Raw genomic sequence first — 576,716 nt, 5'->3', positions numbered from 1 at the left:
GTGTTTGTGCAAGGTTTAATTAGATGACCACAGCAGAAGTAGCATGCATAATGTGCACTACCAAAATTAGAGCCCGCAGATGATGCATACCTGCTGACTTCAGATGACTAAGAGAGTTAATTGTTTAAAAGGGAAGATATTCATACATAGCTGTTATGAATGACACATCCTGTAAGGATTACATTCTGTATTTATGCTTTTGTGTCATGTTTCGGCTGTGTACAGGCAGGAGAAGGACCCAAACGCAAAACTCACGACAATGAAATTAAACTCAAAAAGCTGCTTTATTGCAGAATGGTATGGAAAACTAAACTGGAACATGAATGACTAACACACAGGGAAACACAGCCATGAGGGGGACTACGACACTGACAAAGAGAAACACAGGGCTTAAATACACAGAGGGATAATGAGGGAATGAGACACAGAAGGAGGGCACAGCTGGGAGTAATCAGGCTGGACGAGACAAGGGAAGCAAAACTAGAAACACTCACATGAGACATGGACCTTCAAAGTAAAACAGGAAACACACTGACTGAATTCTAAACATGCAAACTTAACAGCAACTGGGGAGACAGAACATAGGAACCTGAAACATGGTACAAAAACATCACAGTGGACATAACATGGAACACAGGGAAGCCATATGACAAAGCCAAAGAACTAAACCTATGATAACCATAACAGACCTAGGGAAACAAGAAACAGTACAACAAAGGACTCAAAACATAACCCATAATATAAAAACACAAGATCTCTTCAAAATAAAATAGGAAACATAATGAGACGCAGACATGACAACCAGAACTTGACAACGAAAGACACAGACATGAAACGCATGAAGAGCAGGGGAGATTTAACATAGTTGGAAACACGAGGGGGAAATAATAAGAACTAGAAACACTTAGGCATGATAACAAATGAACTTAGGAAACCTGATAAGCTTAAACATACACTATAAACATCAAAAGAACTAAAACTCAAAACACTGGGTCAGAAGACCCAGGATCGTGACATTTTGAGTATGATAGCCATAATCACATTGATTCAGAACATTCTACCTTTCATCATGGTGATGGCAGTTCTGTACAAGGATCTATCAGCTATTTCGTAAAAATTAAACAAAATGTTTGCAAACTGGTTTAAATTTGACCTGTTTACAGCAGACAATACCTTAAATCTCATTCTTTCTTGTCCAACTGCTTTCTTTTTTAGCTGAGAAAGGGATTTTCAATATAAAGTTTCTAAATGTACTACCTTCCTTTAAAAAGCATACATTATTATTAGTTTTTACACACAATAACAGATTATTTAAGGATTTTTTTTTTTACCAAGGTCAGTAGTTTTCACCCCCTGAAAAACTGACCTTTTCATTTAGCCTTAATATTTAGCCTTAATACAAACATTGCTCAGCATCCAGCAGGAGCTTCATAGTGTGAAGAACTGGAGTGAGAAGTATCATTAATAAATTCAAAGAGAGACACATAGTACATAACAAGCCTGCCAAAGGTGAAAGGTTTCAAATACTATGGAAAGAAAACTAGTGAGAGCCATATCTAAACTTAGCCAAATTATCCTGCGCAGGATAGGACTACAAGGTTGTAGACCAAGAAAAACTTCACTTGTTCAGAAGATACAACTTCAAACCAGACAGAAGTGTTATGCTGTGGGGATGCTTCAGTGAGTGTGGGGACTGGGAATCTGGAGAAGGTGGAAGGAAGCATGAAGAAAGAAGAATATGTGAAGATTCTGAAAGAAAATCCAGAGCAGCAAACGTGGAACTGACTCCACAAGACCAAAGTGAATGTTATTGGCTGGACTTCACAAAGCCCTGACTTGAATGCCAGTGGACATCTGTGGGGGGAAATGAAGACAGACCAAGGACTGAAACCCAAGAGGATGGGCTGGTACTACTCAGGAGATGTGTGAGACTTGTTGAAAACTACAAAAAACAACTGAAGGCTGTTATTCCACAAAAAGCATACACAGTTAACTATTAGCATCAGTGGGGCTAATCATTTTGACTCTGGTATTGTTTGTTTTTCAGGTGGCTCAGCCATGTAATTAGGATGCCTCCTGGATGCCTCCTAGGTAAAGTGTTTTGGGCATGTCCTATGTGAAGAAGGCCCCTGGACAGGCCTAGTACAGGTTAGAGATAATAAATATGTACATATTAGTGTGTGGGTATAAAGACTATATACGTATATATTTGCTGAAATATGCTTTTTTCATTAATCTTTGGACAATTGCAATTTTAACAACAGTGATTACCACCGTTATGACACATGTCTATCATTTCCCTATGGTTACCATTCAGTGAAGTAGCACAATTTACAGACATCACCATCAGATGTCACAGCTGTCCTCAGGAGAAGGTACAACTGTAAGCTATTCAAAGACAGGTCAAGAAAATGGTCAAGAATCCCAGAAGGCTGGTTCTGATGACATCAACCAGTTGACAGACAGAGAGGGACCCAATAACTTAAACCAAGAATGATGTGACAGAGGCCCCATTAAGGCACTGACCAACTGACAGAATGTGACTTACAGACAGACAGACATAGACAAACAGACAGATGAAAGCATCAGACACACAAAGAGGCACCAGATGGAAGGACAAAAGGTCTGATAGACAGACATGCACAAACTGACAGAAGGAGGGTGAGGATGATATACAGCCAGCCAGATGCAGAAACTGGCAGTGTGCTTTTGCAGCTTTGATTCAATATTGCATTGGCTACGTGTGAATGTGTGTGTGTGTGTGTGTGTGTTTATAAGCTTTTGTAAACCTTTTGTTTTTGTTTTCACACATTGTTGGTGTAAAAATCACCCCTTCAACTTTAACACAGATAACACAAATATTGACAACTGTTGGTTCAGCATCTTACTGGAGAGACTGCTGAATACATTTTTATTAAAAAATATTTGTCACTTTGAATATTTTCAGAGGAAATATTTAATATTGCATTTAAGAAAGAATGAATGTGCTTTATTCTGTGCAGACCCATAAATGACTTGCATCATTCTTTAAATATTTTGTCATATTTTTCATCAAAACTTTCCAACTTTGTTCTTTTTTATTTTAATTGGAAAATACACTGGGATGCTGTAAAATACACACAATACAATGGTTTATTTGCAATAGAACATAGAAATTAAATTTTAAACTGAAAAAAAAATATTTAAGTTTATTGTATATTTGTTTATTGGGTATTGTATATTTTGAATTTCATACTAGCAGCATATCTCAAAAAATCTGAGGCAAATCTGTCATCCCATTCTTGTCTGATATAGGATTCTAGCTATTCAACAGTCATAGGTGTTCTTTGTTACAGTTATCATTTCATGATACGCCAAATGTTCTAAATTGGTGAAAGGTCTGGACTGCAGGCAGGCTATTTCAGCACTTTAAGGCTACGTTTACACTAACGCGTTTTCGTTTGAAAACACATCATCCATTTTCTCTCCGTTTTGGCCTCCTGTCTTCCTCGAATGAAAACGCTGTGGACAGCAAAAACGGAGACTTTCGAAACCGATGACGCATGTCAGTCATATGATGCAGTCATGTGACCAATTAAACAAAGATAGCGGAGGGCATTATACAGCAGTTGTTTTGTTTGCTCTCAATTTTGAACAGAACTATTAAAGATTAATATCAGTCTGTATATGGCTTTTCTTCAAATTCTTTAATTCTCACTCGCTTTTGCAACTTTGTACTTTTGTGTTACTTGCAGCAACAACTCCACCTCATTGTTAGTCCATTTAAAAAACTCGGTGCTTTTCCTCTGCATTTTGCCACGATGTTTCAAATAGCCGGAAAGTTTATAAACGGCAGACAGCAATGAGGCAGGCCGAAGCTTCTTGCGTTTCACGCATGCGCAGTACTGTAACGTAAGCATTTTCGGCTGTTTCAATGTGGACTCCCAACTCTGTGAAAACGACTGAAAACGCTAGTGTGGACGCGGAGCGTTTTGAGACAAAAACGCCGTTTTCAAATCTATCCAGGCTAGTGTGGAAGGTATGGAAGTACGTCCACACGTACACGGGTATTTTTGAAAACGGAGATTTTCCTTTTCCTTCGTTTAAAAAAAAAAATCCCGTCTATACGTAAACACAAAGATGAAGGAAAACACTGCTAGGAACATGCCAAAGCAACAGGTGGCGATATATTCCCAATAGTGATGTGTCGCGAGCGAGCGAAACGGCTCTAGAGCAGACTCTTTGAAGTGAACGACACAGCCTTTTCTTTCTCTCACCCTCTCTCTCGCACTTTTTTCCCGCTTCACTCCGCACGCGAGCCTTGTGCTTTGCGCTGGGAAGAGGGGGGAGGGGCGGTAGTTACACTCGCAGGAACAGAGCAGGAGGGAAAGAGAGAGAAAGAAAGCCAGGGACAACAACATCACATTAGAAAGGTGTAGAGATCATCCACAACTATTTTAAGTTGCGGATGACAAAGGATTCAGAAAGTGTATTAATGCAGGCCTATGTGACAGGGAATGTGCGTCTTCTTTTGTTTTCATATTTATATTTAATTGTGTTGTGGTTTGCAGTGTTTTGTGTTGTTTCACTTTAAATTAGTTTAAAGGAAAAAAGCTGAAAATTTAAATAGTTAAAAGTTGAAATGTAAATAGTTGGTTGTAGTATTATATGTAATAAATAAATTATATGATTTATTTATTACATTTTATGTGGAGTGAATAAATAAAAGTATATTTACGTTGGCCCCTAGAGACAAAGCACGTACAAACCCTGAAGCACGTACAAACTCCAAAACACGTAAAAACTCCAAAACACGTACAAAACACAACAGAAGTGCTCCAGGATGCTAGGGGCAGTGTTGAGCTTTTGTTACCTAGTGGCTACACAAGCCAGGAAGTACCAACGACCGGATTTGGTGTGTAGTAGTAACACTTGAAATGTGTTTTGAAGTTTGTACATGCTTTTTGGAGTTTGTACGTGCTTTGTCTCTAGGGGCCACCGTATATATTTATATATAAACATATATAAATAAAACCACAGGGTTTTTTTTTTTTACATTAGTAATTCTTTTTGTGCATAATTTTATATTGTTGTTAATAATAAATTAATTAAAGCAAAAAAACAACCTGAAGAGCCGGTTAGGAGCCGAAAGAGCCGGCTCTCTTTAGTGAGTCGAGCCGAAAGAGCCGGTTCTCTAAAAAAAGCCCAAAATCCCATCACTAATTCCTAACTGTGTAGAAATGTTGGCCAATCATAAGTCTAGAAGCCTCGGTGGGAAATAGTAAACAAAGATGGCGCATAGAAGCAGAACCAAGTCCTATGTGTGGAGGGACAGTAACTCTCTGTGTATATGTAAGCATTTAAACACTGCAGAAAGTACAATTAACAGTAACAGTACTTTGTCTTAGTCCCCCATTGTAGAAATTCATTTCACCGAAACAATAACGTGGCGCACAGGGTGACATCAAAAAAGGCGCACACCTTTGACGCTGCGTTTTCTCCGTTTTCCTCATCCACACGTAAATGCAAAAATGGAGTCTTCGAAAATATCCACCCTGGCAGGCATTTGCAAAAATCTGCGTTTTCAAAAATACCCGGGTTCGTGTGGACGTAGCCTAAGCCTAAGGTTACATCCACACGTACCCGGGTATTTTTGAAAACGCAGATTTTTCTATGCGTTTGGGCCTTTCGTCCATACGTAAACAGTGTTTTCGGTCACTGAAAATGCAGATTTTTAAAAAAACTCCTGACAGGGTGGATATTTTCAAAAACTCAGTTTTAGCGTTTACATGTGGACAAGGTAAACAGTGGACAAAGTGTCAAAGGTGTGCGCATTTTTTTGACGTCACACTGTGCGCCACGTTATTGTTTCGGTGAAATGAATTTCTACAATGGCGGACGTAGACAAAATATGTTACTGTCAATTTTACTCTCTGCAGTGTTTAAATGCTTACATATACACACAGTTACTGTCCCTCCACACATACGACTCAGTTCTGCTTCTATGCTCCATCTTTGTTTACTCTTTCCCGCCCAGGCTTATTGACTTCTGATTGGCCAACACTTCTACACGGATAGGAATATAGCGCCACCTGCTGCTTTGGCATGTTCCTAGCAGCGTTTTCCTTCGTTTTTGGCTTTTATGTGTGGACAGGATTTTTTTACTAAACGAAAAATCTTCGTTTTCAAAAATACCCGTGTACATGTGGACGTAGCCTTAGTCTTCTACGTTTATATATATATATGTGTGTTGTGTATATATGTTGCTCTAAAATGTGTATTTATCTTTTTACATTTAAAGTCCTTCGCAGATGTGCAAGCTGCCACTTCTATAGGCACCAATGCATTTTCTCATAAACTGCATATGTTTTCTAAGATTTGAAATAAAAAGTACACTTACTTACTTGTGCGTGTATAGTATTTACAAATGCTATTTCTGATTTTGAGACAGTCATTTATAGTGTCTTATAGACAGTAAAGAATAAAAGATGAAAGACTTCATCTTGGCAAAGATGTGACACTATGAAGTAGTCAGTGTATGCCCTTCCCATCATTACAGAAACAAAATAGCAATCTGTCAGTAACGTGAATGAATAATGACAGTGAGTGTAGACATGTTGATAAGGGCTGTTGTTTTGATGCCAGCAGTGAGAGGCAAACAAATATTGTAGGCACAGACAAAAATCAACTAAACAGCTCTCCACCAATCTGTATTTTATCAACATTATTTATAGATTTACCACTTGTGTTGTTATTATTATTATTTGTTCTTATTATAATATTTCTCAAAAATCTCACAAAAAATAATTACTTTGACCTTGAGTTTCATCTTTTACTAACATAAGAAGAGCTTGTGAAATGAATTTCAAGGGCCACATACAGTGGGGAAAAAAGTATTTAGTCAGCCACCGATTGTGCAAGTTCCCCCACCTAAAATGATGACAGAGGTCAGTAATTTGCACCAGAGGTACACTTCAACTGTGAGAGACAGAATGTGAAAAAAAAATCCATGAATCCACATGGTAGGATTTGTAAAGAATTTATTCGTAAATCAGGGTGGAAAATAAGTATTTGGTCAATAACAAAAATACAACTCAATACTTTGTAACATAACCTTTGTTGGCAATAACAGAGGTCAAACGTTTACTATAGGTCTTTACCAGGTTTGCACACACAGTAGCTGGTATTTTGGCCCATTCCTCCATGCAGATCTTCTCGAGAGCAGTGATGTTTTGGGGCTGTCGCCGAGCAACACGGACTTTCAACTCCCGCCACAGATTTTCTATGGGGTTGAGGTCTGGAGACTGGCTAGGCCACTCCAGGACTTTCAAATGTGTCACGGTCTGGCTGGCAGATCGTGGGGAGATGGGGAAATAGGACCCAAACGCTGGACTTAATGGAATGAACAGTGGGTTTATTTACAGTGAGGTAATGGCACACCACACATTGAATCTCCAAAAGTGCTCCCTCGACTCCCGTGACGTGTCTTCTCCCAAGTGCTGGTATCCCGTGCTCTCTGCCCCTGTGCCTTCACACACCCCGTGTGTCTTGCAGTTCTGTGTTCCGCTGTCCTCCTGGGGAAAAACACAGACACAGCCGTTATGGCACCAACTCCGGCAGGCATACACTTTAACAACACTAGAAACACTGACATGGAGTCTAACTCAACGATCCTGCGCCGGAGGAAGCTCCATCGCTCTGTTAAGTAGCTCCCCCGACGATCCTGATCAGAAGCAGGTGTGTGGTAAGCTAGGCGTGACCAGCAGCTGGCAGGGCCACACCCATCAGGCCTGCAGGTGGCTGTCCTTCATCCTCCAGCCTCACACACATACACACACCAGCATTGAACACAAGAACACAGTGCAGCAAACATACATCCAATACACTAATAACAATAAAGGTCCACACTGTTCACGAACCCCGAGTCCCCGGAACCGGGTCCGTGACAAAATGCTTCTTACGGAGCCACTCCTTTTTGGCCCGGGCGGTGTGTTTTGGATCATTGTCATGTTGGAAGACCCAGCCTCGTTTCATCTTCAAAGTTCTCACTGATGGAAGGAGGTTTTGGCTCGAAATCTCACGATACATGTGTGACACCGGAGCGGAAAGGCTGATTATGTTTCCAAGATGGTTTGTGTTTTTTAAAAGGAAGGAAACCTTCCTCAAAGCGGGCAGAGCAGTGGAGCCGCCGAGGGAAAAGCACACGATACAAAAACTGTAGAATTAAAAATATAATTTATTATGTTTAAATAGTTAAAAATATAAAATGAATTAAAACAACCTTGGCCAAGGGAAGACACAATAAAAATCAATAACACACAACATTAAAAGTCCAGTGGAATCCACCACGGCCTAAAAGTCACAGAAAACTAAGAGGTCCAGCGTAGTATTAAAAGAGGGAAACCCAGCGGAGTCCTCGCCTTCCTCCCCGCATTCCACGTCCTGGTGCACTGAAGAAAGGGAGGGAGCGGCAGTCACTATTCCTTTGGCAGTTTACTTTATAAAAAGGATAAGTCAAAGACTTACCCGGGTGGGCAGAGCTCTCAACTCCGCCCGCCACTTCCTCAAACTGCAATCGGCACCGTGGTCTCACTGCTTCTGTTCTCCCGCAGTGCACGAGCTGGCTCTTGTCGTTATTGCCACCAGACTACCGCTACGCGTCCCTAGTCGCTGGTCATCTGCCTTTTTTTCCTCTGATCGTTTCCCCTTTCCAGTCGCTGGTAATCTCTCTTCCCAGTCGCTGGTCGTCTGCTCCATCTGATCATCTCTACTCTCTGATCGTCTCTCGCTCTCCCCTCTGATCGTCTGTGTCTTTCCTCTGTCTGTCTCGCATTCTCCGTGTTACATTTTTGTTGAACACCGGCTCCAAACCTCTTATGTGTCCTTGAGCACTCTGTAAATTACCTTTTCTTTTCTCTCAGGTGTGTCCAATTAGTAAAAACGGGGGAAAAGGCGGAGTCTCTCCAGGACAATTTGCCGGCAACTAAAAACATGCAAACTAAATAAAACACTGCACAAAATACATGCAATATAAAAAATTAATATATACACTTCACATAAAAATACAGCACAGCAAAACAACGTCCGTCTTCCCTGGATGACACATGGCCCCATTCATTCTGTCCTTAACACGGATCAGTCGTCCTGTCCCCTTGGCAGAAAAACAGCCCCATAGCATGATGTTTCCACCCCCATGCTTCACAGTAGGTATGGTGTTCTTGGGATGCAACTCAGTATTCTTCTTCCTCCAAACACGACGAGTTGAGTTTATACCAAAAAGTTCTACTTTGGTTTCATCTGACCACATGACATTCTCCCAATCCTCTGCTGTATCATCCATGTGCTCTCTGGCAAACTTCAGACGGGCCTGGACATGCACTGGCTTCAGCAGCGGAACACGTGTGGCACTGCGGGATTTGATTCCCTGCCGTTGTAGTGTGTTACTGATGGTGACCTTTGTTACTTTGGTCCCAGCTCTCTGCAGGTCATTCACCAGGTCCCCCCGTGTGGTTCTGGGATCTTTGCTCACCGTTCTCATGATCATTTTGACCCCACGGGATGAGATCTTGCGTGGAGCCCCAGATCGAGGGAGATTATCAGTGGTCTTGTATGTCTTCCATTTTCTGATGATTGTTCCCACAGTTGATTTTTTCACACCAAGCTGCTTGCCTATTGTAGATTCACTCTTCCCAGTCTGGTGCAGGTCTACAATACTTTTCCTGGTGTCCTTCGAAAGCTCTTTGGTCTTGGCCATGGCGGAGTTTGGAGTCTGACTGTTTGAGGCTGTGGACAGGTGTCTTTTATACAGATGATGAGTTCAAACAGGTGCCATTCATACAGGTAACGAGTGGGGGACAGAAAAGCTTCTTACAGAAGACGTTACAGGTCTGTGAGAGCCAGAGATTTTCCTTGTTTGAGGTGACCAAATACTTATTTTCCACCCTAATTTACGAATAAATTCTTTACAAATCCTACCATGTGAATTCATGGATTTTTTTTTCACATTCTGTCTCTCACAGTTGAAGTGTACCTCTGGTGCAAATTACTGACCTCTGTCATCATTTTAAGTGGGGGAACTTGCACAATCGGTGGCTGACTAAATACTTTTTTGCCCCACTGTATGACCATTGAACAGTGTATAGAAAAAGTGGTGTAACGTTGGCATTATTCATGTAACCTGTGGTTCAAGGTAATTCATAATATAAAAGATTTGTATTGATAGACTCCATGTGTTGGAGAATAAACATAATTTATGTCGTTGTTAGATAATAATTCAGCTGCACATATACGTTGTTACTTGTATAAGCCTAGTGTTGCTTAATAAATTAGCAAAAGCCCTTATATGACTTTGTTAAATAAAACACATGTTCATGTGCAAAACAATAAATAAATAAATAAATAAACTATCAAGGCTAAAACCAAACAAAAATTTGTTGAAAAAGACAAAAGAAAATAATATTTTTTACAACAGTTCAAAATCATTGATTGGCTACAATTTGTTTAATTGTAAAATTAAATTAGAATTAATAAAAATTACTAGAATTAAATTAGGGCGGCAAGCTCGTTGAGAAATTTAATTATGTAAAAATCTAAAAAAAAAAATCTTGATTTTCACCACACAACATCTTCCTTAACTACTCAGTTTGGAGTGCCATTGGGATCAAAACATTTAAACTCACCCAGGGCATTTGAACAAATATCATATTAATTCATGTTACGAATACAATAACTCTAGAAAAGAAGTATATTTACCTACATGAATAGATAGGTCTGCCACCACACAAATTGTCTTTTCAGGCAATGTGAGTATTTTCTTAATTGCAGTATTTTTTGTGTCATTTTTCTCCATTATAATGCCTCTAGTTAAAACAGCAAAAGTTCTGCCTTAATATTTTTTTTCGTGTACTATTGAATTTAAGATGCCTCCTCAGATTACTTCTCAAATGCTATAATTATCTGTTAAGCATGACTTCTGCAATCACTACAATAACAAATGCCTACTTTACAAACAAGACAACAGGTCATACACGCAATGAGGATGACAGTGAATCTCCTGCTGTGGTAAAAGCCACACTGTTTTTTGTTCTGCATTAAATATAACAGCTCTGCTTATCACTGTCCTGCACAAAATATAATATTGTGATACAAAATATAGGTTTTCTTTTAAGAATAGAAGTGTTCCACATGGCTTTGTGGCGCAGTTTGTCAAAAGCAAAATGTTAAGGTTGTAAGGAGGAGCATTAGTTGAATATGTATTGATAAAGCTATATATAAAAAAGAAAAACTGGACACAGAAAGACAATGGCGTTCCATCAGGACACCCATATGGAAAAGATATATATAAATCTTATAAAGTTTGTATCTGTCTTGTGTGAAACTTGTATGAAAAGCATATAAGAGTGAAAACAGATATAAGATCCCGTGAAAAATTATATAATGAAACTTGTATGTTTTGGATACTTACTAAAACAATGTATGAAAGTAATGAGAAAGTGGCCACTTTCATGAGTAAATCATGTAAGCCTTATATGATTTACTCATGAAAGTGGCCACTTTCATCAGTAATCACATATAAGTTTTTACTATTTCTTTTCCATATGGGCAAGCACGGCAAACAGTGCTTGCTTTGCCAAATCTAAAAACAGACATAAATTGAGACGTACTCAAGTAAAGCGACCTCTAATCCCCTAAACTGCTGTCATCTGTGGCCACAGTCAGCTATTGTTTCTGAAAGTTGTGATTATTTCAGTCTCATTAGAGACTGTAGCTCTCTTTGTATAACACAGGAGTGTCCATTTCTCATTTACACTGACTGAAGCTGACCAAACTGAGAGGAGCCAGCCAGGAAGCAGTCTAGAAAGGTGAAAATGTCCATGTAGAGTATAGACAGACAGCACAAATGGTATGTTCTAAACTGATCCAGGCTATCTTGCTAAATAGTTAAATACTGGAGGACGATGTTTTTGTTTGTATGCTGCTGAAAAAAGCATGGAATTTTTACTTGATTTGATGACAAGATTAAAAATATAAAAATGATGCAGGTACTGCGTAGTTATAAATCAGGCTTCAAATAAAATTCACACAATTCTTCCTTAAAAACAATAATGAAAAAGTAAATAAAGAAGTTTCATGTAATATTATATCAGAGTTTTAAGTAAAAATTCAAAGACAATATCTTATATAGTGCATAAAACATTAGTGAGAAAACAACATCTGAATTACCAAAGTTTTGTTTCTGTCCTGCCAAAAGGAACTAAAAATTACCTTATTCCAGGTTTAAAGAAAATGTTATCAATAGCCATAGAGCAGCACGCCAAAAATGTTTACAAAATCATAAAGAGGAGCTAAAAAATACAAATCTCTGCACTACCCGTGGAAGTAGTCCTTTCAAGACCATTGTTAGTATAAAAAAATAAAGATATTGGAAAAGACAGATAAGATAGTGTTTAAAAACATGAGTAAAACAGACTCAAATTGCAAGTATAAGATACAGTGCAAGATGAAGGAAGCCTTAACATGCCTTGAAAATGGCTTCTAAAAATGAATAATAATTTGACTTCTTCAGACATTGAGGGGACATCAACAAAAGCTTTGTAACCTTTTCAGCCTTGACCTTCCAACTGCCAGAGATCCCTGTTGTAAAAACATGCAAAGAATAAGAAAACAGACAAGATAAAAATAAAGAAATAAAAACTGTCCAAACAGGCCATTTAGCCAGAGGCACGGTGATCCTGTGTGGTCTGACAGATATGGAGTGTACTGAAAGAGGAAACTATTGGAATTCTCTGCTGCAAAGCTGTGACATTATGTCAAACTTGTCATTAAGGAAATATGTACTGGTCACTGTGCCATGAAAAGGGGATTATTATTATTTGAATAGTGTCACTTCTTTTTCCAGTCTTACGCTCTCAAAAGAGCTAAATAAGAACTGTTCAATATCATACTGAAAATACTGAACTCATATTGTCCTCTGCAGAACATCCTGAGGTGGCGCAATGTGTGGCAGTTCAATATCATTTATTAGAAAGTGCCTGAGTCAATATGCTGTATTTTTGCCACGCAGCGGTCCTTGCTTTAACCTCTCTGAATGTTCTTTTTGTCCAATATTCTACTGAATTATTAGATGGATTCACTGTATTGACCTAGACACATTGAACAAAAAGTACAGTAATGTCAATTTAATCATAACTTATAGGCCCTGTTTCAGTAGAATACATTTACATAGCAAATGAGAACGAGCAAAAACACAAAAGCAAGTCCTGTATCTTCCATCACCAGGACTTGTTGCATAAAAAAGGGATGAAAGGAGCAAATACGGTACATATAATTTATGTATTATTTGTAGTGCTATACTGAGGGGTTAAAGTATGGTGGAACATGTGCAGAAGTCCTGAAGTTGTGGTCGTGGTACTTCAGCATCTAGCTAGCACTACCAAGGAGGAGAGAGCTTAAAGGGAATAAAGTGTTCTGGCAGGTAATTTCAAATGGAATGCTTTTAACAACTCAACAAATATCAATAAACACACAAACTGTTTCTGTGCAATTTGTCACACATTGTGTCTGTTAGCAGTCCAGCTGCTGCATTTCCCAAGGAGAGATGAGAATGAGTGATAGTGCCACTCGGAGATGGAGAAAGATGTAAGAAAGACTTGAAAGGGGAGGAAGAAGAGAAGTAATATTTAAAGGTAAGGACATTTCAGTGGCATTTGTTAAACTGGAAATTAAAAGATTTTTTTAAAATCACATATGCAAAACAAACTGAGGTACACAAATTTTTCAATATTAAATGGTTGCATGAAAAAATTACTAAAATGTGGTTTAGTGCAGGATAAATAGCGGGCCTTTCTGTGGTGAATTTACAGTAATGCACTATGTTGGACTGGTACACAGTGTCTATGGTGTTCAGGGTAGTAGTCAAATTACATCAAGTGTAACGTAGTTGATGTTGAGTTTAAGCTTCTGACAGTTAGATTCATTCAATCCTGTACTTTTACTTGAGGATTTAACAAAAAATTAATTAAATAATCAGAATCAGAATACTTTATTGATCCCTGGGGTATTTCTTTGTTACAGTGCTCCATTATAAACAAATATTAACAAGACAGACAATACGCTAACTAAGAATAGTACAATATACACACACACACACACATATATATTTGTATATATATTGTATGTATATATTTGTGTGTGTATGTATATGTATATGTATATATATATATAACACCCAGCACGCCCCTGCGGGCGGTTTATCCTTCAAGCTCGGGTCCTCTACCAGAGGCCTGGGAGCTTGAGGGTCCTGCGCAGTATCTTAGCTGTTCCCAGGACTGCGCTCTTCTGGACAGAGATCTCCGATGTTGTTCCCGGGATCTGCTGAAGCCACTCGCCTATCTTGGGAGTCACCGCACCTAGTGCTCCGATTACCACGGGGACCACCGTTACCTTCACCCTCCACATCCTCTCGAGCTCTTCTCTGAGCCCTTGGTATTTCTCCAGCTTCTCGTGTTCCTTCTTCCTGATATTGCTGTCATTCGGAACCGCTACATCGATCACTACGGCCGTCTTCTTCTGTTTGTCTACCACCACTATGTCCGGTTGGTTAGCCACCACCATTTTGTCCGTCTGTATCTGGAAGTCCCACAGGATCTTAGCTCGGTCATTCTCCACCACCCTTGGGGGCATCTCCCATTTTGACCTCGGGACTTCCAGGTTATACTCCGCACAGATGTTCCTGTACACTATGCCGGCCACTTGGTTATGGCGTTCCATGTATGCCTTGCCTGCTAGCATCTTGCACCCTGCTGTTATGTGCTGGATTGTCTCTGGGGCATCTTTACACAGCCTGCACCTGGGGTCTTGCCTGGTGTGATAGACCCCAGCCTCTATGGATCTTGTGCTCAGAGCTTGTTCTTGTGCTGCCATGATTAGTGCCTCTGTGCTGTCTTTCAGTCCAGCTTTGTCCAGCCACTGGTAGGATTTCTGGATATCAGCCACCTCCTCTATCTGCCGGTGGTACATACCGTGCAGGGCTCTGTCCTTCCATGATGGTTCCTCGTCTCCCTCCTCTTTCTTGGGTTTCTGCTGCCTGAGGTATTCACTGAGCACTCGGTCACTTGGGGCAGGGCGTAGGTGTTGATGGCCCGGATCTTGTTCTTACCATTCAGCTGACTCCTCAGGACTTGCCTGACCCTCTGCAGGTACTTGGTGGTTGCAGCCTTTCTAGCGGCCTCTTCATGGTTCCCATTTGCCTGCGGGAAATCCCAGGTACTTGTAACTGTCCTCTATGTCTGCAATGTTGCCTTCTGGTAGTTCAATCCCCTCAGTTCTGACTACCTTCCCTCTCTTTGTTACCATTCGACTACACTTCTCCAGCCCGAACGACATCCCGATGTCATTGCTGTATATCCTTGGTGTGTGGATCAGTGAATCAATGTCTCGTTCACTCTTGGCATACAGCTTGATGTCATCCATGTACAGGAGGTGGCTGACAACTGCTCCATTCCGTAGTCGGTATCCGTAGCCAGTCTTGTTAATGATCTCACTGAGGGGGTTCAGGCCTATGCAGAACAGCAGTGGGGACAGAGCATCTCCTTGGTAGATCCCGCACTTGATGGTGACTTGTGCTATGGGCTTGGAGTTGGCCTCTAGTGTTGTACGCCACATCCCCATTGAGTTCCTGATGAAGGCTCTTAGGGTCCTGTTGATCTTGTACAATTCTAAGCATTCCAGTATCCAGCTGTGGGGCATTGAGTCATAGGCCTTCTTGTAATCAATCCAGGCAGTGCACAGGTTGGTCAGTCTGGTCTTGCAGTCTTGGCTGACTGTTCTGTCTACCAGTAGCTGGTGTTTTGCGCCTCTGGTATTCTTGCCAATCCCTTTCTGTGCCCCACTCATGTATTGACCCATGTGCCTGTTCATCTTAGCCGATATGATGCCTGACAGGAGCTTCCATGTAGTACTGAGGCAGGTTATTGGTCGGTAGTTGGAGGGGACCGGTCCCTTCTTGGGGTCCTTGGGGATCAGGACCGTTCGACCTTCAGTTAGCCATTCCGGGTGTCTCTCGTTAACTAGCAGCTGGTTCATTTGTGCTGCCAGACGCTTGTGGAGTGCAGTCAGCTTCTTCAGCCAGTAGGCGTGAACCATGTTGGGCCCTGGTGCTGTCCAACTCTTCATACTGGAGACCCTTTCTTGGATATCTGCCACTGTGATGGTTACTGGACCCTGTTCAGGGAGGTCGCTATGGTCTGCCCTCAGATCCACTAGCCACTGAGCATTGCCGTTATGGGTTGCGTCCTTCTCCCATATGCTCTTCCAGTATTGCTCTGTCTCCAGCCTTGGTGGTGCTGTTCTCTTATTGTTCCCTTGCCACTGAGAGTACACCTTTGCTGGTTCTGTGGAGAACAGCTGGTTTATTCTCCTGCCTTCTATCTCTCTGGTGTACCTCCTCAAGCGGCTGGCCAAGGCTGTGAGTCTTTGTTTGGCAGTTTCCAAGGCCTCAGGTATGGACAGTTTGCTGTATTTCTTATGCACCTTCTTTGCTGCACCTTTCTGCAACTCTGTTAGTTGGCTAACCTATATACATACATAAGTGACTATATATATATATATATATATATAAAACACCCAGCACGCCCCTGCGGGCGGTTTATCCTTCAAGCTCGGGTCCTCTACCAGAGGCCTGGGAGCTTGAGGGTCCTGCGCAGTATCTTAGCTGTTCCCAGGACTGCGCTCTTATGGACAGAGATCTCCGATGTTTTTCCCAGGATCTGCTGGAGCCACTCGCCTAGCTTGGGAGTCACCGCACCTAGTGCTCCGATTACCACGGGGACCACCGTTACCTTCACCCTCCACATCCTCTCGAGCTCTTCTCTGAGCCCTTGGTATTTCTCCAGCTTCTCGTGTTCCTTCTTCCTGATATTGCTGTCATTGGGAACCGCTACATCGATCACTACGGCCGTCTTCTTCTGTTTGTCTACCACCACTATGTCCGGTTGGTTAGCCACCACCATTTTGTCCGTCTGTATCTGGAAGTCCCACAGGATCTTAGCTCGGTCATTCTCCACCACCCTTGGGGGCATCTCCCATTTTGACCTCGGGACTTCTAGGTTATACTCGGCACAGATGTTCCTGTACACTATGCCGGCCACTTGGTTATGGCGTTCCATGTATGCCTTGCCTGCTAGCATCTTGCACCCTGCTGTTATGTGCTGGATAGTCTCTGGGGCATCTTTACACAGCCTGCACCTGGGGTCTTGCCTGGTGTGATAGACCCCAGCCTCTATGGATCTTGTACTCAGAGCTTGTTCTTGTGCTGCCATGATTAGTGCCTCTGTGCTGTCTTTCAGTCCAGCTTTGTCCAGCCACTGGTAGGATTTCTGGATATCAGCCACCTCCTCTATCTGCCGGTGGTACATACCGTGCAGGGGCCTGTCCTTCCATGATGGTTCCTCGTCTCCCTCCTCTTTCTTGGGTTTCTGCTGCCTGAGGTATTCACTGAGCACTCGGTCAGTTGGGGCCATCTTCCCAATGTATTCTTGGATGTTCCTTGTCTCATCATCTCATCTCATATATATATATATATATATATATATATATATATATATATATATATATATATAGTCACTTATATAGTCACTTATTAATAAATAGCTGAAAAAGAAACGTGTAGTTGTAGCAGGAAACAGTGTGTTAAGTGGATGCGTTGTACAGGGAGATGGCCACAGGCAGGAAAGATTTCCTGTGTCGTTCAGTGGTGCTTTTCGGTACTCTCAGTCTCTCACTGAACATGCTCCTGTGACTGACCAGCATGTCATGGAGTGGGTGGGAGGTGTTATCCAACATTGTCTTTATTTTGGACAACATCCGCCTCTCCGACACCACCTTGAGGAAGTCCAACTCCATCCCCACAACATTACTGGCCTTACGGATTAGTTTATTGTCTGTTGGCATCTGCTCCCCCAGCATGCAACAGCATAGAGGATCGCACTGGCCACAACAGACTCGTAGAAAATCCTGAGCTGATTACTTTGTCAGACACACAATGTGGGAGACGTACATATTGTGGTCTTCCTGTCAGGTAATCAACAATCCAGGACACCAGAGAAGCATCCACCTGCATCGCTGCTAACTTATCACCCAGGAAGGTCGGCCTGATGGTATTGAAAGCACTAGAAAAGTCAAAAAACATGACCCTCACAGTGCTCGCCGGCTGATCCAGATGGGTGTAGACACGATTGAGCAGGTAGATGATGGCGTCCTCAGTTCCGAGACGAGGCTGATAAGCGAACTGAAGGGGATCCAGATGTGGTCTTACTATGGGTCGCAGCTGGTCCAGGATGAGCCTTTCCAGGGTCTTCATGATGTGGGAGGTCAGTGCCACGGGCCTGTAATCCTGGGGGCCACTGGGACGTGGCGTCTTTGGTACAGGGACGAGGCATGATGTCTTCCACATCACTGGTACCCTCTGCAGACTCAGACTCAGCATAAACAGTTTATGAAAGACTCCACACAGCTGGGGGGCACAGGTCTTGAGGACGAGGGGACTCACTCCGTCTGGTCCAGTAGACTGCCTGAGTGAAGTCTCCTCATTTGCATCTCAACCTGAACCTCAACCTCAACCATCTCAACCTGGTATTGAGTGAAGGTGATGGGTGGGGGAGGGGTGTCATGAATCTCACAGGAGGCAACAGCACCATGTGAAGAGAGAGGCTGGCACAGTGGTGTGGCTCTGGATTCCAGGCTGACTACAGGTGAGGTTGTGGGGGTGGGAGCAGACACTGTGGTGTCGAATCTATTGAAAAACAAATTCAACTCGTTAGCTCTATTCTCACCTCCCTCAGCTCCCCTGCTGTTGGTTGGCCTGAATCCAGTGATGGTCTTCCTTCATGTCCCTCCACACCTCTCTCATGCTGTTCTGCTGGAGTTTCCACTCCAGCTTCCTCCTGTAATTGTCCTTAGCCTCTCTGATCTTGTCCTTTAGTAACACCTGGACCTTCCTCACCTCCTCTTTATTGCCCCCTCTGAAAGCCCTCTTCTTGTTGTTGAGGAGGGCTTTGATATCCTTAGTCACCCACGGCTTCTTATTTGGGTAACAATGAACAGTCTGAGCTGGAACAATGGAGTCGGTGCAGAAAGTTATGTAGTCTGTGATACACTCGGTAAGCCCATTGATGTCCTCGGCGTGAGGCTCACAGAGTGTTTCCCAGTTGGTCACCTCAAAACAGCCCTGTAGTTCCGCTAAGGCCTCCTCTGACCACCTCCTAACGCTCATCGTGGTCACAGGTTCCCTCCTCACAATTGGCACATAGCAGGGGGTGAGGTGAATCAGGTTATGATCTGACCTACCAAGTGGGGGGAGGGAGGAGGAGCTGTATGCATCCTTGACATTTCAAAGTCATCAAAGTAAAGTTGTATTTGAAGAGCATCAGGGTACATTTTAAACAATGGGTGTGAGGAAAAGTGAGAGCCATCACAGTAATCACGCATTTTGGCATCAGTGTTCTTCTTATTCTGAACAAAGAAGTCCTGAATGTCCTCATGTTGGAATAAAAACTTGAGCGTTTCAATGACTGATACATACTGGCATGTATCTGCTGCCAAAACCTGTTTCATCTGACCATCTTTTCTTACAGTATCTGACCTGTGACCCAGAAATATTTCCTGTGGTTTAACAAGGGAAGACTTCTCAGTGAAGTATTTGATCATTTTATATTTCGTGTCTACATCTTCAAATATGTTTTTAGCACTTTCAAACTCCTTCATTAATGCTTGAACAGCCTCACTGTCTTGTGGTACATCCAAGCTACTCAACAAAGCAGCAGTTGACTGTTGCAAACAGTCTACAGTTTTCTCAAGCAACTCCTTTGTACAGTTTACACTTCTTGTAACATCTGTTAAAGTAATATTTGATGATGCATACATCACTGGGTATCTCCAAAACATCAGGAACTAGATCATCAGTTTCAACTGAACTGTTTGATGTCTCTCCTTGGTAAGAAGGTTGAACTGAGTCAGCATCCATTGAAGATGAAGTAGAATGAGATCTATGCAGGTGCTTTGAAAATGAATTTAAGTTATAATACGTCCTTGGGCAGCCATCTTGGCTACATATAATTTTCAAGTTTTGTCCATCTGATAAGCAGTGTATTTGACGAAGATGCCAAATGAGGTTTCTCACCTCTGTGAACAGAGACTCTCTACATTTTGGACAGGTGAACATTTTACTTGCATGCTTTAATCTGTGCAATCAGCTCCAGTACTTTGGTTTTCCTTTGGGTGGACAGCGGCAGGTCATAGACAAACTCAAAGAAGGTGAAGACGGAGCCAAGCGGTGCTGGATAGGACAAGTTACATACACAGTACAGTTTGAAAAGCTTATCCACACCACACGTCAGGCCATCATTCAGAGGAATGGTTACTTTGTCATTCTTAGCAACAATGATGTACTGCCTGGTTGCACTCTTTAGATCACCGATGCATATCAGCTGGGGTTGGTGTGTTGTGGATGATGCTTCAGGATCACTGCAAAGCGATGCAATACTTGTTCCAGGCTTGGAGATGGGGAAGATAAAGATAGATTTTTAGAGAAGTATTCAGTCAGGTGTTGACAAATGCTTTCCTCAGGTAAATACCATGAGAATTGTACTGAATAATCAAAATCAACCAAGTGCGTTATAGCTGATTTAAGGCTGCAACGACTGGCACCAACTGGTGGGAGCAGGTGTGTTAACACCACAAGGGCAGTGTAACAAGCCTCATCTAACAAAGAAAAGCAAGATGTAAAATTATTCAAAATACAGAAATGTGTTATTTAATGAATTATGAGATGTACATCAAAAATGACTTTTTCTTTTGTGAATAGATGAAATCAGAAATGCAGAGGCTTAAGGCACCTCATTTGGCTTATATGTGCAGCTAATAAGGTTGCCCAAGGCCACATAATTTAAATTCTCCTTACAACCATCTCCATAGACCTCATTCTCCCCCATCAGTAAACATAGACATATTTCAATCCATTTACCAAAGGGTGGCATCTAACAATTTCTTTGAAAAAGAACAACAAAATTTAAAAATATAACCCCTTCTTGTATAGTTTTTCTATTCAGCCTTTAACATCCACTTACTTGTCATCTAAAGTAAACAGAACTATTAATTTGATCATCCTTTTTTTCTTACTTTCCAATAGTAAACGTGAGGCGGAGGGATGGAAAAATACCTTCAGTCTTCTCTTCAAAATCCTTCAACAGAGAGGACATTCTTGTTTCCAGGGCAGCTACTGATTTGAGTTTCGGAATGATACTGGCTTCCCATTTTCGTAAAAAGAGGTCCACCTTTCCTCCTGTAAGCTTGCCAAACTCCAAGTCCAGCTAATGGAGAGAAAAAAAGTGTTTAAGTTTAAAATTAAGCATTAAATACATGAAATTAAAAGTACATGCTGCCCATTTGGTAGCTGTATGGCTAAAATCAAACCTTACAGTATCACATTTCTGTTACCCACTTCCACATCAAGCTTACCTACACAGTGAAACATAACAATTTACTTGGAGTGGTATTTGAATACAAGTCTATTATTCCTTAATTTTAGCTATGATTTGGGTCCCATCAGACCCTGAGAAAAAAATTAGGACTTTTTAGCTGATGTTCAACTTTCTAGCAGCCAATTTCTTATTTTGTCTGTCTGCGGTTTGTCCTGTAGAGCTTTTTTTGCTGAAAATAGTGCTGCTGAAAGCAGAGTTTCGTACAAATTTAGGTGATCTTTTTGTCGTTTTTTCACTTCCACGAGCAGCACCTTCTGCATTGTCATTTGATGTCCCTACTATTAGATAGTCATTTGGTGGCACGACTAAGATTTTGGATCATCTGAAACGTGATGCTCATTGTAATAAAAGCCCAGTAAATAAAGATCCAACTCTGAAATTATAAAACTTTCAAAATATTCACTAGGAGCTCATAAACATACCTCCAAATGTATCCACTCCTGTTACATACTTTGTATGCAATACACAACTGAGTGGAGAAGAAGTACATAAACCATTACCAGGGAACCAAGCAACTTACCAGACTTGGCATGTCCAAAGACCGTGGGTACTCTCTGAATATTTCAGCAGCAGTGGGGGAGTCCTTGCTAATCCAGGCTCTGCGACTGGTGTATGTTTCCTCCATGCCTGACATGATAGTTGGAAGGTTCTCAGCTGAGGGCCGCAATCTTTTGATCAGGGTGACCCACTCATCTGTGCTGCTGGTATTCCCATCCTCTTGCCTGAGCTTCTTGTCTTCACCACAGTCATTGGTCACTTTTCGCTTCTTATAACGTCTCTGCCCCTGGTCGAGATTCCGTCTAAGGTTGCGCAGTTTAGTCTCTAGGAATCCACAATGAGAGACTGGATCATAATAATGCTCCTAAGGAAGAAAGGACAGAGGTATATGGGTAACAGCTGAGCAATTTTAACTGAGAAAAAAAAAGCTCTAATAAATAATGAGATAAAGGTTAAAAGATACACAGTAAGTGGGAACAAGTGCAAGTATGTAGTGGAATTTACATTATTAAAATGCTAAATTTACTTACAAATCCTTCCCCCTGTCCTGCCACTCGGACACTCAGGGATGAAAAGTGGTGATGATGCTTTTTGTTACAGTCAACTTCTCTGCACTAAGAGGGTAACTGGAAAATAAAGGTAACCTTTTTTTTAACTCCTGTGCACTTCAACATTTTTAAAGAAAAACATTCATTGCAAAATTTTAACAAAGTGCAGTAAGGTGCTATACTTACTAACCACACCTCTCCACCAAATCCCCAATGCAAGTCTTCACAAGAAGCTTCCTCGATGGCACTGACAGGGTACCTGTAGTTTCATACTCCTTAAGAATCTGTGGGGCTTTCCTCTTGAGTAGTGACTTCAGGGGTTGACTTTGTTCTTCTGTGGTAATGGTAGACTGTATAAAGGCAACACCAGACACTTTACCTCTCTGCAATAATCTTCAAAGTCATGACAGCAAATTTCCACAGAGCATAGAAGCATGAGTTTACTCAAAAAGCTGCAGCAGAAGAAGGCGGTTTCTTAATTACCGTGATTATAACGCAATGACTAAAAGAAATTCTGAATAATAATTAAATTGATTTTATCTTCTAGTTGCTACTTGGTGAATAAATCTGATCCTGACTAATAGTTAATAACTGTTAAAACAGTCAAAGGAGCTTGCAAAGAAAAGCGTCTGGACTTCTTTAAGTTGCTTGAAGACGTTTCACCTCTCATCCGAGAAGCTTCTTCAGTTCTAAGGTCAAATGGTGGAGAGTCCCAGATATAAACCTAGTGGGAGTTTCCCCCCACAGAGGGACAAAAGGACCCCCTGATGATCCTCTAATCGCCTGAGCCAAGGTGTGAAACTGGGTGTGGGTCCCAATCAGCCAGAGTTTCGGGTGTGTTCATTGTGAAACCTGGCCCCACCTTATCATGCGAATTCCTGAGGTCAGATGGCCTAGGATGTGAGTGGGCGTTAAGGCGTCTGGGAAGGGATCTCAAAACTGGATTATAGATGGCAGAGAGTTGGTGTCGTAAACCCCCGCCTCTGTTCAAAGATGGTCGCTCACAGTGGATGACTGAGAACCTTCACAGACAACTGTTAAAACACATTTTATGACTTGGGAAACTGAAGAAATGCAAAGTGTACCTGATTTTGTCTAATCTCCCTAAGAGAGGTTTCCATCGGTGGCCCTCTGGCTGACAGGAAGATATGGAATCTATCAAAGTCCTTAACGTCTACCTCATTGTCAACATCAAAATATTCCATGAAATCAGTGTTATACTTTAGCAACCTATCAAGCACACAGCCCACGTGCTGAGCTTGGCTTTGACCTAGGCGACATCAAACTAAAGTTACTCAGTCTTAAATTCCTATTCTGTGCTAGCAAACGAATGGTCGCGGTGATAACTACATTTGCTATATTCAGAGCTAACAACAATATTGTCATTTTACACAACACTGCAAATGTTAGGTGCTGACTCTGGCGTTGCTCATAGACACCAGAATGCCTGTCGGAGCCACTAGCCAACTACCACACTGGTTCTAAGAGCAATTACTCTAATACATAAATAAAGTAAATAGATAAATACATGAGTAAAGTAATACATAAAATTACTACAAAAAACACATTAACTCTAATGAAGTATGGCACTAAAGCCAAGAACTAGTACTAAAATTAAGAGTAGGATATGTTAGCAAGACTGTTACATTAAGGTTAGCTAGGTATAGTTAAGCAGTAATTAACAGCGCTTAAACTCAAAACTCCTATATTTTATATAAATTCAAAGTTTCACATTCTTCCAGAAACCCGACATATTTTCAGTACATTAAGATAAACTGGTAAATTATATTTACTGTAAGGTCTGACAACATAGTAGGCAACATAACCTCCATCTTTGTCTCCTTTGTCTCAGTGGCGCGAAAAGATAGCGCCCCCTTCCCGCCGCTGGTATGTCATGTTGCTGGGCAGAATTTGTTTCAATTTTCAGCATGTGGATTCTTACTCATTTAATTTCCTACTTTTACTTCAATTGTATTGCCCTAGTTCACATTTTACGGTCAAAATTAAGCCTGTTCTGTGTGGATACTTATGGTTATAGTATAGCCATGGCCATCAATTGGTATGCCATACATATTGAGAAATAAAAAAAATGTATCTTCTTTCAGAATTTTAGTACACCATACACACCTTGCTCCACATTACATTATAAAATGTTTTATTTGTTGAAAGTAATGAGGAAAGGGTTATGGAAAACAAACAATAACTAAACATTTTATTTATTCAGTTAATATTGTTATAATACATTACAATTTATTTCACTAAACACAGGGCTAACATCAAATAACTGAGCTGCTAATTTTAGGTCCTGTTGTTAGATTCTGAAAATAACACACAAAATGTGCTAAACTGTGCAACACATCAAGTGTGTTAAGCTTTTTACACATTTTTTCAATGTTTACACATTTTCTTACACATGTTATGTTAAAATTCACACAAAATGTGTTAATAGTGTAACAACACATTTTTGTGTCATTTTTTAACACATCCTTTCTAAGAGTGTACACACCAACAAAAATCCCTTTTCTAATGAAGACACAAAAGATATTTATGTGTAAAAATAAACCAAAGTTTAAAGCCATCCCAAAGACACTTTAAAGCAATTGTCACACTGATTTTACAGTAGAAACATATACTTGCATGTTCTATACTTAAAGATTACTTGTAATGTCCTAACTCATTTCAGATGCAAAGGTTAGGTGACCATAGCCTGCACACAGAGATACAAATGATTCTGACTCATTTCAAAGGGATTCTTTTCCCTACTTTGCACTTCTACACCCAAATCTAAGGGTCCTCCTACCTACCAAAACCCACTTTAATACCTGTAAAATCTAACATGGACAATGGACATTTCTGAAGCAATATCAGTGAAATATTAGTGAACAGTTTCTAAGAAATACCACAGTATTGTGGAATGTATAAGGGCCTATGTAATGGAGTGGTAGAGCAAGAATAGATCAGAAATCCAGTTAGGATGGTCACAATGCATAAACAGAAATGCTAGATTTAGGCAAGCAGCTAAAGAATGAGTCAGTGATTATAAAGCATGAATGAAACAACTGATGCTAATCAGCTAATGTAAGTGCAACTTCACTACTAAAGCTATGCCTCATTTAGTATGAATGTAAATGCTACTAGATGCTGATTTAATATATGATTGCAAAACTATTGTTTCATTAAGGCAAGAGGTTGTTAAGTCATTTGTGTCTAGGTTTAATCACAGTTCATGTTGATTAATGGTAATATCTGTAGAAAGCTAAAGGCTGCATAGAAGATGGAAGACATAGAAGATAGCATAGAAGTTGCACCACAAAAACCTATCCTGAAAAAGCAAATCAGCAAAATTTTGCCATTTTTAAGTAGGTAACCAGTATGAGTAGCTGCTGATTGGAGATCTTTCCTACTTCCAGTTAACTGTGAATACTGATCAGCCCAAATTACAGAACACAACAGCAAGATAACTGCAACAACCGCAACAAGATGACTACTGCAAACAGATTTTTAGCTAGATATTATTTGTTCGTATACAATCTGTTGAATATGTTTTGAATATTTTATGTGTCCATCCTATGGTAACAGCCATATTTAAATCCTTAAATATAAAATATTACTTTAAGGATTTAAAGAAGTAAACAGAAAAAAAGGAAGAAGACAGAATTGTTCTTAAACATAATTCATAGTTTTAAATTTCTTTTACTTTTCTCATTTTTACCTTTTTGGGGTTTTTTTTATTCATTTATAGAATTTTAATGTATTTGTCTGGTTTTTTGCTCTGGATGAAAGATGCTATACAAGTAAACTTGCTTTGCCTTGCCTTACTAATGAAATGATTAATATTTATTATCTTTACAATTTGATATTTGTCTGCCACTATAAACAAATATTACATAAGTGTTTTTTTAATCTTTAACCAAAAATAATTTGCTTAACTTGCTGGCTAGGTCAGACCAAGACCAAAGGAAGACAGATACCTTAAAAAAGTCACTTCCTCTCTGATTTACTAGTCTTTTGTTTGGATACTTGGCTTTGTAATGGGTAGTGACATGGTCTATGCTAAAAGTTCCCACTGGGGTAGTTTAAAGGGTGTGTCAAAAACTGCACATGCACTGTGAAGCAAGACTATCACCATGCCATCTGTAGTCTCTCCACAGGAACATAACTAGCACCATTTACTGCACATATGATTACTTGTTGGCTTTTTTTTCTTTTACAAGCCATCTGCTCAGGAGAGGTGAGAAAGGAGTTGTGAAATAAAATTCTGTAGCATATTGATTCGGTGCTCCATTATTAACACATCACTTTATTTCAATTTTGTGATTTAAACCTATTAATTGTAGCACTATATGTTACCCATGAATATGTGGAAATTGTTTATAGTCAACACATTTAGTGACATTGCTGGAAAAAAAAAACTATATTAAATGACTTACAAAAGTAATATAAAAATGCACCTGCGTAATGGAACACAAACTGAGCAAAAGTGAACTTCTAGATGAGAAGCTACAGGTAACAGGTTGCAAATGTCCAGTCTTCTGCGAGGTAACCAAGTTTCACTTTTACTATGTCCTGGTGTAAAAAGTATTTGGTTGACTTCTGCAGTCAGAAATAATTTTTCACTGTCTCCACAGTTTTTTGACCCATTGTGCATGTACAGTACTGTTACAGCCAGTAGCTAAAACTGTTAACATATCAACAAAAATGTTATAATAATGAGAACGTTACTGTGAAACACAATATGATGCATGAAAAAATAGTTTTTGTCCAGGAAGCTTTTTTCAGTAGAAGCTAAAACTGTCGAAAAGATGCCAGACTGGCACAGACAAAATATTAACAATTAGTGCATCAGATGTTCAGGAACCAGGATATCCTGATGGGAAATGGGTTACTGGAACAAGACGGCATAAGATAGGACAGATAGGAGAATAAATGAGTGGTTGCAGCAGAATCCAGAAACTACATCTGGGATCTCTATCCAGAAGAGTGCAGTCCTAGGAACATCTAGAATATTGTGCACGACCCGTTATGGTGTTCCATCTATGCCCTCCATGCTAGCATCTTGCACCCTGCTGTTATGTGCTGGATTTTTTAGGAGGATCTTCACACAGCCTGTACCTGGGGTCTTGCCTGGTGTGGTAGACATCAGCCTCTATGGGTCTTGTGCTTAGAGCTTGTTCCTGTGCTACCATGATTAGTGCCTCTGTGCTGTATTTCAGTCCAGCTTTGTCCGGCCACTAGTAGGATTTCTGGATGTCAGCCACTTCCTCTGTCTGCTGTTGGTACATACTGTGCAGGGGCGTCCATGATGGTTCTTTCTCTTGTTCCTCTTTCTTGGGTTTCTGCTGCCTGAGGTATTCAATGAGCACACAGTTGGCTGTGGTCATCTTCCTGATGTATTCGCGGATATTCATTGTCTCATCCTGGTCCTGACACTAGTCCCCGGTCTTCTTCCTTGAGCTTAACTTACAGTCTAAGGGCAATGGACTTGAGGTGAAACCCTCCAAGCATGGTCAGGAGCTTCCACATCTTGATGTCAGTGGCTTCTATCTCCTCCTTGGGCCAGATTAGTATCCCAGCAGGGTACCTGATCAGGCAGGGGCGTACATGTTGATAGCCCGGATCTTGTTCTTACCGTTCAGCTGAATTCCCAGGACTTGACCGACCCTCTGCAGGTACTTGGTGGTTACAGTTTTGCTAGTGGCCTCTTTGTATTTGCCATTTGCCTGTAGGATTCCCAGGTACTTGTAATTGTCCTCAGTGTCTGCAATGTTACCTTCTGGTAGTGCAATCCCCTCAATTTTGAAAACCTTCCCTCTCTTCGTTAACATCCCTCTACATTTCTCCAATCCGAATGCTATTCCAATGTCCTTACTGTAGATCCTGGTGGTGTGGATCAGTAAATCGATGTCTCACATTGTTCCCCTGCCACTGAGAGTACACCTTGGACGTTTCTGTGGAGAACAGCTGGTTTATTCTCCTGCCTTCTATTTCTCTGGTATACCTCTTTAAGTCACTGACCAAGGCTGTGAGTCTTTGCTTGGCAGTTTCCAAGGCCTCCAGTATGGACAGCTTGCTATACTTCTTAGGCACCTTCTTCATCGCACCTCCGATATTTGGCTAACTTCCCTACATGCTACCTTGATCTTGGCCTCTAGTCTCCTTCTCCATGGAGGGTACTGCTCCTTGTGGCTGTTCAACTTGTAGCCAAGTATCTCACTGATCACTGCTGCCGTAGTATAGATCAGCTGGTTAGTCTGGTTAATGGTAATCCTTTAAATCCTTCAGATTTAAAGTCTCATTAAAGTCATTTAAAGTCATTTACTGAAATTGCTCTACTACTGTGGGTGTAGTGTAGCAATAATGTCAGTATAAGTAGGAAATGTTTATACTAAAGTCATTATCTTGTTTTTAATTGTCTTTTAGTTTGACATGGAGTATAATTTTATATGCCTTAAATGAGCCTACAAAGCAATCTTTCTGTAATCAGATGGTACAATCCTGGTTCTATTTTGGGACCATGATAACACAAAAGCTAAAGAGAGTTACTGCAATTCAAAAAAGAGAGTACCAAAAAGAAAAGAAAAAAGAGGATTAAGTTGTGGCTGCTATATGAGCTTAGCACCTCACACTCTTGTCACAAAAACTTTTTTTTTTTGCTTGCTTTGCCATTCACTTGTGATTAGATGTGGTCTCAGAAGGCTGAAATGCAGACAAAATATTATGCCAAAATGTGCACTAAAGATCACGATGTGCCACTGATCTGCATAAATACAAACTCAGCTGTACTACTTTGCTAGATCTCAAATAGGCTTATTTGGCGGTAGTTGAGCACTTTGGGCCAGAGATCAATGACTGACTTTGTAGCTGTCTCATTAGACTTGAAGTGTTGTGCCCTGGATGAAGAGAGGGGCTTAGCTATCAATTGATCAACACCTGACGGTGTTTGCTGTATTAGATGTTGAAGATGGCATGTGTTCTCTGCGATACGTAGTATTTAAATAAAACAGCTCAGTGACAAAATAATTTTCATTTTGATTACCTATACATCTGTAAGAAGAAGTAGGGGCCTTCTGAACATTCGAACCCTGGAGCACAGACACCTCCTTCTTACCTTCTTACACTTGTCAAAACTAAAACAGGCAACCCCAAAGCCCAAAGGCTCTAGTGACAGCAAATGAGGGGATTTGTTTTGTTCTAGTTTTTAACAACATACATAAGGCCAAATTTCTTAAGCAGGGCAAATTACAGTCATATTGCAAGTTTTGTGAGCGAGCTTCTAACAGAGTACAAATTGCTGAACACAGATAAAGATAAAGGTAGTTTGTCTGACTAATGAGTGACAGACTCTACAACAACAATATTGCTGGTCACATATTATCTACTGAAGATGTTGTTACGAACTTGCATGCCCATATGTTTGTTTGTGCAGGTGTTGTGTCTTTTTATGTTAATTTAGCTGTGCCAGGGCCCTGCTCCGATTGGTGCGTGGATACACCGCCCCGATGTGACTGGTTCCAGCTGGAGGACCCACCCATTAAAAGGAGGCTGGAGTGCTACAGCGGGAGAGGTCCTCGCGTTTCTCCTCATGACCCAGCAGTATTCCTGTGGCAGCCGCTGGCTGCAGTGCGCTTAAAAGTTGTGGAAGTGGAGTGGGTAGGGGTGAGCTGCCGTTTCTTTTGATCACCCGTTTTCTCCTGTTTTGAGTTAGTTAAGGAGGTCAGACTCTGTCTTTATTTTTGACTTTGTTTTGGTAAGGTCAGGGGTGCGGGATTTGTGTAGATTTGTTTTGTTTATTGTTTTGGCTTTGGCTCACCCTGAAGTGTTGACACTCCCGTTTTGGTTCCTTTATTTCACATTGTAAATAAATCACCTTGTATCTACCGGATTTGTTTCTTGCGGCTGCTTGGGTCTTGGGGGGGAAGCGAGGGCCTCACTCATGTTATGGCCTGGCCCTAGACGGGTTGTAACAATGTGGATTTAAAAAAACAACTCACATGCTCCAGAAAAAGCATGTCAGTTCAGATTAAGTAAAGACAACTAAGTAGAAATCAAGATGATCTGATATAGGGGAAACGCCTTAAATAGGAACAGAAATTGATGGGGACAGGGGTCTTGGGTAAGCTGTTCTCTGGAGAATTCTGACAGTTATGGTGGAGTTCAAGATTTATTCAGTAAAGCACTGCTTTATTACAACCAAACGTGACAGTGATATACTTTTTTAATATGGATCTATCCCTGCATAGTAATGTGAGTAAAACCTAGAAATCCCAAACCACTGTAAACCACTCAGCTTCCTGGGAAAAGTAACTTTACTGTATGCACCATATCCATCCCTTGTATGTATTCTGTACTAAGGAGGTTAGCAGAAATTTGCATGGCTCAACTCTAAACATCTGGGGTGATGACAGATCAGAGCCAACACTCTGGCACTGTTCTCAAAGCTCTGAGCAATCCACCTGTGCCAATTATACACTTCTCTTTGTTCTGATAATAAATCTATCAGACATTCCAAATAAATTAATGCACATCAGGTGCAAAAATAGACATGCACCATTAAATAATGGCCCAATTTGAAGTATATTGCAAATTTTAAAAATGAGCGTTCCAACTGCAAAATGTTTTTTTTTTTCAGGAAAATTTCAAATACATACACAACACTGCCAGACAAAAAAATCCCCAACTGAGCGAATTAACAAAAAATAAATAAATGTTGCCAAGTCTGTCAGTCAAAATTGATGAAAAAACACAAACACAAAGCTGCTAATATCAGTGAAGTTGTGTGTCTTTTGGAGCTATAAATGGTTCTGAATCCTCTGACGTGTCTGAAACTACGTGAGTTCAGGCGGTGCACTGAAATCATGCACAGCTTTATTAGATAAGTACTAGCTGACTCTTACAATCACCAGTTAATAATCTAACAAGCTTACACTCTCACTCCTCTGATCATTTATGCTGCCTCTACATATACTGCATTGGCTTTGCTGCTGGTAGTGTTGCTACCTCCCTCACCTCCAGTCCCACTGTTATATTACCATATACTTGAGAGATTGCATCTTTTCCTTGTGCATTATGTATAGTCCACATCTCAGTGATATGTACCCTCTGGGTTCTCCTCTGTATACTCCTTGTAGCTTTAATGCGTTCCAACAGAATCTCATATCTGCTTGAAATCATTTATGGAGCACCATCATGCAGAGTTTTATATTTGAATATGGACATTAGTATGGACATTACAGTAGTTCAGAGGATTGAACTCTAACCTTAGAGCAGGAGATCAATCAGTATGTATTTGATGGTTAGCTGAGGTTTTTCTATGAAGTTGAGTTGTTCTTTTCATGTCTGTGGGTATCCAGATATGCTGTTTGTTTTCCACAGCCTAAAAGGAATTCCAGTGAATTAGTATATACTGTAGGTACGATCCCCAGTTAAAGGTGTGCTCTTCTGTAATTCAAATGGTATTCTGGTCCTCTTTGACCCAGAATAGAGAGATACATTTTCATTAGCATAAAGTCCAACACATCATGCCCTGATCTTTCAATGTTACTCTGACATTTACCACTTACCATAGCTGCAATGGGAAAGGGCACGGTTTAACTCCTGGCTTAAAAAAAGTTTATAAATAACAGCATCGGCTACAGAGCTGATATCTGCACGTTACTCTATCTTTCAAACTGCCACATCTGCTGCACCAACTGATGAGTTAATGAGGGGCACACATGTCCTGTCCTATTTCCTGCAATCAGCTCACTCAGACATTTTGACAGGAGGCAATTATGGACAAAAAACACTGAGCAGGCTGCAAAATTGCTTAGACACACACACACACAGATATATCTATTTGGCGGGTCAAAACTGCATCAGGGATAAGGCTTGGTGCACCTGACTGGCACACACTTGTGAAGACTTTGGACCACTTAAACCCCAACCTCAGTCACTTCTACACACAAAGTTGCCACTATAGCCTTTAAATTATTGCTGACCATGAACAGATTTTCATGTGTTTTAAATACAAATGGTTAAAACCTACACAAAAACTAAAAAATCAAAAAACCCACACGACTGTTGGTGTGATTTGGTGCTGTATAAATAAAATTGAATTGAATTGAACTAGACTTTGCAGTGAATATTTAAAATGATATCCCCTGATGTACAGAAAACAGGAAAATACACTCAACAAAAATATAAACGCAACACCTTTGTTACTGCTCCCATTCCCCATGGGATGGACGTAGAGACCTAAAATTCATTCCAGATACACAATATAACCATCCCTCCCAAACAGTGGTCACAAATCAGTCCAAATGTGTGGTAGTGGGCACATCTGCTATATTGAGATAATCCATCCCACCTCACAGGTGTGCCACATCAGGATGCTGATCTGACATCATGAGTAGTGCACAGGTGTACCTCAGACTGCCCACAACAAAAGGCCACCCTGGATTGTGCAGTTTTTTGCGCTATTGGGGGTCTGGGGACCCAGAACCGGTCAGTATCTGGTGTGACCACCATTTGCCTCATGCAGTGCAACACATCGTCGCATGGAGTCTATCAGATTGTCAATTGTGGCCTGTGGAATGTTGGTCCACTCCACTTCAATGGCTGTGCGAGGTTGTTGGATATTCGTGGGAACTGGTACACGCTGTCGTATACGCCGGTCAAGCACATCCCGAACATGCTCAATGGGTGACATGTCCGGTGAGTATGCTGGCCATGCAAGAACTGGGACATTCTCAGCTGCCATCTGCCCTGAACAATGTGAACCATGATTCATCCGTGAAGCGCACACCTCTCCAACGTGCCAGACGCCATCGAATGTGAGCATTTGCCCACACAAGTCTGTTACGGCGACGAGCTGGAGTCAGGTCAAGACCCCGATGAGGACGACGGGCATGCAGTTGAGCGTCCCTGAGACGGTTTCTGACAGTTTGTGCAGAAATTGTTTGGTTGTGCAAACCAATTGTTCCAGCAGCTGTCTGGGTGGCTGGTCTCAGACGATCTTGGAGGTGAACCTGCTGGATGTGGAGGTCCTGGGCTGGTGTGGTTACACGAGGTCTGCGGTTGTGAGGCCGGTTGGATGTGCTGCCATATTCTCTGAAACGCCTGTGGAGACGGCTTATGGTTGAGAAATGAACATTCAATGCACGGGCGACAGATCTGGTTGACATTCCTGCTGTCAGCATGCCAATTGCACGCTCCCTCATTGCTTGTGGCATCTGTGGCATTTTGCTGTGAGACAAAACTGCACATTCCAGGGTGGCCTTTTGTTGTGGGCAGTATGAGGTACACCTGTGCACTACTCATGATGTCAGATCAGCATCCTGATGTGGCACACCTGTGAGGTGGGATGGATTATCTCAATATAGCAGATGTGCCCACTACCACACATTTGGACTGATTTGTGACCACTGTTTGGGAGGGATGGTTATATTGTGTATCTGGAATGAATTTTAGGTCTCTACGTCCATCCCATGGGGAATGGGAGCAGTAACAAAGGTGTTGCGTTTATATTTTTGTTGAGTGTATGTGTGGTATATAGTGTGATATGTGAACTTCCACGGTGCTGAGATTACTTGCCAGGCATCCAACTTGTGTTGAGGTTGGAGTCATTAAAATTGTCTGCCTGTGCATCTCCATCTTACTGTGATTGAGTGATAAGGCAGTCACAAATGATGCAGGGTGGTCATATATCAACCAAATACTTTAAACCCCTCCTCCACACCCCTGCATCCTCAAGGTGATATTGACTAGAAGCTTGATAGGAAAGGGCAGGGGGAAAATGTCTACACTTAGCATGCTAGCATCATACTTCAAAATAGTCTCATATGTGCCACTTTTGTCTTTCTGGTTAGACTAAGACTATTAAAATGATATTTGGAGTGTGGCATGTTTTATTTTTTTCCTCAGAGAAGTTCCCATTACATGCACAAAGAAAATCTTTTGGTATTGTGGCAATAATCAGATAGAGTTTATAATTACAATGTTTGGTAATAAATGCATAAGTCAGTTTTAAATAAAGGGCTTAAGAAGCCCCAGAGTAATTCACAGATGTCTTGCTTCTGACAAGAAGCTGATTTAAACATGTAAACTGTCTCCTAATCTGCCCTTCCACCTTAGGCAATCTGTCATGATTGACAGTGTGTCTTCAGTGGTAACAACACAAACATTCAATCTCACTGCTGAGGCCCCACAAGGCATTTAATTTCCTTCCAATGAGACAGCTAGGGAGTAAACCCTGTGATTACAGGTATAGCACTGGTTAAAGTTCAGCTTGGCAGGATACTGCTCTCGGGTGATTCAGCCACATTAAAATCCCGGACACTCAAGATGATTTGCATGCATTGTCAGCCCTTTTAAAACATCACACTAAGCACTTGAACAGCTTGCTTCTGCTGGGGCCAAGGGGCCTCACACCTCCCTGTTGCCAAAGATTTGCACACTCACAACCCTAAACATGCTGTTGGTGGTGGTGAGGTTACTTATCTGAGTAGAATGACTATGGTGGTAATTCTTTCTGCTTTATCACATTAGATAGCTTCATTGGGCATTATTTAAAAGCTGCAATACTTTATATAACATGTCAGTTAAAGGCTCTACTCAATTAACCTTCAATAGATAGATAGATAGATAGATAGATAAAGAGAGAGTGAGAGACATAAAAATTAAATAATTGTTTATTAAGCAAACTTAGGGAGGATCAAAACATAGAGTAATTAATATATCATTGCTCATAGTAGGCTGTTCTTTTTGATAGACCTTACTCCTCCTCACTATACAGACTGTTGCTCCCTTAAATGGTTATTTGAGAAGGATTCTCCATTTTTTGTGGTAAACAAATGACTGTAACGCTGTTACGTTCAAGCTTTATAAATGTTTATAATACTGTGACTTATCCCTAAGAGCTTTGCGGAATTTTACAAATGGATGGACTTCTTTTTCTTCATATTCTAGATGATATTCTGCATGGGATTATTTATACAGTAAAAACTGTTTTTGAATATGATGTATAGCTGGGATGAATGTATTGATATCTGACAGAAATATTATCTGATTTGTCCCCAAAAAACAATTACTGATAAAGCTGTATACGGCTGTATTTAATCATTTGTCTAAATGCCCTAAAACATGTGCAAACAAAAAATGAAAAATGCTCTTTTTTGTGTGCACAATTCAACTGTTTTGAAGGATTTCAGATATTTTGAAAATATGAACTGTCACCTGAATGAAATATTTTTGACAGGCTTTTAGGAAATTTGGTAATTTCCTAAAAGCCTTGTACCACGTGTTTTCACTAACAATGAATATCTATTGTGCCAGTCAGATTATTTTTCTGACTGCTATTATTGATCAAAGTCAATACTTTTCAAAAAAAAATGTATTTATTTTTTTTTATTAATATTTTTTGTTCCTAAAGCAACATCAGCACAGGTTGTTATTCCCTCAGATTCAGGTGTTATTGTATTACACTGTATTGAATGACTATAAAAAATGATTGTAGCTAAGGCTGAATTAAAGATCTAATGCCTACTTTTGCTTCACTGTTCAGTATGAATTTTAGTTGCAACCATGTTGTTAACAAAGTGTAGCCATCATTACGTACCACATGAGGTTCATGACTTAATCCATGGCTGCTTGTAGATTCCAGTCTAGAAGTTCCAGTCTAGTGGGGCAGAAAAACTTGAGAGTTAACTCACATAATTTTTAATGGAAGAATAATTCAAAAAAGATACATATATAAAAAGTAACCATTTTTATAAAAGGTGCCGCCATGTTTACTGCTGTACAATTATTTCATTTATTTCTATTTAGAATATTTAGAACTGTTCACTTCTTTTTTTAAGTGAGCAAAGACAAAAATTCAGCAGGTGATCAAATAATTATTTTCCCCCACTGAAGCATACTACATCATCTGTCAATGATGTGGGCATGTCTGGCAGCCAGTGGAACCAGGTCACTAATGTTTATTGATGATTTGACTGCTAAAGGAGTAGAGGATGAATTCTGAAGTGTACAGGGGTATACTCTCTACTCAGATGCACCCAACCACTGCAAAACTGATTGGACAGCAATTCATGGTGCAAATAGATAATGCCCCAGCAAGATATTCTTCAATGGCCAAGTAAATCACCTCATATCAAACCCAGCAGAGCACAATTTTCTTCAGTTTCTGAAGACCAAACTGAGGCATAGACCCACAAACAAGGAGTAACTACAGGTGGCTGTAGTAAAGGTCTGGTAGTATATCACACAACATTTAGTGATATCCATGTGTTTCAGATTGTCTGCAACAAATTTTCATTTAATTATTAATAAAGCCTGCACAATCATGTTTTGATTGTTTCATTTAAAAACCACTGTGGTTACATCCAGAGGCATAACTACAAAACAAGAGTCATTGTCCCAGAAAACAAAACACCCCCCCCACCCCCCCCACCCCACACACACACACAAAACTCATGGGCCTAACATGGGTCTGTTGGTTGTTTCTACAAGAAGGCCACAATAACTCAGCTTCAAGGGTCACCACAGCAAATGAATCCACATATTTGATTTTTCATACTGACATCAGAATACTCATGCAGCAAAAGCAATGTACATATCTTAAAACATGTGTGTCCCGGCACCTTTATACAATAACTCAAGTTTGATAATGAAAGCATGATGTGATCTCTTACCAAGTAGAACAGAAACTAAGTGTTAAATCAGAGCAAAAGAAATGGTAGTGGAAGGACAATCAAACCATCCTGGGCACAAATAAACAGACCCCTTTAAACTGACCTGTATGCTGGATAGTCTATCAGTTTTAAGTACTTTGTGGCTTGCTGCTTTCAGGGTCTGGTGACTCCCAGAGCGAGGAGCTAGGGTCAGTCTGCCTTTCATAACAGGCTCCTCTCATCCTCTTTAAAAGCAGCACTTTCCCACCGTGATGTACTGACAGTTTGGTAATGGAATGGAGAGTTCAGAGCTACGTCTCTTGAGAGGAATCTAATATTCTTGGTTCGGACGTGCAGAGTGGCAAGTTTGAAGATGCAGCATTCCAAATATGATGCCAAGAACAGATGGCATCAGCTATTTAAATTTACACCTCAGAATATTTTGATATTTTTAGAGATCAGAGTGTTTGTACAGTTGAAAGGAACAAGACACAAAGAGTATAAAGGTACTTTATGCAGAAAATATTGCCGACTTGTTTGGAAAAAAGTGGCCACACTTTAACGCAGATGACACGTTGGAGTAGCAATAATACAGCATTCCATGCTTCATTTGTTTTTTACCTTTTAGTCTTTAAGAAAGACTTCCCCTACTTTGTACTATCTATCTGAATATGGAACCTTTATGTTTTGTTGTGTTCACCAGACCTTTGTTTCTCTGGACATTGTTTTAAAATGATTCATTTTTGGCTTTTGAGTGTGCTTTAGTTACGACCGTAACATTTTTCCAACACTAGAACATATTGTTGTCTGTGTGTTTTGTGAATAAGAGGTAAGAGGGTGATTATTCCTCTTTTAGATCTGGGTATCAGAGACAATACATCAAATTGACATTCAGTCTTTTTACAACAGCAGAAAGGCATGTTTGTTTTTGTTTTTCTGCTTTTCTGTTCTCTGAGAAAACAGGTTGTGATGAGAGGAAAATTGAACACTGGTAACCATGGTAGGGAATAATTTACCCTTCTCCACTTTAACCGCAAGACTTTTGTTATATGTGGTTAACTGCTGGTTTTTCTCTTTTGAATGTTTTTTAATCTTATGCTGTAAAATTCTTCTTGTGTATAAAAACACTTCTGCATTCTTAGAAATTTTATGAGATAAGCCTCTTCTCAAACAAAACTAGATCTTGGACTTCTGCGAACGCCACATCTGTTCTAGGCTTAAGGGAGCAGAGTAATCAGTTCAGTTGTACTGGTTGCTTGGCAACTGAGGTCATGCTTGGACATTTTCATAGGTTACATATCTGTTCAGAATGATGTCCCTGAGCAGTGCACTAGCTAAGCTACTTCACCAGTTAAATCTGTCTATCCTTGTGCACACATCAACACAAAGCATTTCAGTATTACTATCTCCCTATAGAGAATCAGGAGCTGCAACTGGAACAGGTACGTGAGTCGCATGGCAGGCTCGTATTTTACCTTCAGGCACTGGCTGTCAACATTTCGACTACAGAATTACAAATGACAGAGCAGTTCCTAGACTCACAACCATCACATTCTGCACTCCTGAAGACAGCAGTCATGACATTATTAAATACTATGTTTTTGAATTCATGTGTTGAAATGTTCTGTTGAACATTTATTTTCTTACTAACTACTGAAAACAGAAATAGATATATTGAAATATACTGAGAAATAATTTTCAACCTTTTTTATTTTTGGATGCTATTTTTTTCCACACAGCTAATTTAATTTCATATTAAATTTACTAATATTTAAATATATCAAGCTGATAAAACAGGTGTTGACTTCTCAGTGTCTATAGACATGGATTAGCTAACTAAAAAGATAATTCATAGCTCTATTTCTAAATAGAGAAAATAATGGGAGATACAACATACATTTTTGTGAGTGTACACAGAAGGATAAATTAAAAGTGATAACGTAAAGTCTAACCCTTTATCACCCAACTATTATACTTTTGCAACAGTTCATTCATTTAGCCAAGAGGAAAGTGTTACTTATGAAATGGTGAATTTTCACATCAGTCTGTCATGGTGAAAATGTTCCAGAGAATGCCATTTAAAAGTACATCTAAGACAGGCCCTGGGTAATCATGCAATAATGTAAGTTATATAAAAGGTTTATTACTTTCAGTCAAAATGTCTTTTCTTTTTCTTTTCTTAACTCCACTCATTATAAATGTTTTTAGTACATGTGACTGTAGTAAAATTAATGAATGATACTCTTAAATCCTGATAACACAGAAATTAAGCATACTTAATAAGAACTGTGTATGTCCATGGAGTTTACGTATTATTGGAAAACATAGATAGATAGATCTCTTTTTCATCACATCCAGACCTGTATAGGAGACTGACTTGAAATGATTTTCCTCAAGGCTCTTGCTGTTTATTTGAGATCGATAGACACATTTGGTTGGCTTTGTTAAAGGAGTAAAACACGACGACCCGGCTTTGCCCACCAGCCTGTCCACCCAAAAACTTCCATTAGATTCCCCCCTGACCCTAGCCACCCTGTGCAAGACACAGCACCACCTGACAGATTCCATTTACTCTGAACACATTGAGTTGGTGTAAGTGGTGATGGAACAGAGCAATGGGCAAAGGAAAAAAATAAATAAATAAATAAACTAAGAATTAAGAATAAAAACATTGTATAATGTATTTAGTTAGTTACGTATGTTATGATTATTATTTTTTTTATTACACGGCCCACCGTGTCCATTTCATGCTTTGCCTCTCCAAAGTGTGAAATGGACACAGATGTAGAAGTTGCATTACTGCATACAGAAGTTGCAGTACCAGCAGGGGGAGATAATATATTTAAAAGCAGGAAGTTGTTAGTCAGCAAGAAAGGTATAAAGTACATTCCAGGGTCCTTAATCAACAGAAACGATTAAGCTAGGTGGCTAATATGTATTTATATGTAAACGTGTTAATAATGTCTGTTTAAACACTTTCCAATGATTATTTTCATATTGACTTGAAAAAAAAAGTCTCCCTGTGCTGGTACTGCAGCTTCTTGGAACTTCTGCAACTTCTGGATGCACAGATGTGTCTATTGCATTTTTGACTGTGATACTGGACTGTCTAGGTAGCCTAGTGGTCGCCAAAATTTGTATCCAGAACTTTTTTTTCCAGTTATAACAAAATACAAAATAAAACTTTCAAGGCTGAAACACAAAAAGGCCAGATCTATTTGACAGCAACTCTAAGTATTAGAGATGGACCGATCCGATATTACGTATCGGTATCGGTCCGATACTGACCTAAATTACTGGATCGGATATCGGAGAAAAATAAAAAATGTAATCCGATCCATTAAATATCACGAAAGCACCTCACAAAACTTGCAACACGCCGTAACTCACCTCAGAACGTTAGCACGTCGGAGCAGTATGCATCACGTGATAGAGCGGCTGTGGCATGCGGGACCTGTCGGTGCTCTGGATAGCATTTGGAGCTTCGCTAGCAACCCAGCATTTCATCTCCGACAAAGTTATCCCCGAGAGAAGTAAAGCAAGTGTGTAAGTCCATCTCTTAATGTTTGTAAAGCATTCCTGCGTTAAGCTTAACAAACGATATATGGAGCGACTGCCTCTTCTTGCTGCTACTTCAATGGTGAAACTGCTTAACGATCAGCTGATCAGCTTTTCTGTCGTGAGTCCGTGTCTCTAGTTTGCTTTTGGCCCACTTTGCACCAGAAAGAGGAAACCAGCGGCTGAACAACAGCAGCACGTTTAAGCTTGATCAGCTGTTGTTAGAATGTATTTAATATTACTTTCTACACCAGGATCTTTTTCTACGTAGCTGACGCTGGTAACTGTGCAGGGGCGGATCTAGCAAAGTTTAGCCAGGGGGGCCGATAGGGCATTAACAGGGAAAAGGGGGCACAAAGACATACTTTTCTTTCTTATTCTCATTTAAAATGTCAAGCTTTTAATAAATAATTATCTGACACCCAAAGTTTTAATTTGATGCAAAATGAATAGAAGTCCATTACTGTATATAGTAACTATTAAGTCTAATATATATACCCTAGTAAGCTGAAGTACTTTTTCCTTTGGGAAGGTACCATCTGTGCAGTCTGCAATTTTGTTGAAGAAAGATGTTGAATCTATTTAATATTTCTTGAAAAATAATTGATTTCTGTGCATTTTTTTCACACTGCATCAAATTAAGGTTGATTACGTCGATTAAGCATCATGAGGTGGAGCGTGAGGGGTGGTTCCCTATTTTTTATTTATTTATTTTTGTTGTTGCTGGGAGTTGGAACCCTATTAGTTAGGTTGCTTAATATTTATGCTAAGTACTCTTTAAAATACCAGAATAGAGATGCACCGTTGTGTTCCTTTTGCTCAGCAGTGTTTTTCGTCTTGGAAATATGCCATGCCGGCCATTTTTGCCCTGTCTCTTTCTTATGGTGGAGTTATGAACATTGACCTTAACTGCGGCAAGTGAGGCCTGCAGGCCTGAAATCAGTGTGCAACTTCAAATTGAGCCAATAAGCAGGATCGATATACAAGTAGATTAAGAATTCAGAGAAATCGAACTACTGTGAACTGGTTCACTACAACAACTGGTTCTTGATTTCCTATCCCGGCACATAGATGTGGAATCTCACCACAATCCACTGGAGACCCTACTCTGTAAACCACTAGCACTGACACCATCACAGCTATAGTGTATATTACTTTCACTTCACATACGCCACCATAGCCCAGGATGAGCAGCTATATGGCCTCACGCATGCCATTTGGTCTGGCTGGTCGGAGACAAGGAAACAATTTTGCCGATTTGTTACCAAACATTGCAATAAGATCACAGAGGCCAGTGGAAACTTCCTAAAAGGTGAGAAAATAATTACTCCCCACAAGCTCAGAAAAGACATGCTGCACTGCATACATGCTGGACATTTTGGTACCGAGAAGAAGAAACACCAGACTAGAGCCATAATATTTTGGCATGGTTTGAGCCGACAAATAGCGGAAACGATAATGAAGTGTGACAAATGCCAAACACACCACAACTCTAACCAGAAAGAACCCTTACTCTTGCAGGCAGTTCCAGAGAACCCATGGCAGACTGTAGCAACAGATTTATTTCACTGGAAGGCAGAGAACTACATTGTCATATGTGACTATCTCACCAGGTACTTTTAAAATCAATGGCTGTGTTCAATTTCAACGGCCCAAGCTACAGCTCTGAAGATTTCCAGCAGTTTGCAGATTCATGGGGTTTTCAGCACATCACAAGTCCTCACTACTCCCAGAGTAATTGTATAAAAGGCCCCAAAATTCATAGAATAGTTTTATTGGTGTTTATAAGTTTATATAAGCTCATTTAATATTCAGTCTTCTGTCAGTTTGGGCCAGCCCACCTTCTAGTGACATCATCCGGTTAGTAAGGTGGGCAGGATGAGCAGTGTTGGTCCGGAGGGGGTGCACTGATTCCTGGGGAATGTTATGTGTGCGTAAATGACAAGTAAGTATTGTGTTGTATTTTGCCTTTGTTTGTGTTAGTACTGTAATGTGTTTACCATTTGGAAGCTAATGTAGTCTATAGTTGGAGCGGTAGGCCACGCATGCAACGCGTGAGTTCACCCTCATTTCATATGCTAATTTATGTTGTTAGCTTACCCCAGTTTAGCTTTGTTGACGCATGTACGGTCGCTCGTATGTCCATAACGTCATTCCTGTGTTATCAGACCTTCTCTGTATGTTGTATGTGATGCTTGTGATTGTTTATTTCAAAGTAGCGGAGGTTGTAGCGAACTATTAGTTATGAGGATTAATAAAATAGCGATCGTAGTTTGACCGGAAGGATCGCGTTCCCGCTTGCCCTTCACATTAAGAGCATTACGGCTGATTATAATGGGGTTACGTTAACCTTGCACTAATGCTGTTTAGTTGCATAGTGTGAGCAGTTTGAAGTGTACTATATTTTTCTGATCTTTATATTTGATTATGTTAACTATATTATATTATGTCTGTATTGGAGTGTTTTACTTGTCTATTCTCTTTATTTATTGTTATTTCCATTGTTTATTTCCTTTATAGAAAACCACACACACACACACCTATGTACACCTGCTGTGTTTACAGCCCCAGAGATTGAGGGGTGACAATAAAGTGCCTCAAATGGAACCTCAAGCTCCCTTCTTCTTTCATACTCTGGGACAATTTGGCCTTAAGGGGTGTTCTGGCCGACACACCGGGGTGACCGTAGTGCTCAAAGACTGAATCAGTGCCACAGCCGTGCCTATCTTTGATATCTCCACTACAGTAATGGCTTAGCTGAAAACATGGTTCACACAGCAAAGCGGATCCTTACAAAAGCTAGGAAGACAACAAAGACCCCTACCTCAGCCTAGTCAGAGATGGCAAAACTACAGACTTTCTTTACTTCAGTAGAAGTACACTCATTTGTGTTTAAAAATACTCCAGTAGAAATAGAAATACTGAAGAAACTTCTTTACTCAAGTAAAAGTGAAAAAGTATAACCTCCAAAATATACTCAAAGTAAGAATTAAAAAGTATCTCCTTTAAGGACAATTTTACTAACCATTTTTGTAGAAAGGTGACTGAACCTTGTGCTATATTAAATTAACATAAAACAATATTAGGATGCAAATATCTATATTCTAAGGAAACATGTAGTGAAAGAATAAAAAATTAAGATTTTTTTTTTTGCCTGCACTGTAGAGGGTTACTTTACGTCCATACTTAAACAGTAAAATGAGTGCTGTCAAGGGTTACAGTGGGATTTAGCAGGTGGGATAACTGTAAGATCTATGTAGTGGCTGAGTATGGGGAAAACACCACTCACAGTCACTTTTAATGTGAGCTTCAGTAGGTTTTCTTAGTGTACAGGCTGATCAGCAGACCTGCTGATCTTTGTGGATTTACACAACTGAATTCAACAATATGTAAGCAGTTTCACAAGCTATCTTGACTAATGTTCATCCCCTACACTGGCACTATACTGTTTATACTATATGTATACTAGTATACAGTTGGTATAAAGTTGGAATTCAGTTAATTAATCTAAGCATAATCAGCTTAGATGCAAATTTATCTCTGCTACAGTTGATGTGACCTAAATCTGACTATGAGCACCACAGCTACTGTGAACCAGGCCAACACAGTGCTTTTCTGTGAATTCACCACAGCACTACAAACTAACCTTTTTTATCCTGTGTAAAAATATCTGGTATTTTATACAAAATGTGAATAACGAAAAGTTAGTATAGCTTAGTTTTGTTTCACAAAATAAAAATATAAAACCTGTGAAAAAACCCCAAACTCCAATATGTGATTAAAATTATGACATTACATGTAAAATTTTAATCTGCAGATTATCAACTATCACTGAGCACCCTTAACTCTAACATCTCTCCCTGTCCTGTCTTTTCCTACATTTTTCTCCATCTCTGAGTGAAGTTAGCTTTTCTTCTTTTCTCTCTCTGGAAAAAGCAGCTGGACCTTTAGCTAGCAACACACTGTGTGACAAACTTCACACAAACCGTTTGGTGGGTACTAATGTTTGTTGATCTGATTGATAGAAACACTAACATTAAAATGTGAAATTACCTGCCATAAAAATTTTTTAATTCCCTTCATGCTTCCTCCTCTCCTATAGAGCTAGCTAGATACTGTAGTACTGCATCCACAAGATACAGACACCTGCTCTCCTTCCGGCATGCCTTAACTCCCGAGTCACCCACAAATCTTTTCTGTGCTAAAGCTCATTCAAAATGGACTGATGTAAATTTTTAAAACTATTATGGGATCAGATGAATTGAAATTTGAAATTCGTTTTGAAAAAAAAAACCATGTTTATAACATGTCATCCGGACAAAAAAGGAAAAGGACCATCTGGTTTTTGATCAGCGCTCAATTCAAAAGCCAGCATCTCAGGTTGTATTAAGGTGCATTAGCGCCTATGGAATGTGCAGCTTGCACATCTGGACAGGCACCATCAAAAAGAAAATGTTGTCATCCAGTGATGTCTTTTTCATGGAAGGCCTTTTACAAAAATGTAAAGAATACCCAGTACTCTTGAGCAGCTACAATTCTATAACAGACAGGGATGGGCAAAGATGGGATGTGGTGATGGACTTACTTTTTTTTTTTAAATGATTCTTTTCTTAATTTAAACATTTGATTTCTTTTTTGTGTTGTATTGTAAATAAAATATGGGTTATGAGATTTGCAAATGTTAGCATTCTGTTTGTATTTACATTTGATACAACTTATCAACTTTATCGGAATTGTGGTAGTATTCATGAGTATTTAACACCTATGCCATTGAGTCTATATTTCTGTTACAAAATACACTTCTTTATTTCAATTTGATCTAACAGAGCAAATATGTAAACTTTAACTTGGCATTAAAGGCTGCTGTTAGAGTTGTCCTGCCAAACCATTTTTCCAGGCATAATATTAAAACTATTTACTGTAGATTTTTGACTCTGGGGCTTACTTGGTGAAATAAATTCTAGAATCTTCTAAATGTCATCCACACTGCTGAGCTGCACAGGTATTTCACAACACTAAATGTGTGGGCCACAAAGCCTATAGTCACCAGTGAGGTGCTGAGGGTGTGTGCTGTTATGTATCCATAAAACTGTGCTGGAGGGGAGATGTTTGTGTTTTGCAGCAGGGCACAGCATGGTCATATTTGTTAATGGCACTGACTGTTACTGTGGGAGTCTGTAGCAGAGTCTTAAAATTACCAGTGCTGTCGAAGGGCCAAGGGAGCCAAACCGCCAGTTTTATAGACTGTTTTCTCTAGGGATAGTACAGTTTTTGCCCCCAGGGATCATAAAGTGTACTGTCAGAGCTGTGCCTCCCAATACAGTGGAGTGACTTGACTCCATATTAAACAAAGTGCATTTTCAAGAAGTAGATTATATAAAAGATTGGGGCATCTGCCATGTAAGGACACACCTGAATACATTAACCTCATTATTTTCTTTAGAATTATTAAATTATATGCTCCCTTCCTTCTTAGTTTGAGACAGGGATTGAGTATGGGCTATAGTTTACCACTTTCTTTCCTGTCTCTCCTAATAGTTATTGCTACAAATTTGACACCCTGAAGGCTGCAGCCAAGTTCTGCCACAAAATATTTCCTTGGAGCTAAGCAAGGCTGCCAGCCAAACCTCATCAAGTTCAATAAGAAGCATATAAAAACATTTCCCAGAGGTTAAAAGAGAAGACATGGCACTTTTATCATGTGCTGTGGGCTTTATATATGGAGGAAAGGGCAGTCTGGAGGGAATAGTAATTTCTTTTTGATGTTTCAGGTAAGACAGGTAGAAGAAAAGAAAGTCTTGGGAAACACAATGTGACCTGTAAATACAGAATATATATTGTTTTTTGTTTGTTGTGTCTTTATGCTCCTCTTTTCTCTTTGCCCTTGTCTCAAACATTCAAGACAGATGGCTGAGCATTATTTTATTGGAGGTTTTGTCCTGTTAAGATGGCGTTTTGCTTTTGTCCACTGTAGCCAAGTGCTCACTCAAAAAGGAACGATTGAGTTTTGCCTTTAAAATATTGGAAGGTCTTTATTGTACAAGATAAACTTCCCCCAAAAGAATTATGCAGTCAGTTGGCTAAATATGAATACAAGTGAATGGGATAAAATATTAAAGCTCTTTGTTGTGACTTTAAAACAAATACAACAGCATCAAAGTGGGATTACAGCAGTTACTACCATTACCATTCATGTTAGTTACTTCATGTTAGAAATATCACCTCCTTATCAACAGCTTTCTGCATAAATGTGATACTCACTTCGACTTATAGCTGTGGCTGTATTATTTACACAGTATAAGATGAAACATAAAATGTTTGAGAAATAAAAGCAAAACATAAAGAATATGAGAAAAAGAGAGGGAAGCTATAACCTGCCAGTTAAATTTAGGAGAAAGCTACCTGGTTTTCCTGCAGAAAAAAAGACTGTCAGAGCTAGAAGGAGAGTAAATATTAGAGTTATATTTTGTGGCCAGTAATAGAGTCACTGTAATCATATACTGCTGTGTTACAGTTTCTTTCACCACTGCTCTGAAAAAGAAGTCAGTTAATTCAGTTTGGTTAGCTCAATTAGTTATGCTGTGGTAGTTTACACATTCACCAAACATTTCCAGTTCAATCCTGGGAGAAAAAGGAAATCCCTTTGGGGTTCTGTCAGGAAGGCATCTGGCATAAAAAAAATCTGCCAAATCAAACATGCAGAGTTATCCACTGTGGTGACCCTTCTGAATAAGGGAGAAGCTGAAAGTAGCTTGCTGGTACGCTCCTTTTTCACTGGTAACATTGTGACACTTGCACAGGACTCTTAGACTGCAATTCATTACATTTTATTGTCCTTGGTACCTTTCTGGGTCATCACTTATTGTGAGAGGTAGTTGAATAGAGTTTAATAGATCCCTAAACATCTGTTTGATGCTGTAACCGTAACAGCTGCACTAACATGTTATCGGTATGTGACGAGTTGCAACTAAGAGGTTGCTTCACTCCATCACATTCCTTTCACTGAAACTTTTCTCTTACCACTGACCTGTTTTCAAATAGAGTGCCTTTCAATTTGTTAGCTCAAAAGTTAAAGCCATCGGTAAAGTCCACTTAGGCAAAGTCAAAAAAGCAACATTAAGCAACAAGTGAAATAAATGTACACACAACTAGGGTGGATATTGATAACCATGTAGCCATATCACTTTAGAGAGGTGTGTATCCCAGTGTGCACTCTGTGTCTCTAGCCATCACCTTTATCTTTATTTCAGCGCTCATTACATTTTGATGCAGAGGCTCCAGCTGTTAGTTGTGCATACCATTTAGTTCAATAAAAATTTCACACTTTAAGCGATTGATATTCCACGAGCACATGCCAAAAACAAAGTGCTCTCTCAGCAGTAAGCTCAATTGTTTATGTAATTTGTTTAGTTTTGCCTTTCCACTTCGTCTGACATGTACATCTTCTTACTTCTAAATGTATTTTGTACATGTGTGGAAATAATGCTGCCTCTAGCTAACTGTGTGTGTCTTTGTTGTCAGAATACAAAAACATTCAGACTAAGCATCAGGAAGCAATTTGTTGAACCTGTGCCACATTTTACCTCCTCAGGATATAAAATTGATCCAATGGTAAGCAAACAGATTAAGCCTCTAGTTTTAATCCAATCCATTAATGTATTTTGTCCTGTGGATGACACTGAAAGGTTCCACGGGGCACACCATTAGTCTTCATGCCTAACAGAAAATATTCACCGTCCAATATCAGGAAAGAGTGTTTCTATTTGTCTTACTAAGAAAAAATATCTTTTATCCAAGCCTGTTTTGCTGGCGTGTACTACAGTTGCTGCATTGATCAGCTGAAATATAATCCTATTTGCTATTGGAAATAGGGGGGAAAAAATGACCTGAGGCACAAAACTGCAGTTTATGACAAAAATAAAAGTAACGAAAAAATATAGCTTCAGTATGTGCATATTGTTAGACATTTAATTTGAATTTCTACCATTATAGCATCTTGTACGGTGGCCCTGAGAGACCAAACGGACTACAACTTCAGAAAACACTTGCAAAAAGAAAAACGCTGCAAAAAGAAAAACACCTGCAAAAAGAAAAATGCTGCAAAAAGAAAAACGCTGAAAAAAGAAAAACACCTGCAAAAAGAAGAAAAGCTGCATGTTTTGGTTCGTGCAACTGGTCCGTCGGGTTATTGTCTCCCCAGAAACATTTCCGTTGTGTCTTGTGTGCAGTTTGACTCATTTAGCAGAAGTCAGCCTGTTTAAGGCTCTGATATCTATTCTGTATGACTTAAAGCAGTTATGACATGGTCTGATTTTCTCACCCAATAAAGGAATATTTAATATATCAGTCTACTCTTCATTCTATCAGAAACAGTTATCACAGCTCGTACATTTTCTTTTTACACATATATGTAAGCATTGAGCCAAATTTAGTAATGCCAACATATTAAAAGAACAATATTTGTCTCTTATATATAATACATCTATATATACACTGTCACAGATACTTGTCTTTGAGTGAAGATTTAAGGTGACAGGAAATATAAATAAATGCAACTTCAATCTTTACTGAAGCTCAGTATTTGACACGGAGTTCAAACTCACTGCTGTAATAACTAATAATGATTAATATAATAACTATAATATTGGCCATATTATATTTACATTACCAAAGTGAGATGGCTTTAGTCTCATGAACAACATTAGCTAATTGTTATTTACTAGCTAATCTTAAATGACTGTTCAGTACAGAAATGAAGCCCAACAATCATGTTTTACAGTCCTGTGGTCTCAGCATCAGATACTTATCAAATCACACAAAGCTAATGTAGAAACAAACGTGCAAAATATGTTCTCCTTCATTTCTGTCAAACAAAGCTGTATGAAACGTTTCCAGCTGTTAGTATCATGGTTGCTAGGCAACCTGGGCAGCGCGACAGAGGCTAGACCGTCCCATTTCACAAGCCTACAAGCCTCGCACTTCCAGCCTCAGTGGTCTTTGAGTACGCGGCCCTTGAGGACCGTTAAGGCTGCGTACTTTAAGGCTGCAGACCCTGAATTGGGATACAGCTATACATACATGTTTTGGTTCGTGCAACTGGTCCGTCAGGTTATTGTCTCCCCAGAAACATTTCCATTGTGTCTTGTGTGCTTTTGCAGCGTTTTTCTTTTTGCAGGTGTTTTTCTTTTTGCAGCGTTTTTCTTTTTGCAGCGTTTTTCTTTTTGCAGATGTTTTTCTTTTTGCAGCGTTTTTTTCGCAGTGTTTTTCTTTTTGCAAGTGTTTTTCTTTTTGCAGGTGTTTTTCTTTTTGCAAGTGTTTTCTGAAGTTGCAGTCCGTTTGGCCTCTCAGGGCCACCGTAAATCTTGGGTTTTTTTAAAGCAAACTTTGTGGAAGTTGTGGTTCTGATACCATGTCTGCACAAAAGGTGCAGCATGGTTAGTTTGCTGAGCTTAACTATTTTAGAAGTGCTCAGAATCCAGTTCCTACTCATTTGCACACATAAATACATTAAAACTGGCTTGCTGGTGAGGTGTGGAGCCACTACCAGGTGAAGTATGGACAACCAGGTGAAAAAAGCAGTCATCTGATGTTACTGAGTTAACCTTTAAGTTTAATTCCATTTGGATCAGTTGTGATAAAAACTGTGATGTGTGGATGTGAAATTCTCTTGACTTTTGAAGTGAAACAACAACAACAACAAAAAAGCTTGGGAACCACTTGTGTACAGGGAGTCTGCACCCATCTTCATTTTACAACTTTGTTACTTGTCATGCCTACTTGTTTGTTTGCCTACCCATATTCTCTAGGAATGCAATACAGCACAAGAACTGTATGTATTTGGAACAAAACACATCAACCATGTAAAAGCACAAAGGAAATCCCTTGACGATACAATTTCTTAATCCTTTTCATTTTAATCAAATAGTTTTTTCATTGGGTTTTGTGTGTTGCCAAAAAAGGGAAAATGAATGCAATTTCTTCTTTTAGCTATGTAGTGGAACCAATGTGAGCATAGAGGCTTAACGTTAGATTGTGACATCTGAGTCTAAAAATTTGTAATGGTTGCAGTTTTGACCTGATGTGACACTGGCAAATTAGCCCATTCAGTTTATCCAAATTGATGCTACATTTCAGCAAAAAGAAAAAAATAATGCAATTCTTTGTCACAGATGAGGCAGTCCCTTTGAGTCTTAGCTAATTAAAGTGTTTTATCTTTGTGACACTTATAATGACCATCTATGTCTTGGTAAAGGGCAGGAGGACTGATTAGCTTCTCTTAAATATCGCTTGAAATGCTGTTAAAATCCCAAATAAGTCACTGGTTATGGGAGGATAAACAGCATATAAAAATATATAATCAATAAAAAGGAATTACGATCGTCTGTTTCTTTGAAATATATAAAAATATAATATGGCAGCTCTGTTTACATCTTCAGGTTGACATCTATCGAAGAGGCACTTTCCAATTAGTTCTGTGTCATAAGGTATAGCAAGCTAATAATATTTTTTAAACATTTTAAACAGCACCAGTTAAACATCATTTCGGTGTGCTGTGCAGTAGTTAATACATAGAAAATATATAAAGTAGGCTACATATATATATATATACATAAGTAACTTGTTAAACTGCTGTGGGTTCACAATCGGACTCTCAAGTCTTGACTGTCAGCTGCTGAACAGAGCTCTTAATAGAGCACCATTCCTTGTTATCCTCTTTAGCATTAGTGTTACGTGTGTGTCAACAGGGCTTGGAAATTCAGCAGTGTTGGATGCATGCCATTTTGAAATGGCTCGAGTCACAAACAAACCCACAGAGACACACATAACCCTTTTTTCCACTTCAAACAAGTTAACAAGTACAGGGGGAATAAAGATCCCATATTCTGTATGACATGTTCTGCTGGGAGCTAATGTTGACACTATCAAAAGGAATATAACAACCCAACACACAACACCAGTCATCCATGGGTCTCAGCTGCAATTACAGCAATGCTACTGAGGTATGCCACCTCTTGAATTTAGACATTTGAACAATGGGGAATTTGTAACTGAGGTCAAGTGAACAATTTCCACCTACCAGTTTTTGTGAGAAATCTCAAATGTCACACTCATAAATCCTGTCATACATATTTGTTTTCAGGTGTTTTGGTTTGTGGGCTTCATACCTGTTTAATATTGCATCATGAATTATGGGAACACAGCTTAAAAATAAAACAGAAATGACACTGCTAAAAAAATAATAATACAGTAACACTCTGAATGCACATTAGATTTCAATGAGAAATAAAAATCTGTACTAATAAGGACTGGGCAAGGTGTTAGGAATGAAAGGATGCCACTATGTTTGATGGAAATAAAAATTATCGACCTTCAGAGAGCTGAATTCAAAGACACCCCAAAGATCAGAGTTAAAATTTATGCCATTTTTCCGAAATGTTATTGCAGCAACTCAAAATGGTACCAAGTAGTCTGTATAGGGCACATGTTCTTGTATGCACACCTGACAACATCCCGGCATGGTCCTAATGAGACCATGGATATTGTCCTGGGAGAATCCCTTCCTAGATGTGGACTGAGCTCCGGGAAAGTTTGAGGTGCAACCTGAACTGGTCCACACAGGTTGAAAAGAATAATGTCAAGCATGGGGGCCCATCAATGGTATTAAATCCTTTGTTCTCCAGAAATTACCTACATTCTCTCACCACATAAGACCAGGCATTGTTGTGACAATGTCTTTGGATCTAATGTGAGTGAGAGAAACAGCTGATCAGCGTCCAGCTGAACCTCCAGGCAGTGACAGTACCCCCCCCAACGGGAGCCTCCCGGCGACCCCCTGGCTTCTCAGGATGAGCGTCATGGAACGCCTGCACCATGTTCCTGTCCAGAAGGGCCGCGCGCGGGATCCAAGACCGGTCCTCCATTCCGTAGCCCTCCCAATCCACCAGGTACTGCAAACCACGCCCCCTGCACCTGACATCCATGATGCGCGAGATGGTGAAGGCTGGATGGCCATCGATGACCTGGGCGGGCGGAGGGGGCCTGGAAGGAGGGCAAAGGGGGCTGGAAAGACAGGGCTTCACTTGAGAGACGTGAAAGACATTGTGGATCCGCATGTTCCGGGGCAGCTTAAGACGGACCGACACCGGGTTCACCAGAGAGTCAATCACAAAGGGACCAATAAAGGTAGGAGACAGTTTCTTAGACTCAGCTCTAAGCGGAATGAATCTGGTCGACAGCCAAACCTTTTGTCCGGGTGCATAAACTGGTGCCGGGGTCCTACGGCGGTCCGCCAGGTGCTTGTTCCATTCAGACGTGTGGAGAAGGGAAGCCCGTGTGGCCCTCCAAGCGCGCCGAAACCTCTGGATGTGCTGCTGGACAGAAGGTACGAAATGCTCATCCTCTACAGCCGGAAACAGAGGTGGTTGGAAACCCAGAGACGCCTCAAAAGGGGACACTCCGGTGGCAGAGGAGGTGAGGCGTACTCAATCCAAGGGAGCTGCTCGCTCCAGGTGGTCTGATGGGTGGACGCCACGCATCGGAGGGCCGCCTCAAGCTTCTGATTGGCTCGCTCTGTTTGACCATTAGTCTGCGGGTGAAAGCCAGAGGAAAGACTGACCTGAGCTCCGAGGGAGGAACAGAACTCCTTCCACACGCGAGACGTGAATTGTGGACCCCTGTCCGAGACTATATCCACCGGAATTCCATGGAGACGGAAGATGTGGTTCGTCAGGAGCTGGGCGGTTTCCAGGGCCGTGGGAAGCTTGGGAAGGGCAACAAAGTGAGCTGCTTTAGAAAAACGATCAATGATAGTCAGAATGACAGAGTTACCTGACGAAGGTGGCAAGCCCGTGACGAAATCGACAGCGATGTGGGACCAGGGACGGCTTGGCGTGGGCAGGGGCTGAAGGAGACCAGAGGATGGCTGATTAACACCTTTGTTCTGAGCGCAGACTGAACAGGCCGCTATGTACTCACGGACATCCTTGATAAGGGCGGGCCACCAAGCGCTGAAGGAGTGAGACAGTGCGGTGGACCCCCGGGTGGCAGGTGAATTTTGCTGTGTGTGCCCAGTGTAGCACCTGTGACCGGACAGAGGAGGGCACAAAGAGTAGTCCAGGAGGACCCGTTCCTGGGTCTGGTTCTGTTCGTTGGGCCTCCCACGTCAGGGCCCCAATGACACACGAGGGGGGAATGATGGGAGAGTCTCGAGCAGTCTCCTCGGAGGCAGTGAATTGACCAGAAAGAGCGTCGGGTTTGGTGTTGCGGGAACCTGGCCTGTAGGTTATAGTAAACTGAAATCTTGTGAAAAACAGGGCCCACCTAGCCTGGCGGGCATTAAGCGGCTTCGCTGACTGGATATATTCCAAATTTTTATGGTCTGTCCAAACTACAAATGGCTGGGCAGCACCCTCCAGCCAGTGACGCCATTACTCTAGGGCAAGCTTAATGGCTAACAGTTCCCTGTCCCCAACATCATAATTTTGTTGAGTAGATGAGAGACGGCGAGAGTAGAAGGCACAGGGATGGAGCTTACCCTTCTGTTGCTGGGACAGAATGGCCCCCACCCCTGTGTCCGAGGCATCCACCTCCACGACAAACTGTAGGCCGAGGTCAGGTTGAACCAGGATGGGTGCGGAGGAGAAACGAGCCTTCAGGAGGCTGAAAACCCTTTGTGCTGACTCCTCCCAGCAGAAGGGAACCTTAGGAGATGTGAGACGAGTTAGTGGGAGAGCAAGCTTACCGTAGTCACGGATGAAACGTCTGTAGAAATTAGCAAAACCCAGAAAACTTTGGAGTTGCTTACGGTTTGTCGGGACGGGCCAATTAATGACAGCTTGGACCTTAGCTGGGTCGGGCCTGAGATTACCCTGTTCAATGGTGTAGCCCAGGAATGAAACAGTGGTCACATGAAATTCACACTTCTCACCTTTCACAAAGAGACGGTTCTCGAGAAGACGTTGCAAAACCAGCCGGAGGTGGCGTTTATGTTCAGACACGGAGCGTGAAAAGATGAGAATGTCATCAAGGTAGATGAACACAAAGTGGTTAAGGAAGTCTCGGAGCACGTCGTTGACAAAGCCCTGGAACACAGCCTGGGCATTGGTTAGACCAAACGGCATAACGAGGTACTCAAAATGGCCTAAGTGTGTGTTAAAAGCCGTCTTCCATTCGCCCCCCTCTCGTATCCTAACCAGATGGTACGCGTTATGTAGATCCAGCTTTGTAAAAACTGTGGCCCCTTGGAGCAGTGCATAGGCTGATGTCAGTAGTGGTAGTGGGTATTTGTTTTTGATGGTGATATTGTTGAGGCCTCGATAATTTATGCAAGGTCGAAAGCTCTTGTCCTTCTTTGCAACAAAAAAGAACCCCACCGCAACAGGGGATGATGACGGGCGAATCAGACCTGCGGCGAGCGACTCATTAATGTACTTTTCCATGCTGTCCCGTTCAGGCTGTGAAAGACTGTATAATCGGCTGGTAGGAAGTGGGGTGCCGGGAGAAGATCAATTCCGCAGTCGTACGGCCGGTGAGGGGGAAGAGAACGTGCTGTATCTTTACAAAAAGCCTGCTTAAGATCGTGATAGACTGAGGGCACAGACTAAAGATCGGGTGACTCTGATGGTGGGGGGTTACTCTGAGGGTTCGTGGGTGGAGTTACGGCTTTTAGACAAGACATATGACATTCCTCTCCCCACCCTAGAATGCTTTCCTTTCTCCAATCCAGGACTGGGTTGTGTTGACGTAACCAGGGGAACCCTAAGACTAGTGGTGTGAGAGGAGCCTTAAGCACAAATAACTGCAACGTCTCAGAATGATTACCAGAGAGGGTTGATGATATTGGCTCCGTAATGTGGGTGATATCCGGGAGACGCTGCCCACTGAGGGCGGTAACTTGGAGTGAGTGTGGCAGTGGTTTAGTGTTTAGTTTTAATTCTTGAGCGAGGGACTCATCAATGAAATTCTGCTCTGCACCTAAATCAATTAGTGCGTGGAGTGGGTGAGAAACAGAACGAACCGTTAGTTTATCCGCAAGCATCAAGCGAGGAGGAGATTGTGAACAGGAAACCTCACCCACCCGTACTCTCCCCTCTACTGGCGGGCATGGTCTTTTGACTGGTCAGGACAGGAAATGGCCATATGGCCCTTACAGCCGCAGTAGGAGCACTCACCAGCTCTCCAACGCCGTTGTCGCTCTTCCGGTGTTAATCTGGAGCATCCTATTGGCATGGGTTGCTCACCCTCGTCTTCATAACTCCTGTTCCGTTTTCCCATTCTACATGCTGTACCTCCGCCGGAGGCCATCTCCTCTCATCCTAGAGGCTTCTGGGAGTTGTAGACTCTAGCGCTGCGACGCGCTCGCATGTTTTCATCCACCTTTACACACAGGGTCATAACATCAGAAAGAGTCACAGGCAATTTCCTCATAACTAGCTCCCTTTTTAGCTCGTCACACAGGTTATTCAGCAGAGTACTTATTAGTGCTGACTGCCCCCACCTGGTCTCCTCAGTCAGAGTCCAAAACTCAATCAAGTAGTCGGCCATGCTCAGTCTTCCCTGCTTCAAAGTAAGCAGTCGGTGAGCTGCCGCTTCAGCCCCGATGCCTCTCTCAAAGACATTTTTAAACTTTATGCTTGACCGCATAACAACTGAACGAAAAAAAAACAGTCTTAGCCTCATCGGTCTCATAAGTCCTCCGTAGCTGTTTGAACTGCAACGTCACTTGTATTAAAAAACCCGCAGTCTTGCGGAACTCACCCAAGAATGGCTCCAGTACGGGCAGCGACCGCTCAGGAGGCTCCGCATGGGCAGACGTTGAACGAGCGGAGGACCCGGACGCAGAGGGCTCATGAGCCGGTAACTGTGAAGTGACAGGTGGAGAAGGGGTGGGCGGGCTTACCAGCAGTATCCGTTGAGCGATGACTTAAGTTAGTGCTGCCAGCTGCTGATTAATGTGCGGTAACATTATTTCGTGCTGATCCAAGACAGCTTCCATGGAGATGACCGGTTGCTTGGTGGGGGCTGAGTCCGCTGAGTCCATGATGTGGCTGGATTGTTATTGTCACAGTGTACAAGGTGGACTCACGCGCTGGACTCCGGGGATTGATGCACACAAGAGAATTTATTAATGAACAATGTCCAATGAGTGTATATACAAAAGGTGCGGGGCAGTGTTATCTACAAAGGTGCGGGGCAGTGCTATATACAAAAGGTGAGAGGGGCAGGGCTCCGGGGGAAATCCAGGTGAACACTCTCGTCTCTCTCCAAACAATCCAAACACGAATCCACTCGAACACCAGGGAAAACAGTCCAGAGGGTCTGCACACAAAGAAACGCTCGTTAGATTCCAAACACACAAGTACATGGAAAGGTTCAAGGTTCAAGGTTCTTTATTTGTCACATGCATAGTTATACAAGTATAACACACAGTGAAATGTAGCCTGACACGCTCCTCGACATGTGCAAAAAAATTGGGGGGGTGCAGAGGAAGAACATTATATATATATATAGTATATACATTGGGTGAATGTGCAGTAGTAGCAGCAAGCAGGTGAATTCTGTACATTAATATGAATAGACATCTGACTATTTTACAGGATAGACAATATAAACATATTTAAAATTAAAGGAATTGAAATGTACATTGTGCCTTGGTTTAGTGTCTGGAAGAGTCCTGTCTCAGTCAATTATAGATGATGTGAGAGGGCGGATGTGTGTGTTTAGGGCACGGATGGCTTGGGGATAGAAGCTCCTCTTGAGTCTCTCTGTCCTTGCCTGGAAGATGCGGAACCTTCTACCAGATTGCAGAAGTTGGAACAGTTTGTTGCCAGGATGGGACGGGTCCTTCAGTATCTGCGCTGCTCTAGTCCGGCATCTCCTGGTGTAGGTGTCCTGAAGCGGGGAGGAGAGCAATCCTGCAGCAGCGTTCTGCTGTACGGATCACTCTCTGGAGAGCTTTTTGGTCCTTCACACAGCTGTTCCCAAACCACGATGTCATGTTCTGTGTGAGGATGCTCTCCACAGCGCCTGTATAGAAAATCCTGAGGATCTTTGGAGAGACCCTGAACTTCCTCAGTTGTCGTAGGTGATACAGACGCTGCCTAGCCTTTTTGGTCTGGACCTGAATGTGGGCAGCCCATGTCAGGTCTGAGGAGATGTGGACACCAAGATACTTGAAGGACTGCATCCTCTCCACTGGAGCTCCATTGATGATAATGGGCTTGTAGTCTCTGTGCTGACCCCTTCTGAAGTCCACCACCAGCTCCTTGGTCTTGCTGACGTTCAGCTGGAGGTGGTTGTCCTGGCACCACGATGCCAGATTCTTCACTTCATCCATGTAGGCCGTCTCATCGTTGTTGGAGATGGCACCCAACACCACTGTGTCATCAGCAAACTTCACAATGGTGTTGGAGCCATGGGTGGCCACACAGTCTGAAGTGTAGAGGGAGTAGAGCAGTGGCGAGAGGACACATCCCCGAGGTGCTCCGGTGTTGATGGTGATGCTGTTGGAGAAGCACCTGCCCACCCTCACCACCTGAGTTCTGCCAGTGAGGAAGTCCAACACCCATGCACACAGACGGCTGTTAAGTCCCAGATCCCTCAGCTTTGTGAACAGTCTGCAGGGCACTATTGTGTTAAACGCTGAATTGTAATCAACAAACAGCATTCGCACATAGTTACCCTGTTTCTTGTCCACATGGCTGAGAGTGGTGTGTAGGACGTGGGCGATGGCATCCTCTGTGGATCTGTTGGATCTGTAGGCGAACTGCAGCGGATCTGTGGTGTCTGAGATGGAGGCGGAGATGATGTTCTTCAGCAGCCTCTCAAACACCTTCATTACCACCGAGGTCAGTGCAACTGGCCGGTAATCGTTCAGGGATGAGGGTTTGCTGTTCTTGGGCACAGGGATGATGGTGGATCTTTTGAAGCATGTGGGGACCACAGACTTCACCAGGGACTCGTTGAAGATGTAAGTGAACACACCTGCTAGCTGGTCAGCACAGCAGCGCAGCAGACGGCCGGTGATGCCGTCTGGCCCCGCCGCTTTCCTTGTGTTCACTCTCCTCAGTGCCGCTCGGACGTCATGCTCCGCGATGCTGGTCACCAGTCTCTCGCTGATGACGTCACTGTCCTCGGTAGTCAGGCGGTAGATAGCATTAGCCGCCTGGCTAACCCCGAAACGGGCATAGAACTGATTCAGCTCGTTGGTGAATGCAGAGTCAGCGTTGATCAGCGCAGTGTCCCTGGCTTTGTAGTCCGTAATGGTGCGTAGTCCGTGCCACATACTCGGTGTGTCGCCCTGGTGGAAGTGGGACTCCACACGTTCCCGGTACCAGCGTTTGGCATCTCTCACCGCGCGCCGCACGCCGTATGAGGCCGCTTTGTAGGCGCTCATATCGCCAGTGGCGAGACCCGCGTTGTAGGAGGCGGTCCTGGCGTTTACTGCAGTGTGGATCGATCTGTCCATCCACGGTTTCTGGTTTGGGAATGTGGTGACTCTCGCAGTGTGGATAATCTCCTCCGAAAAACACTTGCTAGACGCTCGACTTTCACTGACGCGATTTTCACAACGATCCAGCGAAGAACAGCCGATGCTTCCTGGCTTAAATGCCATCCACGCTGATGAGGCACAGGTGTTTCCTCCTCCGAGGGCGTGGGCCAAGGGCGTGAACCCATAATGAGTTCCGCCCTGGCGAGAGAGAGAGAGAGCGAACTAGAGAGATAGAGAGAAACAGCTGATCAGCTACCAGCTGAACCTCCAGTCCGTGACATACCTTAACAATTTTACAGGCACCATAACATTTGCCACAGTTTCTCCTGACCTTTTCACATCAGTCACATGTGCAATTGCCAAGCGATGAGCGCAGGGCCCACTAGAGGGCCTCGGGCCACCCTTATGAATTCGGTTTCTGATTCTCAAAGACATTCACACCAGTGGCCTTCTGGGCGTCATTTTGTAACTCTAGCAGTGCTAATCCTGTTCCTATTTTCACAAAGGAGATACCGGTCCTACTGATTAAAGTTAAAGACCTTCTACGGCCCTGTCTAGCTCTCCTAGAGTAATTAGCTGCCTCCTAGAATATCCTCCTTACTCTTGAGACCTTCTGGCAATGGTGCATATTGATGTGTCGTTTTGGAATAGCTGGAGTACTTGTAGGTTTGCCTCATGCTATCAGTCAGAAAAGATGAGGAGGAAAAAGATATCAGTGGCTTCCACCTGTAAAACCATTCCTGTTGTGGGGATTGTCTTGTTGTTACCCCTCTAGTGCACCTGTTTATGAAGTTATTAACAACAAAGGAGATGAAACTGATTAAGAAATCCTCTCAGTTTAAAATGTGTTTGAGCAGTTTACTGTACAGATGAATGTTAAATGTTATAATATTTAGTTAATGTAGTAACCAGAAAACAAGTGTTGTTTGACAAATGTGTATTATCAGTCCTTCTATGTCTGTTGCTTTAAATCACATGGTAGCAAATCTATTACTTACAATGTATAAAGCTACACTGCTGTGTTTTATGTCTCACATTTGGAAACAACACTTAGTATCATTCAGCTAGAGTCCTTCCCATTGAATCTGGGAAACTGATACACTGAACACTGAACTTTCTATTATTATAAATATTTCTTCGCTTTAATGTTTTTTCCACAAAAATAAGAAAGTTTGTTGGATATTATAAAAATGTGGACATTTATTTGAGAACCAGATATTCAGCATTTCAAGATCTGTGTCATAAAAAGACAGTCTTGGAATAATGGCTTCATTTATTACAGAGGATTTCCTTATTTGATTAAAAATAATGAAATCAGTCACAGTCCAGCAAATATTTTTGGTGCCATGAGAGTATGAATATTCATAGCCCTGCTCTTTGGTCAGATCTAAAGCTGAAACGAGTTGGTGGCCTTGTTGGATGAAGCCAGCAGATATTTAAAAGAGCAGCTTGTGTATATAGTTGCTTCATCTGTTGCCCAGCAACTGCTCTTGTAGATATGGCTGTTTGAGAGGCTTCAGTATCTCCGACAGAGATTAACAGTGGAGATAGCAGAGTTTAAGTTTCCATGTTTTGTGACTGTGCAAATGAATGGGATTGCTGTTGTTTCACTGAACTGAAATCCTGCTATATTCCCAAATCTCTCTTGCTGTAATATCATAGAGTATTTAAGTAGACATCATTGTACTATTATATAAAGACTCTCCATGTCTTTTCTCACACAGTCATTATATTGTATCATTCAGTCTATATTCTTTTTGTATGAGGAGTGGTAGTGCCCTGAATCAGATTAAATTTAACATTACAAAGTTATATCTTAATAATTTCTCCCAATTTTTTGGTCATATTTTCACATTGTTGTGCAGAATGAGATATATGAGAAACTGCCTATCCACTTACATTTACTGAAATGATATTGAGAGATCAGCCATTCTTGTTGCCTACCACAATTCTACACACTGACCAATGGAAAATACATTTTGTTAGCAATCTGTAAAAAATGCATTTGCATAAAGCTACATCTGTCACAACACATATGTCAAACTAGTGACAAATTGATCTGCAAGGTCCAAGTTATGTCACCACTGACACTATTGTAGTAAAACAGCTGAAGCACAACTGTGGTTTGAAATAGGAGCAAATTCTGTTATAATTGGAACACAGTAGTGCTGCGTCACTGGAGAGCCAGGCCTTTAATACCTCTCTGACAATGAACAATGACTGTCAAAACTGAATGACTAATTGTGGTGGAAGTTTTCATATCATCTATATAAGCACCAATGATATTAATGTCCCAGTGCCATCAAGCAAAAACCCACTACTTGAATATTCAATGTAACTATAAACAAAAATAAAAATTAGTCTTAAATGTCTTAAATTAAATGTAAATTAAACTTAAAAGTCTTAAATGTAAACATAGAAAAAGTTTCATTATTAGATTATGAATCACAATATTCATTATATTTTACTTTTACTTATACTTTATATACGGCTCTTCTTACTGCTGTGATTTTTTGAGATTGAAGTCATTATTAACTATGTCCTAACTACAGCATCACTGTCAAAGCTCAAAATGTGGTCAGTGAAAATTTTCCTAGCTCCTAATGCACACACTGCATCCAATATCAATGACAGGATCTGAGAAAAACCCTATACAGTGGAAAGGATCCTGTTTTTGTTTCCAAACGAGAACATTAAAAAATCGGCATGATGGACAGCAAGAAATTCAGGGCTTTGCTGAAGTCCCATAATACCACCTTTGGCGCCGCCTATGCTGCAGTAGCCATAGCATTTTTCTTTCAATATTTAATGAGTTGTGAAAGTATTTACAATCATTGGAATGTTTTTTTCTCATGGCTCTATGAAGAAGTGGTCTAAAATCATTATTTTATAAGAATATAAAGTAATGACTTTATACTTGTGTATGTGTGTGTGTGTGTGTGTGTGCGTGCGTGCGTGCGTTTGTGTGTGTGTGTGCGTGCGTGCGTGTGTGCGTGTGTAATAAACCTTTCATTTGATGGTTTCATAAATTTGTAAAGCGCAGTATAGCAAGACAAAACAGGTCACTGTATGAGGGAAAAAAGGTATAAATTCCACATTTCTGTGATAGACACTGAAAACACTCTGAAGACATGTTTGGTCCACTTTTGTCAGGATTAAAGCTCTGAATTAAACATACAAGCATTCCAGCATTCCAGCTGAGAAAAGCAGCTGGTAAGCTTTGAGGCAAACATCTCATAAGCCTGTGTGCTGCTGGGATAAACAGGTACAAACCATTCAAAGACACGCTCTAAACATGGCATCAGAGGCACATCAGAAATACAGAAATAGACCAGTCCAGATGAACAGGAGAGGATTCTGCCACCAAGCCAAGTGCTCTGTGGAGAATGGAAGGTGGGTGGGGGTAGGGTTATGAATAGCTTGGAAACTTCCCTAATCTCCCAGTCAGAATTCCAAGCCTAGCTTGTGAGAAGAAGGCATAGTGCTCATCCCTGGTTTGGACGTGTACTGTGATCCCCAGCTATTGTTTGGTGCAGACATGGGAACCTTATAAATATCACAGAAATAGGCCAAGCAATAATTCATATTGATTTTTCCCTATTTATACTTATTATAGATGGGGAGATGTATCATAGGTTGTGTTATAGGTAGAGATGGCACGATACCACTTTTTTATGTCCGATACCGATACCGATATCATAAATTTGGATATCTGCCGATACCGATATGAATCCGATATAGTGTTTTTTAATCAACAAAACTGTTTTTTAAATATCTTGCTGCATTTTGTATAAGTTCATACTCAAGTTTAAAACAACAACTACACTAAAGCTATTCTGTTATACCTGTATGCAAAAAAAAATATTTCATAGTTCAGCAATACTGATCAATCTAATAAACTTAAACCTACACCATCCTCCCTATTCTGGTATTTTAAAGAGTACTTAGCATAAATATTAAGCAACCTAACTAATAGGGTTCCAACTCCCAGCAACAACAAAAATAAATAAATAAAAAATAGGGAACCACCCCTCACGCTCCACCTCATGATGCTTAATCGACGTAATCAACCTTAATTTGATGAAGTGTGAAAAAAAATGCACAGAAATCAATTATTTTTCAAGAAATATTAAATAGATTCAACATCTTTCTTCAACAAAATTGCAGACTTCACAGATGGTACCTTCCCAAAGGAAAAAGTACTATAGCTTACTAGGGTATATATATTAGACTTAATAGTTACTATATACAGTAATTGACTTCTATTCATTTTACATCAAATTGAAAGTTTGGGTGTCAGATAATTATTTATTAAAAGCTTGACATTTTAAATGAGAATAAGACAGAAAAGTATGTCTTTGTGCCCCCTTTTCCCTGTTAATGCCCTATCGGCCCCCCTGGCTAAACTTTGCTAGATCCGCCCCTGCACAGTTACCAGCGTCAGCTACGTAGAAAAAGATCCTGGAGTAGAAAGTAATATTAAATACATTCTAACAATAGCTGATCAAGCTTAAACGTGCTGCTGTTGTTCAGCCCCTGGTTTCCTCTTTCTGGTGCAAAGTGGGCCAAAAGCAAACAAGAGACACGGACTCGCGACAGAAAAGCCGATCAGCTGATCGTTAAGCAGTTTCATGATTGAAGTAGCAGCAGGAGAGGCAGTCGCTTGTTAAGCTTAATGCAGGAATGCTTTACAAACATTAAGAGATGGACTTACACACTTGCTGTACTTCTCTCGGGATAACGTTGTCGGAGATGAAATGCCGGGTTGCTAGCGAAGCTCCAAATGCTATCCAGACCACCGACAGGTCCCGCATGCCACAGCCTCTCTATCACGTGATGCATACTGCTCCGACGTGCTAACGTTCTGAGGTGAGTTACGGCGTGTTGCAAGTTTTGTGAGGTGCTTTCGTGATATTTAATGGATCGGATTACATTTTTATTTTTCTCCGATATCCGATCCAGTAATTTAGGTCAGTATCGGACCGATACCGATACGTAATATCGGATCGGTCCATCTCTAGTTATAGGTATGTTATATTATCAAGAGGTATATTTCACAGCTAATCATGCCATTTTGTAGCCCATTTCAATCGGAAGCATGTGCCTAATTATAATCCTCTTTGATTTTTGGACTAGACTGGTGTATCTGATGAACCCCTTAAAGAACACAAGAAACACTGATTGTCTAAATCACATATGATAGTCATCCCGTTGCATGTACTATGGTGTATCTGTATTTTCAAGTCAGTGCCATTTTTATTAGGAGTGCTGGCATTCAGTGTGTAGCTTCATGCTTTTCTAAGGTCTGTCTGAATAAAAGGCAAAATTGCAATCTCTTGATTTTTTCCCCTCACAGACACATGTAAGCAGTGTCGTCTCTGTGCAGAAAGGCCATTTGCAAATTCCATTTTCTCGAAATAGATAGCTAAGACTTTATGACTAGATTTGGATTTTTTAAATGTCTCAACTAAAATTTAATTTAGAACTAATGCATTTTTGTCCAGTAACATTTCAATTGTAACATAAAACAGAGGTCTAAGCATCAAAAATCAACTCCCCTCATGTCACATACAGCACCTCTTTATCATGTTGTAAACTTATTGTGTTTTGATTAATTTGAAATTGCTTGCTTTGCTTCAGTAGAGTGTGAAATGCACTTTCCCTTTTGTACTTTTTCAATTTCTATCATTGTAAGTATGGGGAGAATATGGGGTGGGCAGAGAGAATGAACACATGGATGTCTGGTGTAATTAAGACACTGAAGTATTAGAACAGGCAGTGCCTTCACCAGCTATAATTCATCAAACATGGTCTTAATTAAACTGTTTACACAGATGTCTGCTAGCTGGTTCCTCCAACAGTCATTCCATTATAACAACGCAATATTGTTACTCGACTCATAAGAAAAGTTTTGTGTTGCTGTTCACTACATTCCATAGGGTAACATAAAATGGAAATTAATTCTTATTTCATATTAGCAAGATCAAACAAGCACACTTTGGAAGCTGGTTTGATTATGGCCCCATTTTTTAGAGTGGCAGCTCTGTGAAAAGAGGAAAGCACTAATATTTGGACATTAAATACTAACACTGTTGGTTGTCTCATGTGTGTTTAGTCAAAGTTGATTCCTGGAATTCACAATACATTCACACAAATTTTAATTATGAAGTACAGTAGCTGGCAGTTCAGTGGCCATTCCCAGGTCTGATGCACATGTCCAAGAGAGAAACTGGCGATTAAGAGGAGAGATAATACACAGTGGTGCATCTGTTTTTAGCCAGTTAACTAAACACAGATCTTCAGTCTGAGTCACCCTTTGCCAGTGCCATAGGAAGAATGTAACTGCTGTCTCTGTCACTCTCCTTTATTGGCCCTGACCACACCAGGGGTCTGCCTCCCCTAGTTCCCACTATTATCTCATGGATTAAGGACTTGCTGCCTTGCTGACCACCCTCTCATCTTTTGTTCACATAAACAGTCACTGCACCAGACACAGGCATGCAAGGACTATCCCCAAGGAATAACTCCATGGAGTTAAAAGGGAAAATTTAAGTAACATTTGTATAACTGAAATTGTGATCCCCCCCCCCCCACCCCCCCACCCCCAATCCAGTTTGGTAATTGAACAACAAAACAGTGAATGAAATGTAGAGCGCAACTACAAAAAAAAGGAAAAAAAAGAAAAGAAATCAGCATCAGCTAAAGTTCTGTTCACACTGGAAGTGATGTAGAAAAGTGGTAGAATTGAAAACCACCAGTCCATTCACCATAAAAATTGACTCCAAGCAACTATGTTAAAAATAATCACTGCTTCTAGTTGCACAACTGTGTGCAGGATATACTCAGGGACATATGACCTGGTAGTAAATATGTTAGAAGGTTATATAAACAACAGAACCTGGACTGTCCACCAGCAACTGCAGTCAGCTTCAATACAATGGGTTATGAACATATCACCTTCATTGTGCATGCAGCTTAAAACTGAAAACTTGGTTCAGAAGTGGAGGTATACCAAATGTATAGTTTAAAAAATATCATAAATTGTCTCTCAGAGAAAAGCTGGGTGTGTCTGTAGCACCATTGTTATACTGGTCTCTCAGTGTAAAGTTTTTCTTTCTCTGCTTTGAAGTTGACAGAAAATAAGTTGTTTCAGAACATTTCAGATATGAGTATTTACTTGGAGGCCTTGATGGAAAAATACTGGACTGAAATCAAATATACATAAAAAATAAATAAATAAAAGAATATTGATATTAAGCATAAAGAGGCTAAAAGCCTTTTCAGGGCTCACACCTCAAAGTCCATTAAAACTAATGGACTTTGAGGTCATCACATTTAGCATCCCATTTTTGTTACACGTAATGATTTGGCTAAATATGGAAAAAAAAACATATTGATCAATGCAGCATTAAACTGAGGTTGACCTTACAATTCAATATCTTACATGCATTTAGGAAGAACCCTAAGGCTTGTGAGCACAATGCATGAATAGATTATTGTAGCTTCAAATGATCAATATTCAATGTCATTAATGCATGAACTTGACATTCTGACAGAAAATATATTATGTTTCAGGAGGTCTCATCTGAGAGAGACAGAGCACTATAAATATGCTTGTGATCACCCTGTGGTTTATACCTCTATATATTCTTTATGTTTCCATTGATGCTACTGATTATAATATGAAAGGAAATGCTTCAAAGTTTAATAGGGATGTCCCATAATGTTTAATTTCTTACCTTTTTGACAAGAAATGTATTGTTTTTAGTAATCAGCCCATATCTGACATGTCAGACATGTGATGCCGATCGGAGTTTTGTGGTCATATTTTGGTATTTGACCCGATTCTGTCCCTTGAGGACAGATGACTGCCAGGTTCGTTAACATTTCCTACCACCTTTAAGCTGTTAATATCTATCAGTATTGTTAATTTGGGTATTCTGATTAACACAAATTAGGTAGCTCAGTTATTAAGCAATTGTTGCAAATAAGCAGACAGACACTATAAAGGATTGACAAGCTGACTGGTTCAGTCATTGCAGTTGCAGTGATTTACTGATTGATGACTTGTTTGAAAGAACTTTGATGGTAAAAGCATCAAGAAAACGAACTTTGATGGTAGAAGCATCAAGGAAATGTCTTCTCTTATTTTGTTAACATATGTGAACATCCAAATGACAGTTTAACAAAGCTTCTGTACACAAAAATGAACTTTGTAGTGGTCTCTGCATAGGCAATCCAACATAATGGTTTACTTGTGCTTAAATTGAAATATTCCAGTTATCTGCACTTGTAACACTTAGGTAAGGAAAAAGGATCAGTGTTCTAAGGACCAAGTACAATTGTGAAAGCGGGTATGATTGATATAGATTAATTTGAAGCTTTTGGTGGGAAAAATGATGACAATCATTAATAATTAGTAATCGCCTCAAATAAATCATAAATGTGGTATGAATGTGTATGCATTATTATTATTGTTTTATATACTTGATAAATATACCTTTTATATATTGTCCATATATGTTGTGTCAGTACAAAACTGGGCTCTCTTGCAACTTTTTTCATGTTTCCATCTTGCTCAAATGTGCACATGCACGTACGCATACCAAAAGACGACAAATTAGCTGTCAGTTTTACTAGCTATGTGACCTTAAAATGAAAAGAGAAGAGAGATAATGATCTTAGGCTAAGGACAACTACACACACACATACACACACATACACATACATACACAGGCACACTTAAACTACACTGTCCAAGGACTTTAAGCACTAGATTGACAGATCAAGGAGAACTGGCATTGAGACAAAGAAGGGTAAATGTGATTATCGCATGACAGGCTTTAGCTTTCTTTAACTGAGTTGATAAACTGTGAGGCATGCATAAAATTAAAGTTGCTATGATTAAAATTGTGTCACAGAACAGCACATCCTATATACCCTCTCTTCCATAAATGAAATGAATATTTTGTTGGTTAATTTATCATTCACTGAAGAGAATTATGGAGCAGTCATCTACATAAAGCCAAATGACATATTACATATTTATAAACCATACTTGTAATGGAATTGCATTGCCCGTTTTCACCTTTTAACCTCATAAGGTTTACTATTGGGAATATAAAGGAAAACATTTATTCCACACATGATCATGCCAGTTAAATAAAAAGAAGTAAATACGCTATTATTTTAAAACTCACTTAATAAAAAAATATACATATCTGGAAGAAAAGACTATTTGCTATATGAGAAAGACCCAAATGTAATAAGAAAATACCTTAACTGCAATACATAGCAGCAGTTCCCCTTTATAAGCAAAGACAGTTTTCTTTTCCCCATGCCCACCATATGCATAAGAACCTATGAGGCAAATCCTTTCGAAAACTTTCTTTAGTTTTACTTAAAAAAAATCAGCTGATGTTAGCAGGGAACAAACGACTTTGGTTAAACGACTAACCACTTTCATCAGCATGATTACAGCAGTATTGCTTAATATATTTAACTCTTATGACTCATCTTTGCATTATCACTAGTATATGACAAATTAATTAAGAGTTCCCTTAGGATCTATGAGGGCTTGGCAGGTTTGTAAATGGCAGTGTGCAATACAAGCTATTGCTTGTCTGTCAAATTAAAAACTGCCAAACACCTGCCATTGAAATAAGGTTTGATAGATAATCCTTCTGTTATTCTGAGAATGAATTATTATAAAATGAATACATGCAAAGCCTAGAGACAAATATTAATACTTTTGACTTAGCTGCACCATTGTTCTAGTGAAAAGAATAGCCACCCTCCCAGAAAGAAGTGATTCCCAGGCATTCAGCATTTAGATAGCAAGCTATTTTAGTCTATCTCCCTCATGGGCTGATCACTGGCTATGCTCTGATCCCTTTGTCCATCAGAGAGACAGAACATTTTCGGGCTAATGCAACTGGACCCTCACTAATGACAGCAAATAGCCCTGTTGGTTAGATGACAGCAGCTGAGAACAATACTTAATGTTGACATCACTTGCTATGCGGATCTATTTTGGGTTTCTTCCTTTTATAGTGTGGTGGCTGAAATTGTTGTCTAGCCCCCTAGACAAAGCACATATAAAAGCCTTGAAGGAGGAGTTCCGGGATCACTTTCTATCTGCTCAGGCTCTTGTTCATTTCTCAGCAAGTGTCAGCTCGCCACTGAATTGCCTTGCAACATGCCACCAAAGAAGATTGAACCAAAGAAACCTGAACCCAAAAAGCCAGAGCCTAAGAAAGATGCAGCTCCAGCTGCTAAGCCAGCGCCACCTCCAGAGCCACAGCCTGAGCCACCCAAGGAGCCTGAGTTTGACCCCAAAAGCGTCACTCTTGAGTTCACTGCTGACCAGATTGACGAGTTCAAGGAAGCCTTCACCTTGTTTGACCGCACACCAACTGGAGAAATGAAGATCACATATGCCCAGTGTGGGGATGTCATGCGAGCTCTGGGCCAGAACCCAACTAATGCAGATGTGCTGAAAGTGCTTGGTAAACCACGACCAGAGGACATGAGTACTAAAATGGTGGATTTTGAGACCTTCTTGCCCATGCTGCAGCATATCTCCCGCGCAAAAGATCAGGGCAACTTTGAGGATTTTGTTGAAGGGCTGAGGGTTTTTGACAAGGAAGGCAACGGTACCATCATGGGAGCAGAGCTGCGTCATGTGCTGGCAACACTAGGAGAGAGGATGACAGAAGATGAAGTGGATAGATTGATGGCTGGACAGGAGGATGCAAATGGATGTATCAATTATGCCTCCTTTGTAAAGCACATTCTCTCTGGCTGAAAATGGACATTTTATCAAAAAGACTTAATTTTACAGAATTTCTTTCTATATTTGACCAGTTAAAGCTGATTTTGTCATTAACGCTGTGACATGTTGCATGGTAATTCAGTGAAGTCCCAGTCAAAGAATGAGGACTTACATAAAGGAAAATCAACGAATAAAGGAAATATGATCACAATCTGCCTCATGAATGTAATTTAAATACACCCATCCTTTTAAATTTGATGAGATAACCATGGGAGCTTGAGAATGCCAATGCAAGTGATGATTTAATGTGCATTCAACTTCTCATATCAACTGTGTTAATGTGATTAGTCCAAAGTACTGTGTGAACATACACACATATACAGGATTTATCTACATCTCAAAATAAAACATATTTTGTTCTACTGACAAAAAGTTTTAAAATGAGTATGCTTGTCATTCTGGTTAAGATTCAGTTGCAGTGAACCAAGGCGCGCACACACACATGCATACACACACACACACACGCACACGCACACACACACACACACACACACATACGTGCACAGAGAGAGAGAGACGAATCCAGTTTCCTCTGAAAATTGCAAGAACCAGGAACTTTCTTCCTCATCACTTTTGCAGTGGCTGATAAATCTTCCGTTTAAATTAGTGAATTAAACCTGCATGGCCGTTCTCAGTGAATCATATATAAGTATGTTTAGCTTGAAATTTTTATTTAAAAAAAAACACTTTGTAGGATTTAGTTGTCTCTAGCATTGAGTTACAGATTCTACCCAACTCCCTTACCGATCCCCTTCCAAGCATGTAAGTGAACCTGCGCTGGCCTTGTCGGGAGCAAGCGGTTTATCCACCAAAGCGTTTAAGCTCTGGGCACGTTTTATCAAGTTAAATTAAAACTAGTGGCACTATGTTTTAGGAGTGAGACTAGACCCTAAAAAGAGCAGATAAATCAAACAAAGACTGGGACCAATCGGTGTCCATTTCTGACTTTAGTTTAATACAAAGGCTGCTTTGGAAGATTGGTGCAGTTATGTCCTAGATTTGTTATATTAAAAAAAAAGTTTTCAGTAATAATAATGACATAGTAAGTAATTATTTACAAATAATAATTATCAGTATGAACTCACCCGTCGCATCTTAAACACTTTAAGATTATAATAAATAACTTTTGGTTCTCTAATGATTCTAAATCAGAACAGACACAAGTGTTGGGCCACTCCTGTTTCCTTTTTTCTTCATTACCTAGGAACCCCCATCAACATAGCACACAGACCAATGAACATAGAGAAATAGATATGCTCACTACCAAGAGGCATTATTAAAAATTGCATTTTCCATTGCCGTATCTACTCCTTTTTATATACTATGTTCTGACACTTTACAAAGATGAAGGTAGAAAATGTGTTTTTTGTTTAAATTAGCAATCCCTCCATGGGTCTTACTTGTGTATTAGTTGGTATGCCTATTGGTAAAAGGAAAATGCTTTTTAAGAAAAAAAAAGAATTGATTGGTGAGTATTTGTTTGTGGCTTCTTTTTTTTTTTCATGGATCCCAAATAATTTTTAGGTGCTACAGGTAGCCGCTAATGGTTACATGGGTAGCAACATGGGTATCATTAAAAGCATTGCTACTTTACAAAGCAATACGAAATCTTAAGAAAGCACTATTGAACACCAATTATACATTTATACCACTAGGAACACTAAGTTGGTTAACAGGCAAGCAGATATTGGCTGACTGAGTAGAAATAAAATGCCAGCTGGCTGACAGCTTTAAAGCAACATGTGTGTCCCAGATACATTCTAGTTTGTACCATCTTCTGTCGCTCTCCCTTTTTGTCTTCTTCGTTTCTTCTTGTTGTAAAGCGGCTCTTTGGGGTGGGGGGTTCTAGAGGTGTTTGTGTATCCACCAGCTACCAGATAATGACCAATATTGTTAGCTGCTAAGCGCTTTTGGGTTTGTTTGCTTACCTGCGTATGTATTTCAGCTTTGCCATAAATCAGAAATAACTTAGCGTGGGACAAATCCAGCCTGGTGGCAGGCTGGTGGTACAGTATAGTGAAAGAATCTCAGCAGTGATGGTGTAATTTTTCTATGTCTATTACAAAGAGCAAAAGAGATTTCATAACAAAAAATTAACACAAAATCTAATGTCAAGCTTTCTCAGTGTCTCCTTCTAATTATACATATCCAAAACAAACCAAATAAGAAATATTCTAGAGACACCAGTGACATGCCCAAAGTAACTCAACTGACTTCTTTTGATGCTGACTCTTCTGTTGCTCTGCTCTGAGCCCCTCTCAAATTACAGAGTCTCTCACACTCAAGGATATGGTCTACACAATGTTTAGAGGAAGCTCATTTTCTCCTTTTCTGCCCATGATTCCTGTGTTTGTGGCCATAGAATCAAGATCAACCATTAGACCATGCAAAGTCAAGCTTAGTGGTCACACTCAGCTTTTTCTTAACATCTCCAGACTCTAGTCTGTCTGTTCATCTTGCAATCTACTCTTCCACTACTATTGACAGCCTTGAAATTCTCCACTTGAGGCAGTAACACATCCCCATTCCAAAGTAGGCAATCCACACTTTTTCTGTCTCAGATCTATGGCCCTTGATAAGGAGATTTCCGATCTCCTCCTCAACTGCAAGGTGAAAGCTGCAGAATGTTGCTCATGAAGCTGAAATGATCAAATCAAAAGTGGCAACATGAATCTGACACCACGCTGACCTGTGGTACTAGCCAATTTTCTTTTCTTAGAAACCACAAAAATAAACATCCTGTAATCTTGCAGGCTTTGTTTGTTCTGGCCATTTGAAGTTCATTTAACTTAAATCAATTTAAGGAAGATGGGTAGCAGATAATGAAATGAGAAATACTAAAATGTGAAAATCAGTTGTCTTTCCTTTTAATTACTTGAAATTTCCCCCCAAAATCTATCCTGTAAAGTTATACTTACGAGGATTCCCCTTGAATTAATTTCGATATTGAATTTTGATATTCAGTGTGTGATACACTTTAGAAGCTATTTTTGTTTAACTGTAAAAGAAGTAGAAAGATGCAGCTAAAGAGGCAGAAGTGGCACTTACTCTATGCAGCTGTCAAGCGCATGCAAAGGAGGCTCTAAGTGCACTGGGCATCCAGCTCCATAACTGTATGAGAGCCAGCCAGTAATTTAGACCCATCATGATTAATCAGCAGCTGTTAGCTTTAAAGTCCTTTGTCAAATATGTGAAGCTCTTGGCTAAAAGGATTCACCAGCTTGTGTATTCATGCTTTACTTTAAGGTTTGCTGTAGGGGGCATTCCCTGTGCAAAACGTGGAAGCAACATAGTAAATATTAGTGTTAGAAAGGTGATGCTGCTGTTATAATTTTATAGCCATAATTTTTGCCACCGCTGTAGCTTTGGAGTGCATAATATTAAAATGTCAGACATACAAACTGCTCTCTGCATAGCTTGAGAAGCCCAGGTGGCGGCATAAAACATCAAGTACACACACAAGCACTCAAACTGAAATATCAAGTAGCAATATTTTGTCTCATTTAAAGTGGTAATTTGTGAGATCTTCATACTATACCAAGGGTGGCATGTGGTGTTTGGTGCCAAACAGTTTTGTTTTTCCTTTCTTTTTCTGTTTTATTGTAGCAGTACAGTGTTACATTTAGTTTTGGTTAAAAACATGTAATGACTGGTTTAAATTACTCTCATAAAAAGAGATTTTTACTGAGAAAGAACGAAAGAAAGAAGTTTTCATGTCCTTTTATTGACATGATATTTTATTGATATTCTTTATTCAAGATCCATTTGATACTTTTTTTGAAGACTTTATTTGGAGTTTACCATGTGACAACTTATCATCTGGAACACTTGAACTGGCATTTGAACACTATCTCTCTCTCTCTCTCTCTCTCTCTCTCTCTCTCTCTCTCTACTTAGAGATGGAAGTCAGTACACTCACTGGCCATTACATTAGCTACACCTTGCTAGGTGCCTTAAGAACTGCCTTATAGCTTTCAATGCAGCTCTAGAAACATTCCTCAAAAACGTTGTTCCACATTGACACAAGAGTGTCACACAGTTGCAGCAGATTTCTTGGCTGCACATCTGGACTGAGATCTTGTGACTGAGGATGGCATTTGAGTACAGTGAACTGAAACATATTGTCATGTTAAAGAAAAAAGTTAGATATGATTTGAGATTGAGGTATCACTGTATCAGTCCGCTAGAAGGATCCATGAAAAGATGGTCATATTGTGGTCATAATGAGAAGGACATGGTCAGCAACAACACTCAGGTAGCCTCTGGCATTTAAATGATGCTCAGTCAGTCTTAACCTAAGATGTGCACAGAAAATATCCCTCACACTATCACACTAAGACTGACTGAGCTGTTGCTGGAAGGTAGGATTAATACATGCTTTCATGTGGTTTACACCAAATTTTGACCATACCATTCCAATGTCACAGCAAAAATTCTGACTGATCAGACTTCCAATCTTTTGTTATTTTATTTTGGTGACCCCATTCAAAGTCAAGCGTCTGTGTCCTGTTCTTAGCTGACAGGAGTGGCAACCAGCATGTTCCTCTGTTGCTGTAGTTTATCTGCTGCAAGATTTGATATGTTGTGTGTTCAGAGTTGTTCTTATGAGCACCTTAATTGCCTTCCTATCAGCTTGAATAAGACCATTCTACTCTGACCTCTGGCATCAACAATGCGTTTTCGCCCAGAGAACTGCTGCTTGCTGGATATTTTTCTCTTTTTTGGCACATTCTCTGTAAACCCTAGATTGGTTGTGTGTGAAAATCCCAGTTGATCAGCAGTTTATGAAACCTCAGACCAACCCCTCTGGCACCAAAAGCCATGCCATGTTCAAAGTCACTTAAATCACCTTTCTTCCCCATTATGATGCTTGGTTTGAGCAAGTTGACTTAACCACGACACACACGCAATAATGCATTGAACTGCTGTCATGTGATTGCCTGATTAGATATCTGGGATGATGAAAGCTGAGCAGGTGTACCTAACAAACTGTGCAGTGAATCTCTTATCTTGCAGTGTCAACTAATTCTCTTCAGGGTTTCCTCTTGATAGCTTTCAAAAACATTATACTTACATGTGTTATCCCCACAAGTAATGTTCCTAATTACTGAAACCTTGTGTACTGTTGCCATAGAAACCACCAGCCCCAGCTCTGCTGATATTGATATTGTAATGCACAGCACCACCAAGCTTCTTAACACTAATGACATTCGAATAAATGTGTCCTGTTGTCTGATAAGAATTAGGAAATCATGCCAATGCGTCACTTAAAAGAAATTACAGCATAGATATGTAATGCACCGCTTCTTGGTTTAAGACTGATTCTGTTCATAAATTATATTGTTATCTTTTCCTTAAGCTTTTGAGCTCTTAAAACAAAACAGTCATGAGGATTAATCAAATATATGCTATACTCCTGGGGCAAGCGCATACAAAATCGGTGTATTAACTACATCAATTAAACACTTTAGAATGATTTGTGAAGTATTCCTTTTTAATTAAAACAGCAAGACAGTTATAAATGTGTCCCATTAGCAGAGGGAAGGTAAAGATGTGGGTGAAAAACATAAATCTGTAAAAAGCATGACAAATTTGATAGGTAAAAAGTCAGGATCACTGTTTTAATCAACGAGGATAAACACAAACAGATATTTTTATCTTTTATTTCATATATGTGAAAACATATTACTTGACTGACCACAGAATATGTTCTGTTTTTATTCACAACATCAATATAGTGAGACCCTTCAATTAGCCTTTTAACACGGTCTTGTTTTTAGAATACTCCACACAAAACCTCTATAAACAGTCTCTATCCTCAAAGCTTCATTTCATTACCACTCATTCAACAGATACTGTGTCCAGGAATCAATACTTCCTCACCTTGTGCGGAACAGCAGCTAGATTTGATGGAGGGCCAAGGACAATAACAAGGAGTGTCTAAACTTGCTTCTTACAAACATGTGAGCTCAACATTTTAACTGATCAGAGTAAGAGAAATCAAGAGCGGGGTAAACACCCCTTGTGAAGTGTACATACACAGAGAGGCTATTTGGGTAGGATTGGATGTACACCTTAGGATTCTGTTTTGGGAATGAGTGTAACTATCCCCCATGTAACAGTACAGTAGAGTTTATTTTGGTATTTTTCAGTTAAACTCCAAAAAAACATACAAATATTACAAATAACAAATATTTTCTGTGAAAATGGTAATGGAATGGAAAAAGGTAATGGTTTGATGTCAGTCGGTACATTTTTTTCTAAATAAATAACCTTTAAAATTTACTCCATATGTTTTTAAAATATGTCTTAATGACAGTGTGTATTTGCTTTCTAGAATGCTGAGAGGCAACAGAGACCATAATAATTAACCTTATTTGTCTAAATTTCAGGCAAGAAGGCTGAACCTAGTGTATGTTTGTGTGGTTTCTTTCAAGCCATTATGACTTGAAAATGTATTAGTGTGCCTAATGAACCTGCGTGCCATCTTGTAGGCAGCAGCCCACTCCCATTTATTTTAATCTCTATTGCCTTAAACTGAAATTCAAATGGTTCAAATGGCTATGCACACCAGGCAAATAGTTAAAATCTCTTTGACTCCACAATTGTATAATACTTTAGCTGTCCAAGAAATAAATAATTTCATTCTTCTTCTGATTTCTTTTCTCTCTGCTGCCATGTGTGACCATAAGGCCTGTAACAATGTCTCCTGTAGAGGTCTCTCCTTTGCCGTATTCAGTTGTGTAAGGGGCCTTTGGCAATAAATAAAATCACTGTCATGCAGTACGTGTGTGTGTGTGTGTGTGTGTGTGTGTGTGTGTGTGTGTGTGTGTGTGTGTGCGCTTAAAGACAGGGGGAGAAAACATTCTTTAAAAAGCCTTATTACATTCTCTTTAACAAAACTTCTAAAAGGTTGGAAGCAGAGTGGAAATCAAGTAAATTGATACCAGTGAGAATATTTTTGTCTGGTCTAACACATTCAAGGAAGCTTCAACGTTAACATTCATGAAAACTTTTTTAATATACTCTACTGTACTATAATAGTAGTAAGATAACATAATACAAGCAGTAAAATAGGGGTGGAAAGTTATCTTTCCTTTGGCCTTGTAATGAAATGAAATGTCACAAAATCAACTGCCTGGTTTCTCAGTTTATTGGTGTAAAACAGCGGTCCCCAACCTTTTTTGCGCCACGGACCGGTTTATGCCCGACAATATTTTCATGGACCGGCCTTTAAGGTGTCGCGGATAAATACAACAAAATAAAACTAGTACCGGTACCGAAAAAAAGAAAATTTACACACGTGAAAAGACCAAGGAAAACCGAGTAAACGACAAAAACGATAACAAAATAACGCCGATAAAAACTCTGAAAACTATACATTTCACACCTGAGCCTCAACTCTCGCGGCCCGGTACCAAACGACTCACGGACCAGTCCAAGGCCCGGGGGTTGGGGACCACTGGTGTAAAATACATTTCTTGTTGTTTTCAGTGTTTTACCACAATTAAAGTGGAGTGATTTGAATCACAGAGAGTTATGCAATCAAATTTTGAAAATGCAACTATAATCACATACAGTTAAAAGGATAATATGCACACACATATACGTTCAGTTCAGTTACTAATCACATTACAGAGCAAATTGGATTTTAATTTTTTCCTATTACCTTTCAAAAGTAATTGTCTTCCCAGATGCCATGATGCAGGCCAATTGGTTTCCAAGTACTGTGCCAATGCACACTCGTATGCTTGTAGGCTCAGCTGTATTAGTGGGTATGTGAAAGTGTTTGACATGGAAGCAATGCACATATGTGGTAAAACACTTGAAAAATAAAAACGCAGGAGTCACAATAGGTTCAAGCAGGATGTTAAAAAATACAAACAAAAACCACAGAGTGCTGGACTGGTCTGCATAGAATTGCAATGATCTGGTTAAATTACAACTATATAGTTATAAATATCACAGAAACATGTAGCCAAGACAAGTGAAACATTGCATAAGCTGCAACAACATGTTAAAGCCTTAACATCCATGCCAGTCACTGAGTATCATTTGGCTGTATGTCATATTGATGTCTTGCATATCTACAGGAGTGCACTTAATGTAAATCTATATCCTTAGGACTAATCCTAATTGAGTGTTTTAGACAGTGTTTTCCTTATTTTTCCTGTAATGGAGAAACCATTGTAGGGATTAAAAACACAGCCTGTGGCCAAAACATCTGAGTTGCACTAACAGGAAACACTTTCTTACATTTCTCATTAAATATTGCAAATGTACTTGCTTCAAGTCTGCCTTGAATTCCATGGTGAACCTGACTGCATATTCCCATTTACATTTTTTTTTCTCTCGCTTTGCCTCACAGGTGTAGATTATCACTCTCAAATTGTGCCTCTGACATTGAACAATTACCCACTGAACCTGTGTCAGACAATTTAAGAAAATGTCTGACTCAGAAAAGGAACATTTTAAAACTAAAAAAGAAATAACTATGTATAACCCTCCTATCCCCCTTCAGTCTTCTGGGTATGCAAGCAATGCAAACAAGCATACAAGAAACATATTTGGAAAACATAAATATTTTGTTAAATATGTTTTCAGAAAGGCTCATATAAAATTAAGGATTTTTGGTGATATATTCAAAAGCAGTCTGTACATTATACTAATATAATTACTCTGTCATTATTACAGGGTCCTTACTTTGTCCATGGAAAGGCTCTGTGGATTTGAATACTTCACATTTTTACATGTTCTGTCCAATAACTGGCCAATATGACTTTTTAAAAAATATTTTTATCTCTGTTGTATCTCAAAAAGAATTCATTTATTTATTTTTCAGCTTTTTTGTTTTTTTCCATTCGGTCGCTGTAAAGGTCACCATACACAGTTACTGAGTGACACGTTTTCACAGTTTTGGACTGGTTTATCTTAATGGTTAAAATATAACAATATGAATTTTACATTTTATATTAAATTTTATTTACCATGAAAATCTGGAAAAAAGTACTCGCTAGGTTTTTGTTTTCCATAAGAAATGTATGTATGTATGTCAAAAAAATGTCATTCACCAGACAAGGTGTCAATTTATTTACATTTGACATTTAATTCACATGCCAAGTTTAAAGCTAAGTACAGCTGACAGCCATGTTGATCTCTTCTACTGACAGAGCTCTTGAAACTGCCTACAATTATATTCTTCCAGTCTGAGCGTGAAGAGTTCTAATGCACAGTCCACATAATAGTGCCATTACTTTGTCTTTAATGGTTTAGTGTCATGACAGCATGTTATTTTCTGATAACTACGGGTGCCAGTCTATCAGTAAAGGTCAGGAAGGCCTTTCATTACTGTTTAGAAAATAGTAGTTCTATGAATAACAACTACTATATTGTATGCAGTATTGTGGCAGGCCGGTTGTGGGTAGACTGGTTTTAGTAACAGTGAAAATAGACAGGAGGTTGTGGAGTGGAGAACCAGTGTATTGTTCTGAGTGGGCATTGGGGACATCTGACTGTCAAACGCAACAATAGTTCTGCACCATTGTACAATTATTCACCAAAGGACACAGTGTCTCACTTTTCTCCACAACACTTTTTTTGGCCTTCAGATAAGTTATGCGAGCTATCCAAGAATTTCCTTTAAAAGAAAACCAACTTTATTGATGTTAACAAAGCAAAAACAATCATTTTATTTATATGAATGCATTCAGCTGTGACTATAGTATACTGAATTGAATACAAAAGTAACTCACAATGCTGCTGTAGTAAGAACATTCAACAAAATTCAGAGCTTTTTTTCATGTTATAGTACATTATAGTTTATCTCCATCGCTGTGGTGCAGTTCTAACATTAGGAATGTTATTCTCACCACTCTTAAGGCATTTGTCATCATAGTCACCTGTGCAAAAGACACTAAAACAATAAAAAGTTTTTTTCCACATAAGCCAAAGCATGCAAAATTAATCACTTCAGCTGGTCTGTTCAACTGGGGTGGCTGTATGCTAAATAATCTAAACAATCCATCTGGCAGAATTTGAATATGTGTACATGTTAGATTGAAAACACATGCGTATAAAAAGCATAGAGAAGGGTGAAAGAGGCAAATTGTATAAAGTGGTTTGGTTGCTCAGGTAGAGTAGAAAATCACTATATAAAAACCAGTCCATTTACCACAACTGCTTTTTAATGAAAATATATAATCAGCCAATCACATGTCAGTATTTGTTTCAATAAACCTCTTTGAAAACAGATGTTTATATTTGCTTTCAATTGAAGAGCTTTTTCGCTTCTACAGCTGACAGACCTTGCTCTTTCATTCATATTTGAAAAAACTTTGAAGTAATTTGATTGAAAACAATGAATGCAATGTTCAACAGCATTTGGGAAAATGAGAGATCTATAGTAATGACTGCCAAAAGGTTTTGATGACTTGTGAGATTCAGATACAAAGTGCATCAACACAAAACAGCTATCTTTAGTAGTGAAGTATGCATAGAAACTATAGCAGTGCGCACAAAAGCAATAAAAAAGTAGTGTGTAGTAATAAATTTGTTATTATTAAGAGCAGTAAGGATGGCATTTTTCATGCGAGAATTGCACTAGAGTGATTGAGAAAAACTGGAAACTGGTTGAGTAATCATCAGGACTGTGTCTTGTCTGTCTTCATGAGGCCCCAGGAAATCATAATAAATGTATACACCACTGAACTCTTGATCCCGTTCAGCCTTCCATTTCTACATATCAATCAACAGGAATAATTTAACATGCTATTAATTTACATTTACAAAAATGTAGACATTTTAAAGCGATGCCTTTTTTAACTGATAAGTTCATAATTCACACATAAACAATCCATAATCCATAATGTTCACTGGTTGAAATAGATGATAATGTATCCTTACTGTCTTCCATCCATTTCCAACTATGTTGTGTGCTGCATGTCTCCAGCAAACTACTACCAAAGTCTCCTCTGACTCCACACTCCCCTGTGCTTTGTGCTGTTTGCAGCCAATCACAAAGGTCCTGAATATATAGAATATCTTGTAGGCTTCACTTTCTGATGGCCTCATTAAGTTTCAGTGCTGTTGAATACTGCAAGAATGGTAGACTAGAAAGCAGGCCCTCTGCGGTTGGTATATCTGTGTAGGATCCCAGCATGGCACCAACGATCTCCAGGAGTTTCCTGGCTTCCTGGAGTTCAGAACACTTTCCCTGAGCTATTAAAAAAATGCTGTATAACATAGTATTATGTAATATGCTGATTTTTCTCCATTTCAGGACCAAAACAGTGAAAAGATATGCTGCAGTTTCAAGCCATAAAATGTAATATAAGATAGAAAGATAAATACATTAATATATTCAAGTCAAATTCTAATTAAAAAGAAGAAAGGAAAAACATTTGAAATTCACTCATTATGCTGCATGCACAACTGGTATAAATGTTTCAAACAGAGGTTTAATAATTTATGATAACATGAAACAGTAGTTTATTCCCCATTGATCAGTTCATCCCTCTTGCCTGCAGGTACACAGTGTGACAACTGTCCATCACCTGGATCCTATTAGCCCCATTACAAGCAAAATATGTATGCATCCCTCTGTGCAAGGCAGAACAGAATGACAGTCAATTTTGTGTGACCTTGTTGCAAACGAAAGCATCCCAATTTAGCTATGGTTAACCTTCGTTTCTGGCATTGCCTGTCAATTGCAGACTCAAAATATGTCCTAGTTAGTTTCATTAGGCTTGTCACTGTCCTTCACCAGATGGTAGAGGAAAAGCAGAGCCATTACGGGTGAACCCCTTCTTTTGCAACACAGGTCTTACAGTATATTCATAGCTCTGACCATCATTCCTTCAGGCTATGTTGATAATTCACCGACCAGTTTGACAGGTGAGATCAACCACAAAGACATGGATGCTCAGACAATCAATTTGTAAACAAACCTGAACTTTTTGTGTGGTAACCCACATAGAAAGAGACACACAAGCATCCTTACATGTGCACTGATTTGACAGTTTTGACAACACAACACAGGTGTCTATTAGAGGAAGGAAAATACTGCAATGCGGGTTTGTGAATGCATAAAAGAGAGATTGTCTCTAGATTCCCACTGGTTTTACCTTCCACATCTTAGATCAATATCGTCTATCTAGTGAGAGCTTTTGATAAATGGAGAGTCAATGCAGTTTCCTTCCCCCTACTAACTGTGGTTCTTGGTCTTTTATTAAATCAAAAGCATGAGAGCTTATCACAACAACCTTTTCAGAAAATCAAAATGTTAATTGTAAGAAAATGGAGCACAGTATCTTACAAGATCCAGTCAAGGCAAGACAGATTTGACAATTAGAGAAGGGTTCACAACAATCTCATAGTTACCACATTGGTTAGTCTACTTTCAAACTTGGTTATTATTTTTCAAAACTAGGCTTATATCATTTAACACATCTCTGACTGCTCAAAACAATACTAAGAATTATTTATATCTCTGTATACTAAATTGGAATATATACACTACCAGTGAAAAGTTTGGACATGCCTTCTTATTTTTTATTTTATTTTTTTATCATTTTTAGTGCTTTCTGTATTGTAGAAGCAAGATATTGGAATTGTGGAATTGTGTAGCAGAAAAAAATAATTGATAAATAACTCTAAATATATATGTATATGTATGTATATATGAGGAACCAGGACACACTGATGAGAAGTGGGCTACTGGAACAAGAAGGCATGAATGGGCAAGACATGAGAACTGGAATGCGACTACACAAGCAACCCCAGCAGAAGGGGTTACATGAATAGGATGAGGGACCTATGGAATCTTTGATACCCTGCATTCAGATTGACTCGTAAACCAGTGTTCCAACATTGGGATAAAGTAACTGCTCTCATGGCTAGAGGTACAACACAAATACTATGGCAAGCGAGAGCCAGGACGACAGGTGAGGGGGAAATATCATCATAAATAGATATAGATATAAATATATATGCAGGCTGTGTAAAGATGCCCCTGAGACAATCCAGCACTTAACAGCAGGGTGCAAGATGCTAGCAGGCAAGGCATACATGGAACGTCATAACCAAGTGGCCGGCATAGTATAGAGAAACATCTGTGCCAAATATGGCCTGGAAGTCCCGAGGTCAAAATGGGAGACACCCCCTAGGGTGGCGGAGAATGGCTGAGCTAAGATCCTGTTGGACTTTCAGATACAGATGGACAAAATTGTGGAGGCTAACCAACTGGAATTAGTGGTGGTAGACAAGCAGAAGTAGGCCACCAGGAAGAAGGAACACAAGAAGCTAAAGAAGTACCAAGGGTTCAGAGAAGAGCTCAAGAAGATGTGGGGGGGGGGGGAAGGTAAGAGTGGTCCCAGTGATAATCGGAGGACTAGGTGCAGTGACTCCAAAGCTGGGCGAGTGGCTCCAGTAGATCCAGGAACAACATCTGAGATCTTAACCCAGAAGAGCGCAGTCCTAAGAACAGCTAAGATACTGCGCATCAAGCTCCCAGGCCTACACAACAGGCTTACTTCACAAGCTCCTCTGACAGGAATTCTTTTGGCTTTGAGTGGAAAACTATCATAAGCATGAATTGCCTGCATGTATGTTTTTCTACAGAAGAGACTCACCAGAGACTTTTCTGCATTATAACATGAAGAAAACAGGGATGACTACATAGTTTGCCTTCAAAGCACAGCAATTAAGTAGATACATTCAATTTCATGGTAATAAAAGCAAACACACAAAATAAATATGAACTATTACAGCTGTAAGAAGCAACCACACCTTTTATATTTGGACTACCTTGTTTAAACACAGCTGTCAGTCCCTTAAAATTAAACTCGACAAAGTGAGAACACCCAAATATAAAGAAAATCTGTCTACAGTTTTCTTTAAAGAGTCTTATTTCTTCATAAGGAATGAAAAAGTACCAGTCTGAATAATCCTGGACAAACTTTAGAATACACTGCAATATGATTAAAATCAATAGATAACGTGTGTTCACATGCTGAGTAAAACACAAGCAGACAAACAAAATAAATATAAAAGATGTTACACAAATAATCATTATACATAAGGATTGCAGGTAACAATTTAACAATAAAATCTATATATACACACTACAGTCATCATGATAAAACTAAGCCTAATGGTCATTATAGATTAAATGTTCTTCTGCAAGTAACAGTTCTTGTGCAGTAACTCTTGAATAGATACAATTGAAATGAGTATAAAAAACAAAATGTGTTTAAATAAAGTGAAGAAGACCTTTGCTCTGGACCCTCATGCATACAATATCTGATTCCCTGGTCTACAGGGCTAAACTTGAGTGCTGCAGTGAATTTGACTAAAGAGCTAAACTCTCAAGAAGTAAGAGACTGCGTATGAAGTTGCAGCCCACTGTATGTTTATTTAACAAAGCAAAAGGAAGGCTGGCTATTTTACTTATTTCCTTAATACATAAATAAATAAATACATAAATAATGCACAGCCACACCAGGGATTTATTAGAGGACAGTTCCCACCAGCATCTCCTTTGTAGAATCGTCATGAGCGGATATTTGATTGTTCGGTGAGGTTGGATTGGGATGTACTGCTTCAGGCTCTTCCATCTTCTACCATTAATTAAAAAAGAGTGTTTATTAACACTGTCATAAACTGCAGTCTAAAAGATGCTTTTGAAACTGTGACTTTGGTCTAGCATACCTCACACAATGCAAAGACACAATAATAGAAGTCTATAGTCAAAATATTTCACGTTAGAAGGCCAACATTTGTAGAGCAACTGACAGCCTATTCACACCGCACCACACTGTGACCACACATTGAACCTGAGTGGAACATAACTATTTGTTCTCTCTGTCATTTCATCTGCAACTACACAACCTGACAGTGTTGGAAGAAACTCTCATGCAGGTATCCACATGTTTACTGGAGCATGCGGGCGGTATTAGTTGTTTGGTCATCAGTCACACTGTTTTTGGCTGTTAAGAGAACAGAAACATTAATCCAATTGTTGATTCAACAAACTGTAGCTTTTAAGCCAAATGGAGAGTTCAGGATTTATAACAACTAAAATATCACAAGTGGAGACTGAACTCTTTTAAACACCTCCAAATATTCAGGTTTAAGACCACGGAATATTTTCATTTTTAATAAAACATTTTACGAGAAGTAACTACAGGATTGGCAAACAAAGGTCTTGATGTGGTGATGAAAAAGAGAATATTATGTTTTGATCAACAGTACTGTATGAACCCTATAATGTACTGACTTCTCATGCAAGCACAGTCTTTTTGCATGTGTCCCTTATCTGTCTTTCAGAGACAAATCTAATACCTTCCTGTTACTCTCCCATTATACGCTGTCACTCTGTGGCATTTCCACAAACCTTTGCTTCAGTGAGAAAACATGATGGCCCCCATTTGAAAGCATGTTAAAAAGGTCACACATCCAAATAAATGCCAAAAATGTCAAAGTATTTCTCCTTATATAAACACTCAAGCAAAACAGAGGTTTGCTTCACACACTGAGAGAACCCAGTCTAGTTGAAAGGACTCGATATAATGTGAGCTTGGCCTTTAATTAAATAGTGCAGGATTGATTTTTGTTTGGCCACAGCTGAATGGAACTGCAGGAAAAAACCTTGCTTCATTAAGACATGGCACAGTGTCCAATATGATTAGATGGCTTTTAAAGGGTGATTAAAAGTACTACTAAAACTGCAAATTACAAAGCTTTTGTTAAAAAGATGATTATTGCTTGTTTTCTAAGAATACAACACATTTTCTGCATTTTTCTACTGAGTTTCACAACAACTGAACTATACTTGCATTTCTGATAAACAGTGTGTGTTTGCTTCTCAGAGTAAAGAAGGTATGTTTTACTTTAACCATTATCTGATGGCAAAACTTGCTGGGTATGTATTCAGTGTGACTTTTGTCAAGGTTATAGAGACAGCCTCAGTGCTAAACTCTTCCTTAACACAAGAGAAACAGAAGAAAAATGAGCATTTTGCTTGGCAATGACTGAGGTTTGTTATGTTAGGGAAAAGATAGTGATAATCCATCACATCAGATGTATTTATGTATTTGTTTGTTTGTTTGTTTATTATTTGTATTTATATGGTTTTCCAGATTAACTCAAAGATTAAGAGTTTATGGACTTTTTTTTGGAAAGATAGTTAAAGCCCCTGACATTAACCAAAGTAAATCTATTACTGAGCTATTAATTGAGACTGTGCAGCCTGTGCTGGAAAAGAAGTGTGAAAATATTTCATGGAGTTTTAAAACATGTGCTCCAGCAGGCTCTTACACAATCACAGACCTAGAGTGAGATACAGATCACGTGAGTGATGTATATTATGAAAAATTTCAAAAATCAATAATCAAAATACTTAAACCAGAAATTAATTTCATAAAGTCCTTCTTTTTTTTCAAATTTTACCATCCATAGTAATGGTGGTGTTTTGTCAACATAATGAACAAGCAAATGGTGTAGGGTAATAAATGAATGTGTTAAATGAAATGGAAAATGAAAGGGTGATGTTGTATGTGTCTTTTTTGCACTTTCGCTGTCTTATGTGTTCTCATACTTGGCTCCCAGTAAGAGGCAAACCTGATTAAAGACATAATGACAAATCCTTATGCTGAAAAGAGTAGACATGAAAAACAGGTGTAATCATTGTTCCTGGTAATAACAAACCATTTAGTTGTAACTGTATTAAAGGGGGCTCTACTGGCAAGATTTCATAATTATATTTTTGTTAGTATCTTCAGTAAATAAAAATTTATAGCTATTTCAGAATTATAGTGAAGAAAATATATAAGAGGAAAAGGCAGAGATTGTAAAGTATTAATCTTACTTTGGTGACATTTTGTCACCATGCCAGTATCCATTAAACTCATTGCAGAATGATTGATAGAGCGCAACGGTTGACTCCATGATTAAAGTGTTTATTTCAGTATTTTGAATAACATTTTAAATCTAAAATTTTATTGCAATTTTTTATTGATTGTTATATCTTACATGGTTTTCAAATAGTTAAAAACAACAGCTAGTTACATGCAACTCTCAAATGTATTTTCAGTAGCCCAAGCCCCTGCACTAATATTGTAAGGCAAAATGCTCTCCAGAGCCTCGGTGAAAAACTACCCTCAAGCTCCAGTCACAAAATACAATACAGAAAGATCTTCATCCCACATGCTGTGCTACAGCTTGACTTGACTGATTAATCGCTTTGCTATCTCATTGGTCTCCTTGATATTAGAAGAAAGTAATAAATGCTTATGCCTCTGGGTTTTTGGCACGACTTTAGAAGGCAAGGCAGGAGAAAATTGCTTACAGTAGAGAAGAGGAAGCTCGCTTGTGCTGCAAAGAGTATTTTGACAATTCACACAATAGCTAGTTTGGCCGTAACTTTGAAAGCTGCAGCCATTGATTGTTTATTTTAAGAATAGTTTGAGACTAAATGTCTGATTTCAGGATGATAATACTTATATCGCTCTCCTTCCCACACATACAGAAAGTTAAATACTGTAGATGTGTCACACATTGACACATAAAAATTGCTGACACATGTTTTAATTAAGATGCTTTATTTAGAGATGTTGAACTATCCTAATCAGCAACCCTAAAATGTTGTGTTTGGTAACTTCACAAAAAGAAAAGTTTAAAAAGTTTGACTTTATTCTAGGGTTTATGAGCAGTGTGTGAATGTGAGAGTGAATGAATAGTGGTATTGTAAAGCGCTTTGGGTGCCTTGAAAAGCGCTATATAAATCCAATCCATTATTATTATTATTATTATTATTATTATTATTATTATTATTATTATTATCATAGCTAAAATTTACCCATTAGAATTCTCAACTCCCACAAATCCAACTGAGTTTCACAGCCATTGTTTATAATAATATTGTTACTTGCATTGTAAATTGTTGCAATGATTATTAACAGGTGCTGTGTGACACAGACTTAAGTGTGACAGGAACAAACTACTGACAGTGGAGGATTCAGCCAGTACATGCAATCATGTTACACAATGGTGGCCTCCTCCTAGCCTATAGCTAAAAATTATACTCATAATCCAATACTGTGAATACTCAAAAAGGTTAATGCTTCATGCAAAAACTGGGCAAAGTTTTAGAAGTAAAGACAAAGATCTCATCCTGTTTCAGTGGGAACAAAGAGCTCCATATGGTCAAAACATTCTTTGGTAGTGTCCTGTGGCGTTACTTTTACTTTATTCTGACATATAGCATGTGTCTTAGGTTTTAGTAATCATTTTTAATCCAGATTCATTTGCCTACAAAAATAGGTTCAAGGTTTGGAAATGTGGTGCTAAGAATTCCATACTACATCTTTTATTTTGCTTGTTTAAAAGACATTCAGCATCATGAATTAATGAGTTGAATTAAAGAAAATCTCATTGGCTTCAAGGAGAAGTGAACATCAGTCCTCAATACAAATAGCTAAGATAAGAATGAAGAAGTGAAACAGAAAAAAACTCAATCACCACAAAGCAAGATTGATCAACTTAGCATGGTGTGTGTAATTCTTTCCTAAAGGCTCTGTGAAATGGCCATGAGCTTGTCATCTCTCAATCCACTCTCTGTGAATCCTCCTCTATCCCTGTATTTTCTCTCCAGCAACTCTGTTGCAAGTCTGGTCTCCCTCTCTGCTCTCTCTAATGCCTTCCTCTCATGCTCTTCTCGGTCCACTGGTCTCATCTCCCTCTACTCGTCTCTCCTCTCCATTTCCTGGAGCTAAACCAGCCAGTCTGGCTCTCTGTGCTTCTAATTCCTGTGTCCTGCTCTTTTACGAACCACACGTCTTTTGTCCTGTGCTTGTGGTGGAGGAGAAACCGTCACTGCGTCCTTGGGGGAGTCGCACTGGGCCGGAGGATTAATGTGATGTTTAGGTCTAAGCATATCGTCCATCATCCTGTACCACTTCCAGGATGCAGCAGCAGTTCTCTTCCCTCTGTTGCCCATCCTTGTGGGTGGGTTCTTTAGTTTCTAAAATGAAATAAGAATAAATTGTGTTGGTTTAACATACAGTCAAAGGTCTTGTGTTGCCAAGAAAAAAGACATAGCTTTTCTTTTTATTTGAGATTTTCCCATCAAGTTTTCTTCTTTATGTAAAATCACATCATGTGTATAAAAATGTAAGGATGGTAAATATTTACAGTATTTGCAATTTTGAATTAAGCATTTTTATATTGCTGTTGTCACTGCTGTGTCGTTGCTATGGTGTTCTGGTTTATCAATAATTGCACTGCACTGCTACCATACAGTTAGAAGGTCCTGGGTTTGAACTGCTGGCTGGCTGGTGGCTTTCTGTGCAGCGTTATCTTCAGGTACTCTATCTTCTGCCCACAGACCAAAGACATACTTGTTTGGTTAATTGGTGAATTGCACATAGCATATTTGTCTATCTTTCTATATATGTTAGACAGAAAATATTGTTTTTTACTTATTGCTTTAAAAATGAATCCTCTAAAAAAATGACTTGTTTCTTTTTTTTTTTTTTTGCCCAATAAAGGTTGGAAGACTATAAATTGACTTGAAATTGGAAAGCTTCTGAGAAAGACTTCAAGAACAACTTGTACCTAAAGTCTTCTTTATAGTGACATGGATTTTTTGATAACCACTCCAAGTAGCTGCACTTGGTTCCCCTGATTATGATGTTCTTGTTATTTAAAGAACATAACTGATTGGTTTGCAATGCACTTGCAGTACACTCTGCAAAATCACAAAAGCGAGAAACACCACAAATGCTGCTAAAAAGTTGTGCGTTGGCCCTTTGATGGATAGGTGGCCTGTCCAGTGTGTACCCTGCCTCTCACTGCATGACAGCTGTGATAAGCCTGTAAATCAGATAAGCAAAGTAAACATCTTTTTCAAAATCCAACCCAGTAGTTCCAGTGTTTAAATAGGCATACATGGGAAACAAAATCAAGTTTCCTTCGAGGCATTCATCTTATTTTCTTACTATTTTCCCTTCAACTTAGACATGAGGCTATGTTTAATTGCTAAACAAATTTAATTAATAATAAGAACATTTATTAATGTTTATCTTTGTTTAGAATTTAAATTAGGCTATTAACTTGGTCACATTAAAGGACATTTTGGCAAAATTAGGCACTGAGAGATATTAATAATTTAGTGAAAGTGGAGAAGACAGATTTCCTTGAAGAATTTAAAGAAATTTTGATGTTTAATGTGGTGTCCTGGCACTCTTGTTCAGAGTCTCCCATACTCTAAGGCAGGAGTGTCCAACTCCAGACCTCAAAGTCCAGTGACCAGCAGGTTTTAGATGTGTCCTTGATCCAACACAGCTGATTTAAATGACTAGATTACCTCCTCAACAAGTTCTCTGGTAATGAACTAATCATTTGATTCAGGTGTGTTGACCCAGGGTGATATCTAAAACCTGCAGGACACCGGCCCTTGAGGCCTGGATTTGGACACCCCTGTTCTAAGTGGAAGGGCTTAGAGCATAAGAGCTGCAGCACCATGAACTGAACAGCAACTGGAGCAACAGGTGAGCATCTGATGGTCAAGCTTTGAGTCATGAGGCTCATAAAATGACATGGATCCAGTGACCTGTAAAGCCACCACCCACTAGGGTAGGCATTGGCTTGAGTGTTGTGTGTTGAGTGTGCTAGAGTGAGAGGCACCTGGCAGTTGTGGGAATGCTCACACCGTCCCAGTGTGGCTGGAATGTAGTTACTGCTCTTTCACAGCCAGCTATGAAAATTAAAAAAAAATAATAATAATGATTTCATATTGTTTAGAGTTAACATTGCATCTACACTTCAAAACTTATTCAGGTACCTTTAGTGAAAATGTGTTTGCTTCAATAAAACGTAACTATTACCGAAGTGAGCCAAGTGATGGACATTTTCAACACATGTATCTACTGAAGAATCAGCAATTTAAAAGAGAAAGCATGACACACTGCAGACAGGGGAATGGTGTCATTTGATTCCAAGGGCACTGTCCCTATACCCCCAGTATGTGCACTGACCGCTTCAATTAAATGTAAAGTGACAGCTCTGTGATATGCAGTCATTTATGAACATAATTCATTATTTAACCTTTTGCGACAAAACTGACATTTTTTTTGTCTTCAACAATATATTGTTAAGATGAAAACATGAAACAAGTGACACTTCATAATTCAAATGTAATGACAGCATAAACTGTACTCTGTATGTGATTGCGCATATACATGGCCAATAAACGCGATTCTGATTCTGATGAAGGTAAAGATTATGACTAATGTCAAGAAGCTCTTCAGTTACCTCATATTTTCTAAATTAACAATTACATAGGTAAGATAAACTGGGTACTCAATGACTCCTTATGTTACAAACATATACTACAGAGTGTGTATACAATGTACTTTTGTTGAGGTCCTACCGAGGTGTTTGAATAGAATAGAATAGAATAGAATAGAATAGCCTTTATTGTCATTGTACAGAGTACAACGAAATTGGAGTGCCACTCCCTTGGTGCAAGTTTCAATAATAAATATAAATGTAAAATATAAAAAGTACAAAAAAAACAATCGTAAGTACTCAAACAATAGTATGTACAATATATACAGGATTGCTTTTATGACTTTTGTGATTTCATTGAACCAAATGATCCAGTTTGGCCCATAAAAGCTGGTGAACCTAATGATGTGCACAGACAACGTAATAGCTTCTAACTAAGGGAATCAATTTTATTTCATTAGCTTTCAGTGGAAAGTTGCAAATATTAATATTTCCATGTATCCTTAATAGATCACAAAACAGACATCAAGCTTTTAATTAATTTATGTGTAGCATTAAATAATGGTTGCCAGCTCCTTTAAATAAACTCAAAGTAGACAGTTTTTCCTAGACACATATTACTGATTTAATTGTCTTGTCCGTCCACACAAACCAACAATACACTCTTTAAACTGTGTATCTGTTTCAGGCTCACAGGGGGCTGGAGCCTTTCCCAGCACACAGTGGGTAAGACGCAGAGTATGGCCTTGACAGGTCGCCAGTCTGTCACACAGGGCTAACACATGCAGACAGACAAACACTTGTAGCAAAATTTGTCACCGACTTGGTTAAGTTGCATGTCCTTGGACTGTGAGAAAAGTAGAGCGCTGACCAGAAACTTACACTGAAAAAGAAATGAATTCATTTGAACAAACTGCTACCCACCTTGCTGCCCAAATGCAGTAATCATAAATAAATAATAGAAGCCTGGTTAATATCAGAATTATAGAGAAGTCCATTCGATTTGAGCTGTTCTTTGTCATTCAAGCTATTTCCAAGGATTTAGATATAAAATAAATATAAAAGAAATTGAATATGCATTTAATATGAATGAAAAATTGACATTGGACACAGGAAATATACTTTTTGCTCCAGTCCACCCTACAATAAAGTAATCCTTTCAGGAATTGTGTGTTTAATATTTCATTGAGTTAGGAAGGTTGGAAAGTAACTTGATGTTGTTAAGCTCTTGAAAAAGACTTCAGTATGACCTTATACCTTCTTTATGACATGAAATTGAATTTTCCATAATAGTGACCAAGAAGCTTTAGCCATGTTTGGTTTTCCAGATTATGATGTTCTGTGTCTTGTCATTTGAAGAGTATGAGTGGTTATTTTGGAATACACTTACACTGCACCACTTCTTTTTATGGCCATGTTACGCTGTTGTACATACTGAACTCACAAAACACGCACACACAGGTAGATTAACTCAAAAAAGAAAAGCTTTTAATGTAAAAGTAATCCTGAGCTCACCTGTCAGGCAGTCAGTACTGAGCAGATGATGTTGACATGACACAAAGAGAGCTGGAGCTCTAAGGAGTACTATTTTTTTTTCATATGACAATTTAATAAACCAAATGCTGTCATTTCTTTTTTCTAAATTAAATTTAGCTTCAGTCATTTCTTTTTCAACCATACCAATTGCCAGCAGACCCCAGGCGCACTACTGTTATCAAAACATTTTTACAAACAAATCTACGAAATGAGAATGTCTCATTTGCTGTTTTAGGTGCAGCAAATTCAAGGTGTGGTAACACGTTTTAAAAATACATGCAAGTCCATCTGTCTGTGCCTTGCATGCCACACACTCACACAAGCATAACCACATACACAGATACACACAACTTTTACCACCAAACTGGGTTTTTGCATTAATACTATCAAACTGTTCTTATAGTATTACATCTGGCAACGTGAAAACCCTGCGACCTCTCAATATGGAATAGGTCTATACTTTGGAGACTCCTGTCATTAGTTGTTGCAACACAAATTTGAAGAGTTTTTAATTATCTGAAGTAAAAAATAAAAAAATAAATTAAAATGGGGAAGCAACAACAAGTTCAGGAAAAGTGAGTAAACTGTAACAGTGAGACAGGGCGTATTACAGTAAGGCTAAGAAAGAGGGTTGTGGAGGAGGGGGGGGGGGATATGTGACACAAAGCTTGGGAACAAGTGTTTGAGTGAATAGGTGTGGTGTGCAAAGTACGGAGAAAAGAATGGCATCATGTTTCATGTTCATGCGTGCAGAGTGACAGAGCTAATTATAGCCAACAGGATGCTCTTGTGTTCAAAGGAAAAAGACAAAGCTAAGCTAAGGGAGGAAATACTCAGCAGGTGGAAACAGCTGTGGAAAATCCCCGGAGGACAGAAGCACATTCGTCAGCAGGAGCGACTACTTATTAGCTGAAATTTTGCACGAGAATGCAATGCTGTGTCCTGTAATGTAATGCTGTGTCCTAATCACTTGTAAGGTTCAGTACCTTTCATGCTTTCCGCTATTCTCTCAAACAGTGCTCTTCTTGAAACAAAGTCACGTACTTCTTACCCCACAGCACTATCCTCACCCCTACCGCGTTTCACATGTCACTGTATCGTGTCAGTTTGTTTTGTTAAATCGCCAAGCTGCATGCAGTACTCAACCCCTGTGCATGATAGCAACTCACGAGGGCCACTCTTGTGCCATAAATACATTTCCTCAAACATTTCTGCTGATTCAGCACAACCACTGCACCAACATTCACGCTAAATGTGAACAGAAAGAGACTTGCAACCCAGATCCATGAAGTAAGAGGAAGAATGAGATGGCCTTGTGATGGAATAAATAGGTCGCTCAATTGTTTATTGCAAAATGCAAACTCAGCTGATGTATCACCTGATCTATGACTACAACCCAACAATTGTTCCCCAAAGAAAACTGCAGACTTTGCTTCATTTCTGCCTGAGCAGTGTTTTATTGAATGCATTTTTATTACCTAAATTCCATTTCTTGGGGTAAATTGGGGATCTACTAAGTACAGGGTGGGCCATTTATATGGATACAGCGTAATAAAATGGGAATGGTTGGTGATATCAAAGTCCTGTTTGTGGCACATTAGTATATGTGAGGGGGCAAACTCCTCAAGATGGGTGGAGACCATGGTGGCCATTTAGAAGTCGGCCATCTTGGATACAACTTTTGTTTTTTCAATAGGAAGAGGGCCATGTGACACATCAAACTTATTGGTAATGTCACAAGAAAAACAATGGTGTGCTTGGTTACAACGTAACTTTATTCTTTCATGAGTTATTTACAAGTTTCTCTTTGTTCACATTGACATGTCGAAGAGGTTAACACGTGAGGAGCGGATCGAAATTGTGTTGATATCTGGTGAACGCAGTAACTGGGTCATTGCAGCAGATTTCAATGCAAAACACCCTACGAGACCACCCATCTCCCATGCTACAGCTAGCAAACTGCTTGCTAAGTTTTGTGAAACTGGTTCAGTGTTGGATTTGCCAAAATGTGGACGCAAGAAAACTGTCACTAATGAAGAAACATCAGTGGCTGTCCTAGCTTCATTCAGCAAGAGCCCACAGCGTAGCACTCGCCGCATGTCACTGGAGAGTGGCATTAGTCGAACATCCCTTCGGCGGATATTAGCTACTCACAAATGGCACCCTTACAAACTCCAGCTACTGCAGCATCTCAACGAGGATGACCCAGATCGGCGCACAGAATTTGCAGAATGGGCAAAACAAAAATTGGAACAGGACCCTCAGTTCACTCAGAAGATTTTGTTCAGTGTTTTGTTCTCATTACGGTGTATCCATATAAATGGCCCACCCTGTATATCAGTTATTTGACACATTTATTTTAGCTCGTATTTTCGATATCATATATCATAATAAAAAATATTACTTTAACATTCTTTGTCTGTGGCCAAGACATTTTTGTGTTAGAAATAGCAAAAGCAGTTCAAATATGTAACTAGAGATACCTAAAATCAATGTAAGGCGAACAGAATGACATGGTGATATTTTAAGAGCTATGTTTTTTATGTGACTGCGCTATGGATAGACTTTTCTTTCTTTACGATACTTATTGATAACAATTTTATCTTGATATGTGGCAGGAGTGGGGGAGGGGTAAGGTACATTACCATGCAAAGTAGCTATAAGGGACAGACTATTTCTTTGTGAAATTGTATGATAGTTCATTACACTGTATGGGGGGGGGGGGGGGGGGATTCTAACTAACTCCAGGTCTCCACCCCCATCAATTGATTTTTCTTTCGTTTCTTTGCAATGAGCAGAAATGCACACTCTATCTCAATTGTCAGAGGCAGGAGGATCCACTTATAGGTTCTTCTCAGGTAATTGCAATGCAAATGAGGTTCTTCAAAGATAAATTAGCCACCCTGAAAGAGAGGCCATGTCCTCAGTTGGCTGTCTGTCTAGTGGCCAGTCCAAAAAAAAAAAAGCCCCATTTTGTTTAATAAAAGATGACTGAAATCCTGGTGATCTGCTCTGCTTTGATCTCTAACTCTTGAGAAACAGCAGCATTCGATAAAACTGACCTTAACATGGATCAAAACTGTTTACCATGTATTATCATTTGAAGGACTGTATTGAATTTGCTATTTCATCACTAAGTAAATTAAAGGTAATTAAAGATGGCATCATAGGGCTGGGATTCAATTTCAATCTTCTCACTATTATTTTGAGATTTTTGGCTTTTTCACTTGTGTTTTGTAGTTCCTAAATAATTAAATATAATTAAAGATCAATGCAAAATTTCCCTTTGGTTAAGTGAAAACGTGCTTAAACATGCACAGTTTTTTGTTACCCCTTTTTGAGAGCAGAATTAGTTACAGTGTACATCCACTCAACCCTGGAAACAAGTAGTCTCATTTAGTCTGTTAACATTAGAGTCATGTAGAGTCTCCAACTGGGATAACAGAGAGTGAAATCATTCATGTTAATTTGTGCATACACAAGGTGCGACTGTGTGAGTAGCCATGCATTTTAATGAAGCTGACACTGAACTCTTGGGTGGCAGTGTGTTCAAGTGAGGAAAATATGTTGGTTGGAACAGCTTTGGCACTAATGCCTTACTTGGCCCTATGAAGGGGACACAAATTGTAGAGCATGTCCACAGAGAATTGATGTGTGCACTTTCTCATTGCAACTCAATTTATTACTGCAGTGATTAATGAAATCCTAATTAGTCATAACATGCCCCTACCTTTTGGATTTGTGCTCGGAATATATTCTAAAAACAGAATAAATTCATACTGTTTATTAATATCTCAGACATATGCTCAAATGCTTTAATCTTGTTACTCCAGATACTCTAGAATGTCACGATACACCGTCGCTATTATAATTAACACAAAAACATTTTATTTTGCAGTGCTGTTCAACAGATGCTTGTTTATGCAAAATTTATTGGAAAGGGGCTCAAATGCTTGGAAAGGCATGCATCAGAACTGTTTTGCGGGGAGCAGCACAGTGATCCCTTGAGTTTTTCTTGTATTTCTGTATTTCTCATTTAACACGGTGATGTATAAGGCAGTTGTTTAAAGGCTGATTTCAAGCACTCCACACATACTGAGAGATTTACATACAAATTAGTATAAACTAAATTTGAAAAAAAAAAAAAAGGTAAAAAAGAAAAGGGTTCAAGGTTCAAGTTTCTTTATTTGTCACATGCACAGTTATACAAGTTAAACACACAGTGAAATGTAGCCTGACACGCTCCTCGACATGTGCAAAAATTGGGGGGGGGGGTGTAGAGGAAGAACATTATATATATACACACATATATATATATATATATATATATATATATATATATACACACACACACACACACACACACACACACACACACATATATATATATATATATATATATATATATATATATATATATATATATATATATATATATACATATATACATATACATATATACATATATACATATATATATATATATATATATATACACATATATATTAGGGGTGCAACGATATTCGTATCGATATTGAACCGTTCGATACAGTGCTTTCGGTTCGGTACGCATATGTATCGAACAATACAACATTTGTAATTTATTTTATCAACTTTCCTTCTGACGATGCTGTCTGTGTTGAGCGCTCAGTGAATCTGCGTTCGACTACTCCGCCTAGGCTGCACTGTCGAGCGCAGATCCACTGAGCGCTCAACACAGACAGCATAGTCAGGAGGAAGAGCGCAGGGCAAGCTAGCGAGACAGAAGTTAAGCTCTCCTTGCAAGATGGACCCCCCCCACTCTCATTCAGATCTGGCGTTTGGAATTATTTTGGTTTTCATGTGACGTATGACCCTGAAGGTAAGCGAGTCATGGACTAAAGTAAAACAGTATGTTGGATGTGCCATGCAATGCTTAATTACATTGGTGTGAACTAGTGTGTTAGCGCAGTTAGCTCGTTAACGTGTTGGCCGTCTAGCCCCATGCACGGGGCGATCGGCGGTAGCTTGTTAACGGAGATTTGCCGTGTTGTGGCGTTAAGGTCATTTCAACGAGATTAACCTGAAAGCACTAGTGGGAACACAACGAATATGACTGCACATTTACGCCGACATCATCCTAGTGCAAAGACAAAAACAACAAGCATGCTACAAACTTTAGCCAAGTCATTTAGACAGCTGTTAGCACATGATTCTCCTTATGCTGCTGAGAATATAGCCCAGAAGAAGCGGATAGTATAGCTTTTATTTTGGAAAGAGACATTTCTCTGTAATAAACTCTCTTTTCCAAAGATGAGTGATTCCTCAATCAGATACAGGGCTTGCAAAATCGCTAGCCCGACGTCCCGGAGCTAGCGATCTTTCCAGTCGGGCTACAAAAATCTCTCTGCCCTGCCCGTCGGGCTATTGTAGGAAAAATATATGTCAATGCTTTTGCATTCTTTCAGAAATGTAGCTGGGTAATTATGTCATTGGCATCGGTGAGCCACTGTCAATATGTGACATATTGAAATCGCGTTTGAATTTGCGCTTGTTTTTTTGCTTTCACTTTGCAATGACAGCACTGATCTGTGAGTGATGATAATTTGCGCACCAATTCCTCTGACATCGTCTTATTAATCGTTAGCTTACTATGCAAACATGACAAGTGAAATCTCCCGCAGCAAGCTTAAACATGTGAGAGGTTGATCGCGCAGAGAATCGCTGAGTTTATGTGAGTCCGTGTGTAAAAGTAGCAGGATTTATATTTCAGCTCTGCTGAGCCAAATAAGACAGGTCGGGGTGAAGAAGTGACAGCCAAAGAAAAGCTTACCACAAAACGGAGAAGTTATGACAAATCAGACTATAAGGCAAAAAGAAAGTGCAGCTTTATGGTTTCATGGACAAAATAATTTCTGTGGCTGCAATATGACGAGCTAAATAACCAGGGCTGCACATAAGTGGTCCGCAGCTGCGCATTCGCTGTCAAAATAAAAAACGCGCACAAGGGTTAGGGTTAAATTTAAAAACTGTACTTTTGAGTTAAAATATATATTTATAATTTTAATAAATGACAAATTAAAAAGGCATGAACATTTTTTTGTATCGAAAAAATATCGAACCGTGACACCAAAGTATCGAACCAAACCGAACCGTGAATTTTGTGTATCGTTGCACCCCTAATATATATATATATATATATATATATATATATATATATATAGTATATACACTGGGTGAATGTGCAGTAGTAGCAGCAAGCAGGTGAATTCTGTACATTAATATGAATAGACATCTGACTATTTTACAGGATAGACAATATAAACATATTTAAAATTAAAGGAATTTGAAATGTACATTGTGCCTTGGTTCAGTGTCTGGAAGAGTCCTGACTCAGTCAATTATAGATGATGTGAGAGGGCGGGTGTGTGTGTTTAGGGCACAGATGGCTTGGGGATAGAAGCTCCTCTTGAGTCTCTCTGTCCTTGCCCGGAAGATGCGGAACCTTCTACCAGATTGCAGAAGTTGGAACAGTTTGTTGCCAGGATGGGACGGGTCCTTCAGTATCTGCGCTGCTCTAGTCCGGCATCTCCTGGTGTAGGTGTCCTGAAGCGGGGGGAGAGCAATCCTGCAGCAGCGTTCTGCTGTACGGATCACTCTCTGGAGAGCTTTTTGGTCCTTCACACAGCTGTTCCCGAACCACGATGTCATGTTCTGTGTGAGGATGCTCTCCACAGCGCCTGTATAGAAAATCCTGAGGATCTTTGGAGAGACCCTGAACTTCCTCAGTTGTCGTAGGTGATACAGGCGCTGCCTAGCCTTTTTGGTCTGGACCTGAATGTGGGCAGCCCATGTCAGGTCTGAGGAGATGTGGACACCAAGATACTTGAAGGACTGCACCCTCTCCACTGGAGCTCCATTGATGATAATGGGCTTGTAGTCTCTGTGCTGACCCCTTCTGAAGTCCACCACCAGCTCCTTGGTCTTGCTGACGGGATGAAGTGAACTACACCATTTTTGTTACGTATTTGCATATTTCTGACAATCAAGAAGTTATATTTTGTCTCTGAAAAGTCATTGCAGGAGTTCTAATGCAGGTTTTTCAAACTACTAGGATACGGCAGACCATAAAAGACCAAACCACAAGACAACTATCATGACGAGAACTATGTATAAACCCAGCTCTGGAGAAAATGGGATGCTGTAAGAGCAAAAGAAAAATAGAATTTAAGGACTTGATCTAATAACTCGATATTTTATTTAAAATAGTACACAGAAATCATATCAAATGTTTAAATTGACGTGTCACTGTATTTCTTTGTCTTGTTTTATTCACACCTGTAAAATATATATATATAAATAAATAAATACACTGTGTGGCTCATCTGTTACAGTGACTTTGCTGCCAATGCTGTTACCATTATGCACCTGGAACCTTTGGTGGCGTTATGGTCACTGCCACATAAGTTACGTTAATGTTATAATTAGTGCTGTCAAAATTATCGCGTTAATTGTTAAGATCAACGCGAAATGTTTAATGCATTAAAAAAATTTAACGCTGATTTTGTTTTTTTATTAATTTCCTGTAATCTAAGACCTTTAAATTCATGAGCACCTCTGGAGGAGGGGGCAACAGTGTGCTATGCTGGCGTTTGGCCTGACAGAAATTATTAGAAGAAGAAGTGACACCATGCTACTATCTAGCTAACACTAGCTAACACACGCAAGCATGGACGAGGGCGGACTTTTGGGTGGAAAGTTTCTCTTTAAGAAGTTGCCTGATGGCTTGTTGGACAAAACGAGAGTAAGATGCACAATTTGCAAAGCTGAATTCAAGTACCACAGAAGCAGTTCATCACTGGCGTATCACCTGAGAGCAAAACACCCAACTGAATCCACCTCTACGGGACCTCGCCAGTCTACGCTTCAGGAGTATGGTGCTTGTGGACGAATAACAAAAAATGTGAGAGAAAAGGTAACCAATTCCTTGGTTGTTTGGATAGCTAAAAACTGCCGACCAGTTAGCATAGTAGAAGATGATGGACTGAGAGAAGTCATTCGTGCTGCATCAGGAGATGAGTGTTACAATCTGCCCTCGAGAGGAACCATTGTGTCGAGACTGCACACTTTGTATGGGGACCAGAGGGCTCAGCAGTCCAGCAAGCTTGTGCAAGTAAGGAATGTCGCTCTCACCGGAGACCACTGGACTTCGGTGAACAACGATAATTACTTGGGGGTCATGGCGCATTTTATTGATAACGACTGGACTATGCAATCGTTTGCACTAACAGTGAGTAAAACTGAAGAGAGACACTATGCTGAGGCGTGTGCTGACCATTTTCTGAATGTTGCAAACGAATGGAAAATCAAGGACAAGGTAACCACGCTTGGCACCGACAGTGCTCGTAACATGGTTGCAGCCGCCAGACTACTTCCATTTGAACACATGCCCTGCATGGCCCACATTCTGCAAAGAACGGTCACAGTTTCTCTTAATGACAGCGCATTTGAAAGGGCTCTGGCCAAATGTCGCAAGATTGTTGGACATTTTAAGCATAGTCCAGCAAACGCTCAGGAATTAAAGGCACAGCAAGCTGCACATGGACATCAAACAGAACCGCTTGTTCAGGACGTTCCAACAAGATGGAACTCCACCCTAGAGATGATCAAGCGGATCCAGAGAAACAAATTTGGGCTGACCACTATCCTGACTCAACAAAACAGCAAGGTGACTATGTTGACTGACCAGGAGCTTGACAGACTGCAAAAGCTGGAGGAACTACTGGAACCTTGCAGGTAAATACATTTTGTTTCTCATGATTGTGTGTCTATCTTTGCATTCTAGCTTTGTTTTCAAGTATGTTCTCCACCTCCACCTCTCTGTGTATTTTCATATGTAGTTTTTATGTTTGTCTCTGTGTGATTAATAGAAAAATACAGACTTGATCTTTCTATTGCAGATATGTTACCGAACTGCTGGGAGGAGAGCGGTATGTCTCTTGTTCCATGGTGTTGCCAGCCTTGTGTCATTTGTTCAGGATTATGGAGCCCTCAGATGATGACCCAGTCTACGTTTTGAGGTTTAAGAAGATTTTTACCACAGACCTAGCTCAGCGGAGGGACAGCAGCAATCTCACATGGCTGAAGATCGCTACTGCCCTTGATCCCAGGTTTAAAGATCTTAAATGCCTTTCCAAAGATGAAAGAAGAGAGGTGTGGGCATCAGTACATGACCTTCTGATGTCAGAGACGGATGCACACCAACCATCTGCTCAGACAACAGAGGAACCCTCACCAAAGAAGAGCAAGATGTCCATCTGCTTGCTGGGTTCTCCTGATTCAGATACAGAGGAAGAGGAAGATGCTATAGACTGCTGTCTGAATCTGTACAAAGCAGAGCCCAAAATTGACATAGGAGAGTGTCCACTACAGTGGTGGTTAAAGAGAGAAGGAGCACATGCCAGGCTGGCACCTATTGCACGCAAGTACCTGTCAACCCCTGCAACCACAGTGCCTTGTGAGAGATTATTCTCACTCTCAGGTCACATCATTCAAAAGAAGCGTGCTTCTTTGTCATCAGACAATGTAAACAGAATAGTCTGCCTCAGTAACTGGCTGAGTGCAAAGAAGGACTAATCCAGATTGCTCCTTTGAAGTGAAAAATGTTCAACATTCTGGGTTTTCAGCTGTGTCTTTTTGTGTTTTAAATACTGAGTTTTGTGCACCCTTTATTGTTATGATATTCACTTTAACCTGTAGGCCTGGGTTCAGTCACTGTTGATGGCCTTAAAGGTTTTTTGTAAGTTTTCACTGTGTTAAAGATTGATGAAAACTATTAAAATTCTCTTTGAATTTCAGCATACATTCTTTGTGTTTATTCTGCATTTACTTCATTGTGTTGCATAAATGTCTGTTACAATCTTAAAATATAAAGAATAAAAAAAATGTAATTGGAGCCAGGCTATTAATAAAGTAATTGAGATTAATCGCAATTAATAACAGAAAATTGTGAGATTAGTTAGTTAATTTTTTTTAATCTATTGACAGCACTAGTTATAATAGATTATAACAGGGATCTGGGCCTTCTTATGCAGGTGTGATTAAATTTCCATTGGGCGAAAACCCAACCAAACAAAAAAACTACACTTTCTTAAGGCAACAATATTTGAAGGTTTTCTATATGGTGGCCAGGTGTAAGATACAGGGAGTGCAGAATTATTAGGCAAGTTGTATTTTTGAGGAATAATTTTATTATTGAACAACAACCATGTTCTCAATGAACCCAAAAAACTCATTAATATCAAAGCTGAATGTTTTTGGAAGTAGTTTTTAGTTTGTTTTTAGTTTTAGCTATTTTAGGGGGATATCTGTGTGTGCAGATGACTATTACTGTGCATAATTATTAGGCAACTTAACAAAAAACAAATATATACCCATTTCAATTATTTATTTTTACCAGTGAAACCAATATAACATCTCCACATTCACAAATATACATTTCTGACATTCAAAAACAAAACAAAAACAAATCAGCGACCAATATAGCCACCTTTCTTTGCAAGGACACTCAAAAGCCTGCCATCCATGGATTCTGTCAGTGTTTTGATCTGTTCACCATCAACATTGCGTGCAGCAGCAACCACAGCCTCCCAGACACTGTTCAGAGAGGTGTGCTGTTTTCCCTCCTTGTAAATCTCACATTTGATGATGGACCACAGGTTCTCAATGGGGTTCAGATCAGGTGAACAAGGAGGCCATGTCATTAGTTTTTCTTCTTTTATACCCTTTCTTGCCAGCCACGCTGTGGAGTACTTGGACGCGTGTGATGGAGCATTGTCCTGCATGAAAATCATGTTTTTCTTGAAGGATGCAGACTTCTTCCTGTACCACTGCTTGAAGAAGGTGTCTTCCAGAAACTGGCAGTAGGACTGGGAGTTGAGCTTGACTCCATCCTCAACCCGAAAAGGCCCCACAAGCTCATCTTTGATGATACCAGCCCAAACCAGTACTCCACCTCCACCTTGCTGGCGTCTGAGTCGGACTGGAGCTCTCTGCCCTTTACCAATCCAGCCACGGGCCCATCCATCTGGCCCATCAAGACTCACTCTCATTTCATCAGTCCATAAAACCTTAGAAAAACCAGTCTTGAGATATTTCTTGGCCCAGTCTTGATGTTTCAGCTTGTGTGTCTTGTTCAGTGGTGGTCGTCTTTCAGCCTTTCTTACCTTGGCCATGTCTCTGAGAATTGCACACCTTGTGCTTTTGGGCACTCCAGTGATGTTGCAGCTCTGAAATATGGCCAAACTGGTGGCAAGTGGCATCTTGGCAGCTGCACGCTTGACTTTTCTCAGTTCATGGGCAGTTATTTTGCGCCTTGGTTTTTCCACACGCTTCTTGCGACCCTGTTGACTATTTTGAATGAAACGCTTGATTGTTCGATGATCACGCTTCAGAAGCTTTGCAATTTTGAGACTGCTGCATCCCTCTGCAAGATATCTCACTATTTTTGACTTTTCTGAGCCTGTCAAGTCCTTCTTTTGACCCATTTTGCCAAAGGAAAGGACGCTGCCTAATAATTATGCACACCTGATATAGGGTGTTTATGTCATTAGACCACACCCCTTCTCATTACAGAGATGCACATCACCTAATATGCTTAATTGGTAGTAGGCTTTCGAGCCTATACAGGTTGGAGTAAGACAACATGCATGAAGAGGATGATGTGGACAAAATACTCATTTGCCTAATAATTCTGCACTCCCTGTAGATTAACTACAGCTACAGAAATACACGGTCCAAAAACAATTATAGCCCACATATAGATTCTGCTCTCAGAACAAAAGCATTATTTTCTCTTGATCAAGTCCAATTTCTAAACATTTGCAAAAGGTTATAGCTATATAGTTTATATCCTACCAATTCACAGTTATTAAAGCCTGGTAAAAGTATCATTTCAATAAGAAACCTTCCCATTCATTAGTCCCTTTTAACCCTATCAAATGTATATAGCACTTGAAATTAAGAAGTAATACAAATAACAGAATAGTTTATAGTTTCCTCTTTTTCCTCTTTTATTTAACTTTTTTGCCTTTACATTTTAATTTGAGACACAAAGACTCCTATTAATCCCCTTTGGATGCTTTACAGTTGGATGATGTAGTGCTTTCTGTTGTGCACAGAAACAGTTAGGAAGGAAAATAATACAGTGTTATATGAAAAGAACCTTGAATAGATGTGCTAATAGGCCAAGGAGAAATGGTGTGACCCCTGAAGAAGAACCGGGGCAGCAAGCTTAACATGGTGACACTTCTATTTTAACTTTAGAACCTTTTACAGCTACAATTCGAGCTCACGCAATGTTTTTGTTACTGCTTTCCCAACTGAATTTTCTTACTGCTGAAAATAAAACACTTAACTGTTAAAAAAGAGAAAACATGTATACTGCACCCGTTACAATGCCTTGTCAAGTATAGCATTAATAAGAAAAAAAGTGCACCATCATGTAAGTGGAGATAGCTGTTTTCATTATCTAGATAAAAATGTATGACTTGCTGAAAGATAAGTGAACATGATATTCAATCAAACTAAATATCAGCCTGCATGTTTGCATTCATTACTTTTTCAGTGTAATTTTTGTCAGCTGGTCTTTCCTTGTTTGATCTCTGTTAATGCCCAGCGAGGCACTAAAACTTGTCTGAAATCGTAAAACATTCATATTACTTGTAATATGTGTCCAAATGTTTATCTAAAATAATCCATTCTGGGACCAGTGGGTCTGTGGAAAGTATTACTGGGTCCAGAAGTTCATATCAATCATGAAAAAATGTACAGCAGCGCTGATTTATGACAAGGTTGTTTTGATCAGGGAGCATGTCCTGACTGCTGTATTTCCTTATGGACCAAACAACAATTTAGATCCTTTATGAAATCCATGGGTGGGGTGCCGGAAGCTGCCCTAGTTACCCTACTGGGGGACATCAGCTTTCACATTAACACTGATATATAGAGACCTGGAGGGGCTTGACTCGGAGGAAATGTCTGCCCGATCTAAACCCAAGTGGTGTTCTGTACTAATGTTCTGGACTCTGTACTTATAACTGTTCATAATAAATACCATGGCTGAACATAAGTGTATTCATAAGTTAAAAGTAAAAGTAAACCTTATGTCACAGGTCAGTTATCGATTATTTTGTAACCATATAATCTGATCTGTGGCTTCATGTCTTGCAGCCACAGCCATGAAATAATTAGCAGAGTTTTCAACTGATCACCACGTGGTGATGAGTTGGATGACATGCTTAAGGAGGATATTGGATGCTGGGGGAATTAATGCACCCAAATATAGATATTAGGTCCATAAATATTTGGACAGAGATAACTTTTTTTCAAATTTTGGTTCTGTACGTTAGCACAATGAATTTTAAATGAAACAACTCAAATGCAGTTGAAGTGCAGACTTTCAGCTTTACACAGTCGGTTTATTTCAGGGGCTCAAAAGTTCATTAATTTCAGAAAACCCTTTGCTTGCAATGACAGCCTATGGACATCACCAGATCCAGGAGGAAGTAACTTTCATTCTAATCATGGAACACCAGATACTTAGTAGTGCATTTTAAGTCTCCCCAACCACTCCACATCTGCTTTGTAGACAAAGAGAAGGGATAAACATGCACCCTGTGAGGTGCTTCCAAAGCACCTCACAGGTGCTTTTTGTTATAAGATAAGATAAGATAAGATAACCTTTATTAGTCCCACACGTGGGAAATTTGTTTTGTCACAGCAGGAAGTGGACAGTGCAAAAGTTATGAGGCAAAAATTAGAATACAATAAGAATAAATACAGTATACAACTGTACAGAATAGAATAAAATAAAATACTATATACAGTAGAATAAAATAAAATACTATATACAGTAGAATAAAATAAAATAAATATACAATAAGATAAAAATAGAATACAAATACAAATACTATATACAACTGAGTAAAAATACAACGATGACAGAAAGGATTATTGCACTTAGTATTATTGCATATGTATGGATGTGTGTGCTTGATCAGTTAAAGTCTTTATTATGGAGTCTGACAGCAGTGGGGAGGAAAGACCTGCGAAATCTCTCCGTCCCACACCGTGGGTGCCGCAGTCTCCCACTGAAGGAGCTGCTCAGTGCTGTCACAGTCTGCTGCATGGGGTGGGAGATGTTGTCCATCAGGGATGACAGCTTAGCCGCCGTTCTCCTGTCACTCACCACCTCCACTGGGTCCAGAGGGCATCCTAGAACAGAGCTGGCCCTTCGGATCACCCTGTTCAGTCTCTTCCTGTCCCCAGCAGAGATGCTGCCACCCCAGCAGACCACGCCATAAAAGATAGCAGAAGCCACAACAGAGTCATAGAATTTCTTCAGGAGTGGGCCCTCCACTCCAAACGACCTGAGTCTCCGCAGCAGGAACAGCCTGCTCTGCCCTTTCCTGTAGAGGGCGTCTGAGTTATGAGTCCAGTCCAGTCTATTGTTCAGATGAACACCAAGGTACCTGTAGCTGTCCACAGCCTCAATGTCCATACCTTGGATGTTCAGTGGTTGCAGTGGAGAATGCTTGTGCCTGCGGAAGTCTACCACCAGTTCCTTGGTTTTACTGGCGTTGATCTGGAGGTAGTTCAGCTGGCACCAGTCCACAAAGTCTTGGGTCAGACCTCCTTGTCGTCCCCATCAGTGATGAGGCCGACTATTGCAGAGTCATCAGAGAACTTCTGCAGGAAGCACTGGGTGGAATTGTGGGAGAAGTCTGCAGTGTAGATGGTGAAGAGGAACGGAGCCAGAACCGTTCCCTGTGGGGCCCCCGTACTGCAGACGACCCTGTCCGACACACAGCCCTGAGTCCTCACATACTGTGGTCGGTCGGTGAGGTAGTCCAGGATCCAGGTAGTGAGGTGATGGTCCACTCCAGAGTTCACCAGCTTGTCCTTTAGAACCGAGGGAAGAATGGTGTTGAAGGCACTGGAGAAATCAAAGAACATGATTCTCACAGTGCTTCCAGCGGTCTCCAGGTGAGCGAGGGAACGATGTAGGAGGTGAATGACGGCATCATCCGCTCCAATGCCAGGCTGGTAGGCAAACTGAAGTGGGTCCAGTGATGAGCTTATTAGGCGCCGAAGCTGAGCCAGGACCAACCGCTCCAGGGTCTTCATCAGGTGGGATGTCAGAGCCACCGGCCTGTAGCTGTTGAGGTCCTTGGGGCGTGAAGTCTTTGGCACTGGTACAACACAGGAGGTTTTCCAGAGCTGTGGGACTCTTCCCAACCTCAGGCTCAGGTTGAAGAGGTGCTCCATCACCCCACACAGTTGGTCCGCGCAGGACCTGACGACCCTCGAGCTGATGCCATCTGGACCCGCTGCCTTCTTGCCATTAATCCTCCTCAGTTCCCTCCTAACCTGGGTGGTTGAGAGAGACAGGCTGGAGCCTTGTGTTGAGTGTGTATTGGATGCTGTTGTTGGGGGTGGGGGGGAGTGAGCAGGCTGAATAGAGGAGGTGTGAAGTGTCTGAGGTGGAACAGCAGCAGTGGGGGTGGGTGAGTCTGCAGCCGATGTTGCAGACTGCCTCATGGCTGAGTCAAATCTGTTGAAGAAATGATTCAGTTCATTTGCCCATCTCACATCCCTCCCAGGCAGAGAGTTCTGCTGTTTGTGGCCCGAGATGGTTCTGAGGCCTCTCCAGACTTCACCAACGTTGTTTTGTTGAAGCTGGTTCTCCATTTTCTGCCTGTAGCTCTCCTTCCCATTCCTTATCAGTCCCCTCAGCTCTCTCTGCACCCTTTTCAACTCCTCTTTGTCTCTGGATTTGAAGGCCCTCCTCTTCTGCTTGAGGACGGTTTTAATTTCTGGGGTAATCCAAGGTTTGTTGTTGGAGAAACACCGTACAGTCCTGGTAGGTACAGTGTTATCCACACAGAAGTTTATATAGTCAGTAATGCATGTAGTAAGGCTGTCGATGTCCTCACCGTGGTCATCACAAATCACCTCCCACACAGTCGACTCAAAACAATCCTTAAGAGCCTCCTCGCTCTCCTCTGACCATCTCTGTACTGTGCGGGTGGCTGGTGGCTCCCTGCGCACTAAGGGCTCATACACAGGGACAAGGTGCACCAGGTTGTGATCAGATCTGCCCAGGGGAGGGAGAGGTGATGAACTGTATGCCTCTTCTGCATTGGCATACAGTAAGTCCAGTGTTTTATTGACTCTGGTTGGGCAGGTCACATACTGGGTGAAGGTGGGCAGTGTGGAGTCCAGTGAGGCATGATTGAAGTCCCCTGATATTATGAGAAGGGCTCTCGGTGATTGTGTTTGCAGTCTGCTGACCACAGAGTGGAGAGAGTCACAGGCTGCATCCGCGTTGGCCGAGGGGGGGACATACGCTGTTATCGCGATAACATGCGAGAACTCCCGGGGCAGGTAGTACGGACGCATGCTAACGGCTAACAGCTCAATGTCTCTGCTGCAGAGTTGCTCTTTTACAGTGATGTGCCCAGGGTTACACCATCTGTCGTTCACAAAAACTGCCAGTCCCCCTCCTTTCCTCTTACCGCTGTCTCTGGTCCTGTCCACTCGCAGCAGCTGGAATCCCGGTAGTGTCACGCTTGTGTCCGGAGTTAGCGATGTTAGCCACGACTCCGTTAGCATCATGATGCTACATTGCCGGTACTCCCTCTGTGACCAGGTTAGCGACATGAGCTCATCCATCTTATTGGGCAAAGATCTTACGTTTCCAATAATTACAGAAGGAAGAGATGGTCGATATGTTGGCCATTTGTTGGCCATTTGTTATGGACTCTGTACAACAGCAATTCATGTTTGGTTCAAACTGGCAACTGTAAGTCAGACTTAATTCCCATGGCACTTGGACAGCACCAGGGCTGTCCTTTATCACCAGTTCTGCTTTTTGTGATGTGGTTGTCCTTGCTTCATCAGGTAGCCACCAGCTCACAATTGGATGTTTTGTGTTAAGCAATAGGAATAAGAATTAGCACAACCAAGTCTGAGGCCATCATTTCTGGTGAGAACAGGGTAGAGGGTCTACTCTGGGTCAGGGAGGAGCATCTCAGGGGTCTGGTTTATGAGTGTGTGGAAAGTGGAGTTAGAGACTTACAGACGGATTGATGTGATGTATCAATCATCAGCAATGATGAGTGATACTGTGCCAGTGTGTTCTAGTGAAGAGCTCAGTATGAAATCCAACTGTCAGTCTATGTTTCTACATTCACCTTATGGCTAAGTGCTGAGGGTAGTCACCAAAAGAATGAGATTGTGGATTCATGCAGCAGAAATGAATGCCTTCCATAGGGTGTCTGTGGTCTCACTTAGAAGGAGCTCGGTCATCTGGGAGAAGCTCAGAGTGGAGCTGCTACTCCTCCACATTGAAAAGAGCCAATTGAGGTGGTTCAGCCATCTGACGAGGATGCCTCCTGGGCAGCTCCTAGGTGAAGTGTTTTAGGCATGTCCTACCGGGAGGAGGCCCTGGGGGCAAACCCGAGACATGCTGGAGACATATCTCAGCTTGGGATGCCTTCATGTCCCCCAGGATGAGGTGAAAGATGTGGCTAAGGAGGGGGAGGTCTGAGCATCTTTGCTTAGACTGCGGCTTCAGTGACCCGGACCCAGATAAACAGCAAAAAATGGGTGATGGCACACAAACTATTCAGGTAGTGGTCTTCACTTTATTTGACACAGGCTTAACATTTACTTTATTATTTCCACTTCCAACATATGAACTAGAATAGATTCCTATTTTTACTTACTATTCCAGCTATTCCATGACATCACATATAAATCACAAAGGACAACTAAAGATTTCCATCTACATCATTTCCAATCTTAGACTTTTTTTCTTCACTGACATTAATTCCCTACAAATATTTATTTTACAAATTATTTTTTGCCCTTCGATTTGTCAGTGGTATAGTGTGTACTGTATGCGACAGTGACAAGGTGCTTGGTACCAAAAACATTTTCAAGTTGAAAGACTTTTGCAATTCACAGGAAAAGTTATATGCCTACAAACAGAATGATTCACTTGGTTCATTGTGGAGTACTTGCAGATGGCCATAGAAAATAAATGAGTTTCAAAGTATGTGTAGGTGGAATATTTCTGTGTAGACGTGCTTTGCCACAAACACAATTATATGTCTAACCCCTGACAGCAGGTTGAGAGAGAGAGAAAGCAATAGTGTTTGCATATTTCATCTTCTACTCTCAAATCTACTTTGTGTGTATGTCGCTAAGCTTGTATGTGTGGGTTACAGTATAACAAGCCTGTTAGCTGCTAAATATTTTTATAGGCATATCCAGAACAGCAAAATAATAAAATGCAAAATTTGAGCTGATTTGATAATCTCATCTAACAGACAGTTGGAGCAATACGCAAAGAAAAACACACTGTTTGCGTTGGCATCGATTGTTCCCCATTAAGCCCCAGGTTGCACCAGCTCTGTTGAGGAACTAATTATGGTGGATACTGTCCAAGGAAGCAAACTACATTCCTGGACTGAAATAGCAATGTTTGTGCAACGATGTCTCTTGATAGATTAAAAATCTTTGGTGATAATAATAATAATAATAACAATCAACTGAAATTTTTGATCTGTAAAATGTTTTGTTCTCAACAGTCACGAGATTGGCAACAATAGTGGAATACACCAATTAGCAATGGTATAAAATGTCACATTTACTAAATGCAAAATGCACTTTTTTCCCCCTTTACCTTTAAAGGCTTTGCTAAGATTGGTCAGCATCTCCTTGGGCACAGTATTCCAGATATGAATCTGTTCAGTTTCACTGAAAAAGAAACACCTGTTTAAAGTTTCCCACATTTTCATACTAAAGTAAACAATTTCACCTTCTTTATCCCTCAAGAAATAACAACTAAGTCAAGTTTATCAAATTCAGCATTGCCTCCCACAGGAAATCGCTTTCATGCTTCATTGTCAGAGAAGCTAGGGAAAATATGAACATTTTAGTTTCCTGCCTGAGCTGATTAACCACATCTGAGGGTGTATTTTTACAAAAATAGAAAAATAGTCAGGTGTTCTTGCTGAAAGCTGTTTTTGAAGGCCAGAAATAAGTGATTTTATCCAATGGACTGTGAGGGGGGAAACTATTTTCCTTTTTAATGTCAAAGCACACACACTGGATACCTTTAACATTTAAAGTCAGTATCATTTTGGCATTATTATTGTTTGGTATGTTCGATATAATGCCAGGGATAGTAAATCAGTAAGTTAGGCCTTTATAATTGTCATATATCAACAATCAAGTTTAATCTCCTTCTCTCTCATAACGTTAAAAAATGTACATATATTCATTGTGTATTTTGATTTGTTCATACATCTTTGTGTGTGTCTTTGTGTGTGTTGGGTTAATGAGAAAAATAACCTGCAAAGATAGTTGACTCTGACTTCTATTTGAATTTATTTAATTGCCTCTCTGGTTATTAAAAATGTGTTTTCAGACTGTACGACTCATAGTCAGATGGTGGAGCAGGAAATGGTAAATTCATTGCCGTGTGTTGCACCAGCTAAGGCACCACCTGCTCAACAGCATGTCCAAGGGGAATCACTGTAATCTATTACAAGCTCTCTCCAGAGCACAGCTTGTTTTGTCGCTCCATGCCCAGTGGGTAATTTGGAACCTAGCCCACTGTTTTCTAAAACATCCAGGACACTTATACAACAAAATGTTTCAAATGCAGAATCATACTCATTTCATTTAGTAAGCAAAAAAGTATAAATTGGCTTCACAAAAAAAAATACCTTTTGATAACACAGAAAATATTAGAGTGGACAAACATAGCAAGCACCTAATACTCAAACACAGATAGTTGCTATAGAAGAAAAAGCATTAAAGTATCTAAAACAATATAGAAGATATATATAAAAAATGGATGTGGGTGATTTTTTTCAAATATCATCCACACAAACATTTGCTTAGACTTTTAACAGTTTTAATTTCTACAGGGATAAGCTTCTTGTAATTCAGCAACTCTAACTATTATAATCATTCCACATATTTTTGTGACCCTTACACCACCCACACTTGTAAGATATTAAAGACATACTACAAAGACAACTTACAAGAAAAAGAGTTAAGCTAAACAAGATTATTGGAAAGAGTATTGACATCGGTGCCTTTATGTCTGGAGTCTAAAGACATGCTGTTAAATTGGTGACTCTAAATTAAGCATAGGTGTGAATGTGAGTGCAAATGGTTGTTTGTCTCTAAGTGCAGTTTCCCTGTGTGTACACCTGTCTGAGTCTATTGCTGTAGACACTATGGCAGCTGTGATAGACTCTATCCCGCTCATGACCCCGAATTGAATAAGCAACCGTATGGATGACGTATTGATGCTGAAACTGAATGATTTTGAAAATGTGGGGAAAAGGAAAGAAATGACGTTAATAGAAACAGAGAGAACATGTCTTGCTTTTGTAAAAACTGTATTTGAAAAGCCAAAGTATCCCAACAGCCTTTCATCAGCTAAATTAATAAAAACATGTGAATTTAGATTGAATTGTATTTGTCTGCCAATTCATTTTACTGTAATTTCAAAGGTATCTCTTTATGTTACTTATAATCACCAATCACATCATTAGGTAGTGGGGTAAAACTGTTGGGAAACAGAACTGTCCAGGGTTGACCCTTCAAGTGTGGAAAGAAAAGAATAGACTGCTTACATTTTAATCATTCAGAGATTATGTGATTGAATAATATAGCAGCTCAGTTCAACTTTAAAGGAGCATTTTGCTTTATTATAAATTGTCACCTCTAGCTGACTAAATTATTGATGTTAGTAAATATAACTCTTCTTACTAATGGCTAAATTCATTAAGAACCAGCACAGAAATGGCAACTACCAACATGAAAGCCATTCTCTAAAAATAAACATTAAAAACACCAATTAAAAGTTTTTATATGCTTATATGGTTCTGTGTAGGCCTCAAGCATATGTTGACTTGCTAAATTGGCACTCAGTCATCATACCTAAGCCTATAAAGGCAACGTGTGCATGTGCATTTGCTATTCTTTTTGTAGGCCATGTGTGCCCCACTCCACCTGGTCCTATAACTACTCTATTATATACGAGCGAGCTTCTGCACTGTGAGCACTTTGATGTGTGTAGCCGTCCCATCTGCAAATTTAGTTTATCGTGTTTCTGAAGTAACTTTACCAACATTGGAATTTGGGTTTACATTAAGTTCACCCTTTACTTATCTGTGTGGCGTACAAATTGGCCCAGCGAGCAGATGTTTTGTGCTGGAGTGGAGCTCTGAGTGAGTGGCAATGAACAGAGTTTACAGCGAGCTTTTTCATTAGACTGCAAGATGCTTAACAGTCAGCAAAAGTGTCATCAAATTTGGCTCAATGTGAAATTAGTGTTCGTCAGACTTTTTGCCCCATCGTGCCTCCTATATCTGCAGTAGCTGAACAACATATATACTTGAACTGAAAAACAACAACAACAAAAACATCTAAACACACGCTAAGCTTCAGAGGTGCAGCTTTCACCAGCAGCAGATTGTGGCAGAATGGCTAAATAAATCAATAGGGTCCCTTTCACTGGTGCTATTGAAAACACAATATCCATGTCTAATCTTATGGATAGACTACAAAGGGAAAAGCAGCTGCATCATCCAGAAAGTATAAGGAACAAAAACTACACTGGCTCTAGCTATGAGCAGGAGTGTACCTCAAACAAGCCATCATACCTGCCTAATCAAAAGTAAAGAAAAAAATATTTTTATTCTTGTTCAGCCAGTGGAAAAAGCAGCACAGAAAACAATTTCTGCTGTCTGAATAGGTGACCTACAGCCCACCTCCAAAATCTCTCACCACCCACCCCCCTACCATCAGAGGTACAAATACAAAGAGCAGGGAAACAGACTGCCGTGCTTCTGAGAACGTGATGAGGTGTTCAACTATGAACTCGGAGCAACAAGTACAGCATACACATACAAACAGACCCTCTGGTGCCAAAAAAAAAGAAAGAAAGAAATCACACATAAGCAACAACGTGCTCTGCTCATGTAGATGAGCCAGTATGTTGTTTATGCTTATTATTCTCTAACAGTCTGCATTTCTGTGTAGTTCACTGTATCTGTTGTAGCTGCTTATGTGCTGATAGTGTGTCCTGATGCTCTCTCTTTCTCATTTAACAAATCAACAGGTCACTACTGATTGTGTTTTGGTCAGTTTAAACAGTTATTCCTTCCATTAAATCTGTCACGAAGTCACAACTGCGTGTATTAACTTTTCAATTTGATGTCTAATAACTGTAGAAATGTTATTTGTAATATTCTTCAGAATTTCTAGTTGAAATGCACTGAATGACCAGTTTTAGAACATGAATACAAAATTCATTTCCTTAATATAGTTTTGTCAGACTGTTTACGACAAAAATTAAGTGCTTGATAGAGAAAATGCCATCATCTGAACAGCGATCCTAACCAAGTAGGATACTAATCGTTCTAGTAGCAGCACAATTAGTATCCTAATCATGCTACTAGTAGGGTTATAACATTAGGTGTTGGTCTTGTCAGAGTTACGCATGCAGAAATTTTTCCCTGCCATCCAAACCTATAGGCCTGTTTGTTGGTCTTTAGCACCACTGCATTTGACCACAGTGAAATGTCTTAAAATAACTGTAAAGAAGGTTGTTGGTGCACACATTTGATATACATGATTTTTTTTGTCTAATAAGTTAAAATAGGACATTTTTAAGATGTATGTCACATTAATGTAATAATAATAATAATCAGCGTCATCATCATAATAAAAAAGTATTATATACCAAGGAATACAAACTTTGTTTCAACTTAAATTTTAATTCTAATTAATTCACAGACTTGAACATCTGTTATGTAGTACACAGGCAGAGAAATTCAATGGGAAGAGCAAAAAAACCAAAAGAATGGCTCCATTTTCTAGATGGGTGACTTTGCTTCCACACCTAAAACAAAATATGGAAATAATAATAATAATAATAATAATAATAATAATAATAATGGATACTTTATTGATCCCCATGGGGAAATTACTTGTTTTTTCTCTGCATTTGACCCATTCACTCAGTGAAGCAGTGGGCAGCCCACTAAGCAGGCGCCCGGGGAGCAGTGTGTAGGGACGGTACCTTGCTCAGGGGTACCTCAGGGTAGCCGTTAAGTGGATTCGAACCGCCGACCTTCCGATCATGGGGCGACCACTTTATGATCGGAAATGAGTATCGTTACAGGTTAAACTGGTATTTGGCATGCGTGGGAACCCTAAAATCGCAGTGGTGCAATATGTGGAATGAACATGCTACAATAACTTCTGCTGCTCTTTGTAGATTTTTTTTAATTGATTTTTTTACAAGATAAGCCTGGGTTTTCTAGTCTTAAATAGTGTTTAGTATCAATTCACCTGACGATACCTTACACTGACAATTAACACCACAGCTGCTTTGCGCAAGTCCCACATAATGCATTACTTTAAACTTCACCACAGTACTGCAAACTAAGCACAGTAGCCTGCACTAAACTGCACTTTCATGCAGCCTTGTAATAACATAAATGAGTTTATGTATTTTTGGATTTGATTACCTGTAATCCCTGTTACTCCCGTTATGCTTGTTTCTCTTTTGTATCGCTAGCTAGATGCTGAAGTGCAACATCTACACCAAAAACAGCATTCTGGATTATTCCAACTCAGTTTAAAATCTGACTACAATAAAATAAATGATGCATGCATTATATGATTTTTGGCCCTTTCATCTCTTTGTCTGTGATAAGCACCATTAATAGTTATACCAATAGGATCTTCTTTTATGTGTTATTGTTCATTTATTTTTATATAATTTTGATGATTTTAGAAAGAATCCCCCTCAGATGTCTTAAACCTGAAGTAAGATTTAAGCCTGTTTTGAAAATGTAGAGATAATTGTGTTAAAACGTTGGGAGGAAAAGTAAAAAGTCAGAAAAATACATTTTCAAGTAAGTACAGATATATGAAAATTCTACTGCAACTAAGTATTTCTACTTCATTACTCCCTATTTTGGGGGCAATTTGAACACATAAACAATAAAGCCCTAATTAGTAATTGTTTCAAGAAAAATTTGAAAAATTAGGAAGAATAAGCATTACCTGAAAAATACTGTCACTGAAAGCCTGATAACATAATGAGTATTTACATTTTACCAAAGTCATATCTGTGGTTAAATAGTAGATAGTCTGGTTCTAATTTAGCGCTTCTCTAATCTATCAGAGGTTTGTAGATCCTCAGTGTTGCATCAGCTATTATTATTTTGAACTGTGGAAACAAAAATTACACTAGTCCTTTAAGATTACCATCTGTAATAGCAACAGTTGCACTATTGAAATTTACGTTACCTTACTTTACTGTTGCATTTATATATTTGTAGCTCAGTTCCTACAGCATTTTGTACTATCCATTTATTATATTTTATCAACAATTTGATTAGTGTAACTGCCCTTTGGCCCTAGCACGAATAGAATACAGGGGCTCTATAGCTCAAGGATTACACTAAATGATGTGAATTCATTGTATTTCCAGGAACATGCAGTTCTTCATTTTACAGCGGGTTGTATATGTGCATGAACAGTAGACTTATTTAAATAAACTGAATTTCAATTACCATGAAGTATGGTCTCACAACAGTAACTTTGCAGAATTATACATTTCATGTTTTATGTAAATGGTACAGGATTTTGCACATGCTGAGGGGTGTCTCTAGCAATAGTTCCCACCAATGTTCCCTCTGATTTTTCATGTGTCCGAGCGAACACACAAACTCCCTGAGCGCTCCCTTGGACCACTGTGAGCAACAGCAGATGTGTGCACTGTGGTCACGCCAGCATAGAATCCATCCAAGTTACATGGTTTATTAAAATAATCAAATTACAGCATTTACATTTATGTTAGACTACTTTTAAATAACTGCTTTAGCCCACTTACAATATCAAAGGCAAAATATCGAAGTCTCTGGCAATTCTCTACAAGGTTAAAGATCTCATAAATCAAACATTATATACTCTCTATTGTTCTATTATACTGCCGTACATGACATACTGTGTGGAAGTGTGGGGAAACACATATAAGACACACACTCATCCAATATACATTCTGCAAAAAAGCGCAATAAGGATAATAAATAAAGCTACTTCAAGAGAACCATCAAATCCACTTTTTATCAAATTAAATATTCTCAGATTTAAAGATTTGGTTGACCTAAGAACTGCGCAAACAATGTACAAAGCAGCGAATAAATCTTTGCCCCACAACATTCAGAACTTGTTCCAAATAAGACCAAATACTCATGACCTGAGAGGAATCCTTATGTTCAGCAAGCCAGTAGTAAGGACAAATATAAAATATCAGAGCATTACAGTCAGAGGAGTTAGTGTGTGGAACACCTGTACAGATGAAATCAAGACAAGTACATCAATACAAAAATTGTTCAAATTCACGATTGTTCAAAAATAATAACTTGCATGAATATACGAAATCTTCCTCTCAGTGACTGAGTTGTCTCATTGTGTCCTCATTTTTTTATAGATCAAGGCCTGAGTAACCCAACCTTAAGTGTTCATTAAGGTGTTTGTCACATAGATATAAAATAAGCTCAGAGATTAAGCGGGTGTTATAGACAGGGTGATTAGTTTATGTAAAAATGTAGTTTGTTGTTGTTCTGGTTTACGTGCTGAAAATGGTTTTATTTGTGTATGTTCAATGTGTTAGACTTGTACATAGTTAACCATATATGATCAAATAATGTTGAATTCAATGAAATTTGAAATAAGGGGGTTGGAACAAGAAACGTGTAAACTTCATCCTACTCCTTTTCGAGCACATGCATTCTGTAGACATAGATATATACATGAAAACTTGATGATTTTTACGTTTTTTTAGTTTTTCTCTGTTGTTATTTCAATTATATTTGCATGTTCAAATAAAATTATATCTATCTAAAATTTAAAAAAATCTTGTTCATGACCTGTGTAGTATGTTAACACTATTGGAAGTAACAATAACTTGAACTAAACTATTGACTACACTACACACTAACTACACAAGATTTGCACTAAACGTTGCAAATCTCTCACATCTCAAAACACCGCCGTCACTCCTAAAACTTCCCTCTTCCTAAACATGTAAATGCCACGTTGCCATATCCTTTTTTTGATTGGTCGACATGGTACATTTTCCCACCAATAGGAGAGGGCGGGGGGGTTTTTTGGTTTTGGTTTTGCTCACAGGCGGAGAGTGCTTTCCAGCGTTTTCCTTATAAAACGTTGTTTTTACCGTTTCTTCCCGCAGTAAATGTAAACAACGATAGTATTCAGGAAGAAAACCAAACATTGCATATATTTTTATCATAACTCTGGTTTTACGTGGCCTATCAACACAATTTAAAAACTGGTATAAAGTCCACACTTTTTCCGTCAATTGTTCTGTCTGTCCTGCTCACATCTCCAATGGTTGTACATGTTGTCATTTATATGGCTTCACTCCCCATCAGCCACGCCACTTTTCTAGCTAAAACACCGGTGTTGGCACATATGGACGCTGTCATAGCCTGTCAACAACGTTGATTAGCTGCGTATATATGAGTGTGAATCGCATTATTGGCTGGCCTATGGGATAAGGTGGCATCGTTCTATTCCCATACGGGAGCAGCCGGTCACTTACTGACTAACACTGCAAAACAGAATTGTTAAAGTATTAATTTACATTGGTTCCCACTACTATATTTAATACTTAATTACCTTGCATCCAATACCATCTCACCCTATGACTACTGCACCAAAATATCTCCTCTTAGAAAAATTAGTTGTGAAGAAAGACTGAAAATAAGTTACAAATGTCCTGTAGCTTGTCTTCAAAGAATGTGAATTCTCATCCAACACATGACTTCTTTTTATCAAGGTAGCTTGCTTCCTTCTTTCTTTTGATGTGTGTCATACTAGCTGTAATTGATTCCACTCAGTTCTGTCATGCTTTTGCCTGCAATTTGCACTGCAATATGCCACCCTTAACTTTTTGAACCCATAGCATAATGGAAAGGCTGTGGGGCCTGTGAAGCATGAATTATCACCTGGTCTTGCACATAATGCTGCTGGCACAAGAACACACACACACACACACACACACACACACACACACACACACACACACACACACACACACACACACACACACAGGCATTCAGTGTGTCTTCTGCAGTAAGATCTAGACCTGATGATGATATTGAAAGGACATGTTGTTTATGCAAGCTCTATACACATCAACAGTAATTCAATATGCAATTTCTTGTACAGACATTGTATTTTTTTAAATTTATTTTTCTATTTTACACCATGAAAAGTGAAAATGTAATCAAAGCTTCTGTGAAGGAAATGTAATAAATTGATTTGTGTATAACCTAGGCTCTAAACATTGAACTTAAAAATAATATGAATATTACACACTGGGAATTTTATCTTATCGCACCTGTTTAAAACCGGACAAGTATGAAATGTTATGCTTCACACTGATTTATAGGTTCCTGTAGTTAAAAGGGTAAGAATCACATTTTTTCAGTCTACTAAATTTGTCGATTTCTACTCAGAAAAAAGTGAAAACAGCAGCACTCTCTGAAAAAAATTGTTCTATATTTATTAAAGGGCAAAACAGATGGACGCGTTTCAGCAATAAGCCGTCATCAGCAAAAAAGATGGATGCTGAATCTTTTTTGCCCTTTAATAAATATAGTGAAAAAAAATTTTTTCAGAGAGTTCTGCTCTTTTCTTTTCTATATTCCTTAACGTGTATGCCTTTAAAGTTTTGAGGTTGAGTGCACTATTACTCTGTATTCTTTGTACTCATTGCCAATGGTCCAACGTTTTGTTTGTGCTGATGCTGCTTTTCACAAATACAAAACTTCGTGATGTAAAAAATGTTGGCTGCCATGGAAAGTCTTTGAAATCTGTGGTGCTTATATAAATAAATTCTCTTGTTTTTATTCTGTCAGTCTCCTGATTACTTGGATTCAGTGATATTTCCAAGATGAAACAAGTCACAAATTTGGGTTGACAAGCAGAGAGGCATTATGTATGGGAAGAAAATGTGTTCAATGTTATGTTTTCTCTTCCTTTTTACATAAGTGTGGGCTTCCTCCCCACAAAGTATTTGGGAAAAAGTAGGAGGGGTATTATTTTGCATGTAATCCACTGTTCCACTGGCAAAAACAATCTTTCTTGATTGTCTTAAATATAGAATTTGACTATGTGGCTTTTCGAAACTTTTCTTTACTGATAAATCTCACACTGGTGAGATTAATTGGTGAGCTGATATGATCAGTGTGACTTTATTTTCAGACAGATGAAGCTGTACCACCTTCTCCTACACCGGTGTCATTTTGATGAAGAAGGTAAAAACCTATACTGGCATTTAAATTCTAGTCTAATATGATAATAACAGAAATGTGCATGCTACCTGAAAATATTTACCCTTTAAATATTCCCTAGGGCAAAAACAAAATCATAAATGAACACTCCAAGCATGCGCGCGCAGGCACAGGTTGAACAGCCTATGCAAATGGTAACCCAGAAACAAGTGCAGCCTAGAGGAGGGAAGAGACGAAAGATAAAACAAAGTGACTCTGTTCTTTGCACTAACAGTATACACTGTAACCCAAAATGTTTTTCAAAGTCAGCTTGGGGCTAAAAAGTCATTTGTTTAATGGTTTCTGCTCAGCAGGATACCAACAGTCTATTTTTAAAGAGTGATACTGATAGAGGGACCACACCTTCAGAACACAGAGTGCATTGCACCACAGTATATCCCCAAATGGCCTCAGCAAAAGTGCAGTTGCTCAGTTCCAGTGCATGTTTCTTCAATAAGGACATTGAAATTGGATGACTTTTTAAAACACTTCATGGTGACTGGGTGAGAACAATGAAAGAATGAAGTGCAAGAGGTAAAGACTGGGAGACATCGTGAAAGAAAGAGGCACCTTAACCCACTGTATATCTGCTTGAATCAAAGGCCAATGCAGCCTTTTCTCTCTTTTCATCCCTTTGTCTCTGTACTACCTATTTCCTCTCTCAGTGGTCACAGATCCTTTTCTTCGTGACTACAGCTCTCATCAGCAGAAATCAGAGGAGCTGAGAACGAGAGGATCTGAGTAGATCACTGCTACCACCTAGAGGTCTCAATAATGATGGCATCGGATCACATAATAATACGGCATTGACCACTTATCTTAAAAGCTTTCCTGGTTTGCACATTTCAGAAGCAAACTTGATACATACACACATTTCTACCTTGTCCATCAAAGCTACCTGGGTTAGACTGAAAGTGTCAAGGCTCCAGACAGATAAGGTTTCAGTTTCAAAGCAGCCAACCAGGACAGAATTTCTTGCATTTAAGCCTCTGCTGCTTTGGAAAAAAAATCCACAGACTCTACTGCCCCCCTTTAACCCTCTCAGGCTCAAATTAAACTTTTTGTTGCTAATGCACAACCAAGTCCTGCAGAGGTACTTCTGAGAAAAAAAACTCATAAAATATGTATGTGGGGTAATCAAGTTGTTAGTTTTTAACTGTTGCAAATCGGCAACGCCTGCCTTGAGAGGGTTAAATTTACATAACAGTTCCAGATAGGCAAGCAACTACTTCATGGGGCTTATTCCTACCTGGGGAGACCAGGGGGATGGTGAGAATCGGTTTCTTTAAGATAAGATAAGATAAGATAAGATAAGATAACCTTTATTAGTCCCACACGTGGGAAATTTGTTTTGTCACAGCAGGAAGTGGACAGTGCAAAAGTTATGAGGCAAAAATTAGAATACAATAAGAATAAATACAGTACACAACTGTACAGAATAGAATAAAATAAAATACTATATACAGTAGAATAAAATAAAATAAATATACAATAAGATAAAAATAGAATACAAATACAAATACTATATACAACTGAGTAAAAATACAACGATGACAGAAAGGATTATTGCACTTAGTATTATTGCATATGTATGGATGTGTGTGCTTGATCAGTTAAAGTCTTTATTATGGAGTCTGACAGCAGTGGGGAGGAAAGACCTGCGAAATCTCTCCGTCCCACACCGTGGGTGCCGCAGTCTCCCACTGAAGGAGCTGCTCAGTGCTGTCACAGTCTGCTGCATGGGGTGGGAGATGTTGTCCATCAGGGATGACAGCTTAGCCGCCATTCTCCTGTCACTCACCACCTCCACTGGGTCCAGAGGGCATCCTAGAACAGAGCTGGCCCTTCGGATCACCCTGTTCAGTCTCTTCCTGTCCCCAGCAGAGATGCTGCCGCCCCAGCAGACCACACCATAAAAGATAGCAGAAGCCACAACAGAGTCATAGAATTTCTTCAGGAGTGGGCCCTCCACTCCAAACGACCTGAGTCTCCGCAGCAGGTACAGCCTGCTCTGCCCTTTCCTGTAGAGGGCGTCTGAGTTATGAGTCCAGTCCAGTCTATTGTTCAGATGAACACCAAGGTACCTGTAGCTGTCCACAGCCTCAATGTCCATACCTTGGATGTTCAGTGGTTGCAGTGGAGAATGCTTGTGCCTGCGGAAGTCTACCACCAGTTCCTTGGTTTTACTGGCGTTGATCTGGAGGTAGTTCAGCTGGCACCAGTCCACAAAGTCTTGAGTCAGTCCTCTGTACTCCTTGTCGTCCCCATCAGTGATGAGGCCGACTATTGCAGAGTCATCAGAGAACTTCTGCAGAAAACACTGGGTGGAATTGTGGGAGAAGTCTGCAGTGTAGATGGTGAAGAGGAACGGAGCCAGAACCGTTCCCTGTGGGGCCCCCGTACTGCAGACGACCCTGTCCGACACACAGCCCTGAGTCCTCACATACTGTGGTCGGTCGGTGAGGTAGTCCAGGATCCAGGTAGTGAGGTGATGGTCCACTCCAGAGTTCACCAGCTTGTCCTTTAGAACCGAGGGAAGAATGGTGTTGAAGGCACTGGAGAAATCAAAGAACATGATTCTCACAGTGCTTCCAGCGGTCTCCAGGTGAGCGAGGGAACGATGTAGGAGGTGAATGACGGCATCATCCGCTCCAATGCCAGGCTGGTAGGCAAACTGAAGTGGGTCCAGTGATGAGCTTATTAGGCGCCGAAGCTGAGCCAGGACCAACCGCTCCAGGGTCTTCATCAGGTGGGATGTCAGAGCCACCGGCCTGTAGCTGTTGAGGTCCTTGGGGCGTGAAGTCTTTGGCACTGGTACAACACAGGAGGTTTTCCAGAGCTTCTTTGATTTTGTCAGTGCTTTAAAACTATCGGGCTTCTCCTGCTTAGGGAGAGGTTTATAGCAATGCAGAGTATGGACTACCTTAAAAGGCTTCAGTTTGTCTGATAATAAGGGAATGTTTTCTGCATGGTGCAGAGTAACATGGGGACAAGCCAGTAGATCTGCACTGTCACATTACATACCTCAGACTCAACTCCAGGTCGGTATATTTCCACAAAATCTTGCAGTGACGCCAATATCACTGGTGGTGAGGCCGTGCACAAGAGCACAAAGGATTGTAAAGTGCAAAAAAAAAAAAAGAAGTTGGGTCTGTTGTAAGGCTGAGTGTGGACAGAGTGGCAGGGGGCAGAGTAGAGATCAAACGCCATTCCATGTCTCTCACCTCTTTCTCTTTGTAATGAGCTGATGCTGCTTTGGGCAACTTGGGCTTCACCTCATCTCTTCAAAAGATGCAAAATGGGTGTTTTTACTTAAGGCTTTGTGCTCAAGGCCACTTAAGTACACGGTGCTTTTGTCTAAAACTGTCAGACCTTCAGCAATTTAGAATGCAGGACTATTGGCATTTTAATACAATCCCCTCAGAAAACAAATGACCCTGTGGGTTCTTTGTTTAAGCAGCTTATTGCAACCTATGGTACTCTGTTGTGACAGCACCCTCTAGTAGTGCTAGATGAAAAACCCAGGAGACCAATGTTTCTTCCTAATTTAACACCAGTAGAGAGTGTATCTTTTAAAGCTGGCTATTCCAAACTTGTTATCATAATATTGCTGTTTTATCAAAGCTGGTGGCATCTCACTGATGCACACAAGGTGTTCTTAGACACTGGCGCTGTGATGAACTCAGTAACTTTTCACATGTGGAAATAACCCTTGGCATCACATCACATTTGATCACACTGGGTAAGAGTCATTTCAACATGCTAGGTCATCATGGATGAGCAACTCATAACTATGATGTTTCCCCAAACTTCATCAAGCAGTTTTCAGAACTACATGAAACCATGGAGTTCTATGGTAAAATTTAATGAAAACTAAGTAAAATACACAACCTCACAAACAGACATCTGAAACCTAAAAAAGCCCTGCAACTTTGAAATTTAAACTTAGTAGCTCTTTCAAAAGAGTGTTTTATCCCACCCTTTTTTTAATGAATTGATACCAAAATGCCAGCCAGAATGGGAGTATTCGCCCTGGTAGAGAATTTGTTGCCATTCGGTGACCTTAAAATCATCTAATGTTTGATACTGCCTGTTATTTGGTTTATTTGGTATTTATGCTTTAACTTTAAATTTCAAATTCACTTAAGATTTGAAATCTAATCCAGTCAAGTTCTTTCAAAAGGTTTTGTAAACTCCTTTATGAAATGAGTAAAACTAAAAATACACCTACTTAATTCATAAGAGTTATATGAAAAATACCTTTGCAACATGTTTTTCAATTTTGTAATTTCTTTTTTTAATTTTAGAAAATTTACCTGATAATAAATATAATAATTTGAAAAATAATTTGACATTGACCAAAATTAGAATACCCAGAGGGTAAATTAAAATAAAATGAGATAACGGGCAGCAGGTGGTGGTTAGCAAGAAGGTCCTGAGCTCGACTCCATCAGCTGGCCAGGGGCTTTTCTGTTTGGAGTTTAGATGTTCTCCCCATGTTTGTGTGGCTTCCTAACACAGTCCAAAGACATGTAATTAGTAGGGTTAAGTTAGTTGGTGAGTCTATATTACCCATAGGTGTTTGTGAATGCTTGCCCGTCTCTCTGTGTTAGCCCTGCATTAGACTGGTGACCTGTCCACAGTGTACTTCACGTCTTGCCCTAAAGCAGGGATGGGCTCCAGCTCCCCTGTGACACTGAAGGATAAGTGGAAGAGAATGGAAGGATGAATGAGATAACATTATTGCAAAATAATGATAAAATTTAATGAATAAGACAAAAAAAGTAATGTAACATCCAGGCAGCGGTGGAAGGTTGTTTTACAGTCTGTACGCAGTGGCGTGTCTAGAAAATTTTTGTTGGGGGGGCCAGGTAGGGGCACAGATTTGGAGAAGGGTGGCAGATTTAATTGGCAGATAATGTTTAAAAAAAAAATTCTACCAACCCTTAACCATAATTCAATAATCCTATAAACCTAATAACCAAATGCACTTTTAACTCTTATTAGAATGAGATTTTAACCACTACGGTGCAAAGTTTTTAGATACTGCGTTGATAAAGTACAAGAGATACAATCAGTGCTTTGTCAGTGCTTACTCAGCATTCAAGGACAGCAATATTTGCATAGTATTTTTACTGACATATAGTGCACATATGTTTTGGGCAAAAACATTTTTGAAAATTAAAATACGAACATTTGTAACAAACAATTGACAAATTAGCCAATGCCAATGCAAAACTTTATCTGCCTGTTAAAAGAAGAAGATAATCTTCTCACAAACTGGTGTTTGATTTTGAAACAGGAAAAAAGTGGAGAAACAAATGAAAAGACTAATATTTGAATAAAACCTGAAAGCAAGTAAATACTTTCTATGCTGCCTTATGGTAAACTTTGGTAATATTGATAAAGAACAACACTGGCTGATGATAAAATACAGTCAGCTGGCATGGTGACACTGCCAGTATTAACCTGCAGGGCTGGACTGGGACAAAAAAATTGGGCATTTTTACTACAGACCGACCCACCAGGTAGTAAAGCCATAAAGACTTTGACTGAAAACAAACCCTGTTGTGACAGTGATGTACAGTCTTGTTGGTATATGTATGATTTCTATACATTTTACGTCAGATAAAAACTTTGGTTGTAAGATTTAGATAATTATTTAATAAAAACTAGGTATTTTAAATGAGAATAAGAAAGAAAAGTATTTCTTTGTGCCCACCTTTCCCTGTTAATGCCCTACCTGGCCCCCTGGCAAAACTTTGCTAGACCCGCCCCTGCACAGTTACCAGCTGTCAGCTACATAAAAAAGGATCCTGGGGTTATTTGTCTCTCGGAAACAGTTCATAACTTCCCTTCAACTCATTCATGTCACCTAAAAGGTAAACCTGTTTCTCCATCACCTGTTCAGCTCTGATGGTTCAGTAAGGACATCTCCTGGTTTCATCTTCATGTTTCCCTCTCACCACATATCTAAACAGACATCATGACCAGCAGCTTTACAGCTGTGGCTCCAGCAAACATCAGCTGATACTAGAAATTAATATTAAATACATTCTAACAACAGCTGATCAAGCTTAAACGTGCTGCTGTTGTTTAGCGCGACATCCGCTGGTTTCCTCTTTCTGGCGCAAAGTGGGCGATAAACAAGAGAGAAAAGCCGATCAGCTGATCATTGATCAGTTTCATGATTGAAGTAGCAACAGGAGAGGGAGGGGGAGAGAATGAGAGAAGAAGAGGCAGCTGTGCAGCATAAAGACAGAATAAATCCAGCTTTGTGTCTTTTTTCCATTCTAGCTAAAGTCCGGGACAAACTGCGTCTCTTCTCAGCTCAATACGAAACGCGTAATATTTTCTCTGAATGAGGGACCATTCCATTTTTTTAAGGAGCCGTTGGCAACTCTACTAACTAACCTTATGAATAAAATAAAGTTCACTATCAGTAACATCATAGCACCCACCCAGCTGTATAAAAACTCCGTCAAACTGGCTAGAACGCAGTATGAGTTATTGCAACTGACAGTAAAAAGTCAGCAACATGAAAATAAACTCCACCTAAACTTGGTTTATATCTGACCCAGATAGACTGCAGGTCATAACTTCTTACCTGAAGTTCAGTTCACCTGACACTCGGACTGGTGGCTGCTTCGGGTCTCTCCTCCTGCCTCCCCTTCCCTCATCCACCTGTTGCCTCTGTGGAAGCCCCGTCATAGCCACCACCAAACAACGGAGTTATTTCTACACATCGACCTGCATCTGGCCAATCCACCACCTCTCATTGTTCATGCCATTACAAAAAAATAAAAAATAAGTCACTGGGGATATGCCCGGTATGCCCGATGGCCAGTCCAGCTATGTTAACCTGCAACCAAATCTGCAGCTCCATACAGCAATGTTACGACTTAGATTATATCTTATGACTCATAACTCTTATGTTAGCTGCCCTCAGTAGCATACTGTCTGAAATATTCCACAGCTGCAATAATTCTTTAAGTGTTATTTTTTTCCTTGGTATTCTAATTTCACCGAAGTTTACTAAACTCAACAAACTTAATATTACTTACCGGGACATTTATTCTGTCCTCATTTTCTTTCACCGAAAAATTGTTTCCTGCAGTGCCGTCTTTCGCGCTTGGCTCTCCTACCTTTGCTAACGTGATGCACATAGCGCAGAAGCCGATGCTGCATTCACTTACACTCGGATATCTGAGCGTCACCGTGAAAACATAATCGGACATTTGATATTTGATTGAATTTTATTGTTTTGCCTTTGGGGTGGCACCTGGGGTGGCCAGTCTGGTTTGGGGGGTGGCCTGTGCCCCCCCAGGCCACCCCGCTGGACACGCCATTGTGTACTGGAAAAGACAACTTCGTTAATTCTGAAACAGGAGCGTTACTATGAGCCATGTTTGTGTTTTCTCATCAGGAATCTGTTAAACTTGGGTTAATTAAAGATGTCAACACAATTAAGGCCAGATAAACCTTTAAATTATTACACTGAACTTCAGAGTATTTAAGCCCTCTCAGAGACAGGAAATGCAGAATGACCACAGGGATCAGGGATTTAGAGACCCTCAATTCACAGTTCTGGTAACAAATGTAACAAAACCTTGTACACATTGCAAAAAAAACAAACAAAAAAAAACTGGCTGGCTCTTACATTTACATTTCATACTAGCATGGTCACATATCTATACATGTGCATTCTCACATGGCGAAATATGTGATTGTGTGATTGTTTTGTTTGTGTTTTTTCCCCCAAAACATTACATACATCTAATTTACCAGTGGACACACTGGTGCACACACAAACACAGAGGGGTTTTTTTTCCTGCCAGCTGGGAGACGTGGCTCACATGGCTCAAATATTGTCACAGAATAGTGTATAATCTTTGGAACAGCTGTGGCTGGAGATAAAACCTTAATCAGGTGAAGGGAGCTCAGTAATATAATAACCTGAAGCTAGAGAGTCACCATAGACACAAAAGAGCACTCATTGATAATCTTCAGGAGCTTACTTACCTGCATCCCTATCATGGACCACAAATAGAAGGACATGATTAGACGACTCACCAATAAATATATCATTACCTTGTTAAGTGCTCAAATATAGTGAAAAATGTAGAAAGACAGAGGAAAATGTATGAGTGTTTTACTGAGACACATCTAAAAAACACGCAGTTAGCTCGTTAACGTGTTGGCCGTCTAGCCCCATGCACGGAGCGATCGGCGGTAGCTCGTTAACGGAGATTTGCCGTGTTGTGGCGTTAAGGTCATTTCAACGAGATTAACCTGAAAGCACTAGTGGGAACACAACGAATATGACTGCACATTTACGCCGACATCATCCTAGTGCAAAGACAAAAACAACAAGCATGCTACTAACTTTAGCCGAGTCATTTAGACAGCTGTTAGCACATGATTCTCCTTATGCTGCTGAGAATATAGCCCAGAAGAAGCGGATAGTATAGCTTTTATTTTGGAAAGAGACATTTCTCTGTAATAAACTCTCTTTTCCAAAGATGAGTGATTCCTCAATCAGATACAGGGCTCGCAATATCGCTAGCCCGACGTCCCGGAGCTAGCGATTTTTTCAGTCGGGCTACCAAAATCTCTCTCTTCCCTGCCCGTTGGGCTATTGTAGGAAAAATATATGTCAATGCTTTTGCATTCTTTCAGAAATGTAGCTGGGTAATTATGTCATTGGCATCGGTGAGCCACTGTCAATATGTGACATATTGAAGTCGCGTTTGAATTTGCGCTTGTTTTTTTGCTTTCACTTTGCAATCGTGCGAACTGTGTATAGAGAGCGACAGCACTGATCTGTGAGTGATGATAATTTGTGCACCAATTCCTCTGACATCGTCTTATTAATCGTTAGCTTACTATGCAAACATGACAAGTGAAATCTCCCGCAGCAAGCTTAAACATGTGAGAGGTTGATCGCGCAGAGAATCGCTGAGCTTATGTGAGTGCGCGTGTAAAAGCATTTCAGTTCTGCTGAGCCAAATAAGACAGGTCAGGGTGAAGAAGTGACAGCCAAATAAAAGCTTACCACAAAACGGAGAAGTTATGACAAATCAGACTATAAGGCAAAAAGAAAGTGCAGCTTTATGGTTTCATGGACAAAATAATTTCTGTGGCTGCAATATGACGAGCTATATAACCAGGGGTGCACATAAGTGGTCCGCAGGTGCGCATTCGCTGTCAAAATAAAAAACGCGCACAAGGGTTAGGGTTAAATTTAAAAACTGTACTTTTGAGTTAAAATATATATTTATAATTTTAATAAATGACAAATTAAAAATGCATGAACATTTTTTTTGTATCGAAAAAATATCGAACCGTGACACCAAAGTATCGAACCGAACCGTGAATTTTGTGTATCGTTGCACTCCTAATATATATATATATATATATATATATATATATATATATGAGCACAAGATCCATAGAGGCTGGGGTCTATCACACCAGGCAAGACCCCAGGTGCAAGCTGTGTAAAGATGCCCCAGAGACAATCCAGCACATAACAGCAGGGTGCAAGATGCTAGCAGGCAAGGCATACATGGAACGCCATAACCAAGTGGCCGGCATAGTGTACAGGAACATCTGTGCTGAGTACAACCTGGAAGTCCCGAGGTCAAAATGGGAGATGCCCCCAAGGGTGGTGGAGAATGACCGAGCTAAGATCCTGTGGGACTTCCAGATACAGACGGACAAAATGGTGGTGGCTAACCAACCGGACATAGTGGTGGTAGACAAACAGAAGAAGACGGCCGTAGTGATCGATGTAGCGGTTCCGAATGACAGCAATATCAGGAAGAAGGAACACGAAAAGCTGGAGAAATACCAAGGGCTCAGAGAAGAGCTCGAGAGGATGTGGAGGGTGAAGGTAATGGTGGTCCCCGTGGTAATCGGAGCACTAGGTGCGGTGACTCCCAAGCTAGGCGAGTGGCTCCAGCAGATCCCGGGAATAACATCGGAGATCTCTGTCCAGAAGAGCGCAGTCCTGGGAACAGCTAAGATACTGCGCAGGACCCTCAAGCTCCCAGGCCTCTGGTAGAGGAGCCGAGCTTGAAGGATAAACCGCCCACAGGGGCGTGCTGGGTGTGCTATATATATATATATATATATATATATCTATATATACACACACACACACACACACACACATTATAAATTTGCTTGGATAATATGAAGAAGGTAATGTGTTTATCGCAACTGAAGGTCACACACAATGCATCCTGTAAAAAAGTGCCAAATGTAAACAGAAGTGTTGTCTGTTTACAAGAAAATATTCTACAGGGCACCTTGTGCTGCATTCTTTCACCGCAAGTCTTTGTTGGTGTATTCTTACTTGAATACATCAATTTATAACAGCCACATCTCAGTAAAGCAACCTTAAACTGGCTTAATGTGCACAAAATAATAATTATAATAAAAGCACTACCTATGGTCAAAGTGGTGCAGTAATTGAAGGATATCACTAAACTGGTCACAGTAACTTCAAACAATAGGGACTACTTTGAGCCACCGATTGAGATTTTTACCTCTTTTTGTGGTTCTGCTGCCGTTTGAATCGTTTGAAATAATGTTACAAATATTGTGACCTACTCTGAGTAACAGTCTGAATAAAATGAGCTTCAGTGAATGAAATTATGGTATTTAATTAGTCTGTTATCATACATTTTATTGGTACAGCCTGCTCACATAGCTTGCCTATATTGGCTCATGACTTGGGACCTTCTTTGCAAATGTGGTTATATCTGGGTCGAAACAGGACAATGTGACAGCATCTAGAAACACGAATACCTATAGTTTAAAATGCAGAATCCAGAAATCCGTGGGTGACATCTTAAAGTCAGTGTCCATGTTTAATGGATGGATGTGTTTGACGTGGATAGACAAGGATGCACACTAAATAAAAGCTTAGCTGGCCCCTGCTCTGGGTGGCTGCTCTGGATGTGGTACTCACCTTCTCCACCAGGGGGGGCGTCTGGACACCTGTGCCTATCTGCATCCTCACCCTCCATCTACTCACCTGGTGCTCATTCTGGCTGATTGCCCTTGATGCCATTTAAGGCCTCGGTGGAGTTTTGGTCCTAGCTGGATTGTTGTACTATTTTCAGTTAGTGTAGCCTGGCTCTCTGTAATATTCCTCCTTGTGCTTCCTGGCTCTCTGGCTTATTGTTGTTTTTCCATCTCCTCCATCACTGAACCTCCCTGGACCCCAGCCTGCCTTCCCTGGAAACCCTTTGGATTAGCGAGAGCATGAGTGAGGCACGGTGTGGACATCTGGACTGAATGTGTGGTTTTCATGAGCGGACTCAGAGGAGCGCGAGTGTGTCTGTTTCCCCAGCCCTGGATCTATACCCGGAATCCCTGGACCCCTTTGAACATACATATAAATTACCTCCTCAGCGTGACCTAGTCCGTCTAGGAGCATTTTAGGTCAACCATCAAGGAAACCACTGCCCTGAAACCTGAACTTGAGCTAGACTGTCCGTTTCCAGGAGTCCCCAAGATGAGAAAGCCAACAAAGACCTTCAAGATGTAGGCCACATATAACTCTACATACTCCACATATGACTACTCTTATGTATGGCATTGATCTAAATTTGGAAGCGATGGGCAAATGGTCCAATGGAGATGATCTCAAAAAGAAGAAGCCAAAAATCAGTCTTTGGATTTTTTTTTTTCACTGTAGTTGTAAAATATTTTAATTTAACTTTGTAATGAACCAAGGACTTAATCTACAAGTGAGGTTAGCTGTCTGTTGGTCTCTGTTACAGCTCCAATGTACTTCTTGGTAGATATACAGTGTTATAGAGATGCCACTGAAATAACCTGTAAAAATGATCAGACCAGGGTTAGCTGATGCATACTCATTAGTTAAACCAATGAAAAGTAACCTTTAAGTAAAAAATCTATTGACAGCTTGATTTATTTTTACTTTATTTGTATTTCAATGTATTTTTTGTCACTAATACAATTTATGATTGATTGCTTTAAGTCAGTTTAACCCTCTCGCTATCTAGATTAACGATCTGTAAACTAGTATAACTAATTAACGTACAAAATAATGACACATGTAGTAAAATTTTCAGGCAATATAAAAATGCAACAAATTTTACATCATGAATAGAAACTGTAAGTTATTAAATTGTTAGGATATTTTTTTTATCCTGTCTTATATTATTTTATAGACGTTAGCCAATGACCACCCGGCCGGGATAGTTAAACCCTGAACACTTGCACTTAGCAATTTCATGCCATGCATATTCTTGCACATAAAGTAGTATTTTCATTTAGGAATGTTTGGCTTTGGCTGTCTCATATTATTATTATTATTATTTTTAACTGGTAATAAAACAGTCTGAAAACCTGTTTCAGCCTGGTTCTTTACACTGTTGCAGCTGTATTTTATTTGCTTCTGCCCTAGAACAACCTGCGGTGGAAAAACATCTGCAAGCTAAATATTGATGATCATGATTTTATCAACATCCAGTGAACATTGTTCTTATTTTTAATTTATGGAATGATGAAAAGTTCACAGCCTGATACATTTCTATGGAAGAAAAAAAAACCACTGGGTATGATACTCAATATCTGAACAGAAGGTGTAATGTGCAGAAGTTACCAGTGCTGTGGCAGCCTTAATGGCACTTGTTTAGACAGCTGGGTTTATTAAAATATTAGTTCCGCCTGATCTAGCCAAAAAAAATATAGTTAAGGCATTTTCTGTGCATCAGACTGTTCAGATTGTTGCACATCATACAAATAAAGGCAAAGAATCTCTCTCTCTGTCACATATGCACACGCATGCACACAGGCACATCTGAGGCATCTGATAGGTCCCAGAGTCATTCTGTAGCAATGATATAGCAACTCAATCATACAAAAGGAGTCATAACTTTGATATAATAACTATTTCTTTGTGACAATAACAACACAGACTCTTGCAACAGATGTTATTACCCTCACATATTACTGAGGTGTCCCCTAAAGACAAAGCAAAGCCAATAAGAGAAAGACCCTCCGATTCTTAATGGCATAGAAATAGAGGAGGAAAAAAACATGAAACATGAAAAAGAACATGAAAACATGAACGCTTTTGGATATTTGAAGAAAAGATAGTTCATTTTGATTGAGCAGCAGAAGTAAATAGAGACATGCCTAATGCCAAAATAGTTTTTAATTTAATTTATTTTCATAAGAAGCGACATCAACCATGTTATTAATGGCTCTGAAAACTTTCAAATACTCAGCTTTTTTCACTTAACTGGATGCTAAATGGAGAGTTTAAGGTAAATGAAGTCAGACAAATATTTGCATTTTCTTAATCTGAATACACTGCAACTATTTGTTATGAATATTTTTGTTCCTTTTATTATACTTGGTTCTGATTAGAGCTCCACATGTAGCTCATGTGAAAATGAAACAGTGTGACAGCTTCTATCTGCACACTGGGTGAAATTGGTGCTTTTTGTTATTTGCCAGTGGTGACCAAAATTATTTTCTATACGCTGACACAGAAGTGGTGCATTCAAGGCTTTGCAATCATGTTCAGAACATATTAAATCCATTCTTTCCCATGGATCAAACAGTGACCCAAACAGTTCATAGAATACTCTGAGCTGGACATTCATAAAACATGCATTCTCTTGCAAGCTCTTGGCATATGTTCAGATCTAATAAATCATATGCTGTATATTTTATAGGCTAGGCCCATATTGAAGGATGTATTAAGGCCTTAAAAACTTAAAATGGAATCTGCTGCATGCTAAATATGGATTTAATCCAAAATGCTTGTGTGAGATCAAAAGCACTGACGTGTTACATACGTCTGAACATTTTCTAATCACTTTTTAATATGTTATATATTAAGAAATAATAAAATATGTTAGTCTCATACCTAAACCCCCATTATCTTTAAAAATGATTCATGCATGTGCACACATGCATGCAGGCACCCCTGCACACACACACACACACACACACACACACTTTAACAAATGAGCAATTTTCATTTTACAGCTGGCTTGATATTACCAGTAAACTGCCCACCTGCTATTGCCTCTATGTATTTCCAATTATTTTATATGTGAAAGAGGGCAAAGGGACAAATAGAGTGAAGACAAGAGAAAGAAAGAGTGTAGCAAGCCAAGACACTTTGTAATGCCATGGGCAGGTTATAAGGAAGATAAATAGTGTGACACCTTAATGGAGCCATATAGTTATCTTTTATGAATAAAGTGAGATTGCTTCATAAAAGGTACAGTACATGATTAATGATAGAAGTGAACCACTTGCATCGATCCTGGACATAAAAGGACTCTTGAGTATTTACAGCTGTTAATGTTGTAACAAATGGCATTATAAAAGTTGGATGTATTGTAAGTAAGTCCAATAAATTGCTGCAGACTTGGGAATTAGATTGGGCCTCTGGTGGCCATTGCTGTTACTGTGTTCTTTAGCTTTGAGAGAACGATTGCAGAAGAGAAACAAAAACATATCTGAAGAGAGAAGAACACTTTTGAATTCAACAGTACAACTTATACTGCTTATATGGGAAAGAAAAAAGCATGCGTTCTATTTCTTACATTACTTACATGCTCATTTACTCATAAATATGAGTATTTTTTCCCATACAAAATGATTAAATGATTTAATTGAGTAAACCAATGGCAGTTATTCCAAATGTATATTTTTGGTGAAATTGTTGGGTATTGAATGCCTTCTTAAAATGTGTCTCGAAGATTACAAAACTACAAAAAATGAAGCCTACATCTGCTCAGAAGTGACTTGTTAATGTTAAACAGATATTGTTTAAGTGATAGTCAAAAGAAAACTCAAAAGATAACCCAACGCAGTTGCCGAAGAAAAAGATGTGACCTAATTAGATAGAGATGAATGGCAGTTTTTGTCTGAGTTTTTTACATCTGTTCTTAGAATTACAAACAAATAAAAAAAAAAGACACCTAAAAACATACAGATGGTAGGAGTAAACAGGAGTAAGCATAACATAAACAGACATATTTCAAAAGAATGACAGCTGATTAAATTATAAAGACTGCTTCACTATGAGCTGTTTGGATTTATTGTGGCTATTATGAGAGTCTGCTAATACTGATCAGCTGACACCTTGCACAGCTCTGCCAGGATTAATCCGGCTTTTGATGTTGATGAGACAAGTTTTAAATGGAAGACGAAGCAATGAGCCTGTAAAGGCAAAAAAATAGGAAAGTCCCTCTGACCATCTTACAGAGGCTCCAAGGAGTTTTATCTTGGTATTATTTTTGCTGTTTAGTTTCTTAACACATATTTATTCTGAAATAATTTTTTATTTCATATTTATTTTGAAAAGAAATAGTGTGCTGTTTCAAGACACACACTCACACACACACACACGCACACACACACACAGACACACACACACACAAGCCAACAAAACGCAGCATAAATAAATAGAAAAAAAATGCATTCTCTTTGCAGTGCTGATTTTCCAAATGTAAAACAAATTGTCATTCCACTGATTACAAACATATATATATATATATATATATATATATATATATATATATATATATATATATGTATATAAATAATTTTTGTTTAAGTAATGTTAATAAAAATGAAATAAACTATATAAATATTCGAGTGTAACACAAAAGCACAGGATAGTAAATTACTCAAATTGACTCCACAAACTCTAAGGATTAAGTCTCGGCTGCCTCAGAATCAGCCTTTCTAAAGAATTCTGGACCACAGAGTCAGCTGCTTTCTCAGAGGAAAGCTGCTAGAATGATCCTAGTGCCATGATCTGATGGAGATTGATCAGTGTCAACACAATTTCACTGCTCTGGTTTTGTGACTTTTCTGGCCCTGGTCAACGTCTTAGCAAAACCACTATAGAAAAATCAAGAAATGTATTAGGTGAAAAAGTGGACTCTCTGCCGTTAGATATTAATCTCTTTTGTGATGGATTTTGCCAGTAAAAAATCTGCACGGAGTTCTAAGTATGGGTATGTGTTGGCAGAATATGGTGTCAGCTTTGTCACCCATGATGAATCCCACATGGCACTGCCCATTACTATCCATGACTCTGGAGTAAGATACAGCTGCCGTTGCCATTGCTGATGCAGCCAAAAAAGATGCATGTTCGTGCATGACAATTAAACTAGCAGATACAGTGGGGGGAATAATTATTTACTTCCCAATTGAATTTGTAAGTTTGCTCACTTACAAAAAAAACCCTACCCATTTTTATAGTAGTTTCATTTCAATGGAGAGAGACTTCGAAAAAATTGGAAGATATAAATTGAATTGGATGTCACTGAGTGAAGTATTTGATCCCCAAGCAAAACATGACTTAGTGCTTGGTGGAGAAACCCTTATTGGCAAGCACAGGGCTAAGACATTTGTTATAGTTGGTCACCAAGTCTGCAACATCTCACAAAAGATTCTGGCCAACTCCCCTTTACAGTAACTCTAAAAATCCATTAGGTTTCTTAGCTGCCACTTGGCAACTTGAAGCCATATAATGGGGATAACAAAACTCTTAGGATCTTAGAGGCTGTTAACAATAGAAAGTAAGTACCCACTCACTAGTGATGGGATTTCCGGCTCTTTTTAGAGATCCGGCTCTTTCGGTTCGGCTCACTAAAAAGAGGCTCCGAACCAGCTCTTCAGGTTGTTTTGTTGCTTTAATTAATTTATTATTAACAATAATATAAAATTATGCACAAAAGGAATTACTAACGTAAAAACAAGTGGTTTTATTTATATATGTTTATATATAAATATATGCGGTGGCCCCTAGAGACAAAACACGTACAAACTCCAAAACACATTTCTAGCATGAACTGAACTTCCAAAGCAGAGCTACTAGATCACTTAAATTACACAATTGAAAGCATGTGTGTATTGTTTGTGTATTTATACACAGGCACTCATATATATATTCAAATAATTTAAAAAAAAGTTCATTTACCTGTTATTACCACACACCAAATCCGGTCGTTGGTACTTGCTGGCTTGTGTAGCCACAAGATAACAAAGGCTCAACACTGCGCCCAGCATCCTGGAGCACTTCTGTTGTCTTTTGTACGTGTTTTGAGTTTTTATGTGCTTCTGAGTTTTTATATGCTTCTGAGTTTTTACGTGCTTCGGAGTTTGTACGTGTTTTTACGTGTTTTGGAGTTTTTACGTGTTTTGGAGTTTGTACGTGTTTTGGAGTTTGTACATGCTTCAGAGTTCGTATGTGATTTGAAGTTTGTATGTGCTTTGTCTCTAGGGGCCACCGTAAATATACTTTTATTTATTCACTTCACATAAAATGTAATAAATAAATCATATAATACAAAAATCAACTATTCACATTTCAAGTTTTAACTATTTAAATTTTCAGCTTTTTCCTTTCACAAATTTAAAGTGAAAAGAACACCTGCAAACCACAACACAATTAAATATAAATTATAATATGAAAACTAAAAGAACATGCATATTCTCTGTCATATGGACCTGCATGAATAAACTTTCTCAATCCTTTATCATCTGCAACCGAAAATAGTTGTGGATTATTACTATACCTTTCTAATGTTGTTGTCCCTGCCTCTCTTTCTCTCTCTCTGGCTCTGTTCCTGTGCTACTGAGTGTAACTACCGCCCCTCCCCCCTCTGCCCAGCGTAAAGCACAAGGCTCGCGTGCAGAGTGAAGCGGAAAAAAGTGCGAGAGAGAGCCTGAGAGAAAGGAAAAAAAAAAAAAAAAAACACGTGACGGCTCGCGATAAGGAGCCGGCTCGCGTCGTTCACGTCAAAGAGTCGGCTCCAAGAGCCATTTCGTTCGCGAACGACCCATCACTACCACTCACCTCAGTATTATCCGGTTGTTCAGTCTGACGTCACTAGCCGTGTCTGGGTCTAAACTCCGCTGCAGGTCCATATATCAAACGATCACTGTGGCATTACTGAGAGTTGAAAAACTGTCTAAAGTCTTTCATCTTTAATAAAATGATCAGCGTTCTGCTCTACCAGGTGTAACAATTGAGTTTAACATCCAGGCATCCATGAAAATGGAATTTATGACATTTAACGGAGTTAGAAGTTAGCAGGGAGTTAGCTCGCTAGCTTCTATCTAAATACAATATAGCATGTCCTGACTGCGGGGTTTTGGAAACAAATTAAAACATACAGCTTTCTTATCACTTCCAGCATAAATGAAGACAGAAAACTAAACAGCAGTGACATTTGTAGGGTTACTGAAGTTTGGCTAGCTGGTATATAATGATGTGCTACGTGACCGCTAGCGACATAGCTATGTTAGCATAATATAAACAAGCTAACTTTTTTTCCACTCGATAAAAGTTAACGTGAGTTTTCTCGGTGGTCAGAAACAAATGTAATCGCATGGCAGGATGCTGTAAAAGGACCAAACTTCAGCCAGGAGAACAACTGAGATAATTCATCTACAATACAAAGTTAGTCATTCATATACTGCTGCATGGGCTGGGCTGTAGTTACATCCTAAGGTTTTAAAAACTGAGCTTAAATAAATGATTAGCGGTAATAAAAGCCGAGGGAGGTCAACAGGGATCACTGACTGTTTTAGGAGCTTTTTGAGATCAAATAGAAGAAAATACATAGCATTAAACATGTTAACAACATAAAAGCCATATTAAACGCAGACTACTTTAGACCCGGAAGTAGGATTCGTCGCGTCATCACTGAACAACCGGATAGAAAAATACCTCTACTATATGGGCTTGCTAAATAGCAAAGTGACAGTATATTCTGTGGATTTAGCATGCAGTTTAGCTGACTTTTTGGAAGCTTTTAGCGGCTATAAGTTGCATTGTGATTTAAATACTTTTATTATGAGTGGTACAGTGGTACGATGGTTAGCATGCTATTGTTACCTCACAGCAATAAGGCCCTCACAGGTGCCTTTCTGTGTGGGGTTTGCATGTTCCCCATGTGTTTGTAGAAATTCTCTCTGGGTTCTCTGTGGCTTACATCCACAGTCCAAAGACATACAGTTAGTGGGGGTAAGTTAATAAGTGACTCTAACCTGGACATAGTTGTGAATGTGAGTATAAATGGGTGTATTTTTGTTTATGTTGGCACTGTGATTGGCTGGCGAACTTTTCAGGCTGTTAGCTAGCATTAACACAGTTATCACAGTAAATTAATTAGAACAGACACAGTTCCTGACTTTATAAGCTGTTGTTTATAGTCAAAGTTTTCTTCTATTTGGAGGATAATACTGCATATTGTCTATTTCCACATCATGGTTGTTATCAACTTGAATCATCCGAGAGGTACGGCTAGCACAATCCTGTACATTCTGATAACACAGAAGGTATTTTATCAGTATGTATGCCAAAACCATTCCAAAAAGCATCTAAAAACATATGTTAGAAAAAGATATTTACCTATGCTTAACTCTCCAAAAAAATAAAAGAAAATTTGCTATTTTTGATGAAATGTGGCCAAATCTAGGAAACTCTATTTCAATTTTATAATCAGATGTTATTTTCTTGCATTATTTTTATTTAGATACCGAAAGTTACTGACAATTACTCTACTGAACTAACGTCGTATTTTGCCAACACCTTATAGGTTGAATATGATATTAAATACCTTGTAAGACAGTTTTTTTTGTTGCAATCTGTCACTGCCTTGTGTGATGGTGACCAATGAGAGGAGCTGTGGTTCAGATCAATGGTCCTTTGGATGGCCTGTTGAACCTGGATCAATAACTACTTGCTAAGTGAGGACTTGTTCTCTGATTTGGTGTTTCTCACTGTCAGACACTTACTCATAAGCTACATTCACTCTTTCAGCTGTCCACCCCCACACACACACAAGCGCGCGCACACACACATACACACACACACACACACATACACAATCCTATATCTAACTCTTTCTCTCTTGAGGCTAAATAGGCCGTCATTCTCTAGTGCAGCATAGTTAAGTCATCGTGATTTTTGACAGAGACATAAGGGGTTATTATCAGATGCCGGTCTTTTCTCTAGCAGTGTGAGACAAAGGTGCTTTTAATCATTACAGTGTTGCAGTTAACATACTAAATCTGGTCAAGTATAATTCTATATATACTAAAGTAAATCTCTCACATTATGAAGAGGTTCAGGAGCAGACTCAATCATAGTGTTTTGTTTGTCTTTTGACATTGTCTAACAACCACTGAAATTTTGCATCACACTTGTGTGCAAATATAATAAAAAGAGACTGCACATATAATTTTCTAACAGAATTGCCAGTGACCAAAAGACGTAAAGTAATAATTGAATCTGAGTTTTAGATTCTAACTATTAAATGCTAGGCTTCTAAGGCATAGGAAGGAGCAAACATCAGCATTTTATCCTGTAAACAGCAAGGACAGCAGGATGGCTGACTGCTGACAATAAACAGCTGACACTATAGGTTGCCATGCACTGATGTGCTCCCACTGCTATGTCTTGTTAGGTAAATCTCACACAGAACATCCTGCTCTTTTAAAAAGAGATGCATAATCCAAACTTTCAAAAAAGTGAGGGAGGTTAAATTTAATGTTATCAGGCCAGTGCTTCCTAATGACTTGAGAAGACCTTTGGATACCCAAAAATTTGCATTTCAGCTGTTAAGGTGATACTGTGCCCTTGCATGGGTCTGTGAACACCTGGAGAGAACTGGTAGTGTCATCAGCATTCTATTGTTTTACTGTCGCTGTGCTTTTACCACAGTACAACCTCATAAATCTGAATGTCACAGCTCAATAAAATTGATTCTGACTGAAGTAGCTAACCTAAGTCAGTTTGTTAATGAAAGAGAACGTGACTTGAGACTGCATCTGCACCAACACAGAGTTCTGCTCACAGTGTTGTGAGCTGTTATTGTAAGACTTATTTATCTTGCAAACAATGAGTGAAAAACATAACCAGGAAATGAGCCATATATAGAAATACTGCAATGAAATGGCATTTGTCTGTTGTATTTTTTAGGCTTCATTGAAAGGACATTAGCAGTTAATCTCTGTTAAGGCAAAAAAAAGTTACAACGGTTTGTTTGTTTTTTTCCGTGTGAAAATTTTGACTTTCTCTGATTTCGTGTTCATTTGTTTATGAAGATTTGACTGATGCATTCACTGAATCTGGTATGCCACACTTGTATTTATGGAAAGTCAATGAAAACAATTAGAATAGAATAGAATAGAATAGAATAGAACAAATAATCTAAAGTTTATGTAGAACTGTAAATTCAATTTTCAATTCAGTTTATTTATATAGCACTCTTCACAGGATAAAAACCACAAAGTGCTTCACAGTAATATAAAAACAGAAATACATAAAATACATAAAAAAAATCTAACATAAAGCACAAATCTAATTAAAAGCCAATCTAAATAAATGAGTCTTAAGCTGCTTTTTAAAATAATAAATACAATCATGGCAATGTAATGATGGAGGGAGAGCATTCCACAACCTGGGGCCACCACTCCAAAAGATCTCCTCTGGTCTTAAAACGTGTTTGTGGGACTACCAACAGCCTTTGATTAGATGATCTCAGGCTGCAAGAGGGAGCGTGGGGTTTTAAAAGATCAGAAATGTAGGCAGGGGCATCACAATTCAAAGCTTTAAAAGTCAGTACTAAGATTTTAAAATAAATTCTAAAATGTGTTGGAAGCCAGTGTAATGAACGTAACACTGGTGTAATGTGCTCTCGTTTTCGTGTCTTAGTTAAAAGCCTTGCAGCAGCATTCTGGACTAACTGGAGACGGTCAAGATTCCTTTTGCTCAAACAAAGAAAAAGACTGTTACAATAATCTAAGTGAGATTAAATAAAAGCATGAATAACCATTTCTAACTCAGATTTAGACAACAAAGTTCACAGTTTGGAGATTTTTCTTAGCTGAAAAAGGCAATTCCTAATTAATTGGCGAGAGTGTTGTTCTAGGGACATGGCAGAATCAACGATCACACCGAGGTACCTGAGACTCAGGTGAACAGATGAGCCAAGAGAACCAAGATGCTGTTTGATTAAAGATATCTGGCTGTCAGGGGCAATAATTAATGTTTCTGACTTCTCAGAGTTCAACTCTAAGTAGCTGTCACCAAGCTACTGTTCAACGAAAGCTAAACATTTAATTAAAGAGGACAGTTTATGGACTTCCATCGGCTTAAAAGAGCAAATATCTGACTTTGACCAACACTTTGGGTCAAAGTTAAATACTTGAAGATGAAACATAGATGTAAGCAGTATCTTATTTTATCGTACAACAGCAATGCAATGCATGCCATTTTCATGAGTCATGGTAGTCATAGTCATTTAAATCTAATGTCTTATCTTTGCCGTATGGGAACACTGCTCCAACGGGAATGCGATCTCAGAAATGCAGTGATAAATGTTAAAGTCTTCTCTGAATCATTTATGCAACATAAAAATTGTACACTACAGATTTTTACAAGCACGCTTTTGTATTGTTGTCTATGTATAATTGAGCCCTGACCTCCAATAATGAAAGAATAGCACATTCAGTGCCGTCATTTAGGTTTTTCATTTCAAGTCAGAAACTCCATGCACAAAATCATCTTCACCATGACCCATTGTGAATGTCTCACTGTGTTCTGAACTCACGCTGTTGCATCTACCTGCCCTCAACCCATGAACACTGTGTGCATCCCGAACCTCATATCCACCCTATTTTGTAATCCGAGGACAACACTCCACGGACACAATCTCCAACCAAGAGAGCTATTGATTTGAACCGTACTATATTGATCTTTCACTTCTTTTGGCATGAAAAACTACTTTTCTATCCTCTGGCTCTCTGGTTCCATTCATACAGTTTCATTCCCAATTGAGACATTTGTGTTTCACCCTGTCTCAGTCTTCTCTTACTTCATTTGTGAGTTTAATATGAGATTTATGTTATCCATTGAGCTTTCTCCAAGACAGTAAAATGCTTAGCCAATGCTCTGTTACACTGTGGCTGTGAGTTGTGTTTGAAAACAGCACTGCGTATGGGTCACAGAGTCCTGAACATTGTACCATAATGCCTATTAGAGAGAAAAACACGAGTTAGAGAAAATTCACAGAAAGATTCTGCAAAAATCAGATTCAGATCTTAACATGACACCACATTGACTTTTGAAACAAGTATCCACAGAGAGACCCAATCCCATGTTCAACAATCAAAATGCACACAAAACTCCACTAACAGCCACCAAAATCTGTTTCGCTGACAGTATCACGACATCAGTCACAGGGACTTAAAAGTCAAAGTTATTTCATGCACATCAGTGGGCTTTCAAATCATAAAAAACATATTGTTTTGTAGCCACTTAGAGAGCATTGATGTGCAAATCACCCCTCAGAAACTCTACTGAATACTAAGATGTCCACTTTCCATTAAGTAAATAGAAAAAAGTACAGTAGAAAATCTGATCTTCTGTGTGTGTATGTGGGGTGGGGTGGAAGGCTGGGGTATTGGTGGCAAACATCCTTTGGTCCAGTATTCCAGTATTTCCATCATTCTTTTCAAAGCACTTCAGAACTAGCTAGGGAGAAACAACTTCAAAAGAGAGTCACTCCCCACTGCATTCATCTCTTGACTCTTTGATTGTTAGCTATTCTAGCCATGTATGAGGGATTGTAGAAGCTATAAAAAAAATTATGACCTCATGTTTTATTCACGGCTTCTCCATTTTCATAAGATAAGGGGTGTCATTGTTGAACCAGCGCAAAGTTAGCAGAGCTTTTTGTGTGAATGTTTCACCTTCAGCTTTTGCAAGCTACCTTACTTTTCTAATCACAACTGTGTGATGATCTTGGTGGAATAGTGTGAAACAAGAAGGCAAAAAGGGCAGACAAGATAAAGCGCTATTAGGAGCCCTATTAGGGATAAGCATCACTTAAAGTGTTTGTGATATCTTTAATGGGTTAATTGGACATCAACTGCCCAACGTGCCCCATCTATGAAGAAGTGTTTGCATCTGTTTTTTCCTTCACTCATTCATAAAGGTTTTCCTTCAATTTTCCAAATTTGTATATTGTATATTTAATATGACTGCCAAAAAAAATTCTTTTATGTTTTATTCTTTGCGGCCTCTGTGTTATTTTATATTACAATTCAGCATATGCAGCAACATACATGTACTTTATAATGAACCTTGGGTCCCATGAGAAAAAAAGACCTCAACCATTCTACTAAATAAAATCATAAAAGGGACAAAATCAGTGAAACTAATAATCTGCTTCTATGGGCAAAGGTCCCAATAGTGACCACCATCACATAGGCTTTTACCTTGACTCTGACCCCAACTCACATCCACATTGAGCATTTGCTCAAAAATGCCTCTTCATGGCTCTTGTTCTGACTCTTCTAGTCAGTCTACAAGGATCTTGTCAGTTTTTCCTTTTTTTCTTTTTTACTGAGGCTGAGGCTGGAGTATGGCATTGTCCCTTTAGTGGAGAGCAACAAAAGGTAGATTGCATTGCTGAAGAGAGTGCAAAAAAAGGGCCCTCAGGATCATCTTCAGAAACCGCACCCCAGCACTGCAACCTCTTTCTCTTCAGAGCAGAAGGGAACGGGCAGCCATTCAGCTGGTAAAAGAGATGACACAAACACAACATCCACTTCATGACTTGCTCCCACAGACAAGACTTGCACAGTATTCTGCGGTGCTGTACCTGGATCTGATTGCTTGTGCTGATATATTTAGCCTGACATTTACGATAGCCTCACTGTATTCCCTAATTATTGAACAATTTCAGCATAAAATCTGATTTAGCAGTTCAAATGAAGCTGCCTGAAGTCATTTGGCTCTGGCCAAGACTTATCTCCTCTGGTGGTTTTATTCATTTGTTTTGCTATATTTTCTTCTTTTGTCAACCTTCCCACTGTACTCCACAGATTCAGCACCGGAGTCTCTGTGGCAAGCGATCAGTTTAATGACAGAGCAACATTGCCCCCTGTTGGTTGAGAATGAGAACACCTTAACTCAGCACGGACACAGAAATAATATGCATGCTGAAACCACCCGTCTTCACTTTGTAGTGCTGCAGCTTTTTATTGTTTACAGTTGGTCATTGCCCTTGTCTTCACACCCATTATAATACTGTATAACATGGTTGCCCTAGCATCTTAAGCAAGTACAAAACCAGTACAATGACACTTTCACTGCATAGTAATTCCAGCTTGAGTGAGAATACATAAATTATTTAGAATATTATATGGGATTTGGCTTGAATGCTTCAATGAATTATGCAAAATGTTCAACAAATAGACTTAATACATGCATCATGCATGTGAATGCATGGCACAGCATGTTTTATAATTGCTGTTTTCTTGTTCATCACTACCACTGTGTGTAATTGCTGTTACTGCTGGTCACATTTGAAAGGTAGAATCTCTCAGTTGCAATCTACATATTGGTGTACAAAATATTGGTAGTGTTCAACATTACTACCCTTCATTTCACCAGGTCCACTTCACCAGATGCTATTTCCCCCCACAAATGGGGAATAATGTGCGATGCTTCACACTGTCCCATTTCCCAAACCCTTCAACACTGTTTTGACCAGCCAAGTGTTTACAGCTTGACTTCTCATGACCCCTCTCCAGTCTTCCCTCAAAAACATATATTACTTTACAAGGAATGTTTGAAGAGTGTGTAAGCAAAGAATCAAAATGGGTTTTCCGTTGTATCAACCAGGTCTCTTATATTTTTGATATCTGCAGCTGAGCAACTATAATTATTTCCAAGACATCTGTTAGAATGTACATTTTTTATCTACCTTTCATGTGTTATATATTTAAAATGAATTCACTCAACTAAACTCCTTACATAATTTGTTTTTTATTATTTAGACTACTCAAATGCAAAATAAGAACATTTACTTAACACTTTAATGAAATACAGCTGAAAGAATTCATCTAAAGATATTTTGCTATGTAGTATTTCTTTTATCTTTGTCAATGTCATTTGATTTTTTTCCACTGAATAAAAAAAGGAAGGTAAAATTACATTTGCAGATGCACAGTGCTCAGAATAAATAGTAAGTGCCTCTGCCAAAGCTCTTTCCCACTTCCTGTTCCCTCCAACCAGCATTAAAATAAACAGTGGTTTATATATTGTGGTTAAGCCAGCATATCTTTAGAATAAGCATATTAAAAACCTGATTTTTGTTAAACCTTTTAGTGTCATTTTGTCTGTTATTTTGAGTCCAAAGCCAGCAGTTACACAACATCCTTCCATGATGCACGTAGAAAATGTTGCAAAACATATGGCATGTCACACATCACATTTATGGTTTTGTTGGGTTTGTTGAAGGCCTTGTCTAAGTTCATACAAATTCACTGAACTAATGCTGAACTAATGTGGCCAGCAGCAAAGTGAGTGCTTGATTTATTGCATATTCTATATGAGTCAGCTGGTGTTATACTGAGGAGATAATCCAAGTGGATAAATGTGCTCAAGCTGGTAGTTGGTCCTCTTCATGGCTGCAGCTCCCCCAGCCAACTCTAGCATGGCCTACAGAGGCTGTAATGCTTAGAGCTTATACAACACAAAACGTGATACTAATAATAATGTTAATACTAAGACTACTAACATTAGTTTGTTGTTGTTTATGTATACATCAAACTCCTCTCACCTGAACATACAGTAAGTTGATGTGGTTTGATTTTTTACTTGTCAAAAGACTGAGAAATCCTTCGTGTGATTGTATAAAAGCATTCCAACAAACTAGTAGAAAAACAAAAACAAGTAAACATCATCACATGCCACTCTTGCAGATTACCAGCAACATTTTCATCATATGTGATATATTGGATTTTCTGTTCATTTTTGTTTTTGCAAGTCATTTTTGCGAGTTATGTAAAATTTAAGTTCAGAAAAAAAGTAGCAGGAAAAAAAAAGAAAAAAAAGTAGCAGTAGTCGTCATTGGATCTTGCATGAACTCCAACTGCTTCTCTCGTTTTTCTAAAGTGTAGGTTTTCAGAGTGCAACCTGCAGAGTAGTGGTGCAGCCTACATACGGAGAGAGATTTCAGGAAAAAGTCCAACCAGAGTTATCTTTAAAGCTACATAAATGCAAGTCAGCACTGACATGAAAAAGCAGGTGTGTGTACTTGCAGTATACGAACACTGAAGACAAAACATGGCACTAAATATAACGTAAATCCATAAGTAACCTGAACTGACCTCCTATTGGTCAAATATTTAAGTGCAAAAATTGTAAATTAAATATTGTACATTGGTCTGTATATGTATATATATATATATATATATATATATATATATATATATATATATATATATATATATATATATATATATATATATATATATATTTCATATTTTTGCACTACTAGATAGAATGAGCCACTAGATACCTATAGAAATGCCCAGTCATGGAATAATAATGTGATTTATGCATTTCATTTGTGCTGCGATCACTCACATGTTGGATTCCTCAGCTGGCACTCATTCATCAAAACCTTGAGTATGTACCAGACATCAGTAAGACTTTGAAACCATTATTATCATTCAGACATCATTTTTGTTTATGAAGAGAAGCAAATTCATTAATAAGAAAGGTAGACTTTACTCCCCTGTTTGGTGAGGATTTTCTATTAAAGTACACAAATGTGGACATTTTAATAATTAAATATAATCTAGACGGAGCTTTTTCCTAGGTTTGTTGTAACGTTGCATGTTTTGCATCTCAATTATCTTTCTCTGTATGACTGCTCTCTCCAACTGAAAACAAGCATTTGTAATGCAGATGTTGTCTTGTTTATTCTGCCTGTCAAATAAACTCATGAGAAGAAGATGACCATTTGCCCTCTGCCAAACTTTAACTTATCACTCCATCACAAGCTAAAAATCCAACAGAAAATGAGAGAAAGTAAACTCGGATTTTTTGCACAAATTTATCTTCTAGTACAAAAAATCCAAACAAGAAAACAAAAATGAAAGAGAGAGCAGCGTCACGGCATTCCTAAAGTCATCACTGTTAATGAATGTAAAAATAGATTATTGGGAAAAAATTTTCTGGATCCTGCCTCCCAGAAGGGAAAGAAAATCTCTCTACACACACACGTAAACGCGCGCACACACACACAAAATGCACATTTAGTCACAGCATTAATTATCAGTTATTCTAATTGGGCCCTGTGTCCATCTAATTAGTTTGAAGCAATAGATTTTACAGCAGGCAGTGTGTGGAGGAGGGTCATGTCAGGTTCTGCAAATTAGGTCTGGGGTCTTGGAGTATATCCCAGAATTCATCATGACTAGATGAAAGAGATACAGTAGCTCTCTAATAATCTTTGCACCATTACTAACTCTGGTCCTTTCCCTCTCCCTCATTTGAAATCCTGTACCGTACATCATTTCTGTGTCAGGTGAAGAGGAGTTACATAAGCTCATGTGAACTGAGCAACATGAGATCTAATGTTAATGGCAGAGCTCACTTACAGTGAAGAACTAGCCCTGAAGAAAAACATATCCTACCTTGTTACACGCTGTGCTTTAGAATGAAGCTATTTTATTGTGTTATAATCATCATTATACTTTCTTTTTCTTTGTTATCCAAACTTTACAACTGTAGATGAATGTTCAACAATGCTAAAAGTAGCAGAAGATAACGGATTGTGCAATACAGATAAAACAAGACTTTCATAAAAGTGAGATTTAATCGAGTCAGTGATTTTAATCTTGCATTTAGCTATCTTAGAGTTGCAGTGTCTCGATAGCATCACCTTTGGCCTTTAGATAAGACCAAGGATCCGATAGTATAACTGTGTTGCAGGATTCTAAATAAAGATTAAATGAATCGAAATGTATGCACAGGACATAACCTCAGTTTCAGTGGTAAATCACCACCATCCACACTAACTGATTTGAATAGTAGGCAATGACAAGAAGAAAGAGCTGTTCTTTTTAAATTTGTATAATTAGTTTTAGTAGACAAGTCTATAACAACACATAGTACATAACCATTTCTTGGTTTGGGAAACTTAAATAGAAATATTCGCTTTATGGCTGCTAGTAAAGGCTTCAGACCAACCATAATCCTGAATTGGATAAACACAAGAAGATGGATGGCAGATTTAAAATAGCTATCAGAAAATATAAACAAGAAAAAAAAATCTCATCTTACTTATTTATTAACATAAAGTAACCAATGTTTCCTGGCCAAACTCATTTCTGTAGTCCAGTGCTGCACAATGAATTGCATCAGCTCCATAATGGATGGAAATTGTATGACTAGAGGAAAGAGGAAGCACTTTCAGATGCAGTTAAGAATAGTCAATAGATCTTACCCAGTGCAACACTGAACTAAGTTTTGTAACTTCAACAGCAATATTACATTTTTAATATTAAAAAAAGAAGCAGTGTATATTAATGAATTTTAAAAAACTGCAACTTATAAGAATGATAAATTATCTCTTTCCTCTGACGCAAGTTAAAATGAATATTTACGTACTTTCTCTTACATTGTTGACGACGGTAAGATTCTTTACAGTGTAAAATAGTTTCAAACTTTTAATTGGATTTTGTGGTGTAGATTGGCAAAACGTAATACAGTCGGTTCATTTTTTGCTTTTCAATTTTCAGTTTTCAAGGATTAAACAAATAAAAAAGCAAAACAAAGGGAATGTTTGCGAATGCCCAGAGTTTCACATTCTTTTTCAGAAAAACTTCAACTCCATTAGGGTTCAAGTGCAACAAGCTTAAATGCTATAATAAAACATGCCTGAGGGAAGGAATATATTGCACTGCTCTTAATGGTGGTGACAGATGGATAGGGGCAACAGAGGAGGCAAAACTGAAAGTAATGGCAGTAAGCAAGGCCAGAGTAATGACAGTAAGGCCATCCTTCTGACCTTGCCTGACTGTCCCACCTACTCTGTCCATCACCAATGGGACTAACGGATGGGTGAGTCAGTGGGCCAGGATGTGGATGGTAAACAGGGGTGACAGCTGACCTGGCAGCACTTAATGGGAATGATGGAGGAGGATATGAAAATAGGGTGGGGTCATCCAGAGGTAGATTTTCTAACACTTGGAGTCTGTCAGTAAAGCCCAGGCCTGTCAGTGATGTGGGACCTGTTCGTGAATGGCAACAGTCTATGGCTCCAGTGTAGCGAAGACATGAATAAGATCCATAGTCCTACTGCAACAGATATAGAATACCAGAACAGGAAGACTCTGGAGACTCACTGCCTTCACAGAAAAAAAACTTCAGATGGTTCAAGCAGAGACTTAAGTTATGCTGTGTAACTAAATATCTTTATTATACTATCATCGTGTGGGGCGATTTTTGTGACCTCACTGCAAGCTTTATTTTAGGGATGCATGGTTCTCAAAGGACAGACACTACAAATACATGATTTTATAGAATACAATGATGTAGAGTAGCAGAATATAAAGTATTTCAAATGAGCTCAACATTAAATATCTCCATATAACACTGATGGGAAACGTTTTTTCTTCAGAATAAGTGCTTTTACATTTGAAAGTTTGTCCGTGACAAGGTTGTATGTGTAGTGTGGTGTTTTCATAGTGTTTTGTTGTAACCTAGCAAAAAGAGTGGTTCTAAAAAGCTCCTCCAGGACTCCTGGTTGTCAGACAATAGTAAATATTTAGATGATAGCTACAGGAGTCATAATATTATACAAGTCTTAAGCCAGGAATGAGTACAGAAAGGTGAAGACGTTAAGGAAGAGTGCAGCAAGCTGACCTCCTATGTTTGTTATTCTATAAAAAAGGAGGATGATGTCATTGTCTCTGCTTGTCTTTCTGTAAAAGTCACCATACGCCACTTCTGTGCAGCATATGTTACTGTCCTGTTTCATAAATAATGTTTACCACACCAGTACTGCAGCAACTCCGACAGGACTCGCCCACCCCTCATTCACACATTATGTTATGCTCTCAAGTTGATTCATTGCTTTTGAATTCACTCAAAAACATTTTCCAACAGCAAGTGGAGGACAATGCACTTTATGGGGGAAAATGATGGTTTATTTTAACCAGTGAACTCAACAACAAACCTTAAAAATGTGTTAAATTAATTTAAACATTTATTTACCTGTGATTGTTAGATAACTTTTCTTGCCTCCTTATCTTTTTCATATGTCAAATCCTCCCTGACTTTTCTTTTCTTTTCCCGTGCATCAGTCAGAGAGCTGACATGCTATTGTGAAAAATGCAGGAAGTTCAGAGGTCCTCTGTGGAGGACAAGAACAAAAATGCTTTTTAGTGAACAAAGTGCTGATGCTGCTATAAAAACTCACCTAGCTGTTCCTTGGGGGGTTCACTCAGTAGAAGGAATCTGCAGATTAAACTGAAATACTCATAATTACATCCCAACACACTTATCTTCACTAATTTCATAAAATGAACAAGTGCTGATGGAAGCTATTTTGGAGAGCCATAAAATGTGTTGCGGTCCATCCCACACATGTGTTACATCACTTCACAAATTAGGGGAACTGATTTGAAGTTTCTGTACTTTGAACTAAAAAAGACTTATCAGTAGCCGTCTGTACACATTTGCTGGGATGTGTGCTCCGCACCCACTAAACCAATTTGTGAGACGATATTTGCTCTGTGCTTAAGTGCGTTGTGCTGGTGTGTGTGTGGTTGTGTTTTTGTCCTCCAGGTGTAACCCAGTTTCTAATTGAGGAGCTCTTTGTTTACACCTGCAGAACTGGGGCAGTCTCCAGATAACTTAAACTAATCAATTAGCAAAGATAGCGCAGGAAAGCACTGCCAGCAGAGCTCTCAGGACTGTTTCTACTTCATACAAATAAGCAAAAAGAACAAGAAGTAGTTCTAGTTTCGTGACTTTGTTGATTTTGTGACACAGCTTTTTTTAGCCGCAGCTGTACACGGGGAAATGTCCGATGGTTCAGCACTTTGGTCCAGACCGCGATTTCACAACAGCTAGATGGATTGCTGTGACATTTAGCACCGACACTGCATTGCTCCTCGAGGATAAATTGTCCTGATTTCGGCGATTCCTGTCTTTTCTTTTAGTGCCACCATGTGGATCACAACTTCTCATTTACTTATTTATTTGATTTTTCTTCGTGGGGGTGAAATGCAGATATCCATGGTGCGCAGAGGATAAATCCTAATGACTTTAGTGATCCTCCCCTGACATTTCCTCTAATGCCAGCATGTGGTTGACATTTGTGGGTTTGTTCAAAACAAGCACTGGGTAGGCCTGATTAATTTTCATTAACAAATGGCTGATTTTCAAAAGGTATATCATACATGAAAAGTAGACGGTTGGATGCAGTCATGATTACTCCTCGTACTAATACACAAAATCTCATCATACGCTTAGTTCACAAGCTCCTGCTGTATGCCCACCCACCCACTTTAGAAAACATATATCCATGCTCATGCTATTCCTGTGGCACCCATGGGATCTCAATCCCATTTCAGCCCTCTAACTGTGGTGAGTGTTGCTTGCACAGGTCATTAAACTGTTAGTGCTTCACACCCACTCATTTATGCACATTTACAGACTGATCTGTATAACCACAGTCTTTTATAGCTGGCTTTACAGGGGTCAGCTTAAATATTTGAAGCAGAAAGCAGTGTTCATCTTCCTTCACAATCCAAATTTACTCTTCTTAGCCAGGATTCACACTATCAGGCTGGAACTTTAAGGCTGGGCTTTGGCACACAGCTACACCCCACTGCCATTATTTAAACCCAGCATTAACACCTAACTCAAAGAGTGGGAGGCAGACTTCAATCATTTTCTGACATGACAAAATAATCCACCACCTTTGCCAGAGCAGGGGAACGGTGACACAAAAGGTCAAGTCCTTTGGTCATTATGCCAGGGAAATCTGTTTATCCATCTCTGTCTAGGTGCAGTGGACGTTCAGTTGTTGTCTATCAAATTCAATTTCAAGAGAGTAAGATGCTGCCACGGCATTCAGGTCGGAGCAATTTCCTCAGCAATAAATCTCATATAACCAACCACAGTGCGTTTAAAAGCTCTCCACTAGCTCATAATGATGCCGTTTTCCTTTCCATACCCTTGTTTGGGTTGCTACTTGCAGCTCTCTACCACCTTACTGAATACACTAAAATCAATCAGTCCCATGTGATGTCTTGTTACTGTTTGCCCATTAAAGGCAGACAGTGTTCAATGAAATCTATCAACAAAAGAGGTCATGTCTGCAAAACTATGGCTTATTCTCTATGGGCTCGCAGAGGAGCTCTTCACAGTGTCAGCACTTTCACTATAACAGGACAGCAAAGCTTGTCAGATTTGCCATTTAGGCTAATCTTTGTAGCCAACTATTCAAACAGGAAATCATTATGACAGACTGACTAAAATGTCAGATTTACACAGAAGGGAAAGGGGGAAATGTGGCAGTGACTTGATGTAAGCTTTAAAGTATGGATTAGAGACAGGAACAGCTGAACTTGAACAGCAATTTAAGGATTGAGTATCATTAGAAACATAATAAAGATAATGTTTAGTTTTACCAGTTGGAGACTAAAGACTAGGAATACAGATTCTTAGAATCATGGAAGAGAAGCAAAAAACTTTTAAAAAAGAGTAGGACGTTGAAATACTGATTATCAGCATGTTTACACTTATGTGCCTGGAGCCAGCATTTAATCTAAAGGATGCAGCGGATAGAAATGACTCGATTGGGAAATAATTTGCACATCATCTGCAAAGGCCATATCATATGAATCCAGCTTATTTCTGGGATTAAAATTTAGAAATATACTTTACTAATGCGTTAAATTATTCATCCCTTGAAGGTAATATAGAAACTGTTGGTGGAAAATGACTAATGAGCTGTTATTTGAGTGTATAAAGATGATTCTGTGTGGTATCAGCAACCAAAAGCAAAAAAAAGAGTAAAAAACAAAACAAAAACAAATGAAAAACGTGCACACAAGATTACTTTATAGTCCCTGCAAATAAAACTGAGTTTTTTGCAGTGCAAAAATAGCCTTGGTTATGTGATACTGAAAATTACGGAGTTTAAAAACTGAACTGTGCAGTATAGTTTTTAGTGTGCGTCAGTTCTGATATGTGTATTTAAGTTGATTTAAACGAGAAACAGAAACTAACAGAGAGACTGACTTTGCAAGCAACTATGCTTGGGTTTCATTTCATTTATCATTACTATCTCTTTGTTTGTCCTACTTTCCAGCTTTCATCTTTTCCTTTGTTATTTTACTCTGTTGCTGCTTCTCTTATTTAAAAATTGAGAGCAAGAGATGTGAGGGAAAGATAAGAAAACAGTAGAACTGAGAAAGTATGTCCATGCCTCTCAAGGTTTATGAGCAAAGTTAACAGCTGTATAGTTTTGACAGTGTCGAAGTTGTCTGTTATTTTTCTGTTTTGTTGACTTAGACATGTATGTCACCTCCTGCCCACATAATAAACTGCAACACCACTGTTGCACAGTTAATTTTAGATTTGCTTCCAAATCTTAGCAGAAGTACTGAGTATTGTCCCTCACAATGAGCATAATTCTCAAACAAACTGACTAAATAATAATAAATACAGATTAATAAAATAAACAGTGGAAGAATGAACCAGGCATTACTTAGTTACTAAGGTCAACACATTGCAGGATCAGCTGAAAGAGTTAAACGGGTTTAAACAAGTAATAATCCAATTTTTGGTTGGGAAGAGGTTTTGTGGTGTTTATGCATGAATAATCTGTGTAATCTGTGTAATTGTTCCAGCATTGCCAGAACAGAAGACACAGGGGTCAACATTACAATTAAAACTGGCTGGATAAGTAGGAGTTTTTAGTTTTGTATTGCATTCCTACAGCTTTGGGAGACACCGGGCAGCATTAAGTGTTGTTATTCATTATTGCTAAAAGTCATACACTGCAAGCCCTTGCTAATATGATTTAATTTTAAATGTTTATGCATTAAGACTTTTGGTCATATAAGTTACAGCTATTTTGTGCTTAATAAATATATCATTCAGATATTCCCAATTGAAGTTGGAAAAAGCATGTGAGCCCCAGATAGATAGATAGATAGATAGGTAGGTAGGTAGTTAGGTAGCACCAACTATACGTTACTGAATAAAAAACAATACAGTCCCAGTAGTGTTGTAGCATGTCAGTGCCAGGACACAGACTCTACACTAAAGGGAAACTGTTTTAATGGACTGATGAAACTGAGGCTGAATGCTGGACAGCAGCTTGAAAACATCACCCATTTAGAGCTGCTTGCCTCTGGGCATGGACAGTTTGCCGTCATCTAGGGTAAAATTAAATCACAAGTTTATCAAGACATCATACAGGATGATGTCAGACTGTCTGCCCCCCAGCTGAACCTCTGTATTATTTGTTTGTTGCAGCATGACGAGGACATTAATCACTATAGTAAATAAGAATGACTTTAAAAAGCCCAGACACTAACACAACCTGGGTTGACCTTTAGGTCATTCATGTGGCCAAGCTAAAGTCACACTGTAAGAAAGAAGCTGACCACATTTCTCTTGAACATTGTACATTGTTTTAAGTTGTTACAAGGGCTTACCATTTACCAAATCAGCAGTTCACAGACTTTTCCACCAGCACTGTGGCTATTTAATAGGTACATTTAATAAGAACATAAATGTTTACAATTGTGTGATATTAGTTTAGAAGTGTAACTTCTGTCTATACCAGTGTCTCTAATGAGGATATGCTAAGAAATGTTTTGATTTCAGCTTACTGGTATTTGCATCTGTAATAGGTTTAAATAATAATGGTGCAGGAGATACTGGATACACAATTATGGGATACACTATAAAGTCAACAACTCTGACTACTGCTTCATGTATGGGACAAGTCTACATTAAATTGAATTAAATTATATAAATAAATTGGTTGCTAGATTTTCTACTGGTTTGCTTGGAGTGAATGTGCCATACTCATAGGCTTACTATGCATACAAAGTGAACTATGTCCTTGTTCATAGTGGGTTGTTTGAATGTTGGGGTTTTCCCTGTCTTCCTGTGGAGTCTTTACCGTACAAAACAAGCATTTTGAGGCGACTGTTGTTGTGATTTGGCACTATATAAATAAAACTGAATTGAACTGAATTGCTAAAAATGAGCACAGGTGACATTTCAAAGTTACCCAGTAGAGCACACTTGGAATTGTCCTTGTGTTCTGGACACTTGACGCGGCACAAGAAAACTTGCAGCTGTCCTTCTGCTGTATGCAGTTGAAACAATACACACAAGGATAGCTCCTTTGAAAAACATATGTTAATTTGCAACCACTTCTGCTCAGTTTGACTAGGGTTAAGCTGCGTTCAGTCAGGAGGAGAGAGGAAACACATTAAGGTAACTGGTGCTTGAGTGTCACAGTTAGTGGCATACATGAAAATGATACAATATGCATGTGTCTCACAAAGTGTCTGCAGTCACGAGTGGTCTGTAAAAGAAGTTGCAAACATGGCCCTTCTTACCAGCTATTGTGTGAATACGCACATGTGCAGACATGAGTGCAAATGTTGGTACTGAAGCAGACATTGTGACTGAAAATTATAGATAAAGAAAGAAAACAAAAAGACTGTGTTTTGTGCTCTATGTTTGGTCCATGGAGAGAAACAAAGCAAAAGGTGTCACTGGATGCTTTCTCCACATTACTGTAACACCAGAAAAGTGAGAAAAGTGACACTACATAATGACGAAAGCAGCAGCTTCTTAAAGACCATGCATGCCATGCTGATCCCCACAATGCTCTGCAAAAAACAAATGAAAGAGTTGTTGGAGTTGTAGCTTAAAGCTGAAAGATAAATGAAAAAAGAAATCATATTTTTCACAGTGTTGAGGAAACCTCAGGAAGAGTTTGGAAAACTAACATGAAGCATTACAGAGCTGGTTAGAAAATCTTTGGTCCATGATATAATAGCATCGCACAGTTGCTACAGATTTTTTTGCTCCATAGTTATGACACTGACATCCCATTTTATCGCATCTTAGTGGTGCTCCATCGGATTGATGTCTGGAGACTGGGCAGACCATTTGAATACAGTGATTCTCTCATGTTCGAGAAACCAGTCTGAGATCATTTGAGCTTTTTGACGTGCTGCAGCATCCTGCTGGAAGCAGCTATCAGAAGATGGGTACACTGTGGTCAGAAAGGAACAAACATGGTCAGCAACAATACTCAGATAAGCTATAGTGTTTTTTCAGTGATGCTCAGTTTGTACTAAGTGGCTCAAAATGTTCCAAGAAAATATCCTCCACACTATTATACCACCATGTGCAGCTTGAACCTCTGATACAAGGCAGGATGGATCCATGCTTTTATGTTCTTTATGCCAGAATTCTGACCCTGCCATTCGAATGTTGCAGCAGAAATCAAGACGTGTGAAACTAGGCAACAGTTTTCCAGTCTTCCCTTTAAGTGATTATTTGAGTTACTGTTGCCTTCTTGTCATCTCAAGTCATTTTCCCCAGACTTCTGTCATCTACAAGGCATCTTCACCCAGAGAACTGCTGCTCACTGGATGTTTTCTCTTTTTTGGACCATTTGTTGTAAACCTGAGAGATGGTTGTGTGGGGAAATCCCAGAAGAACAGTTTCTGAAATGCTCAAACCAGCCTGTCTGTCACCAACAGCAGACATCAAAATCAATTAAATCATCTTCCTTCCCCATCTTGATGCCTGGTTTGAACTTTAGCAAGGTTATCGTAACATACAGTGAGTGGTTGATTAGATATCTACATGAGTGAGGAGTTGAACAGGTGTAAAAAGTAACAAGTTATCTATAATTACCTGTGCATTGCAAAATGTCATTTATTTCATGTAATAAGTGTCATTTATTCCATGTAATGTAATTTGTTTAGGAAAACTGTGCAGCACTGACCGATCTCAAAATGAAGGAAAATGTTTGTGAAAGTGAAATGTTTTCAGAGGTTTTGCTGTTTCTTTGAATGCTAGTATGCTATACATACTACTTAAATCAATTCAGAAATATTCAGTTGTATGACTTAATCTCTTGTTCATTTGATTTTTAAGCACATAAAAGCCATTTAACATTGTAATTGCATTAGTTTTAGCAAACATGAGTAATTTCGTTTTTTAAACAAAAAACACTGCAGTCAATATTCATTATTCTTGTCTCACTTAAAAATAATGATAAACGATTATCTACTACTGATGAGCACCAGGAATGCTAACTCATTCAGATTTACCTTTTCTTGCAGCAAGCATCACTATTCACACTCCTAAATGTGCTAACACTGTGTGTGTCAAAAAGGCACATCACTCATGATCTTAGAGCCCTATTATTGTAAAATGAAGGTAAATAAACACAATATGAGTAGGTGAACTTTGAACAGGCGCAAAATTAAGTACTCTTAAATGAAATTAACTTTTCAAATTGAGATTATTTAATGCTCAAGGACAAAATGTCAAATAAACTCTAAATAATTAGATTTCAACTGCTCAGTTGCATTATTTAGGTTTATAGTGTTTGCAATATTACTATGTGATATCACACTGACAAGCAGGACAGGGTTGACCAAGTCAGCACCACGGACAGAGCTCAAAGACTCTGTCCATCTCTAAGCCAAATACAGAAAAAGACATAAAAGAAAAAGAAGAAACTCCTAAGAGTTGTTGTTTTAATCATAAAGTTAAAAATAAACAACAACCTTAAACAAGTAAGAACACGGGGTGTACTACATTATATAATAAAAACAAACTTTTAATCAGTAAGTAAAAGAAAGTCTATAGCCTCTCTTTAAACCTTTTCTGTGTAACTTTTTTTTTATATCTGGAATGCAACTTTTATTTTAAGTGTGGATATTTCACTCTGTGGTGAATGCACTTTAGGCTTTAACCGTAATCTTTCCGGTCAACTGTACTTTGTTTTCGAGTACCAGTAGAGCTGTCTTTACACTGCCTGCATGGAGAACAAACTGGACAGATGTTCAGCTATAAATTGTTTGTTTAGACGGGATAGCAGCTCTGTCCTCACGTTCAACTCATATAAAGCTGTATTGAAAAAAAAAGTATTATTTTTTTTATTTGTTGTTTAACACTTTATTGTGAACTCAGAAGACTCATCTACTGCTCGTGTTTGTTTAAACACGAACCTGCACTAATAACAAGATACCTCTACCTCGTGTCTGTCTTTTAAAAGACACGTGTTTATCCAAGTGTAAGCAATCTGTTGTCCCCGTGTGAGCACAAATGGATCTGTAAGGAGCCGAAAGATGTCATTCTCACTACACCTGTACTGCCGCCTCCTGGACGGACGCGACTCCTTTGCAGCGACTGTACTATAAGTGAACGGACAGCTTATGAGCCCCACAAAGCGAGAGAACCACACACAAGGAGCGGGATGGCGAGGATATTAGTGCTGCACCTTCGCGTCCTTCTCGTGGGTCTGTTATTAACAGGCTCCTTGACTGTCCAGGCAAACAGAGGGGCGACATCGCCTGACGAGGAAAGGGACAGGGAGAGCGACACGGAGACGCCATGTGAGGTGAAAACCGTCACCGTTTCAACCCTGCCCGTACTCCGGGAGAACGAATTCAGCTTCACCGGCGGAGCCTCGGGGAACGTGGTCGGAGGAGGGGGTGCTGCTGAAGCAGGTGGTGTTGGTGGAGGAGGAACTGGAGGAGGAGGAGCAGGAGGAGGGGGGGAATCCAGACTTCTATTATTCGTTAGAACAGACCTACCTGGGCGAATTTCCGTAATGGATGATCTTGACAACACGGCTCTTCCCTACTTCACACTCGGTAAGAACACTGTTGTAGTTCTGTGTTTGCCCTCCATGGCGATAACCGGTCTGTTTGGCTGCACGTTTGTGCGCATAGGCTGTGCACACAGCTATATTTCCAAAAGATACAAATAAAAACAAATCACGCGCTTATACACATTTTGTCCCCGGCGTTAAATCACCTGCTCTACTCTGTTTGAATTTTGTGGCGTGTTCCCCCCCCAAAAAAAATCCCCACCAGTCCAGGTATGAAGAACACGCTTTTCGCTTTCCCTACTCAACTTAAAAACTACGGTATGTAAACGCAAGCCGTGCCACTCGATTTTAAGTGGCACTCTCAAGTTATTCTGCCATCCCTCATTCTTGTTTCGTCCTTCTTTCTGTCTGACTTTCCTATTTCATGGTAAAACATAATTTTAAATTTCATGCATACCCTAAGTATGCTTTCCCAATCAAGGAATGCAATTTGGCCCTGCAAATATGCATGAAATTGGTATTCTCACTTGAGCTCATAACACACGTGTTTTGCAAGACGGTATAACTTTAACTGGATAAAGCACTAGCCTAGAGTTTGTGTCGTTGTCTACATTTAGTCATTGCAGATTTTAGGGGATCCAAAACATCCCACTTTTTTCTGTTTATTCACACATCCGTGGATAACTGGTTTCTGACAGGTCATCTGATTCTCAGTGAAAGCCTGTGATTTAAAAGTGGTCTTGAATACAGCATTGCTGATTGGATAATCATAGGGAACATAATAGCAGGGAAGTACACCAGTCTTATACCAGTCACAAAAAAAACCCAACAACAACTTTGTAACAGGAGCAGAATGAGTATAAAAGGAGCATTACTCATTGTTCATTTTAAGTCTTACAAATCATGTGAGCGATTCATGTTCTCTTGATTTCCCCTTCGCGGTGTAAGTGTGACTGTGTAACAGGATGTAGAGAAAGTATGGAACAGGGATGTTTGTTAAAAGCTTTTAGCCAAACAAAATGAAGTGAAAGGAAGTAATTCCAGAATGATGTAATTTATTCAGTTTGCGATTTGTTCAGATGGCACAGTATCATGGAGAACTTAGCAAAAAGCAGGACGGATAGAAAAATGCAGGGCTTGGAGGAAGTCAGTGATGCGGGGACTGAGAATCCATGAGAACATCTCATTACTGCAGTTTTCAGACAGGAGTTTGCTATCCTCCTTTTTTTTCCCTGTTTCCCTGGTCTCAGTTTCATTCTCTGTATGAAGAGTGTCGACTAAACTGGCTGTGTAAAGCAAAGGCGGGCAGGCAGGCTGAGGGCTGGAGCATTAAGCTAGTAAATCACTTTCTATTCTCATTAAGGACAGCCGTTGACTGGTGAGAAAGGCCTCTCTGTCCTCCCAGTCAGCCAGCTAGCAAATTTGCTGCTTCACCCTTTCAGTGCATGAGTACATGCTGTGGAGCAAGAAAACGAGCTTTAATAGGTCCTCATGTGTAATACATATTGAAAGCATTACTTGTGTGCTTTGTGTTTTGAAAAAATTAGATTAAAAAGAAAAAGTGTGGAAAAAGGATTTTTTTTTTAAAAAATGAGACCATTGATTTTAACAAGGCTTTTAAAAAAGGTCAACTGAGCATAGAGGCAGAAGTTAAATTAAAAACAATATGTTAAGAAAAGTGCTTAACTCAAAAGGTGTATTTGTCATAGCTGTGAGAAGTTTACAAATACACTTGTCAATACTGTTGCTAATTAAACAGTCATAGTTGTGAAATCTATACTGATAAAAAAAAAATATTGTATTTTCTTTTGCTTACAGACCAATCGGATGGTTCAGTCAGGCCTTGTGTTTGTCTTTAATTAGTCAAACCTTTCAGTCTGGCATTCATGATGTGTCATGATAAGCTGCTAGGTGGGTAGGAAAGTACACATGCCAGCAATGTAGAACCACCTTTATATTTGTTAAACCTTTTAATTGTCAGAACTGGGTTAAATGCTGATACTAGATGTCACCTGTGATTTCCCTGTGTCCAGTTTATACCCTATATTGCTTGTTGGTCCACTCAACAGCTCTTTCTTCTTGACAAATGCATTATTGGCTGTTGAGTTTGTGAAATGTTGTTATAGAATTCATAAAATACACTAAATTGTTAACGTCTTGATGCATCCTCAAGACGTTAACAATCATTCCTTTGGGGATTTACTTCCCCAAAAGAATGTAATCATCGTCCAGATGAACAGAATCAACTTTTGGGGATTAAATTGTTAAGAAAAAATGAAATGAGGTTTTATTATCAGAAGTGCATTTATTTCATGCCTCACTGTTTCATCTCACAAACTGAATTGTGATTTTCTTATGCTAGAGGAAGGGTGGGGGAACTCCAGTTCTCGAGGGCCGGTGTCCTGCAGGTTTTAGACGTGTCCTTGATCCAACACAGCTGATTTAAATGGCTAAATTACACCCTCAACATGTCCTGAAGTTCTCCAGAGGCCTGGTAATGAACTAATCATTTGATTCAGGTGTGTTGACCCAGGGTGAGATCTAAAACCTGCAGGACACCGGCCCTTGAGGCCTGGAGTTCCCCACCCCTGTGCTAGAGGAAGCTAGAAAAGTTGAATTCTCACCACATACACCATTTATTGTTACGAAGCAATTTATTACCACACTACATCGCATTGCCTTACAGGTGTATGTCTTATCATTTTTTTATATATTCGCCTTTTACATACCCACCAGCTATTATACAGAACTATACAGACTGCAGAGTGTTTTGGATTGATGTACTCACCCAGCAACACTCTCTTTTAGCATCGCTCTTTCAATATTGTTCTAAAACTCTTAGGAAACGCCAACAACACCTCTCGGTGTAAAAGTCAAAGCGGTAAAAGTCTAACACCACAGTCAACACATCCTTCTGTGAAACCAGCACTTGTTATTTATCTTCTTCACATGATTAAGAACAGTGTGATATCTATGATTTTTTTTTTTAAAATGCCTTCTTTTATGTTGTTGTTGATTTGATGTGGAGATAAGAGAGGCTGTGCTCCAGTTTAAAAGAAAAAAAAAAAAACAAGCCCATATGTCTTGGTACAAGCAGTCAGAGATGACGGAGCAAACATGACTAATTGCAACCGGTACAAACCGGTGTGAAATTGTGTGAAAATGGTATACACTTCCTGAACCCTAAATAGGCGTGGTCAAAAGTGTTGTGAGAGTGGATGAAAGTGTATTGGCTTGTGTTTAAAAAAACAAAACAAAACATGTAATTGACGAAGATATTAGTGCTTGCTAATAATTATCAGGACTTAGTTTGCAAAGAAAAAAGCTTAGTTGGAAAGAACTGTGAAGAATCTGTGCTCAAGTTCACTTCTCACATTGGAAGGAGTAAACTCATAATCTCCTGCTGGTATCCTACGGGTGTAGGGTGGTGTTGAAACCCACGTGACACCCATATGGGAAATGACTCTTAAATGAGCTATCTCATTTCTGAACTGTCTCTGAAGCAGTTTATTACCACCCATAGTAACAATATAATGCGATGAAAATCACCCCCTATTCATTCACATGCTGCTCTTCATATAATGGACAATCAATATTTCAATCAATAGTGAGCAGTAAACTTACATTTCAGCTTTTTAGTGCATCGTAGAATTTTTTTTAGAACATTATAGTAGTATAGTGGATATTGTCAGAAAACAAGCCGTGCGGTGCATTTTAAATAGGGGTGGAATTTCACACACAGCTCATGTCTCCGTTCCATGACATTAGCCATTTGTGACTAAAGCAAACAAATCTGTGATGAAAAACATCTGTGCTGAATTTCTTGTTGCTGGTGTGAAATGGCCTTGTTGTTTGAATTCAGGGGCTAGAGACACATAATGTTAGCCTAACTGGTTAGGATACTACTAGTAAACTAGTCTACCATTGTGCTTTCCACTTTCTCATAACAGCTGGATTTCTGTCGTGCTGGAGTATAACCTGTTAGCAAAATATCACCCGATCCACAACGAGCATAGTCTTGTCTGTTTCGTGGATAATGTCAGATTTCTGATAGTTTTGTCAAACCAAAGTCAGAGGTTATAGGTAAGGAAGGAAAAGGACAGCAAGATTCTTCTCCACCATGGCCTGTCTGCACAGCTTTGATTTATTACCACAAGTGTCTCCGAGAACAGATGAGCAGAAAGGGCAGTGTGGAAGAAGTGCAAGCCTGCTTCTCCTTCACTTTCCTTTTTTTTCCTTAGTCATTTTCATATATATTAGGAAACACATGCTTTCATTTCCAAATGCTTTGACTTTGTGATTTACCAGTGCACCACCATTTTACTTAAAATATGGGATCTTAATCCCAGTTTTTAATTTAGTTTTTGAATGCCATGTACTGAGCTATCTCACTAATTCATGAAATTGTGTGGCATTGTGCTTGCACGTTCAAGGGAGATAATTCCAAGCTGCTACGCTTTGTCACACGAGATGATCTTCCTTTTTTATTTTACTTGATGTTTTGGGATAGAGAGGAAATCAATACCGCTTGCAACACGGCTGACTCTGTAAACACCTGAAGAGTTAACCTTTTTGAAAAGCTTCGGGCACCTAATGCAAGATTGAAAACGTTTAAATGTCTTCCTGTTCTTTATCATCTGTCCATCATCTTGAACTACAGTACTGTGCCAAACTCATTTTTTGACAGGAATATAGGAAGTAAGTGTAGCAGTTTGTTGAATTACCACAGTATTATTAAAGTATGTACAGCAAAAGCAGAGTTTATATAAAAATAAATATTTAGTATGATTCTATTCTTCAACATAGACTGAGCCCTCCTAGGTAAGCTTTCTTGTAATTTCTTTAAGTAGTTTACAAGAATAGTTCTCCAAGACTCTTGAAAGATATTCAAAGATCTTTTTTAGATGGTGGCTGACTTTTATTCAGTTTTCTGTCAGAATGATCCAATGCTACTTCAATAATGTTGATGTCTGGGGCTCTGGGAGGCCAGTCCATGACTAAAGGTGTTCCATTGTCTGTCCAGGTATGCTTTTACTGCATTGGCTGTGTGTTTGGAATCATTGCCATGCTGTAAAATGAAGCCATAGCCAATCTGGTGCTTTCCGGATTGTATGGCAATATAATGCACTGCAAATGTATGGTATTGCAAATCTGATGCTGCTTTTTTTTTTGATCCACGGTGTTTTACAGATGGCTGTAGGGGCTCACTGTTTTACTTCTCCCCTGACTTCCTCCGTACATGGAGGACAATTTGAATGAAAACCTTTACATTTGGACCTGTTGCCACTGATTCAGTTCTTGTGTAATTTATCATACCTCAGCCTTTCCTTTCAGCCATTTCCCTTCCTCAAGAATGGATTCATGACAGCCACTCTTCCACTGAGAACATTTCTGCAAACAGTAGATTTGTCAACTAAAGGTTGCCTCTGAGGTCTAGTTTCAGGTCATTGCTGGATTAAGAGCATGGCTGTTCATCGGCTATGGATAGTTTTCCCGGTTTACCTCTCCGGTGCAAAAGTACCATTTCATGCATCTCAGACTGTGTTATCTGTGAAAATGAAAGAAAAAGCAGCCAATGGAAAAAAGTAAAAAACCCTTTAAAAGCATTTCAGAAAGCCTGGAGAACTATTGTTCAAGATCTTAACCCTTTTTTCCCACCCCAATATTATTTTTTATTTTTTTGTCAACCAGCCTTTCCCTATCTCTATAAACAGAGTCATAGCTAACCCCAATCGCTTACACATGGGAGAGACAAAGATTCAGTGGTCGAGTGGGGGGAAAAAGTGTTTTCCCCGTGGCATAGAACATGTACATGCTGCACCACAACTCAATATTATGTCAGGACTCCAGCTTAGCACTGCAGCAGAAACAATGAAAAGGGGGAAGGGTCAACAGTAGAGATGGGAGTTATTATATGGTGTAGAGTTGAGATAGATGTGTGAGTTTTTGTAAGGACTCTTTTTAATGTTGCATTGCACTTACGTTTGCTTCGGTTTAGATCTAGTGCATTGTGGAAAATTGAAAAGATGCCAATTGATATGCCACGAGTGTAATCCAGTCATACAAACACAACCCATGGTGGATATTGTGAAGGCCAGCAAATTATACGTGTCATCATGTTGCCTGTGATAATAGACCTCTATAGGAGGCTGTCTTTTTAAGATGAATGCTCAACTCATGCAATCTAATGTGTGACGCCCCACCACAGTATTTTCCCTCCTGTCTTTTTTCCATATACAGCAAAATGACAGGATTGCAGAATTGCATAAAAGAGGGCTTAAACTTGGCACTGATCATCAAACCATTCAGACCGGCTTGCTTCTCAACAATTTTTCTGCTATTAATCAGAAGCTATCTTGGGCTGGTAAATGTATAGTATCACTTGACAGGCACTCTGTTATTATTTGCAAATTGTATTTTTCATGTTTTAAAAACAGAAAAAAACACAGAAGGCCTTGCCTCTCTCTCTCTCTTTGGTCAGCTACTTTTTTGCTCTTGAATGTCACAAAGCAATTACAATTATTGCACCGCTGCCATTTTATACCGAGCGTTAAACATAGTCATAGCTTTGAATGTTGTATATATGTATGTATGTACGTATCTATCCATCTTGCTTATTCTCGGTCTCTCTCACTCTCTCTCTCTCTTCCTAAATGACAGACTCAGTAAGTGGAGAACCATGCTCATTTACTTTAATGGTGAGAGACCTTAGGGATGTCACAGGAAGGATGAATGAACTGTGGTCAGTGACCCTTGATTGTTATTGTCCTCCACAGTAACTGTATTTTGTATTGCATTGTTTTACCACCAGTCTCCAGTCTTGCCTTGCAGCACTGGTGGACAGCTTTGATCTCCAGATAATTATTTGATCATTACCATTGCTGAAAGGCGCGCTGTAGTTATCTTTGATGAAATGAACAAAGAACTTGTATGTAAATACCCCTAATGAATGCAATCTTTATTTACTCCCGCTTTCTCTTTCTTTGATATGTGCACAGCAACAACAGACACAATTGTTAATGTGCTTCTCCTATTTTCAGACTTCAGAAAATGCTTGTCAGTTGACCATATGGATGTTTAAAGTCAGTTAGTACTTTCTGGTTGAGTAACTGTTATGGGACATATAAATGCATAGTTCATAACAAAGCATTTAACGTTTATCAGTACACAGACACATGGTATGAAAACTCTTTGTTTTAATAGACCGAAAGAGCTCTTTTATATAAAGAGTTGCTGGAGTTAAGTGGACTGTTATAGGTGAATTTACTAGTTGTAATTTACTTAAATGCCAAATAGAGCAGGGCGATATGGCCAAAAATATTTATCACGATATATATTTGAAAATTTGCGATAACGATATAACCGACGATATAATTGATGCGAGACAAAATACAACTCCACAACATTACTAGCGCAAAAAGACAACCTTCCATTTATTTTCACTTAAACAAGAAGCTGGTTTTTATGTACATTAAAGCTTTATAAAAATGTAACAGTGCAAATGCAAATTCCTTGCTGAAAGTTTAACCAAAAGGCATTTCCAGTAGAAATGGGTTGACATATCCTGAGCATAACCATGTATAATATCCACTGAAGTTAAAAAGAGGTGCTTTGCAACATTAAACTGCAGTGTGCAGTACGCATTTTTCGGACCATAAGGTGCACGGGATTATAAGGCACATTAAGCGAAACAAAGCAGTCAGATAAATCAAACTTTATTAAACTCATTCTTCTTGCTTCCTCCACTTCTGTACCATTGATTCATTAATGTTGAATTCTCTGGCAGCTGCTCTATTCCCATGTTGTTGCAGTATATTAATGACTAACCTCGTATTGTGGATGGATTATCTCAGTTGTTCTCCTGACTGAAGTTTGGTCCGTTTACAGTATCCTGCCATGCGATTGCATTTGTCTCTAACCATGAAGAACCTTCACGTTAACTTTTATAAGTGGAAAAGTGTTAGTGTTCGTCCTCCAGCTTCACTGTTTATGTTATGCTAACATAGCTGTGTCGCTAGCGATCACGTAGCACATCATTATATACCAGCTAGCCCAACTTCAGTAACCCTACAAACGTCACTGCTGTTTAGTTTCCTGTCTTCATTTATGTTGGAAGTGATAGCAGAGCTGTACGTTTGATTTTTTTCAGAAATCTCTCCGTCAGAACATGCTATATCATGCTTAGGTAACTAGCGAAACTAGCGAGCTAACTTCCGCTAGCTTCCTGCTAACTTCTAACTCCGTTAAATGTAATAACTTTTGTTTTCATGGATGCCTGGAAGTTAAACTTTATAGTTACACCTGGTAAAGCAGCAATGCTGATCGTTTTATTAAAGAATTTAGACAGTTTTTAACTCTAAGTGATGCTGCAGTGTTGTTTGACCTGAAGAATTACGGAGTTTAGCACCCAGATTACTCCCAGATTTAAGAGCATCTTAGTCCGACAAATATGACAATAACAACGGCCGCTTGCATGTTCTGCAAAAAAATGTGCTTTGTTGTGTATCTGACGGACAAACACCAAACCAGTTCCACATCACTGAAGTTGCACCATTTTTACAAACCAATTCTGGTTCATCTGTTTCACTCAACAATCGGCCATGTGCGTATGAAAACAAAGGCACTGCGCATGCGCGTTTTACTCCCATTCCATCGCGATATTTCATTTTCCTATCGTTGCCTAACATTATACCGGTATTACCGTGAACGGTATAATATGGCCCAGCCCTAATGCCAAATATGTATACTACTCTGACTGACCTGATAACCATTTCTACAATTACCATTTTACTCAGATCACCAAAAAAAGGTTTCAAAGCTTCAGCGGTAATCCCACTGACTCACCTGTTATGGATCTTTTTATCTAAATTGTATCCAGCACCCTGCATTTATCTAGAATTTACAATGAAAAAATCAAAAGCAACCCGAACCTCTTCAGCAGTAAGAGTTTGATTGCTACCTGCTGTCTATTTGATTAATTTCCACTAACATAATGCTTCAGTCAGCCTTTTTCTACATGATTTTATAGCTTCCATTGTAAGTTTGAGTTCAGCCCCTGAGTTGTTTCATGTGGCTGTACCTCCCCTTTTAATTCCACAACTGCTTATCTTGATATGTAAAGCTGTACTAGAATCAAAGGATAGGCTGGATGGTGTAGCTAACAAGAGAGCATGCCGCAAGCTGATTCCCAAAAGATTCATAAACTTGCTACTTGTATACTGTAGAGAGGCTTTTTAGTCTGTGTACTGAATGCTTAATGTGACACTGATTTATAAAAGCAATTCCATTTAGTTGCTCTTTTTGCTCCTTGGGCTCCTCTGGTGTATCCCTACCACATAATAGAAGCCCCCCTGTGACAAAAACTGTAATGCATTTGCTCTCTTAGTAAAATATTTTTTTAATGCAAGCCAGACATTTGGGGCACAGGGACCATGGGATAAATCCATCAACGTACACACAGTAGCTTTAAAAACAAGCTTGATATATAGACATGTTGAATATTTCAAGTTTCCTGGCTGCGTTTCTTTAAGTTATTTGAATTTCGCAGCTATTACCAAATGTGGTCAAATTGAAACTCAATTTCTGGCTTTCCATTATGTGATTATTAGTTTTCTTTAACTTCATGTTGAGTCCATCGATCTGAGCGGATAATTTTTACTGCTATCAGCATGTGATAGTTTGTTTTTTTTTCTCTCTCAGTATTATTATTTCAGTATTAAAGTTGGGCAGATCGATACTAATGTGTACCACCATGACGTTTAATTTTGTGAATTGATCCCCACATAAAAAAATATCAATACAAAATATTTTCTCTGACTCAGAATTGCGTTATTTAATGAAAGTAAATTGGTATTTGGGGCTTAAACTCTAAACAAAAGAAGTGCAGCAGAGATGGGGGAATTATAAGTTTTTTCCCGAGCTTTCTCATTGACACAAACACATTCAGAAATAGACAAACAGGCAGAAAAGCAATAAGTGCCTGAATGTTGCTGCCAGCTCAAGTGATCGTGACAGGCATAGCTGGACTGGCCATCGGGCATACCGGGCAGTATGCTCGATGGTGATTTTATGTTTTTATGGGCCGATGTTTTTTTGTTTGTTTGTTTGGGTTTTTTTTGTAAACAATGAAAGGTGGTGGATTGGCCAACTGGTCATGATCGACTCTGGGCTGGACAAATTACAGCCGATGAGGGCGAACTTTAAAGTTCCGTATTGAGGTAAAAAAGAAACATGATTTGTCCCATACTTCAGCTACAATGAAAAAAGACAAAAACCTGGAGGTATTCTGTGTCTTTACTTGTTGCCTCTTGTTCTCTCATTCTCCCGTCTCTCTCGTTTGTTTATCACCCACTTTGCGCCAGAAAGAGGAAACCAGTGGAGGTTGCGCTAAACAACAGCAGCACGTTTAAGCTTGATAAGCTATTGTTAGAATTGATTTGATATTACTTTCTAGTATTCAGCTGATGTTTGCTGGAGCCACAGCCATAAAAGCTGCTGGTCATGATCGGTTTGGATATGTGGTGAGAGAGAAACGTGAAGATGAAACCAGGAGATGTCCTTACTGAATCATCAGAGCTGAACAGGTGATGGAGAAACAGGTTTACCTTTTGGGTGACACGAATGAGTTGAAGGGAAGTTATGAACTGTTTCTGAGAGACAAATAACCCCAGGATCCTTTTCTATGTAGCTGACAGCTGGTAACTGTGCAGGGGCGGGTCTAGCAAAGTTTTGCCAGGGGGCCAGGTAGGGCATTAACAGGGAAAGGGGGGCACAAGGAAATACTTTCTTATTCTCATTTCAAATGTCTAGTTTTTAATAAATAATTATCTGAATCAAGTTTTCATCTGATGTACAATGTATAGAAATCTATTACTGTATGTAGTAAATATTAAGTTTAATATAACCCTAGTAAGCTGAAGTACTTTTTCCTTTGGGAAGGTACTATCTGTGCAGTATGCAATTCTGTTGATGAAAGATGCTGAATCTATTTAATTATTGTAGAAAAATAATTGGTTTCTGTGCATTTGTTTTACACGTGCATTAAATTAAAGTCTATTACATCGATTAAGCATCATAAGGCGGAGGGTGGGGGGTGATTTTTTTTTTTTTTTTTTTTCTCGCTGGGAGTTGGCAACCCTATTAATTAGGTTGTTTAATATTTCCACTAAATACTGTTTAGAATGCCAGAATAGGGAGGTGACGTAGGTTTAAGTTTATTAGATTGATACATATATACCAACAAGACAGTGTACATCACTGTCACAACAGCGTTTGTTTTCATTCAAAGGCTTTATGCCTTTTCGTATACCTGGCGGGCCGGTCTCTAGTCAAAATGGCCAGGCTGATTTTTTGCCCCAGTCCAGCCCTGCTGACAGGTGTTGGGTTATATGCTTCCATTCACCACATCGGCATTTTAATCAAGTCAAATGTTTAGATTTAACAGTCCTTAAAGAGCATCCTTGTAAAGATAAAACCTAAACACTTTAATTCGAAGAACATCTTGTTCTTGTCTATTTTTTAAGAATATAGAGATTTTTGTTGCATTATAAAATAAGTTCTGCTGAACACATTGTAAAAACATGCTAAAAATGGATAAAACATCTGCGCACCAAATGACACCAGAGAAACAACCTAAGAGTAGAGAGCAATAATGAGCATTGTCTTTCCCTTAAGGGGGAATGTATTCATATTTCAATTATGCGTTTGGAAGCAATAGCCTGGAAATGCACAGTTTATCCTCATGTTAGAGCTCAAGAGCTGGTGGAATTTCTTTTGCCATTTGTGTTTTTCTAATTATGTTCAAGTTTTAACTTATCTTCAAAAAGTTTGGAATGGAAGTGTTGCCTGCCTGATAATAAGCCAGTATGAGGTCGCTGTGTAACATACTAGTGAAGGAGCTTCTGACTTATGGAATACCTGCTTATACCTACAATCTTCTGTAAAGCTACTGTGAAATTTTGTTGCTGGTGTGCAAAGCAGAAAAAAAGCATTTGATCACCAGTGCTTGCGACTGAAGTATCCTCTCTCTTTAGCATTGTTTACATGCCAGTGTGGCAACAAAGCCCACTTAAGTATGTCTTGATTAAAATGACAAGTGTGAAATAGAAAGCAGAAAACTGCCAAAAACAGTGCATGAAGTGATTAGGGTTTGGTGATTGTTTACCCGTACTGTTTTATTAGGGTTCGGTGGTGAACATTTTCTACTTTCAAAGTTCTTTATGTGTAATCTTTATTTGATAGCTGTTGCAGTCTCCAAAATAATGTAGTAACAGTTTAAGATAATGTGAGAGTCTGCGTCAAACCATCCAGAAAACTTGTTTTCCCCAGAACCGAGCTCACTGGGACACCACCATCTCTGGCTTCAAACAGACTGAAAAGCATCTAAATATCCTCCTACTGGTTGACAGGTTAGTGGGAGAAAGCCCACTTTCACTCTTTTTGAGCTCTGATTGTTCTTTCTCCTACTTGTTCCTCCTGCCTTCATGCACAGTCTATGTTGTTCACCAAACCTTGTTTTGTTATACTCTGTTTTATTTTTTCTCATCCTAACAGACAAATTATACAGTCCACATTTCAGTTTTCAAAAGATACAGCATTTTTTGAAATCTATTTCTGAAAATAGATTATGTCTATTTTTTCCCTTTATCTTAAAACTGCACAGTGTATGTTTTTAGTATCGATTGTATAGTATATAAGAGTTCATTATCATATCATATTGGAGATGCGCTTATATAGTCTTGACTAACCTAGTTAATAGAATTATCTGAATAGGGTTTTTGTTTTGCAAGCATGACAGGCAGTGTGTGTTTCAAAGAGGAAGACGGGAGTCATTGTTCATATAAGCTGGTTACAATGATGTTTAAGACCCATAAAATTTGATTCCCTCCAGAATTGGTGCTGCACCTTGGAAATGTGCCAGTTCTGCACTGCTCGCTACCTCATGGTTCCTACAAAAGATTTTAAACCTTTTATCCATGCTGGTATGTTTGTACCTATTTCCATTCCCTTCAAGTTGTACAATCTTTTAGATTTCCTTTCAGATAAAGCACATGCTCCATTAATCTCCCCTCAGCTGATGAGTTCCCTCCCACAGTTTTTTCTAATGCTCCATCATGCACATCTCTCAGAGTTCCTGGTAGAACTGGCTTTATCTGCACAGAGATACATGTTCTAACTCTCTTCTTTTATAGTTGTCTGGATGAATAATGTTGTTCCACTGACTTTTTCCGAAACAAAACAAAGATATCCATAGGTTGTACAAAGAAGATTTATTTAACAGAAAAGTATAATAATATCTGTCCTGCAACAATAACTACATTATCAACATATACAATATGAACGTTATCTCAGTAATTTTAGTTTTCCTCAATATTTTCACATTATCTAAGGTGATCCCAGGAGAAACACTGGGGTTTTCTACACCACTGTGAGACTCCGGCAGAGCTCCTAATTGTTTCAGCACTCTGAATTAAACGATATCTGGGCAAAGACTTGCATGTGGCGGTCACTGTTTACAGTCCATCTATGAGTACAGATCAATTAAAAACAAGATAAAAGAAAAGAAACCACAAACAACACAAAGGTAAATTGTCATCAGATGATAGCAGATGGGTTTGAGATTGCATTTTGTCCATTCCTTGAGGTCCCGACTTTATACCTGCGTGAAGCCAAAGCCTCCTCAAATTTAATTTGAGCAAACAGATTCCAGAAAGATTCAAGCCAGTGCTGTTCTTTGCCTACAGATTATGCATATTCATATGCAGATATCCACTTATGAAAATCAGTACAGAACAGAGGAGTTTGCAGCATATCAATGCACTTCTGATAAGACTTGTGGGAATACAGGCATTTGGTCTAACACATTGTATGCTTATCCAGTGATAGCTCATTGGTATGTCATGGCTGTATCGCACTCGCCTCCATTTAGAGGCACAGCACACGGCATGCATTTTTTTTCTGGTATTTTGTCTGCTTTGGATTAGCTCTAATCTAACAGCAATTACCCTTAGATGTGTAACACAGCAGAACATGCTCTCCTGAGGTCAATGGTAGGTCATGTGTCTTCAGAGTGGTTAAGTGCATCATCAAGGTGAACAATACACACACGCTGATCTGCAGCCATTAATTTGTCGTGTTTTGTGGTTGTTTATACATTAAATCCTTATATGCATTTAAGGGAACGTTCCTCATCATTTTTTTCCGAGTAGGTGTTTATTTATTTGCTAAAACTGAGTTTATCTAATTTCAAAGCAGATGACTACACAAATTGCATTTGAATTTTTAAAAAAGTGTTGATAGTTTATATGCATGTAGAAAGATTCTCCTTCCATCTGTTTAACAGTATAACACATTCAGAGGGAGCCTGAGGAAAAAAATATGTTATATGTCTGGTTGTAATGTTAATTTCCCCTCCTTAAATAAATTAATCACACATTGTGGAAGGGAGAAAAATGGTGAGATCTGTAGCCAATTAGAGGAATTATGATGGCCGAATTCCAATAGGGAGGAGGATTCACATTCTATGCAGAGTTCTTCCTCCAGAGCCACTTGACATTTTTAGAAATGTATTTTTTTATGTTGCAGCTCTGCATTCTTGTTTTTCTTTTTTTTTCTTTTTTTTAAAAAAAAGTGGTTCTCCAGCTTACTGTGATCACATAGATAAGCAGATATGCAGATACTGGTTATAAAGCACTTTTTGGACTTTCAACAGAAAGTAACAGTCATAAATATAGACATTATTAAAGATAATAATTTTCATTCCCAGCTGTAATAGAGTTGGAACCTACTAATCTCATCTGCAGTGCCCTTTTAAAATTGGAATATAAAAAGCAAACAATAGTTCCCAATAGAAGCTACCAGGGTGCCGTAGACAAGAAGATATAATTAATTTGACAAGCAGTTTTAATGACACTACACTGCATGACAAAAGTTATTTAGTATTTACATTGTGTTTTGGTGTAGACTTTGACGTTCCTGTGCTTTGGTGTTCCAGATTGCACATAAAAGGCCTAGCTGGTCAGAGTTTATTATGCATGAACCACTTGGGGTTACCACTTCACTACACACTAACTAGGATTGTAAATTTTCCTACAATTATTAATTTTGTTTTGTTTGTTTTTTTCATAATACAGATGTTTTTTTATAACTGTGAATGCACTTTGAACCTTTATGTGTTCATGTGAGTTTGATGCTGTCAGTGCAGGTTAATTTCCTCAATCACATTACCTGTTCCACTTACACCAAACGTCTATATTAAAAACTGAATCTGCAGTTATGTCTCCTCTAAAATATTTTGTTAGCTGGACGGGCCTGGGTGGATTTTCATCAGCTCAAACACAGCAGTATTGTAGGAATAATGTAAAACAGGAAAAATCCTGGAATGGAGTATAGTTAGCAACACCACAGAAAGTGAAACAGACTGCACACACACACACACACACACACACACACACACACACACACTTGTTTTCATATCTTAGTGAGGACTTGATGCTTTCCCTAGCCGCTTACCCTAACGATAACCATCAGAAATGAATGCCTAATCCTAACCTTCAGCCTAAACCTAACCATAACCTAATTGTAATTCTGACACTAAAACCACATTTTGAGCCTCAAAAAATGCCTTAAAACTCGTGGGGACTGTTGGTCCCCACAAGTATAGTAGCATGCCAATTTTCTGTCCTCACAAAGACATCTAAACATGTACACACACACACACACACACACACACACACACACACACACACACACACACACACACACACACACACATATTTCTAGTGCACAAGTTCGTCAATGTCTGAATGCTTTAGTTTTTTGTATGAAAGATTGTTAGCTCTCTCTTACATGGGGTATTTGCTCATGTGTACTGTTGCTTTTGATGTCAGTTAATTCTAAGTATCTGCTAGGATTGCTGGGACAAACATTTTTTGCTTGATCACATCCTCCTGGACCTCTGGACCATTTTCAGTACAGCTTTAAATTTTAGATGTCTTAGTGGAAGTGCCATCCTGGCCCCTTGCACTTGTACCTCTGCAAAACTGCTGGCTCTCCTACAGAGTTTCAAAACAGTGATCTTTCATCCCCTTCTGGAAGTCTTGAAGAAATGAATGTGTGGATGAAGTGGATGAGGCAAATCTGTTGAGTTGTTCAGATAGTGAGCAATGATTTTGTAACCAAAAACAAATCTGCTTTTTCAGTGGGCTCTATGCCAGCATATGATTTCACACTGACATGTACAGCATTTCAAGTTGTTTCCACTGAAAATCATACTGACAGTGTCTACCTCCACTTGTCCCTGTGTGCAGGTTCTTTGAGGAGATTATATTGAATCAGCTAAATTTATTTTAGTAATTTAATGGTTTGTTCCCCTAATCTGTTGATCATACCTTCTGTTTGAATAACATTTTACTTTATGAGTTATTGATCTGGGAAGTTTGAAACTGTGAATATTCTCCCAGTTGAACCGCAATGGCAGAGCATTTTATAGTGTAGGGAGAAAAGAAAGTCTGTTATTGTGGGTTCCTGCACTACTGTCTCATGCAGAAATAATCTAAATAATAAAAGAATGTGCAGAAATTAATAAAAATTTGCAAAAGTTTTGTCAGTATAGTGAAACACTGGCTCTATATAGATATTTTTTCCTCTTTGGCTACTAATTGGCTATGTAATAATTAGACTGGTGAAGATGTTTTTAGTACGTTGTATTTTGTCTATTTTTGTGTGTATGTTGCAAATTATTTATCCTCTCAGGGTTGACAAAGGTTTTTAGCAATAATATATTGAACTATTAGTTTTGCTTGGGTATGTCAATACCACCTCAATATAACCTATGTAGCAATTATGTATTTTATTATTTAATAATTAAATATATGGACATTTTCCAGATTTACACAAGCCATCATAAATTCCTTTGTGTGGTGTGCATCTTCCACTCTTTAGTTCAACAGTGTGATTATTGTTCCGTAACATAACCGCAATCAGGACAAATGCACTATTAACTCTGTAATGAGACAGCTCAACAAACAGAATTAATGGGACCATTCAAAATGGCAATCTCCAGCTTTCAACACTTAGTTAGGCTTGTAAGTATGGATGTCAGAGTCAGGCCTTAGCTAAAGAGAACGAGTGCCACTGTGGAGTTATTTTTTTGACCCTACCTTTCAGACAGTGTTGTTATTTAATGCCTTTGAAACTCAGTAAACTGTGTGGGTATGGCTTAAGGAAGAAAAAAAAAAGAGTACACATATTTTTCCACTTTAGTATAAAACTTACAGCATAGTGGCTTGCAAAAGTATTCGGCCCCCTTGAATTTTCCCACATTTTGTCACATTACAGCCACAAACATGAATCAATTTTATTGGAATTCCACGTGAAAGACCAACACAAAGTGGTGTACACGTGAGAAGTGGAACGAAAATCATACATGATTCCAAACATTTTTTACAAATAAATAACTGCAAAGTGGGGTGTGCATAATTATTCAGCCCCCTGAGTCAAAACTTTGTAGAACCACCTCTTGCTGCAGTTACAGATGCCAGTCTTTTAGGCTATGTTTCTACCAGCTTTGCACATCTAGAGACTGAAATCCTTGCCCATTCTTCTTTGCAAAACAGCTCCAGCTCAGTCAGATTAGATGGACAGCGTTTGTGAACAGCAGTTTTCAGATCCTGCCACAGATTCACGATTGGATTTAGATCTGGACTTTGACTGGGCCATTCTAACAAATGGATATGTTTTGTTTTAAACCATTCCATTGTTGCCCTGGCTTTATGTTTGGGGTCGTTGTCCTGCTGGAAGGTGGACCTCCGCCCCAGTCTCAAGTCTTTTGCAGACTCCAAGAGGTTTTCTTCCAAGATTGCCCTGTATTTGGCTCCATCCATCTTCCCATCAACTCTGACCAGCTTCCCTGTCCCTACTGAAGAGAAGCATGATGCTGCCACCACCATATTTGACAGGGGGGATGGTGTGTTCAGAGTGATGTGCAGTGTTAGTTTTCTGGCACACATAGCGTTTTGCATTTTGGCCGAAAAGTTCCATTTTGGTCTCATCTGACCAGATCACCTTCTTCCACATGTTTGCTGTGTCCCCCACGTGGCTTGTGGCAAACTGCAAACGGGACTTCTTATGGTTTTCTGTTAACAATGGCTTTCTTCTTGCCACTCTTCCATAAAGGCCAACTTTGTGCAGTGCACAACTAATAGTTGTCTTATGGACAGATTCCCCCACCTGAGCTGTAGATCTCTGCAGCTCGTCCAGAGTCACCATGGGCCTCTTGGCTGCATTTCTGATCAGCTCTCTCCTTGTTCGGCCTGTGAGTTTAGGTGGACGGCCTTGTCTTGGTAGGTTTACAGTTGTGCCATACTCCTTCCATTTCTGAATGATCGCTTGAACAGTGCTCCGTGGGATGTCCAAGGCTTGGGAAATCTTTTTGTAGCCTAAGCCTGCTTTAAATTTGTCAATAACTTTATCCCTGACCCGTCTGGTGTGTTTTTTGGACTTCATGGTGTTGTTGCTCCCAATATTCTCTTAGACAACCTCTGAGGCCGTCACAGAGCAGCTGTATTTGTACTGACATTAGATTACACACTGGTGCACTCTATTTAGTCATTAGCACTCATTAGGCAATGTCTATGGGCAACTGACTGCACTCAGACACACCCCACTTTGCAGTTATTCATTTGTAAAAAATGTTTGGAATCATGTATGATTTTCGTTCCACTTCTCACGTGTACACCACTTTGTATTGGTCTTTCACGTGGAATTCCAGTAAAATTGATTCATGTTTGTGACTGTAATGTGACAAAATGTGGGAAAGTTCAAGGGGGCCGAATACTTTTGCAAGCCACTGTATGCTATACACCAGGTTGCATCTCATACTGTCCAGAAGCTCAGTGAAGCCCTGGTGGTCCAGATGTGGGAGGAGATCCCTGATGACATTACTCATCTTCTCATTAGGAACATGCCCACCATTCTCAGGCATGCACACAAGCATGTGGTACAAACTACTGAGCACCATTTTTGACTTGCTGCAATGACATTTTGGTACAATGGACTAGCTTACCACATGACTGTTTCAATTTGATTTTCTTGGTGTCTTTGAATTCATCCATCAGTAGGCTGATAAGTTTCATTTTCATTAAATGATGTAGCATCCTTTCATCACTAGCATCCCCAGGCTTCTACCTTTCTACCTATAAAACCCGAGAGCAGTCAAATGGTGGAAGTGGAAGCTAAATTGGCTAGTCATTCATATGTATATTAGGTCGTTACCTAGGAATTCTGGAGGGAGGGGAGTGGGGGTGAGTGATTGAGGGGGTGGGGGAGCTGCTAAAAGCTGTGAACTTCCTTTTGTGTTTCATCTTGATGCATTCTCAATCATCCAGGGAAATAAATCTCCAAAAGTCACCAACTTGGAGTGTTTCAGTTTGCCATCTTAGGGAGAAATCAACACACATGGGTGTATGTCCTTTGTTGCTGAGATTTATTGATAAAAACAGTACAAAAAACCAACCATTTGTACACATATTTACAAATGGCCTGCTGAGTGGTGCATGGAGCATGTTCATTGGTTCATGGACCTCCCTGAACTAATGGCATTTATTGCAATTGTCATCTTGCGGGGGGTTAACAGGGTTCCATCTCTAAATGACTGCTGGTCAGCAAACCTGGGAAACCCACAGATAATTGGAACTATGGCACGAAACCGCTTCCAAAACATCATGCAACACCTACGCTTTGATGACAAGTCCACCCGCAGTGATCGAGCAAAGACTGATAAGTTCGCTGCAATTTCCAGTGTGTGGGGATCATTTGTCACCAACTGCATCACGTGCTACAACCCTGGTCTACATATCACCGTTGATGAACAGCTTTTCCCATCAAAGACTCGGTGCTGTTTCCTGCAGTATATTGCAAGTAAACCGGACAAGTTTGGGATCAAGTTTTGGGTGGCTTGCGACCTAAAATCCAAGTACATTTGCAATGTCTTCCCATATCTTGGCAAGGACCCCAGTCGTCCCACTGGGGAGAGACTTTCTGAAAATGTAGTAATGAGGCTGATGGAACCATTCCTAGACAAGGGCAGAAATGTTACCACGGACAATTTTTTCACATCGCTTTCACTGGCACAAAAACTTCTTAGACGGAAAACCACCATCCTCGGCACAGTCAACAGGATTCGCAGGGAAATTCCTCAATCCACTAGACAGACAGATCGCAATGTATTCACCACTCAGGTATGTTGCAGGTCTTTTGTGGTTCTATGTTTATGTGTTTCATTGTGTGTAAAAGGGCTATGAAAATAACAATTTCTTATTTCTTAGGTGTTTTCAACCTCTGCTGCCACGCTGACGGCGTATGCGACCAAACGGAAGAAGACAGTCTATATTCTTAGCAGCATGCACAGCGTGGTTCAGACTGATAACACCACCAAAAGGAAGCCAAACACTGTCACCCTTTACAACAAAACAAAGTGTGGCGTGGATGTGATGGACCAGATGGTTCGGGAGTACACTGTCCGCAAAGGAACACGGCGCTGGCCAGTCGCCGTGTTTTATAACATGATTGACATGGCAGCACTGAATGCACATGTGCTGTATCAAGCATGCACCGGGACGAAGGAAAGACGGGTGGACTTCCTGGTGGCGCTTGCAACAGAGTTGGCTCACTCTCATGTAGCTGCGAAGAAGGCAAGAAAAGATCAGTTGCTTCGGGCAGAACCCTCCACACCGAGCCCTGGAAAAAGAGCCACGTGTCAGGTCAAACACAAATGCAAGAAAAATCAGGCCACTGTGCGATGTGTTCACTGCTACAGGTACACATGTGGTAAATGCAGACGACAGATACCGTGGCAGTGCCAGGATTGTGAGTGATTGCTGAAAATGTTGAAATGTACTCACTCACTTTTTATCATTATTTGTAAATATGTGTACAAATGGTTGGTTTTTTGTACTGTTTTCATCAATAAATGTCAGCAACAAAGGACATACAAAGGACATGTGTTGATTTCTCCCTAAGATGGCAAACTGAAACACTCCACTCCCAAACCCCCTCAATCACTCACCCCCACTCCCCTCCCTCCAGAATTCCTAGGTAACGACCTAATATACATATGAATGACTCCAGCATTTGACTGACTGCTCTCCGGCTTTTAAAGGTAGAAACGCAAAATGATGACTCCGCGGGGGTCTAAGGTAGAAAACCAAAATGACTGCTCTCCGGGGGTCTAAGTGTTCATTCTGAACATATTACCCAGATCAGTATATATATCAGACATGATTTTTTGTTTTTCTCATTGAGATACGATGTGTTTTCAAAATGTTCCCTTATTTTTTATTTCTTTACCATTAGTATTTCTAAACACTTTTTTTTTAAAGCTAATGATAAGTTATTGGGTTGGACCAACAATTTGGTCATACCAGCTTTAATATAAAATCTATCAGCTATTGTTGAGTTAAAGTTATTTATTCCAATCTTCCAATTGGGGGGTGGTATTTGTGTGTCTTGGTGCAGCTGGCGGGTGGGGCCGGAGGGTAATTGTTTCCAGAGTTTTGAGTAGTTGAATGTTGTCAGAGCCAGATAACTCAACATTAATAAACTCTCTGACAACACAATGATGGATTTATTCCTTAGGTCTTTCACTATCCCATCCACTGATCTAATGGGATTTGCCAGGCCGACTATTATGATGAAGTAGGCAAATGATTGTCAGGATGTTGCTTCTCATCGGTCATATTAATTGCATTTATATGTCATTATTACAGTCTCCTAATGGATGATAGCTGCTTACAGGCGGGCACTCTTCTCCTTAACCTAATTAAGTTAGAGCCAGTGTTTTTGCTTTTTTCTTCCCTTCTCCATGCAAATTGCATCATAAGTGCTATGTTTTATGTTGTTTTCAGAGAAAGAAAAAAAATCTCCTTTGTCTACTTAATGTTATTTGTCAGTGGATTTGAACAGCCTTCTTAGTTTCCAACCTATTGATCCAGTGACAGTTAAAGGTTACATGGCTTAAGAAAGTCAACATCTAATATACAGGGATCAAAACAAACATATTTTTAGGGTATTGATTTTTTTTCTACTGCAGTGATGTCTCCCAGAGAAAAGCAGAACAAGGAAGAAGAGTGCTTGCTTTATACTCTTGTTAAGTCATTTTTTGTTATGCTGAGGTATCAATTAGACACCATACATTTACATAATACACGTCATGAGCTGACGTGGTAAAAGTACACATATTTGGCATTTAAGTAGTACAAAGACTTGTGTTAAAAATATGATAATGATAAAAGCTGACGCTCTCATTCTTTCCTCTTCCTGAGAAATATAGTTGTTATACCTTTAGTTAGAAGACAGGTGTGTGTGACTAACTCCAAAGAAACAGTTTTTGTGTTTGGTGATATTAGCTGAGCTGTTACATTTTAAAATTGAAAAAATTACTAACTTTTTGCATGCTCATTCTTTGTAGCACTAGCTAGATGCGTACTGCAACCACAAATTATCAACACCCGGACTATAACCAGCCAACTTTTTCAGTTGTCTTAAACCCCTTAGTATAGTGCTATAACGGTGATAGATACACCAGTTTTTTGTATGTGTTATTGTTTCCTCGATTTAGTTTCAAATAATTTTAATGTTTGAAAGATGTGGCTGACCTTTTCACAGTTCACAAATTAATACAGTATAGTCAGTATAGATATATCCACTACCATTTTCTGACATGACACTACTGTTCAGGCTGTGTTGGCCCAACTCTTTCTGAAAGTGCTGTAACTAAGTTTAAAGATATAATTCCCCCAGTGTTATCCACTTCAATGCCATGTGCCAACACAGTGCAGAGCAGCTACCTGAACTCTACTCCCACAAAGGTCGATTGTCTTGTTAATAGTTTTACATCTTCACTGCATACGACTCTGAATACTGTGGCTCAAATCAGAAGTAGTCTACTCCCTGGTATAACTCTCAAACACACCTCTTAAAGCAGATAACTCATAAGCTGAACAGGAAATGGCGTCTTACTAATTTAGAAGATCTTCATTTAGCCTGTAAAAAGATTTTAAACATTAGAGAGAAAAAAATATTCACAACCATCTCACAGACACAACATTGTGTACAGCTACTTTCAATACTACTCATATTTATTTAGACTCTTTTTCTCCAGTTGATTTTTGTGAGTTAACTTCAGTAATTACTTCATCCAAACCATCAACGTGACTTTTATACCCCATTCCTACAAGATTGCTCAAATAAGTCCTACCTTTAATTAATGGTTCAATCTTAAAAATAATCAACCTATCTCTATTAATTAAGCTGGCAGTAGTTGTCTATCTTGTCTATCTATCTAATCGACTCGAATTTGTTCATCTAAATGGAGAGTCCTTTTCACACATTGCTAGGACCAATTCTGTTTAAATTATACATGCTTACCTTAGGCAGTATCCAGATAAGGCATGGCATTAGTGCTGTCAGCGTTAGTCTCGTTAAAATGATGTTAATGCCATAACCGCATTAATGCGGCAAATCTCTGTTAGCGAGTTAGCGCGGATCGGCCCGTGCGTGGGGCTGCACGGTGTCAACGCGTTAGCCCGTTAACGCGTTAGTTGGTTATGGCGTTAATGTCATTTTAACGAGATTAATGCTGACAGCACTACATGGCATACATTTTAACTCCTATGCAGATGATACCCAGCTTTATCTATCCATGAAGCCAGATAACAGATATCATTTAGTTAAACTGCAGGTCTTTATGTCTTTAAAGACATAAAGACCTGGAAAATGTCTAATTTCCTGCAAATTCAGATAAAACCGAGCTTAACTCTGCCCTAAAAATCTTCAAAATTTGTTGTCTAACCAGAGGCTTACTGCGGATGGCATTACCTTGGCCTCCAGTAACACTGTGAGGAGTCTTGGAGTCAATGCACATATTAAACAAACATGCAGAAATGCTTTCTTTCATTTGCACAGTATCTCTAAAATTAGAAACATTGTGTCTCAGACTGATGCTTAAAAGCTGGCTCATGCATGTGTTACTTCTAGTTTGAACTACTGTAATTCATTATTATGAGGATGTCCTAAAAACTCCCTGAAAGCCTTCAGTTGATTCAAAATGCAAAATGCTGACAGGTACTAGAAAGCAAGAGCATATCTCCCCTGGCTGCTCTTCATTAGATGCCTGTTAAATTCAGAATCAAATTTAAAACACTTTAAAAACACAACAATATAAAGCACCTTGAAGCAACTGTGATTTGGCATTATGTAAATAAAAGTGTTTACTGATAAAACTGATTGAACTGAATTCATATATTCATATTAGACTGTTTAAAGTAGTCTTCCAGGAAGGTGTTAATTGGACTTTTTGACTGTTAACCTTCCTAAAAATCTGTGTATAAATGTTCAGATCCAGTGTCACTTATTTGTGTTTACTCTTTAGGGGTGTTGTTCTAGGGCATGAGGACCCCACATCATATTAAAATTGTAAAATGTGAGTTTTTTGATGCCATATCAGAGGACTCATCAATATGACTGACTACATCCATTTGCAGTGATTCACACAAATGTGCAAAACATTAGTCAAGCTTAGGCAGAATTTTAGTTCTCAGCATTTGAAATTATGTACTCTTCATGGGTTTTGCATAGATTACTAAATTAAACTATGCCTGAGATAACTGGCTGTGGGAATTCACAGTTATCCAGTAGTTTATCCAGATTGTACAGACAAATAAACATGCTCGCTATGGATATGATAAAATTAAGAGAAAATATGTTATATTATCTAGTATCTAAGATTTTAATATATAATTGTTTTCACTGTCTGATTTGATTAAGCTACCTGTCTTTATTCTAATTAAGGAATTTGATTATGTTTAAAAATATTGCGATTTAGGTTAAAGTACACCATAAGACAGCATTAAACAGAAAGCTCAATTTTCTCATTTACTGGGATACCAAGTTCCACCTCACTAACACAAGCACACATTTCATATATTGACTGGAGACCCTTAATATTTTTTGTTTGTCTGTTTGTTTTAATAAAAACAGAAATATTCCACTTTCTGTTTGGATTTTGAATTCAGGTTTTATGTATGTGCATATACTCGAGGTTGAATTACATTAATGGGCACCACATAGTTACAACTAGTGTATGAAAGTTGGCCATCATGCAATGGAAATCGCTGCACCATTGGTGCTCTTTGTTGTTGTCCCTGGTTTTTCCACCAACAAACAGTGAAACAGCTGCTATGCCCACAAGGTATATAGGAGCCTCCTGGTGAAACTATCCCCTAGAGCCAGGTAGAGTCTGATCAATGGTGTCTTCTCATATTCAACAACTCAGGCTCATGTTCCAGCTACTCTTTTAAAACTGCATAATTAGATAATAAAGTGAGGAATGTAGAATAGCATATTGTGATTATTATTAGAATGTTCATCTTAAATTTCACAAAATGTTTTGAATTTAGTTTTTTGCCCACACTAAATCAGCACCTCCAAATCTGAGGCCATGGTTCTCAGCCGGAAAAGGGTGGAGTGCCCACTCCGGGTCGGGGATGAGTTCCTGCCCCAAGTGGAGGAGTTCAAGTATCTCGGGGTCTTGTTCGCGAGTGATGGGAGAAGGGAGCCGGATATCGACAGACGGATTGGGGCTGCAGCTGCAGTAATGCGGACGCTGCACCGGTCCGTCGTGGTGAAGAGGGAGCTGAGTGTAAAAGCGAAGCTCTCAATTTACCGGTCGATCTACGTCCCTACCCTCACCTATGGCCACGAGCTGTGGGTAGTGACCGAAAGAACGAGATCGCGGATACAAGCGGCAGAAATGAGCTTCCTCCGAAGGGTGGCTGGCCTCTCCCTTAGAGATAGGGTGAGAAGTTCGGCCATCCGGGAGGGGCTCAGAGTAGAGCAGCTGCTGCTCCACATCGAAAGGAGCCAGCTGAGGTGGTTCGGGCATCTGACAAGGATGCCCCCTGGGCGCCTCCTGGGTGAGGTGTTCCAGGCATGTCCCACCGGGAGGAGGCCCCGGGGCAGACCCAGGACACGCTGGAGAGATTATATCTCTCGGCTGGCCTGGGAACGCCTTGGTATTCCCCCGGATAAGCTGGAGGGAGGTGGCTGGGGAGAGGGAGGTCTGGGCCTCTTTGCTTAGGCTGCTGCCCCTGCGACCCGGCCCCGGACAAAGCGGATGAAAATGGATGGATGGATGGATGGATGCCCACACTAAAGTGATATTTTATGTATAATAATTTATTGTTACAGGTTCCACAGTCCAGGTTTAAAAACAGACTCTTGCCTTCTTTTTTATTTCTTTGTACTGTATGCATTTTAAAGTATTTGGAATTGTTTTTGATGTTGCTTCAAATTATGGAAAACACCTTGTAAGTAGTTTGGAAAGGTGATGTATAAATCAAGTTTATGTTCATTATTATTATTATTATTATTATTATTATTATTATTATTATTATTATTATTATAACTTCCTCTATCCAGACTTTAGGAATTGGAGACCCTCTTAATTGTACAGAAACAGGACCTTATTTTGCTTTGTAATGAAACCACAGGAAGAATGTCAGGAGAAGCAGACAAAAATTTAAAATATATACAGTGGGGCAAAAAAGTATTTAGTCAGCCACCGATTGTGCAAGTTCCCCCACTTAAAATGATGACAGAGGTCAGTAATTTGCACCAGAGGTACACTTCAACTGTGAGAGACAGAATGTGAAAAAAAAATCCATGAATCCACATGGTAGGATTTGTAAAGAATTTATTCGTAAATCAGGGTGGAAAATAAGTAGAATAAGTAGAATAAGTAGAACTTTTTGGTATAAACTCAACTCGTCATGTTTGGAGGAAGAAGAATACTGAGTTGCATCCCAAGAACACCATACCTACTGTGAAGCATGGGGATGGAAACATCATGCTATGGGGCTGTTTTTCTGCCAAGGGGACAGAATGAATGGGGCCATGTATCGTGAGATTTTGAGCCAAAACCTCCTTCCATCAGTGAGAACTTTGAAGATGAATCGAGGCTGGGTCTTCCAACATGACAATGATCCAAAACACACCGCCCGGGCAACAAAGGAGTGGCTCCGTAAGAAGCATTTGAAAGTCCTGGAGTGGCCTAGCCAGTCTCCAGACCTCAACCCCATAGAAAATCTGTGGCGGGAGTTGAAAGTCCGTGTTGCTCGGCGACAGCCCCAAAACATCACTGCTCTCGAGAAGATCTGCATGGAGGAATGGGCCAAAATACCAGCTACTGTGTGTGCAAACCTGGTAAAGACCTATAGTAAACGTTTGACCTCTGTTATTGCCAACAAAGGTTATGTTACAAAGTATTGAGTTGTATTTTTGTTATTGACCAAATACTTATTTTCCACCCTGATTTACGAATAAATTCTTTACAAATCCTACCATGTGGATTCATGGATTTTTTTTCACATTCTGTCTCTCACAGTTGAAGTGTACCTCTGGTGCAAATTACTGACCTCTGTCATCATTTTAAGTGGGGGAACTTGCACAATCGGTGGCTGACTAAATACTTTTTTGCCCCACTGTATATATAATGACAAGAATGTTACTTTGTTTACTCAGATTTTGAAATGGAGAAGCTGTTGGACCTAACTCAACCTTAATGTCACATAGAGAGTGTAAATAGTTGTTTAACCCTGTGTGTAAACTGCAGCTTGAAATTGTATTGATTTTTTAAAGCTTACCTCTTCAGGCAAAATCAGATGTTCAGCTTTTAAGTCAAAAAAACAACTGTTTGTCCGATCACTGCGAGTACGGGCAGCATAGGATCCATCACAGAGCATAAGGGTCAGATTTATTCAGGAAAAAATGCTCTCCTTGAATTATGTCGGTAGGGAAAGAACATGCAATTCCTTTAAAGCATCAACTGAATGAAATATTTTACTTTTTAATGTGGAGAATTCTTGCGGGTACAGTGGCAACAAAAGTGCAGAGCAAAAAAAGGGAAAGAAATACAGCCAATGTTTGCCTGCAACCAAAGCTATGATAGTCCAAGACTGCCTGGCATCTTGATAAATATTTGAGCATGGCTTTTTAGTACAGATAAACAGACTCCACAATTTTATAATCAACAAAGTTTTTAACTATGTCCTAAGTTCATTTCCATGGGTTCAAGTAATATATTCTGCGGCGCCACAGTACTGTAAAAAAAGCTTAAGCCATCCCATATTTCTTTATATTTTACTGGAAAATTTTAAAACGGGTGCAGTGAGTTACTAAAATGTGCAAACACACCTAGGAATACAGTATATAAGGCACAAAACAGAGTTTATACAAGATTCAAGGCCTCTCTCTTTTCAGTATGACCACCTTTATTCATCAACAGCCTGAACTCTCTTTCTCTTTCTTGTAGTATCTTTATATAGTCTTCAGGAAAAGTTCTCCAGACTTGTTGAAGGACATTCAAAGCTTTTCTTTGGATGTTGCTTTCCTTTTGTACAGATCTCAGTCAAGATAATTCCACACTGCTTCAATAATGTTAAGGTCTGGCCTCTGTGGAGGTCCATGACTGATACTGTCCCATCATGTGTTTTTCTGTTTTTACTGCATACCAGGATGGCAGTGTATATGGGATCATTGTCTGGATGAAAAATGAAGCCACTGCCAGTCACACATTTTCCAGATAGCATTACATGCTGGATCAAACTTTGGCAGCACTTTTCTGTTACATCAAGTTGAGCAAGATCCCCAGTGCCACTTCTTGAAATTCACTCCCAAGCTATGACAGAACCTTTGCTGCATTTTACAGATAGCAGTGGGCATTTACTGTCTTGCTTCTCTGCTGACCTCCAGTGCACATACTGACAACGATTTGAATCAAAATTTTACATTTCAGTTAATCACTTCAAAAGACACTGTTGCTACTGATTTTCAGTCCAGTTTTTCCAGTTTTAATTTGGCATAGTTCAACCTTTTCTCCCTGATTACCTTTCTTAAGAATGACTTCCTGAGAGTCACCCTTCTGCTGAGACCATTTCTGCTGAGGCTTCAGCAAACAGTAGATGGCTCAACTGAACTCCTGGGTCCTGTGTGACATCTTTACTTTTTTGCCTTATTGTATAAGGACATTACTTTCAGGTACTGTTTATCTGCTGCAGATATTTTTTTAGGCTTACCACTTCTTTTGTTTTCCAGTTGTCCATTTTTCTCAATTTTTTGACTTGCACACACTGCACATCATGCCAAGATATGGCAAGTTTTGAGCTATTAGCTCTTTGGAGGGAAAAATACTATTTTATACTTATCCCATAGTGTTATCTTTGACATTTTTAGTAGATTCAAATAAAGAAATGGGGGCAAATTATGTATCTTTGTAGCTGGCTGCTAGTAACAAATAACCTAAAGATACTATTTAAATAGGTTCTTTGATAGGCTGTCTGTTATGTGTAGAAACAACACTGGTTCATCACTTCAGTAAGATGTCTTGTTTTATGCTGGAATAAATCATGGGCTAGTACTGACTGGCTTAACAAACTAAAAACAAAACTAGTGCTCAAGATCAGTAAAAATTACAAGCAATCATTAAAATGGTAGAAATGAATTAGTATCATGGATTTGGTTAAGGCTATCTTTGTTTATTTTTTTAATGTTTAAACCCTAGTTTCTTTAATTCTTTCCTCGCTGTGCTTCTTAACACTGTAGGCTGTCTAAAGGAAACAGAGTTGCTTTCTAATGACATCTGACAGTGGCCGTCTGTTGCAGTCATGTGATACAGTCCCTGAGCAGTCGTGGCCTGTTTAATAAATGTGGCCTAACCATGTATCCATCCAGAAAACAGAAGATTGGCTACATAGCTGATTCTTAATTCATTATATTGCATGAGAGGGATTGGCAATAGTGTCTCTCTGAGTATACTATAAGACAGTATAAGTGCCAAACTGGGGGATTTATTGCTTTAACATCTGTGGTTTTATTAGACCAACATGGACAATTTTGCTCTTCAGTAAGTATGCAGCACTGCTTACTATAGCAGATGAATTAGTCTATGTCCCCTTCTTCACCATCATGGCATAGGTGATAAAGTCCATAAATAAGAGCTGCAGAGAAGTCATGTGGTACTCGTTTACTACTTTGGTGATACTATGACACGTACCACCTACCCAATCATTCAATCATTGTTGCAAATCATGTAAACCTTTCTTGGAAACCGTATTTCCTGATGACTGCGGCCTCTTTCAGCAGCATAAGTCTTGCCACAAAGCAAAGATAGTTTGGGAATGGTTTGAGGAGGACAACAATGAGCTTGAGGTGTTGGTTTGACCTCCAAATTTCCCAGATCTCTATCCTACTGAGCATTTTTGGGATGTGCTGGTCAAACAAGTCTGATGCATGGAGGCCCCGCCTCACAACATGAGTTGCTGCAGTACAGAACTTAAAGGACATGGTGCTAACATTTTGGTGCCCGATACCATAGACACAGCTTCAGGGGTCTAGTGGAATCCATGCCTTGACCTATCAGGGCTCTTTTGGCAACAAAAGGAGGACCAACACAGTTTTAGGCAGGAATTACTACAAAAAATGAACCAAATGTCACAAAGGCACTGTAAAAATGTGACCATGCCAAAAAAAAAATCAAGCAGGCAGTCCATATTATAACACTGAGCCATACTTCTTTATTGAAATCCCACAAATGCATGCACAGTGACACACTCACCTGGGAATGTACAGTGTTTCATCCTCTCCGATTCATCACATACGTCTACAGCTCCTCATCTAAAGCTGCCTTAGCACTGATATGAATCAATGTACCAGTCAAGTGAATCCAGGTGAGATAGAAATCCACTTGCAGACCTCTGATCACAATCAGTGGTGGAGAAAACACATGGAGGCAGGTTTACCTCAACTTCAAACATGCAGGCCTGTGGCACAATGGGGGACAACTGTGGAAGGAAAAGCTGAAAAGATTACCTCTCAGACTCTGTGTGCTCCTCTGTGGGAGGTCCTGGTAGCTTGCAAGAAAGTACACGTGGACTAGAATTCAGAGAGCTAATACAGACTGACAGATACTAGTGTGTGGTTGGGGTTAGATGAGTGCTGTTAGTGATCTGCCATGAATGCATGGTTGTCTGGTTAATGCATGCGATGCATTAACTAAACAACATCAGATATGCTTGCTTAGGTGTAAATGAACTGATTTTTGAGTAAATTGTTCACACACAGATTTTAAATTGCATTTAACTTTTGCGAACTTACAATTAATAATCTTGTAAACCTTTTTTAAACAATCCTTAAACTTGGTTCTAAAAGAAAACATGAGGATGTTAAGAATTTTAGTATGAGAAATATGATGTATCACATTGACATTGTTTTCATAACCTACAACAAGGCCTATATAATCTACAGCATATCCCTTTCCTTTGTAATGTAACTGCAGACAATGTCACTTTTTTTTTCTTTTGCCAGACCACTTAGCTACCTTGGCTGGTGGGAGATGCTGTCTGCTATAATAACAGTAAGACCTCTTCAGGAGACTGTTGCCCACAGAAAATAATTGATATCATGCTGCAGTAGCAAGCCAAAGTAGGATGATGGAGACATTGGAGGCCAGACAGAACTGACACCTTTATGAAATCTCCTGTTGTAGCTGAGTGAGTCACTGTGGTTGGACATTTCTTCTTAGCCACTTCTGTTCTTTTTATCTTTTTTTTTTCTCATTTGTCTATTTTGGAAAAACGCACAATCACAATGACATATGCCTTTATTCTTTCATTCCATGTTATAAACATGTATATTTTCAGCCTCGGTCCTGTTGAGGTATATTTTTCAGCGAATGAGTGACATCAGAGATGAGGGAGGTGTGTTCTCAAATGTGTGTGCAAATGCCACTAGTATTGTCCTTCCTTGTGATATACGCGAGCTTTCTTTTGTATATTATGACACCGCAGACATATGCACAGTTTGCTTCATAACTCGTTCATCAGAGAAGAACATTAGAATTCAAATGCATTTCTGAGAAAGAGATCTGAAAGCTTTTTAAGCTACCTATTTTAGAACCTTATTCATTCATCTAATCAGCAATGAATTGCCTTCACACAACTCCACTCTGACACCACTGTCTGCTCTCAGTTTTTCAGGTGAAAGGGTCTGTAAGTCAGAACATTGAAATGCCTGTAAAAAGCAATCTGAAGCAGTCTGTCTGCGTCAGCACGACTTTTAAAGTACTTAATTTTCATAACAACTTGCACGCTTCTTTTTTTAGTGAGATGGCGCAAACTTCCAGTGTATTATTTGTCATTCAATGTTCCTGTTCCTGTTAAAGTTATGGTGGTGATGTGAAAACACAATCTTAAAACTAAGCTGTTAATCTAAAAGTACAATGTGGTAATGCTCTCACACACCCAATAACATATAATATATAAATGGGTTATTAAAGCTTAATTTCCTTTGCTGTGCCAATAATTTGTCTCCAGCCATTGCAAGAATTTATGATTATTATTGATCTAGAGATGTACTGATTAGAAAGAAAAATCTCAGTCCGTAATGGACTGCAATAGTATGTTGTACCACCTTGATAGTGCCTCATATTAGATCGGATTATTAGTTTGACCCAAAGAAAACAAGTTGATAAGCAAACTGTACATGTCTCATTGAGAAACAGTGTCTGTAGAAATACGATGAAATTCAGTTTTCTTTATATAGCACAACACTCACCTCAAGGTGCTTTATAAGCTAGGTCAAGGGATTGGACTTTAGCAATTCCATTATTGATATCACTTGATCAGTGTTAGAGTCATTACTCAAAAAAGTAATTATTACACTTATTACAACACGTTTCTTAAAAGTAATGCAGTGCGTTACTTAATTACTCCTAGGAGAAAGTAATTTGTTTTACTACTTGTTACGTTACTTTAACTTAGGTCAGTAAAGTGACCTGAAATGCATTGTCTCATAATAACGAGTTACCAATATATACCTAAAGGGTACACTCCAACACAATCACAAATCTCTATCCTGAGGACACACAAATGACCTTTCTCTTTGTTTTTAAGTATTGCCACAAAGCTAACAGCACAAAGCAGAGATGGAAACTAGCACAATGGAGACAATCGCCACAGTGATTCTACTTTAACAATATGGACAGGTAGAAACAGAGGATACAGCCTGTCTGCTCATTCCTGCTTTTGTTACCTGTTGAAGTCCAGGGTCTGGCTGCTGGGCTGTGGTTCGCATTCACTCAGCTTTAGCATCACTCTAGGTTCTTGGCTAGCTTAGTGTTAGCATGCTGTCTGTGCTGACAGTTGCAAAGAGTCGAAGTTGTGTTCAAAGCATAATTAAGTTGTTTCTGTTCTGGAGTTTGCACTAACGCGTTGCGCTCTTGTCCCTTTGTGCTGTCAAAAAAGAAGTAATGTGCATATATGTGCTACAGGCTGCGCCATTTTCCTCCTCCCGCACACAAACTGAACTCAACTAATTGTAGCATTAAGTGCAAACAGAACTGATAAGTGGGATCAACAGGGAGGCGGACTAACAATTCCAAGAAATACTGGGAATCGCTTCTCTACAATAACCAGTTCTTGAGTCCCATCCCTATGCAGTATAACTAAGGGAGGGTTCAGGGTCACCTGATCTAGCCATACTTATATACATTATAGAAAAAGGAAAGTTTTGAAGCCTAATCTTAAAAGTAGAAAGGGTGTCTGTTTTCCGGATCGAAACTGGGAGCTGGTTTCACAGAAGAGGGACCTGAAAGCTGAAGGCCCTGCCTCAGATTCTATTTTTAAATACCCTAGGAACCACAAGTAAACCAGCAGTTTGCAAGCAAACTACTTTATTGGGGTGACAAAACCAGAACTAACAAGATAATAATAATGGCTTTTCAACAGGGCCATTTACATCATTTCCCATAATGCATAATGCAGAAATGTGAACCACACTATTGCTCAAATTTTAATTACATGTTTATGTAGTAGTTTTATTTGAGTCATGCAAGGTAAATAATCATGCCGCTGAAAAACATGTAACAAATTTCCCTAAGCCTTGGTTTAGGAATTTTAAAACACGGAAGCATACATTTTATTACAAAGACCCTAAAGTAACCATTGTATATAGCCCAAACCTTTTCAAGTTATTCATCCGTACCCAGTTATAACAATAGTTTTATACATTTAGCAAATTTTGAGTTAGCAGTACAGTGGTTTGGATTTCTTACTAGCAAAGTCAATAATGTTGTGGTACTGATTTTATTAACCTTACTGCAGTACACACAATCTGCCATGTATTAATAGAAATATAATGGCTCATAACTTGGAAGAAACAAGGAATTGAACATAGCTCAAATATTAATGCAAATGCTGACCTTATAGTTGTATTTGTTTTTGTAGACGTAAAAGGAATGTTATCATCAAAAGGCAGTGTTGGTCAAGTTACTTGAAAAAAGTAATCAGTAACTAATTACTGATTACTTCCCCAAAAAGTAATCCAGTTACTTTACTGATTACTTATTTTCAAAAGTAATTAATTACTTAGTTACTTTTTAAAAACACGATTTACAACCTGAATAGGTGATAAAGCCCAATTCTACTTTTTCTACATAATCCATCATACAAAATGTAATCAAATGGAAAAGTCCCTTTTTTTTTTTTACTTGTTTTATCAGTTTTAATCTTTTAACTTTATGCATCAAGCAAAAATTTAATTATATGCAACACTCTCTGACTTGAAGAAATTCGTTTAATATTTAAACCTATTTTCTGCACATTCCAGCACATAAAATAAAATATTTTTTGTGTTTACACTCAGTCTTTCAAATAGATGTAAGTAAAACACAGCAGAAAATAAATAAAATCAAAGACTAGCGGTCCTGTTGCTCTATTTTCACCTGTAAAGCAGGAGTGGGGTAGGCGGAGGTGTGCTCTGGTGCAGGTGTGCCGCAGCGGTCAGTTGAAGAATCGAGTTTCTCTTTGAATTTCCCATTACGTCGTTGCACACTCGGAGCTTGTTTATGGGGTTTTTTTTCGCTGTAAAAAGAAGTTTTCTTCCCACGCACGATGGACGCTAATGTTTTTGTCACTTTTTATGGAATCAAACTCAAAGTAAGGTCAGTACTTCCACGCTTTAAACGCTGCACGCTCATACTCTTTCCCCTCAATATATGATCCATTGTTGATCTGCACACAGCTGTTATCACCAACAGCGCACTCGCTTACGTCACTGCCGTGAGACATTATCGCAAAAAAATCACGGTTTTAGTAACGCAGTAACGCAGCGTTCCTACGGAAAAGTAACGGTAATCTAATTACCGTTTTTGCAATAGTAATCCCTTACTTTACTCGTTACTTGAAAAAAGTAATCAGATTACAGTAACGCGTTACTGCCCATCTCTGTCAAAAGGATCCGTGGCTGTTTGAAGCAGTGATAAGGGGCCAATGATCTTTTGAAAACATATCAGATGACAAGTACACTGCCAAGAAGTATACATTCCCTTTCCCCAAAAGAGAGTTTCATTTTTTTCTAATAATTACTTCAACAATGGGTACCCTTTGCCAGAGAATAATATTAATCCAAGATTTATTGTATTAGATATTTCCACTATTTACCAGTAAAAAAGATATGTTGTCACTGGGAACATTCACAGTGGGCTAGCATGACAGTCTGACATTCTTCTGATGTACTTGTTGCATGAACTTTTCAAGATATTTCTCTCTCTATCAACCATACCACATGCTGTCTAGGGATGGGTACCGGTGTCTGACATAAACGGTAGTAACCAGACCGAAAAGCAGCGCACATTTCGGTGCTTTATTTCGGTGCTTTTTTTTCCTGAGCTGTGATACACTTTAGATTCTAGCCAATCATTTTACGTTTCCGAGGATAGTAGGCGGGGCCAGGTACGTACGTTCTGTTAGAGCAGAGCTACAGATTAAAAATGCCCAAGGCGAAGCGGTCAAAAGTCTGGCTGTACTTCATAGCAAAATATGCAAACTCAGCAGCCTGCAACAAGTGCTTTAAGCTGATACTGTGATACTGTCAAAGGAGGTAACACCTCGAATCCGATGAAATACCTGGCGACACATAGCGTTTTTTTTTAAAAGCCCAGAAATGCGCTGTATTTGATAGCTTGCTGCGAGACCTCACACCGAGCACATCTACTGCGGGTGGGTTGCCTGTTATGCAACATCCCCCAAAAACACAAAGAGGAGAGTCCTGGCCCCTAGCCCTGCCAGTGTAGCAGAAATGATGACGGATGATGGTGGCAGCAGCAGCTGTTCTTCTCTGCGTGAGTAGCTAATTTACGTTGAGTAGGCTAACCACGTTATTACATTAATGCATGTAAGGTGAACTAGCAAACATCATTATAGCTACATGCGGCTGTCCTCTTGTTTGATGGCAGATACTCCCTTCACCCTGGCTAAAAAGGCTAAAATGACCAAAGAAAAAGTGGAAAACAGTTAAACATGAGAGGTTTAGGACAAAGTTTGTGTTTTTTCCATTGTTTAAGCACTGCTTCCAGCCAAGAGTGATACCATATATGTCCCATAGCTGCAGAAAAGGCTAACATTGTTATATTTTTACAAAAAACAGCTGAACATGAGAGGTTTTTGGACCAATTTTGTGTTCTCCATTCTTTAAGCACCGGTTTGAGTACCGTTTGAGCACCGGCACCGTTTCAAAAGTACCGATTTTGCACCGGTATCGGATAAAACCTAAACGATACCCATCCCTAATGCTGTCTCAGTGGTCCTCTGCAGCTTTTCCTTAATCTCCTTTCGCATTTTCATTCCCATTGTCAGTAGCCAGAGCTGAAACTTTATATAGTACTGAGTGATATTGGAACTGGGTTCATATGTTGACGATAAGCCTCTTACACTAATAAAGTATACCATGCCAAGTTGCCTCTGATTCTCTACTTATTTATTTATCTAAAAATGAGGGAAAGACAAAAGAGAGGAATTAGAGGGGATTAAGGTCTTTTGAGTTTTTTTTTTTTATTATTCTTTTCACAAGGAGGTGGACTGCGTGGTGAGGACATCAGGGACAGCTGGAAATCATCTACTTTTAGAATGTTTGTTATGGATTAATTTATTTGGGAGGAGTTATGTGGATATTAGCAGTATTTAATTTTTTAGCCTGTTTCGATCTTAAGATAACTAAGTTTAAATTTTATGGCTTTTGTTTCATAACGACACAAATTGTTGTTCTTTCTCCTGCCTGTTGCATAGGTTTTCACTGTTGTTTTCTTTGTTTTTCTGTCTAAATGTCAGCAAGATGAGGCAAGATATATGCAGCTGACTTCCATAAAGCTTAGCAGAATGAGAGAACATGGGCAGAGGGAGAACCCATTAAAATTTTGGTGCAGGTGAGCATTACGTTTGTTAAAATTGATAGATAGGGCACTGGCCTTGGCAGTGCCCTCTAGTTTGAGATTTGAATGAAGTGAATTTTAAATAGTAATACTGCTCTTATTCAGTTTCCAAGTACATTCATAGCCACAACCCAGCAATAGCTGTTTTGTTTTTTTTTCTATTTTCTTTTGACTTTTTTCTTGTGAATATTGTTTCACGGGTAGGTGACAGTCATATCCTGTGATTTCATTTCCCTGCGACACTGGGAGACCTTTATAGACTCTGCTAATGTCTTCTGAATCATGCAAACGATATCGCCTTGGTGAAATTTTGAATCTGTAATATGATGCAAATGTTTAAAACCACTGAGCTGTGATTGCAATTTTAAATCCAACTTATCAAGTGATGAATATAAAGACAGAATATGCAGAAAAGGAGGCAGTTTTTGCCTGCTATTGATGTTGGTAAGCACTCTACATTATGATAGGCAGTGGATATTTATATGAAACGTGGCTATAATCAGTTCATTGAAAAAAGTAACTCTGCAGGGCTATTTATGGATTCTGCTAAAGTCTGATCATTTTGGTTCTTCATTATGTTTTTAAGATGTATTTGCACCATCTTTGTCTGTGTATGTAAAGTTGTTACCGCACATCTTTGCCATTTTTGCCAAGGGTCTTTTAAGATAATAGATATCTTAAAAGACCCTTAATAGATAATAGTTAAATCTCAAAATACCTCCAGAGATACATTTTATTAAAAGTGAAGGAAGAACTTTTTTCTTAAGTTATTTTAATTATTTAAAGTTTCATTCAGTTTAGATTTAAATATTTATACAGCTAAAGATTTATCAACATCCTTATAAAAAGTAGCTGACCCAATTCTTGTTTTATTTTTGTCGTTGTTGTTTTTGCTTTGTTTTCTGAAAGCACTGTTGTAAATTCCAACTCAAATGCTCCATATGTTATGCTAGCTGGGCTTCTTACAAAAGAAGATGGAGTGCTCCACCAATGTCCTCTATTACTCAGTGTATTGAAAAGGGACACCAGGAAAGGCCCAGCAGGAGTTATTTGTCAACATACATTAAAGCGCTATCCTGCGTGAACCATTTATAATAAGTCAGTTTCCAGCACACCTTCAGGTTTGCAATATAAATAGCATGAATAACATATTTAACTACAAAAAAAATGTTTGTTCACAAGCACGGGCATTTCTGTGGTTATTTTGCAAAAGTCTAGCACTTCCAACACAACACTGAACCATTTCCTCTGACACGTGTAATTTTGATTTGGCTAAATGCAAGTGTCACTTCCATCACACTTACAGTTTGAGATAACTGTAAAGACCCATCAGATTAAAGAAAAGGCCATTATAGTGCGCCGTGTGTCACTCAGCTACTTAGTTATATATTTTATGTATTCTCAAGGTTGTAATCAGGCTTAAAGATACTTGAGCAATTTTGTGTTTTTCTTTTTTGAGGTATTAAAAAATATACTTTAATATATTTTGTACAAGTGAGAAGACAAAAAAAACCCCACACAGACCAACAAATAAGGTTGTGAAATTTGACCATTTTTATAAATAATGTGCCTTCTTAACATGAAGTGAAGGCACAACATTCCGGGCACTGAGACCGTAGTGCACTGCTGGAATGACATTGCCACACCCTCAATGCTGCCTCTCTTTCTACTCTGCATGGTGAGTCACCGTCATGTCATGCAGTTCACTACACTATGGAACACATTTTTGCACAACAATAGAATATTGAGAGTAAAAAAGCATTAATTGTCTAAGATGGGGAATGATTTCAGGTAAAAGCAAAAACGGTTTTTCCTCATGCTCTGGTCCTAAATATAGGCCTTTGAGATACATTATGTACCAAAAATTGATATTATCTACTTTTCCCATCTATGTAAAAGAATCTCTGCATGGTGGTTAAAGCTCGCAAAGGGTTAAACACAGACATTACTAATTCACAAGCATTTGCTGTACTATGGCTAACATTTCGTGTCCATCATAGCAGCTTCTTTCCTTTTTCTTTAGCTGACACTACCTAATCACATCTTTGCGAAAATAATCCTGGGCAATAAAATCAATAGCCTAATTTTTTTATTTATAACAAAGAGAAAGAAAAATGTGTTAACCAAAAAAATGAAAGCGTCCAAACATATAGGGATCCACTACACACTTGTCATCGTGTCCCTTTGCCCCAGAATAGCGAACAACTTGACTTATGATCATGCACATCCACAGTCACCCCATAATTGTGTCATTGGTCACAAAGCCAGTTAAAGTGGACATGTTGGACACAGCTGGGGTATGACACTTCTCAGTGCACCACTGATTTATCTCCGGTGACCGAGTACCCAAGTCAGCATGCCAGTGGTGTAACCATCATTAATCACCTGAGATGCAGCTCATGGGAAATTAATTAACTCTTAAAAATCAGAAGAAGCTCATTATTTATAGCAGCTTATTTATAGCAGAATCTGGGCATACTTTGCCATAAACGCACAACTGAAGAGGAAGAATATTAATGTCTTGAAAAAAATAAATAAAGATGGAAACAAAAAAAGACAGTTTCTCAAGATCAGCAATACATTGTTTCCTATTACTGTAAGAATTTCAACTTTGAATAACCGTCCCTGCACCAGATTAACAGTTGTACCGCAGTATTTCAGATATCTGTCCAGAGGGCAGATTAGTGGAGATGACAGAAAATTATGAAAATGCAATTGGTCAGAGTAATAGCTACTCTTAAAGGTATAGAACACCTAAAGATAATCTGCACAGGTACAGGGAGACCATCAATCCACCAAAGGCCCCACTTGGCAAGCTGGTTCCTGCTACTTAGCTCCGAACGACAGTCCTTTTCTAAGTGCACATGACAAACAAACCTCAAGAGGAAGCACATAAGATAAGAGGAATGAGTTCACTAGCCATAAATAGGCAACGGATTCAAGGATAACCTGTTAATACAAAAATGAATGCTGGATTACTCAAACCTCAACAGTTGAGAATGCAAGCGGCACCACACTTTAGAGAGATGGATAAGGAGCCAGGCCCCGAACATTTAAGTATTTCAAAAAATCATCCAAAAAGAAATTAATCAAATAACTACAAGATTATTGATGGCAGCAGAGGTTGTGCCCTGGAACCATAAGTGAAGAAGACACAGATGGGAGGCTGCCAGCGAAACTACTCATCATGGAACTTGCTGCAGAGATTTATGAAACATGCCATTGAAAAATGACACTATAATGGCAGAGCTGCAAATAATTCTCAGGTTTTAGTTCTACTGAGGACTAAAGAGAAAGTACATAAACTGCTCTGATGATAAGGTGATGGTATAGTGTGGAAAATGGAGGAGGCAGTTTATAGTTCTAAGGGCATCAATCTCAAGGATAATCTTTGTCAAAAGCTCTGTCTCCACAAAAGCTTACTCCTGTCCTTATTGAAATAAGACCGATTTATAATAAAAAATGATGCCATGACTGAAAACATGTTTTATTCTATTTCAAAAACCCTATGTGTATCATATTTGATACATATATGTTTGTGAGCTTTTTGATATCTCTACATCATCAATATGACTAGTTTTGCCCCAAAAACTGAAATTGCACAATGCATTTTAAGCAATAAATGCCATATGTATCTCCTATATGCTCATCTATAATGAAATTTGTATTTTTTACTTTTTCCTTGTCAGAAGTTTCGATAAACACTCCAGTTTCAGTTTTCTGGGTATTATTTTATGGTTCAGGTGTTAAGATGAAAAATGTTGCTTTAGAACAAAAAGTCTTGTTTTTTATTTATTTATTTACACTTTTATTTTTTATTTTTTCTAACTTTTTTATTCACTTATTTTTAATTCAAGTATAAAAATTTACATTTATAGATTCCAGTGGTTACATACTGCAGAGGTTAAGACATTTGGCAAGTAAAAGATTCCTGTATTTCTGAGAGGAGACTGAAGGAACGTCCACTTATGTGCTATGCTGATCCTTTGTGAATAAGGGAGCAACTGAAAATGCAATAGCTGCAAAAAAAATTTCCCAACAAATGCTAAAACTAAAAAATAGGACTAATAAAGTAAAACTTATTGACTTCTTTAGGTGGCAATTTTTTTGCTTGTTGCTGTCATTTAAAAAAAATCCCAAAACAACTATAAATAAAAACTCAAGTAAAAATCATGCCTTATTGATGCTCTTGGTCTGTTGTACATTTCAGATAAGTAATTAGGTCCCCATCTCCAGAACACTAATAGTTGGTTTGCCGCACACATCTCATGAAAGTTGTTCAATTTAAAGGGAAAAGCAAATCAATTCGGCCACCTAGTTCAAGCAGTCAATCCAAGCTACAATATCTCATACACACTAACACACCTCTCTGCCCTCACATCATATGCCAAACACACACTCTAATTTGGTGATCTGTTTACATTGCAAATGTTGTCTTGCTTGAAATGTCAGTTCCACTGTAGCCCTGCTGTGCTGCCTGCTGTTTAAACCCCTTCAAGACCCCAACACCACCTGTAGGCTCCAATAGGATGTCTACTCATCACTCCTCTATTTTTCTGTGTATTACAACTCAGGAAAAAAGAAAAATGTTTTCCGCTACTGTTATAAGTCACTCATTTCAAAGTGAAGTGTGTAAATGAAATAGTATAGTGATCATGCTAGTAATGGGGAGCCTGTGCCACATACAACAGATTAATCTACTAATGAAGTGTCAGGTTCATCTTGTCAAGCTAAAGTTAGTCACTTGAGGATGATGTCTAACATCTTTTTTTTTTTTTTTAAGATGGCGGCGCGCACGGGTGCAGCGGCTCTTAGCTCTCCAGTTTGGTGCTCGTTTTTACTTTTAATGTGGATATTTTTGAATGTTTGCAACGCCGCCATCTCTTACAGTCGCCAGAACCTAATTGACCTAGGTTTTAAATATAGTTTGTCTGTTTCTGGCGACTATCAGCGAACACACAACATCCTGGTGGAGATAGCGAGACCGCCAGGGTCACCAGGAAATCAGGAAAGCTAAGGCTGCCTATAGGAGGAGGATTGAAGATCACTTTGCTGACAACGACCCCAGAAAAATGTGGCAGGGGATCAATCACATTACCAACTACAGAAGCAATAACCAGGCAACATCTAGGACTGATGCCTCACTGGCTGAGGATCTAAACCGTTTCTTCGCCCGCTTTGAGACGACCAGGCCCTCAGCTGCCACACCACTTCCACCCGCCCCCAGCACTGGCACACTAACACTCAGGGAGCATCAAGTGAGGTGTGTTCTAAGGTCAGTGAATCCTAGGAAGGCGGCAGGTCCTGATGGAATACATGGAAAGGTTCTCAGAGCATGTGCTGATGAACTGACCGGAGTCTTCACTAAAATCTTCAACCTTTCCTTGTCATCAAACACCGTCCCGCCTTGCCTCAAAACCTCCACCATCATCCCCATCGCCAAGAAGACAGCTGTGGCCAGCCCAAATGACTACAGGCCTGTTGCACTTACGCCTGTAGTGATGAAGTGCTTTGAGAGACTGGTCTGTCAGCACATCAGGGCCGGTCTGCCTCCCACTCTGGACCCCCACCAATTTGCCTACAGGACAAATCGATCCACCGAGGACACTATCACCATAGCGCTCCACACTGCGCTGAGTCACCTGGAGCACCGAGGAAGCTATGTGAGAATGCTCTTTCTGGACTTCAGCTCAGCATTCAATCATATCATCCCGGAGATCCTGGTCCAGAAACTGTCTCACCTGGGACTCTCCACCCCCATCTGCCTCTGGATCAAGGACTTCCTGACAAATAGACCACAGTCTGTCAGACTCGACCCCACCGGTCCAGCACCATCACACTCAGCACCGGGTCTCCACAAGGATGTGTTTTGAGTCCCCTCCTGTTTACGCTCTACACATCGACTGCTCCCCTACCCATCTCTCAAACACCATCATAAAGTTCGCGGATGACACCACAGTGGTTGGACTCATCTCAAGGGGGGATGAGTCGGACTACAGAGATGAGGTCAACAGACTGACTGAGTGATGTTCAGTTAACAACCTACAACTGAACACCATGAAAACTAAAGAACTTATCTTGGACTTCAGGAAGGGCAGAGCAGACCCGGCCCCACTTTACATTCATGGGAGCTGTGTGGAGAGGGTACACTCCATGAGGTTTCTGGGCGTGCAGATCTCTGATGACCTCTCCTGGACTGCAAATACTATGGCGGTGGTTAAAAAGGCCCAGCAGCGTCTCCACTTTCTGAGAGTGCTCAGGAGGAACAACCTGGAGGAGAGGCTGCTGGTGACATTTTACAGAGCCACCATAGAGAGCATCCTAACGTACGGCATAACAACATGGTATGCAGGGTGCTCAGCTGCGGACAGGAAAGTACTGCAGAGGGTCATCAACACAGCCCAGAAGATCACTGGCTGCTCTCTGCCCAGCCTGGAGGTCACTGCAAACTCTCGGTACCTCAGCAGAGCTGGCAATATCATCAAGGACCACTCTCACCCCAGCAACCAACTGTTTGAACTATTACCGTCAGGCCGACGGTACAGGTCACATAAAACCAGGACAAACAGATTCAGGGATAGCTTCTTTCCCAGAGCTACAGTACCACCGTAGTAAATAAGCACAAAAACAATTGAACCTATTCCATACCATCACTGTCATTATATTATGCTGCTATCCTGTATATATTGTACAAACTATTGTTTTTTGTACTTTTTATATTTTACAATTATATTTATTATTGAAACCTGCACCAAGGGAGTGGCACTCCAATTTCGTTGTACTCTGCACAATGACAATAAAGGCTATTCTATTCTATTCTATTCTATCTATAAGAAGATGAGAATACATATACAATCATATTCAGAGTCTGGTATATACTTGGTTATTTAGCCTTTTCTTTTCCTACATAATGAGATGAGATTTCAAGTTGAACTTCCCCTATAAATCATCCCTGACCTTTTTTGGGTGCATTGAAGAAATCCCATTACATTTTTACAAGGTTACTCTTGGCAAAACAGCATTTCTTCTGGCTTTTATACCAGCACTTAAGCATGTCCCTCACGGTAAAAAGACAGAAAAAAATCACCAAATAAGATCATTTTTATTAAGATGTTTTACCTTTTAAAATCAGACTATTACATAGCCCATTAAAGCACAAAGTAAGTGCTCTGAGTAGTTAGATGAGCCAATGAATGCAAAGGGCTGCATAGTATTACCCATATTTTAGGAGTTGTGGGTTTCTGTGTGGTTTTCGTGCTACAAAACTCCCGAGTTCAGCTCTTTGAAGGAGACTTTGCAATTATTAATTTATTCATTTAATTTGGAGTGGTGTTCCTCAGCATTGCACGTTTGACAGAGCACTGACCTTTGGGCCTACATTCAAAGCTAATGGTAACATTACTGTTACTGTACATGTTTGCACGCTGCAAACATGCTATCACTAAGAATTTTCTATGTTGTGTGGACATTTGCCTTACTATGAAAGTCTTGAGTTGTCAAACTAACAGCTAGGCCAGTGCCATGCAAATGTGGCACATGATGACATGGATAAGTAATGTAAAAAACAAGTCTGCAATGCAAAAATGGCATTTCACACTGGCCATCAGCAGTTTTTTGTTGTGAGAAGGTAGTGCTTCCTTTGGAAGCACATACACAAGTCATGATGGCAGAATGCAAAGATCTTTCTTAGTCTTTGGAGATTTTTATGGGGGATCAAGAGACGTTTCCCTGCCCAAGCCTTATGAAATATATGGCCTGACCCTCGGTCTTCTCCTAGTTGCTTCAAAACCCTCCAAAGTGAGATGATTTGAGGCAACAGATGCCCAAATCACCTATGGTTAGTTACAAGGATGCAGACACAACTCCCACTTTATTATACAAGGACATTATGGCCCATGGCAATGGACCTGGAACCACTTATCTTGCAGACTCCCTTGATACCTTGAGAAGTTTTACAAAGATAATTTAATAATTTGGTCCGCTGTTCCACAGCCAGGAAAGACTTTGTCAAACCTTGGATTCAGTAGGAGCAATGCAATCAGCTGGAGCCTCCTTCCCCACACCCTGAAATGAATACATTTTCCAGGGGAGACTGAGCAGCGTAATACTCCTGAAACTGGAGCACACCCTCATGTCCCTCTTTTGAAAATGGGAACTATCACCCCACTCTGCTGCTCCACAGGCACTCTCCCAGACCTCCATGCTACATTAATTCTACCTGAAAGAGGAAGTGAAATAACAGTTGCACTTTTTATTTTATTTTATATTTGTCATATTATTTTCTGTTTAGAGCAATAACTTAGTCAGTATAATCAAAGATATACACTTTATCAGTGTATTGTTGATTTACTTTAATAATTCCAATTTAATGAGACTGCGTGGATGAGCTTACTTTTACTTGTATGATATCTTAATCTGTGGGATAAATATGATTTGATTGCAAACTGTGAAATCTTTGTTACATTCTGTTCCTTTCCCCCCCACACAACTTCACTTTCTAAACATTCAGTGCCATCAGTAAATATTTAGCTATTTCAATTGTGACCAGTTTCTTAGTATACAAGTATACCTTTGAATACTAAGGAAAGATAAGTAATTGAAAAAAATAAATAAATAAACAGAAATTGCTAACGTGCAACAAGAAAACTGCAGTGGTTTTATCCTTCACATTACATATTAGGAGGATTTAAGCTTTCTTAAACAGTATGTGTTAAGATTATTTTTTTTCCTTTATTTAGCTTTAATTGGAAACAGACTTCACTGTGAGTGACCTACTGAACTTGACCAAGGTCTCAATTGAAGAGACCAAAACAAAGGATTAGTAAATTCTGATGTGTGTATTATTATATTGAAGCCTCCCACATTGGCACTGACAGACAACTCCCATCAGTGGACAAGCTTTACATATAGTAGGAGTGAATGGGAGAGATGTGAAATCAGAATAGGTCCTGTTAATGGGATTGTAGTGTTTTAGAAGAAGCCTATGCACTCAGCAGATAAGGGGACTGTTTATCCTGTTAATGTGTCACTTTAAGTACATTACGAATAGGAGGGCTCCTGCTCATTTTTTGGCACTCTGCCTTGCAAATCCCAAAAAGCACAATGAGCAAAGTGTTTATAGAGCCACACATTACTCTTGAAGTACTTTTTAGTGGGATGGTAATGTTCTGAAGAAAAGTCCATTTCTATTTACACCTAAATACCCAATAAACATGTCATTTAAAGAAATTAAAATAATATATTGACTTATATTTAAAATGAAGATGATCATGACTTGAGCTCTAGTGAAGTCATGAAGCCATGAGCAGATAGATAGATAGATAGATAGATAGATAGATAGATATATGTAGATATATACATACACAGTACATGGAGGCATGTACATGGAATTGCACACCCACAGGCATGATATGATAGTTACACAAACAATATAGTGTATTCAATGCTAATGAGAGATAATCCAGGCTTCAGCTGAGCCACACAGTGCGGTCAGTGACAAACAGCTATGTGTTTATTGAATTTAACTCTTAACAAAAAGGTTCTTAGAGATCTGTTAGTTCAACAGTAAAAGAAATCTTGTTTTATAGTGCCTTTCTTGCTTTGCATTTGTCTTTGGATAGTGTTAAACAATATCTATAGTTAGTTAAATAAAAAAAATTAAAAAATAATATAAAATCTTTGAAAAAAGTTTTCTTTTCTTCATGGTATTTAACTTGTTTTTTGTTTTGTTTTTGGGTTTTGTGCATTTTTGTCACACTTAAATGGTTCAGATCATCAAATGAATTTTAGTGTAAGACAAATATAACCCAATTAAATACAAAATAACTTGTTTAAATGGTGACTTAATTTGTTATGTCACCACTTACCTGGCCCTGTGGGACAAAGTAGTTACCCCATCTTTTTAAATTGTGAATTAACTTGGGTTAACATAGTTTTCTTTTAAATCTGAGTTCAGTTTTATCAGCCACACCAAGAACTGATTACTGCTAGATCAGCTGAATAAAGAAGTTAAATAGAACCTGGCCAATGTTCAAAGGTCTGAAGGCTGCAGAACACTGTGAGCAGTGGTGAACCTTCCCCAGAGCTCCAAGACTGCATCACATAGATGACAAAACCTTCAACACCATGCGAACTAAAAGAAAGATTGTATGTGTATCATCATTAGGATGTGGATTTGTGTTGGTGTGTGCAGTGTTGGGGTAATTCGTTATGCTACTCTTTACATTAATTTCTTGTTACTCCAATAAATGATCTGAAAACACTGTCACATACTCTAATTACCAGTTAACCATATAAACCTTAGGCTACAGTCCCAGACAACAACACAAATCTCTATGCTAATATGGACACACATATGATCTTTCTTTTAGTTTTTAGCCTAAGTATGAACACAAACCTGACAACACAATGCAAAGAGTCTTCAAAGCCATTGCTACAGCAGTTCTATGGCAGAAATATGAACAGGTAGAAATGGAGGCTTCAAGGCTGACTTATCATCAGTTTTTTACCTGATACTAATCTGGCTGCTTGGCATTCACAGCTTTATCATCTCTCCGGGTTCTTGGCTATTCAGTTCAATTCAATTTTAATTATACAGCACCAAATGACAACAACAGCCGCTTCAATGCGCTTTATATTGTAAGGTAGACCCTACAATAATACATACAGAGAAAAACCCAGCAGTCATATGACCACCTTACAATATGAGCAAGCACTTTGGCGACAGTGGGAAGGAAAAACTCCCTTTTAACAGGACTAAACCTCCGGCAGAACCAGGCTCAGGGAGGGCCGGCCATCTGCCGTGACGAATGGGGGTGAGAGAAGGAAGACAGGATAAAAAACATACTTTGGAAGAGAGCCAGAGATGAACTTTTCTTTAGCATTCTGTCTGTGCAGATGCTTGCAAAGAGCAGAAGTTGTGTTAGCAGTATATTGCAATTGTTTCCTGGATACAGTTTCCACTTTATCATTGCGCTGTTGTCCTTTTGTGCAATAAAACTAAAAGTTATGTCCATTGTTCTGTTCTTGAAAAAGCTGTATTGCTTCACCGCTTCACCATTATCCTCCTGCACACACACAAACTAAAATCAGGTGACTGCAGCAGGACGTGCGTAGGGAGAAAAGTGATTGTCTGTTTGACACTTTCTTTCGGTCCGGTGTGCAGGTAACTGAAGAACCTTTGTAGTGCAAGTGATTGCATAATTGTAACTGCACTGTAAATATTGAAATTAGTACAGTAACATGTTACATTACTGCATTGCGGAAAAATGAAATGTGATTACAGTAATGCATTATTTTGTAACACTTTACACCTAACACTGGGTGCATGAGACTGTAGTCTCAGGTTTATATTTTTAACTGGTAATTATGTGACAATGAATTTCAGGTCAATAATACTTTTTCACAGCACTGTACAAATGAGGACAGAATTATTAACCCCCATGTGTCCTGAGCAATTCCAGTTCGTTCTTATTTCAGCAAATCTCTGAAAGTCCTCCAGATTTTCCTCCTCCTGGATCTTCTGGCATGGACCTCGGTCTTCAGTTCACTCCACAGATGTTCAGTAGAATTAAAGCCAGTCAGTAACAGTCACTTCAGTCTTGAGGTGACTGTTCTTCACCAGCAGTAACTTTTGTTTAGTTATGCTGCTAACTGTTTGAGGGTTTCTTTCAAAAAATTGATATATCTTTCTTTTTTCGTGATTTCTTCCACTCTGATGAAATTCACAGTTCGAGATACCACTGAAACATCTACACAGGATAATTCTCCCACCACTGAGTTTCCCGGTGGGTAAGGTACAACTCACTATGTGGCCAACTAGTTTTGTCTCATCTGACCAAAGGACACATTTCCAGTATGTGTAATCTTTCTCAAGGTTGTCCATCAGTTTGATTTGAAGGAGTATCTTCTGCTTTTCTTGGTCTCCAATCTTGCAGTCCATTCATGTGCAGGGTTCTAGTATTGTTTTTCTTTAACAATTCCCAGCTTGGCTAAGTCCTTCACTGTCTTGACAATTGTCCTGGGGTATTCAGACACACCTCTCACCACTTTTCTTTCCAGAGCCTTTGAAATCTTGTGCTTACTACTTCTGCCTGGCTTGTTCTGTGCTGTGTGGCTCTTTTTTAAATTTTTTTGTGATACTTCTTACTCCAGTTCTTGACAGAGTGACAAAGTGTGTAAATTGTAAGATAACAATGAGTTCTAACTTGATTTTACAAGTACTGAGCATTACAAAGTTAAAGCACACCTGCTATGTTGAAAACCCCTTTTATGTGAACAGTTACTTTCACTTAACTTCTATGATTTTTGCTGTGGGGGGAAAATGTATGAACGATCTGTTCAATTTAAGTCACTCACTACAATTCAGTCCTATTTTTAACCAAACCTTGGTTACCTGTTTTCAAATCACAAGTCAGCTTCTCTTTTAAGCTGGAAGCCTGACTGGTGATGGCTCAAAAATTGCAATTGGTTTTCTGAAAGAGGTGGTCAGTTCACAGTCCACCAGCTGCTGCTGTGATCGAACGCAGTGGGAGGTAGCATGGGTTTATACATCAGCTATAAAGCTTTAGTGGTACTACACTGTTAGGAGTTCTCGTTAGCACAAGATTTTTCAGAGGCACTTTTAAAGAAATACAGAGACAAAATTGTTGTTATTGTTTTAAGTTCTGTAATAGTTTTCCTACAGCACAGATTAACTGTAATTGGTGTTTTCCTCGCTATATTCTGTGTGCAGCGCAGTAGCGATATGTATTTAGAATGTACTCTAATAGTCACTAAACAAACTCACCAAGTTATGATTAATTTAGAGATGGTTTCACATAATAGAGCCATTAAGAGAGTACCATTACATTAAGCACATTTAATCATCACAGAAGTCTCTTCAAACCCTTTTTAAAAACTTCCCGGGATAATAGGTAATAATGTAGAAACTGGTGATATTATTAGTAGATATGTTTGTCTTTTAACATTTCATTTTGTGAAATGCCATTGAAGAGTATAAAGTAGGGCTGGGTATCGTCACTGATTTCTAGAATCGATTCAATTCCGATTCACAAGGCCCCGAATCGATTCGATCCACGATTCGATTTAATTCGATTCGATTTAAATCTGGGAAATTTTGACAGTCAGAAATATTATAATTCAGATCAGTACATTTACATATTTTTGTATCAATAAAAAGGAAGCTGACACACGCAAGACTTTATCACAGGTGTGAGCATCACAGCAGAGGCCTTTGTGTCAAAGTAGCTGAGGATAAAACACAGAAAAACATGAAGGTGGTTTTCCTGGCCTGGGATTTTATAAAAATATTCTGCAGTACATCAAAAACGAAAGAAAACCATTAATCAACATATGAACATCACCTCTGAAGTTACAGCGGTTTTATTACAGACACAGCGTTTTGCATTTTGAATAATTTTAAAAAGTTTAAATTTGTTCAGTATTGAACAGCAGAAATGAGGTTTTCTTTTCGGAAGAATGTAAAAGGGAAAAAACAGCAGCCGACAGCCTGTAAACAACAGTAGACTTGTGCGTAACAAGCAAGCGAATAATGAAGAAAGGGAAACTGTTCTTGAAGTACAGAGAGAGAGCTGTGCATCGCAGTGGAAGCAAAACAGTAAAAGTCTGAGTGAATTCATGACGATGTTTATGTGAAGCGTTTGGATCTTCTTTTGCTGCTGGTTCGGTCAATATTGTTTGGAGAGAGATCAAACTAACAGCTTTAGAATCGGCGCATAAAGGGCGTGCACACAAAGCGCGGACCCGCCGACAGATCAGAGTCAGCGAGCTGTCGGCTTTCAGCCCCGACTGTGAGAAAAGCGACATCTAACTGATTCTGATCCGCGGGTCCCGCTGTGTGTTTAAGTCTTTGTGCAGAATCCGTGTTCCTGCTCTCATTTACTGTCTTAACTGTTTGGTGGTTCTTGAAATTTTGTGAGATTTCACCTGAGATTCTGGCATTTTGGGCAAAATAAATTTATATTAAAAAATCGATTCAGGATTTTAATGAATCGATTTTACGTTATCCAAGCCAGAATCGATTTTAATCGATGAATCGATTATAAGAACCCACCCCTAGTATAAAGTGGCCTCTGCAGTGGCGAGCATGTGGGGAAGTGAGGTGAAAACCAGGTCATCCAGAGGAACAGGTGTCGAGTCAACAGAATTGGATCCCACAGTGCAGATTGAGCGAGGAAGTACAGCAACAGTCTGATGTGCTGAATGTAGAACTGTACTTACAGCTTTTTCTGTACTTGCTTTCTCATTTACTTGTTTTCACTTATTTCACAATTTAAATGATCGATAGAAAGTCCAGAACTTAACGATGTAAAAATCATCGTTAACGCACTAACGTATTACTTTGTTATACCTAGTGTGATCACCATAAGTGTGTGGAAGCTCTGTGTAATCAACACTGACATTTTCTGAAAAAAAACCCCTTATGCTTTTTTAATTGTGCTCATTTCAATTGATCTTTATGTGAATTCCAGCTATTCCATTAGTGCTCATAATGAGACATTAGGGTGGCGTGGGTATTAAACTGGAAGGAGAACCCTGCTACTGTAGCCCATCCTAGATTTGCCTAGATAGTCCTCCGCACTCAGGGTTATTATACATGGTAATTGGTATTTTACAAGGTTATCACATCAGCAGCAGCTAGTGAAAGACACAATTTTAAAGCCTGGTTGTTCTGAACATTTTCTATTGACAGTCGACAGTTGTGTGAAGCTGAAATGAAAACATACCAAATGTGCCAGTGTCACAGCTGACAGGAATGTTTTGTGGCAGAATTTGAATGTCTAGAAGGTATGGCAATATACTTGAATACCTCTGATGAGTGTCAGACTGTTAAATATTTCTCCCCTTTTTCTGTTTCCCACTCTGTTTGCCTCTCCGTTACACACACTCTCACCTCTCCTTTTCTGTCCTCGCTTTCATTTTCTGCAGAGAAATTTGAAGCCAGTGATTCCATCCTTTTCTCATGTGAATTATTTAATTTTCATCTGCCTATTGTGTTGTCATCCATACTATAGGCAGCCTAAGCAGTGAGATGTGGGGTGCAATCAGCCATAGAGTGACACTTTATGCCACGTATGTAATGACAGGCAGCAAAGTGCCTTTAGGGTGCCAGCTTTCATCAAAGTAAATGTTGATGACATGTAGTTGTTGCAGAGCTGACGAACTGTCAAGGAGCTGTCAGGTTTGCACAATCACTGACACTGCACAGCTATGATCACCTTTATAATGATGAATGCTAACCTTTTGGGAACATGTAGTTGTTTTGTAGGCAAGCAGAAAAATGTGTGAATGTATGGGCATGCATATGTTAATCAGCGCCTTTGTAATTAGATACAAGATCTATTTTAAACTCACGTCTGTCAGACTTCTTCAGGTAGGGACTCATACAACCTAGTTGTTCTTCTATTAGTACTTGTGATATTGAAGAAGGAGTCATACTGTAAGGTGTAAGCAGTGTGGCTGTCTGAATTTAAAGGACACTGCATCTTCAATTTAAAGCAAAATTTCTAATAGCAAAGTCAGTATCTCCAAAATTGCTGCTCTTCCCTGAGCTGGAAATAAAAGCACTGAAAACTGATTTAAAGATGTATTTAGGTAATACGTTTTGGAGATGGTCCATTGACACTGAATTAGATTTTGACTCTGTGGGCTCATAGATTTTTAGAGATATTGTATTTAAATGAGTTCAAGCTTTGAATGAGAAAAATATGCCCAAACCACCACTATGTTAAAATCTTTCGTGTGCGTGTGTCATTCATGGTCAGCAAGCAGTTCCTAGATTTTGCTGCTGATGTCTGGAAGACATCATTGCAGATCTTTGCACTGCTGTTCAGCATACTCTGCCAGCGTACACGGTGAAATGTTTCAATGTGTATTTCATTTTTGGATAATAGTAAAGGAGATTTGTACAACAAATATGGTTGCCAGATTAAATTGGTTTCACCCATTTTAGGTCTTTTCACAATTTATCCATTTTTATTTTTTATTTCTTTCATTTATCCAATTCGGGAACATGGAGGGGTTGGAGCTTACACCACTGACTACTGCTCTCTGTGGTAAATAATTGGAACTAACCTTCATCCACTGTTTTGGCAATTTCTGAGCCATCTACATGTGTTTTCCTCCAATAACCACTAGAGACATAAATGAGCCCACTGCAAATTTTGCAAAAAAAGACAGTTACAGGTTTAAAAATGACAGAGGAGTTTGAGTACATTCTAACTATGCCATTTCCAGCTGCTAGCAACAAATATTTCTGGCCCAACTTCACCTACTTCCAAGGTGCATGGAGAAGACAAAGATCTGATGACGTGATGACTCCAGCGTCACTTCAAGTAATAGGGAACAACTTTATTAAGTGACCAACGCATTTTGGCTTTTGGGCTTCAATGAGGTCATTGCAAAATGTCGAACAGTTTGTGTTTAAATAAAAAACAGAAAGAGAAAAAATTCCAGGTGGACCAATCACACCTTCACAAATAAACGAGCTGACCAACTGACATTTAACAAGGTGTTTTCGCTAATTGGCTAATTGGTTAAGCCACACCCCAAATAGGTTCTGTACTGAACCACTACAGATTAAAAGGGGAGGGAAAAAAACCAAAACAAAAAAATCCCTGCATGTCTTAACGTAACATTTCAAGTGTATTTCCATGTTTAAGTTGCTGAGTTGTCAGTATTTTACTGTAACAGAAAAGCAGTGTATTGTGTGTCTCAACCCTCCGTCGCCAACCCCAAACCAAAACCCAGACAGATTCTTACTAGTTACAAATTATTGTATCTTTTCTTTGTTAATATTATCATCATTATTATTATTATTACTATTTTGAGTATTTTGTGTAGGAAGAATGAAGAGCTATCGTGTTGTCATCCAGGCCTTACTGTTCTTACTCTGTGTTGGTGGAAAACCTCAGTGTCATCAAAAGTATAACTCTGAGAGACTATCCTAAGTGGAAATCACTCTTGCTCAAGGCAAAATTTAAAAGAATGTGGAAACTACAGTAAGTCCAAAATTGAACTCAGCACTTCTAGTCTAGGCTTGCAAATTGAGGAGGAAAAGATGAAAGATCCTTGAGGAGAAGCAGATTAAATTAGGCAAAGAGAGAAACACAGTAAGACGCACAGTGAGCACTTATGATCACCAGGTTTTGTAATAAGAGTTCTGCTGACAATGAGTGCTGAATAGATTTCATTTATACATTAAGTACCTGCAGAGAGGATTTAGAAAAGAATAAGAAGACTTTATCAAGGATTTTAAGCTAAGCTTTCAGTAGTTCTCCTCCAACTGTTAGGCAAACTTATGAAAAGTTAAGAGGCCAAATCAGTATTTTCACTTTTGTTGCATAGTGTTTCATGGCCAGTTTTATCCATGCAGAATCAGACATATGTGAATAACAGAATTTCTATAATGTATTTTATCTCCTACTGAAACTTTATGAACAGATAGCCAATAAAAAAGTCACAAGCATTTTAAAAGAGGTTTTCACACTCTAAGGGTCCAGTAATCAAGATGTGCCATAATTACTTTGTGATTCATGGAGACATTTCTTTCCTAGTCTATGAAATCGGCAATACTGGAATTTCTTTGGGCTGTCCTTGGACACAGTTTGGCAGTATTGCTTACGTGTACACACTTAACCAGTGTGTACATGTGCACGCACTCATGCACGTGTACACATTAATAATGTGCCTCCTAATGAATTACAAGTAGACCTTGAGGCCATACACCTATGTCCCACTAACGTCTGGCTTCATGCCCAATGACAAGCCTCATAAAACAAAAGACAAGGACAGACACACACACACACACAGACACACACACACCATTCTTTTGTCTTAAAATAGTCTTTCCTCATCTGCATAATGATCATACAGAGATACACAACAACCTCACAGCATCTACTGTTTTAGAAACTTCCCATCTATTCTGCATGTGACTGTAAACTGTGTCTTTTACTTTTCCACACAGGAACACTTTTAATCTGTATCAAACTCATTGTCACTGTTGTGTAAAATCAGAGTCAAAATGTGTAAGAAAGGTAATATTGACTGGAGCTTGGCAGGAGACAGTAGCATCACAGGAGGTATGTTACTGGTGGCCCAGCAGACAAAACTTGACCTCTCACACCGAGAGATGGTAAAGCACTCTCCCTTCATCCTGCAGATTAAACATTAAGAGATGAATAGCCAGCAGTTGTAGGATTTAAGAATGTCACACCCTACAAAATTTTATCATAAGCTGTAGTCAGCAAAATTATACAGCATTTCCCAGGTCTTTTGCAAGAGTGTGGACGTTTCAAGTGCACTTTCACAGAGAAGAGTTGCATTTAAGATGTGCATTATAACTTAAAGCAGTTTTTTATTGGATTTATGTATAAACTGTCAAATAATTCATCATCATCATAACCAAAAATATTATTATTTGTGCTTGTGAAATGTAATAATTGCCTCTGTGCAGTCCACCTCCCCCTTCCCCCCGACAGTTAGTAAAAAGGATAAAATAGGGAAAATAGTTATTAATTGTGGTCTACACGACTATATTTTTAAGTAACTATAACTGTGCATATAACAACATGATTTCTACCATGATGAACTGTGTCATTTTCTTATGCAGTGTCTGTTCTGCGCATTCTCCCCCTGCACCTAAAGGCCTGTCTCAGTGCTGAGCACAGCTCATGTAACCCTCCCCTGCTGCCCGTGTCCTCTGACCCAGAGTCAGCAGGTTAATAACCAGCTGTATCCAAAGCCATTTGTCATTTGCTACCTGCCACCGATAGAAGATGTCAGTAGATGTCTGTGCCCTTGTCACCCAGCCACATGACAAATACTGTATCAAGCTTTGTAATCGGAGGCTCCCTTAGGCTTCTCAGTACTGCAGCCACTCCCACTTGATAGCATTAGATTCTTGTGCCATGATCCATATCAAGATAAACCAGTGATCTCCCTGCTCTTTTTCATCTCCTTTTTCCATTGCTCCATAAAACTCAACTGAGTGTGTCATTTTTTTCTGTTCGTACATTTCCTGCACACTTTTCCTTATAAACTTTTCCAGCTTTCCTTTCATTCTTTCCTTTGTTAGATAGTTCAAGTAAGTACTAGCCTGAAGCTGGTGGTTTATATAATGTAGGATGATTAACGCAGATAAGAAGAAGGGCAGTGACAGCGTTTCTGCGACTGTTCCTGATATATATGTTTAAAATTGAGCTTAATGAACCCATTATCTGCCCATTGAAAGTTTTGGTAGACTTTTGAGTCTGTTGTTTTTGGGTGACAGGAAAATAAAAAGAAAATGGGCAAAAATAGTGTAAACAAATGGACATGAGCATGGATAATCCTTTTCCATCTGTGACTAATTTTATCTGTAATTGAAGCGATGTATTGGTTGTAATGGCTGAAATATTTGTGATGACTTCCACTTAGTCTTTTTGAATTTCTACAAATCTCTAACTAATACCATGGCTTAATAAGTTGTCATAATAAGGATTGCAAAGCAGCTAAGCAGAGAAATGGCTTGACAGCAACTCTCACCAAATCAGCTGCGCAGCTGTAACAGAACCTAAGAAATCTATAATCTTCAGAAGTTAGATTTCTAGTTGGAAGTGACTGTTTGTGCGTGCAGAGACAAGGCCATGCACAAAATATATGCACACATAATCCCGTATGATGTTACCGTTATTTGTTAGTTTCTTCAGATCAACTGAATGGATGTGTTTTCCTTACAGAGTAACATTAGCAAAACGTGTCCTGTACACACAGACAGTCCATGTGCATTGTCTTATTCATAAAAAACAAAAAATAGGCAAAAAACATTTTTTTCTCTCTCTCTTTGTTCTTTTCAGAGATGTCTGGTACTGGGGAAGAAATTTCTCAGGTACATTGGAAGCAGCAGTGGTTGGAAAATGGGACACTGTACTTCCATGTGTCCATGACTGAGTCTGAGCTTTTAGCTCAGACCACACAACCTACTGCCCGGGAACCGGCCCATGTGCTGCATGAACACATGCATCTGCTACACATCTCAGTTATGGTAAGTTCTAAGCACTAAAAGTGAAATATCTGTGGTTGTAGCTTTGAATGCATGTCCAGCATGGCAAGTGTCTGTATGCAGAAATAGAAATATTTTGTGGTCCTCCAAAGTTTTGTCCAGCTTTTGAATTGTTGACTGTTTGTGGTGTGCAGACCTTTATTTTTTTTCTTTTGTTGTTATTTATTTGTTTCATTCTTTTAATATTGTGCTTTTATTACTGTGACATAACAAAAGGTCATTTAAATAAAATGTCAATTTTGAAATCACATGGTGCGCTCTAAGGCCTACACACAGATAGGTGTTCATATTTTAAAAAGGTTTTTACAAAATCTTTCCATTTTGTAGAGGCTGCATTGCATTTTATTCTTTGTCAGACCAAAGTATGAGCAAAAATTTAATCCACAAAACCGGTGTATCTTATACTGCTGTAGCTGATAATACACTAATTTACTAACCAACCTACTACTAGTCATGCAGTGTCTCCTCCTCTTTATTATTGAAGATCATTCAGTTCAATAAAGAATAATCAGCACTGATCAGGGACAGATACAGGGAGTGCATAATTATTAGGCAAGTTGTATTTTTGAGGAATAATTTTATTATTGAACAACAACCATGTTCTCAATGAACCCAAAAAACTCATTAATATCAAAGCTGAATGTTTTTGGAAGTAGTTTTTAGTTTGTTTTTAGTTTTAGCTATTTTAGGGGGATATCTGTGTGTGCAGGTGACTATTACTGTGCATAATTATTAGGCAACTTAACAAAAAACAAATATATACCCATTTCAATTATTTATTTTTACCAGTGAAACCAATATAACATCTCCACATTCACAAATATACATTTCTGACATTCAAAAATAAAACAAAAACAAATCAGCGACCAATATAGCCACCTTTCTTTGCAAGGACACTCAAAAGCCTGCCATCCATGGATTCTGTCAGTGTTTTGATCTGTTCACCATCAACATTGCGTGCAGCAGCAACCACAGCCTCCCAGACACTGTTCAGAGAGGTGTACTGTTTTCCCTCCTTGTAAATCTCACATTTGATGATGGACCACAGGTTCTCAATGGGGTTCAGATCAGGTGAACAAGGAGGCCATGTCATTAGTTTTTCTTCTTTTATACCCTTTCTTGCCAGCCACGCTGTGGAGTACTTGGACGCGTGTGATGGAGCATTGTCCTGCATTAAAATCATGTTTTTCTTGAAGGATGCAGACTTCTTCCTGTACCACGGCTTGAAGAAGGTGTCTTCCAGAAACTGGCAGTAGGACTGGGAGTTGAGCTTGACTCCATCCTCAACCCGAAAAGGCCCCACAAGCTCATCTTTGATGATACCAGCCCAAACCAGTACTCCACCTCCACCTTGCTGGCGTCTGAGTCGGACTGGAGCTCTCTGCCCTTTACCAATCCAGCCACGGGCCCATCCATCTGGCCCATCAAGACTCACTCTCATTTCATCAGTCCATAAAACCTTAGAAAAACCAGTCTTGAGATATTTCTTGGCCCAGTCTTGACGTTTCAGCTTGTGTGTCTTGTTCAGTGGTGGTCGTCTTTCAGCCTTTCTTACCTTGGCCATGTCTCTGAGTATTGCACACCTTGTGCTTTTGGGCATTCCAGTGATGTTGCAGCTCTGAAATATGGCCAAACTGGTGGCAAGTGGCATCTTGGCAGCTGCACGCTTGACTTTTCTCAGTTCATGGGCAGTTATTTGGCGCCTTGGTTTTTCCACACGCTTCTTGCGACCCTGTTGACTATTTTGAATGAAACGCTTGATTGGTCGATGATCACGCTTCAGAAGCTTTGCAATTTTGAGACTGCTGCATCCCTCTGCAAGATATCTCACTATTTTTGACTTTTCTGAGCCTGTCAAGTCCTTCTTTTGACCCATTTTGCCAAAGGAAAGGACGTTGCCTAATAATTATGCACACCTGATATAGGGTGTTGATGTCATTAGACCACACCCCTTCTCATTACAGAGATGCACATCACCTAATATGCTTAATTGGTAGTAGGCTTTCGAGCCTATACAGCTTGGAGTAAGACAACATGCATGAAGAGGATGATGTGGACAAAATACTCATTTGCCTAATAATTCTGCACTCCCTGTATGCATTTCATTTCTACCAAGCTTTATCTAGATACTTGTAACTAAAGGTTTATACTATATAAATCCATATATATATATATTTTTTTATGTTAGTAGTGTTAGTTTCTACCTACACCAAAATGCACATTACAACCACCTCCACTAATTTTGATTTCTACACCATTCTTTTCTGCTGTACCAAAATATGTTTTTCCTTAAGTTAAGAACAAACTCTTCACCACATTCTGTGCTTTATGCGGGCATTTTAAAAAGTGGGTAAAAAATAAAAAAATAAGGATAATGCAGTTATTATAATAATAAAAAATGTATAAAAAGTTACAGAAGGCAGTACTTTTGAGTGTTTTTATCACTTCCAGCTTACGGCTTCTTACTGCTTATTTATTTTATTTATTTTTTGTCCACTCTAGACTCTGTTCTCTTCACTTTACTAATTCACATTCTCCACACATTTCCCATTTTTCAGGCTTCAGGTCTCATACTTCGCATCTCTTCTGTATTGGCTTTTTTCTGCTTTGCCTCTCCTTGCACACCCCACCACTCTCCCTCCTTTCTCCCCTCTCTGCTCTGTGCGCCACATTCTCGCTGTGTGCACACCTCTGTGTTACTCTCGTGGCTCTCTTCAGCTTCATCTCCTTCTCACTCTCCCTCAGAACACTTTTAGGGACACTTTAACTGAAAGGGTGTGCAGAAGGCTATCAAAACAGCATTACGTCCATTGAACGTAAACTGAAAGTGAACATTACATTTTTCATTGCATAACTGACACCGCAAGCAGTTATCTGTGTAATGACCTTCATTTTGATTTTGCCATTTTTTTGTATATATTTTTGTCAAATTAGAAATCATTTCCATCGTGAAACTGTAACTTCTGTGTAGCAGGAAGGCAATGTCGCAAGCTAATCTAACACTGACAACTCAGTCACCATCTATCTACCTTTTTTGCTGTTGTACGAGGAAAAAGAATCAGAAACTAGATGTCCGTCCATTTTGTTTACCATTTATCAGCGTCCTGGCATGATGTGGGGTTATTTCCCAAGTAACTTTGGATTAGATGTCTTAGCCAAATTGCTAGTGTAAGCTAAAACCACATAATTGTGGTGTTCATAATGGAATGGCAGAGGAGGATTGTTAGGTACTTCCACAGTTTAAAGGCCCATATAAATTAACTCCCAGTGAGAATATAAATTACCAATCCAACTTTACAACCTTCTTCTGTGCACATTTATATTTAGGTATGTAGGTTTTTGCACACTGGCACGTTTTTATGTAATTTTGCCTCTATCGGCCCCCAATGTTAATTTTAATGCAGGCCAGGCCATTTTAAATCAAACATTCAAAATGTGATTAAAGTTCAGACTTTCAGCTTTATTTCCAAGGATTTGACAAGAGTATTTCATTAACTGTTCATGAACTGGAGACATTTTTATACATTGGCCAGGCCCATTTGATATTCATATTGATCTGATATAATTTTAAATATCAGTATTGTTTTTAATACTTGAAAATCCTTTGCAGTTAATGACTAGCTGAAGTAGAGAACCTCTGGGCATCACCAAATACTGTGTTTCCTCCTTTGAGATGCTTTGCTCGGCCTTTACTGACAGCACTTTTAGAGGGTCTTGCAGGGTCTCCTAGCCCTCAGCTGTAATTGAAAAAACATGTCCTACAAGGTTGCATTCAAGTGACTGATTTGGCTGTTAGAGAATATCCCATTTCTCTGCTATGAAAAGTATTTGCAATGATTTGGCATTAGGCTTAATCTCAGCAGAGTATATCGCCTTATACACTTCAGAATCCATCCTCCTACTTCTATCAGCAGTCATCAATAAACACGAATGACCTGTTCCATTAGCAGCTGTATATGAACATGCTGCCACAATACTGAACAGATGATGTGCTATGCTTCAGATGTGTGCATTTTTCTTTTCCATATTTTCTTTTACCACATTTCAATATTGATTTCATCTCCTCCAATTTAATCTTTAAAACATAAGGGGCTGTGCACAAAAATTGGTATAATTGGTATAACAGTTAATAAAATGCTTTTTTTGTTTTGTTTTGTTTTTTTACATCCTTCCCACCCATTTTCGATATATAACTGAATCAGAACAGATGAAGCAATATTGAAATGTATTTGCTTTCTTTTATATAGCATTTTTCTTTTCTTTGCTAAATGAACTTCTTTATATTATTTACATGATCAAAATAAAAATTAACAACCAAAAAAAGAAAAAGTGAAAATCTGCACTTCAATAACATGTTGATTGTCTGCTGAAAACTCCACTGCGGTGGCATACAGAGTCATTAAAAATGTAATTCATTTTTAAAAAGTCATTGTCCAATGATTTTTTTAACCTAACTGTTAAGCTGTTTTGTTGTTAAAAAAATTAATATAAAATGTGGTCTATAACTGAGATGGCAATGGCAGTGACAATGATAACTGCCTAATTGATTAAGAACAATCAATGGACTGGCTGAGCATGTTTATATGTCAACAGTTGCTTGGACTTCATTCTATATTTAGCTGGAGGTCATCGCAATCAGTTCTAGTGCTAAGCAGGTAGTGACAGTCTCATTATGTTGGGATCCCAATAATTTAAAAAAGTGAATGGAAGCACAGTAAGGCGGTAAGACTAGGACACAACGGCTGTATCCCAATTCAGGGTCTGCAGCCTTAAAGTACGCAGCCTTAACGGTCCACAAGGGCCGCGTACTCAAAGACCGCTGAGGCCGGAAGTGCGAAGCTTGTGAAATGGGTCAGTCTAGCCTCCGTCGCGCTGCCCAGGTTGCCTAGCAACCATGAAACTAACAGCTGGAAACGTTTCATACAGCATTGTTTGATAGAAATGAAGGAGAAAATCTTTTGTTCATTTGTTTGTTTGTTTCTACATAAGCTTTGATCATTCTCTGTAAGATTAAGCTCAGCTATTGAACGGCGTATATTTTAAAGTAAAGGCTATAAAACCAAGTTAGTACAAACGTCACTAATGTCACATAACTTTGCCGACATGTGGCCAACAGTAATGTTCTAATGTTCTTCGTTATTAAACATTTGCACATAAATAAGTGACATAATATTCAGTACTTACTTAAAGTTTACTCTTCGGGCGCCCCTCATCCGCCGTTTTTTTTTTCGGCAAAATTATCCACACCCACCGCCGCGCTATGCATTCTGGGATATGTTGGGCCACGAAGTCTACACCGCCACATCCTTAAAATTCAGGGAAATGAAGGACGCATTTGAAGGCCGCATTTCAGGCAGCCTACGAATTGGGACAGCCTTCGTCGCGTCGCTGTGACGTAATCGGCCTTAAAATGCGGCCTTTAAGGCTGCAGACCCGGAATTGGGATACAGCCAAGGTATGCCAGTTTGGCCTTATGACCCTAAGGTGTCTCCTCCTTTGAGTGAACATCATTATGTCTGATGCTGTCAGTTCTGGGCCAGACTGAAGTGTGAGTACTCTATTCTTCTGGCATTGAGCTGTCAGTTTCTCACTCACTCAAGCAATCGTTTTCCAACTCACTCTGCTTTTCACTGTCCCTCTCCAACAAAGTCTCTCTCCATCATATGACAGCAGCAGACAGAAACAGATATTCCTTTCAACACAGACTGAAATGTAGTGATTAAGTTCTCTCATGTTTTTAGTAATAATCATGCTGACTATAACATATTGTAGGCAATTTTTATTCCAGGTTGAGTGTGGTATGTATCTTGGCAGGTTATTGCCAAGGCTTCCATCTAGAGTAGTAATTCATCGATAGACTGATATTACTTCCAGTTACCTATCCCAGCTACCATAGGGCAAGAGGAAGGGTGGCCCATGACCGTGAAAGCAAGCTCTTCACACACATGACTGACTGACAGACTGACGGATTTAAATAAGGGCAAAAATGATTGATCGAATTTAAATTATTCTGGGCCCTGTAGAAATAAAAAAGGAAAAAAATGCCATTCCTTAAATTATTAACCGGTAGCACTACACGGTTTGCTTGTAGAAAGCAGCAGGTCCCTTGTTTTGATCAGGCTCTAAGATGTAGTGAACCAACCCTTAAATAAAAACACCATCCTACAGATGAGGCAGATTGGAAAAGGAAAAATGATGCCCAATGCATGATGCAACAGAGAGTTTTTTGTGCTGTGAAAAATAATTTCAGGTGAGATATAATTGCATTTCTCAGCAATGAGCACTGAAAATGATATAAGGCAGCAGAAATTGGAATACATTGTTCAGAAGAAATAGCAGTCAGTCATACAGTGTGTAGCACTGTAGAGCTTTTTTTTTTTCCAAAGAAATGACATGTTTAAGTTCACTGGGAGGACAGGTAGTATTTTACCAAAATGAGATGCAATAAAAGCTGGCAGCTGAAAGCCTTTCATATGCCATATTACATAACATAATCATCAATTATATGGGATCTGGGTGTCTACAGCAGAACACAAAATTGAAAATTGTGGGGGGGTTTTCTTGATATTAGGATAAAAAAACAGTTCATAAACTAAAATTTGACTAAAAACCAAAATGGCCAGGAAACATTTAATTTTTAAACTCAGTCTGGCTCATTTCTTATAATTGAGCCTGAGGTCATTTAATATTCTTGAGCTCACACAGTATGAGTAAAGAACTACTCTTCTTATTGCTGGCCTGATAGATATGCATGGAGATACAGTGCACCCTACATGGGTGAGATGTCTTCTTTATAATTAAACAGTCAGTGGTGATATATGACCATCAGTGTGGTAGGTCATGGAGGTATTTTAGGCAGTTGTGTCTATTCTAGAATCAGGGGCTACGGAAATTAATTTTCACCGTGCATATGCGGGCACAATTTTTGCCGGGAGTGAGGACGTTTTCAATTATCACATTAAAGTTCAAACGAGCTACATTTTAATTGCTCTGAGGTTTAATTGTTTCAGTCACCTTTTAGTTTCTATAATTTTACACATGCATGTTATTGCGCCATGAATACAAATTCAGCTGTAATTAAAGTTACTGGTAGGAAGTAGCTGATAGAAACGGGTAGAAACTGATACAAGGTTGCAAGTGGACATATATGGATTTATTTAAGAAGCTAATTGGGTCTTTAATAAAGCTTATTTAAATCACCACAGCTTACAGTGTATTACTTTACCTATAGCCACACATCATAAAAGAGTGGTTTATATATAGTTTCAGGCTCAACTTGCTCAGTTTCAACATGTGGACTGCAAAAAAGCAATGAGAATCACTTTAATTAAAGTTACAAAACTAATTACGCATTGTACATTATTTAAGGATTTCTTCTTTGTCGTCTTTAGTACTTATTCTCTTTTTTTATTTCTTTTTTATGTTGTATCCAAACCACTATACTAAGCCATGGTCATAATTCCATCTCTGTAGGTGTAGATAAAGTGAAATAGAAAGCAAGATGAAAAGTGTGTCCTTATTGATAATGAATATTCTCTGCTAGATAATCCTTACTGAGAAATGCAGTGCTAATGTTTATGTGTGTTGCTCTTAAAAGAGAAAAGCAAGAGGTGCCAGTTCATGTCATTGGGTTAAAGATGTGATCCATATGGCAAATGTTGCAGGTGCCCAGGTTTGAGTCTACTCCATGCCGTTTTGTCCCTTTTCTTTCTTCATATTTTTCTGTTTCCTCTACTGTCCTGCCCAGATAAAAGGCTAATGTGCTCAGCAAAATTAAATATAATAAATTATCATGATTCTTAAAAAAATATACATTTTGTTTAAATTGTTTGAATGTATCCATACTGCCACAATTAGTTTCAGTTTGTGTCCAGGATGTCTGTGAAGGTTGTCAGTCATCCAAGTCATTGTAGTTTAAGGAGCTTGGAAAGAAAATGGTCTAGACTTCTTTAAGTTTCCTTGAAGACGTTTCGTTTCACCTCTCATCCGAGAAGCTTCTTCAGTTCTAAGAGCAAGTGGTGGAGATTTGAACCTTATGGGAGTGTCCCCAAGAGGGTCATGGACCCCCTATTGATCCTCTACCTAATCACACAGGTGTGGGTCACAATCAGCCAAGGTTTCGGGTGAACCCATTGTGAAACCTAGCCCCACCCTATCATGTGATTTACTCAGGTCAAATGGCCCAGGATGTGAGTGGGCATTAAGGCGTCTGGGAAGGGATCTCAAAACTGGATTATAGACAGACGTGTCATAAGCCACCCCCTCTGTTCAAAGATGGTCATTCACAGTGGACATAGATAGTTTCTTTCACCATCTGTCTTCTCTGTCCAAAATGTGAACACTGCCATTGGCATCCTGCTTTTATGAAGTGGCTGTTTGGTCACTCCAATGTAGAGGTCTGAGCATTCCTCTCTACACTGTACAGCATACACTACGTTGTTAAGTGTGTGTTTAGGAGTTTTGTCTTTGGGATGAACCAGCTTTTGTCTGAGTGTCTGGCTGGGTCTGAAGTTCACTGAGGTGTACGTTGTGTCTAGTAATTAATAAATACTGTAATTCACATATTACCAATTGAAAGGAATTGAATTGTATGTATGCAAATGAATTTTATGTACGTATTCTACTGTATGTAAACATTATTTAAATCTTCCTGTAAATTTAATAGTAAGTAGTACTACAGTATTATATATTAAGCTTGCAGTGGTTCTCAATGAAGTCCCCAAATTGTTTTGACGCTGGTTTCCACCAAACTAGCCATATGACATAATATTAATAAACTAAAGAAAAATGGTCTCAAATTGTTTAACAATGTGCTTTTTTTAGTGAGTACCACTGCCACAACATAATGGCTCATCTCAAAGAAGCTTCATTTATTTGGTGAATGCATGTCCTTCTTTTCTTTTACCGAGTCTCATATGATGATAAAATATATTCATGCTTAGTCATGCAACAATATTTAGGTTTTGAGAGAAGATTGGGAATTAAATGTGGATCCATCCAGTAAATGCTTATCCACATCAGCTTTGTCAAGTGTGCACCCTGGACCGGTCCCCATTCATTCACAGGGGCTGAATAATTAAATGTGAAACTTAAAAAATGAAAAGTGTTGATACAAATTAAAAATAATAACTCTTTAAAATAAGTTATATATTTCAATAGTAAGAGTAATATAATGTAAAGTGCATAAATTATTTCAAGCTTTTTAGGGTACAAAACAAGGAACTGAAATAAGAAGCAAAAATAACTATTTAAAACATGAATTAAAAAAATACCATTAGGATACAATGTTCTTCAACGTTCTTCTTTTATTATTTATCTACATTTACATAGAATTACCACATTTAGCCTTCTGGCAGAAAGCCTTAAAAGCAAACCTCTCCTATGTGCCCATGGCTTGATGGAAACCTGCGGTTAACCAATTGACCCACACTCAAGATTTGATATGCTTTGGATCCAAAATACATTTCACCACAGCACAGTAACTTGCACCATCAAGCTTAAATTTGGTGCCCCTAGCACAAACTTGTCCACAACTGAAAGATTACAGATTTCTGCTCTTAAATTCAGGAGGCTGTTGTGCATTACAGGAGCGCTTTAGGGTCTAACCAATTGTGAAGTCATTTAAGTTGTCTAAAGACAAGCCATGTGGCACTGTGCCTTTTTCAGACAATTACCAAGTCTTACCCTCCACTAACAGTGAAAGATTTGCTAATAATACAAGTAGTGAGCAGAGCAGATTTGGTGTTCAACCAATGTGGAGTTGAAGCCTGACAGACATTTAGCTGTCAGAATTATCTTTGGCTACTTGGCAGAGGTCTGCCGGCACAAGAACACAGTGCTGTAACTTCATATGATACTCACCTAAATCCTCAGTGTACACTGCCTTGGGGAGTTGCCTTTAGTTTCGTATACTGCAAAATTTCTTGTACCCATAACCTATATGTAGACCTATTATACTTTTCAGGACTCCCACAATGTCATTCTGATATTTGAGGTCTTCTGAAATGTGACCTACAGGATTGTGCTCTTTTTGTGAGTGTCCTCCCACACTTTTGAATATCACAAACTAATATCATACTGACATCCCTGGGTTAGATACCATCTCCATTACTGTCTTGAACAAAGTCTATATGTGGGAAACACTGTATGAAGTTATTTTACATTTTATAAGCTTTTTTCTCAGTTTGAAGTTTGGAGTCAGTTGAATGGCAATAAATTAAAATTGAAGACTGACGTCCATTGTTTTTGTAATAGACAATCATCAATATTCAATATAACAACACACCACATGATAGTTTGCTGCTACTCTAAGTGGCACACACGAAACCCCCCCCCCCCCCCCCCAAAAAAAAAAAAACGTTAGTGTTCTCCTTTCTCCAACATGCAGTCACATTGGGGTGACCCAGTCATCCACTGGGACACTAAATGTGTCTAGTTGCACATTTAGATTGTTCCCATTGTTCCTATTCCGAGCATAGTTCCCAACACCTGCTGGAAGTCATGGGGTCTTTTTGCCCTTTCTCTTCAAATAGTTTTACCTTGCATGTCCCTGTAAGGGTTAGAACGGAGGTTCGAAAGTTTGTATAAGTACAAAGTAGGGAGCAAACAACAAATCATAAATAAAATATAACCACACAACTAAAACAATCAACAGAGACTGATGAGCCACTTGAACAAAATTGCATTTAAACTTTAAATATTCTGGGGAGGAAGTCAAAGGCTGTGTTTAGGATGGTTCTATCACCACTTTTTGATGACAGTGTTGTTGGCAAACTCTATTTTGACTTATTTTTCTAAACTTTATGGCTGTAATTATGCTGTCCCCTTGACGGGATTAATCTGACACAGCTTCTTTCCTGGGGATACGTTTAATGGATCTCGACTTTAATTTCTGTTCTTAAATGTGATGAAGGAGGTTTTCCCAGGTGTTGAACGATTGTTATGGTGCCAGGCTAACTAAGAATTACACAACATTATATTCAATTGTGCAATCATTCAAATGTACAAGGTCTATAGTGGTGCAGGCCTACCATGTTGCATTCATCAGCCTCATAAAATGTGACTGCCATTAACAAGATGGTGTTTTAACCCTCATCCAACTGACATATTTAACCAACATGGACCATTGCCAAAGAATATTACTAACAAAACTATTTTTCTTCTCTCGCTATTTAATTATGTCTTCTAAAGAACATTTTGTTATTATGATTATTATTTGTGCTAATTTAATTAATCTTGAAAGCTATACTTCTGTATCATATAATTTGCAGCTCTTATCCAAAATACAATCAACATTATTACTTTAATGTTATTTGCCGTCCTTTGATTCTAGTATTAGTTTTCAGTAATTTCAATTAAACATTATTTATGTTGGATTTATATGATGAAACCAATCTAAATCATTTTGACCACAATATAAAATAATTGAAATAAACAGATGATAAACACAACGCCAAATGGCAGCCAATTCAGACATGTAATCTCTCCAGCGTGTTCTTGGTGTGCATCAAAGCCTCGTCCCAGTAGGTCTTGTCAGAAACACCTAGGAGGTGTCCAGAAGGCATCCTGAATCGTATTGTTTTGGATGCTACCCAAAGCTCATGGCTATAAGACAGGGTAGGAATATAGATTGATCTATATCTCAACAGCTTCGCTCTTAGACTCAGCTCTCTTTTTATCACAACAAACTGGTATAGCATCTGCACCAATCTTTTTCAATCTCCTACTTGTGAACAAAGTCCAGAGAAACTCCTCCACTTGGGGCAGCAACTCATCCCTAACCCAAAGTGGGCACTCCACCCTTTTCCCTGGCTAAGAACCATGGGCTCAGACTTAAGGTGCTAATTCTCTTCCTAGCTGCTTCACACTCAACTGCAGACCACCCCAAAGCCGAAGGTCACCGTCTAATGAAGCCAAGAGAACCACATCAAGTGCAAGAATGAGAGACTAGATTCTGAGTCGATCAAATCTCATCCTCTATCAAAAGGCGGTGCCAAACAATTCTGTCCATAAATATTATCAACAGAATCAATCAAAAGAGACCGCACTGGTGGATACTGAGTCTGACTTACTGCTAGCAATGTAAAACCAAGTTCTCACTGCACTTGTATAGGGACCAGAAAAGAAAAAAACCACTACAGGCAGTTATAGAACAGACATTTTCCTCATGCTATGGTCAAGCATGCTGGCATGTGACAGGAGCAAATAGCTGCTACCTTCATATCGTTGTTTCAGGAGGAAAAGAGTACATTTTCCAACAAAGCTTTGAACAGTTACATCAGCAGGTGGAGTTTTCCTCATTCCCTGGAGGGTCATTACTGCTGAGATTGGGGCTTGCAATACAGCAACATAAGCTCTCCTTTTCATGTGTAGGATGACCTGAGAATGCCCCAGCGGTCACAGGTAGATCCAGTGATGTCTCCAACTTTCTGATAACTTCCAGTTTGGGAATTTTCCCAACCAGGTGATGAATTCAACAGTGAAATGTTTCTTCTTGAGTGTGCCCCCACTCCCCCTTTGGTTCTGTACGATGCTTTAATTTAGGACCAGCAGCAAACATGAACTGAAAATATCATTCCAGTTATTAAAACTGCAGGGCATGAAGAGAGCAAAGTGAACCAGAGCCAAATTCACACACTTGGCCAAATAAAGATGATTCTGATTCTGCACACACTGAATAGGGTGCTTTTAACCGTGGTCCTCTGGCACCCGAAAACATTTGTATTTTCAAAAAGCACTAATCAAAGCAGACATAGAAAAAAATGTGATATTATTAGGAACAAAATAATAAGTCACAAAAGTTTGAAATGAAATGGGAAAAAAGTGAGGTACGAGGAAAAAAAATTATATATACACCTCTGGGGTAGAGAATGACTGACTGCGTTCTTTTCAGACGGGCTCAATCTACACCTTGCTATTTTTTTCCTTTAAATCAATGAATGACATGCTCAACCTGCTTTGAGGGACTTGTCAGTAGCCACAGAAACAATTAAAGGGCAATTTTAAGTAATTCATCTGCAACGTTTCCTGCTCCAATCTGATTAGACAAAATTCATTCCAATGTTTAAGTTAATACAGACAAACCAGATAAAGATAGAAAACCAGTCTTTCTCCCAATTGCATTAAAAACAAACCTTAAAAAACAAACTTCTCTTTCCAGCTGTAGTAAGACAGATTACAAGCTACAGCCAAATTATCACAATCAGCCATCCTCTGACCTGGTGGTATACTTGCACATAAACCACTACATTGGACACTGATAACACCATACCCTGCCACCCACTTTTCAGCAAGTGTAAGTGCTCAAAAAAATTTACTGAAAAAAAAAAACTCTAACCCCTTAGAAGTTCAAAAATGTTATTTTCATGCCTAAGAAAAAAATCCTGATTGAGGTTGTCATAATTCATGCATGAAAAGGTTAACTAACTAACTAACTAACTAACTAACTAACTAACTAACTGTGTACTCACACCAGGCAATCCATACTGGGCACATGGACATTTGACCATCAATGTTCAGTCTGTTCGATACATCTGATCGCTGCTTGCTGTGATCAGGGCAATTTGATAAGTGAATTATGCTCTGGCCCTCTTGAGGAGGTGGGCACATCTACACCCAAGCTTGAAATTACTAATGCTTCCTCAACAGCTGCCTCCAAAAAAAATCCCTGTGTTATATAATTAACAGACTGTACATATGAGAGAACAATGAGCTATCATTCCCCAATTAAGCCACAAAACGCATAAAATCATGAAATTCATTTTTATAAAGAGCATTTGTTTTTGTGAGAGGCAGAGTGAGTCCTGTTTTTTCCTAAGTTACACCAGAAACACATTTTTGACTCATCTGGACGAAGCACCAATGAACTCATGCCATGTGCCCCCCCCCTCCATAATTCACAAGAATTGTTTCTCCTCTTAGAATGATGATCACATCACACACAAGAATGATCACCTAATGGGTTTTCACCCAAATTGTGCTCAAGGTCAAGTTCAAGGTTAGGTTTTTCTAATTTTAAGGGCACTTTTCATGACACAACTTTTTCACAACATGACCTTCATGCCCACTCCTTAAAATTTCAACCAGTTCTCACTACTGAAGTACAACAAACCATTTAGCAAAGCCATTAACATAAGAGTCGCACTGCTAATAAATTTTGCATGCACAAAATGATACAGGCAGAACTTCATGAAATACCAAATGATGCGATAGCTTGAAGTAACTCTTCATATTATTCATATCCTGTTAGATAGTGATGGCCATGACCTTATTGAGCTTGATTATGAAGGGAGTGATCGTATTGGTTGGATTATTACATTAGGAAGGCATGACTGGCCATACTTGGGGCCTTCCTGTCATCATTATGCTAACATCAGTAATGTGGTCAGTGCTGTGGTAAAAACAATATGAAACATTTTTATACATATTTCCATGGTTTTTATGGAAGTACTACAATGTAGTCATAATACTACTGAACTCAAACACTTTAATTTGGTAGTGAACAAGGTTATTTTATCCTGGAGATGACTATTTGCAAGCTTTCTTGACTTCTCAGTGGATTTTAATTCTCATAAGTTTATGCAAAAGAGATAACCAATGACAAGAAAACACATCATTTTCATTCCGTATTTCACGCGTTACAAAAACTACTAACTTGTCATGGATTCTGAGCCATATGAACTACTACATCACTGAACCTCTGGTTTACTGCACATACATATGCAGTACTATGCTGGTATTTCTTGCACTCTGAGCATGAAAATGAGGATGGTAGTACACTTGGGCCAACTGTAAAAAGTCTCATTTCCTTTAATTAGTCCGAAAGGAGGGCAGGGACCTTATTATTCACTATAATCTTCTACAGCAAGTGACACCACACATGAAAAGGTCAAGGTGTTCTTTATATGTTCTGCTTGATCCTGGCTCTGTCTCTTACTTGTATCCATAGGGGAGCGAATGGTACAAGCAGTATTTTGTGAAAGCTTCCTGGCATGATTCCCGCATGCTCTCATTCATAGCTGCTCTGTTCCTGGAATTCAGCAGGATACTAAACACATGATCAGGTGTTCTGGTGCCGCTTCAAGGACTGTGCCACTGTCATCATGGCTTAGGTCCAGACTTTGGTTGTGACATGAGCGTAGAAGGATAATATTTATTTTGTTTTCTGTTATTCTTCTTTTGTTCTGTTGTTCTGAATTAAGTGAATGGACCTCCACAGAATTATGTGTGTATATGTAAAAATCTTTGTTATGATTATACATTCTTTATTTACATATGCTTTGGCAACAACCCAGTGTACAGTGATTCATAGCCATCTGTATTTTAGAAGCTGAGAATGTCATAGTTTCCTACCCACATGTAAAGACTCCATATGGCAGCTCTTCAGCTGCAGTTTTAACAGCTTACAACACCAGTAGGAATGAAGAGTGCAATAGCTTCTCTATATTTATACTGCCTACAGGCAATAAATGTTAACACCTTTACCACTTCAAAGGGCCCTGGTAAATGTAAAGTATTCTAGCGTAAAGTAGAAGTTCAATAACAAACAACTTGCAGCTTTAAAATAACTTACAGTTGTTAATTTTTTATGTTATATTTTAAACATAAGCCAGGTAGAAGTCTACTGTATGCCATGCACTTAAGCATTATATTAATTGTAAGGGCAGGTCCTTTTTGCAACAAGAAGTGATTAATACAAATAAATAAAATTCAGTAAGTAAATAATTCAAGCAAGCAAGTGGTTACAATTATGCTACAGTATACTGTTTATCAGGAAATGCTGGGTTTGGAGTGGTAAGACTCACATCCAGACATAGAAACACGACCTTCTTTGTTTAGGTTGTATTTAGATTAAATTCACTTCTTAAAATCTGATTATTATTTTAGTACTAAGGTGTAAATTTTTCTGTAGAAGTTTTGCATGTGCCGTCATTTGCATTTTAGAGCTGGTATTAGAGGACATGATATCCGGTAGCAATCGTGTTCAATAATTCATAAGTTGTTTACACTGAAATTATCAGTGTTATTTCCCCCCACAACCCCTATATTCTGCTGCACTGTTGGGTGCAGCAGTCATTATGGAAAAAAAGACTACTTTGTTTGTATTTTTCACGTTCCTACTCATCTGGATAGAAAAAGACAAAAGTAACTATTTCACTGACACAGCAGTATCAGTTAAAATTTAGTAGAATTTTTCAAATTGCCACTATCTGTCTTAACTAATATTTAACCATTTAGCATTTTTACATTTATATTTTCATTTTCTTACTAATTTTTTCTTTCTCATCTCCTTCCACCTCACCTGAAGCCTCACTCCTAAACTGAAGTTAGCTGGCTCTTACAATTACAAGAGCCAGCTAAACAATAACATAACATTATGAGCTAATTTTAGACTTTAGTATCCTAAGCTTTTTTAATTACTTTCCCTATGATCAACAGTTTGATTACACTCTCACATTGCATGAGAGTATTAATATTAGTTTTATTATTTGCTAAGTGCGAGTCTGCCCACATTAGGTCCCCTTCTAAAAAGTTTCAGTAACAGTGGCAAATAGCAGTAAACAGGAGCTAACAGCAGCTAATTAACTCACCTTAGTATCACTGTCATCAATCCCACATGAGCTATATTGACTCAGGTAAATCCCTGAGTGACCGTGGTCCACGCGATCCAGTGACTACAGTTCCAGTGACTGAGGTTTGTTACTTATCCTGACACGAAATTCTGATATGCATCCAAAGATTTGGCTTCGGATCTCGTCCAGTATAATTCGAGGGGTTGTTGATAACATAATGATATAAATTGTTTGGCGTGAAGTCAGGGAGAGTGCCAGGGTTGCACTTCACAGCATCAGTAAACATACTCAGAGGAAGTAAGTAAACATCCATTTTAGTCCTCCCCTTGCCCAATTTCTCCACATGACAAGTAAAATGTTTGCCATGAAAGTGTTTTTCTCCCTTTAAGAGAGAATATACACTGTTAACTCATAGTTGCCATAGTTTATTTCTTCTGCATAATGTTTAGTAGGCTTTTCACTTACCTGACGTGTCAGGATTGTTACATGTCCAAAATGGCCAACAGAGATAAGCAGTCACGTGTCTGCAAAATCCCCTCCTTTGGATTATTCTTGCTTAAAAATAAATAAATAAATACAAATGTACACATACCTCCACAAGATGTTGTGAAGGGGTTTTCTTAACAAAAGAAAGAATGCTGTGACCAACCACTTTATAGTGTTGCTGATTTGGGCAGCGCTTTACTTCTTTTGAAGAATGCACCACATTGTGGCTTTTTGCTATGTCTCTGGCAGGTTTATTTCGTTGTTTTTTGCCTAATGATCACCTCCTTCACTCTTTGTACCTTAGACTGAGGTACAACATTTAACATTTTGACTCCAGATCTTTTATTCTTTATTTTTCATGAAAAAGTAAAGGAACAGACCTCAACCGGCCAATTGTCCAATTAGTGTGGAGCCTGTGAAAATGGGGGACTAGATATGAAAATGTAAAAACAGATTTAAAAATCCCCTGAAGTGGTGTACAGAGGGGGAAAAAATAAAGAATATATGTAACATATTACAAAAAAATATAGACCTCGTTATGCACAGCACTTAGCTGTCCCCTCTTTCACACACACAAACACACACAGAGAAAAGGTAAGTAGGGCTTTAAAACACAAACTGTTGTAGTGGAGTACTTGTTTGGTTGGGCAAAGTGTCGTGACCAAAGCGAATTAGTTTTCTCAACATTCCCAGTTGTACAGCAAGTAAAAGAGGGAGGAAGGTATTTATAGTTTACCTTTGGAGAGACAAAACTCAAGTGGCTGCATCTCCCCATCTTTGGTTTTTCCCTTTTTCTTCTCACTATTCACTCACCTTCATCCGTCTCCGTCTGTTGCCTGGGTAACAGTAACTGATGAAGGCTCGGAGTTTTGGGGGACAAAAGAAAAAGTGTGATGTGGATGAGAGAGGCTTATTGAATAACCTTGTCCATGTATGTGAATGGTTGTGTGCGTGCATGAAGAGATGCTTTCATGATGTAATTTGAGAGAGAGTGCGTAGAAGTGGACAATTGCTTACTTATATGTGCGGAGCACCTGCACGTCTAGATGACAATTTAATGTAAATGTATAAAATGGCTTGAGCAATGACCTTTTTTTTTAAGGTTCTTTGTATGTGAGTGGATGTAAATTTCAGTTCTTAGAACATGTAATTGCAGTGCATTACAGAGAACAATCAGTAAAGCAGTTTCTTAAGTAATGCCTTAGCTGCAGGGACGGCATCTACTAATTTCAAGCTCATTTCTGGTTCTATAACTGGAATGTACTAGATTTATAGCATTTCATACAAAAGCCACAAAAGTTGAGAAGTTGAGAAGTTTTTAGGGTGCACTGTCTTGTCCTTTTGTCCAAACCTACATGAATCACAGCCATACTAAAACTAAGCAAAGCTTCAGAGCAAGCAGGAAGACATTCACTGCAACCGAAAAAGGTTTCTTTTGCTGAAGAGTGTCGTTATATATTGATGCATCACTTTAAAGACATGTACTCTTGGGTGGCAGACACATTTTTCTCCTTTCCTCATTCTGTATCTCATTATTGATTAATCCCAATTCCTGCTGTTCTTTTAATGGCCCCTCAAAGTACTGTAACTAGAAAAAATCCCTTTAATATATATTTGAGCTGCTTGTTTTTCTCCCTTCAGTGCTAATGATAGCAGATGTGTTTTATTCAAAGCCATTAATGACTCAAGCACCAATTTGAAACATCTGTGCTATTTGAATTGGATTTGAAAGTGATATTAAGACCCCTGACATCTATTAGCATTCTATAGGCAATCACATTCATTAGATATTTTCTCTGCAGGATAGTACATTTTTATTTCCCCACCTTCTCCTAAGCCAAATTTAAAGGCAAGTCAGGCCAGGTCTGGGCTACAGTAAGTGTAAGCAAGTGTCAAAATGCGCTCTTTACAGGACATGAAATATACTTTGTGGAGCTGGCATTGAACTGAGGAGACATTGCTGTGATATGTGAAGCAAGAGAAGAGACCAGCAATAGGGTGTTTGGGGGTGGGGAGAGCGGGAGTGAGGGTGAAAGTGAGTTTTTGATTGCATCTGGCACAAATGGACAAAGACTACCTTCCCCTTCAGCTGCTGGCGCTCGCTGACAGGTCTACTCGCGCAAGCTGTTGTGGTAACACTTGGCCGACAGCTGCAGATACAAATAAAGGCCTCACTTCAAGCGAAACGACAGGGGATATAACAAGGGCTGAGGCCCCAGCTGCCTCTGATACAAGTAAACGGGCTGGAGCACCCTAACATATAAAAGCATCTATAATCACACATAGCTCCATAGCACCCGCCAGCTTTCAAGGCAAGAATATGTCTTTCTCTAGCAGGAGGCAAAGTCATTTATTTTTCAGATTTAGCCTTGTGTTTTATTATGTTAAATACCACACAGTCGTCGCTGATGTCACCACAAAAACAAAATAGTCCTAGTAAACCTTGGGAAAAAAATAAGGGACCAACAAAAAAATGTGTGTGAACCATTATTTTCCCACATGCTGCTCTTTACAAATATGTACCATTGTCCACACTGTGATGCTTTTATCCTTACACAGGAGAAAATCCATTCTCTGACACTTTCACTACTCAGCCTTTGCTGTTTTTTTCAATCAAAGTCACCCCAAGAGTCTCATTGTTCAGACCCTCTCACTACCTTCTTACCAACAGCTTTAGCAACTCAGGCCCCATGTACACTAACAGCACTGCAAATATTAGCAACACATTTCTAATCACATATTATTTTTTTTGCCATGCTACAGCAAATGAAAGAGCCATAATGTGGTGTGGTTGAGTGAAGTGGGGGTTTGAAAGTGGGGTAGGCATTGTAGAATTTTTTTTTATTCATTTTTTTTCCAGAAGTACTAATTTCCCGCAGTAATGAACAGGCAGCGGTGCATGGTCATCAGGCAATTATATTTGGTTACCATGCAAACAGTGAGCATCACGGGATGTTGTTATACTGAGAAATAGACCCAGGGTCCATGACAGTGGTAGTGAAATACTAGCTATTATCTAAATGCAGAGACATTTTTAAACATGCGTAATTTTACAATACACAATGTTTTAGTTTTTTGGGGATGCTCTCATGAGTAGAACATTCAATTATCCTTTTTGTGTTGGTTTTTCAACACTTTTTTTCTGGTTGTTTTAAATTGCAGTTTAAGGGATTCCATATCATCTGATTTATGCTGCTTATTTTGTAATGTGCAAAACTACCTGAGCAAAATGTCATCGTTTATAAATTAGGAAAAATAGAAAGAAATAATAAAATAAATATAACCGAATGCCTTTGATACATACCATTGGGGTGCAATGGTATATACTTCCAGAGCTGAAAAAAACAAATAATACCAAAGTGACAAAAAACTGCAGATCCTCTAGGTGTCCTCTAGGTTGTTGGTTGACAGGTGTCCAAGGAGTCTGCTGGGCCTTATCCACTACTCAGAGTCACTGAACTGGACTTCGTCAACGTGGCATGACCCTATTGCATCTGATTAATATTCTAGCTTCCCTAAAGTGTGTATTCCAGTTGTGGTGAGAGAAATTCTAATTTTCTTTAGTGCATTAGTTAGAATAATTAGGTGATCTGTGCATTACTGTGTTGCACTTCTCCAGTTTATGAATGCAGCTTGCTAACTAAGCAAGCTAGTGCTAGCTAATAAAATAGCACTGGTGTCTTTTGGCTAAACCTATTTAAAGTTCATGAATTGCAGACAGCATGTAGGTTTGAACGCCACTAAAGAACAAACAGAATGGGAAAAAAATGGGAGATAAACACAACACTAAGGGAAACCAAAACAATCTTTTTGTAACTGCTCATCTGCGGATCTGATATGTTATTTATCTGTGTACTCTAAGGTCTATAATGCAGACCTTATCATTTAGTAAAAGACTGAAGAAGAAGATCTCTCAGGTAGATTGTTCATCTAGCTGAAAGAGGAAGTTGTGGGTGCAGGATGCTAAAGGTCTTCCTTTAGTTGCAGTGCAGGTGGGAGGAGCGCAAATCACCCTAATTCAGTGGTGTAATTCACAAAGCTACGGCTCAAGGTAGCATTATCTGCCATAAAATCTTTTCCCTCTGTGTGACAGATCCCTGTGGTATGTTAAAGGCGAAGACAGAGAGGCGTAGTAATGAAGGGATAGGAGAAGGGATAGGATCTAAGACAATGTAGGAAGGGGTGGGGAGAAAATGATGGTAACATGTATTCATTCCCATGGAGAGAAGGACAAAATGGAAAGGTCGACCTGGTGCTTTCCAGTTAAGCTGTAGAAGATTTTAATTCAGTTTTCAATCACAGTGTAATCAGATTTTATGATTAGGTAGGGACTTTTGGTCACTGTAATTTCTCTAGTGATTTACATGGCTCGAGCTGAGGACTGGACTGGAAATTATTTTTCACTTTCGGATAGATTTTTTCACTTCTATCAAAAATCTTTACCTTTCCAGTCGATTTAAAACATATACCTTTGCATAAGCCTTATAAAATGTTATTTTTCAATTCATAGTTCTCAACAACAGCACAAGTCTATGACAGCACGTAGTCTTAATCCCAAATGACTCTGATGTTCAACAGTTTGTGCATACTGTTGAACATCAGAGCTTCCCCTGACCTAGTAAGTGAATTATTACATTAATTAATTAATTAATGATCGAGACAAGCAGCTGTTACATACAGTATAATGCCACTGATAGAGATTTGTACCATATAATTTACCCACTTATTTTAGGAAGCCTGCTATGCTTTGCATTACCAGGAATGAAAGAATTACTATAAGTATTTCTTAATGAAACCCAGTAATAGACAGGCATGTGATTTCCAAGGTAAATAATTGGAATGGGAACATTCATCTTGTCATTCACACTGCAACTTCTACTTGGACATAGAGAATGGAGAGCAGATGCTAGGGCACATGCCACTTTAACTTCCTGCTGGGAGAGAGGGATAGTGGGAACAGATACTGCGCAGGGAGGAGGTTGACAAATAGAAGATGGTGACAGAAAAAAATGGAGTGAGAGGGAAATGATGTTTAGCCTTTGCAGACTCTGTGTGAAAGACAATGGCATAAACACAAAAACAGTCCATTCAAGCAAGCCCAAATATATTACAAGTACATACTTGGATTTGTGTGTTGTGGTTGTGATAGCTTGAGTATTGTCATCTGTAGGATAATGCGTACATGTGATCTCTTTGTTCTTTAATCTTGAAATTGATCAATCTTTTGACTGCAAGCAGTTTAGCGTGTGAGTATTTCAGTGTAATTTACTCTTAAGTATGCAATAAAGGTTGTTTTAGTCCAACCTTCCTTTGTAGCAGGAGGTGGCTGATTACTGGGGTTCAGTGAGCCACTGCCTCTCCTATGCACAGATGGTGGCTAAACCACAGAGCATGTGTTGCATGTGTTGGCTCTGCATCGTGTTGTTTCACTGCATAAAGAAGCTTATTAGGATCATTAGGGAGTTATGCTTGTCAAGTACACATAAAAGTCAAAAAATTTAAGGCTCTGTAGGAGCTATTGAAGCAAGAGAGTGGAGAGTGGTTCAAGTGAGGGGGCGAGAGAGAGATGGTGGAAGGCTCAAAAGTAATCAGATATGTAGTTATTAGATATTTCTTTTTACAAAGATAAGGTATTTACAGTTAATCTTTCTTTAATCCTTTACTTTTTAAAAAAAAATATGTAATGTGCATCTGGTTAGACATCTGCTGTTGCAGATTACTTTTTCCTATGAATGGGCCAAAGAGAAGTGACACATCTGAGATATCCATGGTGACAGTGCTATTTTGGTCCTCAACAGAAGCAATGCCATCAGATTGAGAGTCGTAAGAATTTTACAGAGATTAGATAGAACAACAGAAATTGCTACATACTTTATTATTGCTATGCATGCTTGAGTGCAAATCTGAACACCAAACTCAGATGCAAAAATCATAATAAATGCTGACAATGCATTTTGTAAGGAAGCTAGTCAAAAAAAGGCTCTTGTCCAAAGACTTCGGACAACATGCGAAATAGCCATTTCACTCACTCTTCGTGATGTCTTCTCAGGTAATAAAAGTAAATATGCTGCGCTTATCATTTATGAAAGTGTAATAATAATAATAATAATGAACAGGAAATTGCAGTGGAAATAGCGTATGCAAATAGTCTGATTTCTTAGCTACATTATTACAACACATCTGTTTATCTCACCACTCTTAAGAAGACTGACAGCTCAGATTAAACGAACAAACAAAAGAATCTGACAGCATTGTATTGTATATTTTAAAGCATAACAAACCCCTGACTGGGCATGCTGCTGCTCCTTTCATTAGCTCTGTTGTCTGTAGTTAGTCAGTGATTGAATATATTTAATGCACATTCACTACAATCAAGATTAATAATAAAGTCTAATGAGATTTTGTTTTGGGGTTCTTAACCTCTCGACTGTCTGCTGCTCAAAGTAGTCATATTTTTTCCAGCCAAATATGTATGATGCCACCATATTCAAGCTCCCCTGTAAACTGTCTCGATTGAGCTTTGTCTGTTTTTTTGTTTTGTTTTTTTTATAATAGTGAAATACATAAACTGCTTCTTGTGTCCATATCGATTTAGAAGACACAGACATCTTCTCTAATGTACATTCAGTATGAATATTCATGTATGATTGCATGATTATAAGCTGAAGTTACCCGGTTTTTTAGCTTCACTCTGTTTTTATAAGATGGTTTATAACCACAAGCTAACATCTAAAATTCATTCATGTATTTGGGGTTTTTAGCATCTTTGTCTGTTTTCTCTTCATTACACTATATAACTCAGTCACTGCAGTAAAGTAGTTTTATACATTTATGTATTGCATCAATTTGATCTTTAGTTGTACATTTTGACTAAGATCATCAGCTGTTTTTCTTATACATAGCAAACATCTGCTTGTTCGTTCAACAGGCCAGGATCTGGATTCAAGTACACAGTGAAGCTATGGTGATGGTGTTTCCTAATGTATCAAAGAGTCCTTCATTTAACATTGCTTATACAGTTGGATTAAATTAATGGTGACTTGATTTAGAATGCATTCTGATTCTGGGTATGCGCGCGCACACACACACACACACACACACACACACACACACACACACACACACACACACACACACACACACACACACACACACACACACACACAGACTCTCTCTCTGAGAAGATTTACAGATGGCCTCTTTATATTTTAAACATGTAATCTACCTTACATACATGCCAATATATGCGTCCTATTTCTGGGGTACTAATTGATAAAAAAAAAAATGTATCCAAAATATTAGGTTTCTGCATGTTTTTTTTTCGCCTGTAATTTAAAATGCTAGAGTTATAGTCCACAGTAGTGTTGTTAAAAATGTTTCCTTTTAAATATGTATAATAGAGGATTTCAGCTTTCATAGAATGTTAAGATTCAGAAAAAAAACCCAAAACATTTATTCTAGAAGCCCTGTGATAGGTTGTCTGTCTAGTGTTTACCCCGCTTGCTGTGACTGGCTCTAGCACCCTCATGACCTCATGAACTGTATTTCGTTACCCTGTATTTGTACATGTCTAATGTCAATAAAGTTGAATCCTAATCCTAATTGAAAAAGCTGGAGCTGGAAAATACTGGATGGATGGATTCAAGAATATTTCATGTGTTGTTAATTAAAGTGATATTGCATATGCATACCAGATTCTAGTAATATGGTCGTAGTGTTACAATGGTGTTGCATTAAAAGTTAACTGAGGCCATGATGAAAAGAGGGTTGTTCCTGTTTGTAGTGAAATCAAATCAAGAAAAAACAAATTAAAAAAGCAAAAAACAAACAAAAAATAGATCTAAGAATCAGGATCCTTTTGTGTTTATGGACTTTCAAATTTTGATTATTTAAATATCTCTGTTTAATTCTTAGTGTTTATATCTGCTTCTTTGTTGTAGTAGAGTATTCTTCCCTCACTTCTATCCTGTTGTGTCAATCCCACTATATTGAGTTCATTAATGTATGGATTTCCCCATTTAGTTAATACTTCTCTTTTCCTGTTTTATTTAAATAGTTAGAGTTTTGTTTTACCTTCCCTCCCATCTCATTGTCCTTGATTGCTTTTACCTGCATCTTGATACCCAGCTGTGTTCTTGTCTGCTGTTCTTGCCCTTCTGTTTATACACAGTGCTGCCTTCCCTTTAGGGTTTGTCAGTGTCTGTTTACATTCTCCATGTGCTGCTTATGCCTGTAAATACAGTTTATAGTTCCTTTTTTCAATTTATGTTTTACTTTTTGAACTCTTTAACAGCCTAATAAAACTGCTTGCTTTTTGTTGAATCCAGTTTGCCTGCCATATCACACTCCACACAGTCTGCATAATCTGTAGATTGTAACAGTAAGATAAAAAAAAAAAAAAATGGGCGTGTCAGTGGTGCAAATAACCACAATTCAACATGAATTTCCAGTTAATAAAAAGGAACTGACTCGATGTCACTTGGTATATTGTCCAATCTATTCAGTTCAGTATTCTGCTTGCCTTTAATCAGTTTCCTCTTTAATGCAATATTCAAAAATTGCTTTTTCTCATGTATTTTTATTCTTAGTTTCTCATATATGGCTTTACTTTGCTTTACTTACTTAACTGTTTCTTTCTGATATAGTCAATTGTCAACTGTGCACCATATTTCTTCTTATTTTTCTTTTTATTCTTCTTATTTTCAATCTTACTTCTGGTTTTCCTTGTACATATGTTTTCTCTTCTTTTTAGTTTTTGAAGACACTGAAATTTAACTACTAAATAACAGTAAAATTATGCTATTATTTAACTGTTTTGACCAGTTTACTATAAAAGATATACACGTTTTTCACAACTGGAGGTGGTGTTGTTTGCAAGTAACATGCACTATGTGGGCAGCATTTGAGGTCTTAGGCCATTCTGTTGGTGGAAAGATTTTCTAAGATGAGGTTGTGGTATATTGCAGTCCCTGATTCCAGAATGGCATAGGTTTACTACATTAATTAGAGACCCTAATAGTTGTCATTAGTGATAACAGAATGGACTCACATCTTCTTTTTTTTCCTCACCAGTATATTATATTGCTGAGTCAATCTCCATCAATATTGGTAGGTAGACTGCCAAACTGTGTCAGAGCATGACTTGTGGCTTATAAACTGCCATAGGTCATCCTCCTGAGATGTTCTTCTCAATTCCGACCATACAGTAGCAACATAGTTGCATAGAAGCAAAAAGCAACAAAACTTAACATCCACAATCTCTGACAAATGTTGTTGTCATTGGTGTTCTTATCTACTGTTAAGAAAATTAGATTAGCTTTGTATTGGTTTGCTGTTTGGCTTGATTTTTAAAACAAGAGCAACATTTGTGATTATTACACAAATGGTTTATTCGTTATTTTAATTTTAAATATTGTCTCTTTGTCATTTATTATATTATTGATGTGTGTTTTATTTTCATCCTAAAGGTGGGAATACCTTTTTAAAAATTAAAGATGTATATATCTGGGGATAATTATGTTAATTTTTAGTCAGGGTTTAGTCAGTTTAGTCAGGGTAAATTTGTTACTTTCTCAATTGGGGAAAAAAAAAAGGTTTGTAAAATTGTTTAATAATTCAGTGCTGGTGTCTATAGCTATATTCAATTCAGTCTGCTGAAGAAAGGGAATAAGGAGTAACTGAGAAGGGATGTAATGGTGGTAATCAAGCTTGACAGGGGAACATGAAAGGAAGGAGGGAACATGATCTAGTAGCTAGTACAGAGAAAACGTGAGGTTAGGGGAATGAAAGGCAAAAAAAAAAGTCGGGGCAAGAGCAAAAAGACTAATAAAAAGCTAAAGGGTGATGTTACAGAGAGAAAAGTAAAAGGTAAAAAGAAAGAATAACACAAAGTAATTTAGGAGCAATAGAAAAAAGAAATGCAAAGTAAGGAAAATAATCACGAACTGCACTAAATCTTCAGAAAAGTGTAGAAATATGGGGCTTGCAGCCACTCTCCTTCCTGTAAAGTCATTTAGGACTAAAGCAGCAGGGATTTGTAGGGTTTGAAGATGAACACAAAACCCATTTTCCCTCATGGCTACATCTGCCACTATGAATTTATATGGCTGTTGTAGTGAAGAGTAGAGAAAAAATGTGATCAAACATGAGGGAGAATGGAAACTGAGAGACATATAGTAATCAAGCAAGAGAGAGAGAAAAAGTGGGAACAGTGGTAAGTGCAGAGAAAATTGCTGTGAGATTAGATGATGAGGGAAATTTGAGAGAGAAAAATAGAAAGGTAAAGAAAAAAGTATTTGAAAGACAAGTTCACCAATGCAACTTTTCAGAGAGTCTTCCAGTATTTTCCAGTATTTCCATAATAGTTGGTGATCCAACATGATGACAAGCAGTACTTACCCAGTCAAATCTAAAAATAAGCATTAACTAAAACATACCAAAGTGAAATCAATCTCTCACCTTATGTCTCAGGAAAGCATTGTACTGTGAAACAATGGAGTCTGTAGTTTCTCTCATGTTCATGGACGCGTGCAGGTTCTGTTAACAAAAACTGGAGGAGCTGTTTGCACGTGCACATTGCACAAGCCGCAAGCAAAATGAACAAGTTACACTGTGATTTATCATCTCAGCAGAAAGGTTTTCTCTTGTTAAGCACGTCAGCATACATGTGTGATGTTGAGGAGTTAAAGTGCAGTGTGAATAAACTTTTTATAACTCCTTTAAGGACTCCTTAAGGACAACTTTCACAGAGATGGTTCAGATGACGAGAGGAGACATCTGCTGTCGACAAAAAATCAAGTTCAGTAGGTGCAGGCTCCGCTAGATATTTTCATATTAGCACATAATCACTTGCTTGACCGGATGTGCTAAGTTTAACTAGATATTTTGATACATACATCCATCAAATGCTTTAGTAATGGTTTTTAATCCCTCTGTGGACCTCTGGAGAGATCTATCATTCCACACAGTGCTCAAGCCTTTTATTTCATCTCTGAATTTTTCCGTTGTTATAAAAATATATCTCCTTATGCTTTTTTTATAAATTCAAAGTTTTGGCCTTTTGTCTGTTTTCCCAGTTTTCAGAGATATGTTCTCCTCACATGGCAGCCGCACTACAAAAAATACCACAGAATATGATGGATTTCTGTAGACCTACTACAACAACAGGAAATAAAATTTCTTTTCAAAACCCAGTTTCACTTGTAGTTTCCACAGCAACCACCTGACACTTCATTATAGATCAGCACTTTTTTTTAATTTAAGTGGGATAATTATGGGTTTTCATGGCAAACTATGTTATACTATATAGATCCACTGTAGAGTGTGTAATCACATTTTCATAGAAAGTGACAATTAATATTTTAATTTCACTTTAAGTGGATATTGAGGTGAACTAATACCTATCTATGTAAATGTTTTAGGCAGCATTTTATCCATATTATTTTCATTTTTGACAATCATTTAATGGTTGTCCTACCAAACCATCGAATGTGACACCATTATTACCCTGTGCCTAAAATTAAATGTCAGTCTATTCTTTTTTCCTGTTGTTTAGAGGAAACCATTGCAGACGAAAAATACTAAGGGGAATTTGAGAATATATTTCTCCAAAGCTGCCATCCTTTTGGAGATTAATGGACAAGCATGTGTATGATACTAGTCCTCTCTGCTGCCTCACCCCTCAGCATATTTGATTTATGGACACTCGGCAGTGCATGAGTTCTAATTTGAAAGGGGTTTGTTTTCAGTCATGAAGATGGAATTTTAAATGTTGTGATGAATGAACCCTTGTGGTTTTTATTTATTACTCTGTTGTGGTGTGTGTGTGTGTGTGTGTGTGTGTGTGTGTGTGTGTGTGTGTGTGTGTGTGTGTGTGTGTGTGTGTGCGTGTGTGTGCATGTGTGCATATGATTTTCTGTGTTCCTATTTGTGCATGTATATGTGCATGTGCCCGTATAATTTTGTAAATATAGCCGCACTGTTATTTATGTACTTGGAAAAGTGCTGACGCTGTGTTTTCTGTCTGACATTATAAATTTATCACCCTTAGGTAACTATGTCTTGCAGAATTCAATATTACGTCTCACCTATTGGGGGCCAGTGTGAAAAATCAAAGAATAAGTCATGCCCTCCGGTACTTCCAACCATTCTGTCTGTGCATATGGATTTACGTTATCATCCAACAACTGCGTATGGCGCGGTGTTTGATGTTTCTGTGGTCAGATATTGAATGAACCTTGGAGAAATGTGATGCTCCTTGGTGAATTTACAGGGGTATAGTAAGGGCTTAGGGAAGAAAGAGAGGGCAAAACGGGCTAATAACCTTTGTGTATTGGTATGTGTGCTCATTCCGAGGGGGGTTGAGATGCAACATTGCTACAAAGAAAATTATTTATGCTGAACCTCTGTCTGTAGTTGTTAGTGAGACTTCAAATAAGGAATGGAAACAGCAGTGGCATGTACATAGTATAATGCAAATCATTTATTCACTTTATTGATTTGATTTGCAACTCATGATGTAAAATGATTCCTGAGAACTGCAGAGTTTGGTTTGTGGTAGTTTTTAGTATTATTTATTTTTATTGTGTTTTATATCTGCTGTACATGTTCAGTTCAGTTCACTGTATTCCATGTGCCGAATACAGTGTGTTACATGTATCTGTAGCCTTCCTATCTTCTAATGGCTTGCTGATGTCTTCATTGCTATAGGGCTATGCTCTGTTTTCTTCCTCTTTCATGTATAAAATACTTTCGCCCCTCATCAGCTTGTGTTGTCTCACAGAGACTGGAGATAGAACATAGAAGCCTAGTTACCATTCATATTAACAAATTGAGTATACATACATTAAATTTGTGAAAATGTGACATGCTTGTTGATTAGATCAAACTTGCAATACCCTTTTCTCCACAGTGTAAGATTATTGTTATTTTTAAAGACTGGTACAAATAGACTTTCTCAGAACTCTGTTAGCCTCATGTTGCTATGAGAACTCTCATGTCAAAGTGTTGATTGCCAGACCTCCTTTATTAGCTGGCAAATTGTGCTAATTGGCATTCAGCCTAATATAACTGGCACTGAGGCGGTGATTATAATTGTTATTATAAGATGCAAAGCCCTCTCTTTATTTTGCAGTTTGTAAAATTAAAGCTGGTTACCAGTAAAATATCTTAAGTTCTCTGAATTTGCTCTCATTAAGAGTTGTCGTTGTGTGCCTTCCTGATATTCAGTCTTTTTCTCCTTTGTTTTACTTTTATCCAGGGAGGCCTCATAGCACTCCTCCTCCTAATCCTCCTTTTCACCCTTGTGCTGTATACCCGCCATCGATGGTGCAAGCGTCGCCGTATCCCCCAAAAGAGTGCAAGTACCGAGGCCACACATGAGATCCACTACATTCCCTCCGTTCTGCTCGGACCGCAGGGCCGTGACAGTTATCGGGGTTCTCGAAGCACACACCAGCATGGCAGCTCTGTCATTGGAATGCCTATTCGTGAGACTCCAATTCTTGACGATTACGACTGTGATGACGAGGTGGACGCAGGCGGGCACTCACTTAACTCCACACCCAACCAGATCCACAACAAGCTTAGTGATGGGAAGGTCCTAGATGACTATGGAGTTGGCATCCAAGGACATCCAGATATGATGTGCAAAGAAGACGATATTAAGCATAATTTTGACAAACGAGGTAGGTTGGTTGTCTGAAAGACATTCTCCTTGAAAATGAAATTAGAATTATGGAAATATGAACACTGCACGCATGAAATTAAGATTTATGGGATCCCTGTCATATTAACTGCATCATGTTGGTTTTGTTCCTATCATGCAGCTGTGAGCAACATACTAAAAAAAAGAAATGGCAGGTGTCATAGGAAATGTGTCGTGCTCAGTGGTAGCTGTGCTGCTTTTATGAGCATGTTTTGTACATCCACGGAGTGTCTCTGTGCCAGGTGCTTAGATTACTCAGCATGGACATTTCACTTGGCTAAGGCCAGCCCACCCATGTTGTTGATTGCACAGCATGTACTGCTTATATTTTTTCAGAAAAATAAGTAGTTTTGTATGATTCCTGCCATCATCTAACATTTGCAACGATACTATCTTTAAGTTGGTCCTACTGTTTCCTACTAAAATAAGGAAGCCACAGTCTCAAACATACACTGCTGCTTCTTGGCTGTCATATCTGTCCATTCACCTACTATATGTATCAAGTTCAAATCTAATGTACTGTCATTTAACATCATTTGTGAAGGTCAAGTGACAGAGGCCACTTGTCACGTCAATTAAATGCTGACTTGTGTCAGTGGGCGGCTTTTTAATCCCTGGTAAAAAGAGTCATGGGTCTCCACTTTGAGCAAGATAAATATGTTTTGTATAAAGTAATGATAAAACTTTTTTTAGCCAATAAAATTTAAAACTCCACTGCAAACATCGTTATTTCAAGCTATGCATAAAGTATTTGTTTACAGTACCCTCACAAACCTTCTCTGTTGGACTGTAGGGTTCCTTGGTTATTTGTTCTGTATCACAAATTTAAATCAATTAACATGCTAAAAATGCTCAGAATTATGAAGTTGATGGATATTTTAATTTTCTGAGTTTAAATCATCCTATTTAAGTACTGGTCTATGTTTTAAAAACATTTATAGAAGGGAAATCTGTGGAAAACCTGTTGTTTGATGCAGTTTCAGCATTTGTTTTTTATAGAGGAAAAATTAATAGGATGATAAAATATCATTATGTCTAGAGTTTTGAACAAAAGACTGACCTGAACTCACTGTAATTGCAAAACTCTAGGATATAGTACTTTCACACACAAATGTCCATATTCACATTTACATCAATTTAATCTCCAGTTCTTTGAATTCCTTAGATTAACTATAGAGACAGATTAACAAGCTATTAATCTTTCAGCTACAGAAATTTAAAGACATGATTCATCCATAAAAGTGACCGATTTAAAATTAAGATCTACCTCTATTTATTTAACCTTGACATTTTTAGTGTACTGGGCCAGCAATTCATCCTCTCCTCTCAGTCTCTTTTAGATCTCATATATGTTGTCTCAAATAAAGCAGCCCTTATCCAAAAACACCCATACCAAGCAGGTGTTTCTTTTGTAAATTTGTTGTTATCAAAAAAATTATCAAAGTTGTAATTTATGAATGCAGTCTTTCAGTAATATCAAATTGTTAAAATAAATTATGAATGACAGTAGGTTAAAAGTGTTGTTTTTGTGTTCTTTATTCTCGATATTTTTATTTTACTGCATTTTATGTGGCAATGTAAACGGATGAAATTCATAAATCAAACTTAAATCAGATTTGCTGTCTAAATACACAGCCTCACTAATACAAATAAAACAAATTTGACTTTGTAGTGATGCAACAATTATTTATGATTTATTTTTTGTTGGCCATGATTTAATGGGTGATGCATACTGACTTGGTTAAGATTTGAAGAATAAAACTAAACTTATTCGAAATCTTCCATAGTCTTAGATTTAAATGGAGATACTCTCTCAGAAATAACTGACTTGAAGTGCACTGTTCTTTGTATTTAGTAGAGAGACTGACAGGAAAATGAGCTAATGGTGGACGGTGATAAATTGCTAATGTGACTAATGTTTTGTTTTGGATGGTCAACAACTACCTCCCAGTGGGATAAAATGGCCCAAGCCTACAGGCTCAATATGTCTGTCTAGAGGACAAAGGGTTATGTGATTGTACTGTGGTTCATTACTGTCAACCATAAAAGCATAGTGAAGTTCTTTGTGGCTGGCATTGTTTATTGGGTTTTGGCTGCACTATGTGTCTAATTTAATAGATTAATTAAAATTTAGTCTAATACTTGTTTTCACAGAATTTGCCATGTACTTATTAACCTAGCCCTTGCATGTTTTCATTTTCTTCAATGGCCCAACTAGTTTGTTGACTCATGCATTAACCTTTAATGTGTCTATATGCAAACATACAAGATTAAAACCACAAAAGCTTTATTCTCAGAATATAATTTCCCCAAAACCAAATGCATTAGAAGTCCAAGGAGTGACTAACTACTTCAGATATTCAGTGACTGGCCTAGGACTCACACCGCTGCTCTGCCAACACAGTCCTGAGGGCATCTGGGATGGGGCCACTGGTCTTCACATTAATAACAAGCAAATCCATCCAATTTCCATTTAAAATGACTCTTGTTAGTCCTATCTAACACACACTCTGGAGCAGAGGTAAGCAGCAGAATGCATTCACCTCACTGGTTCATCCATGAACAGTGCAGTAACAGGCTCGGTAGTAATGTATCGCACTTATTTTGAAAGTAACTTTCAAGGTCACATTATTCTCTGACTGAATGCAATAACTAAAAGAACAAAACAAACGTATGTTTTTTATAGAAAAGCTTGTATCAATGTCTATGGCGAGAAGGTAACTAAAGTTTAGAGTAAATAATATTTTTTGTTATCGTTGTTCACCTTACATTTTTGGAAAGGATATGTACAAAAAGAGGACGGGGATTTACAGTCATAAAGTATAGCAGTTTCAAACAAACCTGTGTTTTAAGTAGCTCTATATTTTCTGTGCTTTAAGTCAGACCCCAATATTTCCCTAGCATGGCACGAGTCCTTAAACAAAACCATGAAAATGTTTTAAGATGTCTTAGACGCCACAGGAGAATTTTGTATTGGAGATAAAAATGTGTTCTCATGACGCATATCACTGCTACAAATTCTACATTAACACATTTCTGATTGGCAAAATGCATTATGTGGATTAAAATTATTACATTTGGCACACTGGATGGGCATGCATAATGGTAATATACTAAACATGAGTATCCAGATTCAAAACAATGTATTGATTTCTTCCTTTGCTCATCCTCCACCATTTTCATTAAATTAGGCGTGGAAGTTTTCTTTATTCATTTTCTTTCATATTTTTTAGTTTTGTTTAATCTGACACTGAGACACCACACAAACAGGCAAACAAAACTGTCACAAAGAACTTCACTATGCTCTTATGGTTTTGCCTCCTTGGTGGATAAAAAGCAGAACATAATTTCTGATATAATAAAAAAAATGGTCTTAAAATAGCTGAGGCTTAATTTTAAGGCAAGTACAATGCTGCTAGTCAGATGTTAAGATTATAGCTTTATATCAGTTCTCACTCACTAGTAATGGGATCTCATTAGCAAAAAGAAACATTAAACGCAAATTGAAGATTCTATTATGTTTTAATAGTCCATATTACTTCCTGTTGGGCCTTTTATTCCTTTTAGTGAAGTTATGTTGCTTGCAAAAACTGCTGAATGGAGTTACTTTGTATTTATTTCAGTTGTAAACACTGATGAAGCCTTGGACAGCACATGTAACCCACTGAGAATCATCGGGATGATACTTAGATTTTACATCTTCAGATATGTGGCTAAGTTTTGCTTAAAATAGACAAAAGAGAAGAATGCATTTAGACAGAAGATCCTGCTGCTACAGTAGATTTTTAAGTTCCCTGCCCCCTATGGAGCAGCTACCCCCAATCTGAGTAAAAGCACATTTTTTCTAAGAATAATGGATCTGTAAGTTAATGTTTCTTTTCCCACTTTTTTTTCTATAGCAAGAACACAGGACCAGAAAACATCTAGCAAAATATATAACTGTTTCTAAATATTACAACGAAACCACAAAACAGTAATTACTGTATCCAAGACTTCTCAGTGTCCTCAAGGAAAGCAGCGTTGAATCATATAGGCATGTGGCTCTTTGTTATTTATTGCAGTAATAACTAGGTACAGTCTGGCAAAAACTTTGTTTGACATTTATTTCACATATATTCTTAACTGTGCATTCTTAAAGTCCTTCATTATTGGGGCTGCACTCACCCACTTGAAACCAAAAGGGAAAAAGGGAAGTATTGTTATTATTGTCATCAACAACTCCATATTCACTGCCAAAGTTATTAAGTGTTTACTGAGCCTTAATTGAACTCAGAGTAATAATCTAGTGTCGGGCTTCAGATCACTAATGTGACATCATTAATGGGAAATGGATGCCAGCTTGGCACAGTCAAGCTACCTTGGGGTAATGTTTTGATTAATACTGATTCAAGCTCGCTCTCCTTCCTCGTGATAAATAGATGGGAATCATGACAAGACTTCACATTTTTCCTATCCCCCATCCACAGAAAGCAGTAAAGCTGTGTGTTGTTAATGATGTGAATTTATCACAGTAAGATGAATGTGACGTATTTCAACAAACACATACAATATAAAGCACACTATAGCATGCACAAGTCTACAAAAACATCCCATGATGAAGATTAAGGATGCACATGTTCAAAGACTAAGATTTTGTAAGTCAAAAAATCCAATAAATGTGTACTGAAATGAGATTTTTGAGCTCTAGGCTAGATTAAAAAACTTCTAGTCATTCTTGCCCACTCCAGTGTGAAAAAGGCCTGTGTCAGATTCATCAGTCTCCTACAATTTCTGGTGCATTGTTTAGTAAGGAAGTTTCAGAGGAGCACAAGATGAGCAAATCCTCCCATGCACAGTGCAACAGCTGATGAGATCATTTTGAGCAGCAAAGAAAAAATAAGGAACTAGAAACCAGTAAATCCGTGTATAGCAACTCATTGAGAAATGAAGCCTTAGTAATCTGATCCAACATGAAGCCTTTGTCAGGGCCAGACAAAAAAAATGCCTGCAGAAATGAGTTTGTAAGCACTAAATCAATACATGGTGGTCGATCACATGCCATCTCGTGAGCCATCTTTATGAGACTCTTTTGAAATGTGGTTAAGGCTGGTCACCCACAGCCATCAATATGTTTCTGTGCTGCCATGATTCCCAACAGTCTGTCCATTAAAATTATAGGTAAGGAAATAGGAAAAAAAAAAAAGGAAAATAAATGTAAAAATAGCACAACAGACACTAAAATCCTAATCTTAAATAATTCATATAATATTTGAAATTACAACGTAGGTCAGAAATACATTTCTAAAATGCATTTTTAAGAATACATTTCTGAAATGGAATTCAGATCTGCAAAACAATAAACACTAATTATTTAAGAAGTTTATTCCGGTGTGAAAGATCAAGTTGTGAAAGTTTTAGTATATAACCTTAAAATAACCTTAAATCTTCTGTATGTACCTCTTTTTAAAATGGTAAATAAACAGGTACTCCATTTTAGCTTATTGGAGACAAATCCAGAACTGCAGCTGTTCTCCTCAGCCTGCCTTTGGTCAATATGCACTTTGTGGAATACTATTGCTTGCAGCATATTAAATTAACTGAATTGTTTCTGGGTGTGATAAATTATCTGAGTGTGTGATAAATTGGCACCCTATCATAATTATATATTTGCATAATGTTTTTTCTGCTTCATTTCCGCTCCTACATGTGCTGGAAATTTCTTAGCAACTCTCAGGCAAGATCTGGAAATAATTGCTAATATTCATTGTCTTTGGAAACTGTCAAAAGTTAAACATCATTTTACCATGGAGACACCCCATCACTGCCTGACTGTGCAATCACTGGGTGTCATTAATAATCATAAAAAAAGAATAATAGTATGGCAATTGAACATATCCAGAGTTAATGGTTTTGTGATTATATTATAACCATTATCTTTACTATAAGGATGTTCTAAATATGAAAAATAACACAAGAGATCTACACAGAAAGTGGGGTTAACCCTGGAACAGTTTGTCTCTATATTATATTTAAAGTTACAACACAAGTAAATTTCACTATGTTGGATTCATAATGCACACACAAAACTATCTCTTCAGTCTCCAAAAGCCAGAAACAACAGGGCTCTACACACACAATTTGTGTGCCATTTGAATAGGCTTGGTGTACTGTGAGAACATCCAAACGCTAAATGTAGTTATGAGAAACCCCTCCCAAGGTTATATCACTTAAAAAACTTGGACTTAGAAGTGTTCAGAAAGCATTATAGAGGTACATTTTGAGAGAGGTTAGAGTGTATACAGAAAAGAAGAACTTAACTAATCCAGGACTTTTTAAAGTTACTTTAATCAAAAGCATTATTTGGAGCGATCGTGGCTCAAGAGTTGGGCGTTCATCTTGTAATCAGAAGGTTGCTGGTTCGAGCCCGGCTCCGACAGTCTCGGTCGTTGTGTCCTTGGGCAAGACACTTCACCCGTTGTCTACTGGTGGTGGTCAGAGGGCCCGGTGGCGCCAGTGTCCGGCAGCCTCGCCTATGTCAGTGTGCCCCAGGGCGGCTGTGGCTACACTGTAGCTTGCCATCACCAGTGTGGGAATGGGTGGATGATTGTGTATAGTGTAAAGTGCTTTGGGGTCCTTAGGACCAAGTAAAGCGCTATACAAATACAGGCCATTTACCATTTATTTCTTTAAGTCTTATCTTGCTTATCATTTCCAGCTCTCAGTCTGCCCTGTGCTTTTCTTGAGCACAAAAAATACTTTTCAGTTGGTGTTTCCTGTTGGGAATAGGCTGCATGCGACTGTAGCATTGCTACTTATTAAACATTTACTCACAGAATACTTTATCCAAACATTTTTTCGAGTCTTGTGTCATAATGGATAAGGACATCTAAAATATTATTGTAAGCCAGGTTTTGTTCCTCAATGTTGGGACGTAGACTTATTTGTGATTACCAGTCAGGAGGTTCAGCCTGTCTGGAGCAGTTGGAGGTCAGAGCTTGGCCTGCAATGTTCAACTGGCACAGCACGGGGAGACACATTCATATTTTATTCTGGCCCGTGGCAAAAACCAAGCTATAGATAGAACTTTATTCTTGCCTCTGCAAGCAACACAGGCCTTAAAATATGCAAGTAGAAGGAAAGACCAGAAAGGGAAAGTGTCTAACGATGGGACATTAGATGTTTTCAAGTAGTTGAGAATGTTCAAATGTTCTTTGAACATACAACATTTTCATTTTGTATTGTCTTAACGTCAAAGTCAAACATGGATTTTGTTCCTCTGAAGCATATTCATCTCACAAACGGAGGCATTTTTATATAATTATTACATCTTACTGCCCAGTAGATGTAAGGGCTTCTAATTCTCGTCAATGTACAGTTTAAATCAATGTTTCAGCATTGTTTAACTAGGAAGATTTTACCCTTTTTGTGCTATTCCCCTGTGTTTTTGAATTTGTCTTTGTCTCTGAATATTTTGCTTATCATTATCATCCCTTCCCTTTTCCACCCCACTGTGCTCTTCCTACTGAGTCTCTTATCTGCATCTCATTCTAGTCATCACTTCATTTCTTTTTTCTTTAACACCAGTGGCGACCATTGTCTACCCATATCTATTCTGCCCTTCTCAGGCTCCCTTTTAGCTATTCTTCATTCATGTCTGGATCCCTTGTCTTCTCTGACACTTTTGTCTTTCCCTTTGTTTCTGTCTAACCTTTTACTCTCTCTCATGTACATGTCAGACTTCCAGAAGCACTGCTGTGAAGGCTTTCCCAGACAGCTACACTGGACTGTTCATATTGAAACAATGACAAATGTATTAAATCACAGTGGGAATCAGAGCTAGTGTGAACTCCCTACCCTATCCAACCCCTACCCACAACCCCACACAACCATCCCACTCACCCCCATTGATCTTCTCTGTACCCATTTGCTCCCCAAGCTGTGAAAGACGAGAGAAAGCCAGGGGAATAGAGATGTGACTAGAGGAAGTGCATGTGTCTGCATGTGCGTCTGCGTGTCAGAGGTAAAAGCACAGAAAATATGTGAGGAAGTGAGGAAGAGACTGAAACATAATAAAAAAATTGAAATCTGCAGGAATTTAATTTCTTGGGCCCTCAGCTTCTTTTCTTCCTGCAGACTTTCTCCAAATTAAAGCGGCAGGGGTTTGTAGGGTCTAAAGATCTACACAAATATTCCCGTCATTTCCCTTGTGACTGCATGCCTCCGTGAATATGAATGCTGTTTGGCTTCTAGGCAGGATGGCTAAGAATAGGAAAGATACATAACTTACTCTAGATGTTAAAACATGTATGTGAAAGAGGTAGGCTTGAATTGAAAGTAGATACCACAACAATTGTTTTGGTCTATCCATGATTTTTGTTTTTGTTGGTGCTGTTATTTTTTTATTTGTTTGTTATGTTTTCTGTCATGTGGATGCTGAGGCCCTACCAGATTTCAGTTCATGAAAACTCATGTTGGACAAGTCAGCCTAAACTGCTTGTTATAAATGACCTTTATAACAAGCAGTTTGGATTGAAATGGGGTATAATAGGACAAGCAACCTATTGTCAGCTGCTAAGATACAATTTAGTGTGCATGTATAGAAACAGAGCCCAAGCCATCGCCTAAGCTCCAATACATGCTTTATCACCACCTGCCTCAGGGCATGGGACATGGATGAGAAGCCTGAAAATGTTGCCTTGTGTTTCACTGACTTTCCGCAGAGAGGAAATGTCTTTTGAGCCTAAGAGAAATAGGGTCAAGCACTATTTATAGACAAAGAGTCATGGTTAAAGGTTTCAGTTTCTCACAAACAGTAATTCCCATGGGCTGTATCAGCAATTTAGTGGAAGATGGCCTAGTCATTGTTCATTTGGCTTGTTGGAGGAGCTGATCCTTCAATGCACTTTTTGCTGACAGAACAAATGTTTCTCTTCCTGGTGCTGGATTTAATTTTCTGTCAAGGTACAGGCATGGTTGTATCAGATTTTTACCCAGCGGTACAATTTTAGAAACCTCTGCTTCTGCAAATGAGTGATTTACCATCAAGTTTTGCTGTGGAAAAAAAATGTCATGATACATTAGTTTATGCAATCTGCCCTGGTGATTGTGACAACATCAACCACCATTATTTTGTTCTACTATTTTCAAAATATTTTCACCTTACTTAATATTTTGATAAAATAATCAAACGTCTTGTCCTAAGTTAACAATGACAATTCAGCCTGCGTTATGATCCCAACATTTTACTAATTCGTGTTGCTAGCTTTCTTTTGTAATTACTGACAAATTTGTCAATGTTAAAATGGAATAATTTAGATCAAATCTAACACTCTAGTTGAATTTTGTTTCTACAAAAATAGGTTTGGAAAAGCACACCAAATGCCATCAACAAAAGAAAAAGCAATCTGAGTAAATCTTGTTAATTATTTTTACTGATTTTACTTATTTGTTGATGAACACTGTTGGCACTGAATAGTTTGCAAATGCTAGCGCTTTTTTTTTTTTTGCCTGAGTAGTGATGCTTTCCTGTCACCTTACTGCAACCTAATGAGAACACCAAGTACATGTCCATCAGAAAGCAAATTGCAGCATATTTTACCTTCCTCGATCCTATTTTAGTGGATTGCTCAACAATGAGCTCCCAGGGGAAGCCAGACAATGTGAGTTGCAAAAGATGGAGGAGGAGAAACAGGCAGATTGCAGTATGTTTGGAGTGGACACTTCAGACACTTTCCTCTCAGATAGTTTCCATGGTCATGGCAGTTTAAAAGGACAGATTTTGTCTTTGAGATATTAACATTTAGCTAGTATGTAAGGTAATGTATTAACAAGTTTTGAATTAGCCTACTTTGTGACTGTAATGAAAATAGTTGGTGTGATAGCATTTTCACTATCATTATATCAATATGAAGTCCAGTCTAAATGTGAAAGCTGGGTTTGGAGATCACTCTGTGCAAACCGCTCTGCTTTCCATGCAACTACTTCCTCCATAAAGAGGAAGTTGGAAGTAAAAGTGGGTAGAAGTTAAGCTATCTGTAAATATTTATATACAAAAGCAATTGCATGCCAGCTAATACACACTTTTGCAAAAGCCTGCATAAACCATAAACAAGCAGAATTGTGCTTCTGAACAATAACAGAAAATTGAGAATTGTTATCGCCTTGTAGTGGGCATCATGAGACCACCAGGAATAAGTTGACTGAGGCAGCATGCTGTTGACATCCGCTGCTTATGAGACACTGTTAACACATACTCAGCACTGATAAGGGAGTGACTGCAGATAAGGGAGATGAAAAGGAGAAAACTGAGGCAACAGAGCTTTAGCTGACATTGAACTCAAAATGAGAAGCCGGTGGACTTGGGGTCTAGGGAGAAACAAATGTCAGAATAAAATATCTTGATAGTTTTCTCTGACAGAAATGAGAAATGAAGAGCGACCCAAAAAATAGGAAGAGATTGTACTGGAGAAAGACAACAGAAAAAAAGTACAGGCAAACATATTTTTGTCATTCCTGTTGTATACAATACTGAAGTATACATCCATAAATTCATAATTACATTTTTTTTAATTGTTATTTTAAGATTTTGTATGTTTCTTCGAGGGGAAAATGTAGGAGAAAGTTTCTTGACAACCTTTCGAGACAAATTAAATTTATTTCAAGGAGACTGTGGCTCTAAGCACTTCTGTTTGACCTAGTATTTATTCTTTATTCTCTAACATTTATTCTCCCTTGGGATCTAAAAAAGAAACAGATAAAGACTTTTAAACCATGAAATATGCATGCAAGCAGTTAACCTTAAACATGGTATCACAACTTCTCCTCAGTCATGACAGATCAAAGCCTATATAACAGATTCCCCGCCCTTGTTGTTTGTTTGCTGACTATGAGGACCAAACACTAGCATGAATGTCACAGCTAATGGCGCTCACTAAGGCTATTATGCATCTGGTCTCTTTAACCTTTGGGGTCCAGTATAGTGGTGGACTTGAAAGAACCGGATATACAGAACAAAACCTTTTTTTCCCCTGCACTGATTATCAGTGCATATTTCTTCTTAACAAATGAATACAATATTGCCATTTTCCTAAGACTTACACTGAAGATGCAGTTCTTTTTTTTTACCCCCTTAGGCTACCTTTAGGTCAACTGCATGTTGGCTGCCTTCTGGGCATCTGGGATCTCATCTGTACACAATGCTGTATCTTGACTACTATAGCTAGACGTGGTTTGGGTCAACCATTTGTATATTGTTACTTAATTCGTTTGCTTTATTTATGCTTTTATGATTAAAAATTGTGTTTTGGAACATCTAACCAGAGCTGTCTCTTCCAGAAAGATGGTGTCTTATCTATGGGACACTAGAGCTCAGCTCAAATAAAAACCTGTGATAGATTAGGAACTGATTTATGGGACAGCAGTTCCCACAACCAGTACCCCACTTTCCTTTAATTTGTCACACAGCTGTGTGTAAACAATGAACAACAGCATCGTGTTTGGTTCTCTTTTAATTTTAGGTTAAAAGTACATTTGTTGCGTAATCGATATTAATGTTTAATATCAGTTATGTAGCAACTGACACTGCTGCATAATTGACATTGCTTTTGTCATTACATGTTTATAAGTATTGGATCACTAAATAGGCTAACAACCAGACAGAAGAGCTTAAACACACGGTGGCCAGTGTGCTTCATTATTGCTGTTTACTGTGTCAGAAGAAAGTTACACAAAAGTAGGAATTATCTAGCACAGGCTAATACTGCATGGTATTGTTTTGTTTTAATATGAAGGACCAAATAATTATTCAAACATTTAAAAAAAGGCTTGTCTGTTACAAGTTGGACGTTATGAACATAATTCTTTGCATCTGCTTTTTGGCATGAACCTAGAGCACAAATAAGGATCTGTTTGGGGATGAATGGTGTCTGGAAATTTAAAAAGAACACCTAAATTTAAATGCATGGGCATAAACCAAAATGCATGTATGCCTCTATCTCTTCCTCTTATCTATTGCATCAGGTTGTATTTTGATGTGAAATAATAATAGTATATTCAACTTAGTTTAATCACACATGTTTAGAAATAAATACTTATGACTCAAAGACATATTATTCTGTTCCTGGTTCCATTTAAAACCAAAACTACACCCAAAATCTATTTTTTAAATCAAAATCTGTGTAAATACTTAAATAACTTGCCACTTTAACCTCCGTTTTCTTCATTTCCCTCTTCTGTTTTTGCCCTCTCATTGGCATGTATGATGCACATCGACTGGGAGCCACTGGATTACTCAATAAAGTAACACCCTGGCCAAGGAGCTTAAAGATATTGTGTCCAGTGCCCTTCATTATTGCTGTTTACTGTGTCAGACAAAGTAATAAAGTTACAAATATATATGCAAAGCTAACAGAGGGGTGATGCTGCATGGCGTTATTTTTTTATGTGAAACACCAAATAGTATTTCAGATATCTAGAATAAAGCTGTGTCTGAAACAAATGGACATTATGAACATAATCCTTTGTGTGTAATTTATCAAGGGAGTGTATCTACTTGGTGGCTTGAAGATAGGACACATAAGGCACATTTGGGGATGTGGTGGTTTCTAGAAAGCGTAGTTATATTCAGCTCAGTTTAACCACAAATGTTTTGAAACAAATACATATGACTCAAAGATAGTATTTTGTTCTCTAGCAACCTGCATTGCCTCTGCTACTGGTTGCATTTAAAATCAAAATCAGTGTAAATACTTCTGCCTCCTCACTTTAACCTCCATCTTCTTCATCTCCCTCTTTCTCTGCTTTTGCCTCCTCATTGGCATGTATGATGAGCATCGACTGGGAGCACCACATCACCATTATTCATGGACAGAGCGCACCTCAGAGCCAGACTGACAGATCAAAAGATGATGATGATAGGTGGGGGTACTGGTAGTTGGGGTGATGAATGGCCACATCATTTGGAGTTGGCTGTACTGTAAGTTTGGGGACAGAGCTGTTTTCACAGTTTTCCTTGAAGGATTTCTTTTTTACAGCCACTGTTAATGCCTGCAGACAGTGAAATCATTAGAGGTTGCATATAGGTAAGCACCTCGGTGGTTGGCAAGATGGCGTCGTAGCGCGAACACCCGTCTCGCTGTGCTCCGGTGAGGTCCCCCGATTATCCGTCTAAAATACGTGTTCACCTGGTGAAACGTTATAAATGTGCGTGGGAGTAACTCTATAATGAGTCTGGACGACTATTTTTCTAAAATGCCTAACGTCAGGTCTAAGAAAAAGACCGCTCCGGTTGTGCAAGCTAGCGACATTGTGGGTCCTATGGCGGCTGAGCCTGAAGAACCTAACGCCAGCGACACAGAAATCTCCGCTGACGCTGAGGAAACTGGGAGTGATATCGACCCGAATATCCTTGCGGCTCTGAGTAAGATAACTGACAGCATTACAACTTTATTGGATGTTAAAGTTGATACTGTGCTGGCCGCAATCCGTGAACAGACGTCTCGGATCCAGGCTCTGGCGACACGGGTGGGAGACGCCGAGATACGGATTTCAGGCGTGGAAGACACGGCAGGTGTATTGCAGGCGAAAGTGGCTCGACTTGAAAAACAAGTAACTGACATGGCAGACCACATGGACGATTTAGAGAACCGCAGCCGCAGATGTAACCTTCGCCTGGTCGGGCTTCCCGAGGGCACGGAGGGAAATGATGTTGTCGCCTTCATGGAGTCATGGCTCCCCTCCTATCTCGAGCTCACAACTAAAAATGGGAAGATCAAACTAGACCGCGCTCACCGCTCTCTAGCACCGAGGCCGGGCCCCAGCCAGCGCGCCAGACCCATCATTATGAAGCTTCACAACTTTGCTGATAAACAACGTGTGATGGCCGCAGCTCGGCGCCTGGCTACGCAGCCGAACCAACCAACAAGTCGGATCAAAGTCTCCTTCTTTAATGATTATTCAGCGGCGGTAGCCAAGAAACGCAAGGCTTTCGACGAGGTGAAAAGCTGCCTGAGGAAGAAGAATGTGGATTATGCGCTTCTCTACCCCGCCACACTGAGGCTGTTTGCCAACGGCAAGGAGAAGAGATTTAACACACCGGAGGCAGCTGCGTCCTACGCGGACTCGCTGCCCTGAATCCCCGTAACCACCGGAGTACTCCTTTTCTTCACACTATGCCTTAATTAACCGGTGTGAGTACTTGCCGAATCTAGGCGTATATGACTCTTTTTTTTTTCGTCCTCGCTGCTTATAAGCGACCAGGTGAAATCTTCCACCCCATCGGGCACCGGACGGACTGTGTTTTCGTCTATGGGTAGGCGTGAGTTACGCGCGTGCAATGCCCTTCGGCTTTCCCGACGGGCAGGAGGAGATTGGTTTTTCCCTACATGTTTAGTAGGGCTGTTGCCAAATCACTGTTCTTTGAATGTTCCGTCACACAGCTCTTTCATGCCTTTTTTATTTTTATTTTATTTATTTATTTTTTCAACCAGGGTGTGGTGAACCCCTTGGCTCAATATGCTTTGTGTGATACATGAATAAGTCTAATAATGAGTAGGCTGCGAATATGCACCTGGAATGTACGAGGGGTTCACAGCCCTATTAAGAGGAGGAAGATATTTACTTGTCTAAGAAAGGACGGTGTAGATGTTGCTATGTTACAAGAGACACATCTTGATAATAATGAACACTTGAAGTTGCAACAAGGATTATATGGACAAGTGTTTTTTTCATCCTTCACTACAAGAAGTAGAGGAGTGGCAGTGTTGATTAGGAAAAATGTACCTTTTGTAGTAACTGATTGCGTTAAGGATCTGAAGGGCCGCTACGTGATAGTCAAAGGGATTTTGCAAGGCCAAAATATCTTATTACTGAATGTTTATTTTCCACCTGCCCACCCAACTACCTTTCTTACCAAAATGTTTCTGGAATTAGCCCCATTTCTTCCTAACTCTACCGTTATTATTGGTGGTGATTTCAACTTAATGTTAAATCCGCTTATGGACAGATTTCCACACAGCATTGCAACTCCTTCTCCTCAGGCCAAAGCGCTTCATGCTCTATGCGACGAGTTTGGACTTGTGGATGCTTGGAGATATACTCACCCCTCCGATAAGCAATACACATTTTTTTCGGCTCCGCATAGGTCCCAAACTAGAATTGATTACTTTTTTCTCCCGAAAACTGACTTAGGTTCAGTAGTATCGTGCGACATAACAAGTATAATCATCTCAGATCATGCTAGGGTAATCATGGATCTCGATCTTAAAGCTGCGCTTCATAGGTCCCGCCACTGGAGGCTTAATACCATTATTCTTAAGGATGAGGAATTTACCTCTCACTTCTCTGCAGAATTTAAAGCATTTTTGGATATCAACACCCCCTCAGCTACTACTGCCTCTGTTTTGTGGGAAACATGCAAAGCTTATGCGAGGGGCCTAATTATTTCGTATTCTGCGACAAAGAAGCGACAACGGATGGAGGAACAAAAATCTTTAGAGAGCGAATTGATGGATAAGGAGAAAACATATATTGCCTCCCCATCACCACCATTATGGCAAGAAATAACCGCACTCAGGTCAGCGCTGAATTGCCTTCTTACCAGAGATGCAGAGAAGAAACTTAAATACACCAGACAGAGGTTCTACGAGCATGGAGATAAGGCCGGTAAATGTCTGGCGTACTATGTTAAGAAGCGCGCAGAATCGAATACCATTGCAGCGATATCTGATGAAGGTGGCCACAAGATATATGAAAACAAACTGATAAATGACTGTGTTAAGAAGTTCTACGAAGCCTTGTACTCTTCTCAACAAGTCCCGGAGGGGGTGCAGCTGATGCATAATTTCTTCACCCAATTCGACTTACCAAATTTGTCAGAGGAACAGAAGACTGCCCTTAACAGCCCTATAACTAAGACCGAAGTGTTTAAGGCTATTAAATCACTGCGAAGTGGAAAGTCGCCAGGGCCTGATGGCTTCTGTTGTGAATTTTATAAACAGTTTCGGGATATTATTGTGGAACCGCTTCTTGATATGTTCAACCACTCCTTCATTACGGGTGAATTCCCGCAGACACTGAAGGAAGCCAACATTTCCCTAATTCTAAAGAAAGGGAAGTGTCCTGATTTGTGCGGATCCTATAGACCTATAGCCCTCTTGAATGTAGATAGGAAACTGCTTTCTAAAATTCTGGCCACCCGCTTAGAAAATTTTTTACCTGTGCTGATAAGGGAGGACCAGACAGGCTTTATAAAGGGTCGAAACTCAGCCACCAATGTTAGACGCTTACTGAACGCTATTGTAGCTTTCAAGCAAAAATCTATTGACGGCCTGGTGCTTTCTCTCGATGCGGAGAAAGCATTTGACAGAATTGAGTGGTCTTATTTGTTGTATACTCTGGGCAAATTCGGCTTAGGGGAGAATTTTATAAAATGGGTCAAAGTTATCTACAATAATCCACAGGCAGCAGTCCTGACTAATGGACTTAGGTCTGATTACTTCAACACTCATAGGGGAGTTATGCAGGGCTGCCCCTTATCGCCCCTTCTATTCGCTCTGGCCATAGAGCCTCTTGCTGAGGCCATAAGGGCGACGCCCACAATACGTAGTTTAGAGATTGGACAGCTGTGTCATAAAATAACCTTATACGCGGACGACATCTTGATTCTTTTGACTAACCCTGTAACATCCGTACCCAGTCTCATTGAGGTGATTGACAGGTTTAGCCATTTCTCTGGCTATAGAATCAATTTGGCTAAGTCAGAGGCCATGCCTCTCGGTACTCTTTTCACAATGCCGGCTACTGTTCCTTCCTTTCCTTTTAAATGGTCTCCTAATGGATTTGTGTATTTGGGGATCTTTATTACCCCGTCTCTCGACCAATTGTACAAAGCCAACTTCACACCCTTATTTGGCAAACTCAAACAGGACCTAGAGCGGTGGGCGTCACTTCCTGTCTCCTGGCTAGGACGCATTGCCCTGATCAAAATGAATGTGCTGCCCAGGCTATTGTATCCTATCCAAATGATCCCCGTCTTGTTCTCTAAGAGAGTACTGAAGGACATAAATGGTTGGCTCACCTCTTTCATCTGGAACAAGCGCAGACCCAGACTCAAGATGGCAGTGTTGCATCTGCCAAGCTCCAGGGGCGGCTTGGATCTACCTAATATTAGATTGTATCAGCTTTCTGCCCATTTAAGATTTGTGAGCGACTGGGTTAGGGGTAAAACCTCAATCTGGTCGGATATTGAGACAGCTCTGTCACAATGCAAACTGAGCGATCTATTATTTTGTAATGATTTTAACGGAATTAAGGCCCTTTGTACAAATCCTGTAACAATCAACACCCTAAAAGCGTGGCGAATTGTCCGCCGTCTTGAGGGAAGATCGAGAATAACATCAACCTTTACCCCTATAATGAATAACCCTGCTTTCCCTCCGGGTTCTTTGGACCCCGGCTTTCAACGATGGTCTGATAAGAATATTAAGTCTCTTGGTGACCTTTTCTCGGGTGGTGAACTCATGTCGTTTGAACAGCTTACCAACAGTTACGGCTTGCCTAGACAGGATTTCTTTCGTTTTTTGCAAATACGACACTATATCACTCACAATACAACCCTTGCTGAGCACCCTGAAGTATCTGATGTTGAGAGGGTTTTGTTTGGGCAACAGCTGACGGTGTCTCTGAGTTCATTTTACCATGTGCTTAATGCTTTGACTACCACTGATGCGCAGGGGATTAGAGGTGTGTGGGAGAGGGAACTGTCGGTAACCATAGATGAAGATAAGTGGGATACCGTTTGGTCTCTCGCAAAAAGGATTTCAATTTGTACTCGGACAAGAGCAATCCAATTTAAGATTTTACACAGATTACACGTATCCCCTCACCGCAGACACCTCTTCAGCCGCTCTCTTTCCCCTGTGTGTCTTAAGTGCAAAACTGATGTAGGGACTTTAACTCACTGTTTTTGGTCCTGTTATAAGCTTCAAGAATACTGGGCTGACGTTACAGGTGAACTGGGGAAAATCTTCCACGTTGATATAGAGATGGACCCTTTGTCCCTGATTCTAGGTCTTCCAAGTGACCGCCTAAAAGCGGCGGCCAACAAAAGATTGTATAACACTCTAACATTTGCAGCCAGGAAAAATATCCTCTTACAATGGATCAACGATAGGACTCCCACTGTCTGTGGGTGGCGCAAAATAGTTTTTGAACTGATTCCTCTGGAATACCTCACACACGTTATACACCACAGTGTGGGTCAGTTCTATGGGATGTGGCACCCCTTTTTGGACTATATTGGACCGGACCTTTCCGCTATCTTATTCAAAGGACTACTACACATGTGATCACCACCCGGGCGCTGTAAGACTGACTCACCACCTCTTGTATGTTATATTTTGTATTTTGTATCTTGTATTATGCCTTATTTAAGAGCTGTTGTGTACGTTTTGTGTTTGTACTGTTTTGTTGTTCTGTGTCTACTGTCGAGACACTGTCGTGTTAAAGGAAAATCTGCAATAAAAACAATGATGAAAAAAAAAAAAAAAAGAGGTTGCATATATTGAAAGCCTAAGATGTGTCAAAAACATTGTGTAGCACACAAGCACACTTTGTATACATACATATAAATTATAATATATAATCTATCTATTATTCACACACACACACATATACATATATATATATATATATATATATATATATATATACACACACACACAGTGGGGCAAAAAAGTATTTAGTCAGCCACCGATTGTGCAAGTTCCCCCACTTAAAATGATGACAGAGGTCAGTAATTTGCACCAGAGGTACACTTCAACTGTGAGAGACAGAATGTGAAAAAAAAATCCATGAATCCACATGGTAGGATTTGTAAAGAATTCATTCGTAAATCAGGGTGGAAAATAAGTATTTGGTCACCTCAAACAAGGAAAATCTCTGGCTCGCACCTGTAACGTCTTCTGTAAGAAGCTTTTCTGTCCCCCACTCGTTACCTGTATGAATGGCACCTGTTTGAACTCATCATCTGTATAAAAGACACCTGTCCACAGCCTCAAACAGTCAGACTCCAAACTCCGCCATGGCCAAGACCAAAGAGCTTTCGAAGGACACCAGGAAAAGTATTGTAGACCTGCACCAGACTGGGAAGAGTGAATCTACAATAGGCAAGCAGCTTGGTGTGAAAAAATCAACTGTGGGAGCAATCATCAGAAAATGGAAGACGTACAAGACCACTGATAATCTCCCTCGATCTGGGGCTCCACGCAAGATCTCATCCCGTGGGGTCAAAATGATCATGAGAACGGTGAGCAAAGATCCCAGAACCACACGGGGGGACCTGGTGAATGACCTGCAGAGAGCTGGGACCAAAGTAACAAAGGTCACCATCAGTAACACACTACAACGGCAGGGAATCAAATCCCGCAGTGCCAGACGTGTTCCGCTGCTGAAGCCAGTGCATGTCCAGGCCCGTCTGAAGTTTGCCAGAGAGCACATGGATGATACAGCAGAGGATTGGGAGAATGTCATGTGGTCAGATGAAACCAAAGTAGAACTTTTTGGTACAAACTCAACTCGTCGTGTTTGGAGGAAGAAGAATACTGAGTTGCATCCCAAGAACACCATACCTACTGTGAAGCATGGGGGTGGAAACATCATGCTATGGGGCTGTTTTTCTGCCAAGGGGACAGGACGACTGATCCGTATTAAGGACAGAATGAATGGGGCCATGTATCGTGAGATTTTGAGCCAAAACCTCCTTCCATCAGTGAGAACTTTGAAGATGAAACGAGGCTGGGTCTTCCAATATGACAATGATCCAAAACACACCGCCCGGGCAACAAAGGAGTGGCTCCGTAAGAAGCATTTGAAAGTCCTGGAGTGGCCTAGCCAGTCTCCAGACCTCAACCCCATAGAAAATCTGTGGCGGGAGTTGAAAGTCCGTGTTGCTCGGCGACAGCCCCAAAACATCACTGCTCTCGAGAAGATCTGCATGGAGGAATGGGCCAAAATACCAGCTACTGTGTGTGCAAACCTGGTAAAGACCTATAGTAAACGTTTGACCTCTGTTATTGCCAACAAAGGTTATGTTACAAAGTATTGAGTTGTATTTCTGTTATTGACCAAATACTTATTTTCCACCCTGATTTACGAATAAATTCTTTACAAATCCTACCATGTGGATTCATGGATTTTTTTTTCACATTCTGTCTCTCACAGTTGAAGTGTACCTCTGGTGCAAATTACTGACCTCTGTCATCATTTTAGGTGGGGGAACTTGCACAATCGGTGGCTGACTAAATACTTTTTTGCCCCACTGTATATATATCTATATATATATATATATATAGATTCACTGAGCGCAGGGCAAGCTAGCAGACATAAGTTAAGCTCTCCTTGCAACATGGCAAATTGAACCTCCCCCACCCTCATTCAGATGTAGCGTTTGGAACTATTTTGGTCTTCATGTGACGTATGACCCTGAAGGTAAGCGCGTCATGGACTAAAGTAAAACAGTATGTCGGATGTGCCACGCAATGCTCAATTACATTGGTGGGAACTAGTGTGTTAGCGCAGTTAGCTCGTTAACGTGTTGGCGGTCCAGCCCCACGCACGGGGCGATCCGCGGTAGCTGGTTAACGGAGATTTGCCTGTTGTGGCGTTAACGTCATTTCAACGAGATTAAAGCTGACAGCACTAGTGGGAACACAACGAATATGACTGCACATTTATTCTGACATCATCCTAGTGCAAAGACAAGTGGAAGCAGACAAAAACAACAAGCATGCTACAAACTTTACCCGAGTCATTTAGACAGCCGTTAGCACATGATTCTCCTTATGGGGACCTGATATGTTTAATATGCTGCTGAGAATATAGCCCAGAAGAAGCGTATAGTATAGCTTTTATTTTGGAAAGAGCCATTTCTCTGTAATAAACGCTCTTTTCCAAAGATGAGTGATTTCTCGATCAGATATATTTATTTATTTATTATTACTTTGTTGTTTCAGCAACATTAAATTTAAAAACTGTACTTTTGAGTTAAAATATATATTTATAATTTTAATAAATGACAAATTTAAAAAAGCATGAACTTTTTTTTTTGTATCGAAAAAATATCGAACCGTGACACCAAAGTATCGAACCGAACTGTGAATTTTGTGTATCGTTGCACTCCTAATATATATGTATATGTATATATGTGTGTGTGTGTGTGTTTATCTAATGTTTCAGTTTCAACCTTTTTGTGTGCTTCGGAAGCAATAAGAGGAAAATAGTCTTAACTCGTAATGTTTTCTGTTCTCTTTTTTGTTGTTGTAAATGAGCCAGGACATCTGAACAAGTCATAGAAATTGTTTGTCCTTTCTATTGTTAAATTCAATCTGTAAAGAAAAAAACCTGCTCTTTCTGTTCTCCCTGCTTTCCCCACAACCAGTCGTTTTGGAGTCATTCATCAGGAAGAGTGAAACTGAGCCATCAGGGGAAGCGCTGGCAGGATCCCTGTAGAGATGAGGCAATATTGAATTGATGGAATCATTTAAAGTCCAGGAAAAAAAACAAACCCCAAAACAAAAAACCCCCCACCAAAAAAACCCCTAAAAAACTAAAACTGACTAGATGTCTTTTCTTTTCTTTTCTTTTCTTGATACAGTATCAACACAGGCACACAACCTAGTGTTACATGTATATCAGACATTAATCCCCCATCTTTCCTAAAAAACAAAAAAGAATGCAAGCTACATTTGTTTTGCTTCTTTGTATCCGTGCATATCTCTTTAGAATATCTTGAGCATTTGTCACAGTGTTACTTTAAAGCCTTTTGACATGGCTGCCATTTTCACTTTGCATCTCTTTTTCATAGCCATTGACCCAAACACCGAGTCAGTCGAGGATTTGATGCAGAGATTCCAGGACAGTTTCCGTGTTCCCAACACTCCAACAGACATGTCTCACTACCAGCATGTCATGCACAGCTCGTCAACAGGCCGCCGGAGGGTCCTGAGCCACACCAGAGGTAGGACACAAAGTCATTAAAAAATTTGAATTTTTTGTTAAAAACATACTACAGACACCACAAGAGGATTTGCTTGTTCCTTTTCATTTTACACTATATACTGGACAGTATGTGTTAATCCTTTCCACTTGATACTAATAGTTTGTGACCTAAGTGATAATGATGGGGTGATAATTTCTTAATTTTGTTTATTGTTTAACAATAACGATACACAGGACAGTTTATTACCAGTGCATTCCATCTGTAGTCCTCTGGGTAATTTCCAGTCCAAATAATCAATATATTAGTAGTCATTAATCATTTATCTGTGTCTGTGCATACACAATCACAAGTTTGTCCACAGAAAATTATGCAGAATAACTAGACTATCCAGTTTTGAATTCAGTTCATTATTCGGCATTCACATCTTTGGTGCTTTCATTGCTTCAGCATAATCATCATAGAGGTCACATGCACAATGCATTTAACCTACAGTATCAGGCTTTCATTTATCCACTACAGTGCATAGACATACCATCACTTGTTTATGCATTATAAGAGTCACTTCGATTACGTTCTGCAGTAACATGTTTAAATATTGACTATACAGTCTTAACCTCATCAATTATCATTTCTGTCAGTTTATAATTTGTTTGGCTTTATTTCATCAAATATGATTTGGAAGAACAAGTTCACTCCAGTAATTATCAGAAATTTACCTGAAATAAATAGGGCTTCTTATCTGAAAGAATAATTTGAAAAAAGTTCTAATAAGCATAGTAAGGTAGCCTAGTGCAGTGTTTCCCAACCACTGTGCTGTGGCACATAGGTGTGCCGTGAGAAATGATCAGGTGTGCTGTGGAAGATTATCTGGTTCCACCTGATTAGTAATCTAAGCTAGCGGTCCCCAGCCTTTTTTGCACCACAAACCAGTTTATGTCCGACAATATTTTCACGGACCGGCCTTTAAGGTGTCGCGGATAAATACAACAAAATAAAACCAGTACCAGTACCAAAAAAACCAAATTTTTATTCATAACACACGGGAAAAGACCCAGGGAAACTGAATTAACGATAAAAACAAACAAAAAAAAAACCCGATAAAAAAGCATAAATTTGACGCCTGAGCCTCAACTCTTGTGGCCCAGTACCAAACGACCGGTCCATGGGCCGGGGGTTGGGGACCGCTGCTCTAAGCGACCTGCATGAGTAACGGGTAGAACAATTACATTCTCTTCCACTAGAGGGCAGTACAGCTACCTGCTCTAATTAAATGTGTTGACAACTGCCAGTGAAACAGAAGAAGACGAAGGAGAAATTACATAATAGTCATGCCGTGAGTGAGACAACACAGCGCATAAATTGATAAATATTTGAAAAGAAAAAGTTAGGGCTTTCATCTTGGTCCTGCTGAAAATTTCGACCCAGATGAAGGTCCTAGCATGAGTAGTGATCAGAAGAAAGCAAAAAAGGTATACTGGGGACAAACTCAACCAATTCCGCTATGTCTGGTGCACGGGGAAAAATTATCAATATGCCTTTTGTGACATTTTTGTTTGGTGGTGTGCCATGGCACCAAAAGGTTGGAAAACACTGGTCTAGCATATACCCTAGACAGTTATCACCATAAAGTTAGCATCTAATGTACTACATACATTTCCTTTGCTGTTATGCATTACTTATGTAGTAGATATAAGGTTAAGTTTACCATTAAATCCATGTAGCCTCAACAGAGTGAAGGGTGTCATTGAGAGATGTCCTCTCTGGTGTCAATAGTAAGAGTCTCCTTTGAGAGCATATAATTAGAGGTGAAACAGTGTCACAAGTGTCGAAGTATGGGCCACATGATAATAGAAGAAGCACTTACTATGAGCAGTTAAAGGTGAAAAGTTATTGGTCATATCTTTTGGTTAGTGCTGCATAAGGGAAATTAATTAATTACATCAGATTTAATGAGAAGCACCAAGGAAAGTAGATTGCGGGTTGACAGAAACTTTTCTATTTTCTATTTCTTAGCTTGGTAGAACTTTGTATTTGTACTTGGAATATTTAGAATTTTTATTAATTCTCTTTTCTGCAGTGTGTATTTGCATATGCTTACACACACACACACACACACACACACACACACTTTATTTTCTTCTTTTTTATCACCTATTAATACGTTTGGCAGTGTAACATGAACATGAACACTGGGGTGTATCTCTCGCAACAATACAAGAATCCATATGCAAATCTAACTAAGTGGGACAGACAGGTAGAGCACGATACAGCCCAAGTATAGTTGATGAGAAGTGACAAGAGCTGGTTTAACTGAGCTTGTGGAAATAATGTCACTGACATAAATGACATGACCACACAGGTTGATTGTTATCTGCCATGGAATATGGGTGGTAACAATAAAGACAAAAAAGTCTTATTTTGCTTTGTTTTTTACTACTTGAAGGGATTTGTGTATCACTGCAATTCTTAAAAGAAACATTGAGGCACACTCCCAAGTCAGAATAATCATATGTCTAACTCCCAAAAGCATTTTAAATTTATGGACTATAGGTTCATTTTATCCTTAAGACATATTTGGAGCCCGGAGCCTGAGCCCTGTGTCACTACACAAAGAAAAGAGCACAAGATTTCACTGTTTTTTTTGTTTGTTTGTTTTTTTGTCCCTCCCCCCAAACTGTTAGATAAGACACTGCAGTCATTATAGTCAGTTTCTATATCATACTGATGATTTGTAACATGAGATTCAGGAAGTTAAAATGCTAATAGGGAGAACACAGGCAGCTGATGAGTCTGCAGAATAGGAAAGCTCTTGTCCTCAGTGTCTGAGTGGGAGGAAAAACAGTAGGTACTGTAAGAATATGATGCGTGGGGCATCAACAACCAGCAGCACACACAACAATTTCCAGCAGTTGAACACATTTTTTACTGGAACCTGAGAGACGGCGGGGAAAGCATGCCATTAATGATCAGTCATTAGGGTGAATTGTAGATTCTTGCCTGAATCTGTATTGGGGTTGGAACAAGACCAAATAAAAAGTGTTGTGGGCACACGAGTTGCACGAGTGCAGGATTGTCCGATGAATATAGTTATAGCTGACTAATCACAGTCCGCTGGTTAACTTGCTTCAGATTGATGTTACAAAAAAACTGTAACTGAATGTGTGGAAAACTACAGTAGCAGTTGTGTCAGCTCAGCTAAACCCTGCAGCTGTTCATCTACTCTTCTACTGGCATCCACAAGTCTGCATATTGAAATTTTGCTTTGTGGCAACATTTCTTGCTTCCCTGTCAGCACATATTGGCCTAGTTTCTTGTAGCACCATCTCATACCTGGACTCAGATTTTTTTGTTTTATGCATAAATTTTCCTGTTACACAGTCATCACTTTTTCATTAATAGAAATGTATTACAGATAATAATAACTAATATCAAGAAAAAGAATACAGTTCTGCACAATGAAAGCAGTTATATGATGCAAACTGCACTCTGATTGCTCAAACCATCATCGTTTTAGTCAGATTTCAGGCAAATGTAATTGCATCCAAAACTTTGATCTGGATAATTTTTTTTTCTTCTCTTTAATTTAAATGTTACTTGCTCTTGTGGTGATGGCAGAAAATTATGATCAGCAAAACATGTGTTTAGCTTGCAGCTATCTAAATTGTCTTTTTTTTTTAGAATATTATATGGTAAGTGGAGCCTTTTGCAGATAGTAAATTGATCTATCTTGTACTTTAAATCTGTCTAAGAGCATCTTTGCCAAACTCCTGTTTTCTTCACCATGTTTCACACAGATACAAGTCAACAATAGTATTACACACAATGACCTCAATGCTTGCATTGTGCAAGCTATTAAGACTTCTGAGTTTGAAGAAGTGTTGCTATGAAGAAAGGTTAATTATCTGATACACCCAAATGATCTCTTTTTTTTCACCTGAGAAAATTTATTGCATGCACTAGCCATTGTACTACTAAGATATGCTGGATATGCCTTACAAACACTGGATCTAATGACCTGGAATTGAAGTGCTGCGAGCTGCTACCCTTTCCTCCAAAGAGAGACTTCTGGTGTGTATTGTGAAGGAAATCTTGTGTGACCGGGTCAACTCATGCAGAATGAACAGAGTCAGATGCCTTACGCAGACACGTTTAATGAATCGCGGCAGTTGCAAATAACGCACAGCAAAACAAGGTGACACATGGAAAGCCACGCTCCATTTTGGAAGCCATTCTGATAAAAGAGCCCATTTATACATAAACAAACCCTTGATATGTATTGCACGTTCCTCTTCATGCATCTCTCTCTGAATACAAGACATGATGTACATAGCGGGTCTAAAAGGAAGAGTAGACATGCTAACCATGCATGCTCTTTTTTCAGTAGCTTGGAAAAGAGGAGCTCTGGAGATACTTGGTGTCTCCAAACACACTGATAGACACTGAGCTGTTTGTTTGTTTGTCTTTTACCAGTGTTGTGCCACCATTTGGTGAACTCATCTAGGCACCTCTTTAAAAGGACCTTTGCAGCCCCAATTAATTGAAGGGCAACCCCACCAAAGGAAAAGTTCTTCCAAAGGTATAAAGAGACAGGTGAACTTTATTGCTTTAACAGACAGTTCACCAGGTTTGAAGTCTTCTCTTGAACATGATGGAACTAGTGGACACGTGCTGTAGTGCTCAAAATAGCAAAAATAAATAAACCAACAACAAAAAAAGGCACAAGCCATCTTTATTTCAAGAAATATATATATGAGAATAGCATCTCAGGCATTCCTTAGTACTCTTTTCAAAGCCTGTATGTAGGTCTACAGGGTGACACTTTTGTTTGTAAGAACTAGAACTGGTGTATGTAAACTTCATTGCTCTGATGTAGACAGCATTCTGAAAACATTTTGAAGTCACAACGCATTGTGGTTTCGTCAAATATTAAGATTTGTCCTTAAACACTTCCTCCCTTATTTGCATGCACCGCGGCACATTCTATTCCCCACTGTGGTGTTAATGCATTTCCATGTGCTGGCTAGAAGCGGTGTGGTGTTTTGATGTGTCACAACGAATACTTTGGCTCATTACAAAGAGGATAACCTTATGGTTATTATCTAGGCTTTCTTCTGTTTAATTGATGCTTTGAAGTAGCACATGAAAGTAGTTCTCTGCTGTTGCCTGCGCGCGTGCGTGTGTGTGCGTGTGTGTGTCATAAGGAGAAAGACAGAGAGTTTGTGTTCCGTGGTTCTTGAGTTCATTCTGTGCTCAGCTCCACTTTCAGTAGTCTTCAATCTTCAGTGCAGACAAAACACAGTGATTACAGCTGTGGGTGTGCAGCCCCTAGGATATCTCTACAGCAAACCATACAGCTGATCTACTGCCAAGTCAAAACACTCTGTGTTTTCTGTGTGAAAGACCCAGCAAGAGACCACCTATATCACACAGTTTTCTGTCAACACAACTGTCCAACTTCCTTTTTCTCTAAGTTATCCTCTATTCATACTGTAGGTGGTCGTTTAAACACTGTCTATTAAAATGTATTACTCATTAAGTTTTCAAATATTTTTTATGTCCTTTGTTGTTTCTGAAAAGTTATTAGTAAGCTTTTCAGGCCCTTTTTTAAAGGGCTGTGCAAATGTAGGATATTATTTCAGATTAATGTCCAATATATTGATCAGAATCATCAAAGTAATTAGAAAAAGAGAGTTATTTTAGAAATTTTAGAAATTTGCTACAAAATATCTTTGCTGGGGTAAGATGATAGATTAAATGAAGTTCAGACTTATAGTTGATGATCAGCAAAGACCCTGTCTTTGTTTGTTCTGCTGTTTACAACTCAGGCCCTAACTTGGTTCAGATGCCTTGCTGCCTCGTTTTAAGCTTCAGAGTTACTTACCATAAAGAGAAACTAATGATATTTGTTAAGCTGAATGTCTCTTGACTTTGTTGTTAGATACTGGTTTAATGGGTTAATTTTAGTAATTTGGTTTGTTGCCTAAAAATAAATGCTTGTAGTGAAAGTCTGTTGTACTTTGCTGTATTTATTAGAAACATAAAGTTCAGTGGAGAGTACAACAATGTCATTCAGCTTAGAAGCAATTTTAAGAGTTTATTTAGCAAAGTGTTAATTGATATCGTTACTGAATGATCCGTTGAAGATCACTGATTTGACTGTATATATTGTTCTGAATGTGTTTATCCACATTTACCAGTGGCTGCCTGGTTGGTTAAGAAAACAAGGTAAAACCTGAGCTGAAGCGATAACCTGAGCGACCTTTCTCTTTAAGGAATGTGCCCTTGTGGGTTGTGGGTGTGATGTAGGTCCTGAAATGTTGTTCACATATTTACTACTGCCCCTGTCTATTTTCAAATGCATTTTCTAACTAAATAAAGGCAGCCAAAGATCAAGCTGTTAAGTTTACTCATAGCAAATTCTAAAGTATTGTTTTCATAGCCCACCTTTTGCTATAATCTGTCAGTACCACTACTTAGTACTAACCACAGTCTTTGATAGTTTGAGTCAAAGAGTCTGGGGATATTCTTTGATGTTGCCTACAGCAGCAGCATCAATATTCAGGTTGCAGGTTGTTTTTGGATGTGAGCATTTTTTTTTATTATCTATGCTGGTATTTTATTGTTGAGAGAAAAGAAAAAACACGTAAGAGACTTTGTTCATATTCTTTAGCAAATCAAGGTTATGTATAATTTATAGACTCCACAAAAAATAAACCTCACGTGCATAAAAAGTAGTAACAAAAACCGCCATGCTCAATTGACCAGTAGCTTTCTATTGCTGACTGTGAAAGTAACTTGTATAATTTTGGGGTGCTCTGTCTTGTTAAAGTGAAGGTGGAGAACCAAATAAAATTACACAAATGGAGATCATAGGTGTTGAAACCACAGGCAGAGGTGGTAATAGTATAAGACATTCTGCACTCAAGTTGAAGTTCTGATACTTGTGTTAAAAAATACTCTAAATGGGTCAACGTCTTTACTCAAGTGAAAGTGAAGAAGCACCAGTTCTGAAATGGAATTGGTGTAAAAGTAACAACTCTTCCAGGAGCTATTTTTTGTACACTGCCAACAGAACCGCCGCTGTCATATCAATAGGCTTTATTTCAAAATTCTAATTCTAATTAATTCACACAGCTTAAACATCTGTTATGTAGAACGGAAGCAGAGAAAAACAAATGGAATATAAAATAACATGAAGAAAAGTTCTTCTATTTGCTTTTGCCTACATGAGTGACTTTACCTCCACACCTACCCAGGAATATTAATAGTCAAGGGTCAAAAGTGTGATTTGACAGGTTGGTTGTACAGTGGTCGTTTATTGCAGGAGTTACGTTCTAAAAATAACCTGTAATAGGTGAAATCCGCGAAGTAGCCAACTTTATTTTTTTGTAATTATTATAGATGTTTTAAGGCTGTGAAACCCCTCACTACACACTTTACACACTTTTCTCAGAGAGAGGCGGTTGCCTTTGACGGTATAAAACATTTCGTTGACATTGTTGTGATAGTTGAGGAGAAAACTTACAAACATACAGTACAGCACTTCAGAGTCACACTGCTAGCGATTGAAGATTTAGGTAAATTTGACAAGCTGAACGTGCTCTGTACCGTATAGGAGACACGGCGTGAGATTGATTGACAATGGTCTACAGCCAATCAGGATGCAGAACACAATCCGCTGTATGTATGTACGTAAAACCAAAACAAACAAAAAAGAACATGCAAAATTGCACACAAAAAACAGCAAGACCGCAAAAGGTGAACCCCGTTATAGCGAGGGACCACTGTACTGTAGTAATGTGGGGAAAAGAGTCACTTTAAAAAAATCAGTCATTTCTACAAAAAAAGAATTTCTATGGTTGTGATTTTAAGCTTCAGTATGAGCTTCATGTAGAAGCTGCAGATGACCTTTGCTGCTGCCTCACTGAGATTCATTTTTCTTTGTGGATTTAGCAAACTTAATTCAGTAAGATATAAGCTACTTTTACATGAGCTACCATGGCTGATTTCCAAGCCACTGACACCATAAAGCTAGTATGTAGGTAGAATTCAGTGAGTGAATGTAATCAGCACTGTTAGCTTAAATGTAATTGTCTGCTCCCTTTGATGGAACCTAACATTGACCTTGAACACCACAGCCATTCACCACCAGTCCACGTACAGTGATCAACATCACTGTTAACTTCACCACAGTCAACTCTAAATGTCTATTCTAAAATGACTGTCTAAAAATAATCTCTCTTTTTCCTCTCCTGTCATCTCCTTCCTACATCCCTGAGTGGTTATCACTCATTCTTTTCTCTCCCTGGGAAATAAAGCAACCGTGTACCTCTAGTTAGCTGAAACACTGTATGACAAACTGCGCAGAAACAGTTTGTGTGTCTGTGATTTGTTGAGTAGTTAGAAATGCTACATTTGAAATCACCTGCCACTTTAAAAATGCTACTTCCTTTTTGCTCATTCCCCTTCTGTTGCTTTGACGAAAGTGTTGCAACCAACCAAACACTGGCCACAGTTCATCATTAAGCCCTGAGTGTAGTGCTATAAATGACGCTTAAATTATATTTTTTGCCTATTTCAGTTTGCTCTGTGTGATAAGCACCAATAATGGATACACCAATAGGATTGTTATTGTTATTGTTCCACTCATTTAGGTTCAAACCAGTTTGAGGTGCACAGTGACATGAAAAAAAAATCCAACTCAATTCACATGCATTAAACCTAAAGTAACAAGCCTATTTTCAAAATATCAGGAGTAGTGGAGATATTTGTCTTAAAATGTGTGCAGTTAAATTCAAAGTTGACAGAAAAATAAATACTAAAGTACAAATCTGAAATTCTACTTATGTACAGTAAAAAGTATTTGTTACTGTACATAAGTAGAATTTGTTACATAGCAGTAACTGTTTCATATCAGTAACTTTGTTACTTCCCACCTCTAAACAGCTTCACTTTCTTACTCGCCTGCTTATTTTAGGATTGCTTTAAATCGGTATGTCATCAGGCCACATCATGAAATTATTGAAGATGCATTACTCCTGTATGTACCGGCTCACTCCTGGTGGCCGATTGGCGGGGCTGGGCGCCTGTGGCCCGGCTGGGCTCCTTCCGGGGGGTGGGATGCCCTCTGGCCTCTGGGCCTGAAGCTCGGTCCTCTCTGGCACAGCTGGCTGCCGGCAGAACCCGCGGGCACGCCACTGCAACCCCCTCTGGCCTCTGCTCCGTAGCTGCGGGGTAACCTTTCGTTTGGGGCTCTACTCAGCTCTTCCCAGGAGGGTGGCACGGTCCCCCCCCCCCCCTCGGGTCCTTGTACTCTGGGGCCTCTGGATATCTGGGGCCTGGATCTCCTCCATACCTGCTTCATACCCTGGTGGACGGGGCTATGGCTCCCCACACTCCCTAGCAGATCGTTACATGGAGAAACCTTTGGAATACAAGCATGCTGATCCACACAGGTATGCACACAGGTGTGCACACAGGTGTACACACGGGTGTTCACAGACGCGGACTACACCTTTCTTGGCTGCTGCCTCAAAGCACATTGTACGCTGTCTATCTTGCGTGCTGCACAATATCGTTTAATATTTAGTATCTACTGTTATCTACTGCTAGCTAGTTTATTGTGATGGTGCTGTTTTTTTATGATGTTGCTCTTTGTTGTTTGCTTTCTCTTCTGTTTTTTTTTTTCTCCATACAGGTGATCCAGCTGTTTTGTTTTTTTTCCTTCTTCCCCCCTTTCTCACCGTCTCTTCTCCCCTTTGGTTTTCTTTCTCTCCCTCTCTTTCTTTCATTCTTTCTTCCTGTCCTATCCCCCAGTCATGTCTGTCCCGTTTGTAGCAACCGAAAATAAAATAAATTCATAATTATAATAAAGGTCAATCAAATGGACCAATATGGCAAGGCCACGATGATCCACTTGGTAAAATAAATCCGCTTGGCATCTTTCTTGGCCTTAAGACAACAATTCTGATGGCTAAAGATCCAAACGGGACAAAAAAAAAGAAAAAAAAAGAAAAAAAAGAAGATGCATTACTCTTATTGAAGATGCATTACTATTACTTATTGTGAGTCATAAAGGAAGTTTTTTTGTTGTTGTTTTTTTACGTAACTAAATATAACTAAAGTAGCTAAATTGCTTGAAGAGATCAGCAAAATCACAAACATATAAAATACTGTGCAAATGTCTTGAGCCACCCCTCCTTTCTTTATATTTTCCTTGTATTTTTACTTCCAAGGAAACACATTTTTTTAAAGTGACCTTGAGCAGAGGGTCTCTCCGCTTTCTGGAAGTCTTTCATTTTAGGTGCCCGGTGCCTGACTGTTTTCAGAGAAATGTGAATCTACTATCTACAGCAGATGAGCAGCATCTAAAAGTCATATCATTAAGAAATAGGACAAAAATACGGTGAAGATCTGACACAGGACTTGGATCTGGCCCATCGGTTGATCCATATACTGTTTGCTGAAGCCTCATCATAAATGGTCTCATTTGAAGAATGGCAGTCAAGACCCATTCTTAAAGAAGGGAAATGGAGAAAAGCTGACTGAAGTTTTTATTTTAAATTGTCATCACTATGTATAAAGTATGTCTTGAGGAAAAATACAACAGTATGTATCTACAGCCATCTGAATAACACGGTGGAAGCTCTGCTCAAGCTCTTTTTGGATCTATAATATCATCTGGAAAGTGTCTCATTGGTTATGGCTTTTTTTTTTCCTACAGCAGGTAATAAACACACTGCCATTGCAGCAAAAGAATACCTGGATAGAAAAAAACCCCAAAACATTAGTCATGGATTGGTGAGCGTTCAGATCTCAGCCTTATTCCAGCAGTCTGGGACTTTTGGGGCTATTTTGCTGCTAAATAAGCGCTTTCATGGAAGTTTACATGAATATGTTTACCTAAAGCAAATGACATATGTTTTCAATTTCTAATTTAAAAAATCTGAATAAAATTGCCCTTACCTTACAGAAGTATAAAACTGTGCTTTATATCCAGGTTACCAACTAAGAGCACTGGATTCTGGATCAGCTGTATGCTAAGTTTTAACTTATTATAAAAGTGTTAATTCTATCAGGGATGATTATAAAGACAACAAGGGGTATCCTAGGATAGCTACAGTGGCAAGCCAATAATGTTTTAACCTTAATGGCTGTGCTCTGCACTGTGTTGCCAGTAACAGATGAGGAATCGGAATACAGCAAGCTGCCAAGGGCCTTCATCTAAAATTACTCAGCCCACAGCCCCAGCTCAAATCCCATCTCACCTTTTCCATAATAACACCTCTAAATTCCCTGACTGGTCTCCTTACAAATTACCGTTTGTTTATTAGCTTTAAATTGGCTGGTATGCTCTTGATGCTGGTTAGATACAATTAAAAAATATATAGAGATGAGTGCACAAACACTGAACCGTTTGTGTGCAAGAGCCAAGTGGTACATTGTTAAGCCTCCCGCCCGTTCAAGTCCTTTCTCTCCATTTTATCAGGTAGCAACTCATAAATTTAGGCTGTAAAATGTGTCAGTGGCACTTATAATGCAATGCCCTCTGTAATAACTTATCAGCAGGCCTGGGTTTTTTTTTGTGTGTGTAATTGGATTGCGTGTGTGTGTGTGTTTGTGCAGTTCTTAGAGGTACAACCACCAGCAGCAGAGTGGAGCAGTATTGATTGGGAATATTTTGAATGTGCTAACAGAACAGTGGGAGAATGAGAGATACAAGAAAAATGAATGAGAGAAGCATCATCCCACCATCACTTTACCTGTGGGCATCCTTTACCAACATACAGTTTCTCCTTAAAAATAGACAGACTGGGACCGAAACCAAACAGTTTAAATCATAGATTGTACCATCTGGATTCCCTCCTATCTCTCTGATTTTCTAATTTATATAACTGAATCTCTTTTGCTTGGTGCTGTGTAGCTGGATGGAACACCTCAGGCCTTTCTTCCTGATCCTTAAACAATGAAGAACGGTCAGTTTTTTTAAATGAATGCAACCTATATCAAACTTGCAAGGGATTTCTATAATTGCTATAAACTATAATGTTTTTATCCTCTTGCATACATGTTTCTTTAAGTCTTTTCTTGTGAAACTAAATCAAATGACTGCAACTTCTTACATTTGCGTTTGCCTTTTGCATTATAAATGGCAGATTTACATACTTTCCCTTTTGTATGAATGTGGATGCCAGTTTATATTGAGTTTGAGCTGAAAATATTTAGTTTGCTGGTCTTACACAGTCTAACTGCTGAATACAGCTGTGTTTTAATGTGATTGCCAGTTGTTGAGCTATGTGGGGACTGGTTCTTCTGTCAGCTCAGCTTACTCACAGGCACACTTCTTGTGCACAGAGCATCAATATCTTATCCTACCTACAGAAAAGTGCAGTGTGTACTTTACAGTACACACATAAGCAGTAAGTCAGGTCAATTTGTCTTGCTCCCAAAGTCACGGGAATCTAACTGAAGCCAAATGCATCATACGATTGCAAAGTATAAATTAGAGTATTTGTTTACACACCTGTCACCATTCATCCTAGCTATTGTAAATCAGCTACAGTGCTGACATCTGTTTATTCCCCTCTCACTTCTTCTTTTATTTTGCTTTTAAACTAACACTGACAAGTGTACCCTGACCTATTAAAGGTCACTTCTCTCACAACTGGTGCTCCCTCACATTGAAAGAGTGAAGGACTGTCTTTATTGATCTGTGTCTGTATAACGGTATTCTAGAAAAGCAACACTTAACCTTATATTGTCAGTTAGGATTGCTACATGATATAGTATACTGTTATTACATTTTAAAGCTACCCTGTAAACATATAGAGCAGGTACATGCATCTATGTTGACGAAAATTTTCAAGTGGAAGAATATTTTAAAGTCATTGTTTGGCTACTCAGCTAATGAGTTAGATTCCATACACTGTTCTCTTCAGCTTTCTTTGCACTGTCGTAGCTTTCTTGTAGTTTATGACCAGACAGACCCAGTAAATCCTTTACCTATTTTTCCTCTTCTTTCCGGAAGCAACAACAACTCCTTTTGGGTTTGCAACAGCAAATCATCTTTGTCTATCTCACCCTATTGACAGCATCCTCATCTGTCACACCAACTGTCTGCACACATAAATCTTCTCTGTGATCTTCCTGTTTTCCTCCTCCCTGGCACCTCCATATCCAACAACCTTTGTCCGATATACCCACACTAACCCTCATCTGCATGAGTTCAGACCATTTCAACCTTGCCTCCCTAACTTTTTCTCCAAACTACTCAAGTTGCGCTTTCCTTCTAATATATTAATTTCTAATCTTGTGCATTCTGGTCACTCCCAGTGAAAATCTTAACATCCTTAACTCTGCTGTCTCCAGTTTGGCCTCTAGTCTTTTTGTTAGTACCACCATCTGAACCGCTGAATTGAACAGTCATGTCATCTCCATTCACTCCAATGAATCTTTTTGTCTTTTACAGCAATGGCAGATCATAGAGCCTCCCAATAGTTCTGGAAGTTAGTAACATACACTAGATGTGCCATAGAGATATATCCAAACAGCTGGAGGAGAGGAGGGAGCGTGAGACCGAACATTTGGAGAGACTAATGGAGGGAGTGGAGGAACTATAGCTGAACTTAAATGAGAGTCACAAACTAGCGAGCTAACTTCCGCTAGCTTCCTGCTAACTTCTAACTCCGTTAAATGTAATAAATTTTGTTTTCATGGATGCCTGGAAGTTAAACTTCATAGTTACACCTGGTAAAGCAGCAATGCTGATCGTTTTATTAAAGATGAAAGAATTTAGACAGTTTTTAAACTCTCAGTGATGCTGCAGTGTTCGTTTGACCTGAAGGTACGGAGTTTAGGACCCAGATTACTCCCAGATTTAAGAGCATCTTAGTCCGACAAATACGACAATAACGACGGCCGCTTGCATGTTCTGCAAAAAAAATGTGCTTTGTCATGTATCTGACGGACAAACGCCAAACCAGTTCCACATCACTGAAGTTGCACCATTTTTACAAACCAATTCTGGTTCATTTGTTTCACTCAACAATCGGCCATGTGCGTATGAAAACAAAGGCACTGCGCATGCGCGTTTTACTCCCATTCTATCGCGATATTTCATTTTCCTATCGTTGCCTAACATTATACCGGTATTACCGTGAACGGTATAATATGGCCCAGCCCTACAAAGAAGCATACTTTTAATTTGATTCAACTGCACAAACGCATTGCTTGTAGACCTAATAGATATGTTTTCCTTGCTTCCATTTCATTCCATAGTTGTTCCATTTTGTCTGAAAAAAAAATTCAAAATTAATTATTTTACTTCTATTATTCATAATTACAGCAACACACTGTATTATTGCAATCAAAAGGCAAAGTCTAAGTATCAAATAAACATAAATATAGTCCCCTGCTGAGTAGTCACATGTGTTTTTTAATTATTTACACCTATTAGTAATGCTGATATGTTAATTTAAACTTAATCAGCTATATCACCTACATTATAATAATCAAATGGGGTTTTTGTTTCATTTTACTTGTTTTTTCAGCTGCATGCAATTTTATTTTTTCTTTCCTGAAAAATTCCTCAGAAATAGTTCTTTGATAATAAAGGTTGCCAACCCCTAGTGTAGTACATCTAGTTATTTGCCTAGCATTTAGGCTCTGTTGTCTTCTCATGATAAAAGTTTCATTGCTTTCATCCACTATTAGTTCAAGCACTCTAGAAAATCAGACTCCGCCCACAAATGATGGTCTTCTTCTACTTAACTGTAGATTTTTTTGACATAACCGCATAGACTCTTTTAGTAATTAAGTAGCTATTACAACTGCCAGTTGAAGATCTAAATTAATGCACTGTAGGTCTTGTTATTCTAATTGGGTTTTTATGGTCCGCTTAATGGGTATTTTGTCACACTGGATGCATGGAGGTTTCACTGTGGTCATTTGGTGGTCTTTGAGGTCCTCCCTCTGAGACATCCCAGGCACATGGAAGGTTGGGGAGGTTTCCTGGTACGGTTGTTTGGTGCAGTTTTGTGTGGGGTTAGGTGTCTTTGTTATGTGTAGTCCTACTTCAGACTTTTCTCAAATGCAAGATATACTGTAGGGTGGAGAGGTCCTAAATACCATTCCCTCAAAAAGTGTATTACTGCAAATTGGAAAAATAGTTTTCTTTACCTGGTGCTTGTGCCAAAGGTTAACCAAATGCAAAGGACACTGAAAAAGTCTGTAAGTAAAGAATCCTGGTAATGTCAGGAGTACTGCAGTTTAGTTCAGTCTTATTGCTTCCTTAATCTTTCACTTTCATTTCCAGAAGCAGAAATGTGTCACTATTTTTGCTAGTGTGGAAGTCTTTTATTCTCTTGTATTGTTTAGTGTATCGTAGCATTCTTCCAGGGTGTGATGTGCCATCGTCCCTTGAAGAAGATTATTAGCTTTTACTGTTCAGATTGAACTCATCACCTCACCTCCCTGCTTTCCAGTATCTGCTCATCTCACTAATCATTCTCACTCCAGGACTGTCTGTTCTCTATAAAACCACTGTGCACGCGCGCACATGTGAGTGTGCTCTTTGCTAATCACACTGTCTCCCTTATTCTCCCTTTTCCCTTTAAACCTTCTTAACACCAAATCACCTCACTTCAGCGTATAAATGTGGTACCTAACTTTCTTTTTCTCTCACAGTTGTTTTGTTTATGGCTACTGTTTCTTTCTTTTCTTTGTTTATCTACTAGTCTTATTTTTATTCTCTGCCTGACCTTTTTCTGTAAACTTTCTCTGCCAGGAATATATTTTTCTTATTATCATGTATAAATTAACATTTTAATGAAAACGAATCACTGTTTCAACTCTCTTAATCTCACACATTTTTATTAAATTTCCTACGCACTTACCTAAAGATATATATATGTATTAGTGTGTGTGTGTCTTTCTGAAGAAACGATAAGGAATAATACTTTGAAAAAGAAAGTATTGTATTCTTTCAAAGTCTTGAAAAAAAGGGAAAATGAATGTTTGATACTGATATTTGGTGATTTAAAAATCTGACTTTTAGACATATAAAATATAAACAGCCTTCCCAACATTTGTCATGTGAAGTTACGTCCCGAGTCTTTGCTAAAATGATATGACAGTGCAGTTTAAAAATAACCTTGTTTTTTTGTCACAAGAAGTTGTGGATTACTCATTTACCATCAGCCCTGGCCCAGCTTGGATCAGCTGATAGTTCTGTTTCTGGCGTTCCAAACACATGTTGCCAAGAAGGGAGCTGCAGAATGCCCTCGAGTGTAGAAACTATGCAATGTGAAAACTCATACCATTGTCGAAGGGTGTTTCTGTCATGGATGAGAATTTTCCAGACTAAAAAAGCGGATTGAAACAGAACAAGTCAAATTCAAAGCAGGCTGCAATCCGATTGAACGTGGGTTTTTGTGATGGAGAGTGGGAGGGCAGGTGAGAATCAAGACAGAGCAATTTACCAGCGAGGAGCAGGTGTTTGTGTTGACATGACTAATCTTATCTGGCTGTGAACTGAAAGTTCCATGAGGTAAAGCAGGTAGTTTTCACAGACAGGATGACTAGTCCTTGAACAAGACACTAAGGAGGACACAGAAGCACAGTAAACAATGATCCAGCAGAATGATTCATGAGCTAGCACAAAAGTGCACAGCTGACTCTAAATACGTAGACTTAGATGAGTGGATGGCTTGCGGGTGTGCAGGAACAAGCTCGGGAAACATTGATAAGAGAGGTGCCGAGCTGTGAACTGATCACCACCTGGTGCTGAGTTGGATAAAGTGGCAGGTAAAGATGCTGGACAGACCTGGTGTACCCAAGCATATAGTTAGGCAGCACTGATCCACAAAATCTTAAATTCCCCCTCAAACAGAGCTTTGATTACGTTCCAAGGAAGACTTGGCACATTGAGTCCAACTGGACCATTTTCTATGTTCTATCTGTTTTACCTGTCATGCATGTATTTCTGTAACCAGATGGTGGACACCAGAGGTGAAGAGAGCTCTCAGGCTCCCTTTATGAACCTGTGGGACTCTTGAGATGCTGAGAAGTACCGGCAGCCCAAATGTTGTTTAGCTCTGGCAGTGGCTAATGCAAAAACGTAGGAGTTTAGTGACACCATGGAACAAGGACAAGGATGACGACTTGCCTCGCTCTGGGGGTCATGTCACTGATATAGTAAACACATGCTCAGTGTCAAGGCCCCTGGGGTGCATGAAAATTGCCTAAGGTTCTGGCTGTCCTGACTGACACATTGCTGCAACATAGCATGGACACTGGTGTGGTATCTCTGGATAGCGATTAGGGTTGTGGTTTCCCTGTTTAAGAGTTAAGGGGATTGGAGGGTGGGGACTGGGGGATCACATTCCTCGGCCATTCTGGGAATGTCTATGGCAGGGTACTGGAGAGGAGAGTTCAACCATTAGTTTAACCTCGGATTCAGTAGGGAGTTTTTGTCCTGGTTGTTGAACACTGGACCAGCTCTTCATCTTCTCAAGGATACAGTATTTGAGGGTATGTGGGACTTGCACATCCAGTTTGTGTTTTGTATAGTTGGATAAGGGATGCAATCCATGTCCCTCGGGTTATTCTGTGGAAGGTGCTTTGAAGTACGGGGTGTCTGGCCAGAAGTTATGGGCCATTTGGTTCCTGTAGAACTGTAACATTAGCTTGGTTCATTGCGGCAGTAAGTCATACTCACTCATGGTGGGTGTTGAACTCTGGCAGGACAGATGGACAGACAATCAGATGGATGAATGGATAAGTAGATGGATGGCACTAATTTGCAAAGATCTGTTTGTAAACTTGCACAAGGCACAGGTACAATTCAGTTATATCTGGCGTCTTTAACTAATTTCTTTGTATGCACATGTATTACTTGTGCTTTTATAAATTTCTTGGACCTTTGTTGTTTCTTTTTTATTAGAAAATTTAGAAGTTAAAATTTTTATAAGCTTTCTGTGAAGGGCAACTGCTAAAATAATAATTTAATTGTCCAGTAATTTAAATGGGAACTGATGTGTTTAGTTTTACTGTGCCTGTGACAATAAAACTTTTTAAACTTGACCTTAATACATAAAAAATTGGCCAAAAAAACGTCTTGTTGAGAGTAAAATTAGTGTGCTATTTGTGTGCTCTTTTTTTTTTATAGCAAAACAGATGGAGGGAAAACAGATCATGCCAACTGAGGATGTGACAAAGAGAGGCGTCGGAAATTATGTAATGGACTTGGGGACTGTGAAATGGGTGGTAAAAGTAAGATTGGTCTACCCGAGTAATTGAAATTTGTTGTACAGTCATGCTGGAGTTTAGTTACAGTGCCGGGTGCTGACGTTTTTATGGGACTTGATTTTGAAGGCATTACCGCTGAGGGAGAGAAAAGCAAGATGAAAACAGGAAAAAGTGAACTGACAAAAGAAGAAGTGTAGTGGAAAAGGAGGAGAAGCAGTGAAATAGAAAATGCCAAGGGCCAGATTTTCAAAGACTTGTGCACCTTGTTTCAGACATATTGTTGTGTGTGTTATTTATCAAATCTGTGCCTTAGCCTGGAAGCACTATTTAACTGTCATTTGGATTGCACACGTACTTTGCCTGTCAGCACACCTTTTTGCGATCAGTGCAATGTCACTGCATCCTTAATGGTATGAATAGCTATTTCAGTTTAAACCATGAAAATCCATATTAACTGAGGGAAAAATTGATATTTCACTTTAAATACTAAGCTCAATAAAATGTATGCATGTCTGAACCTCTTAACAGTTTGTATTTATGAAATAATGAAGAAGGTTTTGACGGGCAAACAGAACCTGCTCCGCTTTCTTTTAAAATTCCACTGATAGCAGACAAAAGGTGCAAAGGAATTATACTTCACAAAGGGTCGGGTTAAAAGGGCAATAAATGAAAGCACTATCTGACCACTTTATAATACCAAACAAAGAGAGTTCAGAGAGTTCAGAGAGTTGTGACTGTGCAGTTATTAAACTTGAAATTCATTTTGATGTTCACTGAGCTGCTAATGCAGTGTGAAAATCCCTGTCTCTTGATTATTCGTTTACATTTTAGTGACAGTCCCTTTGTAACCAGTATTTCCTTTTATCCACTGATTTTGCTTCTTTCTATCTGTTTTTCATCACAGTTGTGTGTATTTCTCCCAGTTTCAAAAAACTGTATAAACCTCACATGAATAACAGTGAAATTGCAGTCCTAATCTTTTTTTTTTTGCCATTAATGAACATTGCTAAGTCAGATCTACTATAGGGAACACTAATAGAGGATAATTTGAAACTCCAAGTCCCATCCCAATCTGACAGAAATTACAAGTAAAGATTCTGAACCAGTATGGTGCAAACTGGTTCTGTAAAGGGTCCATTATTAATCAAACAGTCAATTTGATAGATTTCACAGTGTGAGGCAATTGATATTTTTATGAAGAAGCACTTTTTTCCTTTTTTCAAAGTTACTCAACGTCCAAATCAAATCTGAAAACTGCAGGAAGCACATTCATTCTTCTAGTGATTACTTCAAGTGGCATTCAAAGTTGAGATGGGAACAGCAGGAGATTAGTGGAGACCTGAAGCACCTTTACATAATCTGAACTTTCTTTCTAACTAAAGGACACTGAGACATTTTTGACTCTGTTTGCCTTCACTGAATGACTCATTTAATGGGACATAAATGACAAAGTGCCAAAGCAGCTTTCATAGCAATAACGGTATAGGGCATTGCAGAGCCCAGGCTATGTCCTGATAGGAAAAAAAAAAAAAAAAACAATAACCGGGAATGTTTTCCGTATCTTCTGAAAGGCCAGCACTTTCTTCACCTTTCTAATATATATTGCCCTTTTTAACCATTCAACCAAGAAGGCACGCATTTTATGACCCCAGAGAGCTCAAAGATGGGACATTATGGTACCACCTATAAAAAGGAGCAATGATTTAAGCAAAGCAGGGCAGGAAGCCGCTGTCCTGCTATGCTCAGCATATTACCTCAAGACGGTCTTTACATTGAACTCCACGTGGAAAAAGAAAGAAGAAACACTCACCTTAAAATTGTGAGGGTGGATAGGACAAAGATAAGTAGAGGGGCAAAATTAAAACACAGACTCTCTTTTATTCTGCACCTGTTTTTATAATGCATTCAATCCACACCACTACATTATCCTCATTTCTTCAAAGACTATGACTTGTGGTAAGTTGATATACTTAAATACGTTAGAAAAAAACATGGCGACAATGGTTCTACTGTAGAAACTTGTACTTTACGACTTGAGCCTACAATGCATTTAGATTGAAGAACTTATGCAAGTAACACCAGTGTTTGATTAGTATTAATAAATTTAATACTAATAAACAGGACATCACTGTGTTAAAACTTACCTTTAAAGGCATTACATCCACCACAATGACACATCAACATTTCTAGTCATGAGTCAGATGCATTTTTAAAATTTGGTTGTGACTGGAACACATCTTTAAAGATTCTCCTTTATCACTGGAACAAGGTCTCTAATCTTTTATTTGCATCTCCAATAAATTTCAAATGGAAACCAAGTCATATTAAAATGTAATTAGTGTAGTGGGCAAAAAGATTCATGCATTTAATAAATGCACTAACAGAAGAGATTATATATTAAAATTTGACTTGCTTTAACCTAAGGCCCAGGAGACATACACAGGTTTTAAATAATATGCATAAATATTGCATAGAGACAGTATGTGTTACTACTTTTCAATAAATTACACTTGTTCCTCATTAGGTGTAACAGAAAAGACCTACCTGAAATACAGTACACTCCCTGTCTTTTCTTCCTCTACCACCTTTTTGGGCATGTTCTAAGACTATGCATAAATCCAGAACCAATTTTACAGCACATTGCCCTGGCTTCACCCTCCAAACAGCACCAGACTTATACTCGAATTCCAACTCAACTCTAGACTTGTTTAAGTGCATGAGACCAAAAGAATGATTACAGTTTTCAGTGTATGCTTTCTACACAGACTTGATAGACCTTTTAATCATGTCTAAATCTTTTATGATGCACGAAAATGTTCATGAGCTGTAACATAATGTTAATGAAGTGAATGAAGGAGTCTATTTCACCTGACATTGCTCAGCACTTGCCTTGAAATTCTGACTGTGTCCAATGAACAAGGAAGAAAGGATGTTTTTTAATCTACCTTATTGTAATAAGGACTTAATGACATCTATAAAAAATACTAGATTTCAAGATGATAAACAGTGTTAGATCTGTATACTTTCTTATGAGTTGCTCCTGCGCCTATTTTTTTTCTCTTTATTTGCCTGTGGTGGGTGGTGTCTACTTTGTTTTTCACTATGAAGAGTTCACCATATCTTCATAATAGTGTTAGTTTATTATCTTACTTATTTTTGCTCGCTTTTGCTTACTTTACTCTCTGAAAAAAAAAACTTACCGTCCTCCAGCTTAGTCTTAACACAATGTGACATCCCTAAATTGAGAGCATCCAAGCCCCTGATCAATTTCCTTAGCCATCAATTTTTCAGAATAACCAAGCTTTTGTACTTTATACACTGACACTTAAATTGTGACTGGAATGCATCCAATTAATTTTGTATATATATTTTGCGGTCACTTTTGTAAGGGACGTACAAGCGAGCTGTCATTTGACTTGATTTATGCGAAATGATCAATTTGTCACCATATGCTGGCCAAGAACTATTTTACTCTAAGTACCCCCTTCATCCACGTTGCACTGCATTTTCTTAATGATATACCAGGAATGAAACAATTATGAATGCTTGAATATGACTTAAAAGTCATATTCCTGTGGGGATAAAGCTTTTGTCTCTTGCAGAAAAGTAAATGCTTTTGTCATTGTGTCATTATCAGCTGTCCTCATGTATCATAAAAATAAGTGTATTGACATAATGCACTTATCCTAATTTTGTTCTTTGTCTTTGTTTTAACTCGTAGTCATCGAGTGAAACGTTTTTTCTTAGATGTGTATTTATGGTCATCACAAGCATTGATTTTCACTCTGTCCTTTATTCTTTTTCTACTCCAGGAGATTAGGAAGTGTAATCACTGTGATCCTCTGGGTAATACAAGCAAAACATATGTATAACCATGAGGAAATCTGGATCTTATTAGCATAAGATCGTTTTTATGACTAAACCTAAATGATACATGAAAGAATGTGCGTGGTACAATAATAAAGATATTTAACATAAACCGTCTACTGGACATTTTTTAATCTGGTTTGAGACTGTAGTTTGAAGCCATTTACAGATATTTTATGTTATGTTATCCTTCAGTGGTTTTACACTTTGCAAATCCCTGACTGTTATCACTGTGTGTCAGCCCTCGTGTGTGTGTGTGTGTGTGTGTGTGTGTGTGTGTGTGTGTGTGTGTGTGTGTGTGTGTGCGTGTGCGCGTGTGCGTGCGTGCGTGCGTGCGTGTGCGTGTGTGTATTTTGATGTTGCAGTGCCAAAGCAGTAATAAACAAAGCCTCTTAACTCACAGCCCTGCTCTTGCTGTCACTCTAACTCAGAGTCAGACATGCAAATATGCACACACTTTACCTAATATGATTAGAAAATTGAGCTCCAAAGTCTTTTTAACACTTGACAACTCACCAACAGATCAAACCACGAGTGGCAGCAAAGGTGGTAAGAAGTGGAAATTTGATTAGTTAAAAATCTGTGTACTGTTGTGTCCATATTGTAAAAATATATTATGTCCTGCTCTATATACACAACACCCAAAGGTTGAATAACTGCTTGTACCCCGACTGCATTATATTTTCTATATCTGAAAAACAAACAATCAACTGAATTATGATTCTAATTAGATTTATTTTTGCCTTTGTTTGTCTTTACATTTCACCACCAGAGGCTGGAGGTGTGTTTGGTCCTCAAGGGGAATCGGGATCAGAGCCTGAAGATGACAACCAAATGAAGTTTTACACAGAGCAGCACAGAGGACGAAGGCGCAGCAAAGGTGGGAAGAAACTCAGGTGTATTATAATAAATGTCGTACATTTTTTACACATTAACTTACTCAGCAAGAGACCCTCTTAGCCACTGCGCGCTGCTGAGAAGACATTAAAGTCAAAAGGGAGTATAATACAAAAACAAATGAACGCCAGCCTTATCCCATTTGAATATAAGAGGGAATGATGGGAGAGAACATTAAAGCTGAGTCAAATGAGGCTAGTCATTTCCGGAATTGTCAGCATAGCTGGAAGTAGGAAGGGGTCATGTATGTTCCCAGTGGGGCTGGGAGTGCTGTTCCACAGCTCAATGACATTCAAAGCAGACATATGAGCTGATGTCAATGGGAGTTTTGTGATGACCTAAGCTGAGTCACATAACTTGAATGCATGATTTTCAACTTCCTCTCCCATAGTGATATGTGATAGTGAAGAGTTTGGATTTGTGTGTATATGAATTACATAGTCTGTGTATATCTATAAAGTAGCTGACAAAAATGATGAAAATCATGATGTTTTTAAACCCTGTGTCTGCAGTTCACCTAAACAACACTAGGTCAAGAGGACAATAAATCACACACCACTTTATAATCTTATTAATTTGGTTGTAAGCCCTCTGGTGTGGGAATAGGATCTAAAAGCAATTAGAAAAGCAATTTAGTTGCTTTTCCAATTGCGATTTCTATTAGAAGTATAAAAGAGAGGAAATGTACGATTTGAAAACAAACAAAACTTCTTAACTCTATAGAACTGCGGATATATAATTCATCTAAAAGCGGATTCTCCAATTAAATGTCTCTATTTTTCTGTACATTGGAGACAGCAGCTGGGTAGATTTCAGATATCAAGCATGTGCATATGGTCTTAGATAATTGCAACGTTTTTCGGAATGAAGGACAAGAATGAATTGAACGAATTGAATGAACCTACCCCTGTAATTGGCTCTGTAGCCTTCTGTCACTTCATTTCCTACCATTACATTTCCTGTTTACATACATTTAAACACAGAATGGTCCAGTGTGAACGTGCAATTAACCACAACTGTTCTGAAAATGGTTAATTGCCTGTGAGTGTAAATGCCCTAGAACAGGTGTCTTTACTTTAACTGACATCTTGGTCTGACAGATTTTATTATCAAGTCTTTGTGGCCTTACAGCTTGGAGGAAAATAAAATCCATGGCCATGACCTGTGTTAAAGTTACAGCCTGTATAAAAAGGTAGCTCTTTCATTAGATGATGGACAGAGGGGAGGCGAATGAGAGTAAACATAAAGAGTTTAGTGCACTCCTTGTATTTGTGCATTCAGTTAAAATTTACATGTGACTTTATGCGTGTGTTTGAGCACAGAAAGGATGCTTGGTTTGTGACCATAATGTAAGTGTTTGCCATCGTGAGTGCGCATGCTTTTGTCTACTCAGTAAGCTTTTATAGTAATTGAGGGAACCCTTCACAAGCCCAGTGACACCACCCGCACCCCACTGACATTAGCTGCTCAGCCACTATTTCTGTAGACAACCATTGTTTCTATCCCTTCACAAAGCCATCACAGTGAGTAAGACGTGCAAGTCGGTGTGGGTCAATCCATTACCCTAACTTTGTCTCCTTGTTTGGCCTTGAGCTGCATTTCACTACCTCCGAGCTTCTGTCAAGATTAAAGTGCCTTTCCACAGGGGAATACTGGTGAAACTTTCTTTTCTATGATATTGCTTTGTTTTATTTCAGTCTGTTTGACCATTTGAACACTGCGAATGTGATCAGTCAAACGTTATATGGGGAAAGCTGAAATTGGCATTCACAGAACAATTGTACACGGCTGTGTTTTTCAGTGGTACTAAATGATGTAGTAACATACCTCTAACTAGCACACAGAGCATTAGTCGATTCCCATTGTGGAAGCTATTGGGCATTGAAATTAATAAATATATAAACAAATGTATTCATTTATTTATTTATTTGAACAAAACAGTGTGATGAGTTCTACTGCAGAGAACAGACTTCCATGAGCAGTTGTACCATTTCTATTGACTTTTGCAACAAACCTGCAGAGCGCAGGATACACACTGGGAAGCTCCCTTCCTAGAAGCTATTCACGCAGTTCTGAAGCCTGCAGATTCTGAAATATTACGTGATGTTTTCTTGTGACTGGTTTAAGAAAGTACAAGAGTTATTTTCAGGTTGTTCAACGCATTAGAGCAGTGTTTCCAAAGCTACTCTATCATCACCTTATCCTACACACATCCCAGTAAGCTTCCGTTTAACATGCCAACTTCTCTCCCATGATAAATATCTGTAGACAGAGGTTAAGCGGCTAATTTCATTTCCTATACCTTAGCTTGGAAATAAGATCCCTGGCAGAGCCAAAGGGCAACCAAAACAACCAATCTATAACCCTGTCAGTAGCAATAAGATCATATATCATACTGGCAAATGATTCTGGGGTGTGCAGAAGCAGTGTTAACCCAAGTCATATCTACACAGGCCAAACTTGAAACAGGGTTGGATTCATAAATCAGCAGTACAATGAATTGCATTCTCAAGGCTTTGAGGAGGGCTTTTCAGCAAAGGACAGTGCAAAACGAGATGATTTTGTTAAACGTTTGTGTGGCTGTGTGTATTATGGTCCTGTCACCTGTTTAAGACTCTAATAAAAACAAAAGGGCCACTGTTAAACTGTCTACCTTTACTTTTTTCTCTTTCTCTCCCTTTAGGCCATCCACACAGTCCTCTAAATAAGGTCACCTTGACACTGATTACTATCAGCACATGTGTCATTGCCATTGTCTATGCTACGCAGGATTCCTGCCCCCTCACTGTTAAGGTCACCCTCCATGTGCCAGAGCATTTTGTTGCGGATGGTAAGTGCAGGGCATTTATTAGACCTTGGCAGAACATTTAACGAGTAAAGCATCAAAAAGTGTTTACTTTTGCTGGAAACTGACTTCACTACACATCACTGTTTTTATGCACTCTTTCATTTTGATTCAAATTACATGATATGATATGAAAATCTTAGTAGATCTGACAGCTCACAGAACTCCTGGGTCCAATTTACACAGATCTGTTTGCTGACTGGAAACCCACAAATACTAAAATCAAACATGGAGATGAAGATGCAAGGATTTATTATACTTACATTAAACCCATCAAAATGTTACTAAGATGCAGTGTGGTTATTTAGCCCAAGCAGCAGTTTGAAAACATCTAATACAAGCGATATGCTAGATTTGTGGAGCATGTTATCATAATAGCCATTATCCCACATAGTATAGCATCTTATTGTTTTGTTTGTTTCCAACAATAACTGGTTACAGTTGTCAGTCGAGCAGCGTACTGTAGAGATAACTGTCGAGTTGCATGTTGTTGTTGAGCACTGAAACGTATTATGTCATTAGTTTAGTCTTTGTTGTTTTCACATGGCCTGCATTAAACTCCCCACCCCCTCAACCGTGATTTGTGGTTTTCAATTTCAATGCCTTTCAATTTCAGTGCCCCCTTTCCACGACTGATAAGGTACAAAAGATGAACATTCATCCAACAAAAGAGAAAATCATGTTCTAGAACCGAAAAATGAACAAAAATCAGAACAATAAAGCCCACGCGCTGAAAGCTCGCAATGGAAGAAAAAAAGATTGATTATCACCACAAAAAACTGAGTGACATTTAAAGCCATTAAAGTGATGAAGAGCATTGTGCACACACTATGGCTATTATTATTTTTCGTTTTTCAACTGAGCTTTTAGTATTTAGCCCCTTTTTCATGTGACTGCATGCTGTAGATTAAAATATTAACCTATTGTTTTTATCTTTTCAGTTAGCCGGATACAAACAATGCATATTCATCTAATGTTGCATAAGAACTCCAAGATATAGTTCTGCTGTATCAGTGCCATATTAGAAGCTGGCTTCACAGACAGAAAGTATGCTTTCCAAAAAAAATAAAAACTAAATAAATAGTCAGTGAAATCGAATATAAAGAACTTCTCTGTCAATAAGGAGTTGATACCGTTTCCTGTCAATTTATATGCTCACATGGGGACACAAAAACATTTGTTGTTGACAAAAGAAGTTTAAATTCACAAAAATGGAGTTTGTAAGCAACAGACCCATGCAACAGCTTAGAGTATTATTTAATCTGTTTAAAATTCCTTGTTGACAGTGAGCTAATTGTAAATTGGGTCTGTGTGTTGACACGATACTGCAAAACAAACCTTACTAGGAGAAGAGAGAAAACTTGAATATGTACAAGGAACTAAGTGAAGTAAGAGAGAGTGAAGAGCTGAGGCAATTTAACTAATGATTGATACATCTCTGAAAGATTTCACATATCAGTCAAAAAGGCATTTCTGCCATTGATGTCTCATTTCTTGTCCTCCCACGCTCTCAGAATTTGTGTGCCCGTGGACACTTCATGAAAACGGAGGCGTGCATAAAATATATATTCTGTAACTATTGGATATCTACAGTAAAATAAACATACCGTTAGAGTATTTTGACATTGACGCAGTTTGTTTTTTCCCTCTGTATACCACCACAGTGGATATGAAGTGAAAGAATCAAGATGTGATTAGAGTGCAGACTATCGGTTTTCATTTAACGTGATTAACAAAATTATCACATGAATTTTGTTTAGAAATTAGCTATTTTTATTCATAGGGCCCTATTTTCAGATTCTAAAGTAGTTGGGTAATTGCCTAATGAACAAAAGCTGCTTCCTCTTATTTCATGTCAAATTAAGCAGATAAAAGCCACAGTAAGGTCTAGCCAAGTGAAAAGTACTCAAGGAAAGAGGCAAATAATTTTCAATGTGTAAAGATGGCGTGATGTTTCAGAGCGCTTACAACAAGATGCTTTTTTGTTACTGCTGACAAAATGTAAGGCTGTCATATCCATATACAAACAGCAACAAAAGGTGGCCACAATAAAGACTTGGCACAAAATAGGAACCTGTCGCCTGTCAATGACTCGAGGATTAAAAACAATGAAGTTTGTCCACTTACTTCTGAGCTTTGTGGGGCAATTACTCAAAAAATGTATTACAAAATAATCACGGTTTTTTTGAGTGTCTATAATGTTGTCTTTTTCTCCCTCTCCATAACACACATAGTGTAGTGTAAATCTCTGCCACTGGCAGCGAGGACGCTTTCAAATTTAATATGGAGAATGATTATTGACTTATTTTAGTAACCTTTTTGACCTTCTACTGCTACTAGCAGTGAGGAATATCAAGTTATACACAATAATTATCTAAATTTTTGGATGCCCCTGAAGCCCTCCTTTGGCCTAATGATCAGCCTGCGAGGTATCAAAAATCATATTTGGAATTTAATGAAATAATCATAGATATTCATGATAAACCAGCACTCGTGTATTTTAATTTTGCCGAGTCCATGAGCTTCACTGTAGTGCGACACTCACTACTGCATTTAAGCCCCACTACAGAATAAGATATTGGACGAGGAAAATCATGTTGTGCATTCCATACTGCATGTGTGTTTACTGCAGGGTGAACATAAACTGTACACCTCTAAGGAGTTAAGATAAGGGTTTTAGGATTCTAGTTTTGTTTTTCCCCAGCAAGCAAACTGTGTGTGCTGGAACTCGGACACAGAAAAGCAGACACCTGAGGCAGAGCAGATGTGGTAAAAGGCAGCTTAACCCTGTAGTCTGGCATGCATACAGTCGGCAGCAGGCAGGCAGTCAGAGCAAACAAACAAATCCAAGAGATAAACAAACAAAACAATTCCAACTGGCAAGCAACACATAACTATAAGTCACTTCAGGAAACGTACAAGCAGACAGACGAAATGCTCTGTTTCTTCTGTCTGCTTATATACTTTATAAGTTGACACAAAGGACGTGAGTTGCTCTATATCTAATATATGCTGGTACGATGCAGGTGAATAGTCAGGTGGTGATATCAGCCATTAGCATGATGACTAAACTGAATGTGAGCAGCCAGTTGCCATGACAGTGAAAGGTAAACAAAAACAACTACAAAGCATTTATAATAATCACTAAGGCTACAGCTAATGGGAGCCTAATGGAAAAAAATGAGATAGATAGAGAGAGAACAGAAGTTTATTTACAGGCAGGTAACAAGAAAGGAAAACTGGAGCAGCAGATTAAGAAGACTCAGATCATTTAGCCAACATTGTGAGATACGCAGCTCAAAATCAACTAGTAGTGGAATTAAGTGTACCGACATATTCTTATGTTTTTATATTGTAATTACTCCAGTGTTGCTTTTCTGTTAACTGACATTCACTTTAGAGTCATGGTGTAAATACCTTAATTATATTTGCAAAAATAGTCATATTTTAAATGTGACTGTCTGTCAAAGAATCTTATCAATTAGATACCCAGTCATGTAACTCAATTATCAAAAACATGACATTGTGTAGATAATTGAAATAATACAGCAGTATACAATAGAGGAAAGCACAAACAACTTATTAACGAAAAATAACACAAAATTATATGTGTCAATAAGTCAATGAAATTTTTTGTTGCACCCATTCATTATTACTGTCATTATTTTGATTACCGCATTGACACTGATATACAATGCTTTCTTTTTCTCCCCATTCTTCTGCATTTGAATCATAATATGCAGAGCTAAGTGAACAATGCTCCTACTCCCCAAGTGGGATTTCTTTACAGGACTCAGAGAAGGCTGCATATCAGCTCTCTCCTCAGCATGTTAGCAGAAGAATTTACTTCTGCCAGTATCACTGTAAATGAGACCTACTGGCAGAAAGGGGCCTTGTCATGCTTACCTTTGGTCACTTTGACCTCGTAAAGGCTTTTAGCGATTTATTTTGGGCTTCTGGCATTTTGCTGGGTACTGAACACTTTACTTTCAAGAACACCAGCGATCTTTCATATCTATTGAAGATTGTTACCATGGTTATTTTGCTATGACTTATACAGAATTATGCACTTATTAATTGAAAATGTTCAAAACATATTGATTGATTCAAAATGTGTTTTACGCCAGACACTTAAACCAATAAACAATGTGGGATCATCTGACAAGCTATCAAATGTAACAGACAAAAACATGCAGGTCATTGGTCTCGATAAGATTGAATGCTAACACATGGTTTGGTACTTAATTTTTAGGGAAAACCAAGTACATTTGTTGAAGGCTTTGTGTTGGTCACACTGTACTGTGGCAGTGTTTTTCTGTCAAATGAAAAGAAGCAGCTGATGACTTTTCATGTGTAGGAGGAAACAAATGGCAGTGTATTCTGTCAGGACCAAAATGTTAAAAGGGTAAAATAAATAAATAACAGAGAGAGAACAGATGAGTTTTGGGATGTCATTGCTTTGTTTGTTACAGAATGTAAAGGCGAAACATTATTTGTTATTCTCATATGAGCTGTATATTTTACCACAGCACAAAGGACTTGCACACATCCATCTGATGCAGTTCATCTAGCTGTACCGAACCTGTTTGTTTTGTTTTAATATATAGATGTTCTAATACATTTTGAATTCACCTGGACAAAGAAATATATACTGTTAATGCTTCTGCAAATGTACCGTCCATGACCCATAATATAGCTGTATAAGAATCCAGAAAGCCTTCGCACAGCTCCCTTTGGAACCAAAACTCATTGGCATCAATTAGAGATAATCTTGTTCGGTGATTGGAGTTTAACGATTGGTCTGAGAGCAGTAAGAAAGAAAGGTAAGTCAGCGTCATTAAGCATAGCGTTTACTGATTGACTCGTGAAACCCTTTTAGCCCCTCTACTGCAATTACCAACAACACCCAATCTATACACATTATAGGTCTTAATTTTCTCATTTAAATTCAGTCTGGTCAGATGGGAAATGAAATTACAGTGAAAACAAAAGATTTAGCTACTTTCCAATTGATTTTGCAATAGAACCTCAAACCTAGAGCATAAATACAACACAATCACATCTGTTCTGCTTTTCTGTGGTTTGTTTGTTTATTTTTGCCTTTTTTTCATGCAAAATAATTGGCTCCTGTTTTGTTTTGTTTTTCTTTTTTTCAGGAAGTAGTTTTGTGGTGAGCATGGGCAGTTTCTTGGATGTTTCTAATTGGTTAAATCCAGCAAAGCTAACTCTCTACTATCAGACCAATTCATCCACACAATGGGTCCAGGATTACTGCGGCCAGAGGACCACTGAACCCTGTGAGCAGATTTGTGATCAGGACACAGGTTGGTGCATACAAATATGCAGACACTGACGTCTAACCATTAAGCCTTAACCCTTGTTTTTAGCATTTTTTTTTAAAGTGGTAAGTACTTCAACAGTGGAAAAAGTGCAGGTGTATATAGAAGACATTACAATGAGATCTCTATCTTGATGTTTTACTGATTAACATAACATGTGCTAACTTTTAGTTGTATTTTGTGACATAAACCCAAAAGTTAAAGTAAGCTAAAAAAAAAATAAAATAAAATAAAGCTGAAACAGTCGATGTCGTCTGGTTCAGAGTCAGGAGATTTACACCACCACTCACGACCCTGTGTTTTTCATGTGGACTTTTTCTCATTTATAAACAGTATAAACATGGCTCTTTATGTTCAATATTGATACCGCTTGTCAGTAAGGGCATAGACACCAGAGTGTACCGTGTCGGAGATGTCAGTGCCTTTGGCAGTATTTGAGTCCCTCCGCAGGAGAATGTTTTGCTATAAAATGATAGACATGCTATTCCCATAAATTTGTAAAGTTGTCATATTGAAACTGCGTAAACAATGGAATTAACAAGAAACCGGCAGCACTGTCAGTGAAGAGGCCACGTAGAAATACAAGTGTGTAACAGAGATTGTCACTGTTTGCATTCATCACAATAATTATATAGAAGCTATCCAACTTTATTCCACACTTTAAATGAAAAATCGAAAGAAAACAAGACAGAATCAATAGATCAATTATACGGTAGGTTTTTTCTGTAAAACATTTCATCCTTACTTTGCTTTAACTTTTGGTTGGCCTAAAAGCACCGAAAGGAGCTGAAACTATGTTTTCATCATGTTATAAATAAAATGGGAGTTAATGTATATTCCACATTATTTTGTAAGTCTTCTTTCTGTGCTGTAGGGAAAGAGAGGAACTAGTCAAGCTGAGCAAAGGTGTGTGGTTAATTTCTTGAGTAAATTACTCAAATAATAGTAACAAAAGTTCTTACATCAGAGCTCAGCATATGAGGCAACAGCATTTCTACTATGTAAGCAAAGGTCCTTAATGTCTTTTGCCCCATTCAGGAAAATCACCAGCTGCCACTGCAGTGTGCTGCAGTGTGTATACAATCACCCTGTATGGTTTTACACCTACATTTGCTGACCTTAAAACTTTACCAACAAATGCTAAGTATGCAGCATGATGATATTTATCTTGCCTTGAGTGTCCTAATTCCCTTGTGTTTTTCATGCCCAAGTAGATAAAGTCTAAGCTCATTAGAATGGATTACATCTGTAATGTATGTGAAATTTATGTAACCCTGGTCAAGGACGTGTTGAGGGCTAATGCATAATGTATTAGAGTTCCAGACACTCAACGCAGTGAGTACACAGGAAGATGCCAGAGATGGAGCTGCACGCATGTATTTGTGAAATCTTAGTGTGTGCACTTAGGTATTTCATAGGTCTGCATCTGCACATTATATTTACTCATTCAAATCCAAGTATGCTGAGCATTTTGGCTTTATTAGCACTAGAGTCTAGCTCTGCTCTCATCTTTCTGCATCCATTTCTCTTTTCATCTGTCCTTTATAGAAGATTATTTAATCAATGACAGTATGCGCGTTTGTTGTATCTCCTCAGGGCAATCACATCCATCCAGAAGTAGAATGAAAGGTGCTCTTCAAAGAAGCTTTCCATTTCTATAACTAATGTAAAATATAGCACACTTATACCCAAGCAAGCATACATATATTTTTGAGACTGAAGGACTTGTTTAGCATATAAAAACATAACTATAAGTGCACTTGCGATGTTTACTTGGATGTAAAAAAAAAAGACAAGTAAAATGGCCAGACCCCGATGGATGGATGGATGGATGGATGGATGGATGGATGGATGGATGGATGGATGGATGGATGGATGGATGGATGGATAGATGGACCGACCACTCACAGGGCTACCAAATATTACAACATTGAAAAACTGACTGATATGGATGACAGGAAAAATATATATAAGAAGAAACATTGACTTGAATCTAATACAAGCTGTGAATGGTGGCATTGTTTTCTGTTGGCTTATGGGCAGAAATGATAAAGTTAAGGTTTAATTGCCAACAAATACTTATTATACCAAGCAACAATACCAATAACAAAAACAACACTAAAACTTTGTTTCATTAATAAACATATGTTATACAGGGAGTGCAGAATTATTAGGCAAATGAGTATTTTGTCCACATCATCCTCTTCATGCATGTTGTCTTACTCCAAGCTGTATAAGCTCGAAAGCCTACTACCAATTAAGCATATTAGGTGATGTGCAACTTTGTAATGAGAAGGGGTGTGGTCTAATGACATCAACACCCTATATCAGGTGTGCATAATTATTAGGCAACGTCCTTTCCTTTGGCAAAATGGGTCAAAAGAAGGACTTGGCAAGGCTCAGAAAAGTCAAAAATAGTGAGATATCTTGCAGAGGGATGCAGCAGTCTCAAAATTGCAAAGCTTCTGAAGCGTGATCATCGAACAATCAAGCGTTTCATTCAAAATAGTCAACAGGGTCGCAAGAAGCGTGTGGAAAAACCAAGGCGCAAAATAACTGCCCATGAACTGAGAAAAGTCAAGCGTGCAGCTGCCAAGATGCCACTTGCCACCAGTTTGGCCATATTTCAGAGCTGCAACATCACTGGAGTGCCCAAAAGCACAAGGTGTGCAATACTCAGAGACATGGCCAAGGTAAGAAAGGCTGAAAGACGACCACCACTGAACAAGACACACAAGCTGAAACGTCAAGACTGGGCCAAGAAATATCTCAAGACTGGTTTTTCTAAGGTTTTATGGACTGATGAAATGAGAGTGAGTCTTGATGGGCCAGATGGATGGGCCCGTGGCTGGATTGGTAAAGGGCAGAGAGCTCCAGTCCGACTCAGATGCCAGCAAGGTGGAGGTGGAGTACTGGTTTGGGCTGGTATCATCAAAGATGAGCTTGTGGGGCCTTTTCGGGTTGAGGATGGAGTCAAGCTCAACTCCCAGTCCTACTGCCAGTTTCTGGAAGACACCTTCTTCAAGCAGTAGTACAGGAAGAAGTCTGCATCCTTCAAGAAAAACATGATTTCCATGCAGGACAATGCTCCATCACACGCGTCCAAGTACTCCACAGCGTGGCTGGCAAGAAAGGGTATAAAAGAAGAAAAACTAATGACATGGCCACCTTGTTCACATGATCTGAACCCCATTGAGAACCTGTGGTCCATCATCAAATGTGAGATTTACAAGGAGGGAAAACAGTACACCTCTCTGAACAGTGTCTGGGAGGCTGTGGTTGCTGCTGCACGCAATGTTGATGGTGAACAGATCAAAACACTGACAGAATCCATGGATGGCAGGCTTTTGAGTGTCCTTGCAAAGAAAGGTGGCTATATTGGTCGCTGATTTGTTTTTGTTTTGTTTTTGAATGTCAGAAATGTATATTTGTGAATGTGGAGGTGTTATATTGGTGTCACTGGTAAAAATAAATAATTGAAATGGGTATATATTTGTTTTTTGTTAAGTTGCCTAATAATTATGCACAGTAATAGTCACCTGCACACACAGATATCCCCCTAAAATAGCTAAAACTAAAAACAAACTAAAAACTACTTCCAAAAACATTCAGCTTTGATATTAATGAGTTTTTTGGCTTCATTGAGAACATGGTTGTTGTTCAATAATAACATTATTCCTCAAAAATACAACTTGCCTAATAATTCTGCACTCCCTGTACAGTGTATACTCTATACTGAATACCATAAATGCAGGTTTAGATATTTAAATCGGTCATTTTTTACTCCCAGCATGCATGCAAACGCATTTTTCTTGTCCTTTATAATAGCAAGAGGTATGTTTTCAGGATGGTTTCACACAGCATTTCTATTATCTCCATCAATCCAGCTTCAGTGTCATGTCGGATGACAGGCACTGTTGACTACTAGACACTGTATCGTTGTATCTGGATAATCAGTCATCTGTGCGTTCACCTTCCCTCCTTGATCAAGTGCTACAGTGGAGGTCAGTAGACACATACATGATGCAACACTTCCTGCTGTCTGATAGCTGGGCAATAGATAACTTTAACTATACTTGGAACTATAATATCTGCCTATGTATATATACGTTGGGACAAATAACAGCTAAAAATCCTTTGAAAATTACTTAAAATGAATGTCAGATAATATCATGACTCAAGTTACCACTTTATTATCCTTTCACAGTCATGCTCCCTAAACATAGGCTGTCGCTAAAACCTTTCCATTTCTCATCATGCATAACTTCCTAAAGACTCACAGACCTCGTTGGCTGCTTTTGTTTTCCTCATTTAAAACGTTTTCTCTCTGGCTCCTCCAGCCGCAAGTAATTGGAAATGAAACTGTTGAGGTGTGTAACATGTACAGTATACTATACCCCTGGTTTAGCTTTTCATTTCGAGCACATACTGTGCTCATAAGCACGCGTCCGGACACACACTAAAATGCACACAAACACATACATGTAAGATGGCGCCGGTGAGGTCGGCTGCCGTCACGACTGCTCCGACCACTTTTTCTTTGTTTTTTAAGTTAGTTTTCAGCGTTTCTAAATCGGCAAAATCATCACCATTGGGTACATTAGGTATGACAGTGACACTCTTGTTTCTATTGGTATACAATGTACTCACAATTCGAAGTTTTTAACTCCGGATCCGAGCTGGCCGAGTGAGATCTTGAGGGAGAACAAAGGGAAGCGGCGGCGGCCTAGAGGTAAGCGAGCCGGCGTCAGGAACAGGCTGAGAGCTCGTGCACACCGCACACCTCTGCCTAGCATCCTGCTCGCCAACGTCCAGTCACTGGAGAACAAGCTTGATGACCTCAGGGCCAGGATAAAGTTCCAGAGAGACATTCGGGGCTGCAATCTCCTCTGCTTCACCGAGACATGGCTGAACCCAGCGGTGCCGGACCACGCCATCCAGCCGGCCGAGTTCTTCTCGGTTCACCGCACAGGACACGGGACTCGGGGAAGTCAAGGGGAGGCGGCGTGTGTTTAATGGTGAACAACAATTGGCGCAACAGTGCGAACATTGTTCCTCTCACACGCTCCTGCACACCAAATCTGGAACTACTGTCCATCATGTGTCGTCCTTTTTATCTACCTCGGGAATTTACATCGGTCATTGTAAGTGCCGTTTATATTCCACCACAAGCGGACACGGTCACCACCTTATGCGAGCTGCATGAGGCACTCACACAGCACCAGACACAACACCGGGACGCTGCGCTTATTGTGACGGGGGACTTTAATAGCGCCAACCTCAAACGCGCAGCACCGAACTTTTATCGACACATCACCTGCCCCACCAGAGGTGAAAGGACACTGGACCACTGCTACACTACGGTCAAGGATGGCTACAAGGCACAATCTCGCCCTCCGTTTGGCAAATCCGATCACGCCGCCATCTTCCTCATGCCAAAATACAAACAAAGGCTGAAACAGGAAGTTCCGGTTCAGAGGAAGGTCGTGCGCTGGACGGATTAATCGGTGGCCGCGTTACAGGATGCACTCGATGACGCAGACTGGGGCATGTTCAGAAACAGCTCCGACGATGACGTCAACGTGTTTACGGAAGCGGTTGTGGGATTCATTGGGAAACTAGCGGATGATACCGTGGAGACAAAGACTATCACAACGTTTCCCAACCAGAAGCCGTGGGTGGATAAAACCATCCGCGACGCTCTGAGATCCCGCACTGCTGCCTACAACACGGGACTCACGACGGGGGACATGGACCCGTACAAAGCCGCGTCATATAAAGAGGCGAAGCAGCGCTACGGGAGGAAACTAGAGTCACAACTCCAACAGAGTGACTCTAGGAGCCTGTGGCGGGGACTAAGGACAATAACGGACTATAAAGCCCCAACAACTGGTATGACGAACGTGGCCGTGACTCTGGCAGACGAGCTGAACACTTTCTATGCTCGCTTCGAGGCTGCAGCTAAGGTCTCCAACAATGCTAGTGTTAGCGGCGCTAACGGCTGCAGACAGGAAGATACTGCCAGCACCGGAAACGTGCTCGTCATCTCCGAGCATGAAGTAAGGAGAGCCTTCAAGAGAGTGAACACCAGGAAAGCAGCAGGACCAGACGGCATCCCAGGTCGTATCCTCAGAGACTGCGCATACCAGCTAGCTCCTGTGTTCACTGAGATATTCAACATCTCTTTATCTCAGTCGGTGATCCCCACATGCTTCAAAGAGTCCATCATTGTTTCTGTCCCGAAGAAACCCCACCCTGCTTCTCTCAATGACTATCGCCCTGTAGCCCTCACCTCAGTAGTGATGAAGTGTTTTGAATGCCTGGTCAGAGACTTCATCATTTCTTCACTACCAGACACACTGGACCCACTACAGTTCGCTTACCGTCCAAATCGTTCCACAGACGATGCCGTCTCTCATCTCCTCCACACATCACTCACTCACTTGGACACTAGAAGGGGGAATTATGTTAAAATGCTCTTCATAGACTACAGCTCTGCATTTAACACCATAATTCCCTCCACACTCACCACCAAGCTGGAGCATCTGGGACTCAGCTCATCTATGTGTCAGTGGATCTCCAACTTCCTAACTGGCAGATCACAGGCAGTAAGGATGGGCGGACATGTCTCAGCCTCCACCACTCTCAGCACTGGAGCCCCCCAGGGGTGTGTTCTGAGCCCCCTGCTGTACTCTCTGTACACATATGACTGTGTGGCCACTACCAGCTCCACCACCATCATCAAGTTTGCTGACGACACCGTCGTGGTGGGCCTGATCTCTGATAACAACGAGACGGCCTACCTGAAGGAGATTAGGAATCTGGAGAACTGGTGCCAGAGGAACAACCTCCTAAACGTCAGTAAGACAAAGGAGCTGATAGTGGACTTCAGCACTAAGCAGGAGAGGAACTACCAGACCCCTGTCATCAACGAGTGCCCAGTGGAGAGAGTGGACAGCTTCAAATACCTCGGAGTTCACATCACGCAGGACCTGTCATGGTCCTGTCACATCAACACCGTGGTGAAAAAGGCCCGTCAGCGTCTCTACCACCTCAGACGCTTGAGAGACTTCCAACTGCCCTCCAAGGTGCTCAGGAACTTTTACTCGTGCACCATAGAGAGCATCCTGACGGGAAACATCTTAACCTGGTTCGGGAACAGCACCATGCAGGACAGACGAACTCTACAGAGGGTTGTGCGGTCAGCTGAGCTCACCATCCGCTCTGAGCTCCCTGACCTGCACTCAATCTACAGCAGGCGGTGCTGGACCAAGGCCAGGAAGATCGTGAAGGACCTCAGCCATCCCAACAACAGACTGTTCTCTCTGCTGAGGTTAGGAAAGCGATTCCGCTCCCTGAAGACCAACACAGAGAGACTGAGGAGGAGCTTCTTCCCGCAGGCGATACGGTCTCTCAATCACACCACCACACAGTACTGACCCACACATATAGTTCTTACACACACACTGGACTTTCTGGACATTGTTTTCACTTCATCACTTAAATCACTTTAAGCATATTCGCACTGCACAAGACACTAAATAATGTGGATTGCACAACACTGGTCACTATATTCTTCATTTCCAGTTAGTCCTTGTACAGCTGCTGTTATTGTGCATATATTTATTTATTTATTTATATTTCTTCATACATTCTTATATAGTTCTATACTGTGTATTTTGTTGTACAGTTATTTCATTTTTAACCTTAATTTTTTTTATATTTTATTCCTTCCTAGTTAAATTTACCCTTTTTAATTTTTCATATTTATTTCCTATCTTATTCATAGCCTTTTCCTTTTTTTTTCTTTAGGTCATGAGCAGTTGTCTAAGCATTTCACTGCATATCGTACTGTGTATGACTGTGTACGTGACAAATAAAATTTGAATTTGATACAGCTCAAAGGAAACACTTATATTTTATCTGCCCAATGATAATACCTAAGGCCTTCTCCAATATTATAACAAGTGCAAATAGGCACCAGAACAACAGTAAGTCTTTTCTGTGCTAATATCATAAACCTTAAAATTTGAAAATTATCCAGGCAGCCAGAGATATTATTATGATGACATTGTTTATAGCATCAGTTTAATACAAGAGGAAGAGAGATGGTTCGTGCGATCAAGCACCTGCCATTGTTATACATTTCACGTTCTTAATTTATAAGAGGAGAAAGTGAGAGAGCAAAAGAATGAGACAGAGAATGAGGAAAGGATGGTGACAAATTTTATTGACAATTTTAAACTGGTGTTTACAGAGGATGTCATTATCGCTAGGTGGTGTGAGGCTGTGTGCCTGTTTAGACACCTGGCTGAAATGTACAGGGAAGGGACTCTCTGAGCACAGTTAAATAGTTGGTTTTAACAAATGGCTATTTGGAAGCATTTAGCTCTTAATTAGACCTACATTATATTTTGATTATTCAACCATTTCTTGGGAGTCACTGAGTTAACACTGAGTTAACATGCTCTTTCAAAGCCCTGAGAGAAGGACGTACATGGAAACATTAAATTTGCACTGATCCATCCAAAAGAAAAAAAGAGACTAGCTGTCAATACACATTTTAGTGGTTAGAGTTGTTCAAGGTTAACACGAGCAGAAAGTTTTACTCAACCTGAAAAAATACAAACATCAGATCAAAACAAGAGTTAAAGCCATTAAAATTACTTCGTTAAATATCTTTGAACATGTTGTTCTCAAAAATAATAAACAAAGTAAAGTAGCTCATAAGAATATACGTTTAATGACCCAAAACATCAGCAACAAAACCTAAAACAGAGCAGATGAGAGCATGAACCTGCTGAATCTGTTATCTTGATAACAGAAGCCAAGTGTACACTGTGAACGTAAAAGCAGTTACCACACTGCATTAGCAGCTCAGTGATATTCAACTTTAATAACCACACTGTTGCATTTTCTCTTCTGCTCAGAGAGACATTTTACTATTGGCTATCTCCTCCCTGCCACGCTTTTCTGATACGCTCACTGTTGCTGTTGTTCCTCAGATTTAAAAAGAAATTACTACAAGCCATTAATTCTTGCTTCAAATCTTCCTTTTAATATGTTACACCCATTCTGGGTTTTTAGATGGAGATAAAAAACCCAGAGCTTGCAAGTCATGTAAAGGTTAGTTCATTCAGCAGAATGTGTAATCAAGCAGACTTATCTATTTCTGTTAATCACTAGATCCTCCTTTAAATGCGCTTGCAGAAAGGTAAGAGCCCTGCTTCAATGATTATTTACACAGGCTGTTTAAGATTTACAGAAAATGTGCTCCTAGACTGGTGCACTTAATCTGAAACAAGGTAGGAAAGATTTACAGTCCTCCTGCAGCTTTGAGGCCTGTACTGCTGTACAATTCATCTACCTCTCCTGACAATCTAGTGGGAGCACTATGGGTTTTATGTCTAGGCCTTATGTATACCTCTGCCACAGCTGGTATTGTTAATTAAACTGTAAACACAACTTATGATAAAAAAGGAATGTCTAGTTATAACCAGCACAAACCAGTTTCTCTAATATCTGATTCAGGTGATACTGACTGAGGGGGCATGTACTGAGCAAAAATGCATGTTGTTGTTATTATTATTATTGTTTTATTATTATTGTCATTATTGAATAATACACTGGCAAGACAAGAAATATTACCATAGCCAAGATAAAATAGGGGAGAGAGTTTTGCTTTCGCCTTCTAATTAAATCCGAAGCTAAAGGAAAAAAACGTCCAATTCGTGACTTTGATTTGATTCCTCTCAGAAATAGCTATTTACAAAGAGCCGTGTTGTCTCCACAGTTATTATTAGGTCCAAATATCTGTCATCGGGAGCCATTTCAAACAAACATGTAAATCAAAGCAAAACATTACATTTGTAATTGCTGTTAGCAAGATGCACAAATCACTCATGTACTCAAATACTAACTCTCTTAATTATAGTAATTTATCATCAATTTTAACCAAATGGGTTCAGCTGTATTTCTTCTTCAGTACGAATGCTGATGTAGAAACAGAAAGATTATACAATTTGAGCAAGATAGGACCATGTCAAATAAACTGTCCAAAATGACTGTAGGATAATTAAAGTTTAGAATCATGAACTAAAAACAGTGTGACCATTTCTCTCTCTGAATCTCTGGATATGTGGTTAAAAAAATCTAACTATAGAAATCTGTGACATCTTGCTTCATATGAATCACATCATATCACTTTCAATATAAAATTAACTATAAGAGTAGATATATTTGTTGTTGTTGCTTTTATCTGTTTATTTATTCTATTCAAAGAGAAAGTCCATTGAGTTGGCATCAGTGGGAAATGTGGCCAAATTCTAACTGTGATGTAAGCCCTAAACTCTATTACATGACACAGTGCAAGTGAAGCGTTCAGCTAGAGTCTAGACACACTCAGCCAGTTCACTCAGCAACAGAGCTCCAGCAATTTAAGTATTACGTAGTTTTCTATTTTGTAAAAATGAAATAAAGTAAAATGAGGTATCTTCTAAACACAAACACAACTGGACTACAGTATTTAACAACACCAGATTCTAAAATCGATGGTGTTTTGCTTCTATTGCATTTTTGCTGATATATGCAACAAAACAAATAATTCAGGTTGCATCACTGTTGCTACTCTGGCACTAACATAATAATGGAAATGTTCCCAGTTCCTACCAGACTTCAAGGAGAAAGAAAATAATATAATAATAAGGGTACCTTACCAACATGTGTGGTAACATGTGATGTGACTGCTTATGCACAAGATTGATTTTTCTAAGCGCAGCCTCTGGCAGTCTGAAGGAATGCAGTATAACTAGGTTAAATATGTATGTGAAGACTAGCAATGGGAACGTGAAGTGTATGTGTGTGTGTGTGTGTGTGTGTGTGTGTGTGTGTGTGTGTGTGTGTGTGTGTGTGTGTGTGTGTGTGTGTGTGTGTGTGTGTGTGTGTTTGCAACATGAAAAGGATATCTGTTTGCCAAAAATGAAGGACCACATTCGATGAGCTTTAGTGGCAGAGTAGTAATTTTAACACAAACCTTAATATTTCCCTGACTTTAATGTAGTTTAGTGTAACAAAACCAACCATGGTGTTTTGATATACCAGCTCATAAAGACTACAATCCTGCCAAAAGTGTAAAATCAAAAATTGCATTTGTGAGCAGTATTTGTCCATAGCTAGTGGCGCACTGGCCATCAGGTGTACTGGGACAAAATCTGATTAGCTGGTTTACTGCCAAAAAGTCCATAAAGGCCTGCCTGTCCCTTACTGGTCCTCTTTATCCGCCTGCCGTTTGGGTTGTGCATGAGAGCATATTGTTTTCTGAATTTCTTTCCCAATACATCCCCGTTTAAAAAGGCTGTGTTGGAAGACCGCAGTTAAAGAATGTGGCAATCTGGACAGAAAGGAATATCACAAGTTATTAAAAAGACAGTGATATAAAAAAGTATTTTTGCCTTTTCTAATTTTCTTCATACGTTTCAGATCATCAAACAGTCTTTAATGTTAGACTAATATAAAAAAAATTAATTATAAAATGCAGATTTGAAAAGATGAATTAATTCACCAAAACTCATCAAAACCTACCTTGACCTATGTGGAAAAAGTAATTTAGCCCTAAACCTAATAAGTGGTTTTGCCACTCTTGGTAGCAAGAACTGCAGTCACACTTGCTGCTGTGTCCTGCTGTATAACCCAATTGTAATTGAGCCTTAGGCCATTAACTGATGGGCGGACATACTCCTTCAGGAATTTCTGGTAGAGAACTCAAAGAAGGAATTCATGGTTCTCTCTATTACGGCAAGTCAACCAGGTCCTGAAGCAGCAAAGTAGCCCCAAACCATCACCCTACCACCACCATTTTGACAGTTGATATTGTTGTTCTTTTTATGAAATGCTGAGTTTTATGTTAGCAGTAGCAGGCTGCAAACACTGTTCCAGATTTTCTCCATTTGTGGACAGTTGCTAGTCATAAAGCCTTAGAAGTGGCTTAGTAACTCTTTTCAAAGTGATAGATATAAATGACTTTGTTGTATAGTATGTTGCTTTTTGGGATCTTTTAGACTACTTCACATTGTCTGACAGTGATTTCTTGATTTAACATGTCTGGTTGTGTGTGACTAGTAAAATTTAACTCAGCTTTCCAAAAAAAGAGGTTAAACACTTTTAATAACTGCATAATTACACATAGGACCAAATAGGTTTGGTCCTATGTGATCCAAAACATTTCAGTGTGACAAATATGCAAAAATAAGACATCAGGAAGGGGTAAATACTTTTTCACAGCACTCTAAAGTCTTGGATTGGATTAATTAAACTCTATGCTGTTCATTGATCTTTTATATGAAATGGCTGGATGAATGTTGTGATATTTTACTACTACTTTAAAAAATGGAACCATTTCGAGAGCTTTAGTTTTTCATTTAGCAAGGCCACACTGAAAGCTACTCTTTGACAGAATCTTGATGGTGCATCACTCCTTGAGTCAGTCTCAAGACTATAATATCAACCAATGAATTATTAAACGTTAAGTGATAAAATTTGAATGGCCTAGACAGGGTGGCCATTACACATTTTTCCAGGGTTATCCCTCTGTACAGGTCAACAAAAAGCACTTATTCTGGGAGCACTTCAATGCAACGGTTATAGAAGCCATCCTTGGCAAAATCTCACAAATGTATACAATCACTTAAAATGCACTTGCCTCTATTTTATTTATTATACTAGGCAGCATAAAGATCACATCGAAATACTAATTACCCACTGTGACTGATCTGATGAGGAAATTTCAATATTGAAAATAAGGGGTTTTAAACTTCAGTGCTACTCAAGGAAAGCAGCATCAGAAATGTAAATCCTGAACTGCTATGCACCAGCAAAAAGCTGCTGTAGCCCTGTCTGAACGTCTCTGTTTGTTCTGCAGTGCAATCTGTCCCACCAGCTGTAGAGAAGCCAGGATAAAAATGCCTTAGTTGAGGATGATGAAAGATTTGTCCTAATATTGGGAGAAAACAGAAAGCCAGTTGTCAGATTCTCAGTGGAATTCATGACACTGATCAGCGCATGTGTAACTAATCACATGTATGTTACTGCTTTGTCTTTTCAATGCTGACTGAGACTTCAGCTGTTTGAAAGGAGATGCACTGATAACAGTCATATTGTATAATTTACTTAATGCAACCAAGGGAGGGATGGAGAGATGGATAGATGGATGGAGAGAGGGATGGAGGGAGAGAGAGCTAGATAGATAGATAGATAGATAGATAGATAGAATACAATGTGCCATGGTTATAGTGCTGCAGCCTCACAGCAAAGGTGCCTCTGCAAAATAAAGCAACATATCAGACAAGTTTGAGTTATTGGAACGATTTAAAAACCCACAAGCTGGAAAGGAAGTGGCGTTTCACTAATTTATAGGAAATTTACCTAGCCTGGAAAGAGTTGATTAATTTATTTTTTTAAAAATGCCCACTGTGAGGCTCATACTAGCTACTATTCATCATTGATAGAAGAAAAGAAAAACGACCCAAGGTTCATAGCCACTCTGACAAAGAGCCATAGCTCTGTTGAACCTTGTATGTTCTTTTCCGTGGTAATGATTTTGTTAACTTCTTTACAAATAAAGTTTTACTCATACTCGCAAAGGCATCATCAAGTACAGCAGCTTTATAAACTGCAAATTTTAATTTAAACTCATTCACTCCTATTGATCTCTCTCAGCATCACCATGTCTACAAACCGCATCTGTAAAAGACTGTTCAGATAACTCAGATAAATTAATGGTTCATTTTTAAATATGATCAATTTATTTTAGATTATGTCTTGATGCATGCTCAATCATCCAGGAAAGTAAATCTCCAAAAGTTGATTCTGTTCATCTGGACGTAGCGTTTTGTGGGAGAAACGTTTCGTCACTCATCCAAGTGACTTCTTCAGTCTCAGCTGACTGCAGGTTTCCCCAATCTTATAAACAGTACATTTGCATAATGACTGAAACCAGCCCACTGAAGGAACAATGGGCTGGGAGGTCAGTTCCTTAATCTTAATTGTGCAAATTCTCATGACCATTGATCAACAACCACTGACCAAAACCCACTGATCAAAGACCACTGATCAATGGCCATGAGTACCATTCAGAGAGAGTTGGGGAATGGCTGCAATCACAGCATTGTAAGATGGCGAAAGATGTACCCTTAGGCCCCCTCCTCGATTCAGAGATGGTCTTTCCCTTTTCACGTAAATGGCCTCCTTGACTCTGCGCTCAAACCAACGTTCCTCCCTGTCCAGGATGTGTACATCCTCCTCATTGAAAGAGTGTCCACTGGCCTGTAGGTGTAAATAGACTGCAGAGTCCTGGCCTGACGAGGTAGCTCTTCTGTGTTGTGCCATCCGCTTAGCCAGAGGTGGTTTGGTTTCCCCGATGTATAAATCCTCTACTGTTCAGCTGGCTCACAGCTAGGGGTCCTGAGACAGATGCCCTCTGTCCATTGAAGATGAGGCTTTAAACTTTCTTTTGGTTCCCTTTTTCTATAGTTAGGGCTAGATCAGGTGACCCTTAACTCACCCTTGGAGATTTGGGATCATCCACTGTGAGCTTCTCTTTTAGTTCCCACTTTTTATACCTGAATATTATTGATATGACAGTATTACATATCATTAATTGTCGAATTTCTCCTGCTGTTTATATGTTGTCTTTTTTGTTGTTGTTGCTGTGGTTGTCTCCATATGCTATTATTTTCTAGCTCCACTTTCCCCTTGACAACCAAGCCATTCACATAGAAAACTGATTATAAAGAATATTTTAATTATGTTCTCTCTCTAATGGTGTAAAGTCTTTTCCTTTCAGTATAAAGCATCTTGAGACGGCTACAGGCATGAACTGGTGTTAAATATATACAACTGAAGTATTGAATTGTAATCTGGAAGTAAAACAGTAGTGAATATGGCAATTACTGCACAATCAACATGACAGAAATAAATCTAGGTACAATATTTGCCTGAAAAGAATTAGGTTTTACATCATGTAACATTTAGTTTGGTACATCTCTAATAAATGAAGAGATCAGGGTGATAGATAAATATCTGCCACTGTGCATGTTTGTTTTTCTCTGTACGGCAGGAGAATGTAGCTGTCATGAGGGTTATTCCCCTGATCCCGTTCATAAGCATCTCTGTGTGCGCAGCGACTGGAGTCGCAACGAAGGGTAAGTTGTGTTGTGTGTAGTTATTCCACTAATATATAGAGATTCACTTGTACTTTACAACCTTACGCATGACTTCAGAGCCGGTAGTACAACCACATCATTGCACTATATTAACTTTATCTAAAATAAAGGTGAGCTGTTCACTGTGATGGATTTGCAGTTCTCTGCAGGATGATCATCTCAGTATTAAAATGAAAAGAAACTTAGAACGCTTCCTACATGGTTTGGAAAATAGCAGTTTGTAGTTAATATGATAAAACATACACTTCTACCAATACAGGCTTGAAGAAGTAGTCTTTTTAAAGGGAATCGGGTGTATAGGTTGAAGAAATTAGAAATGAGAATCGACGTTATTGACAAAAAAACAAAAAAACAGGAGTGGAGGGCTGAGATGAAATGCATGAATGGGAAAGAAGTAAAGTCACTGAAGAGTGCTTGACAGGCACTGAAATGATCCCTCTGACGCTGGCCTAACCCATCATTGGTCTCACATTGTTACTCACCAGCACCTGTCATCCCCTGGATTCAGTCCAGTAACCAATCAAATGCCCATTGCTTTTTCTTTTTTTAAGAGTAGCAGCAGACACAGTATAGTCTTGTACAGCAGACAGAAATGTTAATTAAATGACAGTTTTTCAGTTTTTGTATTCAGATATGTTTTATACATAATATTATATACACTTTGAAGTACTTAAAATGCTGAACTAAAAGGCTTTGTGCATGAAAAACAACAATATAAATGAGAAGACTTGATGGAATTACATAAAAACATCTGTTAGATTATTTTAAAAATGCTGATAAATCACTGTCTTTGATCATGCATTCCTTTATCGTCTTTCCCCTGTCAAGTCCATGGCCATATGCTAACTTGGAGAAAGGGTATGACCTAGTTACAGGAGAACAGGCCCCGGAGAGAATCTTCAGGTAAGACCCTTCTGGTGCACCTCCTCAGCGCTTGACTTGTGCTGGCCATCTGTGGACTCTGTGGACACACAATGGAATGAAAGTGGCATTTCTTGTGTCATCTTGTATGTGTGTGCATGAGTGTGACAGAGCATGGAGATGAGCACCTGACAGATGCACATAGGCAAATGGACACACAAGTACACCCCATGGTGGATCTCTCTGAGTGTGTAGAGAATAGCCCAAGGACCAGGCCTGATTGGATTCCTTTAAAATACTTTTACTGGCATTTTTGTTACACTTCTCATCCTTGATGGTGTCATTGTGTTATTTCTTTTTTTCCCCAAGAAGTGTAAAAATGAAAATCTCAGGGTAAACCTGATTATAGAGATTTAAAAGAAAAATCTGGTCAATGTGGTCAATTTTCCCTTTAGTTTTGCTTAACTGTGTAACTAAAGCATGGAATGTTTAAACTTTTGATTTTGTGAAATCTTTCTCGATTTCATGCTCTCTACCCTTCCAATACGTAGGTAGGAACAGCTCTTTGTCACAGTTATCTCACTCCTTATCACAATGACCTTGCAGCGTTTGCCAGCCACTGTGAGTCCACTGTAAGAAATGAGGCGCTAAAGGCAAAATACCAAGCAAAACCCTGTTTCAAGTTGGAGATAGGACTCGGGCATCACTAGCACACAAAAGCAGCAACTAAACTTTTATAGATTAAGCACTGTGTCAGCCGAGAGTCTGCGAGAGAAGAAAGACGAAGGACACCACATACACATACAGCTGCAGAACACAAATAGATTCAGCCGTGAACATGCTGATACAGATAGTCAACAAAGTGAGTAAAGATGAAGCAGTTTTCTAGCAATGCTGTTCTGGGGAGGAGGAGAAAAGACTCTAATGCTCTTCAGCTGGACAGTCTTATGACAGTGAATAGACGAGCTAAACCAAGTGCTTTCACAGATGGGGAGTTTTATAGGAAACCAGGGTTGCTGCTTACATTTTCCTTGAAAAGGAACAATGAAAAAATAAGCACCTTGTGATATGAAGACATGAGGGCCCCATAACAAATGTCTTTAAGAACTGAAATTTGTTATTTTAGTCAATATATTGACAGCTGTGTTTTGTACAAGTTGATGGTTTTCCATGTTAATGTTTGGAACTATGATCCATATGAAAGAAAAGTATGGAAATAGTAAATGGACAGGTTCTTATGTAGTGCTTTTCTACTCTACTGGAACATTCAAAGCGCTTTAATCAATTTACCTCATTTTCCCATATTAATACAAGCACTTTTGTTCTGTGCCAAAGTGCAATCTGTCTGACGTTCACACACGTTCACACTGATGAACACATTAGAGACCACCTTTTTTCAATGCCAAAGGATACTTTGGCATGCAAACTGGAACAGCCAGGGATCAAACCACCAATCTTCCAATTGGTAGATGACCTGCTCTACGCCCTAAGTTACAGCCGCCCAGACCTTGTACCCATTCATGTTTGCCAGGTTGTAAGGGTTGTAGGTCAGCAATATTTAACTGGGAATAAAGTTAAAGTAAAGATGGTGGCGAATGATGAAGAAATTCAATAATATATTTTATGCGAAGTAAAACGAGAGATTGATAGCAAATACATAATGCGAACCTTCTTGACAGGCCCTGTTTTTCTGGGATTTTGTGGCCTACAGTACCTGTCCAGATGCATTTGAGTGCATTATGCAAAGCTAAAATGTGCTCTGCTATTATCATATCTGATGTTGTGTTTTCCCCGGAAACATGTCTGCAGGGTTGCCTGTTATGGCTATTAATCTTCACTCATAAGAAAGGTCTCTGGCAAAATCAGATTATATTCATAACACCCTGACCAGGTCATATAAACTGCATTCATAAGCAATGAACTGGACTTACATTGAAGGAGGAGAAAATATGCTAAGCAGTGTTGAAACAGTATTATCACTATAAGCTTGAACTTATTTTCTTGTTCACTAAAAAGGTTTACTTGACTATAGCATATAGTCACACATAGTCTTCATAGTTAACTTTCTTCTTACAATAATTATTTAAAAAAGGAAAAGAAAATTACAAGACTTTTTTAAATATGTGTTCAAATATCTTTATGTTTTATTCTTCTATTCTATCACATAATAAATGATGCAAATAACTGAGAAATTGCCCATGATCCGTATTAAACATACTTCAAATTCTACATGTGAGACCCTCACCACACATCTCATATTTTAAACATATGTTTTTCATTGTTGTTTCATTGTTTCATTGTTGTTTTCATAGAATCTTTTGTATGTTTTTCTATCTGCAAATACTGCTGTGTTTGCACACAGTGTGTGCTTTTGTGTAAAACAAATTGTGGTTATGTGATGGTAATGCAACTGGCATTTATGTCTTGTGATCATGCCAACACAGATCATTCTACAGTCTGGGCCAAGGGCTGTGGCTGCCTGTCAGCAAAAGCTTTGTTGTGCCACCGGTGGAACTGTCAATCAACCCCATTGCCAGCTGTAAGACAGACGTGTTGGTTACGGAAGATCCAGGGGAGATCAGGTCAGTCTGACTCAATAACAAGTTGTGTCCAGCAACTGAAACAACCGGGCGCACTACCAAAAATGTACAGCTGGAAGATATTAAGAATGCTTTGGAGCCACAGCATTTTTTTCAGACCGATACGTTTTGGTTTACTTGACATGAAGTATCCACGTAGGTACTTTTGTTGCAAATCCCCTGGTTGACTGATGAAACAATTCTGCACTCATTTTACATTTTCACTTGTTTCTTCACTTTTTCCCAAAACACTTGCATTTCTATTCGGCTCCCGCGTCTCTCTGTGTACCTGGCCTGTACCGCTATACTCGCTGTCTTTGGAATATCCCCTTCCTTCTTTCAAATGATCTAAACATGTAAAGTACAGTTCAAGTACGACACACCTAAATTAAGCATACAGTATGTACAGTGGGGCAAAAAAGTATTTAGTCAGCCACCGATTGTGCAAGTTCCCCCACCTAAAATGATGACAGAGGTCAGTAATTTGCACCAGAGGTACACTTCAACTGTGAGAGACAGAATGTGAAAAAAAAATCCATGAATCCACATGGTAGGATTTGTAAAGAATTTATTCGTAAATCAGGGTGGAAAATAAGTATTTGGTCAATAACAAAAATACAACTCAATACTTTGTAACATAACCTTTGTTGGCAATAACAGAGGTCAAACGTTTACTTAAGGTCTTTACCAGGTTTGCACACACAGTAGCTGGTATTTTGGCCCATTCCTCCATGCAGATCTTCTCGAGAGCAGTGATGTTTTGGGGCTGTCGCCGAGCAACACGGACTTTCAACTCCCGCCACAGATTTTCTATGGGGTTGAGGTCTGGAGACTGGCTAGGCCACTCCAGGACTTTCAAATGCTTCTTACGGAGCCACTCCTTTGTTGCCCGGGCGGTGTGTTTTGGATCGTTGTCATGTTGGAAGACCCAGCCTCGTTTCATCTTCAAAGTTCTCACTGGTGGAAGGAGGTTTTGGCTCAAAATCTCACGATACATGGCCCCATTCATTCTGTCCTTAACACGGATCAGTCGTCCTGTCCCCTTGGCAGAAAAACAGCCCCATAGCATGATGTTTCCACCCCCATGCTTCGCAGTAGGTATGGTGTTCTTGGGATGCAACTCAGTATTCTTCTTCCTCCAAACACGACGAGTTGAGTTTATACCAAAAAGTTCTACTTTGGTTTCATCTGACCACATGACATTCTCCCAATCCTCTGCTGTATCATCCATGTGCTCTCTGGCAAACTTCAGACGGGCCTGGACATGCACTGGCTTCAGCAGCGGAACACGTCTGGCACTGCGGGATTTGATTCCCTGCCGTTGTAGTGTGTTACTGATGGTGACCTTTGTTACTTTGGTCCCAGCTCTCTGCAGGTCATTCACCAGGTCCCCCCGTGTGGTTCTGGGATCTTTGCTCACCGTTCTCATGATCATTTTGACCCCACGGGATGAGATCTTGCGCGGAGCCCCAGATCGAGGGAGATTATCAGTGGTCTTGTATGTCTTCCATTTTCTGATGATTGCTCCCACAGTTGATTTTTTCACACCAAGCTGCTTGCCTATTGTAGATTCACTCTTCCCAGTCTGGTGCAGGTCTACAATACTTTTCCTGGTGTCCTTCGAAAGCTCTTTGGTCTTGGCCATGGCGGAGTTTGGAGTCTGACTGTTTGAGGCTGTGGACAGGTGTCTTTTATACAGATGATGAGTTCAAACAGGTGCCATTCATACAGGTAACGAGTGGGGGACAGAAAAGCTTCTTACAGAAGACGTTACAGGTCTGTGAGAGCCAGAGATTTTCCATGTTTGAGGTGACCAAATACTTATTTTCCACCCTGATTTACGAATAAATTCTTTACAAATCCTACCATGTGGATTCATGGATTTTTTTTTCACATTCTGTCTCTCAGAGTTGAAGTGTACCTCTGGTGCAAATTACTGACCTCTGTCATCATTTTAAGTGGGGGAACTTGCACAATCGGTGGCTGACTAAATACTTTTTTGCCCCACTGTAGTTATATAGTATTGTTGAATTAATTCTCGATTACCTGTCACAGGCTGGCAAGCTGTCGAGGGTGGGACAGGTAGGTGGGATAGGCTCCAGCACCATCACCCTGAAATGGATAAGTGGGAGAGAATGGATGGTTGGATAATTCTTGAACACATTTGAACCCCTTCTGAGCTTCAATTTGCTTATCAAAATGAATTTAAATAAAATCAAATATCACATCTTTAGTATTCATGATCCCTTAGCCATTCAAAACATTTGAAGTAACATTTGTCACTTCACACACCGGGTTCTTATGCTTTTGACGATTGTGAAACTAAAATGTCTGCAGTTCACATTTTGGTTCCATCATCTCATAATATGACACCAATGTGGAACCTCTGATAAGTAGTTAAAGCATGCTAGGCTGGTGAAAATGTGTACGTCAGCTCAGGTTTCACTAACAACGTCACTCTGGCTTCTTGGCTAGCATTGTGTTAGTGTGCTGTCTGTGCAGATGCTTGCAAGTGCATATACATACATGTACACTTGAAAGGAAGCACACATGCATGATGCTAATTCTAACCTTAACCCTAACCCTCAAGGGAAAGTTATTCTTCGGTGGCTACAATTTACAAGTCTTTGTTACACAGCTTTGAAAAAGTATATCAGGGCAACTATGTAGGAAAGTTTGTTTGACTGACAAAATTATGTTTGTTGCCAGTGGTAAATGTTTTTATTTGAGCCATTTTAAATTATAAATGTATTAAAATTATTAATAAATTATTAAATTAAATGATTAAATTGTAAAACTTTACTCAGATTAAAATAGCTTATTTTCATTTTTACTGTGTATAGATAACGGGTCTACAAACTCAATTTGTTGTGGCAGTTCAGTTGCTCTGATAAGGTATCATGGCCAACTAAAAAAATTAGCTAACGCAGCAGAGTTCACTGCAAAAGGAAGTTTTTTTTGTTTGGTTGTTTTTTAATTATATAATTTCAGAAGCTTTACATTTGAATAATTGTTTTGTCTTATGCATGTGTATGACATCAATATTGTAAAAAGCCATTTAATCTTATAAAAAAAGTGTCTGATCACTCTAGCATTTCTCAAACTCCTATAGCCGTATCATATATTGTATGCTGAAAGTGTCACAGGTAACACTGCACCACAGAAATCAACCCATAAATGGAAAAAAACAACCTGATAAACATCAGAAAATGTTCACTTTATCTGACTGGTGGATTTTTTTCAACCATCTCTGCAGTTTTGTTTTTGATATCAAATTTTCAAGTAACTGTTTTGTAATACAAAAACTCTAAATTGGAGTAATTACAGAGTACAAATGTTATACATTGCTGCATAAATCTGTTTTTCACAGGCTTTATGAAATTGCCTCAGGTGCACAGAAATCCCAAGGCAATTGTACACATGCTTATTTTGACGGAAGTGGGAGCATGCTTCTCGATTAATTAGCCCAGGTTTTTCATTTACTTTGAAATACTGCTATAATCAGTGATGTGGGGTAAAAAAAAAAGAGGATATTTTTGTTTACAGCCATATTTCTGCCACATGCTGATCAGATCAGATTCTGAATATTCATAATTGAATCGTGAAAGATCAGCCTTTCCATTTAGCCAAGAGGAAAAGCAATTATTTTAAAGCAATTATCTCCTTTGTGCATTTTGTTTTTCTTGACTTAAGTGCCACTGTTACTGCATGATGAATAGATCTTGGTGGGTTAAGCACAATTTTAGTTGGAAATTGAACACTTCAGAGAGAGCAGGAGCTTAGCTTTTGTTTACTTTGCAGCACAGGGGTTCGATTTAGGTTAAGGTGTAATGTGACTTTATGAAAGTGCCATTTTCACATCCTGAAATTACACCTATAGCTGCTTTTCGAAAGCACATTCTGCCTCTCACTATGAAAGCTGTTGTTGTTAACTTCTAGATGTACTCTATTAGGCTATATCTAAGACATACAGTATTAAACATTAACCCTTACACATAGAATCACAACCATTTACACTCGCCATCCAACATTATTTTCCATGTTCCAAGACTAATTTTGAAATAACCCCTAGAATAATAAGTCGATGTGCTGTATTTAGTTTATGATTAGTTTTCATAACCACTGGAAACTAAACAACCTGTCACACTGTCATGAATTATGCAGGCAGCTCATTATCCAAAACATTTTTGTGGGACAAAGTCCTATGGGAGCTTTTGGGGTTTCTTGCTGATGTTCTTTCCTTAAGTGCTTGTGAAGGCACTGATGTAGTCAGTTAGTCATGATAGACATGTTGATGTTGAAAGTGGTGAAAAGTAGTGTAGCTCTGACTTTTAAAAGTATGCGTCTCCATTTTCCATTTTACCACTGTCATTCAGCTCACAGACACTGTATATATGCATATACATATATGCAGTATATAGTGACAGTCATGGTAAGTGTCAACTTGAACTTACCTTTTCATGCTATAATATCCTAAATCACTTTAGGTGTCTTTCTCTTTTTTAAACCAGCTTATTATTTTTCTATTTCTTGTATTCCTTCATACAGTGACAAATAACTTTTGGATATCCTTGGGAGCGAGCATCGAAATCATAGAGTAATTCATTTTTGTTCCTTATGGGTAAGCAAATTAGGGCATGAATAGCAGTGCTGCCTCAGATAAGCAAAGTCAAGGCCAATCTTGGCCAGAGGTAATGGCATGTTCTTTTTTTCTGTGTGTATCTGTGTGGGTGGGAGTTTTGTTACTTTTTGTTATTATTATTATTTTACTCTCATTTTCTCATCACAAAAGTGGCAAAAATAGAGACAGTCTTTACTCAGATACTCTGTTAAGTTAAAGTGAATAGTACAGGCTCTTAAAAGTACTCTAAATAAGAAAGTAACAAGTATCTCTTTAAAGGACATTTCTACCAGCTATTTATTTGTTTTTACAAAGCTAGCCTGCATTTTAGGATAATATATTATCAGTAAAGTAATATTAGTAAATCAGAATACAAATGTTATTCCGATCTAAATTGTAATTTTTAAAAAATGTACTCATCTTGAATCTGTTATGCAGGACACAACCAGTGAAGCAAAATTAAAAAAACAACAGCTCAATTTTCTCGGCCTTACTTTGTAGAGGATGACTTTGCCTCTATGCCTAAACAGCAAAATGACTATAGTCAAGTGTTAAACTGGAATTCAGCAGGAGGGAGTACCCAAGGTTTGTTGTATCTTCAGTTGTAGTGGCTTCGTGTGAGGAAAACACAACTCACAATAAGAAGCAATAAGGAAGCACACACCTCTACCAAAGCGGCTCGCTCTCTGGGAAGTATTTATTTGTACCTTTTAAACATATTTTAGGAAGTTTGTAATGCAGTGAAAACAAGTTCAAAGTGCAGGTGTTTGTCCTGTTGAAACTCCTTTGAATATATTTCACATTATTTTGAGTATCATTGTTTATGTGGCTATAATCCATGTGCAGCATTAATTTCAATGTTTGAAAAAATAATACTAATAGAACACCATATATGTATCAAAGTTATGTATTTAAATGATTATAATCTTTTAAATGCAACTCATGCCAACTTGTTGTCAGTCTACAAACCTATTGTCATTTTATATCTTTTATATCTATATCACTGTGAACTTCAGATCGATCTATTTATTGACCTTGTGATATATTTTAAATCTTTATACTTTCTTTAAGGTAACAATACACACCACACAAGTTAGAAGGGTTTTTTTTTTATTTTCAACCAATAAATCAGTTGACCTTGAAGATCTTGGTGGATGCAAGCCATTGCTAACATCATACCACTCTTCAGCCTTTTATCAGAATTCAAGATTTTTTGAGCTGCTGTGCTTACAGGCGTAATGACATGCACATCAACAGGCAAACACTATCAAAAACATAACTTCCTTTGCTGAGGTAATAATTTTCTGTTGGTAACTCCAGTAGTTTTTTGTGTGCATAATGTGATGAGCTAACCTGTGCTCCTGCTGCTCTGAGGTTTACTGCTCATTGTGAATAAACTGAAGGCAGCAATATGTAAGTAAAGTTTTAATGACACAAGATTTAAAATACAGTATGTTGCTGGAATGTTTGATACATCCATTCATATCAATACACTGCAACAAAAAGTGTCGATGCAGAAATAGATTAAAGAGCCTTCCTGATTTCTCTCTCAGTACATATATTCATGGTAGTTTTAAGTGATGCACACTTCAAAGGGGAAAGCAAATAACCTCTTCTGTTATTCATCTATAAAGGAGTTTTTATATTGTATTTTACACCAAACTGTCTATAAGACCATCAAAATGTATTTCAGTTTTTCTCCCTTTAGCCCTAACCCTTAAACTTCACATAGTCCCTGGTATTTAAAGCCAGACGCTGCAAGGAAGATTATTTCTGGCAAACATCAATACTATATTTCTCTATATTTCTTTGCTCTTAGCTCTGGTTCATTATTAGCATCAATTAGTATAAAATTCATTATTCAAGAACCAAAGGTGTAAGTACAGTACATGCAACATTTTGAAATTGCACATAATTCATAAAGCCATAAAATAAGAGCTAATACTAATTTATTTATCTACATGGACTTCTTTGTGTGAGCCAACTAACAAGCACAAATGGTGACTTAGCTATTAGTAAAGACTGTCTTTATCACTACTTTCTGTTTAATGTAAACACATGTTATAGTATTAACATTCAATCTGGGATCCATGTACAAAGCCTAAACATTTTTTTTGCACTGTTCTGCTGAGTTGAGTGTTTGATCTTGTTAGCGCATCAAAAACTTAGCGTTGACATTTAGGTTGATCCTTTTATTTAGCTCAATGCATTCAATACATACAGTTCTTTTTATTCAGTTCTCACGTTGTCATATTTTTGTTTTTTGTAAGTTGTTGATATTTAAAAGTCAATTCTCCAACTCACTGCCTTACTTACTGCAATTTAAAGCTACCTAGTTATCGCATTTCTACTGATTTTTGTTTAACCGAGGTCAGTATTCAGAAATGTTTCATGGAAACCTAAATACAAAATGATTTAGGCCCCTAAACTGATCTTGAAAATAGGATTTTTGTCAATAAGGAATAATATAGTAGCTGGTGACACCTCAAGCTAGTGATTAATGATCTCACTCAGCATGATCAAGTGAACCATCAAAATGTGCCATTGCCAATAATTCAATACAACTGCAACTGTGAGTTTCAGACCAGGAAAAACGGACATAAATTCACTTCCACACTCTCCAAATATACGTCAAAAAATGTTTTACAACTACATAGTCAAATCAAACAATTGATGCATCAATCTTTATATTATCACTTACGTTTACCTGCTTTTTTCATTGACTACATTTTTCCCTCAGTGATTACAGAAAGCCCAAAGAAAATGCAATTCAATGTCGAAAGTGCTTGATGAGAGTCAGCATATTTGTGGAGAGCCAGGGCAAGAGCATTAATCAAGTGCAGGGGCAGACCAATAAGGGGCTCTGTAATCATGCTGGAGCAGCGCTCTAACTTTGAGCAGAGTCGCCTGGTCATTCATCATCAGGAAAAGCAAGAGGCAGAGAGAGAGATTAATAACAAGTACATTAGTCAGTGTTTAGCTGCAATCATTGGGCTTCTGGGTCAGGCAACAGTCACAATGCCAAAAGAGATGATCTTGATTAGGTAATGGTTTTGAAATGGACATAAGTGATTTACAAATCACTGAAACACTATTAAATTTATAATTAGCAATTGTTAAAAATCGGGTGGTGGGAAAACACCTGTTTTAACATCAACTTGTTTAACACGTTCTCTGCCTGACAAGCCTGTCTGTCAGGCAGACCAGTTTACCACCCAGGCTGCTTTATTCCTGTAGCCAATGCAGTATGTATAAAATGTAGTTTGACAGGATCTTGCTAAAATAAGCAAGGCCTTCAATGGAAAAAAAAAAACCCATCATCTGCACGGTAATATTCAATTTAGCCATGCTGTAAGGTCTAATGCTCCCCAGTACTATCACAGATGATGGATTTTGCATTTTATGAACAAGCTGGGTGGTTTCTCTCATCTTTCATGCAGAGGACTGACCCGCCATGATTTCAAAAATAACTTTATATCGCAAGAATGCTTTTCACTTCACCTCATTCCATCTTAAATAAACCTGGCTGCAGAAAATGTGTTGTCTTTCTAAATATTATTATTATTATTAATAATAATGATGATGGATTGCATTTATATAGCGCTTTTCGAGACCCTCAAATATATTATTGTGGCATTTTAGAGTTTATAAGTTTATTTTAGAAATTACATTTCTGTTTGCACCAAAACATTGTTGCTTTCCTGAACCTGTTCTGTGTTTTCCACTAAAGGATCATTCTTTGTTTTTACATACAATGGCACCTTAGAGTCATATTCGATCGTGAGCATTCAAAACTGCCTTTCTGCCTTGTCTACTTCCTACAAAGATTTCTTCAGATTGACTGATAGAAGACATGATGAAACGAGGTTTTTCCCAAACACCTATAAACTGAAAACTGTGGCAAGGCGCAGGCATAAAAAAAGCAAATGAGCAGTATCTAAATGTGATGTCCATAAGAAATAGGACACAATCCAGCAAAGACCTGACACAGGACACGTGAGATCAATCTCCCTCTTCTGCTCATTCACCCACCAATGTTCACTGAAATGATGTCAGTGGAAAGGTGGCTATCCAGAAGCTAAGGGAGTGAAACAAAAGGAACAAAAGGAAAGACTGAACTATTCCAAACTGGTCGGAAAATCACTGACAACACGTATAATGGAGTGATGAGAGAGGTAGAGGAGTGAGTGTTTACAACTGCTTCTGAATACCTAAAGAAATTACAAGAAGCTTGGCTAAGAGAGTTCAGGATATATTGAAAAATAAAGGTGCGTAAACCAAATATTGACTTTCAAACTTGCTTGAATTATGCAAATTCATTTTTGTCTTATATACTGCATTCCAATTTATGTTTGACCATGTTTCAATAAGTAATAAATCCTAAAGAAACTGCTGCACTTGTTTCCTATTTTCCAAGTGAAACATAAATAAATCAGGGTTGGCTAAAGTTTTGCACAGTTTAGCAGATAGAGCTGCATAATGGAAGCATAAAAGATGTAAATTTAAATTCTATTTCCCTACCTTGTATATATTCGGTATACAAAATAAACCATGTATCTGCACCTACTGCCCTTTTTTCAGGCATATACACCATGTTCACTCAAAAGCCGAACAAGCAGAGCGTCTTTTAGTATCCAAGGTGACTCATGTTTCCTGCTAAGGAGTGTGGCATGTGCATCCAACAAATTCAGTTTTTATTAATAACCAACCATGCCCTTTAATCCAGACTGCCCACTAAAGATGAGTGTGATGTTATGCAAGGTCTACATTTCATAAATGAAGGGTTACTGGGTCTAGTGGATGGGGAAAAAGGTTCGTCTTTACATGCTTGCATAAAAAGTGCTATAGAGATATCTTCAACCACTACAGTTTCAAATGTCAAAGCTTTACAAACTGAAACGTCAATCCAAGGATAACAGGCCCTGTCAACAAGAGTGTTTTAATTATTTGTAACATATAACTTTATAGCACTCTTGATGCTGTTTTAAGTATTTGTAATATACATAAATGAATTTTTAACATCCAAAATATTATGAAATAAATATACCATTTAGCTTCTGCTGCACTTTGGCAAACTCTTTCTCCACTGTTTGCCTGGATTTTTGGTTCATGAAAATCCTTGTTACTTACCATCCAAAAAATAAGCACATATGCGCAAACAGCTGTAATAGTTCTTCTCTCTGCATTATGCAGCCACATGATGGTGACCCTCACATCCACCTGGAGAAAGTCCAACTGTGCAGCACCCAGCCGGTGATTTGTCAGTAGTACCCACATCGATCTGGCAAATCTCACGATGGACAATTCCTGTGTAGGACTGAGTCCACCGTCTATCAAGGAGTTGGTTCCAGAGCCAAAGCTGTGAATAATGTTGAGCCCAACTGCATTTTGTTGGTACCTCTCAACTTCACACACTAAATTAGGCACCTTCCCCAAAGGGTCGTTAAAGTCGATGTTGTAATGGCGAACTTCCTTGCCATTTTCTCAATGACAACAGCTGTCTACTCTTTGCCGATTAGGTGTTGCAGTGATCCCACCGTTTGACTTGCAGGGTCCTTGGCTCTGGAACAGTGGACCTTCTTGTAAGATAATCATTGCCCTGCTTTTCTTAAGAAAGAGATTGCTTAAGAAAAAAAAATGAACAAAAAGGCAACGTGAGGTTCTTTTAGGTATGTGAAGTACGTTTAGTGACATCATGTCCCAGAGTTTTTTCCTCAGTAATTCCAGCACACTAAATGTGTGTAAAAGAGAAAAATACATCTTGTTTCCTGGTTGGTTTTCAGACTTCATGGATCTGCGTATATAATTAGTGTGCAGAGAATCATTTGTCAGAGTCCCTGTGCCTAAGGCCAAACGGACACCCCGATGAACCCTCCAGAAGGAGTAAGGAGTAGCTATAAATAATTAACCTGACCATAATCTTCAAAGATATTGGAACTGTTTGGCAAAGCTCTAACTTTCTATTTGTTTTTGTTTTTTTGTCCCTCACTTGATAATCCTTTTTTTTACCAAAATAATTAAACTTTCAATGTGGAGAGTTGAGATTGAGGTCCTCTTCAAGCCTGCTGCTCTTTCTCTGGATAATAACAATTAAATATCTTGGCTTTCACATCCCACTCTTCCACAGTGAAACAGTTGATGCAGTTCAGGCACCTTTCGTTGTAAGAACGAGATCTAAGTTTGTTCGAATGGAGTCCTCCTCCGTTCAAATGTGCATCCAGGATGTGTGGGCGTTCTTGTACTCGAGGTAGACAAAAGAAAATAAACTTCATAGCAGTCGACTGCTTTGCTCAATTTATAGCACAAATTAAGTCATTTTTGGCAAACCCATGTGTTTTTGTCAACTAATTAAAAACACATTGAAATACTGTTCCTAAACTTTCTTTTTGTTTTCTTTGTGTTATAAATAAATGACAGCTGCGTAGGACTGACAGTGGATATTACTGCTTCCAATGGCTACAATACTTATCTACAACTATAAGCATCAAAATATCTGAAAATGTACCACCAGTAAACAAAGAAATGTGAAAACGTTCAGCTGCTGTAAAAGTTCACATCAAACGGTCCATATGTATACATAATTATATAATAATGGACTATATAGCGCTTTACAATTCCACTATTCATTCACTCTCACATTCATACACTGGAGGCAAGCTACAGTTGTAGCTACAGTCTGTGGCCCCTCTGGCCATCACCAGTAGGCGGTAGGTGAAGTGTCTTGCCCAAGGACACAACGACCAAGGCAGACAGAGCTGGGGATCTAACCGGCAACCTTCCGGTTACAAGATGAGCTTCCCAACACCTGAACCATGGTCGCCCCATATGAACATTAAAATGATCAGCATGTAGCTGGAAAGATACCTTACATTTAGATTTCACCTATAGAAAATAAATAAAATAAACAAATAAAATAAATATAATAAATAATAAATAAAAATAAATAAATAGATAAAGCTGTTTAGATAAAACAGGTTTCTTATTAGAGCTATTTTGCTAGAGTTTTGTATTTAACATTCAGTATGTGTGACAGCGAGGACAGCGAGTCATTTGCTACTGCCACACTATGTCAGAAACATTTTAAATTTGCAAAGTAGACAGTCCCAATGTGTCAGTCAGTGAACCATAGTACTGCACCACGAGAAAAATGTGCCAATTATTTTCCATATGTAGCATACAGTGAAACTAAATTGAAAACAGTTATTAAACCTAAACAGTCCCTTAATCGAAAGAGTTATTCCAAATCTTGATAGCAGACGCTATGAAAAAGAAATCATATTGCCTCAGTGAAAAGGTGGATAGACTGTGTCTAATATCTTGTCCATAAATTCTCGCTTACATCAATAAGATGCTTTTCATTGAACGTTCATAGATTTTTTTTGAGGCTTTGCATTTTATTTTCTCTTAAAGTTGTGAAGGTCAAATGTAGTGTTTTTCTCATATTTTTTTCACTATCACTTCCAAGAGATAAATTACTTTTTGATGGTTTATACCCACTTTAAAGATGGCTTATGTTGGACATTTTAATTCAGTGAACAGTAAAATCAATGTATCAGTTACTGATTCAATGGTGCCTAAATACACATGCAAAGACATAGAAAGATAGCCGTAGTGACATTACTTCACAATCCTCCTCCTAAAGCAAGTCATCTGTCTTCCTATCATTCAAAATCTTGTTGCTGTTTCTAAAGTCAAGTCACCCTCACAACACACTGTGGTCCCTGTGGTCCCATTGCAAGAGATAGTGCTTTGTTTCCTTTCAAACAAAAACATGGGGTTTGCTTGCCCCTTCTTTTCCTCTGATAGTAGACATAAAGCATATAGGCATGGCGGAGCATGCTAAACTGCACAGAGCAATGAGCTTGCAGCTTTGGTGTGCCACATTTGGCAGTGGAAATGATCGCACTACTGTCAGTGACACATATATATATATATGCAAATGTGGGGATCTCAAGTCAGACTTCATCACAAACTGACCTGAAAACATACTTGAGTTTTTTTTTTTTTAGTTTTGTTAACGTGGTAGTGGCATTTCTGTAAGAATGGAAATGTCTGTCTGTCTGCATGTCAGACATTTATAGCATACAGTGGATAAAACTTGCTTACTTTGGCCATCTTTTAAATCTTTCGACATTTCTGGTTGTGAGTGAAATATCTAATAATTGTGTGATTAGGTTAGAGCGGTGGTCCTGTACTTCACCTGGTAGAGTGCCCCAGGTACATTATATGGACAGAAGTACTGGGCCGCCTACATATTACACCTACAGAAGACATGGAAACCAATGCCATGAAGTTCCAGGCGCTCAGTTTTTCTGCTGATGTTAATGCTGGAGGCGATTTGGAACAAGCAGAGTGTTTCAACCCTGCCCTGTGATTTTACATGGTCTGCCACTGTGTGGTTGAGTTGTTGTGGTTCCTAAATGCTTCCATTTTGCAATAATGGCATTTATAGTTGATTGTGGAAAAATAGGAGAGAAGTATAATTTTATAAAATAAATTTTCATTTGAATTTAATTTTATTTAATTAATTTTTTTTTTACGTTTGTTGCCATGATGCCAGGTCTCTCTTGGAAATGAGATTTTTTACCTGGATAAATAAAGGACTAATAATAATAAAACAATTTGTAGTGTTAAAACATACGCAACGATAACTGAACTTTCTTCTTGTAACCCTTACTTTCTTCAATTTCAGGGAAGAGGCCATGATGTCCACATACTTTGAAAATGTAGAGGACCTACTGGCATCTTTTGGACCTGCCCGTGACTGCTCTAAAGATAATGGTGGCTGCAAAAAGAATTTCAAGTGTGTGTCTGATCGACAGTTAGACTCATCTGGGTGCATGGTAAGCAGATGGTAGTAGACTTGCACTACACTATTAATGCTACATTCAAGCCTTCGTTTATGCATTCATGCAAATATTAATCCTTCTCATTTTCCATGTGTTTTATACTGTATATAACTGTGATATCTCCAACACTTTCATATTTTGGAGTATGAATCAAGAGAGAGTGAGAAACTATATAGATCAGCCTTCAAACTGCCAACAAATGAAATGAAATAAAAAACCATCCATCCATCCATCCATCCATCTTCTTCTGCTTATCCGGGGCCGGGTCGCGGGGGCAGCAGCCTAAGCAGAAAAGTCCAGACCTCCCTCTCCCCGGCCACTTCTTTCAGCTGGCCTTGGTGTTCCCAGGCCAGCCGAGAGATATCTCTCCAGCGTGTCCTGGGTCTGCACCAGCGCCTTCCCCTGGTCCGACATGCCTGGAACACCTCACCCAGGAGGCGCCCAGGAGGCATCCTTGTCAGAAACCTGAACCACCTAAACTGGCTCCTTTCGATGTGGAGGAGCAGCGGCTCTACTCTGAGCCCCTCCTGGATGGCCGAACTCTTCACCCTATATCTAAGGGAGAGGCCAGCCACCCTTCGGAGGAAGCTCATTTCTGCCGCTTGTATCCTCAATCTCATTCTTTCGGTCACTACCCACAGCTCATGACCAAAGGTGAGGGTAGGGACGTAGATCAACCAGTAACTTGAGAGCTTCACTCTTACGCTCAGCTCTCGTTTCACCACGATGGACCAGTAGAGCGTCCCACCAATAAAAATAGATAATATAACTTTTTATATAGCTTTTCCCTACTAAAAATGCTCATTAAGAATTTTAAAGGTAACAGTCATCACTTCTATAAGTTTCTTTTCTAACAATGTGACTTACCATCAATGTATTTATATCACTTTGCTAACATGATGTGTCCAAGTAATTCATAAAATTCATAAAAGACTAACATAAAATCAGGAAATCTGTTTACTGTAATGACAATCACAACTGGAGCAATCAAGAAATGGTCCTGTAGTATCTGCACTTTACTTCTTTAAGCCCTTTTCCATACCACTGCTATACTTTTAAATTGAATATGAATAGATAGTGAATGAATTTGTTGTTGGCGCCGTCTTCCATTCATCCTTTCTGCTTCTTAAGCCTTAGTCACATTTTACATGTAGCGTTGTAAAGTGCAGTGCAAAAGTGAATTTCTTGTGGAATACTAACAAGAGCAGGGCAATGCTTCCAGTGCCAGGTTTTAGACAGAAAGGGGTGGACCCAAGTTGTAAAGTAATTAAACTGATGAGCCGTCTCAATTGCTGGAGGCTGGTGTTGTGAGTCATTAAGAGCTTGGATGGGGCTATAAATCGACAGGTCTTTTGGTTGTTTTTGTCGAATAGAGACATACTATTCGAGCAGTTTTCTTGTTTACCTTTCCTCTTCTTTCAACTGAAAGAAACATAAGATAAGATAAGATAAGATAACCTTTATTAGTCCCACACGTGGGAAATTTGTTTTGTCACAGCAGGAAGTGGACAGTGCAAAAGTTATGACGCAAAAATTTGAATACAATAAGAATAAATACAGTACACAGCTGTACAGAATAGAATAAAATAATATACTATATACAGTAGAATAAAATAGAATAAAAATATACAATAAGATAAAAATAGAATACGAATGCTATATACAACTGAGTAAAAATACAACGATGCCAGAAAAGATTATTGCACTTAGTGTTATTGCACATGTGTGGATGTGTGTGCTTGTTCAGTTAAAGTCTTTATTATGGAGTCTGACAGCAGTGGGGAGGAAAGACCTGCGAAATCTCTCCGTCCCACACCGTGGGTGCCGCAGTCTCCCACTGAAGGAGCTGCTCAGTGCTGTCACAGTCTGCTGCATGGGGTGGGAGATGTTGTCCATCAGGGATGACAGCTTAGCCGCCGTTCTCCTGTCACTCACCACCTCCACTGGGTCCAGAGGGCATCCTAGAACAGAGCTGGCCCTTCGGATCACCCTGTTCAGTCTCTTCCTGTCCCCAGCAGAGATGCTGCCGCCCCAGCAGACCACACCATAAAAGATAGCAGAAGCCACCACAGAGTCATAGAAGGTCTTCAGGAGTGGGCCCTCCACCCCAAACGACCTGAGTCTCCGCAGCAGGTACAGCCTGCTCTGCCCTTTCCTGTAGAGGGCGTCTGAGTTATGAGTCCAGTCCAGTCTATTGTTCAGATGAACACCAAGGTACCTGTAGCTGTCCACAGCCTCAATGTCCATACCTTGGATGTTCAGTGGTTGCAGTGGAGAATGCTTGTGCCTGCGGAAGTCTACCACCAGCTCCTTGGTTTTACTGGCGTTGATCTGGAGGTAGTTCAGCTGGCACCAGTCCACAAAGTCTTGAGTCAGTCCTCTGTACTCCTTGTCGTCCCCATCAGTGATGAGGCCGACTATTGCAGAGTCATCAGAGAACTTCTGCAGGAAGCACTGGGTGGAATTGTGTGGAATTGTGTAGCAACATACAGTTGCTACTCCAACAAAAAATTCTGTTTACAGTATTCATTAAAACCTTGTTAGTGACACTTTTGCTACATTTATTATACAGTGATTACACAACCTGCAGTAATTTGTCTGGCACTGATTACGAATGATGAATGACAAAAAAACTGATTCATGGCACTGTCATTAAGGAGCAATGTACACCATGGCTGGCAGACTTCACCAAGGCAGAAGAAGACTTCAGCACTTTAATGAACATGTTTCTACATAAATCAAGTTATTCTCCCACCCCCTTTGCCAGTTTTTCCCTACAGTTTACCACTAATTTGGTTACTCTGACAATGAATCCATATTAATAAACCCACTCCACCCACAACATTAGCAGCTGATGCTGCATCTATGGCAGCCGTAGATTGTATATGCATATACACTAAACTTGGTCAAGACTGCTGAAGTTGAAATTAAGCATCAGAGTGAGAAAGAAAGTTGATTTAAGTGACTTAGAATGTGGTAATGATTATTGGTGCCAGACTGGCTGGTCCGAGTATTTCAGAAACTGTTGATTTACTGGAATTTTTCCATCCATCTTAAGCGGAAGTACTCTGGGCAAAATCTGCTTGTTGAAGCCAGCGGTCAGGGGGAAATGGCCAGACTAGTTTAAGCTGGAGGAAGGCAACAATAACTAAATTAACAGCTCATTATAACCAAGGTTAGCAGAAAATTTCTTTGGTTAATAGCATATTGGTACATTCAGCCGATGCTTGCATGGAAGATGGCGACTTGTCTGAAAAACACTCGGTAAGTAACCGCCAGTTAAAAAGTGAAAAAGTACCAAACAGAGATCATTCACCATCAACGTAAATGCTGTGTTAAACATACACATACCAGCGCATTTCAAAAGGTGTAAGTTTTACTTTAAGGTGAACAAGGCATAAGGGTAGACCAACTAGAACTGTGACTCAGCAATACTGGAAGAAATAGGCATCTCCAACACCATCGCATATGTCAAATGGCTAGTAGATATAAGACCGGACCACACTACAAGAAGTCTACATGATCAGCATTATGTTTTTTTTTAAGTCACAGCTTTGCATATTTTAGTTCCTAACTTTTTGTCTTTCTTCCTTTAATTGTTAAACTGGGATAGCATAATTTGTTTTACATTGATCACAGTTATGCTTTTGCTCCTTTGGGCTTTGAGTTTAGTTGAAACTGATCAGCATTCAGTAATCGCCAAATAACAAGATTATGATTTATTTCTGATGAGTCAAACAAAATTCTATTGTGAGCAGCAGTTGTTTTCCTCTGTGCGGTATAATTCAACCTTCTTTTTTCTTTTTAAAAAAAATCTGGCTATCAGTTAAAGGGTTAGTCAGCTTGAGAAGACTTTTTTTCAACTCACATTTTCAAAAGCTAGATAGAAAAAAAAATACTCTGAAATGATTCCAAACGGTCTCACGCCTCTGTGTGATTAATACTCAGACAAAAACACTGACAAAACCCTCTAGTCTTCAGAGATTAACTCAGAGAATCACAGACACGGCAGTATTATTTGCTTTTCTTACTCTCCTGGGTTGGTGTAATTTTAACCACCCTTGTCAGAATGGGTGCTAACACAGAGCACCAACATGTCACACGGAAGGCTTAAAATCCATTTTCAGAGCCAGTCCCTTAAGGCTGTCTGCTGCTCTTAAGACAGCTGAAATGCATTTGCAATGAATTAAATTCTAGTCAGCCCCAGTGTGTACGTTCTGGAGATATCTGTTATTCCATTTTGACTGTGTTCACTTTCTACAGATTCTTAGAAAGACAGGATGTCACTCGCTTCCTTTTTTATCACTTGTCTTAAGAATCACAAGCTGTTCACTTTAAAGCCATTTTATTGCATATTTGTTATGACTTAATTGTAGGAAAAAAAGAGAAGTGGGGGGGAAATTAATTTATTCTGCTTGGTTAAGTTATTGTTCATTTAAATAGGAATTCAAAGTACACCTGTGCAAACTAACCAATGATCGTATAAGAGGCATTAGGGAAAAAATCAGAATCAGAATACTTTATTGATCCCTGGGGGAAAAAAGACAGGGATGATGAAATAAAAGCTCTTTGATTTTAATGTATGTTTTATGCAGGGATTTAAAAGGCAATAAAGAATTTGCCATTCTGATGTCCACAGGCAAATCATTCCACCAGTGACGGGTCTCTAATGGGAAAGAGCTGGTCACTTTTATTTTACCTGGTATTCCTAGGATAGATGAATATATTACATCCATTTCCTTTTTTTAAAAAATCAAGTCGTTATCTCTGTAACCATGGCTTTCTTTTGGTAATTGGCCATTTTCATGCTTTAAATTTGACATCTGATAATGATACAGTGCTTCTTTTTTTTTTTCTTTGTAGCACATTGCCATATTCTGCTACAGTATATGTCCTTCCAATGGTAATACTCGTACACTGAACAGATGGAGGGATATTAGTGGCATATTTTTCCTGAGATAATGTCTCTTTTGGGACATCTCTGGTAAAGTTGCTTGAATGTAGTGTTGGCAAAGATGTATTTTTGCCTTTTAGCTTCAAGCAGCAATAAATTCACATTTTCATTTTGGCCTGTCATACGTGTGTTGTTTACAGAAGACAGATATTGTTGTCTCCGATGTAATTTTAACTTCTATACTGTCCCTGAATGCAAGAGTTTATTAAAAGATATGGCACACTCGAAAAATCAAGACTTAAATGATGCCTTGTCAGTGTGGACCCATATTTATGCTTGCCAGCCTCTAGTTTACATCAGTTAACAGAGAGGATAAAAGGCATGTCTGCCCAAACACAACACTCATGAAAACTCTCAAAATCCCATGTATGCCCCTACTAATCTGTGTTCCTTACAAACGAACATCACGTAGTTTCCCCCTGTTCTGCCAAGTGCAGCTCATTGCACCTCATTACATCTGCATTTTGGTGTTTCTTGGTTTAAAGCATTCATTTCGTTCAGATATACACTCAACAAAAATATAAACGCAACACCTTTGTTACTGCTCCCATTCCCCATGGGATGGACGTAGAGACCTAAAATTCATTCCAGATACACAATATAACCATCCCTCCCAAACAGTGGTCACAAATCAGTCCAAATGTGTGGTAGTGGGCACATCTGCTATATTGAGATAATCCATCCCACCTCACAGGTGTGCCACATCAGGATGCTGATCTGACATCATGAGTAGTGCACAGGTGTACCTCAGACTGCCCACAACAAAAGGCCACCCTGGAATGTGCAGTTTTTTGCGCTATTGGGGGTCTGGGGACCCAGAACCGGTCAGTATCTGGTGTGACCACCATTTGCCTCATGCAGTGCAACACATCGTCGCATGGAGTCTATCAGATTGTCAATTGTGGCCTGTGGAATGTTGGTCCACTCCACTTCAATGGCTGTGCGAGGTTGTTGGATATTCGTGGGAACTGGTACACGCTGTCGTATACGCCGGTCAAGCACATCCCGAACATGCTCAATGGGTGACATGTCCGGTGAGTATGCTGGCCATGCAAGAACTGGGACATTCTCAGCTGCCATCTGCCCTGAACAATGTGAACCATGATTCATCCGTGAAGCGCACACCTCTCCAACGTGCCAGACGCCATCGAATGTGAGCATTTGCCCACACAAGTCTGTTACGGCGACGAGCTGGAGTCAGGTCAAGACCCCGATGAGGACGACGGGCATGCAGTTGAGCGTCCCTGAGACGGTTTCTGACAGTTTGTGCAGAAATTGTTTGGTTGTGCAAACCAATTGTTCCAGCAGCTGTCTGGGTGGCTGGTCTCAGACGATCTTGGAGGTGAACCTGCTGGATGTGGAGGTCCTGGGCTGGTGTGGTTACACGAGGTCTGCGGTTGTGAGGCCGGTTGGATGTGCTGCCATATTCTCTGAAACGTCTGTGGAGACGGCTTATGGTTGAGAAATGAACATTCAATGCACGGGCGACAGATCTGGTTGACATTCCTGCTGTCAGCATGCCAATTGCACGCTCCCTCATTGCTTGTGGCATCTGTGGCATTTTGCTGTGAGACAAAACTGCACATTCCAGGGTGGCCTTTTGTTGTGGGCAGTCTGAGGTACACCTGTGCACTACTCATGATGTCAGATCAGCATCCTGATGTGGCACACCTGTGAGGTGGGATGGATTATCTCAATATAGCAGATGTGCCCACTACCACACATTTGGACTGATTTGTGACCACTGTTTGGGAGGGATGGTTATATTGTGTATCTGGAATGAATTTTAGGTCTCTACGTCCATCCCATGGGGAATGGGAGCAGTAACAAAGGTGTTGCGTTTATATTTTTGTTGAGTGTATGTACACACATGTCCCTCTCATGATTTGTTAACCCATCTTATTTTTAACTTTGCACATTTATACGTTACATCACAACTGTACTATATTAAATGGATTAGCTCTAGCTCAAAATCCAGATAAGGGTGGATGTGCTGTGTATATCCAAAGCGCATGCTGTTAACTATCTGGGAGGGCACTATAGCCAATTGATATAAAACAGTATAAGGCTCAGTAATAGAGCCTTACTTTTGAAGCATGGAAAGATACATATTTCTTTTCACTTTTTGTAATAAAAAACAATGTAATATACTTTTTACTTTGGATGAGTGATTGTACCTAGATGCCGACAAGTCTCTAAATAGATTGCAGGATGCTAGTCTTCCAAATGTCAGATTTTGTCAGCACTTCCAAAACTAACAGTGTATGTTTACAGACATCACAGCCACCTGTGCAAATACCAAGCACTAATTAGCAAAAAGGATACTAATATTTGCCAATGTGTACAGGGACATGCAAAACCAGATTTGTCTGTGTTGCACATAAATCTCATATCCCAGATGTCATCAAAACTAGGATAAACCTCCAAACTGGGATATCCCAGTTAAACTCACAAGATGCAATACATTCTTTAGTAAGTTTGTTTGCTCTTAGGGCAATAAAACTGTGGAGCCTAATTTAACACATTTAAGCAGCAGAAGAGCCGCAGGGCATGCATCACTGCCATCTCTAAACTAGATTAGGCTGTCGAATATGCTTTTAAAATATTTGATTTTTTTCCTCTGCCTGCCATTGTTATTTAAAGCTCTCCTGTTTTTTTTCTAAATATATATATTTTCTTGTCCCGTGGAAGACCCAGTTCACATCTTTTAAACATATTGTTTCTTTATTATCCTCAGCTTTTCACACTGCCTTTTCCTTCTCCAAAATATCTGATTGCTACTAAGTACAAACATCTAGCATCTTAATTTTGAGATGATCGTCATGGAAAAGAGTTCTAAATAGATTATACTCAGTTCCTGATTTGGGCAGAAGCCCTAATGGGTGATTGGGGAAATGACTTGCATTCATTCAGAATGTTAATTTGGAGGGGTGATCTATGTGCAGTGTATAATGTGCAGAAAGATCGGCTACATGTACAGCTATATTTCTTACACACTTTCTTCACTCATTTTTTGTTAATTTCTTCAGGCCTACTTACCCTGCACTTTTACTCCGCAAGGAATTAACAGGAGTGAAATGCCATTAGTCCCATTCTTAATGCTGTCATGAAATTCTCCCTTAAATAGCCCCCAGAGAGTACATACATATGCTACCCTCGATGATGGGTGTTCTACATTGATGTCAAGTGTCTACGTTCAGGGACAAGGTTTAAAGGCTGAACACTAATATAAAAGCCTCAAATCCATCACATTTAAACATGCAGTTAAACCCTCTAAAAGACAAAAAATATATATATAAACACGTTCCTTTAAATATTTAATATATTAAATAACATACAAATTATATAAAATTACCATTTGTTTTAATTATACATTAGTGATCAGCTGTCAAGATGATTTACTATACAAACAAAATAAGATGCAAGAAAGTTGTGTCTACAAGTTCTCACTACTGGCTTGTTCTTGGTGTGCTGCCATCACAGAATCGCTTCAGAAGAACTGAGTGGAATTCATTTGTCTCAAATACAAATTGTTCCACTCCCGAACCCTTGTGTCTTTGGAGAGTTGTCCAGGCAGAAAGAGCAAGTAGCTCATGGGCTGCACTAATGGCTAACCTTAAGAACTTTCATTCAACCACAGAGAGCTGCATAGCAATTCTGAATTACAGATAGCTATTCCCACAGCTCTGCTCTAATGTGATGAATAACTCCAATCTTGTCAGAGACTAAAGTGCTCTTCCACCGAATGCTGAACATATGGGATTTTGTGTAGAACACACATGAGCAATGCATAATTCATATTTTTTCTTTTTTGTTTCTGGCTTTGGTTTTCTCAGGAGATCAACAAATGTAATTGAATAATATGTTTTATAAAATCCAAAAATGACTCCTGCAATATAAACAAAAATACAAATTTAAAAAAAGGATAAAATTAAAAGGAAGTGTACCCATACTGCATTAATTTCATCTTCATACAGACAGATATTATAACATAACACAATGTTTAAATTATGAGACATCGAATTATGAGTTTAATCTTCTCATAAGTGGAGACAAACAGCCTTGATCCCTTCTAAGACAGTTCTGAAGCACAGGTGGTTGATGATCGCGTAGGATTCTAAATTGTGCTCTTGGGCCTCAGAGAACTTTTGAGCAAAAATAAAGCCTTGGCATGCAAACCAACAATCAGAAGAACTTTCACCTCTCCTTTGACTAAGTTCAATGCAAGACAGACTATTTTCTGTACTTACTTGAGCACTTGTTAGTGTAGATTATTGAGAATGGAAAACGCATCCTTGAGGCATGAATTTGATACAGAAAAGTGTATAAATTAAAGCCCGACATGTGTGAAAGTGTCAGCTCCTGTGCTTGTTCACTGCCTAGATTGTCCTCACATCTACATTTTTCACTTCATATATACACCAATCAGGCATAACATTATGACCACCAGACTAATATTGCATTGCTGCTAAATCAGCCCTGACCTGTTGAGGCACCAAAATGTTAGCAACAGATCCTGTAATTCTTGTATGTTGTGCAGTAGGGCATCTATTTGTTTATCCAGCACATCCCACAGACACAACACCTAAACACGTTGTTCTGTTTCTTAAACCATTCCTGAAACGTTTTGCTTTGTGGCAGATCACATTACGCTGCTGAAAGAGGCTACCGCCATCAGGGAATACTGTTTCCATGAAAGGGTGTATGTGGTCTGCAGTAATGCTTAGGTAGGTGGTATGTGTCAAAGTAACATCTACGTGGATGGCAGGACCCAAGGTTTCACAGCAGAACATTGACCAAACCATCACACTGCCTCCAGCAGCTTGCTTTCTTCCCGTAGTGCATGCTAGTAACGGGCATTCCCAAGTAACATATACAAATGCAATGGTCATCCATGTGATATTAAAGAAACTGTGATTTATAGATAGGTAGGTAGGTAGAAAGATCCTTGTGGAGATAATAAGTTGAGATAATCATGTTATTCACTTCAACTAACACCTAATAATAATGTAATGACTGATCAGTGTATATAACAACTCATTTTAAGAATTTACTGGTAGATATTTCAGAGCTTTTGGCACACTTTATCTACTAGAAAAGTCTTAAACTGAGTAACGGAGCAATAAGCAAACTACTGGATGTTGCACTAGAGCAGCAACAGCATGTCAGACCAAAGCAAAGGGCACATCTGCGAGACACACTTTTCCATACTTTGTGTGAGACTCACCTGCTTACTTCCTTACTGTGTCACTTCATGTCAAAAAAAGGTACAAAAAGTGCAAAAACTCGCTTGACTTCCACCAGCTTCAATCGATTTAATATTTGTTGCTGCATTTCCTTTTGCTTGTTTGTTCACCATGTTCCACGAAAAATCTGCAAAGCTTTTTTGACCCACGATGATATATTTGCTCGCTTTCTTCACAGCCTCTGGATATGAGCAATACTGTGTAAATGTGTGTCTCCTGCAGTGATGACTGAAAACTAGAGCCAGACCAACTGCAGAACATTGACTCAGTATCTGGGAATGGGGACAAAGGATAAAGCTTCTTTGTACTCCTCCACGTGTGACACCTGGTTATCCTATTTACAAAGGGCAAGTCTCTTGCTAGGATCAACAAAGATATTAAGCAAGATCTGCAAGCTCTCAGGACACTGAAAGAGGACCTGAGCTTAGAGGATAAAGACTGCACCCAGGCCGAATGGGGATTTTTTTAAATATATATTTATACATATAAATGGCCTAAGTGTTTTAGATGTATTAGACAGTTAATGAACATTCCCATTTTTTCTAATACTTTTCTAATAGACTTCATGCATTTCCAAAGATCTCTAACATTATTAGTCTTTATCTCATTTCTAACTTGATTTCTCTGCTAATGTCCTGTATTGCATAAGCTTTATTTAAAACAACCATATGATTTATGTAATTGTTTCTCCAGAAGGCTTATGCCAAAGAAAAAGTCTTATTTCTGATCTCAGGAAACCTTTCAAAATAAGATTGATCCTGATGATCATTGTTTTGGACTAAATGAGGATTTGAAACAGTCTGAGCAAAAGAGAAAGAAAAGATGGCCTTTAAATGGTTCTACTATAAAGCATTTGTTTCCAGAAATGCTAATATGTTATGTGTTGTTGTAGTTACTAATAAATGGTGTTACTTAAATTGTACAGTTCTGCTGGATTTAATGAGATTAATAATCTCTTTGGAAATCTTTAAGCAGAAAACCAGGGAAACATAACGACTATGATAGTTGAAAGCTGTTGGAGATAAAAGTTCACACACCTCGTACGCCTCTATCTCTAGGAGGTAGAAATGCCAACTGTTCTAGTCCAAAACAACAATATATACCACTTCTCTGTTGTTTTCCTTCTCATCTGATGACCAGAACTGAGGGAAAAAGGGTGCCTTTGGATGTGAGTCCTTGCCTATGTCAGTCATTAATAAATAGCTACACATAGTTTTCCCTTTAGCGTCTATACAACTGTGTCTGCAGGCATGTGACTAATGATGTCGTGAACCTTCCTTACGTGCACTAGACCCTTTAACACCACCTCTTCCTTTGTGCTTCCTAACCTAAGAAAAAGTTCTCAGAGAAATAATAAAGTCATTTAACTTTCTGAACTTTGAGAAATATGTAGTGTTTAGTATATAGCATTGTTTTGTTTTTGGGTTTTTTTGTTCTTTAAGAATAAATACACCACAACCAGCAGACATTTTAGCTGTTTGTCATTGCACGCCTACAAAAATATCCTATGCTGGCACACAAAACTTCAGGAGTCTAGATGAGTCAGAGTAGCAGTTAGTGAAAGAATTGAACTGTGGACTAGAAAACTGATGTAACTCAGTCTCTCACAGTCCTCGTTTCTTAGCAAAGAGAGGCAGATATCAATACAAGCAAGGAAGACATTACAGCAACACTTGAAACTGAAAGGCTGGCAAAACCAACACATTTTCAGCATGTGGCTCACATCTGAAAGTGTAAATTGACCACAGCTGAAACCTGTCAAATATTCAAAGATGAGATGGAAACTATTTATAGTATCTCTGAGACTATATGCATCCTACTGGAAACTCATATGGGGTGGTAATTCTGTTGTTGTTTTCCAGCATGTAATGTCACACTTTGTAGGAAACATTATATAACATCTCAGTAATGACATACGTTAACTTGTGAAAGTCAGGGCTACTGGATCCTGGTTCTCACTACACAGAGGAATGATTTGTTTTCTGTTTAGTTAAGCTAATTCAAAGGTTATTGCTGTATACTGCAGTAGTTGGATGTGGCCTTCCTGGTGCAGTTATAAAAAATTGCCAACTAGAAAACAAATGTTAAAAAATGCAACAAATAATCCAAATATCTAATCAGTCAATCACATAGCAACAACTCAGTGCATTCAAGATGACCAGCTAAAGTTCAAACTCTAGGGCTACCGTGGCTCAGGGGTTTGGGAAGCGCATCTGTAACCGGAAGGTCGCTGGTTTGATCCCTCTGTCGTTGTGTCCTTGGGCAAGACACTTTACCCTACCGCCTACTGGTGTTGGCCAGAGGGGCCGATGGCGTGATATGGCAGCCTCGCTTCTGTCAGTCTGCCCCAGGACAGCTGTGGCTACAACTGTATCTTGCCTGCACCAGTGTGTGAATGTGAGAGTGAATGAATAGTGGTATTATAAAGCGCTTTGGGTGCCTTGAAAAGCGCTATATAAATCGTTATATAAACCATTATTATTATTAACTCACCATCAGAATGGAGAAGAAAGGTGATACAACGTTGCTGATGCCAAACTGTCTGATCTCAGTAATTCAGGAACTGTTGATCTCCTGGGATTTTCCTGCACAGCCATGACTAGGGTTTGCAGAGAATAGTCCAAAAAAGAGAAAATATCCAGTGAGCTGCAAGTATGCAGTAAGTTCTCTAGGAGTGCCTTGTTGATGTCAGAACTCAGAGCAAATAGTTAGACTATTTCAAACTGATGGGAAGGCATCAATACCTGAAATAACCACTCGTTGCCATCAAGATGTCCAGAAGAAATGTGTTTCTTTCTTCACTTGTATTATATTTGCTGCAATTTCTGCTGGCCCCTTAACCAGGTGTCTCTTGAAATATATATATTTTTTAAAAATTCCAATCAGACTTTTTAGTGCTTAAATACAGGATATATAATAATGCCCTTGAATCAGAGAAGCTACAGCAGGAAAAGAATCATGCCAGGTGCCACTCATGTCAGGTAAAAACAGGAAACCGCGTCTTTGCATGAGCTGACCGAAACTGGACAATAGAAGATTGGAAAGATGATTTCTGCTGCTGTATTTGGATAGTAGTGTCATAATTTGGTTTAAATAAGATGAAAGCATGCATCCATCCTACCTTGTATCAAAGGTTCACTCCAGTATATCACTCTGCCGGTGGTGTAATGATGTGGAGGGTAGTTTCTTGGATGTTTTCTTGCTTTAGCTTCCTTAGTATTAACTATGCATGATAGCAATACTGCGGCCTACCCGAATCTTGTTGATGAGCATGTACATCCCTTTATGACTTCCACCATCATACGAATCTTCTGATGGCTGGTTCTAACAGGATACATGCCATGTCACAAAGCTCAAATCATCTCAAACTGGTTTCTTGAACATAAGAAGGAGTTCACTGTGCTCAGCTGTCATCAGACATCAGTCCATGAGAGATTCTTTAGGATGTGATGGTATGAGAGATTCACATCGTGGAGCCGGCAAAGCTTCAGCTTCAGTGAAAATATATGATATATGATTTATATATAGAATGTATAATATTTTAATATTCTGCTAATATTCTGTTAATTGTTAGAACAATGAACACACACACACATTTTTTATGCTTTTTGATATAATAACACTTATCAATATTGTTTTAGCAGCATGTTGATTGACTTGACAGTTAAGCTGAGCCAGCAGAAAAGTCTGACCTTTTTGTTTTGTTTGTGTAATAAGCATCTTGTTTACATATGAGATGAATAATGCAATATAATTTATGAGCGTAAGCTATTAAGTCAAGAAGTTATTTATTGTTAGTAACATTACATTTTTAATGGAGCCCAACTTTCTTATATAATACATCTGCTGCTTTTGCAGTTCTGAATAATTAGTATTTCTTATGCTGGAGGAAATATAATTCATTTAAAAATCCACTTCATAAATTAAATTCTGCACTTTAAATTAGCCAGGCAAATGACTAGGGTGCTGGACCCATTGTTCCTCCTCAGATTTCTGGCTTGAGTTGACATACTCAGATAAATGTGATTTGTTTTTTGTTTGGTTGATGGGAACTCAAAGTTGAACTAATACTTCATATTGAAATGAAATGTCACAACAACAACCTAGTGATAAAAGCTGTGGTATCAATAATTTACTGCAAGGTAGGGCGCCACTTTTTAGTGAGTCACTAATGACTTTGCTAATTATTATCCATCTAAAAAGTATCAGTTGATTTAATTCCCAGCAAACAAGAGTGGCTATTTCTGTTTCTTGAAATCCCTTGGCTCATTTGCAATGCTTAAGTTTATTATTTTCTTTTATCACACTTCTATCAGCGTGGAATGATTTCACAAATGATAATCATTTTAATTGCTGGTGCTTGTGTCTAAATCTTTCGCCTCTGAGTTTTTTCTTTCTGTCTGGCATTTAAAAAAATAAATAAAAATAACACAGGCCTTTGTGTGAACTGAGGGGGGACTTTCTGCTCAGGTAGTAAAATGAGCTGTGGTAACGATTCCAAGCTGCCGTTGTTTAATTTTCTAATCCTTTAAGCGCCTCCACCTTTTTATTGTGTTGTATCAGAAAAATATAATTGGCTTAAATTCTTCTTTTCTTGAATTTGTTCTTTCTGAAAGTCTTACTCCCTACTACTACTGTCTTATCTTCTCAGTCTTACTATCTCTGTCCTCTCAGTACTTTTCAATCCTGATTAAAATGCACATTCTGACCTATGTGTTTTACTCTCTTCTTCTCTATTCTTATTCTGTGCCTTTATCCTCACCCCCTGCTTGTATCCCTCCCACCACCTTTCCTTCTTTCTTTTTCTTACAGTGTCCTGAGGGGCTGAGGCCAATGAAGGATGGCTCAGGTTGCTATGACTACTCCAGGGGCATTGACTGTACGGATGGCTTCAATGGAGGTTGTGAACAGCTGTGTCTCCAGCAGCTTGTGCCCCTTGAAGATGACCCAAGTTCCAGCAACGTACTCATGTTTTGCGGGTGAGAATAGCTAGTAGTAAATAGAGAAAGAGAAGACATCTGCAGGGTGCCAATAAAGCTTTCTTTGGAAGTAGGTTTCATGAGTGATGGTTCGATTACACAAATGTAAATTTTCAAAAAATACTAAATACGAAATAACCAGTGAATAAACTATAGCTAGAAAGCCATATAGATAGATTGACAAATACATATCATACAGTTCTAGTATAGCCATTACGAGCATAATCTACAAAAACATACACAATACAAAGATGTGGAAAGAAAACTTGCATGAATTTGTCCAAACAATTCAAACCTCATACAAGTAATATTAGTGAATCTCACCTCTAAGATCGTGTTCACAGCTTCTAGCCCAGCTACTATTTTTAGACTGCTCAGTGGAAACCCCGTTCTGTTCTCTTGGCACATGTGCCTGAATGTTACGGAGGTACTGCGTCAAAACAGTGAACCTTTAACCTGATTTTCATTTTGTGGAAGCAGTGGAAGTCACAGGGAGGCAAATCTGATTGGTCTGTGAGGATTTTATATGTGTAGATTAAAAAAAAACCTCCAGCCTTGTCAGTGCACTAAGTTCCAGCACAACATGGCACATGCCAAAGTTCTCTGTATGGTACAAATGGAGCTTTGCATTGACAGTCTGAGGCAGGGGGATCTTTTGGTAGTGCACATCCTTGTGAATGTTGAAAACAAAGAGGATGACTATTATCCTGGTATCACCCTGGACATGACATTCAATGAAAATGGACTCTTAGCTAAAAAACTTCAACTTTGGCTGGCAGTGAGCCTCTGTGTGATGGTCATTTTGTAGAATGAAGATATTCTTGAAGGGGAAATCATGGCAAATTTCAATTAGGTATAGTTTTTGTTTGCACTTATTCATAGAACTTTTTGATTGTACCCAGTATATTGTAAATACTTAGGTTTCCATTTGAGTGCAGACTGCTTAGATTCCCAAGTGCAATCACACTGTTACTTTGCAACTTGATGAAAAACACTGAAAAAAAACTACTGCACTGTGGTCCGTGGCAGCTGGAAAAGATGTGAATAGTGAACAAATGGGTCAAACACAGGACTTCCACCTGTGATACTAGAGTTTGCATGAAAAAAGAAACAAGGTCGTTCTTAGCTGGCTGATTAAATATTTTTTTCTCGTTTAGAATTTATTGTTATCATAATTTTTCTGTTACGTGCTCAGCTTTGGGACATGGAACCATTTTAAGGTTAGGTTAAAGAAAAGAATGATCTACACTGAATAAAACCCTTCAGGTTAGTGAGTATTTCTGCCACAAAGACCTGAACTTCTATATTGGTCGTTTTACCCAATTTCTAAAAGCAGTGATATTCCTGGAGCAATATTAAATATTATATTGTTGCTCCAAACATGAAAGGTCTGAAAAAGGGCTACAAATAGTAACCAAAAATACAGGAAGTACTTCTGTCAGTGTTTTTGTTAGCTTTAGGGTTGTCCTTCCCATTTTCCTTTAAATAGCTGTCTTCTTTGAGGGTATTTATATCTCAAGACTGGCTGATCATTTATGGAAACTGTTCTGATCATGCCAATGAAAGTTGCTTAATTCCTGGGACCTGATAACTGATAAAAGGATACTTAAAAAAAACATGTCTAAATGCATCTGTTGACTTTTTGATGGAAACCTAACAGCAGAAGCCTAAAGAAACATGAAGCATGCCCTCATTCTTGATCTGTGTCTGATCTGGAATGATGTCCTCATTTTCCCCAGATCATTTGGTACCCTTACACTGTGGGCAAACATGAACGTTGAGGCTCTGTCCATTTACCATGATATCCTGTTTAATTTCATAAGTGTATTTCACTAAATCACTAGCCTGTATACCCACATGTTCTGTAATAAATGCACAATGCTTTTTAAAAGTGGCCTGTGGGAAAAAAAAACAGATTAAATTAATAAAATCATCTGAATGGTATAACTTTGTTCTGTAATTATACAAATTGTTCATTTACAAAAATGGAAACAGATTTGCCTTCAACTACAGAAAGCCCCTGTTCCACCAGATCTGAGTATTGCCAACAGCAGTTGACATCTCCTTCCCACCGAGGTGAAGAGACATGAACAATTGCATGAGTCCTGCGCTCAGCCCTATCCAGCAGCACTAACTGCTCAGCCTGGTCTGTAAGACAGGATTGCACACAATAGTGGAAGCTATAATTGTGACTAACTGCAGAGTCTGCTGAATCCAGTGGCACTGGAATCTGTTTTAAAATGGTTTTCACCAGAGTGCTTGTGTCCACAAACTCGCCATTGATAATTGCTACTGTAGCACTTTGCATATTTAAAAGGCCTTTTTGGCTTTGACAGTAACAAAGTAGATTTAATGGTATATAAACTGAAAACCTGGAAAAATGTCTTTTCAAAACATTGGTTGTGATTGTCTGTGTCAGGCTGTTATTAGTCTGAGGGAATTCTAAAGAAAATCGGTACAATTTTGGCATGCTGAGTTTCTCTGTATTGGTCTTTATAGATTGAAAATTAAAGTAGGAACATGGGAACAGCCTTGTATATAATGTCAGTCTTTCAAATCACAATCAGCCTGCTACAGCTCAAACTTCTGTTTCAAATCTTGCCAGCACTATGCTTTCACCTCAAGTGTAAACAAGGTCTCCTAGATTGCATATCATACATTGTATTGACAGTGTTTCCTTCCTCCTCAGATGCGTACAAGAGTACAAGCTGGCAGGCGATGGGCGCTCCTGTCTCCTGCAGTCAGACAACTGTGATGGACCAAAATGCCCTAAGCAGGATGTCTACTTCAATGACACCCTGTTTGGTGAGATGCTGCATGGATACAACAACAAAACCCAGCAAGTCAACTTGGGACAGATATTCCAAATGACCTTCCGGTAACTAGTGTACAAGTACATGCATTACACTTACATGACTATACAGACTAATGTTCATGCGTCATGTCTTTTTTCTTTCAATTGTCAGTGACTGTTCATTATGTTGTTCTTCACTTTTCTTTAATCTTACCTAGAATCGTGTCTCGTTCTATAAGTTTATGCTTTTTCTTTCCCTTTTATTGTTTTCTTATCTATTGAAAAAAGAATCTGTTTTTATATTATTTCCAACTAAACTTGTAGACACTTAGTCTTCCCTCGAGACCTGCTGTTTCACATCTGAACAGTTTTTCTGCATCTCGAGAGACACATTGAGGCAGCTCTGAAAATCGGTAGTCAGGGTTTGCCATTGGGTTGCTGCGTCTGTGCTTGCTTCAGTGTGTGTGTGTGTGTGCATGTCTATGTAGATACGTGTGTGTGACAGAGAGAGAGAGAAGGGCATGAGAGTGTAATGGTTGAGTGAGGATTGAGACTTATCCCATGGCAGTTCTCCTTAAACTGTCAGCTCTCTGAAAACCTGGCTCACTCTGATAAGTCACATGCTGTCTGTGAGGAAATGCTCAACACTGAGAGATGATAGGGTCTATTTATGCACAAATACAGTATCCACGGTAAACATGCTCAGCCTATATCTCACATTCTCTGTGTCTGTCGTCACTATCTCATGTGCATACTATATAGGCACTGCTTTCAGCAGGGTAACCATAAAATGCTTTTCAACTGCTCTGCCCTATGGGTCATAATAGTTGTGCTTGGCACAGGGTCATGACTTTACAGCGCATACTTTTAAGAAACGGAGAGAAACCTTTCCGTCTTTCAAAAATGGCTAAAATTTTAGATCTAGGTAGAATTTATCCGAATGTATTAATAGTTTCTTTGGGCATCGTCGTCCTGCTAAAATCTCCGTGTACCCAGTAAAGGTGGTGAACACAAGGTAAGTGTTTCGAGTCTGCAGTTTTACACCATTAATTTCATTTTAAAATGGTCAAATTATAGTCAAAGAAGCAATTTGAATAATATTAACATAAGAGCCTTTGTAAGGTGTTTGTGTGAAGTCTTCTCTCAGAAGTGTGCTATAATTCAGGTACTGTAATTTCACATAATTCCTCAGAGAATTCAGCATTTCAGTAATCCACAGATAAGTGTATAAAAAAGGACACTTCTGCTTTAATATCCCTATATTCTTAATATAAACAGCTTTCAAAAGAAGCAGTTCTAAATGCTATTAAGTTTCATTTATTTGGGATTTAACACTCGACACAGTCGTGTCAGCAGCGTCCTTGAAGATGTTATTGGAACGTAGAGAAGCTGTTAAACAGAAAGAATCAGACTAATGCATCTATTAGCTAGAGTGAGTTATTGTAAAAGATGACCAATCTAACACTGTTTTTTCATGCATTCAGGAAATGTCAACTAATTACCAAAGTATACAGAACAGGTAAATACAAACTGAAAATATTTTTCTCAGAGTTTTGTTTGGACCTCACGTTATAAATTAAGAGGCTTCAGAGCATTCAAAGGAATGAAAAGCTATGGTTTAACTCCCCCATAACAGCAACATCTGACGACCTTCTCTGTACCCACAATGACGAGTATAGACACTTAGTATACGCCTCGGGTTTTTCCAAGAGTAGCTGCAGACATCAACCTCACTAACTTCTGATGCACAACCAGTCGTTTTGTTCTAAAAGCATTCCTGGAATATAACAGAAACCACTCAGCAGTTAGTTGTGATAGTTACCTGTGATCACCTTATCAGCTCTAAGTTAAACAGGGACTGAAGAGTTATCTTTAGACAGTTTGGAAGAAAGACTGACATGTCCAGAGCTTAAACTGGGGACTAAAGGTCCAAGGTTTCCTAAAGATTTGAGAGGCTAAACCAGTTGGTAACTTCCACTAATACACTCAACAAGGCACAGTTTGACAGATGAGACAAAGGCACAGTTTGAGGATTATAAACCCTGGCAAAGAGGCAGTCTTTATCCCTTTGCCCTCAAACAGTAGGCTGCACAGTGGGGCCTGATCCTCCAGGCTCCAACTCCATGAGCTGGGCTATATTAAATACAGAAAGTAAATACACATGTACTCAAGACCAGGACTCTGATGACATTACAAAATTGAAACAACTAGCGTTGGCAGACCTGAGACACACAATGAGTGACATACTGGTTTTTTTTACCTTATGAGATCAATATAAAATAATATAGTGTATATGATATTGTTAAAATGTGTTTTTGGTCCTTGCTTTTAAATTTCTTGAAATTTAAAAACTTTCTTTAATGTTTTTTCTTTTTAAATTTCTTCAAATCCTTTCTTGCAGGCAAGAATTAATCAAAGCTTCCTTAATAGCAGGAATTAATCCCTTAAAAATGAAGAAATTGTCAAACAGTGAATTACCAAAGAGAAGTTACAACACTATTAACTTTTCATGTTCCTCCTTTTTAGTGAATGTCTCACCTTTATACACCCTAAGGTTGTTTGGCAAGGTCTATACTCAGAAATACATTTTGCTGATTACTAAGCATCCTTTAAGTATGGTTGTTGTGCTCTGTGACGGTCACTGGCACAGTGACTTGGAAGTCTTAAGAGACAGTCAAAAACCAAAAAAAGACATCAAAATAAAAGTTAGATAATTGCAAAGTTACAAACATTATGGATAAACATTTTTGGCTCTAGCTGAGACTTATATGGGTTTTTTTCAACTTAGGTAAAATTGTAATTCACTAATGATTTCTATAAAGAGTTTCCCTGACACTGTCAAGGTAACTGCAGACAAATCTACTTGGCTCTTAAAAGGGCCCTATTTTCAGTTCTGAACATCAAGTAAAATGACCACTCAGCCACAGCTCTCCATCCACTTTTTCTGTTTGGAATTAGTTAGGTATTGTGGTTATTTATCTTTCCAAGAAGTTAAGTCACACTTCAGAGAGAACATTTATAGAGAACTTTTCCTGTTTTCCATCTCAGCCTTCATTTTCTTACACCTGTGCAATTTGCACCTGTGCTTTGAAGCTAGAAAAATTTCCATGCTAATTGCAAGATGCATACTTAGCTACACTTATATGGTTCCCTGCAGTTAAAGGCACACTTGGCTGATTACATGCAGATGACAGGCAAAGTGCACTTCCAGGCTGATGTGCCTGTTTGGATAAAGAACGCACACGTCTCTAGGTGCAGAGTATGTCTGAAACGAAACACGAAAAGCATTTAAATAGACCGACAGTACATGGTTCAGTACGTTTTGAAGAGAGACTAGAGGAAACAAAAAAGAAAGGTGTTACTCTGTGTATCCATTATTTAAATCAGTGTCAAATTCTGTGGGGAAAATTTTTGTTTAACCAGAATGTATTTTGTATTCATCGACCCCACTAAACTTTCATCTTTGTTTCAATTTATTTCTGTTAACGATGGAAAGTTGAGCCGGGGTAAGTCTAACCAGAAAGGCTCAGCTCACAGTAGGTTGGTACTTGCCTTGCAGTGTCATTAATTAAACATGTGTATTATGCCATGTTATCTTACTGTGGTACTTACTGTGCTTATCAAATCCACTGTCATTTGTCAAAAGAACATTAGCTTTGTCTTCGTAATGATTTTGCTCCCATAAGAACCTACTTCACACTCTATGCATTTGTAGAAACATACTACAGTTCTTATTCTCATCATTTTCTACACTTCCCTCCACACCTTCTTTGATATGCAGATGCAAGACTTATTCCACAGCCCTTATTTTTCTCACCTCCACAGTCTACTGGGTTTCTCTCTCACACACGCACACACACACAAAACCCCATTCCTATGCACCAGCACCTCAAAGTGAAATATTAGATGATTGAGATGAATTGTATAAATTGATTCACAGCTTCACAGGTCTTTTTTTCAGTATGAAATATAATCCGTGATTTACGACTGTTTTGCATACATTTGGTATTATATTGATCACACTTTGCTTTTTCACAGGATGTTGAGGTAAGCCCGGGGAGTGATTTTTGCATATTGCTGTAAATTACAGAACTGTAACACAATATTACGATGTCATTCAAGCATTCATTCATTACATGCGTAAATGTGGATGTGAAAGTATAAAACGTTGTGGAAAAGAAATCTGGCCCAAAAAGATTGATTATATTTTTTACAGTTTCATCCAGGAACCTGACAATGAATGCAGGCTAAAGGCCAAAACTTATCCTAAGATTGCATCCTTTCTATTTACTTAATTGTGCACTTACATGCACCATAATGACATCCTGCCACTAATTGGTACATCAGTGTCAAGCCCATGCCTGAAAAGATGACTGTAGAGCCATGGTGCAAAGAAAGTACACTCACTTTTGATTCTAATGGCTTACATATCAGGACTTAAGTGTAATCTAGTCCTAAGCAGGTGCTAGGTAAATACAATCTCAGATGAATTACAAAGCATGGCCTATTACAGCGTATCATTATTTAGTTAACAAAACCTAAAACAAAAGGCAGAAAACTGTGGAAAATTTAACTCGTCTGGGAAGTCATATAAGATAATTTTCCATTTAAAAAATGTTGAAGTCCATCACGCTGTAGTGAGAGAGATTTTTCAGAACTGGAAGACACTTAAAACAGTTGCCAGTCTTCCCACAAGTTAAAGTCCCGGCAAATTTACCCCAAGGTCAGACCGTGTAATGCTCAGAAAAACTAATTCTAATGCTGCACCCAAACTACTCAGGCTATATGAGCCTCAGTAAACATGTTAAATGTTAAAGTTCATGACAGTACATTTACAAAAAAAGCATGAACAAGTATGACTCTTTTAGTGGGGATGCCAGCAAAAAGCCCTTCTCTCTAAAAAGAACATGGCAGCAAAGCTTAGGAGCGATGTCCTTTGGCTAGACAAGATCAAATCAGTGATGTTTGGCCATGATGCAGAGGACCACGTTTACTGAAAACACTCCACTCCACAAACACATGGCCCAACATTGAAAAGCCAAGACTCAGCTGACACCTCCACCAAAAGGACGAGGCTCATGCTCTTGAGGATCATGTGATGACTCACAAGATCAGTAGTAGGTCAACAACACTCAGGGTCACGTCCACAGGGAGCAAACCCCACTAGGGGTTAAATACCTGGGACTCTCCACCTTTCATTCACCTCCAACCTCTTGGATGAGAGGTAAACTTGAAGAAGTCCAGTTGCCTTTTTTTTTAAGCACAGAAGACTAACATGACCTGGATAACTAAGAACCTACACACCTCATCCTCACTGTTAAGCATGTTGGTTGAGTGATGAGTTAGGCTTGCTTTGCAGCTACTGGACTTGGGCACCTTAAAGTAAATACCAAAGTATTCTAGGACAATGAACCCGAGGATAAAAGCAGGTCTACAACAGAATGGCTGAAGAAGAAAAGAACCAAGTCTAAATCCAGACCTCAGTGAATGCCTACAAAGCTTCTTTTGTAAAGACAAGAGGGGTAAAATTCCTCCTTAACGATGTGAGACACTGATAAAGAACCTTCAGATTGTTTCAGTACACTTCAAGTTAGAAGCCGTTATACAAGCTATTAAAATGATGGGGTGTACTAAGTATAATATGTCATGTGTTGTTGTTCATTTAAAATTGAGTTTGCCTCATTTTATGATACAGGACTGCATGAAGGGTAAATGTGAATGTATGAACACACACGCACACCCTAGTCCTGTAAATTTAGAATAAGAAAGCAGCAGGCAGCATCCAAATAGGAGAGAGCCAGACTCATACATATATACATTGATACACCACTGCAATCACTAAGTACCAATTAACAACTCGAATCATACATTAAAAGAGCAAATGGGATAGGGTGAGCCTCACAGCCTCACAACTTTGAACCTCTAAAGCAGGCATGCTATTTTTTTTAGAAATGATACAGAATACAAAACAGATTCAAATCTGATCCAAAGAAGAATATCCACACTACTGTTTTCACAACACCATGTAATGAGCAGCGGCAGATTATCCTCCTGGCATTTCAAAGTTTACACTCCTTTTCTTGCCTCAAAAAACACCTTTTTTCATGAACTGCCACATGATCATAGGTGATTGAGAGTGCATTAACACAGGAACCTGACCCCACAGCTCTCTATAGACCTGTTAACTGACTCTAGTTAACTGATTTTAGCATTTCATTTAAGCATATCATATTGCTCGCGTGTTTTTTCATTAATAGTTGGCAGAGTGAGAATTTGTTAAGGTGATGCTGTCACTCTTGTCACGTTGATGCATAATGGGGTTTTTTGCAAAAAAGGGAAAAGATACCGAAAAGAAGAAACAGGCAAAACCACTTTTGATAGGTACTCTGCTAGAAGTCGTCATCACTGCTCACCTCTCAGGCGAAGACGATACCACAACATGAATAATTTGTGAATCCAGGAGCCCACAAAGCTCTCAGGCATAAACACAACTACATTTCCATGTTTCTCAGTAATTTTCAGTAATTATCTCCTTTGTGCACACAGGGTAGCGTCTACTGGGGGGTTGAGTCAACAAACATTACAAGGCAGTTTCTTCCCATATAATGAGTAGCCATGAGACACTGAGACAGACTGCTGAGGTGAAGGGTTAAGCTGCTCAAGGTTGATGGGATGCTTCCTAATTCTCTTCCAAAATATGTGCCTGCTCCTTCTTTCTTAAATTCTCAGCATAGTGTTTATCTCTTTACACATGCCTGTGCACATATGTGTGTGGGTGTGCGTGGCAGAATTGTGAACTCATACAGAGTTATGTGTGTGTGTGACATCCTGGCGTTAAAGTACTTATGTTTATTTACTTAAATATTCAGATAGTCATATATCTCCATGCATAATTATTTTTACTTACTAGATCGGTTGGCATCTTTGTTGTATTCAAACATTTGGTTGTTTCGACAGATTTCATACCAATTTAATGTGTCTGGCTCATGAGAAAACAAATAAATGCTACCACAGCTTGCGACACTGAGATGTAGGACAGTATGGTGTATTGTATTAGTCTTTCTACTATTTTTATTCGTGAAGGTCATAGTTGTTGTGTCACTTAAAATTTCAAAAAAGCTCTATATTATTTTGTATGTATTTGTGTGGAGTTTTCTCTAGCTGAGATATCTTCTTACAACGCCATCAGTGCTATCTGTGTTATTTGCAATCACAGTCTATGCATTTATTATAGAAAGCCATTACCTAATCCATTACAAACTGGTGTCATGCCATTTGAAACGTGGATGTTTGCAAGGCAAGTATAGACTTTTCCAAATATCCCATTTAGGTGCATAAATGGGAAGTGTGGGATTTAACAGTTTTGGGAGTATGAAGACTCCATTTAGACCCAAATGCATTGTGGTTGTTTGCTAATGCATTGTAAATTGCAGATAAAGTGTATGGCAATAGAAACTGAAATGTATGTGATGTCTGGAGGTGGTTGGATCGCAGCCAGGTGTAAATGCAGTCAGTACAGTTTGGCAACATTCAAAGGCCTCTTCTAGGATCTCAAGCAAGCTGTGAAAAAAGCTGAAAACAGCCTTTTATTTTTACATGAAAAAAATACAACCCAACGCAATTGTACAACAGCAGCCTCACAAAATACTTGATTACATTAAAGTGTCGAGACAAAGCCCTGTGTTTATATGTCATACACTAATGCACACAGACTGCTGTTTCGATATTCAATGTGAATGGGATTTAAAAGGTTAGGTTATTTGTTGTAAATATTAGGCTCTTTCTTGTGAACTCATTTTATTAAATATTTTCATTTCCGTTAGCTTCCACAATCTGTTTGCTCAAGTCCTGTTTTTATTATTTTAATACCCGTCTGCTATAAATGTGGTTTTATCTCTACATTAAACAGCCATGTTGCTTTAGCTTGTACATAGCCATAAAGCATATGCAATTCATTATTTCTTTTAATTCTGCAAATTGATGGGTATCATTTTTGAAAGTATACAGGATACATAAGTATTTAGTCATTCAATTTTATTCAATAATTTGGATATTAAACTTAAAAAATGAAAATGAAAATGAAAAAGCAAGAATGACCAAAAAGGGATATTTTTTCCTCACATTGCTCCAGTTGATTTTCTGGAAAGTTTGAGTCTTATTTACACCATGGCACCTTAGCAGACCGAGTTTAGCAAAAGAGGACGCGTAAGGGTAAGAGGAGGTTCTTAAAGCCTCAGTGATTCCTCCATCTTTATGACTGAGTGCACATAAGGTGAGCATTGTCTGGGAGATTGCGAGGGCTTTGTGTGCAGTGCTCAAACATTTGTGTGGGTTTGGATTTAACTTTGTGTGGGCATGTGTTTGCTTGTGTGAGTCAGTGCGCCGGTGTTTGTGAGTGTGATTGTTCCCAAGGCACTCACTCTCTGTGCAGTAACTCACATGGCGAGGCAGGACCTAATAGACCCTAGCCTAATATCAACTAATGTTAGAGAGGCTTGTATCCGACTACCTGCTGTTTGGCTGCAGAAAGCAGGGATGGGGGGAGAGAGGGGGGGGGGGGGTTGGTAAAGGGAGCAATATGTGTTTAGAAAAAAAAAAGTTTAATCAAAACAGTAAAGCCAATCAAAACTTAGCGAAACACTAGGAAAGAGTAACTGCGAGAGAAATGCTGGGGCAGGGGGTGGGGGTAGTGCACCAAATGCTGCTTTGTGCATGATGTAATAAAGTAGTCAAACATCTCATACAGATGTAGACAAATCATGTGGGAGAGTAGAAGTACATGGAGCACTCATTTTGCAAGGTGTGGCTCTGATGTGCAGCAATTTATACAGAAAGGTAGACATGGCAAAAAAGAAAAACAGATGAGATTAATTGGACCAGATTAAAGAATACCAATTATGTCATGCTTGTCTTTTGTTTTTATATATGTGTTGACAGCCTTCTGCAGCTTGCTGTACTCCTCCAGGATATTTCAACTTCCCGATCCTATCCCCAGCTCAGGATTGTAAAATATTATTACTTCTATAGTTAGCATTAAAATTATTATTTACTATTAGCTGACAATTACAACAGAGGTAGAGACATTTTTAAAGAAGCATTGCTTTAGCAAAAGTAATAAACCACCATGGAAACACCACACTACACATAAAACTGTGTTACTGGCAAAGTGTGCATAAAGTATCAAAAGTAAAGGCAATTATTCTGCCAAAAAATGCTCACAATCAGTATTATATGGATCAATTATACTGCTGCACTTTAAATGCTTCTTTAGATTGTTTAATTTACTGTAATGCATCATATTCTATACAACAGTATGACTGTAGTATCATCATGGGAGCTTTTGGCAATATAGTGTATGAAAAAAAGAATCACAGTTTAATTCAAAGTCTTCAGCGCGATGTGATGTGGTTAACTGTTAATATCTACAGGAGGTTTTTAAGTGTTACATTTAGGTGGTGTATTAACAAAACAGCTGGTATACTTTGTATAATCATTCAACCAAATAATTTCTCATTGATGCTAAACTGAGTGCTGGTGGAGCCTGCAGTTGTTCAACTTGGATGTTTATTAATTTAGACATGGTGATTTTAACCAAAAGCTCTCCTTGCTGATATGCCAAAAGACTTTTTATAAGATTCGTACATCACACATGTTGGCCAAGGTAGTTAAGAAGAGGACGTGTTTGTTACAATGATAAATCAGAGTTATTTGCTAAGGTTAGCTCTGTTTCCACACAAAGTGCAGATGATAACTGATTTCAAGGCGGTTAAAGCACAGCCAGCAGCAGTTTTTTTTTTAATAAGCCAGTCTCACATCAGTTTCCCCCATAAAGACCAGAGGTTTATCCACAATGTACATGTACAAACAGTCTGGCCTCTTTTTCACCCCTTTTAGAAATCTACGTCACTGAGTAACACAATTTCATAACACTTTTCTAGTGGTATATAGTATAGTTTGGCACACATCTGAAGCTTCTGCCAACTTTCAGTATCTAGGCCATGAGTAAAGTACATCAAATGTTGTGACAAGAGCAGTCTTTATGTACTCCCGGCATCAGAGAAACTAAAATCCCGTTGGATTACTCTTTTATGTCTCCACAATCACTGGAATTACTTTTGTGTTAACATTTCACACAGTTAACTAACATTCCCTTAAGCTTTGAACATCATGCCCACAGGTTTGACGTTGGGAATGATCAAAACTTTTAGAGTCTATAAGATCGTCTGAAACTGATGAGCTTCTTTGTTTGTAAAAATGAAAAAAATGAAAAAACATCTAGACTGGGACTCAGGGTGACCATTTACGGTGAAAGCAAATACCCTAGAATGTTCTTACCTTGCCCATTTATTACCTCTCTGTCAAGGTTCACAAAATAAGGTAAGATGGAATTAACATAATTTAGCTGGCAGGCAGATGCCTAGCACTAAAACATACACCCATCAAGGCTTTAGCCTTTACCTGGACTCTTGTTTTGGCAGATGAATAAAGACTCTCTTTGTTCTGGGTCCAATTCACATTCAAACATGTAGGGTTGAACACCAGGGTTTTGTTATCTGACAGCTCATAGAAGGCTATATTCAGAATAAGACTGGACTTTTGGCAGGTGTCCCTTAAAGCCAGAGGATAAAAAGAGGTGCTGCTTTATTTTAACCTAAAGTATGTGTTTAAAAAATATATACATATATTCTGGTAGACCCCCTAAAACAACATATGACTTATAGTCCTCTTTTCCTTCATAAGCTCATGTCATCGTGTTTTTGTTAGGTCCTCTTAATAAAAGTATAATAATAAGAATACAATATAATAATAATAACACGATATATCCATAATCGCTCAAAAGCATTCAGATCCCTTTTATTGTTAGTCATTTTTTCTCTGTTCTAGTTCCTGCTTCAGGAAATTTGTGGGTTATGCCATACTGACTCCATGATCAAAGAATAATTTGTGCACATCTAAATTACTTGTACAATAATTGAAAATGAAAAATTCAGTTAAGTATTTTCCAAGGTTCTAAAACATATTCTTTTCTATATATAAATATATGTCAAATATAATTTTTTAATACATAAATGTAAGCAAACCACTGCTTTGCTAGTAAGTAAGTCACTGCATCAACAGCTGAAGTGTTTTTCTCAAGAATGTGCCACAAACAGGACTTTAATATCACCAACCATTTCCATGTTATTACGGTGTATCCATATAAATGGCCCACCCTGTACATTTAAAACACATCATTTATTCATCTACGCATAGACAGAACAATAATATGTCAGTGCAGTAGATCAGGCCAAACATCGTCAGGGTTTCATCATGGCCATGCATCAAAAGATGCTATGCTGGTTCTTTCTGTATACGATGTATAACTGTACACCTGTATAACATGACCGTGCATTAACTAAAGCGTGGAAATTAATCATATTTCAGTGTGCATGCAATAGCGCTGCATGTGCTCAATGAAGCAAAACATAGCCCTTGACATTTGTTCTCCTTCTATGGCTATAGATGGGCTACGCAGAAATTGGTGGGGAAATGTTTTTATGATTGAATAATAAAATACTGTAATAGTAGTGAACTGTGTGTAACTTAATGCCCCCTCTACAAGGCTATCTTTTTTAACTCTCCTTTCTCTCCATCATTCTGACTGCAGGCTGGTGCTGTAAACATTCTAGTCATAAATTATTTATTAATATCAACTCATAAATAGATACCAGTTTCAAGCTTCTTTTTTTTTCCAATTTTACCCATCTTGCCATCTAACCATCAATCTGTCCATCAATCCGCTTATCTGTCAGGTTGTGGTTGCAGCAGACTAACCAGGGTATTCCAGGACTTCTTCTCCCCAACTACACTTTTCAGTTCCTCCAGGTTTTTTCAAAGCCAGATCAGATAAATAATCTCACCAACAGATTCCAGGTCTTTGCCATAGTCTTAACTCAGTTGTCCATGCCCAAATAACATCCAAGGACACCCCCTAGACATTCTAACCCAAACTACCTTAGCAGGTTCCTCTCAGCATGTAGGAGCAGCAATTCCGAAAATCCACATCACCCTATGGTCATTACCCAGATTTCATGATAAGGGTTGGGATGTAAATGGGCTGGTAACTTGAAAGCTTTGTCTTTCGACTCAACTGTCCCTTCATCATGTCAGTCAGGGAAAACACCTGCATTTCTTCTGATGATCCACAGATGGAGTCCAACACTCACTGAAAACATGCTTGATTTTTGATTACACTGATGGCTCAGAACCCTGTACTCCCACTGCTCCAGACCTCCACTTCACAGACACTGTACCAGACCTCCATGAAACAGTTAAGAAGTGTGTTAACCAAGGCAGCCCCACAATGTCAGAGCCTATAACATCTCTGGGCCAAATCGTCTATGCCTGGTGCTTTACTATGGGGTCGCTTCTCAACTACCTTAGGGACCTGTGTAACTCGTGAGTTTTCCCAGCATCTTCAGGCTCGGCCTTACTTCACATAGGGATTTTTTGGCTGGGTTTGGGAGTTCCTCAAAGTGCTCTTTCCTAGGTCCCACAATATCTATGTCAGCAGTTCTGCTCCCCAACCAACACGTTGAGCCATGCCCAGCTTCCCCATGCTAAGTCACTGTACAGCTTGCCAAAATGTCTTTAAATGCTGCCAAAAATCCTCCTCCATGGCCCTCTCCCACTCCTGAGTTTTTCAAAACCACAACCTTTTTGGCTCTCCGATGTCCATCTGCTGCAGGAGACCCCTGGGCCAACCAAGCCTGGGAAGCTTCCTTCTTCAGCCTGACAGCTTACCTCACCACTGGTGTCCACCAACAGGTCCTCAGATTGGTGCTATGAGAGGCATCGATGACCTTATAATCATATTGCCTGACAGCTTTTTTGCTATTTTCAACCAAATGTTCAAGACATGGCATTAGATCATATAATACAACAACAAAGTCAATCATACATACCTAGCACAGAAGTCCAGGAACATAACACCACAATGGTTTACATCAAGTAGGCTGTTCCTGCCAATTACCCTTCTCCAGGTGTCCTTATCCATAACTACATGAGTATGCAAGCCTCCCAAGAGAACTATGGTTCCCCAGCCAGAATTCCTTCCATGACCCCATCCGAAGACTCCCCAAAAGCTGGGTATTCTGAACTGCTATTTATCACATATTCACAGACAACAACTCGAATTTGTACAAATTGCTCTCTGGGGAAAACAGCACTCAGCAGGGGGCTTGTGAGTATCCCCATACCAGCAATTCTCCTCCTCGGCCATTACAGAAAAAGAATCTAGCCCATCTCAGTAGAGCTCCACCTCTTGCACTAGCTCAGGTTGCTTCCCTGCTAGTGAGGTGACATTTCGCGTCCCAAAAACCAGTCTGTGATCCTTGAGGTGACACATCCAGGTTCCCTCTTTTACCTACCCACAGGGCCACTTTTATTCATCTATATGAAATTTACTTCATTGAGTATTCACCCATACTCACCCCTGCGAGGCTGAACTATAAAGGAGTTAATTACCACTCCTGTGATGTGATTTCCAGAGCCTAGCTTTCAAGATGCCTACTACAAAAAAATGGTTCACTTCAGTTAGTTATATCAATCACAAACATATGAATGACAGAATAGCAGATAATATAATAGCTTTTAATCAGGTCTTGATGTCAGTCATCTTGCTTTGTAATTACACTGAACAACCCGCCTTGCTGTCTTGCCCCATTACTGTTAATAAAGTACGAGATGATGAGATTGTGGAAAAATTGTGATGAGACTTGCCATCTGTGTATTTTTATGTACCAGAACAGAAGAAAATGAAGCAGATGTTTATAAAAGCTGACCTTCTTTTGGTAGAAAAAAATCATGTCGAGTTTAGTTTTGGTGCTTAAATAACCTATAGAAGTGAATACGTGTGCCTCAAGGTCTTTTAAGTGAGTTTCAGAGCTTGTTTTATTGAACTAAGACTCCCTGTTTTTCAGCTCAAAGTCCCAGGGTCATGTAAAGTTTTAAGAGCTAGTCAGATTATTTCGCTGTCTTTATCAAAAGGACAGAAAATAAAGAATTTGTTGTGTCTTTTTTCTTGTTAGCGTGTCAAAAAAGAAAATAGCCAAACTGCTCTGTTGCTTGATTGCTGTGCCAAGTAAGAAAAGATAACCTCCTGTTGTAGTCTCTTGTCCTCTAATCAAATGCTCAGAAGTGTTTTTCTGCATTCAGGGTGATGACATGAAAGTCTGTCAGGAACAGAATTTTTAATTGCTGGTTTGGCTTCCTTGTAAAACTGCGGTGTCCATGTTGGAGTAAAAGTGAAAAGAAAAAAAAGGAGACTGAAAGAGTAAGGGAGATAGAGAGGCAGATGTTTGCTACAATGGATAGACACAAATGGGGGAGGTTTGTAGCAAGTGAGAAAGTGCAAGTAATATAAAATTAGAAAAGCTGTGGTGGCTCTAATCAGTTCCACACTTAACTGGCCTGTATGCCCCCTCACTCTGCATTGCCGAGTTTCATCTCTATGGTAATGATCCTGGCCACCAGAGTTCATTTCTACAATTTCCTAAAGCAGGCCAACAGAGATATCAAGGTACAAAAAGAAAAAAAAATCTATGCGCACTCACATTGTATTTCAGTTGTATACACGACTCAGGGGAATGAAAGGGAGGATGAGCGGTTATGTGTCGTGCCTACATATAACTGTGCTTGCTGCTGTGTGTGAGTGTGTGTGACTGAAGGGAAGCGAGAGTGACAAAAAACACTGACTGGTGCCATTTTGGACTCACTGGTAACACTTTTTGTTGTCACCAGCCTCAGCATGTGGCTGCATATACGTAATTACCTACACAAACAAATACATACAATCACTCACGTACACTCACACAAACTCCACTCTACTTCAAGGCTGCTTCATTCACAGCATCAACTCCCCAGCTTAATCAATATTGGCCATGACAAGTCACCACATCTCCTCCCCTCAGTGGAATCATTTATCAACTGAGCTGTGGCTGCAGATGTAATAAGAGATTGTTACACAACTCTCAAGATAAACATCTCTGATTGTTTTATTACACTACAAATTGGCCTTTTTTGATATTGCCCCTTAATAACTGTTTAATTTTTCATCCGGGGCCTGTGCCCTTAGTGACGCTGGGTGCTTTATCTTTGTTATGACTCATCTGTCTGGCCCACTCGCAGCAAGTGTTTATTCAAATAACAGATATTACAGCTGTTAAGCATATTACATGCAATTGGATTGTCTACATACCCAGCTTTCATAAATCTTTGATTGTGCATTTCAACAAATTGGCGGATATGGTTCTCAAGGGCAAATGTGACGGCGTTTTCAAAGCAGTGGTAGGGAACAGGTTGGAAAAGAGAAAGGTTGATTGATACTGTGAGAGGATACATAAAAATTTTAATTCAGAAGTTATATGATGTACTGGCATAATTCAGCTATGTTCATTTAGCAATGAATGAAACATCCTCCATCTTTTCTATATTATTAAAAGAGTGGCTAAAAACTATCTTGCAGTAAGTTACATGGATTACTCTATCCACAGTAAAGGTAGGCTATTCTATTAAATCAAATGAACAGCAGCGTGGGGTGTCTGCCCCATGCTACAAAACCTCTGCATGGTGATATATAATGACTTTGGATCGACACTGAAGAGGCTAGCTGCTGTTTTCAGTCTTGTTGTACAGTTGACTTTTTTGCATATTGTCATACTAAAGTGTATTTTGTGGCAGAGACAATTGTTTCGAACAAGAGGCTTCTTCTTTTGTTTGGAATGCCATTCGTTTCACACTCCTCTTTCAGGCACGAGGTAATTATCCCATTTATGGATAAATCCAAACAGCATGGCAGCCATAGAAATTACAAGCATGCTGTGTTATGCTGGATGTCATATTTTCTGTCAGTTGTTTTCAGACTCTCTTTATTTACAACAAAAACACTGAGAATGGTGAGAGAAATTGCGAGACCATGCCACATGAGCACAACTTGTATTGTCCAGTGGCAGTTGCATGTTGTGCAATTAGGTCCATAAGTTTTTGAAAAATTACATTTTTTGGTAATTTTGCATCTTTATACCACCACAAAAACTAGATGTGAAGTTGTGTATGAAGTCCATCCAACTATCTATGCATCCAGCCATTTTCTTCTGCTTAAACTAATTTAGGTCACCGGGGAACTCGACCCGATCCCAAACGCAGCATACAGTCTGGACAGACTGTCAGTCTAACACAGGGCTAACACAAATAAAGACATAACCATTCATGCTCGCATTCATTCCTACGGCCAATTTAGACTCACCAGTTAACCTAATATACTCAGAGTGAAGCCACGTAAGCACATGATGTCCAGGACCATCTTTCTGTCAGGCCACGGTAAATAAATTTTAGATTTTTATCAAAAGCATTCATTGTTAATTGTTTTAGGGTTCAGGTGTTTTATACATTTTTACGTGTTCAACATTAATTGAACAAACTACCATCATTTTAAACATAAAGATTGTTTTTAATACTTCATCAACTAAATGACCGCCTGAAATCTAAAACAGCTGGACATCACCAAATATTGTGCTTCTTCTTCTTCTTCTCCTAGGCCTTTAGTGAATTTTATTTCTGTCTTTCTGGATTCAATTTTGTCTTCAGTAACTGAAAAGCATGCTCTAATGGTTTGGAAGGCACTTTGGGTCAACTTCTTCTTGTTTCAAAATGTGCTATATAAATAAAATTGACTTGACTTGAGAGCAGGTGACTGACTTGGCTGTTGAAGAATACCCCATTTCTTTGCTTGAGAAACTCTTGAGTTGCTTTCGCAGTGTGCTTTGGGTCTTTATCCATTTACACTGTGAAGCAGTGCCCGATCAGTTTTGCATTTGGCTGAATGGGAGCAGAGTACACAGCCATGTGCACTTCCAAATTTACCCTGCAATTTCTTTGAGTAGCCACATCATTAATAAACAGTAATGACCCATTCCATTGGGCAGCCATACATGCCTAAAGTTTTTTCAATCTCACTGATAGGTTTATTTGGGGTTTTCAGCCTAATGATCACCTCTTTTATTTGCCTTGACATCTCTATGGACCTTACATTGAAAGTTCCATTGAAAAGCTACAAGATGCAAGTTCAAGACTTAGAATTGATTCAAGATTTTATCTGCTTAATTTCCCGTGCAATAATGAATGAAGAGGCTTCATCTGGCCATGAAACGTTTTATCAGTCAATTGTCCAATTACTTTTAAACTTCTGAAAATGGGAGACTATGTATAAAATACAGAAGCTTTGTTATTGTCCAAAAAGCCTATTGACCCAACTGTGTATCTTAAACACTATCAAAACACTAGCAACAAGAGATGATGTTCATGTAGAGAGTTGTCTTAGAAAAACCAGTGCAAGTCTTTTCTTTGGTTGGTTTTATTAATTTTCTTCTACTTCCAGTAAATATCAGACTCAGACACAAGACCTGGTGACGTGCATCTTGCTTCTTGTGTTTGCGTTTTGTTTTTTGTTGGATTTTTTTAATATGAAAATTAAAATGTTCCTTTTGTCAAGCAAATAAATCACTCTTTCCTGCTATACGTCAGGTAAAGGTATTTTCCTTTTTCCTTCCTGGTGTTCTTTCATCTACTTTGACACCCTTTCAGCTTACCCAGTATACTGCAGCCCTACTTGTCCCTAGCTTCCATAAATCCTCCAACACAACCCTCCCCCTATCTGAACTGTGCTGGCACCCAGTGGCTGCTTACATAGAGATCAAAAGACTGTTGTTAGCCTGCAATTCTACCAACCCCCCTGCTCTAACATCTCTTCCTTCTCTGTGGTAAATTGACCATCACTGCCCTGTCACGACTCGTCAACCCTTTCTCAGGTCGAACTCTTCTTTTCTCATTTTTTACTTTTTTTTAGTTCTGAACTGCAGTCCAGAAGATCAGAACCAGCACTGTGACCCCTCAAATCCTGCATTTTTGTGAATCTTACATACTTACAAATACCTGTACTTTCACATATGGCAGTGTTTTGTGTAATGTGACGATAATGCGTACAACTGGTTATTACTGCTGAAAACGACTGCTGAAGAAGCTGTTTATACTTTTTTTTTGTTAATGTTCAGCACATTAGAATAAAGTCTCCTGCAGACTACTCAATAATGTGCAGGGACAAAAACACATAAATACTTAAACTATGTACATTGGGTCATACCACTAGATATCTGTCTCTTGCTTTCACACAGAGACAGAGCATCCTCTAGTGGCAAAAATTATTATTGTGTTTTTTCCTCCTTTTCCTAATAGTTTTTCATCTGTGTTTATTGATTATTACAGTACAGAGCTCAGACTATTTGACATTCACAAATGCATAAACAGAGTATGTAGCACTTTTTCTACTCCAGTGTTTCTCTGTAAGTGGTCATTAAAGTGTGGCAGGATGAGGTTTAGTGCTGGATCGTTACACAGGACAGTATAAGTGGAACTTGACTATTAAATAGTAATAGACTGATATTAAACTTTGGATGTGGAAATATTTTTGCCTTTACCTCAGCAATGTATTTTTTCTAGCTATTTTTACTATTTTTTTATTTTTTATAAACTATCCCATAGTTAATAAATACCATACCAGACTCCTTTTTACATGCACAGGAATTGCTCTTATCACTCTTATCACTGCAAGTGTAACATTTTTTCATCAAATCTTCAAGCATTTTTAATGCAGCTGGCATTTAATGTTTTTGTCTTTTTTATACTAAAAATCTCAAATGCTTTGATAAGCCTTTATGTGACTTCGCTTATGATGCCGTTTTACATGCCTGCTAAATCAGTTTTAGTGTATTGATTTCATTTGTTTATTCGGAATGGTGAAAGCAAGATTTGCAAGATTTGAAGTGGCCATTCAGAGTGTGCTCTGTAAACGCATTTTTAAAGTGCTCTTTCAGCTTTGACCCAAAATGGTTACACATGCTCAATTAGCAGCTGAGCTAGAACAGACACTGATAATCAGGCTATAGCCTTTGTGAGCTCAGCACCAAGGATTTGTATATATATTCAATACTCATTTCCTCTGGGAATTAGGGTGTCTTTGTTAGTGCTTGCGTCAGTCCAGAAAAGCAGCTTCTAAATGAGTGGAATAGACCATCCTGCAAGGTTTACAATTTGCTGAAACAGTTAGGTCCTGTCATTGTTAGGGAAGCTGTTTCAAAGGCAGGTTGAGTCATCTTTAGAAGGACCGTATGGGAGCATATGGTGGGTTTATGACTGGCGGGCAGCCGGTTGGCTGATTATAAGAATGGAGTTCTGAGTGTCAAAGTGGGCACTTGAAATCATTGGAGTAAGCCTCCAATTCAACCAAAAGCTCCCATGTACAATACTGGTGTGCTTCAACATAAAAAGCAAAAATGAACAAGAAGGGACTGATGTGATTTTCCCAATAATTGCAGCTTTAAAAAGCATCGTTAACCTAAAGTATATTCTTGTTGATACGATTCTTTAATCTGAGGTAATGAATTGTTGGCAAATCTCATTGTAGTTAAGATGAAGTGAATGCGGTTGAACTTTGCTGATCAGTGTTTAGATGTGGGAATGAGGTTTCTATTCTAAACTGCACAAGAGCCAATTATCCTGAACAATCTCTCCGTAAGTACCACTCAATATCAGTTACACAGTCACAAAGTCAAAATAAATATACCCACTCAAACATATGTGGGAAAGCACAAATAGACACAGCCATCTGAAATTAGGTGAAAGATGAACATTCAAAGACACAAAAAGAAAAACAGCTATCCCTCTATTAATTAGCTGTAGCCACTTATCCTGTTGGACTATTAAATGTTGACACTGATTCTACTATTAATAAATAAATAAGGACATCTGTATGTAAAGTGTCTCGTAGATAGATATATGGTCTTAAAAAGATGTTATTCGACCATATATTTTAATTATTTACTCATTTCATACGCTTGTAATTTGGAGATTCTCATTCAAATGGGAAGCATTTTCCATTTGTAGACTCAAGCAGGATAGAAGGCCTGGTTGGCCAAAAGGGAGTCTAGTGTCCACTGCCCTTAATGAAGACACATGGGTATTGAATGAAACATGAGTAAATATACAACTTTGCCAGCATTTCCTCAGCAAGCCCGTACTCACATATGTAGTCTGGTGTGCGGTGGGTTGCTTGCAGTAGTAAAGCTGCATGTGAGTCATGTAACTTTAGTTGGCTAAAAATCCTGAACAAGCAGGCATATTTTACATATGGAGATTTTACTTGCGCGTCAGTCAAAGTACTTTGTAATGTTAAGTTCACTTTAGTGAGTTCTAAAGTTCCTCTACTGAAAAAACAAAAGAAATCTGAGCTCTTGTAATCAGATGGACTACATTCAGTCTAGTATTTTATTTCCGAGTAGCTGACATTTTGAATGTCAGTAATGTTATTAGAAATCTTACGAGGAAACATTTATTATTTTTATTATTTTCATTACTTTTCTTTGCAGCAGACAGCACGTGTGTTAAAAATAGCATTAATGATAGCTCTGTTCTGTTCCAATTTCCCAGTTAGCCATGACAGACTGACAGAGTGGCAGGTGAGTCTGTACACACTGTAACAAGCTTCTGAACCAGAGCAGCTGAATGCAAATCAGCAGTCACTCATTTCCACCTGTGCTTTTCTAAGCGTGGCAAGTCAAAATGTCCTCAGTGAAATCATTGTGTTGTTTAAGGCCCGTTATAGTCGATGCTTTATTACAGTCCTCTGTAGACTTTTTCTGAAAGCATTTTAAGTTCAGACGCAGCAACAACAAAAAGAAGCACAGGTGTAGGAAACAATTAGCGTTAATCTCGACTTTATCTCATTTTAGTCTCAGGAAGCAACATCAGTGAGCTGGCGCGCACATTAGCATCCACACATTTGTCGCTAGGTCTGTTGCTCGTTGCATAAGCTGCCTGTCAGTTTATAAGATGTAATTTTTCAGTCTTAAGTAAGATAAGTTCGCCATAGCAGTGGTGCCATGAGTGGAGCCATTTGTGCAAGATGAAGATGATCCTTCTAGAATGACAAGCAACTGGCTCATCTTGTTAACCACCCTGGTTTGTTTGGGTTGTAGCGTTGCAAATAAATGTCTCTTCTTGTAATGAGCTGTCAGCAGAATAAATGTTTCAAGTTTCTTTCCTGCCACGTACACACAGACACACATAAACACAGTCCGAGAAACTGCAGTCAAGCTAAAACCAGGTAAATTGAAGTCTGACATTTTGTCAGTTCTGAATTTGCTTTCTCACCTACTTACCTGTGCAGATGCCAGAATCTACCTTTGAGGTTGGTATGACATCTGTTCCTTTTGTCTTTCCCTCAAGGAAGGAATTTGAAAAAGAAAGTTTAAGAACATTTAACTTTTTATATCCATCCAGGTGTCCATTAAAAGTCTTGATCCCACCTTTTTTTGTTTGTTTGTTTTGGTCATCTGTACATTGAACCATCTGAATGGATATAGTGAGCAGCGCAAATCTGGGCTTGAAAATCCAAAAAGGTATACATGATCTTTACCTTAGGTCCCATGAGCCACTGGATGAAACTGACTGATATAGTTTAGCAATCGATATGTTTTCTCTGAGAATAAACTATGTTAGTCTTTACACCTCTTCTGTCTCTCTTTGTTCTCATTTTCTGCCCTTGAGTTGTTCCTTCCACCCCTCCATTTTCGCAGTGATTGCATCTAACAGGCTTTGTGATTAGACAAAGAAAGGAGTAGGACAGAAAGAGAGAAGCAAGATAAAAAATGTATATCAAGAATAATCAAGCCAAGCCCTAGGGTTTCTATCACACAAGGTCTGAGCTCTGAGATTTGGTCCTATAAAAGTGGATTATAGGAAATAAGTTGCTGCAGCCTTCCATGCTTTCAGGATGCAGTAAGACAACCCATCTTTTTGACAGTAAATGAACCAAGGCTCCTCCAGTTCTACCACAATGGCCTAGCTACTGAAAGAAATGCATCACAGCATTTTCTGTTATATATCTCTACATGTAGGCTTAATGATATTTTTTCCCAAGTATTTTTTTTTTCCATTGAAAAATATCATAGAGGTGCAGATCAGCAGATCAATGAAAATGGAAAAAGGTTTTTGAAAATGTGTGCATTTATGGATGTTTTTTGTTGCCTGTCCCTATAGAATAGTGTGTGGTTCTTTATCTTCTAACCTCCGACCCACAAACGTCACTGTTTAAGGTCATAATTCATCTAATTCTCCTTGCAGTTCCACATTTTATGCTCTTCAAATAATAATATTGCCAGTAGGCAGTCTTGCACTGCAAACCCCACAGAAAGCAAGAGGTTTTCTGATGGGGGTATTTGGATGTAGGCTGGCTCTCTACTTTTCTAAAGTTTAGCAACCACTTCTTTTTAGTAGAAGTTAGTTAATTAAGTCAACATAAACTTGAACTGGAGGCAGAATTTTCAGTTTCAGTGCCATAAAATCAGAAATCATCTTGTCTCATGTCTTTGGTACTTATGTCTACATGGGGTTTTTTTTCAACCTCAGTATTTGTGTCACACCTTAGAGTTACTTTATCAGACTCTACGCAAAATTGTACCGAAAGAGACCTGCCTAGGAAACTTGCTGTAAGACACTAAACCTCCTTTGCCAAAACTATTTGAAACATGTCACATTTTAAAATGCCATCCAGTAAAAACCAATTCCAAACATTAATTTTGTGTCTGGGCCTTAAGATAAAGCGTGACAGACACATCTTTGGACCGTATGTTAGCTAGCCTCGAATTTCGAGCAGCTTTGGCATTATATTATTAACGTTTGCTCTCTTGGCACAGAGGTGTTTGTATGTCCTCCAGTGCTGTTTGCAACAGCGTTTATTAACAGCAGCCGGTAATATCAAATGGCAAGAATGGCGTTTATACATGGCAGCTGGTGATATTAAAACATCGAATGGTGTTTATAAATGCCAAATGCCATTTTAAATGGTATTTTTAAACGCCAGCTGGCGTTATTAAAGTGTCGAACAGCAGGGAGAAGGAGATGATTTATGACCTCAGTGGCTTTCTGTACTATTGACAGTTGTTATTATCATTTTTTTTCATGTACTTATCATCTTCACCAAAAATGAGAAAAAGCTTTTTATGTTGTTACCTTCGCCTGCTGCTCTTTGTTTTGCCCTCGAGGTGGTGGACACAACTGTGGCTTTTACTGCGCCTCTAAGCGTCATGCATTCACATGTTGTATTTGCACGTATATTTTGCTTTTGCACCCATTCTGTTGTTGTTTGCAGGGCCTTCTAGGAATTTCCTCTACTCACAGGTGAAAGAGATTACTGAGATTTAAAAAAAAAAAAAAAAAGAAGCAAAAAGATTCTTGTTACATTTATAGTTTAAACATTTCACTATGACGTACAGTGCACAAAAAAATAGATGAAAAAGTTAACGGGGACAAGTCCATAAAAATTCAAAAACCTTACCTGATTTATATTTGGCCACCCTCCTGTTTAAGCTCATCGTCTTTGGACTATTTTCAGTGCAGCTGGTATTTTTAAAATCTCTGTGGAAGTCCCACTGTGTCCTCTGTTACTTGTGTGTCTGGAAAATGTGCTTGATGTCCTCCAATGTAGGGGCTTCCCAGGAGAGCTCTAAAGATAAAAGGCGCACTGGAAACTGTCTGGACATGCAGAAAAAATATGACCTTGTACTGGAGATAAGCCAAATTTAAATCCTTTAAGGGTTTTTGATTTTTATGGCCCTATTCCCAGAACTTTTTGATCACATCTAAGATAAGGAACCGATGAGCTGAACACCTTTATTTTTACCTGTGCATAGAGGAGGAGAGGAGAGAACTCCTTTTCCAAAAGCACATAAAATATTATCATGGAAGAAACTCACGAGACAGTAAATCCCCAAATCCCAATCGCTGAATGATATAGGACACTAGCAGCTGGACAAGGTACTGGAACATGCCAGGATTGCAGATGCTTTGAGCTGCAGTCAGTTTTCATGAGGTTCAGCTGCTTCCTTGACTGTTAAACATAACCTTTAGATTCCTTTAGATACTTAAAGTTTCTTTCTTTCTTTCTTTCTTTTTCTTTCTCAGGGACAATAATTTTATTAAGGACTTTCCTCAGCTTGCTGATGGTCTCATGGTTATTCCTTTACCGGTAGAGGAACAGTGTCGAGGAGTCTTGTCAGAGCCCCTGCCCAACTTGCAGCTACTCACAGGTGAGAACATTTGAGGAAGTTTGGGAATATGTTTTCTTCTCGTGTCTCTCTTTTCTTTTAAAGGCATTGGATTTATTGCACTTTTTGCTAGGAATAGCTTTCTGTTATCCCATTTTAGCCTGTTGCTTGAGAAAGTTAAAAAAAAAATATAGCACCCACACAACAATTTCTTATTTGAAAGGCCCAGGATCAAGAAGATACAAAAGATTTATATTGAAATATTCAAATCCACAAATCTCAGTATGTAGATTATTCTTTTGTATTTGCGTCTGTTTTGTGAAATCCAGGGCACAAGATCATCTAATATTATATAAGAAGGTGTGGTTTGATCACAAAATCCTCTTTTATACCCCTAGGCCAATACCCCTATATATCTTAAAATGTGAGCACATGCAGAGCAAATTACACATATAGATGCCCCAAAACACACTAACTATATATAAACACTATTTAAATATATGGGTTTATAAAATGTGTATATTGTTTATTTATGTATTTATTTAATTTTCAACCCTATTCTGTGGGGGACTGATTCACTTAAATGTTGGTCTTGAACCTCTGCTCCCTAATCCTTCCATTAGCTAAATTGGCACTTGGTCCAAAGTGACCCCTGAGATATTTCACTGAGGGTTCTGCTTTCACAACAATTGGACAGATGCACACAAACTAAAATTACCCTTTTTCACTGTGCATGAATGTCTCAGGTGTAAAACGCCTTTCAAAGGCACAGGATCAAGGTTCCCGTAAGCAGTTTATTGTTTTCCCCCCTTGCTCTTCACTTTTGAGGCTATTTAGTTCTAGACTGAAGTGAAAGTTTGGTAATTGAATTGCAGGGAAAGGCAAGATTGCTCCCACTTCTAATGTCAGCAATCCAATTGGAGTTCAAGCTGCTCTATATATCACCATTGATCCAGGAGCAGCTGGGATATGGGCTGGGATAATAAATGGTGTTAAGACAGTAATGGATAACAATGGTTGTGCAATAAACTGTACAAATGAAATGATAGATTTAATTTGTTCATTTGTTTTGAATTTCAGTATTCTGAAAATTATAATTAGTTTTAAATTTGTTGTAGCTGTAAACTTTTTGATATCTTTTTGTCTTAAATTCACCAGTTTGTTCACATTTTTTTTCCTTAGGGGATGCCCAGTTCAGCGAGGCTGTTGGGTACCCTATGGTTCAGCAGTGGAGAGTGCGCAGCAATCTGTACAAAGTCAAACTCAGCTCTATTACCCTAGCTACAGGTCAGTGTCTGAATAATAAAACTCTGATCACCCGCCATCAGAATATAAGAAACTGATGAATAAGAGCATGTTTTCAATGCTATCACCTAGCTATTAGTTGAGATATCTTTTGAGGTTGTTATTTGGAAATAAATATTTATATTTATTATATTTTATATTTTTAATAGAAACTGTCAAATGGGGGGATATATTAGCCATCAAGTAGAAAAAATGTTTTAACATAGATTTTTTGGAAAGAAATGGCCAATTGTAAGAATCAGAGCAAGTTGACATGGACTAAATTGTGATAGCTAGACCATCAGATCAGAGGATGTACAACATGGCTCATGTGTTTCCCACGTGCATTGTTTAAAGGAAGGACAACCAGTGAACCAGCCTAAGGTTCATTAATATGTGAGATGAGTGAAGGCTATCCTGTGTGGTCTGAGTCCGCAAATTGCTGCAAACCTTAATGCTGGCTATGACAGAAAAGTGTCATAAAACACATTGCAGTGAAGGTTGCTGCTTGTGTGGCTGCATACTCACGGGCTGCTCAGAATGTCTACAGCTGAAGTGTCTACAATGGACATGTGAGTGTTAGAACTGAACAATGGAGCAGTGGCAGTAGCCTGGGGTGTCCATGTAGACAGAGGAGTGTGTGTGTGTGTGTGTGTGTGTGTGTGTGTGTGTGTGTGTGTGTGTGTGTGTGTGTGTGTGTGTGTGTGTGTGTGTGCCCACGTTGTTTGCGTGGGGAACAGATGGCAGCAAGATGCACTACAGCAGGAAAGCAAGCTGAGGCAGGTAGAATGATGCTCTGGCCAGTGTTCTGGGTCTGGCAATTATGTGGATGTTACTTTGACATGCAGCACTCACCAGGCGTTGTTGCAATCCATGCAGCCCCTTCTCTGCAACTGTGTAGTTCCTATAATAGGTAACAATGCCATGAGCTTTAAAAGCATATGTGGTTTGTGCTGAAAAAAACCCAACCTTGCACCTCACAGCTTACAGGGCTTAACCCTCCTGCCATCCTTTAAAAAACTCACACCCATCACCCTAGGGACCATTCTCAGCCACGCCATAAAAAGACCATATATCCATATTTTATTCCACTTTAAATTAGCCAACCTTGTAAAACTACTTCTCCCTGAAATATTCATGTAAAGTTTTAATTATATTTTCGTTGTTTTAACCCTTCAAATCCCAGTGTTATTACATGAGCGCCCTGTGTTATAAGCCCCAAAAACCAAAAAACGAAACTAAATATTTCCACAAAAAACCAGTTGAAGTAATATGTGATTGTCATTATAAGTAGGCCTTTAGATGGACCAAAGATTGGCACCAACATACATTTTGACCTGCCATTATTTTTTTGCATTTTTTTTGCAATTTAAAAATTAAAACTTCAAGGCCCTGAGTCTTCATTGACATCCAAGAAAAGAAGAAAAAATAAAATCATATGATGATAATTTGGGGTTGAAAAATAGCATTTATAATGGAAGTCAATGGGCAGAAAATGGTCCCCAGGGTGATGGGTGTGGGGATTTCTGCTGCTCAGCCATTTTAGGCTGATTTAAGGAATTCACACTGGAATATTAACATTGACAGGTAAAAACTATCCTGTGGCAAGTTTGGTTATATTCCACTGAACACAGTGGAAATGGCAGCCATTTAACACATAGCAGTGGCACAAAAAGGTCCCAAGAAGGCAGGAAGGTTAAAGGATCTGCTTTGTGTGTCGTACCTCAGAGCCCCTTTAAAGGCCTTTTAGAGTTAATGCTTTGACAGGTCAGACTTCCTTTGGTTGCGCAAAAAGGACCTATACAATGTTAGGCAGGTAGTTTTAATATTGTGACTGGCCAGTCTATCCTTTTCACCTATTTGGACAAGAATTCACTCATCTCGTCCTTGGCTTTTTAGGCTTTTCTAAGGTGCTGAAGACACTGTCAACAGAGAGCACACGTGACGAGCTGCTGGCTTTTCTTCAGCAATATGGCAGCCATTATGTGTCTGAAGCCCTGTATGGCTCTGAGCTCAGCTGCAGCATTTACTTCCCCAGCAAGAAGGCCCAGCAGCAGCTCTGGCTGCAGTACCAGAAAGGTGAGTATGCTAACAGTTAGCAATTAAAGCCCAAAATATCTGATTGCTGAATTCTGGAGTAATATATGAAAATGCCTGCCTCATATACAACACAGGGATCATTTAGATAACTTATAGTTACAAAAAGGACACCATGTTTTAATAAAGGGTGAACCTGTGGTGTGAACAGAGTTAAACTAAGCCCTAGTGTTAACAGAAACATGGGTCTAAACTTTATCTGAATATAGAAACTTAACTTGTGTATAAAGAGCCCATCCTTAATTAATTCAGCCTTCGGTTAAATTACTTGAATTCAAGATAACCGTGTTAATTTAAAAGCATCCATCATCTGGCATTTGCAGTGCTGTTGTTTTTTAACTGTGTTCTTGTTAACCTTTTTAGTGATCCCAAATAGTGATATTTAGTTTGGGTGATCAGTGAGGTTTATTGGCTCTAAAAATAAAAAGAAGACAGAATTATGGGTGAGAGAGGTCGACTGCTGAACATCCCCCCCTCCCCCTTACAAAGAGCAATATAACAAGATAGTGTTTTTTTTTTCAATTCTAGCAACGTTTATAGTAGAAAAGTCCATAAGCATTTGGACAGTGAAATAATTTTTCCTCTGTACACTATTAAAGTGGATTTTAAATCAAACAGCCAAGATGTGATTGAAGTGGAGGCTTGCAGCTTTAATTCAAATGGGTTTAATAAAAGTATTGCATTAACTGTTCAGGAATTAGAGCCATTTTTATACATTTTATATCCCAATATTTCTTGCCTTGAAAATCTCTTGGGTTGTTTTTGCAGTATTATTTGGGTTATTAACTGGTCATGAACCGCTGTCCGATCAGCTTCCAGCATTTGTCTTAATCAGGACAGAGAGTATTTAGGAGGGAGTATCAATATAACAGAGAGTATCAGTGGCCCCCTGCTGAATTTTTAAGTTTGCTCACTTACAAAGAAATGAACAGTCTCTCGTTTTTATGTTAGTTTCATTTTAATGGAGACAGAATATCAACAGATCAGATCATTTCACAAGAACACGACTGGTAACATACTATGCCTCAATGGACTAAAATCTTGCACCACTTGCAAGATCCCATACTTAAGAAGGCACAAGTACAGGTCCATCTTAAGTTCACCAGCGGTGTGGACAGATGAAACCAAAATCAAGCTCTTTGGCATCAGCTTGACCCAGCTTGTTTGGAGGAAGACAAAAGGCCCAAAGAACACAGTCTTGGATGAGAACATCTTTACTTCTACCAGAACACTGAAAACGGGTCGTGGATCGGGCTTCCAACCCAAAACAAACCACTAAGGCAACAAAAGAGTGGCTAAAGAAGAAGCACATAACTTCATAGAGTGGGCTAGCCAGTGGCCAGCATTTAGTCCTGTAGAAAGTCTGTGGAGGGAACTTCAACTTACTAAGCCACGAAACCTCAAGGATTTAGAGTAGACACGTCAAACTCGATGTCAAACATCATAGGCTGCATACAGCTGATGAGAAGTGGGCCAGTGATATGATCAATGTGTATAATTACAGAAAAAAGGTTCTGGCAGGTAATTGCTCACTGTCCTTTAATTATAAATTTAGAATATAAAGTTTTCATTAATTCACAGAAAATGTCTTTGTACTTTGTGTATTATGGATGGCATTGGGGAGTGGGGGTCTATCAATAGGAAAAAAATAAATGCACTCGTTTACACTTTCTTCGTGGGGCAGCCCACTTGGCAGCAAATCTTTTCTGGGCCGATTTTGGGCCTCATATTTAACACCCCTGATTTAGAGAGTTTCTGTAAAGAACAATGAAAATTCCCTCCTAAGATGTGTGAAAACCTCATGACCAACTACAAGAAATGTCTTACTGCTGTGCTGGTCAACAAGGATTTCTCCAACAAGCACTAAGTAATGTTTTTCTTGAAGATCAAATGCTCAGTGACACAGATAAATTTCTAACTTTTATGTAAGTTATATTTTCCAGATTGTTGGTTAATCTCTCTCCATTAAAATGAAATTAGCATAAAACATTCGAGACTTTTCACTTTTTTATAAGAGAGCAAACTTACAAATTCAACACGGGATCAATAATTACTTAACAGTTCATCCTGCTACTTCCATCAGGAGTCATATCATCAATATGGCTGCCAGTGGAATGACCCTGTTCCACTGGCAGCCATACAGGCCTATTCTACAGCTCTGCCTCCACCACGTTTCACAGATATTTTATGGTCATCAGATCATGAGATGTTTCTCTCACTCTCCATGCTTTTCTGTCCTATTGTTCTGGTACAAGATAATCTTGGTTTCATTATTCTGTTTCATCAGAACTGAGAAGCGCCTTTTTGGGCCTTCCTGTTCATGATTATAACCAATGATTTGTATGTTTTTATACATTCTCTGTATTGCCATTTATAAAGGTGTTTCTTGATTGTAGACTTTGATAATGCTACCTTTACTTCTCAAGGGTGTTTGTGACATGATTAGATTTTGTGAAGGGTTTTTTTTTTCTCAACCAAGGAAAGTAATTATGATCATCGATTTCAGCTGATTTCACGTCACCAAAAGGTCTTTCGGGCCCTTGTGTTGCTGAGCTGACCAGTGCAATCCTTCTTTTATAAATGCACCAGACTGATCTGGCCACTCCTAAAGTTTTTCTCTGATTTCGGGCTAATGATCACCTCCTTCATTTTCAATGAAAGAATAATGGAGAAACAGTTACTTTTCAGCCTCTGAAAGTGGGGGACTAAGTATAAATAATTATGTAAAATGGTTAATGCAGTACTTCTGTTAAACCCCTAAAATTACAGCTGCATTTCAATCACATGTTGAATAAAATTACCCGTGCTGGTATACAGTGGCAAAATGAAAATTGTGTTATTGTCCAAAAACGTGTTAACCCAAATCTAAATATATGTGTCACAAAAGTATGAGAGACTTTTCAAAAAAGCATGTCCATTTTACTTTATGGACTTTATTTATGCTTAATAAAGACCATAAAATGTGATGTTCTTCAGCAATGCACTTGAAGCACCAACTAAGTTTGTGTTTCATAACTTCCAGCTGTGTGTAGAGTGTTAACTAGATTTTACTTGTACAACATTTTAGGTAAGAAATAAAGTGCCCTTTATCCTGCCACATTATTCTGACAGCTTAAAACACTGATAGGGTTGATTGCCTGTATTATGGCTTAATTGTCAGTGTTACTACTTTTGTCCTCATCAACCACCATTACCTGCATCTAAGTATATGTAAATGAAGTAATCAGCTAATCAGTTACATTGACAAAAAAGGTTAAAATCATGTCTTTTAATAACAGCCAGAGAGAAACTGAAAAATTATGCACACTCACATTCAACTAAAATACACAAAAAGACACTACTGCAGACATTTTATCTGCTCGTTTCATAAATGTTTATTGCACTCAGATTCTTAACAATACAAACAGGAATTGGACGACACAGAGATGTCTACAATGTGCTCAACACACTGTAAAATTCATAGCCTTCAACAACATAATTTAAAAGTCACTGGTTTTTGGTTCATTGAAACAATGCAATACAACAACCTAGTAGAGTTACTGAATAAATATGCAAGGAAATAATCTTTCTTCAAAAACGTAACAATAATATTAAGATGAGACAATGTGAGATAATTTGATGTTTACCACACTGACACAAGGACACTTGATTTTTCTGGCATTTTATGCATTTTTGTGTTACTTTAAACAGCTTGAATATGTCCAGTAATTACATTTTATTGATCTCTTTAATGTACAGCACTAAAAGAATTTATGGTAAGGATGACATGCAGACGAGAGAGTCTTTAATCAATCAGTGCTAAGGTAACGCATAGCCCCAAAATACATCACCCAAAATGTAACAGCACAAATATATGAGTGTGATAGACTAGATAGGATACTTCAGTTCAACTTTCTTCTCCTCTTTGCTTATGTAGCAATATTAAAAACATGTATTGGTTATTACACAGTTTGATTCTCATGCTGCTTAATAGGGCTCCAGTGCAGAGTTAAGGTCAGCTTTGTGAAATAAAATATTTTTAAGGCTAAAACAGAGTGAGTCTGCAGTCTGCCCCGTCCCACCTGCCAATCATTGTCAAAAAACGACTTTTTTTTGTTTATTTATCCTAAAAGCATCAGCTTTCTCACACCACCATTAAATTCAGAAATTAAATAAATTTAAATGGTGTACCAATAAATTACAAATTGATGGGAGACCAGAACGGAGACACTGTGCATGAAATAGCAAAATATTACATATGGCTGTTGTCCTATCTACCAACAACTGAGAACTCTGGTTGCAAGCTATCTAATATTGAACGAAAACCTGGAGAATACAAAGCAACAGGGAACCAACGCGGTTTCACAAACTCAGGTGTGGGGTAGGATGCTGGAGTTTTCAATCATTATCCTTGCAGTGCTACTCCAATTGCTCCTGCCAGCTATGATTCCTACAAAGATTTTGAAACCAGTAGGCAAGCATTAGGAAACAATGCCATGGAGCATGTCAGGTTTGAACACAGTTTGCAAACATTTGTATTTTTAGAAATCTGTCTTGTCTGTGACATGAGTGTTGCAGCGGTTTAGTGTTAGCGATGGTAGTATAGTATATATCCTTTAGACGTGACTGCATTTGATGCAGCTGTAGGTACTTTTTTTAGGGAACAGAACTCAGGGGTATACTACAAAGGAAGTTCAACATAGCCAGGCTTTCTTTATATTAGCTGGCATGACAAAAAATTAAACCCCAGTTGGAGATAATGGGTATCACAATGGTGGTTATCAACTTTCTGTTAAGAAAGGTTTTCTGATTCAGGCTCCGAACACGCTCAAACACAAAACGGGGCGTTTTCACGTATTATATGACTCTGCTTCTGCATAAAACGATCCCCGCGAGTGCCACCTCTTCCAGTCAGAGACGTTAATAGGTGAAAAACAATCTGATGATTTAGTGCACGCAATGATTAAACCTGGCTTGATAATTTATTTGTTTTTATGCTGCCGTTAATTTCTAATGCAAGGTCTGCATATTAGAGCTCTGAAAGTTTAAACCAGATACATTTAAACATTAAATGCTGCTGTCACATAGCCCACTAAAGCACATAGAGAACTTTCTTTTGTTTTTTTGCCAGCTCAAAGTGAAATTCATTTTACTGATTGAATACGTATTCTTGGTGACAAATGGTCTGATTGATTTTCCATTTTGTGTTCTAGCAGCTCCAGCAACGCAGCAGATAAGAATCATGCATAAAAACATCTATACATTTTCTGCATCACCAACTGAATGCATGTAAATTCCAGTAACAATACGATGCAGTTTGTGCTGTTGGAATTTTACAGCATTCAGTGGTTTCAGTGAGGTACGGCTTAACAGGTTGCATATATGAAACACATTACTCCAGCAAAGAATCTGTACAGTACTTAGCACATGGTATAAATTAAAGAATCAGTGAGAACATGGTGCTTCAAGCTGATTTTGAAACTAAACATAAATTGCTCCTGACAAGGTTATGTGTTTAGCATAGGTTACCACGGTGATTAAGCCAGGTAAAAAAAGTCACCTTTGTGACACTGAAAACTCTGACTTTAAGCTTCAACACAGCTTGCTAAGCCATTACGCTCACTTCTGAGTACACCCTCAGAGCTTTTCACTTTTAAACACTTTCCAAACTACAAAGGTCATCCTACCCCTTAGGACATTTCTGCTTTGTTCATAATGGGAACAGCTCTGTGTAAGAAAAAAAAAGCTATTGTGTTTTTCATCCTACTAGACTAAAACTACCAGGTGAAGCAAAAACCAAACAAAGGAAAACAAAGAGCTAAAACAGAGGTAAAATCTATGAGTGAGATAAACAGCTGGAATATCATCTGAAGCAGATAACAGAATTTTATGCTACATCTGTCTGTATTTCAGTGATATTGTGGTTAGGCCATGGCTGGAAAGTCACTGGAAGAAAATTACAAAAAATGTACAAATGTGAGATGTACAGAGAGAAATGTATGCAGCTCAGGCTGTGAATTTTAGTGACAGTTGCTTCACTGTCACTAAAGCCTAACGACTGCTCCAGAATGTTCTCAACTGGTGTCTCGTGTTTGGGCACGATGTATACAAGACTGACGGACAGAACTTTAATACCGCAACAAAAGACAATAATGTGCTCTCAAAGCCCCACAGAAAAAATGATAATGTGGTCAACCGAATAAAAGGTGCTTTTGGTTGTATTAACAAGGCTACCATTAAATGAACTTTAAAAGATGTAGTAATGTTCTGTTTTTCACCTTTACAGTCCTACATAAGTTTCCTAAAACATGAATTAAAAAGATAAACAAATTCCATTAATATCCCTATTACGGTTTAATAGTTCCACCACAGCACATAATATTGGAGTTTGGACTCTTTCCAGTTCACACCTTAATGTTTTAAATTTAATGTTCCCTGAATGTTACTGAATGCAATTTAATGAATGCTGGTACTTGGTTATGCTATGAGCTAACTGTGCAGTAAACATTAAAGCTGCCAGCTGCATTCAGCGACATCAATGTTAGTGTGTGCTACTTAAACCTAACACAAGAAAACAGTGATGTGTCGATAAAGTGCTTCACAGGCTCAAAGCCTTATGCTTTATTTAATGTAAATACATGTTTAGCGAAGGCCAGGCTGATTGGTGAGTACAGCAGCCAATAAAATGGGAAGGAAGAGAAAAAAAAAATCTGTGTCTCAGTAGCTTAGAAATCAGTTGCATCTTAGGCTTATTCCAAAGAGATAGCATGCCAGTGTGTTTAATCTTAAAAGTTTGCATGATCAGATCCACTAGACCAATATAAGGCCCAGTGGCCAGAATCAGCCCGCCAAAAATCTGGCCCACTGGATGGCTTTGGAAATTGTCAAGGAGGGCATAAATTTTAAACTTAACTATATTTTCACAAGTTTTACAGCTTTTCCTACTGACCTCCTCAGTGATCGTTTATACTTCACCAAAGTAAATAAACACCAGTAAACCATTAAATGAGAGAAAGCTCCTGTTTTTTCACCATCTACTATTTTTACAGTTGGTTCAGCATTAAAAGAAAAGAAAAAAAAAGACATTCTGTCAATTAATGAAAATAAATTTAGTTTGATTTTTTTTTGTACTTTTACACATTACTTCTTACAATTTAAGCCCAAAGCAACATTTCTATATCGTGTAGAAAAACTGATTTATCCTTGAAATTGCACTTGTTTCTTTTTATTGAAATATCTCAGGGACTAAATGTGTGATTAAACACTATCAGAAAGTCTGGCCCACTTAAGATCAAAGTGGGCTGTGCGTGTATGTGGCCCACAATGTAAAATGAGTTTGACATCCCTGCATTATAAGAACCGGATTCAACTTGAGATACTCAAGATAAAACCCAGTAGACTATAACCTGAACCTGAATTGAATTGACTGAACTACTGATTTAATAACCCAAATGAGAGCTACAGTGAGAACTGACTGGATTGCAGCTAAATTAAAGAGTGTTAAATAAGAGTATGTTTCTTCCTTTTCCAAACTTCTGTACTTTGCAATTGCACAACAAAGGGCAATTACACTTTGTTGTTCTTCTAAGAAGTAGAGGAATGCCTCCTCTGAATGTATGTGTAGACTTTAACACAGTGGTCCCAACAGTCCAGCACTAGCAGCTGTCCTTTCTGGGTAGTGGCCACTCCCACAGGACAGGTCAGCCCTTCCTGGATTAAAATATTGTATCCACCTTCTTTTGGAAACTGGAGGATTTCTTTCCTGCCACTGTCTGTAACCAGCAAATCTCCATTGGAATCCACACACATGCCAGTGATACAGCGGAAGTCTTCCGTCTCCGAGAAGAAATGGCTGAGCTGTTTGCCAAGCTGGCCATCAGTACCCACCGAACCGATGGAAAAGCCACCCTCCAGGTGGGGCTCATTCTGGCGTTTCTCAAAGTTCAGGGCCAAGCCCTGGGTAAAATAAACCGTTCCAGCTGCATCACATGTCACAAACTTTGGCCGTACAGCAGAGCAAAGTCTGTTGTAGCTGACCACACCTACATTGCGGTCTACCGCTATACACCACAGCTTGCCACCTTCGACATCTGACACCACAAACTGGCCTGATGGCATGGCAGTAATACCCCAGGGTTTAATCAGTTGGTTCTTGTGGCAGGCCACACAGTGTCCATCCATGGTGTAAACTTTAACTGAGTTATCGTAGTTGTCAGTGACACCAATCAAGCCTTGTGCAGTCACAGCAATAGATAAGGGGATGAGGTTAGGCAAATCAGCCCCCAGGAAGCTCAGGACAAAGTTGTCAATGCTACTAGCGCTGCGCCGAATTTCACGTTGGAAGCCTTTGCGATTAAAAATCTGGATACGGAAGTTCCCACGATCAGCCACCAGTACCTCACCTTGAGGCGTCACACAGATGCTGACAGGCAGATTGAAACTCCCAGGTAGAGTTCCCTTAGAGCCCATCTTCTTCACAAACTGGCAGACTGGCGGCCCTGAACTTGCCCGCGCTGCTCCAGGTGATCCTCCTCCTGCATCCATAGACTTTGATTTAAAGCTGCTTGGCGAACCACATACTGCCTCCTCCACAGCTGCAACCATGTCAATGTCTCGGTAAAGATCCACTGGAGCCACCACTTCACCTCCTGTAGCTCCCGCCCCCTCTACATCACTTTCAAGTGCAATTTCTAACCCACTCTCCTCATCATCTGTATTGATGGTGCAAGTTCTTGTGGTCAGCTGGCCCACTTCTAGAGGTTTAGACTGCTCTGTTCTGATCAGCTCTGGCTGTTGCAGTTTAAAGGTTGTGGGTAAACTGCTCCTCAGATCCAGTTCCTCATCATCACTGTCTCCGCCATCGTCTTTTAGCAAGGCAATGTCACTTTGTCTTGCTCGCATTGTCAGATAATCACAGCGTGACACCACTTTGACCTCTGCAATGTTAAGAAGATATGTCTGCTCCTCCAGGACCTGCGCGTTGAGCTTTTCTACTTCTGCCATGGAAGTCCTGAATGTCCTTCGAGACCTGCTGAGCTCCTCTTGAAGACGTAGCTCAGCTGTAGTGTAGTCCTGCTGTATTGTTCGGTACTTTAGTCTCAAGGACTTGGAAATGTTTTCAATTACTGTCTTTTTTTTCTGAATTTCTCCTATAACATCACGGAGAGCCTCCAGTTTACAACCCAGGTCCTTACGACGCTGTTCAGCAGCCACCCTTATCGGCTGGACTGAATGTCCTTCATGCAGGTGGCCATCTCCTTTGCAGAGCTCACAGAGAACTGAGGCACAATCGTGGCAGTACTGTCGCGGCAGGCGATTGCAGCAGGATTTGCACATTAGGGCGGCGGCAGCAGCACTGCAGGACATAGTGCAATCGAGAATCTTGAGCACAGTGAGATTGTCAGCCAACTGGGAGATGCTGCTCATACGGGAGACCTTGCTACAAAAGGGGCAGCGGACACCATTGATAGTATTGGCCAACAGCTTCTCCAGACACTGCCGGCACACTGTGTGACCACACTGCAGGAGCTTGGGTCGCATTTGTTCCTGGTTGTAGGTTTCCAGGCAGATGGGGCATTCGAGAACCTCCCTCATTAGATCTGGGTCAAGAGCAGCTGCCATTGTGGTCCTCACCTTAAATGGAAGAAATGAAAAGTTCTGTAACATTGTGCCACACTGTAACACTGAAGCAGACGAAACTAACAGATATTCAAAAAATAAACACAGGATGCAGCCACGCTTATTTGCCAGGTCAAGTTTAAGTTAGATTCTAGATAACAGAGCAGATTAGATCAACATTAACGGTTAGATACACAGTTCAATGACGTGGAGCTACTGAAACCCAACATATGGTGAGTGATGGCGTGTATCAGCAAGCTAAGAGATACACCGTGTCATGCTAATGAGAAACGGGAGTACTAGGTTAAATCCTACACCAACATAATGCTAACTTGTTGTTTTACAGCAGGTTGACACTGCAGTCCAGACTTGCAAAGGAAAAGTAAATCGCAGGCCTCACCACAATACGACAAATGCCCTTAGCCCTGCACATAAACAGTAGTGTTATTCACCGACAGTACTGACTTTGAAGGGCGTGCATTCAAACGTAAGAAAGGCGACTCGTCGTAAGAGTCTCTCGAGGCTTTTCTGCTTTTAAACATTACCTTCACTTCACTGTTTTGCTGGTTAAAAGTGCAGCGCTGTTGCGGGGCGTTCTGTATCTTTCGGCTATGCAGCTGCTAGTAAAGACTGCAGTGCTGACGACATCACGCACACACAACCGGGATGTTACGCAATACGCACAGAGGCGAGCCCTACGGTTGTTTTGATTGGCTGCCATTTAGTAAACGGAGAGCGCAGTTTTTCAGAATTACTGGAGCTCGCCACCTAGCGAGTTGGATGACCTCAGAAATTCCCAAAAGAAATACAACTCCATACCAAATGTTTTTAAATACAAAATTCTATCGATTTGGTTAGATTGGTATATGCAGTGAATAAACACACAGGCAAAAAGCAAGAGTAAGCATTGCATGTTTAGGTGTGATATAAATGCAGTTAGATGGATTCATATGTGTTCTTCTCCCAGCAACTTGTTAATTCAACAGTAAAATGTCTTGGTGCATTCTCAATCATCCAGGAAAGTAAATCTCCAAAAGTTGATTCTGTTCATCTGGACGGAGCGTTTTGTGGGAGAAACGTTTCGTCACTCATCCAAGTGACTTCTTCAGTCTCAGCTGACTGCAGGTTTCCCCAATCTTATAAACAGTACATTTGCATAATGACTGAAACCAGCCCACTGAAGGAACAATGGGCCAATTCCTTAATCTTAATTATGCAAAATCTCATGACCATTGATCAACAACCACTGACCAAAACCCACTGATCAAAGACCAATGATCAATGGCCATGAGTACCATTCACAAAGAGTTGGGTGCAATCACAGCATTGTAAGATGGTGACAGATGTACCCTTAGGCCCCCTTCTCGATTCAGAGATGGTCTTTCGCTTTTCACGTAAATGCCGTCCTTGACTCCGCGCTGGACGTAGCGTTTCTCCCATAAAACCCTACGTCCAGATGAACAGAATCAACTTTTGGAGATCAACAGTAAAATGCAATAAACACAATAAAATTATTGCAATGTCATTTTAGCAGAATATCCTTCTCCATTAAAGCTACCCCCTTTTAAGTTAGATAACTGGTTAACTTGTAACCAAGTAACCAAACTTGTAGCTGAGAAAACTATTCTCCCATAGCATACCTGAAGCAGTGTTCACAAGCTTTGTTTTTAAAAGAAGGCAGTAATTACACAGAGTGACCATTAGATGTCAGAATAGGTCTACTTAGAATGTTCACACGATACAGATATCAGCAACAAAATTAAAACCACTGACAGGTGAAGTGAATACCACTGGTAATCCAGTTACAGCACAATGTTCTGCCGGGTCCCGGCAATCATGTGGATTACTCTGACACGTGCCACCATTGTTGCAGACAAAACACAACCCTTGTCTGCATGGCGACAGCACCTCCCTTTGCTTTAACAGCACTGGCTTCCCCCAAAGGTCATGTCCCACCTATTCTGCAGAAACGCCGACCAGCTAAGGCAACATGAGTCTGTGTTTTTAACCTGGTCTGCAAACTCTCCTGATATCAGTCAAACATCAATGGGATATGCAGGAACAAGCCTGGAGGAGGCCCCACCCCACAACCCATAGGACCCATCAGATTAGCTGGCAGTGTCTGGTGCTAGACATCACACCACACTGCTGAAAACTCCCATGTCCCCAGTGGGTGAGAGCTGTTGTGTCAGCTGCAGAGTTGCAACACTGAGCTCGTGGCTTTAATGTTGGAGCTGATGATTTACTTTAACAGGACTATCTAAAAATGGCCCACTTCAAGATATATCCTAAGATATTTAATATTTCTTTTAGCCTACTATCATCAGAGCCGTAATTGTTGTGCTGCCCTTTTTTCTCTATATTAGTTAAAAGAAATGTATATAATTTACAATATCTATACTTAAAGCAAGGACCTGTTAAAATCACTAGTTAGTATGGACCTGTTATAGTTGTCTTACTAAAGCAATAACATCATCCGCCCATAGTGAGTGTATCTGTATCTAATTGCCTTAGAAAGATACCTGACTCTGTTGCTGTTGTTGCGTGGGCAACATCACTCTGGCCAAAGGGGATGGGTCCCTGTTGACTTAATTATGATGCAACCAGTCTACAAAGAGATTTTAATTAACAAAGAAAGATCAAGATTAATAGCAAGTAACCTCACCACACTTATCTCTTTACAGTGTTTTGGTGACAGGCAAGTCTTGCACAAGCATCACATCTATTCCACACAGTAAAGAGCTGTCACAGCTAAAGAGGCAACAAGCTGGGTCACTCCTTAAACTGCGAATTTGGGGAAATTTCTCTAAATGTGTGTGGAGTGTACTTTATACACCACAAATAAGCAGGCTCACAGACACAGGTGCACAATGCTTAGGTGATATGGGATTTATTGTGGGAGCTGGTTGACAACATCGCTTTTCATTGTCTGTGCTTCCTTGTGAAGTGGGTGTAATTGGGCTCATGGGCCTCCCATTGAGCCTGTTTGCATTGTGTTTCAAATGAAGTTACCACCCACCTTTAAAGTGTCATCTAGCTGGACACAGGGAATAACTAACAAAGACACACAAAATTTTCTTTGACACACAGACTTACGGAACAAGTCTTAGCTACCTGACATGAAATACAGCTTAGATTTAATAACTAAACTTTGAGCACAGATGGTTATTTCAGAGCCACTTTTTAATATTATCCTGGAAGAATCCACTCTGGTATATTTGTCTAAACCCAGTATTCTTTTTGGATATGATACTTAATTGTTGCAACGACTTTGTTGTCAAATTTTTACTTACTTACCTCGATTTTTAATTGAAACGATCATGGAAATGCCACATAAATGTAATGTAAATTAGAATAGTTCGAAAATGTTTCTTTTGTATTTGCAGATAAATATTTCACATTTTTTATAAGATGCCTGCTATTTTCTTTTATGCGTTGCATGCTGTAAATGTGTTATTTGATGCTTGCAGTTTTCATTTCTGCAAAGCTAATTCTTAATAGGCCTTTTAAAAGAGCATCTCTAATTGGCCCAACTGAACATGCAATGAAGAGGAAGAGCAAACTTAAACTGTCTACACTTTCAGTAAGCGTGACTATAGAGTAGGATTTTGCACACTGCTGTTTTTGTACATGTGTAGAGGCTGATGTTGTAATTTACACTGATAAAAACAGATTTGTTTTCAGTATTATGCGTCTCATTTTGCATATTTCTCATTGTGTTTTCTCCGCAGTTTGTTACACAGCGAGACAGTGCATTATATGTAATTGTTATATCGTGAAAGAAGCTTTGGTGCACTCTTATTTATTGTTTTAGAAAAAATACATTATCGCTTAGTTGGAAAACTTGCATTTCTTTGGAAAGTAAACGGAAACAAAAGCATATCTGCCACATCAGCGCAGATGGCAGATGTGCTCCACTGAAACATGTGGCTTGCTGTGTCCTCCAAATCAATCACTCAACACCCGATTAGCAATCTCTCTCCTCCCCTGTTTCTTTCACTTCCTCTTCTTTCCATGTGGTGTGTTATTTTCCTGCTTAAGGAGGAAATGATGAAAAAGAATCTCCCCAAACTCCAGTGAGGACATCAAAAAGTGGTAATTGACACTTATGAGAAGAAACCAGGCACATCCCCTCCCTCCTTCTTTTATCCCCTAGCCATTCCTCTTTTGTCTATGACAGCTGATGGTCATAAGGGATTAGGTTTTTTGTTTTTTTTCTTTCAAGTAAATCCAGATGGTGATATTCTATGCAACTAATCTTCTTTTTTTCCAAGCAAGGTTAAATTATTTTTACAGAGTTAAGAAAAGGGGGATTGTCTTTATAATTATGAAAGCGTACATATAAAAAAAGAAAGAATCTGACACTGTGGCATCAATCATTTAAAGTAAATCAATATTGCATTTAATTGTTTATCTCCTTCCTTTGACTAATGCCCCATATAACACCCCTTTCTCCCCAAAAACCCCTCCAGAGGCAACGGAGCAGGGTATTGGTGGAGGCGGGCGTCGTGAGCTGAAGTCACTTCCCTTCATCAGCTACCTGTCGGCGCTGCAGAAGAGCCAGCTTTTATCTGATGACATGGTGAATGGTGTGGAGATCCGCTGTGAAGAAAAGGGCAGCTGTCCAGCTGGCTGCCACCTATGCCATCACCAGGCCATGATGGGCGGAGTATCGGGAAGAGGCCGCACTGGTAACAGCAGGACTGGTGAACAGCCTTCCCCCATCCCTGTTCTGCTGGAAGTCAGTCGCGTCGTGCCCCTTTACAGCTTGGTCCAAGACAACGTCACCAAAGAGGTGAGAAAGCAGCGTGGGAGTATAGGAAGCTCTGTGTCTGTGTGCCAGCTTACATGCACATGCATGTGTGCAAAGGGAAAAGGGACAGATGAGAATGTGAACTGTCAACCTAATTAAGAGGTGTGATGCTACTCAAAGCAAAAGCAATCCGCATACAGGAATAAACTTTCACCACTTTATTTAAAAATCCTTTTTTTTTTTGTTTTTTTTAATGAAATGCCTAATTTTATCATTAATACCGCAATTCCTTCTATTTTCCCAAGTTTGCAAGATTTAATCTGCTAACATTTATACATATCGTTTAAATATGAATATGATTATCCCATATATATATAGATAGATAGATAGACAGACAGACAGACAGACAGACAGACAGACAGATATGCAAATCTGTCTTCACATCTTTACACTGCTGGTGGTTTGTGCTGACAAGCTGGCAGCTAAATACTGCACCACTGGGCATTCAGTTAATGGTGATGTAATCAAACTTTCTAACTGTACATATTTGTTGTTGTCTGAAGCGTTTAACTGATGCAGTTATAAGAATTCAACTCTAGGTGGCATTGGTTGGTTGACTTTGACCGCTGGAAACGAATACTGTAATACAGAGGGACTAAAAAGGATGACATCATGGTTTTCTCTTGTGGGGAAGTCGATGTGTATATGTGTGAGATATGCGCGCCCGTGTCTAAACAAGTATATACAGCTGAATGTAATATCAGCTTAATTGCCACGTGCTGCACTATGATTCATCCCATTTCAGATGTCTTTGGATCTTTTTGCAGAGAAAGTTAATCATATCACATTTCCTTTCCATAAGCAAATTTACTAATGGGGTCTGGCTAAATATTAGACCATATTTTCTTTGTTTGTTCATTCAGCACTTTTTTATTTTTGATACCTAAGTTTTGATAACTTTGTCTTCTCAGTGTGAGTAAACAAGATTTCAGGTAACGTCCACCTAAGACATGTGCATGCATATATACGGAGGAGTTTAGCTTAGTTTAGCTTTACCCTTATCAATCATTCAGCAATCAAATGTATTTGTGTGTGTGTGTGTGTGTGTGTGTGTGTGTGTGTGTGTGTGTGTGTATATATATGTGAACCTATGATCGCACATACACGATATAGCTTCCTGTACGTGCCTCCCATAACAAGTACCACAGCCCCAAAGAAAAGAAGGCACAATCAATAGTAGACGGCCCATAGTGGGCTTCATCAATACATAAACGTGAGGAAGAGTAAAATGCCTCTCTTCCAAACACCTTGCTATCCATCCATCCTTTTCTCTTCCCCTACCCACTAGTGGTCTTCTGGGGGTTTAGAGAGTGAGATGTATGAGAAGGAGGAGGAGGAAGAGGAGGAGAAGGGCTAGACTGCAGTGGATCGCTCAGCCCTTCTGAGGTAGCTTGAGGCAGGATTATTAGCTTCTTATTGATGTCATCGACCTCTTGCTCCTCTTTTCTTCGCTTTCTCTTCTTCTCTCGGCCACAGCTGCTTCTAGTCAGAATGGCACATACCTACATTGCATTAGAGACAAGCGACGACCTGCCTCGCTACACACGCAACCACCCTCTCGCTCTGTCACTCTCTTCCTTTATGTGTTTCCGTCTCACATGCGCAATTTTGCTTGAGACTGTCTTTCTACTTGGCTGAGTCTATCAGGAAAGACAGCTGCCATGTGGCAAAAGCTTTCTCAGAGATGAAGTACTTTTTTTCCCCCTTTAGCCCATGGAAGCAATCAAAATAGAAGCTTTGTTATCTAGTTTATGATTAGGTGGACCGAGATCATATCTATATGTGTCGACCACTTACTCTTTTTTTGCCTCCTTTTGTCCCTCCTTTCCGAGGTCCTGGCATCTGTCAGTAACCTCCCCCCCCCCCCCCCCCCCCCAGCTGCCTGATTGTTTGACAGGACGCATCACGTCCATTTCACTACTGACTCACGTGACGCCAGAAGGGGATTTGGTCACAATGTGAAATCAGCCTTTCCCTGTAAAGACTATAACAGAACTTTTTTTTTTACAGTCAACTGAAACTAAACAAAAAAGAAACCTAAAGTGAAAATTGAAAATAGGCTTTTGAAACCGATAAAAGCTAAGTGAACTGATACTGGATGGTTATAAAACCTCAAAATAAAGTAACAATGTACAAGAAATGTCTTTATTTTTAGTCTTTTTAGTCCACAGTATGGGTTTTTTGTTTTTTTTCTTTTGGTACTCAATTAAAGTTTATTGCAACATCTTCAATAGTTGCAATTTACCTTTTTAAAAAGTGATCCTTTCAAATACTGAATAACACAAAGATGTAATTCTGTGTATCCATGTCATTTGAGTCCGAACAAGATTTCAGTCCCAGAGCTTGTGGGTTTTTTGATTGCTTATTCATTCTTCATTTGCACTTTTAGATGGATTTATAGATGATAATGATTATTTTTGGAAGTGTAGACTTGAGGTTTCCTCCGTCTTTTTGGTTTGGTCCTAAATGCCTCTCATGTTGCTCTGTTCTCTGGCAGGGCGTCTTTTAGATCGAGTCTTGACTTGAATTCAACTGGAACCAGTCTTGGAATTGCACTGGTGGTCTTGCTTACTGGGCAGATGCATGTATGAAAATAAATACATGCATATGCAGATTACCACAGACTTTTTTAGTCCCACAGAAGAAAAAACCAAGGTAAAAAAAATAAAATATAATAAGCTTATTGCTTGCCAGTAGTTCTGTGTTGCTATGACTGAATTACGGCAAACCTTTTGAACAAATTGGTTGTGAGTCTAATGGGTCAGAATGCTCTATATCTTGGAGAATTGTTGCTGTCATGCTCTGACCATTATCCAGTACTGCAGCCCCTCGCAGGGGTGTGTCTCCAATATTTCCGAAGAGTAGATGAGAGACTACAGGTTTAAAATGAAAACGGCAACACCATTAACCAAGAGAGTATAGTAGGCACTGCATAGGGAGCAAGTAACATACAATACCTTGTAACACATAGCGCAAAGTTCAATTATACAATTAGAAGTAACTGGACAGATCACATCATGTCAAACAAAACTGTTACAATAAATATTTAATGGAGTATCATGTCAAATGCTTCTCAAGTTCACCTTTAGGACAGTTGTTGTGGACTCTAATGAACCTTTACTGTCACCTTTAGCAAGTGGAATTTAGTTCAACTGATAAAATGCCTGACTTGGCTAAAGATAGTGTTTTTAATTCACTGACCTGTTGAATTATGAAATATGATGTGGTGTGTTTTGATGAATTTGGCTGAAACTCATACAGTGCTCACGCCGTCGCGCCTAAAAGCGGGGAAATAATCAGTAAACAGCAGTGTGCCAGTTCCATGCGCAGCCACGCATGCCCAACACATAACAGAACCACTGTGTTTGACAGATGAGGTGGTGGTCAGTAAAGGATTTTTATGTTTGTGTGTGTGGTTTCATCACTCAATAGAAATTTATCCCAGATCTGCACACGTTTCCTTTTTTTATGCTTTTATTAAGTGCACTAATGCCATTGTGGGGTTTCTGTCACCCTGAATCCTCAGAAGGTATGTTCATGAAGTCTTCTCTTTTCATCTTTGGCAAAGAAACATGTGCACCTACTTCCTGGAGGACATTATTAACTGGCTTTGCAGAGCAGCCATAAAGTTCTTTTTTCCTCCCCCTTCAGGTCACAGAGTTTATTTGGTTTGTAGAACAACAACACTTCTTGAATACTGCTGCAAATTTATGTTATAAACTAACTTTCTAGATTCCAGAATCATAAATCTAATTAAAATTTAATTTAGTTTAATTCGATTCAATTCAATTTACGGGGGGAAAAAAGCAAAGAGAGGGAGGAAAACAGAGAGAGATGAAAAAAGGCAAAGACTAAAGCAACAATAACAAAGAAGGAAGGCGAACGCTCCTGTAGGGTAGATAATTAAACAATTTTCTATAAAACCTGCATGGTCAGTGCATACTATTTACATCCTCATCCACAAACATCCATTAATTACATCAGCAGCAGTACAGACTTGTTCTTTATGCTTCAGCCAAAACAGTTTGACCTCACAGACACAAACCTTTCTTTCCAATAACAAAGCCCCAAAAAGTGTATTAGTGTTCATACAACTTACAGAATGAATGCTTAAAAGTAGCATAGATAATTACTAGGGGTGCAACGATACACAAAATTCACGGTTCGGTTCGATACTTTGGTGTCACGGTTCGATATTTTTTCGATACAAAAAAAATGTTCATGCATTTTTAATTTGTCATTTATTAAAATTATAAATATATATTTTAACTCAAAAGTACAGTTTTTAAATTTAACCCTAACCCTAACCCTTGTGCGTGTTTTTTATTTTGACAGCGAATGCGCACCTGCGGACCACTTATGTGCAGCCCTGGTTATATAGCTCGTCATATTGCAGCCACAGAAATTATTTTGTCCATGAAACCATAAAGCTGCACTTTCTTTTTGCCTTATAGTCTGATTTGTCATAACTTCTCCGTTTTGTGGTAAGCTTTTCTTTGGCTGTCACTTCTTCACCCTGACCTGTCTTATTTGGCTCAGCAGAACTGAAATGCTTTTACACGCGCACTCACATAAGCTCAGCGATTCTCTGCGCGATCAACCTCTCACATGTTTAAGCTTGCTGCGGGAGATTTCACTTGTCATGTTTGCATAGTAAGCTAACGATTAATAAGACGATGTCAGAGGAATTGGTGCACAAATTATCATCACTCACAGATCAGTGCTGTCGCTCTCTATACACAGTTCGCACGATTGCAAAGTGAAAGCAAAAAAACAAGCGCAAATTCAAACGCGACTTCAATATGTCACATATTGACAGTGGCTCACCGATGCCAATGACATAATTACCCAGCTACATTTCTGAAAGAATGCAAAAGCATTGACATATATTTTTCCTACAATAGCCCGACGGGCAGGGAAGAGATAGATTTTGGTAGCCCGACTGAAAAAATCGCTAGCTCCGGGACGTCGGGCTAGCGATATTGCGAGCCCTGTATCTGATTGAGGAATCACTCATCTTTGGAAAAGAGAGTTTATTACAGAGAAATGTCTCTTTCCAAAATAAAAGCTATACTATCCGCTTCTTCTGGGCTATATTCTCAGCAGCATAAGGAGAATCATGTGCTAACAGCTGTCTAAATGACTCGGCTAAAGTTAGTAGCATGCTTGTTGTTTTTGTCTTTGCACTAGGATGATGTCGGTGTAAATGTGCAGTCATATTCGTTGTGTTCCCACTAGTGCTTTCAGGTTAATCTCGTTGAAATGACCTTAACGCCACAACACGGCAAATCTCCGTTAACGAGCTACCGCCGATCGCTCCGTGCATGGGGCTAGACGGCCAACACGTTAACGAGCTAACTGCGCTAACACACTAGTTCACACCAATGTAATTGAGCATTGCATGGCACATCCAACATACTGTTTTACTTTAGTCCATGACTCGCTTACCTTCAGGGTCATACGTCACATGAAAACCAAAATAATTCCAAACACCAGATCTGAATGAGGGTCAATTTGCCTGTTGCAAGGAGAGCTTAACTTCTGTCTCGCTAGCTTGCCCTGTGCTCTTCCTTCTGACTATGCTGTCTGTGTGGAGCGCTCAGTGGATCTGCGCTCGACAGTGCAGCCTAGGCGGAGTAGTCGAACACAGATTCACTGAGCGCTCCACACAGACAGCATCGTCAGAAGGAAAATTGATAAAATAAATTACAAATGTTGTATTGTTCGATACATATGCGTACCGAACCGAAAGCACTGTATCGAACGGTTCAATATCGATACGAATATCGTTGCACCCCTAATAATTACCTCAGTAAAGGATATGGTTTGTTTTATCGTTATTATTGTTATAATTGTTTCTTAGCTGTTTTTAATTGCCTAATGCTATCTTGTAACAGAAAATACAATAACACACTAACCATCACTTTACTTTGCTGGAAAGGTCAGATCGGCTCAGAACATCTTCAGGCAGAACTGGGACACCAAAAAACCCAAACCTTCCTAATATTTGAGAGTTTTCAAACACACTATCAACCTCTGTTTGAACCAACCTTTGAGCTGCCCCCACTGTCCCATTTCCTGGAAGGTTCCTAGAAGCAGCCCATTGGTTCCCTTGTTAACACCATTAGCCTTGAATGATGGAAAGGGCCAGATAAATGCATGTGTGCATGCACGCACACGCACAGAAAGAACATCATTATGGTGGGCTGTGTGTGTGTGTGTGTGTGTGTGCCGTGTCTTACACTCTTTACCACCACTGGTGATTATTTTATAAATCAATACTCTGGGCCAGCTGGCCAGTGTTTTTGTGTATTAGCCTCTGGATACAGACAGTAATATGGTCAGCATAGACTAGACAAACAGATTAATACATTAAAGACGTCACTATGGCGTTGCTTGCTTACTTGTAAGTCACGACAGGCATCTAGAAAAGTGAAAGGTCTAAATTGTGTTTTGGTGCCAACGAGTCTGCAGGGTTTAAATGACGTCAAAGCTCAGAATTTGTGGCTTGAGTTTTTGCTGATGCTCACTTGCCCTCAATGTTCACTGCTCTTGTCTTACATTTGACGTGGGGAGTGATTGCATTTCAACTTGATTCGTTCAGTGTTGATAAGGTTAGCAGAGACAAAGTTGTGCCGTGTTTGCGAACCGGTAAAACGGCGTGTTAGAGGCACTAGCAGGTTCCTAAAAGTGAATGTGTTTGAGGTGCACAAAGACTCTGTCCTCAGAGAGAGCCTTCTTTACGGAAACACCACCTTTTCTAATATGAAGCTTAATGGATAATGTTTGGTTCTTACAGAATGTGTATGGATCTGTGGAGTTCTGGGAAATGCAGAATACGCAGTTAATTGATAAAGTGTAGAGTAGCCTCCTCTTGCCAACTGTGACTTATGTAGCAACAGCACTGAACACACATACACTCTGACCCGGGATTTTCATTGTGTTTGTTTATTTCATCACTGGATTTTTTTCCTGCCTATTTATTTCTTTTCACTCTCACCTGCCGCATACGTTGCTGTCTTCGTCACCACGAGCCACCGCACGCATTCTATCGTAATTAAATGCTTTTGTTCCCTGCTGAACTTTAAATCCTCGTCTTTATTTTACCTCCTGCATCCCCACCCAACTCCCACCTCGTTCCCTAAACCAAAATTAGATTCCCTGTTTACCCAAAGGAGAATGGCTTGCATTACTCTTCAAACATAAACACAGTGGTAATCGCTTTGTCTGTTTTTCACATGTGCAGCCATGCAATCAAGCGCAGAAACCCATATGGGTTTTTTTTTTCCTTCTAGGAATCTGATGGTGGTACAGGCACTGCGGTCCTGTGGTCTTTCTCTCTTTTGCCCCTGGTATTGGAGATCGTTTCTCATATTTGCCTAGACTGTGTGCGTGCATAGACCTTGAGCCCGTGTTATTTGTGTGTGTTGCATTTCACTGTGGCCTGCTTCCCATTGATTTGAGGTGGCAAGACTACTGCTGTTGTTGTTTTCTGGCAGCAGTTTACCACATGGGTTCATCCGGTGGGGGTGGGGGGGGGGGGGGGGGGGTGGCATAATAACCTTTTCGGTTTTCCAATGGATTATAATATGGCTCTGGATTATAGTGCTTGCCTGCCCCCTATAATACCTAATTTAGAGCCCTGGTACTGTACTGGAGGATGTAATGATGAAGTGTGCGCTGCAAAAGGATCCATTCCCTAGTAAAGTCAGGGAATGTGTTTCAGTGTCGGAAGTCCCCATTTTCACACCTTTGTTTGTAGATTTTTTTCACTGTCCTATTTTATTTCTCTCTTTCTTCCTTTCTTTCTTTCTTCAGCCTCACCCTCTTTATTTTCCTCACTCTTTCCTCTGCTGCTCATTTAGGTCATTTGTGCTCTCAAGGTACTTTGCCTCGAGTGGAAGAAGTCAGTTCCCATGAAAGTCTGTTGAGCCTTCTTTGAGGCTCACAATGCAATGTTATGGAAATGCTAACATCAGCTTCTGAGTGCATACCCTGACTCAATTTTGGCCAAGCTGTTTGCCTCTCTGGTCAGGCCTATGACCAAAGTCAGCTCGAATGTCACTTCTACTAATCAACACACTGCAGAAAATCTTTGTTGGCGTTTCTCAAATGAAACGAAACAGTGAGCTGTTGAAATTAATCATGATCATGTTTGTTTTTCACTTTGTTTGTGTGCAGCATGTACTCAGTCGTCTTAGAGATGTGTGCGTAGTATCATCAGTTGCTCTGCTTTTGAATCAGCGTCATATGCCATGCGTTCGAACAATAAGGGGCCTCCTTCCTCCTTTTTGTTGGATACCTGGTACACAATGCTACTGTTTCTGCACGGCTTCAGTGCCCTTTTTTTGAGATCACGATCAAGCACGTCTCCAAAGTAGCCTGCATGAGGTAACACTTGTTGTGGAAGTTTTCCATTTAAATAAAGCCTGCAGACGAGCGGTGAGCGGTAGCTAACATTCTTTAATCAAAACACAAAAGAACAGAAAAACCAAGCTTGGTGGAGAGCCTGCATGATCGCGGGGCAGACGGAGACACGGAGTCTCTCTGAGCCTAGCATGGCTCTCAGTTAAATACCTTTTCCAGGAACAAAAGGCAGTACACAGCTGTTTCACACCTTAAGGTTCACACTCCCTTGCTACCTCCCAGAGTCCTCGAAGAGACAAAAGACTCTTCCTGTGGAGTTGTCTGCTTCCCCCAACTTCCTTACTAGACCCCCACCATCTGTCTTACTGTATGAGTGTGAGACATGTTAAAATCCAGTGGCACCAAGGCATTATACAATAACATAATGTGATTAATACATAAGTAAAAGAAATTCCTATACACACTATCAACCAGTTAGAGCACATAAATTACTGAGTGCTCATTGATCTGTAGTGTGACGGGGAGTCGTAGTGATGGTGAACTCTCTTGAACTCACCCTCAAGAGAGCCTGCAGCTTTAACGAAAGCCCTGACATTATATTTTATTGCTTTGATGGTTATATTGGCATTTTGCTGCCTTTTAGAAGATGGCTGAGCTACGACCTTTTTTTTTAAAAACTTTTTTCATCCACCTGTAAATGAAGTAGCACAAGGAGATGCCAGAAGTTGATCTCATCTATTAATATCTCACTACCCGCTACCCTGGAATGGGAGGTGGCTAGTGTCACAGCTCTCACTCATCTATCATAGAAGTCACAGTGCATCTATGATATCACAGTGTAAGCACAGTGATAGTGTCACAGTGTTAATGCTAGTGTGATGTTCCTGCCTTCTGGTAATTGGGAACGGTGGGTATGAAAAGGTCACTCTCTTTTTGACTGTGTGTGTGTGTGTGTGTGTGTGTGTGTGTGTGTGTGTGTGTGTGTGTGTGTGTGTGTGTGTGTGCGCCTCTCTGCTGTTACATCTTTATGAGACTTACATTGAGTTCTGAACAATTTTGAGGGCATTTTGACCAGTCCTTACTCCGTCAAATGTAAGACTATATTTTTACTGGCTGTCTCCTGGAGTTCATTTCAGGGAACTGTCAAAGGTAAATGAAAAATTGACTGACATAAGATGAATGTCTGTGTGTGCTGTTATGTGGAGGAAACCAGTGGAGGAAACTGGTTGAGGGGGTGGGCTGGGTGGGAGGTGAGGAGGGGGGAATGGGATAAGCATAGCTGGACAGTAAGCCCTTGTTTCAAAAGATAATTACATTTCTCTCACCTGTTACCCTTTACAGGCCTTAAAGAGTGCCACAATGAGCTCATACTGGTGTGCTGGAAAGGGCGATGTCATCGATAACTGGTGTCGCTGTGACCTGAGTGCCTTCAGCAAAGATGGCCTGCCTAACTGCAGTCCCCTCAGGCAGCCGATGTAAGTGTGAGGTGACACTATGACACTTTGGAATCCATGCACATACACAAGAGAGGTTTTATGGATGCATGCACCAGTGCACTGCAGGGACACTTATACGCACATGGATATGCGCACACATACACACTTACCTGTCTCTCTCGACTCCAGGGGCACTTGAGAAAGCTGTAGACATAAGCACAGTCCCTGAAGTTCTAATAACTGTCAGTCGGCCCTTACACTTCCCTGACAAGAACATGCTCTCATTCAGGGTGTCCTAATAATACCCCTGAGCCTTTTGTGAGTCATCCGCCCAAGCGATTGTTGCCTTAAAAAATCTTTAAAAAGAAACAGGAAATTGAAAGGGCAAGACTTTGATGATAAATTATCTAAAGTCATAAAAAAATCATAACTAAAAAAATGAACAAACTGGATTCATTTTATTTTTGATTTGCATAATTAAAGCAGTAAATTGTATTATGGCACACATCATTAATGCATTCAAAAGAATTATCCCTATTATAGTTTGGTTGACACAGCGGATTATAAAGTCCAAGTCCAAGAAACTGACAACATAAGATCATATTTCCCTACCCTCCCAATGCATGGATACCCAAAGGCTGGAAGAGCAGCAGCAGGAGGAAAAACAGAATAGGTGCAAGTGATAACAGATATTGCAATCATTAAGCCAAGTATAGGCCCCCAATAAACCATCTACCTATACAATGTGTTCGTCGCCTATAAGAGCTAGCATAGGTTCCAACCCTTCTGCATCCCTGAACTTGATAAGTGTTTAAGAAAATGGGTGTATGGATACAAGAAAAACACAGAATGAAAAGAGGCCCTGGGGGTGGGGGGAGGTTGCAAAGCAGCTTGCACTTGCACAATTGTAAGTATCCTAAAGCACCGAAAGTAGTTTTCCCTAAATTAGAAGTTTTTCTAAATACATTTTTCAGAGTTTTAGCTTGAATGAATTGCTGACAGTTTGCCTTATTTTAAAGTTTTTCTTCCATGTTTTTAGGGCCATATGCTGCATGCATATGCCTCTTGACTGGCTAAGCCAGTTTATACATTCATTGAGGGTTTCTAGCTTACGTGTATAAATGGTATGGAGGTAACTGACTGGTCCTTCTCTTTGTGACTTTTTAAAGTTTTACTGGACCATTTAAATAGCAAAATAATCAGTTCCATCCTTTATTAACAGCTGTTTCTTTTGTAATGATTGTGCAGAGAAAACTCTGTGAGTTTTGGCAGTTCAGTACCATTCCTGTGGGCCCAAATGTTATAATATATGCTGACCCTTGACTTTTAAGCCAAGAAGCAAAATAGATAGGAAGTGATATTGAAATCAGACTCTAGTTTATTTTGCACAGATGTTATAGAAGTACTCTGAAATGCATAAACCTTTTGACTGTTTTCTTAGTATTTTGTTTATGAATTGTGGTTGTTGACTTACTTGATGCCACAAACAGAGTTTTGGTTTCTGTAACTCTACGACCTGACAAAAAAAAAAGCCCAAGAGTCACTGCAGCTGCCAAAATCTCCAACTCTGGTTAGTGGTAGACACATTAAGAACCTGAAATAAATATTATTATTGTGTGTGAGGATAAAACTGAGCATCAAAACAGCTAACCTCTTTCATGGCATTGTCACAGACACAGCTGGAGAGCAGACAAAAATTGAAATGTTGTTCTTTTATCTCTTTTGAGGGATTAAAGGGGGAAAACTACACATGGAAAGCTGCTGGAGCACATGTGGCTTTGGAATGCTGTTTTGTTCCAAGTCTCTGTTTGCTATTCTGTTGTCAGATGACATATAGCTGGAGGTGGTGCACTCTCTAGTCCAACACAATAACAACAACACGTGGGATTCCCACTTATCCATTTGAGATTTATGACCATGCTTTCAGCATAAAGCATACGCTGATACAATCTTATGTGAAACTCCAGATGAGGATGCCAAATAGTTGTGGAAGCATTTTATCTCATTGTTCATATATGTCTGGTTTTTTTTGTGTGTTTTTTTTTATCTTATCTTGTATTCTCTGTATTGTTTAGTTTGCGCCTATCCCCTTACCTGGAGCCCTCAAGCACAATGGTCGCCCTGGAGTGGATGGATGTGGAGCCTCTGATTGGCTGCAAAGTTTCTGACTACATCATCCAGCACAAACGAGTGGAGGATCCCTCAGAGGCAGAGATCTACACAGGTAGAGGAGCTTAAATTGGCTAAAAGCATCTTTTTAATTAAGCTTTCTTATTGTTGGTCTTTGTTCCACATATATTCATAGCAACATATAAAAGTACAAATAGTTACATTCACAAACACAAAAGCTGAGAATAAGAAATGTTTATACTATTGATTCTATAATAAATAAAGTCTGTTATGCATTGAGTTAGAAGCCTAACCTTTATGTTAGGAGATCTGAGATGGGATTGGGCTTGCAGGAAAAGCAATTACCCACATCAGGTGATGTACTGCTGGAACACTGATGAGCTTTAGGTCAAGCTGGAGTGAGAGACTCCTTTTTTTCAGATTGGTGATGAAGCGATGTCGGAAAGGAAGATGAGAGATTTCACTGACAGATACAAGAATAAAGATGTTTAATGAGTTGATTAGAAGACTCAAATAAGAAGAATTAAACTTACATTTGCAGTGAATGAGTTTAAAGCTTTTGTCTGGATACAGAACAGGCGTGGGAGTTCAGACTGAGGATGGGAGAAGATGACGTAGGACAATTTATCAGGGACGTAAATGGTACTGACCGCTGCACTGTGGGGATAGGGGAATGGTCATGGTAGTGACGGGAGGTGGGGTGAGTCAGGGAAAAGGGCAAGATTTAATAATATTGGAGAAATGAGATGGTCTGGCTTTAGACACTGGGATGCACGGACAGGCCATCCATCATCCAGGGGAGGAGCTAATGAAGCGTGGGCACCAGAGAAAGAGAGGGCACAGATAGCTAGACAGAGCCATGCTGGCAGAGGTGAGGTACGGAGGGGCAGATGGTGTGGGTGACTCACTTTGCTATGTGCCAGTCACCACTCTAATTCATGTTATAACAGAGAACAATGCAGATTGAAATCATTGTCTTCATCTTTTGTCTTTTTAACTTTATTCTGTGTTTTTTTCTTTCTGAACTTTCTTTAACCCTTTAAAGCCGGTCAGAGCGGACACGCTCCATTTTGCGTAACTATTTTTAAATCCCGGTAGCTCTGCAACCACGTAAGCTAGCGCAATAATTTTTTTTGCATATGAAACCGGAGGAGTTGTACTTACATCTTATGCCATCAGCTTGTCCTCGGTCACAGTTTCCTTCCACATATAGCTTTGCAAAAACTGCATAAAAAGCGCTTGCAGCAACAAAAACATAATATTCCAGAAACACGCTTTACCGATCCGATCAGCTGTTTGTAACACTTCCTACGTCCATCAGCGTGAACTATCGCATGTCCTGCATGACCTGCCCGAAACCGGAAGTGACGTCATTTTGCGGAAATGTAGTCTTTTTTACCATCGTGGCCTTATGAGCCTATACTTGTATTTTTAAAAGTTATTTTTGACTTTATGACTTTCTGTGTCGTTTCTGGGATGCTGAGGACTCATATTGCACTGCTGGAAATAGTTTATTTTGATGCATATGCTGATATTTTGCAAATTTGCACTGTAATATATTTTTTTCGTTTTTCCTGCAGTATATGAAAATTGGTGTATCTCAAAAATAAAACTATGAAGACACTCAAAATAAATTTCCCGTGGTGGGAAACTAGTTTGTGCAACTTTTTTGTATTTACAGTTTTGAGGGATGAGCCTCTTAAATTTCTCTAACTAGAAATATATGTTAAAAAAACAAAAACGATTTTCAATTTTTTTGTAGTTTATTGCACTTTTTTGCAATTTATGTAATTACTATGCACTTAATGCAGACATATTATTAAAATTTGGGCTATAATGGTTGTATTTATGTATAGCAACTTGAAATGCTCCAAAAAATGGCTCGGTTCTATGGTATGTCTTAAAGGGTTAAAATAGGAGTTTGGTGACAAGCAGTGCACTTACATGCTCCATATGTTTACTTAATATATATGACACTTCTAATGACCCACTTTTGCCTTTGTATACCAAAACAGTGGATTTAAAATAAATCAGTGGTGTGATCAGGGTTTAACAAAAGTATCCCATCAACTTTTTAGGACTTACATTGAATGTACTATTGGAAAATGATTAAAAAGCAGCCAAATGAGACTCATTCTCTTTTTATTACATAAAAAAGCAAATGAATGATATGGAGTCATTTCCAAGCATTCAGTTTGCATTTGGTAGCTTTTCACTACAACTCTTAATAAAGACGTGTCAATCCAAGTGAAGGAGACCATCATTAGGCTGAAAAAAACCTGTCAGAGAACTTTAGGAGTGGCCAAATCAACAGCCTAGTACATCCAATGTGCTGGCTGGCTCTGCAGCATCACCACAGCAGACAGCTATTGGATCATTGCATAATTCTTTCCTTGGTTAAGAAAAACATCTTCACAACTTTAGCAAAGTCAAGAAAACCCTCAAGAAGACATCAATGTCAAAGTCTGCAATCGAGAAATGAAATAAATACAGAGGGTTTACGACAATGTACAATTCACAGATTATACTCAAAAGCAGAAAGACCAGATTTGACTTTTCTAACTGAGCCTGCCAAGTTCAGGGAGGAAAAAAGTATATATTTAAAAAATGTTAAAACAATCTTTGGACACATGAAATCAAGATTAACTTGTTACAAAATGACGGGAAAGAAAAGTATGGAGAATAAATAGAAACAGCTCATTAGCTGAAGCATATCACATTATCTGTCAAACATGATGCAGGCGCTGTTATGGCATGGGCATATATAGCAGACGGTGGAACCAAGCCACTGGTTTTTAATAATGACGTGATTGCTGATAGAAGTAGCAGGATGAATTGCGAAGTGTAGAGAGAAATAATCTCTGCTCAGATTCAGCCCCGTTCTGCAAAACTGATCAGATGGCGCAAATGGATAGTGTCCCAAAGCGTACTGCTAAAGCAGGCCAAGAGTTTCTCCATGCAAAGTTTGGTGATATTCTTCATTGCTTAAGTCAGTCAACTGATCTCAACCCAATAGAGCAAGTTTTGCAGTGGAAAATCTCTAGAATCTTCTCAAAACAGGAGATGCAGCGTTTGATGATTTCCAGGGGTTCAAGACTGCCTGCTGTTACTGACTGAAAATGATTTATTTAAAATGATGTTAGGCCAATTACACGTGGAGCCTCTAAATTTGACGGACTGTATAGCTGAACTTCCTAAACAGTTAAAGCAATACATTTGTCAATTCCCTTAAATTAAAGCTAAAATCCAGCACTTCAATCACACCTTGATTTAAAACCCACTGTGATGGTGTACAGAGGCAAAATTACAAAATTGGTTTCATTGTGCAAATAGTTATGGACCTAACTGTAAAGGCTGCCTCTTAAAATCAAGAGATCCAGTTCTCTGAGCTCAACAAATAAAGGAGCATGTTTTTCAAGAACTGCCGTTTTCTCACACTTATGTATTTTGAAGTTATTGGACTTTATTTATTTAAGAAGAATTTCAGAAGCATTTACTGGGAAACAAATTGTGAAACCAAAAGCTGAAATTAAAAAAACGTCCAGCTGAGCACTATACAATACTCACCTTGTGTATAAAAAGTGCAATATGTTTTAAAGCCGAGCCATTCCTCAGTGCTATATTTTTTTCTCAGCTCCTCCTGCCTTTCACAGACAAATGCACATTGACAGATTTCCTTATGGCAGCTGCCACTAAGGCCAGCTTTCGTTGGCCAAGCAGCAGTTTGGGGGATAAACCTTTTGCTTGAGGGCATCTTGGTGGTTTTTTGGATACAAGTGTTTCTCCTTCATTTTCCCCGTTCACATTTTCCGAGACTGTGTGACGATATGAACCACTGAGCTCGTAGTCAAGCTTCTCCAACATCTTAGGGTGGGTACACTCTAGGATTATTCGGCTGAATTACAGTAAAACCATGTTTGACCATTCTAGGGAAAAATCCTGATCCAAAGCTTAAGTCAGGGATGACAGTTGGCACTATAAAGCAGTGTGAGGTGATATTCACTTTTCATGTGTTAAAGAGGGAATATTATGGAAGATGTGACTTTTTGTATTTTTATATTTGAATGTTGAATAAGGGACTAGTTTATTATAAAAGTGCTCTTTGAAGCATTTGGCTCTTCCATGATAAATTACAGGACACCTATGGTGTTCAGAAATGTAAACATAAAACATACAAATAACAGTTGTTTCTCAGTATTACTGGAAACAAAAAGCTAGATAAAACACTAATAACAATGTATGGTAGAGAGGGATGAGCATGACCGCATCCTACTTAATCAGTAGTAATAGCAGTACCTTCATCCAGGAGACGGGGTATAGCCGAAGCCAGCATTAACCCTCTCAGGCTCAAATTAAATTTTTCTTGCTAATGCACAAAAGAATACCTGCAGTGGTACTTCTGAGTAAAACAAACTCATAAAATATGTATGTGGGGTAATCAGGTTGTTAGCTTTTAACTGTTGCAAATCTGCAACGCCTGTCTTGAGAGGGTTAATGGAACTTGAGGATGCATCTGCATCCATTCAAAGCTGAAACACTGCTACAGGCTGGCGTCTGACATAAAAGAAATATAGACGGCTTCAAACAGACACTCAGCCATGCTGAGTATGAGTCACACATCCAGAGCACACACAGCCATATGCACACTCATACAGATGGCAGACAGAAAGAGTGTGAAGATGCAGACACTTGGATACAGTCTTTATTGGATTCACAAAGCCATGTTTCTATGTTATTGCTGTCTAGATGAGGACAGGAGAAAAGACCGTGTCCCTCTATTGTTCAGGTCAGTCACAGGACATAAATAAGTCCACAGATTTGGCTTCTCTGATTGTGAGAGGGCCGATGTTATCCACTGGAAACCGGCATGTGCAACCTGCTTTTACATGATTTATGATACAAATTAAAGCTGCACTCACATATTTATCCGTTAGACATCAGCAGAGTAAGTCACACACCTCAGCTGAAATGTGTGGGGATAACACTTGGGGGGGAAAAAAGAAGAAGAAAAAAGTAAATTCAGTCATCGCTCCAGTCATCGCTAAAGAGGAAGACTCGCTTTTATTTTTCAAATGCTTTTTTCCACAAGCTGGGGTTAAATAAGCTGATTTGAATGACGTAATGTGCCACCCTTTTGGCTTAGGTTTTTCATCCTTAACAACTTCCTGCATGAATAGATGCAATCATAAAGTCCTTGAAAATCTTTACAGTGAAAGCTCTCTTCCTCCAAGCTAATATTCATAAATGTTTCTGATGTGACTCCGTCTTGCCTGGTGATGCGTATTGATTCTACACCTCAGTTACCTCATAATTGGTAAAGGGGATCTGTGTTTACTGGAAATTTCATGTCAAAGTTTGAGTGTGTTCTTTGGAAGTGCCTTATTCAGTTATAAACCCTCCATCAGTACGGTCGGTGGCGTAAGAACCAGCCACGTTAGCTCCCTGACTTCTCGTTTCTTATGCCACTTCTATGCCTCTCCCTAATTTCTTTTTCTTAGCCTGCTCTACTTGCACTGTATTTGGCCGTGAATCCAGGAAAAGACAATATTATTTTTACATATGGTAGGGCTGTTGTACTAACTGTTATAAACAAAAAAGGCCTTAAAAATAAAAGCAGGTAACAAAATACAATGCGATGTATGAAGTCTGTCAATAGCATGTCTTCCTGCAACCTTAAAACTTTCATCCGTGCCCGAGAAACAGCCCACAACTGAGTTTATTTGCACTTTTTATATATATCATTTGTTGCCATTTGTCTCCGTTCACTCCTTTTCCTCCAAGAAGCATTTATTTTATAACGTTAGCCATTCTAACCACATCTGTACAAGCCATTAGGAACCAATTTTCTTAGCTTATCCTACTTATCAGTACTTTTTGAAAACTTGTCACTTTTTTTTAAGGCTTCACCCTGGTCCCTCACAAATCATGAGTAGTAAGGATAGCAGATGAGCCCTTAGTGCATTTATCTTGTTGTTTATGTGGACAACGCTGTACTAGCAACCCTAAGGGCTTAAATACAATCACGTCCATAGTAGATACCTCTGTGCTATTCTCAAAAGCCTCCAGTTTGCACATAGTAAAACGGGAAATGTTAGTAAAAAGGTTCCTTTTAAGCTTGAACTTCACTATTGCTGGAACCCAGAGTTTATATTGCTACAGTAGAAGTTGGGAAACGTGTGGTTTAAATAACTTGAGAGGTGACACATTGCTGTAGAAGTAATTTGAAATATTGTCTTGTTTTTGCTCCAACTACCTATTCCAGTCAGACTATACTGGCATGCAAAAGAGAATTCTTATAGTTCTGAGCGATTACTGGGGAATCCCGTCCCCAGAATGTGTATCTGCAGTGTGTTGACAGAGACGCTGCCATGCAAAATGCATCCACAGTGATGCACCAATCAGAATCAAAAAATACTGTTGTGGAGTATAGGGCTCTGCAGTTAATACAATTTTCCAGTTATTATTTTCACTTCTGATGAGTATGAAAATAAAACATACAAGATAAAAGAAATGACAGTGCAGCGCTTCATTTTGCAGTGATGCTCTTGATTTGTCTTGTGTTATAAATCTGGCCCAGCGTTTGTCTTTACAGCAGCGCGCTTTCACCCTGCCAGACTGGGGTACAAGCCAAGATGGTGGAAAGAGTGCCTTTGAATTATCAGTTATTTATATTTCAAGGAAACAGTTAAAGCATCTTTGTAAAGTCAACTCTCAACCGGTGAGCCATGTTTTCCTTCAGGGGCTTCCAAAGAATTGTGTCACAACTTACAGATACGCAACTTATGTTAGAAAATGTCTATCTTATTGTAAAATATAGCATGTAGGCAAGTGAAGCGAGGAGTTAATAACGACTGGAACAGGGAATTCTACACAACATCTGTTACAAAGATAAAAAGGTTTTAATGGGCAACCTCTAAACATGAAAAATGATCCTGATGGGCAGTCAAATTAAAATGGATATCTCTGTGACCTCTGGTGACCGCCACAGAAAGCAATTAACTACTCATATTATCTGTTAGAAACAGAATCAAATTTGAGGAAATCCCTGAACATTAGTGGCACTTTTTGTTTTGGTTAAAACACTATTTCTGTTTTAATCTTCCATCTGAATATGGGGTGATAGCGCCATTAAAATCCGTCAGTATAATATGGCTAAGGGTAAACTAATATAGGGAATAGCCCTCCTCCCTCTAAATATTATTTACTCTCCCGATCAGGAATGGATGTGTTTAAATCATTGACTTCAGACTCAGGCTCAAGCCTCTAGATGGCACACCAATGCAGAGGCAGTGTTCACAAAGACGTCAGCACAGCACTAATGGGTCAAACCAGATGTGAAAAATAAGATAATCACAGATCGTAAGAGATTTTGCATAAACTATTAAAACACTAGAAAGTCTAGTTTTAATACAACCAAACGTTGACACAGTGATAGAGTGACAGAGAATTAGTATACTGTATACTCTATACTGAAGGCACATCCATTTTAACTTGTGCCTGAAGTAATGGTAAAGTAATTAAGGTGATACTTTTATGATATTTGTTAAGAAGGATAAGGATGGTAAGGAACTGACCTGGTTTCATTTAAGCTATGTGGCACCAAAGCCCGAAACTCAGCCTGCTAAACTTTTTTTTTTTTTTTTTGCAAAATGATGCAAGACAGTGTTTTGAAAGGGTGGGAATAAATAGTGACATATTTGCAATATGATGTTCTTGTTTCTCAGCTATGTTTCTTGTCGATCTCCCTGGGAGTTCTTTAAAAAAAAGTGAAGCACAAACAAAGAAGGGAAAAGAAAAATCTTACTAGTGCCTCTTTTTTTGGCTAAACACAGACAGTTTGGTTTCCATCATCACATTTGTACCATTCCTGCATTATCTTCTCAGCTGCTAATTTCAGTCGCTTGTCCTTAAATCACAGTTGTGCTGATGTGACACTTTTTTTGTGAGCGCGTTCATAAGCGTAGCACTGTGCTTCCCGCAACCCTCGCACAAATGCACACACACTTGGTGCTAATTAAAAACCTGTGAGTCTGTGTGTTGCGTCACTGCTGTGTGACACCTGATTTTGTGGCATGAAAAAAAAAATCTCAGAGGGCATGGCAGACTGGAACAATTACAGGACTGACAAAAACAGAAGAGATTGTCTGAAAATGTGGAAAGTCTCTCTGAGAGACGCAGATACAAAAAAAGAGAAGACAACGAGGAAAGAATAAGACACAAGCTGGAGGAGAGAGAAACCAGACAGCAGCAGGACTAAGGGTTACACAGCAATGATGTCACCTCACGCTGGCACTGTTGGACTCAGAAATGGATTAGCCATTTGATCTTTGCCCTTATTTTAGTTCCAGTTTCCTCCTTCTAGCTTAACCAGCCAGCTTATTGGGATAAATAACACAGGGATGCTCCACGGCTTTGCTTACATCTATTATCACATGTCTCGTACTTCTACATACCTATCCTCTTTCCTCATGTCGCCCTTTTTTATGCGATCAGAGCTAGTGGTATCCCCCTCCCCTGTTTATGTGACAGCTCCATCATTGGTTGAGACCAAGAATGCACCCCAATGCGTCGATAAGCCCTCGTTCAAAGAGATTGAATTATATGGAGATAAAGGGTGTCCTTGAGCATGGTTGCAGATAACAGATTGGAGTGACACAGCTGACTCTCTTTGTTTTGTTAATTAAAGATGACCTCATCGCTAAAAATGGACGCTGTGCACCTCCTCGTCACGAGCTTCGCCATCAGCAGATTGCAGATTGCAGGCAGGGGGCCAAGGGCTTTCTGCAGTCCCTTTCCCTTTTTGCTTCCTTTCCCATTTTGCCTCTTCACACACATATTGTTAGTCTCTCTGTCTTCGCCACAGGTCTCTCCATCTCTCATTAATTACAACAATCATTCAGTGTCCCCAAACTCTCGCTAATGGAAGTGCACTGGAATTATGGAATTATTACTAAGACAAGATAAGGATGCTGCCTCTCAGTTCCTTCCTTTTCATTCATCATTGTTTGTTGCAGCCTGTTTTGTCCCCATTATTTATAATGAGATATTTGTCTGTTTGACACAGTTTGTGCCTGGGCTTGATCTTTGTTGAATTTGGTGGCGACGAAAAAATCAATTTTAAAATGCATTTATGCATTAAATTAGGATTGATTAGTTGTTTTTGCAAATTTGGGGCATATGCAGGCACAAAATGGTAGAAATAAATATGCACTCTGAATAGAAACCCATGCTTATCAAGGAAAGACTACAAGCAAGCCTGCTGAGATTTTTTTGCAGCTATTATAATCACTGACTGGACAATTTGGTTACCATCGTGTTTGTGCTCCAAATAAAGTCAAGCTATAGGCCCTGAGTCTGTTTATATTTACATGTAAATTTACAGGTAAACTGACATCATTTACAGTATGCATTATCTAAATGTGATATAAAACACTATAAAATTGTGTAAGATATTCTTTATACAAAGGTTTTTTTAAAATCAGTGTTGTAATTTCAATATTGACACAATATTGACAAAATGAGAGGGAAATGCTGATTTAGGTGGGCAATTGTTTTTGTTGGACTGTATGGTGTTATATAGGAAGAGACACAGTAGAAAGCTAACATTCTGAGAAAGAGGAGCATGAAGGAGAATCATGGTTTTGATTCCCATCTTGCAACAAAAAAATATCGTTAAAGAGAAAGGCAAGATAACTACTTAAAGGAAGGAAAGCTCAATGACCTGGAACAATAAACAATGTTTAATCTACACACCGAACTTATGCAGATGAAATGGCTAGAAGTAGAGCTGAGAGTGTCATGACGCAAGAGCTGGAAAAAAAAAAGAAATGGCAACTTATTAAGTCCGTTTAAAGCAAGAAAATTGCAATTAAATGTATCACTGTCGTAGCCAACACACCCCACCCTGAATAGACACCAAGACAGTTCCTGTTAGGGTTGTTAATAGCACAAGACTGTCCTACTAAGACAAGTGAAGAACCTGAGCGGGATGAACATCTCAAAAAAAGAAAAACACTGCTATTGGGAGACAAACTTAATGAAACAAAATAAGATACACTGATCATGGAAAATAAATTGTTAAAGCGATGATACAAATAAATGGAACCCCTGTGGAAGCCAAAGTATTGATGGTAAAATAACTCAGTCTTGGACTTGGATCAATGCCAGTGACATCATGGGATATTTATATCTGGGAAATTGGATGTTAGTGGCTTGTGTGAATATTAGTTGTGATTGTGTAGAGGAGTAAATCAAAATTATTATGTATACTTTGTTGTTCCCTATTAATTCCATACATTGTGTACGTTTAGCAGTATAGGGACACATACAAAGCAGTTTATGTGCTATAAAAAAAGTTATAAGAATTATAAATAGGTCATTCAAACACTTACACATCAAGCTCACACATCAAGCTTCATTCACAATAGAAAATATTCCCTCTTTTTGTTCCACTGCCCGTGTTGCCTTTTGAGAATAAAAAGGAAAAAAAGGAAAAAAAAAGTTTAAATTGTCATTCATCTCTACTCTAAAAATATTTCCATTTTTTATGTATACTCAGTCAAATCTCACTAAGCGTCAATGTCCAGAAACACAATGCCCATGCTGGCCACTGTGTTTGCTGACACAAGTGGTTTTAGTTTAATGCCTCCCTACACAAGTCTCCTCACAGTGTTGTACAACAGCACTAGTTGATGCCATGAGTTCACACTATTCTCCTTGTCAGGTAAAAGATGGCACTGCAAATCAATTCTTCAAACAGTGCAGCACAACAACCAAACAGCCTGTCAGTACTGACACCTCTTGTCTTAATTCAGATTCAGCAGGAGGGCCAAAAGGACAAAGCAAAGCCAAAAGCAATAAAAATGACCAGACGTGGTACAGATGGCCCTACGAGGCCATTAGTCTGTAAGAAAGCAACCCCTTCTGAGCCAATTTCTTGCTATGTAGAAAAGGTAAGGTAAGGTCACTGCCTAACAGATTTTAATTCACGGGTAGTCATAGCCAGTGTGCCACATCGTTCTGAAAAGGAAACAAACAAAAATAAAGAATCTGATAAACATCCAGAGCACGTGATATCGCATATCTTTAATAGCTCAAGTCAGATCAAATTTTTTCAACAGTAGGAAGTCAAGGTTTGTGTACATGAAACAATTTTCAGTTTGCATGCCACTTTGTCATCTAGCTGTAACCTCATTTGACCTTCTCCCTATAAGAGCTGCCTTTAACAGAACTGTATAACTATGGCAGGCAGGATGACAGTGCAATTAAACATTTAAATTAATCCTAAAGGAGGATCAAATAATTAATTAATCGGTTTTGTCATTACATCTGCTAAACTTGTTTCTTCATGCTTTCATTCATACCCATATGTTATTTTACATTTAAATATGATATCTTATCTTTGATTAAACTATGGCCTGGGTGAAAACTCAATTATTATTAGCTGGAGGGAAGTTGATTAATTTCAGATAACTGTAAAGCTCTGACGTAATGCTCTTTTTACTCTTGCAAATGAATGTGTTATCAAGATGTAAGCATTCCACTGAGTTTGTCCATAGGATTAGTTCCTGCTCAGCAACAATATGTCATCTCAGCAGACAATGCTTTCAAGAAATAACTTAAATGAGGAAGAAAAGCTTCAGCGAATAGTGTGTTGTGCAGGTTATATTCACTTTGACAAAGCAACACTGTGATTGTAGAAAACATGAATCATAGTGAGCAACAATTCCAGTAAAATGAAACGTCACCAGTCTCATTAAAAGAAAAAAAAAGAATTGCATCTGAGATGCTGCAGCTTCCTCTGTGAGGGAAACCAGGACCTGTTCTTGGAGCCAGATCAGGAAGACAAGCTTGCTAACAGCTTTTTTTTTATCTGTTTAAAAATATTTTTTTTAAAAGGTAGTGTGTTAGGTGGAGTGGTACCAACTAATTTTATTTGGGCTCACCTCTATACAAGGGTTCTGGAACCTAACCGCTGCGAGGGGCTGGACTCTATCCTTATCCAGATTTTACATATAATGAGAGGAACCGGGGAGTTTGTGGGGATACTAACAAGCCCCTGGCTGGCTGAGTGCTGCAGTCATGGAATTTGCACTGGAGCGTGAGAGGGTCACCTCTGCGTGACTGAGTCACAGAGAGCAAGGCTCTGGATGGCAAGGCGATTCTGGATGGGATCTTGGATAATGTACTGGAAGAGAGGTCGTTTGTAGGAATGGCCTGACCTAAAGCAGAGCACAAGTTTAAATTTTACCAAAGCACTTAGCCCATTGGTCAGTGATTGGACACAAGGTTGAAGAGATTAGCAGAGCTGAACAACTAGTGGTGAGTTGGATCAGATGGCAGGAAAGACTGCTGGACAGAAATGGTAAACCCTGCAGTTACTGAACAGTTAATTGCATCCCAGGGGAGATGGGGGACATAGCATCTGAGTTGGCCATCTTCAAAGACTCAGTTGCAGAAACGCTCATTTAGGAGCTGTGGTCAGAAGGTCATAGCTGCCTGCCATAGAAGGCAACCATTGGTTGTGAAGAAGGCTGGTTGGGCTGGATGACTCCTGAAGCAGTAGTTAAATACTGGAGTGCAGTTATTGTGGTGGCACCCAGATATGGAGACGCTGGAGCAGGTCACACTTAGTTTATATAGTTAGTTAGTTAGTTAGGCACCTAAATTTTATGGTATATGCAGAACAGATTGTAGGACAAAGACAGTTTTTTCTAGTTTTACTAGTTTTGCCTTTGGACATAGAGTCAATGTGTAACAGTGGTGCAGAACTTTAGCTTTAATTCAGTGGGTTTAACAAGAACGATTATATTAACTTTTGAAGAATTACTGACATTTTTATACTTAGTATCGCCTTGCAGCAAACTTCAGTTGCTGCTTGTTTGTGCGTCCCTTTCAGTTTTTTATCTCACAAACCATACTGTTACTTTTGCAGTATGCTTTGGGTCATCATCCATTCACACTGTGAAATGCTGTCTGATCAGTTTTGCTATGTACAATTTAGCATTTATCCTGATAGTTCTCTCAGCAGCCACATCATCAATAAACACGAGTGACCCAGTTCCACTGAGAGCCATTCATGGCCACGCCATTACATTCCCTGCACCATGTTTGACAGATAATGCGGTATGATTCAGATCATGAGTGTTTCTCTCCTTCATACTTTTGTCTTCCCATCTGGTGCAAGTTAATCTTGGTTTCATCTGGCCAGAACGTTTTGCAGAACTGTGCAGACCATTTTAGATGTTTTTTGGCAAAGTCGAATCCATGTAACCAGTGGTTTGCACCTTGTTGTAAACCATTTGTATTTCCATTCATAAAGGCTTAGTTGTGTAATTGTTTTTCTTAACCATGGAAATAATTCTCTCATCATGCACTTTAGTTGTCTTCTGTGGTCTTTCAAACTTTTTAGTGTTGCTGAGTTAGCTGGTTCAGATTTTTTTTTCTTCCTTTTTTAAGACTGAAGCAGATGGGCGATTTGGACATTCCCAAAATTTTGTTATCTCTCCCATAGATTATTTTTGATTTTCTACCCTTATTAATCCCTACCCTACTTACACCAATATATCCTTGCAATGAAAAGCTATACTATTCAAATTCAGCACTTTGAAGCAACTACTTATACTTGTTTAATAAAAAAGTGCTTTAGTGTTATTACTCACTTGTATGTAAGTGAATAAGTTCATTTATCAATTCCAATTACATTTTTTCTTCTTCTGATACTTTCAAATTTCCTCCTTGAAGAAAAAATATCTAAACATATCTAATCCATAAACCAGCTCACTTTGACGATTTGCATATACATTCTCATTCAAATAAAAACATATACAGAAAGACAAATACAGCTAATGGCTAAAGCAGTTAGACTGTGCATGAATTAGAAACTGTATGTGAAAGGCTATGTCTGCCATAACAGAATGGCAAGTTTGGTTTAAAGACAGAAAACCCCCACATGTCCCGTTCCACATGTGCACACATTTCCACATCCAAGTTCAGAAGATGCACATAAACGTGAATATAAAGTCCATAGTACATGTGTAGATTTTCTCTGCATACACATTTACTCCTTTATAATACCACAGTTATGTTTTTGTGTGCTGCAATTATTTTTGTTATTGTGTCTTCCACTTGCTGTTACTTATGCTTTCCGTGAAGGAAGGACCTCTTTGATTCTCTTTTCCTCTTTTGCCCTCCCTACCTCCTCCTTTTTGTGTTGTTACATGCCAAAGTTTTCTGAGAGGGGTATTCCTTGTTTTGTTTTGTTTTTTTCAGAGACTTTGCGCCAGCCTGGGTCAGGAACTGTTTCTGTTGTGGCGCAGCAAAGCTCTTTGAGACATTGTATATGATATCGGTCTGTACAAATAAACTTATCATGACTTGTTTGCAACTACATCATAGTTACAAGGCCAGGGTGTGTTTGAATCAGAGTGGTTCTTTTGTACACTGTCAGTCAGCCCAAGACGTCACTTTCCCATGATTTGCTGTTATTGTTCTTCTCTCTGCTTACTAAAAAGGTCACCTGGCATTTACCATGAGGTTTTAATCGCCATGTAAGCTGGAGAACACGCAAAATGGCTTTTACCGTAATAGAATTTCAGGGGCCTTAATTTTTGCCAGCTGTGAGCTGTTTGGCTTCGGTATTGACAGAAATGTTGACGGACCACAGGCCTACCCATGAGGAACCCTCATAACAATAAATGCTGCTTCTGGGTGTGCTCACATTTCTTATTCTATTGTTAATGGATTGGATTTTGATTATCTTTACCTAATTCTGATATGAAATCACTTATAAGATATCCCCTTTTAAGCTATCGCATTTGAAAGTCTTGAGTAGAAATCAAAAACACGCATAGACACAGCCAAACATGTGCGCCAATATGTGTGCCAATAGCTTGTAAAAAAAACTTCCACTTTAGCAGTTGAGTCATACATCATTTTGCACGTGTGAACATATTCAGTTAATCAGCCCATTCTCCACTCCTAGGGATGCATACACACACAAACCCTCCTCACGTTTCCTCTCCTGTGATACCAGATGAAAATAGACATGCACATCTTCTCCATACTCTCTAAAACAGAAGGTGGTATGCAAGGGGTTACCAAAGTACACATGCTTGACCCCAATCCTGCACTATGTGTTATGGCAGCAAATTATTCTTCTTGTAGATTTTGGTAATGATCTCTAGAAAATTGTGTTTCAAAACTAGTATGCTAACTTATGTTGATATTGTGAGGCCAAGTTCTAAAACACAAATGTGTATTTTAAGTTCTTTTCAACTCTTTTGTAAGTGGACTGGTATTTATATAGCACGTGCTCTTACTGATGCTCAAAGCGTGTTAGAAGGAATTTAGAGTTGCTTTCAAGGTAGAGATCAGGCACGGTAATCTGTCTTTATTATTCTGAACAAAATCTGAATGCTTTCAATTTTTGTTAGCTCTGCTTTTTTATAGTTGCATGGTGTGAGCAAAATTTCAGAGTACTCCTCACCACTCTCAAGGTGCCAGAACTGTCAGTGTTCCTATGAAGGATCAGTCTAAAGGACTAGGTTGTGTTGTGCTGTGCTGCATAAATTGTATTGTAAATTAGTAGGGAAAGAGGGTAGGTTCATTGGTTTAACAATTTGTTGTAAGAGTAATTAAAATATTTATTAGTTATGTAATACCCACTATGGTCTTTGGTGACTCTTTGAATTGATAATTGTATAATAATTTGTCGTTTTGATCAGCTAATTAATACCAAATGCTGCTACTTAAATATACGTTCTGTACCGTATGTCCAGTAATACCTTACTAAATCATTAATTAACGTAAACCGAGCACATCCTTAGACTGTCCAAGGAAGCCAGTGTAGCTGGAGGAAACCCATGCAGGCACATGGAGAACTTAAAGTGTTAAGAAAACTCACTTGTGCATCTCTAATACAAGATAAGTGAGTTATGAATTGATGGCAGTTACTGGGTAATCTACTACAGCTCTTTCATTTAATCCTTTCATCTATTTTTACTTGTCACTATTTAATTTATGCAAAAATCATGTCCTAGAAGGTTTGTGTGAATATGCTATTTCAAATCTTCAGAGAGATACTTTTGTTGTCTGTCAAGTTTTTGAAAGTGCCGTTTAAACCAAGCAAATAAAAAAAACAAGAATTTTGTCTTAGCAACAAACAATAACTTACTTGTCAGAGACTAAGCTCTCAGTTTGTCAGTCGCCCTGTCACTTGATTTTTGCAAGTCAGAATAATAATAATAAAAATAAAAATGACAAATCTCCCCAACTTCTCCAAAAACTTCTGAAGTATACTTTAGTGGCGTTTCAACTTTTTGATTTACCCTGATCATCAAAACATCCACTGACGACATCATTCTTCTCCACGACCACATCCAAAATCATAAAACATAATCATAAAACTCACTGCCTTTTTTCTTGTACAGCCTCGCTCTTTACTAGTTCTCTCCTGACCTTTTTTTTCTTTTTTTCTTTTACTGAACATTTGTGCATGCTGTGTTTTTTGTATTATTTTTAATTTTTTTAGACTCTGTGATGGAACAGATTTGGTATTTGGTATTATTTGAGTTTTTTTATTGTTGAAAGTTGCTTAAGGTGAAAGATAAAGTTTAATTTCTATTTGAACTGTGCGCTACAGGACATACCACCAACATCCCTGAGATGTTGTTTTGAACAAAACTGATACCAGTATTCACAACTTACTTTCAGCCTCACGTGGACTTTAACAACAATATAAATTAACACAGTTTGAGAGTGATGTTTAGAAAGGTAAGACCTTTGGAGGAGTAATCCTGTAATAGTGCTGGAATGTGTTTGGGGGCAACCTCCTATACACAGAGCTCTTTCTGTGAAAAGGTCAAATCATTCATTCGTGCAGTTCTTTTTCCTCTTCCTTGCAACCTTTTCTTACCATCCCCTTGTGCCCCACCAGCCAGACTCTCTGTGTTTATAATTTGGCACACGTATCATAAGCTAAAATTAAGCTGCCCTTTACCTCATGTAGAAATAGTTTAAAATCCAACTATTTGAGAGCTTTTAAACCACAGTAGTTTGACAGGTCTCGCCTTTTTTCCATCACCCCCATGAGTACTGGAAACTGATGTTGTGTATGCCTGTGTCTAAATGAACAATTGTGCATTGCTTTTCTTGCACAGCTTGTGAAGTAAGCTGTTTTTGAGACACCACTGTGTTCAAGGAGGTGTCAGTGTAATAGCAGCATGTACAATAAGTCAAAATGTGTATGAAATCCTGTTCTCTTTACAGTTCTGTAATGTAATGTGAATGGGTTCCTGACAGTAAAAAGTCCCATTTGTTATGGCCTCGGCTTGAGCAGGCAGAGGTGAAACAACATCATTCAAATTGCACAGTTACAAGAGCTCCATGCCTAAATGTAGAAATCCATTCATGACTAAGCTCGTGTTTTGCACTGTTGTTTTTCTTATGTTAAAACATGTGGTGGAACCAAAACATGTGGGATTGTTTCGCAATAGATGGAACAATAGATAAAATGCAATGTTGAAAGATACGTTTGCAATTGTTCATTTTTTCCCCCCTCAAAATATTTAATAGTAAAACAGGCCAAATAACATTTCCAAAGTGACCTTTTTGTAAGAACCTTTCTTTGGTTCAGACTTCAATTCGTGCTTTCATTGTTTTCCCTTTCCTTCCAATGTTATCTCTTTATAAGGTGAGGTCCTGAGCTTGATGGATGATCTGTTTTCTGGTTTGGGTTCGTCCTGTGTTGTTGCTGGGAGGAGGAGTGGAGACCATCCCCACTCTGTGCTATATTCAGTGGTCTTCAAGTGCCTGGAACCCGACAGCCTCTACAAGTAAGTCTCTTCTTTGCCCTCTGCCTCATTGAACTACACCAAGTCAATGGTGTTTGTCACTGCCTCTTAAGATCAGTGGGCAGAAACATATTCTCTCAATGGCCCTAAAAAACTAGAATTTTACAATGAAGGCCACCATGACAATGAAAATCAAGTTTAGATTGTTTGCTGCTCCATTATTCACCAAGAGCCAAGAGGTAGCTCCACATCCTCTATGCAAATGTACAAAACACTACCCTACAATATACAATACCAGTCGAGCATTTGGAAACACCTTCTGATTTAATGTTTTGTTTTTTTTAATTTTCATAACTCTTTAAATTGTAGATTATCACTGAAGGCATCAAAACTATGGAGCAGTTCGAGTATGGAGTTGAAGCAATGTCCAAACAAAAAGCAGTTCAAAAAGAGTTATAACGAAATGATCTTCATGAGTGATAAAGAAAAGGAAATTATTGAAATTCAGTCAATGTCTCTGTTTAGGAAATTTTATTTATGCTCATTGAAACTGGAGGTATTGGTGTGGAGGTAAAGTTATAGGATCACAAAAACATAAGGATATGATGTGGTGTCTATATTATATTAGAAATCTGTTCGTCATTATTACTGCAGATTATATCAGTAAGGAAGCTGATTAAATATAGACTGATAACTTGTGGCAAAGAGTGGGATTAAATAAGTGTGTACTTCTTCCCACTGAATCACTACAGGTGAAGTAATATTGAAATATATTAGCTTCAATTTGTATCTTTTTTCTTCTTCTTTTATTTGCTAAATGAACTTTGTATATTGTTTACATAATCCAAACTATGAATGAACACGTATGGAATTATGTAAAAGTGTTAAATAGCTCAAAACATGTTTTATATGCTAGATTCTTTAAAGAAGAATCCCAAACCATTTCGATTGGGTTTAGGACTGTGGAGGCCAGGCCATTTGGCGCAGCACTCCATCACTCTCCTTCTTGGTCAAATAGCTCTTACACAGCCTAGAGGTGTGTTTGGGGTCATTGTCCCGTTTGACAAATAAATATTCACCTTTTCTGCACCGCACAAAGACACGGTGGGTGGAACCAAAGATCTCAGATTTCGACTCATCAGACCAAAGCACAGATTTCCCCCTGGTCTAATGTCCATTCCTTGTGTTTCTTAGAACAACAAAGCTCTTCTGCTTGTTGCTTTTCCTTAGTAGTGGTTTCTTTGCAGCTATTTGACCATAAAGGCCTGATTCATGCATTATTAGTGTCCTCTGAACAGTTGATGTGGAGATGTGTCTGCTACCGGAACGCTGTGTGGCATTTATCTGAGGTGCTGCTAACTTGCGATTTCCGAGGCTGATGACTTGGATGAATTTATCGCCAGTAGCAGAGGTGACTCTTGGTCTTCCTTTCCTCATGTGAGCCAGTTTTGTTGTAGTGTTTGATGGTTTTTGTGAATGCACTTGGGGACACATTCAAAGTTCTTGAAGTAATGATAGACTGCCGTTCCTCTTTACTCTTTACTGTACTAACCTGACTTCTGCACAACACAACTGATGGTCCGAACCCCATTAATAAGGCAAGAAATTCCACAAATGAATGTTCTTAGTCATCCAGATCATTTTAGTCCTAAATGCTTGAATATGTTTCAAGATGTTTGAAGACATTTCACTTCTAATCTGAGAGGCTTCCTCAGCTCCAAAAACTGATGGGGAGTTCCAAGTAATTCATCCATTATAATTTTGTCCTCTTTGGAGGTGATCCTGAGAGTTATTTACTCCCCAGTCATCATGTGAATCGTGAGGGGTCACATGAGCCAAGGTGTGAATTAAGCCATTGGTTATTGCAGTCACAGGAATCAAGGTGTGAATCCTTTGTAAGCCATTGCCTCACTGTGCCATTGTGTGAGATATTAAGGGTCACATGTTCGAGGTGTGAGTAGGGGTTGAAATGCCTGGGAAGTGATCTCAAGACTGCCTTTCAAGTAGCTGATAGTTGGTGTTGGAGGCCACCTCTTATGTTCAATAATAGTTGTTCCCAGTGGACAAAGTTGGCCTCCTCTATTTCTCACTCAAATCATTTGTCTCCTTGGTCCAAACTTTGGAACTTTTCAAACCTTGAAAGTGTGTATTTTTTGTCCTTTGAATGCACATGAAGGAGAAAGGACACTTTGTGCTGAGGATTGTTATCTCTCGACGTGAAATATTGCTGCAGCCTTGTGTTTAAGCACCACCATCACGTCACCTCGGCACTCACACACCTGGACAAAAATGACTCATATGTTCGAATGCTGTTCATAGATTTCAGTTCAGCATTCAACACCATAATCCCCCAACAGCTCACTCAAAAACTGGTCCAGCTGGGGCTCAACACCTCACTGTGCAACTGGCTGTTGGATTTCCTCACCGGAAGACCTCAAGCAGTACGGGTCGGCAGTAATACATCCAGCACCATCATTTTAAACACGGGGGCCCTGCAGGGATGTGTGCTGAGCCCCCTCCTCTTCACTCTGCTGACCCATGACTGCACTCCATCATACAGCTCCAACCTCTTCATCAAGTTTGCGGACGACACAACGGTGGTGGGTCTCATTAGCAACAGGGATGAGACCGACTACAGAAGTGAGGTGAGACGCCTGGCCACGTGGTGTGCTGACAACAATCTCTCTCTGAATGTGGAGAAGACGAAGGAGATTGTTGTGGACTTCAGGAGAATGCACACCCAACATGCTCCTCTGACCATTGACGGAGCGTCTGTGGAGAGAGTGAGCAGCACCAAGTTCTTGGGTGTGCACATCACAGAGGATCTCTCCTGGACGTACAACACCACAGCACTGGCCAAGAAATCACAGCAGCGTCTCTTCTTTCTCCGCAAACTAAGAAGAGCAGGAGCACCAGCCCCCATCATGTACACTTTCTACAGAGGCACCATCGAGAGCATCCTGTCGAGCTGCATCACTGTGTGATTTGGAACCTGCAATGCGTCCTGTCATAGAACCCTCCAACGCATAGTGAGCGCTGCAGAGAGGATCATTGGTGTCTCTCTCCCCTCCCTCCAGGACATTTACAGCACCCGTCTCACTAAAAAAGCCCTTTGCATAGCGGCTGATCCCACGCACCCAATGCAAAGCTTCTTCAAGCTGCTGCCGTCGGGGAGGAGACTGCGGAGTCTCCAGGCCAGGACCAGCAGACTGAAGGACAGCTTCATCCATCAGGCTGTCAGGAAGCTTAACTCCCTCCCGATTCTGCCCCCTCTCCCCTCTCTCCTCCACGGTCCTACTGAACTCTGTCACACACACACACACACACACACACACACACACACACACACACACACACACACACACACACACACACACTCTAACTCACTCACTGACCTGCACCAGTTACCAGTCACTTTGTGGAGCATTGGACTGCCACTACCTCATAAGACTTTGTTGTTACAATATCTCTTACCGTACATTACCAAATCTCCATTTGCACTATTTGCCCATTTGCACTACTCTGCCTGGTTTGCACTCAATGTCATTTACTCATTATATTGTATATTGTATAGCTTTCTTGTTATATGTAAAAATTGTATTGTATTTATTTATTTAAATTTTACTTTTTAATTATTTTACTTGCATTTTTAATCACTCTTATATTTAAATGTTCATTTGCTATTTTATCTAGGGATTGAGAGTAACGTAGTTTCTATTCTCTGTATGTCCTGTACATGTGGCAGAATTGACAATAAAGCTGACTTTGACTTTGACCTCACCTCACATATCCTGTCTTCTTTTTTTCTGCCCAACCGGTCACAGCCACCCCTCCCTGAGCCTGGTTCTGCTCGAGGTTTCTTCCTGTTTAAAGGGAATTTTTCCTTCCCACTGTCGCCAAAGTGCTTGCTCATAGGGGGCTGTTGGATTTTTTCTCTGTATGTATTATTGTAGGGTCTACCTTACACTATAAAGTGCCTTGAGGCGACTACTGTTGTGATTTGGTGCTGTATAATTAAAATTGAATTGGAGCCTATCCCAGCTGCCATAGAGTGAGAGGGGAGGCACACAGGCCACCAGTCTGTCACATTGAGACAGACTAAAGTTTATGACAGTTCAATTAGAGAAAAACTGAACAAGTTTTTTTGAACACCTCAGGCCACGGTTGTCTGGCCCTAATGCACAGTGCCGCTTTTGGTGAAAAACAATATTACTAGTCATTCAAGGTAGTCGAGGTCTGATGAAAAAGGCCTGTTTTTTAACCATTTGATCTGGGCATATATCTAAAAAAAACAAAAAAAAAATACAAATTAAACTCGCACGTTACAGTGCTCCAGTCAAACTCTAGAAGTCAACCCAATTGAAATGCTGTGGAATGACCTTAAATAAAGAGTTATGCATAAAAGAATGCCTGCAGATCTTAATAAACTGAATCAATGCTGTAAATAAGGGAGGGAAGAAAATTTCTCTGCAACAAAGTGAGAGACTGATAAGGTCACACAGAAGCAATTTCTTCAAGTTATTGCTGCTAAAGGTGGTTTGTCAAGCTACTGAAGCATGGGGTTTGGTTAGTTTCACAGGACTGCATATAGTCCTGTAAGCTCAGCTAACACTGATTTAAAGGTTATTATAAGTTGTCATTATTAAAATTCAAACGTCATCAGAGATTGCAGTATGTCACCAAGAGAGCATACTCATTTAAATTTGTATGTCATTCTCTGGCACATTTCTGGGTTTCAAATCATAATTTATTGCAACTAAATCGATTTGTCTCATTTTTATGATGTTCATTTTTTTCCATTACCATAGAGTTTAAAAACCTTCCATTAAGCACTATGTTGTGATTATATTTTCAGCTTAACAAAACAACAATAGGCAAATACCAGCAACTCCACATCCTCCCCGGATAGGGCACACTTCCTACTACATATATTATTTTTTGTTTTAGTGGGTACATTTTTGTTACTTTCTCCTCAGCAACAGCTGGACTGACTTAACCAGGGTTGCATACTTATTGTCAACACTGCAGATGCTTCCATTCTGTAATGTTCTCAGTCACGATCAGAGGTTTTAAGAAACAGCATTTTTAAATTCAAAGAACAAATTCAACACAATTGCAGTAGTAATTTTGCAGTACCTGAGCATCTAAGATTAAACAAAATTCAGTTAAAACTGCATCTCAGCAATTTTGCTCTTATTATTTTTCTGTAGGTAGAAATGTGTAGTAAAAGTGATTATTTAATTTATTATTTTTATATTATTTTGAATACTGTAGCTTTACCAATAGCACTTAACCAGAGAGTGATTTGTTCATGGTGTAATCAAGAGTCATGGTGCCCTGGTGTCTTGTCTTCACTAATCAATAAACTAATCAATTATCTGTGCTCTATGCACATTAATATAAACCCACTTTGTTAGGTACAACTGCTCATTAGGGCAAATATGTAATCAGCTAATCAAATGGCAGCAGCTCAGTAGATTTAGGCATGTAGACATGGCCACGATGATCTGCTGAAGTTGAAACCAAGCATCAGAATGAGGAAGAAAGGTGATTTACTTAGAACATGGCACGGTTGTTGTCGAACCTTGAAGCAGATGGTCTACAGCAGCAGAAGACCGCACTGGTTGGCACATCTGTGTGCCCATCTTCTCATAGTTGCTTTCAGCAGGATAGTGGGCCATGTAGCAAAGTTCATCTTATTAAATCATCTTAAACTGCTTATTTGAACAATGAGTTTTCTGTATTTAAACAGCCTCCATTGTCACCAGATCCCAATCTAACAGAGCACCTTTGGGATGTAGTGGAAAGGGAGATTCACATCACGGATGTGATCGTGTCAATATAGAGATTGACAGACCACGTGACTTTCGCGCATTGCATGCCGTGAACTCGTGGCAAAACAATCCAAGTACCACATCAAATGCAAGCATTTGCAGCACCGCAAAACGTTCATTCTTCGGTTCCAATAAATTCTTGCTTTTTCTTTGCCCTCAAAAAGGTATGTACAAAACGAAGGAGAACAATGCCGGTCCGTACAAAGACAGACTTGATGAAAAGTCAAAGAAAAGATACGAGGAAAAAAATCAAACCAGTGAAAGGGTTACACCCTTACGAGCACACAGAGGGACAAAATACGTTAGCGTGCTGCCCAACTTTCACCACGCTCAGATTTATAATTATACGTTCTTGGAGTGAGTGCATACACTCATGAAGTTTAATAACTTCAGGTCACTGCAACAAGCCCAGGAACAGTTTACCGATGGATGGGTACAGGACCTTGAAATGCACCGTGAAAGTAAAGACCATCGTACGTATCATAAGTTTACCAGTCTCATAATATTGTATGCTGTAATCACACTGGACAATTAGTGATACAAAACAACTTTTTTATCCTGTGAATAAAAGTATATGTTTTTGTCAATGTACCATAATAACAGAAGCGAAACGCAATATTGTGTCAGGACAATTCACTATTTATGCACAATAAACAAAGGAGCATAGCGCGACAATTTCTGTTCAGCGCCAGACTTGCTTGTAACCTATATCACTAATTATGTTAAGAAAAATGACGCATTAACTACAACAGCAGACTGACCTGTGTGGGAATGCTTGGAGCAGACTAACCTGTGAGCTGGAGTGTTCTGGGATGTTATATTTGTTCTTTGAATGGCTGCAGTCCAGGCCACCCGTCGCCTCTTTGTTACTTCGGAAACACGGCTCGAACAATTTCTCTTCAACGACGTAATCCGATAACAACCGATCTCTTTACCCGTCGGCTTCCCGTGGCTGTCATGCGACTGGCTATTGCAGTTAATAATACAACAGCTTCTTGCCATTTTTTGTGTTTCTTTTTATCGCTGTATAACTGATTTCAATTGAAAGCCTGCGTGCGCTAGTACCTCTTGCCACGAGTTCCCAGAATTCTTTGCGGTTTTACCCCTGAGTGACGTCACATTTTCAATCTCTATGGACCAAAATCTCTGAGGAAGATTTCCGGAACCTTGTTGAATCTGTACCACAAAGAATTAAGACAATTCTGAAGGCAGATGGGGTTCCAACCAGGTACTAACAACATGTGCTTATTAAAGAGGCTGGTGGATTTATATATAATTCAGCCTCTAAAGCTACAATAAAGTCCCACTCTCCTGTGGGGTAAAAAAAATTCATGAACCAAGTTTTTTTGGAGAGCTGATTAAAAACAGAGTTAAGTAAGAATCTGTGAGGACAACAATAATGTTTATCTGTAGAAGTCCTGCTTCCACTAACAAACACCAATATTAAGGGCCCAAGCAGTTTACTTTGTAACACTGGTATCTTTGCTTAGACATTCTCAGCAGTGTTGTTTTTCTGTGATAAGAGCACAGCTTACGTCTGAATTACGTCTGAGGACACTTTTTTTGCAGGCAACTCCACTTGTCTTAATCAAGGCCCTGATAAGACCTCTAATGGTATTGGCTTTATACTTGATCATTACCAAGGCTTCTAGGGCCCTAATGTTTCATTGCAGACTAAAATGCTCTACAAAAAGTTGGAGCCACATTCCAGAAAATGTAATTTCAGAAAACAAACAATGTACTGGATAATCTAACATTATTTATGTGAAAACTCATTGATACCAAAAAGTCAGATAGTAAAAGTCGCATGTGTTCAGCCAGACTTTATTTGTCCGGGTAGAAAATCATTCTTTATAATGTCTAAATTTACTTGTTGGGCTTTCAGCTTTCGTCACCATGTACTACCTTCAAACGTCTATGTTGTGTTTGTTTATGCAAGTAAGTGGGCTAATCAAAATGCTATCTTCTGTATACAGAGTGGGGTGAGACTTTAATGAGCTGGACACTAGATAATAAATCATGAATTTGAATCGAACAGACTGTAAAACAACTAAAAACTATACATTTATTACCGTTTTAGATAGTCAACATGTAAAAGCCTAATTCAGATGTGTTTTTAATTATGTAAGAAACACTATTTTTGCTCCTTCCTGTTTTTAATGAATAACTTGGTATAATATCTATACTATTACTCTCTGAGTCACTTGACAAAACCAAACAAAAAGAAGCTCCAGTGATCCAAACGAATGTCCAAAACACAAACATACATACTGGAGTCCATGAACAGGGTCCCAAAACATAGTTCAGGAGGCCGGCCCAGAGGCTGACAACTCAGGAGACTACAACAATTCATCTCCGGAGGCAGACCATGCGGAAGGCAGTGGCGGCGATACAGGCGAAGGAAATCTGGAGGGCGACCACGCGGAAGGCGGTGGCGGCTGTGACAGAAGTCCGGAGGCCGACCGTGCGGACGGCAACGGCGGCAACGCAGACGAAGCCAGTCCGGAGGTTGCCCACGACGGTGATGGCATCCGGCTGGTGGCCCAGAAAGTGGCCAGCAATGCTGAGGTACTGGACGTACCTTGGTCGGTGGTGCAACAACCGCAGGGCCAGGCGAGGCAGACGCAGAGGCCAGACCAGGCGACGCTGAAGAAGCGGAGGCCGGACCAGGCGACGCTAAAGCTGATGCGGAGGCTGGACCAGGCGAGGCGGAAGAGGCTGCCGCTGGACCAGGCGACAGCGAAGCTAAAGCTGGACCAGGCGACGCTGCAGAAGGTGGATGAAGCTGCTGGTAGCTGGACGGGCCCCTCGGGCCCCCGAGCTGACGAGGCATGAGGCTGGACGGGCTCCTCGGGCCCCCCAGCTGACGAGGCATGAGGCTGGACGGGCTCCTCTGACCCACTAGCGAAAACAGTCACAGAACCAGCGGGCACCGGGGCACCTGGCACACACAGGGCTGAACCAGCAGGCACGGGGGCCTCTGGCAGGGACAAAACAGAACCAGCAAGCGCGCGGGCCTCTGGCAGGGTTGATGCTGACTGGAGCTGAGCAACACATGGGTTTGGCTCAGGCAGCAACAGTAGGGTGCAGTCCTCAGCTGACTTCTTAGCCTCCAGGGGTCCAGAGTCGACTGCGGGTTGAAACTCAGTCTCTGGGGAGGCCCTGGAGTGCATCACAGTCTCGGAACTGGCCAGCTCTTGAGGAATGTTTACATTATCAAGGTGTTTGTCTCTCTGCCTAAAATAAGTACTACAAGAAGAGTCCAAAATGGGAGGCACAGACACAGCCTCCCGTACAGAGGCAGCCGGTGAAGACGGAGACTGCATTGATGTCTGGGCTAGCGGGGACACCGGAGACACAGCTGGTGGCGACTGAACAGGAGATTGAACTGAGGGTGACTAAAGTAATGGTCCAGATGATGATAGTGGTGGATTTGGCGACTGAGCTACGGGTAGCGGGTACACTGGAGACAGAGCTGAATGCTGCTGGGCAGCTAAGCGAGCTTTGGGCTGGGCAGCTAAGCGAGCTTTGGGCTGGGCAGCTAACTGAGCTTCGGGCTGGGCAGCTAACTGAGCTTCGGGCTGGGCAGCTAACTGAGCTTCAGGCTGGGCAGCTAATGCAATAAACACAGCCCCAGAATAAACAGGAAGGCTCATGAGTGTCTTTTTCACTCACCACAGCCGGCAACTCAGAAGTCTCGGGGCCCGGCTGTGGCGATGGGCGTCGGGAACGTCGCTTCCTTCTCGGAGATAGCTCTGACCGGCCGGGTAATTCCACATGTGGCGGGCCGGGCCGCAGATTCCCCGGCGGGCCGTGCAAAACATTCACTGCCGGGCTGTGTCGGGAAGCGGTAGCAGCTGGAGGGTGAAGGTGAAGTTCATTCAGAATGAAATCCTGTGCGAGTGGGTGAATCAGAATCAGAATCAGAATCAGAATGGGGTTTATTGCCAAATGTTGAGCAGGTTTACAACATTAGGAAATTGCTGCGGTGCTTCAGTGCAAACATAGTGTCATAAATAGCACTTAAATAGACATGGAAAAAAATAAAAGTAGGGATAAGAATTAAAAGTGCTACGTGGAAAGATATGTGCATGAGATATACATGAGATATATACATGAGAATAAGAATTAAGAGTGCTACGTTGAAAGATATATACATGAGTGCAGGTGGTGATCAGTGCCAAACATGGAATGATGCAGTGACACAGCGTAGGGTCATGTGTTAGTGGCGGGTACAGTCATATGGTTATTGTTCATGTGTCCAACAGCAGAGGGGAAGAAACTGTTCTTGTGGCGAGAGGTTCTGGTGCGAATGGACCGGAGCCTCCTGCCTGAGGGGAGCAGGTCAAACAGACTGTGTCCAGGGTGAGAAGGGTCAGCTGAGATCCGAGCTGCACGCCGCAATGTCCTGGAGGTGTACAGGTCCTGCAAAGATGGGAGTCTGCAGCCAATCACCTTCTCAGCAGAGCGCACAACACGCTGCAGTCTCTGTTTGTCCCTGATAGTGGCTCCAGCGTACCACACGGTGATGGAGGAGGTGAGGATGGACTCGATGATTGCAGTGTAGAACTGCATCATCGTCCGTGTTGGCAGGTTGAATTTCTTCAGCTGCCTCAGGAAGTACATCCTCTGCTGGGCTTTCTTGATGACGGAGGTGATGGTGGGCTCCCACTTCAGGTCCTGGGTGATGGTGGTACCCAGGAAGCGGAATGAGTCCACAGAGGTGATGGGGGTGTCAGTCAGGATGATGGGGGGGAGTGGGGCTGTGTGCTTCCTGAAGTCCACAACTTCTGGGCATTCAGCACCAGGTTGTTGTGGCTGCACCAGGACACCAGACGTTCAACCTCCCTCCTGTAGGCAGACTCGTCCCCGTCCGAGATGAGTCCAATAACGGTGGTGTCATCTGCAAACTTGATTAGCTTGACAGACTGGTGGGTGGAGGTGCAGCAGTTGGTGTACAGGGAGAAGAGCAGAGGAGAAAGAACACAGCCCTGAGGGGAGCCGGTGCTGATGGTCCGGGAGTCCGAGACATTCTTTCCCAGCCTCACGTGCTGCTTCCTGTCCGTCAGGAAGTCAGTGATCCACCGGCAGATGGGATCAGGCACATTCATCTGGGAAAGCTTGTCTCGGAGATGGTCTGGAAGGATGGTGTTGAAGGCAGAGCTGAAGTCCACAAACAGGATCCTGGCGTAGGTTCCTGGGGAGTCCAGATGCTGCAGGATGAAGTGTAGGGCCATGTTGATGGCGTCGTCTACAGACCTGTTGGCTCTATATGCAAACTGCAGGGGGTCCAGGAGGGGGGCCGTGAGGGTCCTGAGATGGGAGAGAACTAGGCGCTCAAAAGACTTCATGACCACAGATGTCAGAGCCACGGGTCTGTAGTCATTTAGTCCAGTGATCCTAGGTTTCTTGGGGACAGGGATTATGGTGGAGGACTTGAAGCAGGCAGGCACATGACATGCCTGCAGTGAGGAGTTGAAAATGCCAGAAAACACTGGGGCCAGCTCGTTTGCACAGTGTCTGAGGGTGGCAGGAGACACACCGTCTGGGCCGGGAGCTTTCCGAGCATTCAGGTTCTTAAACTGCTTCCTCACATCTGCTTCATGAATATGAAGAGTTGTGAGCAACCAGTGAATATGAAGTGAGCTGAGCAACCAGGGAAAGTCAGAAATTAGCCGCTGTAGCCGGGCTTCCAAGGCGTGGCGAAATTCCTTCCCCTCATGCTCAATCCACCTCAAAATTGAGTCGATTAATTCCTCCCGAAGCTCCTCGGAAGGTGCAGATGCCACTGGGTCCATGTTTGGTCAGCTTGTACTGTCACGGCTGCCGGGGCGATCCGTGTGGTGTGGGAGGAAAAAGGACCCAAAATGCAGGCAGTGACTGATGATGCGAGTGACGTTTATTTACAAGTGGCGGAGTGGCAAAACAGGCAATGAGAAATGACAAATGACTAAAGAAACCTAAACTGGGAAAACTAAATAACAAACCTGAGAACATACGAAACGGGGTGCGGGACAGAGAGACGCAGAGAGAGGAAACTAAACACCATGGAACACAAACGAGCCAACAACAAGCACAGACCGACACCCACTATATACAGTGGGGCAAAAAAGTATTTAGTCAGCCACCGATTGTGCAAGTTCCCCCACTTAAAATGATGACAGAGGTCAGTAATTTGCACCAGAGGTACACTTCAACTGTGAGAGACAGAATGTGAAAAAAAAATCCATGAATCCACATGGTGGGATTTGTAAAGAATTTATTCGTAAATCAGGGTGGAAAATAAGTATTTGGTCAATAACTCGTTACCTGTATGAATGGCACCTGTTTGAACTCATCATCTGTATAAAAGACACCTGTCCACAGCCTCAAACAGTCAGACTCCAAACTCCGCCATGGCCAAGACCAAAGAGCTTTCGAAGGACACCAGGAAAAGTATTGTAGACCTGCACCAGACTGGGAAGAGTGAATCTACAATAGGCAAGCAGCTTGGTGTGAAAAAATTCAACTGTGTGAGCAATCATCAGAAAATGGAAGACATACAAGACCACTGATAATCTCCCTCGATCTGGGGCTCCACGCAAGATCTCATCCCGTGGGGTCAAAATGATCATGAGAACGGTGAGCAAAGATCCCAGAACCACACAGGGGGACCTGGTGAATGACCTGCAGAGAGCTGGGACCAAAGTAACAAAGGTCACCATCAGTAACACACTACAACGGCAGGGAATCAAATCCCGCAGTGCCAGACGTGTTCCGCTGCTGAAGCCAGTGCATGTCCAGGCCCGTCTGAAGTTTGCCAGAGAGCACATGGATGATACAGCAGAGGATTGGGAGAATGTCATGTGGTCAGATGAAACCAAAGTAGAACTTTTTGGTATAAACTCAACTCGTCGTGTTTGGAGGAAGAAGAATACTGAGTTGCATCCCAAGAACACCATACCTACTGTGAAGCATGGGGGTGGAAACATCATGCTATGGGGTTGTTTTTCTGCCAAGGGGACAGGACGACTGATCCGTGTTAAGGACAGAATGAATGGGGCCATGTATCGTGAGATTTTGAGCCAAAACCTCCTTCCATCAGTGAGAACTCTGAAGATGAAACGAGGCTGGGTCTTCCAACATGACAATGATCCAAAACACACCGCCCGGGCAACAAAGGAGTGGCTCCGTAAGAAGCATTTGAAAATCCTGGAGTGGCCTAGCCAGTCTCCAGACCTCAACCCCATAGAAAATCTGTGGCGGGAGTTGAAAGTCCGTGTTGCTCGGCGACAGCCCCAAAACATCACTGCTCTCGAGAAGATCTGCATGGAGGAATGGGCCAAAATACCAGCTACTGTGTGTGCAAACCTGGTAAAGACCTATAGTAAACGTTTGACCTCTGTTATTGCCAACAAAGGTTATGTTACAAAGTATTGAGTTGTATTTTTGTTATTGACCAAATACTTATTTTCCACCCTGGTTTACGAATAAATTCTTTACAAATCCTACCATGTGGATTCATGGATTTTTTTTTCACATTCTGTCTCTCACAGTTGAAGTGTACCTCTGGTGCAAATTACTGACCTCTGTCATCATTTTAAGTGGGGGAACTTGCACAATCGGTGGCTGACTAAATACTTTTTTGCCCCACTGTATAGGGAGTGCAGAATTATTAGGCAAATGAGTATTTTGTCCACATCATCCTCTTCATGCATGTTGTCTTACTCCAAGCTGTATAGGCTCGAAAGCCTACTACCAATTAAGCATATTAAGTGATGTGCATCTCTGTAATGAGAAGGGGTGTGGTCTAATGACATCAACGCCCTATATCAGGTGTGCATAATTATTAGGCAACTTCCTTTATTTTGGCAAAATGGGTCAAAAGAAGGACTTGACAGGCTCAGAAAAGTCAAAAATAGTGAGATATCTTGCAGAGGGATGCAGCAGTCTCAAAATTGCAAAGCTTCTGAAGCGTGATCATCGAACAATCAAGCGTTTCATTCAAAATAGTCAACAGGGTCGCAAGAAGCGTGTGGAAAAACCAAGGCGCCAAATAACTGCCCATGAACTGAGAAAAGTCAAGCGTGCAGCTGCCAAGATGCCACTTGCCACCAGTTTGGCCATATTTCAGAGCTGCAACATCACTGGAGTGCCCAAAAGCACAAGGTGTGCAATACTCAGAGACATGGCCAAGGTAAGAAAGGCTGAAAGACGACCACCACTGAACAAGACACACAAGCTGAAACGTCAAGACTGGGCCAAGAAATATCTCAAGACTGATTTTTCTAAGGTTTTATGGACTGATGAAATGAGAGTGAGTCTTGATGGGCCAGATGGATGGGCCCGTGGCTGGATTGGTAAAGGGCAGAGAGCTCCAGTCCGACTCAGACGCCAGCAAGGTGGAGGTGGAGTACTGGTTTGGGCTGGTATCATCAAAGATGAGCTTGTGGGGCCTTTTCGGGTTGAGGATGGAGTCAAGCTCAACTCCCAGTCCTACTGCCAGTTTCTGGAAGACACCTTCTTCAAGCAGTGGTACAGGAAGAAGTCTGCATCCTTCAAGAAAAACATGATTTTCATGCAGGACAATGCTCCATCACACGCGTCCAAGTACTCCACAGCGTGGCTGGCAAGAAAGGGTATAAAAGAAGAAAAACTAATGACATGGCCTCCTTGTTCACCTGATCTGAACCCCATTGAGAACCTGTGGTCCATCATCAAATGTGAGATTTACAAGGAGGGAAAACAGTACACCTCTCTGAACAGTGTCTGGGAGGCTGTGGTTGCTGCTGCACGCAATGTTGATGGTGAACAGATCACAACACTGACAGAATCCATGGATGGCAGGTTTTTGAGTGTCCTTGCAAAGAAAGGTGGCTATATTGGTCGCTGATTTGTTTTTGTTTTGTTTTTGAATGTCAGAAATGTATATTTGTGAATGTGGAGATGTTATATTGGTTTCACTGGTAAAAATAAATAATTGAAATGGGTATATATTTGTTTTTTGTTAAGTTGCCTAATAATTATGCACAGTAATAGTCACCTGCACACACAGATATCCCCCTAAAATAGCTAAAAGTAAAAACAAACTAAAAACTACTTCCAGAAACATTCAGCTTTGATATTAATGAGTTTTTTGGGTTCATTGAGAACATGGTTGTTGTTCAATAATAAAATTATTCCTCAAAAATACAACTTGCCTAATACAGGGAGTGCAGAATTATTAGGCAAGTTGTATTTTCCACACGCTTCTTGCGACCCTGTTGACTATTTTGAATGAAACGCTTGATTGTTCGATGATCACGCTTCAGAAGCTTTGCAATTTTGAGACTGCTGCATCCCTCTGCAAGATATCTCACTATTTTTGACTTTTCTGAGCCTGTCAAGTCCTTCTTTTGACCCATTTTGCCAAAGGAAAGGACGTTGCCTAATAATTATGCACACCTGATATAGGGTGTTGATGTCATTAGACCACACCCCTTCTCATTACAGAGATGCACATCACCTAATATGCTTAATTGGTAGTAGGCTTTCGAGCCTATACAGCTTGGAGTAAGACAACATGCATGAAGAAGATGATGTGGACAAAATACTCATTTGCCTAATAATTCTGCACTCCCTGTAATTCTGCACTCCCTGTATACACACACACACAAGGTAATCAGGTAATCACACGCAGGAGGGAAGAACAGCTGATGCTAATACACAAAGACGACTGGAGGATAAAAGCTGAACACAATGACAACACACACAGACCTTCAAAATAAAACAGGAAATCCAGAACACGAACTGGGCACAAGAATACCAAAATCAGAATAACTAGAACAGAGGAAAATAATCATAAAACACAAAACGCTGGGTCAACGACCCAGCACCATGACATGCTCAGCTGTTTCTAATTGCCTCAGACTATTTATGGCAGTGTCTCCAGACAACTAACCTGTTAGACAGATTTTCTAAATTCCTCTGTCCTCCTGTCCATTCTTTTGCCAACCTGAATTCCTGAACCAACCACTGTATTTCAGCTTTTCTTTTATCTTGTTTCTTCTCTGATGGAGTGCCAGCAGCACCTGCACAGACATAACCACCGCTTGCCATTAAACAAAACATTTAAAAACACCTAAACTGCCTGCTGTCTCATGAAAAAAAATACAGGTTAAACATCAACCATGGTTTCTCTCTGTACGTATCAATAAAGAACGTCTTTTGCCTTGTGTTAGGCTCTTTCACAGAAAGTAAAGACTCTATTGATTTTTGATGACATCATTCAGAAAGGTTAAATGTCAAATTGATTATATTAGAGCTCATATGCCTTATTTTAAAATTGTGGTGAACTATGACTCAACTACAATAACACACAGAATATTCTCAAGGCATGTTTTTAACACCTCTTTTTCCCACTAAAAAATCACCTTATCACAATATACAGTTAGGCTTTGATAGTGTAAGTCCCTGCAGCTTTGCTGTTTTTCTGTGTAACCTTGTTCTCTTGATGTCAGATGTGCTCTGAGGTTTTTGCTGAGTCCCAGACCCTAACTTTGCAGAACACTCCAGTTTTGGTTGGTGTTCCTGCTAATTCTCACCCTGAGGCTTTGGTGCCAGTGGTACAAGAGCCTGAGGGTAAGGATTTCTCCTCAGTGTCCCCTTTTGAACAGTGAGCTGTTGTGTATGGATCATCACTGTGCCTTGTGCTTTTACATCAGAGTTCCAAAGATGGCCTTTGGTCATAACTTTGCAAGGTCCCTTGTTCTGTACCTCCTATTGAAAGACTTGGCATGCATTCATCTTTGTGCCCTTTCCTTGTGCTGCAATGATTGCAGGTTTGGCAGAGCTGGCTGCACCCTCCCTGGAAGTATAGGCTTCCAGTATGTGGTGTTCAGGCAACTGCTCATGAGTAGCTGGTTAGAGCTCTAGGCATTTCTCAGAGGTACGTCTCTGTAGGCCAACAATGCATGATAACGGTCTCTGAGTTTTTTAAGCAGATTTGAACAGTTTGAATAGCATGCACTGCCTCAGTGTTACTTTGAGGGTATTTAGGGCTGCTGATTACATTTTCAAAGCTATAGTTAACTGCAAACTCTTTCATTTCATGTCCTGAGGACTGTGATATTTTGTCGTTTGGAAGTATCTTACGGATGCTGTGTTAAGGAAATATCAATGTCAAGTAAAGGACTACATCTCTGAATCTTGGTGGGCTGATCTGAATGTAGAAGAAATAGTAAAATAAAAAAAGCTATTTTCCCTTAGAGTGAATAGATCCCAGCTAGTTTTTGCCATGAACTGTCTAGAAATTTGATCGGTGTTAGAGGTTCTTTTACATTTGCCCTTTCTTTGATGCATGTGCTGTATTTGAGAACTAACTCACCTATCTTACTGCTTAGTCTGTGACACCACACTGTCTGACCATCACATTCTCTGCATTTTTACCAAAGATTGTTGAGAAGGCCATAGTAAAAAGGTTTTCATGCACACCTAGACCTGCCCTCTTAGTCCAGTAGTCTTGTACCAATCCCTCCAACTGGTTCCTGTCTGGCCAAAGCCTCAACACAGAATTTTACGATTTGTAAACAAACAAGTTTCACACACAACTGGTATCTATCACTTATTAGAAGATTATCCAGCACAGACTTGACATATATTTTAGTATCTTTCATCAGTAGAGATATGGTGGCCATATCTCTCTATCTTTTGTATCATCACCACCAGTGTTGGTCAAGTTACTTGAAAAAAGTAATCAGTAACTAATTACTGATTACTTCCCCCCCCCAAAGGTAATCCCGTTACTTTACTGATTACTTATTTTCAAAAGTAATTAATTACTTAGTTACTTAGTTACTTTTTAAAAACACGATTTACAACCTGAAGAGGTGATAAAGTGATAGATCTTTCAGCCCAATTCTACTTTTTCTACATAATCCATCATACAAAATGTAATCAAATGGAAAAGTCTCTTTTAAAAACTTGTTTTATTAGTTTTAATCTTTTAACTTTATGCATCAAGCAAAAATTTAATTATATGCAACATTCGCTGACTGGAAGAAATTTGTTTAATATTTAAACCTATTTTCTGCACATTCCAGCACATAAAATAATTTTTTTGTGTGTGTTTACACTCACTCTTTCAAATAGATGCAAGTAAAACACAGCAGAAATAAATAAAGTCAAAGACTCAGCGGTCCTGTTGCTCTATTTTCACCTGTAAAGCAGGAGTCGGGTAGGCGGAGGTTTACCCTGGTGCAGGTGTGCCGCAGCGGTCAGCGGAAGAAGCCGCGAGTTTCTCTGTGAGTTTCCCATTACTTCGTAGTGCACTTGGTGTTTTCTTGGAAGTTTAGGGGTTTTTTTTCGCTGTTAAAAAGAAGTTTTCTTCCCACGCACAACGGACACTAATTTTTTTGTCACTTTTTAATCAAACTTAAAATAAGGTCAGTACTTCCACGCTTTAAACGCTGCACGCTCATACTCTCTCCCGCACTCGATATATGATCCATTGTTGATCTGTACACAGCTGTTTTCACGAATGTCGCACTTGCTTACGTCACTTTCATGAGACATTCCCGCAAAAAATCACGGTTTTAGTAACGCAGTAACGCGGCGTTCCTACAGGAAAGTAACGGTAATCTAATTACCGTTTTTGCAATAGTAATCCCTTACTTTACTCGTTACTTGAAAAAGTAATCGGATTATAGTAACGTGTTACTGCCCATCTCTGATCACCACACACAGACCATAAGATGAGTTTTTTGTTGCTCCTGGGGCAAGAAACAGTTCCTGCTTCGGGCTGTAAAATCCTTGGTACTCCTTATGACCCCATCACCATGGATTCTTCTTGGACACAAAGTTTCTTAGTTGTTTATCTTTTTTCAGTCACATTTGGTATGAACTTCCCTAACCGGTTCACAAAGCTCCATTGTTCACAATAGGATATTGTCCACATGGCACTATAAAGATTACAATTGACTACAGTTAATTTTGCTCCACCAGGACAATTTCTGGGTTTTTCTAGGTCCAGCTATCTGTATTTGACTCGTGCTTGCTAACACTTGCTTAGGAACAGCTGTAACACAAACCCCAGTATGTATTTTGAAGGCCACTTCACTGTCCTATATGTTAATATCTGCCACCCATGGTACCTTGTGATTTTCCTAACAACAGTTCACCCAAGTTCTCTTCAACTTTTTTAATTTTCGTGGTGAAACTACATACTTTCCCATAATGTCCTTGTTTACCACAGTTGTTGCATTCTGCATTCTTAGCAGGGCACTGCCATGCTGGGTGGCAGGGTGATTTCCCACATTTAGGACATGCTTTATGTTCCCATCTGCTCTGCACTGTTTTCTTGGTGTTTGGATAGCTCCATGTCAGCTCCTTGGCATTGTTTTTATGCGGTTTCCCACTCTTGAAGTGCACCACATCCATCGTTGCCTGGCTAGCACTCGTGTCACCTCTCAAACCAGTCTGTTTCTTCTTTATTGTCTGTGACTGTCTGGCTACTGTGATAGCTTTTGCAAAGGTGAGTTCTTATTAGGCTGCATCCTCCCTAACAGTGATGAAATGCCTCAACTAATTTTTCTCTCAAAGGTTTGTTGTGCAAAGCCCTACTCAAAGCTCCATTTTGATAACAGTGTCCTCTTTTTCAGTAGGCTTCTGTAGTCTCTATATGAACTTGTTCATATAGCAATTTTGTCTTTGGAACAAAGTACTTATTGAAGCCTTTTTATAGTGCTGGAGGCACTGGTCACTCATTAAATACAGACCTCATTGCTTGTTTTCTATGCAGTATTTACTTGGTGAGCTTTGGAGGAATTGTTCAGATCACTTACAGGTCTGAAATGTGCTAGCCTAACTGTGTGGGCACAAGGCTCAGTAGCTAGTCTCATGCTCTTTAAGAAACAGTAACTATTACTTTCAGTTCATAGTTACATGTTTTAATGTAACAGGATGAACAGTGCAATATTTCTTATCCCCAAATTACGTTTTGTTATGACATTGTTATATATTTAAAAAATAAATAATAATAATAATAATTTCAAATATAACTCATCTGTCACAGTATTGCATGACTCAACAGCATAGTGCAAGCCTTAGCAAGTGTGTCCAACCATGCAGTGACTGCTCACAGCTTGCTACTGGTTTACAAAGGTAACATACACAGAACTAAATCACAACACACTAAATCACAATGACAGCATTCTAAAAAAAATGCCAACTATTTTCCATTTTTGTCTATCCTTCTTTTTGGTTTCTCCCTTATTGATTTTGGGCTACCAATCAGTAGGAAAATGCCAAATTTGTGGTTATGATAACTTAATAGTCATGGCTATCAAGAGTAAAGAGCTGCATGAGAACCTCAAACCAGTGACATGCTTCAAAGCAAGCAGCAGCAAACAACATACATTTGTTTCAGTTTTGTTTTGCCAACACATGACAAATGTTAAATCAGAAGTGGGTGTGCACCCTAACATGTAATATTCTTTCACACAGAAATGGCTTTTTTGTCAAAATGGGCTGATGCATTTCAGATTTAAAATGTGTGTGGATGGTAGAGACTAGCTCACCCAACAAAATGATCACTTTGAGGGTGTGAGATGTCATTCACTGTATTCCTGACGTTCCAGTTTCCAGAAATATCCAGTATTTAAAAGTGAATGACTTTTAATGGGGTGTTGTCATTATTACTTTGGACTGTGGAGTCTTTGTGATCTGCAAATGAGCTCATTCAGAGCTGAGCTAATTTTTCTAATTTACATTAAAAGGCAGGCAGTTTTATTTAGGGCTGGTACACCAGTCTAATGCCACTCAGGCTGGAGGATTTCAAAGTAATGAGATATTGTAAGCTGACACAAATTCTTCAGGCAATAAAAAACAATTCTTTGGCTTTGATTGATTTATGGACAGGGTCATCTGATGTGTGTCCAAATGTTGATGTAATGGAAAAGGCTTTCCCTACTGCCCTAGCTTCTTTCGGCGTGCCAAAAATACTGCCCTAATTGATCCTCTCTCACTATCACTTTCCCTCACTCCTTCTCCCTTGCGCTGTGTCTGAGCTTTCGGTCTTGTCATCTCTTGTTCACCCATCTCTCCACTGTCTCATTAAATTAGAGGACAATAGTTACTTTAATGGCAACATTGTTAATTTACTCAAACATTAATCTGCCATTTGTCCAGTTCATTGTGTGCTGAGCTTTCAAAACTATGGCACATGGACAAAACCAAGCCCCTTCCAAAGAAGCCATGTGCAGCCAGACAAGATTGGAATAGATGTGACAGACACTGAATTAGAGATGGGGGATAAACAGTGATGAGCTATATGCAAGCAATGTGGAGAGAAAAGCAAAGAGACAAAGGAAAGTGCCTCTTAGGGTAAGGTGGAGATAGTCTTGGTGGTTTTACATATCTTGCCAGTTCTCTTACTTGATGATTTGACATTTTTGTGGCAGGCCAGACGGTGGCCATTTGCTTCTTTCTCCTATGTGAACTTTATTATCACTTAGTGCCATTTTGGGGTTCGGACACTATACCCATAGTTCTGCTTCTACTATTGTATGAATGAGACCCATTAAGAAGTTAAATACCCCCGTGTAATGTTGTTGTGCAAGACGATCTTAATGTCTTTTTTTAAATTTCGTAAACATTTTCTTTAAAATCTGTCTGTAATCATTAATGCATGTGATTCTTCTCCACAGCTGAGCCACTGAGAGGCTTAATCTTTTGACTTAAATGGGTTTTTAAATGTACATAAGAATCTCGCAATTGCTGTGAAATTGTGCAGGGTGAAAAATTAGCATTGATCCAACCGTTTAAGCAATTTAAAAAAGGAAAAAGATGAAACTTGTAATATCAGATCTTTATTCCCAACACGCTTACCAAACTGCATTTTGCTTTGTCATTCTCCCCTATGTTACTATAGCCATCTGCACGGTATGCGACCACATAATTTCAACTATGTGACTGTTACATGCTGGCATTGTTTTGCTGGGCAGAGGAGCCAGTGAGGTCCGTGTGTCTTTAGTGAGGTTCTTGGGGAATACCACATCCACCCTGCTGAATAACAACACCAGACAAACTATGTGAGCAATGTCCAAACAGGTCATGTTACAAACAAAACAGTCATTTGACAGCAAGGGAACAAATCTCAAAACACAGTGCATGAAACAAATCCAAATGGCCTTAGGAAAAATGCAACTTTTATTAAATTAGTAATAGTTTAATTTAATTCTTTATTTTTCATGTGTGTCAAAATGTTTTTAACATTTGAGTTCAATTTAGTCATTCATTTTGTTTCTGTTATGTGGTTTCCCTTTTTGCCATTCTGTTGTCTCTACAGTGGTAACTGTGAAAGTACTTCTGAAAGCATAAAGTTAATATTATAAGTACTTTTAAATATTTCTCAGTACTTTATTCACTTTCTTAAAAATTTTCCCACTGGCAAAGAAAACAATGTTTAAAAATATTATGCTTTTAATTGCTTTTGATTCCTTTCTTTGAAAAATCAATCTGACACATAACTGGATATTATTTATTATTCCCTCTAATAGAGGGAGAACTTTGTCCATAATATGTGATCACAGTAAACACCAACATTATTTACCCTGCACAAGCGCATTTCTTTTACTGTTATTGTGTTTAGACTTTCGCTCTGATTGAATTTGGAGTGTGCAATGCTGGAATTGCTCTGTGCATGAAACAATGCCCAAAACCTCAATAAACTCAAACAATGTTGTAAAGAAGACTAGGTCAAAGGTCCTCAACAACAGTGTGAGAGACTCATAAAATCATGCAGAAAATAATTTCTTAACATTATTGCTGCTAACAGTAATGACAGTAGTGCTGAAGATGGTTTTGCAAGCTTCTTTATAATGGGGTGTCATTTTAACAGGACAGTATTTTTGTCAGTGATTCCTTGATGTGTGTTATCCTCCCAGGTTTTGTCTTCTGCTTTTGATTGATTCCTGTGAGATTTGCATTGCTGGAGTTTATTTATTTATTTTTACTGTAAGTTCTGTCCAATTCCTGCATCAGAGTCTGCCTATGGTGCAAGCCCATTACTGATTCTAGCCATGAATGCCTCAGAAGGATCTGATTCACTCCAGGGTTTGACTTAGAATAAGTGTAGCAGCTAATCAGCCCAAGCTACTGTTGACAGGCCAGTGGACATTGCATTTAGAATGCACTTACCTATTCATGATCCAAAAATCTAGAATGAAAAATGTGTTAGAGACCCTCTTGCCCGGTAAACTGTTCTCCCCTTGTTTTTTACCAAATCCTTTCTCTTATACCACAGAATGAGCAATAACAGTACTGAATTACCTGACTGGTAGGACACAAGAGTGGGCAAGGCATTCATTTAAAGATTACTCTCTAGCAAGTTTTTATTATGGAACCCACGGGAGAGAAAAAGCTCCTTTTCTCTTTCTCATCCATCAAGTTAAAGCAGAATGGCAGATTTTGTCTTCCAGTTCTGTACTTTGGTTCAAAGTGGCTTGACTGGTGTCTCTCTTGCTGATGCCTTTTTGTGCATTTTAGCCAAGCAAATCTAAAGTGCGAAGATGTCAAAAAGTGTCTCCCAGATGAGTTTGCACCTTTATATTTTCTACTGACTTAAATTCCCTAGTTTCCATGGATATCAGTCTGGACAATCTGGTGTTAATTACACATAAAGAGCACTCCCTGAAGCCAGTGAATTCCTTTAGCCCAAGATCCATCCTTCCATTTTCTACCACGTGTCACGGGCCAGGTCAAAGGAGGAGAAATCTAATCAGAGAAGTCCAGACTTCCCTCCCATCGGACACCTCCTGTAGGGTCATCCAGGGCAACACCAATGCATTCCCAGGTCTCTCAGCTGACCTGGGATCCTGAACAGTCTCTCCTACTGGGAGGACAGCCTTGTGCTCTTCTGGGAGGACAACCTTGCTTCGAGGCCAATTGAAAGTCTTGTTCCATGGCCTCACTGAACTCCTCCCACACCTTGCAAAATGCTCTGCTTTAACTACTGGCAGAGCCTCATTCCTCTGGGCCTCCCAGAACCAGTCAGCTGCCCCTGGAGTCCCACAAGCTAACCAAACCTGAGAGGACCCTTTTCTCATCTTGATAGCTCCCTTCTGTGTCCATCATTGGGTCCTGGGATTACCACTACAAATGCTCTAACCACCTTGCAACCATACCTCCTCAAAAATTAAGGTGCCAAACATGGGTCATTTGGACTCAATGTCGTTTAGCCTCCATCGAGGCACCAGGTGAGGTTATGTTTTGCCAGTATTTCTCAACTTGGCACGCTAGCTCAGATATCTTCCCCACAAGAGAGATGATGTTTCATTTCCCAAGAGTCAGCCCCAGCAGTTGGGCCTCAACCGCAAAAGCCTCCTGTGGGTGTTGAGCCACAAGGTGGCTCCAGGGCGCACCCCTGGTACCCCTGTCTCAGACAAGGTAAAGTGGTCCCTTGATTCCTTGGTCTTGCATAGGGATCATGTGGATAGTTCATTGTCTGCCCTTCAGGGCCAATTTTCCTCAGGGAGACCTTACCAGGGCAAAAACCCCTGACATCATAGTCTCTGGGATCTCTGGGATAACACAAATAATAACACCACAATAACGTGGCGTTTCACAGAGTGTTATTGGTCTGCACCATTAGACTGATAATACACCCATGTTCATCCAGTTTGAGCTGGTTACCCAGGAGGTTGAGAGTTAGGTGAGGTAAGTACTGGAAGATGTTAAAGTTCCAGGAAGCTGCGCCTTTGAGTAATTCTTTATTCCTCGGCCACTTAAGTTATTCACTGACATCAACAGACATTAATACTCACACGTCACATGGTGACAGGCTAGAAATGAGAGGGGATGTGAGAGATTTTATTGCTTTCTGTTCAGCCTGCTCAAAAACTAAACCTTGTAATCATCATCCTGTAGGCTCGCTCTATGTCCTTCCCTCCTATTCCTTTGTGGATGTGGTTCCACATTTCTGGTGACTTTGTAGCTGTTATTCCAAACTCAGAAGGTAACACAACTATTTTCTCTGTCAACAATTTCATCGTATTGCTCAACCTACTCTCTGCCAAAAAGGTTTCTCACAGGTCTCTCACCTTTCCAGTGTTTTCACAGTTACAAGCCTTTGCTCTTTCCATAACTGAAAGAGGTGTTAGTTCCTTAAGCTTAGCCACTTATTTGCAGGTGCTACCTTGCGTGGAGGAAGGTTTGAACAGCCTTGCTCCTGTCATTAGATGGGCCTGAAAGTCTGGATGTCCACCAAAGATCTGCCTGTACAGGTTGAATTTATGCATATTCGCTGCCCTTTTGCAGCCCTTTCCCAACTTCCCCAAGGTGGTCAGCTTTGTTGCTGTTTTTCCTCCTCTCAACATGCTTCAGCCAGGTCAATGTATGTAGTCAAGCAGCTCCTGGTGCAGAAGGAAGAGAAGGTTGTTGATATCTGGTCAATTGGGTGGGGTATGGTTCAGGTGCCTCTTAATAAGAAAGGGTACTCTGATGACCCACAGGAGCCCTGCATTTCCTGCTTTATTATAAAAAAAATACTCACCTTCTTTTATTGTTGTTAGTTCTGCTTCCTTTCTTAATTTCTGTTTTCCCATCAGTCGGCCACACCTGTGTCCATCAGTCAATTGCTAAACAGGTAGTTTATTGAATCTCTCAACTGCCAACAACCTCCTGAAACCACATGCCAACTGGACAGAGAATTTAGACTTTTTTTTTTCCTTTAGGGTAAATTGTAGCTGACAATGAATTGCAATACTTTTTAAAGAGCATTTCTTCCCTTGTGTGCATGCTTTCTCACTCTCTGAAAGTAACACCACAAATTACAATGTATTTTCTTTGGTGACAGGACATACATATGGCTTTAAATCAATATTGAGTACCTTTTGCTCACTTGTACCTTACCTGTTTCCCTTGTACCTTATTTTACCTTATAAATGATGTGCTTACTGGTGCTATTTTTTTGTTGTTGTTGTTACTTTCAGGTTTACTCTCTATGCAGTGGATAGCCGAGGTAGTTACTCTGAATCAAGCTTTGTCTCAGTACGGACATCTTGTCCAGTGGTGGATGACACGCGAGCAGAAGGTACTCTCACCCATCATTTTTTGGGACTCTGCTTTATTGTACTCATCTTTATTTAATATTGCTTTTTTCCTTGCATCGCTTTCATGTAATCACAGTTTACCTGAATGGCTACTTATCCACTACTTTGTCTACTGTGCTCTTACCTATGCAATGTGCACATGCAAGATTGCACACTATGGTTAGCAAAATGTAAAGGCACACTCTACCAATTTGTAATGTCAATTTAATTTTTTAATTATAGCAGACAGAATTTGTCAAACAAAGTACTCAAGAATCCAAAATATGGGAAGGAGAGTGCTTTAGGAGGTACGGCCAGATTTACTCGGTGGGACAAATTAGAGTGAGGCTGTAATCACAAAAAAATGCACCAATGGGGGTGGAAAGTTCTGTGGGTGGGCAGCTGCTACTAAAAATGCACAAATTCATGAACACTATCCCGCATGTTCATTTCAGTAATGACTAGCACAGTCTCCTAAGAGTAGCATAAACAAGTACATCCAACAAGTGAGCAAGTAATCGACTGCCAAAATAATTCAGATTAAGGAGAGGCATCTGAAAGGCAATCGTGTATGTGCTGATATAAGAGCAAATGCTTCTGTTAGATATTGCAAGGGACTGAGTGGCGTTTTGGAGGTCAGGTAAATGTAATAGCCCAAGTGGAGCTCAGAATTTATCTAAAGACAGAGTGCTTATATTACAAACAACTCCACTGAATAACACCTCAAATGCTATGTAACATGTCTTCCACAAGTTTTGAGTCTGAATGGAGAATTCCTACCGATAAATGTGTAATATGGATGAAGTAGATAACGTACCTTTCAAAAAAATGCACAGCAGTTTTTTTGGTTTGTTTTTTTCTTTTTTCTTTTGTTTAGTTTTATTTTCATGGCCGATAATCAATCTGACCCCTGTTGTTTAAAATTCTGTATGTTTTCTGCATGTATTTTTACATATTCCCTTAAAATTTTAATCTCTTATTTACTTTCCTCACTTCTTCCCTCTCTGTTTTTCAGTCTCTAATTCATTCATCTATTCTTCCCGACAGAAACTGCAGACAAGGTGTACAACTTGTATAATGGCTACACCAGCGGCAAAGAGCAGCAGATGGCCTACAATTTGCTGATGGAGATTCCTCCTCCACTGCTCTACAGAGTCCAGCATCACTACAATTCTCATTATGAAAAATTCGGAGACTTTGTCTGGCGTAGCGAGGATGAGCTAGGCCCCAGGTGAGAATATTTGAATGTGAAACCAGAGCTTTTAACTGTGCAGACTTGAAAGATATTTCACATATTGTCATTTTTTAATAACTATCTGAGGATTTTTAGGTGTAACAGATGTTTTATTGTCTTGAAAAATAATCCTCATTATTTTTCCAGTCTGTCAGTAACCTCACCCCTCACACACACTCAATCAGGAGCACCATTGCACAACATGCACACACACATAGGCTCCCAAACTGCTTCTACTGGAAAGCCAGTGGGCAAGGTCATCATAAAACCTTTGGGGTTACAGTTGCTCCTTACATCACCATGGTGATGCCAAAACAGCGTTTGACAGCCAAGCCAAACACTAAACGTGATATTCAGCTAAGACCCTGCTCAACCTCCAGCACCGTTTCCTCTTTTTCTCATAAAAAGCTCATCTGTGTCTGCACTGTACTGCACCGACATCCTGTCACCCATGACCCCGTTTAAAGGGTCACCCCTACTGATAGTTAGAACAGACAGCGCGACTGTATGGTGAAATGAAAACAGAAGCGTATAAACCAACAAAACAGAAAAAGAGGAAGTATAAACAAAATGTTTAAAATACGTAAAACAAAACATTGATATATGTAAGTCTGAGAAGGCAGTTGGCCCGGCACTGATTTTAGCAACATGTGATCTTAAGTTACAGCACATTGTTTTGGTTAATCCACCCCCACTGTCTGAAAGTACTCCTTTCAAGCCATAAATAATATAATAATTAAGGAATAACTTTGGTCTGATTATGCTTCTTTCTGATTGGTGAAGGGGGGTGGGAGGCACAGGTCAGCCACTGGGACTTAGAATAGGCATTGGAGTAGTTGGATAGTGTGTTTGTCTATGCGTGTTTGTGTGTGGGCAGCTGCGAGGGGGTGGAGGGCTGGAGTGAGTGGAGATTATTTACTGCCTGAAGTTGGCAGGGTTGAGCCTCGTTGTGGTAATTTACAAGCAGACTCTATTGGTGGTTCCTTTTAAAAGGTAACAGCATGGCCAAGTGAAACATAAGCACAGTCAGCACTACTCCAGTAGCTGAGAATCCCAGGGCCCCCCCACATGTCCACCATTGTTACAGCACCTCATGCAATGGTTGTATTTGTACATTGTGTGCATGGTTAATGCTTTCTTTTACTCTTACTCTGAATGCAAACATCTTATAATGTTATGTAGTGTCCTCGGCTGGAATGCCCTGAAACTGCATTCTTAATCAGTGCTTAACAGTCTTTTAATGAAATTTATAAATGCAAGGCCAAATCTTAACCGAGGAGTTGCCATAGACGCAACTTAAAATGCATGTTTTTTCTTCTTTCTGTTTTTGATCTCTTTGTTTTGTTTCATAATTGAATGAATTTAGTTTCTCTTTTTCAACCTTTTTCATTTTCTGTTGTTTTGGTTTTTTATGCCCTGAGTCACGTGCTTCCTAGTCAGCCTTGATAATGTGTTTGGTATTCTGTTGTTTCAGACGTAAGAATTTAGGGGAAATGAGAAAATGCCACCCCCACCACCACCACCCTTTCAGCGAATAAGTGAAAAGGATGTCTGTACTCCTTGCTTAACTAAAGACAGATGTTGATGTAGCAGACACTGCTTTTCAAAACAAAGTGAATTGTGTTTTTCTCTGTATGGACCTTTTTCATTTTAGCATATATATATATATATATATATATATATATATATATATATATATACATATGTATTGTAAAGTCTCTCTCTCTGTATATATATAGATAAGTAGATATATAAATCCTTTGTAATCTGAGCTGACCTGACATGGCATATGGTTCAGTCATGGCTTAAACTTCAGCTCCAGACTCCAGAAGTTTGAGACAAAATTCTTTGTTTCACTCACTCTAGACAGCTGCCTCTGATGTATTGTTAAGCAGAACCAGCACCCAAGAACTCAAAATGCGCCATTGCATGTCTTGGTTTTGTCCCAGACAGGCAGTCTTATCAGATGGATGGGAGAGACTCAGATGCAGTTCTTTGAAATCTGGTGACATTTGTGCAGACAATTCATATGTGGAGACACAGATAAAGGCACAATCCTGATTCTTTTTTTTTTCTGTTTGAATTCATGTGTTAACTTTTTACCACTTTTCTTTTTAATGCATTAAAAATAGGTCTTGTTAGGAACAAACTGGTATCTTTAAACCAGGGCATTTTGTGCCTGCTGGATGAATCTGTTGCCTTTATAATCCCAATTCATTTTATAGATATTTTCATCAACAGCTGCTTATAATTTGTATGAATGACTTTCTTTGATGCTCCATAAAAATCCTAGCCATAGAACAACAGAACAAGCATGTGCTGTTGCTCTGTTGGAGATGCATTTGGTAAGACATGGGTACAAAATGTTGTTCTGTGGTCTTTAAAATTACAACAGCATTACCATAATGACTTAAGATAAGGTATTTTTTGTTACCTTTGTCTAATTTAGAGGCAAAAGATATGACTTGGAGAGACTCTAATAAGTAACCAAACATCTCCCATAATGCATGATAACATGTTATAGTACTACTTGATAGCTAAAGCCTTGCCACTTGCTTACCCAGTGAATACAACAGAGTCCAGGAGAGAGCCTATGAAACAACATGTTGCTGCAAATTACTGCTGTCAGTGTTTTTTGTACTGAATAAAGGTGGTAAAAGTGGTTTACACTGAGGTCATGACTTGAACTGAAGCATCATTATTACGATGAGAAAGATGGACATCAGCCAGACAAGCTTAGGTATTTATACATTAGATATATATTCCTCAGAAATATATAATGTATAGTACCTTGATTTTCTGTACAGCTCTAGTATATATTCATTATGAAATACATTTTTGAAATTGTTCAGTAATTCTGCTTGTGTCCATTGTTGCCTAAACTTCAAGATTATTCCTTTTGCTCTAAAAGAATTTTTGCTCCAGCGATCTCATGTAATCTGCAGTTGTTTTGCGAACAGCAAACTTGAAAGAAAACATAATGATTTAAGTATAAAAGTCATATTTTTGTGATTTTATCTTCTTTAACAGAAAAGCCAACCTCATATTACGTAGGGTGGAGAAGATTAGCCTCTATTGCCGGTCCCTCCTGCGCAGCACCCACATCCAGAGCCGCACCGACACCATGGCATATGTCTACTGCCGGAGTGAAGAGGCACGACCTCCCACCAATATGTGGCATGGCTCTTTACATGACAGTCGCACTGCCTGCATGGAAAAGCTCATTTCTGTACAGCGTAACACATACAGCAGCACCAAACTCCGATGAGACAGGAGTTACGAAATGAGCAGTTCGTCTTTTGTTTTTTTCTTTTTTTTGCAAAATGACATCACTGATTGATGTACCTCTTCAGTACACTCTGCAGCAGTTGCCTCTCACTCGACTGTTGCATTTTGCAAATCGATTGAGGCTGAAAGAAAAAAAAAACTCTCACAGGACTTCATTCACTGGACGTTGTGTTAAAGCTACCGAAAAAAATATTTTTGTGTGGCCTACTTTTATTATGAGAAAGAAGATTATCCCAGAAAAAAAAATCCCTGACATATTTCTCCAGTGATGCCAGTGATTGCACATATCAATGAGAGACTGCAGAGTGAACATGTAAAATATTATTCAGACAAAAGAAAACTGGTTGACTTAAATACTTTGAATGTAAAATCATAGTTCCTTTTTGGTGCTTTGAAGCTTTCCTGGTACACTTAAAAGAAAGAGGAAAAAAAGGAAATATCCATAGTATAACTTATTTGCCTTTACTACCTTCATTCGAAAGGAGAAACTGAACTGTGTTAAAGCCAAAATCACTTACTTGTTTTTAAGTTCACATTAATTAAGAAGAATAACTACACTTTGCTTCAGGAATTTAAAATCGGTAAGTGAGAAAGCATGTAGTTTGACTTACATGACCTTCGATTGATTCACTTGAAACAGCAAGGACTTGTGTGGTAACAGGATTGATATTTGCCTAGTGAAATTATTATGCAAGACGAAGTAGGTGGCATTCAGACATTATATCCAGACTTTTGAGTTAGCTTTAATTTTATTGCTGAAATGAATGAATCATTTTCTTGTATGACTTTCTCGAACTGCAGTACCTATAGCCATGTTATATTACTTAAGTAATATAAGACTATTAGTATTAGTATAAAGAATTCTGATACTGGGGCGGTGGATGAAATCGAATCTTATATCTAGACTTTTGCAAGTTCATGTAATGTGTTTGTAATCTAATGATAAGTTATTGCTTGTGACTGAAACACGACTTGTCATTGTAGCATAAGTCCTGCAAATTGGAAATATACGAGACGCATATAAGAGAAGCAGTAACAGACCTAAGATTATATCAGATCTAAAGCTAAAACTGAAAATGTTAACTGGTTTTCAAAAGTTCTGCCCTCACAGCAGAATTTATACATTTTTTATATTTTTGTTTTTGCAGATAAATATAGCAAGCGTGATAATAAAGCTGTAGATCTGACCAACATTTTCCCAACAGTAGAAAACAGGACAATTACTGCTGACCCAGATGTAAACATGAGGTACTGTACACTGAAATGTGAAGAATCAGTGATTGTAGGAATCACATGTGGTCTGTTTAATCTTCTTGTTTTTCAGTCCAATAACATATCTTCAAAGCCATGGATATTGTTTAACTGAAGATAAACAATGCCTTTTCAATATGTTCATCTCATGTTGTATGAATTGTAATAATAAATTATTATATTGTAAATTTTCAATTGTAAAAAAAAATATGTGTATTATTATGTGGCTTTGTCTTTTTCTGAAGAATGTGAAATATAAAAAAACAACATGTATAAAATGAGAGGATCTTTCTTTTTCCACTACAACAGACTTAATCGTTTAGATTTAGACCTGGGTCTCAGACAGATCTGAACCACTTACTCAGTCATCGTGAGTGGCTAAAACCCACAACAAACATGTATTCCAATTTTTTTTGCCACATCTGCAAATAAAATGTTTTCCTTGTGTATTTGATTTTTTTATTTTTTTTTGTAACGCTTTCCCCATTTTCATTTTATTGGTTATTTCCCACCTGGTAGTTATTTTCCACCTGGTGTGCGATTGTACTGTTGTAATTAAAAATACTTTTGTTTGGAAGCGCATATTTTTCAGTTAACGTCAGTTTCTGGTAACTAATGCAATCCATAAAAAAAAAAACAGAGAGACAAGGGGACTTTGATGTGTCTTTCCAACACAATAACGCTCGCAAAGTTATTACTGTGAGTGATTGGATAATTGTCACAACTTTCAAACCTAAAAGCCTGTTGAGTACTTTCAGATTTGATACGCTCACACTTCCTTGTTTAATATTGCTCAGTTTTTCAAAAGAAAACGTGTAAACCCATATCTAAAACATATAGTGTTCATGAAATCATTTTTTCTGTGGTAAGTATAACGTTTTTTCGTGTTAAAACATTCACAACTGATGATGGTTGTTGGAAAGTACTGCATCTTTTGAAATATCTGCACCTACTCAACTTATCCATATGCCTTTGCCTATGGGGTAATATTCCACCTGTGGAAGAATATTAACCATATCTGATAGGATATGAGACTTTACACAGTGTTAGTTTATGTGTAGACCTGCAATTTTCTGCCCAAAATAAAGTATCTCAACATGTGTTTGAAGGATCACCATGAAATTGTACGTAATGGTCTCCAAAAATCTTCAAAGCCAGTGACTAATGATCCACAGTAATTTTCCTCTAGATCATCCAAAAGCTTGATATTGGATGTTTTGAGTGCCGTATCTCAAGAACTATTTGAAGAATTACAAAGATTTTTCAAACATTTAAAAACCATGGATCCATCATCCATTATATGGGCACTGACATCACTCAGTAGTCCTTGTTTTATGACCTGTTACCTACACAGCTAAAGCACCTTCCACTTATTTTATGTTTTGTGGTATTTCACAAAATTTAGCATGCTGACATGGTAAACCGAAGTAGTGATTATGACTGCTGCAGACACCATGGATGACTATTAATGTCTGCTATACTTGTGTCACATCCACTTGAAGTCTGCCTCAAGGACGTATGTATGTTTAGTGTGGTGTTGTATGATTTCTGCCAAACAAGTCCACCCAAACAATTGGAGTATGAGGCTGACATCCACAAATTGCCTGGTTTTCACCTGTGGATGATGGAATTTACATCACTTGGATTAAAGCAGTTTTCCCTATAGTCAATTATGTGGGAAGCACGACCTGTTAAAATAATGTTAGATGTAACATTATGTAAACTAAGGTTGCCAATGATGCCAGGCTACTGAATCAGAAAAATTCTGCAAAAAAAAAGATAATCAGTTTATTCTAAGCATCTGTCTTTGCACGATTTTATTACACTGGAACAATAGTTTGAATTTACATTGTACTTTGTTTCATCTAATTAATTAAAATTAGGTTGAAGGAGTAAGCAGTATTGATTATCAATATCCAGCATGTATCAACACACAGATGGTGTTTTATAGTTGTGGTTGTGCTAATTAAATGTGGCTCATATGACTAATGTGCCCGACTTGAAATGACACGGACCTCACAGGAGAGAAGCCCATGGTATGCAAACCACTACAATGAAGTTGCACAATATCGGAGCAATAACTGGATCACAATTAATTAGAATGAAAGGAAAATGAGGCGCTGATGAAAATGGCTGTAAGCAATTGTAGAATAGAGTGCAATTCTGTTATTTCTTAAGTTTTACCCAATTTACTGCATGCTCTAGCAGAAAAATATTTACATTGAGTTGGAAAGGGGGAAATCAGTCACTGAACTACCAGCTATCCCCTATGAATTACACTAAATTATGTCATTAACTGAAGGTCTTCATGTGAGCTGCTGGGAAGTATTTTCTCTTTCCACCTCCCTCGACAAACTATTCCTTTACGCTCAGATCCAGTTTCTTTCCAGTCATGCAACATTAACCGCACTTTAAAAATCAGTAGTTTGATGTTCATTCTCACAAACTGGGCCATTAGGCTCATTCAAGAGCCAAGAGCACCACTCACATTTCCATGCCAATGTATCAATGAAGGATGACAGAATGAACAAGAATGAGTTCTATATAAAAAATCTTCCATTGTGTGCATTAAAGCTTAGGTCCTCTCCTATAAGCCTGGAACTCTGAGGATTCTGCGCAGTATCTTAATTGTTCCTAGGACTCCACTCTTCTAGATAGGCACCTCTATTTTGTGTCTGGAATCTGCTGGAGCCACACTTCCAGCTTTGGAGTCACAGTTCCTCATACTCCTATTACCACAGGGACCCCTTTAAGCTTTACCTTCCAAATCTTCTCCATTTGTTCCTTCCCCCAAGTGTTTTCCTAGGGGAGACTCATGCTCCTTCTTTCTGTTGTTGTTATCCGCTGGAATTGCCACATCTGTTCCTTGTCAACCACCATTTTCTGGTTTGTTGGCTAGAAGCTGCTTGTCTGCCAAAAACTGGGATGTCAGCCCTGTTGTTCTCAACACCTTCACTGGTGTCTCCCATATGCTGGATTAGAAGTGGATCGGATAATCTAAAGATGTACTGGTACACTTATATCCTGCTACTATGTGGTGGATAGTGAGGCCTGTAGTTGTGCTGCCATGATCAGAGCCTGTGTGTTGTCCTTCATGTTAGCCTTTTCTAGTCACTGCCTGGATTTCTGGATGTCAGCCACTTCTTGCATCTATCCATGGCCAGTGTTGGGTATAATGCGTTACTAAGTAACGCGTTACTGTAATTAAATTACTTTTCCACTGAAAAAGTAGAGTAACTAATTACTGTTCATTTTTAGGTATTAGGTACTTGCGTTACATTGTAAAATAATTAAACTCGCTGAATATCATTGTTTAATTTCAATAATTTATCTTCTAAACGTAGAAGTAAACTCTGCCGCTTTAACATCGCTGTAGTGCAGGTTCACGTCATTTCGCGCCAGTTTGCTGCATAGTCGTATTCTAAAGCGGAAGATGTCGGACTCGGCTGAAGCGAGTGGCTGTTTTATGAAATGGACATATTCCCGTCTCTTCACTTTTCTGAAACAAGCAGACGAGAATATTACAGTAATATGAACACTTCTGAGTGATCCTTGTTCATCATCCATGGATAACTCCACGGCAACTCCTGCTAAGCAGGCAAACCTCAAATCAAATCAAATCAAATCACTTTTATTGTCACATCACATGTGCAGGTACACTGGTACAGTACATGTGAGTGAAATTCTTGTGTGCGAGCTTCACAAGCAACAGAGTTGTGCAAAATACAATAATGTAACAAGCAAAATACAAGAATGGCTACATCTGAAACTAATAAATATATGTACAATATATAATAGTATATGCATTTCTGGATGTGTATACTAAATATTTTTCTACGTGTGTGTGTGTGTGTGTGTGTGTGTGTGTGTGTGTACACATATTTTACAAATTAAATAGAGTAAACAATAAATAAAATATATAAACCTTGATTTTACTTCAGCAGCACAGAAAGCGTCTGAAGGTGAGCTTAAAAAAATGATTGCAGGCTATATTGTGGAGGAGATGCTACATCTGCAGACTGTAGAGTCTCCGTCTTCAAAAATTTTTTTTTATTATTTAAAGAGTTTAATTTCTATTGTTTGCCCACTCAAGGTTTATAGGGATTTTAAGAAGTATTTAGTTAAATTACTTATTTAGTAATTAAGTTACTTTTCTGACACAGTAATTAGATAAGTATTTTAAATACAATATTGACTAAGTAATTAGTAATTAATTACTTTTTTTAAAGTAACTTACCCAACACTGTCCATGGCACAGTCCATGCAGGAACTTGGTCTTCCATCATAGTTCCTGTGGCCACCTTATTATGCAAGGTGGGTGACCAGTTAGAAATGAGGTATTAGTAGCTTTCGTTTTCCAGAGCCATTTTGCTGTGTCCACCAGATGCCAGTTTTGAGTTGCTTTATTCTATTATCTGATATTATAGCACTGAGCTACCAGGGCCTTTGTGGTCAAGGTGGACATGGTCTTCTGTTCATCCAATATTTACCACATGGGTAAATGGACTGGTTCTTATATAGCGCTATTCTACTCTGAGCACTCAAAGCACTTTACACAACTTGCCTCATTCAACTATTCGCACAAGCACTTTCTTCTATGGACTTTGTCTGCAATTGCTTTTTATCTGACATTCACATGCATTCATGCTATGATGGATGTATCAGATAGCAAAGTATCTGATAATCAGCAACCCTCTGATTAGTAGATGACCTGGTCTACCACCTGAGCTACAGCCTCTCGCATTGGTTTGGCTGGCACAGTAGCACAGTATTAAGCTGAGAGGCATCCAAGTCAGTATGGCTTTGTTTATATGTCTCTCTGTCATGTTCCAAAGTAGGCTCAAGTTGCATTGGAGTCTAGCCTGGGGACCCTTATGGAGTGCAGTGTTGAGTGTGATTTAAACCCCATGAGGGCCCGCTGCTTCCAGCTGATGTTACCTATAGCGTAGACCTAGCAAGCTAATCTAATTTCAAGGAATGACCTGAAATTCCTTGAAATTTGGGGACAGCATTTGGAAAGGTTTTATACTGAAGCTTGAATCTGTTCAAGCTTCTTACACACTGACAAAAGGAAGTTGCTAGCTACTTACAAGGCTGGACCCACATCTTTTTGTCTATGCAGCGTTGTCTGTCAATGATTAAAAAATATTGGAACTTTAAAAAAAAAAAAACAGACCACAGACATCCAGCATTATGCTCACTTTAACCAGTGTTTTATTTCTACACAATAAATGACAGCAAAATGAACATGATACTCATCTTTATGACTCTTTTATGAAAATATAGCACATATCAGACATGTTTTGCAATGTACCAGAGCACCAAAAAATATATAATTGCAACTGTGACAACAGAGAGAACAATCGGCTGAAACATAAAAGTCCAGTCTGTTGTATATGTGCCTGAAAAGTGCATACTGTGTAAGAAAAAAAGTGAGAGGAGGTCATCTGAGGGAGCAAGGGCCCACTGAGTTTGATGGCTACCTTTACAGTGTCGGTGAAATTCTCAGCAAACACAAAAGCATATGGATAAGACTCAGTAACATACAGTATGAAGATAAATGAAATTTTTGTTGGTTAGTGTCAGTCAACTCAGACAAATGTGAAAGGAACTTTTCAATACATAATAATGTTAAGTTTAATTATGAGGATGAATCTGAACAGACTGCTAAGAAATTGTTATGATATTATTCATCTAAAAAACAAATAATTTATTACACAATGGATAAATTCAATTCATGGTTAAGACAGCTGACAACAGTACTAGAATTAAGCCATTAGGAACAAATAAATGCAGACAAGTGGTGTGGTAAAGCATCACTTTTTTGTGGGGTTTTTTTTTTTGCTTTTTGTTTAGTTTTTTTTTTTTTTTTTTCTGTCTTGCAGGTGATACTTTGACACAATGCACAACATTTCACGGTTCATTTCATTGTATAATAGTTATGATAAAAATCAATCGGAGACCTACTCCCAAACAGTTAGTACATGGTTTGCAAATACAATCATCATATAATATTACTATTTACATCTTAAAATATATTTGTTGAGCAACTGAGTACGAAACATTGCAGTAATACCACTAGATACCCACATACTATGCAAATACACTTTTTTTTGTAGGTCCAACTCAGAAAAAAAGGGCAATCCAACTTTTTTTTTTTTTTTTAAATTGATCTACTGAAGGTTTAGGAAACAGATAAGGGACCATTCTATAACAAGAGGCCTGTGAGAGGTACTTCATGTCTTACAACACGCATAGACAATTTCTTACGAGATGGCACACCAGTATTTTTCTCCACAAAGATTTGTGCAAAAACATTAGGTATTTAGACACACTTTCTCGCACTCTCCACTGCACTTTAAATGAGTTAGACACAACGTTTCCGACATTTTTTTTAACATAACATAAAAAGCCAGGTGTTAAATGAAAAGCAAAAAACAAACAGTTGTTGATGGAGATGTGGAGAATTACTAAAGCCTTGCAAAAAACGTTGCCATAAACGTCATATTATGTGATAAGCATATGCTGTAGGTGAGGCGAACTGTTGTTGCTTGAGCCTAGCTTCAAAAGACTCTGTAAGCTGGGCAAACATCCTCTCTAATTTTCACAGGGCAAGCTTGACCCTGCTTGCCCTAAACAGGCATGCCTGACAGTGACAGATGAGGCAGTGTGTCGAGGTGTGGGGAGGTAGAGGTAGCAAGGGGGTGGGAGGGGTGGTAGGAGTCCCAGAGAGATATGGTTGCCAACCCCGGGAGAAACTCTGACTCACTGGCCTCGGCGTGTTGCCAGTCAGGCTGGCCACCTCTGGCTTAGGGGCAGCCTCTGTGAGTACACATTTTCACACCTGGACAAATAGCAAGACAGGCCAGGAAAAGCAGTCCACCCGTTCCTACCTCTGCCCCTACCCACCTTCTACTTTTCTGCCATCCAAGAACGCTCACCATCACCTGCCTACTGACCTCCAGTCCAATTTTCCCCTTAATTTTCAAGCTCTTTCTTTGCCATTTGCCAACGTTCTTCTGTCCTCAGCTGCCTGTTCCTTGTGCATTACAATGGTTTCTCAAAACGTTACTTGTTACATTATTTGTAGTTGTACTCAGCCATTATGTGGTTAAAACTCACTGCATGTGTGTGTGTGAATGTATTGCTTGTCTGCCTCTGTGTGTGTTTTACAAAAAATGAGAAACAAAGAAAATGAAACGTTTACATTCTAGTTTTGATTATAAAAAAAATACACTGCACTCAGTAACATTTAAATATGGTGAATCATCACTGTTTGCAAGCAATATCCATCTACACATATTGAGCAACGAGAGAAGTTCTTTCTGTGGTTGTTGGTCTAAATTGTACTGTTTATATCTTATCAGTGCTTGACAGCATTGATCACAATATACTGTGACAACAGAGACAGAATGACAGTTTTGACTTGCAACCTATAATATGTTGGTTTATAGGAACAACGTAAAAAATAACTTACATGGACATTAAATATAACTTAAAAAAGTATAACACTCTCAATAAATAGTTCTACTATTTACACCATTGTTATGAGACTCAAAATGTCGCTAAAATACCAAAAATATAGAAGCAGCAAACATTACAAGCATGAGGTACAGCAAGGGATCGTGTGATGACTACAGTAGAGAGGTGACGTCCTCATCCAATGCACGACTGTATAATTTCTCTCATGACTATCGTGGTTAGCTATGGCTTATGGGTACCTTTTCAAATATAAACAAAATAATTTGCAAGTTGACATTCAGTCACATTCTGCAGACTTTCTTGGTGATAACAATCACTTGTTTTGGTATCCAGATATCAGCTGATGATGCACATAATGGCTGAGGAGGATATTTCTAAATGATTCTAAGTATGTGGAAGCAACAACAGATTACTCTTTTTTATAGAGTGAAGGAAAGGGTCCAATGACAGGTTTCAGATTCATCCCAGCTGGAATGGCTTTCCAGTAACCTCAGTGGCAAATGATGAACCACAGTACTGCATATTACTGGTATGGCGTAGTGAATGTAGGTCAGTCTCCCCCCACTGGTGACAGTTTTGTGTAAAGCAGCAGAATCTGGAGTACTAATATTACATATAATTTGATAATATAATATAAGACATTTTTACCAGGACTATATGGTATTCAATAAAGTGTTAAATGCAATCTTAAAAGTCTTTGTAAATGACTTTACAAAGACTTTCAAGAGTCCCTGTTAACGGGAATTTCTTCATTTACACGCTTCTTCAACATCTCTTGGTTTCTCTGGCACAACGTTCACCTTCGGCCTTAGATAACATATTACACAAACACCAAGGAAACTAAAGATAAATAAAATTTTAATCTAACTAGATCTTAATTACGTGATAACTATTTTTAAATGTGTACTAATGTGTATCCAGTTGTCTTGGATTTGGGGCTTCATTGGATTATGCATAAAGGGATATATGTTTCACAACGACAGCACCTCCATACTTCATTAATAAAATCAAATGCACCATATAGGTCAGATACAAGAAAGGAAAAAAACAAAACAACAGAATAGCAACACAAGGAGTCAAATGGCCAAATATCATACAGTTTGATTCAGGTCACCATTTTGACAATAGCAGCGTCTAAACATTTTTGAAATATTTACTTTTCCCCTCTTACATGACAGCTAGAAAGTGCAGTAACTGAGGTCAATAGTAGAAACACTGATTTAATATGACATTTTGTTAAAATGAAATGCATGAAAAAGGACAAAAAACCCTCCTGTCCAAGAACATATAGCAATATTTACACAATATCTTGATTTTTTTTCCTTTATATTTGGTGGAAAATAATACCTTGACTTTTTTTATATGTTCTGGTATTGACTTGTTTTATTGGTTCTATTGCGCTGACACTACAATTTAGGACCACGTATTTATGAGAATGATCTGGAATTCTATAGCAGCCTAATGTTTGTCACAGGGACTGTGCCACTGGCCCAAGTTTAATGAAATTAAATGTATATTCAAGCCATGAATATGATTTCAGCCAAATAGGAGCAGCAAACATTGGACCAATATGCTAAGCAGCCTTCATTATCAAATGTGCATGAGAATAAAACTCGTGTGTATGTGTTTGGATAGAAGAGTAATAAGATACCGTGCTATTGTAGCAGCCGTGTAGTCTGACAAAATCTAGCACAATGGGGCCAGAAAACCCAAGATTCACAATACTGAGAAGAGCTGATCAGAACAAGCAAGTGCACTTTGTACTGAAGAGAATAGTTTTAAAAATTACTTAAAGACGACACAGCCAGAAAACGTAGGGAGCTTTGATTGTGTTGTGACTGCAAATGGCGTGTTGACATATACATCCAAATGTCATTTTCATGTACAACCTTGTTGCCTGCAGAGCTAGAATACTACGGCATCCAATAGTCCTGAGGGGGAGAGAAAGAGAACCTGTTTATATGATTGCGTACATAAGCAATGTGTTGTGGGGCAGATATGGTCTTTGACCTACGCTCTCTCTCACAGACTATATCCACCCCTTCAACTCGGTACTCCTGTGTGACTGTGCTGTGCAGTACTGTGTGCTCAAGGAAGCCACAGACTACAGGAAAGCACTTACTACATTCGGAGAAGGACTGGGATGTTTTTAATTTCAGTTTAAACTGTTTGAATCGGGGCTTGAGGTAACAAAGTTCTTATCAAGCGTCGCAAGGGGTGAGTTGAAACTGAAACTAAAATCATGCGAGCCCAAAGTGAGGTGTTATCGATGACATTCCTTAAGTCGTGATCAATGTATGTTGTATTTTTCTTTTCTTTTTTTTTGGGGGGGGGGTTACTAGGTGAAAGACGCAAGGACAATTGAGGTTCTGGATTTCTTTTAAAGTTCTTAGTGCATTTTATATGTGGTGTTGTCAACATGTGTTCTAATGCAGTCTATGTTAATGTGAGAAAATGTATTATGAGCAAACATACAAGTGTGAATGAATGCTGTAAAGAGGTACTTTAAGCAGCAAGGAAGACAAAGCTGTCTAACCCAGTTAAATGTTATTATGTGAAGATGGGCAGTAGTGAAAGCCCTAAAATGTTTTCACTATGCTTTTGGGATTTTGCTCTATACTTATGAAATTGTCTTCGGAAACTGTTTCTGTGGCTAGCTGTGGTTTGTGTGCGCCTTTATATTTTGGGTTTTTGTGAGTGTGTTGAATCTGCGACTTCCAAATTAACATGGCTCTCTTATTCCCCACCAAGATCGAAATAACCTAAAGCCTCTGATGTGCCAGTGAAGAAACACACTTTACTTATGGTGACACACAGATATAGAATATCTGACCAGCACCAACTTCTAGCCCCTCCAAAAAAAAAGTTGAACAAGCTTTCAGAGTGTGTGAGGATTATTTTTAACATTTGTCTTAACTTCCTTCATATTTCTGAAACACAATCAATGCTATCCTTGACGTATGCATTTTGATATACCTTTGGTTCAATCACTTGATTGTAGAGTAAGGTCACTAAAATAGACACTAAAGCCAGCACAAAACTCAACAAAAGGCATGCTACCTAGGCTTGGTTATGTTGTTGTTGTTGTTGTTTTTGTTCTTTTTTTTGTTTTGTTTTGTTTTCTCTTTTTTTTTTTCAAAAATGTCTGCTTCATGTAATTCATTTTATTTCGTGTTTTTTTTTCTTGCTTTGCTTAATGTGTACTTTAATGATTTAATGTATTGCAGGGGTTACTTTCCTTTAAGCTGAAAAATGAAGGTATTATGGAGTCCCATCTTCTTTTCTGTATCTTTCGGTTGTGGAGAGATGGAGGCATTTCAGCAGGTTGGGGTTGCAGTATGGATGGATGGAGAGGTATGCCTTGTAAGCAGCATGTGCAGGAAATCGAAGGCCAAGAAGAGGATGAAGGAGAGTCTGCCTCAGCCACTTTGGCTATGTGGTGTTGGGGAAAGGGTCCTAGGTTGTTGAACAAAGGGTCCTTGCTAAGGTTGGTCACCCCAGGTAGTGGACATGCTCATCCTTTCTGTTCTCTACAGCATTGGGATCCCGACAGGAACACTCATCTCGTAAGTCACAGGACATTGGGAATGGAATCACCTGCGTAGAGAATGAGAAACTTAAATTCATATGTAATTGCCAACTTTAGAGCCCATCTATCCATTTTTTAATGCTTATGAAGTTGTAAGCTCACAAACACAAACACATGCTCTTTATCCTCAAAACAGAAGTTGTCCAAATATTCTTAGTCAAAACCTGAACCCTACCTAATCCTGAAGCTAAACTGTTACATCCTCAACGTCACTATAGTAACACTTCTTCATAACCTCAATGTACAACACCAGCTCCAAGAGAGTTTGGACGATGTGTAAAAAAACCAAAAACCCACAAAATGGAATAATTTGCAAATCTCATAAAGCAATGTTTTATTTTCAATAGAAGATAGAAAACCATTGTACCATTTTCTGCAGGAACATTTTACAACTAATTAAGTTAAATGGGAGCATCCAGTAATGTGACTCCACATAAAAACAGCATCTTAGACAGGCAGAGTTTCTCATGAATATAGAAGGGCAGTGGATCCCAAATCACACAAAACAAATATCAACTACAATGCATAATCCCAAAAAGTTGATTCTTTGCATCTGGACATAGCGTTTTTAGTGGAGAAATGTTTCATCATTCATCCAAGTGACTTCTTCAGTCTCAGCTGACTGCAGGGTTCCCCAACCTTATAAACAGTACATTTGCACAATGACTGACACTAGCACCACTGACAAACAATGAGCTGTGAGGTTAGTCTCATAATCATAATATGTCCATTGTCATGACCGTTGATCACAACCACTGATCAAAGACGATTAGTAGCATTCACAGAGAGTTGGGCATCCCTAGCATCCAACATCAGCATGGAGGACAGGAAGCCACTCACATCACTTAGTAATGACCAGATGATGAACTATTTGAAATGTCCATATCTGGAGGATTGAGCATGCATCAAGACACATTACATAATATTATCAAAAGAATATGGAGCACTATAGACAAAGCTGAAGATCTGGATATCTTTGGGCCCTCAGGTTACACTACATTAAAAACTGGCATGATTCTGTTATCAGTGCATGATTTCAGGAACAGTTCCAGAAATCCTTTGTGTGCTCTGTCATTCAAAGAAGAAGCCATATTATCATTTTAAATGAACCAAAGTTCAATGCTGCTCTTTGGTCACAGCAATCAAACTTGTATTTATTTACTGAAAACATGGATGCTGTATGCTCTGGACCATGAAGAGGAAAGGGACCATCCCACTTGATGTAACTGCTCAGTTCAAAAGCCTGCATCTCTTATGTTATGGGATACATAAGAGATGTGTAAACTGGCAGCTTGCACATCTGCAAAGATGCATCGATATTGAATGCCATATACAAGTTTTAGAGCAATATATACTCCCATATGGATGACATGTTTTTAATCAAGGCCTGTCAAACAACATGGCTTCATAGTAGAAATGTCCAGATGCTGAACTGGCCTGCCTGCAGTCCAGATCTTTCACCAACTGAATACATTTGGCGAACCATGAAAAGAAAAATACAACAAAGAAGACCCAGGACTGTTTGAGCAGCTAGGATCCTCTATCAGACAAGAACTGGACAACATTCCTCTCCCAAATGTCCAGCAACTGGTTTCTATTTACATTTTACACAACATTCCAGCTTTTTTGAAATTGGGGTGGTAAAATATGAAAATAAGAAAAAAAAATGTCTGAGAAGGGTAGCACCATGAAACTAATGGGCAATTACATCTAACAAGTCTTTTCATGCTAGAAATTTGCAGTACTTTATGTGATGCCATCAAACAGTAGTGTCATTCTACTATGAGGTGACTTTAGGTAAGTGTTTGGTCTTTTTTTCAACATTTTCTGCTCATAGAAGACTCATGATATTAACCATACTATTACAGCAATTGATCCCCTTGTTTTTTCTGATAGTCTTATGTCAAAGTGAAATCCTGCAGGTGAACACAGAACCGGAAGATCAGTGGACATTGCCTCTGGCTTTGACGTCACTAGATAACGATGGTAATGCGTCACTAGCACCAGCTGCTGCTGACTTGTCTGCCCACCTCTTGGGGGGCCTGCTTCAGCTGATTCGGTACACAAAATGTGTCCTTCATCTGCAGGCCAAACAAGAAACACGTGTGGTCCAAGCAGTGAAAGGCAGCCGGTGAACCAAGGATGTCTGCATTTTGTCCTAGGCTTGCTATCAATGTCATTTCTTTCACGTTAGAGCAGACTGATACTTCATTTTTTGCACAATGAGTTTCAGTATACACTGAAAATGTATAGAACCTGGTCAGTGCAACCAGCAGATTCTAACAGCACGTCTCAAGACAAAGACAGCTATTAGTGAAAGCTATCTGGCTACTAGAGGATGAGTTGTTTCCAGGAGAGGATCATTGTGCTATTAACTAAATACGGAGTAGCTGCTGTATAATTACTGAGACTACTCCTATGCCATCTTACAAATTACACCATGAGCTCATACTATCTAAAAATTTGAATTTCCCATTAACTAAAAGATGCTGTTAAAAACTTAATTTGATCTACAATCACACACTGATTGATTTCCTGTCTACAACTAAACAATTTTATCAGATCTTCAAGTTTCTGATAGTTTTCATTAGATTCAGTTTAACTATAATGGAATTGTGTAGTGCAGAGGTCCAAAGCTTGGGAGAGTGAGGTAAAACTGGAAGAAAGGTGGCCTGCTGATAAGCAAACAGTCTCTAAGCTATTACAGCTTCAGCCACAAAGGCGTAAAGATCAGTCAACCAGCTTCCAGTGGCTAGGAAAAATATGTATCCTCTGATCGCTTGGAAAGTGGTTTTTGGAGGTTGCTGGCTATCTCCAGTGAGTCAAAAAGAGGGTGCTGCACCAAAAACACCCTGTAGCATTGATTTGGCTACTGCATCTTTTGAAATGTGTTGGTTGCAGTGTTAAGGAACAGCATTTAGTTTGGAGTCAAGCATTCTAATGCGTAGCCTTTTTTCCTCAGCCACACGTTTCATTTTGCATGGAATCTGCTCATATCCAGTGTACAGTTTACATTGTACAGAATTTCATTACCACTTGATGAGTGTTTGCAGATACGACAGTAGTCTTCCTGACCAGCGAGAGCTACTGTCTAACAATAATTTGGAAACTAATGTCAACTACTTGTACTCACTAGTAGTTGGTGATTGTGCAAACTTCTGGTGACTGCAGCTACCTGCTAGAAACCGACGCATTTGCAAAGAGATTTTCTGTGTAGCGCCATTTACCAATATGCCATATACCGCTACATACCAGTTTGTGACAGTTTCACACTAGCAGCTGCCAGCAACTTGTATTATACATCTACTATACACTTTTCCACAGTGGCCAGTAGTTTCCAGGGGTCAGTGACCCGCTTCAAGGCTTGCATGACTGAAATAAGGCGTGCTAGCCTTATAATATATATATAAAAAATTTGATTTCATAGTACTTTTCTAAAAAAAAATTAGAAAAGCAAAATTTGAAATTGCTTTAGATTGCAGTTAAAAGAAAATGCTTACAACCAAAATGTTATACCTTCATTGGTGCCAAATGACATAAAATAGGGGCAATAATTTTAAGAATTGGGACTTTATTGACAGCGGGTCTGTGGGGGAGCATGCTAGTCACAGAGGAGCAGTGACGCAGGTTCTCCTTTGAAATTAGGTATAAAATAAGTTGTTTATGTGTGGGGGCGGTGTTCTTAATGTCAGGGCCAGGTGGGCAGTGCCCAGACTCCTCTGAGAAAATGAGGCCTACGTGTGATGACTTTACAAGCCCAAGGCCAGACACACTTCAAAAACAGCTGTCAAATGCATGACCAGAGTTTCCTTTGTAGCATTTTGAAGCCAAGAACATGGGGTTCCTCATTCCCGTACAACTCTTTCCTAGTTTAATTACAAAAATTCTGAGTTTCACACTTCCACATTGTTTGTTTTGGAGTGTCTCGCTTGCTGTGTCTTGCTTTATTATTCCCCTTCTCTTGCAGCACAATATCTCAATACACTTCCCATTCCTTTATTTCTCCTCCAAGGGCAGTTCTGTTTATCTCTCAATCTAGAGAGTGATGGTGGGTGGCAAATTTGACATGGTTTCCTTTGACCTTGACCTCCAGGGTGGCTGCGCCAGCTGCCACATCTGGCCCTGACTTAAGGTTCTCTCAGGGTGGCTGGGAAATTAGACTGACTGACTGGCCTTGTGGGCCTGGGGGCCATCGTGCTGCCCTATGTCCCTGGGCTAGAGAAGGCCTGTGCGAGGACACCCACTGACAGCAACATGAAAGCCCTTCAGAAGAACACAGACTTTGTCAGAGCCACATCCTTCAATTTCAGGAACAGGACGAAATAACAGAGTTCCTATTGACATGTCTGTGTTTGCAGTTTGTGCGTTTAAGCCAGCGCTTAAAGGAAAGAAGGTGGCTTTTTGGGCAAAGGGCTGGGAGAAAGGGAAATGGCTTATCTAGAGATCTAGAGATACCAAACTGTTTATTACGTAAATTACATAAATAAGATTATTAGAGGGAATTATAAAAATATATATGGCTGCTTACATGTCATTATAGATTAGAGTGTGTTAATACAGATGTTTTGCTTTCTTATTCAGTCTTTATCTAGAATTTAAGATATAAGCAAAACCTAACCAGTGGCATGTTCATGCTCCTACATTCATATATTACATTCACAGGTCTGAAGATTTCAAAGAATTGTTTGTCACAGCACCAAGAGCACTAGTGTACTGAAAAACCTAAAAATTAATTATCAGTGAAATCTTACAAGTATATGAGTCTGAGATAACCGAGGCCATTAAGAAATTTAAATTAAAAGTCACAGACTTATGCTATAAATACAAAATTGGAATGAGAGCGAGAGACAGAAAGAACAATGGGCAAAAATAAAGTTGTTACAGATTAGATATGGAAGGAAAAAGAGCCACTTAAGAACCAAAGAACACATAACTAACTTTTGGCAATTCAAATGCAAGCACTTGGCATCCGTTACCAGCCTAAACCCCTAAAACCTGTGGGGAGTGTGTCCTCCAGCTGTGTAACTACCTTTGCTCAGCTGTGTAGAAAAGCCCTGCTCTTTATATTCCCCTCTCTCTCATGCTTTTTTGCCCAGTCCACCTTCAGTCCTTGCTCCCCATACTCATACAAATAAATAGTAGGAATTAAAGGAAACTATGCCATTAAAATCTGAATTCTATCACAGTACACTGGCCTCCATGTGGAAAAGCAACAGCCACTTTTCATAAAAGATCATGTGTTAAAGATTGTGTGTTTCCAGGTGACTTACATAGAGACAGGATTTGTTTTTGTTTCAAAAGATGGATTGCAGCCATAGCGGTTAGTAGATATCAGACTGTCACCTGAACAAAAAGCATCAGTCATGACACATAGCAAATCATATGTTGAGCATACTTGTGCTAGACTGAGAGTGGTAAACAGCGGCGAGGGGCTGGGAAAGATCTCAGCGCCCACCCGAGACCCAAATCAGACAGAAAAACATACAGGCACATTCATAAAATGTTCTCAAAGAGAGGCCAACTATATCCAAGAAAGGAATTCCTTCCAAAATAGGTGGTGGGGGGGCTAAAAAGGGTCTTGTGCAGGGAACCCTCAGAAAGGCACACTCCATAACCCTTACTTCCTCTCCTCTCTGCCTGTCCAAATCCAGCCAACAGCTTGCAACTATTAAGGGGAGATCCTGTGGTGACCTTACGTGCAGCCAGTCCTTGCACCTTCAAAGCTCCTGGGGTTGAACAACACACAGCAAGTCATCCAGAACTCCTAATACACAAATCATTACCAAAACAAAGGGATATAGCAGTATTTGCTGGGAAGTGGAAGAAAAGTAAACGAGGTCCGTTGCTTTTCAGTACATTTTCCCCTTATTTTTTCCCCCTTCCAGCTGTTATTCAGCTCTTATCGGGAATAAATTCTGAACGAACATGCAAAAAGAGAAAGCTCTGGAAAACTTAAGTGAAAATTACATAATTCCTTTAATATGATTTTGTTTGGTAAGAAAACAAAGTGCTCCGGATTGTGTCTGGAGGAAATTGTATTACATTCCAAACATTAAGATTTTTCACATTGAACTGTTGAATCAGTTTACATTTTAAGAGGCATGGATTGTGATGCCGGAGAGCATAATAATAAACAATCGTGCAACAGCGGTAAAGAAGTCACTTTAAGCGGCTTTCATTAACTGGGGTGTACAGATGTTTTCATGAATTGTGTTGTATCTCTTCCATCATTGAACTGACATAAAAATGATAAACTACTGACCATTACATGACCTTTTTGGATTTTGGTTGCAGAATAAAGAAGTGAGGGTGAATACTTGTTGATTTATCTATTTATTATCCATAGACTTGCTGGACGGACTCAAATCATAGAAAAGATATACGATGATGAGTGCATGTTGGAAAACCATTTTGTTCTGTTACCAAAATAGAGAAGTAAATAGAAGTAATCAGGCAAACAAGATCTGTCTGTGGTTTTATGAAAATAAAGCACCAGTAAGTTCAATGACATACACTGGGAACAATAACAAGCAAGAGTAAAATTCCTACTGAATGACCAGTAACTGATGGTTTGTGTCTGTTCAGGTGCGTTTTGTTTGTGTGTGAATTAGATTAAGCGAGAGTGAGAAAAAAAAAGACAACCCAAGTGACTGAAAGTGGGAATGTGTGAAGGGAAGACTGCATGATAATGAGATAATGAATGAGGGAATGCAGAGATGGGGGTGGGGCGTTGGGCTCCTATGGAGTTTTCCATTAGTCTTTGAGAAGGCCTTTGCTGGTTCTCATTCTTCTGTAGGCTACTATCACGGCTCCTATGTGCATTCACGCTCTCTACACTGCACCACCTTTACTCAGTTTATTCATACTAGACAAAAAGGTATTTAAAAACTACTCTTCTCACCCTCAATGGTCACCATGTTAGCTACGTTAAGAAGCCAGCGGAAGAAAGATTCATTTTCAGCGTCGAAGGTGATGGCAAAAGCTAGCTAGCTTACACAAACAACATTAACGAACAATTATTTTGTGTTACGGCATTGACTGGCGTTTGGGTTTTGTTGTCTATGTAGAAAAAGTTTGTACTAGTTGTACTGCCAGAGCCACAACTAGTAAATATTTCCTAAATGCTGACGCTAATGTTAAAAAAATGCTAACTGCATGACAGCATTTCTATTTAGTACACAGCTTTCACTTCTTCTTCTCTCACAATAATTTATCTGTTGGTTTTGCTTTATTTATGAAATTTTATTACAGTGCAATTACATTACAACTTTTATAATTCATTATCTGTGTAAATTAACCACGTGGCTGTCAGGACAGAGACAAAATAGCAGTTAGCTGGAGAGTGCAGTGGGGTAACGTTGGCAATTACATGTTATACATCTGATGAAACTGTTGCTGTCTACATATACAGAAAATCACATTGAACAGAAATTCACATCAACACTTACATCCATAAATAGCGACATAGTTGTCGGAAGAGGGCTATTTAATGGCAAACCAACGTGTGCACTCAGTAACCTTGCTTTTACATAGGATATAACCAGAATACAACCAGCCGGGTCAAGGAGCCTACTGCAAAGAGACATCGGAGATATTGCAAAAAAAATCAAAAAGTTATTTTTGTCTCTAGTCAGTAAATTTAATGCACAGGTACTTAAATATAAAAAAAATGCAATTTACACCTCACAAATAACTTCATTTAATTTAATGCGTGGAACTGTATTTCATTATAGCAGAGTAAATGTACTGTATCAAAGACAGACAAAAAAGGATTATGCTATTGTCTCTGATTAAGACAACTGTGGATGACTTAAAAAAAATTTCTAGCTAACAACAAGAAAAAAAAATCACAGTGTCACAGAAACAAAACCTTTGTTGATGAAATACGTGTTTAGGCACATGTAAGCGAGCTGGAACAATGTCTTTATTTGAGGTCTGAATGGGAACATTGATTTCACTCTGAAGAGATAAAAACTGTCTGTCTTTGTCAGCTGGGAAAAGCATTAATCAGCAGGTCAGAGAAGCAGAATCTGTAATGAGTTACACATTTGTTTTTATTATATATAACATATTTTTTTTATGAATCTCTGTCCTGGGTTAATCGCCATGGATTGTAGAAAATAAGCATCAGGTGCAAAACGCCCTGTAACTGACTTGTCTGAGTTGATCAAAAAGGAATGATTGTGAGAATATGAGATAAACAACTAAATCCAAATGTCTTATTAACGCAAGTACTAAAACAATAAATAGAGAGGAAATATGGGCAGCGATATCAAAGTAACATATAAAGATTGTCAGGAAGGCTGTTAAAATGTAATAATTTAAAACTCGCATTCAGGTTAAATTGAGTTTCGTGAAAACAAGGTATGTTTATATTGGCCAAGACATTAAGCAACATGTGTTTGCGAGCAAAAAGCATCAATTAAGCAATGTGCTCGCAAGAAAAGGGATTAATGTCAAACATCTGGTTTTCCTTTGTTCCTATATCAATTTCACATATCAGCTTAATTCCTTAGTGTTTCCTTTTTCTTTCTCACCCACAGTAACCTTTCCTTGCCCCTTGCTCCTGGCATCTGATAAATCAAATTACAACTGGTTATTTCAGAATAATTTTTTTTAAATGCCTTGAATAATTTGCAGGGGACCCACTAGTGGAAAACACCAGCCAGTTGTAGTTGCAGTCCATGCATAATGTCTTTAAATAGAATTTGGACAAGCATTGTTCAGGTGTAAACCCAGGGGAACAGCCTAGAGTCATTAAGAAAAACGGATAAAACTTTCCAATTTCTTTGAAAATTAAGAATTATAGCAGATCACGGAGCTTATCTTCACCTCATTGTTATTTCTAGTATGACTATTAGTAATAATAGCATTCACTGGATGGTTTCACGCTTAATTTGTGTAGTTATTTCAGTAATAGTTTTGTACAAGTTTTGTGGATCACACTATTGACTTTCAGTATGCTGTTTCTTTGGCTTAGAAATACTATAGCATTAAGCCTTGCAAGATTCCTCCACAACAATTGAGGTTCTGGAAAGTAAAACCATACTTTGCTCGACATTTTTGCTGATAAATAGCATATTACTACTATTCTATCTATTACCAATATATTGAAGTATTAGGAGGCAACAAAGTTATTTGGGGAAATGTTAGAAATGCTCTTTTCCCCTCAGCCTGGGCAGAGGCGTGTCCATATATGATTACCAGCAGCAGGTGGTCTGAGCCCCAGCAGGGGAAGAAAAGTCATAATAAACAAACTGTAGATTACAAGCTGTGTGTAAACTTGCATGCTGTACTATTGAATACTAAGAATCACACATACTAAATGGACTTGAGACACAATTCCACTTTTTTTGTTGCAAGATGTTACAATAATATTTGTGTGTTCAAACTGAGACAAATATATATAAATGTATGATATTTCATCATTCAGGTCTGTAACAAACAGCCAAAAGCAACCAAAAACAATCAAGAATTTCCTTAACTGACCAAGTCAGCCATAAATCCCATTAAAAATTCATTCATAGTGATTTAAAACAAGACTACAGGCAGAGTGACCCGGCAACAAAGAGCAGCTGAAGGTTGCTGTGGTGAATGGCCTGGAGAGCGTCACCAAGGAAGAAATAAAGTATCGGCAGATCTTTATCAGCTGTTACTGACTACGAGGGTGGTTTCACAAAATGTTTCTCTTTGCCTAATGTTTCTTTGTTCAATTTTCTTTTAAAACCTGTAAACCTCAGGGACTGTGTGTTAAAAAGTATATCTCTCTCGCATGCGTCTTCTTATATTGATATATACTGAGACTTTTTCTTTAAAACTATTGCTCAAGTTTAATATAGAGTACGCTGTCAATATAGTTAAAGGTTTCTCTGAATCTGTTGATCTTGTGTTGTGCAGTACGTGGCTCTGTGGTTGACAGTTATAAAATGAGGAGATTACTTCTTTGTGCACATGGTTTGAAAAGCATTTTTCAATGAATGCAAAATGCAAAAATGTATTTCTGATGTTACTGAGTTTTGTAGGTTTGTCTGTCTTCTTGTTGACAAGACCATGCATAAACTTCCAAATTGATTTCTTGGTGAAGAAGTAGAGTATGGGCAAAGAAAAAAATGCTAAAACTAGTGCAGATGGGGATCGCTTTCTTTGAAGTTTTGAGATGGGGCATAGACATTTGTTTTGGCAGGGCACTGGCCCATGTAATTTGTGTGTATGTGTAGTTGAAAGCAAGGTTACCCTGAAACCTAGTGAAATGTAATCAAATTTGGTGCATGCGGTATATGAGCAACAGAAGGACCCATTAAATTTTGATACAAATTTAATTTCTTAAATTTAGAGTATAGAGTATAAGCCTTTGTGGAGGACACTGCTTTTTGATTGTGCTTCAAGATTTCTTTAGCGTTCAGCTAGTCTAAACAATTTCTGGAACATAGACACAGATGTCAAAACCTTCAAAAGCATTTCAGTTTTAAACTGTAGATGTGTTGCTCCATCCAAACATAACATTAGACCATGCTACCCTTTGATGTATAACTTCTAACTCTCAAAAAATAAGGCCTGTTCTCCTGATAGGATCCATCAACAAAAGTGCGTTATGCAAGTTCTGCCCAAAGGGTCAGAAGATTTTGCAATTTGATAACAATTCATCAACTCTCTGCTGCATTTGGAATACAATGGCTTAGATTTGATAGTTAACTTATAAAAGAAAGAACTCAAAGACTCAAATTTTGAATCGCATTCTGATAGAAGCCAATAGCACATAAATAGAAGAAGAAAATTAAAGAATTTGTATTTTAAGATAGATTCATAGTGATTTAATAGATAGATGCTAAAGATGAAGTTGCTAACTAACAACCTTACTAAATATTTATATATGTATCCCAAAAACATGAAATTGGGATACGACAAAGCTGTCCACTAAGACACAGTGACATATCCAGTGATAGACATCAATTTCAATATAAATCTAGCCAGACATACAGATGGATATGCCGGGAGTACAACCAAAGTCTTTCACCAGATTCAGAGAAACAGGCCAGGCCAGGAAAGCAGATGCTGCAGCCCAGAAGCTAAACTACACATCCATCTATAATTCTTGCCAATAGCTGGCAGGGATGAGACAGGCAAAGTACCACTCAGAATTTAGGGAGTTAATACCACAGAAATCATCATTTTTTAAAAAGGCAATGCTGAATTTTAAAAATAGAAAACAAAATTCTTGAAAGATTAAACGAATGCATAGATAAAATGACAGTTCTCTTTTATTATTAGAATGAGGTAGTAAAGTAAGTAAGATGTACTCATCAAATAACTACAGCCTTTACTTAAAATAGTCTAAAAATACTAAAAATAAAGTAAAATTACTACCCAAATTTCACATAATTGTGTGAACACACTATACAAAATAACAGATTAAGTAACAAAATACCGCAGCAAGTGGTATTTTGCGAGCACTATTGATGAAGTCTAAAACCTCCCACTCTCTTGAATTCAGGGTCTGTAATCTGTCTACCAGTGCACACAAGACAATGGAAGGAAGAAATTGTTTAGAGATCGTCCAAAGGTTGAAATACTATACCTTTCAGCAGAGCACTGTGATTCATTACAGTACACTGAAAATAGGATTTTCACAAGTATCAAAGCTTATTAAAGATATCATGCAACCTCCACCGAATGCATAGCAGTAGAGTAAAATGATAAAAACATATGCAGGAGGTGGGATAAGTACTTTTTTTGAGAGGGGGGGGGGGGGGGGGGGGGGTTGGGTCTAATTTCCAGGTAAATAAATGCCACTAACCTTTTTAGTCTTGACAGTCGATTGGCAGCAGTCTCCTCCATCGTAGTTACAGAAGGCTCTGTTGTTTACTGAGTCACAGTAGTTGTCTCCCATGAATGGCTATATCAAAGAGAAAGAGCCAAGCAATTAGGCACAGACACTGAGCTAAGAACATCCTGCCTTGTTAATTGCTGCCACAACTCTCAGAGTCTTTTGCTGTTTTCTCTTGAGCATTTTGGGGCTTTTAGAAGCCTCTGGATAAATTTGCTGATAAATCTGATACATTACATTTTCCTCATTCTTCAATCTGACTCTTTAAGCCCTTAGTCGCCCAGACCCGTAAATCAAACTGAGGACACCATAAACTATTCACTGCACAAAATGCTCCAGTAATTTGATTTATTGGGTTGGCCCCACCCTCTCAGCTTGGGTTACCAATCAGGTTATCCAATTGGCCAAAATGAGTGGATGATATCATTCTTCCATGAAGTAAGGTGGAATTCCTTCAGATGTTGCATTCACTTGTGAATGCCCCATTAATGGAGGGAAAAACATAGCATAATGACACAGTCATGTGTGTAAATTATTTCAGGAGGCATTACACCAGATTATAGCTATATATATATATATATAGCTGATAAGAGACACCTGTGTATCAGCAACATGTTTAAATGACTTGTGAGTGCCTAATGTTTTCTGTCCCTGTGCAGAGTTGTTAATAACAGCAATATGTCCCAGAAGGAAGAAAGCTCATTATGGACTTGCTTGGTTTTCTTTCTTCAACTATTGTCTGAGGATTTTACTTATAACTCATCTACACTGATGTAAAAAAGAAAGTTTTCACAGGACTCTTTCCAGTTCTGTGAAACTCTAACCATACCACATGATTTAGTAGCATATATATGGGCAGCACGGTGGCACGGTGGTTAGCACTGTTGCCGCACAGCAAGAAGGTCCTGAGTTCAATTCCACCATCAGGCCGGGGTCTTTCTGTGTGGAGTTTGCATGTTCTCCCCGTGTTTGCGTGGGTTCTCTCCGGGTACTCCGGCTTCCTCCCACCGTCCAAAGACATGCAGCTTGTGGGGATAGGTTAATTGATTAATCCAAATTGCCACTAGGTGTGAATGTGCGAGTGAATGTGAGTGTGAATGGTTGTCTGTCCCTATGTGTTAGCCCTGCGACAGACTGGCGACCTGTCCAGGGTGTACCCCGCCTTTCGCCCTATGACAGCTGGGATAGGCTCCAGCGCCCCCCGCGACCCTGAAAAGGATAAGCGGAAGCGAATGGATGGATGGATATATCCACCTTTATCACCTTTACCATTATTACTTGAAATAATAATTTCAAGTAATATGATAATATGATAATATGATTTTATCAGACTTTTTTAGACTTGGAGGAAATGTGGCCCACTCTTCTTTACAGAACTATGTTAGTTAATCAACATTTGCAGATATAATCAACACCTTGATTATTTACTTTTTTCAGCCATTCTGTGGTAGATTTGCTACTATTCTTGGGATCATTGTCCTGTTGAATGACCCAGTCTTGGGAAAGGTTTTGGTGTTTCACAGGCCTCACATTTGATTCTAGAATCCTTTGCTATGGAGAGAAGTTTACGGTCAACTTAGTGACTGTCCAGGTCCTGTGTCTATAAAACAAGCCCAAATCACCACCCCTAAACTGTTCCATATTTGCCCAGGAACCCTTCCAAACAAGCCACACTTGTTCAGGCTTTTTTCTAATTCTACTGTTATGAATTTTAACATTCTGACCTTGGGATGAATCTGCTCGGATGTCCAGTTATAAGTAGATTGCAGCATTGTGTTAGCACACATCTGAAAGTTCCAGTCTCACTTGTTGATGAGCAATTAATCAAGTGCATTTGATCAGCAGCACCTGATTGCTACGTACCCTCTTAATTCTTAATAAGCATTCAGGGTGGACTAAATACAGAAGGTAGTACCGAAAGCTTTACACACCATATATCCTGTGTTTGAGTCAAGAAAGTAGGTATGAAAATTAAATTTTTGTATGCCTTACCTCACATCCTTTGATGCAGTGGAGGAATTCTGGGTGTGGATACCATTTCAGCCCCATTGTACAGATAATACTCTGTAAGATAAATCAACATTTGTGGGTTGAAACAAAGAAACACTGACGCTTGAAAAGTTGCTCTGTACAATTTATTTCCTGCCAGGAGTTTGTCCTTTTTTCCCAGATTTCAGGCCACATAATCCCTAACCGTACTAAACTCAATGGGCACATTTAAGCTGTGCACGGACACACCCCTAAGACAGGGAAACATAGACGTTATCAAAAGAGCTCATGTGCTACTCATAGAAGCTTTTTTGTGAAGCCTCCTTTGCTTTACACTGAAACCGAGTAAATTGATTTTTAAAAGACATAACTTAAAAAAAAATGTTTTTTATAACTTAGTCATACCCCCAGGAGGATAAGGAACTGGAAGCATGAGAAAGACAGAAGCACAGAGGTAAGAGGACCAGGTTATCTAATATCTTTGCAGAATGTGTGGAATCCCATTCTGTTCTCCTGCTGTGTTTCTCTTCGAAATGCAGCAGAACACATTTGTGCTCAGGGCAGGTGGACAGCAATGTGTACACTGAATGTACAGCTATATGTGCTAATGCACCCTTCTAAGCATACACTGTACAAGAATATAAGGGTGTAAAGGGTGTAAATAGTTACATGACGATGAAAGGGCATTTTTAATTTCACGACTGTGACCTCATAAAGTCTGTGTCCCATGTTGGGAATTTGTACGTGAACAGGCAAACAGATGCTTTGCTTATAGGATATGTAAATCGAGCTTATATAGTACTGGCCATGACCAAAAGCACCATTTGCAGCAAAACCCCGCTGACCTCAGCTGGTCCATTTTTCAGATCCATTGTGCCCCAATATCTCACAAAGTTGACATTCTTTTCTTTTGTTGCTGCAAACTAAGGTATTTTTCATTACAGTCGTGTCAGCAAATCAATGCAAAAAGAAAGATACAGGCTTCAAGGTGGAGAGAATCAACAACATAGCATCTGAGGGCAACTGAGAGCTGTGAGAGTGATGCTTCTACTACTGTGATATAGTACTGCATAGCTGAGTCCAGACATGCCTGCTGTGTGTGTGTATGCCTGTGCGTCTACAGGGAAGGGCTCTAATGGTCAGTATATACGGTGGAATACTGAGAACATTATTTTATATTTCAGGTGAAACTTTTTGCAAATGCTGTACTTTTTCTTTCTTTCCTTCTTGTGCTCTACAGTGATGATGTCATCTAGAAACTCTCCCCTTCTCTCTCATTCTCTCTCTCTTTCCTCTCACTGCAATGTCGTAAATCATGATAATCCATGATTGTAGCCTGGCCTCACCCCTCACTACGTATGGGATCCTCACCCTCTGAAGCCTCCCCAGGGGACTGATACCACATAAAAATAGATCCCTATCTCAGCACCACCACAGAAGAGGTCATGTCATATAGAAAATGACTAATTCTGCAGTAAGCCCGACAGGGTAATTTTGCTGATAAAGGGGGAGGAGGGTGCTGAGGGCACAGAGTAGTCATAGATAGAGAGACAGGGAAAAGAAAGAGGGAAGGTGGAGATAAAGAAGGAGGAGAGAATTCTAAGTGGGTCACACTAAGAACCAAAATACAACTAGTTTAAAGGCAATAAATCAACATCACTTACTAAGGTGGGCAACGCTGATTTCCAGCTCAGCAAAGTAGAACTAGAAAGTGGGGACATTAATTCTCTTGTAGATGGTGCATGAAGAATTCCACCCTCTAGGGATAGTTTGCCAATTCCTACTTACAGCATTCCTGGTGTTATTACAACTGTTAGCCTTCACCATGACTATTATTATTTTTCACTTCCCACTACTGCAGTATCCTTCTGTTCTGTTTTGTTAATACCCTTTTTATCTTGTATTTCTGTGTTTTTGCATCCTTATCTCTTGGGTGGTCATTCAGTTTTATTTTTCATCTTTTTTTTGATACTAGAATTAACTGAGTAGGAACAAGGTTCACCATTAATGTCAGTAATAGCACTATGACAATTATGTGATCGCAAATCTAACATGCTACCATTGGGAACATCTTGCCACATGAGTGGCAGACCATTTTTATAGGGTGGCCAGACTAGGACCATTAGTCATTAGGAGGAATATAAACTGATTTCTTATCATTTATGATCACCCCTGGCCACTCCTGTGCCATAAGGCAAATTTCTGTTAGCCCTTTTAGATGCTACGGTAGTTGCTTATGACTGCGTGTATATGTTCGGGATGAGACTGTGTGCTCGCATTAATTATGATATATCAACACAGGATGAGCTGGCAGAAGGAGGGACAAAACAAAACATTACACTTGCTTAGACTTGTGGTCATTACCTTGAAAGCTTTACCTCTTCTAACCGCTTATCCTCAACACACTTTCCTACTCTTTAACAGTCATCCTACCAACATCACTTCTCTGACTTCTCTTACACTATCAGATGGACCCAACAGCATAACCTCAGGTTTGAAATGACCCCTGAGCACAAATCATATCAATTACACAAATCCATAAAAGCAGATCATTTCGTGTCCACATGGCCTAACCCACCCCTCCCCCGGCATCCACCACCAACTGCTGACTCAGTGTGACTCTGAAACAGAAACAAAAGGTGTTGTCGGAGAAAAAAAAAGAGAAAAATAAAATGTACTCTTTTGGTCAGGCGCGACTTCTCTAGTTTCAAAACTCGATGCTATTTAGTAAGACCTGTCTCTTGTTCTACAGCTAAAAGGGCATTAAGCTGACAAAAGTACTTAAGGCAGATTCAACATTTGTGGCATTGATACATTTTGAGAGTAAAATTAGAATTTAGACAACACACACAGTCCAGCTGTACCTCTACACAGCTGCTGACCTCAACCATAATCTTCATGAATATCTCAAATGACACCATGGTTGTGTCGGAGAGCCCCAAAAGAGACAAAATGTACGGTCCTGTGCTATGTGACCTTCTCCACCACAGCCTCCTACCTCTGTGTTTTGCTATCTGCCAAAAAAAGAACACTTTATTATTTAAGTACCTGTAAGGTATATCTAAATTAGGCCAATTACCAGTGAGCTTCAGTGTTCTTTAACAGTGATTAACCTGAATGAATAAGGTTGGTCACAGTGGCAGTGAGGGTGAGAACAAGTTCCTCACAACAATTCTTCAGCAAGACAAATACACTGGAATTTAGAAAAAAATCTTTACACCTTGGGAATAAAGTTCTTGTACCTCATTATCTCTCCACTATATCTACTACTATATCATCTTGAAGACTGAAAGGAAAGTGGGCAGCAGGAGGTTTTCATACTTGTTGTCAAGAATACATTTTAAAAGGTTGCTATGCCTCTAATCCAAATATTTGTATGGCATTGGGTTGGCATTTTGCATTGCAAGCGATGGAGTCAGGATCAAGGAACTATATGTGAAATTCCAAGGAGAAGAGCTGTGCTTCACAGAACTTCGTGAAGTGCGTCTCTCAGAGCTGTGAGGCGCACACAAACACATGCAAACTTACCTTCAACTTAGGTGGATTTCTCCAGTGCTCCTTCATTACTTTTCCTACGGTCATATTGTGAGGGAGGATCACAACATCGTTGTTCCCCTCTCTACATGTCAGCTCACACTCCTCACCTGTGTTTGTTTGTGTGACAAAGTGACAGAGAGAATTACACTAATGAAAGATCAACACCACGAATGCCGAGATTTATTTTCCTCGTCATTGCCAAACCATTGTGAGACTATGTCACAATGGTTTGGCAATGTGTGAAAGATGAACCTAGTATAAAAAAAGCATTAAGTAACAGTAGATTTGTGCATACAGACCTATGCCGTGTCCTCGTTTGCATGAGTATTGCAGGCTATAATGGAGGTTTTGAGGTAAAGAACACTGGCCTTGGCTGTGTGGGCACAGGCGGAACGACCCTGTCCAATTTCCATCTTTTCGACAGCGGATCTCATTGGACCCTTTGCCCTGAAAATAACACATATATTGACAGACAAATAATTATACACATACAGACATACACACAGGTGCACAAACACTACTAGGCCAAGGACACTGAGATGCCATGCCACTGTACAGGGAAATACAATCCAATTTTTAGTAGGCATCCAACCCACAACGTCGAAGAAGCAGAACAGATTAAAAGGTGTATACATTTCAAAAGTCTGTGGCAGCAGGGCTGTTCTGGAAATCAATAGCAATCTAATTAGCATGGCGTCAAATTGAGTAGGGCTAAGGGAGACAGGGAGAAAAGCAGGCAGGGCAGAGAAAGACGTATCAGAAAAAAACAGCCAGGATAAAGGCTGTATCTTATTTTTCAGTCATTAATTCGTTAATTTAGTACATTATCATTGGTCATTAGTAATTATGTATGATATTACACAAGAGTATATTAATAACAATTTGTCTGTAGTGATTTCCAAACAAACAACATTACCAGTAATCCTGGAGAATCAGCCTGGTGGTACAAATTGTTTTAAATGCACTATATTTATCTGTGATTATATTATTTATTACTAAGTTATGCTGAACAAACAAAACAAAAAAGAACTGTGAGGGTGCAAAGAAGAGATAAAAAAGAGAAGACAAGGACACTGGCAAAGCAAGAATAGACAGAGAGGAAAGAGATGGACAGACCTGCTTGCAAGTAGGGTGCAGCAGCCTCACCGTATGGGCAGAGCGTCCTGTGCCGGCGATAGCAGTATTACCAGCAGGGTCAGAGCAGTTTAGGGTGCAGGTACTGTCAAAACGAAACCCATTGGTACAGTTATAGGAGCCATGGAAGATCGGAGGTGGAGGATCACAAGTCACGGGCTCGCAAGATCCCTCGAGCCAGGTGCCGTCTTCTGTGCACTGGCGTTTGAATGCACGCCTAAAAGGAAAAGAGAGATGATTAATTGAATCACGTGCAGACCCTAATTTCATGTGGGAACAAAGTTTCAAAGTAGCAAAAAATGAACAAAAAAAATTTCAGTTTATTTCTTTACCGCTTGGGTTTATTGGTAACATGGTAGCCTGGCCTGCACTTGTACTTGCAGAGTGTGCCAACTTTTAAGTCTGACTGCTGGCAACGTTTTGTCTGCAGCACAGCATTGGGTACAAGAGGAGGGGCTGGGCAACGAAGCTCACATAGAGCCTCTGGGAAGGACCATAGACCATCCTCGAGGCAGGTAAGCGTGTTGTTTGTACCTAGAGAAATGAAAAAGGAAAGGATAAATGGAAAAGCATACAGGTCAGTGAATCAGTAAAACTAGGTCAGATCAGATGCAGTCGGCTTCAAAACTATGAGTTGTAGTGCAAAGCCAAATTTGAGGTTGTTTGAAAAAAGGTGGTCTTAGTTTAAGGGTCTTTTCTGTGTTCCTTGGCAATCAGTGGGAAGAAACCTCTAAAATTATTAGCAAGAACATCCCCTCTTGCCCCTGTGGGCGCTCTATCCTGCAAGCTCGGGTGCTCTACCAGAGTCCTGGGAGCTTGAGGGTCCTGCACAGTATCTCTGCTGTTTCTAGGACTGCGCATCTCGAATATTGTTTTTGGGATCTGCTGGAGCCACTTGCCTAGCTTGGGGGCCACAGCACCAAGTGCTCCGATTACCACTGGGACCACTGTTACCTCCCCACTCCATATCTTCTTGAGTTCTTTTCCCTTGAAACTTCTCCAGCTTCTCATGTTCCTTCTTCCTTATAGTTCTGTTACTTGGTTACTTGTTACTTTCTTCATCATTCATCTATCTCTACCGCTGTCTTCCTCTGCTCGTCCACCACTACTATGTCCGTGTGATTATCTATCACCAGTTTGTCTGTCTGTCTAGACCCCAACCTCTGTGGATCTTGTGCTCAGAACTTGTTCCTGTGCTGCCATGATTAGTGCCTCTGCGCTATCTTTCAGTCCAGCTTTGTCCAGCCACTGGTAGGACTTCTGGATGTCACCATGCAGGGCTCTTTTGCTAGCTCTGGCCATCATCCTTGGTTGTGGCCATCTTCCTATGTACTCATGGATGTTTGTTGTCACATCCTGGACAGTGATTCTGACACTCCCCAAATCTTCCTTACATTTAGTGTTACGTCTTGGGGTGCTGGATTTGGGGTGAAACCCTCCATGCATGATGAGGAGCTTCCTTGTCTTGATGTCAGTGGCCTCTATCTCCTCCTTTGGTCAGCTTATTATCCCAGCAGAGAACCTGATAACCTGCAGGGTGTAGCTGTTGATAAAACGGATCTTGTTCTTCCAGTTCAACTGACTTCTCAGGATTTGCCTGACCTTTTGCAGGTATTTGGTGGTTGGAGTTTCCATTTCTCATTTGTGGTTGTCATTTGCCTGTGGAATTCCCAGGTACTTGTAGCCGTCCTTAATGTCTGCAATGTTCCCTTCTGGTAGTGCAATTCCCTCAGTTCTGACTACTTTTCCTCTCTTTGTTAACATCCGACTACATTTATCTAGTCCAAATGACATTCCAATGATGTTGCTGTAGATCTTGGTGGTGTGGATCAGTGAACAATGTCTCATTCAGTCCTAGCGTACAGCTTGATGTCATCCATGTAGAGGAGGTGGCTGATGATTGCTCCATTCCATAGTCAGTATCTGTAGCCAGTCTTGTCAATGACCATTGGGGACAAAGGATCTCCTTGGTAGATGCTGCACTTGATGCTATTGGCTTGAAGGCCAAATCCACATTTAGTTCATGATAAAGGCTCTTAGGTTCCTTTTGATTCTGTATAGATCTAGGCATTCGGGATCCATGTGACCTTCAGAACTGCTTTAATTCTTCATGGGATAGAGTCAACAAAGTGCCAGAAAAATTCTTCAGAGATTCTTCTCATTGTCATCTTCTAGAAACCAGTTTGAGATCATTTTGTGATACGGTGCTAATTTTCAAAAGGCAATGTCAAATACTGGAAGCAGCTGACAGAAGATGATTACACCGTCATGATAAAGGGATGGAGATTATCAACAACAATACTCAGGTAGGCTTTGGTTGGTACTAAGGCTCCCAAAGTGTGACAAGAAAATAGCCTCACACCATTACACAACTGATACAAGACAGGATGGATCCATGCTTTTATCTGGTTTACACCAGATTCTGAACCTACCATCTGAGTATCACATCAGAAATCCTGACTCATTAGAGCAGGGAATGTTTCTTCAGTGTTTTATTGTCTAATTTTGTTCAGCCCATGTGAATCATAGCCTCAGTTTCCCGTTCTTAGCTGACAGAAGTGACACTTGGTGCAGTCTTCTGCTGCTGTAGCCCATTTGCTTCATGGTTACTGTTGCTTTTCTATCAGCTAAAACCAGCCTAGCCATTCTTTTTTGTTTCTGACCTCTGGCACCATTGCTTTTGTGCCAGGAGAACAGCTGCTATCTGGATATTTTCTCTTTTTTGGTCCATTCTCTGCAAACCATGTTCAAAGTCACTGATTAGATAATAGCATTAGCAAACACAACAAGTGTAACTAATAAAGTGACCAGCGGGTGTATATATTTATTGGAAAAGATCTCTGAAGGGTACCCTGTAAATATGAATCTGAACATGGATATGTCAGTGCTCCGCTAGGCAACTCACCCATTAGCTGGGCAGGTTCTCGACACTGAAATGTGCTCTTTTTGCCATAGGTAGTGCCCTCTGGAAAGTTGAAAATGGCAGGATGAACATGATACTTGTCTGGTAAACCACAGTCCACAGGCTCGCATGATACCTGTTTGTTCCACTTCCCATTTGCACAAGTTATTGTTACTGAAGTCTCTGACTGGAAAACAAGACATGATATAACACAAAGTAAATAACAAATAAAGAAATATAAGTTTTACAACATAGTCTACATAGATATATAATAATATTCATTGATGCAAGCTTTAATTTGCATATTGATGCGACAGACTGATGTAGTGCACTTGTCCTATAAATGTTTACCTCACAAAAAAAATGACTACAGCAATTCTGCAATCATTTCAACAAGTTCCTAATCAGCGTGTAACCTAACAAAGCCTGATCGGGCTTAGCTTACTGTATGTCAGTAAGCCTCACAGGCCACTCAGCAGCTCAAGTAACTGCTGATAGCATTTGTAAGGTCAAGTCATGTACTTCAGACAACTGATATCCAGCAACTGCACAATCAGCCCTAACCCTAAACAGATTGACTTCAGTGGAAGTGTGACAGCTGAGAAACACACACAGACACACGCACGCACATAAAGTCTTCTACAAATAGAAGGCAAACCCCTGTGGGTTTAGTCTACATCCATTATTCATCCTCTTTCTGAATTTATGTGTAGTCACAAAACATAAGAAAGTCGTTATTATATTTAGGTAAGAGATAAACAATATGCTGGAAATAGTACAAAATCAAAGGGGGAAAAAAGTAGAAAGGTTACTTCATATTTACTGAGTTTGTAATTTCATAAACAAATAGGAACAAGTGGCTTTCCGTTGCTCCCTTCTGAAAATCAAGGCAGCCTCTCCAACTTTTGAAAGACTACAGAGGGTATCCTGTGTGCCTGGGCCTTTACATGTTGTTGGAATGTGGTAGGAACCAAGAGGAAATCCACACATGGGGAGAACATGCAAAATCCACAAGAAACAGACTCAAACAAGAGCAAACCCAGCAGTGGCAGCATAGCTCCACTATTTCATACAGAGGCATGCTTAAATCGCCAGCAAGATAAAGGTTCCAGTATAAGGGATTATCATTAAGGTAAATTACTTCTCAATTGCCAGACGTTTTGCATTTATTGTGTGTGTGTGTGTGTGTGTGTGTGTGTGTGTGTGTGTGTGTGTGTGTGGACACACTCTACACATGGCTATGTGAAACCATTCTGTTCAAGGGAAGAATATTGTCTAGAGAATATAGCATTAGAAAACAATATTTTCTTGAACTCCTGAGAACTGACAGGGCAATCAGAATAGTTCAAAATCCTTTCTAACTGTTTTTTTTTAACTAGAAAAGTTTCCTCGTGTTAGGTTTATTCTCTATCAAAAATAGGTCTCATTGCTCCAGTTATTTGGCTTGTAGTGTGAGGTTTTCAGAGATGAGACGAAATTTATCTGAATGGGTTAACCCTCAATTTTTTTTTATCCTCTTCCATTAAGTAGAACCATGTAATCCAACAGGAATGTTTAAATCGATAGTCGTGCCAAGAAAGCTCACAACAAAGCTGTTAGAGCTCAATCTTTTTGACTTTTTATTCTCAGAACCAGAAGAGAAACCTGTGTGGGTAACCCATCAATTACACTGGTTGACTTTAATTACACACATCTTTTTAAAGCGAGGCCAAACTTCAACACAAACTGGACTCAGCTGGCAATACAAATGTATTGTTTCATAATCTTCTCTCTGTTTCCGTGTATATCTGTCTTTCATCTCAATCCCGTTACATGATACTGCGTAACAGTATCGGGTTCCCTCAAAATAAATAAGCTCCTTTCATATTTGGATGTCCAACAAGGTAACATATGCATTGCATGTGAGCGCCTTCTGGAAAACAACTGGGTGAAGAGTTGAATGAGTCAGTTGAGATGTGAAGCTGTGGAGAAGCAATGTGGACCATAGAAGCAACATTGAAACATCTCTTTTAAAATATGTGAAAATCTTAAGTACACTTGCAAAATTGTGCATGTGTGGGATAAGGTACGAGCTAATATGCACTTCACAAGTGTGGTCAATACTACACCCTACACATACAAATACACATAAACACACACGTTTACCTAGATGTGTTTGTGCTTTGGTGAGGGAGGTGATAGAGAACCCATCTATCACTAAAACAGCGTTTCAAAAATGCTGTGCAAAGATGGGGAAAAATCTGACAGAGGGATGACCATCTCAGGATGACTCCATCTATCAGGTCTTTTTATTTATTTTTTTCTGTAAAGTGGCCAGAGAGAGTTGAGTAAAACACACATAAGGGCCCACTTAGAGTCTGGTATGAAAAGGCCTCAGAGCAAGATGAAGATATTCCATAAATGTGATGTTTTTGGTCAAAGCGGTGGAAACTTCCTGTTATGACAGGGGCACTGGTGAAAGAGTGATTGATAAAGTAGAGAGAGATTCTTGAAAAGGGTTTCACCCCAGGTGGATATGACATGGGGCGAAGGGGGTCCTAAACCTCCCAGCATAACAATGACCTAAAGCACAGACCTGTTGCTTCAGAACAACGAGTCAAATACTTTCCTCTTAATTCTTTTGATCTTTTATAAGTGTGAGGAGCATTTGTAAATAGATTAATAATAAAAATCTACAAGACAGCTAGGTGTGCAAAAAGGGAAGAGCACTTTCTAAAGTGAGTATATATGTAGGTTTGTGTGTGCTACTATGTGTGTAAATGTGTGGGAATTTTCCTTCCTTTAAAAAATTTACAGCTGCCTGTTTCTCTTCCAGTAGCGATTTTAATAACCCTTGGCTATGCTTCCTAATTCAAGCCAGACAGACCTACAGACAAATGAACCAACAGACAACCCCTTCCTCAACTTAGGGATTTGTCTTCTTATAGATGGCAAACAAGCAAATTATAGCATGGTTGAACATTAATTGGAAGATAGATCTGCAATGATAAATAGTAGAATTACTAAGAATTAAGTATAATTTATGTGTCAGTCCTCGCGGAAAACCTCTTATAAAACATTTTTTTGTGAAAATCCTGTTCTAAGAATCAAAGGTTGTATTTGTGAAATATTCATACTGGCAATATCAGCGAATGGTTGCCCAAATGATTCTGGATAACGGTGTGGTCACAACAGCAGCGTGCTACTGAGAATGTAACTTTAGTCAGAAACCCATAGACCCCATATTTTATAAGTGTGAGGAGCATTTCAGCGTAACATGTCAACAAGCAGGGTGATTTTAATTTTACAGGCAACATTTTGATCTACAAGGTTTTCCTAAGAATCTATAAAGGGATTTACATGCTCACATCCTTGTTGGGCCAATAGCAAGCACATGTTTGTTTGTTTGATGAACACAGATTTAGTTGAGGGTTAGATCTCTTGTGTGTACAACTGACCTAAGGGGCACAACCTAGCTATTACCATTAATATTTACAAAAAGAAAAGGTTACAGGGTAAGTGACACGAGGACAGGCCCCCAGTCTGTCACAGGGCTAACCGGGAGATACAGACAAGCATTTGCACCTATGAACAATTCAGGGTTACCCACTGACCTAACTCATGTATAAAAACATACATACTATGACAGGATATTAGAGAGCCCAGAGAGAAGCCACAAAGAGAATACGCTGAAAGTGCCCCGCCTGGATTTGAAGCCAGGGCCTTCTTGCTGTGACAACAGTGCTAACCACCACACCAGCGTGTTGTCCACAACAACATTGTATATGTATATGAATTTAGGATAATAGATACTTTACTTCATTGAGATTATCTTTTTTATCAGATGGTGACTTGCGATGGGGTTATTTTAATTCAGATACCTAAACGCTCTTTCATGGCAGGGAATGGTCATATCTGTAAAAGGGAATGCCTATATAAAATAGATGTGACTTCTTCAGTACCAGCACACAGTGTTCCCTAACCACTTCAAAGGAAGAGAAAGATTTGAAATACAGACAGGAATAAAAGACACATATACAAATCAAGCAAGTGAGGGAAACAGATTTGTTCTGAAGATAGTATTATGTAAGAAGTTGGTGTTCCCAGAATCGCTTTGACATCAGTGAACCAAGAATGTAATCGGCTAATGAAATGAGACAAGATTATGCTTCACATTGGACTTTTCAACCTTAGTGTGGAGGTGTGCGTGTCTTTGCAAGGACTGTGCAGCTGAAAAAAAGATGAGAGCATATGAGCACTATGAATCTGGCCAGACCATTTTATTACCAGCGCTTTGACTCGAAGCACATTTCGTTTATTACATTTAAGACACGATGTGCCCAGTCTTTCTTTTGAATGTGAATTGCTTTATTTTACCAATTATATCCAGCAGTTGTACAGTTTAGGTTACAGCTGTGTTGCCGTTGGAGTCAAAGTTATACTCCTGATTGGACTGTATAACTTGCAATCAAACACCTTCATAAAGTTGCATTCCACTGTTAAAACAAATTAGAGTTATGTCAAAACTGATCATTTGCAGTAATGCTTCAAGTAAATAGTGCATTTTATTTGCTGTGAGACTATTTTGCAAGGTATTGCAAAGCTGCAATAGATTTTGAAATGGGTCGAGAAAGTAGTAAAGACGCTTGTGGTTCAATAAGGACAATCTCTATTCACTCATCTGCCTATATTCCTGGGTATTCGGCCCGTTAGACTATTCTTTACATCACTTCCGATTTTTCACAAACTGGTTTCTGTCATCAAATGGCCCAACTATTTCCCTGCCTATCTTCTGTAAGCCAATCAATTTTTGGCAAATGTGAGAAGAGCCTTGGTGTTCTTTTTGGTCTTCAGAGGTTTTGTCCTTGGAACTCTCCCATATACAGTGGGGCAAAAAAGTATTTAGTCAGCCACCGATTGTGCAAGTTCCCCCACTTAAAATGATGACAGAGGTCAGTAATTTGCACCAGAGGTACACTTCAACTGTGAGAGACAGAATGTGAAAAAAAAATCCATGAATTCACATGGTAGGATTTGTAAAGAATTTATTTGTAAATTAGGGTGGAAAATAAGTATTTGGTCACCTCAAACAAGGAAAATCTCTTGCTCTGTAAGAAGCTTTTCTGTCCCCCACTCGTTACCTGTATGAATGGCACCTGTTTGAACTCATCATCTGTATAAAAGACACCTGTCCACAGCCTCAAACAGTCAGACTCCAAACTCCGCCATGGCCAAGACCAAAGAGCTTTCGAAGGACACCAGGAAAAGTATTGTAGACCTGCACCAGACTGGGAAGAGTGAATCTACAATAGGCAAGCAGCTTGGTGTGAAAAAATCAACTGTGGGAGCAATCATCAGAAAATGGAAGACATACAAGACCACTGATAATCTCCCTCGATCTGGGGCTCCACGCAAGATCTCATCCCGTGGGGTCAAAATGATCATGAGAACGGTGAGCAAAGATCCCAGAACCACACGGGGGGACCTGGTGAATGACCTGCAGAGAGCTGGGACCAAAGTAACAAAGGTCACCATCAGTAACACACTACAACGGCAGGGAATCAAATCCCGCAGTGCCAGACGTGTTCCGCTGCTGAAGCCAGTGCATGTCCAGGCCCGTCTGAAGTTTGCCAGAGAGCACATGGATGATACAGCAGAGGATTGGGAGAATGTCATGTGGTCAGATGAAACCAAAGTAGAACTTTTTGGTATAAACTCAACTCGTCGTGTTTGGAGGAAGAAGAATACTGAGTTGCATCCCAAGAACACCATACCTACTGTGAAGCATGGGGGTGGAAACATCATGCTATGGGGCTGTTTTTCTGCCAAGGGGACAGGACGACTGATCTGTGTTAAGGACAGAATGAATGGGGCCATGTATCGTGAGATTTTGAGCCAAAACCTCCTTCCATCAGTGAGAACTTTGAAGATGAAACGAGGCTGGGTCTTCCAACATGACAATGATCCAAAACACACCGCCCGGGCAACAAAGGAGTGGCTCCGTAAGAAGCATTTGAAAGTCCTGGAGTGGCCTAGCCAGTCTCCAGACCTCAACCCCATAGAAAATCTGTGGCGGGAGTTGAAAGTCCGTGTTGCTCGGCGACAGCCCCAAAACATCACTGCTCTCGAGAAGATCTGCATGGAGGAATGGGCCAAAATACCAGCTACTGTGTGTGCAAACCTGGTAAAGACCTATAGTAAACGTTTGACCTCTGTTATTGCCAACAAAGGTTATGTTACAAAGTATTCAGTTGTATTTTTGTTATTGACCAAATACTTATTTTCCACCCTGATTTACGAATAAATTCTTTACAAATCCTAGCATGTGAATTCATGGATTTTTTTTTCACATTCTGTCTCTCACAGTTGAAGTGTACCTCTGGTGCAAATTACTGACCTCTGTCATCATTTTAGGTGGGGGAACTTGCACAATCGGTGGCTGACTAAATACTTTTTTGCCCCACTGTATGCCATTTTTGACCCACCCAAGGCTAATTCAAGTAGAATCTTTCTTCAAAGAAAAGTAGAAAAAGGGATATGTCTCTCTTTCATATTCATGTTTTCATATTCAAGTATTTATAGTAAATTTTGCATCTGTTCATGAATGTCTGTTTTCCATCTCACAAATTCACATATTCTCCTTTCTTGGCTACATTCTCATCCGACTTGTAGTGACTGATAATCCAGGAGGGAAAAAATTAATTCAAATTCTCTGTGGAGTCCCACAAAGATCAGACCTTGGCCTACTACTTTTAAAAGATCCAACATGGTCTCTTGTGTTCTGGGGGCCTCTGGATGTCTGGAGTTTTGATCTCCTCCATACCCGCTTCATACCCTGGAGGACGGGGCTGTGGCCCCCCCACACTCCCTAGCAGATCATTACATGGAGAAACCTTTGGAATGCAAGCATGCTGATCCACACAGGTATGCACACATGGGTATTCACAGACACGGACTAAAGCTTTCTTGGCTGCTGCCTCAAAGCACACTGTGCGCTGTCTATCTTGCGTGCTGCACAATATCGTTTATTATTTAGTAAATATTGATATCTATGACTAGCTAGTTTATTGTGATGGTGCTTTGTTTTCTCTATTATTATGTTGCTCTTTGTTGTTTGCTGTCTCCTCTGTTTGTTTTTTTTGTTTGTTTTTTTTTTTTCTCCATACAGGTGACCCAGGAGTTCTTTTTTTTTTTTCTCTCTCTTCCCCCCCCTTCTCACCGTCTCTTCTCCTCTTTGGTTTTCTTTCTTTCTCTCCCCCTCTCTCTCTCATTCATTCCCCCTGTCCTATTTATTAAAAAAAAAAAAAAAAAAAAAAGACAAAGGATGAACTGAAGCTCTGCCATCACGTAATGTCGCATACTGCTGTTTCTGATGTCATTTAAAAAAAAAAAAAAAAAAAAAAAAAAAAAAAAGATCCAACATACTTTCTATTATGGACAATTTATCCATCCACATCTGGGTCAGAGTCACAGGGCTAAGCAAAAATGCTCAGACTCCCCTCACTTCAATCACCTCCACCAGGCTTTACTCTGAGCCCCTCCCTCTTCACCCTATGGCCAAGACCAAACACAGAAAACTAATTTCCATCCCTTGTATCCTGGATCTCATTCTTTGAGTTACTGTCCCTAGCTTGTGGACAAAGGTGAGGGTTAGAATATAGATTTACCAGCTTCACAGCTTCAAGCTCAGCTCTTATCATCCCAACAAATGCCACATCAATCCGTATGTTAATCTCATACTCCATTGTCCCCTTCCCCTAGGGGCTACAACTCCTCCCCCAACCCAGAGTGGGTACCCTTTCCTCGCTGTGAACCACGGCCTAAGACTTGAAAGTGCTAATTCTTATCCCTGTCGATTAACACTTGACTGAAAACCAACACAGCATGTGTTAGAGGTCACCACTCAAAGGAACTAGAAGGACCATATCAGTAAAAAAGCAGTCAGCTGGTCCTGAGGCTACCAAACTAGAAACCATCTGCCACAATTTTGCTTTTACTTTATACCACTATAAAATGTGCTCACATCTACAAAACTGAGCACATGCCTTTCATCTGGCTGAATGGATACAAAAGTTATTCATAAATAACAAGTCCTTGTAATATCTTTGAACTGTCAATCATCATTTGTGGCAAACACTCAAAGTACTACACAAGAAAATATTTGGCATAAAACTCTTCCTACTCCCTCTTCTGTCCTTTCTGCTTCCATAACAGCTTACTTACTGCATACTTTTTGCCTCTCCTTTTCTTAAAAGCATAAATTATCACTAAACGAACTGACATTGGTGAATAGACAGATTGTGCATTGTCAATCAAAATATAATGCAATTATAAATCTGCAAAGAAAAATCAACTCCAAGGTTTTGTACATAAAATGTGTATGTCAGTAGCTTTTAATGGATTTTTTTACATACACACACATTGTTTCTGTGCATACATGAGTAAACTACTTTGTGGTACTAGAACCAGTCCAGTTAGGACAGCTTGCACACAACATATGGAACAACCAACAGAAGAAGTATCTTTAGCAATATTAAAGTCAGAGTCCAGACCACGCATCAGAAAAGCAATTATGTGTAACCCTTCTTATACCCTTAATCCGCTCTTGCTTCTCTCTCCTTCTTGTTTTAATTCATGTTCCACATACAGCTCCCAAACATACCATACAGTACAGGCGAGTACTGTTTCTTTTTCTCCAGGCTACAATACACATGTGCCATCTCTCTAAGAGAGCATTAATAGATTGTTTTGCAGACAGCTTTACAAAGCCATAGAGAAGGATAAAGCATTTATATGGCCTTTATTGCATCTTGGTCAAAATCCAAAAGGTTTACAATGTGGTGTAAACTACCCAGATCATTTGTTTATGTGTGGTGTGCAAGCATCTGTGTGTGTGTACTGTATCTCCCCACATCTCCATGCAAAGAGATTTCCTTGTACTCCTTGTACTTGACTGTTTGTTTGTTGGTATCTGCATGGAAGCATTTAATATGTGCTGCTTTGTGACAGTGGCAGCAAATCTCTGCCTTTTAACAGAGACTTCAATGTGTGCAGAATGAGCAGGAATGGCGCTAGGGAAAGAGAGGGAGGGAGGGGGCGAGAGAGAGCGAGCAGACACTATGCTATGATGTCATCATCCCAGTGGACCAGAAATACAAAGTGACTGTTTGAGGTGATGGTGCAGCATGCTCAGCAAGAGACTAAACACTTTTATGTCTGTGCTTGTTTAATGCATGTGCGTGTGGCGCGCCCATGTGTCTGTGTGTGCGTGTGGATGTGTCTTTGTATGTCTATGTGTAGTAAACTAGAAAAAGGAGAAGACTGGGGCTCCACTTTTCAGTGCAGCAGTCATCTACCTGGAAGATTATGATGTCATTGTCCCTGGAGGGTTACTGTGCCAAGCATGTTTTTTTGTTTTTTGTTTGTTTTTTTGCAGGTGACAAAGTAAATCCATAAACAGAGAAGAGAACAGAAAGAACGTTTGTTTGCACTTTTGTCTTATTGACATTTGTGTATTTGAGTTTACATGAAAGCTTGTTTGAATATGCATAGACGGCTTCATGTGTGCATGCATTTTCCAGTAACTACACAAAAGCTCTGACATTTTTGCACTTGAATGCTTGCGTTGTATGTTTATGCGTTCTTGTTTCTCTGTGTGAAATGAGCTATGTAGCTGCCTATACGTAGTTAAACATGTGTGCAGCAGTGTGTTTGTATGCTCACCTGACTCTTGATGATGTCATCGTCCTGGTGGACTTGCAGGACATATCCAGAGTTGCAGGAGATGGTGCAGCGGTCTCCATTGTAGAAGTGGTGGCCAGGGCTACTGCACTGCTCTGCATTGCGGATCCGGGGTTCCTGGCAGTCAATGGCCTCACACGAATAATGTACACAACTACGAGGCATTGTGTGTGGGGGCAGGGGTGGGAGGGTGTTAAAGAAGAAGAACAGACAACAGAGATGACAAAGCTAAAAAAAATAAAAAATAAAACAAATTTGAAAATACCACTAATACACATTTTTTGTGAATATAATAGCACTGCAAACTCAGAAACGTGGAAGCAGTGCTCCAAAAGAGACAAATTATACATCGAATCCGCCACATCATCCATCAATGACCGCTTAACATACCAAATCAATAAACTACACGGAGAAAAGGCTGCCATATTCTGCAATGCACATGAAAGCGGAGTGTGAATATTAGGGAATTAAGAACAACGGGATAGATGCTGTGCAAGCTACAATGGTGCAGTTTGACCACAGTTCTGTTAGGATCCTGATGGAGAAGGCGTTTAACACTCTTGGAATGCTTGGGTGCCCAAGGCACCTTTTTACAACAGTCTGCATTCTGTAGTATAGGGTTCCCCTATGAAGTGAAGAAAGAAAAGAAGGAAAAGTATTTCACTCTCCTTCTCTGTCATTGTGTATGTGTGCGTGTGTGCGTGTCTGTGAGGGGGTGGGGGACCGAAAAGAGAGAGAAAGTATGTAAGAAAATACAGATCTGGAGAAACATTGTTAAACTCAGTCCTGCAACAATGGAATTTGTATCTTTCTTTTTTCTGTCTTATTTTACCTGCTTTCATTCCACATATTTTTTGCACTGCATGCCTTCTTTCTCAAGATTGTTAATAATCTAAGCCTTCTGTTTACATATACTGTTCCATATGCCCTTCATTTTTTCCCTTATTTTGCTCCCAGTATGTTAACTCATGTTGACAAAAAGCTACGTTGAGCAGGTGAAGAATAATTATAAAGCACAAGAGCAGCGGTCCCTTACGTCTACTCTTTGAGGACAAGCTTGGGAGACCTAGGAGGCTGCTTCATGGACTCTATGGCTTTGAACAAAATCTCTTTGTGGTTTTTTGCTAGTCACTCTGGAATTTATGACATAAATTACAATTAACTACCTGGAAAACTAGCCTCCTTTCCTGCAAATGAGAATACATTATACACCACAGGGGAATAGTTTGTATGACAGAAAGGAGAATTCAAGAGAAATGAGGGAACTATACAAAAACTTTTGTGAATATTGTTTCTTTTTCTGTTTTGTTGTTTGCGGGGACAAATAAAAGTCCAAGAGTTCTCACTCTGGTGATGAGTGTAAAAGTTAAGAGAAGAAATGTGTGACAAACTGAAACAAAACCAATATATACACACATATGTATATACATATATACATATATGTGTGTGTGTGTGTGTGTGTGTGTGTGCGTGCATTTTCTTGCAGACAAGCTTGGGACATAAAACTGAGTCATGTTAATAGCTCCTGTAGTTAACAACTCAGGGAAAAAGGGGATGTGGTGTTTTGTGGAGGCATAAGTATTACGGGAAATATGCTGCTCAGCCCAGGAGAATGAGAGAAGGAAAGTGGGCGCAGGAGGCACAAAAAAGGGGAGAATTAAGAAGAAGAAGATGGCAGTTAGAGGGAAAGGAGGGTCATGTGCAAGTAAAGGATGAGAAGACAGAAAAGGATACCAGAAGTAGTGGAGGAGCAGAGATGTAACAAATCAGGGAAAGGGAATCGGGATGTAAAAGAAAATGTAGAAGAGAGACAAGCAGCTTTCAAAGTGGGATATAAACAGTATAATGTAGATGATGAATTGGTATTGATTAAAGAAAAACAGACTTAAGACACAAAAACACAAAGCCTGGATTCTTCATGTCTAAACGGCACTGAGCTGCACTATATTATCATATTCAGCTTGTAGCATGTTCAGAGCTTCTGAAGATAAGTGGGTATTGTCTCTTTGGCTTGCCATCATATAAGCAGTGTTTTCAAGAGCTTCTGGAAATTAGATCAGGTTGAGAGAATATGAAAGAAAGAAAAGTCGGCAAAAAGTCTTGGAGAAAGCAACTATGCCTCTGTGTGCGGCAACAAACAATTTCCTGGCTGATGCAGATGCACAGCAGTTTTAATCTATTTAGGTGCACTTGGATGTCTAACTGGCACACAACAAAAGCCACAAACAGCTCTATCTCTCCACACAGAACTTCAGACCATCCATTCTTTGGGTATTGTGGTGCGTATTAGTGCATTTCTTGTTGAAAGGTTTGTGGAATCATCGTCCCTGTGAACTGTTGCGTGCATGACGGTGGTGTGGAAATTGATCAATTCTGACTGTGTGTGTGGTCTTCTTTAGGTATGTTTGTGAGTGGGTACTTGGAGGTAGTGCAGGCTCAAAATTGTTATTTTATAGCCAAATAGGTAATAACTGTTTTGGTGTTTCAGCCAGCAGCTGTTGAAAATGATGTAAGCATCTTTATTGGCTTTTATTATAGTTATTGTTATTATGAAGCTTTCTTTTCAGCTGTTATGAATCTTTATGCATCTCATGGTATAATTTCCAATTTAGAAATGGTGCTCTGTACTTGGCCTCCAATTTGATGCCTGATTGATGGCCAGTTTAAAGTTAGAGTTGAAGAAACCGCAGCTTGCAGCCTCAGTGCCCTATTGAACAATGCAAGAAATTTACAGATGAAAAAACATTTTTGGATTTTGTAAAAAAAAAAGAAAAAAGAAAAAAATAGCTGGAACTTAACACAACAGCAAATTGAACTGTAACGAAAAGTTAGTGTTGAACCCTGGCTGGCAGCTGGTTATAAATTTATAAGTTACGAGGTCCAATGAACTGCCAAGGATATTACACTTGTGAACTCTCATTAACTTGCATAGTTAATGCATTTCAGATTCAAATGTTCACATACAGGTTTTAGTTCTCCTTGTCTTTTATGTTTACATATATATACAGCATGTGCTGAATATATATGTAAACATATCTATACAAAATATATGAAGAGAAGAAAATACTTTGGAGTCTGGAAGGCTTGTTTGATGCAGTACTGAGTAAAGGATCAAGATTTTTTTTTTTAAATAAATTTAAGTAGTTGTTCTCCAGGATTTCTGGGGGTCCTTTCAAAGTTTTTCTCTGGACATTAGCTGCCTTTTTCACTCATTTATGACAACAGATGATGAGTGAGTGGCTACAGCCATCTGTAAAGCACGGTGGAGGCTCAGTCATGGTTTGTGGCTGTACTTCAGCCAGTGGGGTTGTGTGTTTTAGAATTACAAATACATAAAGTATGGTCAGAGTTTGATTCTCCATGCAGTACCATTTGCAATACCACCTTAAACACAACATCTTCATTTTTCACCATGACAATGATCTCAAACACACTCCCAATCCAGTAAAAGCATACCTGGATAGAAAAACACAAAGTACAGTACAGAATCTTCTTGAACACAACAAAAGGCAGCCAACATCCAAAGTAAAGCTTTCAATGTCCTTCAAAAAGCCTGGAGCACTCTTCCTGAAGAACGTTTAAAGAAATTCCAAGAGAGCTGTTTGGGGGCAATAACAGTTTGTCTGTATGCATAAATATGTGACTTGACAGCAAATACATATCATAACAAGCTCTGTGACTCAGAAACAAGACTTATTCTTTTGTTTAATAAATTAAAAACTAGTATAAATGCACCCGCATTCCTCCAAAACACATACAAACACTTGACTATAGTGTAAATTATACATGCATGCATGTGTGTGTGTGTGTGTGTGTGTGCGCGCGCGTGCGTGTGTGTGATATAACATGTTCATGATGTGATTTCGCATGCTTTCGACTGACGTCTGTGTTAAATATGTTAGCATCTTTTACAGCGCTGTTACGTTTGTATATTTTTAGCCTCACCTCTGTCCTGTGGGGTTGTAGATCTCATTGCTTTGGCAGCCACTTATTGTGATGGGGTCAAAAGACTGGAAGGAACGCAGGGCTACGCCGGAGATGGCCACGAGGTGAGAGGAAAACATCACCAGGATAGCCTTGGTGTGGTAAAAGGCCACTGACAGGTCATGACTCACTGGGATGACCAAAGGGTTTGTGCGACAGCTTAGACGCCACTCACCTGTGGAGAGGATATTGGGGCCGAGAGCAGAAGACAAAACATTGTGCATTGACGTCGAGATAGGGAAGGTAGGGGACAGAAGCAGATGTTAACCAACCTCAAAGATCAAAAAGAAGAGGAGGCCTACAAAGGAGCTGGTGATGAAAAGCTGATACCGTGTTCTAACTGAGACATAGCCAATCAAGTTACAAAACAAAGGGATGAAAGCAACACATGCTTAAGGGGGCGGCGTTCTAAATGACGTATGCTTTCATCATTTCACTTAGACTGATACAGAGGTAAGTAGTAGTTTGAAAACACATTAAGATAATTCTCACCTAGGCTATGGATCCCCTCTTTGGTGTCCACCAGTTGAACAGTAATATTACATTGTGTCTGATCAATGAAGCCAGTCCCATCAGCAGCCAAGTGTATAATTACTGCTGCTGCCACCATGGGATGAGAAAAGTGGGCCTGAATAAAGGGAAAAGCACAAAGTTAAGTAAAATTAGTCACATGTTTGTGTTTGTGTGTACAATTAGATTTATCCTAATTTGTTTAGTATCTAATACACAGATACTTTCCCAATCCAGGCGTCTAATGCTGATTACTCTCTAAAGCTTTGTCAGTATCAGTACAGCAGTTTGACATTATTACAAAGAACACTCAACCCAAAAGCGCAATTTTCAGGTGTCATCTGAACTATATTTCATGGATATTGGTGTTACCTTGAGCCAGTATGTATAATATCCCCAGGCTGAATCAGCCACTCGACAGGGGAACCATGCGTACTGCGACACTCCATCAGATAGATCAAACACCTTGGATTGACATGTCTGGAGAAATACAAGTGACAAAGAAAGGAGAATGAACAATTTTGTACAAATCCTTTTGTTAAAATGTTCTTCTTTTTTTAAACAAATGAGACCAAATTTCTCACAGAAGAAAAACTGTCAAGAAAGTTTTTAAAAAGCACACACATATAAGGAGCTGGTCTCCAACCACTTGCAGTCAGTTGCCATGTTTAAAGAAACTTTGGTGTCTCAATATGGCAATGAAAGACAGAGTCAGTCTGCTATCAGTTTGCAGTTGAAAGACACTAAAAAAGCTTGCTTTTATTTAGGAATATAATCAGAATACAACCATCTGGCAACCAGTTAAGTCCAGTTCCCAAGGAGATGCATCGTGAACTAGTTGCACAGAATGAGTCAGGCTGTTTGCAGTGTGTTGGCAATCTGTCTGCATTTATAAATGAGAAGGCACTTATTTACAAACCTGTCTGAGACAGACTGCTGTCACTTTGAGTTTGACTGTGATTGTTTAGAGGCAGGTTGCCTCCCACCAGGCGACCTGTGCAATCACGTTGCAATGTGATCTCCCAGAGGTTAAAGCTGTTTCATTGTCAACCTCTGGGAAATCATTTTGTCGCTGAATGTGAAAAAAGTTCAGTATAATCACAACTGGTGATTTTTCCTGCTCGCAAGAAGGTAGCTGTTGTATTCTTACTCTACTGTGACTAAGCCATAAGTGGAGGGTTTGGTGGACTTTGGCATCTTTTCTCTGCTTTCTGGAGAAAATGTGATTCTGTTGGCTTATTTGAATAATGACCTTCAGCTTGCAAAGGGGCAGAATGTAGTCAAGTGTAGAGCAGTTAAGAGCAGAAATAGCATTTCCAAAGGTGACGCCATCTACCTCAGACAGAAAAGTGTAGAGTATCTATTCCAAATTTGGAATTTGTTGGTGCCCCAAGTGGAGAAGTATCTCCAGGGCCTTATCCATGAGTATTTACAGATGACTGTACATATCCACTGTTTTCCTTCTCACCTCACCTCACTGTACATGTTAGTGATGATTTGAACAAAAATTCTGATTGATTATTCCATTAGACCCAGTCCAGTTAGGTCTTTGCTGGATTTTTTTCCTATTTCTTATGAACATCAGACACTGTTCAGATGCAGTAGATTGTATTTTCTAGGCCTGTTACCACGTTTGTCCTACACTTGTCCAGTTTCCTCAGATCTTGTAGGGACACACTGCACAACGTGCTGAGATTAGTTTTCATTTGATAGGGAATCACTTGTAAGTTCTCTTGCAACAAGCTGCTAGTGTTTAAAGACACAATCTGAAAACGGATTCTTTGATAAGCTATCTGTGTAGACACAACACTGATTCATCCCTTGAGCTGGATATCTTTTTTAAATGCTTGAATCATTCACTGGTCAATGCTTGTTCAACAAAGAAACATTCCCCTGAAATTGGTCAGTAGCCAATGTCTAAAGAAAAGGTTCGAAAGACTTTCAGAAAGCCTGGAGAACTATTGCTCAAGACCACTTTAAAACAATTACAAGAAAGTCTACCTCCTAATATATTTCCTTTACATTGATGGGTGACTCAGTATTTTTCTCAGTACTGTATATAGAGTGTGCAAGCATCTAGACCCTTACAGTGTCAATTCCTATCAGCTACTGTTATCAGGGATGATTCCTGAAAAGCTTGTTCACTGTGCTGTGACCCCTACTTTTCCACTGTTTGTGTACTGTTTGGAATGACGTGCAACTGACGTGCATTGTGTGCAGGACTGTTTGTTTTTGTCAACAAACCCAGCATCCTGTTGTGACACATGCTCCACACCCCCCTCCACTTTTTCTGTCTTTGATTCTTTTTATACTTGTCTCTGTTTTATGTTCTCAGCATGCCCACTCTGTCATGCCGCGCACGTCCGCTAGAAGCCCTCAGAGAGTATTTGAAATTTTATGTAGCACTTTCATTTGTGACTTGTGTTGCAGAAATTACTCACTCAAAAAAAAGTGCAGAAAAAGACAGTTACTCTGTTTTACTTTTCAGTTTAAATTATGTATCTGTTACCTTTATAAAAGTAAAAAGAAAATTATGGGCAGAAATCAGTGCCATCAGAAACTGAATTTGAATAAGTTAAATTTGAATTGCTCGGTTGAATCTGAATTGGAACTTGAATAAATGCCTTTAAAAACTGAATATGACTTAGCCTAATTTGAAATTCAATTTATTGGTTTGAAAATGATCATCACTAAATTAAAATTGAATTTTATATTTTGAAAATGAATTTATTTGCTTTGAAACCGTATTTTATCCTTTAAAAGTTTAGCTCTCGAATAAGTTCAGATTCACTTCTCACCATTCAGTTTCAGTTCTACAATTCAATTTCAGTTCCAAAATTCCGGACCGAAAGTGTTACTGACAGTAATCTACGCGTCTTGAGCTGAATTAAGACTTCAGAAGTCATTCGTCATGTCGAATGACCAGCGGATAAACTCTCAGGTTGGTAATAAATGTATTACATGTAATTCAATCCGAGCATTTCAAATTTAACTTATTCAAATTCAGTTTCTGATGGCACAGATTTCTGCCCATTGGACTGTACCATCTGCTGCAGTACTTGTTGCTCTTCTTGTTGCAGAACATAGTTTTTTTGGACACTGGCTGTATGTTTGTGGTTGTTGTCATGTTGAAAAATAAATCTGGGACTAATCAGTTGCCTTCTTCATGGTATTATGTTATGGATAATAATAAAATGTATCTGGTTAACCAAAGTGATTTGTACAATAATGAGGCTCAGCTTAATATATACTATTTATCATGCCAGGATCGTCCAGGTACACAGAGGTAAAAGAAAAACTATAACCTTCCTCGTTTCTTTTCTTTTCTTTCTTTTCTTCTTTACCTTATCTGCTTTGAAGTGTGGCTGTATACAATGACTGCAAATACATTTGATTTCTGAAAGTCAGCAAACAGATCTGAATTATGAACAGCTAGTATTGTGTGGGGTTATACATTACATGACTGCAGAATCACATATATTATATGTCATATAATATATCATATAATATTACTGTTGTGCATTTGGTAACATAATAAAAAATCTCTAACCTCTGGGAGTTCAGAAAAGTGCATTAATTTACCTCATTAGCTTTGGCAGTATCGCGAGCCATGTCTAAGTGATATGGAGAAAAATAAATAGGAGAAACGGTAAAAGACTATTGAGTGGTAGATAAACAGATAATGAGAAGAGAGGACACATACCCAAGGGCAGTGAGTTTCACTTGCTGCCCTGAGCTAGTGAAATAAGACACTAGTAACATGAGACTTTTGCTACTGTAAGATCCTGCCACTGTGGAAAACTGTCCAGAGCAGCTATCTGTCCATATATCTGTCCCCTGGATCTGTTGACGTGACCTTTCCGATTAGAGCTGAAGCGGCAGAAATGAGAAATGCAGGTGACAAAACCTAAGATAAGTTGCCATGACGGTATGGGACTACTTGGAAGCAATCATGATGATCTTCAGGTTTTTTGAAAACAGTTACGAGAAAATTTGCTGAATGGTTTGCTGAAAGTTTGCTGAATGCAAAAAATAGGGTGTGAATTTATACCTCACATACCGCCAAACAATGGAGGGAAATAGTTGTTTGATTCACCACTGAATTTGTAAATGTGCTCACACAGAAAACAGTTCCTAACTTTTATAGTAGTTTTATTTTTATGGAAAGAGAAAGAATAGCAACCGAATATCAAGAAAAAACAAATGACATAAAACCCCAAAAAGTTGATTCTGTTCATCCATATGTAGAGTTTTCAGTGGGAGAAACGTTTCGTCACTCCTCCAAGTCACCCCAACCTTATAAACATTACATGAAACTGCCACCACTGTGAGGATTATATATGTCCGTTAATAACATAAAAATTATAAACTCATTTGCATGTCATTGAGTGAAACAATTATTTGATCCCCAAGCAAAACATAACTTAGTACCAGTTGGAGATCCTGTTCCTAGCTGCTCAGCAGGTTTGTCAGTAGGGATTTTGTGCTCTTGGTGACGGTGGTTCCAACTGCCTTCAGATCATTGACAAGCTGCTCCTGTGTAGTTTTGGGCTGATCCACCACCTTTTTCTTTATCATCCTCACGCCATGACACAAGACCTCCAGACCAAGGGTGGTTGCTGGTCATTTTGTATTTCTTCCATTTCCAAATAGCTGCACCAACAGCCATTACATGGTCTTCCTGACATCCTTTGGCAGATCTTTGGTGTTGTCTGTCTTCATTGAAATTGATTTGGGTGTGCTTTTTATATATATATATATATATATATATATATATATATATATATAACGAGGTGAGATCAGTAGTATCTGTAATTTATTGTAACAGTGCCTGTGATTGATTGATTGATCAGTTGCAATCTATATGCCACATGGACACATAGTGGAAGAAAGAAATTTGGCTGGGTTGTGGAGGATCAAACACTTTTTTCACTCAATGACATGCAAATCAATATAAAACTTTTAAGTAATGTGTTTTTTTTCTGTATATATGGTTGATATCCTGTTTTCATTAAAATATAACTACCATAAAAATATGAGTTTTCATTTCTTTGGAACTGAGCAAACTTACAAATTCAGCAGGGGATCAGATAATTACTTTTTCCACTGTACAGTGGTCTGCTAATTTGCTGCGGGCCTGTTTCCATTACTAACTCTTCAGTGACAGCGGATGACCTTTTATATGTATAAGCCACGTACTTGTTTATGTAAACACACATATCACTCCCTAGACACTCCTGATTCTCCTGTATTTCCCCACCCTCAAGAAAACAACCCTACCTATCACAACAACAGAAGGCAATTCACCCCCCATGTGTGAGTCAGCTATATTAAATACCAGGTTATGTTGTCATTGTTTTTTAATTTTTTTCAAATTACAATTAGGTCCATAGGTTTGTAGACAAATACATATTTTACAACCAGCCATCATTAGGCTGAAAAAACGAAATGAACCTATGAGAGAGATCATAAAATTTCTTAGGACTGACCAAATCTACAACCTTGTACATATTTTAAAATAATGAATAAACGCACGGGTCAGCTTAGGAACATCAAATAGCCTTGATGACCACAGATGACAAATGAAGTGAACTATTGCAGAAGTCTTTCTTTGTTAAAGAAAAGCCACTTCACAATCTCAAACAAACTCAAGAAAACTATTGAGGAGGGACTCACTTTCATGAATGTCAATGTAGCGGGTTTAAAACCACTGGTTACCCTCAAGAAGAAGATTCAACTTTGCCAGATAATCTATATCTTGCAAAATATTAAAAAGAGCCTGCTCAGTTTTTAAATCTGGGGAATTTAAACCTACATCAACTTGTATCAGAATGATGAGAAGTGAAAAGCATGGGGAGAAAGAAAAACAGCTCATGATCTAAATCACACCACAGCAACTGATCCCCAACAAATAAACTGATATTATTTACAGGGACAGGAATAAATGTATTCTCAAGAGTAAGTACCCAAGGGAGGCAAAAGGAAGGGTGGTAGGACAGAGGGATGGGAATCTGCAGATTCAGAATATATAGTTATTTATACATGAAGCCAACTTCCACCAACTAAGCAAGGTGCTGCTTCACTAACATCTGCAATACACCTCTGCATGACTTACTCTAGTATTGAAAATGCTATTGACAAATTAAAGTTAGCTTCTCTTGTCATTCCCTTTTAAAAAAAATTCTTAATATTCTGTCTGCCAAAGAAGAAAGATATTAAAAGAAAACCTTTAGTTTTAATCCATCAGCTGAGTACAATAAGACCAAATTAAAAGGGATACTGCTTAATCAGTCTGCTCCTAATATTGTATGTAGTAAATCAGGATAGGATTTGAGTGTGGAAATGCAAATGGTATTAGTGTCACATACATAATTTACTAGCTGTTTATAAGATGCAGTCCTCTGGATCCTTAAACACAAAGATCTAGTTGACATTATTTTCCTTCAAAACCTCAATCATCAATTTCAAATTTAATGCATGTAAATGGAGATTGTTATTTGAGAAAGTCACATGCTTAAATGTCATTCTGAAACTATACAAACTGTTGCTTTTCTTGAATAAATAGCAACACTGGAGATGAGTTCAAGTCCTTAACATCAAAATACAAACGCACACATACACATGGTTACACACATGTCTTAATATTTACCAGCTGGCTAGTCAGACTGGCAGACAACAGAACTGCAGACACAAACTGGTGTTTGTAAATCACCACTTTGGATAAAAGGAGAGCTAAGTGACTTAAGCCAAGGGGAAACCAAAGCAGATAAATGTGATGAGAATGAGAGAGTTCAACTATCAGACTCATTACTCTAAAAATACTGTGTGCAATGAAAACAAAATCGACTAAAGTCATAAAGCGCTCTATAAACAGTAGGAAATGGAGAGAGGGTCTCTTAGCAAAGGTACAGTAATGATGATAACAATAACGGCTCTAATAGCATAATATAACAACAACAAGCCTTTCCGCTGGTGCCAGGGAGACGTTAGATCACCTCTGTGCACGAAACACTTAACCATATACACATACAAATATATATATATCTGCTCATACGCAAACAAACACATCACACGGTATATACAGTCTAAAGATGTTGAAACCTACAGATTTTTAAAAATATATAAATAATAAAAAACTATTAAAAATGCCTTGAATGCAGTTCAATAAATCTCATAGAAAATCCTACAGCTATGAGTTATATGTTCTTGCAAGATTTATATCACATTTTTAGAAGGCCCTGCAAAGCTCTTTTCCATATCTTTCAAAAATTGGAGAATGTCCCAAGAGCGTTCAGGACTTTCCTGAAACTCTAGTCTCCTTTCTTTCCATTCTGCATTAAACAAAGCATAACAGTGAATCTACAGGGGGTTCAAATGCAATCCAATTTAGTTCAGTTTTATTTACATAGCTCAACACTGTAACAATAGTCAGCTCAAGGACCTTCACATTGAAATGTTTAATGATCAGTGACTGCCAGTTTTCAAATGTATATGCTATCTTATTATAAATGCTATAAGTGCTAAATCCAGTTGTCAGATGTTAAATTTATTACTGTATTAGCTAACATTTCTAATTAATATCTTGGACAGATCATTTGTGGTCGAAGTGAACTAAACCTTTCATATATAGGTATTAAAGGTTTAGTTATTGATATTAGTACATACATCTTAAACTATCTTTTAACACTTTTTTCACATTTGTAGTACAGTAATTCACAAGTTGAGTGGTATGACCACCAACTCAAAAAATGGGGAATATATAAGCACTTATGAGTGTTTACATTAAAATGCATTCAAGGAAAGCAGCGACAAGACCCCTACAACAGAACAGCGTCAACAGATTTGACAGTGTGATGCTATGTCTGATACTGAAGTCAGACACAGCATAACAGCAGGTGGAAGTGGCTTGCAGGCCAGCACCTGACTTTAAAACTCTATAAAACAAGGTAGTGTCTTAGGCTATGTCCACAAGTAAAAGTTTTGTTTTTTTTTTAAATGGGTTTCTGCTTTCATTTTGAAAATTATCTGCATGGGACCACAATAAACACGATGCCATGACTATGGCAAAGAATATAACCCTAACCATATGGAAATATTGGTCAGTCAGAAGCCTACAATGAAGACACACAGCACACAGGTCTGGCCCAGATCTGGTGTTAAGCCAGCACTGCTGGCTGACTTCTGGCATGTTAAGTGGTATGTCATTCAGATATGGGCAAGGCCTGGCGTAGATGGCACTGTTTGTATGATGGCATGCCACATCTGGCCCAATTGTGGTTTGGTTTAGCTGGCCAAGGCTCATAGAAAACAGGCCTGGCCCGGATCCGGTAATAAGCTGGCACTTCTGAATGACTGGTTTCATGGCAGGGTGTATGTCAACCAGATATGGGCCAGGCCTGGTGTAGATGGCACTGTTTATGTGATGGCATGCCACATCTGGCCCGATTGTGGTTTGGTTTATGTGGCCCAGGCTCATAGAAAACAGGTCTGGCCCGGATCCAGCATCAATCTGGCACCTCTGACTGACTGGTGTCATGGCGGGGTGTATGTCAACCAGATGTAGGCCAGGTCTGGCAATGATGGTACTATTTATGTTCCTATTTTCCTATTTCAGTTAGAAAGGCCAAATGTCATGATACTATACTGCTATGGTAGCCAACGTTTCAAATGCAGGTTTGACAGTTTTGTGAGTGTACACTTTATCTAAAACCTAGTGAGGGTTTACTTATATTTACCACCGGGTGGCCGTAACTCAGGAGGTAGAGCGGGTCATCTAATGATTGGAAGGTTACTGGTTCGATCCGTGGGTTCCTCCAGGCTGTATGTAAAGATTGTGAATGTGTATGAAAGTAGTTAGTAAGCACTCAGTTTAGAGAAAGTGTGTGAATGGCATGTTGTATAGAGCACTATGAGTAATCTGGGAGAGTAGAAAAGCGCTATGTAAGAATCAGTCCATTCACTGTCTGAACAAAGTTTTGTCATGTTTCATTTGTGCTATCATATTCCGGCACATGTTGTTATTACATGGCTTGATTAAGGTACACAGTAGGGTGACATCTGGGGCCAGAGCTGAAACTGTTTTGGGCCAGCACAGGGCCAGCAGTGTGTCTGCAACTGGCCTTGTGCTGGCCCATGTGTGGGCCACATCTGGCAAACCAGATCTGGTCCACCAAAGGGTCGTCATTCTTTGCGGTATGTGGGCCATGTGTAAGCACATTGTGTGGGCCAGATCTGGGCCATACCAATTTTGCTATGTCGGAGACTGATGTAAAAAAAAAACAAAAAAAAACTTTAACACATTAACATTGCTAGACAGCATCTTTGTTTTCCACATGTAAACTCAGAAATGGACTTTCGGCAAATCTTCCCCCTGGAAGGGGTTTACATGTGGATGTATACAAAAAGCTACTTTTATCAGAATATTCATATTGATGTGGACAAGGCTTCAAATTGTTTTGCATTTTTCTATATTTGGAAAAATTTCAGACTCGGATGACATTTTTGGTAAAAGGACTGGTACTTATATAGCACCATTTTACTCAATTCAGCACTTAAAGCATTTTCTACTTCCTCACCCATGCAATCACATATATTCATATAGTGCTTTTATCTATGTATAAGTGCTGTCTAAGATTCACAGAGTCACTCACACTTCAGTGGATGGATCCGGGTTAAGTTGGGGTTCGGTATCTTACCCAAGAATACTTCAGCATGTGGAGTGGAGGAGTCAGGGGTGTATTGACCCTCCAAATTGGTAGATGAGCCACTGCAGCCACAGCCTCACCAAGAGAACTTTTGAAAAAATATATTTAATTACTCACACCGCCTTGTTCTACACTAGTTTGTCTTAGCTTCCTTCCAAAAAGCCCATCCATCCATGTGTATATCCAATTTCTTCACCAGTTATCCGGTTTAGAGTTACTAGGTTACTGGAGCTTCTTCCATCTGTCATGAGGCAAAAGATGTGGTACACAGTGGCCTGATTGCCATTCTGTCACAGGGCCAACACAAACAGACTACCATTCACACTCACATCCATACCTACGACCATTTCAGAATCACCAGTTAACCTAAAATGCATGTTATTGTACTATGAGTATAAACTAGAGTACCCAAAGACATACAGAAATACAGGCAGACACAACATTATGAAGACTCCACAAAGAAGACCCCAGCTGGTCAGCGGATTCAAACCCAGGATCCGTTTCCTGATGCTAACCCCTGCAGCTACTGCACCATCATATCATTGTTTTTTTAATTTTATTTTAAGTCTGCACATTGGAAGCAGAAGTCAGCATCTGTGAGGCATTTGTGACAACAGAGAGAAAGAGAAACAGAGAGAAACTAGTATGCCTTTCCAAGCACCATCCCAGGGTTTACTGGAATGCTGGTGAGAGCCTGGTGTGTGAGGTAATGTCCTGTCACCCATACCTACTGAAGCTCACCGTCCCATTGGTCCAAGGCTAATAATATGTAACTTCCATAGCCTACTGAGAGTGGGGCTGTAAAAGTTAGTAAGTGGTGCAATGATGCAGTGATTGGGTGGTAGCGAGCATAGACCACAAACTAATGTATATGGATTGTTGAGCATACAATGCCAGCAAGTTGAAAACAGATGGGCCTGAGGAGAATATCCCTCAGTTATAGACCCCTCTGTATAATAAAACTGTGCTAAAACCCTGCATATTAACAGCTTGAAAATGTTATGCGGGGGTCATCAGTGCCATAAAAAAAATCACCATCTTCAATGAGGTTTCCACATGCTGGAACCACAATAATAACTGAAGCTGGAAAAGTAAAAGGGAGGGAAAAAATGCCACCCCAGAGGTTTCTTTTTAATGATACCGCACGCTTATGTCACTGGCACCCTGCCTGATGAGGACTGTGTGGTTTGTGGGGCATGTTGGTGAAAGACACCGTGCCAGATTGGCCTTCCTGAACTGGTGAAAGCAACAGCTCAGCTACTGTATGAACTTCTGTTTTTGTGGGTATTCTATGTGTGTGTGTGTGTGTGTGTGTGTGTGTGTTTTAGCTAGTGTAGCAGTAGGTGTAAGTTTGCCAGTGTATTTGTTTGCATGTATATGAAGAGGAAGGAATATGTAAACATGTATGTATGCGCTGCAGTAGCCTGTATACAGTATGCATGTATCCTCCACTTAAGTGCACAAACACATGCTGCATGCTTTTTTTGGGAGGACAGAACGGGGCCAGTTATTGTTTCCTGGTTTTACTAGACAGAATTAAGTTCTTTTACAGTGCCTCCTTCTCCCTCTTGCTTCCCTCTAAAGCATTTACGCAAAGATGAATGTGGTAGGGGTTATTTAATCCAAACCTCGTCCACATATGTTTGTTTTACATCTTTCTCAAGATGGGCGAACTTTGTATATAAGCAGCTTCTTGCAACATGAGATGTAAAATGTTATCCCTTCTGGTGCTTATGTATAATTAAGATTAGTGTTCTCAAGAGGTTCCTGGGAGTTGCATCAGAGATTACCTGGGCAGCAGCACTCTCTGAAGAAATCACCTGGTTTGCCTTTTTTTAAGCTGAAAGTCGAAATGCACCTACACAAACACAAAGTTATTTGCACACATGTACACGAAGACAGGGAAGCTGTACACATGAATGGAGGCACACTTGGGTACACACACACACACACACACACACACACACACACACGCACAGACAAAGGTCAGTTGCTAGGGCCAATTCTCAGCTCCATTTCCCCTAGAGCAAGTAGAGCTGGCTCACCATATTCCACAGTGTGGTAGCGGGGGAACATTATGTTCTGCTCCACAAAGAGAGCAGTAGTACATTTAAGGCCCCTATGGACCTGCCCTATAATTCTGATATGGAGTCGGCACTATGTGTGCGTGTGTATGTGGTGTGTGTGTGTGTGTGTTTGCCGAGGTGTTTCTGTCTTGTCTCTGAATCATTTACATAAGCTTGAAGTTATGTCATTGTACAGGTATACTATATTTGATGTCTACAAATGTTGCATTAGGTTCACAATATGACAACACACACACACACACACACACACACACACAACTATTCAACCTGGCTAAAAAGTTAATAGCAACAATAATGATAATAATGACATTTTTATGTTTTATTTTGCCATTAATGTTAACTTCATGCACTTTCTAGTGGTATTTTGATTGGATTGAACTATTCTTTTGAGGACATTTTAATGTGGGAATGGCCAGTAAGAGTGGTGTTGGACCATTTTCAGCTTTCAAAAGAATTGTTTTTATTCGTTTATGTATTTTCTTTTGAATGCAGTATGACTTTTGGCTGAGTTAATTTCCAGATTATTTTACCCCCATTTATAACCTTAAACGCCATCTGTCATTTGTCATTTGAGTTTCTGCCACCTTACATTATTTCATCTGTAATTTAGGCAATTATCTTCATATATAATTTCCTTCATTTTTAATGTAACCACTCTTTCATTCAAATCCAAAAAGCCTCTACAATAGTACATAACTAAACAGGGTAGTGCAAGAATTCAAAGACTTTATCACCGAAAACAAAACGTGTATCAGTCAGATAAATATCACATTTGCATTGTATAAGGAGGAGCACAGGCCACTAAACTGCTGTATTTTATTCAAACTGGTAGATTGTGTTAATGACTCTTTGCACCATTCATTTTCGTGTTGAAGAATTACTCCTAGTGGTTCCATGTTGGAGCGTCATTCATCTTTCTCTTTGGTTTTGCACTGGTGTATGAAGATGATTATGATACAGCAAAAGTATACAATATATCTGTATACACCTCCTAAACACAAAAACACACACACACACACCGTCTCTCTCTTAGACCAGTGCACAGCATTTGAGAATCGTGCAGATATGCGATATCTTTCTCTTTCTGCTCAAGTGCCGTCTTGTGCTGTTGCTGCTTCCTTGCATCCATAAAGATACCAATCACTGTTGCCCGCCTTGCTCTCTCTCCCACAGAATCAACACAGTCTTTAGACATCAAACAGACCTGATACACAAAGCCAATACAGCAGTTGTTTACTAGATCTGAAGGAAATGATGTGCTATCTACTTCCCCTACCCCCAACAGCAACAAATACCCATAAACACACAGAGTTCATTACACTTTAGGATTGTCCTGAATAAGAGGCATGCACTACAGTTTGGGATTTGGGTTTATCAAGTTAACTTAACTAAAAAAAACAACTTAAGATTTAACCCTGGGTTTTCTGTATTACAGAGGCGGCTCGCTTCTTACCAGATTGGATAGCCATGGTAATTTATGCAGACCAACCCCGCTCCATAGTTGCTTATGTTTGAGCTTAGAGACGTATTCTCAGGAGCGTAGGGTCACCAGATCCATCAGATCTCAGTGCAAGAATACAAAGAGGGTCTGAAGATTGTTGTTCTTTGTCGTTCCTGATGAGCATCAGTAAGACATGTTGTTTTTAGACAGCAAATAATTACCTGAAATGGAGCACCTTATTTATAATTATTTTTTTATAGAGAGTTTATAATTTTCTGTCTTTCATATTTATACTTTGAGTAACTTTAACAAATCAGTCTCTCCATTTGAGATTAATTAAGGATACTGATTCTAAAAGCCTTGATAAACAATCCTAGAACATTAATTTTATTATACAGCATAACTAGAATTCATTAGTAAAAATACAGGTATAACAGTGTATTTTATATTTATACTGTTATACTTGTGAACATAATTTGATTGCAGGCTCAGACTATTTCTGAACCCTGTTTATTTATTTAAGTTATTTACCTGCTCTTATTTACTCAGGTATTACACCACTGGTATAAGACCTGAATAACAACTGTAATCTGAGTGATTTGCCCATCTCTTTACAGTACAGTTGTGATATTGACAAGTCTGTCAGCTTGCATTGTCGTTTCTTTCTTAGCTTCACACAGCCTGGGCTATACTTATATTTTGCCACTTTTCTGGTGTTACTGACAAAAACACTTAAACTGAATGCTTTTCATGTTAAACTGCAACATTGCGTTTTTCCTATTATGCACACTCACGGTGCTAATTTGTCCGCAGCAGCTGTCTTGCTTTTAGCTTTTATGTGTTTGATCTCTTGATACTTTTTTTTCTCCTTTGTAAAACCAGCCACTCTGCTCACTTTAGACATATCCATGTTTCTGATTGATTATATATTGCCTGTGCCATCCATTTCATTTGAACACACACTCAAGTTGACCACCTTTCACCACTCTTGTTATGTCCTCGGTATGCTGAATTAATTGACAAAGAATTGAAATGAATTTTCAAAGACTTATTTGACCATTAAAAAGGCATGACCTTGCATTACTTTATACAACAAAACCTTAATGAATGCAGCTAGCACAGGATTACTTGCACAGTGTTTTTGGAAAGAACAGTGGAGACGGATGACGCATAAGACAACTGGTGAAGTCACCCCATGTGTGTTTATACACCACTACTGTATTTAATCATTAGCGATTATTAAACTCTGTCTCTTGATTTGCCTTTTCTCCTGTCTCTCTCTGTTCTTATTACTTTCCCCTCACTGCCAAGTGTCCACAGGAGATGGCTCTCCATCCCTGCACCTGGTTCTGCTGAAAGTTTCTTCCTGTTAAAAGCGAGGTTTTCCTTCCCACTCTCACCAAGTGTTTGCTTATACAGGGTTGTGTTGTTGGTCAATGTTGGGGTTTCTCTTTAATATTATAGGGTCTTTACTTTACAATTTTCCAATACAAAGTGCCGTAATGCAACTGTTGTTGTGAATTGGTGCTATATAAATCAAATTGAATTCCACTGAATTGAGATGTTTAGATGTCTCGTTGTGTCCCTGGACTCTGTAGTGCTTTTCTTTGCATACTCCTTTTTAACTTAACCTCTTTCTGGGCCTCAGTTTGCAACTTTTCTCACTTTCACACATAAACACACACACACACAGACCAGTACACCAAGAGGCATGGTACATATTATGGGATAAATGCTAGTGGTTAACCAGACACTAACTCCAGCAGAGAAGTTATTTTGGCTTTGTGTCATGGTAATGGCATTGTCTCCGGAGTGTGGTTGACTGAGATCAAAATGTTATCCTAAATAGAAGGTCCGCAACAGGAAGGGAAGGCTGCTGTTGTATCTCTATTTGTGATCAGGTCGTGCATAAGAATCTTTCTACTTATTTGAGAGAAACCCAACTTCAGTGTGGTGTACAACGAAGTGTACAAAGATTGGATGAATGAAAAAGAGAGTAAGTGTTTAGTGGCCACTGTAGCTTATATTATTATTCACGGTCAATGAATGCTCTTCGTACTTGTTTCTTAAAAAGACATGTATACTTTAGTGACTTCAAAAAGCAAGAAAAATAAAAATAAATTAGAAAAAAAACAATTTTAAGCTCTTACAACTAGACATGAGTAGCAACAAGCACATTTACAAACCCAGTTCCAAAAACAGTTGGGACGCTGTATGAAATATAAATGCAATGATTTGCAAATCTCTTAAAACCATATTTTATTTACAATAGAAGACAGAAAACATAGTAAATGTTTAAACTGAGAAGTTTTACCACTTTATTAGAAAATGTTAGCTAAATTTGTTGGCAGCAACACATTTCAAAAAACTTAAGACAGGGTGTTGTTTACCACTATGTAGCACCCCCGCTCCTTTTAACAACACTCTGTAAACATCTGGGGACTGAGAAGACCAGCTGCTGGACTCAGAGAGGAATGTTGTCCTGTTGTTATCTGATATTGGATTCTAGTTGCTCAAAAGTCTTGGGTCATTTTTTGAGGTGGGGGCTTCTCCCATGATTCAATTCCAGCCAGAGACAGAAATCGTCTTTAGTACTACTTACTTTTTCAGTTTTTGTTCCCCTGTCCCAATTTATGTTTTTCAGACATTACAAGAGAGCCAGGTGATGTCACATTCAAACTGAGCAAATATTTTTCATGAAATTGTAAAATGACTCTGTTTAAATGCTAAATATGTCCTATTATGAATAAAATATGGGTTTACGAGATTAGCAAATCACTGTTTTTATTTGCATCTGTGTAAGCGAGGTAACTTTAGCCATTTCTACTAGTTGGAATAGTTTAAATCCTCTTAACTTTCACTGGAATTTATTTTTAAAGGGCATTAAAGTTTCCTTTCAGGCACAGTATTGAACCCAGATACACTGTGACTCACCTCCATATGTGTCAGTTTACAGTGTAATAGTAGATTCAGATAAAGCAAACAATGACTGGCCTAACATCTTCTCTTGTTTTTCTGTCTCTCAAGAGAAAGGAAAACAAATTGACACAGTTTCCAGCACTTCGAAAACCTTTTTGATCATGCCCTTAAAGTTCAGATTTGAAAATTGTTATGTGCACATTTGCAATTTGCAAACTTATGCTTAAAGCAAAGAAATTCTTTAGTAAAACTGACCCAGCCTTCATCTTGATGATTACAACTGGTGACTATAGTTGGCTCCGTGACCCAGTGATCAAACAGCAGTGTTCACTGGAATAGCCTATAAGCTTTTAATGAAAACAAGACATATCACACCAGGAACACTATCAGTAACATGCTATTATTGGTCCACACCGTCAGGGCTGCAGACATTAACATCCTGGTATGTCCAAAACTGAACATTTTGGCTGAAAGAACCTGCACTGTAGCACGTGTTATGGTCTACCATGTAACAGCAAAAAGAAGTTTTCTTGACAACACAAACACAATTGTGGCTCACCACTTGCCTTGCTCAGCAGATCTGACTCCCTGTAACATCACTCTGTTCTACAAAATGAAGGCTCATTGCCTTTCAGAAATAATTACAACGTAATGGGAGTGCTAGAACTACTACAGGAAGGAGTCAACCTTTAGTGTAATGGTAAAATTGAATTCATAGAACTGATTTGCAATTGTTTAACTTTTCACATTGATCACCATCATCTTAAAGCTACCTAGAACTTGGCAGAATTACCACAACTGTTTTTTGACTAAAAAGGCTTTCCAAAGCACTCAGGAAAGTTCGAAACTAGAAGATAAGGAATTAGATCCAGATGCCTGAAGAATGACTAATGCACTCTATGATAAATTGTTGTTTGCCATTAAGGACAATTACGAGCAAAAACAGCAATTAAAATACCAAATGGCTGGACACTGGTGAAAGTTCCTTCGAAATAGGTAAAATCTTCAAAGTCAGTGTTTTGCAACTGGTGACTGCGTTGCATTACGTGTTGTTCTAACATGGTCACATTTAAACTGTATGAACAAAGACAGACCTACTGCCTGGTCTTCATCTTCACAACCAGTCTTTACATGCTTCATCTGAGGCATGAGCCTCCAGTGCAGTCAGCAATGCCACACACACGTTCAATTGCACAGCTGTTTAGGAGAACAGCCTGGAGAGGATTTTAACTCAGTTATTGGAAGCCAAGATATGTTATCTTTCTTTTTTGTTCAACCCCTATTTGCAATCATATATTTTAACTGTTACTGCACTTATGCTTAAAGCCAGAAGAACACAGAATAATCAGTTTCATTTAAAGTTAAAATACAATTTGAGAAAATTTTGATGTGTTGAAAAGTTGAAAAATAAATCAATTTACATAAACACTGGTGATTTGAATATATATGATTTTCAGCTCATTGTATAAATAAGACTATGTGAGGGAGAGATGGACAGAGCAGAGACAGACAGCGACAAGATCGTTGTGTTTTGTTAACCTGTGTTTGCATATTTTCCACACATGCATAGGCGCTTGCATTTCAGTGGCCTTATAATGAGGTGATGTCATCACATATAACCCTTGGGGAACAGTTTGTTCTTCACAGTAGAAGTGTTTTTTGAATGAACAATGTGTCCTTCACAGTAGAAATCCTTCCTCTATGGTTATATGGACATGTTCCACTGGTGTCTCGTTTCCCTCAGAAAGTAAAACAGCTGCAATGTTGTTGGTTGGAACAAACTCGGTTTTTTTGTTTTGTTTTGTTTTTTAATACTCAAACAGAGGTTGTGCAATACAAATATCAAATGCATTAACTGTCAGTTAAGTGATGGTTAATCTCCTATCCCTGTTTGAGCAAGGCACCTTAACACAGCTGTTCAGGAAAAACTAGTTCATTGGCTTTGTAAAAATGCATCATCAGCAGTAGGAACAAGCTCTACCAACAACACACACTTCCAGCATTATACACCTCAGAAGAGACAGCACAGTTTGTGTAGAGGTGTAAAGTCTTTCAGGACAAAGCAAAGTGTAAAGTATATTTATCACTATAGCATTTAACAATAAAGTGATGTCACCAATGCAACTTACCTACTAGCTGAATGTTTTTTGTGAGAAAATGACAGAATAATTACCTCAAAAAATAAAATATGGCTTAAAAAAAGAGAGAACATACATCAACAACATGTCTTATCTTTCATCATCCATATTAGGGGAAGGGGATTAAGTAGGATTGAGGCTAATGCATTTGTGTGTGTCCGAAGCTTTGTGTGTGTGTGCTTGTATCACTTATGTTGTGAGGACACATGTCTGTATGCACACACTGTAAGGACCGACCTCCGTTTAGGGGGGACAAGCCCCCATAAAGTAAATCATTCTATTTAGGTAGTCAGCCCCTTTCCTGCCTCTAAAGAAACACATCAAGGCAGCAAGCAGCCTTAAGTAAAGCTTTGTATGCTTCTTCTATAAGCATTACTCCAGTGAGAGCAGAAAACCTGTACATGCAATTTGGGAGACATCTAATTAAAAGTCCCGATATTACCAATTAGCTGCCAAAAAAAGCTATTTCGCTTTTTTTTTTTTTTTTTTTTAAGTGTTGCAGAGTCTTCTGCACTGTGTGAATTTAACAGTGTGAATAAGGAAGCAACAGTCATAAGAATCATAGATTCAAAGACCTCTTTTTTATGATTGATTGCATGATACAATATTTATAATCTTAATATATTTAAAATATATGTTAACCTCTGGTGTGACAAATTAAGTTAAGCAATTTTGTTAAATGATGGTAACTTTAACTGGTATTGGTAGGAGAAGACAGGTCTGGCCTTACCTTAGTCACAGCGGGATATCCAGCAGCAACTTCACCAGAACAATAGGGCTTTTCTTCATGGGAAACTTCAATAGAGGAAGCCCACTGGTCCAGGAAACCACTGGGGGTATAGAGGCCACAGTCTCTCACACCTGTCTCTCGCTCAAAATCCTCGCATACCCCATCACCGTCATAGTAGTAGCACATGCTTGGCTCCTCTGCATTTGAAAACACAACACACTTCAAATAAGTTATCTGTACGATAAAAATAACTTCTTAAACAGAAGGACTGAGTGCATCAAAGATATCAGCGTGGTTCATCTTAAACATATCTCTCACCGCCACCCATCTCTCTTGTTGAGCATGTCCTCATTTGGAATGAGTAGAGAAAGGAGATCAGATAAAGGCAAGAGATGAATGTAAGGGATAAAAGGAGTAAGAATCAAATTATAAGGCGTATATAGATGTATAAGGGCAGAAGGGGCAAAAAATATTAAGAAAGAATAAAAGAGAAAGAGAGCAAAACAGACAAGCACAGAAAGCGGAGGGGGTGGAGTGGGGTAAGGTCAATGGGTAGAGTAAGATACAGCAGTATTTTTTCCAGACATCCCACCCGGAGTTTGGGGCTGGAACTGAAAGCTTATGGAGTGGAGGAGAGGGGAACTGAGCAGGGAGGTTTGCCTGGGCCTCACTGGTCTCAAGTCTCAGCTAAAGCAGCATCAGCCGGTGGGGTTCCAGTTGGGGGGAAAGGCGGCACTCTGTGCCAAGTTGGCCAGGGCCTTCTCCTCGAAATTCCACCCATCTACAGCACAGCCAAAAGCTCAAGTCAGTTCTGTGCTCTGGCAATGGTAAAACGAGGGGCTACTGAGGGGGCATATAGAATAAGTCTCCTGCCACTCACTCACCAGCAACAGAGGCGAGGAAGAAGGGGAGCAGTAAGACTGAGACAAGAGGAAGTTCAAACAGTGATTGTGAATGGTAGAGGAATAATAGGTAGAATGTGAGCTAAAGAGACAAGGAATAGAATGAAAAAAAGGTCAGAAGGGGTGTGCTTTAGTATTAGAGTTTGATAGAAATTAAACTTAGTTAGATTAAATTAAAAAAAGATTGTGACTGGGTGCCTTTGAGATTTTTTTTAAATTCTTATTCTGATTGTGGGCACAAACAGACAAAGAAAAGAGTGAAATCTGACTTAAAATCCAACTGGATTGTAACAGCAGGTGGGTTTGTATGCAAAGAACTTGTGATTATCATCAGTTCCAGATTTAAACCAGCTGAATCATGATAGCCTATTAAAGCTCCTCCAGATTGTAACATCCTAGACCTGTTGTATACTTACTGTTAATTGTCCATCCAACTCGTTGACAAGCAGGCACTTGCTTGCACATACAGACAGATGGACAGAAGGTCCCTTCATTATAGTCTCAGATTTCTGTGTAAAACCTCAGCAGTGTTGAACACACACAAACATACACACACTTGCAAGCATCCCAGAGCACTGCAGTTGGTGGAAAAACAGCACAGCCAGTTCAGTCATCCAGCAATCTGACAGGGATTAAGTGGCCACGTCACAGAGGGTTACACATGTGTATCCATGTACTGTACATACACAGAATCACAAGAGTGGAAGAAATATGATTATCAGCTACTGGGACCCAGAACAAAAAGTCATTCATCTATTTATAAAATTTTAAAAAACAAATTATAAAAGGAGATGTCTCTCTTTCAACTATGTTAAAAAAAAGACCCAACATTTCTCTATTTAAAAGTTATGATTTCTAGTTTTTTTTTCTTTATACAAGAGGTTGGAGTGATTATGATATCTCCTGGTGTTTTATTTGTTTGGAATAGGCATTGAGTACTTGAAGTACACCCAGACGATGTGTCAAATCCTTTCATTCACAAAGTGAGTCTTGTTTAAATGTCTGCAGTCTCTTTTTATTGTGAAATAATGAGGCATGGGAATCCAAACAGATAATAATAATGTGAATTTTTTTTTAAAGCGTTAATACTTTACTAGAAATCCTACCTTTATAAAATTGTGTGTGTTTATGTCCCGTTTGCCAATTAAAACAAGTTTATTTGTGATCACTAATGAAACAGTTTATTGTTTTTTGTTTTTTTTTTTTGTTTTTTTAACTTTTCTTGCACAAGGAATTATTTCAAGACTATTAAATGGTTATGCATACGCTGCTATATCATCCTATCATACTGAAATCAGAGCTATGGACAGAGCATCAGATAGCAGCAGAGCATTTTCAAGACTTACCAACACAATTGAAGAATGGCTCTTTCTTGCACTGACTAGAACAGCCATCCCCATTCATAAAGTTCATATCGTCACATTCCTCTCCTTTGGAACTAAAAGAGCAGGAGACAAGTGCTTAGAATACACACAGATATATATATATATACATATATATATATACATACATATATACAGGGCTGCACGTAAGTGGTTCACCAGTGCGCATTTGCTGTCAAAATAAAAGACGCACACCAGATAAGAAGTTGGAAGGCGCGTTTGAGTACATAAGATGTTCTGGAGGAGGATAGACATTTGTTCAGAAGATGTCGAAGAAGCAAGCTCCATAAGCAATTACTTTGGTGTTCCGAGAAATTCTGAGAAGTACTGAACAAATGTCTGTCCTCCTCCAGAACATCACTGGTGGACCACTTATATGCAGCCCTGTGTATGTATGTATATATATATATATATATATATATATATATATATATATATATACACACATGAGCGAGACCGATAAATATGAAGGCATGCCGGCTCGGACGTCGCCCGGATCAACAAGGTCCGCGTCAGGTGTTGAGGAACCAGGGCACCCTGACGAAAAGTGGGCTACTGGAACAAGAAGGCATCGGTGGGCAAGAGACGAAAACAGGGCGTTGTTGGAATGCGGAATGCTACTACGCAAGTAACCCCGGCGGAAGGGGCTACATGAATAGGATGAGGGACCTATGGATTCTTCGATACCCAACATCCACAATGACGGCGAAACAACTAGTAGCTCAGTGTTCCAACATTCGAAAGAAGGGACTGCTCTCACAGCTAGAGATTGACGAGGTACAACACAAATGCTACGGCAAGGAGGAGTCAGGACGCCAGGTCAGGGGGGCGATATCATCACCCCCACCCGAGATTGGGTACATAGCCCCAAGTGCGATAGGAGAAGGATCGTTGAGTGCGAGAGGAACTGACCTGAAAAATAGGATCATGGCCAAGCTTGAAACCTGGATCCCCCGTAGCCGGTTACCAAGATTACGTGAAGTACCCTCAGAAGGTCTGCTAGATGATGTTAATGCAGCACTACGGGCAATACCTACAACCACGATTACCGACACTAACAAGCTGATCTACAATACGGCAGCAGTGATCAGTGAGATGCTTGGCTACAAGTTGAACAGCCACAAGGGGCAGTACCCTCCATGGAGAAGGAGGCTAGAGGGCAAGATCAAAGTAGCACGGAGGGAGGTTAGCCAACTAACGGAGTTGCAGAAAGGTGCGACAAATAAGGTGCCTAAGAAATACAGCAAGCTGTCCATACCTGAGGCCTTGGAAACTGCCAAGCAAAGACTCACAGCCTTGGCCAGCCGCTTGAGGAGGTACACCAGAGAGATAGAAGGCAGGAGAATAAACCAGCTGTTCTCCACAGAACCAGCAAAGGTGTACTCTCAGTGGCAAGGGAACAATAAGAGAACAGCACCACCAAGGCTGGAGACGGAGCAATACTGGAAGAGCATATGGGAGAAGGATGCAACCCATAACGGCAATGCTCAGTGGCTAGAGGATCTAAGGGCAGACCACAGCGACCTCCCTGAACAGGGTCCAGTAACCATCACAGTGGCAGATATCCAAGAAAGGGTCTCCAGTATGAAGAGTTGGACAGCACCAGGGCCCGACATGGTTCACGCCTACTGGCTGAAGAAGCTGACTGCACTCCACGAGCGTCTGGCAGCACAAATGAACCAGCTGCTAGTTAACGAGAGACACCCGGAATGGCTAACTGAAGGCCGGACGGTCCTGATCCCCAAGGACCCCAAGAAGGGACCGGTCCCCTCCAACTACCGACCAATAACCTGCCTCAGTACTACATGGAAGCTCCTGTCAGGCATCATATCGGCTAAGATGAACAGGCACATGGGTCAATACATGAGCGGGACACAGAAAGGAATTGGCAAGAATACCAGAGGCGCAAAACACCAGCTACTGGTAGACAGAACAATCAGCCGAGACTGCAAGACCAGACTGACCAACCTGTGCACTGCCTGGATTGATTACAAGAAGGCCTATGACTCAATGCCCCACAGCTGGATACTGGAATGCCTAGAATTGTACAAGATCAATGGGACCCTAAGAGCCTTCATCAGGAACTCAATGGGGATGTGGCGTACAACACTAGAGGCCAACTCCAAGCCCATAGCACAAGTCACCATCAAGTGCGGGATCTACCAAGGAGATGCTTTGTCCCCACTGCTGTTCTGCATAGGCCTGAACCCCATCAGTGAGATCATTAACAAGACTGGCTACGGATACCGACTACGGAACGGAGCAGTTGTCAGCCACCTCCTGTACATGGATGACATCAAGCTGTATGCCAAGAGTGAACGAGACATCGATTCACTGATCCACACTACCAGGCTATACAGCAATGACATTGGAATGTCGTTCGGACTGGAGAAGTGTAGCCGGATGGTAACAAAGAGAGGGAAGGTAGTCAGAACTGAGGGGATTGAACTACCAGAAGGCAACATTGCAGACATAGAGGACAGTTACAAGTACTTGGGGATCCCGCAGGCGAATGGGAACCATGAAGAGGCCGCTAGAAAAGCTGCAACCACCAAGTACCTGCAGAGGGTCAGGCAAGTCCTGAGGAGTCAGCTGAATGGTAAGAACAAGACCCGGGCCATCAACACGTACGCCCTACCCGTGATCAGGTACCCTGCTGGGGTAATAGGCTGGCCAAAGGAGGAGATAGAAGCCACTGACATAAAGACAAGAAAGCTCCTTACCATGCATGGAGGGTTTCACCCCAAGTCCAGCACCCTGAGGCTGTACGCTAAGCGGAAGGAAGGGGGCCGGGGACTGGTGAGTGTCAGCACCACAGTCCAGGATGAGACAACGAACATCTCAGAATACATTGGGAAGATGGCCCCAACTGACCGAGTGCTCAGTGAATACCTCAGGCAGCAGAAACCCAAGAAAGAGGAGGGAGACGAGGAACCATCATGGAAGGACAGGCCCCTGCACGGTATGTACCACCGGCAGATAGAGGAGGTGGCTGATATCCAGAAATCCTACCAGTGGCTGGACAAAGCTGGACTGAAAGACAGCACAGAGGCACTAATCATGGCAGCACAAGAACAAGCTCTGAGCACAAGATCCATAGAGGCTGGGGTCTATCACACCAGGCAAGACCCCAGGTGCAGGCTGTGTAAAGATGCCCCAGAGACAATCCAGCACATAACAGCAGGGTGCAAGATGCTAGCAGGCAAGGCATACATGGAACGCCATAACCAAGTGGCCGGCATAGTGTACAGGAACATCTGTGCCGAGTATAACCTGGAAGTCCCGAGGTCAAAATGGGAGATGCCCCCAAGGGTGGTGGAGAATGACCGAGCTAAGATCCTGTGGGACTTCCAGATACAGACGGACAAAATGGTGGTGGCTAACCAACCGGACATAGTGGTGGTAGACAAACAGAAGAAGACGGCCGTAGTGATCGATGTAGCGGTTCCGAATGACAGCAATATCAGGAAGAAGGAACACGAGAAGCTGGAGAAATACCAAGGGCTCAGAGAAGAGCTCGAGAGGATGTGGAGGGTGAAGGTAACGGTGGTCCCCGTGGTAATCGGAGCACTAGGTGTGGTGACTCCCAAGCTAGGCGAGTGGCTCCAGCAGATCCCGGGAACAACATCGGAGATCTCTGTCCAGAAGAGCGCAGTCCTGGGAACAGCTAAGATACTGCGCAGGACCCTCAAGCTCCCAGGCCTCTGGTAGAGGACCCGAGCTTGAAGGATAAACCGCCCGCAGGGGCGTGCTGGGTGTTTTTTATATATATATATATATATATATATATATATATATATATATATATATATATATATATATATATATATATATATATACACATACACACGTGGTGCCTGTTACCTTTGGATGCGACCATCACCACAATAGGGTGCCCCAAGTTGATGCACCAAAGGTGGAGATGGCTCACTCTCACTTTGCCTGGAGATTGTTTGGACCTGGTAAGTATACGTAGCATGTGGTATCACATCCCTGCACAAAGATTGAGAAAAAACACAGTAAGTTCATATGTCTGGACAATACAAAGAAATACCACATGCAAAGAAAGTAAAAGTAAAAGACTGCATACGGGAAACCTTCATAAGACCAGGTCGGTGGAGATCAAGTTGTTAGAATTGTTGCTAAGTCAACTGGTGAGTTTGTGTGTCTCTTTATTCAACTAGTAAACTTCTAAGTTTGTACTTTCACATATCTGTCTTTCCGATCGACTGATACGTCTGCTTTTACCCACTGCATGTCCAGCTTTGTTGTGTTTCCTTATCACAGCGATTCAAGGAACCATTGTGACGAAATACGGGAGAAATAATGGAGGCTTACTCACTTTGATTGTCTAAGTCACCATAATGGTTTTTTGAGGCACCATGATAAGGATTTCTGAAACAAAAAAGTCTGAAAGGAAAATATATAAATAAGAAAATCAAAGCCATAAACAAAAAAATAATCAAAGCTATGAATGAGAAACCAAAACCACTAGACAAGCAATTAATCCCAGGGAAAGAAAACAAGTAAATAATAATATATGTAAGTGAGGGTGCTTTTTGGAAGTCAGTATTGCAAAATGTTTATTTATTCTCTCTGGTTTGTTTGCCTTTACGTTGTACCTCTATCATAATCAGATTGCCTCTTTTAACTACAGGTCCCTGTAATCAGTGGAATTACTTTCTTTAAAAACTGAGGCAACTGTGTTATTTTATGACTCATTACAATTTAACAAAGAACAAGAGTAAAAATAAGTAAAGGCAACGAAAGAAAGTTCTGGAAACATGCAATAATAACAAAATAATTGAATCACAAAAGCACCTTCATTTACATCTGTATTGTTTAAGGGTTTTTTTTCCTGTTTTGATACTTTTTTTGGTATTATTTTGGTTTCTCATTTCTAGTTTTGATTTGCATTTGTTATGGTACGGCTTCTCATTCATCATTCTTAGGCTTTCGTGGTTTTGGGGGGTGGATAGTGATCATGGCATAAGATTTGGGAACTTAAATATAAGTCTTTGTCAAATTTTGTCTATGTTCATATATTCAGAGTATCAGAATATTTTGATTTTGAGTCCGTTATTGTTTAAACAGTATAAATACCATGTTTCTTTCAATAAAATATGTACATGCAACCACAGTCATGAGGAAGACTGCTGACAGTTGTCCAGATGATAATCATCCATACCCTCCATGAGGTGGGTAAACCACATCTGAAAAGACTGGCTGTTCATAGAGTTTACTCACAGAGTAAATCGGATGTTTCGACGCATGTTAATGGAAAGTTGACTGGAAGGGAATGTGTGGTAGGAAAAGGTGCAAAAGCAACACGGGTGACTGTAGCCTTGAGAGGATTGTCAAAAAAAGTCAATTGAAGAACTTGTGAGATGTTCACAAGGAGAAGAAAAACTTCTAGACTGTTGCTCAGTTTGTAGAAATATTTAAATACAGAGAATGTGCTAAATGTGCTACACAGTGACGGTGTTCAAAACAACGTGTGTTTAGTCCTTAACAAGACACGCAGATGTGTTAAAAATTAACACATGATGTGTTATTTCTAAAACATCTGTCTTGAGCGTGCGAGCTGGATTGTCCAGCCAACTCCCCTGATCTGAACCCCATAGAGAATGTATGGGATGCTGTCGAGTGGAAGATGAGAAACACCTGACATAAAAATACAGACAAGGTGAAGGTCGCAATCAAAGCAACCTGGGCTTCAATAACTCCTCAGCAGGGCCACAGGCTGATTGCCTCAATCCCACACTGCGCTGAAATTACTCAAAAATATGCAAGTATTTGTGTGAAAGGAGCCACAGACTTATGTATTGAGTATATAAATGAACATACCTTACAAACGCTGGACATTTCTGTATTGTATCTTTTGATTGATCTTAGGAAAGATCGTTATTATTTGAGATACTGGATTTCTGGCGTTATAAAAAAATCACTTTACATTTAAAGAATACAACTTTTGAATATATCTTTTTAAGACGTTGTAGTACAATCAAACAGCGCAACAGTTAATGTGCAGTAGCGCATGTTGATGTCTTTCAGTTCTTAAAGTAAAGGGAATGCTTGAATGCTGTATGCATGCAGCCTTTTTTTGGTATATCTGTTAAAAACGGCATCTATGAATGGGATTAAGTAGAACCAATAGTTTAGCCATGGATTATTTCACATGGACCATAAATATGCCTATTACAGAAAGCACCTCGCATACAGTCCATAGAATTACATAGCAATGAGAGACGCATACACACAGGCTTTAATTAAAACAGGCATATCACACTATTCCCAAAGCTGCCATATATTCCAGAGTGTGAATGTAACGCATCAGCAGGATCAAGCACTGAACTTTCCCTGGTACCCCAAAGATTTAAACTAAAGAGTCTTCAAAGAAGGCTTTGAATGAGGTTCAGGAAAGCCTTTGCCTTTTCTGAGCACTTTTTTTTATTTACTACTGAATGAGAACACGTAAATGTTTTCAATTAGAGGCTTAGGGTAAAACATGTAATCTCTTCTTCACTTTTCCATGTTTGTTCATGGCATTCCCAACAGAAAGACCTAGACCAAGTGCAAGTTCGCCATGAAGTACGAAATATAAAAAGTGACAAGCCTAAAGATCAAGTAACAAAATGAATTCTCTTACAGCAAAGTTCGTGCCTGAGATTAGTTATTTATGTTGGCTTTATTATTATCAACACAGAACGTTTGGCCTGACAGACTCTCATCTGCACAACAGTATGCCCTGTTCCGCAATGTTGGTTCATACTGGTGCAACTCTAGGTTACACTCAAACATGTCCCTTCTAATTGAATTAGTTTAGCCTCTGGAAAAGTCAAGCTCTGGGAGACTTTATCTTTGAGCAAAGCAAACATGCAGAATAGACGGAAAGAAGAGAGAAACAGATGCCGCTTTGAAAGGAGGCACACAACTTTCCCTTTTGTGGATGGGCAGGTATTTGGGCCGCTCGGTTTCAGGCAATCCAATGCACTGAAAAGCACTAGCACTTACTGATTGGGCCACAATGGGAGGCCTGCTCATGCAAGAACAAGCAGAAAGGATGATTTTAATGACTGGATCTAATGAGGTAATCTAGTTCTCGTTAGGCTGATGGTCAGTCCTTCTAGCTTTTCACCGTCATCTCACAAATACAACTAAAAACAGTGCTGTAGTTTTCAATACATGGCTGTTTGAACAAACATGCTGTTTGATTTAGGGACTAAAATCAAGATAAAAACAGTGCTGCGTGCTTCTTTCTCTGACAGACAATTTTCACACATGAACTCAGGTAAATTTCTCAGGATAGGTCACACAACTGTCTTACATGTAGGGAGTGAGGTAAGATAAATAAATTCCCCAGATTGTTACCACCAACATTCTTACCTGGGTGCAATTAGACTGTGTACTATCAGGTTAAAAACCATCTCACGATTCGATTATATCAGGCATTTGGGTTCTCGCATGCACGATGATGTGATTGCTGGGAAAAGCGTGTAAAAAATGGCTCACGACCGTGGCTCAGGGGGTTGGGAATCGCATCTGTAACCGGAAGGTCGCCGGTTCGATCCCTGGCCTCTCTGTCCTGGTCGTTGTGTCCTTGGGCAAGACACTTTACCCTACTTGCCTACTGGTGTTGGCCAGAGGGGCCGATGGCGCGATATGGCAGCCTCGCTTCTGTCAGTCTGCCCCAGGGCAGCTGTGGCTACAACTGTAGCTTGCCTCCACCAGTGTGTGAATGAATAGTGGTATTGTAAAGCGCTTTGGGTGCCTTGAAAAGCGCTATATAAATCCAATCCATTATTATTATTCATTATTATTATCACGACTCCGGGGAATCATGTTCTTCTTTCAGTAGAAAAGTTGGAGCGGCGGTTTACAGCCACGCTGGGATTAAAAGGCTTAGAAAGGAAGCTGAGGTGAGTGACTAAGCCAAAGACTGTGGTTATGTCCGGCGCCTAGGTCTATACAGGCAAAGAACTGCAAACTCGTTACCCGTGTCAATACTGTAGCAGTCAATTGCAAACATTTTATTTAAGCGTGCCCCATGACTTTCTTATTTAAAAAGCAATAAACAGATTATCAGCTCATGTCGACTGAGCCATATATCATCCTCAGTTATTTTCTGAGAAAACACCACGAGATCAGATCCCCCTCGTGTCATACATCACAGTCAGCTTGGGGCACAAAGGCAGTTTCCTCAGGATCTGCAAAACTCCATCGTGGGGTCCTTTGTCCTTTCGCACAACATTTTTTTCTCCTCTTGTCACTGATATAATGATACAACACAGCTTCTGGGAAGCGGGTGAAATAGCTGCGATATTTAATCTACTGATTTGTGTTCACGGTTATTAATTTTCCCATTTTCTTGTTTAATTAATTAATGTGAAGTTTAATCAATGAATTTGCGTTCACTGACAAAGTAGCCAGACTTTCTTCTCATCGTGTTTTTGTGGGGATTTTTGTTTGTTTTGGGTTTTTTTTTTACTGATCTTGAGCATGGGTTTCGGAAAGTCTTTCAAAATTTTGTTTGAACACTGAATGCTTTCTTACTGAATTATTTTTAGTCCAATCCATGTGCCTGACCATTTTCAGAGCCACTTAATGCCGAACTTTGAATGATTCGGGCATAAAAACGGCACCAGTTTAAATGTGGTCATATGTTAGTAAAGCCACTGGCAGCAGAGAAGAATGAACAAATAGCATAGAGATTTTTCATTTGTTTGTTTGTTTGCTACCTCAAAAGCACATAGTGATGTTGTGGACGAATTTATAACAGCCACACCTATAGGTTTCAAACAATTTAGTATCAGAATTCCTATCCAGTATTCATAAAAACACACTTATCTGTAACTAATTATAGCTATGTAAAATATCTGCTGTATAACTCATAGCTCAAAGGACCTTACTACAATCACTGTCAACGTGTCACATGATAAGATTTCATCATTAGTGCTTTTTTGTTCTTCTCAAAACCCCAGAATAATTTTTTTTTTTCATAGTGGCTCTCTTGTGAAGTCTTGAACAAAGTCCTGTAATATGCATTTCAAAGGTATTCAAAACCACACAGAGCCATGAGTTAACATACGTGAAAGCTACTAACAGCAAGAAGTTTGCCGGTGTGTGCCTGTGCTCGTCTGTGTGTTCCAACCTTTACTGATATGTGGACACTTATGTGCAGATGCATTTCCATTCTGTAGCTCCTTGTTGTTCTTGGCGGAAAGACTCCAGATGAGAAAAACAGATAAATGTATGGAAGTTGAGAAAAAAAACAACTTAATTTGAACCTGCAAGATCACCAAACAAAGCCTTACTTTTCAGGACTGTTAATTATACACCCACACTAACCTGTGCTATATGTATAGAGCTAAAATAAATTATTCAAACAGGACAGGAAATAATTTTTATGGCAATCGTATGCCTTTTTAGAAGTCCTCTGGGTTGCGCGGGTCTGTAGTTTCTATTTCCTTTTGCCTAAACAGCTGCATTTGCCTGATGAAAAATGATCAAATAAACTAAACAAGGACAGAGAAATGTCCTGGCTCTTCCTGAACCTTTAACCCTTAGCTGATTAATGACTTCTACCAGTTACAAGCCAGACTTTACCAGATTAAAAACAACTAAAAACACATCTTTTTAGAATTGCATTTTGTTAACTTTTGTCTGTTTTTGGGGCGATCGTGGCTCAAGAGTTGGGAGTTCGCCTTGTAATCGGAAGGTTGTCGGTTCGAGCCCCGGCTTGGACAGTCTCGGTCGATGTGTCCTTGGGCAAGACACTTCACCCGTTACCTACTGGTGGTGGTCAGAGGGCCTGGTGGCGCCAGTGTCCGGCAGCCTCGCCTCTGTCAGTGCGCCCCAGGGTGGCTGTGGCTACAATGTAGCTTGCCATCACCAGTGTGTGAATGTGTGTGTGAATGGGTGGATGACTGGATATGTAAAGCGCTTTGGGGTCCTTAGGGACTAGTAAAGCACTATATAAATACAGGCCATTTACCATTTTGTTTTATACCTTGTGAAGCACTTTGTGATATTTTATCTAGAAATGTGCTATATAAATACAATTTTACTTTACTTAGTTACTTTACCAGATTACTAACGGTTTGCTATGGATTATGTTTTTTATGTTTGTAATGAAGAGGTGATCGAAGAGAGTAAAGTAATAATCGCTGTAGCTGCTGTCGAAGGATTTCCGACTAATCGGTGATTTTTACTGCTTGTTATGAGAAAAAATAATCCCCTAACTCTATTAACAAAATAAATTAATGTGTTGACAATAAAGTGATATAGAAACATTGCCTACTTTTTCAAATAGCTGTGTGAACTGAGTGTGAACATTAGATTGACTTAAAGGAAAGAACTGCTGTTCCCCCCATTTGACCAGAACTACATATAAAGTCCTCGGTTTAAGATCTAACTTGCTTTCAGAATTAGCCAAAAAGAGTGCCACACAATAGTTAAACAAGCAAATCTAGACTTGAGTAGCTAAAGGGATAAATGTGGCAGATAATATGCAGAACTGTACAGAACCAGAGTTAAATTGCAAAGGGGGCAGTAGCAGCACTGCTACTGGACGACCTCCTTTGAGGAGGAGTGGAACCATCTTCTGCTACCTTCTTTCCTTACATTTGCTTGACCTCCTAATACTGTCCCTCTTTGCCCTCCAATCATGGCCATAATTTACCCCTCAAGTAGTCCTAACTCCCACTTTGCATCTCGTTACTTTGACCAAACAATCCATCATACATGGGTTGATACTTAGGAGGTATGTTCTCTGGCATCTCCTTTGCTCAGTTTGCCTCAACTAATCTGAAGGCCAGTAAGCCTGAAAGTGGAGGGTCAATCATCCGTGTCTGTCAAACCCACTGAAACATACTGCAAGACGATGCAACTGTCTGTGTGGTCAAGAAAAGCATTTCAGCAAATCGACTCAGGTAGTCAAACAGAGCACTTTACGCTGGATTTGTGGCGGACAAAAACATCTGGGTGACCTTCACAATGTCAGAGGTTATGTTTGTTTCGTTATGCTTCGTGACGAGCCAATGGGCCTGCATCAGTATTCCGAACGACGTGTCTAATTTAATGTTTATGCCCTGATCAGTAAAAGAAAGTGAAAACATTATGCCCCTTCATTCTGCCTTTTGGAGGTTGTACAGTATGTTTTTATTTTGTTTGTTTTGTTCCACAGTGTTTCCAAATAAATTGTCCTAAAAGACACACTATTCTTCTTCAGTTGGATGAGCTACAGACTTTTATGGCTAGAACACACATACTTACTTGCTAGATCTTCGCTGACCATTTAACAGAAACAAGATCGCACATGCTCTCACAACAGAAAACAGACAGCCATCGCAACTGACCACCACCAATGGAATGCAACCACAGCTAGTGAAATACACCACAGCAGTAAAACTACCTACAGTACATCAATAATAACTGAAGTGTGCCAAAACCTCAAAATAAATACATTCCTACTGTAGGCAACCTTCCACGGATACTCACACTACAGTGGGGCAAAAAAGTATTTAGTCAGCCACCGATTGTGCAAGTTCCCCCACTTAAAATTATGACAGAGGTCAATAATTTGCACCAGAGGTACACTTCAACTGTGAGAGACAGAATGTGAAAAAAAATCCATGAATTCACATGGTAGGATTTGTAAAGAATTTATTCGTAAATTAGGGTGGAAAATAAGTATTTGGTCACCTCAAACAAGGAAAATCTCTGACTCTCACAGACCTGTAACGTCTTCTGTAAGAAGCTTTTCTGTCCCCCACTCGTTACCTGTATGAATGGCACCAGTTTGAACTCATCATCTGTATAAAAGACACCTGTCCACAGCCTCAAACAGTCAGACTCCAAACTCCGCCATGGCCAAGACCAAAGAGCTTTCTAAGGACACCAGGAAAAGTATTGTAGACCTGCACCAGACTGGGAAGAGTGAATCTACAATAGGCAAGCAGCTTGGTGTGAAAAAATCAACTGTGGGAGCAATCATCAGAAAATGGAAGACATACAAGACCACTGATAATCTCCCTCGATCTGGGGCTCCACGCAAGATCTCATCCCGTGGGGTCAAAATGATCATGAGAACGGTGCGCAAAGATCCCAGAACCACACGGGGGGACCTGGTGAATGACCTGCAGAGAGCTGGGACCAAAGTAACAAAGGTCACCATCAGTAACACACTACAACGGCAGGGAATCAAATCCCGCAGTGCCAGACGTGTTCCGCTGCTGAAGCCAGTGCATGTCCAGGCCCGTCTGAAGTTTGCCAGAGAGCACATGGATGATACAGCAGAGGATTGGGAGAATGTCATGTGGTCAGATGAAACCAAAGTAGAACTTTTTGGTATAAACTCAACTCGTCGTGTTTGGAGGAAGAAGAATACTGAGTTGCATCCCAAGAACACCATACCTACTGTGAAGCATGGGGGTGGAAACATCATGCTATGGGGCTGTTTTTCTGCCAAGGGGACAGGACGACTGATCCGTGTTAAGGACAGAATGAATGGGGCCATGTATCGTGAGATTTTGAGCCAAAACCTCCTTCCATCAGTGAGAACTTTGAAGATGAAACGAGGCTGGGTCTTCCAACATGACAATGATCCAAAACACACCGCCCGGGCAACAAAGGAGTGGCTCCGTAAGAAGCATTTGAAAGTCCTGGAGTGGCCTAGCCAGTCTCCAGACCTCAACCCCATAGAAAATCTGTGGCGGGAGTTGAAAGTCCGTGTTGCTCGGCGACAGCCCCAAAACATCATTGCTCTCGAGAAGATCTGCATGGAGGAATGGGCCAAAATACCAGCTACTGTGTGTGCAAACCTGGTAAAGACCTATAGTAAACGTCTGACCTCTGTTATTGCCAACAAAGGTTATGTTACAAAGTATTGAGTTGTATTTTTGTTATTGACCAAATACTTATTTTCCACCCTGATTTACGAATAAATTCTTTACAAATCCTACCATGTGGATTCATGGATTTTTTTTTCACATTCTGTCTCTCACAGTTGAAGTGTACCTCTGGTGCAAATTACTGACCTCTGTCATCATTTTAAGTGGGGGAACTTGCACAATCGGTGGCTGACTAAATACTTTTTTGCCCCACTGTATACTGGGAAGTTATGTACAGGCACTTTATGGAAGTTAGATATCATCACTGCATCCTGCATAATGTGCGTGCTCACTGTTCTGCCTCTTATCAAGCACTATCCTTCTCATGGGAACCAGACTGACAGCATGATAGTGGGATGGCACAACACACAGCTCTGTCATGTATAGCAACATGTTTTTTTCCTGTGTCAGCACATTCCATAAAAGCAAAGCATTAAATTCTCACCACAGTGTGCAGATAATACCTTCAACAGGCCGTCTATTTGCTTTTTCATGGAATATGGGGGGGAAGCAAATGTGGGCAATAACTGACCTATGACTTATAGGAAACAAATGTTGGGCAACAGATTTGAAACTGCAGAACAAGAGGCGGCTTGCTTATGTTCCTGGGGGCATTAAAAAGGATATCTTGTATTACGAGAACATAGCTAAGTGAATAGTTTCCACAGATAAAAAAAAACAAAACACTTTTTACTGGCATGCCCTGAAAAAACTCCTAATTACATCACACTAAAGGAGGAAGGTATACAGTGACTGCTCAGCAAGTCTCCATTTTTTCTCATAAACAACCGTCTGCAGAAATATTTTTCAGGCTGCTGCAAACTTATTGTACAAGCGGTTTTTTTGAATTGTTTTGTTTGTCTTTCTGCCCACCTGCCAGCAAGCTTGCACAAAACATATGACAAGCTGAAATACATAAAACCTGGTGGACTATGAACAAAAATGGGCAATCTGATGAGTAAAGTAAGGGATTACTATTGCAAAAACGGTAATTAGATTACCGTTACTTCCCGTAGGAACGCTGCGTTACTGCGTTACTAAAACCGTGATTTTTTTTTGCAAGAATGTCTCATGACAGTGACAGTGACGTAAGCAAGTGCGATGTTCTATATCGAGTGCGGGAGAGAGTATGAGCGTGCAGCGTTTAAAGCGTGGAAGTACTGACCTTACTTTAAGTTTGATTCCATAAAAAGTGACAAAAACATTAGCGTCCTTTGTGTGTGGGAAGAAAACTTCTTGTTACAGCGAAACCCCCCTAAACTTCCAAGCAAGCACTGAGTGGGATACGACAGAGAAACTCGCGGATTCTTCAACTGACCGCGGCACACCTGCACCAGCGTAAACCTCCGCCTACCCCACTCCTGCTTTACAGGTGAAAATAGTGCAACAGGACCGCTAGTCTTTGACTTTAATTATTTTCTGCTGTGTTTTACTTGCATCTATTTGAAAGAGTGAGTGTAAACACAAAATTTTTTTTTGCTTGATGCATGAAGTTAAAAGATTACAACTAATAAAACAAGTTTTAAAAAGGGACTTTTCCTCAATTTACAACCTCTTCAGGTTGTAAATTGTGTTTTTAAAAAGTAACTAAGTAACTAAGTAATTAATTACTTTTGAAAGTAAGTAATCAGTAAAGTAACGGGATTACTTTTTTGGGGAAGTAATCAGTAATTAGTTACTGATTACTTTTTTTAAGTAACTTGACCAACACTGACTATGAACAGGCCAAGTCAGAAATATTTCACTCAGAAATGTTTGTGTGATCCTGACAGGCTTTGAGTGGCGATTTACGTGGAGGTTTGGGCACTCATAGAAAAATATTCACCTACCAGGTCACTCACCTATCTGTATATCGGTGGGTAGGTTCATTCAGCAGCAGACCGTTGGGGGCATGTGTGAAGGATGGCTGACGCAACAGGCGGTAGCGTAAAGGCTGGCAATGGTTGCAGAGTTTATAGTCTGGCTTGGATGTCAAGAGAGTGGCGTCGATCTCCAGATGATGCTCCATAGTGTAGAACTGTACCCCATACACCTCTTCCTCAATGTCCAGCTTCATAGTGAGCGGGGTATCACAGAAAACATTGCTGGGACCCAGTGAAATGTTGTTTCCACTGACGGTCAGCAGCAAGATGTTATGGATCGCAGGCAGCGCTGTTTCCTCGCGGCTAAGAAATGTAACCCACACAGTCAAGGAGTCAGGTACCAGTGGGTAGGCGAACTCTAGCTGAAGCATGCAGCCCTGTAAAGGGCACTCTGGCAGGCCAACGATGTCTTGCTCGGTTGCTGAATGAGGGCTCCAGGTACGCACACTTGGTTCACAAGCCTGCTCCACATCAGGAGGGCCTATGGGATGAAATTACAAAGCAGTCACACACACACACACACACACACACACACACACACACACACACACACACACACGTAGGCAACACAAAAACTTTAAATAATTCACAAGCTTATGTTGACCATTTTAGATACAGCTATGGGTGATTATTAAACACTCATGCAGACACATAATGATGAATTCAAATACACTATTGTACAGAACTATTTTAAGATAACCGAACAGGTAAATTTAAACTAAATATTAAAAAAGATTGCTGACAGATTTTTATTTTTTATTTTTTTTAATTGCATCAACAATCTTTTTGGTGTATCTGCAGTGCTTGCAACATCAAGGTTGAGGTGAAACTGAGAGTTCATTGTGAGTCCATCTGCAGAGGAAAGGCAGAGCTGAGGTGTGTACCTTCTGAGAGGGGCCCTGTGCAGGGTTCTCACTTCAGCGCAGTCATTACAACCTCTAACAGTCACACTCCAGCCATATTTGGAGTCCACACACAGCTAACTTGGATTATCCCAAGTGACGTACACTAACATTCATCAAGCACTTTTAGAAGCCAGCAAGCGGCAGACACTATGTTCTCCCTCAATTTCCTTTTGTGCATTTCCAAGCTGGCAACCAAAGAAGCCATTTGCTAACCTCATTTCTGGGCACCATGCAAAATTCCAGTGTTTAATCAAGTGAAGACTGAATATGGTTTCCAAGCCACATTATCTCAACACATTTATTATTGTACTGTAAGTGTGTGTGTGTGGCCAGTGTGGAGGTGAATTAAAGAAAAGAGAAAGAGAGTAAGAAATAGAGAAGAGAGGGAGAAAAGCGGGAGGCTGGAAGAGAATGAACTAAGGTACTCCAAGAGGTTGGCTTTGCTCGGCTCATGTAATCCCGGCTTTCTGGGTAAATTTTCATTGAGTTTGCAAGGAAAGGAGCTGTAGCCACTGAAAATATTTTGTAATGTCAGCTGTTATGGTGGGCCCCACTCCTGCTCTGGCACAGGAATTATGTGGTTGAAGATTTAAGAGGAGAAAGAGTAGAGGTGCCATTGTGTAACCCAAGGCAGTATAAACTGTTTTTTGTTTTGTTTTTAAAGTTGATTGGCAGTACCCTTGTTTGTTTTGGGGTTTTAAAAATGAATTTAATGTAGCTTTATATGCAAATGACGTTTCCACATTCAAATTTTACACATTCCAAGAAATTGGTGCCATTTGGATTCTTGTAACAAGGTTTTGTTTTGGGTAAAATGGGTTAGTGCTTGTTATTTTTTGTTTTCGCTGCAGTTTTTGTTCCCCTTCTGTTAAAAATTTGAATTTGTCACATCCCTTTTTACAACCCCAACTCTGAAAGAAGGAATGGGATAATTTGCAAGAAAATTTGTGTAAAAAATATTTGTGCTATTCACAGTAGTAGATACAAAACATGTCAAATGTTTAGACAGAAAAATACCACCACCCCTCATTATGAATTTAACGGCAGCAGCACATCGCAAATAAGTAGAGACAGTGTTTACCACCATTTCTTTTATTTAACAGGAGCGCATAAACATGTGGGAGCTGGGGAGACTTTTAGGAGACAAATGTTGTTCTTGGCTGTTCTTGTCTCAGTCCTGGGTCATTTTTATCATATTTTGTTTGGTGACACATTGGTTTAGCATTGTCTTGCTGAAAGAAGTCGTGATCTGAATGACAACATTTTTTACGAAACCTATATATACCTTTCAGCACTGATGGGGCCTTTCCATATGTCCAAAGTCACTAAATACAAGCTCATACCTTCAGAGATGGTGGCTTTTGAACTGAGCAGTGGTAACAAGCGAGATGGTCTCTCAACTCTTCAGTCAAATTTCAATTTGTTTGACCACAAAACAATTTTCCACTTTGACCCAGAGAAGAAAGTAGCATTTCTGGATCATGTTCACACATGGCGTCTTCTTTGCATCATAGTGCTTTAATCCCAGTTCCAGTTAGCACAGCAAACTGTGTTCACAGATAAGGATTTGTGGACCTGTTCCTGAGCGATTCTGTGACTTCAATGATAGAATGATGTCTGTTTTTTAATGCAGTCCTGCTTATTGCCACCAGGCCTGGGGGCATCCAATATTTGATTTCTAGTCTTGTCCAAAGGCGTACTAAGATTTCTCCAGATTATCAAGTTTTTATTATGAGATTATGTACTCTAGATGATGAGCTATCCATAGACCTCACAGTTTAAATTGAGGATTATTATTTTGAAATTGTCATATAATTTGTAACTGCAGTTTTTGTGCAGATTAGTGAACCTCTGCTCATCTTCACCTCTAAGAAGCTCTGGCATTCTAACATGCTCTTATTATACCCAATAATGTCACTGAGGTGTTGCCAATTAACCTAATTTGCTGTTCCTCCAGCTGTTTCTTTTTAGTGCCACTTACTTTTCCAATCTTTTGTTACCCCATCATCAAATTAAAAATGAGCTTTGAAAGTTGCTGCATTCTGTTTTTATTTACATTTTACACAAAGTCCCAGCTTCTTGAGATTTGGGGTGATGGAAGTTCCCTGATTGTTCTCATTAAGAAATGACTCATGAAGTAGCATACTTTCAGTTGAAATGCAAGGCCTTCCCCGAAAAAGACATGTGGATGTGAGCATATGCTGCTCTAAAAGCTGTTTACTGTGTGCAGAACTGATGAACTGATGATTATAACTTTGGCATAGGTATGAATGTCTGTTGTCTCTGTGTAACCCCTCTGGCAGAACCTTGTCTTTGACCCAATGGCAGCTGGCAGCCAAATATTTTTCAGTAATTGTTGAGCTAGGTTAAACTTTTTTGCTGGACAACCCTGCATATTTCCTCCATTTGTGTTACTCCAATACTTCTTTTTTTGTTGTTGTCTGGTTGATATGAGGAGAGATTTATATTTTTTACCAAATGTATTTTTTGTTTCTTTCTGCTAATCAAGCAAATCCTTCGTTTGGAGGTTTATGCTTAACTTTAAGAGTATTACACTCTGTGAGGCTTGCTTTTTGCCACATTTAAACTTTATTTAATAACTGTCTGTTAAATGCATCCTAAAGGCTCCTTGTCAACAAAAATGGAATTCCTGACTCGGCAATGACACTGGCCAGAAAACTGCGGCTGAAACATTTTGCTCTTTTCAAGTCAAGACAATTAATACTGGCTGTAATCGGTGAAGTACAACTCTAGGATAGATGTTGGTTACAATCATACTGATCCAGAAAAAGTCCATAGAGCTGGATGAATAAACAGACAGGGATATGTCCGGGCATGCACACTTTATGCTTTCTAAGAAGTGTCTGGCTCTGGCTTTCACTATCGATGACTCACTGTCACACTGCTACACACTTCCTCACTTAGAAGGCAGACGTCAACCCGCCCCCCCCTCCAATGCTTTTGCCCTGACACATACAAACAGAGAGACACTTTGCAGACACACAGACTCACTTATACAGGCAATGGGCACTCTTGTCTTGAAAATATATATCAAATCAGGTAGCATTTACAAGCCTTTTTTTAAATTTTAAGTTATTTTGGTGCACAGTGAAGGAGCTAATAACTCAAATAGTTATACCATAAGAAAATGTTACAAAATTTACAAGGGACTTTATGCTCTCTGTACACTAAAGTCACTGTAAATTTGGGGTGAATGTGTTAGAATTAAATAGATTTTTTTTAGCTGAAGCAGCAAATGTGTCCTTTGATTGTGACAGAATGACCAATGCGCTGTGTTTGATCCTGGCAGGATGGATGACAATAATCTCATCCTTTGATATATTGTTTTGTGCTCTGTAGTGTCAATTTGACAGCAGTAATGAAAGACAAGTGATAAATTACATGTGCAGAAGCTATCAAAGTGTCAAGAAAGACTACCAATATCATCAGCTCTGTTCACTTCATTCCTCTCGTTTAATTCCCAATGAATCCATCCATTTATCAAACCATCCATTTCAGATGTACTTATTCCATCCAACTGTTTTCTTCCGTTTATCTAAATCAGGGGTGCTGGAGGGGCTGGAGCCTCTCCCGGGTGCCATAAGGCAGGATAAGGGGTCCTGAACAGGCCGCCAGTCTGTCACAGGGCTAACACAAAGAGACAGACAACCATTCATGCTCTCATTCACACCTAAAATTTAGCATCTCAAATTAACCTAATGAGCGTGTATATAGAGTGTGGGAGGAAGCCAAAGTACCCAGAGAGACACCAAACGGGCACAGGGAGATCATGCAAACTCCACGACAAAAGGCCCGACACTTGGCCGGTGGACTCAGGCCCAGGACCTTCTTGCTGTGAGGTGGCAGTGCTAATCACCATTCTGCTTGCTGTTTTTCTTTGTTTGTTTGTTTGTTGTTGTATTGTTGTTTGAGCCTAATGCAAAATAGCAGTCTATGCTTATACTGTCAGGCAGACAAATCTTTAAAAACTCTTTTAGTGAGGTGTCTGCAATCTCTGATTTTTCACAGATGCTTGCTGTTTAGTTTAAAGGATTAAATCCATAGATATTTAGAGAAAATAATGTTTGTGCTACAGATTGCAAGTGAAACACTGCAAAGTAAAGCAAAATACAGTTGTCAAACATACACATCCTGAACCTTTTCGCTTGCATCGTGCAGTACTGTTTTCAATCAGTCCTCCTTCACTCATGTCACCAACCACATGCAATTCTCTTAACTATCTTGGGTGGTTTCGATCCCACCCAATCTCTCTTACCCACTCCTGGAATCCATATCCATGTGTTTTTGCCCCCCCCCCCCCCCCGCCCCCCATCCCCCATTATTGCTTTTTTACTTCAGCCAAATTTCTCCAGGGCTTAGAGTAGTAAAGATTTATGAGAAGCATTCTGGCTCACCCTGGCCATGCTAGTGTTTCCCAGTCAAGTAGTATAAGGAGGAAGACATTGAAGAACAGGTGCCATGTATGTTTGCATTCACGTCAATGCGCCCATCTTCCAAAACAGGAATTTTTGCCAGTAATCTAACTATAATAATCTTAAAGCAAGTAATTTAATGTCTAGCATTCTAATGACAGAACGTGACTACTGATCACATTTGCAACATTATAGAGGGACAGCAGCTGCAGTATTCTGTGTATCCAGTGAGAAGCTGGCCCGAGCAGAGTTAAGAGAGAACCAAACAAAGACCCTTTCCAAGAGGGAAAAAACAGTTTAAACACACATCATATTAGACAAGCCCAGACTTGCCTCTGGTTCACACACTATAACCAGTGTAAAGGCAAGGTTCAGCAGCTGCTGTTCAGCATCCACACATACTGACACATGATTCAGAATTTTAATCATCTTTGATTAGGATTCATTTCTAGCCTTGTGTTGTGGTTTGACTGTTACCGCAGGTATGACTTTATTATTTATATTTATTGTCACTGATGTGTACGTGAATGTAAAAGTTGAATTTATTTATTTTTATATAAGAGTCTGCTGTATAAACACTCAGCAGGTGCTTTATAAGGTACACCCTATGGACCTAACAAAGGTACATGGGATGTACACATCCTATTGCTGCACCTGTTGGATTGACATCTGGTGACTGTGGTGGTCATTTCAGTACACTGAACTCCTTGTGATGTTCAAGAAACCAGTTTGAGATGATTTGGTCTTTGTGACATTATGCACTGTCCTGTTGGAAGCAACCATCAGAGGATGGGTGCACTGTGGTCATAAAGGGATGGATATGGCCAGCAACAATATTTAGGTGAACTGTGGGATTTAAAAAATTTTTAGTTGATGAGCAAAGTGTGTCAACAAAATATCTCCCAGACCATTACACCAACAGTAGCACCCTGAACTGGATGGATCTATGCTTTCATGTTGTTTATGCCAACATCCAAATATCACAGCAGAAATTCAGACTCATCAGATCAGGGGATGTTTATTCAATTTTCTGTTGTCCAATTTTGGTGAGCCTGTGCAAACTATAGTAGATTCAGTTTCCTGTTCTTACCTGATAAGCACAGCACCTAGTGTGGTCCTCTGCTGCTGTAGCCCATCTGCTTCAAGGTTTGACATGTTATGCATTCCAGAGACGCTTCTCTGCATACCTTCTTTGTATTATGTGGTTTTCTGAGGGGCTGTTGCCTTCCTATGTGCTCAAAGGACTTTGACCTCTGCCATTTTTGTTACTCACTGGTTATTTTCATTTTTTCAGCTCATTCTGTGTAAACCCTAGAAATGGCTGTGCAGGAAAATCCAAGTAGATCAGCAGTTTCTAAATTTCCTTTTTTTTAAATGAAGGATTATATAATTTATGCATAGTTATTTCATGAATATGTGCATTCCTGTCATTTAGTAGGTTAGGAGTTAAGCTCATATTTAAATAACTCTGCTTAAATAAACGTTTGTTGTAAAATGTAAATCCTAGTAATTCTATATATTTGATCACATCAATAACATTTTTGTGAAATTAAATTTAAAATTGAATTTGAAAAAATTCAGTATTAAACAGTGCTTATAGTGCTTCATATGAGAGATAAATAAACATATATTCAATTTAAACTAAAATAAAGCACAGTAGAGACAAGTATAGATCCAAAGAAAACCTGTCCAAAACAATCAAAACCTTGCCAGCCTCTTAAATTGTAAGGCCTAATAATGACTGGATAATAGATCTCGGTCACAGAAGCTGCAGGGTTGCCCGTCCCTGTTATGGATTCTGGGCTGGTTCTGCACAACCTTATTAGTAATTATGGTTTTTCCCAGTTGCTAAGATCCTTTTTTCTGAAACCGTCCCCTCTTTTCTGAAAACTGTAAACACAAAACCCAATTTTCAAACAACATTAACAAAACCTCTGACTCTACTGGCAAAAACCAAACAATCACATCAAAACAATTTTATCTGTGCCCAAAACCGCACAAAGTTTTCAGATGACAGAAAAGTCAAAAAAATAATAACACTACAGAGCATTCCTTAAACACTACAGCAAAAACAAAAAGATGAGACATTTTTTGTGAGTAAATTATAGGCATGTAAATCTCATACTATACGTTTCAGGCTGTCCATTGTATGTACACAAACATGGTCATTCCCAATTGCCAAGTTTTCATCTGACATTGTTGTTCTCGATCTCCCATTTCCTCCTTTGCGCCTCACATTGTTTCGATTTATTGTTGGTATCAACCGTCAGCTCATTCTTGCTGGCTGCGCACTCTGTGCTGGCATTTGTTGGTTAACATCAGCAACAAGCCATTGTGTTTAAGAAGACATCTGTTTTGCAGTTGTGTTTAACATCTGCCTCCTGTAGTTAGGATTATACATCACAAGTGAATAACTGTTCGAAATGTGTTTTAGTGAGTGTGAATATGTTTAGAGATTTGCAATGAGAGCGAATGAGATCCTGCAAATTGCGCTTAACTAAGCGAAAACTAATTAAGCCAAACAGTCCAAATTGGTAAATGGACTGTGCTCACATAGCGCTTTTCTACTTTGAGCATTTAAAGCACTTTCTTACAAGAAGGCTCATTCACCTATCCACACACACACACACTTTTTTCTGTGCCCAACCAGTTTTAACCAAATGTTCACACACTCACACTTTGATGCATTGCAGGCAACTCGAGGTTCAGTATCTTGCCCAAGAGTGCTTTGACAACCAGACTAAAGGGGCCATGTTTTTATTTTATTCTGTTTTGTGTAGACAAGTTGGCAAAATATAACTTTCTAAGATAAAGTCAATAACACTACAAAACATTATTATTACTATTATTATTATTACTATAGTTATTTTTAGGGGTGCTATGATGAAATTTAGAGATGCCTGAGCACCCATGAAAAGGTTTAAACGCCCTTGTGAGTGAGTCATTGCAACATCTTGATTTCTTTTCTTTTTCAGCCGTTCTGTAGTACATTTGCTGGAGCGCTCTTGCTCTTTGTTCTGTTGCATGACCCTGTTCCAGCCAAGCTTTGGCAATAAGACAGATGGCCTGACTCTAGAATAATTCATGGTCATGGTCAATAATTACAAGGCCCCCAAGTCCTTTGGCTGGACAAATCATCTCCCTTACACCGCCATGCTTCACAGCTGGTGTAAGGTGTTTGTTCTGATATTCTATGTTTGTTTTTTATTAAACTTGTTGCTCTGCTTTATGGCCAAATGCCTCCACTTTGGTCTCATCTGCCCAATGGACATTGTGCCTAAGAGTCTAATTGTGCTGTTGTGAGTTTTACATTTAAGATGCTGACTGAGGTCTGTGGATGTACCTCTTGGGTTTTATTGCAGTTTCTCTAATCATTACACTGTCTTCAACAAGCAGTTGATAAGGTGCACCTGACAAAGTGGTCGCTGAGTGTTTATATTATTTCAAATGTTTATTGCACTTTTAGCTGCACTTAGTTACATGCATGCATAATATCCAAAGTATGTTTGATGCTGCCACTGCCAGGACAACAGTGAGATCAGAGGTACACAGATGGGACAGCAACTATTTTTAAATCTTAAATACTTCATCTCTACTGCCTTATTTATGTCCCAGTCCAATTCCTCTTCTTTCAATTCAGCACCAGGGCAAGACTAGAAAAGGGAAAGACAAGGCTCCTCTCAGTAGAGCGTTAGGGCTAACATGTGATCTTTGACCTTGGTTTTGGGCCTGAACCTGCATATGGGAATTGTGGTACCATACAGCACCATCCATTGGGAAACGACCTCCTTGATCCTTCCATGTTGTCCCACGGCCCAAGTGTTATGAATCCAGTGAGTCATTTGCATAGTTTAGGGTTGAGTCAGTCACCAAAGGTTTGTGCATGTTGGGGTACTGACTCACACAAATTAAACAAACAAACAAGCAACAAAAAGTTACCTCAAATTGTGTTATGGTACTGTAAACTGTGGATGTGGTGTGGTTTTTATATGAAAAATTGCTTTTAGAAGAAAGAGGTCAAAAAATCAAGAAAGTGACAGATGTCTGAATGACATCAAAGATGTGTTTCTTTGATGTAACAAAGATGTGTTACACTTCCACAGCAAAAGCCAGACTAGACTGGGAAAATTCAGTGTCAAAAAGAAGTCAAGTATAAAGTACTGTACTGTACCTTCAGCCTCTCGAGGGGACCAGTGACCAGATGGATCACATGGTCGTGGAGAAGACGAGTTTGATGCATACTGTAGTAGGACTCTCCCTTCAGTGCATTTGTCACACACTGATCCCACTTCTCTAGGAAACCAACAGGCAGTACAGCAACCAACTTAGATACATACCAAATACACGTCATTTATACGCAATAAACAAACACAAGAAGTGACAAGACAATTGTAACAATGTTAAGCTTATTAAGCCCTTTAGATTTGGACTCACTTTCAAGTATGTAACTGTGTAAACAAGATATTTAGTATTAAATTCCCATCACAATACATGGATGTATCAGAACTATAACATATCTAGTTCATCTCACCTGTCATAAAACTGTCCGGAAATTGGTGGAAACCATTCCAGGGTGATGGAATTATGATGCTGCTCAACCACCTGAGGAGCCATTGGCACCAGAGGAGGTTTGGAAGCAGGCTGCCAGGTCTGATAGATGAGGTCCAGGTAGCAGTGCATCCTAGCCACCTGGTTCATTGTGAAAGAGTCTGTACAAGCATCATCTGCAGAAAAAAGAGGTAGTTAATCAGTGTGAGGATACAATTTGAGATTGATCATCGTGCAGGTCCATTTTCTATGAAGAGAACAAGCTACTTTAACAAGCTACAAGATAATTTATGAGCATTTTCCCTTTAAATAACTTTTTAAAATTCTTTAGCACATTATGAGTGCCATGAAAGATTCGCTAATGCTGAGATTCCCTAATACTTTTTACACACACTATGCACACAGACTCAAAAAGTTCTCTGGGACAATTTCTATACATTAGCTGTGACACACAAAAAGGGTAACTATAAAGTTTTCCTCTGGTAAGTAGCTCAACACATGCAGAGGCCCAGTCTCACCTGCATAACTCATGTAATTGTTAAACGGTGTATGCGTGAAATGACGGATGCCACAAGTATCATTGCCTGGTTCAGGATCGCTGCAGCCTTTGTATTTGGAAGTGGGTTTGGTGTCTGCACACAAGTCCCCAGTCTCCATTGAGGGCTCAGTCTCCAAGCACGCATCATTGCATGATTCAGTCTCGGACACACCTCGAAACACGTGGTAAAGGCCGAGGCTATGACCAATCTCATGGACCATTGTGTCAGTGTGACCAAATGTGCCGTAGAAGGAAGGATTCAGCACAATTCCACCTGGAAAAACACAGTGAAAGAAGTCACTCGCACTCAATCACACACCACACAAATGCCTTTTCCTAATGTAGTGTAAAGTAATTGTGGCACAGGGGTATGATTCAGACAATACATTATTCATGGGCCTCCTCAGCTTCATTATCACCTTCTTCCCTGTTAGAGCTGTGATGAAGACAGAAACTGCTTGGGGCTTGAACTGTAATTACTCCAAATCAACAATCTGGGCTGCCAAAGAAGTTGAAGGTGATGTGTGCCTGTACTTATGTAACTGCATGTGAGTTTGCATGCATGCATTTATTTATGCGCTTTGTCTTTTACCCAAGTGTGTGAGGGCTTCTTTGTCCCAGGGCCATGTGGCAACCCCTGCCAGATCTTCATCAGAAGAATTGGCAAAGAAAACATTCAGGTGAGTTGAGCCATCCAACTGCAAAATCTCTTTGATCTCTTTCATATCCAAATAGGCTCTGTGGGAAAAAAAACCCAAAACAACACAAACACAGTATTTCACATTAAGTTAATGGCTTAACAATTAAGACAGTCATTTCCAGATTTCACCAAGTCCAAAAAAAAAGAAAAAAGAAAAGAAAAAACACTGTTCCTAGCCAAAAGAGCTTATGCAGTGTCATCATTCACGAAACCAGAACTCAGATTTAGGTCCCTAATAAACTAAAATATTTATTTAATGTGCTGGCAGTTGCAAGGACCTTGAAACCAAAAGAATGAAGTTCCAAGAAGAATAAATGATCTTGTTGAAGCCAGCTAGTGTTTTAAACCATGTGTACAAATTAATAAGGACGTAATAAAATGCATCTTCTTCAGCTGGTTAGGGGTGAAGAATGTTTTCCTTCCTCCATCCAAAATGAATGTTGACTACAAACTATCTGGCACTGCCAACAAGTACTTACATAACAATAAAATTATGTTTTACTTTCTTTCACCAGCGACTGTACACCAGGAGAGGGTTGTGATGTTTTTAAATATAATTATATTATTATAATCACTGTAAATCAAGTTGCCATCAGTCTGATTTACACTGAACTAATTTCAGGCTTTAAGGCTCATTTACATTTTTGTGCTGGAAGGGAGAGTACAGACCATGTTGTTGACGTTATCATTTAGAAAGTACAATAAACCGTATAATAATCCCAAATGTGCAATTATTGACAGAGTTTGACTGGAACTACAGTGCATGCTAAGAGTCACTATGATGTTTTTCTTTTTGTGTGCATGACAGTGTTTTATGTTGAAGGACGAATCAAGTAATAGCCAGTTCTGAAATGGTTCTGGCACCTTATAATTTCAACATACAAGCCACATATACTTTACTGCTGAAAGTCAAATTAGACACTTGATATTGTTTCAGTTCTTTGAGGTTTGTGGACATTTGTTTACTCACAGCTCTACTAAGATCCCGCCACAACATTTCTGTTGGGTTGAAGTCTAGACTTTGACTGGGTCTTTGAAACAGCTTCTTGAGATCATTGTCCCATAATTTCCGAATTCAGCCAAACTTGATCCTTTAGACACATGACCTTAAAAGGGTCTGACTGAGTTAATGGCTGCAAGGTCCCGTGACTGCAAAACAAGCCTAAATTATTACCCCTCCACCACCGTGCTTGACAATTGGTGCGAGTTGTTTGTGCTGATGTGTTCTGTTTATTTTTTGTGGCACTTTGCCTAATGGCCAAAACATTTCCACTTTGGGTTCATCTGTCTTGTGGGTTGATGAAACTTGGCAAACTTAAGCTGTGCTATCTCATTCCTTTTGTAGAGAAGAGGTTTTCCTGTGTCGACCCTTCCAACCAAGCCATACTTGTTAAGCCTTTCTATCAGGAAGGTTTTACCATGTTAACTGAGGCCTGTAGAGTCTGAGATGTAGCTCTTGTTTTCTTTTTTTTGTATTTTGGCTTGTTTGTGGGACTTCTTGACTCTTCCTGAGATGTGATAGCCCAGGCCACCAGACCTCCAAAACTCCTGTTTTTATTATTTGATTAGTAGCAATTGGCTTCTACCCTTTTAGTTCTTACAGAATCTTGTGGGTGTGCTTGGTTTTTCAAAAAATTACTGGGTCCTGGGAAAACTTTTTTCCTTTTTTTCCCACATGATTGCACTCCAAAGTTGTAAATATATATGTATATTGTGATAAATATTTGAAATATGAAAGCCTTTTTCTTTGAATGTCTATAAATACCAACATTTTTATACAATGCATGAGAAAATTTTACTCTACCCTTTTGTATTAAGAAAAAATATTATAATTTATATGATGGATTCTTAGCATGCTCATAGAATGAAATAATGTCCTACAACAAGATGTTCTATTCACTGCATCATGAGTTTTCTACCGAGAATCTGAGACCAGTCTGACTTTATGTCAGCCTGACATTTGAATGAATTGTTTAGGTATTCCGATGTCTCCCTTCTCAAGGCATAATCTTCTGTCTCAGGCTCTCTGAGCATTAACGGCAGTACAAATGAGTGCAATCACTCAACACAATGAGATATCTTTCCAGCAGTGAAACTGTCATTCATTTTATGAACACATCAAGCACAGTTTTCTCTATGAGCCTGGCTGGTGGTCCTGGCAAACAGCATCAACAAGCTCAGTCATCTCTTGGAAGAGTCAGTAATTTGTTGCATATGCTGAAATGATAGTTTATTCTTTCCCTTTGGCTTAGGGAGACTTTTGAAATAGATATTCAGTGGATGTATAAACAAGAGTTTATCAGAAACAAAACAAGACCCAAGTCATACTATGGCAAATTAGGTCTGTAGATGTTTTGACCCATTTTGTGTGACCCTTTTGCCTGCCTTTTATTTTGTGCTCACATTTTGCATGTCCTCATAAGATTAAGTGAACTGAGGCTAAACCTGACTCTCCTCCAGTAAATAAAAATAAATTGATTTCATTCACTGTTCTTCTTCTGTGGTCACTTGTAGAGGGCAAAAGGCAAAATGCACCCTGGAGACCCGGCTGCTAGTCAATCACATGATTAGCTCAGGAAGACATATCCACACCTACAACCACTTTAAACTTTGGATTGTGGGAGGACAGCCACATAGGCAAACTCCTCAGAGAAAGGAGAAACAAAACAGGAGGTCCAAATTTAAATGCTATTCACTTTGCTTTAATTCAGTGTCATTTTAATCATAGACTTCCCTGAGCACGTTGGATTTTATTAACTTAGTACATGAAAAGTGTAAATTGTTTTTAAAATTTGTTGAATCGATTCCAGCACCAACTTTTCGTGCATGCAAATCAATTTGTAAAAGTTTTTTTTTTCACTACATTTCATATTACATTTGTCCCACTTAAGGGAACTGAGGTAAATATATAGATAAAAGGAAAATCTTCAAAGACTCATACCTTTGTGAAGTGTAATCCTGGACTGAGCTATTTATATTTACTCTCCCACTCAATACATGAAATGGGTGAGTATGTTTTGAATTGCTATGAAGTAAGGTGGTGCATAGTTCCACTGAATGCATGCACCTGATTTGATTACTTTACTATGCCAGCTGAAGTAAGTCACCAGAGGTTATCACAAACAAGTGTCACAAACTACAGCTGTTTAATTAAGTGAATGATCCTGTAATCATTTAAAAGTGGAGATGTCAGATTTGATATCTTCATGTTTCAGATGAATTACAGTGTTTTGTTTGGTTGCACCAATAGGCGTAGCTGCATGGGCATTTTAGCATTAGAAAAAATATGTCTTTGCATGCTGTTTTTCCTATTTATGGTATCAGGTACTTTAAATTGTAATTCAGAATCAGAATCAGAATACTTTATTGATCCCTGGGGGAAATTATTTAATTGTCGTGTGTTGCATCTGTGTGTGTGTTTTGAAACAGGGTCTTTTTCCTATCTTCTAGAGATCTTCTGAGTTAGACATCTTATGCAACTCGGTGCATTTTAGCATGTAGACATGGTCAAGACGACCTGCTGAAGTTCAGTCAGAATGGGGAAGAGAGGTGATTTACAAGACTTTTGGACGCCAGATGAGCTGGTCTGAGTATTTCACAAGCTGCTGATCTACTGGGATTTTCCCATACAACCATCTGTAGTTTTCACAGAAAATGATCGGAAAAAGAGAAAATATCTTCAGTGAAAATGCCTTGTTGAGTCCAGGGGTCAGGGGAAAATGGCCAGGCTGCTTGAAACCAACAGAAAGAAAACAATAACTCAAATCGTCACTGGATTGAACTACTGGATGTAGAAGACCGTTTCTGAGAGCACAGCACATGGAACTTTGAAGTAGATGAGCTACAGCAGCAGAAGACCACACTTGTTAGCTAAGAACAGGAAGGTGAAGCTACAACTAACACTGGCTAACTAACACTGACAATAGAAGATTTGTAAAATATTTCTGTCACCAGATCTCAATCCAATAGAAAACTTTTGACCTGTGATGGAACGTCTGTATAAAATATTTAAATGTATGCCTCATAGCATATGTTCTTGTAGCCTAAAAACAGTATTTTAAAAGTCAGTAACACTGTTGTTTGGCAGTGTTTTGGAAGAATTTTGACCAGTGAGATAATTTATTTTTCCCCACAGGAGTAACCCTACTAAAGTTACCACCAATGCACATTTTATATGCAGCTACACAAAGTGCCTCATAAAATCAAGTTTTGCTGGACAAATCTGCTTCTACCTGAAGTCGCAAGTCAAATAAGGGCTGCTTAGTGAAGATTCAGTGCTCCCCTAAAACAGACGTTTTCAATAAAAGGTTTAGTGTACTACATGCTTTCGTCAAGCCTATGCAAGAGCAACAGAGGGCATTCGCAGGGGCCAGGTCTAAGGAGATAGACAGAGAGAGAGAAAACAGATCATATAAGGTCCCTCTTTCTAATAATTTCAGGAATTTCATTATTTCCTCAGAAAATATTTGTCCAGAGTTTTTGGACATGCATGTTGGGAGAAAGGGGTCACGCGGTTTTTGATGCTGAAATGAATGAGTCAGCATCAGCAATGAATAAGGGGAGAAATTCTCTATTTAATTTACTAATCACAATTTCATTTTTTTAACAGCCTTGGCCCTTAACACTTTAGTGTGCAAGAGAGAATCAAAGCGAGACTCAGTTTTACTGTAGTCAGCTGACAAAAGCTGAACATACAAAAAGCTTTTGTATGTCTGTATGTGCATGTGTGCATGTTTCTGATTTCACACAGTGTTGACTATGTTGTCGTGGATGTTTTACATTTTCGTTTGCTGCCGTTACAGGAACTCAGTCCCCAATGACACTATCATAGGGATGTAACCAGAACTGCTCTGAGAATTGAACTATCTATCTTACTCAAACCTCCCTGCAAATTACCCTTTACCTCACTTTACACCAACCGCCCAATGTTCTCTCTCATAGACCCCTCAACTATTTCCCCATCCACTAACCCATGTTTCCCACTCTTGCCTCTTATCATGTTTTTTCAGCTTAGATGAGCCACTTGGGAGAGACAGGATTTTCCATGCATTTAACCACACTACTTTTGTCCTGGGAAAACAAGTTTCAAAGACTTACAAAGAGAGAGAAGGAGAGAAAAAAAAACGAGGGAGGGAAAGTGCAAAAGGTAAGGCGAGTGAAGAAAATTGATCCTAACTATAATGAAGCGTCACTGCAGGGCATCTCTGCTGGGGAAATTCAGGGGTCCATGAGGCAGCTCAAACTGTCGTGTTAATGCTTTTATATCTGATACATATTAAATGGGGGATTATGACTTCATCCATTTACATCCATATATAATTCATATAAAGCCATAAATTCGCCTCGTATACATGTGTCTAGGGCAGCTAAGTGTGAAAGCTGGGGCACGCTGGCATGGCAATGACAGTCTCATAGCCAAGAACACTTTTGAAATTAGAGGGGGCCCTCAGCTCCCCTGTCATCAAGTCGGTCAACACCACAGCCCCATCATTCATCTCTGTCTTTATTACTATACTTAGGCTCTCTTCTTTAACCTTCCAGCTTAGTCCTCGGAATATTTCTCCCTTCAAGGAAGACACATGCATAAGAAATGTTGCTGAGTTTTGTTTTTTTTAAATCATTGTTTAGAGACATATGAAACAGATGATTGGATAGCCCCGGGCCTTTCTACCTCTCCAAGTTCTTATCTGAAGTAAAAGCCCTTAATGGAGTGCTGAGTGTATTTCTGGCAGAAATGTGTGAAACGCTTCATCAGAACCTTACTTGACTTCGGAACCACAGTCACCTTGCCAATGCAATATCAGCTGAATTCCCCCATGTGTCATATTTTCAAAGGACCACCAACAGAATCTGGCTATATATTATCCCGTCAAAGCCAGATGCGACCCTGCATTCCTACGATAGCCCACGTAAAGCCACCCACCTCCCACAATCCCTTCAGTCCTCTAGTTATGCAGAAAATCTACTTTTTCACTTCTCCCAGCCCCCACAAGAGTGCAGGTGAAACTTTGACAACCGGTGGGCAATGGCTTTAAAGGGGAAGTGAAAAGTCCTGGTATTTACACCCAAGCACTCCATTATGTTTTATGGGACAGGGGCTTAAGGTTTAGATGACCAACTGTAAAACTCTATGTCAAGAGCCCTGCACCAAGCTGGAATACAGCGTGGAGAAGGAGTGAAAGACATGAGACACTCCATCCATTAACCTGCCACAGGGAGAGGTATTGACTCAGGAGGGAGGGGGCAGGGATGGCAAGAGGCTGAGGGAAAACAGATGACCTGTTCGCTCCTGACAATGCCAAGCCAGAACTTCATTTTCTAAAAGGCTAAAATGGTTGATTGTGAGGTGTTTCCAAAAGATTTCTTTGCAAAACATTCTCTTCAGCCAAATGTGGAGCGGGGAGGGGGAAATATTATTAGTGGTATTTTCAGAAGAGAAACTGATGCAGCACCACTGAGCTGCGTGTGTCCTGTGTTAGCCAGATTTTTTTTTTTAAAAACACTACATGTAAGTGGTAACAGGCCCAAATGCTGCAAAAATAAATGCAGGACCTCACAACCATTGTTCTCCTGCATACGCAGTACATTGTTCATCCAGAATTCCATAATTAGGGAGGAATGTCAAATTGTTTGTACTCTCTGCAAGTCTCTCTCCAGACATACCATAATCAAAACAAAATAAGCAACCACTTGGGGAGATTATATCTATGTTTTAGGCAAAAATCTTTCTTTCTGTGCATTTTATTTTCACTTTTGCTGCGATCCTTCCTTTCACAAGCCCATCTTTCAAATTGCAACAGCACACATTTTGCCAATACTTGATGTCTAAATGAAGTAGTTAGAAACCCATTAATCAAGTGATGACTAAGTTGGAAGGGATGTGGTGGGAACTGAGATATGGAAGCAATGGCAAACCCACCTGCATTATCCTCTGATGTTGTTAATTAGATGTCATTATTTAGCTATTTAGCAGTCATTTTAAACAACGGGACAGTGCCAGATAGACAGCGCTTCCAGCTTAGCTGTGATTGAAAACAGCCTCGTCTCCTTGATTCATACTAACAGAAAGACCCAAACAATCCCACACACTAGGTCTACCTGCTTATGTCCCTTTCACTTGTCCTCACATGACAGTGGCAAGAAATACTGACCAAGCCTTGCCGTTTCTCTCTCTTTTCCTAGCATACCATAAAGACCCCCTGCACTGTCCGCAAAAATGTTACACTCCACTGTGTTGAGTTTCAGTGTACCAAGAAACAAACAATCCTGCTATTGGAGGTCTGGCGCAAACCTTAATACAGCAAAATTCCAGAGATTTATTCTCCTTGCCAGCTTTTACTCATCATCTACAAACCACAATGAAGTTACCACAAAAACAAAAAAAAATTGAATGCATTTATGAGCAACCCCTGTCTTCTCCTGAAGTTATGAAATCACATAATATTCTTCTTCCTATACAGCGCTGCAAAATGCCTCGGGAATTTTGTTACAGAGGCTATTACATGCAAGTGAAATTACGTTCTTTACATTTCTTTTATGGATAATTCTTTACGAGAAGATGTTTAGGCACTCATACCTGTCTCATTGGGACTCACGAGTGGTATTTCATTGAAGTGAATTCCTTTGCTATACGGAAAGAAAATATACTGGACCCTCCTTTTGACTCCTAATTGCCCTCAGGCTGTGTTTAGAATGTCACTCTTTCCAAACTCTCCTTCTATAATCAAGCCAGTTCAATGAAGACCTCTGGGTATAGGAGACAGAGTAGAAAAAGGTGGGGAGAGTTGGTGAAAACTGGATACAAGAATGAGTGGTCTGGCCTGCACGTTTGCTACCAGGAAAGTCATCCAGTTGCGTTTGTTTTACCCTGCTTAAGTGTGGAACACTGATTGAACCAGTCCAAGGCTAGATTTGACTTGCTGCCCCCTGAGGATTTCCTGGGCCACACAGGCTGGGAGTTGAGTTACACTCAGCCTTAGCCCAAATGGTCAGGAAACAGTAGGAGTAGACATAAAGAAAAGCTTTCTACAGGGACACATGTATGGAAAGATTGGCTGTTTGATTTACTCTTGGCATTCGAGGCAATAGTGCAGAGTTGGTTTACCAAAATTACTCAATTATGTCAGAGTAAAAAAAGAAAAAAAAAGAACTATAAAATCAGTAAATGCTTTTTGGAGGATTACAGTAAAATATGTTTATTTAAAAAATACCAAAGAAAACACTGTATCATACGAAATGTCAAGAAAGTATTCTTACTTGTGTGGAGAGGAACGGTTGAAGCATGTCTTGGTCACGTCTGTCACATTGGGGTTGCAGCAGTCGCCAAGATCATAGAAGAAGTTTTCCCAGTTACACTCAGGGTCACATATACCATTACCCTGCTTGTGTTCAGGGCAGCTGTTTCGATATCTAGATATGCAGTCGCCTGCATCAAATCCTGTTAGCGGATGGTTGCATTCTAGGTCACACTGATCATCGCCAATTTTGCTGATGTCACAGTTAGCTAAGATCAGGCGGTTGCGTAGAGAAGAGTTGGTCACGTTGTGAATGCTAAGCTCCCAGGTTATGTTATAGGGGCTGAAGGCGTCATTAAGCTGCTGATGCTGCAGAATGATCTGGTGGTCTGACACAGTTGGCCTTGTCCTTGCATCATCCCAAATATTTACAACACGATATCGAACTTTCTTTGGTCGGCGGAAGGTCCAAAGTTGGTTGTAGTTTCGAATGACCTCAACGTTGTCACAGACAGTTTGACCACAAGTTGGAGGTTCCAAGCTTGTGTCCAGGAATCCCTCAGCATTTCCATTTCCACCACCATTCACAAACCCTGACCTCGCACCTCCTCTGTGCTCAGGCTGAGGAAAACTACCATCTTTTACAGTCAGCCACTTACGACCTGGGTGCTCAAATGTTTCACGAATTATCAGCTTAGGTAGATCTTGGGGGTCCTCTTGGCCTTGCATATCCCTGATGATATGCCTCTGCCCTCGGGCCTCCCTCCATAGACTCACCCTTTCCACTGCCCCCCTGTAATTATGATTGAGTGCATTGCCCCCGATCATCAGCACTTTGCACTTTTGGGTCAAATGGCTGAAGACATCGCCGGATTGCTCTCGACTAACGGCGACCTGGGCTCCATTGACGAAGAGCTTCATGTACACGCCATCATAGGTGATTGCAATATGTGCCCATTGGTTTGGTATATAACGAGCGTTGGAGCGCATTGAGGTCACTTTGTGGGCACGGTCAGTTTTAAGGGAGAAGAAGAAGCGGGGATCGCGGTCGCCGTATTCACTATCCGCCTGGATGCCAAGCAGCCAGCCTCGGTCACTGGAGGCATAAAAGCATTTGTCGTAAAGGCCTGAAAAAAGAATGAAAAATCTGTCAGTATGTTAATACCTTTATTTGCAGGAGTTAAACAAAAAGAAAGTGAACACATTAACTAAAAGTTCATCATCTCCTGAGGAAGAGCTAGGAGCTATGCAGAAGTGGGCTTGTAGAATAACTATAACACAGTACGTCAGTTTCATTACCAGTTTTTCCTGTGATAATATTTCAGCATTACTTTCAATATATTCACTATATTATCAGTACCTTTTGAATATTTTATGCAATATGTGTAAAAGTGTCGTTTATTAAGGGGAAACAGGAAATGTAAGCAAGGTTAGTGAGCAAATATATTAATAGATTTTTTTTTTCCAATCTAAGACCTGAATATTGGGTTGAAGTGCTTGTTTAGCTAAGAGAGAACCAATGGAAATCTCTCACTATAGGCTTTTCATGAACACTGAGCACATTTAAAGTAGTTCATGTAAATGTCTCTTGCCAGTGGGTTAGCCAGAAAAGACTACTTTTCTGCTAAAGTCATGTTTTTGCAGAGGCACCAAAACACCTTTTTCCTGTTTTACTTGGACTGTGTATGCCAGCTTAAGCATTGTAATGTGTTTTCACTTCTTAGGGGATCTCTGAATGCTAACTGTTTGTTTGTTTAGCACTTGTTGAGGTACATGTGTGCAGGCACACAAGTCCACATCTGTGCATACTGCATGTGTTTATTAATGCGTTTCATGACTCTGAGCATATATCCATACAGTCCCAAGTGTGCAAATATTCCAAAACCACGGGGAAACGCCTTACAAGGTCCATTTCAGCCTGTGGAAATCTACCGTATGTGTTCACAGGTGGGGATAGACCTGCACTGCACTCTTGTAATTTCTACAATTGCCAACATCATGCGCTTTTATGTAATTATATCTACCCACAAAGAGACACTCGATCCGTGACCTGAAGACCCAGCTCATATAGATATGAAGTATTCTTTACAGTTGCCGTTACGATGAGTGCTTCAAATTCCTGTAAATGCCCTTCATATTTTTCTCTGCTGCCTTTATTATGGTGTGAAAGCTGATGATCACATCTTGGCCTCAGCTCACTTGTCAACTTGGGTGCCTTTGTTGCCCATCGATTAGGTTACCTGAGCCTCTAATAAGTGGCTGGCTAATGGTAATTGTACAGACCTGCTAACTTTGACCTGTTTCTAATTAGATGCACACTGCAGTGTGCGTTCCTTAACTTGGTATTTTCACGGAATAATGTTCAAGGGGTGAGGGTTGGGTTCAGCGTCAAGGTCAGTCCTTCAGTGGATGACGTTTTCAGGCTTTCCACTACACTGGAAGGAAAAAGCTTCCCATCTGCCAGCTAGAGCACTCAAGGCAAAAAAAAAAAAAAGGTGTGCTAAAATGCTCATAGGGCTCCTAGTGTAAACAGCTGTCATAATTCTGCCATGGTCAATTTATCTAACATGGTATGCTTTTCCAGACCCAATATTGTGACTGCTGGGTCTCGCACAAAAACACTTAGGCACACATATGCACATACTTATAAAGACATGCATATATACATTCTCATGAACAAATACACACACCCATGGCCATATGCACAGACAAAATGAAATAGTGAAGTGCACATTTGTGTTCACATATAAACACACACAAAGAGACTGGCGTGTGCTTCAGTCGACCACTGTTTCTGTCAGCTTCAAATGCAGCCCTCCTTGCACTTGCCATTTGTCTTCTTTTGTGAAAACACACTCAGGAAAAAAGGAAAAGTACAAAAACACACATACCCTCACAAAGAAAAATGTCACAAGGTCTTGATAAAAAGCAGGAAGGAAGGGAACATTAAAGACTGTTTACTTTTGAACTGTTTTTGCTCTAAAAGGTCAAAGAAAGGCACTTTCATGGTCATACCTAAGTGACCACCAGCTATTTCCCCATGCAGACAATGGAAAATCCCAATGACATTTTAAAACAAACAAGGATATCATTCATAAAAATATCATTGCACTTTAAAACACTTACCTTTTGACATAGCTTTCAAGTCTCACTCCAAATTAATTCAGCTAAATAATTTGCAGTCATTTTAATTTGGGGTATTAAACAAACCCTTTTCCAAACTGCCATTCAGCCACAATAAGGCGGTGCATAGCTAATAATGCTTAGGACTGATAAGAAGTTTAAACCTCTAGTTGAGGTAACGTGTTAGACTCTGAGCTTAACCCTTCTTTAAGCATCAACCTCTTTGTGGGTAACTAGCTGTGATCATACACAGCAATGTGCAAAAGTCTTGTGCCACACCTTATTGTCTAATATGTTGTTAGTTGCTGTGATTTATGGAAATATGTGCAAATATACATAGAGTACTACACTACACTTCAACCTCAATAACCAGCGCAGCCTCTCATAGACAAGCTTTCTTGTCACTTCAATGAGCAGATCTTCAAAGCTCTTCTTTGGATGTTGGCTGCCTCTGTTACTGTTTTCTGTCTCTGTCAGAACGATCCCACACTGCTTTAGTAATGTTGAGGTCCAAGCTCTGTGTAGGCCAATCCATGACTGATAAAGGAATGCGTTACTGCATTGGCAGTAGGACTTCTCTGTGTTCATAACATCCTCACCTTTGACAATATCCAAACACCACTTGCGGAATTGCGGAAAAAAAAAAATCAAATTTGGATTCGTCACTCCATTAAGATCTGTTGCCATTGATTTTCAGTCCAGTCCAGTTCTCCTGTAATTCGGCAAACCTCAGCCTTATTTCCATGTTTTAGTTCCTTGAGAATGGCTTCTTATCTCTCTTTAGCAATCATTGTGTTTTATGTCAAGTTACTATTTACAAAGTGCCTAAAGATGTGATTGGCAGTTCTTTGCTCAGCTGTCTGTTATCTGCAGGCACAATATTGGTTCATATCTCTAGTTAGGTGTCTTTTTATGTATGTATGATACAAAAAGACATTCTTATTCAAATGATCAACTCCAAGGACTGGACTGAAAATTAATGCAAAAGCAGCCAATGTCCAAAGAAAAACTGTGAAAGAGCTTCAGAAAGCCTGGAGAACTATTGCTCAAGACGGCTTAAAAGATTCGCAGGAAGGTCTGGCACCTTGGAAGCAAAATATAGGAAAATAAGAGGAAGCTCAAAGGTTTTGCACAGTACTGTATCACACTTAAATTAATAAACCAATAAGATACTTTTTCTAAGTAGCCATGAAAAAAAACCTTAAACAAACTTAGTTTATGAGCATGATATCTATTGTGTATCGTCCTGCAATGAGGAGATACATCTGTTATCAACTTAATTATCTGCCAGCGACTGCACATAATTGTCTCCAGCAGGTTATGAAGACAGCCTGCACTCCTCTTGTGATTTATTTTCCTCTTTCGGGAAAACCCGACATGACCTGGATACAAAGGCTAATCGGGCACAACAAATTTGGATAACATTCGGACGCAGAACTTGATGTTCTGATTGTGTGCTTAGAAAGGTATGTGTGTTTGTGAGTGGTGCTCTGTAACAGTTCAAATACTAAACCTGGGATTAATTCTGACCACATGTAACTGTCAAATGTGACCCAGAGGGGTCTTGTGATTGGTTTTAAGGGGCTGAAAACTATTCAAATGTGTATTTACAAATGTTTTATTTGATCACATAGATACTATGAAACTATAGCTTGAATAGTTCCTTTATCATAAAAAATAGTTAATAAAAAAAAGCCAGTCTACAAATATGGGCTGCAAAAACTGATAAACCTCTTTAAATGCTGATATTTTAATATTTTGCCAAAACAAAAACTCTATAAATATAATAAAAGTAACTTAAAGCTAAGTCAGTCATACTGAGTGCAATAAGGGAAGATAGTTTTCTTTTATCTATTTTTCCTTACTGAAGGCATTTTGGACACAATCCCATTCAGAATAATTTTATGAGGCCAGAGGAAAGAAACTCTTACTTGCAACTGGTCAAAGAGTCTCAAGTAACATAATATATTTCACAGTTGAGACTGCGCTCACTCTAACTAGTCAGTTGCACAGAAAAGAGCATCCTGTAAGAACCGTATAAAAATGGGGGGGGGGGGGTGCAATTGTGGCAGTCAAAAACAAGACAATAAAAAAACAGTTCCTCCAACAACACTGTGCTTAGATCAAAACATGGGGATGGAGCATTTTAGGGGCACAAGGATTTTGAGGTCTCAATTGGTTTTAAAAGATTAGGCTCAGTTGAAATTGTTAGACTGACAAATTTGTTGTCTTTAGGTCCAATCTCTGGCTCACTGATGGAAGGAAATCTTAAAACTGAATACACAAGGTTATACAGGAAAGTAATCTCTAGAAGGCAGTGGTAGGTGGGGGGCTGGGCACAACAACAACAACACCTGTAAAAAATGATGAAATCCCATACCACATCTGCAAGAACTATAACGTTCATTTTTGTCAGAATTGTGTACGAGATGTGTTTATTTAACTCTGTGGTCAATATGGAGGCCACCCTTTGTGCTATTGCTTTACTGGATTGCATTATATTGCACAGATGTTCCTGTTATCATGTCCATCCTCTATAAAAAATCAGGAGTCACTCAGGTCACAACAGACCCTCTTACCCCCCTCTCCTCTAGATTAAGACTCTTACAAGGAACTGGCTTTCCAGAGCATGTTCCTGCCAACTGGCCAGGGTTAGCTACTGTATGTGAATACAGGCAGGCAGAAGTGAATTTTTTATTATTATTTTATTTTGTGTGTGTGTGTGTGTGTGTGTGTGTGTGTGTGTGTGTGTGTGTGTGTGGTACCAGGGTTTTTGTTTTCTGGGCGTTTCTTTTGGAGGGCGAGGTGTTTGTTTGATTGTTTTTGTTTGTTTTGGGTAGATAGATTAGGACACATGCGGCAACAACGGAGCAAGGAAGCAAGTAAATAAGTAAATGTATTGGTAAAGTTGAGTAAAGTCCCCTAGACGTGTGGACTTGGAGTAAGCTGAGGAGGACTGAGTTCAATTCAGTTCAGTTCAAAGAAAGCCATCTGCACAAGTACTGTGGCAGACAACGAGTTGCTACGCTCCCTATCGGCAAAGAAAAGAAATAAAAGAAAAAAGATATCCGATCCTGTAATGCACAAAAGCTCCGTTGGTCACAACCAACAATGCCGTTTAAACGCCTTTTCAGTGCTTCTTTACGCACGGCTCGAGAACAGGAGAAAAAAAAGCGCACAGATGATACAGTGCTTTCCTCTGACGGCTGGGTCTTACTGAAGTGACTGGACCCCGCTATGCTCTGTCGCTAGATAGAGAGATGCATCATCACTATCTGATTGTGCCTTAAATTAGAAACTCGCCGATGATGACGACCATGATTTCACAGAAGCATCTGCGTTTTGGTGACAGTGCACAACACCATGAAAGCACACCACATAAACATAAGCAAACATAAGCATCACATTTTCGCTCAAGAAGGGGGGAAACCCTGGATCCCTCAGTCCTGTCTCGTAACTCCGGTAGCCAATCCAAAGGTGTCGATTTGGAGGGGCCGGGTGGGGAGGGGGACACAGAAACACACACACACGCGCGCGCGCACAAGCTTGCGGCTTGAGCTGCGAGCTTTGAGCGCCTCCACATACATCGAGTCTCTCCTGTTTTGTGCCTGACGTGACATGCTCCCTCCCAAACTTTTGGCCATTACATCATAGCTTTAAAATAGCCAAGTCGGTTGAGAGATTACATTTTACGCGCAGTGACATCAGCTGCCGGTCAACTGATGCAGTAGCCTATATCTGCTGCTACTAATCCCCACTTACATTTCATGACTTACAATTCTTATTACTCACACACGCGAACATTACAAAGTGGTAAAACAGAGGGGGGAACACATTTGCGTTATAAAATTTTACTGCAGCGATCATACCTCTGTAAGGTGGAAATCTTAAATATGATCAAAATCTTCAGTGACCCTATAGTTGCACTACCTAAAATATCCGCTGTACTTTTTAGAGCATTACATCATTGTCTAGTCTGATAGATGAACTCATTTTCAACTCGCTGAAACTGCATGTTGCTTTGTTAAATAGACTGGGATAAAACGCTGAAGGTTTGCATGTTTATCTTCCATTCTTTCTTCAGTTTGAAGTTTAACTAATAAAAGGAGTTGTGCAGATGATAGGATGGAGGATGTGCTATAAAGTAGCCTACCTGCGATCACTGTAGGCGATCGTTGACCTCCCTCCGGTTTGATCCACATCTCCACAGTGAAATTGCCTCTGGGTATCTCCACGCCAGGCTTCAGCCGTAGCTGATCTCCCCTGCCGGTAAAATAGACAGCTTTCCCTCGGTCTGGTGAGTTTCCCTCCGCTTGAGAGGAGCGCCGGCGCTGCCGAAGCACCCGTCGCTCCAAGCCGGGCAAAGAGCGTTTGCCCCGGGGCAGACGTGTGGCACAAGCCCCTGGGATGGTGGCTTTCGCCTCCCTAATGCGCACCAACTCCCTCTTGGATCTCCCCTTTTTCCGGACTATCCCGCACTCTGATCCAAAACACAAGATGAGAATCACCAGGCAAGACACCCAGGGTGATGTCCAAAGTTTCATTTTTCGGGAGAAGAAATAGCAAAAAATAAAAAAAATTAAAAAAAATAAAATATGAGGAAAAAATAATAAAAGAAACAGTGGAATAACTACAAAAATATGTCCACAATGTTCTTCTCTTTGGGATCCTCTCGAGTTTTTCCTTCTCCCTTTTTACAGCGGTAGAATGTCAAACCGTAGAAACTGTCTAAATAAACCCATAAAGCTATGCTGTTTTTCCCTCTTTATAATGCTAAGCCACGACCCCCTCTCTTAAGCAAAACTACTCTGGAGACATTCAGGGGACACAGGAATATTTCATTCATGTATGTGTTCCACGGTGCCTTTTCAATGGGTCCCATTTAGCCAAAGGGATGACTAATAAGTAATCAATCAAGAGGGGGGTCCGGCCGATTCCCCCGCATCCCCCTTTGGACGGTAGGAGTTACTTGCAGAAATCCACAGTTGTCCGCCAAGCTCTTGTCACACCTTTTTGTTGTTTCCTTCCCTACACGTAAAAGAGAGTAAGTAATGGCACATAGACTATTAAATTCCAAAGGAAAGTGTCAGCAAACCGACCTCTCATATTTATTACAGAAAACAAGAGGTGAGATGTCATTAAAAAAAAAAAAAAAAAAAAAAAAGGAAATCCAAAACTTCCCTTTTCCTGTGTGCCTGTATAAAAAGTTGAAATGTACTATAATATCTAGTTAGTCAGAAGAGAGACACGGGGACAGAGAGCTGCACAAGTAACCATCGCGGTCCTCATTGATTGCCTGAAGCAGATACACTTGGGGGAGTCGGAGCTCGTTGTCAGCTTTAGAGGACTTCCAAAGTCTTTTAAAGAACAGGTCATGTTTCAAATGTTCAGGGGCTGTGTGTGCGCGCGTGTGTGTGCTTTTTTCATAGTGGGAAGTCACACAGGTAGGCAACTCTCACTGAGGGTAATTCTCTCTATGGCACATAGTGAAAGGATGATGTTTTCGCTGTTTGGAAGGCGTATATGTATCCCTCTAGTGGTTACAGTTTAAACAATCCAGCACTTCTACGAGTCCACAGCACAGGACCTCAACCAAGCACTCTGAAGTCATAAAAAACGAGTTCAGTCTGTGTTGTTCTCCCTCCACTTCCGAAGCTGAAATAGTCCTCAGTGTAAATATTATTTACATTGCAGGAGTCAAGTCATTTATTTTGTAACAAGCCAAATAATATCTGGAACTGGTAAAGAACAAAAAGTGTCGCTACTCACTGTCATCTGGGAAAGTCCTCAGTTTTAAGTGAAGGATAATGTACTTTATGAAAGGTAATTGTCCTGTACTGTCAAAGTCATGTTTCCCATTAAGGCAATTTCCAAATGAAGTAAGCAGTAGATCAGAGAAGTAATGGGAGAACAATGGCAGCTTCAATCTCATATTTACTTAACTTAATTTGATAGCTTATATGTTGATTCTTTTTTTTCTTTTATTTAAAAGCCTCAGCGTAATGCTTTTAAACAAGCAAAAAAAAAAAAAAGAGTCTAAAACAGCTTGTTTATGAAACCTAGCAAACTCTATTAAACTCAGGCTATGTTTATCCTATTATATTTACCACACAAGGACTATTATTTTTTTCAAAGTAACGTGAAAAGGGAAAAGAAAATGTAAGAGATTTGCAAGTTTCAGGTTGACTCACACTTAGTAGTGTTTACCGATCATCGCTTTTGATGGATGTGAATTTGAAAACCACACACTCAAAACTTTCTAAGCCTTTAAGACCGAGGACAAAGGAGTCATGAGTTTCAAGCTGCCGAGTGAAATAAAAACAGTCCTTTGGTCAGTGTTACTGTTACTCTGAGGATAGTTTGACACACAGAAAAGAGAAGGCCTTTACCTTTAGTGGCTTTCCATACAAACGGAGAGCTGGAATGTCAGCATTTCCCTCTGTTTTCCTCCAGTTGTTTGTTGTAAATGTGTGTTTAGACAGCCAAAATTTACAACCTGCCATAAAGAGAAGACAGTGTAAACACCAAATATTTGCTTTCTTTTTCATATGGCATTGTGACTTTGTGTCGCATATTTCCTTTTGTGTCTTGACCAGGTTCTCGCTGAAAAAGGTGTTTAAAAGTTGCTGTAAGTACTGTAGAGTTTTGCATGGATCTTTTTTTTGCCATTTAATTTTATTTGTTTTTCTTTTTGTAGAAGACATCAGGCAACTTTGTGACCAAACCCTGAATGTTAACACATATTCTTTATTTGCTTGTGAGCCAACTTTTCCTTGTATGTGAGATTGTATGTCTGAAACACTTTCAGACATGAGAGCTTAGGGGAGTTGTTTTTGGAATGCAGTTTATTCAACTTGTATCCATTTAGTGAGCAAAATGCAAGTTTATAGTTATGTTCAATCTACTTTTTTCATAAAATATGGGTAGTATCAGGTGCTAATACTGCAGGAAAATTGAAATGAAAACCTACTAAGGTATATCCAATTACACGATGAAAGACTTCTCCAGTCCTGTAATTACATTCTTTACTTCTTCCCTCCACAGATCAGACTGTCACTCTCTCCTTTTCTGTCTCTTCTGCTTTACTTTTGAAGGAAAACGACTGCTGAAGAAAAGATGGCATAATGTCTCCCAGTCAGCATCCTTTCAGGTTGGTACACTATGTTCAGACTGCGAGGATTTGGAGATGGTGGGGGTGAGGAGGAGGAGGGGGGGGGGGGTGACCTTTATGTGTGAAACATGCTCACATAAAGGTCATTCACCATTGCTGTGTTATGCAAGGAGATTGAATTGAACTGTTTTAGTATAGTCTTGCACCAACTGTCCGAACCCTCGGGGAATGAACGAATCGTCGTGCTCAAAGTTCAAATCGTGTGCCTTCTTGCCCCATTTGTCAGTAATGGAGCATCATAATAGCTTTTCTTTTCAAAAACAGGCCGATTCCAAGTTATTCCAGGGTTTGATGGTGCAGGAAGGAAGCACAGTGCCCTGTGTTAGATAATGTCACAGTATCCTCCACCAAAATCTGAGTTAGATCATAAAGCAGCGTAACGTCAAGTTCAGAAAGTCATCAAGGTTCATGTGAGTGGACAAAAGAAAAGAAATAAAAGTGTGTTTCATATACATATAAAGTGGTCAAAATGGATAACTGATATATTTTAAGCTTAACAAAGTTGAAAAGTTGTAACTGTAACAGTCTATTTTTTTATCATTTGTTTTCTTAGTGCAGCACATCGTATAATCATGGCGTATAAGGGCGAAGACAATCCCAGCATAAAGACATAGGCCAAGAAAAGCTTTTGTAGTAAGGATAAGAGACATCAGGATTACTTGGCTTCAATATCTAAATAACCCTCCACCACTCACTTGTAACCATGAGAGATTACATGAGTGAGGTCTCGACACAAATGGACAATAAGTCAGTTTTCAATAGAAATATCTGCATGTGCGCGACAGCCATTTAAATGTTGTTTTCACTACAGTCACAAGAATACTGAAACTTTAGCCTTTGCTTCTCGTCCTCCATTGGTGATGCGACCATTGCTGTCCTCCCATCTCTTCCGCATAAAGAAAAGTGGTTGCAGTTCTGGACAATAATCCCGTATTTCCTGCTACACATAGTACGTGACCATGGAGAAATGCGAGTCCAACAGGAGGGGAAAAAAACACATTGTCCTATAATCCATTAATGCATCCGGCTTAATCTGTTACTGTGGCTGTTCTAAAGCGCAAACCTAAATGCTTTTGCCTCATTTTTGTGGATGATCTGTAGAATGCAATGATATACACTTGAGTGTCAACAGTGTTAACACATAAAAGAATAATACAGATTAGGTTTGTAGTAAATATGAGGGGGTGGGGACAATTCTGAAAGGTTGAGAGATGTGAAAAGAAAAGCTCCACTGACAACAGGATTTCATAATAGTGCCAGAACCTGGTGAGGTGGTTTCTTTTTCTAAATATAATGCTGCTACAGAATACCCATTAAAGCCTTTAAGAGTTTAATCCAGTGATACACACAAACACATAACAGGCCAGATATTCAGTCAGCGATTGCATGAAAACTGGCACGCACACATTTTCAGGTTAAAAAAGAAAAGAAAGAAACAGAAACAGTTCTGATTTGTTACTTTTAGAAAGAATATTGCAAAGACAACAGACAATGTAAATAATCACATAAATCACTTTTAATCTCTTTTAATGCTTTTGACAACTGTAAGTTATATGTACGCACGGACAGCAAGTTTAGCTGGACACCGGGAATATTATATATGGACACAAAAATTAAAGACTGAGAGCATGTTGATGGTCAAAAAAAAAAAAAAAAATCAGAATATGGGCATACTCATGGGAAATGTTATTCATAGTGAGGACAGGTCAGATTACTGCTTTGTATGATACATAAAATCAATACACTGGAATACTTTGTGGATGAAGAGTGAAATGTCAATAATTGTGTGTTTAAATCACATCAGTTGAGGTCAGCAAATCAAACCGTCCCATGTCACATCACAGGTCACTATACATGACAGTGTATAGTCAAAAAAATAACTCAGGCACATGATTGGGAGCTTGTTTTATATCTTTAATTTAATGATAGCTTCTGGGAGTACTTGCATCCCTCTCCTGTGACACATTACATCCTCGCTAGCCTCCCATTCTGCTCCTATGTCCTGCCTTATCGAAGTGAAAGATAATTTATTAGTCATAGCTTCCAGGTATAGAGCAACAGAAAGTGGCAGGAAGACAGGATGTGACCATAGACTGTATATAAAACAATTTAACGACGTCAGAGTGTGAAAAGCAAAGTCAGTGTAGAAAAGCCTTAAACCACCATTCTTTTAAATGGCCAGGAGAGGAGGACTTGTCAGCTGCAAAAATGAGCCCAGTTACATCAAAGTTCATGAAAACATGAGTGTAACATGAGCTCTAGACACAATAATAGATATCTTAATATAGGGTGTTCATTTAGTAAACTAGGATCAAACTTAGAGTAGATGAAACGTAAAGGAAGGAATGCTTAAGGGAAAGCTACTTTGTAGCTAGTAAATTTTTAATCTATTCATATATACATAAAGAAATTTCTACATATAAATTGGATGAGTGTGTTGGCAAAGGAAAGGAATTTTAGTATTTGAAAGAATATTTTTTTCCGTGGAATGGAATTTAACTCCCCAAAATGTAAATACAAACTTACTGGCTGATCTGTATTACACAGCAAATCATAATATTTTTTAGATAACTGATTTTAAAATGGTCCAAAATGGCTACAACAGCACACTCACGGTGAGGAGGTCCAGTCTAGTAACTAAAATGTAACTAGTGAATTCTGTCAATCAACATGGTCACACCCCTAGCTCAGTTATTCAGGTACATGAAATATGGTGTGAAGCGGGAAATAATCCATACAGTCTAAAAACATTTTGTACCAGGCTATAAATTTGCTTTATAATGCTCTAAAGCTGATCATTTTAACATAGGCGTCTATGGAGCCAGCCTCAAATAGCACCTAGAGGAATTGCAGTTTATGCCGCTTCCACATTACTGGCTTACCTTTTCAACTCTGGTTGTTGCCCCCTGGTCTGAATAATATGGCTTAAACTTATTGAAGATTGAACTGTGGCTTTATAGATGGATATTTTGACCCTCTTGAGACGGAAGCAATTTTTTAAAAGTTGTATAATACCTGGAAAAATTGTTTAACGGGATTTTTAAGCAAATGCAGAATTGTACTGAACACTTTTATAGCCTCCATACATAAATGTGCACTAGCAGTGTGTTCCTCATTTTCACATCCTGGATTTTAGCCACTGTTGTGAGCTGTGTGGTAAACAATAACCCATTATAGGTCCCCGATGGCAACCAAGGCTTGCCCTTGGTTTAACTCTACTGCTTGTGGGGGAAAAATTATATGTGCAGGGGTGCAGAGTACGGCACAGTCAGCACACCATCGCTTACCACTACTACTGCCCCTCCGTCTAGACTTTAGAGCACGTCCATATGGAGATGATTAAAAAGCTCATTAGCCTGCCTACTTGAAATACAGTTGCAGTGACGCTTGTCCATAAAAACACAAAGCAGACCGGTTTCTGCAGCGGTATTAACCAGGTTGAGGCATCAAGTCCCCCGGACTGACAACAATTTGGCACAAACCCCCTGTTCACCAAATGATGACTGAAACTGAATGCATTCCAAGAAAGAAATAAGGAAAGAAATTATTTCTTGGAAGACTTCTAGAACTATTTGCTTGAGGTAGTCTGAGCCATCTGGGTGAGGAAGACTGGAAAAATGTCTGGTAAGGTGAATGGGATATGGCCCATTAGAAGAAAAATGGCTTGGTCTTATTAAAAACATTTAGGGCGACCGAAGACTTGCTTTAAAGGCAAGCAGAGATTTGTGGAGAGTGCAAAAACTAAATCCGTGCAACACCCATTCCCTGTTTCTCACAAGTGAATTTGAAGCATGAGATTTAAAAGATTCGCTGGACCAAAAGTCAGATGCTCTGTGCTTTGCAAGAAAAGGGAGGTGCGTATGCATTCATGGCCACTCGTGTTGTAGCGCACGTTGTAGAAATTTGTTTTTAACACTGTACCATCAAGAAGGTGTTCCAACAGGCTTGGATCAGGCTGATCAGGAAACCTCATGTAACGACATCTTGCATTGTGAACATGTACATTTGTGTATCAGGTGAACAGAAATAAATTAAATGCTATTCTGTATCTACATTGTTGTGTAGACTGGCACTTAATAGCTGCAAGAACAGTTGTAAAAATATTGAAAAATTAGATATAACTTTTTTTTTTTACACAAATAATACTGTTAATATTCCACTTCAGCATTCTGAAAACACACAATAACTGTGTGCACTTGCAGATTGACTACATACAACTGTTTTGCAGTACCCTAGTGCTCTGCAATCAGAAAAGTCAACACAACTGGGATATTTGCATGAGCTGTACATGCAAGAGTGACTAAGACTGAAGCCTGTCACAAAATGGACGAGTTCTACTAAAGAATGAACAAAGTCAATATTCTTTCAAGTATCCTCTGTGAGCATTTTACAAGTTTCAAGTTTCACAGCTATGAAAGTTTTCGCTTTAGTAATAGAACCAAGCTTCATTGCTAAACATCTTTGAGGTTTTGTGCTTCATTGGCGGGGCAATATTTGCACTAACATGAACAATAAATGGAATAACTTTGTTCACAATGTTCAGAAAGCACAGAGGTGCATGGAGAGGTCCCAGTAGAGTCATGGCCTTGTGCATGTAGCACTCTGTGGTTTATCTGAATGACTGTCTTTGAAAGGACTGTGGCTGAATGGAAATAGCTTCATTGAGAGCCTGGAAGCATGTTAAATACAAAGCTTGAACATGAACAAATATTTTGTGTGTCAGTGTAAATGGGCGAACACCAGTTAATTTCACATTTACATGGAAAACAGTATACATCCTGCTCTTTGTTTGAATGGCAACTTTTCAAAGCGTTCTTGACTTGCATCAGGTGTTTTTGGTTGGTCGGTTTGTGCGGTGAAACCGAGTTAGCACGTTTTAAAGGTGTAGACATTAACAAGGAGGCAAAAGAGCAGGAAACAAAATAAGCAGGACTTTGTAAAGAACATACTTTATGGTCTTATGTGTAATTTGTAATTAGTGTGCTTTGTTGCAAACATCACTGATGTAATGCAAGTACTGGTCCACTAAGAAAGGAAACTTAATGTGTTTAACAAAATGTGCTCAGTACAATGCAAAAAGTCTGTAAGCAGAAAAACACGCTGCAGAATAAGTCAGCAGCGCATAATGCTACATCGAGATGAGCAAACAATAGGCACGTGCTGATTTGGAGTCAACAATGCAACACTGCACCTTAATGTGTCTGGGCCAAACAATGCAAAAGCCGATTATGCAAATTGGGGTTATCGAGGGCACCACAATGTAACAATGGCACCAAGTTGATTGGGCTGTGCGCGTGCACACTACCCATTCCCCATGGGTTTATTTTTTTCCCCATAGATGCCCTTCCTAAAACCCCCTACCCTGTGGTCTCTTTTGTGAGGCCTCATTAGAGACCGCTGTCAATTGGAAGGACAAGGGTCATGGCACAGGATCAGATTGATCGATACCCCCCAGCATGATCAATCAAGTTGTCTTTTGGTTTCCACCAATAGGATACCAGCTTCTACCAAAACAAAGGGGAGAGAGGGGAAAAAGAATGCCAGAAAGAATTAGGAGCATTAAGAATAGGCAGAATGTAAACAAGCCTGCCTGGCTGAACAGAATCCAGAAGCCTCCTTTTTTCCCCCTCAATTTAGAATGACATTGTCGAGGACAATGTCATTAATGAGTGGCGCTACTCATTGATGAGTGGCCTGCGTCATCGTGATGCACCTGTAATGCCCTTGGGTCTTTCTGTGTTTGCTCTAGATTTGCAACACTTTGTTGGAGATTTAGATCAGTAACTGCACAGTGATCCATTTCCTATGAAATAACAATCGCGCGCACACAGACAATGGCTGTCTTCATCTTCTTTAGTGGTCATTTTTTGAGCTAATATTAGGTTAATAGTGGTACACATTTGTCTTTAATCATTACTATGGAAAAATTCCACTTTTTTTCTACTTCCATTTAATTATAAATCACCTCATTTCACATTTCTAAATTACAAGTCGCAAGCAAGCTTTTAGCATTTGCAGAGTTAAGAAAATTGAAATGATCCATTAGCTTTGATTATCAAACAGTCTTAACAAATGGGCCAGGTTTTTTTTAAGGATCCTTTCAAATTAAAATTGCCCAGTGTGTATTTTCAGTAGAGTGCTGCTTACGAGCCAAGGAATTATTCGCCCTAAGGAATAATTCCAGCCACCAAGGAGTTACAAATCATGGAAATGCGATGATGGAATATAGAAAGGAAAGGTGATTAGTGCCAAATCATCAAAAACATACTTTCTTTACCTCATTTCCCGAGCAACACTTTGCATGACATTAGCTGGCCAAGAGCCAGACATAAAGGGCGTGCCGTAATGGGCGATTCTGAGGTGAAAGATAATTCTTTTAAAGCTAGCAGCTATACAACACAGTCATGACATGCAGCATCAAAATGGATTTGGGTTTGCGCGAACAGACTACAGCTTAAAAACAAGAAAAACAAAAGAAGTCTTGAGTCACATGTCGTTTCTTTATATTTTACTGGGAAATGAGATTTAGGTAAGCAGATGCAGTGATTTATTGAAATGTGTTTAAACATACATGGAAATAGACTACATGGGGTAAAAACAAAGATTATACAACTCTAAAAACATTTTTTTTTAAAATACCCCACAATTTTCAACATAGCCTGAACTCTGTTTGGGAAGCTTTCTTCAGGAATACAGTACAGCGTTCCTGATTTTTATTTTATTTCATATATATTTTCCTTCCAGACTTAATTGTATTTTTTTTAAGTGCTCTTGAGCAATATTTCTCCGGGCTCTTTGAAGGTCCTAAAGTTTTTCTTTGTCTTTTTGCCTTTTTTCCCCCACTCATTTTCAGTCCAGTCCTTGTACCTGACCATTTTTAGAGAAATATTTCTTTGTTCGTTTAATCACTTAATTCTGACCTATAAATCACTTAAACATAGAAAAGGCACTGAACTCAAGACATGAACCAGTGTTGTGTCCACACATAATGGAAATCTGAGAAAGCAACCAATTTAAATTGTATCTTTAGACCCTTTGGTACTGGTAGCCTGCCACAGAAAAACACAATGTTCCAATTTCTTTAGGTGAATCTACAAAAAACGCCCAAGATAACAGTTCACTGGGCTCAAAATAGTATTTTTGCACCAACAAGATGATTCCCAAAGAGCTATTTCCTGAAAACGTTGTCATATCTCACCATGGTATGTAGTGTGTCATTAAAAAAAGCGGAGAAAACTGGACAAGTCGAGGGCAAAAAGGGAAGGAGGACGGAAATACTATTCCATGTTTGGATATATTTTGATATTGCTAGGGATGATGCAATGATCGGGGACCATTCTTAATTTCGTTGTACCTGTGACAATGACAATAAAGTTTCTGATTCTGATAGATACATACTGAAGATATCAAATATATGAAGCAAGATATATGTAGCAAAAAAACTGATAAATAATTCTAAATGTGTCTTATATTTTAGATTCCTGGAAGTAGCCACTCTTTGCTTTGTGTACAGCACTGCAAACCCCTGACCTTCTCAATGAATTTCATGATGTGGTCACCTGAAATGGTTTTCACTTCACAGGTGAGCCTAGTCAGGGTTCATTTGCGGAATTTTTTTGCCTTCTTAATGGGGTTGGGACCATCAGTTGTGTTGTGCAGAAGTCAGGTTGACAGTCTCATTCGACAACTGTTAGAATTCATATTATGGCAAGGACCACTCAGTTAAATAAAGAGAAACGACAGTACGCCATTACTTCAAGAACTTTGAATGTGTCCCAAAGTGCAGTCACAAAACCCAAAAAGCATTACGAAGAAACTGGCTCACATGAGAACCGACCCAGGAAGAGTCATCTCTGCTGCTGAGGATAAAGTCATCTGAGTCACCAGCCTCAGAAATCGCAAAGTTAACAGCACCACAGATTAGAGCCCACATCAATGCCACACAGTTCCAGTAGCAGACACATCTCTACATCAACTGTTCAGAGGGGACTGCGCAAATCAGGCCTTTAGGTAAAGGTAAACGGATGGTCTCTACCCACCATGAAGCATGGAGGAGGAGGTGTGATGGTGTGGAGGTTCTTTGCTGGTGACACCGTTGGAGATTTATTCAAAACTCAAGGCACACCGAACCAGCATGGCTATCACAGCATCCTGCAGCGAGATGCCGTCCCATCTGGTTTGTGTTTCGTTGGACCAAAAATCATTTAATGAGGTGTGTCCAAACTTTTGACTGGTAGTGTAGTACACGTTTTGCCAAGAAGCTCTGCTTTTATCTCATCATTCCACTTGCTAATTTTTCACAGTGGTTATATTTTCAGTACCCTTCTTTTAGAAATATCATTCACTCTTTTTTTCTTATAGCGGACACATAAAGATTTTAGCAAGTTGTTCTGCATACAATTCCTGCTGTTACCCATGATCCTCTTGTGTTGGATTACGAACATTCAGGTCTTAAAAAGTTGTTCTCCAGGCTTTACAGGCTTCATGAATTTCTCTGATGCTTTTTATGAAGTTGCTGCAATTTCGGCACAC

General features: G+C 39.3%; 5 protein-coding genes and 1 pseudogene across 7 annotated transcripts; 3 read left to right on the top strand and 3 right to left on the bottom strand.

The window, feature by feature from the left end:
• Nucleotides 1-20,198: 20,198 nt before the first annotated feature.
• On the bottom strand, nucleotides 20,199-27,747 carry LOC146705940 (uncharacterized; annotated as a pseudogene). The gene is made up of 7 exons (XR_014921131.1): nucleotides 27,674-27,747; nucleotides 23,647-23,791; nucleotides 22,748-22,911; nucleotides 22,544-22,639; nucleotides 22,036-22,377; nucleotides 21,194-21,344; nucleotides 20,199-20,311 (listed from the first exon to the last, which is right to left on the bottom strand). The product of XR_014921131.1 is annotated as an uncharacterized LOC146705940 (transcript).
• Nucleotides 27,748-69,385: 41,638 nt separating this feature from the next.
• On the top strand, nucleotides 69,386-70,242 carry LOC146705939 (myosin light polypeptide 6). Its single transcript, XM_085463842.1, has one exon. The coding sequence runs from the start codon at nucleotides 69,456-69,458 to the stop codon at nucleotides 70,062-70,064; it is 609 nt and encodes a 202-aa protein (XP_085319968.1). The 5' UTR covers nucleotides 69,386-69,455; the 3' UTR covers nucleotides 70,065-70,242.
• Nucleotides 70,243-100,558: 30,316 nt separating this feature from the next.
• LOC146705938 (E3 SUMO-protein ligase ZBED1-like) lies at nucleotides 100,559-102,937 on the top strand. The gene is made up of 2 exons (XM_085465232.1): nucleotides 100,559-101,687; nucleotides 101,852-102,937. The coding sequence occupies exons 1-2, from the start codon at nucleotides 100,621-100,623 to the stop codon at nucleotides 102,525-102,527; spliced, it is 1,743 nt and encodes a 580-aa protein (XP_085321358.1). The 5' UTR covers nucleotides 100,559-100,620; the 3' UTR covers nucleotides 102,528-102,937.
• A 57,685-nt stretch (nucleotides 102,938-160,622) lies between these two features.
• Nucleotides 160,623-456,255, top strand: astn2 (astrotactin 2). The gene is made up of 23 exons (XM_085463840.1): nucleotides 160,623-161,134; nucleotides 218,266-218,453; nucleotides 248,787-249,213; nucleotides 271,072-271,224; nucleotides 294,092-294,199; nucleotides 296,900-297,046; nucleotides 302,218-302,385; nucleotides 317,513-317,597; nucleotides 318,447-318,521; nucleotides 320,924-321,061; nucleotides 334,372-334,522; nucleotides 349,541-349,707; nucleotides 352,397-352,585; nucleotides 376,556-376,680; nucleotides 377,821-377,925; nucleotides 379,822-380,001; nucleotides 394,089-394,411; nucleotides 404,138-404,271; nucleotides 406,308-406,456; nucleotides 424,055-424,196; nucleotides 449,935-450,035; nucleotides 451,081-451,264; nucleotides 454,298-456,255. The coding sequence occupies exons 1-23, from the start codon at nucleotides 160,735-160,737 to the stop codon at nucleotides 454,533-454,535; spliced, it is 4,077 nt and encodes a 1,358-aa protein (XP_085319966.1). The 5' UTR covers nucleotides 160,623-160,734; the 3' UTR covers nucleotides 454,536-456,255.
• On the bottom strand, nucleotides 386,582-390,272 carry trim32 (tripartite motif containing 32). The gene is made up of 2 exons (XM_085463841.1): nucleotides 390,162-390,272; nucleotides 386,582-389,631 (listed from the first exon to the last, which is right to left on the bottom strand). The coding sequence occupies exon 2, from the start codon at nucleotides 389,617-389,619 to the stop codon at nucleotides 387,583-387,585; it is 2,037 nt and encodes a 678-aa protein (XP_085319967.1). The 5' UTR covers nucleotides 389,620-389,631; nucleotides 390,162-390,272; the 3' UTR covers nucleotides 386,582-387,582.
• Nucleotides 456,256-460,997: 4,742 nt separating the features above from the next.
• On the bottom strand, nucleotides 460,998-565,568 carry pappaa (pregnancy-associated plasma protein A, pappalysin 1a). Of its 2 annotated transcripts, none has more exons than XM_085463838.1 (22): nucleotides 565,167-565,568; nucleotides 557,913-559,017; nucleotides 549,549-549,694; nucleotides 548,937-549,230; nucleotides 548,402-548,594; nucleotides 548,042-548,163; nucleotides 538,512-539,013; nucleotides 527,645-527,773; nucleotides 523,745-523,836; nucleotides 521,497-521,693; nucleotides 502,850-502,957; nucleotides 502,460-502,595; nucleotides 501,929-502,142; nucleotides 497,966-498,137; nucleotides 488,267-488,450; nucleotides 485,694-485,895; nucleotides 485,344-485,578; nucleotides 484,527-484,674; nucleotides 484,219-484,334; nucleotides 480,694-480,765; nucleotides 478,672-478,770; nucleotides 460,998-466,885 (listed from the first exon to the last, which is right to left on the bottom strand). In XM_085463838.1, the coding sequence occupies exons 1-22, from the start codon at nucleotides 565,555-565,557 to the stop codon at nucleotides 466,781-466,783; spliced, it is 4,962 nt and encodes a 1,653-aa protein (XP_085319964.1). In that variant the 5' UTR covers nucleotides 565,558-565,568; the 3' UTR covers nucleotides 460,998-466,780. The 2 variants fall into 2 exon arrangements, with proteins under 2 accessions (XP_085319964.1, XP_085319965.1); XM_085463839.1 differs by having other exon boundaries at nucleotides 485,374-485,578.
• Nucleotides 565,569-576,716: the final 11,148 nt, after the last annotated feature.

The sequence above is a fragment of the Copadichromis virginalis genome, linkage group LG7 (assembly GCF_057382275.1).
Source record: "Copadichromis virginalis isolate Kocher_CV1m ecotype Utaka linkage group LG7, C_Virginalis_male_GT1.1, whole genome shotgun sequence".
NCBI lineage: Eukaryota > Metazoa > Chordata > Actinopteri > Cichliformes > Cichlidae > Copadichromis > Copadichromis virginalis.
The sequence above is the reverse complement of the archived record's forward strand: the minus strand, read 5'-3'. Positions and strand labels throughout refer to the sequence as shown.

Coding starts and splice junctions, on each gene's coding strand:
- LOC146705939 (XM_085463842.1), top strand. CDS start 69,456: ATGCCACCAAAGAAGATTGAACCAAAGAAACCTGAACCCAAAAAGCCA.
- LOC146705938 (XM_085465232.1), top strand. CDS start 100,621: ATGGACGAGGGCGGACTTTTGGGTGGAAAGTTTCTCTTTAAGAAGTTG. Junction 101,688..101,851: donor GAACTACTGGAACCTTGCAG/GTAAATACATTT, acceptor TTTCTATTGCAG/ATATGTTACCGAACTGCTGG.
- astn2 (XM_085463840.1), top strand. CDS start 160,735: ATGGCGAGGATATTAGTGCTGCACCTTCGCGTCCTTCTCGTGGGTCTG. Junction 249,214..271,071: donor GCATAATTTTGACAAACGAG/GTAGGTTGGTTG, acceptor TCTTTTTCATAG/CCATTGACCCAAACACCGAG. Junction 317,598..318,446: donor GACTGGAGTCGCAACGAAGG/GTAAGTTGTGTT, acceptor TCCCCTGTCAAG/TCCATGGCCATATGCTAACT.
- trim32 (XM_085463841.1), bottom strand. CDS start 389,619: ATGGCAGCTGCTCTTGACCCAGATCTAATGAGGGAGGTTCTCGAATGC.
- pappaa (XM_085463838.1), bottom strand. CDS start 565,557: ATGAAACTTTGGACATCACCCTGGGTGTCTTGCCTGGTGATTCTCATC. Junction 559,018..565,166: donor ATCGCCTACAGTGATCGCAG/GTAGGCTACTTT, acceptor TTCTTTTTTCAG/GCCTTTACGACAAATGCTTT. Junction 478,771..480,693: donor ACTGCATCAAAGGATGTGAG/GTAAGGCATACA, acceptor TCTTTGATATAG/CCATTCATGGGAGACAACTA.